Source organism: Anomalospiza imberbis, chromosome 12, assembly GCF_031753505.1.
Source record: "Anomalospiza imberbis isolate Cuckoo-Finch-1a 21T00152 chromosome 12, ASM3175350v1, whole genome shotgun sequence".
In the NCBI taxonomy this organism is placed as follows: domain Eukaryota; kingdom Metazoa; phylum Chordata; class Aves; order Passeriformes; family Viduidae; genus Anomalospiza; species Anomalospiza imberbis.
The window spans coordinates 20,842,247-21,368,003 of record NC_089692.1 but is presented as its reverse complement, the minus strand read 5'-3'; the positions used below and the strand labels follow the sequence as shown (position 1 = coordinate 21,368,003).

Here is a 525,757-nt window from a genome sequence, read left to right as displayed (position 1 = left end):
CCCCTAACCCCGCCCCCTAACCCCGCCCCCCTAACCCCGCCCCCCTAACCCCGCCCCCCTAACCCCGCCCCCCTAACCCCGCCCCCCTAACCCCGCCCCCCCTAACCCCGCCCCCCCTAACCCCCGCCCCCCTAACCCCGCCCCCCTAACCCCGCCCCCCTAACCCCGCCCCCCTAACCCCGCCCCCCTAACCCCGCCCCCCTAACCCCGCCCCCCCTAACCCCGCCCCCCTAACCCCGCCCCCCTAACCCCGCCCCCCTAACCCCGCCCCCCTAACCCCGCCCCCCTAACCCCGCCCCCCTAACCCCGCCCCCCTAACCCCGCCCCCCTAACCCCGCCCCCCTAACCCCGCCCCCCTAACCCCGCCCCCCTAACCCCGCCCCCCTAACCCCGCCCCCCTAACCCCGCCCCCCTAACCCCGCCCCCCTAACCCCGCCCCCCTAACCCCGCCCCCCTAACCCCGCCCCCCTAACCCCGCCCCCCTAACCCCGCCCCCCTAACCCCCGCCCCCCTAACCCCGCCCCCCTAACCCCGCCCCCCTAACCCCGCCCCCCTAACCCCGCCCCCCTAACCCCGCCCCCCTAACCCCGCCCCCCTAACCCCGCCCCCCTAACCCCGCCCCCCTAACCCCGCCCCCCTAACCCCGCCCCCCTAACCCCGCCCCCCTAACCCCGCCCCCCTAACCCCGCCCCCCTAACCCCGCCCCCCTAACCCCGCCCCCCTAACCCCGCCCCCCTAACCCCGCCCCCCTAACCCCGCCCCCCTAACCCCGCCCCCCTAACCCCGCCCCCCTAACCCCGCCCCCCTAACCCCGATATATATAAAAAGAAGAAAAACTATATGTCTGGTGCAGCAGTAGAAAATTTCAGGCTCCCAGGGAGTAAATATCTTCTTTAATTTTTTTTTTTTTTTTTTTTTTTTTTTTTTTTTCATTTACTCCCTGGGAGCCTGAAATTTTCTACTGCTGCTTTTTCATTCTAAAGCAAGAAAAGACAGAGCAACATAAAAGGAGAGAAAGGGGAAAAGGAAGATGACAAGACAGAAAAACTGAGACAGAGGAAGACAACAGAGAAAGGAGAAGTGAACACAAAAAAGAAGACAGAAAGTAGAAGACAACACAACAGAGAAAAGAGCATGAAAGGGACAAGAGAAAAAGAAAGGCAACACAGAGGGGAAGACAAGACACAAAACAGAGAGAGGAAGCCAAGAGAGAAAAGAGAAAGCACACAGAGGAAGACGACAGAAAACAAAATGGAGACGGATGACAAGACAGAAATATAGACAAACATCAATGACATTACCTTAAAACCGGAAAGGAATAGGGAGATACAATGACAGAGTGACCACGAAAGAGCCAGGAGTAAAGGGAAGAGGAGACTGAATTACAAACACTGACAGAAAAGGAAACACTTAAAGACAAACACATAAAACCATACTCACAACAAGAAAGATTACAGAGAGATGCACAAACAGAACAACAGAGAGAGAGACAGAGAGACTGAAAAGGAGGTAGGATAAGAGGCAAAAAAATAAAAAGAGAGGTAGAAAGAAAATGTAAAGTGGGAAACAAAAAGGGTTAAAGTGACAGGATAGCAAGGATGACAAACACAAAGGCCGACACTTAAACTTAGAGAAAAAGGGAAAAGATTTAGAAGAGACAAAGAAACCCCAGTGAAAGCTACACAGAAAGAAAAATCAAGTACAAACAACAGACAAAACCAGACACGGACTAACAAACAAACAGGAAAAGAGATGTAGAGGAACAGGAAAAAATAAATAGGGTTACAGGAGAATAGATCTACAAAAGCACACCTACCGTCTTAGAAACCTTGACAAAGGGAAACGTGGCCGGACACCAACGGAAGTAAAGATAGAAACAGGAGGGTAAAGTGACAAATGGACAGAACATTAAAGTTACAGGCAGAGCAAGAAAGAGCGTGGAAAGGAAATGACTACACCACACCAAATGAAGACAGGAGACTAATTTGGGGCTGGGGCATAGGGGCGAGGGGTATGATTACTGGGGCTGATTCAACTTTATTAACTTTGGGAGTTACACTTCAGCAAAACACAAGGTGACAATGTATACATACATAAGTACACACACAAATACAAGGAAAATTACATTACACCTATGCACTCAAATATAAAAAGCGCAATTTACATAGCTAACAACACATCAAAATACATAAACTGATGCAACCACAGACCAAAACAATGTACTACAAGCCAAATACATATTAACACATTAGAACCATTTCTCTGCTACAGAAAAGTTCATTGCACTTTGTTTTATTCCTACAGCAAACCCAGAAGAGCAACAGCACACACCACTCAGCCAACACGGTATCCTCCTCCACATTATGTGCAAATTCACCTTGGCACCCATCTCCACTGCCATGTAACACGTCACACATCATCGCTCCTCGGGAAGGTGATTCCCGGGAGCCTCCAAAAGAATCCTCCTGCCTGACGAAAACCCCGGTCCCGGGGCGGTCCGCACCCTAACTTTGGCGATGAACGTCGCCTCGCGGACCGGCCGGGACCGAGGGAAAAAAAACCCAGCCGGGGGGAAAAAAAAAAAAACCCCCGGCTGGGGATTTTTTATTCTAAATTTAAAAATGAATTGAAAACCTGAAAGGTAAAGACAACACACACACAAGGTTAGAACCGGTCAACACGCACACCCACCGCCCTCCTTGGGCTGACGCGCAAACCCACCCTCGCGCTCATCGCAACCGCTCTGCTGACCCCCGGCCGCCCCCACCCATTCACCACGCTCCTGGGGAACGTGGTTCCCCAGGAGCCTCCAAAAAAATCCTCCTGCCTGACGAAAACCCCGGTCCCGGGGCGGTCCGCACCCTAACTTTGGCGATGAACGTCGCCTCGCGGACCGGCCGGGACCGAGGGAAAAAAAACCCAGCCGGGGGAAAAAAAAAAAAACCCCCCGGCTGGGGATTTTTTATTCTAAATTTAAAAATGAATTGAAAACCTGAAAGGTAAAGACAACACACACACAAGGTTAGAACCGGTCAACACGCACACCCACCGCCCTCCTTGGGCTGACGCGCAAACCCACCCTCGCGCTCATCGCAATCGCTCTGCTGACCCCCGGCCGCCCCCACCCATTCACCACGCTCCTGGGGAACGTGGTTCCCCAGGAGCCTCCAAAAAAATCCTCCTGCCTGACGAAAACCCCGGTCCCGGGGCGGTCCGCACCCTAACTTTGGCGATGAACGTCGCCTCGCGGACCGGCCGGGACCGAGGGAAAAAAAACCCAGCCGGGGGAAAAAAAAAAACACCCCCCGGCTGGGGATTTTTTATTCTAAATTTAAAAATGAATTGAAAACCTGAAAGGTAAAGACAACACACACACAAGGTTAGAACCGGTCAACACGCACACCCACCGCCCTCCTTGGGCTGACGCGCAAACCCACCCTCGCGCTCATCGCAATCGCTCTGCTGACCCCCGGCCGCCCCCACCCATTCACCACGCTCCTGGGGAACGTGGTTCCCCAGGAGCCTCCAAAAAAATCCTCCTGCCTGACGAAAACCCCGGTCCCGGGGCGGTCCGCACCCTAACTTTGGCGATGAACGTCGCCTCGCGGACCGGCCGGGACCGAGGGAAAAAAAACCCAGCCGGGGGGAAAAAAAAAAAAACCCCCCGGCTGGGGATTTTTTATTCTAAATTTAAAAATGAATTGAAAACCTGAAAGGTAAAGACAACACACACAAGGTTAGAACCGGTCAACACGCACACCCACCGCCCTCCTTGGGCTGACGCGCAAACCCACCCTCGCGCTCATCGCAACCGCTCTGCTGACCCCCGGCCGCCCCCACCCATTCACCATGCTCCTGGGGAACGTGGTTCCCGGGAGCCTCCAAAAAAATCCTCCTGCCTGACGAAAACCCCGGTCCCGGGGCGGTCCGCACCCTAACTTTGGCGATGAACGTCGCCTCGCGGACCGGCCGGGACCGAGGGAAAAAAAACCCAGCCGGGGGGAAAAAAAAAAAACCCCCCAGCTGGGGATTTTTTATTCTAAATTTAAAAATGAGTTTAAAAACCTGAAAGGTAAAGGCCACACACACAGGGTTAGAACCGGTCAGCAAACTCTCACACACAGACAGAAACACTCACACCCCATCACACGCTTTTCCACTTACATGCTGACTGTGACCCTTACGTTAAACGCTACGCTGAGAAATATGCTTCGATACATCTTCTGACTGCAGCTCCCCGACGTCGAGCGCTGGATTCTGGGAATACGTGTTGGGACCCGGGGACCTATCAGACAACAGGAGGCAGTCAACAACTAACTGTATGACAGCTATGACCTATTCCCGCTCCTGGCCCATAAATTTTATCCCAAGACCCCATGAAAGACAGATGAATTGTAAAGTTTTGTAACTGCTACACCTAACCTTGACTACGTGCCAGGGCAGGGCAGCTCCGATCGTCACTGTCATAATAGAGGCGCATACAACACAAACCAAGATAGATACATACGATATTACTATGCACAATGTAAGTGAGATACGTACAGAGACAAAAAGTACATACAATGTAAACTGATGGACGCGCTAACAACATAAGTACATTTGCTATAAGCCAACATACATAGGAACAACATAAGCACATACAGTATAAGCCAATGTAGGTAGGTACAACATAAGTACGGTCGATATAAGCCAACATCGGTACAATACAAATGAGACCTTGACGTAACTCTCCGGAAGATTACTCGTTGACCCTATACCCTTTGAGAAGGCGCAAACTACGGAACTACTGCGGTCACGTGACGAGGGTCTCTTATGCTGCCTATTGAACTCCAAGAGAATGGCACGGGAAGAGAAGATGCTACCAAAGGTGAGAAGGAAGATGGATGAGAACGTGTCATATACTTCTGTCTCAAAAAGTAAAAACGTTAAGATGCCGGACTAAGCGATATCCGGGAAGGTACGTGACTAAAATATGGCTGACAAGGCACAAATCGATGCCGACAAACCCTCGAGACGTAACGCAGACCTATGACACAGAAATCAATGGACACGGACACACGTAACGCAGACACGGACACATATAACACGGACACATGTAACACGGATGCAACTGGAAACTGCCTGGCAGTTCTACCTGATGGACCCAAAACTCCTAGCCAAATGAGAGCCATAGGCAGATGATGCCAAAGAAAAGAAAGCCCAAAGGCAATAGCACATGATGATCAAGTGTAACTGCTTTCAAGATGTTAGTGCCAAAGCACCCAAGAGCAAGCCTATGAAGCTCAGTAGGTGTAGGGAAGAAAATGATGACTGCAGGATGACCGTAGCTATAGCGCCAGACGTGAAGGCAGACTCCTCAAGTGAAAAGATCCACAATGTCGTCGACAGTCGACGAAAGCTGCTGACGTGAACCTCACGACGAGACGCGGACGGTTTGGAACTGCCCTGCCCGACAAACAGTGCGGTGGTGCTGAAAAACACCCTCTCCCTTTACTTCCAAAGGGCCCATTCCACTATGGACCTCTCCTCTAAGCTACCATCAAATAGGCTCCTGTGACAGTGAAGATTTTCCCCTTCTCCAAACACTGGCCCCAACACTTAGCTTCTGGAAGACGACCGGAGAAAATCCGATATCCGCTGGACCTGGACGGCGAGATGTGCGCTACGTCCGCTGTGATGCTGCCGCTTCGAAACTCCAGCTACGCGCCGCCTGACGATACCTAAGACGACATGGAAAATGCGACTAGCGCCCTCCAAAAGAAAAATCCCCGGGACTCGGATGCACCGCTGCCCCAGCTCACCTAAAATCTTTATTGCGCTCCACAGGCAACCCGGAGCATACCTGCAAAAGGAAAAAGCACACTGTTAGCAGGCTGCTGCATAACAGTCACCCATTAGTCAGCCCACCTACACGCCAACTCACCCGGTAGCATCTGTTCCTCCGCAAGCCTAGGGCACCGATGCCACCTACAAATCAACAAAGCAAAAACAACCACGCTTAGATACTGGAAAACACCACCCACCTGACGTGAACAGCACACTGCGCTATACGTTAAGTTTGCGCCCACCTGGCCTCAGACATGGGGACCAGAGATATGTGGCAAGACAACAGCCTACAAGAACAAGAAAAAAAAAATAGTCAGATCTTACACTTTCAACAGAAATTAAGACCTGAGCAGAAACAACTGGTTCCTTCCATGGCACAATGCTCACCTGGCCCACATCACCTGCTGCTACCCCACTTGACAAGAACAACAACAAAGAACACTGCTGTAACACGTCCATATGCTTCCACTATAAACACAAATGATGACTGATCTTCTCAGAGAAACCTGCTGACCGCGGATGCAGCAGTCTGCCACAACTTGAATCCATCAGCATCTAAAAAACAAAAGATAGCACTAATGTCAAACAACAGATAGACATCTTCTGTCAATCAAGAAATACCATCTAGAGTATATCTACACCCTGCAGTACAAATTTATAATCCCCTACACTTGCCGTATTACACCAGGATAGGCAGCAGAGCAGAGCAGATCCATGACAAATACATACACATCACCCGTGACAAATAACATGACAAACAGGGAGGGACACAACACAGACAGAAGCTCTGAGCATGAATAAAACCCACAATTATGTAGAGAAAGCAGAAAGGGATGACCTAGGGGAAACAAAGGGCAGGCCCACGAGGCTCACAAAAGCCTGCAGGAACAAGATGCTAAGAAACTGAGGTCTTAAAAGAACCGCACAAGCGGACGCCTGAGAAGCCTGTCCTAAGAATGATCTACCTAGGCTGGCAGTCTCCCGAGTCCTAAGCCGCTGCAATGGATCCTTGCGGCACGCAGCTGTCCCTAACGCTCTGAACGAGACCTTAAAAGACATCTGACTGCATGTTGCTAAAGAGAGATGCGACTGCGACGCCTGTCCGGACCCCCGAGTCAAAAGGCCTGTGGCACGGGTGCCGGGCCGAGCGAGGCAAAGATCACGGATGCCGGGACGCCCCTCAGACGGCTAAGGTAGAAAAGACAGGAGACACGACAGACCCAAACGACACACACGGCACAGGAGACAAGTGACAAGTGACACGACAAACACCGGAACTGCTCTGCCCTGCGCACCTCAGCGCTGACATCAAAAGGAACGCTTCCCCTTCAGGTGGCCTAAGGAGGCACTTCTGACACATCCCCAACTCCAAAATCCCTCCCGGGCACTCCCACCCCAGCACCCCGCTTTCCTCCCCTCAGTGCTTCACAGCCCTCGACTTATCTCGCACGCATCCGGCCATGCAAATCCCTGTCGACTGCAAATTAAGGCCCCCTCCCCGTCCGGGAAGTTCCGCTGTCACCGGGATGTCATCTCTTCCTCTGCCAAGACAAAGAAAAGGAAACACCAGTGCGCAGCCTTAACAGCACGTGGGCCAACACCTGACAAGCCTGCCACTCACCTTCTCCTCAGAGTGCCCTGGCGCTCGGCCCGCAAGCTTTGGCCTCCGACGCCGCCGTCGCAAAGGTACGCCTAGGTAAAGTGGAGACGAGGTGACCGGGCACGGCTGAAACCTGAGTCGACCCTCCCTCCTCCTCCCTACCTCCCCCACTCACCACAACTCCTCGGCCACCCCTGTGAGCCGCCCCGACGGGACCTTGAAATACAAAATGGGTCGGCTTCGTCGCGAGGTCCCGTGATACTTCCGGAAGGCTCTGGAGTGCAGGAAGCCCGGTCCCTCCGCCACCTGATGACAGGGGCTCGGCTTACGCCGAGTCGATGGCCTAAAGGACGCAAACGAGGAGGGACGGTTAGGCTTGCCCCGGAAACTGACGCCTGAGGGAGAACAACTGCTTCTCTCCGCTGCTCACCTGGCACGCTTGACCTCGACTGCTGCTGTCTGCCTGGACTTCCTATTAATAACGACAAAAAAGAGTGCTGTAGCAGACTCACCACTGATGCTGCCCCTGCAAACACAAACAGTGACTGACCTGCACGTGGGAGACCCTTCACCCGGGACTGGGGGCTCTGCCACAGATTTTATCCATCTGCATCTGAAAGAAAGTTAGGGGAAAAGTCAAACAACTGCAGGATCACTTAACAGGTCCTAACATCTTGTGAGAATCTAGCAATACCATCTAGAGCACAACTACATCCCCCACTCCAAATTGCTAGTGTCCAGGACTTGTGCAATTACACCGGGCTACGCACAAGGACAGAGCAGCTCCGGGACAAATACGTGCAGACACCCGTGACAAATATGTGCAGACACCCGTGACACGGGACAGGACAAGACAAACGAGGGGACACAACAAGAAGAAAAATCCCTGGGCAGGAAAAATGGCCGCGAGGACCGAGAGAATGTGGAAGGGGATGACCTAGGGGGGACTGACAGCCGGCAGATCAGGCTCACAGATGCCCACAGGAACAAGGTGCTAAGAAACTGAGGTCTTCCAAGAACCGCACAAGAGGATGCCTGAGAAGCCTGTCCTAAGAATGATCTACCCAGCCAGGCAGTCTCCCAAGTCCTAAGCCGCTGCAATGGATCCTTGCGGCATGCAGCTGTCCCTAACGCTCTGAACGAGACCTTAAAAGACATCTGACTGCATGTTGCTAAAGAGAGATGTGACTGCGACGCCTGTCCGGACCCCTGAGTCAAAAGGCCTGTGGCACGGGGGCCGGGCCGAGCGAGGCAAAGATCACGGATGCCGGGACGCCCCTCAGACGGCTAAGGTAGAGAAGACAGGTGACACGACAGACCCAAACGACACACACGGCACAGGAGACAAGTGACAAGTGACACGACAAACACCGGAACTGCTCTGCCCTGCGCACCTCAGCGCTGACATCAAAAGGGACGCTTCCCCTTCACGTGGCCTAAGGAGGCACTTCTGACACATCCCCAACTCCAAACCAGACTCCAAAATCCCTCCCGGGCACTCCCACCCCAGCACCCCGCTTTCCTCCCCTCAGTGCTTCACAGCCCTCAACTTATCTCGCACGCATCCGGCCATGCAAATCCCTGTCGACTGCAAATTAAGGCCCCCTCCCCGTCCGGGAAGTTCCGCTGTCACCGGGATGTCATCTCTTCCTCTGCCAAGACAAAGAAAAGGAAACACCAGTGCGCAGCCTTAACAGCACGTGGGCCAACACCTGACAAGCCTGCCACTCACCTTCTCCTCAGAGTGCCCTGGCGCTCGGCCCGCAAGCTTTGGCCTCCGACGCCGCCGTCGCAAAGGTACGCCTAGGTAAAGTGGAGACGAGGTGACCGGGCACGGCTGAAACCTGAGTCGACCCTCCCTCCTCCTCCCTACCTCCCCCACTCACCACAACTCCTCGGCCACCCCTGTGAGCCGCCCCGACGGGACCTTGAAATACAAAATGGGTCGGCTTCGTCGCGAGGTCCCGTGATACTTCCGGAAGGCTCTGGAGTGCAGGAAGCCCGGTCCCTCCGCCACCTGATGACAGGGGCTCGGCTTATGCCGAGTCGATGGCCTAAAGGACGCAAACGAGGAGGGACGGTTAGGCTTGCCCCGGAAACTGACGCCTGAGGGAGAACAACTGCTTCTCTCCGCTGCTCACCTGGCACGCTTGACCTCGACTGCTGCTGTCTGCCTGGACTTCCTATTAATAATGACAAAGAAGAGTGCTGTAGCAGACTCACCACCGATGCTGCCCCTGCAAACACAAACAGTGACTGACCTGCACGTGGGAGCCCCTTGACCCGGGACTGGGGGCTCTGCCACAGATTTCAGCCATCTGCATCTGAAAGAAAGTTAGGGGAAAAGTCAAACAACTGCAGGATCACTTAACAGGTCCTAACATCTTGTGAGAATCTAGCAATACCATCTAGAGCACAACTACATCCCCCACTCCAAATTGCTAGTCTCCAGGACTTGTGCGATTACACCAGGCTATGCACAAGGACAGAGCAGCTCCGGGACAAATACTTGCAGACACCCGTGACAAATACGTGCAGACACCTGTGACACGGGACAGGACGAGACAAACGAGGGGACACAACAAGGAGAAAAAACCCCTGGGCAGGAAAAATGGCCACAAGGACCGAGAGAATGTGGAAGGGGATGACCTAGGTGAGACTGACAGCCAGCAGATCAGGCTCACAGATGCCCACAGGAACAAGATGCTAAGAAACTGAGGTCTCCCAAGAACTGCACAAGCGGACGCCTGAGAAGCCTGTCCTAAGAATGATCTACCTAGCCTGGCAGTCTCCCGAGTCCTAAGCCGCTGCAATGGATCCTTGCGGCATACAGCTGTCCCTACCGCTCTGAACGAGACCTTAAAAGACATCTGACTGCGTGTTCCTAAAGAGAGATGCGACTGCGACGCCTGTCCGGACCCCCGAGTCAAAAGGCCTGTGGCACGGGTGCCGGGCCGAGCGAGGCAAAGATCACGGATGCCGGGACGCCCCTCAGACGGCTAAGGTAGAGAAGACAGGTGACACGACAGACCCAAATGACACACAAGGCACAGGAGACAAGTGACACGACAAACACCAGAACTGCTCTGCCCTGCGCACCTCAGCGCTGACATCAAAAGGGACCCTTCCCCTTCACGTGGCCTAAGGAGGCACTTCTGACACATCCCCAACTCCAAAACAGACTCCAAAATCCCTCCCGGGCACTCCCCACCCAGGACCCCGCTTTCCTCCCCTCAGTGCTTCACAGCCCTCGACTTATCTCGCACGCATCTGGCCATGCAAATCCCTGTCGAGTGCAAAAGAAGGCACCCTTCCCTGTCCGGGAAGTTCCCGCTGCCACCAGGATCTTATCTCTTCCTCTGCCAAGACAAAGAAAAGAAAACATCAGTGCGCAATCTTAACAGCACGTGGGCCAAAACCTGAGAATTCTGCTACTCACCTTCTCCACAGTGCGCCCTGGCGCTCGGGCTGCACGCTTCGGCCGCGTTTGGAGGCCGACACCGCCGTCGCAAGGTACACCTAGGCAATGTGGAGAAGAGGTGACTGGGCATGGCTGAAACCTGAGTGGACCCTCGCGCCTCCTCCCTACCTCCCCGACTCACCGCAACTCCTCAGCCATCCCTGTGAGCCGCCCCAGAGGGGACCTTGAAGTATAAAATGGGTCGGCTTTGTCGCCGGGTCCCGTGATACTTCCGGAGGGCTCTGAAATGCAGGAAGCCTGGTCCGTCCGCCACCTGATGACATGGGTTCGGCTTATGCCGAGCAGATGACCTAAAACACGGAAATGAGAAGGGATGGTTAAAGCTGCACCCGAAACTGAGACCTGAGTGAAAGCAACTGCTTCTGTCCACTGCTCACCTGGCACGCTTGACCTTGACTGCTGCTGTCTGCCTGGACTTCCTATTAATAAAGACAAAGAAGAATGCTGTAACATAGTCACCATTGATGCTTCCCCTGCAAACACAAACAGTGACTGACCTGCACGTGGGAGACCCTTCACCCGGGACTGGGGGCTCTGCCACAGATTTTATCCATCTGCATCTGAAAGAAAGTTAGGGGAAAAGTCAAACAACTGCAGGATCACTTAACAGGTCCTAACATCTTGTGAGAATCTAGCAATACCATCTAGAGCACAACTACATCCCCCACTCCAAATTGCTAGTGTCCAGGACTTGTGCGATTACACCAGGCTACGCACAAGGACAGAGCAGCTCCGGGACAAATACGTGCAGACACCCGTGACAAATACGTGCAGACACCTGTGACACGGGACAGGACGAGACAAACGAGGGGACACAACAAGGAGAAAAAAAACCTGGGCAGGAAAAATGGCCACAAGGACCGAGAGAATGTGGAAGGGGATGACCTAGGGGAGATGGAGAGCCAGCCGATGAGGCTCAGAGAAGCCTGCAGGAAGAAGACGCTAAGAAAATGATGTCTCTCAAGAACTGCACAAGCAGACGCCTGAGAAGCCTGTCCTAAGAATGATCTACCCAGCCGGGCAGTCTCCCGAGTCCTAAGCCGCTGCAATGGATCCTTGCGGCACGCAGCTGTCCCTACTGCTCAGAACGAGACATTAAAAGACATCTGACTGCGTGCTGTTAAAGAGAGATGTGATTGTGACGCCTGTCCGGACTCCCGAGTCAAAAGGCCTGTGGCATCGGTGCCGGGCTGAGGAAAGCAAAGATCACGGCTGCCAAGACGCCGCTCAGACAGCTAAGGTAAAAAGGACATGTGACACAACAGACCCAAACGACACACAATGCACAGGAGACAAGTGACACGACACAGACCGGAACTGCTCTGCCCTGCGCGCCTCAGCACTGAGATCAAAAGGGATGCTTTGCCTTTAGGTGGCCTAAGGAGGCACTTCTTAGACATCCCCATCTCCAAAACAGACTCCAAAATCCCTCCCAGGCAGTCCCCACCCAGCACCCCGCTTTCCTCCCCTCAGTGCGTCAGAGCCCTCCACTTATCTCGCACGTATCTGGCCATGGAAATCCCTGTCGAGTGCAAAAGAAGGCACCCTTCCCCGTCCGGGAAGTTCTGGCTGCCACCAGGATCTTATCTCTTCCAGAGGGCTCTGGAGTGTAGAAAACCCGGTCCTTCCGCCGCCTGATGACAGGGGCTTAGCATACCCCGAGTGGATGGTCTAACGCATGCAAATGAGAAGGGATGGTTAGAGTTGCACCAGAAACTGAGACCTGAGGGAGAGCAACTGTTTCTGTGCACTGCTCACCTGGCATACTTGACCTTTACTACTGCTGTCTGCCTGGACTTCCTAATAATAACGACAAAGAAGAATGCTTTAACATAATCACCATTGATGCTTCCCCTGCAAACTCAAACAAAGACTTACCTGCACATAGGAACCCCCCACGATAACTCCTAACCAGGTTCCTTGCTCACTCCCCCTCTCCTAGTCACATTCCTCAGCTCATCTGAAGCCTCAATCTCAAACATTACCTTTGACACAGGGCAGATCCCTTTTGTGACACGATGAATGTGCCAAAAATGTGTTGTACGTGACACAACCTGGAATTACAGGAATTGTGCTCCTCCTAAGGAAAAAAAAAAACCACATAGCAACAAGATCAGAAATTACAAAAGCACCTTACCCCCCCTGAATGCACACCCCAAAATCATGACCTTAAATACTCCCTGTGTTCAATGTTGTTTCTTCCACAGTATCTTCAAAGCCTCTGTTGTTTTTGATGCCCTGTCTGATGTACTGTCTGAAAACAAGCTGAGGCAAGCTGAAGAAGCCTCTTCACTGAAGTAAGAGGAGAGCTCTTATCCCAGCTGATCCCAGAGAGGGAATGAAGCCCCTTAGCAAAACCTGGGGTTAATATACCCCTGATTGTGCCCCGCCTCTCATTCCCACAATGCCTGGGAAAGGGTAGGGGCCAAATCCCACAGGGTATAAAAGACCTCCGAGCAGCTGCAGCTGTTTGGCTCCTCTGACTTGAATTCAAGGGGAGTAAAGGGTGTGATACAGAAGGCCTGACAGAGCTCTCTTTTTTGCTTCAACTACTTAGACCAAAAGGACAGAAAACTGGTAAGAAAAAAAACCTTTTTGTTTAGGCAGTGTAGCTAAATAAGTTGGGTAATTTGTGGTTCTTTTATGTAATTATTTCTCAGTGGCTACTAAGTAATACTCTATGTTTGACTAAGTAGAGCAAAGAAGAATGCTAGTTATATGAATGATCTAAGTCTCCTTGGGACTACTAATTAGGACTATCTACATTATAAGTAAAAATAAGAAAAATAATTGTCTCCCGGGCAGCATAAAGGTTAAGTACCTGCCAGGCTCGCCTTCCTCTGAGATATTTACTCCTAGGGCACAGAAAGAAGTGCCCTGGAAGGTAGTTTTAAAACCTTAAAAAACTGAAAAAGACAGGGTCTTCTTCAAGTGAACCCCTTAAAATTAGGAAATGGGGCAATTACCTCCATTGAAACTGATACCATGGCAAATAAATGGCTTCTATCCTTTAAGTTAATCTCCTAAAATATTGGGAAAAGAGGGGTTTTCCTTACTTTAAGTCTCTCCAGTGATGAAGAAAGAGGGATTTGCCCCTCAATCCAAATGCTTAAGAAGGAGGGACAGCTGGGCTTCTCCCTCCCTGGAAGCCTTAAGACGACAAAAAGGGGGCAGTTACCCTTGATTCAAACCCATAAACAACATTGTCAAAATTTTCCCCTTCTATTTAAACTGTAACATAAAGGAAAATGGGGATTCCCTGTCAATTAACATCCCTAACATCATAAACAAGGCACAGGATCTTTCAATTAAGACCATTAAAATTACAGGGGAAGCAGATTCCCTCATCATTTGAATACAAGAAATAATGGAAAAGGAAGCTTTTCCCCTCCATATAAACCCCTTTTCTCCTAAAAACCCCTCGCTTTTCTGGGAGTGCTGTGGAAAATCTGGGTGGTCTAGGAAGTGACTGACACAATAAGAGGGGAAAGTTAAAAGCTCTCCCCTGAAAACCCACATGCTGCCCGGCCTGCTCAGGTGGTGCCCCTTGGCAAGAGGGCTCTTCCCTCGGCATGTTCTCAAAGGGCTGGTCTGTGCCCAGGTGGGTCCAGCTGTGCCCCAGTCCCTGCTGGATGTTCCAAACATCGTTCATGGAAGGATGCTTGCGATAGCCCTCTTAGCCCCTTTGGACAAGCAGCTCCCTCAGCAGGTGAGCCTGCATAACCCTCTGAAAGTAGCTGGTCACATGGGGGGCTGCTATACCTTGGACTGGGAGATGAGTTGAAGACAAGTCCTGTGGGGAGTTCTGTCCCCTACACAGCCCTTCAACTGCCCCTTAAACAATGTGGGGCCAGACTTAGCTTTCTAAGGAAATTAAAAGTCTTTCCTGCGTGCCCCTATCCAAACAGGCATTCTACTTCCAAAACTTCAGACAGTGAACCACTTCTCACAGACCAAAGCTGTCAACACCAAGAGTACTTGCTGCCCTTCGACCACCACGTGCCTCTTGTGAGCAGACATCGACAAACAGCAGAGGTAAGTTTCATTTTAGAAGGAAAAAAGCCAGGGTTTGTGTTGAGGAATCTGTGGCCCTAAGTGACCTACTGCCTCCACCAGTTTCGAACGGTGAAGGATTTCTACATGATAGGAGATACCCCCAAAAATAACTCATGCTGCACTGGCACCAAAAAGGACCTCCTGCAAATCAATATCATGAACGTGGGCTGGTGAAATCTGTTTCGCAGGGAAAAGGGCTGGTCTTTGTCCCCAGGGGCTGTGGCCCTGAGTGGCTGGCTGCCTGCAAAATATCCGAACGGACGAGGATATGTCCCAGACCCAACCTGCCCCCACCTCAGACCTGTGCTGCCCTGACAGTCCCAAGGGAACCCTATAAACTGACATCAGGAACCTGGGCTGGCCACTTTTCTTTCCCAGGGAAAAGGGCCGGTCTTTGTCTCCAGGGACCTGTGGCTCTGAGTGGCCAACCAACTCTAAAAAATTCAGAATGGATGAGGATATGTCCCAGACCCAACCTGCCCCCACCTCAGACCTGTGCTGCCCTGACAGTCCCAAGGGAACCCTATAAACTGACATCAGGAACCTGGGCTGGCCACTTTTCTTTCCCAGGGAAAAGGGCCGGTCTTTGTCTCCAGGGACCTGTGGCTCTGAGTGGCCAACCAACTCTAAAAAATTCAGAATGGATGAGGATATGTCCCAGACCCAACCTGCCCCCACCTCAAACCTGTGCTGCCCTGAAAGTCCCAAGGGAACCCTACAAACTGACATCAGGAACCTGGGCTGGCCACTTTTCTTTCCCAGGGAAAAGGGCCGGTCTCTGTCTCCAGGGGCTGTGGCCCTGAGTGGCCGGCTGCCTGCAAAATATCCGAACGGACGAGGATATGTCCCAGACCCAACCTGCCCCCACCTCAAACCTGTGCTTCCCTGACAGTCCCAAGGGAACCCTACAAACTGATATCAGGAACCCGGGCTGCTGAGTTTGGTTTCACCAGTAGATATCTTTCATTTTTGACCCGGTCCCAGCACTCCTCCTGGGGCCTCACTCCCCGAGTGTTTTTTTGCCTCTTCCATTTCCAAACACCGCAGTATTTCTCTGAGACCCCATCTACCACCCGCAAGTACTCAGGGTTTTTTTTTTTTTTTTTTTTTTGTGCCAAATGCCTCTTGGAAACTGACAGTATGAAACTTGGCTCTTGGTTTTTTCTGTGCTGGATTTCTCCTGTAGAAAGCTGCCAGCATGTAACCCTTACCACAACCACTTCGCTGGGCCCAGAAATCACAGCCTTCCGACCAGCAGTGTAGGACCCTGCCCACTGCCCCTCCACTGGCACCTTTCCAAAGCCTTCCGCTACATTCCAGTAATACTCCGCATTTCCAGCGGGCAGCCTGTCTGACCCTCATCCTGACCCTAAAAGTGTGCTAAGGAATTCTAAAATAGCCCTTAGGAAGGTGTAACAATACCCTAAAAGACACCAGAAAAGTCCTAAAAAGCCTTCCAAAATCCCCTAAATATTCCTAATAGTCCTGCAAAAAAAACTCAAGGAAACCTGCTCAGCCTCCAAACCCTGCCTGTTGCTCTCTAGCCCACAGATGTCATCCCTACCTTTTTGCAGTGGGTCCTGTTGTGCTCTGAGGGTTCTGTCGTTGTCCTGGTGTGAGGGTCGCTGCCTTGTCCCAGCGGGAGGGTTCCGGTGTGGTCTCGCTGTTTGGGTTGCTGTGTGGTGCTGCTGCTGTCAGGGGTGAAAAGGGAAAAGGCTGTTGTTAGGGGGGCTGCTTAGGCTGAGGTTAGGGCTGGGCTCAGGGGTGGTGCACCTGTACCCTAACTTGCCTCCTAAGCTGTACCCTGTAGCCCTCATCTCCACTGCACTGCCCAGCCCTCAAGCCCTCGCCCTTTACCCCTCAAGCCCTCCCTCTGCCCCCCAGCCCTCAGGCTCTGTGTGTCACCCTCCAGCCCCCCCTTTGCCCCTCAGCTCCTGTGGGTCACCCTTAATCCCTCTCCTTTGCCCCTCAGCCCCCAGCTTCTCTGTGTCACCCTCCAGCTGCCCCTGACCCCCTCAGCATCTCTCTGTGTCACCCACTGTCCCCTCTCCCTGTCCCTCCCTCAGCTCCCAGCCTCTGTCACCCTCAAGCCCCTCAAGCTGCCCCTCAGCCTCTATGTGCCGTGCCATGAAAAGACCCTAAAAACATAAAAATTCCCTAAAAAACCCTCATCTTCAAAATGTCCTAAGAGCCCCACAGAAACACAAAAATAGCCTCAGAATGCCCTTAAAATACAAGTAAAAAACCCTACTTTTAAAAAAACCCTAAAACACCCTTAAAAATCCCTAAAGAACCTTTTAAAAAGCACTAAATATTCCTAAAAGAGCTCTAATAATACCCCAAAAATCCTTAAAATGCCCTGATAAGACCCTAAACAGACCTAAAAGCTTCCTCAATAAACCTAAAAATACCCTAGTCCTAAGAGTCCTCCACATACCCCCAACAGTCCTAAAAAAGCCCTAAATATTTTTAAATAGTCCTAGGAAAGCACCCCCCCCCCCAAAAAAAAAAAAAAAAAAAAAAAAAAAAAAAAAAAAAAAACCTATAAGTTCTAATTAGTACTAAGAAAGCCCTTAAAATACCCTAAAAAAATCTTTTAAAAGCCCTGAAAAAGCCCTAAAAGTATCCTAAATATTCCCAGAAAAATCCTAAAAGGCACCTGCAAAAAAAAAAAAGCCCCTAAAATATCCTTTAAAAGCCCTAAAAAAACCCTAAAAAAGTGCTCAGTCCCCAAGCTCTACCGGTCACTCTCTAGCCAGCAAACATCATCCCCGCCTTTTAATTAGGGTCACTGCCTGCAGCTGCTGGCAGGGTTCTGGGGCTGTCCCAGCATTAGGCTCGCTGCCTGCAGCTGCTGTTGGGGAAAACTGGTGTTCTAGGGGTGCTGTTTAGGGTGAGCTTAGGGTTGGGCTGAGGGCTGCTGCTGTACCCTAACCCTTCCTGGTACCCTGTGTCCTGTCCTTCCTACCCCTAACCCTCAGTGTCAGCTCTCCACCTGTCAAGTCCCCCCCTCTTTGCCCCTCAGCCCACAATGTCTGTGTGTCACCCCAAGCCCCCGACACTGTCCTGTGGCCCCCTAACCTCCACCGTGCACACTCCACCTGGGTAGGGGTGATTTTAAAAGTGAGGTTAAGGGTGGTGTGAGGGCTGATAAACCTGACACATCAGACACCCCCCACTTTGTCCCTCAAGGCAGCCCCTGCCACTCAGCCTCCTTGTGTCACCCTCAAGTTCCCACCGCAGCCTCTCAGCGTCTCTGTGCCACCCTGGAGCCCCCCTTTTTACTCCTAAAGACCCCTTCTGCCTCTCAGCTGCCCCCACGTTCTGTGTCACCTCCAGCCCCCTCCCCTCAGCCCCAGGTGCCTTTGTGACACAGCACAGCACACAGATGTGGTCCCTGCCTGTTTTATTTGGGTGTTGTCCTGCTGTGAGGGCCGCACTATCCCCACGAGTCCAGGCTCCCAAGTGCTGCTGCAGGGAGTCGCAGGTGGGCAGTGGGGAGTAAAGGGGTGGAGAAGGGGCCGGCTGGGGAGGGGTGAAGGGAGGAGAGAGGGTGGGGAAGGGGCGGGCTGGAAGTACAGGTAGTGGTGAGGGGTGGAGACTGGGACACAGCAGAACAGGGCTGAGGGGAGGAGGGGAGGGGGCACCCCATACATCCCAGAGCAAAGCTACAGCACAATACAATTCGGAATGCAGGGGCAATGCCGAACACCAGCTAAAACCTGACATCAGGAACCTGGGGGGGGTGAGATTTCTTTCCCAGGGAAAAGGGCCGGTCTTTGTCTCCAGGGGCTGTGGCCCTGAGTGGCCGGCTGCCTGCAAAATAGCCGAACGGACGAGGATATGTCCCCGACCCAACCTGCCCCCACCTCAAACCTGTGCTGCCCTGACAGTCCCAAGGGAACCCTACAAACTGACATCAGGAACCTGAGCTTCCAACTTTTCTTTCCCAGGGAAAAGGGCCGGTCTTTGTCTCCAGGGGCTGTGGCCCTGAGTGGCCGGCTGCCTGCAAAATATCCGAACGGACGAGGATATGTCCCAGACCCAACCTGCCCCCACCTCAAACCTGTGCTGCCCTGACAGTCCCAAGGGAACCCTACAAACTGACATCAGGAACCTGCCCCATCCGGCCTAAGCCCCGCCCCCTCCCGCCTAAGCCCCGCCCCCTCCCGCCTAAGCACCGCCCCCTCCCGTTTAAGCCCCGCCCCCTCCCGGCTAAGCCCCGCCCCCTCCGGCCCAAGCCCCGCCCCCTACGACCCAAGTCTCGCCCCCTCCCGTTTAAGCCCCGCCCCTCCCGCCTAAGCCCCGCCCCCTCCGGCCTAAGCCCCGCCCCCCGTTTAAATTCCGCCCCTCCGGCCTAAGCCCCGCCCCCGTTTAAACACCGCCCCCTCCCGCCTAAGCCCCGCCACCTCCGACCTAAGCCACGCCCCCTCCGACTTAAGCCCCGCCTCCCTCCCGTTTAGGCCCCGCCCCCTCCGACCTAAGCCCCGCCCCCTCCGACCTAAGCCCCGCCTCCCTCCCGTTTAGGCCCCGCCCCCTCCTGCCTAAGCCCCGCCGCCCTCCCGCCTAAGCCCCGCCCCCTCCGGCCTAAGCCCAGCCCCCTCCCGTTTAAGCCCCGCCCCCTCCTTACTAAGCCCCGCCCCCCTCCGGCCTAAGCCCCGCCCCCCTCCGGCCTAAGCTCCGCCCCCTCCCTCCTAAGCTTCGCCCCTCAGGCCTAAGCCCCGCCCCCCTCCGGCCTAAGCCCCGCCCCCTCCGGCCTAAGCCCAAGCCCCCTCCGGCCTAAGCCCCGCCCCCTCCGGCCTAAGCCCCGCCCCTCCCGCCTAAGCCCCGCCCCCTCCGGCCCAAGCTCCGCCCCCTCCGGCCTAAGCAACGCCCCCCCCCTCCCGCCTAAGCCCCGCCCCCTCCGGCGTAAGCCCCGTCCCCTCCCTCCTAAGCCCCGCCCCCTCCGGCCTCAGGCCCCCCTCCCGCCTAAGCCCCGCCCCCCTCCCGCCTAAGCCCCGCCCCCTCCGGCCTCAGGTCCCCCCTCCCGCCTAAGCCCCGCCCCCTCCGGCCTAAGCCCCGCCCCCTCCCGCCACAGCCCCGCCCCTCTCCCGCATAAGCCCCGCCCCCTCCCGCCCCCAAAAAGAAGAAAGACTATATGTCCGGTGCAGCAGTAGAAAATTTCAGGCTCCCAGGGAGCAAACATCTTTTTTGATAATTTCTTTTTTTTTTTTTTTTCCCTCCATTTACTCCCTGGGAGCCTGAAATTTTCTACTGCTGCTTTTTCATTCTAAAGCAAGAAAAGACAGAAACATAAAAGGAGAGAAAAGGGAAAATGAAGATGACAAGACAGAAAGAAAAAGCGAGACAGAGGAAGAAAAGAGAGAAAGGAGAAGAAAACACAAAAAAGAAGACAGAAAGTAAAAGGCAACACAACAGAGAAAAGAGCATGAAGGGGACAAGAGAAAAAAAAAAAGGCAACACTGAGGGGAAGACAAGACACAAAACAGAAAGAAAAGCAAGAGAAAAAAGACAAAACAGACAGAGGAAGACACCAAAAAACAATATGGAGACAGATGAGAGGACAGAAATAAAGACAAACATCAATGACATTACCTTAAAAACCAGAAACGAATAGGGAGATACAATGACAGAGTGACCACGAAAGAGTCAGGAGTAAAGGGAAGAGGAGACTGAATTACAAACACTGACAGAAAGAGAAACACTTAAAGACAAACATATAAAACCATACTCACAACAAGAAAGATTACATAGAGATGCAGAAACAGAAGAACAGAGAGAGAGAGACTGAAAAGGAGGTAGGATAAGAGGCAAAAAAATAAAAAGAAAGGTAGAAACAAAATTTAAAGTGGGAAACAAAAAGGGTTAAAGTGACAGGATAGCAAGGATGACAAACACAAAGGACGACACTTAAACTTAGGGAGAAAGGGAAAAGATTTAGAAGAGACAAAGAAACCCCAGTTAAAGCTAAACAGAAAGAAAAATCAAGTACAAACAACAGACAAAACCAGACATGGAGTAACAAACAAATAGGAAAAGGGACATAGAGGAACTGGAAAAAATAAATAGGTTTAGAGGAGAATATATCTACAGAAGCACACCTACTGTCTCAGAAACCGTGAAGAAGGGAAACGCGGCCAGACGCCGACAGAAGTAAAGATAGACACAGAAGGATAAAGTGAGGAATGGACTGAACATTAAAGTTAGAGGCAGAGTGAGAAATAGCGTGGCAAGGAAGTGACTACACCACACCAAATGAAGACAGAAGACTAATTTGGGGCCGGGGCAAGGGGTATGATTACTGGGCTGCTTCAACTTTATTTATTAAATTTTGGAGTTACACTTCAGCAAAACACAAAGCAACAATGCATACAAATATAAGTACATACACAAACACAAGGAAAAATACATTACACCTATGCACTCAAATATAAAAAGTGCAATGTACATAGCTAAGAACACATCAAAATACATAAACTGATGCAACCACAGACCAAAACAATGTACTACAAGCCAAATACATATTAACACATTAGAACCATTTCTCTGCTACAGAAAGGTGCATTGCACTTTGCACTTTGTTTTATTGCTACAGCCAAGCCAGAACACCAACAGCACACACCGCTCGGCCAACACGCTCTCCTCCTCCACATTACGTGCAAACTCACCTTTGCACCCATCTCCACTGCCATGTAACACGTCACACATCATCACTCCTCAGGAAGGTGATTCCCAGGAACCTCCAAAAAAATCCTCCTGCCTGACGAAAACCCCGGTCCCCGGACGGTCCGCACCCTAACTTTGGCGATGAACGTCGCCTCGCGGACCGGCCGGGACCGAGGGAAAAAAAACCCAGCCGGGGGGAAAAAAAAAAAAAAAAACCCCGGCTGGGGATTTTTTATTCTAAATTTAAAAATTAGTTGAAAACCTGAAAGGTAAAGGCCATGCACACAAGGTTAGAACCGGTCAACACACACACGCATGGCCCTTCTTCGGCTGACGCGCAAATCCACCCTCGCACTCATTGCAACCGCTCTGCTGACCCCCGGCCACCCGCACCCATTCAAGACGCTCCTGGGGAACGTGATTCCCGGGAGCCTCCAAAAAAATCCTCCTGCCTGACGAAAACCCCGGTCCCCGGATGGTCTGCACCCTAACTTTGGCGATGAACGTCGCCTCGCGGACCGGCCGGGACCGAGGGAAAAAAAAACCCAGCCGGGGGGGAAAAAAAAAAAAACCCCCGGCTGGGGATTTTTTTATTCTAAATTTAAAAATGAATTGAAAACCTGAAAGGTAAAGGCCACGCACACAAGGTTAGAACCGGTCAGCACACGCCCACACCTGCAGACGCAAACTCCCACACACAGAAAATCACACCCCATCACACACTTTTCCCCTTACACGCTGACTGCGACCCTTACGTTACACGCTACGCTGAGGAATACGCTTTGATACATCTTCTGACTGCAGCTCCCCGACGTCGAGCGCTAGATTCTGGGAATACGTGTTGGGACCCTGGGACCTGTTGGACAATGGGAGGCAGTCAACAACTGACTGTATGACAGCTAGGACCTAATCCCGCTCCCGGCCCATAGATTTTTTTCCCAAGACCCCATGAAAGATGAATTGTAAAGTTTTGTAACTGCTATACCTAACCTTGACTACGTGCCTGGGCAGGGCAGCTCCGATCGTCACTGTCATAATAGAGGCGCATACAACACAAACCAAGATAGATACATACGATATTACTATGCACAATGTAAGTGAGATACGTACAGAGACAAAAAGTACATACAATGTAAACTGATGGACGCGCTAACAACATAGGTACATTTGCTATAAGCCAACATACATAGGAACAACATAAGCACATACAGTATAAGCCAATGTAGGTAGGTACGACGGAAGTACGCTCAATATAAGCCAACATTGGTACAATACAAATGAGACCTTGACGTAACTCTCCGGAAGATTACTCGTTGACCCTATACCCTTTGAGAAGGCGCAAACTACGGAACTACTGCGGTCACGTGACGAGGGTCTATTATGCTGCCTATTGAACTCCAAGAGAATGGCACAGGAAGAGAAGATGCTACCTAAGGTGAGAAGGAAGATGGATGAGAACGTGTCATATACTTCCATCTCAAAAAGTAAAAGCATTAAGATGCCGGAACAAGCGATATCCGGGAAGGTACGTGAGTAAAATATGACTGACAAGGCACAAATTGATGCCGACAAACCCTCGAGACATAACGCAGACCTATGACACAGAAATCAATGGACACGGACACACGTAACGCAGACACAGACACACGTAACACGGACGCACGTAACACAAATGCAAGTGGAAACTGCCTGGCAGTTCTACCTGATGGACCCAAAATTCCTAGCCAAACGAGAGCCATAGGCAGATGATGCCAAAGGAAAAAAAAACCCAAGGGCAATAGCACATGATGATCAAGTGTAACTGCTTTCAAGATGTTAGTGCCAAAGCACCCAAGAGCAAGCCTATGAAGCTCAGTAGGTGTAGGGAAGAAAACGATGACTGCAGGGTGACCGTAGCTATAGCGCCAGACGTGAAGGTGGACTCCGAGTGAAAAGATCCACGATGTCGTCGACATTCGACGAAAGCCGCTGACGTGAACCTCACGACGAGACGCGGACGATTTGGAACTGCCCTGCCCGACAAAGACTGCGGTGGTGCTGAAAAACACCCTCTCGCTTTACTTCCAAAGGGCCCATTCCGCTATGGACCTCTCCTCTAAGCTACCACCAAATAGGCGCCTGTGACAGTGAAGATTTTCCCCTTCTCCAAACACTGGCCCCAACACTTAGCTTTTGGAAGACAACCGGAGAAAATCCAACGTCCATTGGACCTGGACGGCGAGACGTGCACTACGTCCGCTGCGGTGCTGCCGCTTCGAAACTCCGGCTACGCGCCGCCTGACGATACCCAAGACGACATGGAAAATGCGACCAGCGCCCTCCAAAAGAAAAAACCCCGGGACTCGGACGCACCGCTGCCCCAGCTCACCTGAAATCTTTATTGCACTCCACAGGCAACCCGGAGCATACGTGCAAAAGGAAAAAGCACACTGTTAGAAGGCTGCTGCATAACAGTCACCCATTAGTCAGCCCACCTACCCGCCAACTCACCCAGTAGCATCTGTTCCTCCGCAAGCCTAGGGCACCGACACCACCTGCAAACCAACAAAGCAAAAACAACCACGCTTAGATACTGGAAAACACCACCCACCTGACGTGAACAGCACACTGCGCTATACGTTAAGTTTGCACCCACCTGGCCTCAGACATGGGGACCAGAGATATGTGGCAAGACAACGGCCTACAAGAACAAGAAAAAAAAAATAGTCAGATCTTACACTTTCACCAGAAATTAAGACCTGAGCAGAAACAACTGGTTCCTTCCATGGCACAATGCTCACCTGGCCCACATCACCTGCTGCTACCCCACTTGACAAGAACAACAACAAAGAACACTGCTGTAACACTTCCATATGCTTCCACTATAAACACAAATGATGACCGATCTTCTCAGAGAAACCTGCTGACCGAGGATGGAGCGGTCTGCCACAACTTGAATCCATCAGCATCTAAAAAAAAAGATAGCACTAATGTCAGACAACAGATGGATCACATAATAGACATCTTCTGTCAATCAATAAATACCATTTAGAGTCTATCTACACCCTGCAGTACACATTTCAAATCCCCTAGACTTGCCTTATTACACCAGGCTAGGCAGCAGAGCAGAGCAGAGCAGATCCACGACAAATACATACACATCACCCGTGACAAATAACAGGACAAACAGGGAGGGACACAACACAGACAGAAGCTCTGAGCATGAATAAAGCCCATAATTACGTAGAGAAAGCAGAAAGTGATAACCTAGGGGAAACGAAGGGCTGGCCCACGAGGCTCACAGAAGCCTGCAGGAACAAGATGCTAAGAAACTGAGGTCTTCCAAGAACCGCACAAGAGGACGCCTGAGAAGCCTGTCCTAAGAATGATCTACCTAGCCTGGCATTCTCACAAGTCCTAAGCCGCTGCAATGGATCCTTGCGGCACGCAGCTGTCCCTACCGCTCTGAACGAGACCTTAAAAGACATCTGACTGCGTGTTGCTAAAGAGAGATAAGACTGCGACGCCTGTCCGGACCCCCGAGTCAAAAGGCCTGTGGCACGGGTGCCGGGCCGAGCGAGGCAAAGATCACGGATGCCGGGACGCCCTTCAGACGGCTAAGGTAGAAAAGACAAGTGACACGCAGACCCCGAACGACACGCAAGGCACAGGAGACAAGTGACACGACAAACACCGGAACTGCTCTGCCCTGCGCGCCTCAGCGCTGACATCAAAAGGGACCCTTCCCCTTCACGTGGCCTAAGGAGGCACTTCTGACACATCCCCAACTCCAAAACAGACTCCAAAATCCCTCCCGGGCACTCCCCACCCTGCACCCCGCTTTCCTCCCCTCAGTGCTTCACAGCCCCCGACTTATCTCGCATGCATCCGGCCACGCAAATCCCAGTCGACTGCAAATTAAGGCCCCCTCCCCGTCCGGGAAGTTCCGCTGTCACCGGGATGTCATCTCTTCCTCTGCCAAGACAAAGAAAAGAAAACACCAGTGCGCAGTCTTAACAGCACGTGGGCCAACACCTGACAAGTCTGCCACTCACCTTCTCCTCAGAGTGCCCTGGCGCTCGGCCCGCAAGCTTTGGCCTCCGACGCCGCCGTCGCAAGGTACGCCTAGGTAAAGTGGAGACGAGGTGACTGGGCATGGCTGAAACCTGAGTGGACCCTCGCTCCTCCTCCCTACCTCCCCCACTCACCGCAACTCCTCGGCCATCCCTGTGAGCCGCCCCAACGGGACCTTGAAGTATAAAATGGGTCGGCTTCGTCGCGAGGTCCCATGATACTTCAGGAGAGCTCTGGAGTGCAGGAAGCCCGGTCCCTCCGCCACCTGATGACAGGGGCTCGACTAACGCCGAGCCGATGGCCTAAAGCACGCAAACGAGAAGGGATGGTTAGGGTTGCCCCGAAAACTGACTCCTGAGGGAGAACAACTGCTTCTCTCCGCTGCTCACCTGGCACGCTTGACCTCGACTGCTGCTGTCTGCCTGGACTTCCTATTAATAACGACAAAGAAGAGTGCTGTAGCAGACTCACCACCGATGCTGCCCCTGCAAACACAAACAGTGACTGACCTGCACGTGGGAGACCCTTCACCCGGGACTGGGGGCTCTGCCACAGATTTCAGCCATCTGCATCTGAAAGAAAGTTAGGGGAAAAGTCAAACCACTGCAGGATCACTTTAAAGGTCCAAACACCTTGTGAGAACCTAGGAATACCATCTAGAGCACAACTACATCCCCCACTCCAAATTGCTACTGTCCAGGACTTGTGCGATTACACCAGGCTACGCACAAGGACAGAGCAGCTCCGGGACAAATACGTGCAGACACCCGTGACAAATATGTGCAGACACCCGTGACACGGGACAGGACAAGACAAACGAGGGGACACAACAAGGAGAAAAAACCCCTGGGCAGGAAAAATGGCCACAAGGACCGAGAGAATGTGGAAGGGGATGACCTAGGTGAGACGGAGAGCCGGCCGATGATGCTCAGAGAAGCCCGCAGGAACAAGATGCTAAGAAACTGAGGTCTTCCAAGAACCGCACAAGCGGACGCCTGAGAAGCCTGTCCTAAGAATGATCTACCCAGCCGGGCAGTCTCCCAAGTCCTAAGCCACTGCAATGGATCCTTGCGGCACGCAGCTGTCCCTACCGCTCAGAACGAGACATTAAAAGACATCTGACTGCGTGCTGTTAAAGAGAGATGTGATTGTGACGCCTGTCCGGACTCCCGAGTCAAAAGGCCTGTGGCATCGGTGCCGGGCTGAGGAAAGCAAAGATCACAGCTGCCAAGACGCCGCTCAGACAGCTAAGGTAAAAAGGACATGTGACACAACAGACCCAAATGACACACAATGCACAGGAGACAAGTGACACGACACAGACCGGAACTGCTCTGCCCTGCGCGCCTCAGCACTGAGATCAAAAGGGATGCTTTGCCTTTAGGTGGCCTAAGGAGGCACTTCTTAGACATCCCCAACTCCAAAACAGACTCCAAAATCCCTCCCAGGCAGTCTCCACCCAGCACCCCACTTTCCTCCCCTCAGTGCGTCAGAGCCCTCCACTTATCTAGCACGTATCTGGCCACGGAAATCCCTGTCGAGTGCAAAAGAAGGCACCCTTCCCCGTCCGGGAAGTTCCGGCTGCCACCAGGATCTTATCTCTTCCAGAGGGCTTTGGAGTGTAGGAAACCCGGTCCTTCCGCCGCCTGATGACAGGGGCTTAGCATACCCCGAGTGGATGGTCTAACGCATGCAAATGAGAAGGGATGGTTAGAGTTGCACCAGAAACTGAGACCTGTTTCTGTGCACTGCTCACCTGGCATACTTGACCTTTACTACTGCTGTCTGCCTTGACTTCCTAATAATAATGACAAAGAAGAATGCTTTAACATAGTCACCATTGATGCTTCCCCTGCAAACTCAAACAAAGACTTACCTGCACATAGGAACCCCCCACGATAACTCCTAACTAGGTTGCCTGCTCACCCCCCTCTCCTAGTCACATTCCTCAGCTCATCTGAAGTCTCAATCTCAAGCATTACCTTTGACACAGGGCAGATCCCTTTTGTGACACGATGAATGTGCCAAAAATGTGTTGTACGTGACACAACCTGGAATTACAGGAATTGTGCTCCTCCTAAGGAAAAAAAAAAACACATAGCAACAAGATCAGAAATTACAAAAGCACCTTACCCCCCCTGAATGCACACCCCAAAATCATGACCTTAAATACTCCCTGTGTTCAATGTTGTTTTTTTCACAGTATCTTCAAAGCCTCTGTTGTTTTTGATGCCCAAAAGTACTGTCTGAAAACAAGCTGAGGTAAGCTGAAGAAGCCTCTTCACTGAAGTAAGAGGAGAGCTCTTATCCCAGCTGATCCCAGAGAGGGAATGAAGCCCCTTAGCAAAACCTGGGGTTAATATACCCCTGATTGTGCCCCGCCTCTCATTCCCACAATGCCTGGGAAAGGGTAGGGGCCAAATCCCACAGGGTATAAAAGACCTCCGAGCAGCTGCAGCTGTTTGGCTCCTCTGACTTGAATTCAAGGGGAGTAAAGGGTGTGATACAGAAGGCCTGACAGAGCTCTCTTTTTTGCTTCAACTACTTAGACCAAAAGGACAGAAAACTGGTAAGAAAAAAAATCTTTTTGTTTAGGCAGTGTAGCTAAATAAGTTGGGTAATCTGCGGTTCTTTTATGTAATTATTTCTCAGTGGCTACTAAGTAATACTCTATGTTCGACTAAGTAGAGCAAAGAAGAATGCTAGTTATATGAATGATCTAAGTCTCCTTGAGACTACTAATTAGGACTATCTACATTATAAGTAAAAATAAGAAAAATAATTGTCTCCCGGGCAGCATAAAGGTTAAGTACCTGCCAGGCTCGCCTTCCTCTGAGATATTTACTCCTAGGGCACAGAAAGAAGTGCCCTGGAAGGTAGTTTTAAACCCTTAAAATACTGAAAAAGACAGGGTCTCCTTCAAGTGAACCCCTTAAAATTAGGAAATGGGGCAATTACCTCCATTGAAACTGATACCATGGCAAATAAATGGCTTCTATCCTTTAAGTTAATCCCCTAAAATATTGGGAAAAGAGGGGTTTTCCTTACTTTAAGTCTCTCCAGTGATGAAGAAAGAGGAATTTTCCTCTCAATCCAAATCCTTAAGAAGGAGGGACAGCTGGGCTTCTCCCTCAATGGAAGCCTTAGGACAACAAAAAGGGGGCAGTTACCCTTAATTCAAACCCATAAAAAGCATTGTCAACGTTTTCCCCTTCAATTTAAACAGGAAAATAATGGAAAATGGGGATTCCCTGTCAATTAACACCCCTAACATCATAAAAAAAGCACAGAATCTTTCAATTGAGACCATTAAAATTACAGGGGAAGCAGATTCCCTCATCATTTGAACACAAGAAATAATGGAAAAGGAAGCTTTTCCCCTCAATTTAAACCGCTTTTCTCTTAAAAACCTCTCGCTTTTCTGGGAGTGCTGTGGAAAATCTGGGTGGTCTAGGAAGTGACTGACACAATAAGAGGGGAAAGTTAAAAGCTCTCCCCTGAAAACCCACATGCTGCCCGGCCTGCTCTGGTGGTGCCCCTTGGCAAGAGGGCTCTTCCCTCGGCATGTTCTCAAAGGGCTGGTCCGTGCCCAGGTCAGTCCAGCTGTGCCGCAGTCCCTGCTGGATGTTCCAAACATCGTTCATGGAAGGATGCTTGTGATAGCCCTCTTAGCCCCTTTGGACAAGCAGCTCCCTCAGCAGGTGAGCCTGCATAAGCGTCGCCTCGCGGACCGGCCGGGACCGAGGAAAAAAAACCCAGCCGGGGGGGGAAAAAAAAAAAAAACCCGGCTGGGGATTTTTTATTCTAAATTTAAAAATGACTTGAAAAACCTGAAAGACAAAAGTCATCCACACAGGGTTAGACCCAGTCAGCACACGCTCACACAGCCCTACTTCAGCTTACACACAAACCCACCCTCGCTCTCATGTCAACCGCTCCGCTAACCCCTGGCCATCGACACCCATTCGCAACGCTCCTCGGGAACGTGGCTCCCGGGAGCCTCCAAAAAAATCCTCCTGCCTGATGAAAACCCCGCTCCCGGGACGGTCCGCGCCCTAACTTTGGCGATGAATGTCACCTCGCAGACCGGCCGGGACCGAGGAAAAAAAAACCCAGCCGGGGGGAAAAAAAAAAAAAAAACCCCGGATGGGGATTTTTTATTCTAAATTTAAAAATGAGTTGAAAAACCTGAAAGACTAAAGTCATCCACAGAGGGTTAGACCCAGTCAGCACACACTCACACCTGCAGACACAAACTCTCACAGACAGAGACAATCACCCTCTATCACACACTTTTCCACTTACACACTGACTGCAACCCTTACTTGAAACACTACGTTGAGGAATATGCTTCAACACATCTTCTGACTGCAGCTCCCCGATGTCAAGCGGTAGATTCTGGGAAAATGTGTAGGGACCCAGGAACCTGTGAGACAACAGGAGGTGGTCAACAAGTGACTATCTGACAGCTAGGATCTATTCCCACTCCTGGCCCATAAATTTTGTACCCAAAACCCCATAGAAGACAGATAAATTGTAAAGTTTTAGAACTGCTCTACCTGACCTTGACTACGTGCCTGGGCAGGGCAGCTCCAATCATAACTTGCACAATAGACACACATACAACAGAAACCAAGATAGGTACATACAATATGAGTACACACAATATAAGCCAACATAGGTACATAGCCTATAAGTACATACAATATAAACTGACAGAGGTACAAACAACATAAGTACATTCACTATAAGCCAACATACACAGGTACAACGTAAGCACATACAGTATAAGCCAACGTAGGTACGTACAACATAAGTACACTCAATATAAGCCAACATAGGTACATACAACATAAGTACACTCAATATAAGCCAACATAGGTACAATTTAAGTGAGGACTTGACATAACTCTCCAGAAGATTATTTGTTGAGCCCTACACCCTTTGAGAAGGCGGAAGCTACGGAACTACTGCGGTCACGTGATGAGGGTCTAATATGCTCCCTATAGAAGTCCAAGAGAATGGCATGGGAAGAGAAGATGCTACCAAAGGTGAGAAGGAAGATGGATGAGAGAACATGTCATGTACTTCCTGTCTCAAAAAGTAAAAATGTAAAGATGCCGGAATAAGCGATATCCAGGAAGGTACGGGAGTAAAATATGGCTGATACGGCACGGATTGATGCCGATAAAGCCTCTAGATGTAACGGAGGCCTAGGACACAAATCAATGGACATGGACAACATAACACAGACACGGACAACATAACACAGACACAAGTGGAAACTGCCTGGCAGTTCTACCTTATGGACCCAAGATTCCTAGCCAAAGATGACCCATAGGCCAATGATGCCAAAGGAAAGAAAGCCCGAGGGCAATAGCACATGATGATGAAATGTAACTCCTTTCAAGATGTTAGTGCCAAAGCACTTAAGACGAAGTGTAAGACGCTCAGCAGGCCTAGAGAAGAAAGCAATGACTACGGGGTGACTGTGGCTATAGCTCCAGACCTGAAGGCAAGCTCCTCGGGTGAAAAGATCCACGACGACATTGAGAGTTGAAGAAGGCCGCCGACACAAACTTCGCAAGAAGACAGAGATGGATCAGAACTCCCGGCCCGGCGAAGACTGGTGAGGCTGAGGAGAAACCCTCTCCCTTTGCTTCCGAGGGAGCCATCCTACCATGGACCTCTCCTCTAAGCTAACATCAAATTGCCTCCTGTAAAGGTTTTTCCCCTTCTCCCACCTACTGGCCCCAGCACTTAGCTTTTGCAAGACGACCGGACAAAATCCATCATCACTTGGACGTGGACAGCGAGACATTCTCCACATCTGCTTCGGTGCTGCCGTTTCCAAGCTTTAGCTATGCACCTCCTCACGATACCTAAGACAAAACAGAAAATGCAACTAGCGCCCTCCAAAAGAGGAATCCCTGGAACTCCAACACACCACTGCCCCAGCTCACCTGAAATCTTGATTCAACTCCACAGACAGCCTGGAGGATAGCTACAAAATGAGCAGGTACACGTTCAGCATGCTGCTGCATAACACTCACCTATGAGTCACCCTGCCTAAAACGCTGACTCACCCACTCGCCTCTGTTCCTTTACACGCCTAGGGCAACAACAGCAACTGCAAAGAAACAAAGCAAAAAAACCCCACACTGAGATACTGTGAAAACACCACAGCAGGACTGCCAAAAAAAAAAAAAAAAAAAAAAAAACCCAAAAAAACAATAGTGGATGCTTAGAGTTTCACCAGAAGTTGACAGCTGAGCAAAAACAACTACTTCTGTCGGCTGCTCAATGCTCATCTTGCCCACTTCACCGAGACTGCTGCTATCCCAAATTAACGTCATAAAAATAAGGACAAAGAACAGTGCTGTAACACCTGTGTTTGCTTCCCCAGCAAAAATAAACTGCGACTGACCTTCCCAGGACAACCTGCTGAAATGGGATGGAGCAGTTTGCCACAAATTGAAATCGTCTGCATCTAAACGACAGTTAGGACTAATGTTGAACAGCTGAAGGATAACTTAACAACTCTAGAAATCTTATGTCAATCTACAAATACTATCTGGAGACGAACTACACACTGTATTACAAATCTCTAGGCACCAGCACCGGTCCGATTATACCTACACCCATCGATGCAGCAGGGCAGAGCAGATCCATGCCAAACACAGACAACACCCGTGACACAGGACAGGACACGACAAACGAGGGGAGACAACAGGGAGAGAAATCTCTTGGCAAGAAGAATGCCCGCGAGAACTGAGAGACTGCGGAACGAGATGACCTAGGTGAGGCCAAGGGCGAGCAGATGAGGCTCAGATAACTCTAGAGGAAGAAGATGCTAAGAAAACAATGTTTTCCAAGAACTGCACTAATGGATGCCCGAGAAGCCTACTCTAAGAATGATCTACCTAGCTTGCCATTCTCACAAGTCCTAATGCGCTATAATGGATCATTGCGGTGTGCATCTGTTGATGATGCTCAGAATAAGACCTTAAAAGACATCTGACTGAACGCTTCTAAAGAGAGATGCGATTCCAAGGCCTGTCCAGGCCCCCGAGTCAAAAGTCCTATGGCATTGGAGCCAGACCAAGGAACACAGAGATGACAGATGTCAAGAATGAGACCAGGGTCCCTGATAGGCCCCTCAGAGGGCTAAAGTTAAAAAAGACATAGGACGTGAGACCCAAATGACAGAGAATGCACCACAGACAAGTGACACGACACACCATGGAACTGCTCTGCCCTGCGCACATCAACACAGTGATCAAAACAGACACTTCCCCTTTAGGTGGCCTAAGGGGACACTTCTTGGACATCCCCGTCTCCAAAACTGACTCAAAAACCCCTCCCAGGGCATCCCGACCCAGCAGCCTGCTCCCATCCCCTCTGTGGGGCGTTGCCCTCAACTTAGCTTGCATGCAACTGGTGATGCAAACCCCCGTTGGGTGCAAAAGAAAGCCGCCTCCCAGACTGAGAAGTTCCAGCTGTCGTCCCTTAGTCTGCCAAGAGAAAGAAAACCAAACATCACTGCGCAATCTTAACAGCACATCGGCCAAAACCTGACAATTCTGCGGACCCTTGTTCCCCCCTCCCTACCTCCCCGACTCACCGCAACTCCTCAGGCATTCCAGAGGGCTACCCAGATGGGACCTTGAAATACAAATTTTGAAGCCTTCATCACAGAGTCCTGTACTACTTCCAGAGGGCTCAAAGGTGCAGGAAACCTGGTCCATCAGCCACTTGCTGACAGGGGCTATGCATACTCTGAGTGAACAGCCCAAAACGTACAAACAAGGATGGATGCTTAGAGTTGCACCAAAAACTGAGACCTGAGCAAGAACAACTGCTTATGTCCACTGCTCACCTTGCACACTTGGCCTTGTCTGCTGCTATCTGTCTTGACTTCCTAAAAATAAAGGCAAAGAACAGTGCTGTAACATAGTCGCCATTTGTGCTTCCCCTGCAAATACAAACAGCAACTGACCTTCTCAGGAAAACCCCTCACCAGGTACTGGGGGGCTCTGCCACAGATTTTATCCATCTGCATCTGAAAGAAAGTTAGGACTAATGTCAAATGGCTGCAGGATAACTTTACAGCTCCAAACATGTTATGTCAATCTACAAATACAGTCTTGAGCCCAACTATATGCTGCATTACAAGTTTCAAGTCCCCAGGCCTTGTTTTATTACAGGCTATGCAGCAGGGCAGAGCAGCTCCGGAACGAAATACGTGCAGACACCCGTGACATATGACAGGACGTGACAAACGAGGGGATGCAACAGGGAGAGAGAGCTCTCAGCGAGAAGAATGCCCACAAGGACTGAGAGATTGCAGAATGAGATGACCTAGGTGAGACTTGTAGCAAGCTGATGAGGCTCAGAGAACCCTGGGGGAACAAGATGCTACCAGAATGATTTCTTCAATGAACCGCAAAGATGAATGCCCACAAATCTCATGTAAAGGAGGCTCTAGATAGTTTCATATTCTTACAAGTCCTACCCTGCTATAATGGATCATTGCGGTCCACAGCTGTCAACACCGCTCAGAACAAGACCTTAAAAGACACCTGACTGGATGCTTCTAAAGAGAGATGCGATTCAGATGCCTGTCTGACCTCCAGAATCAAGAGTCCTATTGCATTGGTGCCTGTCCAAGGAACACAGAGATCACAGATGCCAACAACAAGGCCAGGGTTTCTGACAGGCCCCTCAGAGGGCCAAGGTAAAAGCCATGTGGCATGATATACCCAAACACACAGAATGCGCAACAGACAAGTGACACAACACACACCAGGACTGCTCTGCCCTGAGCACCTCCGCACTGTGATCAAAACACTTTCCCTTTAGGTGGCCTAAGGGGACACTTCTTGCACATCCCCACCACCAAAACTGACTCAAAAACCCTCCCAGCACCTTGCTTCCATCCCCTCTATGGTTCATAGCCCTTGACTTATCTCTCAGATGTTGGGGAATGAGAATCCATGTCAGGTGCAAAAGAAGGCCGCCTCACCCACTGGGAATTTCCTGCAGTCACCGGGCTGTGGTCCATTGCTCAGCTACAATCAAGAACACCATAATCTTAGCTGCACATTAGAAAAAACTCAGCAATTCTGTAAGTCACCAGTCTCCTAAGAATGCCCAGGTGCTCGGGCCGCACGCTTCGGCCGTGCTTAGAGGCTGACGCCGTCATCACAGGGTATGCCTAGGTTAAGAAGAGACAAACTGATGTGGCATTGCTGAAACCTAAGTGGACCCTGGCTCCTCCTCCCTACCTTCCCAACTCACCACAACTCCTCGGCCATTGCCAAAGGCTACCCGAATGCCACCTTGAAATAGAAGATCTCAAGGCTTCAGAGTCCTGAAATGTTTCCAGACAGCTCACAAGCACAGGAAACACGGTCCATCAGCCGGTTGGTGATGGGGGCTTGACATACTCCAAGTGGATTGCCCAAAACACACATATGAGAATGGAGGCTTAGAGTTGCACCAGAAATTGAGACCTAAGCTGCTAAGTTGAGAACAACTGTTTCCGCAACAGGTCACTGCTCACCTTGCCTGCTGACATACGGATTTACTTCCTAAAAATAAAGACAGAAAACAGTGCTGCAATACAAAATCACCATTTACACTTCCGCTGCAGAGATAAATGGTGACTGACCTACCCGGGGAACCCCCCCTCCAGGGATGGGGTGCTCTGCCAATGGATTTAATCTGCCCGCATCTGAAAGAAAATTAGGACAAAAGTCAAATGGCTGCAGGATAACTTAACAGCTCCAGACACCTTACATCAATCTAGGAATACCATCTAGAGTCCAACTACACCCTGCATTACAAATTTCAAGTCCCCGAGACTTGTCCTATTACACCAGGCTATGCAGCAGGGCAGAACAGCTCCGGGACAAATACGTGCTTACACCCATGACACAGAACAGGACATGACAAACGAGGGGACACTAAAGACAAAGAACACATTATGCTAATAAGATTGTGACAGAAGGATGACAAATCTTCCTGGCAAGAAGAATAATGGCAAGGACCGAGAGGATGCTGAAAGAGATGCTCGATGCTATGGTGACAGTGGATGGCAGAGGCTCTAGGGAGCAAAAGACTGTAACAGAGTGACCTGTTAGAAGAATTGTTGGTCACAATGATCAAGATGACCATGAGACAATGCTACATTTAGAATGCTCTCTGTATCCCTACAATCTTATAAACGCCAGGATGTTACAACTCACGACTGAGAAGGATAGATGTTGATACTGTCAGAAGCCTCAAAAGTCATCTGACTCAATGCTTCTAAATTGTGACTCAGACTTGACCGAGCCTGCTGGGAAAAGAACAAACTATACTGGCATCATGCCAAGAAGCGCAAGCATTTGAGAACCTTGAGATGACGGCTGATGCTTGCGGTAAGGCCCTTGAGGGGAAACAGCAGAGATACCTGATCTGAAGCACCCCAACGACACACTAGGAAACACAGTACACCAGACAACACAACACAGACTGGAACTGTTCTGCACTGCACACCCTACAGTTGCAATCAAAAGTAGGGCCTGTTCCTTTAGCTGTCCTAAAAGCCCCTCAGAGGACATCCCTTTACCCTCTGCTAATTTTTAAATCTGTCCCAGGAATTTCCAGTCCACTACCCAACGATCGTCCCATCTCCAGGCCGTGGCCCCCAACTTAGCTTTTGGATGACTGGTGACATGAATCCACGTTGGACCTGAAAGGAGTTGGCCTCCAAAGGCCCGGTTATCTTCTTAGTGAGCTGCAATAAAGAACAGTGAAATCAATGCATGACTGTAGTGTTATGCAGGCCAAATCCCAGCAAGTCAGCTACTTGACCTCTCCTAAGTGTGCCTAGGTCCTCAAGGCTCCAGCTTCACCCCGAGTCCAAGGCTATAGCTGTTATGACTAGCACCTGGGTTAGAGAGAGCCAAAGTTACACAGCATTTCTGTAAGTGCAGTAGATGAGCTAGGGTGCTGTAAGACACATGAATGCCTCTGCTATGCTTATGAAAAACCTTGGGGGCCCCTCAAATAGACACCATTTCTCACCCTGCTGCCTTCAACAACACCCCCCCCCACCCCCCCTACTCACCCTCCCTCTCCTGGTCACAATCCTCAACTTTACTCATCTGAAGCCTCAATCTCAAACATCATCTTCAACACCGAGCAAATCCCTCTTGTGATACAATGAATCTACTGAAAAAATCTGAAGTGTTGCACTTCACACAGCCTGGAATTTCAGGAAGCTGTACTCCTTGTAAAAAAAAAATAAAAGGAACAAACCCAGAAATTACAAAAGCACCTAATCACCCCTGAACACACAACCCAAAAATCAAGAATTTAAATACTCCCTGTGTTCAATTCTGTATTCTTCACAATATGTTCAAAGTCCCTGTTGCTTCAGATGCCCAAAAGCACCTGCTGAAAACAAGCTGAGATAAGCTGAAAGACCCTCTTCACTGCATTGAGAGGAGACCACTTACCCCAGTGGATCCCAAAGAGGGAATGAAATCCCTTTGCAAAACCTGGGGTTAATATACCCCTGATTGGGCCCACCTCTCGTTCCCATGATGCCCAAGGAAAGGGAGGTGGCAAATCCCACAAGGTATAAAAGCCCTCAGAGGAGCTGCAGCTGTTTGGCTCCTCTGACTTGAATTCAAGGGGAGTAAAGGGCTTGATATTCAGGGAAATAGCAACACTTTTTTTTTTGTTTTTTTCTACAGCTTCTTTGAGCAAAAGGGCAGAAAATTGGTAAGAAATAAAACTTTGTGTTTAGGCAGCATACCTAGGTAAGTTGAGTGACTTGTTGTCAACTTATATAATTATTCCTTAGTGACTACTAAGAAGTATTCCACATGTAACTAAGTAAGGTGGAGAACAATACTAATGATATGAATCTTAGGCCCAAGTCTTCTTGGGACCTCTAATTAGAACTATCTAGATTATAAATAAACATAAGAAAATTAATAGACTCCTGGGCAGCATTAGGGTTAAATACAGGCCTGGCTTGCCCTTGTCTGAGATATTTGGTCCCAGGGCACAGATAGAAGTGCCCCGAAATGTAATTTTAAACCCTTAAAATGGTGAAAAAGACAGCGCTTCCACCAGGTGGACCCCTTAAAATGAGGAAATTGGGCAGTTACCTCCACTAAAACTGATACAATGGCAAATAAATGGCTTCTGTCCTTTAATTTAATCCCCTAAAATACTGGGAAAAGAGGGGTGTTCCTCACTTTAAATCTCTCTGGTGATGAAACAAAGTAGGAACAGCTGGCACCCCCCTCAATTTAAGCCTTAGGACAACAAAAAGGGGCAGCGACCCTTAATTCAAACCCATAAATAAGCATTGCCAAGGTTTTCCCCTTCTATTTTAACTGAAAAAGAATGAAAAATGAGAATTGCCTGTCAATTAACACCCCTAACAGCATGAAAGAGGCAGGAATTCTTTCAATTGAGACCATTAAAATTGCAAGAGAAGGGGATGCCCTCACAATTTGAACACAAAAAAATAATGGAAAAGGAGACTTTTTCCCTCAATTAAAACCCCTTTTCTCCTAATAACCCCTCTGTTTTCTAGAGGTGCTGCGGAAGGACTGAGGACTCTAGGGAGGGATTGACACGATAAAAGCGGAAAGTTGAAAGCTCTCCCCTGGACCCCACACGCTGCTCTGCCAGCTCAGGTGCTGCCCCTCGGTAAGGGGGCTTTTGCCTCGGCATTTTCTCGAAGCGATGCTCTGTGAACAGACTCGTCCGGCTGCTCCCCAGGCCCTGATGGATGGTTCCTAGGACAGTAGGGATAGCCTCGTTAACGCCTCTGGAGTAACAAGTCCCTGTGCGGGTGTGCCCGGGTGTGGCGGATTTGGTGTTGGTTAATTACTAAAACACTCACTTCTTGCTGGGAGATAGGAGAAAAGTAAAGTGGATTTAAAACTTTAAAAGGGTATAAAGAAAATTTTATTACCAGTAACTAGAAGGGGGAAAAAGATAGCAATAATTAAAACAAACCTTTCAGAAGACTTCTCTTCCTCCACAACTTTTTCTTTCCCACTGATAATATAAAGAACCTAAAGGTAAGATTTGTAGTCAGTCTATTACTTTTAAAATTGGGTTTTTTTCAGTTTACTTGGGGAGAGAAGGCTGTGTTGTTAAGGTGATGGCGATTTCTTTACAAGAGGAAAAAACCAGTTTTCTTGTGGTGCTTAATTTCATTATGAATAACAGCTGTCTGGAGAATTCTGCTATCATGAAGTTTTTTTTCATTTTTACAAGCTTTCCCACAACTTGTTGATGAGCTATGCTGACTTATGGGGAATTGTTTTAAAGATGAGCTGTTTAACGGCAAAAGTTTTTATTATCTATCTCTAAAATTATTTTTATCTCTGGTAACAGAAATCTTTTTCTTTTTGGAGAAGCACAGGACTACTTTTCCTTCTTTTTCTGTTTAAACTTCTTATGGGATTACAGTTATTTTGACATTTGTTTATTTTAGTATGGAGGCCTTTGCTTGATATCAATTTGAACACTTTCATCTCTTTATAGTTTCATGTGTTATAAGGAAAAAGAGTCTTTTTGTTATAACTCATAAGAGGATTTTAGCTCTAAAAACAAGGCATCTTCTCCTCCCTCCCATTTGGGACTTAACTTCTTCTTTACTGACTTCGATGCCTTTATGTTGTTCTTTCTCATGCTTGCATTTTGGTTTTTTCTCTTACTCGAGGGAGGACTGAAGTATTGAAAAGGTTAACATTACGCCTTGACCCGCCGGTGCGACTGGGCTGTGTCAGGATGGGCTTCGTGGTAGGTTTTTGGTTTCGGGCACGAGCCGCAGGGGTCTCTGATCTCAGCCACGCTGAGGGGGAGGGGCCCTGACGCCAAGATCTTCACAGCCGCGGCCAGCGCTGCTCCGGCCAGGGCTCCGCAGCCTCCCCCGCCTTCCCGCCCGGCAGCTGCTGGGGCCCGGCCCGGCCAGACCGGAGCCGATGGGGGAGCCGGCGGACGGCCCGGGGAGGGGGGAAGGGGCCCGGCCCGCAGCAGAACCGCCTGGACCGGCCCGAGATGGGGGGCCGGGGCCCGCCACCTCCTCACCGACCGAAAGAGTTCTTGGGTTTTTTCGTCTTTAACGTGTGTGTGTTTCACCTAGGCGTGTCCAGCTTCGCGGTGGTTCAAGCTGTCAGTTACACAGAAAGCTTTGCATCACTTCCCTGAATTTCCTCCCATTCTAAACCATGACACCGGGTAGCCCTCTAAAAGCAGCTGGTCACACGGGGAACTGCTACACCGTGGAGTAGGGGATGAGGTGAAGAAAGGTCCTGTGGGGAGTTCCCTCCCCTACAAAGCCCTTCGTCTACCCTGTAAACAATGGGGTGCTAGACTTTACTTTCCAAGGAAATTAACCGTATATCCTCTCTCTGTGCCCGTGGCCAAAACTGGGATTCTGCCACCAAAATTGCGGACAGCGAACGATTCCTGAGAGACCGCAGCTGCCGACACCAAGAACTCTTGATGGCCTTGGAGTGCCGCACGCCTCCAGAGAAAAGGCAATGCACAGAAAAGGGGCAGCATACGTGTCCAGGGGCCTGTGGCCTTCTGCCTCCTCAAAGTCCGAAGAGCACAGGATTTTTCCCAGAGCAAAGCTGCCCGCACCGTCCCCTGGACCGCAGCTCCCGGCGTGCGGTGAAACGCCCCCTTGCTCGCTCTGTTCCCCCGCCGGGACCGCGACTGCACCGCGCCACGGGGGCCAACGTAGCTCCGCGCGCCCCAGCGCGGCTCCGGACAGGCCGTGACACCCGCTCCCGCCCGGCGCCGTCCTCGGGCAACCCCCGCTGCCCGCTCCCGCACGGCACTGCCGCCTGCACCGCTCCATCCGTAGGCAGCCCCCGCCACTGGGTGCTTCTGCCGCAGACCCCGCCAGCCCAGCCGCACCCTACAGGCACCGTCGCCCGCCTCGGGTCTTCCCCTGGACTCGCCACGCGGTCTCCCGTTCACCGCTCACCTTCAAGTAGCGGTACCAGCGTGAGGCAGCACGCAGCCACGGAAAGCGCCACTGCGGGTTTCTTACCTGGAGTTCCGGTCAGCAGCTGGCACCGGCGACGTCTCAAAAACCGCCAAGTGCGCGCTGCATTCTCAGCGGCGGTACCCTGCGGCTGGTGACAGCCGCCAGCTGCACGTGCGCGCCCCCCCGGGTTTTAGGGCTCACCGGTGCCCCATGGGTTTCTCGGGTGCAGCACTGAATATATTAACCGTACACGGGCATCTGTCTCTGGTCTCTCCTATCAAAGTTGGTTGAACGGATCGCTTCCAAGCAGTAATATAATCGATACGCAAATTTTCCAGGCTTACTAAATTTCTCAGTGATCTTCATAAATTACTTGTTGTTCTAAAGAGAGAGGGTAAAGGTAAGGAGTGCGTGGCAGGAGCAAGTGTGCACGCCACAGTATTTGAACACAACAGGGACAGCATTAAAATGCTATTTCCACTGTGATTCCACTGAAAGTTTCTTCATAGTTTCTTCAAGTTTTTGCACTCCAAGTCAACATCGCATGCAAGTATCTGATTGTAAACATTGCCATTCCAAGGAAACCCCTATGAAATCCATCAATAAATGAAGTTCCCATTTAAGGCTTTTACCACACAGCTGCTGCAGTAGTCCCACCTTTTGGAAAGATTATATGTTAACATTTAAAACATCAAAAGAAATCTGGAAAAAAAAATTCAACTGCAAAACAACTTTAAAGAAGAAAGTCAAGAAGGAATTTAGTATATACTTTGTTCCATATATACAAATAAAGAACTGTGATTCTTAAATACTTACAGCATGAAAAAAAAAGTGAACTATTACCAATAAACAAAGACATCTTTGAGAATCCATCTTTTAATAGAAAGTGCTTAAATTATATTCTTAAAACAATGCTCTGAGCAGCACAGTAACAGGCAGACAAGTATCTTGCTGCCTTTTTTTTTAATATGTAAAAAACTCAGGAAAAAAAAACCTTCTTGCATTAACAGAAAAGGAGTAGACGAAAAGATAAAGTCATCAGCCAGGGATTTTCCAATTACTATATGCTGCACAGTATAGAAATATGCAAACAACTACCCTGCCCCACCTCCCCAGATCTCTCAAAAATGTCTCAGTTCTTTGGATTAAATGATGACCAACTGAATTGATTTTGTCGTCTTGGCAACACCAAATCCAATGTCAGATCTCTTTGTTCTTTTTCTGAATCCACTAGCTGATAACCAAGAATGTTTATAGCACCTTTGCAAACTTCCTGTATTTTCTTAACTTTTTGAAAGGAAAGAACATTTCTCCAGGCCTGTGAAACACTAACTGCATCTCGGGATGTTATTTTGAAGGCCTCTTTTTTTTTCCCTGGTCCCTGTCCATGTGTGATATTATAGATCCAGCTTTTGAGCCGGGGAGTCAAACTCAGATCTGCAAATTTATACATTTCTGAGATTTCTGATAATGGATCTCTTACCAGATCTTCAAAACGAACCATGAAATAGCGATCTTTCAGGAAATTAGGTGGTTTTAGAGTAGCTGTTTCATAAATCTGAACATGACTTCTACAAACCTCTTGCATTACTTTGTATTTGCTGTCTTCCACTTTACTACCATTGGTACTCAAGACAATTCCATTATCACGGGCTAACGCTTTGACGGATTGTTCCCGAGACTTAACGACTGCCCTGGGGTCACGGACCAGGTGAATAATTTTGAGATTCAGGGATGGATCAGTGAGGAGGGGGTATAGGACCTTCAAGTCAAAGAATCGAACTTCCTTGATGACAACATGGCTGTAAGTTTTACAGGCTTCCTCCACCTTGGTGAATGGATACCGTCCACAAAGAGTCTTGCATGCCAATTCACTGGTTATGTCAGTACGTTGAAAAGAGTCACACGCAGGAGCTGAACACAGAGCCCGACTTGCTGCCCACTGGAAAAGATCGGATAAGTTTCTTTTCCAAGGCATGTAAGCATCAAACACAGACATGTCACACAGAAAGACCGATCTGACTAAGTCCCGCACTGCCATGTGTAAGACTTTGGCACTGTTCTGGTACATTGTAACCCACACGTGCCATGCAGGTTCCATCAGGTAGAAGACACTTGGGTGCTGGCTGAAAAGTTGACCGACAAAAGAAGATCCTGACCGCCAAGAGGAGAGAATAAGTACGTGGACTTGTGATGGTTTCTCCTCAGGAAAAGCTTCCTTCAGCATGAAGCTACTGTATCGGGCATACATGAAGAGTAAGCATCCAGTCTGAACTGTAACAAAAATTATAACAATTGTGCTAGGAATCCGAATCCTTGCCATTCTCACCGAGGAAGGGCGATGAAAAAAGCTGAAAAAGAGAAGGGAAATACTAGTGAACCATTGCTCCTGTGGCACAATAACAATACAACTTAGACAATACAAACTCTTGTGTTAGTAAAACCTTTCTTCAAATGTGCATGTACGTATGTGGCATTAAGTGCTTCCTTAATCGGTTGCACTTGGGGACAATCACTGCAGGTGACAGCTGTTGGGAAAAAAAAAGGAAGTAATGTGTGACAGTAAGATCACTGCAGAAATAAGCAAATAAGTAAATGTTCAATGTAGAAGAAAACCTTGGGTTGATGCAGCTCAGCCCTTGGATTAAAAAAAGCCAAAACAAAACTACAAAATACACAAGGCCCTCAACTTGAATACTGGTAAACATTGTCCTAAAAAAAGAAGAAAAAAAAATTCTGACTTGCTCAATTGTATTTCTGTTTCAATCTAACATTACAAGGATTTCTCTCCCCTAAAAGGAGTGGATGCAAACACTGGTAGCTGTGGGTGCTGAAATAAATATCACCTACTGTGAGTGCTGTACCCTACAGTGGCCAGAGGGTACTATACCAATTGGTCCTTGCCCACAACCCTCTGTTTTTCAAACTGCAGAAGGTAGAAGATGGATGAAAACTCACAACCTGAAGGCACACCTGGCCACATATGATAAAATTAAAAAGCTGCTGACACGTATCTTTGGTCTGGAGTGCATACACCCCAAGACTGAATACTCTGAGTTTATATTCAAGAATTACCAGTTTGGGAGCTAGATTTGTCTGCATATAACTCCTGGAAAATCTTGGGCATGTCAACCCCAAGTGGATTTCTGCTTTATTTGCAGTCAAAGTTCAAGATACATGCACTCCCCACTAGCTTTCTACTACAGGTTTTTGGCACCTACCCTTTTGTGCTCTCACTCATGCAGATTCCACTTGTAAGCAGGCAGTAAATGTTAGCAGGCAAGGTTTTAGGAAAGTAAGACTCCTCCTGTATGCAGATCATCTCAGAAGTTCTACATATATGTATTTGTTATCTAGATGCATTTACAATTTGCGATTACAATTTTTTTTCTTGTTACAGTGAAAGACACATTTTTCAACACACTCTGAACTCTTGAAAGAAAATCATGCAGACTAGTAAACATAGATACATATTCATTTGACATAATATAGTCAATTGAATCAAATGATCACCCATTACAGAACTTTTATGTACACTGCATATTAAAAATGTGAAACTCTGCTTCAAAATTCTGTAGCAGCAAAAGTATACAGGAGTTCAACAAACAATTACATTGATTTAAAGTAAATAATGGAAGAAAAGCCTTCCAAGGACTGTTAAAGGCAAAAATGAGGCTACAGCCAATGGCTTAGCAATTCCCTAAACCGTGGATAGCCGGTGGTATACGCCTGTTATTGCAGTGACACACTACGAGAAACAAGGCTTAATGTATTACTTAACTTCCTCCTTAGCAGTCCACTACTTGCTTCTCTCAGGCACAAGAGCAGATAGATAAATACATAGTTTAATTCAGCTTGGCCATTCTTCATAGATAAAATCTGCCTTGTTCAAGTACTGAATTTTTGCATATTATATCTCCAGAAGCATCTATAAGTTTCTCTGTGCTGTGAGGATCACCACCAATCCAGCAGCCTGCATTGACACTTCACCAAACAGAGGGGATGAAAGAATCTAAGCTGAAGTCAAGTTACAGTTGCATTTGTTAATTGAAAGATTTTTCTTGAAACAGGCTCTATGCCTGAAAGTCAGCCAGACACAACTATCTCGGATCTTTTTCTTGAGTGCAAAAAGTGAGTCATTATCTACACTAAGACTGCATTTTGCAGCTCCTTGCAGTCTCGCTTATGCAGCTTTCAGAGACTCAATTACGCTTTTAAAAGAATTAATGTGTTTCTACTCTAGCTATGCAGAACTGTTGCTACACTCTAATCATTCTGCACAGCTGCAACACGTTAGTGCTCTTTACATGTTATTAGCAGAGTGTGAGAGATTGAGGAAAAAAAGCCAAAAACTGGTTTTTACATTCACTTTTGCCTTGACTCTCTCAGACCTCTCCTTGCTCCAGTTCCCACACAAGTAGTGTTGCAGATAACACTGTGGCAATGAAAAAAACAGAAAACGTGACTATTAGTCCACAATATGTATCTGAACTAATCAGACTCAAGTGCTACAAATAACACCAAATGACTATAGCTGAAGTATTTCCCTACACTTCAATATGATAGAAACTGCAAGAAAAAAAGTAAATACCAAAGTGCAATACCAAAGTAAAACACTACGTAGACACCAGTTTTCTATATTTAAGATTAATTTTCTACCCTTTTGGAAAAGTTGGAGTGTTTCTAAGGAATACACACACATGTAGACACCACCAAAGTAAAAGCATACTTACACAACAAAATACAGCATCTGTAAAAGTATTCTCTTGTGTGGCTTCCAGTGCATAAGGCCAAATCCACCACTTTCTCTGTAAACAGTGCCCTTTATTTCTGGGCTTCTCTTGTTGGGCATGTGTAATTCTACATTGATGTAAACAACCATTTACCATTTGCAATTGCATTCTGCAGTTAAGGTGATTTTAGCCCATGTTAAACTTGCATTCCCTTGAAGTACAGTTTTTTTTTTTTTTACCCAACAATCTCTTCTGTGATTTTTGATGAACTTTAGCTGTGGCAGAAAGCAGCTGTTGAAAAGCCCATACAATAACCTTCTCATAGAGTTGCTGCAGATCTATATCTGTACACACATACTCATAAATCCACTGAATAGATGACATTATATCATTGCCTTAGTTGTGGACTTGGTATTGTTGAATTAACAGTTGGACTTCATGATCTTAAAGGTCTTTTCCAACCTAAATGAGTCTACAATTCCAAATGTGAGGATCAGGACCTTGCGATACAGGCTACTTCTGATCCTCTAGCTGTTCCATTGCAGGACTCACCAGATGGTGCTGTTAGGCAAGCTTGCTCTTTCAGCACAGAAAGGCAATATGCCAAAACTGCACACTGAAGCTGCACGCTGAAACACTAGTCTGTGACTTGCTTTGCATTGCCTCTTTCTGCTAGTGCCCTCCTCCTCCACCAACAGCTCAGTGGCACCACCTGCCCACCCCAAGCTCCCCTCCTGAAAGCAAAATTGGGGTTTGTTACACCTCCTTTTATCCTGCTTTGTTCCACATAAGTGCTTCCTCGTAGCTGCACCTGCCTGACTATAGCATGCCTGCCAACTGCAAACACGGGGGGAAAAGGAGGAGCAGCAGAGGGGCCACATGTTCTAGCATTACTGCCACCTCAGTGACAAAATCAGACTGACCCCAAGTGGCAAGGGAGCTACAACAAGCAGAAAAACAGGCTGTAACGGGCCTCAAGTTGCAGCAGACAGCACTCCGACACCTCTCACATCTCTCAGCTGAGCCTCATGAAGTATGACAACACTCAGTGGCACCACAATATGTGCTTCTGTAAAAAATGAATACTCCTTAGTGTAAGTTATTTTTCTAACAGTTGCACTGTTATTCCTTTTCTGTGATAGTAGTAGTACTTCTTCGGTGATACCATTTCTTAAAGGAGAGCTCTGGTAAAGAGAATAATCAGAAGTCTCTCAAATTCTTGATGTACAATCATCTCTTCACAGGGCAATGAAAATTTTCAAAATGTGATCTGAAAAGCATTAGCTTATATGGTTTAGTTGCCAGTCCCGAATCAAGCTCTGTTCCTGGGCTTCCCTGCTAACAGCTAGTAATGGAAACAAGATGCTAGACTAGATGAACCCTGGGACAGTTCCACAATAACTACTCTTATGTATTGTCCAAAGGAAATTAATTATAGAAACTGGCCAACAGAGCAATCCTTTTCTTCATGACTTAAACTGTCTCTGATAGACTGCCGAGCTGCAAGGGCCACTAGTATCTGCTTGCCAAGAAACTAGATACATTACAGAAAGCTATCCAGTTTTACCAAGCAGGGTAAAAATACAGTCAGCAGTAGTATTGATTCTAAAAAGATCTCATTTCTAAGATGAGCACTTTTCAGACCCAGAAAGGCAGAAAACAAAGAAAGAAATTGTCCACTGGATGATAATTTAGCTCTTGCTTCCAGGGACTTTTATTTGTTTGTCACATAAGACATGTAATATTGGAATCGAGTAATCAGATCTTTTCAGGTCAGCTCTAAAAGGAGTACAGTTTCTTAGTAACTTCCTTTCAGCACAGAATTCAACCTGAAGAGACTTAATAAAGTAGCAAAAACTAACTTTATAGCTAAAAAAAGACCCTCTTATTAAATTGCTATTTTTTTTTTCTGGGATATTAAAAAGACTGTAGAAAGACAGAAAGAGTGCCTCATATTAGAGACTGTCAAGAAACAATCTCTCTCTTTGAGCTTTGGACAAAAGGCTGGGATGAAACACTCCCTTAGAACAAATAAGTCTGGGTCTTTTGTGGGAAGAGTGAAAAACCAGGCTGGATTAAAGCAAAAACATTTGAGTGAAGAATTACAAATACCTGCTCCCCTACAATGACTTATGAGCAACTGAATCTTAGCTGTCTTTGTCAAAGTCTTCCCGGACCATTTTCTGCCTGAGAAAATTTCCAGCATACTTTCATTTTAAACAGTCTGTGCACCATTTTTAAAGAACTTACAGATTACACAGAAATTACTTCAGATAATGTACTCAGTTGTGGGTCCCTTCCAGCTCAGAATATTCCATGATTCTGTTGATTTCCCAGATTGATTTTGTTCCACTGAAAAATTAATACCTAATGCTGGATATTATATGCACAACCTTTTGTTACCCAAAAATAATTGTCCTGTATGCTGACCTTTCAGAGCAATCATACGAGATGAATGTAATTATCTCTTATGTACTTAAAATTCACCAAATGCAGCAGTACTGACCGTAAAAAGAATGATAATGGTAAATGTCATCATGCATTTTACAGAAATAATAGGAAAATGTTTGTTCATGGCATGATAAATAGAGCAAAGATCACCTGAAGGTCTACTTTTCCTCATCAAATTTACTCACTGCATTCTTCACCTATAAGACATTGCACCAATGCAATCACCACCAAAATGGCTTCTGTGAGCTAACGTTAGAAACATAGCTTGCTACTCAAAAAAGTAAAATGCTGGAACATGACAAAGCTGATCAAAGAATAACACTCACCAATATTACTAGTAATTCTTGCAGTAAGTCACCCCACTGACAAAACATCACTTTCCAGTATTCTTCTCCTGCTAGAAATCACACATCTTCATAAGGCAAAAGCTTACTGTATCAACAATATGCAGATAGGTATTTGAATGGGTAAAGAAAAAGTTTTTTGGAGGGTGTGTTCTAGAATCACTGGTAGTCCTAAAAGTTGAAAATCTTTCCAATACTAAATAGGTGAAACTCATAAGCCTAATTTTTTTTTAATAGAATAATGAAACTGCAACTAAAATAATAAAACACAGTAAATGTACTGTAGTAATTCTGAATTATAACATTATATTAACATTTCAGGTGATACTGTTAATTCAGCTTTTGCAAATATACTTCTTTTTAGAATCTAGTGGTAAATGAGATTTGAAAATTTGTTTCCAGGAACTCATCACACTTAGAAGACTTTATAATGCAATGAAACATACCATACATTTAGTTATATGATCATTAAAGTTCTTTTTCTAGAAGGTACTGTTTCCTTTGGGAGATTTTAAAGTATTTTTGGAGTTAGATAAAGTTGGCCAGCCTAAGCAAATGGCAGTGTCAAAGCATGGCCCTATAATACCTATTTCTCTATGCACTGCAGCTGAAGGTCACAAAGTGCTTTCAGCTACTAGAATTACTGGTGTTCAAGAAATGAGGTCTGCTTAGTTGCAGCTTTTGTTAGGAATTTTTACCATGGCAAAACTGGCGTGACAAAGAGACACCCGCAGTGACTGAATGCTATTCACTTACTTGAGACGCTGTCTGCACTGGCTCAATAGCGTCCTCAAATTCAAACAGTCCGAGGACGACTGGGCAGAGGTGCGCCCTGCGTGCCTCACTTGAAGCAACTGTTGCAACTAAGAAATACTGACAAATGCTTCCGATCAGCATGTCACCTTCACCTAGAACGAGGCAGGACACAACAGAAAAATGGGAAGGGTTCTCTAAACTCTCTCATCTAACTCCAACAAACGAAACCACCTTCACCTGAATCAGCCACGTTCCCCAGGAAAAAGGAAGAGAGGTGAAAAAAAAAAAAAGGGGGGGGGGGCAGAGGAGAGGAGAGAGAGGGAAATAAAAAACGGAACCAACCCCAAAAAAAACCCACCTAAAATAACCAGTCTGATTTTCGACAGCTTTCTGTCGCACTCTGTCGGTGCGACATCGGCTCCGCCGCAACTGGTATTAGCGCTAGTCCGCCGCCACAAGCAGGGGCGTGTGTAACCCGATCAAAAACATCTTCTCTAAAGAACCGTTGTTTGAGACCGGAAAAAAAAGGTCTGAGCGGGACTTCCAATCCTGTGGAATAATCACACCCCCACCCACATCAGCCTGCCCATACCTTGTCGCCGCCTCTCGCCACCGCCGTGGCCCCGAGCTGCCGACAGAGACAATGAACCGCTTTCAGACGTGGCCGAGGCGCCGAGGTAGCGGGAGGAGCCCGAGGAGCCGATCCGCCCCACTCCCGGAGCATCCCCGGGCAAAGGCGCAGCCGGCCAGAGGCGGTCCGCTGGCCTGCCCCGCCCAGCACGAGTGGGACCGGCGCGGCGGGCAGTGGCGCCCGCCCCGCAGCCAGGCACGTGCGTCCTGGAAGCGCCCGCTCCGCAGGGTCCCGGCTGGCCCGCCGAAACCGGTCCGTGGCAACACCGCCTAGCCGCCGCACCAACCAGCGCCCCGCCACTTCTCCTCCGCGGGGGCCCGCGTGCCTCGGGCTTTCCTGTCGCAGCTGCCCCCTCCCCCCGGCCCCCGCCTCCTCCCTCCATCCCGCCCAGGCGAAGAGAGCTCGGCGCGGCCGCGTCCCGCTCGCCTCGTGCGAGTAGAACGAAAGGATAATGCCCCCTGCAAAACGGGCTTGGTGGGTTAAAAAGCAGCGAGGTGGTTTCTTTTCTCCTAGTTCCACCTCTTAAAACCCTCCCGAAGCGTGGCTCTTACACGGCCATGTTCGCACGTCAGTTTATGCACAGGACTTTTAACTTAAAGCTGCTTTCTTTTTCCTTCTTACGGAACCTTGATTAATCCTAGGGATCCACCACGTCCTTTCTCAATGACGAGCATTTAGATTGCTCTGTCATAAGTTTACAGAGATCTGTGTAGTAGCACTGTGGCGCATGGTAGTGGGTTTGACTTTTTGTGTTGCTTAGCAAGCTGAAGGAAGAGTCCTTGCAGACAGATTTCTGAGAAAGGCTCTTCCTTCCTAAACCTCTTCTAATGCTGGTTGCAGTGGATTCTCAGGTATATATTTTTCCAGTGTAGTTCAGTTTGTTGCTTAAGCTATACAATCTTGCTTTTTTTTCTATTGCTTGGTTACTTACAAAAGTAGAATATCTCTTCAAGCTCGAGAAAGGAGTCAGAACTATGAACCAAGAACTACGGTCAGTATAAAAAGTCATCCAGGAAGTGACCACAGCACAGCTACCACAGGGTTTTTTTCCCTGCTGTGGTAACATGTGCCTTTACGGCTCCTTTTACCCTACATTCAGTTATTAGTCCCAGTCATGAAACACCTCTTTGACGAGAAATGGAGGGATGGCTTCAGATCATATTAAGCAAGTACATGCCACCTGCAAGCACTTAACTCTTTTGATTGCCTCCTCTTAATGTATATAGTTCTTTGCTTACATTACTGTAGAGGATTTTTTCCAGTTTTCTCCATCTAAAAGAAAAGAGAATGTTAAAGATATTTTTCTCTCTATTTCTGGAACTAGACCTGATCTCCACTTCTTATTTCACATGCATTCACTGCACTGTTGCTCTCAGTAGCATCACTTGTTCTAACTTAATGTGAAAGGCTACAACAGGAGAGAAAAGTGAGAGAGGGATTAATGGAGTCTCCCAGTACTGTGGCTTTTGAGCATTAGTCTCTTCCATGTTTCTGTCGCCACCTAAACAGACTTCTGTTCAGCTTGGAGGAAGATTCTTACACATTCCATTGTTGTGGGAGTAGAGCATTCAAAGCCTTCAGTTGCGGTCCTCTGGTCTCTCCAGAGATTTCTATCCCTTGCTCATGTCCACCTTAATGCTTGTGCCGATACATACCAAGTTCAGTCAGGGAACTGACTTGTCTAAAAAAGAGATCATAAAGATCTTCACCATAATTAACTCCCTGAATTAACTCATGCAGTCACACAAGCACCATTACTGCTGCAAGGGAGAGCATATCAAATGTACACCAGCTTGAGATATGGGGGAAACAAGCTAACAGCCCCCTTCGTTCATGCTGTGCAGTGGCTAGAAGCACAAAAAAGCAGTAGACAGTTGCTTTGACTCTGGAGATGTTGATACGAAGCCAGTTATCAGTAGCCTACGCTGCCACATAGAGACTTCAAAGATCCAAGAGCAAACTGGAGATTTCTGGAAAAGGTAGCTCTCCTAACTGCCAGGATGCTGAATTCTAGAGGATGATGGCCAAAAGGTGGCATTCTGCTAAGCTGCGCTTTCATATTTCATAGCTGCACTGTGTCTTAATAGTTCAACAGAACCAAAGCCACTTGGAATTTTTTGCAGAATTCTAGCATCTAGAATTGTTTTAAATTCTGTCCTGCCATAACACTGCTTTGCTAGAATTAATTCTTTAATACAAAACTGAAAACATAATGGAAATTTTGTTGTTTTCTCTTGTAAGCTTGTCTAGCATAAAAAGTAAGCCCAGAAAAAGAAGATAAAATAATCCTCCCTATGACCACCACCATCAAGAATGAGGGACACAGTCTTTCAATATCTACCAGGTGATTATAATTTTTATCTGTCCAAAACTATTTAAGCTCTGAAGGTAATTATTCACTTACTTTGAAACTCTGAGGCTTCCCTGGTATAATTTTTGGCTAGTTTTCTTTCAATAAATACAAGGATTCTCTGTTTCACTATTCACAATTCACAATTAATCATCGGGTGCTACAGTAATAATACCAGTAGTAAATGGTTGTGCAAATTTTGCACACACTATCACCCAAAACCTGATTTCTCACATCAACCTTGAATTTATTCATCATCCAATTTAATAATTAAATTGCTGAGTATGTATAGCCACAGTTACAGAAGTGCATCTCTGACCTTAACTCATCCACGCTGTTTTTCACTTCATAGTGCACATAAATGCATGTACAAATAACTCTTGACAGCTCTAAGACTGCAGTGAATTGATTTAAAAGAAGTAAAAACAGTTAATGTTGTTACTTTCAGCATATTATTTTCAGTTTTCAAGGTGGTTTTTGAGGCATGTTTCAGTTGCAAAAAAATAACTAGGCTCTTTTTTACTGTCAAAAATATAAACTTTTCCAGCTCCAAAGCAGTGTTCGTAAAGAAATTAGATGAATGAACATGTATTTTAAAAAGGAAGCACAAACAGAGCATACTTGGAACATACTTACACAATTCTGATCTTCTGAAGTAAGAAGTGTATAGAGAATAAAATCAGGTAACTATTTTTGAATGGCATTTCTATAAAGTGTTCTCAGGCATCTCTTCAGGACTGGTGCTGTTTGTAGGATAGTACTGGAGATACAGGCAGAACCGGTGATACTGGAATTGTAGTCAACACCTGATTCTGGAACAAAAACGTCTTAATCCTACCAAACACCCAAAGAAAGATAAGGAGGATGCTGACATACTGGATCCAGGCAAATTTAATAATTTCCCAAAATCCTGGCTGATATTTAAAGAAAGTCAAGGAGTGTTGATAGAGAAACTTCTGATGCTACCAATGCAATATCTAAACAAGGAAACTCATAGGCAGAAAGGCACAAACCTTGTTAATACATCGGTTTGTGTCACAAAAGCTAAGCCTCTGAACCAGAGAAACACCTGAAAGCCTTCTACCATGGTTGGTAACCACGGTAAAGCTGGAGAAAACGTCTGTCCTAGAAGACATTTTAACTGATTCTGGGTAAAGTACCTACTTTGTTCCTGAGTCATCAGGAAGTACTTATTGTTAATATTCGGGCAGGCAAACAAATCTTGTAAGAAGTGTGCTCCATACAGATTCTTCTAAATGCAGACTTGTTCTTGTCTAAGAAAAAGAACGAAGAACATAACGAACGAAGAATTACTTTTTCAAAATAAAAAAATTACGTTCTGTCTGCACATGAACAGATATAACAACCTCCCACTGCGGGAGTTATTTTTTGGCAAGATGATCTTGCATACAGATTTCTAATAATTTGCTTTAGGTCACAGACTACACTATCATGCTCTGTGAGTGGCATCTGTGTCGGATTGGGATAGCAGGTACTGCAGAACCAAAGCAAGATGTACTACAAATATTCCCTGAGAATAGCTAACAAACTGCTTTAAAGGCCTTTTTAGCAAAGCTGAAAAGCAACACAGGTTCCCAAAAAAAAGGCAAAAAGTGGTTATGAAGGAACAATCATCTGAAGGAATGGACAAATAGGTATTTCATCAACTCCATAACTGTAGCATTTGCTTAGCTAACAAAAACAAAAAAAAAAAAAAAACAAAAACAAAAAAAAAAAATTTAGCAACACATCTAAGAGAAGACATCTTCATTTGGCCTGCATGTGGTGGAGGCTCAAATTATATAACCCTGTCATGTCACAGTTTGTGCAGTTTTTGAAGGATATAAGATAACTTCCACTGGGTAATGAATGGTGGCATTAATGATAAATGGCATATCCGTTGCTCTTCCAGTCATCCAAACAGGGCTGGGATCTGAAAAGACTGTTGTCACTATAATGGAGAAAGGAAATGTCCAGGTTAAGGGGCTTCTAGGTATTAATACAGAAGTCATATACCTCACAAAACAGCTGCCAGTATGCTAACTGTAGCTACACATTCAGGCTTACCATTTCTATCCCAATATGCTCCAATGATATTTGCTAGATCATAGTCACTTGCATAAGGACTTGTGCCATTGACCACAGACACCTGTTACAACAAGGAGACACTTTAATTATTCGTCCAGTCTTCCAGACAGTAATTCTACTGAGTTTCTTATACAAAGTAACCATGCCCTTCAAGGAATGAACATGAACATCAGACTGAACATCTTGGCAGAATAACCTCTTCCCTCTTGTAGTCTAACAAGAAAACACCCGTTCCAAAGTCTTACAGTTCACTCTGTGCAGTAGTACAAATAATTAGGGTGTCACCTAGGATACTAGGAGGATTAAGAATTCAGGGGCGGGGAGTGATTTGATGGGGAAGGGAAAAACGTTTCCTCACATTGTATCTGGTATCCAGTCCACAGTGGTTAAGTAATTGCCTCTGGTTTAATTTCAAGTCTCCATTCACATAGAGCTGAGACCCTGGCACAGGAGAAAAAAACTGAAGAAAAGCCATGCTCTGCATCACAAATGTTGACATTCTCTGAAATAGTGAACACAAAAAAGGAAAATTTAGCGGAGGGAGAAGGGACACAGCACACTTTTCTACCTCTTGGTATCAACACATTTTTCTACATTGATTTTGATTTTTCTAGGACTCCCAAGTTTCAGATCATCACCTCGGTCTAAACAAGAGACCACCAAATAAAAAATACCATTATTTTAAAAAAGTAAACTACTTTAGTTAATAGTTAACTAACTTTATTAACTCAACAAAGTTCCACGGGAAATTCAGTGAAGTCCAATGTCTGTGGCCAATGACAGAAAGTTTTGACTAGCCATAATATGTAAAAAGCAGCAAGGTGACTAAACACATTCATTGATGACACACTTGAAAAAAACTCAGCAGTCAAAATCAAGGACTTGTACTCTGCAACAAGAACCAAATAAAGAAGGTAGGTCCTTAGTTCTTATCTACCATTCGGTCTGAAGGAAAATTTCCACATTTACAGTGAGATTAAAAAAGTGCTCTGAATATAGTAACTCTCTGTGATACTAATACCTGACCAAATACTTCAGCCCAAATTTAGGACTGCTGGGCCTTTATTCTGGGCCTCAGGCTTAAGAATGTTTTCTACACCACATAGCTATGCTTGCTAAGCTTGTCCATTTGCAATCAGCAAGACTCTCTAAAGAAACAGCCTAATCTCCCTAGGAAAACAACTTTCCGTCTGTGTGGCTGCACCCAATGCAGCTCTGTGTTATGGCTCCTTTCAGATGTATCCCTGGGTTCTCTGCCCACCGGTGGTTTACTCTTTGCTTTAGGTATTAATTGCACTGCCATCTGAGGTACAATGGCAGCAGAATTGCATTGTCCTGTCTTCCTATAACACTTCCTTGTCCCAGTTACAAGATAGAGAAGATCCTGGCAGATGATTACTGATGCTTCAAGAGCTGCTAAACAAAATCTAAGGAGTTTCAGGCTGCTGCAACAGCCTGACTCTCCACCTCAAAAAATGAACTGGTGATGTCAAGACACAGCAGTGTGTAGGAATACACATCCTTCTGCCTATTGCAAGACTCTCAGTTATTTTCAGGTGCCACCCACACTGATACGCATTGTTGTACATTTCTATCCTGTATGGAGCACTACAGCCCAAGAGAATATAGAGCTTAAAAATATATATTAAAAAAAACAACCCCTAATAAAAGTGTATCCAAATACGCAAGAGAGCTAGACTAGGAATGACACAGCAGAGGTGGAGAAAATTAAATATTTTTCAGTAAAATACATATTTTACATAGGAATTTCAAATGGGGAAGTTTTCTTTTCATCTTTTGTATAACCACTACTGGAATTTTACAATGGGTCTATACATCACAATAAACAAAACGAAAAATGCTCACATGAAGCTGGTAGGAAAAGAGTAGAATCAGCTGAACGCCAACTACATGCTCTGTTGGTTGTAATGGAAGTTCCAGTTTAAAATGCAACTCATCCATTTTGCCATCTTGATTTTTGTCTTCTTCTCTAGTCTAAACAAATTTTTTTAAAGACAGGAATTTCTGTTAGAAAGAAAAACAAAAAAAGTAAAACCCCAGGGGACCCTACAACTGCAGCACACACATACCAAGGAAGCAAATAAACTGCATAGTTAGGAATGCAATAAAATGCTACTTGACTATTTACAGACAGAGGACTAGAGACAAATAAAAAGCCAACACTGTTGCCTGTTATACAAGGTCTCACACACCCCTCCAGGGAGGGAAAGTTTACTTCAAGGTCTTTTTTGCCCTATGCCATTCCAACCATCTTCCTTGCACGCCACAAAGCATACCTTAGTGCTGGATCTTCTGTAAGACACAGTGCAAATATATGACTGATGGTCAAGCTTGTGCCTCCTGCCATTGTAGCATGCCTCTTAAATGGCCTCTGTATGCTGATTCCTGGCTGTAAGTCAAGGCTCGCTATGCTTGTGTGCCAGAGTCCAGTACTTCAGCTACTTGCAAAATATAGCAGGGCTCATAACAGAGGCAGACAGAAAAATAACTGCCACTGTGAAATCCCAGAAAGAAAAGTGACATGTGCTTCTGAAGGCACGTATCTACTTCCAAATCCAGGGGTACCCTGCAAACTCCACATCATGATAAGTCATGTGGCCAGGGGAGAGGGGCACAACTAATTTGATGAAAGTAAACTGATGTGTTCATGCAAACCACCAGAGGTGCTTACGGACACGGTTTAGTGGCAAAATTGGTAGGGCTCGATTAATAACTGGACTTGGTCTTACGGGCTTTTCCAATTTAAGTAATGCTATGATTCAGTAACACTGAGAGGGAGTGAAACGGGACTCATTAAAAATCCAGCAAATCCCGATGTGAGGCACAAGGTTATACATAAAGCTGCTGCTACCTGAAGGCAGCAGTGCCTGACGGGCCACCTGCTCAAAAGCGCCATCAGCACTCGTGCCCTGAGCCGGCTGCCGGTCCACTGGCCCCACTCTGCAGCCTCGCTTCTCACCACTGTTGCCGGGCCGCCCCGGGCAAGCCTACCGACAGGAGTGGGACTCGGAGCCGGTCCTCCTGGAGCCTGTTGAACGCTGGGAATGTGCTCCACGCCAAGAAGCTGCCCGGACCGGACCCGATGGTGGCGACGAAGAGAGCCTCGTACCGGAAACGAACAGTGGGCTGCTCCAGGTACGCGCTCTGCTTCAGCCAGAAACCTGAGGGCAGAAACAGCACGAGGTTTCAGGACTGCGCCAGGCCCGGTCGGGCCGCGTGGGATCCAGTGGCGCTCACCGTGGCTCCGGTAGGCCACCAGCAGCGGCGGCACATAGGTGAACGCCGTGATGAGCAACAGCGCCAGTGCAGCGGCGGAGCAGAATCCAGCCCGGTAGCGCGTGTACAGCGCGGGATGCGAGAACAGCTCCACGCCAGCCATGGCGAGCAGCCCCCGGTGCCCGCAAGCACCACCCCTCCCCGCATTCTCACCGACCGTCCCCGCCCGCGCCTTCACCGCTGCACTGGGCGGAGCCTCGGACTGACGAGAAGCCGCGCCAATCAGCGCCGAGAGCACGGGCGCATCAGCCAATGAACGCGCACCACTGCCTCCCGGGGCCGTCGGAGAGATAGCGCCCGGCAGCGGGATGGGTACACGCGGATGGGAACACGTGCCGGGGCGACGAAGTCTGTGGAGCGGCTTCGCGTGCCCCGGGAGCCCTGCAGGCGGCTTCGCACCCGGCAGGTGACTCCGTGCCCGGATGCTACAGCCCCACCCCGCGATCCCCGGCCGGAAGAAGCGCGGCTGCTCAAGCGGTTGCCGGGTGACAGGCGAGCCGGAAGTCCCGCCTGCCGAGCCGCGGCTGTTGTTGTGACAGGGACCGTGACAGCGACAGGCCCAGCACGAGCCCCCGCCCCCCGCACACGGGCCTCGCCGTCTCTGGCTTCGCTCCCCGCCCGCCTGCACGATGAAGTGGATGTTCAAGGAGGACCACGCGCTGGGTAAGGGTGGATCTGGGCCAGGCGCTGCCTGGTAGCGGCCCCGCTGCCCTCGGTCTCCCGTGTCGCCATCTGTCGCGGTCGGCTTCCCCAGGCGGTCGTCTTGTCTGTGGGCGGACAGCCGCTGGCGGCCCGCGCCGAAGGGTAGTGCGATGCCCGGGGACGGTCTCCCCGAAAAGCTAGAGACCCGCTCGGAGGCGAGAATATGATCGCGATCCCCGCAGGCTCACGGCCCTGCCGGCGCTGCCCTCTCGGCTTAGGACACCGGCAATATAATTACCATGCAATGACTAATTACGAGTTTTGTTCACAGAACACAGATGTGTCGAGTCCGCAAAAATCCGAGCCAAATACCCCGACCGTGTCCCGGTGAGTAGCCAAGCCAGCTTCAACAGCGTACTTACAGGCAAAGGTGGATACACTGTTTTCATCCTGCCCACTCTGATGAGTTCCTACAAAGTAAAATAATTTTCCTTTTTGTGTCCTAAGATGTCTTAAAGAAGTCCCAAACACATCTTAACTACTCCAACATTTCCTCCTCTGTCCCAGTGCATATTGACAAATAAGATTTCTAAAAACTTTCCAGGGATTTTTATGATATATCATGGTCCTGCTTTCTTCTAATGGCAGTTATATCTCAGCAATTATATCCCTTCATTGTTTTGAAGATTGTGCCTGAAAGATTATGAAGACTACTGAAACCTTGACCATCTTCCATCCTGGCTGAATTGGTTAGATGATGTCCCTCATGTATTCCATGTCTATAACCAGTCATCATGGTGAATTTCCCCATGCAAACCCTGTTGTTTGAAGAGCCAATGCAAGTGGTGACCCCTCCTTTCTGCATTAATACCTACCAATCTGCTAAATAGTGAATGAGCTCTCTTCTTCTCTCTGCAATCCCTTTTACCATGTTTCAGTCTCTGAAAAGACCACAGTTCACATCCTTAGGTAACAGCTAGCAACATGTCCACATTCTCAATTTACTTGCTTGAGTGTAAAATTTCCCACATCCCATCTGACCACATGCCAGTTAGTGCCACTCCTGCCTCTCGCCTTTTGGTAAGTAACTTTTCTGTTACCAGAGCCCAGAGAAAAATCTTCATTCCCATTGACTTTTTCTGCTGCTCAGTTGCACCTAGTCACAAGATCTTCTCCAGTTGCAATCTGGTGAGCTGATATGATCCTTGCTGTTCTCTCTTGAATAACTATTCCCTCCCACATAGACTGCAGCATCCTTAATGACCGTACATCTCCACAGTATCCATTTCAAAAACATCCTTGATAACCTTAGGGGGAAAAGAAACACAGAAACTCATAATGTGAGTCAGAATGACATGCTGCTGTATCAGGAATGGACAGCAAGGTGTAGACAGATACAGAAATTGAATCTCAAATAGCAGCAATCCTTTGTCTGGACCAGTATGTGATTTCTGCTTGGTGATTCAAATTGAGCCGCATACCATTGATACCAAATAGTTGGTATCAATTTAACAGTCAGAAGTGTTTTTCAAACTTAATGTTTCAAGTGGAATGCAGAGCTAAGGAATGGAGACCCTGGAACCTCTTGTAAACCCTATTTCCTGACCTGCTGTATTTTTCCTTCAAGAATCAGTCTGTGTAGTACAGTGAGCATTGGGTCTTTTTCAGAAGCAATACTTAATTATCCTTTCCCCTGTACCTGTTGCTTTCTGTTTGGTTTGTTTATTTTTGTTTGGTTGTGTTTGTGGCCATCTTGCTAGCTTTCCTTTCTGTAGTCAGTTTGATTTCCGAAGCAATGATGGAATACTCTAAATGTCAGTTCAGCAGAACACAAAGGTAGCCAGTACCAGTACAGGGGAAGGATCACCTCCCAGTCCTTTGCCTAATGCAGTCCAGGACACCATTAGCCTTACTTGTGTCCAGAGTACACTGCTGGTTCACTTTCAGCTTTGGGTCCACATTGCAGTAATTTCGTTTCATCAGTGTACAAAATTTTAAGTGATTGTGCGTACTTTCCTGTCACAGGTGTCTTTAAGGCATAATGCACCTTTTTACACCATGACTGCCAAACACAGGCACAGGAAGTTTCAAGCCATTGTCCATTGTGTGTATAAACATGGGTTTCAGTGCAGCTGTAAAACCAGGTTTTACAGTGCTGAGCCAGTTCTACCTCTGATTTGGTTGTGGTCAGGAAACCTTTTTGTTCATCCCCTCTACTCACCACTGTAAGCCTGTGCGAGCAAGCGATCTACCAAAGCTGTTCATACCAATCCTGAAAGGCCTGACCTTCACACCTGCATTTTACAGGTCATAGTGGAGAAGGTCTCAGGATCTCAGATTGTTGATATTGACAAAAGGAAGTACTTAGTTCCGTCTGACATCACCGTGGCCCAGTTCATGTGGATCATCAGGAAGAGGATTCAACTGCCATCTGAGAAGGCAATATTCCTCTTTGTAGACAAGACTGTCCCACAGTCCAGGTGAGAGGCTATTCACTTGGTATTCAGAATCATTACAGCAAGCCTGTGCATATTAGAGGGTCAGTAGCACCACTCTTCGAGGCTCATTTGATGATTTTAGGAGATGTCTGTCACATCTTAATCTCACTAAAAGTTTTTTTTCCTCATGAATTTGATAAACGTCTTATTTCTTGAGCGAGGCTGAAAGGAAGGCTGACTGAAAAATATACTATGATTTACTTCCATGGCAAAAGGGTGAGCTTTGCAGTTACTGTGTCATTGCATTTAGTTGAGTGCAAAAACACATACATCATCAATGTCAAGAAAACAATGATTCTCAGTATAACAAAAAAGGTTGCACATTAAATACTCAATAGCAAATGCCATAAATTATTTTGAAAAAAACAATTACCTCTCAGTTTACAAAGAAATTGTAACAATACAAACTAGTTGTTGGTTCTTTTTCTCAAATTAGTTTCTTCTATGAAAAAAAGAATAATTGCAATAGAAAGGTTTTTCGCATTCCTTTTACATAGGAATAAGTTTCATTGTTTTCTGCTACATACAGAATATAGTAGAAGCAGCAACTACAACTTTTTACAGTAGACACTTTAGTAACATTTAAGGAAATAGTATGCTGTTACATGCCTTAGAGGTGATATTATTCATAATACTTCATTATAAAAGAAAGAGTCCCTCCAGGTAACCCGATACACAATAGGGACCCGTGAGAACCATCCTTTTCTGCTTGTTTTCTTCTAACAGTACTGAGAATGCCTATATGTCATCTTTATAACAGTATTATAGAATTGCTAAGAGCAGGAAAGAGAGATCCATTGTCTCTTCTCATATGTTCATAATGAGATGTCACATCTCAACTAGAAAAACAGGGCTTTGACTGTGGCAATCACATATGATCATTCAATATTAATGTAAAAATAGTAACTTCTTAACCGATAAACAAAAACACAATCTGTTCATGGCTCTGCTCATCTCACTGGCTTCAGTTTATGTAATAAACTTCTGTATGAAGAGAGAAGGATGTTAAGGATTGGTGATCTATCTACTACTCACCAATTCTCCTCCATTTCAAGTACTGCTTACAAATCTTCCCAGCTCCTCTCTTAGCAGAATGACATCGTTGTTTTTCCCTGTCACTCACATCCATCTCCATTTTTCAGTTCATTAGCCTTTTCTCAGTTTTGGGAAATCAGAGAAAGGTGAGCTGAGGAGGCTTCATTTGTGCACCCGACTGATGTCTACTGCTCCAACCATCTGTAGATAGATGGTTGGAGCAGTTGACCAGCCAAGTAATTGCTAGGGTTTCTTTTTGTTTTCAAAACAGAAACCAGTTTCCAACAAAATAAAGCATTCTGACAAAGGCATTTGTGAAGAAATACAAAAAATTTACTCTCTGTAGAGAGTCCAGGATCATTTCTCTAACTTAGGACTCAACTGCTTTTCATTTAAACTCATTTTTGTATTCTGTTCTAACCTATACACAGACTTAAAAGTTTTAGCTTTTATTAATCCTCGTTTATATGAGGTTCTAACTGTTAACATTGACAACCTGCATGAGCCAAGCAAACCGCTTCTCTTTTTTTTTTCCCTTTCAAGCTTAACTATGGGACAACTTTATGAGAAGGAAAAGGATGAGGATGGATTCTTGTACGTTGCCTACAGTGGCGAGAACACATTTGGTTTCTGAATGGTGGATCTTGGCTGCTGTACCATCCTGCTGTGTATCTTGTAAATAGCTGATCGTTTTCTGTTCTGACATCCTCAGAAGTTCCTTCTATGTACATGCATTTGTAACTGGATTTATTTCTTAATATATTGCTAGGTCTTGTTTTATTAGACTGTTAAATTATAAGAAGTTCTGTTGGTTTTGTGCATTTTTTTTCCTCACGGCTATGAATTCCCAGAGCCTCAGTTCTTTGTTGGGGGATACATCTGATGACATTGATTAAATAATAAAGCAAAGTAGTTGGGCTACTAAAACACGAAGACAAGAACACACATTTATTCTGTTTTGAGATGTCAGTTTAAGAAAAATAAAAACAATAAATTAGTATTGGAAATGCTGGATTTGCTAGCTTATCCAAAGCCAGAAGCAAGATGCTGATCATGTTAAATTGAGCTAGTATGTTCCTTTCCTCAATTAACAAACAAATACAATAAAAATTCCCATCACAAACAGGCAGTGCTGTCATTTCTTTACCTTCATTTTGGCCATCACATTTTCTAGATGCTACACAGCTGCTTCTGTTACTTACTAGACATTGTACAGCTTCTCAAACTTTAGTGTGTGGCTGCTGATCCCAGGAAGAAACAAGGAGCTCTCTGTAGGTTTCAAAACCAATAGCCTCAGAGCTACTGTATCTCACAGCTACTTCTATTTGCAGGCAAAGAGGCAACCCCCTGGATTGTGTGGGAGAGGGTGGGAAAACCCGCTAATTGACCTAATTGCACAAGTGCTGGAGTTCGCACTCTGTGTCCAAGCAGCATCACTTTGACCTTCCTAAGCAGCAAGGAAATGTGAAACACAATTTATATTCCTATTAAATGTTTTAATTCATTTTCACACTATGTGGTGCCTAAGAATCTAGTTTTAAAAATGCTTCCAGTTACAATGGAAATTTAGCACTTTCCAAACTTAAATCAAATTCATACTAATTCAAATCCCCATGAAGATACATTATGCCTAGAATTGTTCAGCTCTGCAGTCCGTTCACAAGTGTTGGCAGAAGGACTCCAAAATATGAGTGTAGGAGCCTGTGAAAGGTTGACATTACCCTATTATCTGCGGCTTGACACAGTAACTGTGATGCATTGTGCTTACTGCATCTGAAAATGTGCTGTTGATCTCAGTAAGCGTTTCATTAGTCAGAATAGCGCTGCATCCTAAACCACTGCTTTAGGAAACATTCTGTCAGTGCTTCCATCCTGAAATACTTCTACCTCCCTTTTCACACATTAATGTTTACTCTTAACAGAATTTTTGATTCAGAATGAAGAAAAGTGGTTTCACCTGTCATTTTTTAAATTACCTTTTATTACTGGAAAATGCTCTGTTTCCTTTATGCTGAAATGTTACCATTTTTTTACTGTTACCAAGTAGTATTTTTTTCTTAGCTGTTAACAGAGGAGTAAGAAACACTTAAAAATGCTAGATAAAGTTAATTACACGCTACTAAACAGATGTATCTAAAACCAAGGGAAGATGTTATGATTGAGGCAACTTTTGGATTACTCTTCATAAGCCCCTAAACTCCCCACATAACTGCTCTCTTTAACATCTCTGTATTTATTAGTTTAGATTTAGGAGCCCAGACACGCAAGCAGTTCCAGAGAATGTAAGGATAAATATTCTACAGCAGTAACTTCACTTTTCATCTGCAGGTACACGTAATATGCCAATAAAACATCAAGACGTTTCCTTTGGAAATGCAGAGGTGAAATGCATCCCTTTAGATAGGACACTCCTGTAAAATTATATAAAGCATTTGAGCCCATATGATCTTCATTTTCTGTTAACCCTTCGACTGATGCACTGAACAAAAAATGAAGAAATACCTCACTGTTCCTACAGCAACACCTCTATGTCACTTATCACTAAGCTAAATTGAAATATCATCTCCAATATAACTAAACCAGTACTGGATGAATTTAGTTTTCAGTCAATATTTAGTGTATTATTATAGACATTCTTGTAGACCAAATTTAGACCATTTAGATGGTCCTTCCTCAAAAAATACCTTGCTTCTACATCTATATATGCTAATTGTATATATTACATACCTATCGTTGCTGCGGCCCTCTTATGGCATTATCACATAGTCTGAGAGAAAACTCCCAACACCTTTCTTTCCTCCTTGCCAACAGAATTCTGCCCTCAGCAGCACAACCCTAGCTCTTCCTTTCCTCTAGTGCTTAATGGATTTATTGCAGAGGTCTTTTAACTCCTAGTGAAAGGCTGCATCTTGTTTTGGGCTCACGGTTTGTTTTTCTACAAATACAGTAATTTAAATAGTCTTCAGTTTACTCACAATGTACTGAGATCAGTAAGCCTTCCAGCCTGTGTTAAGGTGAGCAGTAGAAGCACACTCTCAAGATCAAAACCTTGCTTTTCCAAAGACAGTGGGATGCTAGCATCTGATCTTGTGGAACTGCAGCCTCAAGGTCAAACATGATTACTCCTACCCTTGACAAAACCACTTGTTTCTATGCTCTGTTTTTAACTTCCTTAAAGATAAGCAGTCTGTCCTGCCTTCTTACTATGATTGAAAACAGAATGACACCTCTAATAGTGATGCTGTTAAAGACATCCCACTCAATGATTACAGTTTCTTTGTCCTGGCATTTAGGAGCCATTGGTCCCCAAACAAGTTTGGGACAGGCAAGGACCTATCTGGGTAATACAGATGTCCTCATTTTACACATATGGTGAGAATCTTGGTGCCCTCCTATGCTCTGCCACTCCCATTGCCAATTGTTTGCTTGTCCTCATTAACCATGCACTGAGGGCACTTCATTCCTGCTGCTTCCCTCCCTGCTAACTCTGCTCCCCTGTGGCAGAGTCTCTGCATTCTGCTGTCCTCCCTGTGCCTTGCCTATCTTTGTTTTTTGGGGTATCAGCTATCCCAGCGCAAAGGAGCGATATAGGCTTGGAACATGTCCACTGTTACTTTCCAGGAGCAATTCTTCCAAAGACCTGCTGACAATGATCCAAGTTTAGTTTGCTACCAATTATAAAAGCAGAGACTTTTCTTTCCTATCTCTGCATTTTTCCCTTCTGATTTTTAGAGCAGTTTCATGGTACTGCCAACAGCATTTCCTGACATTTCTGAATGAAACAAATGCAGCATTTAAATACTGATTTTCCATCACAGAAATGCCATCCAGTTGAGGATGAAATCCCACATGCTTAGTCCCTCACCCTTTTAAATGCTGTTCTGTTTCAGCTCCTTCCCTCTCTTCACATATTCACTGACTTGCTCTAGGCTTAAGTATGTCCTCAACTCCATCCAAGAAGTGAGGTTAGCATCAGTGTTTAGCACCTCAAAAACTACTTTTAAACCTTACAGTTAACAGAAAAGCATCAGTCTACAGTTCACAAGTATTTTAGAAATGCACAAAAAAAGTCTTACCAGGAACAATCCTAACAGCCAGGCTCAAATTTTAGAAAATAGTTAAAAGAATTTAATCCATATAACTGCTTATCTGAAAACTGATGCATGTCTACAGAACTAGTCTTACACAACCCATTTTAATATTGCAGCTGGACAGGAAATGGGAACATTCCAGTCTGGTCAGCAGGTTCACTGCAGACATTGTTGATTAACTATGGGAAACTAGGGATAGTAAGTTAATAACTTCTGCAAGATTTCAGCAAAGAACAACGGTAAACTTCAGGAACCTGGAAATCTACTGATAGCTCTTCAGGTACACTACAGAACTCTGCCCTTGGAATGCTACTTGCTTGATTACAGGATCAGCTACCATTTATCTTCAGCAGTTCACCCTGTAGCCCATGTGCAATGGCATCTGGCCATTTTTTACCCTCTGATGACTATGGCAAATCCCTAATCTCCATAATCCCTTGCCCTCTACAAACACATAAAATTACTTTCCCCATCACTAGTACAAATGGTATTTCTGCGTGTTAGTGCTGGATTTGAAAGAATGGGCATATACGCACTGAATTCAAGTTGTTACTTCTTCAACAAGAGAACTATTCTTACTTGACAAGTCAACCTAAGTGTGAAGTAAAAAGGATTTGCTGCTATCACTTCTCATACTGTAATGTTATGTGTACTGTTTGGTCCCATATATAGCTCAGTAGGTTGACAACAAAGGCTATTTGGAGAACTACTGTGCCCATTTTTCAAATCCAAAACTACAGGATACCAAAGAACAAAAAAAAAATTCAAATCACTAAGGAATGTTTAAGTTCTAATTTAACCACTTTTAAGTTCTAACTTATCTAACTTAAAGTTATGTTCTAACTTTAACTTAGAAGTTTAAGTTCTAACTTTTTAAGTTCTAAATTATCCACTTCTTTCATCTTGACATTGCCTTGTCCAAATATTTTATGAATTGTGGTTTACAAGAGAAAAATACAAAAGGGGAATGCGCTCAGTAGCAGTTACACAGTCCTGAAACTGCTCACAAAAGGCAGTAACTGGGACAGAAGGTTTGAGGAGGATTACATACTGCTTCTCCCACAGCTGCTCAGTGTTGACTGTCTTGTCATGCAGATGTTAGTTGGTAATAAAGCATAATGACAAGAGAATAGAAAGTACATGCCAGAGACTACTTGCAATACTCCCCAAAGCATCTCCACTTTTGCCAGGCTATTAATGAACACAAGGAACAGTCACATAATTGGCTGAGGCATTTTTGCTTTTAATTGACCATTTCCCACAGAGGGGCACAGAGATGGACAGTGCTTGAAACACTGAAAAGTAGGTAAATGTTTGCCTGTAATTACACAGGATTGGCCAATTTGAACCAAGTCATTCGGGAGTTTTCTTTCCTGCCTACAGAAGCAAGGCAGTTGAAATGTTATCTGGCAAAGTCCTGAAATTGAGATGCACAGGATATCATAAGTAGTATTATTTGACACAGACTCCTCCCCAGTGCTTTTGCTTCTGCTGTGGCAGTATCTATGGCTATGTTTAGTAAATAGCAGCATATATGAAGGATTCCCCAAATAAGAAAGAGACACTTTAACAGAACTAGTTTTTCCAGTTAGAAGCAATGGGGTTGGGGGACATAGAAAATTCTTCTAGGCACCAGACAACAAGAGCTCAGAGTTAGGAATTTATTACTTATTATACATGAGGGTTGTCCCAGCAACAGAAAAATAACCACAACATTATAAGAAGTGAAAGAAAAAAAGTGGCACTAAAATTTTCCATAGTACTGCTTGAACTTCAGTTGACATTACTTTCACTGCAATGACTATGGCTGGTAGATCATATCCTCAGATACTAGGATAGCACATCACTGCTTCCTTTCTTTTGGAGGCATATTGTTTCATGCAGCTCAGAATTTTAAAGTCAGCAATGATATTTTTCTATATTTCAATAAAAAGAGGCTTCAACCCAGTAAAAACAAAAGTAATCTCTAAATTGCTTTCCTTTTCACTCCTGCCTCTTTACAGCACACAAACTAGAGGGCGTCTTTTTCTGGCCCTTGAACTGCAGAGGCATCTGCTCCGGACCAGAGCTTATTCCTGGATTCACATAATCACATGGATTCTCATGTGAAGTGCAGGTATTCCTTGGCATTCTTGACCCAACCGAGCAGAGCTTGGCTACGCAGCACTCTCCAGGCTTCTTGATAATTTAATGCAGCTTCCTTGTAGTCCCAGTAGGTTTTTAGCGTCTTCATCCTGACAGAAAATGAACAAAAAAATAAAACAATTCTATGATCCTATTGAATATGAGGTCACAAAATGAAAAAAGAAATCAAACATCTAAGGATCTGAAGATCTCCTATGAACTCATCCATGCTACTTCCTGAAATTCTCTTCTAGGGAGACTTGGAGACACCCAGGCTTTACAGACAGACATTGTCATCAATCTTACAAAAGGAAGCAAAACAACTCTTCTAGCACTAGACAAGTCTGTGTTTGACTGTATGACCACAGGTTACAGAAAACTTCCATGACAGCAAAAACCGCTGAAGCAAAGCTGAAAAGGTAGCTAGGGTGCTTTGAATTGGGTGCAAGTAGCCTTAGCATGCTAGAAAACTGGCTGGAAGGGAAAAGGACAGAATGAACTGGACAGTTTTTCTTTTCCAACAAAAAACTAACAGGGAAGAATGAGACAAAGGAGAAAATACTCTCTTTTCTTTCCTTAAAGCAAAAGAGACATGTCAGTTTTGGTGTTATTCCCCTTCCACAAGTAGCAACTATGCTCCACCGTCTCAGCAGAAAAACTGGTCACTCTGCTGAGTACATTATACCAGTGATTTTCAAAACAAGAAAATTCAGGTCTAGAGTATCTGAACACAAGTGCCTGTAAGACAATTTCATCAAGATTTTTCTTCCTTTCCTTGCATTCCGTTCCCAACCTCTTTCACCTTCCTTTGCCAAAACATCTGTCAGCCACATGTGATAGGCCATGTTTATACATTAAACCCAATATGAAGCGAAGATCATAGGCAACATGATCTTCACCAAGAAAGAGAAAGAGCCAAACTACTACAGGAACCCTAATCTGTGAGGTCTGAGAACTACTGTACTAACTTCTAAAACAGGCTTTCAAGCTCAAAGACAATTATGATCATCCCCCAAAAAACCCCACACCTGTACCACAACAGCAGACCATCAGAAGCTGTGTTTGAGGCACTCAGCATTCTGCCATGAATTTATTTCTAAAACAGCGTGACATGCAAAGCAAGCCATATTATCTATCCTTAAAACCTTGCGTTCAGAAAGGTGCAAGAGTGGAGCACCTGTCTATGCCATTGCTGAATATGGGAGATATAGTCTCTCTTAAAAAAACCTGCCCTGCACTCTTATCACAGCCAATCCATTTTGCTTTCTTCACCTCTTTCACATTAATCATACTCAGTGAAACTAACCTGTGAGCTGTTCTCAAAAGTCCCGCGTAAGGGCCCCACTAGAACTCTCCCCCACCTGGCCAGTGGAATGGTCACGGAACCCCATTATCTGTACTGGATCTGGAACTGGAATCCTCCATACTGTGAACTGAGCAGGAAGAAAGAATAATAGTACAATCTTAATTGTGATGGCTCCTGATTACAATTTAAGACAAAAGAGGATTAGTCACTCATTTAATAAGCCCAGCAAGAAAGTCAGGACAGGTTTATTTTAGAAAGTCTCCCTTAGATTCAAACAAAGGGCCATACAGCCAGCCACACCTTGTACAAACAGCAATGCCTAGAGACTCTTTACGGTGGATGCCACTGTATGACAAGAGAAGGTTTTCACTTCCCCAGGTGGTGACTAAGGCATGTTTTTTTCCCTAACAGCAGGGAAAAAAACCCCAGTAATGCAAAAAATCTCCTTTCCTACATTATCATCAAGTGATCTGCAAACAGTACTATAGAGGATTTTAAGTAACGATTCAGATTAGCAATAGCACAACACTGTCCAGTGGTGTGTCACCATTCCCTTGGCAGTGAGCATGGAAAACATGAAAAGAAAAATAAAAAAGGATGGATTTATACACCAGTAATTTCAAAATGAAAACATGTGAGAGGGAATCAACACAAGAAAATTAGGTATGACAGGTGGCAGTAACAGGTAATAAATAAACAACATTAGTCTGCCTAGAGAGAGGAGTGAGAATTTAAGTAAGGCACAGAAGACAGATCATAAGAATTATTGCAAAGGAAGAAAGAAGGTGGGACAGCATTATACAGTACTATCTGGTTCTTGGTGAAGTAGATCATACCAGCCAAACACCACCTCCTTCTCAGTGTCATCTGAAAGCAAATAATCTAAATCATTAAAAAACCCAAATTGATGAATGTCGTGCTTAACATCTTAGATAAGCTATACTACTATAAGTACCTAGATTTGCCATTTAGAAGAGCCAGCAAAGTTCTGGCCCCAGTAGGCTGTCTACCTGTTCCGATTTAACAGCACCCACACAGATCCTCTGTGTGAAGAATGAATTAGTCACAAAAAGCAGGAGAAGCAGCTTTAGATACACATACACACACACCAAAAAAAAAAAAGAAAAAACAAAACAAAACACAAAAAAACTCCAAAAAAAAAAAAAAAAAAAAACAAAACCAAAAGAACATCAGAATAGAATCAGTTCCATGTACAGCTTTAAATTCCTGATTCCTAAGTCTGACTGTGAACAACAGTAAATGAAGGCAGCGTTACATGAAGAATAACCCTTGTCCCAATATACCCTACAACTACAAAACAAGCTGTTCAGCAAATTTGAAAGTACTACAGAATAAGCTTTCCTTAATGGATCAGAAAAGAAGAGAGGCAAGAGAAGTGGACTAGAATAGTCAGGGAAGGAACTTAGGGTCAAAGTGGAAAAAGGAAACTGCGTGATAGCACAGCTTTAGAGCTAACCATTTGTGGGAAGAGAGAACAAGATAGATCTGAATGTGAAGAAAATACAAAACTGGTAACAGTCAAATACACAGAAATGTAAAGAATCAATTTGAGAGTATAGGATTTCTTATCTAAAGTTCACTCAAACTCAGACTCCAAGGGGGAAAGAAAAGTCAAAACATCAAAATACCATGTAGGAGAAAAAAAGGGAAGATGAAGGAAACAGAGTCACGAAGACACTTTTTAATTTTGCTTTTTAAGTGAAGAGGAGGAAAAACTAAAGACTTCAAAGGCAATCAGCTGCACAAGCTGACTAGTGAGCTAGCACCTCCTCTATATAAATAGTTTATGCAATGTAAAAACAATGTCCCATCTGTGAATCAGCTGGATTTTGTCAGGAGAAGCCCAGAGAGACAAACAGTAGAGGACAAAAAAGTCAAAGGAAACAACAAGGCCAATGGTCTAGAAAAGCCCTGAGGTGAAGTGACTTTATGTAAGCAGCATGTGATCAGCATAATGAGTCACCTACCCAACAATGCACAAGTTCACAGTATGTTTTGAGGAAATTATGATAGCTAAACAAGTGAGGACAAACTCCCACCCAAAAGAGGCTAAAAATTTTAAATTTCAAACTGATTTAAGGACAAAGTATCTCTACTTATAGAATCAGTTGAAAGCATCTCAGCAATAGCATGGTCCAAATCGACATTGGAACTTTGAAAGAGTTATGAGACACTTCCATAGACACAGAAGGTAACTGCAATCTTTAATTCAACAAAACTCAAAAGCAAGCAAGACCCATTAATTAAAGATCCAGGGTGCACTTTGCCAAGTTTGTTGCATCTACTGTCTTAGTACTATGAAAGGCTGAAATTGCCTATCTCCCCTGTTTTCAGTCACATATGCCTCCTACTTTCTTGGCATAGGTTTTATCTGTTTCAGATTTCCATTAAGTTCATTAGTCCGAGAAAAAACAAAGAAGACAAGGAAATTGTTTTCAGCCACATTACCTACTTGAACTGACTCATCATGAGATTGGAGAGGTGCTACTGATACAAGGGAGGAAACAGGAATCAACAGCCAGTAGCAGCAGTGAACTGCTGTGGGACCACCTCATCAGCAGCTACAAGCAGTTAAACTGGCTCAAGAGTTGGGATAACTGCATCCTAAAGCTGGTGAAATTATATCTGGAAGTAAGTCTAAAATAAAATAAACCTTCCATGGCAATGCATTTGGAACTCTCTACATCTCCCACAGTCTCTAAAACAACGAGAACCAAGTTTCTGTACACGTGAAACTATGCTTTACTTTATAGTATACCACCAAATATATAATGCACCTAATGCTACACCAGACCGGATGATTACTGGAAGTAATTAACTCCAGTCTGATAAACCAAATTTGTTTTTAATAATGTAAAGGAAAATTCCAATTATGACTTCCTCAGACAAAAGCTGCTTTATTTTCTTCCCAGAAGGTCTCTGTTTATACAACAGATGCACTGCAGAAAGAGCCCTATCTATCCTTACCAACTATATGACAGAAAAATGCAGAAAGAGCACTATCTCACTTTACTAGCTCTTACTCCACCATACACTAAAATGAAAACTGATTTTAAGCTAAACTTAAAAAAAAAAATTTTTTTTTTACTCAAACTCTTCCTTCTGGTGAATCAAAGAAGTGGAATTTGGTAGAATTACTGAACACCACCTAGATATCAATAACTCCATGGCAATTTTGGGATGCAGGGTTTGAATACCACCAAGGGTAGAGAGCTGCAGACAGCTGATCTAATAGCTCATGTTTTCAAAAAAGACACCACTTCCTCATCTTGTGTCTCTTTCCACATTTTTCAAGTATCAAACTTTAACAATGGACTTATCTAAAATGAGATTCACGAGCAGATACTGTATCATTACAGTATTCTTCAGATTCATTAAAATAAATTCACTCTTCTAAAGGCAATGATAATGTCTTTACCGTAGAGTATCTGGTAGATCCTCTTGTGAAATACTTGTCACCAGCTTTTGGAATTTATGGAAGAATTCCACTTTACAGATTTTGGATCTGATATTAAAAAAAATTTAAAAATTAGAAATTCTGATGGAAAAAAAAATCATAAATTCACTCCACCTTACAGCAGCACATCCCAGCTAAACATTTTTGATAGAAAGCATTATGTTCACTTCTCAAAGAATGTAAAAACTTCTCTATCATTTAATTTTACCTACCCCACCCAAGCTGCCCTCATGCCTTTTTCCTTAGGCTTAAATGCTATATTGACATAAAGCTCCATTGCCCCATTCTCCCAGCCAGCACTCACCAGTTTGCAGAATGAACATTTTAATATCACACTGTTATCTGCATGAAACTGCACTGTCATCAGTTCACAGCTGCAGTAAGGTTTAGCCAGAAGGACTAGTCCCAGAACAGATCAAACAAGCACAGGGCTCCAAAGGCTTTAACAAACTGTTAAATTTTGCATTATTCAAAACAAATAAAAGAAGGAGCAGAAATATCTGGAACAATGCTGATGTTTTCACAATGGTGAGGAGGACACATTCAGCAAGAGCTGCAGGGCAGTTAAATACAAAGAGGCTCATCAAAAAATAAAGTGAGCCAAAGTTTTAAAGATCTTTAGAAGATACTACATACATCTGTCAGCTTTGAGCCCTTCTACTTCCCCAAAGAGATGGCAACCAGAATCACTGTTTTATAAAGTGTGGTTTTGTTTTGAATGGCCCAGCTGTTTCCTCTATTTAATTATCTTTGCATACTTGTCTTAACAATGACAGATTCAGTTCTCCAACAAATCCAAGCTGATTCTCACTGAAAACAAAATCAATTAAAAAAAAAATCTTCCTATGTTGCTGGCATGTATTTTAAGAAGATCAAAAATGGCAGAGTATCATAGAATCTCCAAAGGATCACTGAGTCCAAATCCTGGCTCAGGAAAACCCCAATAATCCCAGCATGTACCTGAGAGCATTGTCCAAGTGCTCCTTGAACTTGGGCCACTGTGGCCACTGCCCTGGGGAGCCTGTTCCAGCACTCAATCACCCTCTGGATGAAGAACCTTTTCCTAATATTCAGCCTAAGCCTCCCCTGACAGAGCTCCAGCCATTCCTTGGGCCCTGTCACTGGTCACGAGAGAGCAGAGAACAGTGCCTGCACCCCTGTGTCACCCCACAAGGAAGTTGTAGCCTGCTGTGAGGCCTCCCCTCAGTTTGCCCTTTCTCCAGGCTGAACAAACCAAGTGACCTCAGCTGGTCCTTTTAGGGCTTCCCCTCCAGACCCTTCATCACCCTGATGGCCTCCCCTTTGGACGCTTAGAGCTTTATCTTCTTATATTCCTGTGCCCAAAACTGCCCCCAGGAGGTGAGGCCACACCAGAGCAGCACAGAGCAGGACGGTTCCCTCCTTCACCTAGCCACCAGTGCTGGGCCTGATGCCCCCTGGGATGAGAGTGGCCCTCCTGGTTGTCAGGGCACTGCTGACTCTTATCCAAGTTGCCATTAACCAGGACCCCTAGGTCCCTTTCCATGGCTTTGCTTTCCAGCCTCTCATTCCCTAATCTGTCCATACATGCATGTCACCCTGTGCCATGTGCAGAAACTGGCATTTGTCTTTGTTGAACTTCGTACGGTTGGTGATTGCCCAACCCTGTTACTTGTCAAGGTCTTTCTGCAGGGCTTGTCTTCTTACAAGGGAGTCAACAGCTTCTGCCAATTTAGAGTCGCTGGCAAACTTAGTGTACCTCTGAGTCTTGCATCCAAGTCATTTATTAGGATGCTGAAAAGCATTGGCCCTAAAACAGTCCTGCTGAACCCCACTGGTGATGACAGCATGCAAAGATGCTCTAAAATTTCATATTCAATTTAATTTGTCAAAGTTTCATCTTGCAGTTTTTGGTCGTTTAGGTAATTAAGCATTAACAAAAGCACATACCAGACATTTACCTACACATTCCTTTTAGTCAGTCAGCCTTACTGTCCTTGGTATGCAATGTTATCTAGCATACTGAAGGAAGTGGTGGGGGGGAACCTCAAACAACACTTCCCAGCAATCACCCTGAGATTCCTTGAGAGGAAAAAGAATGTTGAAATACAAGTCTTGTTTATTATTAAGCACCACCAGTCCCAATAAGGCTGTAAGTTCCTTATTTTCATTATAAAAGTTCCTTTTGTGACTGTTTACCTCAAAAGCATAAATAGTTTGCTTGTTCATTGACACTGTTTTTAATTCTGATTTCCTAAAGAAAGAAGACATTTGTAATCACACAGTCTTGTAGGCTCTAATAACTTTTGAAAGTTTTAGTGAACTTCAAGCACATGTTGAGAAGAGGATCTTTCAACAATAATTGAGTTCTTACACTTTTGTGCTAATTGTCAGCTAGGAGATGGCTCTCAAGTTTTAGAGCTGATGCACAAATGCTATGTTACAAATTTAATCCTACTGAGAAAAAGGGGTGAGCTGGTTTGTTTGATCTTTCGTATGTCTTCTGGAATACTTACGTATCGCATACTGAAAATAAATATTCTACAGTGCACCTGGAGCCTGTCTTACAAGATGCACTAAGTCACCTAGGTCACCTATGTTAGCAATACCCCAGACACCAATACTGGGCACAAACCACAGAGTTTCTGATCCTCTTCTTTCCACTGAATATTTGGAAATACTAGGATATACCATGATAAACTTCAGTCAAATCAGGCCTAACTTCAAGAAGCTCAGAATGTGCAACTTGCAGGCAAATTAATAAATTCTCCACAGGAATTGTCTAAGCTGTATTTACTATACTATTCACCCCTTGTCAGGACTGTCATCATCTTGCCACAAAGTATGGGAAACATGAACAATATGACCACTGATAATTTGGTAGTATAATCAACTGACAGCTAAAACATGAACACCAATCCTCAAGCTGAATTTCCACAGAACAATGATAATTTTGGCCACCTCACCTAAAATGAAGATAATATAGAGATGGAGAAATTTGTCTGCAGTTGCTTATAAGTAATTACTCTCAAACTCAAGAAAAATAAGTAACTATTTCTTTAAACTATGATTGTTGTTAGAAGATTTCTAGAAGAGCCAAGTGACAAGTTGGCTGAACCAAGTGCCAAGTTGAGTTGGAAAGGTTCATGTTAGGAGTGTGCTGCCATCATTTCAACACATTTTCAAACTTTAAGGCAGAAAGTCTTGTTTCAAAGCTACACTTTTAATCATCATACATCCAGGACAGCTGGCTTGACTATTCAAGAGAAAGAAATCTCTAGAAAGAGAATATGCAATGCATACATTTCCTTCACAGTCAAAACCAGAAAGCAAAAATTCTTGTTTCCTTCAACAGTAAACATCCTTATAATAAAAACTGATCACAGTTCCTCACCACCATTATCTACAACGTTCTCAACAGGGATAAAGAAATAGGATAAACTTGTTAGTTCTCATGTAACTTTCATTATTCCAACTGCCTTCTCTACGTTACACAGCGACTCTTCCTTTTCCCCTGCTCTCTACCTTCCCCCTTCTTCACCACTCTCTAGATTTCCTCCTGCTCTGACAACATCACATGAGCTGACAAAGGCATGTAAGCTAACAAATAAAACATGTCTAAATATTACAACACTCTCACACCTGCTCTGATGGCTTCCAATCCCCTTCTTTGTTGTTCCTTGACGGAAACCGTCTGAGGTGACATCCAGAGGTTGTTCAGGGACTGCACTCCAACTGATAGCTGTAGAAGACATTGTTATGAACAAGGGAGATGCTCTTGTCACAAAAGCAGAACCCAACAGTTCCTTTCATTCTATTTGTTCATGTGTTGCTTCCCAAAATAATTCAAACCAGAAAGAGGACCATGGTTTTCTAGGGCCAGAATTAGAGTATGTAAAATAATGCTTACTTTAAAAAAATGAAAACATGTCGCTGTAGAGCAGGATGGTAACGAGATAACTCCAAATCAAAGGCAAAGAGAATGAACTCCAATTTATTTCAAATGCACCGCTCTATATATAGAGAACACCGTGCGGACTAGTTTCATTGGTCTTAGAGTAAAAACATCTCACACCATTGGTGTGCAGTGAATGACGCACGGTGGCAGAACCTATCTATAAACAATGTGAACAAGAAGACAGATTAGAGAACTATTTACATTCTTTCCCAACTGTCTCCCAGTTTAGAAAACCAGGTTAGAAAACCTTCTCTTTTTCTCTCTGACTGAACTGAGAATATCCACAAGAACACACACACACAGAGCTTTCATCTTAGTTTGATCCTTTAACAATCCATGCCTCTAAATATCTGGCCTTCAGCTTTGTAATTCTCCATTTCTTAGGGGGATTCTACTTTCTTTTGTGCATCCTGTCCAGACAATGCATAAAGAAATTTCCAAGTTAGATGGCTTATTTTCACATCAGGCTGTGAAATACTGCCCTAAACTACTTGCACCAGTCACTCTATGTTTTCCTTCTTAATTTATTGACCGCTATTATTTTATTGTGTGGTCTAAGTAGTTTCATGTTTGATAATTGACATACTTGAAAAACATTATTTGGTAGTACTCAAATAAAAATAATTTGCTGAAAGAGATAGCAAGTGCCAACAGCCTTAAAATCTACCCCAAGTCTGAGAACTTTGTAATCATCTCAGGCTGTACACTTCTTAATGCTGCAACTCTGTACACAATACCATACAATTTCTAAGTAATGAGCAAAGCATCAGCAGCATGTCAACAGAAACTGACATGTCCAGTCTGTCCCTCCATAGCATAACAGCAGATTCTTCAACTTCTACTACCATGAGACAGCTTCCATTTCCTAAATTCTCCCTCTTCTCTGTGTTCCTAACAGGCAAAATAGTTGCACATGCATTCACTCCTAAGACCATCTTGTTACTCAAGATGCTCAAAGATTGCTTATGTTACTCACCCTTGTATTACAATTTAGCTGTATGCTGCCAATTGTACTTACACAGTGATTCAAGTACAATGGTGTATCACTCTACTAAATTACAGTCCTGTGTAACATGAAATAACATTAGATACATATGACTGGTATTAAATCCTCCACATGTGAAATATCTAAAAATCACCTGGATAGAGGGTATTTGTTTCTGACAAGCAGATACAAGGTTACTTAAAAATTAAAACATTTTCCATTCTTTCACTTTTTCATCATTATCTCAAACTTCAAAGCACTAAACAGAAAAGATATTTTCTTATAATAACAGCTGAAATGTTCCTATCAAGCATCTTTCAATACTCTGTGTAATAGCCCTAAATTTAGAGTTTATTCTGATTTTTACTCCTTCAAGAAAAGAAACCACCTGGCATAAATAAACTGTGCTAAGGCATCATTCATCTTTATTTAACAGAATGACCTGAGAAGTATACAGCAAGAAAGACATACACTGAATTTGGTCGCAGCTGCTTTCAGGCTTTTTCTGGCAACTCAACTGGCACTATTTTTCAATGACGAAATTTGTTTCCTATCTCACAAAATTAAAGTATTTTCCTTCCTGGCACTTGTAAATAATTCCAATTTAATGAATGTGAATTCCATTAAGGAATATCTTCATTCTATTTTATCATTAACTCATTTGTAATAGAAAAACTTCCAGTTCTCATTCAGACAGAAAAGTCTGAGCAGAAGCAGGCATGTCCAAGTTAAAGAAACTGCTTAGCCATGCACATAAAGTGGCAGTTCCTTTTTTTCTTCCGAATGAGACATTGTTGCGAAATTGCATTGAGATTTAAGCATTCATTCATCACCACGGCAAATATGCCATTCCTAAAATATCTATCAATACAACTTTTACACTACACTAGTGTGTATTCTTTCTTCATTCACAGACTTTTGGAGCAATTACAAACATAACTCAGCATGGCAAGTCTTTTGTTCATTACCAAGGAGAATGCAAAACTAACTGAAACAAGAAGTCTTTTGTTTTCTTCTTGTACTCAACTTTTGTTTCCCCTGGTTATTTTCTGTCTGTGTTGAATTATAAATTCTTAATCACATCAACCAAGTGTTTATTCAGCCTGAAAACCGCCTACTGGAAACTAGAGGCTGAGACAAATATTATTAACAATTAAGTCACGACCTGAAAATAATTTCTTGCTTTTCGTACTTTGCCGCTAGCATACTGGTAAGGAATGATGTTACATTCCAAACAACCAAACCCACTTCATTTCTATTCGGACTTTTGCACGCAGTTACGCAACTAGCCCAAATTAACTCACCTGCACTACAAGGAACAAGTTTTGTTTTGCTGTTAGTTTGAACTTCCTGAATTGCCTGACGGCTATGTTCAAATTGAAGATCTGATTGCAGCAGCTTAACCTCCTGAGTGAGAAAGCCATCTGGTAAAGATGAGATGTGCTGACACCTACAGTAAACACAGAAAAATGCAAGTGATTTTCACTATGCTCTTCCCAAACAAGACCATTTTGCACAATTTCCCTTCATTATCTAAAATACATTTCTTCTCATTAAAACTGAATTGAACATGAGTTATATAGGTGAGACAAGGAGGTTTGGAGGCATTTTTCCCTTCAGAAAAATATTTATAAAATAAAACCCCAAAGCCACATTAGTTTATTAGGACCTTGTCCATCCTAAAAAAAAAAAAAAAAAAAAAAAAAAAAAGGCTTTTGGCTTTTAAAAAGGTCTAGTTAAAAGCTATTATGATCAATTAAGTATGCAGGACAAAAACTGCAATATACTTCTGCAATCACAAAGAAAAATAAAAATCGTAAGGTATTTACATAGTCAACTGCATTACATCGGGAATTGTTTTATGAGTCTAAAGGTTTATAATCAAAGCCTAAAAGCATAAAAGTATACCTAAAGTTCCATGTGTAATCTTATCTTTGTTACCTTCAATTACGGTTGCATACCGAATGACATCAGATCACATAAAGAAAAAGCAGCATGTGTTTAATCACTACAATATTTACAGAGAGCAGGAATTAAGACTGAGACTCATACTGTCAGATGCAATAGTCTGAAAAAGTGCCTGACTGCACTAGGACTAACAAGGCTAGGCAAATTCTTGTTACATGTCACAGAATGAGGAAATTATTATCCAGAAATAATCAATCGGGTACGTCACTAGAGTTTCTCCATTAACAGACTTATGATCTCTTTTATAATCATTCTAGAAGGATGGGGGGGGTATAGAGAAAAGGAGTTATTAAACAAACAGTTTCATATGAACTGGTCTAGTAACTACTGCTTAAAAAGAATGGTTCAGCTCCCTGTATTTTTTTCTTGCTCTCCTTTCCCTTCACTCTGCCCAAATCCACTTACCCTTCTCTACTGCTCTACTGATTTAGCCTCCCAAATAAGAAAAATATTCACTTCCTATCCTTGTTGCTGGGATAGTTTTCATCAACTGAAGAATCCGAGTAAAAAGAAGGCCAGTGCACAACAGATAACATTCCTCATTTTGCAGCAGTGCAGTTCATCTCTCACAGAGATCTCCCTGAGGTGACAGGTTATGTTATGAGAGCTCCACTAGTCACAGCAAGGAAAAATATCAGATCTTGGATGTAACTGAGATTAAAGAAGCAGACAAATCTGTACCACCATGAAAATGCATATAAGCTTCGCCTCTCCAGTGTAACACAACTGTCCGCTGCCAGCTGAACAGTACACTCTGTCATGTACTATGCATCCTGAACCACTGTAGTAAATCAGACAACAGCTGAGGTGGGACGGGACTTCTTGTAGGTCATCTAGTCCAACCACCCCTCCTCCAGACGGGCAACCTACAGTCACCTGCTCAGAACAGTGTCCAGATTGCTTTTGAGTAACTCAAAGATGGGAGACTCCACAACCTCTCAGGGCAACCTCTGCCAGTGCTCCATCACCCTCACAGTAAACAAGTGTTCCCTGATGTTCCAAGCGAACCTCACATACTTCAGTTTGTGCCCATGGCCTCTTGTCCTATCACCAACACCACTGCAAACAGCCTAGCACCTCCTTTTCTCTGCCACCTCCCTTCACGTATCTATACAAATTGATAGGATGCCCACAAGCCTTCTCTTCTCCAGGCTGAGTAGTCCCAGCTTTCCTCACATGGGAGATGCTAAAGATCCATTATGCATCTTCAAGGCCCTTTGCTGGCCTCTCTGCAGTATGTCCACGTCCCTGTTGTACTGAGAGGTCCATAACTAGACCCAGCCCTTCAAATGTGGCCTCACCAGTGTCAATCAAGGGGAAGGATCATCTCCCTGGACCTGCTGTGATACTTGGCCTAAAGTGGCCCAGGACATCATTAGCCTTCTTTGTTGCTAGAGCACACTACTCGCTCATTTTCAACTTCATATCTAGCAGGAACCCCTAGTCCTTTTCTGTGAAGCTGCTTTCCAACCAGGCAGCCCCCAGCATGTATTGGTGCATGGGATGGTTTCTTTCCCAGGTGCAGGTTTTTACTTCCCCTTGCTGAACTTCATGAAGTTCCCACTTTTCTCCAGCATGCTGAGGTCGCTGTGGACGGCAGCACAACTCCCTGGCCAATCAGCCACTCCTCAGTCTTGAGTTTTCAGCAAATTGTCTGGGCATACAGTCTGCACCATCATCCAGATGACTGATTAACGAAGATATTAAGTAAGTTTGGACCTAGTATTGATCCCTGGGATACATGGCTCCTTACATCTTTAACTACACTTAGCCCAATGAGCACTACCTTCTGGGCCCAGTCAGAGTTTTCAATCCACATGTCTGCTCATCCAGGTCACACTTTAACAGATCCTCTATCAGGATCTTACAAGACACATTATCGAAAGCTTACTAAAGTTCTAATATTTGTATGACACACGCTGTCTTCCAAAGCTCCCTGTCTCCATGCGCACCATCTGAGGAGAGCACTTACCTTTCAATAACTGCTCTCCGCATAGCTTCTTGGCTATATGGACACTTCCCCACTATAACTGCTGACAGATACACTGGATACTGCAGAAAATGCATCAGAAGAGCTCCTTGACACCCTAACACATTCCAGCGAGCCAGTTTATCACTGCAGGACATAGAGCATGTTCTGTCTCCTCGACCTGGCTTCACTCGTAATAATCCCACGCAGTGGTACCCCAGCCCAGGCATTCGGGAATCATCCAGCTCTCCAGGTACACATTTTGCTCCAGTTCTGTGAACATCTACTACCTTTGGTCTCACTAAGCCACTCTCTTTATTAGCTGTTTGCATCTCTACAGAACATTCATAGCTCTTCTGATTTGTGTTGTCTTCTCGTTTCACAGATTCATGCTGAACAGCCAGGTCTTCAGTGATTACGGAAAAACCACCACCATCATCAGTTTTCATTCTCTTGATTATATAATTACTTGCCACGTTCTCTAATTTTCTTTTATCTTCTGGACATAAGTGATTACGGTTACTTCTACATACTGCTGATTGTCCAGCTGCATAACCTTCAGCCACTGGCTTAGAAAGCTGGCTCTCTGGTTCACTGATTGGAAAAATAGAAGCATCTCCACCTGGAACAAAACAAATAACATAAAATTGGCCAAAAACCCATCCTGTGACTGGAACACATCACACCAGTAATATTACAACTACTAGTAGCTTTCACAGATCTGCACTCAGGAAAACTTAACTATGAGAACATATTTTTGAAACAACATTTTCCTGTGCCACGCTGAATCAAATCTCACTGAACTTTGAGCCAATATATGCTTCAATTCAAGTTCTGCATTCTATTTAAGAGATAATCAAGAAAGCAAAATTTACAACCTATAAAGTAAAAGGTAACAAAGGCATTTGACAGACTACAAGAAGTGCTGAAGACTCACAGGAAAACCAGCCTGATCTAACCAAACAATATGAACCTCAAAAGATTAATCTGTCAAGTAAGGGTGAAAACTTTAATCTGTATCACTGAAACAAGCTCGCAACCAAAATTTTGAAGCTCTGTTCAAAGCAAAGCAAATCTGACAGGCCTGCTGATTTATGTGAAAAATTTCTCACAATATGAGAAAAAGAAGGCGGTTAAATTATTCTATTAAATTTGGAGATGTAATTTCTATTCTCAAATGCACTAGTGAAGAAAAATAATATTGCATATTCCAGCAATGCACTCAAAATCATGAAAATGTATGAGCAACTAACTCACTCTGAAGTACTGATGAGGCATATTTTGAGAGTTCTTAAAACTCCTTTGCTCCTTAACAGACTAGCTGTTGAAGAACACACCAGCGAGAGAGCACGGTAACATCAAGACGCTTGATATGTTGGTAGACCATGATTCATCCTGTCAACAGATCGTCATCTTTGTGGTGATGTTTTTTTTTAAACACACAAATGTTTTCCATGACAGAAGTTTCATTACATTCCCAAAGAAGTTTTGTGCTGGGGAGCTAGTGATGTTTCATGAATGGGGCTTTTTTTCCTGTTTTTCAGGAGCATGGTTTTGGTTTGTTGGGGAGTTTTGTATGAGTCAGTTTTGGCTCTTCTCCCTCGTTTTTCTTTTTGCTTGGGTTTGGATTTTTTTGTTTGCTTGTTAGTTTGAGGTTTTTTTGGTGTTCATTTGGGTTTTTTTTCCCTCTGCTTGCTTCACGGGTTTGGGGGTGGTTGTTGGGTGGGTGTGGGGTATCTTTTGTTTGGTTGTTTTTAGGAACAGTGGTAAATGTCAGTATTTCTTATTAAAATTTTAATCCAAGGAGATAATGTTTGAAGCAAAACAACTAGGCAATATGGCAGGACCGCTGAGAAGTATGTTATTTTCTGGAAAGAAAAATAATAGCTACTGTTTAAAGTGAAACATTCTACTATATAATGAACAGTACATCAGACTTCCTGAGTTCTCCTGAATCACATCCAGTGAAATAAAATGCCAAATCTATCTGTGGAGTCAAATACATCTTTGGGCACGTATCGATAACATGAATTACTGCCTCACTCTCAATCCACACCAAAGAGAGACAAAAGAAAGACATGGGGCAGAAAAGACTCTGTAAGTGGGAGCAAAGTACTTGGTTCACTCCAGCATACTCACATGGGGTGTGACTGGAGAAGAAAATAAATATGATATTTGGTTTGAGTTTCCATTTCCCAGTTTCAGTTCCCGGACTAAAGATACATTGCTGATGGGAAGCTGCAAGCCACAACTGATGGAGAAGATACCTGTCAGGCAGAAAGTTTTCATGAAACACTGACTTCCTTTTTGATGCACGAGAACACAACAAAACTTAAATGCCATCTAGTGCCTGTTCTTTCCTGATGGGAGTCTATCAGGAGCCATCAGTTATGCTTTTACAGAGACAGCATCCAACATAATAAATGTAAACACATCACTGCAACTTTAATAACAGACCTCAAAGAGTTGGGTTCAGTGGAGTTAACATTAACCATCTCGAACTGCATAGATAAGGTCCTCTCCTCCCACTGCGTGTGTTTTTATCAACTCTGCAATTCATCTTATTCTATGAGACTCAGTTTAGTGGCATCGAATCGCAAGAAACATACCCATTTCTGCAGAATTACTATTCTCCTGGCTCAGTTCCCTGAACCAGTTTATTCCACGAAAACAAGAGGACTGACACGTGGGAAAGAGCAAAAATTCTATCCTTGACTAAAAGTCATCAGATCTGCATTGATGTCACATGAAATCAGATCCTAATTCTTCATACAGAGGCTCCAGAAGAACAAGGAAGAAGCAAGCTTTTGTGAAAAGGCCTTAACACAACCTAGAAGTATAAAAATTAGGCTAAAATCCTGCTGACAACAGGTAAAAGAGTGTTACCCACACAGAAGTAATACAGTCTTTCACTACATTCTCATATGCGAAGCTACAAAATTTGGCTGTTTCAGCAATAGGTCAAAACTATTTCTATCACAACCATCTCAGGTGGTACTGAGTAACAGCACTGTTACAGCATTGAGTTAAACTTCATTCATGCCTCACCTCTGGAAGCTCCTCTTGGCCACAATTTCAGCATGGCTGTCATTCAGAATGTCTCCTAAATCAAAACCCAAATGCAAATACTAAATCATTACTTAAAAAAAGGCAAAACAAATGGAATTCGACATAGGACAGCTCCCCATATTTATTAGTATCTGAAGGTTTCCAATTGGTTTTAGGATATCGCAAGACATTTAAACTCCAAATCTTGACAAAAGGAGGCCAACAGCCTACACAAATGAAAGATAAAAGTACTCAGTCTGCAGCAAGTCAGACTTCTTTGAATACCAAATTTTAACTCTTCTGATACTGGAAATGCTTTGAGTTGAATAAACACGACCATCCTTCAAGATCTTCCTGACTTTTGTTTCAAGGGTAAATCTTGATACTCTCAAAACACATTCCGTCGGAAAATTTCAAGTGTTTGTTAAGCTTCTGGTTGAAGATTGTTTTTGAACTATGTCCTACAATTTTAACTATTTTTTCTGCAAATAATTCTGATACTTACTAAGTATGCACATCTCATCTTCAGCTTTCCTGAACAGTATCTGCCTGTTATGGTATGTAAAGGAACAGGAGCTGTAGATCATCTTTTATTTCAGGGGTAAAAGGCCAAGTGACAGAAATCCTCCTTAACGGTTTTAAAAGTGTGTAAGTGATCTAACAGATAACCATTAACATGACATACCACCAAGTTAAAAACGTTATCATAAGAGGAGAATATTTACTAAATTTGAGATCACTGAAGACAAACAATGGCAACACTAACTACTGTTACTTTTTCCTAGTCCATTTTCTACTTAGACCCTTAATATCTAGATACTAAATGATAGAACAGTTTGATCATATTTTTCCTAAATCAGTCAGAAAAATGTCTGTATCAAAACTCTTCTGAGATGGCAAAATCACAAGAAACATCCAAAAAATCTAAGATACAGACTCTAGTTTCTTCTCTTTTGATCCACTAATTAATTTCAAAATGAAGGATACTATAGAGAACATAAAGTAGTCTAAACTAGATACAGGCAAAACCCTTTCTGATATCTCAGTCTAGTCCTCCTCTGAAGTCTGAAGAGGGTAGAAAGCCCTGTACCTATATATGCATGAACACTTTGCCCCCTTAGCCACTTTCAGCATTCATCATTACTACAGCTTCTTCCCTGTCCTAGCAGAGGAGACAGATACATAATTAATTAAAAAATGGACAGAGAGAGTGAGGAAAGTCTCCTACAACACATAGGAAGAAACCGGAATTGTGAGAAGCCATGTATCTATCCCATACATTTACTGTACAACACTTAAAACTATCTAGCAGTAATATGCAGTAAGAAAGAAAAATCCTACTAGTACCTTCCTGCTGGTTAGTACCAGCAGTGGTAATCTCTTGCATCAGACCCCAACAAAACTAGACTGCACAATTATTTTGCTTATGTTTTGTTTTGCTTTTCGTTATGAAGTCTTTGAGTATGCAGACTCAGGGTCTAAACTACACCTTTCCAAATATAAAAAGTTCATTCACCTTTGAGGCAGCAAGTGCAGCATTGCTTCGTGGCAGCCATTGTGGCTGCCTAAGCTCCTCTCTCATTGATGAAGGAAGGTCTGCCTTACACTTCTGGCTCCAATCCAGAATAAGTCTGAGCAGTGTGCCTTGGACATTTTCATTGATTCTATGACACGAGCAAGAAAGAAGGTAGTACAGGTAGTCTGTTCTTGAATTTTATACCATACTTACCAGTTTTTCGCATTTTGTTTTGGCCAATACATTTTGTTCCAGTTCCCATAGCAACAACTTCCTTATTTACTGAAAAAGAAACAACATTAACTGAAAAAACTATCACCTCTAACTATTGCCAGAAGCATTGCTCTCATACAGTCATTCTGGTAAGACAACACACAGAACACTGAGTAGAAGGGAATGTACAAAGAGGCAGATCATGCAACCTTACGGAAAGGAAACAGATCAAGAACTGAATACAGCAGGCAGAAGCACTAGTGCTAGGAAGTCTATGACCACATAGGAGGAATGCTAATACGGGCTTGATTTGCTAGACAGCACACAGCAGACACTGCCATAGCATTCCTCAGGCACATAAAAAATAATAAATATGGGATACAATCTGCCTAACAACACTGAAGTGCCACTAAGGGAAAAGAAGATGATGACAAACACAAGATGTAGTAACCTGTTATAGGAAAGCAAACCTTTCTCGGGTTCTATCAAATTAAACAAATTTTTTCAAGAGTTTGTATTAGGAATTCAGGTCCTGCCTAGACTTTCACCAGATATTGGAACAGCCAAATGAAGGCTTTCATTGTCTTGCTTACAGTCTGGGAAGAATAGCATTTCACTAAAACCACCTCTTTCCAGAGAGAAGTTGTGAATCACAACAATTGCAAAGTTTACAGTCACAAAGAGTAAAGAATTTGGGTGGAGACCGATGGAATAGGAAGGGATGTATGTTTTTTTAAAAGACATTTTAAAAAAAGGAAATAAAAAGAAAGCACCAAGAACCTTCCCTGCCCCTCCTTCTCTCCCACCACTATCCCCAAAACTCATTCTTACCGTGCAAGTTTCCTGGACTATCAAGAGCCTCTCTTTGGGCTGCAGATTCCACTTTGACAACAGCTGCCAGGGAAGTCCATTCCCTGTTTGGATCTGGCTTCCCCTGCTTAGGAAGTCTGGTCCTGTAATGCAGGTAACATAGCCCAGCGATTTCATCAGCTGACCACATGGCTCTTGATTCGAGTGCAGGTTCTACGCAGAATTGGATTCCATCACAACACTTGAATAACAACCCCCCCATCTCTTCAAACACTACCATCTTGCTCTGCATGATACCATCCTGCACCACATTTCAACAACAAAGACCTAACTGCATCGTCCCTTTCAAGACTACTTATAGGAAATAAGTTCTTCCAAATTGCAAGAAATAAAAAGCAACGCTAGAACCCTTAACTGCAGCAGCAGGTGGGTCTGCTGGGCTCCCAAAGTTCCCACTATGCAGCCATCAACCGCATGCACCACGCCGCCACCCCGGTGAGGTCTCTGCAGCACACCTGAGGCGCCCGGCACCACCCGCCTCCTTTTCGAGGCCTCCCCCTTGCCGAGAGACCCGAGGCAGCCCACGCTCCGAGGGCGGTGCCGTCACGCTCGGGCGCACCTCCCGCCAGCCCGGCTGCAAATCCCTGCATGCCCCTCCCTACCCGACGGGACACTGGCACCGCTGCTCCTCGCCAGGACGGACGGCGACAACCGAACCTCTGGGGCCGCGCCGCCCGCAGAGCGCCCCAGGGCCCGCGCACGCGCAGCCGCTTCTCGCGCGCGGCAGCCGCCGCTCCCGGCGGCTCTTGCGCAAGCGCACAAAGACTACTCAAGAGACGGGTGCAGAGAAAGCTCCCTTTATTTGAAGGTATGCGCCCCTCCGAAGCTCAAGCGGAGGTGCCCGCAGCCGTCTGGAGGCTCACACAGAGGTGCCCTCGGCGGGCTGCGCCTCCTTCTTGCTGTCCTCCGGCTTCATGGCGGGGAAGAGCAGCACCTCCTGCGAACAGCGACAGAGTCAGCAGCCGCGCCCACCAGCAACACCACATCCCGTGCGCAGGTCTCGCGAGAGCTGCCCTAGCGCGGGCTCCGCTGCTCAACCGCGGGCCTCAAAGAGCAGAGCAAGTGCACCAAGGGGCTTTTCCCAGGCGGGATTCCACGGCTTAAAAAATCTTACACAGCTCCACTGTCAGGCACTGGTTCCGTCGAAGAGATGGCCAGCTTTGCCGAATCCCAGTCCCTGTTCCCTGACAAAGCCAGCAGTAGGAAAGCACTACCACTGCTTATGCTTACCTTAATGTTATTGGAATCTGTAAGGAACATGGTCAAGCGATCAATTCCCATGCCCCAGCCAGCTGTAGGAGGAAGACCATACTCCAGTGCGGTGCAGAAGTTTTCATCAATAAACATGGCTTCATCATCACCTGCAGCTTTTGCCTACATGATGAAATTCCTAGTAAAACGTGAGTTGTAGAGAGCTAGACGCTACCACTCCTGCTTACGTCTACCTAAGAGGAGGAATACTATTTGTAGCAGCCATGTAACTGATGAAACCAAAGCCCGACAGAGCTGTGCAAATGAGCAACAAAGACATCTCAGCACTGAGAACTCTGGAGGTCCTTTGTACAGGTGCTCCCAAAATACCTCTAGACTCATTTCCTTTCTGACCTGTAAATTTCCTATCTTAGCAAAGGACCCGGCTCTTTACTTCAGTAAAAGCCATCTTTCAGAGCCATATGGCAGCAGATGACAGCAGAATGAATTGTTTTCAAAGGCTTAGGAGGTTCTTTATCAGTAGCAACTCTCCTTTCAATGTTTGCAGAAACAAGAAAGAAGTATAATTGGTGGAATCATCACTAGCTGCTCCACAAATAGGGCCTGTTTTTTTTCCTCTAAAGTAGAAAGACTAAAAAACCCTACACTGAGATGGTAACTCATGTATCTGACCCTGACAGCCTCCAAGTGACAAAAATTGTAATAATAAAAACACAGATTAGCCAGCATTTCAAATTTAGAAAAAAAGCCAAAAATAAGTGTCAAAACAACAGCAATCATTTTTGCTCACAGGTTCAAGGAAGACTTTGCAAAGACTGTTACGGCAAATTTTTCTCCTTGAAATCCTGAAATGCAAACTGTCATCCTTCATCTCAGTCTCCTCCTTAACATTAAATTTTGAGGCTAATTTTCATTCCATACATATAATCATATGTCTGCAAAGTCTGTCTATAATCGTGAGGGAACTGCAGCAAGCATATATACAACAGAACAAAAATTAAAAGTAAAGTATCTGTAATATTACTCATTCGGACTGAACATTTTGAAATTTACTATCAAGTTAGTTAGTTAACGTAAATCTATTTTCCTGGCTTTCATAATTGTTTAAACCTCTCAGACACTGTGAAGCCATTAGAAAGAAAATGAAGATCAGGAACTCTATTTCTGCAGACCACATAATTTGACCTCAGTCATGTGTGGCCAAGCATGCATTCATGGATGTGTATACCAAATTAATAACAAAATGAGTTTCAGTCACTCCTTTTGGAGGCTTACATAGAGAAATCTACTATTATAAATCTGCAAGACTAATAGCTCCCAATGTGCACCTCTATCCTCTGAGTCAACCTAAAATATTATTACACTGCTCAGGAAATTAAGATATTTCTTAGCATTCAAAATCTTACTGGACATGAAAATTTGTTTAAGAACCTAGAAGTATGATATTGTATGACTACATCAATACTTAGCTAGGGAAAAAGACCTCAACCTTTCACCCTGGGAAAGACACAAAGAACTTTCTGCACATTTGTGTTTTTCCAGATTAGTACTTTGGGTGGACTAAAAGGGAAGATATTCCAAAACAAAGTTGCACTAAAAAAACCTAGTCAACAGCAGTATTTCACCTTGTTTACCTTAAAGAGCAAGGTTCCTACAAAAGGAATTGCATTTTAATGACAGGCTTTCACTTGAGTGAGAAACACTTGCTCAAAGTGTTTTCAAACTCTTTTCAGCAGTCGGTACTAATGACAGATTTGGGACAGACATAGGAAATACTCTTTGCTTACATGCCTCTAGTACATTCACTATCAGCAAGACACCATACCTTGGCCTGATCCTCAAAAAGCTGACGCTGTCGGAAAGGATCATTAAGTTCTGTGTATGCATTGCACACTTCCTTCTTCATTACAAAGAGTTCAAAGCGTTCTGTTAGTCCCGGAAGAGAGCGATGCCTATGTGAAGTAGATGAAACAGACATACCTTAAAATAATTATACTTACAGAAGCAAACAGCACATACATTACTTAGAGGCATTGCTCACACTTAGCACTAACAGCTGTCAAAATTTCAAAGTACTAAGCATCAACATACCTCTTCCCCGGATTATGGGTTTCACAGCTCAGGAACCAAGGTCTATCTTGGTTTTTGTTAGAATTCCCAAACTAGTATACAACATCTGTTTTCACATATGCAATATTGTAAATGCAGGTGAACCCGGTGGGAAGAAATGATGATGTCTGACTCCAGTTCAGAAGGCTGAATGATTTCTTTATTATAACTATACTATAATACGTTAATATACTATTTAAAGGAGATACTAAAACTACATACTTCCTTTTTTTAACTACCATATCTAACTCTTCACAACTCATGACCCTCTTGCGACAGTCTAGACACAAGTGGATTAGATTGGCCATCGGGCTCAAACGATCCTCACCAGAATCTAATTAAGCAATCACTCTAAGTAAACATTTCTGCAAACACATTCTACATATGAAAAACAAAAAGCAGAAATAGAAATTGTTTTCTCTTTCTTTCCTCTGTACTCCTCTGTGAAAAAGTCCTGAGAGAGAGAAAAATGTACCTGTGACAATGCAACTTTTTTTTTTTTTAAATTAAGTAGAAGATTTGAGTTACACACCGACCACGTGTCACACTCTTACCATTTGGCAAGTGGACTCATGACCTGTGGGTGATCACAGATGAATGTAGGGTTGATACATGTGACTTCCAGGAATTCACCAACTAACTGGAAAAACAAAAACAAAACAATGTAGGGTTGATACAAGTGACTTCCAGGAATTCACCAACTAAATGGGAAAACAAAAGTGAAACAATTATGCAGTGTACAATTATCCACATTCCTAGCACTGCCTTCACCAAGCACCCTAATTTCCTCTCTTTCGCTACTGAAGAAGGTACCAAATATCTGAAGAGTTTCCGAAGTATTTCTGGTTATGGTAATGTCTTCATCAACAGAGAGTGTGTCCTAGTCAGGTAAGGAAAAACGACACAACAAAAACTGTATAGTAATTCAATTTGCACATTACAGTAAGGGCCAATAGGAAAAGCATCAAAAGAACAGCTATCAGGCAATACTTGGGTACAAAGAAATACAGCTGATAGAACGGTATTGTACTCCTACCCTTTTGGTCAGCTACATACAGATGCACACATCTCACAGACAGAACTGACCTACGACAAAGCAAATCTGCTTTAACCACAAGCAACCAGTTTTCCAGCTAAGATCCCCTAGTGCTCAAGTTAAGCAGACATAAGTGAACTACATTTTGGTGTAGACAACATGAAAGAAGATTTTGCCACAGCAAGTTTTCTCACTGTAATATAACAACAGCTGAAGTGCATTGCAGCATGCTTTTCCTGGTGCAGCTAAACCTCACCTTCTAAGAAACTTCTGTTGACACACAGAGATCCTCAAAGACATTAGGATTACAAAACCAGCACCTTTACTTACTTTGTCAAGAAGCCTAGCTGTTGTCCTAGGAGGTGGACATTCAACATTTCTCTCCGCACAAAGGTTATCAAAGAACCTGCGAGTTTCTGAAATTGCAGACGAAAATTAGAACAGCCATGCCAACAACCATTTTTTGTTCTTACTAGATCCTTCAATGTTTCTTAGAGCGACTTGTAAGATCTCAATGGTAGACATCATGGAAAACATGAGCTTTTTATGTCCATCTACAGAAATGGTGTTTGGTTTTAATTGTTTACAGTAAAACAGTAGTTATTTTACACTTCAGAAATTTGACAACAGTTAAGCACACACCACGTAACTGCTGGACATTATTATTTGGGGGCTGGGGGAGAGAGGAGGAAACTGGCGGGGGAAATACAATCACTGTAAATTATATGAACTTGTCTCCTTATGTCTCTCAATTCCAGGAATAAAATAGCACATAATTACATTTTTAAGAAAGCCCCAAATAATCATTAACCCAAGCTGCAATTACAGGCATGGAAACTCAACTGCACACGAGACAAGAAATAAGAAGCAAAAAGCTGGATCTCTTCAACAGATCAAGAACTCCATACATCAAGCCTCTTGAGTGTATCCTTTCACATATATTCAACAAAGAAAGAGCTAAAAGAGTCAGATCCTGCCAAAGATAGCAAGGAATGAAGGCTTCTTTCTGGACTTGTGTAAACCAACAAAACCAGAGGAAAAGAATCACATGCGTGAGTACTACTTCAAAAAAAGCAGCTGACAAGACTGCAGCGTGAGAACTTGCAACCTTTTGGCCACTTTCAGTTAAGGAGGAATTACAGGACATTCGTACTCAGCATCTAACCTTCAGTTTCAAAACACTCAGTTGATGGAAACTTCACTCCCAGGACCTTTTCCAGATCATACACCATGCTAATTCGCCGGAAGGGAGGAGTAAAATCTATCTCATAGGCCTGTCCATCTTGACCATCTGGATGGTAAGTGATCTTGTAACTCCCCGTAATATGCTTCACCATCCCTACAAAGTAAGGTGGGGTTTAGAAAAAGAGAATGCTACATAATAGCCAATTCTTCCAGAGATTCTTATTCATTTAAAATAATATTGCATACTTCACCTGAAAGCAACTTCTCTGTAATTTCCATTAAGTCATGGTAGTCCGCATAAGCCATATAAAATTCACAAGTTGTGAACTCAGGGTTGTGAGTCAAATCAATTCCTTCATTCCGGAACTGACGCCCAATTTCATATACTCTGTCCAGACCACCAACCACCAACATCTAAACAAAATTAAATTCTAGTAAATACACTTTCTCAAAAGAACCCAAGAAAGCCCAAGCACATGCAACTGCAACACAACCTTACAAAACTAATTCATGAGATTAGTCTACCTTTTTTCAAAAATAATCTTCATTTTAGCTACACTTGCTTTTTTTATTACAGTTTGAAAAATACAGGCTTAGCCATGAGAAGTTTGCATTTTACCTTATGGTAAAGTTCTGGAGCAATTCTCATATATAAATTCATATCCAGTTCATTGTGGTATGTGATAAACGGCTTTGCCACAGCTCCACCTGGAATTACATTCATCATAGGAGTTTCAACCTGTAAAAAAAAAAAAAAAAAAAAAAAATCCCCTGTTTTCATGAAATCTGTTTCCAAACCAGAAATGCAGAGCTCAAACAAACAAAAAACCTAAACCAGCTAGTTTTGATGAAAAATCTGTATTTCACTTATAGTTCAGCATTTCAGTATATGAAAACAATTCTGAACTAAAGCGCACTGTACAAAACTGCACTTTTTTCATGCAGTCAATAATAGCAAATTATTTAATTCATCTGTTGCTCTGAAGAGTCACTCATATTTACTACAAATGTGAACCTGCCGACTTCATGTTATCAAAGCCAGGAATAGTGCTGTGGCATTATCACAAAATCCTTTCTCTACACTACGGAAAATTGAACTCAACAAGGCCAAGTGCAGTTTCTTGCACCTGGGTCAACACAATCCAATTCTGCTTACAGGACAAAGAACTGGCTTTTATCTCCAGAGGCAAAACAACATTTCAAAGATGCTGTTTTCACCCTAATTTTCTGAAATATGGAAAGGACAGTAGTAGTTTGGAGTATTACCTTCATAAAAGGTTCCCAAGCCATAACCTCACCAACTGATGAATAATCTTAACTTTGCAAAGAGAGGAAGGGAATTGCTCCCATTACATTAAGCTGATAAAATACATCATGCTGAGGCAATTATTGTCAGTTCTGTAAGTACTTCATATACGAGCCTGTATAGAAAACATCCTTGAAGCTAAAAGACAGTAAACACATTCAGTATGCAGAGAGAAGCAAACACTGATGCCTTACCTCAAGAAAGCCCAACTCATCTAGAAAGCGACGAAGGTAAGTGATGATCTTTGCACGGGTTATAAATTTCTGCCGCACATAATCATTAAGAATTAAATCCAAGTATCTCTGACGATATCTCGTTTCCTGAAAAGAACACATATCTTTAGAACAAGCTAGATAAGATGTCATGCCAAAGGAAAAAATACCAAAACAAAATGAATATTCCTTTGTTGACAGATAATATCAGCAGGTAACAAACATCATCCATTCTGACTTATCTGTGGCATTCTTGCCCATGGCAGGGATGTTGAGCTAAATGATCCCAAAGGTCCCTTCCAACCCAAACCATTCTATGATCTGTCAAATTGCTTCCAAGACTGACAGGTATGACAAATACCTTATCTTTGAGGCCAAAATGAAGATGAGGCAACATGTGCAGGCATGGAGACAAGAGAGTGATTTCATAAGGAATAATACTCAGCTCCCCTTTCCTTGTTTTCCCAGGATTCCCCTCTACACCAATAATGTCCCCACGACGCAGCTTGCTGTTAACACGGAAATATTCTTCCTCAGATTTGTAGAGGCTGTAATTGCAAAACAAATGTAAGCATGTTTGTTTAAAATTCAATACTCCAAACTGTCCCCAAGTGTCTCACAAGACAAAATTCATTAAAAAACAATAAAAAAAAAGTTATTCTAACAGGAAGTCAACCACAACATCTGAAGCAAAGCAGTACTTGGCTGCCTAAGCCAAACCACAAACGAAATAGAATACTCAAATACAGATGTTTAGACTCCAGAATGCAGTGCAGTTTAGAATGCTACTGGGAATACCTCTACTTACCTGGAATTTGCCATGACCTGCAGCTTGACTCCTTCACCACGAAGATCATAGAAAATCAGTTTCCCTCCAGCAGCACGCTTTGCGTGGATTCGACCTAAATGTCGAAAGTATGCTAGACATCAGAAAAAGAGTCCCTACCAGAAAGGATACAGTGGCACAAGCCACAGTAGTATCACTTAGAATCATCAGCTCTGAACTACTCACTAACTGTGAAAGAGAAGCAGTTAAGTCTCAAAATGAAAACAAGTGCAAATAAGACCATAAAAACTTTGAGTCCCAGAACCCATGTTACATACAATCTGATCTTATAGTTGCAAGGGATGTTGCACAGGTCCACTCAGTCTGAAGGGTATGTCCTGAATAGTTTAACACTGCTACAAGGCTTCATGACTGAGTAAGAGATCAGCAAAATCAAAAAAGACCAACCCATCAATAAAAGCAGCTAAGACTTTACATTTTTCTGTATCCCAGGTAAACTTTTACCTGCCACTCTCACGGTAATGTTTGTCAGGTGATCTCCTGGCTGTAGGTGACTGTACTTGTCTATAAAATCTGAGAGAGATAAGTCAACATGGAACTTGTGGGGATAGGGATCTTCACTGGAGCCCTTAAGCTGTTGAACTGCATGGCTACGGATCTTGTAGTATTGCTGTCACCAGAAACAAACAAAATCAAATTATTTTACTAGAATCTGAAAATATGTTACAGTCTGAATTAAAATGTAGCTGCCATAATGTAGGAATATACATCTCTCCCCTTTTAACCTTTTAATTACCCATGAATAAAGAAATCAAATACAAGTCAGTAAGACTGATTCACAGAACATCTAATAAGCATGGGACCAGATGCTCACATTTGGATCCAAGCTCTCCTCATCAGTACCAACATTATCCTCAGAAGTCAAGGAAGGCTTATTTGAATGCTTTTCACTTTGCTCCTTCTGCTTTGCTTCTTTTTCAGCTGTTTTTCTCTCAGCCTTTAAACGTCTCTTCAGCTCACTGCAAAAGAGAAGGAAACCAGATGCAGCAAGTACTCTAATTTAACTTCTACAGGGAAACGGTTGGCAGGATTCTGCCAAAACCTAACTGTACAAATAACCCTGCCACTTCTCTTACTTTTTCCAGTAATCAAAATAATTCTTAAACACGTTTAAATATTTTCTACTTTGAACTCCTTCAGTTCATCCCCTACGATACACTCGCAGAAAGTGAAAGCAAAAATTAAACATAGTTCAGACAGACCTTGACAACGCGTGCCTAAGTGCTCAAGGACTAGACGGACTCCATTTTATCCATAAGAATCTATCAGCCCTACGCAGCTTGTAAGTGAAAGAAGGCAAACTCCCCCCTAAGAAACGTACGGTTCCCGAAGGCACCGTCGCGGTCCAGCCTATTCCCCCATGGCCCTCAGGCTCCCGTCGCGCTCCTGACCCCACCTTCCACGACTCCATAAGGAAAGAAGCGGGCCAAGCCAGACGCAAAGCACCGACCTGCTTTGGTCATGAAGCGCCTGCTGCCATCGGAGCGCGGACGCGGCCCTCCAGACGCAGCTGCGGAGCCGCGCAGCGCCGGAGCTCAGCATGGCGCTCCGACGGGCGCCTTGACGGAGATAACGCACCGGGTCAGCTGGACACACTTCACTTTCACCTCCCCGGCCCGGCCCCACCTGATCACCCGCCCACCCTCACTTTTTGCTGAGGTGCGACTCAATCTCCTCCGCGTTGCACTCGCGCGCCGCCGCCGCCGCCATCATCTCCCCGCAGCTGCCACCGCCTCCGCCCTTCCACGCCTGCGCACGCGCCGATGGCGGTGGGCGGAGCTGGGGCGGCGATGGCGGGCGGCCAGGCTGGAGCAGCGCGATCTCGATCGCTGTTCCTGTGGGATGACGGGCATCCTATGAGGTTCTACCTGCGGCCCGGCCTGGCCAAGCTGCGCCTGGCGCCCCTAGTGCTAGCGGGCGGCGGGCGGCTGTGTCGGGTGCAGGAGCCGGGGGCCGTGCTCCTGGCGCAGCCCGGCGAGGTGGCTCCCGACGGGGCCGTCTCAGTCGAGTACGTGGCGGAGTGCGTGAAGCGCAATCAGCGGCTGCCGCTGGAGCCCTTCCTGCTGGCAGCCCACAGCCGCTTGGCTTTCACGGAGGCGGAGGATGCGGCGCTGCTTCAGGCGGTGCGCGGCCAGAGTATGGTGCGGGTGAGCGGCCGTGCGCTGTGGATAGAGCTGGAGCGGAGCGGCCTGACGCGGCACAGCTGGCAGGCCATGCGTGACCGCTACCTGCGGCACCTGCTGCCGCGGCGCTGGGGTGAGTGGGGGCCACAGCGGCGGAGCAGGGTTGCGAGGGGGCGTGGTGGCGGCGACCAGCGTGGGTCCGGGCCCCGCTGAGGCCTGGCAGACGATCCCCACTTGTTTCCGCAGAGCCCCCGCAGACGGAGGATCCCACGCAGATCAGGGGTCTGTTCGCGGCAGCTAATCAGGAGTTCGAAAGCACAGAGGTGAGCGACCGGGGCCAGCCTGGGGAGCAGCAGCCTCCACTGCGCGCAGTGCTCGGGGCAGGCCTTCCTCGGTGTCGCAGATGGCACAATAGAAATTCATGATTTAACACATGAAATGAGTTTGCATCGCGATATCCCTTTTGCTGTGGCTAAACTGTGAGCTGTCACCTATGTGGTTTGCGATAAATGGTGCCTGGCTGGTGCATTTTCTCTTCCCTGTGCAAGTTAGCATGAGGAGGTTTATGTGATGGGGGTTGTCACATTAAAAGCTGTATTAGCAAATGGAAGTCATCCTTTCACCTCAGGCAAAAAACGTTCCTGCCATTGCATCAACACTTACTTTTGCCTTTTATGCTTACTTGGTTAAAATTCTTCCTTATAGTTTATGGACTTCTGTGATCATGTGCAGCCATATTAACACATATGGCTTTGCTTCAGTTTCTAGCTTTTACTATGCTTAGTAATTTCTGAGGTTTTAACACACTGTAGAGACAGAATAAAAGGTGGTTGGTTGCAGTGGTAAAAGATTTGCCAGAAAATACCATCTCTAATTGGTGATTCCACTTCTCTTACTGTTAGTCAGAAAGTGACTCTTCAGATGCTGCAGAACTTCCTACACAAGATGGAGTGAGAAAGTCTCCAGGAGAAACAGCATCCGAGCTTAAAACTGGTCCAGAGGACTCTGCTTTCCCTGACATTAAATTACAAAGGCAAAAAAGACCAAAAAGCACTTGTTCTTCTTCCGATGTGGTGGGACAGGTAGTAAAAACTATGGTGCACTTAATGGAGAAGTTTGCTGTGGACCTGCTCACGGTTACACAGGCCTTTCTGAAAAACAGCGGTGACATGGAAGCTACTTCATACTTTCTGCAGACAGGGCAGCGCTTGGATGGGTACCCTGTATGGAGCAGAGTGGATGATTTAGAATTGGAAAAGGATGATGAACGTGTCAGAAATAAATTGATAGCCAAATTTGGAGCTGAAAATGTAGCAAAGCGGATCGTGTTTAGAGAGAGTTAACAAGAGGATGTTTGTAGTAGATAGGGACAGGCGGACGGAAGATTTCGGGATGTAACAGAAAGCAGCAGGACCCTTCCCCCCTCATCCAAGAGCCTTCCCCTCTCATCCTAAGATATGTTATCACCCCTGAAGGTATGCAACCCCTCCTAACTTCAGTAGTTTTGCACTCCTTACTAACTCTAGTTAGTCTCACCATCCCCCTCTGACGTAGTGAAGCCCCCTTGACTATATAACTCCACGAGATAAAGTAATAAATGCCATTTTGACCATCTACCACATTGGTGTCCGTGCGTGTCTATGGCCCAAGTGACCCGGGCGAGGCTGGGTTGCCGTGCTGTCCCTTGAAACCAGGTCGCCTGTCTTCTTAGCAAAAAGCAACAGACGTTACTGATCTAGTACAGTTGCATAAATGTAATTGTCATTTCAGAAACACAGTGGAAAATTTGATCAAAGTTTTATAAATGCTTTAATTTTTTTGTATTAAAAGGCCTATTTTGCTTCTCTGCAGATCTCGGAGATCTGCTTTAATCAAAGTAAAGCTTATACCAGGCCGTATATTCTAGCTGGGAAAAGTACACCAGCTTTCAGGGCTGTGAGTAATAGTTGAAGTGGGAAATGAAAGTTAAGAGGGAATGATCAGAGGTTATGTATCTATCACCTAAGTTGTTTTTGAGAGAAGACACTATTGCTGGGATACAGTCATAATCTGACAAACCTCAGTACTTTTAGCCTGAAATTGTGCTCTGGTTACTTATTTTAATATTATTTGAAGTGAGTCCTAAAAATCTGGGATTCATTCTTTTGGTGAAATAAAATGGGCTGGTAAAGGCGAAGATTTTTTTTTTTTAACCTCACTAAATAGTTAACATTTTGGGGTTTTCCATCTTGCACTGTGGCACTCAGAAAATTAAGGTGAAATGTGAAATGGCTGATGTTAAGCCAAATTAAAATTATACAGAAGATAAAAAGTGATATAATGAGACTGCTGCTTCAGGAAGCCACTGTAACACTTATTGATTATTCAAGGAGTTAACCAATGTAACCAAATAAATGCTAAAACAGCACTACTCAGCGTTTCACTGGACTGAAAAAGTGAGAATTATTTGGCATAGTCATGCTATTCAGACTTTGAACAGTGATTTGAGATTTGTGTGGAAGCCAGACAAGCACTTAATGAGAGAATGCAAGACAACATAGCTAATAAAGTAATTGTTTTATACATTAGGAATGTTACCAGCTTGGTTTGAAATCCAAGTTTTGCTGATGACCAGGTTCATGAACAGGAGATCTGACACCTCTTGCAGCTGAAAACTCCCATTCTAGCTTGGACTGTGTACACACCTCAGCAGCACCATAGAGTCGCAATGGTCTTGTTTAACAAAACTGCTCTAGAATTCAAAGTGAGAGGTAGAACGCATTAAATAGCTGCAATATAAAATGGTCAGATTTACTCTGTCTTTTTATAATTCTAAGTGGCACTAATTTTAAGAGTGAGTTTATCTTATTGGAGCAATTAGTCTAAGGTTTAGTGCAAAGTTCTGAGTTCACATACAGTGTTTTTCCCTTTGCAGAGCCTTATGGACACATTGTCTAATGCTGAGAATCTTTCCCTGTGTGCTTGGTGCCCTCAGTGGGTGTAGGAACTGACACAAAGGCCACTGTTTACTCAAGGTTGCCCTCTTTCTTCTGTTATGAACTCCTGAAAGGCACTGCTTATCCACAGATGCACTTGCTTGTGCATGCATGTGGGTCTAGGTCTCTTTTACCAGGTTAAAACCTGGAGGACCCAGAGATGACACCATATTGTATGGTTCTACTTCTGGTTCTGTCTTTTCCCATGATAAAAATCCTTGTTTTCTGTGCTTGGTCTTACCTACAACACAGTTATCCTTTCAACATGCTGGAGACAGTTTGGTTTTCCATATTCCTATCAGGTTCCTCTACTCTCACAAAAGGTCAGGAAGGTTCTTTCTGTAGCTCAAAGAAGTTTCTTTCTGTTATTGTCTGGAGCAGCAATATTTGTATACCTGGAAAAGTGAGTAAAGTGGCAATGCACACACAAGAACTTTGAGTTAAAGAGAATTCTACAGCCAGAAATTGTGGGTCTGCAAACTATTATCTGGAATTTGGATATTTCCTATTTGCTTCCTTTTAGAGTTAGCCAGCATTCATCAAAATCAATTAATTTCTATGCTTTCATAACTAGAGTTACCAATGAAAAACTGATTGTATGCACCAGTTTGAAGAGCAACAGACTGGAGTACCACAGAGTCAGCTTTTAAATGTCCTTTTGACTGGAGACTTCTCCATCTTACATTTCATTGGTATAAAACCAGAGTTTACTCTTTTAAACTTGTACAATGTAAGCTTAATGTTTGTTTCTAAACAGACTTCTGTGATCCTTATTGCATATGCCAAAGTCGTAGTTTTACATGTCATCATCAGCATCTTGAGATTTTGGGGGATTTTTGTTGAGTTTTCTTTTTCCTCCTCTAAAAAGTATTTTAAGTTATCTTTGCTCGAATCAAGACAACTTTACATTTTCATGTGATTTTTCAGACTGGCAGCAGACTTTGCTGTTTCCAGAAGAAAAGAAAATCTTACAAATTGTTGTATTGAGGAAACATACCTAAGGGACTGTAATAAAGACATACTGAAATCAACAATTCTGCGTTTTCTCTGCTTATGCTTAGGAAACAGAAGTGTAAGTAATTTTCAAAACAGTACATTAGGGAAATGCATCACATGTTACTTTTATGTCATTTTTTTACTGACTGGAAACACTGTGAAGGTTTTAATTCAGGTAAACACTTGATACACAGAATTGATTGCATCCACTGAAAACCAGTATTCCTAATAAAATTTAAGCCATTCAAGCTGACATTGGTTAATGTAGAGATAAGGAGCAACATACCAAAAAGAATCTATTTTTGCTCAGAATCCAGCTTCTTGGCACTTACAGGAGGAAGCTCTTTACTAAAACTTCAGTAAGAATGTGCTTTTAGCTGAATATGTTAAGGTCTATTTTAAAGAGACTATAAAGAAAAACGGTGGCTCTGTGCTCCTGTGGTGCAGTGCAACTCCCACTTCTCTGTATCAGTTTGCCTGCCTGCCCTAAATTTGCGTAAACACAGTGTAAAGGTAGATACCTTGCTTTCAGTGAACTTACTACCATGAGGCCAATGCTGCCTGCTCAGCATGGATTTTGTCATTCAACACAATCCCTAGTAGTAAGACTTATTTCCATAATACAACATCCTGCCCTTTTCAGGGGTTAGGGGTTTAGCTCTAGGAATACAGATACCCATATTGCTAAGGTAGCGAGTGTTCTGTAGATGCGTGTTAAAGGGACTCTGCAGTTTACGCATGAATAAGGATATTCAGAAATAGGTATCTGTAGGCATTTCACTCCTCCCCAAATCTGGTAGCGAGTTTTTCTCCTTGTCTCTGGAACACTTAAAACCAGGTGAAAACAATTCTGTTGTTCAGGTTTGAATTATATATTCCCATTGGAAGTGGGAGAATGGCATAGTCCATTAAATTTATTTTTTTGTGCTCCAAGACAAGAAATACTCTCACCAAATATTTCAACAGGAGAACTTCCTGATCTCTTTGTTTCTTCAATCCACTCTCATTAACCTGTCTTCTCAGTATGCCAATGAAATCTGTCTTTACCTTGTCTTTAGGATCTCAACCTTAGCATGAATTCTTCTGGCACCTATGTGGACTGTGGGAATTCCCAGGAAAACAGCTGTTCTTGGGTTTGAAAGCTAGAAGACAGACTTATTCCAGCTAAAAAAATAAATGGATTCACATCATCACATAAACGGTTTCCCACATGAAAACCCAGGAGTTTTATTTTCAGCAATAGCTGGTTTATTCCATTTTTCCATTATACAGTGAGTGAACATGAATATTTCCCCACCTTTGCCACCAAGGCTGGATACTTAGGCACACAAATGGAACAAAAGGAAAACTGGCCTTGAAATTGCAACCATTTAAAAAAACCAACAAAACCAACCAAATCCCAAAAACCCACAAAACAAAAAAACCCAAAACAAAACAAAACCAAAGTCCAACATCTTGCCAGAAACCAAATGTCTAGTCATCCTTGCATCTTTTCTGGCACTACATATCCTGCCTGGCAGCACGTCAAGCAATGTTTTCTTTGTTCAGCTTCCTTTTATATTTCCTCTTTCTTTGCAGTGCAATTGCTCCATGTGGTTTCCCTCGTCTTCAGCTGTGGTCTGTGGGGGGTTTGAGCTTCTGCTATCTGATCCTACTCCTTTGGCATTCTGTATGCTCCAACCTAAACATAATTAATTTGGAAAACAAACTTGCATTACTTTCGCCTCCATTGTGGCTGTATCTCCAGGGGTCTTAGAGAATCACCCTGTGCTGCTAATAGCTCTCCTGAATGTTGTCAGGGTTCTAGTACCACTTGTTCTTGCATCCATGCACACTCCTACACTTCTATGCCTGCACCTCTGTCCTCTTTGGCTCTAGTGAATAGTTCAGCACTCTGCAGCCTTCAGAGAGTAGGTGCAGAGACCAGCTTTTCTGCCTTCAAAATTTGATACTCAGAGGAGTTCTGGGCAAACAGAAGATCCAGAGACATATTTTTCTGCTCTTCTTCAGACTGAACAAGCCGGTAGCCCAGCAAATCCATTGCCTCTTTGCATACATTTTGCACTTTTTCTATTTTCTGGAAGGGAAGTGTCTTTCTCCATGCCTGGGATACTCTCAGTGCATCTCTCGACCCAATATCAAAGGCCTGTGCTCCATGACCCTTTCCGTGGGTGATGTTGTGGACCCACTTCTGAAGCTCTGGTGTGAAATGGAGTTCTGCAAACCTGTACATCTGAGCAGCCCTTGCTAGTGGGTCTCTGACAATGTCTTCATAGCGAACCAGCAGATACCGGTCTTTCAGAAAGCTTGGAGCGGCCTGACTTCCTGCCTTGTATATCTCAACGTGGCTTTTGCAGATTACCTGCATTGTGTTGTAGGGCCCCATTTCTCCCTTTGTCTTCTGATGCCCCACAACAATGTTACTGTCACGTTTCAGGTCTGCCATTGTATTCTCTCGGGACCTGAACACAGCCCGAGGATCACGTACCAAGTGAATGATTTTGAGGTTCAGGGATGGATCAGTGAGAAGGGGATAGAGAACTTTCAGGTCAAAGAACCTAACTTCCTTGATGGCAACATGGCTATAGGTTTTACAAGCTTCCTCCACCTTGCTGAATGGGTACTTGCCGCAGATGGTTTTGCAATTACCTGCAGTGATTATGTCACTGCGACTGAATGAGTCACAGGCAGGTGGGGAGCACAAAGCTCGGCTTGTCTCCCACTGAAATAAATCGGACTTTTTCTTCTGGCTCGACATGTAGGCATCAAACACAGACATGTCACACAGAAAGACCGACCTGACTAAGTCCCGCACTGCCATGTGTAAGACTTTGGCACTGTTCTGGTACATCTTAACCCAAACATGCCATGCAGGCTCCATCAGGTAGAAGACACTGGGGTGCTGGCTGAAGATTTGTCCAGTGAAGGAGGATCCTGACCGCCAGGAGGAGAGAATGAGGATGTGAACAGGAGAAGGTTTTTCTTCCATATGGGCATTGTTGCTGCAGGGCAGGAAGTGGATAAGAAGGAAGGATAGAACTACCAGAATCAGGAGCACCTGCACTCTTCTAGACTTCACCATGATTGCAAGGGACCTGCAGAGACAGAGGAAGTTCAGCATCACAAGATGATGAAAAAGGCAAGATGTGGGGCATCAGGCTCCTGTGCATCCCTCCGCAGGCACAAGATTTTGGAAAGCTGCCACACTACTAGTGACACTGTGACAACTACCACACAAGGTGTCTTTGCAAAGGACATAAGTACTGCAGGGCTGAAGGTCTTCTGCAGCGAAACCACTGTTTGTCAGTAAGCCCTTCTAATATAATCTTAGAAGATACTGAAAAGCTTGTCTGCACTTTTACCAAAGTATAAGAGCTAGTTGAGTGCACTGAAATAAGTTGGTACAGACAAATGTGTGCTTCACGTACATAATGGCAATATACCTGGCAATTTTTATGAGGGAAAGATGCAAACCCTCCCTTTTTGCTGAGGTGTTCAGAATTTAACAGTTCCACATTTTACTTTTGAACACCTTACTCTGACCAATATTTACAATTATTTTTATGCCGAAATGCTGTAAACATACAATGTAGGTTCCCTTTTGTTTTGATTATACTTCTTTTAAAATTTCAGGAAACATTTATTGTCACCACAGGGAAAACTTCACATACCAAAGGAAGAAGCTTGGCACTGTAATAAATCCAAGAACAGTATCTTCTCCAGACAGAGCTTTGTAGGCAATTTTGCTAGAAAGACCCATCTTTGTGTAGGCAGGCTTAACTGCGTACCTGCCCTACTAACCCCCTTCTTAGCCTAACTCCTTTTTAAAGACTGTCACTTGCTATCCCTCCCTCCATGCCCACTCGTCCTATAGGTCTTTTATGAGAAGACATACAATACAATGTGCTAGTTGAAATCAAAGATCTGCCCAAAACTGGGTCCTTGTTTCATACACTAAACCTCTCTTCTGCCTGTGGAGGAGGATGACCAAATTATTGGAAAATGTCTAAAAATTTTCATGCCATTGGGGATATGGCATGAAAATGTCACAGAAATAATTCATAGCCTGAATACCAGCTGGCATAGTAATCTGCAGGAAATACACCACTGAAGATGGGATCTGAGGCAAAAAGAATTCATTAAATTTTTTTTTAAATACATTAAAGGACACTTTGCCAATTACTCCTGCCTTGTGTGCTCTCCTTCTGTCCCCCAGCAGTGTCTGACTGTGCCTCAAATACAGGTTGGGTATCTGCAGCATGGGCCACCCCTGAGGACAGGCTCCTTGTGCAACACTGAAACCCAGGCAGCATGGAGTGCTCCCCATTGCCATCTGCCAGGTTAGCAGTTTAGCTGTGCCACAGTGGAAGGAGACCTCTCTTGCTAGTGCAGGTGCTTTGTATTTTCCAAGGTGAACTAAAACTGAAAAAACTTCTCTGGTTCCTAGTCATGGTCAATCCTTCCAGGGGGATGCAGAGCAAGACAGGACTGAGTGAGCAGGGCTTTTAGGGCAAGATATTAATCCCAGACAGAGCAGCATCCGAGCCCAGGCCCTTCCAGCTTTGTACACTACTTTTGTGCAGTCCACAAGTGCATGAGACTCAAGCAGCTATTCCCATGCCAATCAGCAGCCCCCCTACACAAGCAGCAGAGGTATAAAATCACTCAACTCAGCTGCAGTGCAGACATTGCATCCCTACTACATGCTTGCCATGCTATCTGGGTCAACAGTAATTTTGAATGTTCCCAAAGTTTCCCTAACCTCCTCCTTATGCTCTGCCTCAATTTTCCTCTGCAGCAAAGCTTTCAGACTAATTTGCACAGGGGTGCCTCCTCCCATGATTTCAGTTCCTCTAGTACTGATGTTTCAGATTTTCATGTAGAGTCACTGCTGCTAACAAACGAGAAACAGTACTAATCTGTGCCTCCAACATACGTGCATAAATTGGCTTTTTTATCTTAGTAACCTGCTGTGCATTTTTGTTGAGCTTAGGGTTTATAAGGCAGCAATTATAATTTCTCAGAGTAAGGAAAATACCCAGCCTGATGGGTAAGTCTGTTTGTTGCCAACAGGTGCTACCACAATATGAATTTTACTTTAGTAATGTCTGGCAAGGATGAGGCTGTGCATTTAGAGAGGGACCACATCATTCCTGTCTCTTAGACAAGAAGCCCTCTGATTTTTTTGGTTAAACAAATGGCCTGTAGTGTTCAGGTCTGACAAGGAGCTGAATCAGGTTGCTATTTGGACCAACCCTAGGAAGAGCTGCAATCAAAGACTATTGTAAAAATAAGTGATATATCCGCTTCTTCCTTCCCAATGAATACAAGCAGTGTTTACCAAAAGTCCTGATTTCGAAATGAACTTTGACGACATCACTTCCATCTGGCACCATTAATATTGTTATTCTAACTCCTGACAGAGTTCCTGGAATATAGCCAGAAGCTGTTAATTGAGAAAAATTGTGTTGAGCAGACATGAACAATGGCATGAAGGTAGATACCCAGGCAGATTTAAAACCACAGAAATAGTTGTTTCTTTGGAAACCTACATGGGAAATGCCTGAGTATGAGAATGAAATCAGTTTTTTTTTCAGGAAACAAGAGTATGCTTTTGTCCCAGGGTAGGAGAGCTGGATGTTTTAGGTATTTCACAGAGTGACTGCTTTTGATATAAATGATGTCATGTGAGACCACAGTTTCAACAGCTTCTTCACTCATATAAGAAATAGTGATAATTGTTGCCATCAGAAGTCTGTTCCATAGAGAGTAAAAGGACTGAAATTAATTGTGTGCCTGATGAAGAGGAATGAAAGAGCAGCATCATACTATACTATCTAACATACATTCCCTAATATGAGATAAATACTAATTATATAACCTTATTTTTCACCACTGTATTTCTCAATCATGGGAGCTGGGATGTTTCTAAACTAAGGTCTTAAGCTTAACCGCATTTTCTCTACAGCACGCATCCACAGTCACCAGTGATGGAATTAATTTCATACTGCAAAAGTGAAAATATGAAGCCCTCACAGAGCTGGCAAGTAACGAACAGCCCAGAATAACTGAGACAATCTCAGCTGCAGAACAAGAAAAGCACACTGTAACAGTGTGTGTGCTAACAGAGAAGAGCCAAGATTTGGCTGAGAGCAGAAAGAACTGGAAGAATCTCAGGGCACAAAGGATGCAATATAAAAACTACTGAAAAATAAAACAATCCAGTATCAACATGTGTCTCCCACAGCAAAGGCATGAAAATACTGCCTGAGCAGCTTGTTTCAAAAAAAAAAAAAAAAAAAAATAAGCAGAGTCTTAGGCTTTTCTAGAAACACACAGGGACTTTGGAAAAGCTTGATCCTGGCAAAGAGCAAGTGTTACAGAAAGCAGCAAGCAGCCCAAGGGAAATGTACCCATGAAAAGCACTCAGCATTGGGCACCATATCCCCAAATTACAGGTTTATTGAACATGTGCATGTCTCTGGCAGGTGTGAGACAGTTACAGCCCAAAAACACCTTGTGCCGTGCAAACTAATGTTGAGTGCTCTGCCAGTCTGAGGGAATTCTCCAGACACGTACAGGTTCCCCACTGCTGTAATGGCAGCAGTATAGCAAAGAGGATCTGTATCAGAGAAGCTCCTGTCACTTGTCTTTGATGGCACTGATGGTTGCTCACAGTTTTTTCAAATGCTGCTTCAATTTGGCCTGGTCCGTTTCTGCAGAATTAGAAGTCGTCTGCCCATTCAGGGGTGAGCAGCTGGCATGACTCACACTAGTGGGAAAAGCTGAACAAAGGCACTGAGAAGACTGTCTGGAGAAGCAGGAACTACCCTCTGAGCCAGACCCACAGCTTCTGTCTGCAGAAAATTGTCACAATTTGCTGGCATCAAGAGCATCTATGCTAGATACCAAGAAATGGTTGAAAATCTCACCTTAACAAGTCCTTATGAAGCACCACGAGACCTGATTCAAGCAAAGTTGCCCTCACACACGTTCGCTGCTGTGGTACACACGCCTCCAGGCAGTCACACGAACAGCTGTGCATTCATGTACAGGCACTCTGCCCTCATGCTGGAGTCTCATATGCACATGTACTTAGCTCCTACCTACACCTGTGCCTGTCCCTTCCTGTCCTCTTCATGTACATCCCAGCTCTAAGACTGACTGCTCTACACTGCCCGCCTACTTTGACCAGCCTTATACTAGAAAACTCCACCCTGCACAAAGCAAAAGGTACAGAAATGGCAGTTTCTTGCAGGGGTGTGAATGACCAAGTGCTGCTAGTAAAGGAACAGGGCCAGAAAATTCAGGAAGGAAACTGAGGAGACTTTTAACTCCTATTACAAGCCCCAAAAAAGACTGCTGCCTGTAAGAGCAGGAACAGGGATGGCTGTAGAATGTCAGAGCAAAGGACAAACAAGTTGCAAAGAGGACCAGCTTGCCCACCATGAGTGCAGAGATAGGGGATACTTTCCTACTATTGCTCTGGCTGCTTGTCATGTTGTCAGCAGATGCAGATTCACATAAAATCTTTTTTACTCTTCTCTGTCTGTACCTTGCTTGAATGAAACATTTCGGGGCTGGGAAAGAAAACTGTGTGAAAGGACAATCTGTGAAAGGAGCAACTGGATTTGGTCTGTTAATGATTCACAAGGGTGCTGGAACTGCAATGGGACTGTGCCAGGTAAAGTAGTGAAACAGGGCAGCACTGGGCTCAAGAGAAATACTTACACACAGAGACAGTTGCTTTGGGTCATTCCTATTCCAGATCTCATAGATTCTGTCATACAGTCTGGAGAGATATAGACCTCTTAATGGTGTCCTCTTTGTGTTCCCAAGGACCTCACTGTTGCTCTCAGGGCAAGTGGAGTATAGGAGACAGCAAAAGAAAAAAAATCTGGGCAAGGCTGGTGCTTCCAGCAGGAGGGACAATCTGAATGGGGCAGGTCATGTTCCTTTTCACTTGTTGCATTGCAAACACAAATGGTCAAGCCCTGGTAACCCTGGGCTGGGAAACAAGGTGATAAGTTGGCAGTGGTCCAGGTAGGGCCCTGTGGAGGACCACACAATGTTCGGTGCAATCTGGACTTCTGCTATGTGTTCCCATGCCCTGCACTGACACATGGGATTTACCTGTATGTCATTAGGTGCTAGAAAACCTTTGTAGAGGCCACACCACTTGAGTGGCTCTTCCTGAAGGATTATTCCTCCCTGGCTAACAGTTGCACGAAGAGAGATGTATCAAAACTCCTGTTCCAGCTGTATGTAGTTTGCCCGAGATATGCTGATCCCTTGGCATCAATGTGTAGGCTTTATGACAGCACTGAATACCACTGTGCAGTCATCTTGTCAAAGGATTGAGCAGATTTTTCTACTTGTATAGACTCCATGTCCCAGTTATTTGTCTGAGCTTTCCACATGGCATCCTCTGTAGTATGAGCAGTTGCACAGAGGAGGAGAATGTGCTCTTCCTTGGATTTGAGATTTGGGAGGAGAAACTGGTCTGACACACTGTATTTCCTGAGACCTGCATACTGTGACACTTGAAGGAGGAAACCTCTGGCTCCTGAAAACAAACAACATGCTCCCCGATATGTCTGACTCAAAAGCTTTGTAATGCAAAGCAGAAGCATACGGGGTCAGAGTAATCCCAAGCGCAAATATAGGCCATGTGGAAAATGGACTGATACCAGTTCTGAGAAGGACTTGGGGGTGTTGGTGGACAAGAAGCTTCAAATAAGCCAGCCATGTGTGCTGACAGCCCAGAAACCAGTCATGTCCTGGGCTGTGTGTCACCAACAATATGAGCTGCAGGATGAAGGAGGAGATTCTTCCCCTCTACTCTGTTCTGGGGAGACCCCACCTGGAATATTGCATCCAGCTCAGGGGTCCTCAGCACAGGAAAGACAAAGGCCTGTTTCAGTATGTCCAGGGAATGACACATTTCTATTTTCTACCTTCTCTCTGTGGACTCAGAGACTAGTAATCTCTGTGAACTGCCCATGCAATCACACTTTGTATTTCTAACACCCTGAAGAAGTAAGCAGCTGTTGGCCCATATGCCTTCCAGAACAAGGAAAAATGAGACAAATAAATGTGTCCTATATGGTGGCATCTCTCCAAGGACAGGCTGATGTACCTGTGGCTTTTTTCTTGTCTTTGAAGTAAGTTTTAAAGTTATATTTTTATTTAGAGGCAGTTTGAGATAAATAGACTTGTCTGAATTGGCACATAAGAACCCAAAGATGTGTTAGGCAAGAGCAAGGATAATGGCTGACCTTCTCCCTCTCTCACCCTTGCACAGTTGCAGTATCATTTCTTGCCTTCATTGTAATACAGCACTAATATCAAGTGGTGGGGGAACAGGAAAATGAGAAAATACAAGAGAAAGAAGGAGGTCACATAATATTTTATGAACACATAAATGAGAAAAATAGTAAGGAAAAAAAGTATATATTCAACTTTTGAATTAATTTCACTGGTCAGCTTTCGCCTTCTTTATGTACATAGGCAGTCTAAAACCAGAAGCCAGCACAGGAACTGAAGTGGGAGCAGAACAGCTAGTTTAGAGTTGAGAGAAACAAAAGCAACAAGCAGACCTGAAGCATGCATAGCCCATGCAATGCACTGGAGTGCAGAAGACCCTGTGCTAGCACCAACTATTTCTGTCAGGTATCCAGGAAATAAGTAATTCAGACTTATTGACACCGCCTCTTTGCTTTGGCAAAGCTTCAGGGAACACTGACCCAAGATAAATAAGGAAAACAAAGACAATATATGACAAAGCAAAGGGCTGGTATAGATCTGGGCTCCCAGCACGGTAAGAGCCCATGCCAGACAGCCAGACCATGAGGAAGATTCTAGTGCTTCTGCCCTTCAGGAGGCTGTCCCCTGTGCTGAGGACCGAGGCTGAAGGCTAGTGTAGAACACACAACCTCAACCTTGTTCTGATCAATTGCTAAGCTTAGCTAGCTTGGCAGGTGCCTCCTAGCTACTGGAACCCTGCTGAGGATGTGTCTTGCGTGGCTGTCCTGTCAATGCCATGACTTTGACCACACTAAGCTTTCCTTCTCCTGCAGAGCTCCTCTACACTCTCACACTCTGGTTTAGAAAATCCCTCCCAGTCACCTCAAAAAAGTACTGTTTCCCAGCCCACTGCTGCCACCTCCTCTTACATCCACAGTCTCTTCCTGGCCACTTCTCATGCTTGTGGAAACCTATATGTGCCTCTGGTGGGTAATGCCACCAGAGCAGGTCAGGTCCTTTGGCCCCTGACAAAGCAGCACACCCCGGGAGAACAAGGTTATGTGCCAGGCCTCACATACAAAGTTTTTCATGGACACCTCCCCTTGGGGTTCCACTGCCATGCACTGCTCAGGCCTTACCTGAGCTCCCAGAAATGCTGGGCTCTGGTTCACCAGGGCCTCCACGATCATCCCCCAGACTGCTTCCTTGCAGCCATCCTGGGTCCAAATCAGTGAAAACCACATCTTCCCACTGCAGGTGTACAAGAAGGCTACATGATGGTAGAGAGCAGGCTAGGGTAGACAAGCTCTTGCAGCCAAAGGCCATGGCCCCAAGGCAGGAAGACCCTCAGGGACCTCCCCTCTGGTCTACAGACCAGCTGAAGGCAGTCAGGGCAACTGGAAGAGGGAGTGGGTGAGGCAAGTGCCAGGAGCCAGGTTACACTGATGTTCCTAAAACACCTGGGGGAACTGATGATCTCACGGCTGGCAGGTGCAATTTGTCCCAGCTTGCCTACATTGCCAGTTTCCCTGTCGGGGTTGAACTTACTGCCAGCCCCTTTGGAAGCTGAGGACTAGTACAATTCAAGCTGAGAAGTTCCTTCAATTTCCCAAAGAGAGCCCTAGGCATGAGGTTGCCTCCTTGCCTAGGTCTCCATATCTGAGGTAAATCACCCTAATCCTCAACATGGCCAGCCCAGAAAGCACAGAAAAGTGCCGATGCACAATGCAAGCCAGTGCCAGGGTACACCACTGTTGGTCCTCAGCTAAGACCAACAGTGAGGGAGGACAGCTGTGGATCAGTGTGTGAGCCGGCACAGGCAGGATGCAGGAACAACCACAAAAACACAGATGAAATGCAGAGTAAATTTATTTCCATTACCTCACCAACCAGGGAATCCTCAAAGTAGGACCCAGGCAGAGGTACACAAACAGGGATGACAGCACTGTGGAGTCTAGTCCATGCTCAAGGATCACCAAACCTGCTGTTTTCACATGTATATCGGGGATTATTGCAGGCACAGTTTACCACTGAGATTTGATCATTACCACAGCAAAGCAGGAATATCAAACATGTTTAATAGGGTGGTTCTAAGTCTAGCACAGGCCTATTTATATAAAGACAGATGTACCACTTACCAAACACACAAGACTAAACAACAATTAATATAATATTTGTGTTTTTCTACACTTCACCTGCAAGACATTTGAGTGTTTTTACAATCCTCCTTGCCAATTTTCCCTTATCTTCTCACAATCAGTTAAAAGGGCACTGAGGCAGTTCTGCTAAAGCTCTGCAGATCTTGTCTGAGCATCTCTGAAGAGCAGCTTCAGATCTGTGTCTTGATTTCTTCCTTGGTCTCAATGCTGAAGGGGTTTTCTTTGGCACAGAGTACCTCCAAACTCCAACTTAGGCTAGTTTGTATGGCTGGCAAGGTGCTCTAACCTACACCCACACTATGACACAAAGCATCTGTGAGTATAATACCTGAAAAATGATACCACCACATTTGTGGTTTCATGCTAGTTTGCTATCGCATCAGGGAAAACCTAGGTGTGGTCAAAAGGATATGTTTACAAAAGATGACAATGGAGGATGTGGCCTTGAGAAATCAAAATATCCTGAGATTATGAGGTATGTATATGCCTCTGTTGCTGGCTCTCTCAGCCTTCTCAGTCAAATGCTGCTTGGTCAAAAAGAAACAGGATTGTGTTAATTATTGCAGAATATTTGCATGTTAACAGACATCTCTGAAGCGACTCTGAAAGAAAAGGGGTTCCTGAAGGAAAAGTGATCTCGAAGGATCAGCTTTCTCTAAAACCAGGATCTGTTTATTAGTAATGGGGATTAAAGCCACAGAACCTAAGGTACATGGAGAAGAGTTGAAGGAAGCAGATGGTACATTAAAGCTGTAGTAGGTTCATGATAGCATAACAATGCAGCAACATTATGTTGCTGTAAAGGACTCCTGGTCCAACAAACCGTTCACGCACCACCTTGCCTGTTACTTGTCAATGTCTTTTCTTAAGCAGTTCTGGTTATTCAGCTCTATTTGAAGGTCTAATGGCATGAAATCTCTGAGGCTGCGTACCATTCACCCATAGCTTCCCTCTCTTTTTGTTCTGGGATTGCTTTCTTTGAAAGGAAAAGATGTAGCATGGACACTTGGCTGACATGTCAAAGACCTTTTCATACACTGCTATCTTTCTCATTTAGCCCTCCCCTCTAATGGAGTGCTGGCACCCAGACTTTGTACTGGGAAAGATAAGGGGAGGCAATTGAACGTATAGAACCTGGCAGGACTGGCCGGGGGTAATCTAGAGCTAGCTCACGTTTCCTGTCATTGGGGAGGCAGGGTTGATCTGTGGATCCCAACCCTGTGGGAGGACACATGAACAGAGCTGAAGGTGGTAATGTAAGGCACTACACAAGTTGCCCCTCTGACAGTTCCTGAAATGGGTCCTGAGCATCTCACCAGAACACATGTTGCAATGGGCATTTATCATCTCCTCCCATTTCCACTGAATAAACTGAAAACAGGCCACCAGTTCCTTATTACTTTATGGAACTGACGTATTCAGCAATCAGTAACCCTGGTACCGCTGGCATGTCACAAACACCACATATAGTATGAGCTGTGGGGTGCCACCCCATGATTCACCACTACAGCAGGAAAGGCATGCCAAGCCTTGAGTACTCAGGCATGCCTGGCTCCAGTCCTGGGGACAGTTGCCTCCCTGGAGCAGCAAGCACAGCACCCACTGCTCTGCTGGGGTCCACAGTGGGGGAGGCTGTGAGGGCCAAGGAGAAGGTGCAGACAGGACTATTCTGTGGGGAGTGGACTGGCTGCCACAGCAAGCTGCCAACATCATCAGGCCAGGAGGGGCTGGCTCCAGTCTGTGTCAAGCTGTCAGGGCCCATCCTGCTCTCAGAGTTGGTGGGTTTCTTTGGGGGCCTGAATCACTCTCACCATATCCCTGCTGGCACACAGGATGGCCCTGGGCAGGCAGGGACATGCCTGGTGCACTGCAATACCATGAGGTGAGCAAAGGTGACCCGCACAGTGACCAAGCCTAGGACAGTGCAGGACTGCCATGTCAGAATTTTTATTAATAAAAAAGTTACAATAACTTACTCCCTTTATCATGCAAAGGGCTTGGTATAAAGAGCTCTGGACTCCTAAGGTAACACAGGGAAGTGAGAGGTGGGTACTTTTCTCTTATCTTCCAAGACAGCAGCCTTCTCCTGTCCCCAAGGGGAAGTGTGGCCAGCACAGGAGCCATGGGCCAACAGGGCCTTTGTCACAGGGCCCAACCCAGGAACAACCTTCTGCCCCTGCTTGCAGCTGGTTCACAGGTAGCACAGGCCAACACAGGGCACAGATGCTGATTCTACAGAGACATGGGGGACTGGAAGCAAGAGGATGTGCAAGCTCTAGTGGAGGAGGAGCGAGAAGTGTCTTCTTCTTTCCATAATGCTGAGGAGTCTGTGGAGCACAAAAAGTGAAGCAGCAGGACAGTGGCTGCTTACAGGCAGGGAGAGGTGGGACTGGCTGGAAGCAACCTTGCCTGCCCAGCTGCTGCCTCATACAAGGTCTAGCCTGACAGAGGCAGGGGGCCAGCTGTAGCTACTTGTCACACTCCAGATCCTGGGCCCCCTCAGCACCCTGGTAGTGCATCTCACAGAACTCCTGAATGCGACTGCAGGCCTCCAAGATCATCTCCTCAGGCACAGTGATCACTACGCGGAAGAAGTTTGGGTACTCAAAGCACTGAAATGAGAAAAGATGAAGCTGGCAGATTACCTGGGATAGTGCCAGTTTTAGAGCCCTGCCTTGGCACCATGAGCTGCACCAGCACATGAATACAGTCCATGTAAAACAGGAGGGCTTGGTTCTTGCTCCCTTAGACCGTTTTTCCTGTTCCAAGCAAATCTCCCATCTCCATCTGTGTAGACATGATGCTGTGAGGGGGACAGGCCAGAGGACTTTGTGTGAACTGTGAAGACCAGACTGGGCAGGGAATGGGCTGAAGGGAGTTAGCGAAGGAGAGGGCTGGAGAATATTTAAGGCCCTGTCCATATTCAGTGTTGGAGGTGAATGCAAGTCACAGATGTTCTCAGCCTTCCCTGTGTCTGGAGGGGTGGAGGACTGGAAATAGACTGAGGAAAGGAACATAGGTGGGAGCACTCCTCTGAGGAAGCACCTTCAGCAAGGAAGTGTGGGGGTATATGGATTTCAGGGATACAGCTCTGCCAGGTTGAGAAATACTGGGCAAGCCTGGAGTTGGGAAGATCCTGGCAGCCTGACTGAGGGCTGTTAGTGAGCCAGAGACTGCCACACACAGCACAAGGAGCTGACAGCCAGCTCCTACACACTATTACAGACCATGGACACTTGCATACACAGCTCCCAGCCTGTCCTCAGAGCTCAGGGTTGCAAATCCCTACAATTTCTCCCACCCTGCTTTGGCCTCACAGCTCCTTGGGGCTCTCAGTGTTAGGCTTACCGTGGCTGGCAAGCAGAACACAGACTGCTCCGAGATGAGTCGCTCAGTGAACTCCACATCATTTTCAAACTCTGGAAAATGCTCCATCTCTATCTCAACCTGCAGCAGAGGGATGTAACATGGCAATCAAGAGCACCAAAACTATCTACAGTGTCCTTGTTTACACACATGGCCCAATGACTTCCCAGTCGAGAGCAACTGTCTGCCCTCAGTTTTTGCTTATGATTTGGGCTGCCTGGGATGCAAGACAGAAACATATAAATGAAAACTGGGCTTCTGAAAAAGCCTTCATTAACTACCTAAAGATAGAATTTCAGTTAAATGCTGCTTCAATTAAAAAAACACCTGATAGAAAAGACACAGTAACCAATTAGAAGTGAAAAGGAATAAATAAGACATTGAGACAGAGCTTGGTAGAGAACTCAATATGCATTAATAATCCTGTCATGCAAGAAAAAAAATTAATGCTTTGGTTTAAAATAAAAAGAAATATTGCAAGGTCTAGAATATTATGAACAAAATAAATCCTTGTAGGATGATATAATTGGTAAAATGACACAAAAAATGGTAAAATCTTCAATAAATATTTCTTTTCTGTATTTGGAAAGAAGGCAGCCGTCCATCTCTCACATAAAGACAGTGCTATTCTGGCCATTTGTTTATAGAATCCCAGAATGGTTTGGATTGGAAAGGACCTTAAAGCTCATTTAGTTCCAATGCCTCCACTATGGGCAGGGCTGCCACCCACTAGATCAGCTTGTTCAGGGCCCCATCCAGACTGACCTTTATAACCAAAGAAGATTTTAAACATCTCATGAAAATATTCTTAAACAGGTAATTTGAGAGATAATTTGCTTACATAAGTTCTGAAAGAGCTAGTAGAAAACAAAAAATAAACACATTACTTAATTTTAAATAGACAGCCAGCTACTGTAGAAATACAATAAGTGTGAAAGAATCTTAGAGTTGTGCCTCTACATAAAAAGCATGAGCAAAATGACCTGTGTAGCTCTGAGTAAAATTTGAAACAGGGTCAAGTGATAAGGAGTTTTCTATAGAAATGAGTGAGACAGATACTGCAGTATTGTCCAGTTCTGAGTCCACATTTTAAGAGTGAATGAAAAACTGGAGACATTATCAGATCTAACAAAATAAAAGAAAAAAAAATTCAAATGTGTCAAAGGGTCATAAATTTCTCAATTGATCTTGATGAGATGAAAAAGGAAATTTCAGCACATTATAAACTTTAAAGCAAACAGGCATGGGAAAAGGCAGAAGAAAAGGCAACACCACAGGAAGAAGACAGGCATGCTAGTACGAAGAAGGCTACATCTTCTTCAGGAGGTATGATATTCTGCCTTGTTTTATAGGGACTTCCAGTTGCCAGCGGGCTTCATATCCAGGTGAAACAGCCTTGTCTTGATAAGTACAAATCATGGAGTTCTGTGCAGAAGCAAGTGGGTTAAGTGTACTGGCCTCTGCTCTGTGAGCAGTTAACAGCATATCCTGGCCTTCTAAGGTGACCAAGGGATGCATTTACCACACAGGACAATTTGAAAATGCACAGTAACGGAGACCTGGTGGCGAGTACCAATCTGAAACATTGACTAGCTCAGGCAACCAGACCTAGGGTGAGTGTTGACGATCCTCACTTACCATCAGGTACATGGCTCCAGCAGGCCTGACAGGCTGAAGGCCAGGGATAGCTGATAAGGCAGCATAACAAAGGTCAGCATTAGACTGAAAAGCAAAAAGGAGAAATTTCAAAACAGGAGAAATTCCAGAAAACAGCTCAGTGATTGGAAGCCAAACTCTGGACTGGGACTATGAACAGGTTTGCCTACTGCAAATAAAGGGACAACAAATGCAAACAGCATGGGAGATCATGGCCTTGAGTACAGCAGGTGTTACTGAGCTGAGCTCAGGAAGTCAGTGCCAAACTCCATCCCCTGGGTCAGCAGCTCCAGCTGCAGAGCTAGGCTGCCTGAACGTTATCACAGTCAGTATTTCTGCCCTTTACAATGTCTCCTGCTGGAATTTGATCTGATCTCCTTCCAAACAATCTGTGAACAGCCCTACTTGATCTATAACAGCCTGTTTACCTTGAGGATGCTTAGGGTGTTGTGGTAGAACTCAGGTGGTGTTCGCTGCAAGATACGCTCCAGTGCTCCTTGGACAATTGTACAGGGTCCTAGGATCCTTTGACTCAGTCTTAGAAGGCCATCCCTGATCTGAGAAAACATAATATTTGCAGCTTAGATGATGCTTCCCTAAAGGAAAGGAACAGCTCCAAGGCTCACTTCCTGTATCTCTATGGCCGTTCACACCCTTCTCTTCAGTGAGCATACAAAGTACTAAAGAACATTTGTTTGACTATATGCCAGGTTTAGCAGACTATTTACAGTGCCATTCTCTGTTCCTCCGTTTCAGACTGAAATGCCAACAGAGACAACCTTTGGAGCTTCCCAATCTGACTCAAACCAGGCTGGAATATAGATAATAAAAGTAAAGCCAGAGCTGCTCCAAATACAACTTTGCATTTCCCTTTGGTTTGTGCCCACAATACACACTTTCAAAGCCAGGTAAGGACAATCAATATTAGCTTTTCTGCTCACTCATTTGGTCCTCTCTTCTCCCTCTTCCTCTGCAGAGAGCCTTCTAGGTGGAAAGGTCACTGCAGTAGATGGTTGTCCTTGTAACACAGCTGAAAAATAGCCAGATAAAGTACTGGCAGCACTGCGAGGTGCTTTGTTCTTAATTTTAAGAGAAACCATGTAAGAGCACATAGACACCACACATGGACTCCACATGCTGGATAAGCCATGCAATACTTTCAGTGCACACTGGAGCTCTCTGAGAAGTTAGAAGCACAGAAAAAGGAAAAGGCATATGTTAATGAGCAGCAGAGAAACTGAGTGAGTTACAGCGTAGATGTGGGTAGAAGACCATGTCTGGGAGCAGATGGAGTAAGGAAGGGACATGAAGGAGAGGCAGAAAAGCGGGTAAGCACAATTGGGTGACACCCAGGTGAGAGCAAAAGAGCAGTACCTGCCTGTATCAGTTAAAGACCTGGTGATCTACATACTGAAGACTGCAAGTCTGTTGCCATGACAGCAACACAGCAGTTCTCACCTCATTACCAAAGATGTCTCTCCTGTCATGAATTAGGATCCAGCCCATCCGCCAGCCAGGGACTAGCCATCGCTTTGCCAAGCCACCGCAGGACAAGATTGGCACATTGGTGCTGAGAGTTGCAATGGGTTCATACTTGCAGTCAGCGAATACCTGTGACCGGAGACTGTGTTAGGGCTGTCCCTGCCCCTTACTGTGAGAACTGGGGTGAGCATGAGGCTTAACAAGAAGGGATGCAGGGAAGCAATGGGAAACCGATGGTGAAAACTCACAGCTTCAAAGTATGAACATGGTAAGTGCACAGACATAAAAGCAAGCTGTCTGGGAAGAGGAAGGGAGCTGGATATGAGAGGTTCCCCTACGACTCTGCTCCAAAGGACTGGGAGCTCCAGACATGGCCCCAGGCCCAGGGAAGTGGAGCTGTCCCTCACCTCTAGAGACCCGGCTGCCATGGCCAAGGATTAGGTACATCAAAAAGGAGAAGCAGCATTGCGAGTGCAAAGGACTGCAATGGACGCTCACCATGTCTCCGTAGATCTCATCAGCCAGGATGGGCACACACTGTCTTGATGCCACTGTGGAAGAGAGGGCATTCAGCCTGGCCACCTGCATCCTCCATGGGAACAGACTTGCCCTGCAGGGCCTGGCAGAGCTCTGAGGGAAGCTCTGTCTCAGGGCATAGGGTCCCTGTCTTCCTCCTACAGACTGTTCATTTGGTGAGCCTGACCACTGGGGATCCCTGCCCTGACTGAGCCTAGCTCTCCTCCAATTGGGTGGGGACTGGCAGCACAGCCTTCCCTGTCAGGACAAGGAAGCACAGGGCTCCTGTGAACACTCCAAGTGAAGAGCCAGAGGGGAGAAATGAGCAGTCCAAGTCACACAGAACTCTTGAGGAAGACACATGCTCTGCATGTTCTTGGCTAGGTAAGACAGCACCTCTACACTAAGCAAGCCCTCATTCCTGAGGTGGAGTATGTCAGAAGCGAAGCCCTTGGCCGTGGTGCTGCAGTGATTGAGACACGAGCAATGGGGGCAGACACTAGACTGCAACCATGCCCCAAGCCCCAGAAACACACAGGCAGGCTCACCTGCCAAGATCTCCTGGAGGTGGCTCTTGCTGAACACAGAGCCACAGGGGTTCGATGGGTTGTTCACAATGAGGCAAGCTGTTTTCTCATCCACCAAAGACTCCAAGTGCTCCAAATCAATTTCCCAAGCCTTCTCTGGCTAGTGAAGTGAAGAGAAAGGGAAGTAACAGCTGAGGAACTGGACTTGCCACACAAGGTCAGATGTGCCAGGGCACCCAGGGTTACTCACGTCACCTTCAGCCACTTCCCAGGCAGGGCCAGGGTATTTCTGAGAGGAGAAATGTCAAGGCTGCCCCTTCCAGGCCTGCCACTACTTACCAAGAGGTTATAGAGTTTGACCTCTATTCCCATAGACAATGCCAGAGTCTTGTAGAGGGAGAAGCCAGGCCGTGGCACCAGGATGTTCTGGCCTGGGTTTGCCAGCACTGCCAAGGCAAGCTCTATGGCCTGGCTGCAGCCACTCGTTAAGATGACATCCTGCAAAGAGCACAGAGAGGTCAGTGGGAAGCACAACCACTCTGAAGTACTCTGGACACACAGGAGTGGCATAACATCCAGGCTCAGCTCTGCCAGGGAGAGCTTCTCAGCCAAAAAGACAGTGCCAGGGCCTGACTGAAAGCGGGGAAACTTCAGCTGGTGGAAAGCTAAACCTCCTCCTGGGGAGAGTGGAGGTGAAGGGCTCAGGGAAGGGATGAGAGCAGCAGGAGGCCACCTTGGGACAAAGTGATTTGATCAGCCTTTAGTCCTGTAACTGGGCAGGGAGGGAGAGCTGGGGCAGGGCCCCCATGCCCCATGGTCTGCAGGCAGCAGCACCCTGTCTGCACTGAAGTGGGAGTGCCTTGGCTGGGCACCAGTACCTGGGCCTTCAGTGGTGCCTCCGGGCAGTTGTAGTATGCAGCCACAGCTTCCCGGCAGGACTGGTAGCCTGAGGAAAGATGAGTCAGACATGGAAAGGAGGTTTTTACAGATTCTCTCCTTCTTGTTACCAGTACTGTTTCCTTCTTCTTACCAGCACAAGGCTCACAGCTGCTGTGAGCTGGGGAAAGCCCAGCTTGGTGGTGTCCCAGGGTGGCAGAGACTGTCCTGCCTCAGGCCAAGCACCGTGCAGCCCCAAGACTGGGCCAGGATGGCCAAGAGCAGGGACAAACCTTGGGCAGGGCAGGCAAACTCTGGCCCCAGCATGTCCCAGGGACAGAACTGACAGGAGCAGAGTGGTAGGTAGCCAGGGAGTTTTCTGAGCCAGAAGGAAGCCAAGACGTGGCTTTCATTGTTTAGTGATGGCACTAGGGCAGCCCTCCCTGGCACCAGATGGAGGGTCCCATGATACAGGCATGATCTATGCTCTGTGCATGCTTTTGGCACTAACTGCTAACAAGGCTCATGGTGTCAGTGAAGTCAGGGAGCCCAAGGGAACTGGTTAAGGCAGATCACAAAGGAGCTTGGCTATAACCCATGGCAGGGACACACACTCCCAGGCCCTTCTGGGTTCTTGATACGCTGTCTGCCCCAATGACTAGGGCAGCAAAAAGCTTCTGCAGGATCTCTGGGCCTCAAACAGCCCACGCAGGAAAGAGCACACAGGTGTATCTTGGGGATACATATACTTGTGTGTTCATGTGACTGTTGGTGAGGACAGCAGTAGGGAGCTAATGGAAAGACGTCTCCACACACCTCCATACACCTGCTGTGGGGTAGGAGCTGGTGTATGACTTCATCCAACTCTCACAGGATGAGCTTTGTCAACTTACCAACAGATGGAGCATAACCATTGTACTGTCCCGAGTCCAAAACCTCCTTCACAGCCCGTGTGACCTCATCATTTGTGGGAAGGTTTCCAAAGACTGTCGGGTCTCCTTTTCAAAGATTGAAAAAACAGTAAAGTTCTCGCTGATCTGTGACAGGCACAGAGCTGTGTGGTTGTCTGACCTATCCCTTGGTGTTCGCACAAACTTTGTGCTTCAGAGCCCTGCAATCTGTCAGCCACACAGCTGATCCAAATACCTGGAGGCTTCAGTCACAGGACTATGCTCACCTAAGGACAAGGAGATCATGGCTTTCTTTGGGTTGGGCTCCACCTTCATGCTGTCTACAATGGCTCGGACAGGATTGAAAGTCTTCTTTGACATTTCAGAAGCCCTGACAGCCCATCTTGGCTTCCGACCCTTCACCTTCCCTGGTGATATGGTGTTCCCAGTGTTCTTGAGATGAACATCTAGCATAGGGGCATGATCTCCATGGCCATTCACTTGGATCAGGTACGAGTCCATCCTGAGAGCTGTCAGCGCAAAGTGAATTTCCTGGGCTTAGTTAATACATGTCAAACAAGGAGTCTTGTTTGGGGTTGCATTTGGGGATGCAGCCCATAAGTAAAACTTCCAAAAGCTGTAGACACTACCTACTGCCTATGGACAAAGCAGCAGCAGCAAGTAGGGCCAGGATGTAGTGAAACCCCATGCATAAGTGAGAGAGCAATACAGTGGGAAAGATTAAGGCACTTCTGTTAGCTGCACCCCTACCTAGCATGGACCTCCTGCACTGAAGAGGAAAAAGCCCCGCTAAAGCCAGAAGCCAAGAATTAGCAGTATGTTGTAGTCACTGCTCGACTGCAGATTCAATATTCCACTGACAGAAGGACCGGGTCACCCACTTTCTCCCCCCAGCTATCAATTTGTACACCTCAACCTGCAAACACAAGGACTGGCCCACCATGTGTGTTCATATGCAGTATGTTCCTCCAGTTTACAGACAGAAATGCAGCACTATAAATCAAATATCAGATGCCAAAAAGGTAGTTCTTCTTCAATGTTACCAGGATGCACTGGGCAGTGGCAGGATAGAGGTCATACACTTACTTCTGTCAGCAGAGAACAGCCCAGCCCAGAGAGCCTAGAGCAAAAGGCAATGCTTAGGAAATGGAGCAAGGCTAGTATGGCCAAGAGGGAAATCCAGGAGGCAGCGCTGCCCCAAAGAAAGGGCCTGTATTTCAACCTGAAACTGAGTAACAAGCAAGGCACAGCAGAGGAACAGCTGCCTCCAAGACCCAAAAATGGTCACAAAAGTGACTTACACATCCCAGCATGTTATACCCAGAACACGAGCTAGACCAGACAGGAAAAGCCTAACTTACAAACTGATGATGACTCAGGGATTTCCACCTGCAGTTTAGGGATAGGGCACAGAAGAGGCAGATCTCCTGAGCCACAAAGTCTGTTTTTGCTAATATTGGCACACTACCTTGTAATCCTGCCGCAAACTGCTTATGCTTTCTATTCTGTCCTATTTCTCTGCTCCACTGAAAAGCAATTCAGTAAACAGTGGCCCTTTCCTGATGTCCCTTTCCTGCATAGCCCCACACAGGCAGATACAGCACAGCTTCCCCTTCCTTGACGCAGAGACTGAGCCAGAAGGGCTGTAGTGTTGCCTGGTTCAGACAAGATTTGCTATCTGAACAAATTTCTCAGTGTTTCAGTGAAGATTGCACCTAGAGATGCCCCATGCTGCTGCAGTTATTCTATCAGCAGTGCATTATTAGGACATTTACAGCAACCCAGACTGATCTAACAAGGTCACAAAGCAAGGCTTCAGTTTTTCTGCTGAAACCTTCTGGGTTTCCTCTCCACCAGAAGAAAGTCAGCTGAAGAAATATACAGCAGGGCTGCACAAAAAACTGAGCCTAGAAATGAGCCACGTATCTCAATTCAGCAGCTGGGCTGTATCCCAAATATACAGTCTATCCTAGCAGAGCCCTTACACCACCCTGCAACATGGTTCTTCTGAAAAGAGGAGCTGTAGACACAGGCACAATAGATACCTTCCATGTAGGCAGCCAGGGAAGAACTCCCCACTACCCACCTGAAAGAAGCAAGGCACCAGAGCACAGCACTTTACCTTCTACAGCACAGACAGGGAGACACCAACAAGCCTGGGGGTCCAGTCCCTAGTTTTCATCCAGGACAAATCCCCTTGAGAGGAAAGTCCTGTGAATTTTTGCCCATGAAATAATCCCCAAAACTGGGCGTTGAGACTGAATCATTTAGCCATTGGCTCACAGAGAGGGCTGCTCTCCCCACCCAAAAATGACCTCTCCTCCCCTTTGCAACTGTAGTCACTTCAAATACCTGGAACATGGCTCTGCATTAACTCTTTCAGGGGGAAGCCTAAGGACACGGCTTGACTTCCTGGTGTGCCTGGGCTGCCATCCTTTGCCACCACTTTCCTCAGTCTGCAAACACTGCTGGAGGCAAATCTGCAGAGTCCAGGTATTCCAGTATTAGCACCTTGTAATTCACTGAGAGTGGACTGATGGACCATAAAGCTTGAAGAAGCCATCAGTGGCTCCTGACCTAAGAGTTTCTGGGATCCCAATGCACCAGCTGACAAACACCAGTTTGTGGCTTCATTTCAATTGGGAGGCATCTTCCTTAATAAACTAAAGGGAGGAAAGAACTTCTCTAGACAGTGTTTTGGAGGCACCAGGACCTGAAGGATTAAAGTAAACTCAGACTGTCATTGGTTTGAAGGGGTTATTTTTGCCTTTCACTTCTTTTTTTGTTTTTGTTTTTTTTTTTTTTTTTTGGTTTTTTGGTTGTTTTTTTTTTTTTTTTTTTTTGCTTGTTGCAAGACCCAAGTAAACTCATAATTCTGGCAGCCACCAGAGATTATACAATTCTTCCCTCTTTGATGGTACTACAAACCACAAATGATACCATTCCAAGAAGGCCCTTTTTTGCTAAGTGATGTGAACCTATGGCTTCCTGCCTCTTAATTCCTGCATGGCTAGGATAAATGAGAGACATCTGCACTATTCCTGCCTTCCGAGGGCTGCTCCAAGTCTTCCATTATTGCCATGGCAGCAAATGACCAGAGACTGAAGAGTTGCTCAGGAGCAAGAGGGACTTGCCTACCTTTGAGCAAACAGACTGCTCATGCCTTCACTGCAGAGGCCAGTGGTCACTGTGAATTTTACCTGTTTATACCTGCACCCGAGGAGGTGTAAAGGACTTTGCATTCAACCCATGCTCAGTACACAACTATAAGTAAAGCTGCACCTCCCCAGGTGACATGAGTGGCCCCTTCCCTCAGTGCTGTGGCTGGGCTGACACTGCTGGGGAGCCATGACCTGCTGTGGACCCCAGTATTGCAATGGGCACTTCTGAGGCCACAATGGGGGCCAAGGATTCAGGGCTGGAGGCAGGTTGGAAGGCAGTGGAGTGCAGACAGCAGGCCTAGCCAGGATCCTTAGCCCCAGACTGGAGGGCAGACTTCTCACTGCAACTAGCTCCAAGGCCTTTGGACAAGGAATAGCACCTTTCAAAACCCTTTCAGAGAGCAACATCTTGCATTGAAGCTGTTTGGATTTTCTTCTGCTGAGGGCTGCACAATTTCTCTCTTCTTTTGACTAAAACCTGACATGAGTAACCTTTGGAAGTTTATGCAGGCCCTCTCCAAGCACCTATGGGTTATTTTCTCACTTCCCCCAGCTGGCCCCATCTCTTGCCATGCTGCAGCCCTGGTGGGGTTAAACACGGCATTGGGAGGCCTCAAGGACGATGCTGTATGTTCTGCCTAGCAACAATCCCCAAACTGACGCAACTGGAGCTCTACCCGTCATACTGCACACAGCAGTGGGGTTCAGGGGAGGCCACAGTGGAAGTCTGTTGCCAAGGTGGGGAAAAATGTGGCTCTGGAGACATAGGAGGCTCAGTTACATAAGGCTGAGAACCTGGTGAGAAGCAGGGTGAGGACAGAAGTGTACAAGGGCATCAGTGGGTTTCTCCTGCTATTACAATGCCCTTCTCTCACTGCATGACTCCAGTCCTCCTCCAGATGCTTTCACATGGGGTTTGCAGCCCCTATCCTCCTACCCTTTGTTGTGCAGGGTCTCACAGGACAAAAACATGAACACACAACTCAGCAGCTAGTATTCTAGAAATACGGCCAAGCCATCCTTCTATGGTGTGGTGAAAGAGGCAGCCATACCCTGCGGGATGCATTTCTGCCAGCAAGGCTGCCATCTCTCTGGACTGTCAGGCCCTGTGTTCCCCACTAACACCCCACCCTACTGACTTGCCACCCTCTGTAGTTTGCTCCTCTGTCCCAGCAGGTCAGCCTCACAGGTACCTTGTGCATACCTCTTCAGGTCCCTCTTTCTTATGTAGCTTGAACAATTGACTTTTATCTCTTCCCATTGGAAGGAGAAACTAGTGATAACTTCAGCTTTTTTTATGGTACTGTTTTTCTCTGGTACCAGGGCTTCCAGAGTCCCATTTCTGTGAGCAGAGGTGAAGCCAGTAAGACCAAGCAATTCGGCTTCCAGACTGAGCTGCAGACACAAAGCAGGACTGACAAACAGCTGCTTGAGGAGAGCACAGGCTCAAGCATTGCTGCACTGACAAACCTGTCTCTGTCAGACTGCAGGTAGGTCATACACAAGGATAGTTTTGCCAATTCAGGGTGCACTGGGAGGTGCAGGGACAGACACCCAACTAGTACTCTGCATAAAAATCCACCAGGGTCAGTAACAAATCACTTCACTTGTTACCTCCTTATTTTTTGCTTTTATTTCCAGCAATTTATATCTGCTCCTTTCAGACATTGGTACAGCACCAGCCAGTTCAGGTTTTGTGTGTATCCCAACCTCTGTTTGGTCTCTGCATTCACACTTGAATCAGCTTTTAATAACCAATTATATAATCTTTCCTTTCCCTCTTTTTTTTTTTAATAAATTTATTTTTAAGGTCTCAGATGAGCAAACAGCAATAAAGCCTCCATGTCTCTCATGAATGTTGTGTCTGCTTATTGATTTGACAGCGTCATTATAACACTGCAGCAGATTTTCTGAACACAAGGCACAAACCTGACAGGTCATACAGGCACCCTGAAAATGCATATATTCAGAGTTAAAGCTGTCTGACGGTGTAGGCAGGGCTGCTGTGCCAAACCTGCATGAGCCTCTGATCAAGTGATGGTGATGCTTGTGCCTCCAGTAATCTTAATTGCTGAAATGGGGCATAGCACCTGTTACCTCTTTGCACAATCAGAGCAGAAAAATCAGCTCCAAAAAAGCCCAGCTACAGTCTCCAAAGCTGTGCAAACACTGTGTTTAAGAGCCAGAAAGATGGCACAATCCACAAAGAGTGGCTCAAAGCCAGTAACAGGCTAATTAAAAAATGTACAGTAGCTACAGTTTATCTATCTGCCTGTACTCAGGATCAATTTTGATTTGATCTCAGAAATAAAACTCTGAAATACACTGAAATTGCACAGTCTAGCTAGGGATGCCTATCTGGAAAAGCATCCTGTGTACTGCAAGTGGTTTGCAGGATGCTTTTGCCACCTGTGTGAGCTGGGCTTTGGAAAGCAGAGCATTGGCATCTAGGGGCTGTCTGGTCTCTGCATTTCTTTTGGAAGGGGAACAAGGTGGCTCTCACAGTGCACAAATCGAGGGCATTACAGCAAGGAGAGTGTCCTCCTAGAACTCTCCTCTGCAAGCCCTGGGCAGATTGAAAACAGCTGCATTAACACACATTAATGAGCACCATCTCCTACTGTTTGCCATTTCCCTCCATCAAGAAAACCAGGGAATGTAAATGCCATGACTATGGCATCTTGTATGCCTCCCACAACACCAGCACCTGAAAATGCACTGTAGCAACCTGACAGCAGCTGTGCTGGGCACAGCAGACTGCACTCCCCACTGTGGTGCTGGGAGGGGGCAGAGTCCAGCAGGTATGGAGCCTTTGCTTGTTCAGCCTGGGCACTGAGTCCATAGGCAGCACATTGAGAGAGACAGAGTTTGTGGGGAGTTGGAAGCACCAGTGAGTTACAGACCCAACAGCCACGATGAAAGACTTGCAACTCCTGTTACAGATGCTGAGATATTCCACAAAGTGTGAGTGTTACTGGTTCCTGAGTACAGGCACAGTGAAAGAAAACATCTTGTCCAGGCTTGTGTCTGTTTACATCCAGGTAAATATTATCCAGGTAAGTGCATATCCTGTGTTTGACTTACGACTTCAGAGACTTGAGCTGTTGCATGATATGTCATAGCAGCTGTCCTCCAATGGCCTTGGAGCCACTGGGACAGTGACCAGCTAATGTTGGTGGCATGGAAAGGGGCACAGTGGCTTTGTGGGGTGAGATGACACTGTGAGCTTATAGTGGGTGGCATGGGCAGCACCAGCACTTCCTTCTCACAAGAACACAGACAGGCCAGCCTTCTCATGACTGAATTACAGCCCCAGTGATGGAAACCTACCATCTGCTGACTAATCCACTCCTGCAACAACTGTTCATATACCTTATAAAATGGTGGATTTGGAGTGTCTGTGAGAAACATTGAGAGTGTCTAAAAGAAATCCCTTTTGCTTCAAGCTAAACTCTGCTTCCTGACCATGCCAACAGGAAACAGAATGAACAAAACATTTCCCTGCTCTTGACAAGAGTTTTTTACAAGTCTGCAAGTTGTCTAGACACCTCTCTATTAACAAGCTTGCAATATGTTAACAGATGCTTGTTATTTCAAATGAGATGTCTGTGATCAATCTTTTTCTCATAGGTTGTATTTCTAGATATTTCTTTTGCTTTCTTCTGAATCCCCTCTAGTTGATCCACTTGCCTCTGGAAACACAGTGTGCAAGACTGAGGCCAAGCCAGTGCTGAAGTGGGGGCAGAAGAATTTCTTCACACGTCCTACATGTGACACTCCTGTTCATAGACCCTAGAAATGTTAGTTTTTTTCGCAACAGGATGACATTGTGGACTCGAGTTCAGTTTGTCATTCACAGTAACCTCCAGTTCTTTTCTACAGTACTGCTCTATCGTCATCATGCTGCACTCATTGTCCCTGTGATTATTTATTTATGTGGGACGGTCAATAAATCTGGTTGTGGTGTTCAGCAGTGATTGTGCTGCAGCTCCCAGCTGCTTCAAACTGGAGACATACGAGGCACCTCATGACTTGCTCCTACCACTTTACCCTCCAAGTTCCCAGGGAGGGCACTGAACCAGGTCAGAGCTCTTGGTCCATGGCAAGCCAAACCAGATCCTTCCCTCCCTAAGCACAGCAATGATATCAGAAGTAGCCAGAAACAAAGAAGCCAAAAATAATAATGATAATAAATAATTACAAAGAGAAGTCAAAACAGTGGTGAAGATTAATATTGGTATCAACTTCCTATTGCTCTGTTCTGCTGACTCGTATTTGTTGCAGTGAGAACAAGAATCCAGAAGATGATGCTGACCAAGTTCAGCTACAGTACTTTGAGCAGGAGTGAAGTGACACAAAGCATGTTTTAAAGATTTCTCATTATAGCAACAGAAATTAAATAAGACTCCTACAGTATCTTGAAACTCGTACCTCACTTTTTAGCAGTAAACACTCTAGTAAAACACTGAACACATCTCCAACAGAGCAATACTTCCTGCCTCTGTCTTTGAACAAGTAAATCACACACAAATCCAAAGAAAGCTTTATCTCAGTTTGTTGGATGACCAGCAGCAACACTATGCATAAGAAACACCTATTTCATCCCTTCTTGTGACTCATGATTATTCAACTTAGTTCTTCATGTCCCTTTCATGTCAGTTAAAAGCTCTACTAAGAAAAATGGCACTGTGCATGACTGTAAAAGTTCACAAAGGGTTGCTAAAATTTTTAAACCCATCCAGTAAGGAGGCCTGCTTTCTGGCACGTCAACATGAGTGATGCAACATATGCTGATGAACAGGTGTGTGCAACAGTCTCACTGCTGAACACCTGCACTATCTCCAGACTACCCGTCCTAAGCTCCCTACGGATTCTCCATTTTCTAACTTAGCACACAATTTCTGTCCCCTCTATCTGAACTGGGCATTGAAACGATGGTTCTTTTGTTTTCCTTCTCTCTTACCTCAACCAAAGTAAATTTTAAGGTGCATTTTCAGATCTCCAGTCCTTTGTGGAATCAGGTGAAGTGTTGAGGAGAGTGTTTTCCCACAGTGCTGAGGTGTAGTTTTTAGGCTTTTCACCATATAAGTCTATAGGGTTATTGCTGTTGCTTCTGTAGAGACAGAAGGGTGAAACAGTCTTACTGTTGCCACCAGTCTTGCAGATGGAGGAAATTTATTTCTGCATCTTAGAGACAAATTTGGAATGTGTGCCTCTCAGGGCACATATTCAGGTACTATGTCTGAGACCTTACAGTGTAACTGTTTCCCCAAAAAATGTGTTTTCCTAAATGTAATGAAAGTATTTCTTTGCAATTCTTTTGTTGTAAAAGCAGAGAGCTTTTACAGGCAGTGTTTGGTCAAACTCTTGAATAAAAGAATTTGCTCTGAATGTGGAGTTTTCTGTATTTCCAATTTGTCCTGCTGTTTACTTTTCTCCCTTTCCTGAATCAGCTCTGCCCTTACCAGCCCGGAGAAATGCTGACACTTGTACATGGGTGAGATCCTGGACACTTGCCTTCACTCCAGCCACCCCCAATAACCACAGGAGTAATTCATCACCTCCTCTGCTGGCAGGTGATGGCTGCTTTGCGGTCTGCCAGGATGGGAGGACAGACTGGCAGCAGGACATCACTGTCAGTAAAAAGGTCCCATCATACAGTCTGAAGTGGCCTCCAGCAAAAAGACACAAAAGGAGTCTATTTGGTTCTGTATGGCTAAATAAAAGGTAACGTATCTAAATAAAATTACCTGAACACGGTCTGCCAAGGGCTGAACTGGAACCCAACAGCTGCACTGCAGGACAGATCCCAAGGTGTTAGTGACTGTATCTGGAGACACAGGCTCTGAGCTGGGGCAGCTGGAGAAGCAACAAAATGCTGTGCATTGCCAGGACAAGACAGAGACAGTTGTTTTGCTGATGTAAACTGCTGGTGCACTTGTGTCTTGAGTGTGCAGTCACTGCATCAGAGGGTGCGTTTAGGGGAGTTAGGGCAGGCCCAGAGAGGCTGGGAGCGGAGTTGCATAAGGGAACAGAGAGGTACAGATGAAGTTTACAGAGACACGAAGTGGCAGAAAAAACCGAATAAGAACACTCACCAAAACTCACAGCCCAGGAAAAGCTAGAACTTGTACAACTGTGAAAATGTAATTAGTTAAATTTAGTCAGTTTCCAGTGGGTTCTAACAAGCATGTTCTGTGGCAGGTGAAAAACCTCTAGACGTTATCGTCACAAGGCGCTGCGGGGACAGTGTCGGTGGAAGCGAAGGGGAGCGGGCACACACGCCAACAGCCGCTGAATCGTGCGCAAGTGCCGGAAGAGCGCGCACCTGCGCCGGGGAGCTGAGCACCTTCTGACGGGGCAGGGCCTAGGCCGGTCGGAGCTTCCACCACTTTCGAGAGGCGCCGGCGGGGCGGAGGCGAGCGGACGAGACGGAGTTCACCGCGCCGGCAGTACCCCGGGGCGGCCCGGCCCGGTCCCCCGTCCGCAGTGCCGGCGGAGCGGGGCCGCGCCGGGCCATGGCGGAGCGGGGCTGCCCCCGTGCCGAGCGGGGGGGACGCGCCGGGGCGGGCAGGCGGTGAGGGCAGCGGGCGGTGAGGGCAGCGGGCGGGCGGCCGCGAGGGGTCCGGGTCGGCGCCGGGGCTGAGCGGACCGGACTGGTGGGAGCGAGGGGCCTGGACGGGTCACTGCCATCCCTGCCATCATCTCTCCTTAGCGCCGTACCCGCACCGGAGGCAGAGGGGCCGCGGGGAAGCCGCACCGTGCCAGGGTCGCTGGAGCGCCGCCGCTGCCTGTACCTGCACACGGGCCGGGGTGAGCGCGGCCGGCGGGAGCCGCTCCCTCCGTCCTGAGGAGCGCAGCGTCTGGCCCGGCTCCCTCCCGGGCGCTCCTCTGTGGCCGCAGACTCACTTCGGCCTCCCCTCCAGCCTGGTGCCAGATGGTGGAGGTCCTGCTCGCCGCCCTGATCCTGGTCTGCAGCTCCGTGTCCTGTGGCTCGGCGGGAGGATACACCGGCCTCCCCGCCCTGGGGGGCATCTACTACTACCAGTACGGCGGGGCCTACAGCGGCTTCAGCGGGGCGGATGGCGAGCGAGCCCAGCAGCTTGACCAACGTTTCCACCTACTGAAGCTGCCCATTGCAAGGGCAGCGATGGTTGTGGGAGGGTGTCTCCTGGTCTTCCCTTGTGTTCTAATTTTGGTTAGTGTTCTGCAGGTCCCGTGGCACTTCCCAGCATGGCTGCTAATTGAATGCACCTTGTACATAGTGATTGCAGTTGGCACAGTGCCTGCTCTGTACTATTTCCTCCATTCTCTGCTGAGCGTTTATAATTCATCAGTGTGCAAAGAGAGAGAGCAGCTTTATCAAAGCAAAGGCTATCAGGGCTTCTGGTGCAGCCTGCATGGGGCAGAGATTGCTGCTGGCCTACTGGGCTGCATGGCTGCCATGGCATACCTGCTCAGTGCAGGCATAGCTGTCAGAGATTACAGGACAGTTCATGAACAGAAACAGAAGCCACTGCAATTATAAGAACTTTCAAATGATTCCTCCACTCCAGTAATGGTCTTGATTTTTGCCAGTCTCCTTACTGAGATGAAGCAGTATGCTTTCCTTTCTTCGGGACAGTACAGCCTTAATGCTACAGAACACTCACCAAGCTGGCATAGCTCTAAATATGGTAGAGTCAGGCTATTGCTAACCTGAATTTGCATTATTGAGTTATTAGTGTCTCAAAGCTGATGCAATGGATTGTCTCTGCTTCACAGGCAGCCCTTCCGCTCTCAGGTGTCCCCTTCTCCAGTGAGGTCTTGATAGAAGTACTGCCACTACATGCTTCTGTCAATGAACAGCTTTCTGTAGCTGAAACATGTCTTTACAAAAGGCATGTGACTTTGCTGAGAAAAGAGCTTTTAAAAACAAGTGACTGAGGCCCATGGTTGTGACAGCTAAATATTGCTTCCTTGTAAATCTCTTGGAATTAAAAGACCAGTGTGAACAATGCATTTATAAGGCCATGAAAAAATCCTGAAAACTCTCAAACTCAGTCTAAGTTGTGATACAATGCCTTTTCAAACTCCTGGAGAGGGTGCATTTATGTATGAAATGGTCTTTTTATATAACTTGTATACAAGAGTTTTGCTTAGAAAGATGCCCTGGATTGGGATAATCAAACAAAAGCTTTATGAGATCAAATGGGTGACTGAATATAGAAGTATATTGTTTTCAAAATACATTTTCAATGTACGAGTTGGAGAAATGAGAGGCTGCTTTTTTTTTTTTTTAACTTTTATAGGAAATTTAACTGGGAAAAGTAGCACTAGAATCACCAACTGATGTCTCAAAATGAAATGCCACTTCAGAGCATTTTCCACTGTGTGCTTTGCTCATATGAGGATGGAGCCACCACAGTCTCACAGAAGAGTTCTGCCCATATTAAAATAACTAAACTTACCAGAAACATGCTTTGCCTTGGACATAGCTCTTCTTTCACTGGCACAAGTGAGTAAATCCTCACAATTACCAAAACCATGGAACACTATTAAAACTAGAGACACTAAAGTAAAACAGATGCCAAGTAGGAACACAATAGGTGCTTTGGGGTTTGTTTGATTTCGTTCATTTTTAGGGTTTTTTTTTTTGTTTGTTTTTGTTTTTTTTTTTTCCCTGTTAACATCAAGTGTCTCAGCACAGGATTTACATGGACAGTCCATTGTTGTCCTGTTTCTGTTAACATTTCTGTATTTCCTCTTGTTGCAGCTACTTCTAGAGCTGTACAGTGCTACTGAGAGCAAGTTCACAGGGCAGCATTCCTCTAGCAGGAAACAGAAAGCTGCCTTAATAATTGGTAAGCCTAATTGTACCCTCACAGTGTTCTGAAAGAAGTTTTTGTATGGAAGGCTGATGAGTAAAGTAGCACATAATGCTCAGTGAATAACCTGCAGCACTGCTGCTGCTAGACACAGCTACCTTCGACTGGGGTATTGCAGAGATTTGTTCCAGCACAATAACAGAATCAGAATAAACTGTTAGATGAAAGTAAAAATCTTTATTGCTAAGTCAGCTGAAAATTCAATGCAAAAATACTCTTCCTTCCTGAACCTCTCTATACATCTGAATAAAGAATCAACGGACTAGTGTTTTCCAACAATCTTACATTATTTGCATTTCCAAAGCAATACATGGGCCATAGTGCTGAGGGCACATTCATTGGACAACCTACTCCCATACACAATAAAAACAGGGATCATTATAGGTGCATGCTAGAGTGGGATACAGAAAATACTTTCCTTTTTAAAAACAAAAAAAAGCATGAAAAAGGATTATTTAGTAAACGGTACACTGCAATATTTAACATGCACCAGGTCATATGAATAATTTAAAAAAGGTAATATTTTAAAATGTGAAAAAAAGAGGAAAAATACAGTTAAGTCTTTAGAGAGCAATAGAACAGCAGACAATGATTGCACAAGACCAAAGAGGTGATCTGCCTGAAGAAAGGCCTTTGGCAAGTGACACAAAAGCCACCAGCATCTATCTGGAAGGAGTGCAGAAACCTCACAGGTCCAAAGCCTTAGGTGTGGCTGAAGGTCCTGTGTACTACAGGAAAGATTTCAGACTTCACAGCAGCTTGTCCCCAAAAGAGGGAAATACTTCCTACTGCTTGGAACAGGATGTTACCCTAACTGAAGAATCCAGTCTGGTATGAACAGTCTGTGATGCTGCCTCCACTGGGCTTGTTCCTTGTTCTAGGGGCAACTTGGAGCCTATCTCTTTACCTTTAACATGTGGGCCCCCGCTACCCACCACTCAACCTTTATGGGTTCCTTTTACAGAAGCCTTTCCGGACAGGACAGGACAGGACAGAGTAGTGCCTTCAGAGTATCTGTCTCAGCAAGCATGCTTATAAGCAGAGCCAGAATTACTGAAGAGATGGACCAGCGACCTCCTCAGCCTCACTTGGCTGTGGCTGCGTGCAGTGTGGGAGCGCTTGCATTGCTCAGCAGGGACAAAATAGCCTGAGAACCTCAAGGTGAGAACCCCTCTCTAACAGCAAGTCTACAAACGAGTGGGACATTCTCAGTGATGTGGTTATGTGATGATCACACAGTATCTCTGCAAACTCCAAAAACAAAAATCGGGGAAGGGACTGGAAAACAGGAAGATAACTGGGAAGACACTTTCTATACCCTGCTATGAGTCCTTCAGTAGACTTGCCCTTTCATACCTGTTCCACCTACAGCAGTGCTCCTTGGGAGTTTGAAATCTAAGGTAGCATTAATAAATAAAGTAGGGAAGACATACAGGGAGGAAGGAAAACAAAAAGTAATGGAGGGAAGCACTATGTTCTGTGAGTTGTCCTCACCAGACAGATGAAGATAACCCAGCCACACCACTGTCAGACCAATGTCAGAAAAAACCCCATTTCTTTGGATGACAGTGACCTTGAAGCGTGTCTCAGCAGTTGGAATCTTGTGTTACAAAATCCAAGACATTTGCATGAAAAAATTATGCCAATGTCTTTGCTGACACCCAAAACTGGCCTAGGAAAAAGCAGCACTTTTTGTGATGAACAGGCACTTTTTTTAATGCATGAAAAAGATTTTGGATGACTGGAGAAAAGCATCACAATGCTGTGGCTGAAATGGAAAAGGAAAAGCTTAATCCTTGGAAGAAGCACTTGGAAAATATGCAGAAGCTGCTTGAGGACACCAGCACTTGTCTTAGTCAAACAGAGAAAGACTATTTGGAACAAGTAAAGTCAACTCAGCCCGTGCTGCCTAGAGTCCATAATACCAGCTTCACAGACATCTGTGGATTCTGCCTGGAGTGTAAGAAAGATAACAAGCCATGTCTTCCATGACAGTTCACACACATAGAAAATAGGAGCTGGCTGCATTTAAACTCCCTTTCTACTTCAAAACCAGAAACAGCACTGGAAAAAAAGTCTAAGTAGGAATTCCTTCCGTTCCATTCTGCCACTACCTCTAAGAGGTATAGTTCAGAAATCTGCGTGCTCCATTGCAGAGCTGCGTTTTCCTTAGTCCTTCAACACTGAGCTAGGTAGAGCCATTCATTACTAACTCCTTGTGGCAATTCTGCATGCAATACTACTGATTCAGACTGGCAAGGACACACTGGACTTTCCACATCAGTGCAAGAAATAGAGACCTGATTTGCATTCATATATGCTACTCAGAGTGCAGGGCTTGTCAGAGTCTTACTCAGAAATAAGGGTTTCTGCATCAGTCCCATACTGAATGGAAGCTGTTCTACAGCTGTTCTACAGATATCAGAAACCGTCAGGCTAGGCACAGATATTTGGTAAAATTATCATCAGTGACAGAATCAAAAGTTGCAGTTGAATACATTGGGATGAACCTTTCCTGCATACTTATATGATGATAACATGAAAGAGTTTTGGGGTTTAGCATTTGAATCTTTTCTGCTGTTTTTCCTCTGCCTAAAGGATTCAAATGCTGTTGTTTCTGTGATTTTAAGAATTAGCTTCAACCTCCAGTTGCAAATGAAACAGGCGTTTAAACAAAAAAATTGCGACAGTTTAAACTTTGCAAAAATTGGCTTGTTTCATGATTACACTGCAACTAGCACAAAGTAGATCCTAAAATGTTGCTTCTCATGCATAATAAAAACACCTTTTTTTCCTAGTGATAAGAAATTCAAGGTGCTCTGAAATCTCACTAAAACTCCATTAGATTTTGTCAAAAGATCTATATTGACAGAATTCCACAAATAGTCTGCACAGTATTTCCTTCTGAGCAAGGCCAAAATTTGATCCAAAGATAGACAACTGAAGCCCCTCAGATCTCTTCAGAAGAAACGTTTAAGTTTTCTTCATAAATATCATTAATGAAGAAAAGGCACTAGCCCACATCACACTAAGGATTATTGCACCACTGCCATGACAGGGACAGCTGCTATCCACCTCTGTCAGAAAGGAAGACAGATCTGCATGCTACAGAAGCAGTGATCTCCACCACCCTTATACAAGATGATGACATGAGCAGCCAACTTACACTCTGCACCAAAAATTCTAATGGAAACACAAGGCATCTGAGTACAGACTAGCCAGTTCATCATTAGTGGGACTGTTTTAAACATCTTTTTCAGTGCTGATAAAAATGTTAATAAGATGAAAAGTTTAATTTTTGCTTTTGTGCTGAAGGCTAAGCAGGAACAAGTACACTTTCACCTTGTTTGCGGCCAAATTGGGCACATACCATGAAATGCTAGTTGCTGTGTATTTGGAATACGACTCCTGCTTCCACAGGCAAAGACACTGTAACTGACAATGCAGAGGTTTATGTTGATGGAAAAGAGCACTGGATGCTTCTGCCAGTCTTAGAGCAGCACACCACTGTTTACAGCTTGGCTCTTCTGACTGAACACTGAGACAAGAACAAGCTCCTGGCTTTATCCCATGTCTTCTGCAGAGGAAGCCTCTACTGTGAAGCATCCATAATGAAGGTGGCCAGGTTGCTGCTGAGGTGGGTCTGTGCTCTGCAGCTAGAATCACTAGATCTACACATTGTCTTAATCAACCAGTCCTGAGCTGATCTTTCCTATGCTCCATATAAAATGCATTGGTTGGCACCTGCTTATCACTCAGCTATGTATTTTCTCATCTTGCAAAGAATGATCCCACCATAACCTTCACTCTCCCCTACACCAGTGCTCATCAGAACCCTGAGTCCTCCACTGTCCTAAGACCATCCATTGGGAAAAGTCCACAGCATACCTGCTGTGGAGTGCTTTCTCCCCTAACCCTAAATAATAAAGTGCTGGGCTGAAGGGGAAAAGAACAGCTTAACTGCATTAAATAAAAGTGCTTGCAATTAATGTAGGAAACCATTCTCAGGTCAGCTTCATTGCAACTGGCTGTATTCTTTCAAGGAATAAAAAAGTCAGGTGCAGGGGAGGAGGGTGGGACACTGCATCAGAAATATTCACAGGACTCTAAACACTGAGCATTTCTCTCTCAGCAGCCTCCTCACCCCACACACATACACCAGCCCCTTTCTGGCAGAGCTGGCAGAACCTCAGGGTTCAAGGACTTACCAGACAGTCCCTAACACAGAGCTCAGCAGCTGATCTGTGTGCTCATAGGACAACTGAGACGCTACAGTGGTTAAGTGGACAGCCCAGACGTTGGCCTTCCTGATTCTTCCTCAACTCCATTAAGGAAGCAGCAGGTGTCTGTACTCCTTGCAGATCCCAGCTCCCTCAGAGGGCATGACAGCCCTTATGAAACAGAGCTTCCTGGGACAGATAATGTGGGAATGGTACTCATAGGGTTACAAAGCTGTGTCAAACTCATCTGTCAGGGATGCTGCATGTTCTTCTTTCAGCTCCTGATCTGCTCTGTCTTCCTGGTGCTGCTTCATTTGTTCCTTCACTTCCTCTTCCAGATCGGGTGGCACCACAAATTGATCTTCTGGCTCCATCTGGGATGGAGCAGCAAAATAGCCTGTCTTCTTCTTAGGTACCTCTGTCGCTACTTCGATGAGGTTGAGGCTCTCCTCCAAGGGCACTATGGAGCCATTGGAAAGCTTCTTTCCATAAAGACAACATGTAGAAAGAGATTTTTGGAGTTCACACTTCTCCTTGACCCCTCTCTGCACAGTGTTGCTGTTTACACTGTTCTGCCTCTGAATGATGAGTACAAGCCCAGAGTCATCCTCTGGCCCTGGAGCAGAAGAGCTGTATTTTGCAGCAGAATGTTCTAATTCCAGACCCTTTCCTTTACAGCAATGGATGTCCACCTCTACCTCCACTTTACTACCATTTGTCATCACACCTTCCACAGGCTGCTCATCATCACTATCTAGACCATTGTCAGACTGGTTGCTAGAGAAGGTGGCACTGGAAGGTTGGCGCTGAAAGATGCTTGAGGGGGGCACAGGATGTAGGCTGCAACGTCGTTCTTGTCGTGGTAGCAAGCTGCCATCCAGACCAACAGCACCGTGTTCATCTGATGCAGTAGAGCCCACCTCACTGCTAACCTCAGAAGCAGATAGTTCACTGCCGAACTCTGAAGCAATTCCACTGCTACATGAAGGTGTTGCTGGTTTGGTGGTGGTAGAACTAAATCCCCCAGGGCCTGTCAGAGCGAGGCCGTGCATCTCACACGTGCAGTTGTCCTCACTGATGTTCAGACATACCACCATTGCACCAACATTGTCTTGGCAACCATAGCTTTGGGCTAAAGTGCAGAGTTTCTTTGCAGCAGCTAGTGGGTCGTGTAGGTGCCGCACAGCTGAGACAGCCTCTGCATAAGAAAGGTGTTCCCAGAGAGCTTTGTTCCCTAGAAGTAGCAACTCATCTTGTACAGTCAATGGAATGGAACTGACATGTGGTTTGGGCAGGATCCAAGGATGCAGGTACGTGCAGCCCAGCATCCGAGTACAGCAAGTCACACCATTGACTTTATTGTCCTGCAGACAAGAGAAACAAGGCAGTAGCATTGGATATGCTATTAGATCATTTAGAAAGAAAACTTTCCCCTGCTCATATGCTGGTTTGGAGCCGCGAGAAATGCCAATTACACAGCTGCAGCATTGGAGAAAGGGATCTAGATGGATCTAGATGCAGGTACTGCAATGCAGATATTCACTATACCTGATGACCACGTACAATAACCGCCATCACCCACGCTGGCAATAACACACTTTTATCCCACAAGACTTTTTGTTGCACTCTGAAGAATTGTAGCAGACTATTCTGAAATGTGCAGCTACACTACCTGCAGTACATTGATCAGAGAGTCTCACTGATTAGTCTTATGTGAAACTTATTTTTTTAGTACAAGTGAGACAGTGACTTTTGACTTTCTCAGTGCAAGACAGGTTACCCAGACATTAAACTATTTCTGTGTATTATCTGAACTATTTCTCTCTTTATTAATATATAACTGCATTCTGAAATGTGGACACTACATCCCGAGGATAAAAAGAACAAGTAGGTGTCTCAAGCTGTTTCTGTAACCTGGATGTATTACCCCCTTCTGCTAGATGGTCCCCTGGCCAGCCTGGCAGTGGTCTCCCATAAAGAGAAGTGCCCACAACCCTCAGTCCCTTTTCCAAGTCAGTGTTTTGAGTTTAATTTCAATGTTCTTAATTTCTGTATCCTGTGTCAGCACTGCTGCTGCCGCCACGTATTAAAACCCAGCAGATGAGACGCACAGGGAAGTCTCTTACACAATAATTTCACTTTTCTTTTTCAGAATCCATCAATGAGCCAGTTTTAACTATTTAACACAATACAATCATCCCATAGTTATTTTCAGTCAGTAGCCGCAGTGCTACGCCTTGAAGAGCTGTAACACGGTGACACATTATGCTTATGGCAAATACTTCTATCTAGCAACTTAATACTTTTTAAAAGACCCACTGAGCATACAACTACAGTGATTTGCACTCATTTCTCAAGATCTTTACAGACGTATTTTTCCCACTCTTTGGAACTTCCCTGTTATTTCCAAGTGTTTAGAAAGTTAACCTTTACAGAGTTCTCTAGAAATCATTTTAATACTTTTGGATACTACATGTCATCCTGTACTACCCACAGTTCTTAGGCCAAAGTGTTTCAGGAACACGCAATTTTGGACAGTGAATCAGCAAATGAAGCAGAGCAGGAAGCACTGGACAAGTCATTCAGAACCTTCATCTCATCCTCTCCCCTGTAACGTTAAGCAGACAGCCGAGCTCATGTATTTGTACCAAGCTTTTATGTGAGTGTGGAAGCTAAAGTGGAAAGGGTCCAAACTAACCTCTGTTATAATGGCTTTTTGTTCCTTGACTCTCCTGGCTTCCTCTGAACATTGTTCAAGACTGAAGACTTTGGAGAGAGGCAGTGCCTTTCCACTTCGGCACAGAACAGCTTGGCACGTCCCCACATTGGCCACCGTCAGAGAAAAGTTGCTGGCTGGATCAGCCACCTCGTTACGAATGTAGCAAAGGACAGCAGAGGAGCCCAGCTTCTGCCCAGCCATGCCCAGCTTCCTGTTGGAGGAGAAGGTGTAGGAGGCTCCAGACTCTACTGACAGGCATTCTGGAGGGCTGCCTCACCCCACCTAAGATATTGATATACCTTATGCAAGTCCCACCAGGACCAGCCTGCTCACTGTCCTACCTGTGGGAGACCAAGAAGGTGTTGGACATGAACATGGTGTCAGACTGCTGTACCTCCTCCAGGAGCACATCGGCCATGGTGCACTGCAGCAAACGTGGCAGTTCTTCGTTCTTGTCACCATCAAACATGCCATACACAGCCTCCACCCCCTCTGCAAAGCTCCCCAGTGCCAGGGATGACACACACAGCCTGTCAGAAAAGCATACAAGCTAAGTTAATGTGTCTCAAAAAATTGTCTTGTTCTCAAAACCACAGCCATCAGGCACCTCGCTGTGAGTGCCATTCTCACAGGGAAACAAAGCCACTGTCCCTGCATTCACTAGCCTGGGAGATGTACAGCTGCATGTTATTATTGGAACTCCCAAACCCTCCTTGACCACATGCAGGAGAGGGCAACAGGCACAGCTGGCAAGAGAAAAAGCATCTTTGCTGGAGAGGGAAGGAGAGTCCAAGCGTACTGGGAAAAGCATGAAAATTGGCACAAAAGGTAATGTGGAGACATGAGTTACAAAGACTTAGTAAGAGATCCAGAGAGAAAAAGGGATGGATGAGCTCTTGGGCAAACCAGGTCTGCTTGGGTACACAGCAGTGTACTCTGCCCAGCACCCTGAGAAGACAGTGTCAGTGCTCAGCAGACCATAATACTCACTTATTTCTTTGGCCTGCCATCTCAGCTACTCCGTGACTCCAGAAGGCAGAAGTGAGTGCCGAGTCTGCTGTGAGGGAGGGCTTAGCATCAATCTTCAGTGTGGTAATATGGCTACAGAAAGAACAGAAGTTATGCTTTTTTAGAACCTGCTGAACAGGCCTTAGGACCTTGACCAGTCTAATTTCAGACAGCAGTCTGTGGAAAGAACTGCATCAAGGAAAAGAGTTTAAGGTCTAGGTCTTCTGGAGATATCTGCCTGCTTATGCCAGACACACCTGGGAAAACCTCATACCACCTGAAAAATTCTTTGTTCTGATGTTTCGAACCCAGACTTTTCCTTTCCCAAAGACAGTAAGTCTCAGCTGCCTCAGTCAGGGAATGTTATACCACCATGCAGTGATAAAGTGCTTTTACTTTACTATCCCATTTCCTCTCCTGGCAAGGGTTACCCTTCCCCCTGCAGGTCACTACTGGGTTGACATGTCAATGGCTCACCTGAAGATATCCAGTGTCTTGTGTTCTAACACCAGGTTTGTGTTTCCACTCAGATCCAGCTCTTGCAAGGCACCTGGCAGTGCCTCAGGGATTAGGATTTCAGTTAACTCATTGCAGCTCAAATCCACAAACTGCAGTAGCAACAAACAGCATAACAAAGAAAATACTCTTTTGTTGTGTCATGTCATCAGTTACTCCAGTGCTCCTTACAAACATCATACAACCCTGCTACTTATTGTATCTCACACACAGGTTATGAAAATGGATCTGACTTGTCAGAAGAAGAATGATTTATAAGAAACCTGCAATAGCCATGACTCCAATACTGAAAGACTAGGTCGCACCAAAGATAAAGGAAAGCCTCTATATACAAACCTGCCTAGCTGTATAATAACACTGCACATTGTCTCAAATGCAAGAAACCAGAAATGTCAGAGACAGGGGGTAAAGGTGAATGAGATGATCTTTGATCAATTCAGAAAGGTGAGAGATCTAGAATGCACATTCTGTGACCTCTTCTCGGGTTGATCAAGTAAAGTCATAGAACCACAGAATGGTCTGTGCTGGAAGGGACCTTAGCTCATTTTTTTCAACACATCTGCCATGGGCAGGGACAACTTCCACTACAAGAGGTTGCTCCAAGACCTGTCCAACCTGGCCTTGAAACTTCCAGGGATGGAGCAGCCACAGCTTCTCTTGGCAACCTGTGCCAGGGCCTCCCCACCCTCACAGGGAAGAGTTTCTTCCTAATATCCAACCTACACCTACTCTCTTTCACTTTAAAGCCATTCCCCCTTATGCTGTCACTCCACGCCTTTGTCCAAAGTCCCTCTCAAGCTCTCTTTTACTCACTTGAGGTAATGGAAGGTTGCAATAAGGTCACTCCAGACCCTTTTCTTCTCCAAGCTGAACAACCTCAAACCACTCAGCCCATTGCCACAGCAGAGGTGCTCCAGCCTTCTAATCATCTTCATGAACTCCTCTGAACTCACTCCAACAGGTCTAAATCCTTCTAGTGCTGAGGACTCAAGAGCTGGATGCAGCCCTCCAGGTGGGATCCCATCTGAGCAGGGCAGGGGGCAGAATCCTCTCCTTACCCGCTGTCCATGCTAGTGTGGATAAGCCCAGGGTGTGGACAGGGGGTTTCTGGGTGCCAGCGCATATGGCTGGGGCACGTCCAGCCTCTCATCCAGTAGCGTCCCCAGGGCCTTCTCAGCGGGCTGCTCTTGACCATTCATCCCCCAGTCTGAATTGATACCGGGGCGGCCCTGACGCAGGTCACCTTGCACTTGACCTTGCTGGGACCTCCTGTTCTCTCCTAGCAGTTACTTATTCTACAGCCCAAACTTTACCCAGATATCTCTTTATCTTCTCCATACAAATACCTGAATATGGGGCAAATGCAGGATTTCTGGAAAAATGCTGATTTCATTACAGTTTGCAATAAGTGTATGAAGTAGCTTGCAGTTTGCAATCGTTGTAGGAATTGTTTTCAGTTTGTTTCCACTCAGATTCAGTTCTTCCAAGTGCTCCAGCTTACTAAGTTTGCTGAAAGGGAAACAAAAAAAATACTGTATCTTACAGACATGAACTTGTCATTTTCTGCAGTTGCAGATGAGGTATCCATAGACACTGCCCTTTATGAGCTACTTTTCTGATTTACTGATAGGAGACCCAAAGTCGTAAGAGATGCTCTAGTAAGACGCAGGGTCCCCAAGCCTGGCTTGGATTTGTACAGCAGACAGACCCTTCACCATCAGTGCTGAAGTTGCAAAGAAATACCACCCCATCCCCCCCCCCCCCCCCCCCCCCCACGCAACACAAGTTACATCCCTTGGTCCCCCTGGATGGCACCTCAACTATGACACGAAAACCTACAGCCAACAGTACCATGTGCCAATCCCCCTTAACACGCTTCTCCTTCCTTTGTGTGTAGAAATGTCAGGCTTTTGTCTTCGTGCCACAGGGAGAGCATCTCATTCTGACTTTGACTCACGTACAGTCATGGGGAGGTGGCAGCTTCCTCCCAGGGAGCATTGTCTTGCCCAACAGCCTTACTGACTTACCTTGCAGGGAAAGTCTGCAGGTTGTTGTTTGCCAGATGCAGGATCCGTAGGTTTGGGTGTCCCACCAAGACAGGGATGCATTGGTCTGTGAGGTTGTTATTAGTCAAGTATAGCAGCTGCAGCATGCTCAAACTCTCCTCCCCCAGACATGCGGAGGGCAAGGACTCCAGGCTGTTTGCAGATGCATTCAAGTACCTGAGGCTAATAACCACAGCAATTGCAAGAATCAGACTTCACATCATCCAAACCACTGCATTAACAAGGGAAAGGAGCTGTACAAATGCTAGTGTATATAGCAGTATCAGAGAGAAGGCCAGACAAAACTGTAACATCCCTACTCACATTAAGATTTTTGAGTCTACTAATGACTTACTAGCTACATGCACTGTGGATGCACACAGCATTTTACAGTAAACAGTGAGCACTGAAAAGCCCATGGGTAATACTGGTGGAAGCAGACAACATAAAACTTTACTTAAAGAAGGGCTAACTCATGTGTGAATAGACAGCTATGAGAGACTGTTTATTTGTAAAGGGTCTCTCTTGTTCTCCAATGACCTGAATCTGACTGGCTTCTTTTCTTTGCACTTGAACTTACGACTACTTTTAAAGACACAGCTCTTCAGGTAGTTTCTGTTTTCCTGTAATTATACAGTAACATGGACTGATTCCTTCAAATCAACTTGATGGCTTCCCTTATGGCACCTGAATAACCTCCTCATAAAGGGCACACCTTGTTATCTCTTATGCAAATGACACCTTACAAGGACAGTCACACAGGGGCCACTTCCAGCACTTACACTCCAAAGGATAATGCAGACAAAAGATGTTTGCTACTGACACTCACTTCAGAGCTTTGACAAAGAGTGTCTCTGGGAGTTTAGTCAACAGATTGTGCTGAAGGTCCAGCACCTCCAGTGGAATGTGTTCTAGAAGAGGTGGAAGGCTCTGCAGATGATTGTGCCCCACCATCAACTTCCGAAGACTCAAGCTTCTGAGGATCCTAGAAAGACACAGGGTTTTCTATTTAACTTGGTTCATTCTTCTTGACATCCACAGAGTGGGAAAGGCAGTATTTAATCCACTTAATTTGCTTGTACAGCAGGGAATGATTAAAATACACTGATCCATAAAACGTAAACAATTACAAAGCAGAACAATACACAGGGTAAGATGACTCAAGTCTCTCTGGATGCTTGGATGCGTATCTACGTTTCCCTCTACAATACTACTGTTTGGTATCTTGGGATTCGAGTTGGTGTGCATGTGCCCAGCATTCTCTCAGGCAGACAAAGAAAGAAGTCACAAAGGAAGGCTTTAAATGTCTGTTGTCACTTGTAGGTAGAAAGAAGTGTTTCCACAGTGCCAACATAAATTCAAATCTTTAACTAGCGGCTTAGCACTCCTGTATTATTTCTGAGGCAGTAAAATATTATTTGCATAATATACTTAAAATTTGGTCCCTTTAATCCATTGGATTGGCTAAAATTCTCTTCTAAGTTCTCATTATCACATCCTTGTTATGTCCCTTCCTTGCTTTTGATGTATACAGTTTTTCTGTGACAATCACTGGAATGTCAGTGCTGATCACCTCCTACGCCCCTTGCTTCAGCTTCTCCAACCCAGGTTCTGCATTTCTTCCCTGTTAACCACTTCTCCATACAATTTTAGTACAACTTACCCAGACACTGTGTCATTCATCAAATCACACCCCCACCAAACACCCTTATTAGGCTGAGAATGTTTATGCATTGCTTCTTCCTAGGATAAATAACTGCAAAATTGTATTCATTCTTGGCTCTCATTCACTGCATTTCTGCAGAAACTGAAAGCGAAATAGGGAGAAAGGAGCTGGCTGATGGTGTACTGTGAAAGCTACAGTTGAGATCAGATGAATTGTCCCTTTGTGATAACTCCCTGTCAAAGGTAACAGATGAAATTTCTGTGACATGATGCAAAATGTATTAGGGTCTCACCTATGACCTGTGTTCACAGACAGTATGGTAACTCATATAAATCACAGCAGCATGTTCTATGTCAGGTGCAAATAGCTGCAGTAGCAGCCGAAAGCACAGGATGGAATTACCTAGCCTCTATTGTTCAAAAGGCTGACCTAGAAACTGGTTCTTTCCAACATTTGAATATAGAGCATTTTTGATGTGACATAGATAAAGTAAGTGAGAGTAAATATCTCGACATAACAAGGAATTAAGCAACAGGAATGGCACTGCCTTTCTCTTCCCAGACAGGCCATTGTAGAAGAAAGCTCAGCTCTATTTACAAAGTTTTTCTGACCTTGACGGAAGCTCCAAGAGTAGGTTGTAGCTCACATCCAAAACTTCCAGTTTCTTCGCTTCACAGGCCCAGTCTGGGATACACTGTAGTTGATTGCTGAGAAAAGCAAGTGGGAAAAGCTAGAAACCAGCACTCCATATGGAAAAGACTGTGAATGCTGCATGATCTTCATGACAGCCAAACCAAAAGCAAAAGTCAAAAAATGAACAGCATCTGAGTTAGTCACAGATAATGCAAACTGAACTGGTTCATGACTTGGCAGGGCATCCTATCTTGCAGGTCTCACAATGCTGCTCCAAGGGCAGACGTAGGCAATGAAACCAACAGCAGAGATCACTGGGAGCTACTCTAAGTATTTGATCCACAGATCCCCTCCCCCCCATTCTGTTCAGTAAGCTGCCCCAAGTTCAGTGGTCCCTGCTTGGCTTTTTTTTTCCTGATCACCGCCTACAGCTGAAGGACAACAAAGTCACCTGAAAAGGTCATACTGGTTCAGAAGGGCTTCTGGTCTGGGACACTTTCATCATTGTTTAGTGCTGGGCTTTGAAGTTCTATTGTGTTTAAATGCTCTCAAGATGTCCAGATACTTGCTTTAAATTCTGTTGTGTATCATCACTTACTGAGAGAGTTCTAGACATGTCAGTAGACCAGGAACCGGATAAATATTGACAGCTGTCAGACCTGATGAAGTAAAGCAAGTAAGTATGATTGCAGAGCTTCAGAGAGAAAACAGCACAGAGATGCAGCTTAGTTATCAAGTGAGACTCACAGTATTTCTTTATGGAGACTCAAGGTCCCCACTGATACTTCCCACCGTAGAGTTCACACTTCATACATCCGCCATATGGCACTTTAGTGTCTCACTATCCATTTCTCCATCTGTCATGTGGAGCACCAGAACAAGAGAGAACTGTACTTTTCTTTGTGGGCTCCCAAAGAGACCTCAATGGCACACAAATTCCTTGGACACAACACCACAACCTCCACACTGTTACACCGCCTGTGTACACCCATGCATATGTGATCCGTAGGAGCTAACCTCAGTTGACCCATCACATATGGTTTCACCACAATAACACCAACAAAAATATTTTTTTAATGCGTGAGAGAGAGCAAAAGACTCTTTTCCTTTGCTCCCAGGGCTTGTAGGGAAAAGGCAGGTGAAGAAGACAAAGAGACATACAGTTGCTGTTGGCATACAGGGCCCGAAGGGAGAAGCCGCTCAGGGTCAGCTCTCTCAGCTGATTTCGCTCACAGTGCAGCTGCTCCAGGCTGACCAAGGAGCTCAGATCCAGATCTGTCATCTGATTGTCTCGTAAATCCATGTAAGCCACAGATTTGTTCCCCTCCAGAGTGTCAGCTGCTGCTCTCTTCAGGTTGTTCAGCCTAAACACTCAGAGATGAGTTAAAAAGTCAGAAAACAGGACACTGAACACTGGACATCAGTAAGAAGAGAGAAGAAAGAAGAGGAAAGGAAGAATTCTGGTGAAGGCCAACACCAACGGTGAGCACAGACAACGAAATGCGTGACAAGCAATGGTGAATTTCAGGCAGTGAATACAAACAAAAACATTTCCTTTGTCTACACTGCTACACATAACCATTTTACTGATTCCCAGATTCTTAAAAGATTCTGAAGAAAGATCCAGCCTACAAAACAGAAACCAGGTCAAGGGGCAGCTACTCTGCATGGACACAGGAAGCTAATGCAGAGAACAGATACTAGACTGCCTTGTGACACACAAAAAGCTCTTTGTCCCTTTCTGAGAGGTCTGCAGTTGGCAGCCTGGAGAATCAGGATCACATCTCTAGGGCAGGGAAGCAAAAAAGGGAAGGAGAGATCAAGGTTTTGGTACCTTCAGCTACCAATGCTCAAGGTAACAGCAAATCACAAGAGGAAGCTAGAGGGCTGGGTCACATTCAGCATCTGGCACTGCTCAATTAAGCTTGCTTTTCCAAGTGGATTCTGCACACCCTCAGAAACAGAACTCCGTAAAAGCTAAAGAATCGGCAGGAGAAAAAACTGAACCTAGCTTATTGCAAAACATACCAGAAGTTGCACAGATCCTCTGCTGTAAATGGAAAGTAGCAATCTGTTTTATAGACACCTGCCAGTTTCACCCCTTACCTCAGGTCCACACTTTTGATGTGACCCATACGGTTCAGCACTGTCAGGTCCAGGGTCTCTAGCAAGTTCCCTGCCAGGGCTAGTTTGTCTAAGGTGACAAGTTTCTCACAAACTTCCGGCAGTTCACAGAAGTTATTGAAGGAAAGCCCAAGACAGCTGAGCTGCTGCAGGTTTCCCATCTCTTCTGGTAAGGATGTAAGGAAATTGCCATCAAGCCAGAAGGTCTGGAGACTGCAACAGTGAAAAAGAGAAAGAAAATAGTTCTGCAAAGAGTAGTGAATATCACATTTTGTATTTTCAGTGAATTTTCTCGTATAGTTAGCTGGTCTCAGTGCGGTTATTTTTAAAGGTTCCTAACAGCTAATTTTATTCTTATACACATAAAGTTACTGATGTTGGTAAAGTTATACACATAACTTTTTTTTTTTTTTTTTTGATGTTGATAAGTTACTGATGATGATAAAGTACTGATGTACTGATGATGATCACACATGTAATAGGCTTGGCACTTCCGGTTGTGCCAAAGATTGTAAGTTAACACAAGCAAAATACAAATCAGTACTTACATTGTAAATGAAAGATATTCACTTAATTACTTGATTTTCTACAAATGGCACAGTTTAATCACACCTCCTACCACACTAATGCACTAGTAGAAGATTTTTACACTCTAATTGTCCATTTCAACACACACTCAGAAAAGAATAAGGTAACTTTCTGTTGGTATGATGAATTGTTTCAAAGCTTGTATGGCTTTTGAGACTCAGATCCCAAATATACAATTCCCTCATTATGATTATGTTCCAACAGAGACCTTTCTGTGTTTAGTGGTGGTAGCAATGAAATCTGAGGCCACAAAAATTCTTATGAATAAGGGCTCAAGGAGTCATCAAGATAACCAGACCCATAACTAAGCTGTAAGCCTCCAGGAAGTGTAAGCCTAAATATAACTTTTTCCTCACAGTTTGCATATGGCTAAAAGATCATTCTGGAAATTACTTGCTCACAGCCAGTGTGGATGCAGACACTCCTTTTTTAAAGATACAAGCTGGAAGAAAAGCAGGCCACAATAAACCAACAGTTCAATATTGATGTTTATCTATATATACATTTAGATAAACATCTATCAATGTTTATCTAAATGTACAAACAGTCTTGCAATTAAATTTACCTAAGCTTAAGCTCTTATGCATTTGGGGTAGCTACCGGGGAAAATGGACAAGGCTCCAGCAAACACGTTAAGACAAAATTTTGAGAGGGGATTGCTCAAGTATTTTCACTTTAAAATCCTCTAACACAAAAGCAGCCAATTCTGTAGAACATCATCAAACATACCAGTGCTGACAAAAATCACTAGACCCCGTGAGAAGTTACCACAGAAAAGTTTTCTACAATAAATTAAAACTTCAATAGAAATTGCATCAGTACCGAAAGTATTAATTTCAAAAAATAAATGCAGAGAGTCAGACAACTCTGAAGCTGCAGAAGAATGCACATAGACTTATTTCTTATTTGAGAAACAATGCAATTGCCTTCAGTGCTTTATCTGCATCAAGTTTCCTCATCTTTTCTGTACTAGCAGTTGTGATGTTTTCCTAGTAGTGATTAAGGGATTGAATATCTTAGTTCTTGACCTCCTGCTGGAGTCAAATTAATCATTCAGCCTTCATGGGCAAAACAGGCTGCCCTAGAATTCACACTTTCAGAAACAGTACCTGCACATCAGCAGTGCTCAGCTGAGCCACCAAGGATATTTATGATCACAGATGTAAAGAACATACTCACTTCAACAGTTTGCCAATCTGACTTGGCAAGTAATGAAGTCCATTACAGGAAATATTAAGCTCTGTCAGAGTAGAGATCTCACACAGTGATACAGGAAACTCTCCCAGTCTATTATGAGACAAGTTCAGACTCTTCAATTGAGAAAACCTATTAGCAAGAACACTAGTTAATTCACAAACCTACATGTCTAAAAGCAAAAATACACAAACCAGTCATAAAGAATTCTTAAGTCTGTACACTGGTGATACAGTCAGCTAACTCATTACAGGACTTTCTGCATAAATTTGGGTTTAAGTCATTGATACTTTTCTCAGCTGTCATGCTGAAAGTGATCAAATACCATGGGTTTACTGCAGGAACTGATAACAACCTTCTACACCGACTTTCCAAGCTTCGTCCTAGTGACTGCTACTAAGATGAAGGTGACTAAAAGGCTCTGTTCAAAAAATTTACCTTAAAAGAATTAACTACAGTAAGAGCCTACAATTACAGAGTTTGGGAAAAGAGGAGCTGAAAACATTCACTAGGACTAATCTGAGAATAAAACAGAAAGCCAAGCCAAGCTGTAAAAGGGAAGACTAAGAAAGCACATGCTTCATGCTGGGAAAACCCAAGACCTGCACCCAGAGGTCCTTGAACAAGATTGCACTACTACAGTGCGCCTTGCTCAGCAGACTGCATCCCACCTACTGCCCCAAGTACAGACATCCCACAGACACTACAGTCCCACCAGTGCTTGAGAAATGGTTACCTATTTCTAGCTCCTTCAATCACCATGCTAGGTCCAAAGAGAGAGAAGGAACTTAGCATGGCTGGGGTAACATACAGCAGGGTTCTCCTCCAAGAGTTCCTGCCTCCTTTTACAGGAAGCAAAAGTATTGTTCCCCAAGTAAAAGCCTCTTCATCCCAAACTGGAACCACCAAAAATTAATTCAGTGGGGAAATTAATATCTCACTTCTACGAAATAACTGCAAATTTCATGTACCAGAGAACTACTTCTTGGAAACATGCAGTTATTTATCTGCCTCCCCAACCCTGCTTTTCCCAGACATTGGTGAGTAGCTCTTATTTTGAAGCCAATGTTCTAATATCAGTAACAAAACCAAGGTTAATTAGCTTGAGGGAGAATATTACTTCTAGCTTGAGATGTCTTGAAATATAGGACTGAAAGGTTTTGGAGTTGTTTTCTTCTTTATAGTGACCTTTTTTGGATTCAAAATACTTGTAATGATCTGTGTAGGAACTATGCATAATATTTCTCCATTTTGCTTTATAACAGTGGGTGGTGGTGTTCTTTTGAACAACAAGGAGGGAGCATAGCTGAAACTTGGACATGAGTTGTTTGCTTTGAGCACCCCATCACATGAATAAGGGCACAGGCATTTTTGTTTGCTGCAGCCACAGACTCTCTTGTACTGCAACTGAAAGCCAAAGAGAAAAAGATGCTATGTTGGTAAAAGCCTTCCTCAAAGGAAGGATAATGCAAAGACATAACAATGATAGAAAAATTAGAAATTTGCATACAGAACTCCACCACAGTATTGGAAAAGAAGGAAACAATGAGGATGAACCTAAAGATTTGAACAATCTCATTAGCTGGTTCAACTTAAAGAGATTTAGGACAGGTCGCGGCTCTTAGGGTTTGAGATCAGCAAATGCTTTAATAAAACTGCTTTCTCAGGAGTTATGCAATGGCTTTTGCTACACCTGTTCTTAGTGCCAAGCAGTGTTTCTCTCTCTAACAGCGTAGTGAGAAGCTGCTCAGAGGGATACAGCATTAAACACAACAGCACAACTAATGTTTAGAATTCATCCGTCTGCAAAAATATCAAAGCAATCACAAGAGGGGCATTACAGTTTCCAAAAGCTGAAGGGAAACTGGAATATGACACAGCTTGGTCTGAGATTCCTCAAGCACACTTCCATACTCAGTGGGGAGGACGATACTCAAATGCCTTTTGAGTTCTCCTTCTGTTCCCTCTTCTTTGCCTCAGTAAGCTCAAGTAGTGATGTAGGAGTGGAGTGGAATGGAAATGCAACTCTCATTCAAACTGTATTTATGAACCAGGTATTACAGGGGATAAAGATTCCAAAACTGTTGTGGCTCCTCAGGTTACGGTTTGTGCTCTCACAGGGCATACTGAGACGGCAAAGGGGTATGGACACACAGCAGTGAATCTTCCAGGGGATGACCATCCTCTGTTTAGCAGCCCAAACAGGCGCTGCCCTGAAATATTCCAAGTTTAACACATCCTGTTCTGCCACCACAGCACACCAGCACAAATCTGTATCAACTAGCTAGAATGCTGACAAGAGATATGGAGATGTATACATGTGTGTGCACACACACATCTCAATGAAGACCAGATCTCAGTGTTTTTCAGATAAGGGAGATGCTTGAAAGGTACTACAGTACATAGAAAATAAGCTAGGAGATGTAACAAAGCGGGTAGGGCTATTTAATGCCCTTTGCTTAACATTTTCCCTTTAGCCAGTAATTTTTGCTCCATTGTTATAGTTATAGGTAATTAGACTCCTAGAGCTTGAAAGTTGCTCAGAGGAAGAGATCTGATCATTGTAGGTAATTAGACTCCTAGAGCTTGAAAGTTGCTCAGAGGAAGAGATCTGATCATTGTGAAAAATTCTGCTGTTGGGAATTGACAGTCTCAATGCACTGAGAGCACCTACTGCAAGTGAGCAAGGGTCTTGTTGTGGTGATGTACTCTTAGAAGCATCCTAAAAACCTCAGACAGAAAATCTTTTCAAAAGGCAATGAGCAGCCCTATGTGGGCAACCTAATGCTATCTGTTTATTCAAGATTGTGTGAAGCGAGAGCTTCTTTTATGGCTTTTGTTTGTGGATTTCAGCTTCATCAGACATAGTCACTGCCAGGAAAAGAGTTGAGTTTCTGACATGTCAGATTTCTGGTTGACTACATGCATGGTCAAAAGAAATTTCAAGCTCCTTTGCTGATCCAGTGAACCAAGGATACTCCATTTTAGAAAATAAAGTGCTTTTCAAAAATCATGCAATGTATTTGAAGAGACAAGTAGAAACCAAAATCTTAAGATTATTTTAAGCAGCTTCTCCAGTAACAGAATCTATTACAATTCAGCATTAGAAAACTTTTAAGCAAGTTTGGAAAACCAGACTAGACTCTGGTTCGCAAGGAAACTGCAAAGAATTCCCAAAAGTGAGCAATTTTTTTCATTGTATATTCTCATAGATACCTGGGCATCTCATTACCCTAGAGGATGAAAAATGTATTAGCACATTGGTAGGCCCCTAGAGACAAAGAAAACAAAAATACCCCCTTCCCCACCCCACCCTGCCAAAAAACCCCCCAACAAACCAAAATTACAAAAACAACCAGACCTCAAAGCCACAACAACAACAAACCAAACCAAACCAAAAACCAAAAAGCACTTTTGCAAAGTTTCTCCAAATAAATTTTCCTTAGGGAAATGTGTTCCAGACAGAGCCATTGGACAATATTACTATAAGCTTCCTAACAGTTTTCAAAATTCATAGAGCAACTCCTTGAATTCTATTTAGCATGGCTGGTATACATATCAACAGACTAATCTCCCTCTAGATTTTTATGATTTTGGGAAATTAATTTAAAAATATTTTTGTAAGACTCCTTCACTTACCTAAGATGACTACATCATGCTTCCATACCATCACACAACTGCTACTCTCTTAAAAGCAGATCATCACAAGTTTCCAAAGCAAAGCTGGAGTCTCACAGGCCCTCTGCCAATTCCAAATACACATTAAGAACTTGCCAAAACAGGGTTTTTCAGACCTAAACTTCTTCCTACAGACACTTATTCACAACAGCAGCATTATGCTTTTCCTTGCCTTTTATTTTATACCCCAAGATGTTCTCTCCTTAGCAAGCAGCCTAATATTACTATTGCATCTTGTCCATACAAATGGCATGTCACCCCACGAGGCTTATCTCAAATAAGAGTTAGCACAGAATCTGTGGAAGGGAGCTCATGAATACTATAAATTGTTGGAAGTTTATTCCTGTTTGTGCTGCCCAGTTCTGCTTCCAACCCCCTCACTTGTTAGAGCTTTCTAAGGATCAATTTTTTTACCGTCCCCAAGAGAACAGGCAATACTTCATTCCTGTATCCACATGTCAAGGACTCCAAATGCAGAAGAAAAATGATTCTTTGCAGACCTGCAAAGAGAGTCAAGACTCCCTGCTCCACTTGTTCTCATAAAATTGTGGCGTAAGTTGAGGTAGGTGATGTCTTGACTGTAGAAGAGGTGCTCTGGTACTTCCTCAAGGCTGTAGCATGAAAGATCAACCATGCTAAATCGCATAGACACAATCTGAAAAGAAAAAGAAAAGGCTGCAGCTGTGCAACAAATTAAGTCTAATGGAAGGCCAAAGAATACAAGTAATAAACAATTTGCAAGAACACAAAAGAATCCCTTGAACCTACCAGGTAGAGTCCATGCAGGAAATGGGAGTCCATGAAGTACAAGCCTATGCCCTTTGCTACATCCCTGACAAGGATGCATAGCTGGACACCAGTCAGGATTCACACAAAGCCTTGCTCTGTATGTGCACTGGGCACACTGCCTAAAGGCTAGGCTCTAAGAGAGCCAGTGTAATAGAGGAAAACAGATCTTTCAGGAAACTCTATTGAGAAAGCATAATCTCAAGTGCCTTACAAAGGTGCCAGAAGCAACAGGAAGCAGTTGATTTTCCAGTTCAGTTCTTTGAGGTTTACAGAACCTCTGCCTAGCATAGCTGCTTCTTCTGTACTTTTAGCTACTTCTCTCTTTTATTAGCTTGTTGAGAGTAAAAAATTTGAAACATAACTTGTTATAAAAAGGCTTCATAAATTATGGTTTTGCAACATTTCATAAAGCCTCTGCAAATCTCATGTCCTTTCATAAAGCATGTTTTGTTTTGAGGTCTTTGGTGCTTACTTTGACATTTTATTACCTGCCTTATCCTGAACTCATTTTGTATTTCATACTATCCTTGCTGACCTACAGTGTCTCTTGCAACTCAAACCTCAGGGCAGCCCTGTGAATGTCCAGGTCCATACTTCAGGCACATTCAAGTATGGCAACAAATGCAATGTGTAGGTGTCTACGGCTGTAAAGTCAGTCAGTCCCTGTGGTTTGCTCTAGGGACCTGTGATTAAGTTAGTCTTGTAGGTGCAGCAGGGGTTAAAACAGCACAGAACTACAGCTCGGCATTGTTGCACAGGTAGAGAAAAAGAGAAGGCTAAGAGAAAAATCTCTGTGGCCCAGAGCATGAAGGAAATAAAGCTGGAAAATGTCCTGGATACTTCTTCCAGCATCCTAGCTTCATCTCTGACTGCAGATCAAGCTTGTATCAGAATACCCTTCCTGTGGTGTACCCTGCACACAGCATCCCAACCACACTGTCCCCATGACCTCACCGTGGATGCTTGCCGGTGCCACCGCTGGCACTCTGCCAGTGTTTCAAAGGAAACATGGTATGTCTGAGCTTGGGCTCCAGCAGACGTGAAAGCAAGGGTGTACTGCCGACGTTTCATCTCTTCCACCTGCAGAGGGAGAATTGACAACAACAGTCTGCCTAAGCGCCGGCAATTACAACTGACCTGAAGTCTAGGGTGAAGTATTACTGACCACCAGTAACACTGCATTTTGCTGAAAATATAGCTGCAGTCACACAGAAGTAAATCCTGCTTAACATCTTTCTGCTGAAATGGATACAAGAAGTAGTAATTTCCAGAGTGCCCATTCACATTGGCTACTGCTGTGAAAGCTGAACTAGTGTTTCTTCATTTTATTAGTCTTCAGACTACTACCTAAGCAAAGCAAGTAGAAAGAGGTTGGGCACATTAATGCAGTAATCTGTTAAAAAAGCCTACATTAATCTCTTATGGGCAATTCCCCTCACTACCATTTCTTCTTCCTTCCCAGGCTACAGGGAACTAACCAAAAAATAAGTCTTACCTTCCCTCCAATGAGAGGCAAGATGTGCATCTTCCCTGCATGGCTGTCCTTCACTGAGGACACAATGAGGCAGGTACCACAGAGAGTGACTGAGCGCTCTGCCCACTTGTGCAGCTGGGTCTTTCCTTTGCGTACGTTATAGACTCCAGAGAGCAGGATGCGATCCAACTGTTCCACTTGGCATGGCTTTTCTGAAGAAAAAGGGGACATTAGCATTTAGTGTCCATATGTTCTTCATACTCATCTGTGAGTACAAATAACACGGATCTAACATGCAAAAGCAGTTGTTGTAAAGAACAAGCGGACAAATTGCACTTTAAAAGAAAGTCTTGTGCAGAGGACAAGTAACATTCTCAGTCAGCGCAGGAACAGCAGCTGGGCAGCACCATTTGTGCCTCCCAGAACAATGTTAGAATGGTTGCCATGCAGCGTGTTTTTAATCCAGGTAGTTACAGACCTTAGCAAATCCACATGCTTGCCAAATATCCTTCATTCAAATGCAACAGAAAAGCAATTTTAAATTTTTGTTGAGTCAGCTAAAGTCACAAAAATCATTAAATAAGTGGTTTCTACTAGACTTTAAAGGAAGGCCTGGAAAATCAACTAAAAAGGAAGTTCTTTCCCTGAAGATTACTATCCTGGTTTTGCCCGAGAGACAATTCATTTTCTTCCTGGCAGATGGTACAAGGCTGTGTTTTGGCTTCAGTGTGAGAATAATGTTGGTAACATAAAAAAAAAACCCACTAAAAAAACTGCTGTTTCGGTTGGTTCAGCAGAGCTCACCCAAGTCAAGGACCTTACAGTGTCTCTTTCTCTGCAGCAAGCAGATGCACAAGAAACTGCAAGGAAGCATGGTTGGACCAGGTGATCCAAACTTGCAAAGGGGATATTTCACACCATAGAACATCATGCAGCGTACAAACTGAAGGAATTGGGAAAGGAGGGCTGAGCACTGCTAGAGAAAGGGCATCAGTGTGATGAGCAGTGTATTGTGCATAATTTGTGTTTTATTCCTCTCTCTTTGTTATTTCCCTTTTCATTACAATTACTATTATTTTACTTTATTTCAATTATTAAATTGTTTTCAGTCCACAGGTATCACCTTTTTCCCCATTCTCCTTCCCATCCCATGGGGGAAGCAGTGCGTGAGCAGATGAGTGGTGCTTATTGGGTGGCTGAGGTTAAACCACAACAGTCCTTTTAGGTGCCAGACCTGGTGCACTAAGGGCAGAGACAGATCTGACCAGAGTGTGTTAAAAGAGATTTGCTATAAGCAGTTATTGTACTGGTTTAACAGTGGCTGGTCACAATATTGATTGGCTTGCTCAATTTTGTTGCACTTGTTCTCAAGACTGCATTATGTAACACCTTATCTGCTGTAAAGGCTGGGTTAAGGTTACGGTGTGGTATTTTGTAATCTGGTCTGTGTGCTCAGCAAGGCCCTTAACCTTTGTGCTCTGGTGCCATTTAGTGGAAAATATCAATAATGACACCATTTGCCTTTTCTCCTCAGAGAGCCCACCTAGGGAGTGGACACTTCCCACATCCTCCTTTTCTCCTCCAGGTTAATTACAACAGCATTTGGGAATTTCTAATATCCTCGGGATGTTGAGATCAGTGTGATTCCCTATTGCTAGGCACCATGAACGTGGTTCAGGTCTTGTTTAGGGAGAAGCAACTATTTGCAGCTACTCCAACCCTGTGACAAGCCACTGCAACTACTCAGACTGGACTGGAGTCAGACTGCTGCCAGTTGCTGCCCTACTGGACATGCTCAAGGCCAACCATTCAGCTTCTGGAGTCGGGGTGACAGAGGATTTGGAGCTCACAATACTCTAACTGAAAGAGAAACTGGTAGCATATGAAGGGGTTTCAGAGCTGATTGGCACTAAGGTCCAGCTGCTCCTGGCATACTCCTGGGGTGCTGGGCTGGATGTTCAAACTGATGCTACGTGGAGTAAGCAGGTCACACTGATCACACAGCAAGCCTGAATAAGAAAACCATACTCCAAACATTTATCAGGAGCAAACAGTTAACTGCGAACTCAAGCTGTAATATTGTTTCTCAGTTAGACATCAGCTTGCCAAATCTAAAGTGCTGTCTTGATGTACATAACTGGCTGAATTTAGCTGAAACACGTAGTTGTTTATTTGCAACAATAGTTTTGTTTCACACACACAAAGTTTGACATAAGATGTCCTTTACTGGTGAGAAACTGTAAGAATCCAGAGAAAAAATTGCTCTGATTTCACCAAGCTGAAAGACCAGCCCCACACTTGTAAGAAAACATTATTGTGGGACTAAAAGTGGTATCCTACCACAAACTGCCGCAGCAGCACTGTTCCAAGCATTACTCTGCAGCTGCACCAATCCTCCAGTTTCACCCTCTGCTCCAAAACCATGACATCTATCCTAGAGTGGGTCACAGGGCAGCTGTGGACACAGCTAGGTGGCTGGAACACCTCTCCTATGGAGACAGGCTGAGAGAGTTGGGGTTATTCAGCCTGGAGAAGAGAAGGCTCTGGGAAGGCCTTCTTGCAGCTTTTCTATCTATAAAGGCAGCTTATAAGAAAGGCATAGAGAGACATTTTATGAAGGCCTATAGTGGCAGAAGAATGGGCCATGTTTCTAAACTGAAAGAGGGCAAATTTACACTGGACATAAGGAAGAAATGTTTTATGGGGAGGGTGGGGAGGCCCTAGCACAGGCTGCCCAGAGAAGCTGTGGCTGCTCCACCTCTGGAACTGTCCAAGGTCAGGCTGGGTGGGGCTTGGAGAAACCTGGTCTAGTGGAAAGTGTCCCTGCCTATGACAGGAGGGTGGAACTAGATGATCTTTAAGATTCCTTCCAACCCAAACCAGTCTGTGATAGCACGATAGTAAGAAAAAATCTTCTGTGTAAAATACATTACTTCCTCCCTTATGTTGTCAGCTGCAGACTTTGCAAAATTATTGTATCGTCCTCCATAGCATTCCCTCTAATTCCTCCCCTATCTTTGAGAATCACTTTGTCAGCATTTGCTTGTACTTCCTTAAAGCAGGTCTCCTCAACACACTTCAACCCTTATACTTCTTCTTTCATTGCTTTCTTCTAAGCAGACCAGCCACCCATGCTGACTGAAACTACTCAATTACATTTTCTATCTACTTGGTTCCATGAAGTTGAGTCACTGTTCGTGAATCATCAGCAGTTCCTGCTTGACATACCCAAGCTTTCGTATTTTCCTCAAAAGTTCTCCATACCCCTATCCTTGATGCCTCTACTCCTTCCAGCTAAAGTAACTTCTGACTCCCTCTTCCTTGCTCCATAAATCCAGACTACGCATGTCACACTTCTTTCCATCTGTTACACTCCATGTTTTGCATGCATATATACATATATATATGCTTGTATATATGTGGTGTATACAGTATCCACACTGTTTTGCCTGTTCTTACACATAGCTCCCAGACAGAAGGGGTTTGTCTCAGCTAGCAGGGTGAAGAAGCTGATTTCTTATAAACGCATTTTTTTGACACTGAATAACCAAAAGATGGCTAGCAGCTTAGCCTGGCTGCCCAGATCCACAATGCAAGAACAATTTTCCATTGAAAGCATCTTGATTTTTTTTTCTCTGAAATGCAAAAAATACACAGGTGAAGTACTTACAAGTAGGGAAATAATTTCCTTATTATCTTTCCTCACCCTCATTTCTTTTAGATTTCCTGTTAACTTCAGTGAATTCCCTTTTTAACTGCTAGTATCACATGCCCACAAGCCTATGCCTGTTATCTGTGGCTCCTCGTGTATACTGTATCCTGCCCAAACCAATTCAACAGGCCACACTCCAAAGTCTTGCTTCTGTAAGCCAGTGCCCTAATCCTAGGGCTCTGACAGCAGCCTGCGTTATTATTAACCAGCTGGCACCCTCACTCTTCACTAATTAAAGGCTGTGGGGGTACTTGACCAGAAGCTTCCTTGGCCGTATCCATAAGCTTTTTGTAAGTACAATCCTCATGCACATCTAAACAGAACTCCCAGTGGGAGCTCTAAGTCATCAGTTGCAATATTTGAATCTAAAGACAACAGAGCGATCTTGCGCCCTCCTGTGGACCTGTCTTTTCTCAAGTCAAGGACAGGATCAAGAAAACTACAGAAGTGTGATTTTTTTAATCTTAAAAAAAATCTTTTATCTTTTTTTATCTTTTTTTTTTTTAATCTTTAAAATGTTTTATTTTAAGAAATGCTTACTGGCACTACAGGTGCTTGATGTAGACATCTACAAACCCAACAGGCTGATGACTCAGGCTTTAGCTGAGTTCCAGCTCATAGTTACAGCTGCAGAAACAGTGACAGTGTGCACACACACAATTTCTTACCACTGTAAAAGCGAATCATACAGCTGAGATCAGAGTTTGCTGCCTCTTCCTGCACTCTGAGAGGATCATCAAAACCCAACCCAGCCAAGTAGTCATACACAATCTGAAGGGGTTTTTCTGTGGGCTCCAGCCTCCTGTCAAAACACACAAGAAAGAAGTTTGAGAATGCAAAACAGATTAAACAAGTCTCAGTACTGCTAAAGCATGAGGAATACTGACACTGTCTGTTCTGCTCCTCTGAAAAGGTCTGGCAAGCACAGACTCTTGGGTCTCTGCTCCCTGCTCGACAAACAGCACTTAATAACTGCAGGACTTGTGAATTACATTGCAGAAGAGAAACACAGAGAAACAGCAATTGGCATAAGCCACAGAGTTCATGGTGAGTTATTTCTAATTCATGATTTAAGGAGCACCAGGAGGAACCCATGACAAGACACAAAACCAAAAATGCCAAAAAAGCAGCTGCCAAGTAATTAAAAGCCCCTATGTATAATGCCTCAAAAATATAAAAGGACTCTTAGATTTTTCTTCTGAATGCAGCTTAGAGCAAAGCATTTGAAGAATCCTCATGAAGAATCATTAAAAATACCCCAAAACAAATGTAAGACAAATTTCCTACTCTCTTCAGCTCACTTCAGTGGCTAGATTCTTATGCTTTGGCAAGTTAACTCAACTAGTATATTTAAAAGGATGTTTTCGAACTATGGCAGAACACAGGAAGGACTCAGTGGCTAGCTTGAATTAACAGCAATAAGAGCAACATCAAATGTTGTTGTGAAACATCAAATTCAGTATATTCAGAATGGAAAACATGTTTTCTGATCCTCTCTTCTCACTTTTTCCAGGGACCCTGTATTGTGATTTTCTTCAATAAAAACAACAAGTTTCTTGCTAAATTACAAGTTTTATTTTAGGAAAAAAAAATCAGTGTAAAATATTAAGCACTGAAAAGGTTACATAGGAGTTAAAATATATTGTTCCAATGGTCTACTCATTATCCAACATTAAAAATCCCCATTTTTCATCTAAAAGTGCCTAGCTTCAGATTACAGTCACTGGATCTCAATGGTCACCTCTTCTTTAAACAGGAGTTTATAAACCATGTCACTAAACATTTCAAACTTCCTCTCCAGTATGAGGCGCAAGGTCCTTTTAAAACTATTCTTGTAGTAGAGTGGGTCTACTTTGATTCAAAAGCATTTTTACCACCATTTTTTTTTTAGTTTCTCGCTACTCTGTAAGCACTAAAATGATTGCTCCCTGTATCCATGCACTGACTTCACAAAACCACACATACTGGTTCAACTCAAACACTTTTCTGTTCTTGAATTAAACCTGCTCTAGACTCATATCCCTCCAATGCACAGGTCCTCCTGAAGTGCATCTTTTGACAACTTCTAGCCTCCTTCCTCTCCTTTGCAGTATTTAGTACACTTGTCTTTTACATAAATCTACCCAGTGATACTGAAAAGCAGTGTTTTCCAGGGAATACTGCATGCTAAACCATCTAGAGCAATCTGCTGCACTGACTTCTCAGTTCCCATCACTCCCTCCATCCACGCCCTCCTGAGTTCTTACCTTTTAGCCACAGGTTATTAACAGAGCAAACGGAACAAGGGAAGTTTACATTTCTTCCTTCAAACAGCTCCTCACCCAAAACAAGATGCTTATGCTGAATAACAGTTTCCAGTTTGTAAGATATTAGCCAATGAGTTTTACTGGTTTGTGCATTGCTTTTCTCCCCGTGACATCAGAACACAGAACCTCAGGCATTTTGGGTAGGAAGGGCCTTTAAAGTTCATCTACTCCAACCATCCCACCTTTGGCAACTAAGCTTGAAATTTCGAAGCATCAAGATCAAATTTGCTAGGTAGGACCTATTTTCCACTAAACACTGTTGACTTGCATACATTATTTATACCGTGTGTCTTAATGGGAAACATTTCATTGCTGTATGTACCAAACTTTTCCGCTTCTTCTCATCTCTTCTTAAGAATAAGAACATTTCTGATTGTTTTAAATTATTATATCAGAGTATTTCCACTATTACTGACAGCTTTACAAATGTCATCAAATAATTAAGGAAGGACTGATTTCATAAAACATGCACCATTCACAAGTACCTAGTCATCCAGGTTTCCTCTGGAATCACCAAGACACACCTCAAGAAGTAAAACGACTCAGGTATTTTAAGCAGATACATTGCAACTCTGACTTCACATACAGGACCTCTGGATCAGAAGAAGGATTACTCTCAAACAAAGTTTATAGCCTGAAAAGGCAATGTAGTTGCTATGCAGCTGACCCAGAAAATTAGTTCTTACTGCTCAATGCTCACCAAGCCTGTTTTGGGCAAGTCTGCTCCACACTTCTGTTTTACACAGAAATGCATCTACTTACTAGCCAGAAGGCTGTATATCAGATAACCCCTTTCCTCTCTCTTCAGAAATTGTCTGTTGGAGCTCCTATTCACTAATAAGCTGATGTCAGCTAAGATGGAATTCCTGCACAATAAGCATGAAAAGCTGACTTATTAAATGCTATTTCTTTGTCTGTTTTGTACAATGAATACGGGACAAGAGATTGGTTCAAAAGAGCGAAATGCCATCAATTCTTCTTTCTTTGCAGAGATTTCTTAAGTTCAAATTAAAGATCTTAGCTCTTTTTAGGACTTTCTGCCAGGATTTACAAGCTCAGAGCCAAGTACATCTACAAATATGTAGCTGATGTTTATCTTATCAATTAATAGTTTTTGCTATAGAAACATATACCAGTGAACACACCACCACACTGTTAAAAGAGCTTTATGAGGTAATCTTGGAAGTGACAAACCTGTGTATCTGTCTCCTGTAACAGGCAAGCTATTAGAAACTGGAATGAATAAATAATAGATTGCACTGAACAATGCTGACTTCCAATACAGTACACCTGACATACTGCATACCCTTCAGCATAGAATCCAAGAATATGAGAGATTTGACTGGATCTCCAACTATGTTGCCCAAGTTTCCCTTGACTACCCCTAGACTCCTATTCTTCTGCTACTAAAGCCTTATACTTACTAGAAAACAGCTTTTTCAGCATGTGGCCCATGGCTCAGGAATGTTAAATGCTTGAGTGCCACTCACAAAAATAACATATCAAGTAGTCTGCACCTAGACTTCCCAAGGAAAAAAAAAAACCACTCAAACTTTACTATTTGGTTGCTGAACGGATTGAGGCTTTTTTGTGTCCACACTGAACTACCTACCTGCACATCAGAATTCAGGAAGAACAGTAACGAAATAGAGGGATAATTTGTGTTGTATGAAAACAAGTAAGTCACAGTTGTACAGGCTGCTCAATGCTCTCTGGGGTACAGTGCTGTGGCTTACCCTCCTGAAAAAGCTGAATATTGTACCATACTTACCCTTCTGGAGATGAGATATGCTTTTTTTCTTTTCATCTTATACTTCATCAAGAATTAATGCTGCAGGGTTTCAAAATGCTAATTTGAAAAACCCTTCATCTTCTTTCTCATCCACATAAATCAAACTGATTTGCTCTTTGAAGACATCAAACACAATACCTTTGGTTTTTGTTTCATTTCTATAATAGCCATGTACAAAAGGAACATTGGTGGCAATATCTATTCAAGCCCAATCCTCTACAAATGTACATCTAGTGCCATAGAACCATTCCTATCTGAAAACCAATCACATGACTAGCCTATTCTATTGCACCAGCTAGGTTTGCTGGTCAGTGGCTGCAGGACAACAGCCTTCCCAGAAAGTCTTCTGATTTCTGGAAGCTGTCTGTAAAACATCACAAGTTGTTCAAACCTCACTATGTGGCAAGAGAGTTTTGAGTTTACAGAAAGATCTACACCCAAAAAGTCACAGGGGGCAATGTCTGGCCACTCTGCAGAGGAAGCAGAGCTCAGGATAAGGTATTTCAGTCATGAAGACACGGTGGAAAGAGTGTCTGACTGCCTTCTGGCACTTTGCTGTGTGTTGGACCTGTGACTGAGGAACACCAGGGCAATGCCAGGTATGTGACTAACAACACTCACCGGGTCTGTAAATAAAGTCAGGAGCAAACCAGCCTACTGCCTATGGACCATGCTCATACTGAGAAAGGGAACAGTTCCCTGAGTGCTCTTGGAGACATTCTGGAGACCTGGAGGAATGGATTACCAGTCCAAGTTCTCATCAAGAGCTGTGTGGTTCACTAAGAAAACCCTGGACAGGCCAGCAAAAGGAAAATCAAAACCTGTACATGGAATGGCAGTTTCCATATGGAATTTCTTCACTAACTTGGTCAAGTCCGACAGATTCCAGAAGTAACAGATAAAGTGCAGTAGCAAAATACACTTTCCTTTCAAGAGAAAGCAATGTGGTGTGAAACCCAAACTGGCATCAGCTCACATTAGAACTGCACAAACTCATCCTGTACCCAACACAATGAGCTCTGAACACTGGCACATGCGAGAACACGCCGCTGTCACAGCAGCTGCGATCTGGCACAAACAGCCCATCGCATCCTCAGCAGTATCACACATCAGGGACTGAATACCTCCTCTGCTCACAGAAGCTCTCTGGGGCACAGGTGCAAAAGCTTAAGGAGACGGGAAAGACACAAAGAAGGAGCAACAGTTTCAGTTTCATTCCTGTTGCAACTGTAGCTATCCATAAGTAAGGGTCAAGTTTTCAAATCTTGGAAGCTTGTATTTTTGTTGTGCGCAGTATCCAGAGCAAAGAAGGTATCTGTGCAATTCTCGTCTAACCCATTCCCTCTGCAGGAAGATATAATTTCTGGATATGAAGGGATACAAGCATAAAGAAAGATTCTGGCTAGGAGAAAGCTAAAGATCCTTGAGGTGCATTGTGGAGAAGAAAAAGTTCTTACAGAAACTGACTTGAATTCAGAAACTGAAGTGAAAAGGAAACAGAATGATCACAAGGACGTTGCTGAATATTTAGACTGAATACATAAAAGAGCTTCTGCTATTCTTCCATTCAGCTTTCAGTCTTCCAAGTCAGGTGCCAAACCAATGTCTGCCATGCTCTGGAAAGAAAGTCACCTGCTGATATTAAAAGGGCAAAGAATTCAGAAGCTGTCTGGGAGAGGCACGTAGTTATGGTAAGATGTGATCAGGTATTTAATGAAGTAATTTGTATAGTGAACACGTTATTAAAATAATTGGTAACGTTTGTTTGAGGAAGGAATTATCTCAACAGGGCATGAGGATAATCTTGAGCACTCTGTCATCTTTCCATGGACATGCAAGCAGATACCACTCAGGCCTGCTTCCAGCTACTAACAGAGGTGTTACTGAAGCAATACTGGTAACTCCCACTTCCCTACCAAGAACAACTCCAGTGGGAAGTATTTCAAGGATCTCTTGTGCAACAAACACACTCTGAAAATTACAAGGAACAGACAGATCACAACCAAGAACTCTTCACAAAACTTATGACAAATCTTGGCCAAGTCCTATAGATACTAAAAGGCAAAAGGAGTGGGAAGTAATAATTTACAGCTCAGTACTTGCTTCCAAAAGGCTGGCAGCAGATCCAATTTGCTAATTCAGTGCAAAATCTGCCACAAATCAAAGACAGGCACAGCTAGCTAGCATGAGAAAAGAGATGTTGAGAAGAATTCAAATGCAAAAACCACTTCAAAAGCTAAATAAAGTCAAAAATTTATCTCTCTGAACACATCTACAAGCTTTACCTAAGCTTTTTCAAGATCTGCACAAATGGCTCTGCTCTTCCTTGAAAATGCTGGAAAATCTGCTCACTATTAGGGTCCAAAACATGCCAACTTCCTTACAAATTTTTCATGCAACAAACAGAGGTTTTCAGCTGCCTCAGTGGCAGTGTTCAAGTGCCCATCTGTTCTCATACAGCGTTTCTAACTAATCCATCCCTAATTCCTATAACCCTGACCAGGCTAAGGCAAATGGGTCTAAATAACCTTTTCCAACAGTCAGTTTTAAACACGTCCTGTTCTCTCTGCATCTCCCACCACTAGCGTTCCCACCCCATTAAAGAGCAAACATACATCACAGTTTTAAGATTTGGACACATGTGACCTGTAACCTTCATTTCACTATCAAAAACCCAGCTACTAGCTCTGCTCAAAATGCACTGTATCCACTGCCTAAGTAAGGAGACCGCAGCACTTACTTGTCTCTGAGAACAGGAGTGGCAATTTTATGACTGAATCTTAAGTCCAGAAGAATCAGTGCAAAGTTTAAATCCTAACAAACTGAATGGGAGCTTCTAAACCTAGACGAGTCCATAACACACTCACAGCATAAAATTCACATACATTAAACCCTGAGCCATCTATTTTCAGCCTAAGTTGACTTCTGGTATAAAACATAGCATCTGATGCTTAAGCCTTCTTTATATAACCCTTGTTACAATTTCCATCTGCCTTTAATTATTTAGCTGACAACTCTTCTCAGCAAAAAAAAAATTACTCACATGTAAATATGAAATGACATAATTGTGAAAGCATCTTACTTCTTTTGCGGACTCAAAGTAACTGTTTACAGCCTCTTAAATAGATCAGGTTGTCCAGATGCTAAAATCCCCATAACACAGAACATAATAAAGAAATATATGAACAAGTGCCTCTACTCAGAAAATGAGGACATATTTCCGGCTGGAGCAATAGTCAAACCCTCCCTGTTAAAATACATAACTACGAGGTGTGTAACCTCTATTTCACCACTATCTAATTTTTACGAAGTGCATGACTCTAGGCTGTACCTGACTGCCAGCTACTACCTCTACCTGCTCCCTACCCGCCCTGCCAACAGGCATAGGGACACGGTGAACAGAGCCTCGCAAACCTGTACGAAACATTTCGCAGTCAGGTTTATCCTTTCTCGGCCCTCACCTGACCAGGTCTCCATGAAGCTGCAAAAAGAGGCTTTTCCTCCCTTCTCCATCGCAGATCTCCGAGGCTTGGGTGTCCACTGTGCAGAGGACCAGGTGCAAGTCCGAAGGAGCCGCAGCTGCTGAATCTCTTCCGTAAACATACACGCAGCCTCGTCCGACGTCCCCTTTCAGCCAGGTCCTCTCACGGGAACCAACCCGACTGCTGCTCTGGCAGCTCCTGCTCCCGGTGCGCTTCGCGTTCCTCTGCAAGGCAGCCCAGACCCGAGCGTCAGCACCGCCTGCGGCCGCGGCCGCGCTCCGACCCGGCCCGCACCGGCAGCGGCCACAGGCATGGGAAAGACCAAGGTCGCAGCGGGCAAGTGTCCCCGGCGTCCCGCAGCCGACTCCCCCACACCCCACCGAGTCGCCCGGAGCGGCGGAGGCCTCGGTCCCCTCCTCACCTTCAGCACCCGGATGCCGCCGCGGGATCCGGCCCGGCACCCTCGCGTGCCGCCCGGCGCCGCCGCCTCGTCCTCCTCGGGGTCCTGCGCCTCCCTGGGCCCCAGCCCGGCACCCGGCCCGGCCTCCCCCATCCCCGGCCAGACCGACACCCCGGGCCTCCGCGGCCCCGCCCCGGAAGCGCACGGCCCGTCCGGCGCAGGCCCCGCCCCGGGCGGCGGCGGGAGCGGTGGGCCGCGCTGCCCCGCCGGAGTCGCTCCGGGCCGGGCACCGCGAGCTCCGCGCCTGTGTCCGTGTCTTCCACCAGCGAGAGGTGCCGAGTGCGAGCCGCTCGCCAGCCGGGCGGGGAAAAGGCAAAGCAAACGCACCTGTCACCGCTCGCCCTCCATATAGCTCCAGCGTCTATCACCATCGGCGCCCCGCGGCTGGAGGTACGCTGCTCAACAGCCGAACAGCACCATGCTCCTGCTGCCCTGCAGGTCCATCCCGTAAGCTCTGCCAGTCTTAACTAGTCGCTGCTACTAATAATGTCATTAACGTCTAGTGACGTCGTCATCTACCAATGACATCATCATGACACAGTTTGCAAGAATTTGAGTATGTTTTAGGGCAGCCACTGCTTCTGCCTCAACAGGATCAAGAGCATTAAAAAAAAAAAGCCTCCCATCTTTCCCACAGTGAAATTACACGTTTGAAAAGACATGAAAGGTCATCTAGTGAAATGTGGCTGTGACTAGAAAACACAAAGCGGGCACATGTGGGGACAGAGATATGGTGACAATCCTTGTCCAAGAATCACATGGAATATGAAAGGGGTCTTTTAACGAGCTCCCAGAGCAGGCTGCGAACACATTCCTTGTGTTCAGATCCCACCACGCCTTTCTAGCACCTGGACAAGCACTGCTGCTTGTAACTAACACGCTCTCTCTCAGGATGGTATTCCACAAGAACTGCTCAAGTGTTTTGCAACTGTCCACTCATCTTGGTCTCCAAAATTTCCTGTAAAGTTTTTTCAAAACATGGCCTTGTTATTTTGCATCATCTGACCTTGCCATGGCCAAACGTTAATAATCAAAACATTCTATCCCACTGTATTGGTAGAAAGCAACAAGGCAATTTTAAATCATTGAATATCGACTCATTTTATTAGTCACTTCATAATTTGTTTCAACCAAAAGACAATACACACAGCAGAAGTCTAATGCATCCCATGTAAATGTTTACATCTGTTAAGCTCCTCACTCACCTATGACTCAGCATTTAAGTAAATTTTTCACATCTCAAAAATAGGTCTCCAGAATTTCAAGTGCCAACAGGTGCCCTGCTTAAATGGCATGTTTTTCACTTTAAACGTGGTGGGTTTGTATTTTAGTATTTTTTGTTTGCCTTTTTTTCCTCTATACTGTCAAAGAGGTGGGATGGGGCTCTGTGTAAAATTTAAATTACAACATCATGAAAGAAAAAGGAATATACAGGAGTAGAGTGAAAGTTAAAAGGGAAGCAGTCCAGCAGCTCCTTCCCTCACAGCCTCCAAGTAGAAAATGAACACATGAAAGTGCACCAGTGTGACTGCTGCCGCGGCTCATAGCTAGTACCAGCCTTAGGCAAGGCACTGGTACCTTTCCCAGCTGCTTCAGTATCTTCTGAGTTATAGATCCAAGGTACTGTAAAGACAGTCCCCTCACTGCTATTGCTTCATTAAGTTGTTCAAGGCCATATTTTGTGCCATCAAGACCTGGACAAAGTCGACTTTAAGGACCTTTCCTCCCCCTTCAGGCCCATTATGGCCACTATTGTTTTTGTCATTTTTTGACTCAAAATACATTCACTTGGAAAAACAGACATCCACTGTCTCCCAGTTCCAAAGCCTCCCATGCAGATACTAGTAAGATTAGCCATGAGGTCCGTATCTTGCTGCCTTTATATCCCCCCTTACACTGAAGCAAGGAAAACGTTGACCAGACCCATAAGAACTGTTGCATTCAACTGGCAGGAAGAGGACTCAGCCTATGCTTGGAGTGCCTCAGACATGTGAGTACTCTCCAGAGGAAAACCACAGCAGCACAGAGCTCGAAATGCACATGGGGGGTCAAGGAGAAAGCAGCATTATCTGGTATTGCAGAGAGGGGAAGTGTGAAGCCTGGCCTTCCTTCTTGTGCAATGTCAGCATCCATCCCTTAGTGAGGAGGGGAGAGCTCCAAGGACAACTGGAATGTTTGGCTGCTACAAAGGAGAACTTCATAGCCAAGGGATGGCTTCCTGCAAAACGTATTTTGGGTATGCGCATCGCCTCATCCAGCTCGACTCAAATACAGGACAAAACGCCCATTTCCCCACAGACACAGTGCAAGGGTGGCTGAAGGAGCCAAGAACACAGAAAGAATTCACCCCTCAAGCTTACCAGAGACGGACAGCTGCTCTAGGGGACAGAAAACAAGCATGACAAGAGGGACAACATACAATGTTCACAACTCTGCTGCAACAAACTGGCCAGGCGAGAGACCATTTTCTTCTTCCTTCCCATCTAATTTCCTGTACCAGTGCTCTTTCCCAGCAAAACCAAAGGGAGAGCGAGGCATGCTGGCTTTCAGTACGAGTGATCATGTACAACTCTGTGAAGAGAATGGTAGAGCTTATGAGGAGTTCAGGAACCAAGGCAAAGACTTCCCATTAGCTTTTTATCTGGGAAACTCTCAGAGCTCACTGGGGTATGGATTTAACATGCTCAGTCTTCAACACTGAGTTTGAGCTAGTGGGGCAATGAATAACCACAACTGCAGTGAAAATGATTAAACTAAATACTCAGCACCAGAAATGGACCCTGATTCAGCCATTTCCTGCAAAACTGCCTGTTTCATGATGCTTCCAACTAAGCACAAGATATATCTCTCCACTGATAGTCAAGGCATGACCTTACCACAACCCAAAGTTAATTTTAAGGAAATCATACATTGTTCTTCTAGATTTTATAACCCTACACGGATGCCAGTTTCAGGAGAAAAAAGCTCTTTGCTAAGAGCCAAAGGCCCAAACCAGTTCAATCAGTAAGGCAGCAAAAATACCCTTCAAGAGAAATTTACTCCACTACACATGGACCAGCACTTAAATTAGTGTCAGTCCTACATTATATTGCTTAATGCAGTTAAGACCAGACAGGACTGAACAACCCTCAGCGGCCTCCTGCTCCCAGTTCAAGGCCAGAATATGTCTTCAGTTTTCCCTAAGTACACTGTGGATCACTCTTGCAATAATTTTGGCAAGTTCTGGAGCCCAGCGTTAGCTCTTCAGTGGACACAAGAAGCTATGTCTAAGCTTGCGCTCAGAGCACTCAATGACTTGGAAAGCCCTAGAACAGAACTGAAGCAGGAGTGCCCAACCTTCAGCTTACCAGCACACTCAAAAATGAAGACCTAACATATATCCTAAAGAGCACTGAACATCTGAAGTTTGTCACACTGTGCTTTTGTCTGTCTTACACATCACCTCCTAGAGACTGCCCAGAACTGCACCACCTCCCAGGAGTTCCTGCAGGGACATCCTTGAACTCAGCTTTCTGTGATCTCAGAGGGGTACCAACCAGACCTTGCATCTTTGGATCCAAATATTTAAACAACTGGCTTCCGTTCAAAACACAGCTTAGTTACTTTCAGTCTGAACGTGAACTGGCACATTAATTCTGAAAGGGGAGTAAGGATCAACTAAGTAAAAAAAATGGGAAAAGGTCTCTTTAAACTGCATGGTCTTTATTTCAGTGCCAATATTACAGATACAACACAAATATCCCAGTCAGAAGTAACTCAAATGGAACCCAGGGGGTCTACAACAGGCTCTGGAAATAAAATTGGGGAGAAGTTCTGGAATAACCAGGAAGAGCAACTTCGCAGCATAGTCTCTGATGAGTCTCCCAGCAGGAGCAAAAGCCCTTGCCCAAAAACTGATCTACAAAATTGAATATGTCTTTTCTACCCATAAACCACAATTAACAGGTTGAAAGACATTGAAACCGTATGTGGTAGAAAACCAGCTGCTCCTTTTATCTCTACATCTCTCATAACTCACTTCACTTTCTGGGGAAGCTACAGAAGACTCTGAATCTGCATGGCTGTGCCTACTGATGGAAGGAAAGAAAAATCAGATGTAAGGGCTTCATTTCCAAGTACAGCACCGAAGCAATTTTACCAACGCTTACCAGCACCTCTTCTCCTGCACTGTGTTCCAGGTTTGCAGATGAACTCCAAAGGCCTCACTTGCTCTTGGTATGCAGCACATAACTAAGAAGTGCGTGTATACAATAATGCACTGAGTAGGTCATAAGAAGCCTCCAGCCCCTTAAGACCTAGGGGATACAAGAAGAAAGAGGAAGGGCAGCCTGGCATTCCCCAAGACCCCATCTGAGTCCCAGATGAAAATGCCTGAAGGAATCCAGCTAGAAATGAATGACAACACACCTTACCCACCCTGGGGGAAAAAAAAGCAGAAAGAAGGAGCAACTGCTCACTTGCTGCAGAGAGAAGAAAGTTTCCCTGCTAGAAATTCCAGACTTCTCTTCCAACCAGGCTGTGTTCCTTTTTGAGGGGGAAGGAGGGTAGGGAAGGGGAGAAGGGAATGTTGCTTCAGGCTGTGAATGCATGTGTGAGGAAGTGCACAGTAGCCTCCACAAGCCACCAGCCTCATCAGCAGAGGAGAGAAGATTAATCTTAACAGATATGCTTCAAAGTCAGCAATCACTTCAGGAAAATTCCTCCTCATCAGCAGGTCTCTTTTGTTCCCCATGCCCATGGTGCAGTTTGGGGGATTGCCAAGGATCACAACCTTCTTCCCAGAGTTCTTTTGATTGGGTGGGATGAGAATTAGAACGGTGCCAGAGCCTCATTGCCAAGACTGAGGGGGGAAGTTGTTGACTTCTGCTAGATCCTGCATTGCTGAGCCCTTGTGATTATATGTCAACTTGATCCGCATACGTAGTTGTTGCTACAAGAGAAAAGGGGGAAACAAACAAACACAAACAAAACAAATTCAGATCTTCATTAAAGGTCAGAGACTCCCACCTCATTCAGTTCCCCTCCCCCACCCCACGAATACTCAACACAGACTTTTCCTGACCGCAAGAGCATGCTGGGAGTATGTGCAGGGTGAGCTATGACACTGCAGATAAACGCTCCACCTGGTGGGACATTCATTGGTCACTGCAGTTCTCAGATCAGGTACAAGCTCTTAGAAAAGTTACAGCACAGCTTTTACCCATGTTTATGTCTGCATTGGCCCTGCTCTTGCAAGCACTTAAATACAAAATTAGCCGCCTTCAAATTACAGCTAACAACAGAAGGAAGCAGGTGGCAGATCTGTACTCTGCTGCACTGCACTTGAGCTTGCAGGGAGAGATGGGCCATCCACTCAATGCAGCAGTCTGACAACTTCAAGTACTGCACAGCTCAGCAGCACAGTGAAGGAAATAGCCTATGAAAGACTGGAAACAGAGTCTCCAAGAACATTCCCTTCTGCTGTAACTAAATGATGTAATAGCTCAGAGGTCACTTTACACTGTCATTTGGCTGTCACCCAGATACTAGGTGGCCCTTAAAAACAGCTAGAGTACAGCATACTCCAGTCAGGCTCCCTATTCTCTCTCTTAAAAAATCCAAAAATAAAAAGCCAAAAGTTGACTATTTCTGTCTCTTTTCTCCATACCTACAGGCAAATACACAAAAGGGATAGCAGAGGGGAAAAAGGAAGACAGTGACTGCTTCAATGAGGCTTAGGATAAAGAAGTTATGCTTTATGACTAATAGATCAACATCATCACTGTCACTTTTTGGTTTATTTGGCATTTTGGAAAGCTAGCCATTCGTTTCAATCCAGAATGATGGCTTTATTTTGCACCTCTGTACTCTGAAGTGTTCCTAGGAGTTGTGGCATTCCTACAAGAAAGCATGCCACTACCCAAGGTGTGTTTCACCTTGCAGGTCCCATTCTGGCACATTACAGGAAAACACCTAAATCCTCCAAAGTTCAGAAAATAACTTTCAAGGTGATCTTTGAAAGGTGCTCTACAGCATCACAGAGAAACTGGTATCAGATGTATATAAGACACAGAATAATTAGTCTTGTGGCTTAATATAGGCAGAGGTGAGCAGACTACATGGAAATAAAGGGAGATGCATAGAAACCACAAAAACTATGCACTACAAGACTGACATTCAGTGAAACATGAGCTGAAATTTGTGAATTGTTTTCTCACTTGCACATCAATCTAGCAGAAACACTTTACATCTAGAGCAGTACATCAGTTTTAAACTCTGAAAAGCTTCAGATGTTTTAATTTCCTAGAGTCATTTAAGATCATAAGGCTGTTTCAACAGAAGTATGATCTCAATTTTATTTTTCTTTCTGATGCCATCTGAGCACTTGCAAACCCTCTTAAGGAGGAAATGGGGGTCACATCCCTCCCTCCCCTCAAGTCTGTTGTGTCCCAATCTTGAAGCCTGCCTCTGAAGGCTGTAAAACAAATGGAATTACATCACATCTAAAGATTCTTTCCATCAACTATTGAAAACTACACTCATCACATTAAAAACAAATGAGACCACTTAACAGACAATCTTAAGAATATGGATCAAGCTGCTTTTTTCTGTAAAAATATTTCAATAACACCACTGCACATAGCAAGAACAAATGCTGAATAACTTTATGTGTCAAGATGCTTGCATTCCAAACATCACTGTTACAACCCACAGAAACACTAGGTTAAACTCCTCTGGCCACTTGAAAACTTAACAACCACTGCGATGCGAGACGTGAATGACTTCAAGGTAGCAAAGCTATTAAACTGTTTTAGCAGTATAACCAAATAGAAGACCAAACCTCGTGTGTTTTTCATCACTTTTTCCTAACTGTAACCAAAGTGACTGCCATGAAAAACGTATCATTCACTACCATCACTCCCTACGTCTCATCAGAGATGAACCCCTGACAGGCATTAAATGAATGATTAGAAGACAGTATCTTCAACAATTCTTCTTGGAATCACTCACCTTCTGTGGATTCAGGACTTTAATGACCTGTGTGATGGTCCCAGAATTAAATGCAGGGATGACACTGCTGCTGGGAGACAGAAGCTGCAGCTGGAATGTCTGAAAACAGGGCAAAAAGAAAACAATATGATGCATGATCAAGTAAGAAGTGACTTCTTTGCAGTGAAAGAAAGCAAGGAAAATTAAAAGCTTGGTTTCTGGCCTTGAATAATCAATTCTTGAATTCCCTAAGAACAACACAATCACTGGCCCACCTGCTTACTCTGCAAGTAGGATCCAGGTAACACAAACAATAGGAGGTGAGGGCTTACTGCAGTGAACCAAGATCAGCAACAATGCTTGCTTCCATGTGTTGCACTCAGAGGAACAGTCAGCACACCTGTAACTTCAGGAGGACTGTTCTTTCCCTGATTCCTTCCTATGGTAGGTATAAAACCTACCTGAATCCAAGTCAGAGGAATACTAGTTCCTAGAAGTGAATGTACTTTCCCAAGTTTGGAGAGCGTTCCAGTCACATGCTGCTTCAATAGTCTGCTCTGCTATAAACTAGGCAATATCTGTCACTCACATTTTGTGCTGCAGCTGAGTGCAAGGGGAAACAATTCACTTCCTTAAATGACGAATGCCATTAATCACCATATTGTGACTAATTTAAATTTTTATAAGCAACTAATAGCTTCAAAAGATTCTTTCTTTCATGTATTCATAGCTCCAAAGAACACAGTATATTTCTTAGAAATTAAGAATAAGGGGTATGATTAGTGTGTCCAAAATACTGGTTTTGACCCAAATGTGTTTTTTTTGCCCGAGGTTTAGCCATTTTTCTAGAAAGTGGTGATTTCAAAACGCGATTTTGTCGAAGCAGAAGTGGTCCACTTTGATTGGAATCTGTGTTCTATTACATTTACAACATGTACTTTCAGACTGGAAAGAGATGACTTAACTGCGCACTAAGAGAAACCTGGAAAAGTTCTCAGCCTTGTTTACCTTGCAAGTTTCTATCTACATGAAAGCACTAATTAGGAAGTGTTTGCAACTGGCCCTTCAACTTCTCACTGTAGCTGCCCTAAGTGGCTCTACCTTTGGTACTGCAGCTTGGAAAACAAAATCTGTCATATCCAGCTCTGTGCTGTTGGAGGCCTGTATCGTGATTACAGTGACACTAGGGTTGGTGTTCGACCTCTCAAACGTGAAGTCAATCTTCAGCCCGTTCTTGTTGTATGCAGTAATGGAGGGGATTCCTGTAGGAAACAAAAAAGCAGCAGACCTACAGAATCTGGAGATTATTCTCAACATCATAGTATGCACTTACTTTACCCCAGACTCTTCTGAAAACTAAACACACCCCCTTGTGCTCCCGTATCTATGGCACACTTTCAAATTGCCTTTTTTTTTTTTTTTTTTTTTTTTTTTTTTTTTTTTTTAAAAGCTATTTCTTGTTTCCTCTTCTAGTTAGGTGTTGGGGCACTTCAGGCAAAGGATTTACAATGTCCCTAACCTGCAGCAATATCATTGAAGAGAGGCTGAGATGTAAGTCCATCGAGCAGGAACGGAGGCTGTGCTATCTGGGGTGCAGGGGCAAATACTGGAGAACCTACAAGAAATGTTGAAGGATTAATACTTTGCTGTCAGGAAATGAAGAGTAATTACTCCTTTGCCAAAGACTGACTGCTGCGTTTTGTATTTCTTTACGTAAAGCTCTATAAATCAGCTGTGTTGTCATCCTCCCCTTCTTTGCTTTCAAGAACTGGCTCTTCTTGCACTAGCAAGTATTCAAATGGAATTAATTCCTCACATCCCACAGTACTCTCTGGAAAGGCTCACAGCATTCCCAGACTCGGGTGTGAAAATGCTCAAGTCTCACCAGCTAATCATGTAGAATCAACCTGTGACTTCATTCCCTGCCTCCCAGCTGTATGCTAATATGGATCTTGATAAGAGTAAGTGTAAAAACTAGGACTTAAAAGACAATGAAGAAGTAGCCCACCCTCATCCCATCCCAGGGATGAGAATGTAGACTTCTAAGAAATGCAGCCTGCTCACCTGTTAGGTTGAGGTCTCCCAGGAGGTCAAGCAGCTCCCCACCAGCAGAGGGTGGCTCCCTTGTAGGTGCAGTGGGAATTACAGGTGTTATATCACTTCCCCCCAACAAGTCCAATAAATCATTTGCCTAATGAGAGAGTGGATGTAATACTTACATATATTCAACATTCTGCTACTTTTCCTTGCAAGTACAGTGTGTTCTATTTGTTCTCAAACTGAAGACCACCAGAGCTGATGGCCAGTTAGAGGGGTTCTTATTTTCATTGTGATCCCATGCCCCACAAGAAATCTACTTTCCTTGAGGGACTCAAGAGATAGGGAAGGACTGGGTTCATGCACACTAGGTTTGGAGAATCACAAAATATTCTGAGTTGGAAGGGACCCACAAGAATTGCCGAGTCCAACTCTAAAGTGAATGGCCCATAAGGGGATCAAACACACAACCTTGGCATTATTAGCACCATAACCAACTGATACAATCTCACCCTGCTCCTGAGCCTACCATGACCTGTCCCACACACCTGTTCTGGACATTAGAGCCATCAGAGCAGAGCAATGAAACAATCATCAGCAGTCAGAAACAGCAAAGAAGCAGAGAGGGCGAGGGAGATGGTCTCAGCTTGCTGTTGGCACAGGCTGGAACGTGGTCTGACAGGCAGTGGAAATTTATCCTGGGTCAGTTTCTGTTACCTGGTTAGCAGGCTGCAATCCAGAGGGTGGAGGTTTGGTTTCCAGTACTGCTGTCTCTGTCTCTCCATTGGTCTGTACAATCTCAGCAGGGCCATTTGTGGTGACTTTCTCCATTACTGGCATTCTCTCAAGCAGTGCTGGCCTGAAAGAAGCTGACATAGTTACACTGTGCCATCTTCCTGGATCCCAATCCAAATACTTAGACATTCAAGAGCTGATATATACGGGATAACCTGCCTTTTCCCTTGAGCTCCAACACAGGGGAACTGCAAGACTGCATGACAGTTTGAGGTGGTCAGAAGCAATCCCTGGCATCCTGTGCCAGTGGAAATACACTAGTTGATAGCTAAAAGACAAACAAGCCCTCCTGTCTCCTGCTTCCCCCCAGCACCTGACAAGCTCAGGCTCAAAGCAGGAGAAATGCTTTGGCAGAGAAAATCTCTGATCACAGAACAATAACACAGGATACATTAAGTCCTTAAAACACTCGCTAACCTTGCAGAAGGGGAGGGATTCTAGTTCCTCTGTAACCTTAATAAAAATCACCAAAGTTCTCACAGCACTGTCATCCACAGGAGATCAGAGCAGATAATGATCCTTTTCAAATACCAAGTCTCTATCAGCACTTACCTCATGTGATCATATTTCTTGAAAAGTGCATTATATTCCACAGCTCTCTGCTGTAGCTCCACATCGATGCTGCTGCCGTAGATGGAAACTACCTTCTTAATGCGACTGTTGGGGGCAAGGGAAAACAAACACACCATGGAATTAGCAGCAATAAGCAAGGGATTAGCATGTGTCATCCTGAGTTTCTGTTCCAAAAGGAGTCCCACATAACTCATGTAAAACAGCAGCATCCATCTAACATCCATATATGAACTGTCCCGTCACAAAAGCATCAGCAGGTGATTAATACACCACCTTAGGGTATAGCACAAAAAAACTCAACTACCCACACTGAGAAGTGTCCAACAGGAAACAAGGCTATTTTTCTCTCCATCATCCAAAAAAGGAACCAGAAAGAACAGTCCACTGAAACTAAGACGTTTTCAAGAAACAGCAACATGGATTAAGTCCCCATATGGCAGAGGGTATCCCTAGAGAAAACAGTACCTACAGCAGACATCTTCCACCCTGTGAGCAAAGGACGACTGTAAAAGCCAACAAGTAACACGATGACTCTTGTAAATCACAGAAGCAGAACTTGTTCAAGGAACACTCCTACTGAAAACAACTGACGTCAGTATATTTGCAACAAAGCCATGTGCAGTACACCAAGAATGGGAACTCACTTGACAGTGCAGGTGAACCTTGTGGAAAGCTTCATGATGGCAGTGAGAGCATAGCCTCGTGTCACAGATGCAGACATATTAGATATCAGGACACTTTCTAAAATATCAAGAACTTCATCCTCTGTTACCTGAAAAGGTACAGTGAGGTTAGGCTAAGACAGAGAGGAGCTTACAGCAAGCCTTCCAAATCATACTGTAAAAACCTGTCTCTTGCCTAATGGCCATGTCACCCTCCTCTGCAACTCTGAGCCCGTAACATTATGTTCAGAGTGTGCGAGACATGCATCCAAGTGGAGATCTTGCTGTATGAGTTTTAAAATACAGTTCCTATTTCACACATTGAAGAGTGGGTTTATCAATGAAATACACTAAGACCCTAGCAGATTTCTTCCAAATCAGTTGGCACTGAAGCCACACCATTCTGCCAGTTGTAGCAACACACCACACATCCAGTATTTACACAGTCCATGCCTGCAGCAGGGGAAGGAAATTCCTGTCCAGGGTCCATTACCATCATGGACATCAGTGCTAGGGAACTGCTGAAAGCACTCCCTTCACCTAGCCAGCATCAAGTGGGTCCATCCTCAGCCAGATGTCCAGTTGCAGTTCTTTCCCGAGGTATACCTGTATTGGTTCCTCCTCTTCACACTGACCGGACACCAGAAGATCTCCATACTCTCCTATGCACCAGGAGGCAACTTGTACCAGGGGTTGCTGTTGGAAGAAAAACCAGAGAAGGCTCAGAGATAAATGGCTGTCTGCATGATAAGTTAAACCATCTGCATTTCAAGGAGCAAGCTTGGCCTTCCACAGCAGAAGAAAGAGGAATATCTCATTCAATCAAGAATTCCGTAAGAGAATTGGAGAAACTAAAAAGAACATGAACTTTTCTACAGAAGACATGCCTGCTCAGTAGTCTCTCCCTTGGAGCCAGACAACGTGATGTTGGCTTTCCCTGAGATGCTTAGTAAACATGCATAATTATTGCAGTATAACAAAGACACTGAAGCCAGCTGTATTTGGTTTTACCTGGGAGTAATCTCCAAGGATGGCTTTGTAGAGTCTCTGCACAGTGTAGGCATGCATCTCCACACTATTAGTTATTAACTGGATCAGATTGGGAACAGCATCATCACGAACGTAACTTCCTGCCTGCAAGAACAATTGTTAGGTTTTACTGTGGACCTTCTTAAGTAACACTCAGCAGCTGTGATACCCTTCACAAAACCACCTGATGCCTCTGGAAATAAAAATCAACCCTTTAATCCGTGAGCCCTTTATGGCTGACTTTGAGCAAACTCAGGGGGGCAGAAGTACAGGACAGCACATTAACCAACAAATAAAACTATACTCAGAGAAATCCACGCTACAAATACCCTGAAACTGCAAGAGGATAGAGTGCAGAAATGAATACAACCTTATGAGTGGTTTGGCTATCAGACAAGAAAAGGCAATTACTTTATGGGAGAAAGTAATCTGACAGCAATTCTCACAGACAATCTTCCAACAGAAATTAATTCTCACTTTAGACGAATCTACTTCTCTCTGTTTCAAGGTGACAAAAGAGCATCCCAGCCAGACTTTTTGATGAAGTTCTCAAATTTGAACACTCACACTGATAAATCTCTTCCCACTTCTTTGCCTGACAGAACACACTGCCTACCCAAGTTACCAAGGTCTCTTCCCTTGGCTGCCAAAGCACTGCTCCAGTTCCACCTCAGCTGTGATGTTTATAGATAAATTCAAGTAGATAAAGAGTAATAATTAAACCTAAAGAAGGTGAACTGGAAGGCTGTTGACACAGTTTCATTAACAAGTTCTGATAAACTCAACTTGGAGTAATTCCAAGAAACTCCTTCACCTCCTTTCTCTTTTGCAAGTCACTTCAGGTTGCATTCACTCTGCTCTGAAAGGACTGTATATTGGAATCAGACAGTACAAGAGTTGTCCTTAGAAGCTAGTGTGATTACTGTAGTAGATACACTGTTACACACTGTTACTCTTGTGTGTTTCTGAAATAGTACAGTTCTTCTAAAAAATCACTCACCGATCCAAGGCAGCCAGCCAGAAATAGCTAAACTTAGTAAATGTGACTATCATAAGTACACTTCCTCTATGTATTTTAGCATTTGTTAATCTGCCAGCCGTTAGAACCATCTCCAACTTGATGGTAACTTCCTTCAGAATTAAGAAAATTTTATGTAGTCACACACAAGAGAGGCAATTTCACTTACCGTTGTTAAGACTCTCATAATTGTGTCTATGTGCCAGCGCTTGGAAGGAGCATATCTGACAAAATTAAGAAAACAAGTTAGAGCAATAACTGCCAGTCTTCAATACAAGCAAGAAACCCAGCATCATCAGAACCCCCCCTTTCAGTTACTTCCTGGCCCACTGCTTCGTGAGAAAGGACACCAATACTGAGGGAGGGCTACAGCTGACAAACCACACATAAATCAGCGAACAGAGAAGAAACGAATCAACACATTCTCTCTTGGGAGGAAGCAGGGAGAGAAGCAACAAGGTGTTCACAATCCCAAGGATGTACCAAAAATTATTAGCAAGTAAAACAATTCCATACTTTTCAGCTGCAAGAAATATTCCAGATGCACAGTCTGCCTTGAACTCTGGTTCACAAGAATCTAGGAAATACAGTAACTCCTTCATCATTCCACGGACATTGTTCCCATTAACAAGAGCGAAACTCAGTTCCATTGCACGCCTAGGGCAAGAGACAGAAAACCAATCAAGTTAACTTCACCTAGTGAAGGAAGTAAAAAAACCTGAAATCCAACTGCAAAAATGCAGTTAACTTTTAATTAAGAAGAGATCAATACTTATTAATCCTGTGAGAACAGCCCTCCACATTTAATGTGCAGTATTTTTTTGTTCATAGGCAGACAAACATCCAGTCTCCAAAAAAATTAAGGGGGAGTGGGGCTATGGGGTGCTCTAGAAACATCTATCCATATATTAAAGATAGCTTAAGGCTAGCAATATCTTTCAGCAGCCACAGTCCATCAGGATTAAAGTCTGACTGTCCAAGTGTAATTGAATGCTGGTCATTTCTGACACACAACTGTAACAATTAAAGCACGCCACAACATATTTTCTCCACCTTCAGGGATCCAGAACAGACCTGTTTCCAATTCCATATATTAGAGATTCAAACACAGTAGAGATTTAAAATATTAACTGAGAAGCTTTACTGTATCAGTTGGATAAACTACATAAGATTTCTAGAACCTAAAGTTACCCTGGTATTGTTCATTCCTCCTCACCACAGACATGCTGACACCACAATTAGTCAGAGTACTAGCTCCTTGCTATTCTTTTTTGTGCAAATTGAGAGCTCAGAGGCTACTCCCAGGCCCTTCTACTTGAAGCTTCTGTAGTTGATTTTAGCACAGGTCTCTCATTCTTCTGCCATTTTTTTGAATGAAGACTATAACTTCAGATGTGATTGATTTCTGCACAACTTTGCAACAGCTGTATTCAAGTGCATTAAAACAGGCTCGCTAAATAACCCTGAGTGAATTTTAATATGGTATTGGGTGCACACTACTTATTCTCAAGAATCTGAGAACATCTAGACAGCACTACTTCTCTACATTTTCCTAGTTATTATCATAATAAGGATTTTTACAGAATGGTGAATTATAAATGTGTTACTTTGCTTTTTACCCAGCTAGTACGCAGGGACAGAAAAAATACAGATATTCAGAATTAGGTTGGAAATACCAAACTAAATCGCTACCTTTTAACATTTAAATCTGTGTTTAGTTGATGACCTATACCATTATTAGAACTGTTTCCATCCTTCCAACTAGTTCCCAACTCCCTTACACCTGTCCCTAGTGGGTTACAAGTTTTCCATGTTTATGTTTAAAATTTCAGTCACTTTATAGCAGATACATCAATACTGCAGCTGTGCAGGAATACAATGTTGTCTTCCTACCAGGCATTTATCTCAGCACATATTGCTTACCTTCAGTCATATTACATGTTTCATTTCTGTCAAAAAGCTCTTAATCATGTAGTTTAATCAAATCAAGCAGAAAAAAAAAAAAACTTTAATTAAATGGCAAAGCCATTCTGAATTACACTACATGGACCAAAGATGAACTGCACCAATTACAAGATGATGAGCAGAGGCCATGCTTCAGATAACCAAAAGCAGAAATCAAGTCTTTCCCTCAAGTCCTTGAAGCTTGCTGGGGACTCTGACATATAGCTAGTCAATATAATGCTTCAATGAAGAAAGTGCATTGTCAGCAGCACGAGTGTCAGCATGGCAACATTGTGCTCTGCTGATGGATCACTCAAAGGCTTCATCCTCCAACAGCACTCAGACATGAAGCTCAGTTTCTTGTAGCATACCTGTGTTTTCCTAGCAGGCGTCAATAAAATGTTTTTGTTGCCTTCTACCCAAAATCTAGATAAGGCTCTGCTGTTCCACAACCGTGCTGGCTCTGGCACCAAACAATGGCAGCAATGGCAGCCTGACTTGTTCAGCATTTAGGATACAAATTTGTGGTTTGGGTAGATTGCAACCGTAGAAAGAGATTACATGATACCCAGTACATAGCAGTTAAAAGTAAATTTCAGAAGTAAGACCAATCCAATTTCTTTCCTGTTTTACACATATTAGTCTGAGCAGAGCTGTTTAAAAAATCTACAGCTGATTCAAAGATGGGCGTAAGTTTGAAGAATGACTATCAGAACGAGGATCTATCAAATCTATCAGAACGCTGTATCTAATCAGTTTGAGTAGACGGAAAAGAAGAGGTTGAACAGTTCTGAAGGTATATTCATGTGATGAGTGCTCAGTGGAATTCTGGCCTGTAGCAGAGAGATTCTATGTAATGCAACAGGAAAAACGCTGCTGTCCCCAACACTGCATGCTGTATACCGCACTGAGCCCAGAGCTTTCTTTGCAACACAGTTACAGAAAGAATAATGAGGAGGAGGAGCATTCTGAAAGAAAGAACAAGGAATCAAGAGGCTGAAAGACTCAGTTTAGAAGAGCAGCCTTCCACAAACACTCTGCAAAGCGAGACCAAATAGTTCAAGAATTTGCATGAGTGACAGAAATAGGAGGGAGTTACTACCATAAGTAAAAGGAACATAACTGAAGTTATGAATAAACTGGAAGAAATTAAGACAGAGTACAAAACAAAAAGTAGCAACACATCGCTATTTAAATGACAAATGAACACCAAGAATGATAAAAGGATGTGGTTTGGACACAAATTGTTTGAGCAATCAAGTTAAGTCTGAATCCTACTACTCCCTAATGCACCTAAGAATACATTATTTGGATGACTGAACACTGCTCCAAGACAACATGGCACTGCCCGTTCATTTGGGAAAGAAAACCACAGCGGAGCACATCAGAGTAGCTTTGATCATAATCATAGTGCACAGAGGCTTTCCATCTTGCTGAGCACACACAAATCTCATCTCCACTGATATTGCATTCTAGAAAAATTCAGGCAAACAGAATTTATTTTTTCCCCATGAAATGTAACAGCAGCTTTCCAAAGAAGGTGGAAGTACATCTTCATTATCTTGTTTGAATTATGGAACCATATTATACCTTCATAGTAGTCTCACTTACAGTACCCCAGTATTATTGTCATTTTCCCCTATGCTCAGCTCACTTTCCATAGACTGTCAACCTCAAGAGTCTATTTCATTGATAATTTAATTACCTTTTAATGGAGACATCCAGATCCTTCAGGCAGTCCACAATGGTGCTTCGGTGCCGCTGTACTGCATTATGGTCTGTCTGCACAGTTTTCAACAATGACGTCAAAGCTACATATCTGCAAACAGGACATAAGGTCATCAGTAGCTGACAGTAGCCATTTAATTTCTATGCACAGACACAGTCCCCTTGCCCCAAACTTAAGTCTCATTTTGCAACAGAATAAGATTTTCTAGCACTCGGTAATGAATGGAAATCCTGTAGAAACTTCCTGACCTAGCTTCACAGGCGAGCTACCACACTAAATTGTAACATGCCTAACAACACTGCTGCCCAGACAAGCAAGCACCTGTTCCAAGCACCTCTGCAGTTCTTACATTCAAGCTAGCATCAGTAAAAATTCCGGGGCTAGAGTCTGAAACCCGTATCATGATTTGCTATCCAACTGCTTAGAGGTGGTATTCAATCCTAACAGTTTCAGCAATTCCACATCCTGATTAATAGTGACCACAGCAGAACTAGACTCCTTTGTTGCCACCAGCACACAATCAGAAAAATCAGTCTTTGCCTAATTTGTCAGATCTCCAATGCCAACTCTGATTTGAATATCACTACAGACCACTTGGGACAAGACAGGAAAAAATGTGGACCTGATTAAGAAATCACATGTTGAGAAACAGATCATACATTCCAACTTATCAACTAAGAAGGGCAGGGCCACAGATAAGATTTGCATAGAGGAAAGAACGCACCAAGAAAGAAGCAAGCTCAACAGCCACACTAACCCCAAGAGCAGTGATCCCAACATGGTCTCCTGGAAAGCTTTACTTCAGCGTCATCTTTGTGCAATTGCTTCTCACGCATTTTAAATTGGGTGTTGTCAAAACACACTTTGTACAACTTACCTAATATTTTTGTCGTTGTTTAATAAGAAACGGCCTAGGATGTTAATGGCTAAGACCTGCAGAAAGAGTTAGGGAAGATCAATGATCTAAAAGGGCTGCTGGTTATCTTCATCATTTCATGATGACTTCAAAGGCAACATGTCAAAACTAGTATTGCGGTTCTAAGCCAAAAAGAGCTCTAGAAGCTGCCTAAGCAGAGGAAATGCTAAGAGATGCATCGCAGGCTCTCACTTGCACTCAGAACACACACGCTGCAGGAAATTTTGCCTTTTAATTTTTGTTATTTAAAAAAAACCCCAAACACCCTCTCTCCCCCCCCAAAACAAACACTCTATCTGCAAAGATTACAGACTTATCTAGAGTCAGATGCAGAGCTGTGTTATGGTGAAACAACCTTGCTTCGTGTCCTCCACACAAATTACTCTAATACAACCCTAGGAAAAAAAAACAAAGGCCATAGCAAAGGCAACTTACTCTCAGGCCGCTCTCAGATTTTATATCCATAATAGTCAGCACAGTTTCATAGAGAATGGCATTTCCCACATTTTTACTTGTTTCTGTATTAGTGGCAACCTGGAGATAGGAAATAAAATAACTTCAACACATTCAAAGCAGATCACCTTTGTGCTGCTCTGTAGACCAGGCAGCGAAAGTAACGAACCCCTACAAAACAGCATCACACTTGTGAACATGCATCTCTTTCAACAAAACCTCACTCAGCATGGCAAGCAGCTGTATCCTCACTAGTGCTGCAGAACCTAAATTATTAAGAAACTAAGAGAAAGTTTAAACCAATCATCAACCTTGCAGACCTTACCTGTGCAAGTATATCATTCATTGCTTCACTAGAATCATCATCGTTTCTCCCTAAAATTCTTAGTAACCGCAGGATCCGTACCTATTTCATAAAACAAAGCAAAGCAAAGTTTGGATGGCAGTGTTTGACATGGGGTCATAGTGGCAAAAAAGCAAAAGAAGCTGCTGATTTCTACTCTTAAGGAAAATGCTTGTGTCAGGTAAGAACTTTATCAACAAAAACAGGCTTCTGCTGTGCATATTTTCTTCCCACTAGCAAGAACTGCTCCAAGTCCCCTCTCTACCAGACACAGCCTTCCAAAATCAATATGCACTGCTTCTGTCTTTTGTCACATAACATGATAAAGCACAACTGCTGGTTAAGCTAAGGCAGCTGTCTTTCACTAGGGCAGATGAACAGCATTTGCACAATTAGGTCAAAGGAAGACCAAAAAAGCCTTAAAATCAACAAAGGTGTGGCGGTAACCACCTCATCACACCTAAGGCTCAAAACACAGTCCTAGAATTAAAGCTATCAGTCACTGTATGCATCAGTTCTTACCTGCAGAAAGGGGTCACTGATCCCAGACACATCATGCTCTGGTGAATATCCAGACATGATAAGGTTCTTCAGAATGCGAACTAACTGGGGAACAAGCTGTGAAGAAGAGAGTTGTCCTATTAGGGTACTGTTGTTTCCCTGACCCCAGCTTTGAAGCACAGGTCCAAGAACAAATCTTGTATTTGAAAGCAAGACAGTCTCTGGATTCTTCTGCAAAGTTCAACCTGCACACCTAGAGCTGACGCTGTATGAATACCTACAGCTTAGCTAAGACACAACTAGAAACAGTTAAGCTGGGACCAAAGCACCATATTGTGTCTTCAAAGTAGTAAATCTACATTTGTGGTAGAGTGTAAGAAGAAAACCAGCCTAGTTTCCCTGTCATGTCCTTTTGTTCCTACCTTTGCTCTTCAGGAACTACGAACTCCTCTGAAAACATGCATTTCATAAAACACACAAAATTAGCCCTGAACTTCCTGTATCTGCCTTAAAGAGGAAACCAAAGGGTGCTGCAACATCTTCCCTCCAGACACAGTAACAGACAAGTGAAGCATTCCTGGAATCCTTACTCATGTTTGCTTTGCCTTCCAACATGCATGAATTATCAGGACTGAGGACAGAATAAAGGGAAACATTACAGCCATGGAGACTGGTTGAGGGCCACCACCCCCCCAGCCAGCATCTTCTGGAATACAAATTACACCCATGAAGACTATCAGCACTGCAGCTGGACTGGCTAGCTCTTTGCAGTACAGAAAGCCTTTACAGCCTCTTACAGGCAGTTAACTAACTGTCTGTCCTGCTCCCTTCTGAGAATCACCCAAAGTTGCCCCATGATACAGACAAAACACAAAGCCCAGTTTGTGGTAAGAAGTAAGCAGCCCAGGGCTAAAACTTGCACAGGCACAAAAAAAAAAAAAAAAAAAAAAAAAAAAATCTGCGAAGTGCTCCTCAAATGAGGAAAGGCTTGAGGAAAGCAGGCTGATGTTTGCAGAAGACCAAAACTGAAATTCAGGGCTGCCGTGGATGTAGAGGTTTAGTGACGAGTCCAGCACACAAAGAACATTAGACAAGTACAGATGATCTAAGCATGTGGCATCAATCACAACTGTGTCATTCAGAGGCACTGCCTCACAAAGGACAAACATCTACAGATTCAAGGCAAACATGCATCATCTAGAAAAATTAACTCTTACCTTTTCATTCTAACTCAGCAGGATTCCAAACAGACAAAAGGGACAAAACAGACGAAGCAAGCATTAGGGATAGGTCAATGTTATACCATTCACAGCATAACAACTACAAGAAATAGCTAGAAGATTGTACCTAGTAACAAAATTTTGTGTACTCAGCTCTTCTCTCTTTTCCCACAACTATCACATTAACCAAGCAAATAGTAGAAGGGATGGTACCTGCAAATTGAACCTCATCTGACTTTTTTTCCTGCTTTGACATTTACAATCAAGGCAAGGGAAGATGCATGCCAAAATGCTAAGATGCACCGAAGTATGTATCGTTTTAAATCCCTAATGATATAGACAAGTCAAGGAGGAAAAGTAAATGGGCATGCAAATAAACAAACACCTTTAAGACTTTTCAGAGAAGCAAATGGCTTGCTCTGTTCTACCAGCTTTGTTCAATTTCTCCTTCTTTGATCAAGAATGTAAAATGACAATCAAGGCAATTTTCAGATGTTCTTCTATCAGTAGTCTTTCACATGGCAATAATACAGCAAATTATAGCAAACAACAGAAGGAAGCCAGGAGGGTGATGGGAAGCAAACATTCCTAACCAGAGGAGGAATAGTGACATTGACTCTCAAACCCTTAAATTAAAATGGAAAATTGTGTAGCATGGTGTGCATCTATACAACTAGAATTTAGGTCAGTGTTTTTGAACTGAGTGCATATAACTGTGTGGCTGTGGTTAAGGCATTCAGGTGCTGGTATAAGCTTCAGTTTTTCATCTTACTCTCTATGTTTACTTCATTTGTGATTCCAGTGCCACTATGCAATTAGATAGAAGGAGTGAAGAATAACCTATGGGACCAAAGACAACTTTAAATCTAACTCTAGGATGAGTTTTATACTGCTCAATCTTAAGACTGATTGTAATTTAACCACTTACTGAAGGGGATTAGGCCTAGATACACATGAAATTCCCACATTTAATGATTAAAAAAAAAAAAAAAAATTAGCAAACAGACAGTATCATTAAATTCTTCACCCAAACAACTGTAAGGCTTTTACTAGAAGGCCATGAATATTAACTTTGCAATATTACCAGTTCACACTTACCTTTCTAAAGTGTGCAAGCATGTCTGGGCTTCTCTCACACATCTCTGTGAGGAGGACAACTGAAGTGTGAAGAACACCTAAAGGTGAGGGAGGGGGAAAAGAAAAATATATGTCCATTTAACATCATTCCACTGGCTCCAGACATTTGATAAACATCACAAGAAAAAACAGGAAATCATTAAAAAAACATTCTTCAATTCAACATACTGTATCTAGCACTACAGATATTTGTGCTTGCAGCTGTGTCCAAGGGAAAGCAGATAGCAATGTGCTCCTGCTCAATGTGCAATTTAAGTCCAAGGCAGGAGATAAATTGGATTTGGTCTGCAGAAACTCACATACTAAACATACAGTGATGGTCATAGCTGGGCTACTGACCTCTAAGGTCTCTTCTAAATCCAACCATTCTATGATTCTATACAAACTTAAGACTCTAGAAGGACAGCATCTGTTAATTGCATTGTGAGTGTCAAGTTCTTTACGCTTCCTGATTTTCTCTTCTCATTTGGGTTGCCTAGCTGACCTTATATAATTTTCCTCAGGACGCCTCAGAACTCCATTTAGACTGCACAAAAATAATACCTCCAAACCTAAGAAGCCACTTCCTTAGAGTCACTTTAGGGAGTGTACAGGATGAAAATCAAACTTTCCGATTTCACCTACTCTGAAGTGTACCAAAACGCAATGAAAGAATTCCTTTTGTCACCTATGCCATGTTAAAGTCCTGTTGACTAGCAGAGTCACATACATCCCTTCCTCCTAAATGACATTTGCATTCACTGTGTAGAAATAGAAAGAAACAAATCATAAAATACACCTCTGAAGTTCCCTCCAAACAAAAGGCTTAGGTAGCACGTGCACTATCCTCTTGAGAATGGCTTAGCCTTGCTAAGTACAGTCTCAGCTATTACCGTGGTTCTTCTCATTCAGCAAGTTTTTGGTGGCCGGCAGGAACATCTCCATAAGTTCAGGCACCTTTCTGATGACATGAACAGCACATAGTGCTGCCTGGATAGGAAAAACACTTGTTAGTACACACTGCAATGACAACAATACCTGTTTTGGGAATATCTAGCACAGTGGGAACTACAACAATCTTCATGATAAACAAAGGCTTGGCACATTTTTCCATCTCTCTAATACAAGTGTTACTAAACAGCATTCCAGAAGAGAGTTCAATAAAGGGGGAGCACTGAACTACAAACTAATACTCCCCCTATCAATGGTTTATTTTTACATTATTCACATAAGAAGTGCTATTATCTGCAAAGCAGCTCTGCCTTTAATAGGGCTACTTCAGCCTGTTTTCCTCTTGCTGGGAAGGAGATAATGCATTGGAAACAAATAATTAAACTTACTGTAAAATTATGGCTTATGGCTTATTTACTTTCCCTCCTTCCCCAAAAAACAAAACTTCCTCCTGCAGGTGATGGGTGCTAAGAGAAACAAAACAAACCACTGTTTTTGAAAAAACACGTGTCTATTTCTTCTAGGATGAAGAAGCAACAGGAGACACTATTCCTTGCACCTGCCTGAAAATAAAGTGCCTCTTTCCAGAACACAGCAAGACCTCTTTGCATTGCTTTCTCTCCAAACTCTCTCTAGATCCAGCACTAGACAAAGTAGTAACAACGCATCTCCCCCTAAATCTTACTGCTTCACACTCTCACCAAGACTTATCAATAAATAAACCTAAAAGAATAGGGGTAATCACACTTTGCTAATGCTATGGCACATTTGCTGCAGAAATTAAGACAATTTATAAGTGTTTGTCCATTTCAAGACCTTAACCCTTCTAGTTCTCATACTACTGTCACCATCATCAACGGAAGATATCAAATAGGTTCAAATCTCCTGATACCAGTCTGCACTGTTAATAACCAGAGTTTCTCTGGACTTATCTGAGAACATAAATCAAACTGGTGACCAGAATTTTGAGGCTAATGTCCATGAGGAGGCGAGTGTTCACATTACCACCAATAACATTATGGGAGAGAGTACAAAAATAGAAGCAACTGCCTCGCCAGTTGGAGGCTTATCTTTTAGAGGCTTACATACATTCCTGCCATTAACAGACAGGGAGTTTTGAGCTCTGTCTTGCACACTGGGAAAATATTCACTCAGTGTGATCTCAGTCATCTAGTATTCCAGATATTAGCAAGGTGTTCAATCTTGCCTTTTAAGCCATAACAAAGTATTCAAAAGTTTCCTGAAGTACCTTCTTCCTAAGATAGGAATTGGAAGTTTTGAGGAGCTTTTCCACCTCTCCTGCAAGGTCTCTGCACATTTCTGAGGAGCCCATGCAGCCAAGAGTACAAAGTGCCAGCCCCTGCACATACTGTGTGCTGTGATTAAGGTCACTGTAAAGGAGAACAAAAAAGTCAATCAGCATGCACACACAGAAACTGAACACACAAAAAAAGGGCGTCTACAGCTAGAGTCATCTATCCAGCAACACATGGCCCAAAAGAACTTGCTGGATTCACAGCTCTGTGGGAGCACGACTTGGGAGCAATAAAAGCTTTGAGTGCATGTACCACAGGGTTTGCTACTAATTCTACTTAGAATCCTCAATTAAAAATATAAAATACTTGGTTTAACTATCAGGTTGACCTGTCAGGGTATCCAGGGATTGAGCTGAGAAGAGGGAAGACTATACAGAATTCCATTTAAAATGGCTTTAGCTTTGAAACTTGCATGCAAAGTACAGACCTGCAGTGACACTGTGGGCTGTCCCAGTTTAAAGATGTTCTACAACAGGGTTTAGCTTCTGCATTTACAAATCAAACAGTATAGAAAAATCTATGTAAAAGTATCCTCTATCCTGACCAAAAACCACAAACGCCACCACTCATACACCTTGAAAATAATTCATACAAGAATTCTGTTTAGCAATTTTTTCCATTCATATGCATAAGGAAGTTGTGAAAAGTGGTCACTAAGAAGCTAAACTACCTAACAGGAGATGCTATTTGTGAGGCTCGCTACAATGTCACACTAAGCACAAGACAACGTAGCTTCTACATGGCAATCCCAATAGCCTTTAAAATCAAATTCTACACCACTTTTCCATCTGTGTTTGGTACTAAGGCTGCCACAGCACCCAGGATTCAATGCTGAAGAAAGTAAAAAATACAGTTCCTGGTTTGGGAGGCAAGGGGAGCTGGGGACTGCAAGATGGAAGAGCTGGGGAAAGAAGTGGTTCTGAACCAAACACACAAGAGGTGCATAATGGAAAGACAGTATCCTGGTTGTAACATGAAGCAGCTATGGCAACATGCAGACCGCACATGCTACTAAACAGGTTGGTTTTTTTGTTTCCTTCCTTTAACAATTTATTTTGGCAGCTATATAAATCTGTGTGTATCACAAGTACATGCTTCAAGAGGTTGCTTTCCTTTTCGTCTCAAAAATCTGGGTCTTGCTATGAAACAGTGAAAAACAATGCCATAAATAAATCCCTTAATGTCTAGATAAAAGCAAGACACAATAGCAGATATAAAAGCCAAAGGAGAAAGCAATATACAGCCCAGGAGACAGTGGGAAGCTGTCCACCATTCTTGCACAGCTTCTGTCTGACCCATTTCCAGTTCAAACTCACCATATCCTTGCCAAATTCACTGTAGCACAAACAATCAAAAGAGGTGTTAACCTGCAGCCTGGTTCTGATGGAAGCACCTCACAGGTATAGCATTTCAATGAAAGATCTTTAGACAAAAATCTTGTCTCCTGGATGCTAGGTCCAAAGTTAGCAGATCCTCAGGCCCACGGTTTTATCAAGTTTCTTTTTAGAGCACTTTGAGGCCACAGTCTAATTGAAGATCAATACTTTACTTGCTAATATCTGAGAGACTTAAGTGCTAATAGTACATAATAATAAAAACAGGTACACCACACATAACCTTTGGGTAGGTCAACCAGAACCCAGCTGGTCCATACCTGCTCCAATCCATCTTGAAAAGAAAACACACTCATCGTCACCCACTAAACGATGATGTAAAAAAGTCCCACTTTAACATTGCTCTGCTGAGAGAAGTATTAAATAGTAATTCCCATCCCCTCTTGTCTGATTTCAGCAAAATGACTACACATCCCAAGCTGCTGCCTTGCTTCCAATGAAAACCATTTGTAAGGACCATTAGATCTTAAAAAGAAAGCAAGATACATAGCCTTGTTCCTTGACAAGTCTTCAGAGCTTGTCAAGGAACAAACTTGTCAAACAGAGCTTGTCAAACACACACAGGACATGTGTTGCTTGCTACATATGCCTCTTCAAAACCAATGCAATTTTATATTCTGTTCCCACTAAAGAAGCTAGACAGGATGGCCCAATACAGAGCACTACTACGACAACCTTATTATGGTCAACAGCATACAACAATTTCAAGGCACCAGTTTTCTAACACAAGGGAAAAACCCTAAAGTACTCCAAGTATCACTGTCAGAAGGATACTTTCTGATACTGAAACCTCAAAGCATGGTTTGATGAAGAGGTGGTACCCTTACTTCTTGATGCAATTGGTCATAAGAAGATGAACATCCTGTCTCTCATCCAGCAGCAACATGGCACCTAAATACCCAATGCGCTTGTCTGTGAATTTCTGAGATGCAATAAGCTTGAGGCACTCCAACTGGAAAAAAAAAAAAAAGGAAAAAAAAAAAGAAGAAAAAAAGACATAATTAGCTTGAAAACTACTTCTTAGCTAGAGAAGAAACAGTTTGAATTTTGATGTCTAGTAACGTATGTATCTCAGAATGCACGTTCAAAGGTGCATTTGGTTTCCATTTTGGTGATGTGGAAAACCAAGAAAGATTAAATGACCTGCCCAAAGTTCCAACAAAGCCAGCAGGAAGGTCATTAGCAGCTCCAGTGCCTTGAAGTGGCCAGACACTGTTGGTCTTCCATGACCTCAGATATACCAGATATGTTAGTTAATGTCAGATCACAAAAGTAAACAATAACACATTGATAGAGATGAAAGATACATCAGTAAACATGAAATAGTAAAGATGTGGAAATCCAGATCATGCGTCATGTTTGATACCCACATGAAGCTTTTAAACTAAACTTAAAAGCTTCCATTTATCTACTAGGAAGAGGATCAATGCTCTGTAAGCTGCCAAAACAAGGACATGTAGTGATAGGACAAGGGGTCATCACCTCAAATGGAAAAAGGGGCAAAGTTTAGGTTCGATATTAGGAAGAAAATCTTGGCTGTGGGCGTGGTGAGGCCCTGGCACAGGCTGCCCAGAGAAGCTGTGGCTACCCCTGGATCCCTGCAAGCGTTCAAGGCTAGGCTGACTGGGCTTGGAGCAACCTGGACTAGCAGGTGTCCTTGCCAATGGCAGTCGGAACTAGATGACTGTTCAACCCAAACCATTCTAGGATTCTATGACTCTAAAACCAGGTTGTGTTTATTATGACCTGTAGCTAACTTGCTAGCTAGGTAAAAAGCAGATTGTCAGAGATAGTTATGTTTTTGTGCTTCTCTGTAATCTCTGGAACACCAGAGGTTTACTAAAATCATGTGCATTTCACCCACTACAAGTTTCCCTTTCCCCCTGTAGAAATGGCAACTGTGATCAATAGCACAGAAGAGATTCCCAAAACAACACACATAGTTTCCACCTGCACTCTGCTAATTTAAAATTTAATTCCCAGCTCATTTTTACATCTGACACTTTAAAAATGAAAAACAAATACCAACTACCACAGAGATATTCTGACATTACTATGCACTAAAATGGTTTTCTGTAACAGATAACTAATCAGCTACAATCTATGTCTACTTTCCTGACAGGGAAGTAGCGATCTATCCCTCACAAACAATTTCTGTAAGTCTGCTTTACTAGCTGGGGCAGCAAAAAAGCATACACAATAGGTTTGAGGAGGGGTCAGACAGAGCTGGCAACAGATCCATAGCAAAGGGGGCATGCACAGGCAAAGATATGAGGTGTCAGGAAAAGGGATTCATGGCCCCAGCTAGACAGAAGCTTGAACAGGGCAACAGACACAGGTGAGATGCAAGAAACACACACATCAACCAGAGTAAAGTTGCACAGTATAGTGGTTAGAAAATTCAAGTTGAAGTGCCAGAGAAAGTGCTATGGCCTAGTCCCAGTCCTGCAAGTCCTCAAGACCACATGGCATTAGAACGCACACTCAGCGGTTGACGTTGTTGTCATATGCGAGAGCCCAACGAGTGCAAGGATGACAAATCGGTAAGAAAAGGCTTGAAAGAAATTGAGTTCAGTCTGCAAGGTTAAATGGGATGAAAACCTCAAATACACACCTCTGAACAATAAAACCAGTCCTCTGCAAAGATAACTGAATTTGCCCAAATGCCCAAGATCAGCCAGAGATAACAACACTAGATATCAAGCTCTCATGTTTCCAGTGCTTTCTGTAAGAGAATAATGCACCTCTGAAACAACCTTCTTTCCTGGGCTTACTTATAAAATCCTCCACAAAATCACAACATAAAATTGATGACATCCAAGCTACAGAGTAAAAGCCAATGAAGGCAGAAGATGAATACCTGAAGAAGAGCATAAGAAAACTGATGACTGCAACAGATACTCTAAGATACATTTCTAGTCCTTTTGAATTTAAAATATATTAGTGAAATTTACCCCATGAAAGGCTGAGGAGGTCTTGTTTCACTTGTATAGAAAGTACATGCAAACTAGATTCATGCACAGCAATACCAAGAAACATGATCAGCTGAAGCTCTTACTAGGTGTAATTAATGGAAAAAATCTTGATACTATTAAATCCATTTCATTCAAAGGAACAATTAAAATCTGCTACATCACTACTGTAACAGATACTACTGGCATGTAATCAGACAACAACTGACGCAACTTTTACTGACATACCCACTCTTCCAACTGGAATTTTTTTTTTTTTTTTCAAATAGAAACAATGATAATAATAAAGTTATTTGACCATTTGTCCAGGATGTCCACTAATGTCTAAACTTGCACAAACAGCCTTTGCACATGCTCAGGAGACAGCATGCCATCCAGTGTATATCAGCACGCACTGGCTAAATACAGCGCTCATTCTTATACTTGTGTACAAGATATCTCAGGTCAAAGTTGAGGAGCCCTGGCTAGGACAGATGTAGATTGACCACTCACTCCTGGTTACCCACATTGTTAGCTGCTGTCTGCTTACAGCTTTAAGAGAAACTGTAACACCACTTGTGGCTCTCCTGTTTTTTAGCCAAACTTCTTTCCTGCATATTTATCCTAGCATTCTCAGAAGCTTACTGTCTACATTGCAGGACTACCCATCTGCAAGACTCCACTGTTGGAAGAGCCTGTGTTCTCAACAGGTCCCCAGGTCACACAAACTATACTCCTATACAACAGCAGCACCTTGAAAGATTCCTTCCAGTGGTAAGTGTTAAGGACACGCAAAGGACTCTAACTCACTCTCCGGCAGCATACTTGTTAAAATCCTTTTCAGCATTGGGCCCTATGCCCTCCTGAAAACTCAGCTGATAAATTACAAGAGAACCAAGGGCATTGAATGAAGTACTCTGCTCTCCAAATAGTCAGAATAGATGCTTCTCTTCAAGATGTAGCAAGCCTGGCATTAACAGATACTGAACAATCTGCCTTAGCCTTCTTGCACTAACAGTGAATTTACCATTCCTAACCAAAGCAGAAACTGAAGATTTCTGCTTTAGTAGGAATGGTAAATTAGTAAATTTACTTAGCAATGGTAAATTAAATCATTAAACTAAATGGTAAATTATAATCTTCCTTGGATGGGATTAAATACTTGAGCAACAAGATAGAAGGATGAAATTTAAATCATGTTCTTAACATAGGCCAAACATTGAAATTCTAGATGACACTTTTGTAACACTTATCATTATTCTTAAGGCTCCAAGATAATTACTTTTTGTGACAGGAAGTTTCTCTCTTGGACCAGAGAGCCCGGCTAAGACAAGCGTTAAGAATGGAATAATACACAACTTCATTTGCTCTTTTTCAAAACTCTTTACCCTGAGAGAAGAATCCAATAATATAGAAGTAAGATGAGGCACTTCATATGCTATAGCAGAGCCCACCAAACTCACTAATCCTAACTATCTGCAATTTGATTTCACTGGTTTGAGCTTACTGTTTCAGTGAGACATATTAGGACTGGTAAATTCAACCATAAATGGATAGACACACAAGACATGAAGCTACTTGAAGGGATACAACAATTTGACTGATTTAAGCTTTACTGAAGACCTAGGCTAGATTACTATTAACAGGACACTTACTGACTTCTAAGCAAAACTGACTATGCCCCAAAAACTGAGCAAAGCTAACCTGAGGGACACCTTGTAGATCAAGAGCTTCCATCTTCCTGCCTCCCCTTCCTAAAATTTCTGTCTAAAACAGCACATCAAAAATAAGCCAAGAGATGGAAAACTCACACCTGCATTCTCCATATCACCTCACTAAAATGAGGATAAGGAACTTCAACTTCTGATTGCCAGGAACAGACCAGCTCTTTTCTGTCTCAAACACATTGCTTTATACGGAAAAGGGTACAGAGCCTCCTTTGAAGTATGTGGTATCCTTCGGAGACAGAACTCCAAAGTGCTATTTTGATCCAATCTAAAAAAATCCCTATGTCTTGGACTGTGTTTTAAGCACTACTGCTCTGCAGAAACATGGATGGTGAGGAGGAGACAGTGTGGCAAAAGCAGACTAACCTCAAGTTCCAAAACAAAATATGTAAGCCCCAAACAACAAATCTCACTAATGAAGTCTAAACTACCTAACATAGGTTCAGAACATATGTGAAAACAGACCTCAAAACATCCCGAAGGACAGCAGAACTGCACCTAGGAATGCTCTGCGCAAGTTAATGTGCCCTAAACACAGAAGAGAGAGTGGCTCATGCACAGAAAGCACTGAATTTTAACCTACCTGTCCAAAATGTGCAGGATATCCCAGCATGTGCATATACAGCAGCTTTGCCACGTTTCTGCATCGGTATGTGTTATCTTCCTCTCGGAAGGATGACCGGATAGCAGCACATTCCTTCTGGATCATCTCACGCTCTTCTGCCTGTGTTCTTGCTGTCCGGATGGTCCGGATCAACTCCCGCAGTCTGATGGGGGCTGGCATCCTCTGAGAGAAGAAAGAGGTCTGTAAACCTTTTACTGTCTCTAAAGGCTTCATAATGGTCTCACACTTCCATGTATTCTTTTTTCTTTCTTACTCTGCAATTATGTAAGTAAAAGAATGAAGAAAATGTAGGCTACCTCAGTAGCATGGCTCAGAGTAAACTTGAGAACCTGAGGACTTCTCTGTACCTCACATCTGCTCTTCCAGAACATTAGAAATGGGAATTACTCCAATTTGAGCCACCTGTCAAATGAATGTAACATGATTTCCCACCTGAAACAGGCAGAAACAGCACTCTGCAAGGTACTCTCATTTTCACATCACCTGCCTACCTCCAGAAAAGCCAGGCTCCAAAGAGAACTGATCCCAGAATCGTGATAACTTGGGACAGAAATCCTCTACAAAACACAACTCTGTTTAACAACTTGCACAAGATTTCATCTAAGTGCTTCGGATGGTCATACTTCAAAAATCCTGCTACCTTGTGCCATACACACTTCCTTCTTAGAAGTGTGGAAGTCAGCAGAAAAGTAAATGGAAGAGCAATCTTAAGTGCGTGGATATTTCAGAGAATCCTGCTTCAAATATAAATAATCAGGTTTACATCATCCTTTTAGTACATCCCAATTAGAACAACCCTTTCTGAAACAAACAAGCCTCTGACATTACTGTCTGGCAATATGGGTATGAAAGGTGTATACAAGAACACTCAGAGTTGTTTCACCTCATCGGATGGAATACTGATGGAGCCATCTGACCCACAGAGCAATTTAGTCTGGTAAGTTCCTGTTAAGAGGAAAGTGGCTGTCAAACAGAATCCATACTTTAGATTTATGTTCAACTTTGAACTTTTTAGTTCATGCTCACCAAAGCCAACTTCCGGAGAGCTCAAACTACATAAACATCTTCACAGCCTTCTTTCATCCATGCCAGGTTAGGAACAGAACTGAGCCCTTCTGATAAGGTATCAGACCAACTTGTAAGAAGTTGCCATGCCAGTCTGCTACAGATTTTGTCTGGGTCACCACTCCCCCTGTACATTGTGTCATACATTTTACACATTGCCATATAAGAAAAAGATGTGCATTCAGGTGCTGCACTAACTGGCTTACAGGATCCCACGGAACAGAGAGGCTGGCACACAGAGCTAACAGGGGACTTTTTTGCTTTTAGAAAAGCAGAGAGATGCATGTACAAGTAAAGGTGGCCTTACAGTAAGCCAGACTGAAGGCAGCTCTGAGTTCTGTTTATGAACTCATACATACACTAGGCCTCTTCAGCCAAACCATGTAGACTCCTCATATTTAAGTTCCCCATCTTCATACTTTAAAAAGCCTGAATTTACACAGACACAAAGCATTCGGTTTTGAAAGTGGAAGAGTAGAGATATCCTTTCTGTATAAGGAAACTCTGTCCCAAAATGCTGACTTGTGTAGGATCAAGACTATTGGACACATTAATCCTTACTCTTGCCTTGTCTCTCCATGTGAATTCACAACACTTCCTCACATTACTGTGACATGAATAAATTACCGGTTGCTATGCACTCATGCTGCACTAACAAGCATAAAAGAAACAGTCACAGAGAAGAAAGAAATCCATCTCCAGAACAAGCCCTTCCATGACCACTACCTTTGCTGCCATGCCTGCATGTAATACAGTTCTGCATCCTTTCTCAAGGGGAAGAAAAGCAAAATACTGCAGGGCTAGATGTAATATTGATGTATTTATATAAAATGCCTTCCATTTTTTTGCCTATTATTTTCCTGAAAATTGGTAACACTCTGTGGAGTTTTGATTGCGGCAAAGTGCTCAGCTTGTGTTTTTCACAACAGTATCATAAATGCAAAAATCTCTTTCCTGGGTGGCAACTGTCCATGTTAAGTGCTGAATTTTTAAGCCTACACTCATCTACTATACACACACACACCACATAATTCTAAACTGATCTCAATAAGCCACGCTCTTGTTGGAAAATTGGGCAGAAGTTACAAAGATAAAAGTGTTACCGCAGAAATATTCCTCTGCAGCCCACAGGCAATAATTTCATAATCACTAAGATCACACATGTGCAGGCTCATGCTGAAAAAGGTGAGTCCAGTCCTTCCACTGTGTTCACACTGGCATTCCAGGCACAGTGCACCAACCTGCGCATGCAAAAAACAGCTTGCCCCCTTCCTCCTGAAAGCAGTCCCCAGACACATCAGTCTGGCTTGTGCATAGAGAGGCAGCAGTGAGAACACGCGGTTTGGGAGACCTCAGATGGACTGGAAAAGAGGTGAAAGGTTCACTCCAACAGGAATCCACACTTATGCTATGGCTCTACACCCTATTTAAGCTTATCTACAACACTGCTGTTCCTGAGAACATAAGCAGTGGCTACTACTAGTCTAGCTATTACAACCATGACTGACTATTTTAAAGGAAGCGTTCTTTACAAAGTTTTTGAAACATAACCTGCAAACAAACTGAGGTTTGCCAACAAATTGTTTTGATACCACAAGCTGTTTTGTTCTCACTCTGTATCTGAAGGTTTATAAACTGCTGAAGGCTGATATCTGCAACCTGTGACTTGTACAAGCCCACTCCTTTCCTTGCCAGTGGGCCAAAAACCTTCTGTAGGTATGGCCAGGGAAGGCTTCAGCATCTTAAGCTTGGGCCCGGACAACAGAAGAGAAAAGGAAAAACTGCCTAAACAGTTCTGGTCAATGGAAAAACAGAAATCAACAATGTTACTATATATGTGAAGTACCAATTAATACATTTTTTTCATCCTTCTCTGGTGTTTAGGCTGGACTTCCTGTCTCACCAAGAAGGCAGAAGGCAGGTACAATGACAACAAACTGAAGATCTAACATCATTCAGATATTGAGAAAAGTGAATAGTCAGTATTTACAAATGCCCTTGCATAAATAAAGAATTAGCAAGGCACACTGTAAAGATTCTTTTTCCTCCTCACTTCACAACCACAGGAAAGCAAGCAGAACCAGCACTTTAGAAAGCAAGGACTGATGAGTAAGACTCAAGAACCAGTTTCTGAGGCTTCCTGCTGTTCTCACTTGTATAACAACTAACACAGTTACACAGACAGTCTAACCTGAAGGACTAAAAGCAACTGTATCGCAGACACACACTTCCTGCCTGATGTGAACAAAAAAATTCAGAAATGTGCTGATGGAGGATTACAAAAGGACAAAAGATAGAGCCGTGATTTATTTTCCAATATTCAGAAAAGGCACTTCTAGCCTTGTGTTGCAACTACATACTTTTTTTTTAGTCAATATCAAATCATTCAGCTTTTACTATACCTTTGAATCGATCCCATACAAAAGGTTTTGCACCCATCTATGTAAAATAGCATCTTCCCCTCACAAATCACCTTACATGTTTATCCTTGAAGCTTGAGCTCTTCTTGTGTACTCTCTTCCAGTATTTCAATACAATGTAATTCCCATGCAATGTAGCACATTGTGTTTTCTTCCCCTCCACAAGAAAATGTTCTCTTAATATCAAAAATTCTTGCATCAGGTACCTTGCCTTCAGTGACTTTAAGATTCTTCTGCATGCTAATATATTGGAAATCTCATAGCAGTTTTGAGTTTCAGACATTTCAAGCAATCGTAAGCAGTAGTTACTACAGATGAGAAGAAACTGTGGACATGAGAACGCTTAAATTCAGAAACATTACAGAAGAGATTAACATTTACCTAGTCTCAGCAATTCCTAAGCCTATTATAATGCCAACAGACCTTTACTGGAACAACAGGAAGATAAGTGTATCTTCTAGCAACAGCAGACAGTGGAGCTTCACTTCAGCTGGTGCCTAAGTGCTCCTTAGAACTTCCTCTGAAAGTAGCAAATCTTGTTCTTCAGGATTAGTTAACATTTTTCACCAGTACAGACACATCCTTTTATTCTTTGCACATCAACATAAATGACAAGGCAGTTTGTAGAAGTTATTACCTATTTCCTCCTTGGGTTGGAAACAGGAATTTCCTTCAGCCATTTCTTTGCTAACTACAAGCTCCAAAAATCAGGGATGATTTCTGCATACTTGAAAAGAGCCTACTAGCTAATATTTACAATATCTGGTAATGTTGCACACAGAATTCTTCAACCTTATCTGACGTCTTTCCCTCTTCTAATTTCAAAAGCCTTGCTCCTTAGAAGAACATACTATCAAGATCAAAACTTCTGAGCAAGTGGGAGACCTAATTCAGATTAGTTCAAGTTGTATAGGTGGCTGGTGTTTAAGTTCCTTAGAAAACAGAATTCCAGCTTCTTTCCTAAAATCCAGAGACTACAAAAGGTGTCGCCTCAGTGATCCTCCTCCCTCTGCTATTCAGGAATTCTTCCCATGAACTAATAAAAAGGCATTCTCTCTCTTTGTGTAACTCATTCCTACTACACAGAAGTGGAAAAAAGAAAAAACAAAAAACCAAAAATCTTCATGTATTAAAACATTTCATTTTCATTTAAATTCTACTGAAAAATCACTGTTTTCTCCTCTTTCATGATCTGTTACTAGTGAAGCTTGTCATGTTTGAAAGTTAAAGATTTTATTCAACAGGCCATTGTACCAAAAATATTTGAGTATAGAACTTTACCAGAAGTCCTTCTTAGAATACAGTCACATTCAAATATGATGAGTCACCTTTTATATTTACAACACATACCTAATATTACCAAAACCCACCTTGAAAATGCTCAAGTGCTTCAGCTAAGCTTTATTCTTCTATCAGAAACTGCAGAGTAAAGACAAAGGATACTCCTTAAACCATGAGTTAAGAAGATGTCCTCTGGAAACTATTCAGAAATGTTAGCTTACATCTAAAACATCTAATATGTTTCTAAGACAATAAATCTTTAAAAATGAACAGCTGTGTTAAAACTTCTTTAGGACAAATTATCAAACATTTAACATTTTAACATTCCATTATTATTTAGCCTTGAACTCTGAAAAGGTTAAGACATAAAGGCCATCAAAATTAATGAAATTATTCACAGAAGAGATCTACTGTTTTGGGGAAATGGTCTGAATTTTCAGTTGTGGTGATATACTCACCAAGTTACAGCTTTTCCTGTAAATAGCATTTCTGAACTTGGTTCTGTCTAGAAAACACCCCAAGCCTGAAGCAGCATAGATTTCAAACACATCTAAAACACACAACTCCAGTTGCTCCACCCCAACAATGCATAAGCAATCACACTCCTCAAGCAACCCCAGCTTTTGGGAAGTTACACAAGTAAAGCCAAACCAAACTCCCAACTGAAATCAATAGCAGAACTCCCCTACTTGCTTAGTTGCAACTGAATCCAGCCTAGTACACACAAGAGCAGAGGATCTGTCCAGACTCCATGAAAGGAGTAATTGCAGTGTTGACACCCAACACTGATGGATTCAACTACACACTGCTATCAGTAGCATTCCCACTTCTATCAGACACTTAAAAGAAAAATTTGTTAGCAGTAAAACCAGAAATGTACTCTCCAAGTAGAGATGAGGGTGTTCACAAATGCAGAGATATTAGTATATGGTCCAGTATTATCATTATTTATACAGATAACAGTAAATATTAAATTATTATAACTACTTATACAATAAACACCAAAGCAAGGAGCACCATCATCATCAAGAAGGGCAAAGGCAACAAACGAATTGAGAGAAAGAACAACCAACCATGTAACATGCTAAGTGGGACAACCTCTTGTGAGGAAAAAGCTATTGAATGCAATAGAGAACTAGAAAGCAACATCAGAAAATCAGAAAGCAATTAAGTCAGCAGGGGGCTTCAAAAGCATTCACATAAGAAAAGGCATCAGAGTTACACTTTGCTTTATGCGGAGACAGCTTCAGGAGAGCAGGGGAGGTCAGATAAGTAAAAAAGTATCCCAAAACAAGAGCTAAAAAACAGTTTTGGAAGAAGAGATGGTCCCACTTCCAGTTACATTGAAAAAAAAAAAACCAACCCCACCAACAAGAAATGCAGTACAACATTATTCAAGAAGCAAGGCTCAGTGCTGCTCAAGAGCTGAGAGGAAGAGGACAGGCAGGACAGAAACTGAGGGCATTGCACAGATCCCACCCCATCCCACTGCCAAACAACTGCAGACCCTTTCTCACTCTCTGCAGACTGAGGCACGGTCCCAGAGCACAAGTCAGCACTTTGGATGAGGTATCCCATTCCTGCACAACTGTGCACATCCACCAAATGCAGCAACTCCTGAGCTGCCTTCACACTGAGCTCCCAATCAGTACAAACACTAACCTCAACAACTGCCAAAAAAGAAAATAAATATCTCCCTATTTTTTCAGAAGCTAAAAAATGTAGGAAGAAGAATTAGCACAGCTATATAGCTGATCACCACAACAGATACCAGAACTCCAGATTTTTTAGCTTCTTCAATCACCACTGACCTACATAATCTTATCACTTGCTTCTAATTTCCTCTTAATTTAGTGAGGTACTCACTAAGGTACTCTGGTACTCACTAAAGTACCTCTGTGAGGTACTCTGGATATTTTACTTCCTGTTCCCTTTCCTGCAGAGTTAAACTTTAAATAATAATTTTTTAAAAAGCCACTAGTTTGTCACAAAAGCCCTACACCCTTCTATGTCCTAGCTAATGCCAGATGAAAGACAAGATGCCACATTTTTACATTCATTGATATGAACTTTACAACAGGCCACGTAACTTCAGCTATTCCCAAGAAAGTTCTGATCTTTTATTTCACTTGTAGCACTTCTGCCAAATAGCAGATACAGACTGCACTAATACCTGTGATATCAGCAGATTGATTCACTTGTACTCACATTACTGTAGCCCTGTTTTTTGAGTTACAGCCTCATCATATATTTACTTGTTAACTCCAAAACACTCCTCCAGTGAAGTAAAGCTCCTACCATGGCAGAACAGACCCTCTCCCCAGAGAACAGGTAAGTATCATCCAGGACAAATTAGCATCACCTGCATTCAGAAGAAATTGCTCTAACATTAAAAAAACACAATGAGAGCAAACAACCCATCGCCTGCAGTTATACAGGGCCAGCTCACAAATACAAATATTCACACTGGAGAGGCACAAGCAGCTTTACTGAGTGCCATCACTTTTAGCAGCAGTAAAGATTTGCATGAGCCCGCACACTTGGAAAGCTGAAGTTCCACATCTGAGCTGCACTAACTAGGGTAGGCTCTGTGTGCCTGACAACAGCCAGCTTGGACTCCTGTGCCACTGTCCACAACCTTCTCACATCATGGCCTGACACACTCACTAATCTCATTGCACAGCGAGGCCACTGCAAAATGCTGCACACCAACAATCAGAGCATTTCTGTTATCCCTTAATCTCTCACAGGACACTTCAAAGGTACTACAGGATCTTTCCATCTCTACCATGCCACCTTCAGGAAAACAGACCAGCAGTCACAGGAACAGAAAAGAAAAACAACAAAAAAGGAAGAAATTGTGGGTTTTTTTTTTTAATCATAAAAGGAGGAAATCTGAAAGTTATCTTACACACTGGAAACACAAAAGCTGGATCCCCTCACAAAACAATAACGCAAGACTTACTTTTCCCTTCTCAAGAAACAGGAATTTAAATACCTTTCCTCTCCTTCTCCCGGCACAGAAGAATGGAAGGGTTCACACCAACCTCCTCAGAAAAAAACCCACAAAATCTCCTGCCTTCATTCAGCTCTCGAGTACCCAACAAGTTTTCAAATCCTGTGCCAAACACCACAGAGCACACAAGTAAACAGAAGAAAGAATTTGGCAACAAAATATGCAAACAAACATAGGAAAAAATCCCAAGTGTAGTTTAGAGGAGCGGTAGCAGGGAAACGGGTACAAAAAGCTGTTGTGCTCTACCACACAGAAGTGAATCACAAAGAAACAATGGGGAAATGAAACAGCACAAATTTCTCTGCCATTTTAAATGTAGGATGCCAGGAGCATCCCTAAAGGATTCCCCTGCATTTACAGGGGAGCACACACGTATATTTTACTGTTTAAGCCACTATGGACCAAACACCTTTTGGCCACTCATGTGACACTGTTATCCTTTCAAAGATGTTCTACTGGGATTCTGTGCTGTCCCATTAATATTTCAAGCATCATAAACTGAAGTTTGTCGCTCAACATTTTTACACATCACTTTCAACACAATAAAAGACACACGTGTTCCACCTGTTAACTTTAAAAACAATGTCTACTATAAAATAAATTACAATTTATCTTATAGCTCGTGCGAGAACTCAACCAGTCTTGAAGAAGGGACTTGAAGGCACCCTTAGAGACCGGCCATCAGACAGCAGCTCACTGCAAACGTCTTTAGCCAGACCGAACATCTCCTACTTCCATTAAAACCCAGGACCGGTAAGTAATGCAGACGCTGTAATACTCGGAGCGCTTGTGCAGCCTAGGCAATAATATACGGAGGGAAGGACGGGCACAAGTCCCGGCTTCTCCCAGGACGGCACCGGGCCACAGCATGAACCAGCTCCTGAGGTACGCGCTCCCGCTTCCCCTGCTCCCGGCTCCGGGGACGGGGGCCGAGGCAGAGCCGCACCGCCGTCTTCCCGGCAAAGAACGGCCAGGGCAGGCACGGACCGCTCCCGGCACCCGAGCAGGAGGCCCCGGGGCGCAGCGGAGAGTTTGAAGCGGGCCGGACCGCCGGGCAGACAGCGGCGCCGACAGAGGCGGCGAGAGGGCAGGGGGCGGCCTCGCTGACAGAGCGGCCGAGGCCCAGCCGCGGAGTTCGGGGCGGACAGAGGCCCCAAGACTCGCGGGGCCCCGGGCGGCGGAACCTGGAGGTCAGAAGAGGCCCGGCCTGGGCAGCGGAGGCCCGAATCGGTCCCACTCACCAGGCCGGTCCCTGCAGCAGCAGCGGCGGACAGAGCCGGGCATTCAAAATGGCGGCGGCGCGGCCGCAGCACCGATACCGCAGGCGGAGGGATCCGGACGCCGGCTCGCCCCCCGCGACCCCGCAGGCTCTGCCGACCGCGGGTGGGAGCGCGGCCGCGCCGACTTCGGCGGGAACGGGGCGGGGATGGCGGGAGCGCGGTGCAGCACCGCCGGTGGCGGGACGGAAAATGCCGCTTGCACTACTTTTCTTGGCGGAAGCACCCGTGAAGTTGGTCTTAGACGGAAAGGTGCGTCTGCACCGTGGCATCCCCTGATGACGTCACAGGCGGGGCGGTCCCGGCAGTGCGCGCTCCCCACGGCGGGGCCGGGCGGGACCCGTCGCCCGTGTCCGCGGTTCCGGGATCGAGGGGTTCCGAGGCCGGAGGGGCCGAGCCGCTCCCAGCCCGCCGAATCTTGCACTGTTTAAACGTCCAGCGGCGACGGGGTGAACACAGTGTTCACCGCAGTAAACGAGGGGGCTCTGGAGCGGGGTACAGAGCCACCCCCGCCCCAGGCAGCTATTCTGTTCCCGCTTCCAGGACCTTATGCCACATTAACGATCACCGCATGACGAGGAACTGCCCCCCGCGGAGCCCGGTCAGCAGCACGGGGCCGGCTGGACACTGCGGGGGTGCGAGACAGGGCACGGGCACGTTCAGACCGAAGGCTCCTGCAGGGGAGCCGGGCCACGCTGCCGCTGGGCCCGCACTGCCGGCCAACCGCTGAGAGAGCCCGTCTGGGGCGCGGGACCAACAAAAGCCGCGCGGCGCTGCCGCCAGGTGACTCGCGCGGGGCGGCCGGGCCCCGGGCACGGCCCGCAAGCCAGGCCGCTCTGAGCCCCGGGCGGACGCAGCTGGTTGCCACGGCAACGGCGCTGTGGGTGCCCCGTGACGCCATCCGAGCGCGGCGGAGTCACGACCCCTGAGCAGTTCCGGCGTCCAGTGCTCGCGTCATTGACATGCGACGCGTCATCGCCGTGCGCCACGGGTGGGGAGGAGCCGGTCCGGGCACCGGGCGGGCCCGCGGGGCCGGTCCGGGCCATGGCGGGTGAGCCGCGGGCACCGGGCGAGCACCGGGCGGGCCCGCGGGGCGCGCCGGGGCGGGGTGCGCCGCAGCGCGGCCGGGGTTTTGGGGCCGGGGTTGGGGGCGGCGACCGGGCTCGGGCGTCTTCCGTCCTCGCGTTCCGACCCTGGGCCAGCGGCCGTCGCCGTGCCCGTTCCCGGAGCCGGGGCTTGGGCCACCCCCCGTTCCCGAGGCTAGGACTCATGGCTCCCTCTGTTCCTGGCACAGGTGAGGCGGCGGCCGGCGGCGCGGATCCAGGAGCCCGCGCGTGGCAGCCCCAGTGGGTGCCCCCATGAACCAGCGTCGCGGCCGGGGCTGCCGGGACACCGCGGGGCACCATGAGAGCGGGCCACGAGCGGAGCCAGGAGTGTCTCCCGCCCAAGAAGCGGGAACTTGCCGCAGCCAACACTGGCACCGAGGCGGGACGGGCGGGGGGAGCCCAGGGCTCGGGCGAGGGCCCCGAGTGGGCTCGCACGGCTCGGCCGGCTCCCGCCACACCGCGCTACGGTCCTGGCGAGGCCCCCGAGGCGGCGGCGGGGCTGACGGTGGACCAATACGGGATGCTCTACAAAGTGGCAGCACCGCCTGCCACATTCTCCCCCACGGGCCTGCACCCCGTGGTGAACGTGAGCCCCCTGCCCCCAGCCTTCAACGTGACCTCGCCCATCATCCAGCACCCGGCGGTGCCCTTCCCCTCCATCCACTATGCACAGATCCCTTCGGCTTCCCTGCAGCTCATCGGTTCCCACTACACAGTGCCCTATGCCGTCCCTCCTGCCTTCATGCCTAGTCCTCTCCTGTCTCCTTCCACCAACCTCACTGCCCCCCATGTCCCCCACTTTGTTCCATATGCCTCCCTGTTCACGGAAGAAGCTGCCCCTTCCCCCCAGACTACCTCTCCCACCCACAGCTTCAACAAATCCACCTCTGCAGCCTCTCCTGGGCAGATGCAGCACCACACTGCGCCCCAACCAGTGGACATGGCACCGGGAAGAATTCCTGTTTATTATCAGATGTCCCGCCTCCCACCAGGCTATTCAGCCTATGAGGCACCTGTAGCAGGTGGGAACCCAGAGTCTCCTCAGCAAGACAGTCAGCTGAGCTCCGAGGTGGCTGCGGCCAATGGTGGGCAGAGGCCCCTGGAGCAAAGTGTGGCCAGGAGGCCCAGCGAGGCTGTGGACTCTGCTAGCAGTGCAGCTGAGGACTGTCTGCCCCCAGGGGCTGCAGCAGGATCTATGGGTGATGGACAGTTCCTTCCAGGTTACCAGATGCTGGGAAGAGAGATCTCTGTGCCTACTCACAGGAGCACCCCAGATGCTGATCTGGAGGTTCAGAGGGTGGTGGGGGTGTTGGCATCTCAGGATTATCATGTTCTGGCAGCCCGGAGGAAAGATGACCCAAGCCCTTTAAACCTTTGCCATAATACCCTTGATGGGCAGGGAGACATGCTGAGGAACACCACAGATGGGGCTGCAGCTGGGAACAGCCACTCCCGGAGCCCATGTGGAATGTCCCCCGAAGAGACTGTTAGACAGAGACAGTTAGCCAAAGGAATGGTGATAGCCAATGGCAAGCCAGTACTTGTTCCCGTTGGATCTGAGCCCGTCAGGTCTTCCACTTCAGAAGCCCTGCTGAGGGAGAGCCCAGATGCCCAGGCTCGAGGATATGTACTTGAAAAGGAGCTGGCCCAGTTGCAGCCACCCAGCTCCTCACAACTGCCCTCTCACTTCATGAAAGGAGCCATCATCCAGCTGGCGACGGGAGAGCTGAAGCGGGTGGAGGACCTGCAGACTCAAGACTTTGTTCGCAGTGCGGAGGTGAGTGGAGGCCTGAAGATCGACTCCAGCACTGTGGTGGATATTCAGGAAAGCCAGTGGCCTGGGCTTGTCACACTGCATTTTGTGGTTGGGGAGCAACAAAGTAAAGTGAGCATTGATGTGCCCCCGGAGCATCCCTTCTTTGTGTATGGCCAGGGCTGGTCCTCCTGCAGCCCCGGGAGGACTGCTCAGCTCTTTGCTTTGCCCTGTCACAGGCTGCAAGTGGGGGATGTCTGCATATCAATCAGTTTACAGAGCATGAATGGCAACTCTGCTTCTCAGGCCAACTCCCCTCTCACGGATCAGCTGATATGTGCTAGGGAGAGATTGGAACGAACAGCTCAGGGGCCCAGAGAGCCATCTGACAGAGCTGGTGAAAGGAAGAGCCACACAGATAGAACCAGCACGGCCCAGAGCTCCCGTGCAGAATCTTCTCAGCCTGAGGCTGGCAGTCTGTACAGTTTGGCCCCAGGCTTCCAAAGATACAGCATGCAGGCAGAGGAGCCTCGGCCCTCTCTGCTCCGTCCCTCTTTCATTCCCCAGGAGGTTAAGCTGTCTATTGAAGGGCGTTCGAATGCAGGGAAATGATCCCTTAGAGGTGTGAGCTAGGGCAGCCACAGCAGGTGAGCCTCACCATCAGGTGGAGGAATTGCACAGACTGTCAGAGGCTCACCAGCAAAGGCTGCTCTCTGCCTTGCAGGAATGGCTCCATTCCAGTTCCATGGCTGACCAGTTCCTCTTGGGGAGTCAGGAGGCCTCCAGTGCCTCAGGGAGCAGCAACAGGCTAGCTGGGGTGGGGAGCAGGGATGTGGTCATGAGTGTGTGATGAGAGCATTCCAGAGGCTGCTGGAGGCTGGGGCTTTCTCCCACCTCCTGGGATAACTGACTCCCTGCGGGGCAGGGGCCAAGCATTCGGGGCAGGTAGGGAGATGAGGAGGGCAGACTTGGCTTAAGGTAGCAGATAAAATTGCTGAAGATTTTATTTCTCCTTTCTCATGATGGGGAGATACGAGTCCCCACTGGAGTTTGGGGGCTCTACTCCCAGTATCCCCTTTCTTTACACATGCACTTTAAAAGGACCGTTCACCGATGGAGCTCTCAAGGGCAGGATGGAGGTGCTTCTCTGGTGGTTCTGATTAATGTCTCTTCCACTGAATACAACTACTCTTTCTTCTTGCAAAGAATGTACAGATTTGAATGAATCACAGAAATTCAAGAGGAAGGACCAAAAGGATGGGCTTGGGTGCAGGTGAATAAGGAACTTGAGCACTTGAGATGGGACACAAGTTGGGATGGCAGACATTGTTTCCTGCTATAAACTCTACTTAGTTGTTCTGCCACCAAATCAAATCTTTCTTCCCATGTTATTAACTTTCAAAAAAACCCTCCTGGGCTTATAGCTTTTGCAGAGGCTTAACCTAGGGATGAATGGGGTTGGATTTTTTTGTTTGGTTGAATTTTGGTTTTGGATATTTTATTGGTTTGTTTTTTGTTTTTTTTTTTTTTTTTTTTAATCTGAAGCAAAATACATTCAGCATTCTCTAGAGAAGGGTGAAAACATCCTTCTTCTGTGAGAAGACCAATGCTATTTTGTAATTAAGTCAGAAAAATGTTCAAGATGGCTAATTCTTCCCTGCAGGCAGTTTCCTGAATAAGCTCTACACAAGAGACAAGTGTTTGTGCACATGCAGGAAAGGTACAAAGTTCGTGCTAAGTACAATTCTGTGATTAATGAGCGGACTCTAAAAATACCATAGTGTCACAGGGCATTTTGGGGTCATTTTGTGTTAGTTTTTCTGATGCTTCACTTCAGAATTCCTCCGTAGAACAACGTGGTCAAATCAAGAGTAGTCTTTTTTTCATGGTGAGATTTAATACAGTTGTGTATGAACAGCTGATTGTGGTGGTAACACTCTATTGAGTGAAGTCTCCTGTAGTTACACTAATCTGCCCTCTCTGATGGTGTGTTATGACACCATTGCTCAGCTAGGATAAAGAATAGTCACTGTTCTGGTGAGAAAACAGTTTTCACTGACTTAACCTGTATTGAGTATTCCTTGTGTTCAGGTGCCCATCTCTGTGCTAGGACCAGGCTTTGGAGGGGGCTTTCTTAGTGTGCAGAGTCCTGATGTTCAGCATGCTGTTCCTATCTCCCTGCTCTCATCTGCCTGAAATTTGTCAAGTGTGCCTGACTCTTGGGGTGCCACTCCTCTCTGTCACAGAATGGTGTGTGTCAGCACCTCTCCTAGCAGTGGTGCTGTCTCAGGGCTGTTCTGCACTCCCCAGGAGTGTGTCCTGTAACTGGTTGGCTTCTGCTGACTGTGCAATGGATGCATGCTCTGCCTGTGTATTAGGCAAGTTAGTCTCCAGAATGTCCCTTCCATCCCAGCCTCAGTCCTGTTTTCTTAGCACATTGCTAGCCATTTCTGTTGCCTTTAAAATGCCTGCACCAGGACAGGCCTTAGATGAGATATGTGCTAATCATGCCCTCAGTGTTTGTGCCTCACAGGGTTCTCCGGAATGAGGATGCTGCCTGTATCATGTGTAGCTGCTCCCAAATGACACACTACTTCTGGTTTCATCAGCTGCATTTGGGATGTGTGAAGTCACAGTGATGCTGTTGTGTGAAGATTCTGCCTCCTCAGGTGCAGCAGCTGTAGGAACAGATGCTGTTTTCACAACCCTGTTTGTCAGTGAAGTGTCCACCTGGGCCCCATCATCACCTGGGGGTGTCACAGCTCCTGCTGACTGGACTCTCCTATGTAAAACTCTCCATTAATATTGGTAATTAGTACTTAATGCTCAGGATATCTGAGGTATCTGTGGCCAAAGGCAGGAGGCAGAGAAGCTTGGGTTCTCATGCCTGTTCTATGCACGGTGCATGCAGAGGAATTCAGGGCTGCGATGGGCACTTGAGAAAGGGATCTCGCATACATATGGCATGTGAATGTAGAAGGGCTGGTTACACCACAGAGGCAATGTCTGAGCAACCGATGGTGCAGAGCCCCTTGAGTGTCTTTGAACCCCAAAGTCTGTCTTAGAGTGAGGGTTTGGAGAGCTTGCCTTAACACCACGTGTGTTACAGTAACTCCTCGATCTCAGCCACACTGTGCAGTGGTCTGAATGGGCGGGCAGTCCTGACAAATGAGGCAAGATGCTGTGTGACTTAAATAGCTTTGTACTGTAGGCAGGTGAAGGGCTGTGAAGGTGCTTGCCCTGTTGTTTACCTGGCTGCTGACCTGGACTTTGGTTTGCTGCACCTCAGCTGGGTGCAGTCCTGAGCTCTGTGGAACAGGCCATGGTGAACTGGACCTTGGTGCTTTTATCCAGACTCGTGTCAGTCCCACTGCTATGTGTGTGTTTCAGATGCCAGCTCTTCCCTGGAAGCAGTGGTTTGAAGCACAGCTCATGCCAGGGGACTGAGATGAAGAATCTGTGTCTGGCTGTTTGCCCCAAAGGGTGGGCAGGAGGGGGCCACTGGCAACTCTCCAGCTCAGCCCAGCAGTACTGGTATCACAGGAACCTGTCCTTACTGGACAGGGCTGTATGGCTTAGCACCATAGTGGTGGTTGTGCTGAGCACTGAGGCTCTCCTGGGACAGGGAGTGTGTGGGACAGGCTCTGCTGCAGCGAGAAAGGCTGTGAATGAGCCTATGGAGGAGGCTTTTTTTCCTCGGGTTTACAGGGAAAGGAGGAGATAAAGCCAGGAAGACATTGCAGAGTGGGATGGTTACCTGGGCTTTTCTGCTGGCAGAGATGTGACAGACTTCTCAGAGTTCCTGCTGCTATTGTCTAGGGTAGCAGAGCTGTGGTCTGTCCTGCCTGGAGGAGGCCCTAATCTTATCCAGCTCACGCTCTGTAGCAGGAGTCCGTGGGATGCAATAATAGGTGTCTGTAGCCATCTGTCCCATCCCATGGAACATGCCTCGGGTTAGCTGCACAGCAGAGCCAAGCCTGTCTCTGGGCTGTGCATTCACAGCAATGAACGCTCATCACTACCAGACTATGCAGAGGAAGCTCTGTCTGGAAGGGAAGGAAGCTGCAGAGGCCCCTCTGCCTTCCCCTTCCAGCTGCTGAGCAGCTTTTTATATTGCACTTTTCATATTGTGTCCCTGTCCCCACCCCAGACTTCAAGTCACTTTGTCCCATAGAGAACTAACAATCCTTGTTACTCAGAAAATATTGTAAAAGAAACTACAGCAGCTGGAGTAGCCCAAATGCTAGTTCCTGCCCACAGCAGCACACGTGCCTTCCCCAGCGTCGCTCACAACTGCTCCCTGTCTTTCAAGCTGTGCTAGAGCCTGACACTTGTCAGAAGCTGCTAAGACAGCTACAAATACACATCCTGTACAGTTAGGCCCAGGGTGTTCCACATACAGTTTGAAATGCTGATGGTCCAGGCCCTTCCATGGCCTTCACACTGTCAAGGACAGAATTGCCCCATAGGTCCTGGGCTGCTGCCGCCCACCCTGCCAACACGCCCCTGGCACACTCAAGTTGTTTTCGGCTTTCATGGCACCTTAGCGCCGGGGAGGGTGTGCTCAGAGAGAGAGAGAGACACGGCGGAGCTGGCTGGGCTGCCCTGAGGCAGAGAGATGTTTGTAGATAAGTGCTGACCCCTCACTATAACCCCCAGTATATGGCTGTATTAACATGTAACCGATGCAGTGTATCTAAAGCCTTAGAACTAGTCAGGTGCTCCCCTCCAACTTTGTCCCTGCTCCTTTCCTCCTACCTGATCTTTAACAAAGCATTAATAATTCTAAGGATAATCTCTATTTTGTTGTGCTTTTTTTGTAACTGTTTTAAATAAATCAATTTGTACTGTATATTTGTACTTTGGTGAGATCCTTTTTCCTGTTTTACCATTTTAAGTCTGTACTTGCCTACAAACAAATTGTATTTTTATTGTTAATGCTTTTATGAATATTGCATTTAACTTGTTGACTCTGTAAACACAGTATATATCTATATACATATATATATATATATCTATATATAAACCAATAGCTTTTCCTTTGGTGTTTGAGACTTTTTGCTTGTCTGCAGTATCAGTGGTCATCAGCATGTGGCTTCTCTGGATTTACACAGTGATCTGGAGACTCATGTCAAGGGCAAGATACAGGGTGATAGATGGATTTTAAGTCATAATTCTGTGTTTTTAGACACTTTTGTGTTATATGGTTTCTCCTGAACCCCTTGGAATAAAGATAAGGTGTCAGTGACACTACAGGGAAAGTTCCAGCTGCAGGTTGGAGAGTAAAGGTACATCTCTGCTGGGCAAGCAAAACAAGAGGCAGAGCAAAAGCAGATACTGCCAGAAGTAAACTGGGGGTTTGAGTTTCAAAACGAACATAAGTGAAGATAAAAGTGAGAGATCAGAGAACAAAAGATGATATGAACAAAGGAACATGGAACTGAACAGCTCCTTTACAGTGCCTTTTCCCAAAGAGAAGCAGGGATGGCTCCTGCATGTCAGCTCTACACTATGAATGAACATCATGTTAAAACAGCTTCTGTACAGGGAGGAAACTATATGTTGCAGTGGCAGGAGGAGAAAACTTGCACTGAAAAGGTTCAATGCTGTATCCTAGTAGCATCCCCGGGGCTGGCTGTGAGAGTGGTTCATTATTGCCAGAAAAGTGCAACATAATGCATTTTGAAGGTAACTATTTTAACTAGGGCTTTAAGGGACTGCAATCATATGTTTTTTCAAACTGAAAAGTGAGGAGGAAATGAGGGTTTTAAGTAGTCTGATCAAAAGGTTTTGCTTCTTGTTTTAACTTTACTCTTCTGATCTCTAGTAGCAGTCTTGTGGTCACCATTTTTGACTTAAAGAGAAACAACCATCAGAGAGAAGACAGTACTTCCCAATGTGTTTGAACCACTATGACTCCAGACCTTAACTGGAAATGCTATGGAGGTAATAGGGGCTCTCAAGCTACAAAACACAGAAGTGTGGCACACTGGCTTTTGGTGGGCTGATGTCTCAAAACCATGAAGCTTACACAATGCATTTTCAGGCGCTCACTCTTAAAGAAGCCAAATAATGGAGGGTGTACCACTTCTTTGCCCTGCCACGAGTCCTTCTGTGCCACTGCTTTGCCTTTTGCAGTTTAAAGATGCCTAGATATCATTTCCATAGTGGCATAGTTTTAATAGTGATTTCTATTAGCAATGGGAACCTTTTCCTGTAGGCACAGGCTACGATGACATTGTGCCTCCAGTACATCTGTGTTGCTCTTGCACTGGGGACTCCAGCACTGGACATAGGTCTCCAGATGTGGCCTCGCCAGTGCTGAATAAAGGGAAAAGCAAACCCATAAAGTCCTAGAAACTGACCTACTCTATTATTTACCATTCAATCAACTCTTTCACTTGCAAACTTGAAATGTTGTTTAAGTGAAAATAACTTGTGAGTAAAGCAGCAAACCTGTTTGCTATTTGTTTACCTTGGCCAGCCTTTCTTTCACTGTTTTTATGGGGTATCTTAAAACAGGACCTTAGGTTCCTTAGTTTTTCCATGGATGCCACTGCAACTAAGTATGTAATAATGATGTTTTAAAAAAGGGTGTGCACAGGCATTTCCGTAAGGGCATCCCCTCCTGTGTTTCCTTTTTATGGGCACAAGCTGCAAAGGATTTACTCCTGGAGGACTTTGTGGACTATCTGTCTTCAGCTCTGTAATTCATGCTGCAGTAAACAAGATCCTTTTTTATTGAGGTGGATTTCACCTACAGCAGAACTGCAGCAGCCTAGACCTTTTTGGGCAGCAAGGGCCCAAAAACAGGACAAAGCACAAAAGGTAAAGAAGGGGATTAATACATGCGAACATTAATTAATGTTAATTAATACATTAATTTATTTTCGTTCTGTCACAGGCTGTGACTTGGCCCCCAGAGCAGACTGTATCCTCAGAATCTGCTCCCATCAGAGCTGCTTTGGCAGGCATCTCTCAGCTCTGGTCTCCTCCTGGGTTCAGAGGAAAACCAGAACCACCTGTCAGGGAGGGTCAGGCAGGGACCCACAGTAGCATCCTGAGTGCAGAAGCCTGGTAGTGCACATGTGGCAAGTGCAACAAAGGCAGCACAGTTCTTGGCTGTGGTTTAGTGCAACGCACTGTTGCTCTGCTCCTCAAAGGTCATTTTGCCCAGCAGCTGGCTCTCCAGCTCCACATTGCTCACTGGCAGCTGAAAGAAGTTCATCTCAGCTGCCAGGGCGGCCATGGCAGAGGAGTCCTGGCCAAACTGTGCCCGGAGCATCATATCCATTTTCTCCAGGCGCCGCTTGAGCCTCTTGGCTTCACGCTCGCGGATGAGCCGGGCTTGTCGCTTCTCGGGGGTCTCGTTGGCGCGTTTCAGGCGCATGGCTTCCCGGTCCCTCTGCAGCCGCCGTGCCCGCTGCTCATCTGTCTCCTGCATGCGCTGCAGCCGCTTGGCTTCCCGATCCCGCATGCGCCTCACTTCACGCTCCTCAGGTGTCTCATTGTCCCGCCGGCTCTTCTTGGCTGTACGCTCCCGCTCCAGGCGCTGCAACCGCACTTCCAAGGGCTCGTTCTGGCGCCGCAGGGCCCACTTGCGCATGCCGGGCGTCTGTGCCTCCAGCAGCTTGCGGTACGCAGCGCAGTTGTTGCACACCAGGAGGATGCCCGCAGGATACACAGGGGTGCAGAAGGCAACATCCTTACCCTCAGCGCTGGAGGGGCCCTGGCTCTGTGGTGCCGGCAGCCGATCCGCACTGAGCACCTCTGGCAGCTTCTCACTGCAAAGCAGGAGAAACGCAGTCAGAGGCTTGGTGCTTTGGGCAGAGTCCCCATGGGCTGCCATGAACAATGCTCCCACTTACAGCCCATGGCAGAGCCCTCTGCTAAATCATTTGCCCACAGATATGTCTGAGTACCTAAAATAAAACACTCTTCTATTCAGGGCAAGGAAGTGGATTAGCCCAGAGCAGTATATGGGTTGGAAGAGTGCAAGAGTGCGAATAAACCAGCAAGCTGCTCCTCCCCATTATCTCTGAATTTCTCCTTTTAGCCCCATTCCACTGGTCAGTGGATAATCTCCCACTCGGCAGGACACAAAGAAAGAACATTTTGATCTCTGCCTGTAGTCCTGCTCAGGACATGATGAACACATCTGGATAGTGCAGCCTTACTCCACTGGATTGCTGGGCAAGGGAAGGGGTGGATTGTTCTCCAGTGACTGGAGCCCACAGCACTTTCTCTAGCTGTGCACAGCGCTAAGAAAGACCCTTTTACCAGCACAGCCTGCAGACGTCTTGGCAGGGGATGCAGAGCTGCAGACAGGAAGGGATCAAGAGAATCTCACTCACTGGGGATGTTTAGCACTGTCCTACAGGCCTCAGTGGGTCCAGAGCCACAACTTCTGAGTCATTCAAAGCAACCCACCGAATCTTTAATGTGCTGTCCTAGCCCACTCATTGGCCAGGGTGACCCTGACCTGTTGAAGGTGGCGTGGCTGGTGAAGCGTGCTCCACAAACTGCACAGTTGGACAGCTGGTCCTCTGAGTGGATCAGGAGATGTCTCCCAAGGGATCCTGGGGAGCTGAGGGCTCTGCCACACACAGGACACAGGTAGCTCTTGGCACTCACCACCGCTCCAGTGTGCTGCAAAACAACCACTCAGGTGGTAGTTACATATTGCCCAGCTCCCTGCCCAGTCCAAGGCATGCTCAAACCATTCTGTTCAGCCTCTTGGAATGGGAACCCTTTACCACTAAATCTGTCTCCCAGCTTTTAGACCAAGCTCAAGACAAGTAATTCATTGTGTCACAGGTCAAACAAGGAGAAAATCCCTTTATAGCTCAACTCCAGTGCAGAAGAAAAAATTAAGGCCAAAACACTTGGATTGTAAGACCTGACGCTTGTTTTCAGGAATGCATTTGAGGAACTGCTGGTGCAGGACAAAGCATGACTCAATTAAAGCAAGACTGGATGCTGGTGAAGAAGCACTTAATGGAGACAACTGGTACAGGTCAGTTCTGTTTCATTCCATCTGCTACAGACTTTGATGTGCTATGAAAAAAGCACTGACAACAAAACCTAAGATTTTACCACAGATTTCTTGAGAAACTGGAATAATTTTGAGGAAGAACACCTATTCTCATGGATAATTACAGGAACTGTAATGAAGTATAACATAAATTACCAGGAGGAAGGCTTCTTATCTCACTGAATGATATAAAAATTGCTTCCATGTTTAGTTTGAAGGAACTGCCTGGTTTTAGCCTGAAATACTTGCAGAGACTGCCTTGGCTTAGAGTTATGTTTTCCAGATCTGTAGACCAGGGCCTTGCTAATTCTTTCCCCCAGACACCCTCTGGGACACAGTTTACAGCTGTAAACTTCATATCCTATAGTCATATCCTAGCTAGAAACTCAGTTCTGTGGTTGCAAAGACCAGAACAAAGTTACCCTGTGCTTTGAGTTGTTTCTGGATTTGAGGCTTCAGGCCAGAGACACTCCCCAGTTGGAACTATCCCTACCTGGTAGACGTGTGCGATGAGTTGATCTCTGCTTCCACACTCGAGCTGGCAGAGGGGGCATTGTGACAGTCCCAGTATGGGCTCAGCATTCACACTCTCAGGCACCTACGGGTAGGAACAGCCATTTGGTGTGAGGCACACAGACCCCCGCAGGCACAGTGCCCATCCTTGGCTCCTCCCAGTGCTGCCACGTGCCCAGTCCTGCCAAGGCTGGCTTGGGTGCTTGACACCTGAAAGAAACCTCCTTCATCTAGCCTCTGAGCAAAACCCCCGCATCTCACGGAGAGAGGGCAGAGGTCTCACAGCCTCACTTGCACCCAGGCTCTTGCCAGCACAGTGACTCGAGAAGGCAGGGCCTTTTCTGTGGCGAGGGGAAGCCAACTGGAGAATGGCACCAGAACCAAGAGTAGGGGATACACTCTGCAAACATCTTGGCCAGTTTGTGCCTGCTGTCTCCTGTTCCGGGCAGCCAAAAAGCTCTTCATACCCTTTCCTCCTGCCAGAAGACATTGTTTGGAGGAGGTGGGAGGGAGAGAAAGATAAAGAAACATGATGGGGAGAGGAAGTGTTTAGACAGTGCCCTTCTCTCTCCCTGGAGGCTATGGTGAGTGCAGAGCCAGTACACACTTGCCTCATTTTCTCTTATCAGTGGGGTTCCAGCCACAGGTCGTTCTGCATTTTCTAATTCCTTCTTCACTTTCACCATTGAGCCGTCTTCCTCAGATGTATGGGAAGAAACTTCATCCTGAGTGGTTTCCTCATCATCACTGCCACCTGAAACGTGCAGAACAGTTTTACCAAGTGTCAGGACCCTGACGGCACTCATAGGCCTTAACTGTCCTGACCAGCATTACAAGGGGCCTCTGCCCACCCCCTCCAACTAGGGGTTCCATTTAAACTCAGTCTAGGGCACTTGAGTCCCTGGGCATGGCCTCTTACACGGCCTTGCTCGACGACTGCCAGATCTTCAGCCAGAGCTGCTGCTGTTCCCACCCTGCTCTGGTGAAATAGCACTGGGTCCCATGGCATTGCCCAGTCTGTGCTGTGCTGGTCTGATCCTTAGGACAAAGTCCTACACTGGAGCGAAGGGCTGACCCGGTGGAGGAGCCGGATAAGACAGTCCTCAGAGGACTCACACACACTGTGCAGCCCTCAGCCTCACCCCTTTCCAGTCTCCCCATTCTACTACCTTGGTGTTACTGGAAGGGACAGAACTCACTGCTGCTGGAGTCAGGGTCTTGCAGTGGACGAATTGTTGGCCTTTGGTCCCCAAGAGTTCCAGGAAAGTTATTTTTCATCATGGCTTGGCGGGCTTGCTCCTCCAGCCCTGCAAAGACTTGCTCCCCTAGCAGCCACAAAGACAAAGAGTCAGACTGGTGCTGTTCCACTGCTTCCCATCACCAAGGCTTGCCAAAAATACAACAGGCATGGGGCTGCTCACCTGCACTGTGCAGAACCTCTGGAGTCACCTCTTGGAAAGCACTTAGGTCACTTCTCTGCTTGCCTACCCTGCCACACCAGCCTCTGGCACCTGCTGATGTGAGTCCAGTGCCTGGATGTAGAAGAGTCTCACTAGTGGCAATGTGCAGCACTGGGCTGCCCTCCGCATACTATGTGTATGCCACTCCAGCCACAAAATACCTGTGACCCCATGTATCTGCCATAAATAGCCAGGTGGCTCTTGCTGCTGCCAAGCTATCCGCCAATATCCTACAGCACAGGGTGGGGGGAAGCCCCTGTGGATTGTGACAGTATCCCAGATCAGGGATAGTACTGTATAGCTCTTCTAAATTATAAACTCTTATTCCTGGCTATAGCAGGCATTTTGTTCAAAAATAGCACCTCCCTAAGTGCCCGGTACCTCACCTGCCCTCCACAGTGATATGAAACTAGGGATTGTCCTTGGCATGCTCTGTCACTTTCTTCTGTCCCAGGAGGGATGAGGACAAACTGCCTTTATAGAAAGCATCTATGCTTGAAGCTAGTGTTCTCCTGTGTATATGATGGATAGTAAACTACCCTGCCTTGCCCAGGAATGGCTCTCTCTAAAATAAATCTCATTGGCACTTCATGTGCTCAAAACAGAAACCTAAGGGAATGACCCCAGAGAGCTGAGATGCATACTTAGGACAAAAAAATTTGTTCAGTTGAAAACAGTGACCACTAGTACCTCAGCTCAATAGGACATGGCAAACACCTTGAAAGAAAGTATTTACTTGTGCTCTGAATGAAAACTTCTTACAGCAATCCCTGCTCAAAGAAGTTTTGGTTCCAGAGAATAACGATAAAAGGCAACCATTAATTTTCATATTAAAACAAACAAATTACATTGTTCCAGGTGTAGTCATGATTTACCTTTTCCAGTGGATGAGCTGGGAGGCTTGGGAAAGGTGCTGAAGCTCCCAGCAGGCTGGCTTTTGAGTTGCATTTATCAACTGATTTCTAACTGTTCAAGAACCATTCCAAGTACCAATGTGAAAATGCCATGGAAAACATAGTGCATTTTTCACATAAAATCAAGACATAGCTTTCAGAAGACAAAGTTACCTTTTAGTACAGGGCCACAGCTGGCACCAGTATAACCAGGAAATTGAACTCCTGAGGGAGCACCAGTCCTCTTACAAGGACAGGTACATTCCCACGTGCTGAACTGCTCCAGCCAGTGCTGCTCCATGTTCCCATTCACACTGCCTTCCTTGGAGCTCACCTTGCAATTTTGGCAGGGCTTTAAAAAGCTGTGATTTATGGAAGATTTCAAAGACCTTCAGAAGTTTCACTGAGACTGTGGGAGAAGAGTTTTAGTTCCCAATGTCCCCATGTAGGTTTCCAAAAGCATTTGAAGGCTTTTATCATTCTCTTTCAGAAATGTGAGAAAGAGTGCTGTAGAGAAGATTTGAGAACACAATCCATGCGCCTGAGGAGAGGTGCTGAGGAGCACCAAGTCTATTTGTCATTGAAAGCAGCAGGGACCATCATGACTGCTGTGACACCCCTTCAGAAGCCATCCCAGCACTGAATGATTTTCATGAGCTGGAGTGATGTTTTTATATCAGGACCACAGCCTCACATTGGTGGGACTGAGATACAGACTGTACAAGCAGCAGACACCACAGCATTCCAGTGCCTCTCCAAGAAGCAGAAACCCACAAACCACCAGGATAAAAGTCCATAGACCAACAAAGCATTGCAAGAGAAAGAGAAAGCATGGTGAAATGAGGAAACCTGCAGAACACAGGACTGATGTAAAACTACGATGGCAGATGTGCTGCTACCTTTGACAGAATTCCAAAACAGAACTCCCAAATGCCACTGAGGCTGCTTGTGGAAGCAATTACATGTTTGTTTTCTTCCCCCTATTCCCTTTCAGACAGATTATATTCCCACTGAGCAGCAGCCTGGAGTCCAAAGGCAGGGCAGGTTCCTGTTCAGCTATACAAACCATGCAGACAGACTGCAGGATTTAAGAGCTGGGATCTTTATCTGAGGTGACAGAAGAAGGAACTCCTCACACAAGGAACACTGGCATCAGTCATAGTAACTGAGCAATTGTGTGTGCCTCCAGCCTCTGTGCAACATCCCCAGAGCCCAGTGAGCATTGACTCGGCACAGTGCAGACAACAACCAGCTTACAGCCAGCAATGCAAGCTGTTGACCAAACCCGTGCTGTTAGCAGGCCGTGTCCTGTGCATCCTCCGCAGCCTCTACCTAAAAACATCACGGGACTGGGAAAGGCAAACATGGAAGAATGCAAAATACTGTCTTCCACTTGTACAAAATTTCTTATGTATTATAGTAATAATGTACAAAAGAACTGAGGAAAGAGTGTCCTGTTCATCTACTGACAGACTAAGTCCTCCTTTGATGAAGCTTTACAGCTGTAATGTTGGATAGGTCCAGGATTATACTTTTGATGTATCTGCACACACATGCTCATGGAACAGACACACCCCCACCTCCACCCCACTTTGGGTACACTTCCAATCACTTGGAAGAGGAGTTGGACAGGCAACAGCTTTAGGATCACTGCCATAAGTAAAGGATGTTATGCTCAACAGTGAATTCACAGACTCTTCTCCAGAAGTTTCTTTATTAAATACAAACAGGGCTGTAAGCTGACCACAACACCAAAACAAGTCACTGTAGTTGTTTACAAACAGCTAGAGATGTAGGACAAGAGAGATGACACAAATGCCTCTGCTTTGTATTCCATTCTCCTCTCCATACTGCTGGGAATGAGAGGGATGCCAAATCAGCAGTGGTGGAGATAGGGGACAGCCCTGTGGTACTGTATAAAATGGGCAGGCATGACTGCTAGGGTATCAGCCCTGAGCCTTTCCCTTCTTGAACTGTATGAATGCAGGATAACTCTCAGGTGTTCTGGAAAATAAACACAGAAACAAACAACTCCCACCCCAAAATCCACAAAACAAAATCCAAAGGGACTACATCATTCTCCTGCCTTCCTTCCTAAACAGAACCGTCTCTCAGATGAGTCAGTTTATTCCCTCCTTGTACATAAATTAAAAGTCCCTGTTCATGTAGGTCTTCTCTGTGTTCCTGGACCTGAAATTTGCAAGTCTTTCCACCACTGTGGATCTATTCCACCTGCCCAATGGCTATTCTGGGTTGTCCACACTGCTGTAGTGGTTACTGAAATGAAAAACAACACAATTGAAACGGTTAACAATGGCAGTCCACGGAGCCCTTCAGAATCAAGGGATTTGATGCAAGTAACATTTCTGCTCGCTTGTGGATGCTGGGTGCTATTTCTTGCAAGATACTTTCCCTTCAAAATGGGACTGTTATAGACAGGAGAATCCAAGGAACACCAAAGAGCACAGAACATGTGTGTGTTAGAGAGAGAGGGAAGGAAATAGAGGATTAATGGGTTATTGGAGCCATGATAAATAGAGCTCGGAAGCAGGAATTAATCTGACTAACAAAAGCTCTTATCCAAGAGTTCTAAAATAAGCATCAGCTGCAGAGGACACAAGCAATAGAAAGCAAAGCAACTTGTGGACAGCAGGGAGAGAGAAGTGCATGCTAATACCTGCAACAAATTTTGGCAAGCACAAAGACAGCAAGCGGTCCATGACTGGTGGGGTAACAGCACAGTAACAGATGAATGCAAGAACAGATGAATTGTTAGAGTTTTTATATTTTTACACCGCATACTCTGGGAGAAAATAAAGACCAAATGGAATCAATTAAGGTATCTCCCCACAAACAACCTAACTGCATTTTATTTTTCAACAAGCATATTCCACTATTCCTGCTCTGTTTGTTAGCACTTTGTCAGGTGTTTTTCATGCACCACATGGCAAAATAAAATTATATTCTTAAGAGCCATTTATGTGCTGCAGGGGGAATGACTACAATTAAAATTGTGGGACTGGCCATCATGCACAGAAAGACTTTTGTGATAAATTTTACCACAATTTTTATCATTGTTTCAGTATTATTTTGGATTTCCTTACATATCATCTTCTATTTAAAACTGTTTTGATTTGTAACCGAACAATCTCCTAGCTGGTTGCTCTGCTTGCCAAGCAAAGTGATTCTGTCCTAAGTGAGGACAGAAAACCATGTTGTGAGAGCAAGGTGAAATGAGGGCCATGCCAAGCCTGGAAAGTAATCCTGGAAAGAGGAGACACCAAGCAAGCCAAGGAGAGGAAACTGGCAGCTGTCACTCGCCCTAGTCAGTCCAAGAAGGAAGAGAAGATGGAGTGGCCATGCAAGGAAGAAGTAGGCACCATCCTCCCATCAAATTTGTCCAGTCATATATGCACAGTCGTATTTATGCAAATCCAAAAGGCAGTCCCCCAGCCCCATAGCCTGCCAAATCAGACCCCAGCTGCAGGCAACTGCATAAAAAGCTGCATACCTGCTGTCCCTTTCATTCCTCTCCTCCCAACCACTGCAGTCCCTGTGAAGAAGTCCCAGTAACGTGTCTGCTATGTCTCAGCCTGACTCCTCATTCTGCTGGCTCACCCCGTTCTTGGAGCCGGTGTTTTCTCCGATTATCCTCGTCAGGGCACTGCACGGCATTTCTGGGCCCTCCAGACACACAGCAGGCTAGGTAGACAGAGAAGTCCCAACGATTTCGTGGTGTTCATCATAAGACAGACAAGATTTTCCATCCCAAGGTGAAGACATCACCATTGACAAGTTTCTGGTATCTCTCGGTCCCCTTATTTTCTTGTGGTCCTACTTGCTGCTCTCGACGGCTCCTGCTGAATAGTTGCTCTGTAGCAACGTACTGCATGTAAAGGAGATGAACAGGTCCCAGAACTCCACTCCGTGGCATACCTGATGCTATAACCTCCTGCCCCCTGGTAGCATGTTTGTCAGACAGCTTCCTCCAAAACCAGGACTGGAGATACAATCATTTGTATTGCAGATAAAAAAAGCAATGTTCACTGTGAAAACAGTGCACCACTGAATTCTGTGATATGTAGAGTTTTGTATGTGATAGTACAAGCTTCTGAAGAACACAGCCCTTATGCAGTGAAGTGCAGAGAAGTACCCATCTAAACACCATGGAAACTCTATCTGCACCATTAGAGCTGCTGTAGTGCTTGGTTTCCATACTCAAGAGATCCCAACTCCGGCCCAGGGAAGACAGCTTAAGTGCATACATGACATAAACCTGAGCTCAATAACAGCAGTAATACTGGGGCACTCTAAGAAGCAGAAGTGTGTGGACACAAGGCATGTTACCGGCATCACAGGACAAAATACCGGACATACCAAATTTCTCTAAGAATGACAACTCCCAAGTCATTAATGTACTATCAGACAAATTACACCTATACTCTGCCCACAGTGGAACCCAGCAACCAGAAGCAGGAATCGGAGAGCACAAGGCAGTGCAGGTGCCACAAGCCACACTCCTTGAGAACCTCACTCTGGCCAACAAGGACAGCTCATTTGGCTCTGCCAAGCTGCTCAGCCAGTGGGGCTGCGAGTCTCAGTCAGAGGCAGCTCTTCCCAGTGCACTCACCGAGTGTGCAAGGTGTCAGCTCCAGCCCAGTGTTTCCCCTTGCACAGAGAGCAGCATGCACAGACGCCTGTTGCGTACCTGTGCACAAAGGCAGCACACAAACACACAGACATGCAAGCCAGCAGCACCAGCAATGAGGCAGTGTTAGGGCTGCAGCACTCAGCTCTGTCTCACACTCCTGACAGCTACTGCAGCCAAAAAAACACAGGGCCCTCTCAGCAGCCTTGCTCTCACAGATCTACAGAAATGGAAACATATTTTCCTAATTCCAGCCCAATTTCCAAGAATGTTTCCAGCCACAAACCTGGGTATGAACAAGGGCATAATTTCAGGCCCCTCAAATTCCCTCTGCTGCCAAACAAAAGCTATACATGTGTGGTTTCCCCTCTGCAGCCAAACCTCCATCTCTGTCTTCCAGTTCCACTAGTGCCTGGCTGTAGCCTGCCCACAAGAAGTGCTGATGCACAGCATCTTCAGCCCTTTCACTGTCAAACAAATGCTAGGGCCTTGGCAATGATGGAGAAACAGAGATCCATCTTACCACCTCAGCTCAAGAAGGATCTGGCAGACAGCAGTTATTTGTCCTATAAATTACTTGGCCACCACCCATTCCTTGACAGGAAAGAGCAAATGGCTTTATTTCATCATCTGTTAGAAACTGAGGTACAGAGAGTTTAAGTAACATGCTCAAGGCCAGTCAGCTGAGTCTGTGGTAGGATGAAGATCAAAACCCAGGCTCCAACCACCTTGCATACAACTTCCTTTGCTACGCAAGAGAGGCCAGAGCCCCGAGCCACATTTTCTAGTGTTCTAACTTGTACTTTTGACAGTGTGAGTGCAAAGCCTAGCTACAGGCCCTGCACATACACACCTATGTTCACAGCATTAGCTGTTTGTTCAAGCCTATCCCTGTCCTGCTATGCCAGGACATAGCCAGCTTCCCTGATGCACAGAGCTCAGTTTCTCTTCTTTTACACCCTAAGACAAAAGATGAGTAACCACCACTCCCCACAAGCTGTCCCTTCCCATCACTCCCATCATTCCACTCCTCCCCACCTCACTCCACAACCCAGCCAGAGCAAGGGTCCCACAATGCTGCATAATGTCATACTCACAGTGAACTTTGTTAGGAGTGGTCTGTTTCCGACGGGACATGTTTTCCTGACCTGGGAGCACGGAGTGTTCCTCCCCTCTGCAGAGGGCTCATCTGAGAAGAGAAGAGTCTGTCACACACTTCACTGAAACCCTCCAAGTCCCTGGCCAAGCTCTGTTGGCTCTCCCAGGGTCATTCCCCACCCTTCTGCCTATGGGACTCACTCTGCATCACCACAGCTGGATTCCAGGTCAGCATCCAACACAATCCACAAGTATGTCACAAAGCATTGTGCATGGGCAGTCCTACCCGGTTCTCAGGTAAAGATTTAAGCAATCCTGACCCCCTCAAAAAATGAGTGTCCCCTTCAAAAATTACTGCAACCTCAGTCCAAACACCCTTCTCTCTGCCTATTCCTGCAGCCTAATAATCATCCTTGTCGTTGAACTGACAGAGGAAGGTGGCATTTACAAGAGTCCTCTCAGAAAGACAGACAAAAGGAGGAGCTGAACCCATTTCCCACAGAACACATGGACGCAGAGATCCCGTCAGCCTCCTCAGAGGGACAAACACACGGATTTCATCAGCCTCTCACTGACAGAGAGACATAAACATCCCATCAGCTTTCTCAGACAGATGGACAAAAGGATCCTGTCAGCCTCGCACTGCCAGACAGACACAGGGATCCCACCAGCCTTCTCAGACAAATGGACACGAAGATCTCGGCAACCTCCCCAGACGGCGGAATCCAGCCGGCAGTCCCAGCACACGGGAGACGGCAGGAAGGACCAGGCCCGCAAACGGCCGGACATACAGACAAAGGGATGCGGCTCCTCTGGCATCAGGACGGACGCGGGAACCTGCCCGGGCTCCCGACCGGGCAGCCCTGACAGACAGACCGGCTCCGGCAGCGGAGGTCCCGCCGCGCGGCCCGTTTCACCCCTCGCGGGCGGCAACCCTAGCCCGGCCCGGCTTACCCGGTCCCGCCGCAGGCGTCGGGAGCCGCAGACAGACAAAGGGCAGCGGACAGACGGACGCGCAAGATGGCGGAGGGCAGCGCCGGGCTGCGCGACGCGAGCGCGGGCACGGCAGGCACCGGGAGGGCACGGCAGGCACCGGGAGGGCACGGCTCGACCGCAGACCTCAGGTGCCGGCTTTTCGTTACCTGAAGTGTCTCACCTGTTTGCCATGGATCCAGCCCAGCGCGCGATTCCCGACCGCCCGAGGGAGCTCATCCGTGCCTGCGACAGGGTTCACTTGCCTCGGCCGCCTCCGCCGGCAGCTCACCGGGAGCCCTCGTGCCACCCCGGCTCACCAGAATCTCGCGTACCCTGCAAGGCCAAAATGCAAGGGTTTAGTATTAACTTCGACCCACCGCGCGCGTTACGAGCTCGCGCACCTGCCGAGAGGAGAACCGCCCCGCCCCGCCCCGGGCCGGGGGCCCGGGGCCGCCTCCCCTCGCGGGCCACCGAGCGCCGCCGCGAGATCAGCGGGCCCGCTCGGAACGCCCGCTAGGCCCGCTTACCCGGGGACTGCGGCACCGGGCCCAGGCCCGGGCTGGACTTCGGTCCGACTCTCCTTCACCGTGGCGCCAGCGCCGTGCGGCCCTCAGAGAGCCGAGGACCCCGCGGCCAGATCACAGCGGCCGGCGGAACGCCGCGTTGCCGGAACTGCCGCGCCGGGGGCGGGCACCGGCGGGCGCCTATCAGGCGTGGCACCACTTGGGCACGCACAGGATCCGTCCGCCGGGCCATGTAGTCCCTCTGCACCGCTCTCCCAGACCGTGCCCGTCTCTGCCCGGCCGCCGTTGCGCCACGGGCGCACTTGCGGAAGCGGGCCGGGACAGCGCCCGCCGCGCCAGCTCGACTGTGCCCCGGACTGGGTGCGAGGAGTGCCGGAGACTGGGTACGGAGAGTGCCGGCTATGAGGATCACTCCGCATGCAGTGAAGTCTCGCGGACGCCGTACGCCATTTTGGGTGACGGACCTGCGGAGCGGCGGGTGGTGAGTCGGGCCGCGGGACGGGTGAGCGGGGCCTTGGGGAGCGCTCGGCGCCCGAGAAGGTGACGGGGAGCCCTGCCTCAGGGTCTCCCGCAGCCCTGGGACTCGCCCCTGGGACGAGTCCGCTCGTGCTGTGGGATGTTCTCTCGGTGCCTAGTTGGGGAGGGAGAGGGATTTCTCCCCTCAGCCCTCAGGTGTAGCTGCTCTGGTGGAGCTGATGCAGGGCCTCCTGCGCACTGTCCGAACTGTCCCTGGGCATTGGGCCAGACACGGCGAGTCTCGCCGAGCGGCTGGTGTGGCTGGCGGCCGTCCCCGCAGCCGGATCAGGTCATGGCTCGCTCCGCTCTGGGTAGTGCCGCCGCCGGCAGGGAGGGATGGGGAGGTGAGATGCAAACAGAGGTCTATGTGCTGTCTTTTAAAGAAGCTTTTCCTTGATGAACGGTTTTTGGCAAACAGAATGCTGTAATTAAATATTGTTAGAGTTTGCTTTCTGTCGGGTTAATAAGTCGAACTGGTTCCTGGGAGACTAAGCATATGTTCAGTAGGCCGGAAGAGTTAGGGGAATGTGAAACGGCAACTTTTTCCTTCTGATGACGACATTGTTACAACCGTAGTTTCTAATCGCCCTCGAGTTAATTATATAGCTGGTTTATAACTTATATTTCAATAAGACAGAGGTGGGCTTGGCTCTTCAGTTGGCTTTTTGCGGTTTTTTAAAAAATGTTCAGGAAGTTTCCTTGAAGTTCTAAGGCTAATCCTATTGGTCTTGGTGAGGTGCAGGGTTATGACGTGGAAGGGAAATAATGAGCTCTCGAGGTTCAGTCACTTACAAATAACTAGATTCGGGATTGGCAGACCAGGGCTTGTTTGTTTGGGGAATTTTTTGGCCTCCCCCCAGTAAAACAGTGTCTGGTGTGCTGACTGACTTGGTTCCAGTGACCATCTCTCTTCTCCACAGAAAGTGTTTATCATGTTGGGCTCTGGGTTCAAGGCAGAGCGCTTGCGAGTCAACCTGCGCCTCGTGATCAATCGCCTCAAACTACTGGAGAAAAAAAAGAGTGAGTATTAACGGGGCAGGTGGGACCCAGGATGCTTTTGGGGCTCAGGAGACTTGAGAAGGTATTTCTGAAGTTGGAGTACTTTCATGGGCCAAGTATGGAGTAGCTTTTTGCTCTTCCTTGCTGGACCCAGGCCTTACAACCTGCCCTGGTGCACAAGGAGCTGGAAGAACAGGCTGGCCACAGTCTGGCCTCTGCCCACCTTCCTGGCAGCTGTTGGAGTGCAGTTTTTGGGGTGGTAGGTAACAGCTAACATTCTTGGGCTATGTGTGCTAAGAGCACAGTGGAGAACTCACTAGGTGCTGTGGGAGACCCTCCCCACCTGCCCAGCCCTGACACAGGTCAGGTCTGTGACCCTGGTTAACTCTGCAGGGAGATTGTAGGTGCGGGAGTGTTTCCAGCAGCCTAAAGTTCACTTTCCTTTCTCCCATGAGTTGTGTGCTCAGACCTGGACATGCCAAACCATGCCTGAGTATCTCATGCTGCAGAGGTTGGACAGGGGAGAGAAGCTGGTAGTGGCTTTATGTGTGATGGGGACTTGTGAGTGGTCTGGAGGCAGCAGCCCAGGCCAGCACAGTGACTGGGCTCGGGATGTGTGCTGCAGCTGAATTGGCCCAGAAGGCAAGGAAGGAGATTGCAGATTACCTGGCAGCTGGAAAAGATGAACGTGCCAGGATTCGTGTGGAGCACATCATCCGTGAAGATTACCTTGTGGAGGCCATGGAGATCCTGGAGCTGTACTGTGATCTGCTGCTCGCCCGCTTTGGCTTGATCCAATCCATGAAGTAAGCTCTGGCTGAGAGGGTCCTGGACTCAGGAAGGGGCACTGCTGGGGGCAGGTCTGGGGTACAGAAAGGGCATCTGTGTTTGTCTCTCCAGAGGCCTTTTCTTCCCCGTGTAGGGAAGACTGTGGAGCCCAGTGTATAGGATTGAGGGCAACAAAGGCTGGGTGCATGGGGTGGAGAGCAAATTGTTCTCTTTGGTCATAGGGAGCTGGACTCTGGCCTGGCAGAGGCAGTATCGACACTGATTTGGGCTGCACCACGCCTCCAGTCGGAAGTGGCTGAGTTGAAGATTGTGAGTAGGGTTGCTTGAGGGATGTTGCGCATGCAGGGTGGGGGTGATGCTGCCAGATGCTGATGGAAGCCCTTGTCTGGGTCTCTATATCAGTAAAACAGAGGATTTTATGGGCTCTGCAGATGGAACCCAGATGTCCATGGAGCATCTGAGGTGGCTGCAGCTGCTGAACTGGGGTGCTCAGTGGAAAAAAATGAGGGAGGGAGCTGAGTGGATGTGTGGTTTGAGGTGGGAGAAAGCAGGGGTGTGCATGTTCTAGAGTTTCTCTCCTGCTGCAGGTTGCTGATCAATTGTGTGCTAAGTACAGCAAGGAGTATGGGAAGCTGTGCCGGACAAACCAGATTGGGACAGTCAACGACAGGGTAAGGAACTGGTAGAACAGGTGGAGCTGGCAGAGCAGCCACGCCTGCCTGCGGAGGCTTGCTGCTCCTTGGGCCTGTGGCTAGTGGCTGATGCTTGCAGTCACTCTGGAGCACAGTAGGTGCTGTGCAGCCAGCGCCCACCTGCACTGGAGCATGGTGCTAAGGCCCCAGGCAGGGAGGCCCTGCTCTGCTGGTTGGGGATGGGGAAGGGTAGAGCAAATAGAGCCCTGGCCTATGGCTGCCTGCAGCATGCTGTACTAGGGGAGGGGCCTCCCCAGGGCTGCCTGCTGCTCCCTGGCTGGGATGGCACTGGTACAGAGCTGTTGGGTGCTGCATTGCCCTGGCCCTACTAAGTCTCTCCACCCTTGTGTCCCAGCTGATGCACAAGCTGAGCGTGGAAGCACCACCCAAGATCCTGGTGGAGAGATACCTCATTGAGATTGCAAAAAACTACAATGTTCCCTATGAGCCTGACTCAGTGGTGATGGTGAGTGAGCCCCAGGATGTGGCATTGCAATGAACTGGGTGGTCCTTGTGCTTTGGTGTCTTCTAGGCAGCCTAGCATAGCATGATCCTTCTTCCTTCACACACTCCTATGGCACGTGGCAGTAGTTACACATACTATAGCCTGGTTCCTGTTCTGTTTCCCATAAATACCACTGTGTAGCTGCTCTCTATTCTGTTCCTGTTGTGTATTCCCATCTTGTCCATTGACAGATGCTGCATCTAATATGTACAGAGGGCAGTGATCAGAGATGTGTTGGTGAGCAGAATTCTTCCACCCTTTCCAGGCTGAAGCCCCCGCAGGCGGAGAGGCAGATCTAATTGATGTGGGCTTCACGGATGATGTGAAGAAGGGTGGCCATGGAGGGGGCGGAGGTGGTGGATTTACAGCCCCAATCATAGGTCATGATGGGTTAGTACCCATGCCTGTGATGATGCCTATGCCCATGCCAACAACAAATCCACCCTTCTCCTATCCACCTCCAAAGGGACCGGTAAGTTCCTGGGCTTTGTGTGTTTCCTTTTTCTGTGAAAGACTCCTATTGTGGTGCTTAGCCCTGTGCCTGCTGACTGTACCTGATAGCTCAGTGTGTCAGAAGGCCATCTTCTCGGAGTGAGACTGCATGGAATGGAGGCTGTTGGCAGTGCAGCTGAAGCTTAATGTTGCATCTTGACTACTGTGGAGGTTCCTACCCCTGTTCTCCAGCCAGCCCTCTTTGCCTTCAGGGAACAAAGGAGTCCAGACTTAACTCCTGAGGCAGTCTTCTGACTGCCAGGTTTTTGTCCAGGAGTTGGAGCTGCACTTTGAAGTTGGTAGGCTGGTAGTGTGCCAGGATTCAGTCAAAGAAATCAGGTGAGTGTTGTGGGGTGGGAATAGCATAGAAAAATGCAGAAGAGCCCTGCTTTCAGACCTGCAAGGGGAGAAGACTGAGCCAATGGCTCTTGCAGGTGGTTTGTTGCAAGGGTGGAAGGTGGGAGCTGAAAAGAACCCCTCTGTTCTCTGAATTAAGTAATTTACAGGATATCTGTGTAGACTGGAGAGCAGAATAGTGGGATGGCTTTGAGTTTTAATATGGTCCCGGTAGTGCTGAAGTACTTTTTGTGGAAAGTCTGGGCCAAGTACCATCAGCTAGCTGTTGGCCCAGGCATAAACATGCTGAAAGCTTGTGCCAGCTCTGGGTCCTTGAGGCACTGTTGTGTGACAAATGAGGGCAATTCAAAGCCTTGTGTGAGCCAGAAACCTCCTTCCTATTCTGCAGTACTGCACACAGGGCCAGAAATGGCAGAATATTTCCTTTATTGGCCTGGTACTTCTCGTGCCTCGAAAGATGAAATGTTTACTTGTGCTGGTTGTTTAGCATAACCCACAGTCCAGTTAGCTGGGTCTGCCTGCTCCAGGTGACTACATCTGTCTGAATACTTGAGAATCTCTTCCTTGTAAGCATAAACTCTTATCCACTTGAATACTTGCCTGCATTTATCAAGACTCTACTTCCTGTGACTCCCATGGCAGCTGTAGGTATGTGGTGTCTCAGATGAGTAGACTGCTGCATGACTGATCTCTCTGTACAGGAGAACTTCAGCGGCCTGCCAGTGGGGACCTACCAGCCTTTCACTAACATCCACCCACCGCCAATTCCGGCAAACCCACCCACATACGAGTCCGTAAGTGCCTGAGATGAATGGCCATTGCAGGCAGCAGAAGGATCCTCAGAGTGCAGTGGTAGCCACAGAGAAGGGAAATGTTTGTAAAGGATACTGCTGCTAACCTTTTGAGCTTTTGGGGTGATGCTGGCGTTAGTTGCTGCTGTAGTAAATCACTTAAGTGCACGTAATGGAAAGATGACAGAAGTTCCTCAGTCAGCTCTGTGCTTTGGCCTCAAAGGAAAGCCAAGATTTCTCTTGCTGCTCTGTTAAAGTGGTGTTAAACAGTTAATAAGCAGAATCCACAAATTCTGGTTTTTGCAGTGTGAAGGGTTTATCACCTCGAGGCTGTTTAATTATGGCTTTTGAACTAATTAACAGCCTGGATAACAATTTTGGCTGACCCAGATGCTGTATGTTTAAAGACTTCTTTCACAGACTTTCCTCAGTCCTTGAGGACAACAAAGCAGAGGCTGAAAACTTCCCTTTCTTTGCTTGTCTCTGGTTTTGTTGCTGCAGATTGTCATCATGCCTCCCACTCTGCTTTTGGTGACATGCTGTTTGTTTTTACATTATCCTGAGTAGGGAGGAGCACAGTTGAGCATTGTGGGTGCTGACACTTTTGTGTTCTCACAGGTGCAGCAGTGCAGGTGAACTGGGTAGGAATGGGTGTTGAGGGCTGCAGCATGCAGGGAATAAGAAGTTTTACGAGCACAGCTGAGTGTGCCATGAGCCTTTTTCCCAGACAGATCAAGACCTGAGATGGGTCATTTCATACCCTGCTGCTAGTCACAAGGGCCTGTCAGTAGTTTATGAAGAAATGCAGCAAGGAGCTGTGATGACGTGGGTGAAGGGGGCGGTGTTTTCCCACTGGTGGCCTTGATAAATGTTTCAGACCTGATAGTGGATATGCTCAATTGATCCAGTTCTAGAATATGGTCAGTGAAGCTGCTTTAGTTGACAAGGAGGGAGAGAAAAGCTGAAGAGCTGCCTCTTTTTCTTGGGAAGAGAGGCAGGTTGTTGCAAAGCCATGGCTGCCTGCTAGGGGTGGGGAGGAGTGTGCACTGCTCTGCCAGAGCTGTGCCTCTGAGCTCTGCCTGTGTGCTGGTGGGACAGAGCTGTAGTAACGGAGAGTAACTCATCAATCTTTTTCAGATTGATGAGCCTAACTCTGACAAGGATGCTGCTGCACTAGTGCCTGGTGAGTATGTTGAGGTTTGGAAAACCTTGGTATTAGGGGCTGTTCAGAAAAACCCACTGGTACTGCCTGTGACTGTTCCTTTGTGGGCTCCGTTTGGCCCGGCAAGTGTGTGCTGGTGGTGAGGTGCAGTGATACTTCTCTTATAAACAGGGCCTGAGCCCAAGCCAGAAGCTTCTCCTAAACCAAGAGCTGGAGCTCCTAATACCTTTGATAACTTTGTACTGCCTGAATTGCCATCTGTGCCAGACACGCTGCCAACAGCATCTGCTGGCACCAACTCTTCTGCCTCAGAAGACATTGACTTCGATGATCTTTCACGGAGATTTGAGGAGCTGAAGAAGAAAACGTAAAACTTCCTGGGCTGCAGGAAGGAGGGGAAGGAGCTGTGATATCTTCTCTCCGAAACAGACTCCCTTTGAAACTGGTTTCCTGTATTAACCTCCAATGAACATGCTCTTCTTTTTGAGCTCTCTTCCTACTGTACTTACACCAAGTGCTGCCACTTTCCTGATCTTTGCTGCTCCAAGAGATGAACTGTGGGGAATGTTGTCGGAGTGAGGCAGGGAAGAACCTCTGTCAGTCTGTGTTGCTGTATGGGGAAGCTGTGCTTGATGTTCTGAGCACTGTTCCTGGCTGCCTCCATGATGGCTCCATGACTGCTTTCTCTTGGGGAGCCTTCACTGGCCTTCATGGTATTTTCAGTGGAGTCTGTTTTCAGTTTGCAGAAGGGTAACAATGTCTGCCTGGGCCTATTGGGTGTGTGACTAGCCCCACAGAGGGCAGAGCTAGAGAGGCTCTGCTGCTGCCTCGGGGTTTTGATGCGGCAGCTTTCCTCCCGGGTGCTGAGCGGCCATGGCCCATCGAGGTCTGGGGGCGAGGCATGGAGAATGGTCTGATGGGATCCGCTGCAGCACCTTGTTTACCCTACCCGAGTGGCGGGCGAGGCATCCTGGGACTGTAACGTACCTGTTGGTGACACTGCAGCCGTGTCGTGGCTGCCTGGCCGTCCGTCCGTCCGTCCGTCCGTCCGTCCTCCCTCCCTTCCTCCCTCCCTCCCTGTCCGCTTCCCGTGCCTCGCGCCGCTGCCCTTCGTTCAATAAAGCGCGGGCTGGGCCTCTCGTCGCCACCTTTGCTGCGCCGCTATTGGCTGGAAGGGTACGGCCTCCGCCAATCACAGAGGAGGTCCCCGGAAGTGTCCTCGCGTCTTGGGCTGAGCATGATGGCGGCGCCCCTGCGCGTAAGAAGCCGTCCTGGCGGGGCCGCTGATGGGACCCTGGGGACAGCTGGCCGTAGGCGATTACGGCTGGAGCGGGCAGGAAGGGACGGGTGGTGTGGGGTCGGGGCCGGTGTGCTGTGTGGGAGGAAACGGGACGGAATGGGATGGGCGTGCTTGCCGGCGGGGGATCGTTACTGATGAGCTGCTGGCGACCTGGCGCAGGGACGATTCCGGGCGCTGGCGCTGGGAGGCTGCGGGCTGCTTCTGGGATCGGCGCTGGCGGCAGGCGACGAGCGGCTTTACGCGGCGGCGGTGATGCCCGCGCTCCGGGCGCTGCCTCCTGAGGCCGCCCACGGCCTGGCTTTACGCGCCGCCGCCCTCGGGCTGCTGCCCTCCACCCGTCCCGACGGCCCCGCGCTGGTGCGTCTCGAGGGCGGAGGAGGAGGGGGAATCGCGGCGGAGCGCGGCGTCCAGGGCGGGGAGTGGGGAGGTCGGAAGGGCGGTCAGAACAGAGGGGTAGGGGGTGGGTCGCAGAGCCCGGCGTGCTGCGCAGGCGGCTGGGTCCTTTCGCAGTCCGTGGCGGGCGACGAGGGACCCTCGGGCAGGCACCCCATAAAGACACCCCCAAAGGGCAGGGGAGGCGGCCGGGTCTGGCGGGAGGGGGGCTGGAGCGAGGCCTTGGAATGGTTCCTGGAGTCTGTGGGCTCTGACCCAGCCCCAGCCCCGCAGGAGGTGCGAGTCCTCGGGCAGCGATTCCGCAACCCGTTGGGCCTGGCTGCTGGCTTCGACAAGCAGTGTGAGGCTGTGGACGGGCTGTACAAGATGGGCTTTGGCTTCGTGGAAGTGGGGACTGTCACACCCAAGCCCCAGGAAGGGAACCCCAAGCCCAGGGTCTTCCGGCTGGCAGAGGACGAGGCGGTCATCAACAGGTGGGATCTGAGGGCAGCTGCTCTGCAATGTCCTACAGTCTGCCCACTGTGAGGGAGGGTGAATATTTGGGTGGCCCCACGTCTTTGGTGCTGTGGTGGCTTTTGGTTGGATGTGCTGAGCAAAGCTGCAGAGACCACACATCTACCTTATGTTTCTCACATGTCCTGTTCAGGGCTTGCAGACATAACCCAGCCTTGAACCCCCTCTGTGCTGGTGCAGGTATGGATTCAACAGCCATGGCCATGTCGTGGTGGAGCGCAGGCTGCGAGCCCGCCAGGAGACACAAATGAGGCTCACTGGTGGTGAGACAAGCTTGTAAGCCTTTGCTCTTGGGGTCTGCAGGGTAGGTTTGGGCATCTTCCAAATACCTGTATGCCAGGATTGGTGTGTAATGCTAGTATCCAGGCACAGGAGCACCTCAGCTGGAGCAAGGAACACTTAGACAGCAAGACTCTTGGGGCTGTAGTCTCACCTCTGGCATTGTGACTAGGCACATTTCTCCTGCTGTTTTCTCTGGGATCAAGCTCCACTTGCTGCTTTGGGCAGGATGTGTCTGCTAACATAGCCAAAGCCAAGAGGACCCCAGCTGGGCAGATCCTGAGGGCAACCTCTGCCAGGCTGAAGGCTATTGTGCTGGGAGGTGCTGACTGGAGTGGCTGTGGCAATGCTCCTGTGGTTGCAGGACAGTCCCAGGCCCATCCTCATGAAATATATGGGCTATATATCCTCATCTTAACTTTAGCTGGTCCTGGGATCTCCTTTTTCGGGTGCTCTGGCCATTGGGTGGTGGTTGGTCCTGCTGCCCTGGTTCAACTGGGTCTGGGTTCCAGCTGGGATGCCTCTTGGAGTCAACCTGGGCAAGAACAAGAGCTCTACTGATGCTGCAGCTGACTATGTGGCTGGGGTCCGGACACTGGGCCCTTTGGCTGACTACCTTGTTGTGAACGTGTCCAGCCCAAACACCCCAGGGCTGCGGGGCCTGCAGGGCAAGGCTGAGCTGCGGGATCTGCTAAGCAAGGTAGGTGCCTCTCCCCAGCCAGCCCAAAGCACAGCTAGAGCACTGGATGCCTCCCATCTCTTGGCAGTATCTGCACTGCTGCAGCCAGTGGATTTGCCTGAGCACAGGGAGGAGTGGGGCTGGCTTTCCCGCATGGTGGGCAGGACCCCTGAGATGTCCCTCTTAGCTGCTGCTGTGGGGTGTACTAGGGCACTGTATCCCAGCAAAGGGCTCAGGAGCAGTAAGGCGTTGCCCTCTACTTGCTCCTGCAAGAGGCAGCAAGCCATCCACCCCACAACTTCAGGCATCGCTGGGGTTCTGTGCCTGCTGTGTGCTCTAGGCCCTGTGCCAAGGGTGCCTTTCCTGGTTTTGGTGTCGTGTAGAGGAGCAGGGCCTGTCTCTGTACTGCCTGTGGTAGTGGGTGTCCATAGCTCCTAGTTGGGGCAGGAGGCCTCTCCCTGCCATGCACTGCCATGTGCACCAACAGGTGCTGGTGGAGAGGGACCTGCTGCCCTGCAAGCGTAAGCCAGCCGTGCTGGTGAAGATTGCCCCTGACCTCACTGCACAGGACAAGCAGGACATCGCCAGTGTTGTCTGTGAGGTGAGGAAGTAGGAAGGGGAGGCCACCGGAGGCAGGACCATGGTGGTCCTGGCAAGTCACCTCTTGGAAGGACAGGTATGCCTGCAGCTCTCTGGCTGCTGTAGGGATGGTGTCCTGAGTTGGTCAGAGTGCCCATGTGTGTCACCCAGGCAGTGAGGGGCAGCTTTGTCCCCAGGCACGCTTCTGGGTTGTGTGCTGGGTGGCCTTGACCTGGCAGGAGGGGAAAGGAAGGTTGGGCTGCTTGTGGAAGCTGTGTCCTCACACTACTACCCCTGCAGCTAGGTGTGGATGGGCTGATAGTGAGCAACACCACTGTGAGCCGGCCCAGCAGCCTCCGGAGCAGGCAGCGCATGGAGCCTGGGGGCCTCAGTGGGAAGCCCCTGCGGGAGCTCTCCACACAGACCATCAGGGAGATGTACGCTCTCACTCAAGGTGATGGCAGAACAGGGCTTGGGGACACATGCCAGCATTACCTGTGCCATCCTGACCCTGCGCCCTGCCCACAGGCCGGGTGCCCATTATCGGCGTGGGTGGGGTGAGCAGTGGGCAGGATGCCCTGGAGAAGATCCGTGCCGGAGCCTCACTTGTGCAGCTGTACACAGCACTCGTGTACCACGGGCCACCAGTGGTGGGGGCAGTGAAGCGGGAACTGGAGGAGCTGCTGAGGTGAGTGGAGGCCAGGCACGTCCCCAGAGAGCCCCTGGTCCTAGGACAGCTCAGGACAGCTGTGTGCTGGTGCCCAAGCAGTGCCAGCCCAGTCCTAGCACGCAGTGTCCCTGGTTAGGGAGCAGGGCTTCAAGAACGTCATGGAGGCAGTTGGAGCAGATCACCGCTGCTGACACGCTGCAGAATGAAGGTCTAGCTGGGAGGAGCCACGGGAGAGCAGGGATGGGTGTGACAATTCCAGTGCTGGGCAGACTGAGACTGAGATTAGGTCTTGGTTCCAGCCCCTGGGAAAGGTCTGATGGGTTAAGCAGGGGCTGCACAACAGTGCTGCTTTTTCAGGGCTGTGTTTTAGCTTCCCTGTGGACAGCAGAACTGAGTATCAATAAACATTTGGCTCACCTGGTTCTGTGTGGTGCTCTGGGGACACTCCATGGGCTGGAGGGATTCAGCTTAGCTCTCCTCAGCTGAGCAGAATCAGCTCTCTATGTTGCTCTCATTTTTCCTGGTGGGAGAAGCCACCAGGGTAGCTGAGCTCTGGGATGGACTGACAAATGCATCAGGCCTCCCCTGGCAGAGACTTCTGCCTGAGGCCAGGCCCTCAGGGAGGGCCTGGAGGGAGGGAAGGCAGTGATGGTGCTGGGTGCCAGTACACAGCTATTTTGGAGATGGCTGCAGTCATGCCCTGTCAGTTGTGGAAAAGGCGTGATCAAAGGTGCTTCTGTCTGTTGGTTTTGTCTCTGGGATCTCTGGTGCTGACTTTTCCTTCACCCCGAACTCACTGCAGTCATCCCGGGCTTTTCCTGAGAACAGCTCGCCCCGCACAAAGCATTCCCTCAGCAGCCTCTTGCAATCCACCCTGCAGAGCAGGATTGCACAACAGCACTTCACCAAAATTGTTTACAACTGCTGGGAAACTTTTGGCATGCTGGCTTCCTGTCAGGGCTTGGCAGCTTCCTGGGAGCCTCTGCCAGGCTGGTGCTAAGCAAGGTGCGGCTTTTTGTGCTCTTCCTGCTGGGAATTGTGCTGGCTGCAGGCACCAGGGTCAGGAGATCTGGGGCCCGTGGGCTGTGCCAGGGCAAAGGAGGTGGTAATAGAAGGGGGTGAGGAGGAAGCCCCAAGCAGGAGTGGCCTGTAGGAGGAGGCAGTTAGGAGCATGGGGTGAGCAACACCAATATGTTTCTAGATGTCCTCGGTGCATTGTCTGCCCTTGCCTGGCTGAATACCTGGCCCTACAGAGGATCAGTGTTGGGCCTGGCTCCCAACACTGCAGCCTTGACCTCTGTAGAAGCAGGGCCAAGGTCTGACTCACGGCTGTCTGGTGGGTAGCCCCGGGGCATGGAGTTGCCCCTTTTTCCTACCGGGACAGGGCATGAGCCCAGCCAGGCCCCACGTCCTGGTGGAGCCCATAGCTGAGAGCAAAGATGGGAGTCTTTTGCTGAGGCTGCCCTCTCCTTCCTGCTGACCTGCAGAGCTGCTGATTGCTGGCGTGGAGTGTGCTAGGGACTGCAGCTGCCACTGGTACCTTCCAGGGGAGCACTGGGGCTTGGACAGAGCTGGCAGGGGGCTTGACAGGGAGCAAGCACGGAAGACAAAACTAAGGAGGGACCTAGCAGAGGTGGGAGCATGTCCTGGGCTCAGTGCTCTGGGCCAGCTGAGCATTCTCTGTCTGCAGAGTGGAGCTGTGCAAAGCACATGGAGTACCTGGTCAGGTACTGCTGCGACCCGTACTACTGGCTGCACAGCTGTGGTGATGGTGAGGTACACACAGCATGGGCACAGCACCCATGGATGGGACTTCTGCCCTACTCCAGGGATTGTGTGGGGCTGCCCCAATACTAGGTGATGCAGCCTGACACTCCACCCCACTTAACTGGGGTTCATCTTGTTCATCCAAGCCCTGTGGAGGTACAAGCACCTCTGTGCCTGCCAGGTTGTAGGGCAGTGGTGCTGACTCTGGTTTCCACAAATGTGATGAGAATCAGGTATGGGTGAGCCCTGATGCTGTTAAGGATGTGCCTGTCTGTGAGCCAGGTGAGAGCAGACTGCAGTGGCTGGGGGCTGTGCACAGTCTGGGCTGCTGAAGGGCTGCAGAGACTGCTCACAACCTCCATCTGTAGTGCTGCTCCCTGGCCTGCTGAGCACCAGGAGGTAATTGACACCCACTGGGTTCAGAGGGCTCATCTGGGCCTTTCTCTGCCTTATGTCATGTTGGGGAAGCTGAAGAACCCCGCCCCAGGCAGATTCAGTGCATCATCGGGGGCATGCTGGCTCAGAAGGGCAGCTTCCCGTGGCAGGGCTGGATGGTGACTCACCACAACCTCACTGTGGGGCCACACTCCTGAGTGACCAGTGAGGGCTGGCCACAGGCAGGAAAGTCTACCTGAACAGCCACAGTGAGAAACCACTGGAGGAGATTGCCCCTACACTGCAGCTGTTCCTGGGCAGCTGGGAGCAGCCCACCTTGAGCATCGAGCACGTTGCTGCACCCTGGCTACCCACAGGCTGTGGACCTGGCCTCGCTGAAGCTGCTTCTTAGAGAGGAGGGCAGAAGGACTGGCCCAGAAGGTCTATGTGCACCCAGGGTGGGCAGGCTACGTTTCAGTCTGGGGCTGCGGTGCCACCTTTGGCTTTCCTGCCATGCTCAAAGATGTGATACTGCCAGCAGCTGAGAGTGAGCAGTGCTGGGAACACCACAGTGCACAGAGTGTGTCCCACAGGGCGCAGCCCGTCCTTGGCAGTGGGGGGCTGCGGGAGGAGCCCTGCTGTGGGGATGCAGGCAAAGCCTTGCCCTGCAGCATCCCAGCGAGACACCTGCTACCAGCCGCAATCGTCAGCTGCGCGGGACTCCACAGCTGCCAGGCATGGCATGCACGTAGAGCAAGTCCTGGCCTGTGCGAAGGAGACAGCGGCAGCTGGCTGAGGCAAGACCGTGAGGGAATAAAACTGTTGTGCACCAGGCTCTGTGCATGTCTGTCTGTCTGTCCGTGCAGGCTCTGTGTGCCCAGCGCTGCACGGGCCTGTCTACGGGGGGGTGGCGTGTGCCTGCCCCCGCTCCCGGCGGAGTCCTGCAGGGGCTCTGAGGGCTTCTCGCTCCTGCACGGTGTGGAGTGTGCGTGGTGCTGTCCCCGGTGCGCCGCTGTCCTCGCGGCTGTCTCGTTTTCCCCGTGGCTGTCCCCGCGGCTGTCCCGCTGTCCCCGTGGCTGTCCCGCTGTCCGTCCCGCTGTCCCCGCGGCTGTCTCGTTTTCCCCGTGGCTGTCCCGCTGTCCCCGCGGCTGTCCCGCTGTCCCCGTGGCTGTCCCGCTGTCCGTCCCGCTGTCCCCGCGGCTGTCTCGTTTTCCCCGTGGCTGTCCCCGCGGCTGTCTCGCTGTCCCCGTGGCTGTCCCGCTGTCCGTCTCGCTGTCCCCGTGGCTGTCTCGCTGTCCGTCCCGCTGTCCCCGTGGCTGTCCCGCTGTCCGTCCCGCTGTCCCGTCCGCCCGGGACTCCGCCCCGCGCCCACGTGACCATGCGGACGTTGCGTGAGCCGGAAGTCCGCCCCGGCAGGGAGCGTGGCTTGTCTAGCGACGTTGGGAACTCTATGGTGGCGCCTCTCCCATAGGCTCTGGCCAGCGTGTCTATGGTGCATTTGGCTAGAGGGGCTCCTCCCGCCGAGCACTGTGGGGCGGCTATGGCGGCGCTCCGGGAGCCGGGTTACGGTCGCTGAGGGAACTGTGGGGCCCGCGCAGCGCTGCGGCCGCGATGGCGGCGGCGAGCGAGGAGTCACTGCATCGGCTGTCGGGGACGAGCCCGAGCGGCGAGGCGGGCGGGCTGGTACTGCGGCCGCGGGGCGCCGAGCAGCACGTCTTTAAGGCACCGGCCCCGCGCGTCTCCCTGCTGGGACTGGACGTGCTGGCGGCGCAGAAGCGGCGGGAGCGCCAGGAGGAGGCGGCCGGGGGGAAGCGATCCCGCGTCGCGTCCTATAAGGACTGGGAAGAGGGTCGTGACGAGGCGGGTAGCGCCGAGGAAGAGGAAGAGGACGAGGCCAACCGGAGCGACCGCAGAGCTCGCAGGAACAGGTGGCGTTCGCACGGGGATCCCTGGTGCCCTGTGGCCGCGTCCGGCCGGGTAGGGAGCGCAGGGTGGGCACAGTCGGTGACAGGCAGGCCGCAGCCGCCGCTGTGGAGAGAGGGAGACTGCGGGGCGTTATGGCACAGGCTGCGACTGGAGCTGTACGAGACCAGCCGAAGGGCAGCTGTTGCTCAGCACTTGTGAGCATTTTTTCTCTCTGCTCTGCCTGTCCAGACATTACCGCTCTGTCCACGTGGAGACACCTTCCTATACGGGGGGTGTAAGCGAGGAGTTCTTGGAACGCAGCCGGCAACGGGAGAGGGAGCGTCGGGAACATGGAGTCTTTGCCTCCTCCAAGGAGGAGAAGGACCGGAAGAAGGAACGCAGCCGGGATCGGGACCACGATCGTAAACGAGACCGTGGTAATTGCTCAGAGACCTTTGTGGTGCTTCTTGGTTTGGGTCTGGGCTTGTCCTTTTCCCTGTTTGTAGTCTTTACTAATGTTTGTGGTGATTTTTGCAGCAGACTTGGGAAGCCTGTTTGTGCAATAGGCACCTGATCCTATTTTGTTTTTACAGAGGAGCGGGACAGGAGTCATCACAGCAGATCAGAGAGGGATGGCTCATCAGAGCGGAGTGGCAGGAGGGGTGAACCTGAGAGTCCCCGACATCGGCCCAAAGGTGGGAGTGGAACCCGGTAAAGCTCTTGTGTGAGACCTAACAGGGAGGGGCTTGGAGTTTTTTATGCTTCCTGTTGTTTTTGCAGGACAGGGGTGATAGAAAAGCTTGTACCTTGTTTGTGGTTCAGGCAACCATAAAACTCCCAACTGAGCTTGGGTTTGGGAGCAATGTGCCAGCTGTGCATGTTTGAAATTCTGGCAGATCTTGGCACAGCGGTGTGTGTTCTGGGCCTGTGTGATGGAAATATGATCCTTTGAAATTCCTTGGAATCACTAGGTCAGCCCCTTCCCTTAGAGGGAGGGCCAAGTGGATACCCTCTCTCCATGCTCCTTTCTTAAAAGATGTTAGGTGGCTCCAGGTGCCCAGGGCCGCTGCTTGAACAACAGGTGTCAAACCCCATCTCTTCTACCAGATGCAGCCACACCATCTCGCTCCAGCTGGGAGGAAGATGATGGTGGTTACAGCAGTGCCCACCGCTCACAGTGGGAGTCTCCATCTCCCACACCTTCCTATCGAGACTCAGAGCGTAGCCACCGGCCGTCATCGCTGCGGGACACGGACCGGCGGGAGCGGGACAGGTACCAGTGCCTGGGGCTGTGCTGTGAGCTGTGGAGCTGCAGAGGGGACTATGTGCATATGAGAAGGGTCTGGCTGTGCAGTTCCTCCCACCTGCTGTGTTTTCAGGTCTGTGAGGAGCCGCTACTCTGATAAGACACCATTGCCGACCCCATCGTACAAGTACAATGAATGGGCTGATGACCGCAGGCACCTGGGGGCCACGCCACGCCTGTCCCGAGGAAGAGGTGAGGAATCTGGGCTGAGCTGCCCGGGTGGGCAGTGTGGAATCCCCTTTCCTGTGGCATAGAATTGGGGTTTCCTTGGGAACATTCTGGACTCTCTGGCTCACCCCAGGGCGGCGCACAGAAGGGGAGGAGGGCATCGCCTTTGAGACGGAAGAGGAGCGGCAGCAGTGGGAGGATGACCAGCGGGTGAGTCTGGGATGGGCCGGGGGCTTGGGGCCACCAGGCTCTGGGGGCTGGGTGGAACTCAGTGCTGCACCTCTCCCTTCCCAGCAAGCTGACCGGGACTGGTACATGATGGATGAGGGCTATGATGAGTTTCACAACCCTTTGGCTTACTCCTCTGAGGAGTATGTGAAGAAGCGTGAGCAGCACTTGCACAAGCAGAGGCAGAAGCGGATCTCGGCACAGCGGCGGCAGATCAATGAGGTATGGCCAAAGACGCAGGGTTGGCTGCTCTGAACACGTGGGGTTTGCTGCCTCTTGAAACATCCACTTGTTGAGCCCTTGCTCTCAGGTAGAGAAGGACACTCTTGGGCCAGGCTGAAGGAGTGCTCAGAAGGAAACTGTGGTTGAGTTCCCCTGGAAAACTCAGTCCTGCAACTCCTGCATGGGGAGAATTCCCAGTTGGAGTGGCTGGTGGATTGCAGTGTCCAGAGCAGCAGAAGTGCAGAGGACCATGCTCCTGCTATTCTAAGTGCGAGTTACATTACTGGGGCTGTCCAGTGTTGGCCCAGTGGATGCTGGGGACAGCTGCTCTCTTATCATGAGCAGGTTTGTGTCCAGGCTTCCTGATTTATTCTGATTGCCTTGCAGGCAATGTATATCCTGCATTTCCTTGGAGACAGTCCTGTTGACCATGTGTTTCATGTGGGCAGCTTCCTGTACTCTACTGCTTCCAATTACTGTTCCTTACGTTGTGCTTACTTTCAGGCTCACTAGGTTTGAACCATCCTGTTGCCAGTACAGAGCCCAGGCCCAAGCTTTGTGTTCTAGTGTGATCTCTGTGACTTTCTGTGGGGCTTAATTTTGTTTCTGATAACGTTGTTTCCTGCAGGATAATGAGCGCTGGGAGACAAATCGCATGCTGACCAGTGGCGTGGTCCATCGGATTGAGGTGGACGAAGATTTTGAGGAGGATAACTCTGCTAAAGTGCATTTGTTGGTGCACAATCTAGTGCCCCCCTTCCTAGATGGAAGGATTGTCTTCACCAAGCAGGTAGAGACTATGGCTGAAGGCACTGATGGCAAGGAGCTCTGTACATATGAAGCCTTTTTAGTAAAGCAGTGCCTTTTCCCTGCAGCCAGAGCCAGTCATCCCTGTGAAGGATGCCACCTCGGATTTGGCCATCATAGCTCGGAAAGGCAGCCAGCTGGTGCGCAAGCACAGGGAGCAAAAGGAGCGTAAGAGGGTATGCAGCCCTGTGGCTTACTGCCCACTGTACACGTTACGTAGTTCCTCAGAGCCTTGTTTGGACTATGCAGCATTCAGAGTTTGGCAGCAGTGATGCTAAGGAATTCGTATCTTTGTGACCTGGGACATCCTGGCAGCCCAGCTTACTGCATTGCCTCATAGCAGCTGCTGGGGTGTGATTTTCTTGAGCACTGCCCTGGGACGTGAATCACCATGCCTTTGAACATTTGGGTTAAGGGAGAAGGAGGCAGGTGGAAGAATGCCAGTAGCTTAGGGACTGTCAGCAGGCAGTATGGCAGCAGGATTTACCTTATCGGGTCTCAGCAGAAGAGCTGTGAGGAGAAGTATGGGTAGCAGATTAGTTTTTGGGGGTGTTTTCTAGGGACTTTCTCTAAAGCTCACATAGTAGCTGTGGGGAAAGTACAGGTGTGTTCCTTAGAACTGGGCTGGATTTGACCTACTTATCATACCACCACCATACTATGAGCGGAATGGTGGTGGTAGCTAAACTGATAACAGAGGTGGGAGAAAACCCTGTGAGCTGTTGGTAAGGGCAGGAAGATTATCTCTGGTTCACATCTGTGTAGGTTTAAGTTCAAATTTAATGGAAGGGTCAGCAGCTGGAGCTATTTTCTTAGGAGGCAGTTGGTAATCCTTTGCCTGAAGTCTGTGTATCCATCTCAATGTCTTAAAATTTTGCTTCAGTTCATTTGGAAGAGGGGAACCTGATGTAGGAGTGGAGTGTGCATTCTGCACTGGGGAACTGTGGTACTGATATCTTTTTCTTAGTCTTAGGAGTAGGACTGGGGAAGAATTTTGTCAGTGCTTGCTGTGGCAAAGTTATGCTGTTCTCTTTCCTTCCAGGCTCAGCACAAGCACTGGGAGCTGGCAGGCACGAAACTGGGAGACATTATGGGGATCAAGAAAGAGGAGGAGAAGGACGAGATGGTGACAGAAGATGGCAAAGTGGATTACAAGTAGGGGCTTGCTCTGAATTACTCTGCTCAGCTGGTAACAGGGGCTATGGGCATAGCAAAGTGAGTGGAGAGGCAATTTCAGGACTTGAGGTGTTTCCTTAGAACAGAGCAGAAGTTTGCTGAACACATGAAAGAAAAAAGCGAAGCCAGCAGTGAGTTTGCCAAGAAAAAATCGATCCTGGAGCAGAGACAATACCTACCCATCTTTGCTGTACAGCAGGAACTGCTCTCCATCCTCAGGTATGGCTGCCAGGGCATCCCCAGGGCATTGGCCTATCTTTGGGAGCTCAGGTGAGGAATTGTAGAATCATGACCATTGGGAAGCTGTACTCTCAGAAAACAAAAGCCATTGCTTTGTGTTTGCTCAGCTCTCCCACCTGAGTAAGATGATGCTTCGCTAGAGAACACAAAAGCCCTTCTTTGAAGGTGTATGAAGACATACCTTTTCCTTTTCCTCAGAGACAACAGCATTGTGATTGTGGTGGGGGAGACAGGGAGTGGGAAGACGACTCAGCTGACACAGTATCTCCATGAGGATGGCTACACTGATTATGGCATGATCGGCTGCACACAGCCCCGCAGAGTGGCTGCCATGTCGGTGGCCAAGCGGGTCAGTGAGGAGATGGGGGTGCGTCTGGGGGAAGAGGTGAGTCTGGTAGGGAGTGCAGGGGTGCCACCCAATGACAGAGACTGCATGGGACTGTTGGAAGACTTCTGGTATCTCCGCCCTGCCAGGTAGGCTATGCCATCCGCTTTGAGGACTGCACATCTGAGAACACAGTAATCAAGTACATGACAGATGGGATCCTACTCCGTGAGTCACTGCGGGAGGCTGACCTGGACAACTACAGTGCTATCATCATGGACGAGGCACATGAGCGCTCGCTCAACACTGATGTGCTGTTCGGTCTGCTTCGGGAGGTGTGTGTGAGCCTGGGCTAGAGGACAGCAGTATGGGGCACGTCATCTGGGACAGCCCTTCTCTGCCAGGACTAGGAGAGGGAAGCAGAGCTGCCACACCTCTGTCTGCACTTGACTGCTCCAGCATCCTGGTCCTTGGATCTGGGGGGGTCAAGTCTTCTGTAATGCTACCAGAGTCTTGCTGGCTGAACGTCAGAACGGCCCATACAGAGGTCTGTATGGGATTAAGGTTTCCTGGACCGAGGCTGGCAGATCTTTTCAACTGCACTGACCATAGAGCATCAGTGTTTCCTGGCATGCACAGCCAGTGTCTCTGGAGTACAACAGAAGCTCTGTCCTGTGCCATTGTCTCTGTAAGAATGAAAACAGCCCACAGCCATGCATAAATGCACCTTCCGTATTGTTCTTTTTATCTGCTTCCTAGGTGGTCGCCCGACGCTCAGATCTGAAGCTTGTTGTTACTTCAGCCACCATGGATGCAGATAAGTTTGCCTCCTTCTTTGGGAACGTTCCCATTTTCCACATTCCTGGGCGCACTTTTCCTGTGGATATTCTTTTCAGCAAGGTATAGTTACTTTTGTGGATGGAAATGCTGTTGGCAGGAGGGGGTTGTGACCTGGCTGTGCTGTACTCTGAGGGGACACACAGGGTAGGAGTGGCTGTGATGTGCTACAGTCTTGCATGTAGGACAGGGCAGGTAAGGATATTGGTCCAGATTAACCTGGGCTGTGCTGTTCAGACCCCACAGGAGGATTATGTGGAGGCTGCAGTGAAACAAGCCTTGCAGGTTCACTTGTCTGGTGCTCCTGGAGACATCCTCGTCTTCATGCCTGGCCAGGAGGATATCGAGGTGAGTTGAGAGGGCAAGCACTATCCTACCCTCTTGTTTCAGTCTGATGTTTTCACCCCTCTTTGTATCTAGGTGACCTCAGAGCAGATTGTGGAGCACCTTGAGGAGCTGGAGAAGGCACCTGCTCTTGCTGTACTGCCAATCTACTCTCAGCTGCCCTCAGACTTGCAGGCCAAGATCTTCCAGAAGGTGCTGATGTGTGCTTTTGTGATTAGGGTGGGGACAGGGAAAACTGGAGCAGGAGACGGTACAGAGCAGGAGTGAGAGGTGTAGATATATTTTGGTATTGCATGTGGAGGGTGAGAGAAAGCATGTAGCCCACCCCACTTCCCAGGAGTCACTCCTGTCCATCTGACACTCTGCACTCCTCCTCAGTGGAGCAGAGCCATGCCAGGGGCGTGACTGACATGCAGTGTGCTTGCAGGCTCCTGATGGGGTCAGGAAGTGCATTGTTGCCACTAATATCGCAGAGACCTCACTGACAGTGGATGGTATCATGTTTGTGATTGACTCTGGCTACTGCAAATTGAAGGTGAGCCAGGGTTTTCTATACTGTCTGTATCTGGTTTCTGGGGTAGGTCGAGGGAGTTCTGAGGTCACGATCTAGCCTTCCTCTTACTTCTGTCTGACTTTCTTGTGCCCTGAAGGTTTTCAACCCCCGTATAGGCATGGATGCGCTGCAGATCTACCCCATCAGTCAGGCCAATGCCAATCAGAGGGCCGGTCGAGCTGGCCGGACAGGCCCAGGCCATTGTTTCAGGTAGGCATGTCACTGGTGTTCCTGTTCCTGTTGTATGCTCAGCTTGACTTCAGGTTATGTATATCTTTTTCTCACTGGAGCTGTTCATTATCTTGAACTTTGGGGGTGGTATGGGCAGTAGGCAGGCCTGAAGGCCTTCTTTGGACCCAGTCCTTCTGCAGAGAAAAGGATGTGCTCCACTTTCTTCCTGTGCCCATCTTCACTTGTGGCTGGTCTGCCCTGGATGCCACTGGGATAAGAGCCAAGCCTAAGGCCTTTCCCAGGCTATGCTGTGAGACCAGGGAAGGGCTGTGCTTGGTCATGTTCTGTGCTGCAGCCCAAACACCCCAATGTGCTGGGGAGACCCCACTTTGACTGGACTACTAGTGCCTCCCCAGGGTGCTGCTGTTGGGTGCAGGGTTGCTGCCCTGTGCCATGCTGGGCCGGGCTGGGCAGAGGCTGGCAAGTCTGTAAGGAACGCAGTGGCCGAACAGGAGGAGCATGCTCTTGGCATCTCTTCCCAGGCTCTACACCCAGAGTGCCTACAAGAATGAGCTGCTGACGACCACGGTGCCCGAGATCCAGCGCACCAACCTCGCCAATGTAGTGCTCTTGCTCAAGTCCCTGGGTGTGCAAGACCTGCTGCAGTTCCACTTCATGGATCCACCCCCTGAAGACAATATGCTGAACTCCATGTACCAGCTGTGGATCCTGGGGGCCCTGGATAACACAGGTATTGGCTGCTGGGGCAGGCTGCCAGCCCATGGAGCTAGGGTCTGCCCAGCTGCTGATCACTGATACCTGTTCTGTTCCTACAGGTGGTCTGACCTCTACAGGACGCCTCATGGTGGAGTTCCCACTGGACCCTGCACTCTCCAAAATGCTCATTGTCTCCTGTGACATGGGTTGCAGCTCTGAGATCTTGCTTGTTGTCTCCATGTTGTCTGTGCCTGCCATCTTTTACCGGCCTAAGGTACGAGATGCTGCTGCTCCAGCAGCTCAGGGCCCTTCCCTGCCCTTTGACTAACCCATGTTCTTTGCTCACCTTTCAGGGCCGAGAGGAGGAGAGTGACCAAGTGCGGGAGAAATTTGCTGTTCCAGAGAGCGATCACTTGACTTACTTGAATGTTTACCTGCAGTGGAAAAACAACAGCTATTCTACCCTGTGGTGCAATCAGCACTTCATCCATGCCAAGGCCATGCGGAAGGTGAGGCTGTGGCTGTAAGGCTGGGAGACACAGCCTTATACAGAAGAGGGATCTGACCAGCACACACCTTTGCAGGTGCGGGAGGTGCGTGCCCAGCTCAAGGACATTATGGTGCAGCAGCGAATGAGCCTGGCATCCTGTGGTACAGACTGGGATGTTGTCAGGAAGTGCATCTGTGCTGCATATTTCCATCAGGCTGCAAAGCTGAAGGTGAGAGGTGTCTGAGCTGCCTGGGGGCTGCAAGGCTCTGCCTGGGAACAGGTGGACTAAGCACACTTGTCTTTGCAGGGCATTGGGGAGTATGTGAACATCCGCACAGGCATGCCCTGCCACCTGCACCCCACGAGCTCCCTGTTTGGCATGGGCTACACACCAGACTACATTGTGTACCATGAATTGGTTATGACTACCAAGGTGAGCTTGAGCTGAGGGCTAGCAGGAAGGGTGATGAGTGCTCCAAGGGAGAGGGGAGGGCTTTGCTGTGAGACTGAGATCTGTCTGAGTGGCAGATATCAGCCTTTCCCATCTATACCAAGGAGGCATGTTTTTGTCATCTGTTTGTCCCTTACCCCATTATTTTTCTCTGGCTTCTGTGGGATATGTTTGATCCTCCTTGTGGTCAAATCCAACCTGTAGCAGCTTCTGAGGCCAGGAGGAATTATCTGGAAGGGATATGGTCCCAACCTAAAAAGTGCCATCAGCAACTGGGGGAGGAAGGGAGCTGCTATGGCTCTGGGAATGGTGCCCAGGCCCCAAGGATGCCATCCTGCTATCCTGGTACTTTTGTCCCTGCAGGAGTACATGCAGTGTGTCACTGCTGTGGATGGAGAGTGGCTGGCAGAGCTGGGCCCCATGTTCTACAGTATCAAACATGCTGGCAAGTCACGCCAGGTAAGTATTCTGTCCTGGAGGAGCTGGCGAACTGCAGGCCCTCTGCATCCTGCTGCTGTATGTGTGTGTACATACATGAAGGGAGCAAGCTTGTGGGCCCGCAGGGAGTCTGCTGTCCCTGACCTGCTGCTGCCTTGCTGCAGGAGAACCGGCGCCGTGCCAAGGAGGAGGCATCTGCCATGGAGGAGGAAATGGCTTTGGCAGAGGAGCAGCTGCGTGCCCGCCGGGAGGAGCAGGAGCGCCGTAACCCGCTGGGCAGTGCAAGGTGCGTGATAGCCCTGCCTGCCCATGCCTGTGTGGAGGATCCCAGCTTCCCTGTGGGAGTTCTGGTGCAGAAAAAGGTGCAGGAGAAGGCACATTAATGGCCCTTGTCCTTTTTGACAGGTCTACTAAAATCTATACCCCTGGGCGAAAGGAGCAGGGGGAGGCCCTGACCCCACGACGCACCCCAGCCCGCTTTGGTCTCTAAGAAGGCACAACCTGTTGCTTTGAGGATTAAGGTGGTACCCAGCTACCCTAATCAATGTATTCTGAGGTCTCTACAGCTTGTGGCCCTGGAAGGCTTTGGTGCTTGGCACTAATTTTATTACAGAACAGAAATAATTTTATTTGTTTAAAGGTTGTCAGTCTAATCCTTGCTTTATTTTGCACTGCTTCTTGTCCTGGAAGAGGTAGCTCTGGTAGCTCTACCTCCTGGTGGAGGTAGCTCTGCAGAATCATGCAGAGCTGGTGCTGTCAAGTTGTTGCCCTGTAGAACCTGGAACAGGGCACAAAATTAAAGTGACCTGGAGGACACATACAGCCTGTCCCTGTTTTGAGCCTAGCCCATACCCCTACAAAGGCAGTTGTCCTGCGGCCCATGCCCTGGACAGGCAGCTGGTGCCCAGCTCTCCCTGCACAGTGGGGGCCATCTGCCCAGCCCTGTTTCAGGCCAGGCTGTGCCAGGAATTCTGCTCACTTTTTCAGCTGTTCACACTTGGGCTGCTCAGGTGTTCTGAACATTAGGTACGGGTTCTCCTCCTGCATCCTGCCTAGTGTGTCTTGAATGCCTGTTTGTATCCTGCACCTGCTCTGTCACCTTGCTGAGCTCTTCCTTAAGGAAAGCCAGCTCCACCTTGCAGATAAGCAGCTCGTCTTCTCTGAGCCAGAGTTCGCTCATTGTCCAGGTGTAGCTGCTGCCAGTGTTGGACTAGGGTGCTCAGCTCCTTCAGCCTCTCCTGGAGGGAGTAGGTCTGCCCATGGCACAGTGAGAGACACAGGCTGAACACAGACTCCTGGTCTTTCACAGGAAGACTTGAGACATCCTTACCTCCTGTTTGCTCTGCTCCTTGAAAGTCTGCATCTTCCTCAGCTCCCGATGAAGCTGCTGCCTGTGTGTCTTGTAGTCTGCAATCTTTTCTGCCTGCTTGGTGCTCTCTTGTCGAGCTTGGGCCAGCTCTGCCTGGAGGTTCTCCATGTCCTGCACCTGCCAGCAAAGCTGTGGGGCAGGGATGGTGTTTGGCTATGGCTGAGCCTCTTCCGGAGGAAGGAGAGGAGTCTGGGACTGAGGCTGCATCCCTGTCCTGTCCTACCTTGCCCTCACCTGTTGCTGCAGCTCTGCCACTTTTCTGTGTAGGCCTTGGATGGCCTCGTTGGTTCTGCTCAGCTGCTGCAGACTCTGTTGCTCCTGGGCCTGGGTGGCTCCCAGCTGCTCCTGCAGCCGGGTTGGGCTGTACTGCAGGCCTTGACTCTGCTCCTGTGCCCCCAGCTGCAGAGAAGGCAGTGTGTTGGGGGTTGGCCTTGTACTGTGTGCCCTGCCCTGAGCACAGGCACAGCTGCCGTCTGTGAGCTGCAGGATGCTCAGGGCTGGCTGGTGCCCAGCTGTGAGAGGTGGTGGGGGCAGGCTGGCATTGTTGCCTCCCACCCTGTCCCAGGGCTTCTGGGGGAAGGGGAGAGGGGGTCAGCCCTGCAGTGTGGTTGTCATGGCTGCTGTGCCCCCCTTGCCCTTAGGCTTGGTGTAGTGGCTGGAGGGCTGCCGGCACTGACCTGCTTGAGCAGCTCTCTGCTGTCTTGTGGGATATCGTGGCTGGTGTCAAAATCACTGTGGGCAGCCAAATAGGAGGTGACCTCTGTCTGCACTGCCTGGTACTTCAGGTGGAGGGGTGCATCACTGACCTGTCAGTACCCAGCAGGGTGTGGGATCACCCTGTGCCCCTGTTGTGTAGAGCTGAGGCTGCAGAAGGAGCCTTTCTGGGACAACCCATGGACAATGGACTGTTGGGCAGGGCCTGTGACAGAGGAATGTGGCCTGTGCCTGGTGGGAGGCAGGAAGGCTGCTGACTTCTGTTCTCTGTGCAGTCCCCACAGTGCCCTCCCTGTTGTGGCAGTATCTGTTGGACATCCAGCATCCCTGGAAAGCCATCTCTATGGTCCCCGACCTGTGGCAGAGCACGGGCACATGGAGAGTTGTGATCCCAGCTCATTGGCAAGGTTGTGGGCTGTAGTAGTGCCACCAGCCTTGGGACAGTGCCCAGGGTGTCAGTGGGGTTGTTAGGGTCTGCATTCTTCCAGCTCTGCTCAGCTGGGTGGACTGGGCTGTGCCAGCCAGGCCTGCCTTGTGCCTAGGCTGCTCTGTACAGATGGTGCTAGAGCCTCGTGTAGCTGGCAGGATGTTCTCTACCCTCCCCTGGGGGGTCCAGGTGTTTGCAAAGGCTGTGGGGCAGGCATGGTGCCTAGCCTGTGGTGGAGTGGCAGTGGGGGACACATGCAGCTTGGTCTGTGGCCACTGTGCCCAGCAATGGTACCTTGCCCATCAGTGCCTGGAACTGCTGCATCAGAATAACCAAATCCTGGTGCTCCTGCTCCACTGCACAGTCCTGCTCCTGCAGCTGGACCAGTTGTTTGTGGTTTGTGCCCCTTAAGAAGTCCAGGTCCAGTTGCAATGCCTGTATCATGGCTAGCACCTCAATTGGCTCCAGATTTTCCTGCTGTGTGTCCTGGCATGCTCTAGGCTCCCCATGCTGTGGCTCCAGTACCAATGCTTGCCTTTGGCCCTAGGACATGGCATGAGCAGCATGTGTCCAGCTCACCACTGTAGCCAGCTGATCTTGCAGCTCCTGTCTGGGCAGGCACTGGGGCTGGACAATGCTGGCAGTCCTAGCACTGTGCAGAGCAGCACTGGACCATGTTGCAGCCCTTCCACACCAGGTAGCACTGCCCCACGTGTGTGCATGTTCTGACAGTTCCTTTGGGTTCACGAATAGCCAAGCCCCTGACACCACTGGCCCACCACACTGCAGTGAACTGTGGCCACCGTGGGAAATGGTGGCAGTGGGACCAGTGCAGCCACAGCAGGACTGGATCCCCCTGAGCCCTTGTGCTCTCCCCAGCCCTGGGGAAGAGGTGTCTGGAGGTGCAGGCAAGGGCTGGTCAGGGCCTCCTGTGCCACCTGGCCACCAATCTGTGGCTATGCAACCAGTGCCTGGGTTGAGCATATGGTTGGCACTGCTCACCTTGGGCTGCCAGGCCTCTGTCTCCTGCTGAAGCTTCTGGATGGAGCTGGTCAGCTCTGGTTTTGTTTCCTTTGCCCCCGGCAGATCTCTACAGGAGCCTTCAGGCTGATCCTGAAGTGCAGGAACCTCCCCACATGTACCAAATTTTGGCCACTCTCTCACTGTTGGAAGGACCATAACCTTTCCTGCGGCCCCAGACAACCCTTCGTCCCACGGATGTCACTCAGCCCTGCCTGAGGCAGCCCCGCCCTCCCATGGTATTGGCACTGCCACTCCCTGTCTGAGGAGCACCTGCTGCCAGCAGGAGAAGCCTAGCCTGGGGCTCCTGGAAATGCAGGGCAGAGCTGTGTGGGGCTGTGGCCCTCTCCTTAGCAGCAGCTGGTCCTACTGCTGCCCACAGTTCTCACCACAGCCTTCCTGTGCCATGCTCCTCACCATCTTGTGTCCCTGGCATGCTGTGTGACAGTACTCCATATGCCACTGTGAGGTCACCAGGTCCTGGGCATCATCCTCAGAACTGGTCCTGGACATGGCAGCACCCCTGTGTCAGGGCAGGGCCTTGCCACCCTCACGCTGCCCCTGCACTCTCCTCAGGCCATACTCAGTCTGTGGCCAGTCCCAGAACACACTGCTGCGCTGTGGCCAGGGCCAGATGACAGTGGGGATGGCAGCGCTCAGGGCTGTGCCACACCCACACAAGGGACAGGGCTGGGGGGACCTGCTGCAGGGGCACATCCTGACAGGGCCACAGGCCCCTGGGGAGGCTGAGTGTGGACAGGAAAGGCTGAGAGTGCATGTCCGGCTGTCCCGCCCTGCCTGGGGCCATCCCACGGTGCCCAGGTAATCGGATCAGTGACGCGGTCTCTGGGTGCCAGTGCTGCCTTGACTGTGGATGCACAGTGATGGTGTGAGCCCAGACCTGCTGCTGGCCTGTGCTGGTGACATGGGACACCCTGGGCTGTGTGTGCTCCCTTGTCAACGCTCAGTCCAGTTTCACAGGTAAGTGTTTTAACTGGAAATTTCCAAGGCTGAACTGGGCCCAGAAGGTGAACGCAGATGTACCATAGCAGAAATCATCAGTTGCCATGACAACCTGCTCCACCAGCAGGTCACAGTCACGGGTGATGGGAGCAGGCACAGCACCAACAGTCCTATGAGCAGGGCTGCTGAACCCCCTGCTTCCAGAACACAACTGAATTTGGCCACAGTTTCTGCCACTGCAAGGAAATAAAATTTCCCTGCAGACTTCAGTCTTGTTCAGGCAGCGACAGCCAGGGCACAAACCATCCGCAGCACACAGAGCCTTTATGGGACAAAGCTTCATGCCGTGTGTGCTGTGCTGTGCCATGTTGCATGGTGCCACAGGCAATGCTGCTCTGTACCACAGATTGCCACACCGTACTGAGCTGCAGGCAGTGCTTGAAGGGCTCAAAACTGCTCCAGCTCCTTTTGAGCGTGTGGGGCAGCCCCACAGCCGTGACCCACAGCTGCCTGCCCATACTCAGCTGGTGCTGGGAGGATGGGGGATCAAAATTGGCCCCTCTGCTGTGTGAGCACAGTCCTGGGGATGGGAGTTGTCTCACTTTAATTACTGCCGTAATGCTACTCTTTTCAGTGCCACCTTAATTGAAATTAAACAGCTGCCATGTTCAGGCTGGGACAAAAGTGAATCTTTTTTCATTCCCCTCCAGTTTAATGAAGACTGACATGCTGGGAGAAAACAAAGGCGATCCAGCTGCTGCTTCTTGCTGGCACATGCATCAGCAATTACCAGTGACCCTGCGGGCCGGCAGAGACACCCCAGAGCACCCCACAATTGTCAGCCCCAGGCAGCCCAGTCCTATGTCTTGGAGAGCTCCTGTCCAAAAGGTCTGGCTGGGGGTGTGCAGGGAGTGGGGTGCCCATAACATGGGGCATGCCAGCACGGGGGTATCAGTGCCCAGGTTCTGTATCCAGGCTTTCACTCCATCTGTTAAGAAGTGTCTGGCCACCAACCATGACCCAGCGTGGCCCCTCACCTCCCCCCATGCTGCCAGGGTCCTGCCATCCCTGTGGGCTCAACCAGCTTCAGCCTCACAATATTCAAAGTCACCAACTAGCCCACGCAGTGCCTCAGCCTCAAGCCAGGGCAGCAATGTCAGCCCAGGAGTCTTCTCCAATCTTAAGGTTTTTTCTGTTTTAGGACCAGGAGTTTGCTTCATGCCATTCAGTACATTAAAATATGCAAAATGAGGTGCTGCTACAAACCTCATTAACATCCGCCTCCAACATCATTAAGATGTTTCCAAGAAAATTAATTGAGAGACTCATTAAAAATAAATTAAGAAAAATGTGTTGCAGAGCGCCTGCTCCAAGCTCGTAAATCACGGCTCAGAGCTCCAGGCCGCTGCACAGGCAATTAACGCCAGCCAATTTGTTTTATCCTGGCTGCGAAAATTAGAAAGCAGACATGGAGATTAGATTAGGCATGTCTGTCAAGCGGAACTTGGAGTGAATATTTTAGGATACAAAATGGAAATCAGAAAACAAAGCTGGGACTACATTCAGGAGAGCTGGCAGACAGAGTGGCTGGGGTGGAAGGAGGTTTGCATGTTCTCTGTGCCATGACTATGTGTCGATGACACCCATCTCGTGGTCATGCCACCACCAGCTCCGTCCTACCTGCACATCGCCCGTCCTTGGTGGCTGCGCAGATGCCAATCACCCCTCTTGGGGAGCATGAGCTCCCAGTGAGAGTGTTCTGAGCTGCTGTGTGTGACACAGCCCAAGCCAACACATTGCTTGTATGTGCTGATTACACACTTGGATTAGCAAACACAGTGCAACTGGGTGAGACCACTGCTTGGGCCTCCATCAGCTTTAGGCCGTTGGTGTCACTTTGTCCATCTCCAGTATCTTCCATCACAGGAGCTCAAACCACTTGATATTCATGAACCAAACTGCAGGGCTCCTCTGTAAAATAAGTGCTGTGATCCTTGTTTCACACAGATGAGCCAAAGAAGAGATGACTTAAGGTCTCGTTTGTACTTACATGAATGCACAAGCAGCTCATGCAGTAGCTGCTGCTCTGGCACATCCCAGTGGGACACACTGGTGGCTGCTCGTGCAGCCAAATGTCCAGCTGTGGCGGTGGCATGGCCCTTCGTGGCAGTAGGAACCTGTGTGCTACCAGTGCTCATGGTGCAGGGGGACCTCGGAGCTCTAGGAAAGGCTCCGGAAGGAGCCGTGGGCACTGCACAACTCAAGTGGTGTTCTGTGAGCGGTTTAGTGCAGAGCAAGGTCACACATCAGAATGCAAGAGGAAAGTGGGAACAGAGCAGAAGGAGGCTCTTGTATCAGCAGGCAGAAGTGTACCCCAGTTTGATGTCTGTGAGATGACACAAACCAAACTGAAGCTGGAGTTCAACACACAGAGAAATGGTTACCCTTTGGTAGAGCAAGTTGGACACTGTGGATGGGCCATCCTTGGCCTCTTGGAACCAAGTCTGGATGGCTCATTTCCAGCTCTGCCTATCAGTCCCTGATCCCAAAGCAGACAGTGATGCTGGTCCTTTAATGAGGTCTTCACTGCCCCGCTGGTGCTCTGAGCCAGGACTCCCCATCTGCTCATGTGGTTCCACCTCCTGCCATGCGCAAGGACACCTTCCACCTTCCAGGGTGCTCCAAGCCCTGTTCAGCCTGGCCTTGGACACTCCAGGGATGCGGCAGCCACAGGTGCTCTGGGCACCTTGTAGCAGTGGCGGGCAGGGGCTGAGAAGAGCTGAGGTGACCGGAATGGAGGTCAGGGTGCTGAGGTGACAGGAGGGGCTGAGAGGGAGCTGAGGTGACCGGAGTGGAGCTCGGGGTGCTGAGGTGACCGGAGTGGGGCTCGGGGTGCTGAGGTGACCGGAGTGGGGCTCGGGGAGCTGAGGTGACTGGAGTGGGGCTGAGAGGGAGCTGAGGTGACCGAAGTGGAGCTCGGGGTGCTGAGGTGACCGGAGTGGGGCTCGGGGTGCTGAGGTGACCGGAGGGGCTGAGAGGGAGCTGAGGTGACCGGAGTGGAGCTCGGGGTGCTGAGGTGACCGGAGGGGCTGAGAGGGAGCTGAGGTGACCGGAGTGGGGCTCGGGGTGCTGAGGTGACCGGAGTGGAGCTCGGGGTGCTGAGGTGACCGGAGTGGGGCTCGGGGTGCTGAGGTGACCGGAGGGGCTGAGAGGGAGCTGAGGTGACCGGAGTGGAGCTCGGGGTGCTGAGGTGACCGGAGTGGGGCTCGGGGTGCTGAGGTGACCGGAGTGGGGCTCGGGGTGCTGAGGTGACCGGAGGGGCTGAGAGGGAGCTGAGGTGACCGGAGTGGGGCTCGGGGTGCTGAGGGTGTCCCGGGGGCCGCAATGCCGGCGGGCTGCGGCGGAAGCCTGGCGCATGCGCGCTCGCAAGCGCCGCTCCGTCCCGTTCCCGGCCGGCAGGGGTCGCTCTCGACCCGCGCGGCGCTGCCCGTGAGGGCGGCCCCGCCCCGAGCACCCTCGAGCACCCCCGGGCACCCCCGGGACACCCCTCGAGCATTCCCCGGCACTCCCTCCGGCCATCCCCCGAGCAATCTCTCCCGGGCGTCCCTCGAGCATCCCCGAGTACCGCCTGGGCACCCGCCGAGCACCACCAAGCACACCCCGGGCACGCCCCTAGCACCCCCAGCACCTTTGTTCTGCCGCGGTCCCGCTCGGGCTGGGCGGGAGGCGGGGACCGCTGCCCCGGCCGGGGGTGCCCGGGCCGGCGTTGCCGAGCCGAGGTTCCCAGAGGGGGTTGTCCCAGGGATGGCGGTGCCCGTGCCGGGGGAGCAGGTGCAGGGAGTGCCGGGCCGGGGGCTGCCTGGAGCAGGGGTGCCCGGTGATGGGAGTGCCCGCGCCGGGTCTGCCCGGTGCTCCCGCCGCAGCTCAGCCTCAACCCGGGGCAGACAGAGAGCTGGCAGGTCTTGAACTGGGCATGGGATTCATGAACGGGGAAGCGGGATCAACGTCTCCGTCGGTAGAATCTTAATAAGCCTTAAAGGTTATTTCTGAGCGGTTGCAGTGACAATTCTTGACCCTTCGTGTTGGCAGGGAGCCGTACCCCGGCCCGATCCCATCCGGTACTGCCCGGGGCATGCTGCTGTGTTTGGGATGAGGAACAGCGACAGAAATACAGGCAGTGTGGCCACAGTCCACCGGGAGCGATAGCAATCGGGACTTGCAGGGCTTTGCATTCTGCGGTGCGAATGATCTCATTATCCTTGCGAGGGTCTCAGCCAGCTACTTGAAAAATACTTATTAAAAACCACAGCAGCTCTAGGGAGAGGGAAGGAAGAGAGAACAAACTGGATGTGTAAAAACAGAAAGGGGAAACGGCCACAGTAGCAATAATGGGTCGGGACCTGCTCTGCCCTGCTGTCTTTCTAGTGGAGGCTGAAAGGCCATGACACATCCCAGAGTGCACATCAGTGTTTTGCCTCTGCTCTGTTCCTCTAGCTACCACATGTTCCCATGAAACCTCGTAGTGGGGAGTGTTGGTGCATGAGGAGGCCCACCCAGCCCAGTCACCCAGGAGCCAACCTCTGACATTCCCATTGGTCAAACACGGGCTCACCTGGCTCATCCCCTTGTCCTGCCCCGGCAGCGTCAGCCTGAGCAGGCCACCCAGGGCTAGCCTGGTTGTGTTTAAACACTTCCCCCCGGGGTCAGGAGGAGGGCGCAGACGGGCATGGGAGCGGACCCGCAGGTGTGCAGCGGTCATTGGAGCTGCCTCCTGCCCGCTGCTGGTGCTGCTGTGTGTTCACATCATCACGGCACCATTTCCCCGGCTGCTTCTGCCAACTGCATCTCAGGTTTTTGAATCTGTGGGTTAAGGACATACACGAACACTGTAGGAGCTGCCATGTGTTCCTCTAAGGAACCAAGAAATGGAAATCATCAGAAAGTAGAAATTCTGATGGAAATTGGAAGGAACAAATGGAGCAAAAGCAGTGCTGCTCGGGTCTGGTCACAGGACACGAGGCATTGGTGGTTCTTGCAATTACAGTCACTAAGTTGCTGGAAGAGGGATAGCGCCCCTGGACAGCCACATCAGCAGCTCTGGGGCTTCTTTCTGAGCCAGCAGTGATGGCAGCACTGTGTGGGAGGTCAATAAAAAGCAAGGGGGCTGAGGGGAGACAAAAACCAGAGGGAACTGGGTAAATGGAAAGAGACTGGTGGTGGGGAACACAGGGAGAACCTCCAAAGGGTTACCTCCAAGGGAGGTAATGGGGATACAGATATGAAGCAGAAAGAGAAGGTCCCCCCTTCCCTTCCCTTCCCTTCCCTTCCCTTCCCTTCCCTTCCCTTCCCTTCCCTTCCCTTCCCTTCCCTTCCCTTCCCTTCCCTTCCCTTCCCTTCCCTTCCCTTCCCTTCCCTTCCCTTCCCTTCCCTTCCCTTCCCTTCCCTTCCCTTCCCTTCCCTTCCCTTCCCTTCCCTTCCCTTCCCTTCCCTTCCCTTCCCTTCCCTTCCCTTCCCTTCCCTTCCCTTCCCTTCCCTTCCCCTCCCCGGTTAACCTTAAGTCTCTGGCCAAAAAGAAAGGAGTATTCTAAGACAAAGGATAAAACCCAAGGGAAACAAAGTTGAGACCATATTGCTGCTGCATAGAAAGCTTCATTAGCTCTGTTGGCATAGCAGTCATGAGAGGAAAAAAACCCCAAACAGTAGAAGTGATGTGAAGGGACTGACTGCCAGAGGAGGATGTCATCCATTTACCATCTCTTGATGTCTTCAAGCCCAGCCAAATGCTTGTCTGAAGCTATCTTAGTCAGACAAGTTACTGATTTCAGAGTAAGGGGAAATTTTCATGACCGTAGGTACCGGAGGTCATGCAGCCCAATCCCTTCCTGCTCACCCCGGGAACCTGTAGGAAGGAAATGCAAAGGAGGATCACAAGAACATGTTGCTATTTGTGCTCTTGGATAGGAGTTCACGCCAGCACTGATTCATCTGGATACACTGGCATTCCACAGCATTACTCTGCCCCTCAGGTGGGCAAACATTTGAGGGTAGATGTGTCTGGGAGAGGCCAGGTCTGCTGACCTTATATAATTTCTTCTTTTTTTCAGATGTTTAGCAGCTGTCCCCAGTCTCCAAGGTATGACTCAGCCAGGTGGTCCTAACCTTGCTGAAGATCTGGGGCATTTGCACCATCTTTCTCACAAGATCTCACTGCAGTCTCAGCTGCTGTAGCTCTGTTCCTCCTCAGGAATTAGGTTTGGGGCTGTGTTAGAATAAAATCAGATGAAGATGGAGAGATGGATCTGTGGAAACGTTTGTATTGTGCCCAGGAGCAGCCCAAAAGGCAAACTGACTGTTAACAATTATCAGGAAAATAATGGAGAGCAGATCACAGTTCTGCCAATGAACAGATTCATACTGAAAAGTGCACTGTGATTTCTATATGCAGCTCTGTCTGCCTCTCTCGAGAAAAAGATTTGGAAGTGTTTCAGAGAAGACCAACAAGGATGATCAAATACAAAGAATATTTTCCATGTGAGTTAAAAATGGATAGTCTTTTTGGGCTGGAAAAAAATAGACTGAAGAGGATCACAGTATCAAGTTTAGCAAATAGAGGTTGCCTGCAGTATGACTTCTCATCATCCCTTCAATGTAAGAACCGACAGCACCCCATAAATTAGCAGGTAATAACAAAAAAGCAAAACCCAGATCTTTTATTTAATGTTGTGCTGTGTCAGACTGCTTCACACAGGGTGTGGTGCACCCCCAAAGCTCATATGCATTCAAAAATAAATGAAACATTTTAATGGGAGAAAAATACCCACTCACATTGATGGAATGCAAGACCCCATTTCTGCTTCCGGAGCCCATGAGCTGCGGGTGGCTGAGGCTGGCAGAGTGTTCCCGGAAGCACCGTGGGATCTGTGGCCTCTCTAGCCCAGCATGGATGCGCCAACCAGACTCCAGCAATGAATCACCAAATTGCACTGTCTTCTCCTGGAACAAGCTACCAGTGGAGAAATAGAAAACAGGTTTTTTGTAGCTATACTGAAACTTCACAGTTGATTTTAAGCCTCTTAGACAGTATAATACTGACTGCAAGTTCCTGCTGAGGGCTATCGACTCCAGCGTGTGCCAAGCTGCAGGGAACACCCTGTGCCATGCCTGCGTGTGATGGAGCGTGTCTCTGCACCCACAGCATGACTGACTCCGATCAGAAACCAGCTTCCTGGGATTTCCCACCAGCATCCTTTCAGACTGCCATCCAGCAGCAGAGATCTGTGCATGCACGGGGTGGCAGGCACCAGAAGACAGCATCATCTTCAAACCACGTGGAGGGATTAGTGCAGGCTGGAAGCAGCCCCCCACTGCCCTCTGTCCAGGATGGGACACACTGCCTGGTGGGCTGTGGGGAAGGAGAGGGCTTGCACTGCAGAGATGGCTTTCCCAGGTCGTGTGCTTGTAAGCAGACACCGTGGCAAAAAAAATGTATGTTCTTGTAGTGTAAATACTAATCTGGTTCTTTTGAAGCACCTGCTGTTGTGCTGCTGTGGCGCGAAGGAATGTCTGCATGATGGAATGCAAGGCTATACCTTAAGTACTTCAAATTAATTGAGAGCAGTAGTGTTTCGTGCTGTGGGACCACATCGAGGCCACTATTTACTGTCCTGTAGATTAGAGCTGCAGGCAGCATGGATTGTGTGGGCAGGATGGGCAGGGTGGACAGGATAGGCCATGCAGACAGGACACCAGAGCAGCAGCTGACAAAGGTCAGCTGTGTGGTGCTGTTCCGTTGTTAATTCAGGCAGCATCTGTGCTTTGTCACACACTTCCTATTCTGTGACACACTGCTCTCAGCAGTGATTCAGCAGTCACAGATCCTCCATCTTTTTATCAAGGTAAGTCACCATCACCATTATTTTTGCATACCTTCTACTGCAAGAAAGAAGAGGTCAATACTGAGCTGCAATGAATGCTCACCCAGTATGGTAACCAGCCAAATTCCAAATTAGCAGCATGGTTTAAATACCCAGCCTGCTTCTACATGGTGATCAAGAACACAGTGGAAGGGAGTGGAAGGGGCCCCTGCTCCAGCTGGGTAATGCTCCCCTATTTCTGGAGTTTGTAAGCACAATATCAAAATTACAAAGCACAACACTTTCCATTTCTTGCTTTCATTTTGAATTAAAGGCCTTCTATTGAAGACACTCACTTCAAAAACCAGCCAGGCACTTTCTAATATCAAGCAAAATGCCTGAAGAATAAATTGCTCCTATCAGAAATAAAGCATTTAAGTTCTGCCAGAAGCAGAGAGATCTGTGTTTGTAAGTCCCTCCAAAGGCAACTCCATCTTTCCTGTTTTGCTCTCATTTTCTTTTGATGCATGAAGCCTGCACATTGCAGTGCTGTGATTGGATTCAGCTTTGGAGCAGTGTAATTGTAAATATTCATTGGAATCCAAGCTAGTTTTCCCAAGTCTCTCTTAAAAGCTTTGCAGTTATACAAACAGCCATGGCTCTGCATTAGCCTCACAGCCTGGAGGCTGCCTACTCCTCCCCAGCCCCAAAGTCTGCTCCGTCAGAGGCTGCATGGAGAGAAATCAGCCTTGCCAACCATTTTAATCAATGCTCTATTATTTTCTTTATTCTCGCTGTAATGACTGTGCTGCGGAACTGGCTCTCAGATACAGGTACCCAGTGGGGCTCCTCACTAGTGTCTACACTAATAGCATGGCTCACCTTGGCTCACAGTTGCCCTGACTGTCCTGGCCATGTTTCAGTCCCTGTCTCTCTGCTGATGTTGACAAGGTGTCTGTGAATGGCTCTGACTCCTGGTGTATGGCATACAGTACGTGGTGCATGGTGCAGGGTATTATGCCTGTGACCATTCCTCCCTCCTCTGTGAATGCTCCGTGGCTGCTCTCGTACAGAGGGGCAAGGCAAAGGGCAGCAGGCTCCTACAACTCCTGAGGAGCTGAGGCAAGTTCTGTCCATCAGCCAGACCCTGCCTGTGCCTGTGCTAGCCCTGCACAGCCAAACTGCATGCTCCAAGCGGATCATGCTCTCCAGGTGGTCTCTGACTGCAGCCATGTCCTGCACAGCTCATTTGCAGAACAGCGCATGTAAGAAACTGCACACAGCAATTCTGCTGAGAAGGGAAATTGAATCCAAAAGTTCTGATAGCATATCTACACTCCTATCTCTGTCTCATCCACTCATGTGTTCCCCACCATGGGAGGGACTCTGGCCAAAGCCTGTGGCACAGCAGCACATGTAATGCAGATGGTGGTATTGGAGCCTTCATCACCCAGTGACCTCCTCCAGGCTCTGCTTGCTCCTTTCAGCATGTGTTACAGCCTCTCAGGGAACCTGGGACCAGGTAGGTTGGCAGTAAAAGGGGAAACACTGAAGGAGACTGTGGTGGGGCTCTGGGAAAGGCAGAGCTGCATTACAAGGTGGGAGCAGGGATAGATTTAGGAAATAAGCAATGCTGATGTGAACATCAAGAGGCTGATAGTCTGTCTTCCAGTTCTGAGACAGGGGAACCTAGAAGTACCCTGCGTATTGTGTATCTGTCCTTAAAGCTCTCCTGTGATGCAGGATCCTTGGGCCCTGGCAGTCTACTCACCTGCTCTCTTCTCCTTCCCTTTAGAAAACTGGTCCTAACCCAAATGTTTCCTGATGGAGGCTCTGGCCAGTAGTTCTTCATGGACATGGAGAGCAGATGGCTTTTTTCCCTCTTTCTAGGAGTTTCTTACATTCAGCTGGTGTTGTGATCTCCCTCAGTCATACAAAAGTAAAAACCAAAAACCCAAACACCAATAAAGTAGCCAGATGAGAAATCACAAAAGAAATTACCCTGTCACACAGAGCAGTAGCTATGAAAGCAGATGCCCTGTGAAAGTAGATGAAGTAATGAGGCCTTTATAAAGATAACAGGTTCCAATGTCAAAACAGCTCATGGAGAGAAATTCCCTCCTCCTGTAGATCCGTATCTCCTGGCAGCAGCCACCAAAGTGTCCTCTTCATCTCTTTTCCCAGGTCAAGGCCAGCTGTCTTCAGAATGTGGTGAAGGAGACATCCCTGGGTAGAATCCAGCCCCCAGATGAAGGGAATGAACGTGGAAAAGGACATGGTCACAAAGAAGGGCTGGATGTTGAAACATGCCTGATGGCAGGAGCAGAGGGAACCTGTCCCTGGGGTCCCTGTGGGAATTCATGCCCTCTTCTCCAGATACAACACGTCGCCTTTTCCCACCTGTGGTGTGACACTGTGACCCCTCAGCAGCTGCCAGGGGAGGGGGTGTACCAGTGAACACATAGCCTTGAGCCCCATCAGGGTCTCTGGTCCTTTGGCTGCACAGCTCTGGTGCAGAGGAGTCTTCATGCCATGAGCTGGAAGCATAGTCCTTCCCTTCCAACTCCATTTTGCAAAACAGCCAGAGCTCTGTTCTTCAGTGTTCCTGCTTGGATGATTTATCCAGGTCATGGTGAGGACAACTGGCTAACTGAGGTTAACAGCTTTCTCAGTTTCATTTCAAAAAGACATTAGCATGGGGGCTGTATTAAACGATGATACACCAAGTCTTAATTCATTCACTAGGAGAGCTCATGATCAGGTGGGGGACTAAGCTGACAAGCAGGGCTGTGCTGCCAGTCTTTCTCTAAAGGGCAGGACCATAACTCATGCTCCTAGTGCTAAATAACACCCGGCACTCCTTGCACAGGAATCCTGCTGCCTGCTGCACGGACCCAGGACCACCAGCCTTGGCAGGTCCAGGGCCCCACAACGGAAATGTATCAGCAGCTGGGACTGGCTCAGAAAAATAGATTGGAGTCCTTCTATCTAGAAGAAGGATGTTGGGAAGAATATATAACAAAGATCTATAAAATCAGAAGTGTCATAGGAAGGTGATTAAGGAGTAACTGTTGTGGCCTTTTCCAAGAAAACAGTGGAATTTATCAGGGGACAGGCTCAAAACAAGCCAAAGGAGGTGGCTTCTTATCAAGCATGGTCAAACAGGGGAACTCACTGCTACAGGACTTTGCAGAAGCTGGATAAGATCTGAGTTACAGAATTAGTTTGATAAGTTATGGATGAAAATTCCTCAAGGGCTGTTAAACACAAAGGCTCCCCCTTGGGCTCAGGAAGCCCCTTCAGCACAGAAGGTGCATGAGCATCTTGGTGAATCTCACAAGCTTCCCCTGTTCTTCCCAGGAGGAAAGAGCTCTGTCCTAGACAAGGCCATAAGCTGCTGCCAGACACAGAGCCAGGTGGAACACTGTTCTGCCACAGAATAGTGTTATATTTTTATGTAATAAGGCTTGATGCTTAATTGGGAGGTTTGTAAAAGAAAGTTGAGAGCTCGGCTGTTTTTTCTGCCACTTTCACACTGAAATCAACAGCAAGGCTCAGCTGAATTTGGTATCAGTGGGTAGAGAGGGAAGGGAAGGGAAGGGAAGGGAAGGGAAGGGAAGGGAAGGGAAGGGAAGGGAAGGGAAGGGAAGGGAAGGGAAGGGAAGGGAAGGGAAGGGAAGGGAAGGGAAGGGAAGGGAAGGGAAGGGAAGGGAAGGGAAGGGAAGGGAAGGGAAGGGAAGGGAAGGGAAGGGAAGGGGAGTAGGAAGAAGCAGAGTGTCATTCCCACACTGCCATGCTGTCCTTGCACAAATCAACACATGATCATCCATATGCATATGCAGAATAAAACAAAGGCACATGCTGACCCTCTCCCGCGTTCATCCATCTGCCAGCATCCACAAACACAGACAAAGGCACACACATCCTGCTCCCACCTTCGCTGTGGGCAGTTGGAATGAGGGCTTGCCCACATGCTGGGCTGACTCCTCACACACAGAACAATGGATGATGTGGGAGTAAATGGAACAACATCTTGTAACTTTCCTTCAAATGCAATAAATGTAATCGATGCATTGTGTTCATATATATTGCAATGTATGTATCACTAGATATATGAACATATTCATAGGAATATATTTATCATCACCACATCAAATGAAACAAAATGTCGCCACTTTGACTAATAAGGGGGACACCCCCCAACTCTATTTTAAATGCTGTCCTCTGAGCTGCTGCTTAGACAAATCAGCAGTGCTGAGCATCCAATATGCTGGTACCTGGTGCTCCAATGTCAAAAGTATCTGGTTTATTCTACCAGAATCCCAAGCATATTTCACTAGCAAATTGTTAAAATAGACATATTTTTTTAATGGCTTATGTGGTGCTGAAGGGACAAGCGGATACCAGGTTAAGCAAGTAATGCTGCAGTGTGCAGCAGCAGGAGTGCCTCGGGTTTTCAGGATCACCTCTCCTCACCCCTGTTTGCCATGTGGATCCAAAGGGGACCTTGTGGCTGGAGTGCACTGAGGAATGCTGGTGCCTGAGCGGACATCAGGCAGACAGCCTGATGGCTGCAGAGGTGGGAGCAGTGTGCGTTTCCAGGCTCACACACAGGGGAGCACACTGAGCAAAGGGTCTGACTTCTACAGCTTCTGAAATACAGGGGTCGGTGGTGGGGCAGGGGCAAACAGACCCAGCATGGGGTAGACCGGCATAGGCTGCCCAGCAGGCCTCCAGCAGGAACAAGGGTGCTCCCACCCTGATGTCCAGGAGCAAGCTGAGGGTTTTGTACACAGCAGCATGGCTGAACAGGTCTGAGCAATTCTAATATCCTGGCTCACAGCATGTAAATGTCACCACTAGCCAGGACAGCTCTGCCCTGAGGCGGTTTTTTTTGTGGCCATCCTCTTCTTGTCTCTCCCAGGTCAGCAGCAGAGCAACACCCACAACATCTGTGCATGACAGCCATCACACCCCCACAGCAACTGCAATCCCACCACCCATTCACAGCCAGCAGAGCTGTAGCCATCTCCCTGCTGCCTCCATCTTCCCCTCCTCACTGGGAGGTGACAGACTCTACTCTCACATCTTCAGCCCTTCCTTATGCTGCCATGTAAACAAGAGCAGCAGATTATTATTATTATTCCTGTGAATGCATCAAATAGAGTTCCCTTCTCAGCAGCCTGGGCTGCTGAACTAGAGTGGACTGGTATCTTCTCCTACCTGCTCCAAGCTCCCTTCTGTAGCTGGTGGCTGGCCCCCAGGTCCTGGCTGAGCTGCTGCTCTGGCTGCATTTCTGATCCAGGTCTGCCTGCCTCTCCCTCTGCTTGGTCTGCAGTTGATAGATCCTCTGCTCTTGAGCATCCAGCTATTGACCCGCCCAGGGAAAGAAAGAAAAAATGGAAAAAAAAAATCAATTAATACTAAACGGCTTAACAAAACCCCGAACAGCACAGACCTGATGCTGCCGGGGGTGGGGATTGGCAGGAGGAGACACCCGCCGCACATTAGCTGCAAAAATCTGATGTTCTGGGGACAGGAAGCCAATATGGTAGGTGTGATTTGACATGCTTGCCCGCAGCAGGCAGACATGTCCAGCTCGGGAAAGCAGAAACCCTGCTGACTGGGCACCTGCCCCTGCTCACAGAAGGGGTGTCAGACTCCCACAGTGAGGAAAGCAAAGAGCAGCTGAGCAAGACCAAAATTATTCTAACCAGTAACCAAACACCCAGCTCCTGTTGCAGCTGCGTGTTGAGCTCTTCAGGCATTTTCCCTGTGTCTGCTGTCCTCAGAGCAGAGCAGAAGGGGCTCAGGCACCCCACAGCCTGTCCATCTGCCTGAACAGAGCAGCTCTAAGGGTTCAGCGTATTCACTTCTTGGTGTCCCAGCTCTAAGGTGTTTGCACAAGGCAGAAACAGGGAAGAATCATAGCTGGCAACCAAGGAGCATTAGCATGACAAGACTCAAGTACTGACCCCAGTGCGGAGCCACTCTCCCCAGTACCTTGGCCATTTACTCCTCAGGGATGCTGCTCATCTTCTTGTGATGGGCAAGAGAAGCCGCAGTCAGCAGGCACTGTATGGCTCCTGCCCTGCTAAGGATGGGGAGGCAAGAGAAAATGCTGCCCATGTAGCTTAGGAGTTGATCTGCTTGGTGGTTTAAATTCAGCGTAAGAACTCCTCTGCATTGCTGGCTGGGGATTGCCCTGCCATAACAAGGGTCCTGCATGCAGGTGAGAACAGCATCCTTCTTCTGCTGCTCGGATATACCTGGAAGCAGCCCTGTATCCTGGAGAAAGGGGTCTCCAGAGCTTCTTGCAAGCACTGCCTGGCCACTACCACCTTGGCTCAAGCTGGCAGCCCTCCTGCCCTCAGGCGGGCCCTGCTGCATGGGGGGGCTCTCCCAAGAGCTCTCTCTGTCTGGGCATGTGTCCATCTGTCCTTCCAGCACTACTATTGCCTTTGGACCCACTTGTGCTCCACACTGCTGCCAGGAACAGATGAGTGCTGCCAGCAACACCGCCAGCATCCAGCAACACTGGCAGCAACAGAGGGGCCTCATCAATGTTCACTGACTTGCTAAACCTACAGAAGATTTTGATATTAATTAATGCTAACTGATTAGTAAAATATATTTATTGAAGACTGTCACCCAGATGTCAACATTCAATAAATATACTAATAAACAATTTGCATGTAATTAACACGAAATCATGTTAATGTCGACATTAAAGATGTATTTCAGCACACAAAGGCACTGCACAGCCCATGGTGCCAGGTTTTTGGCTTCCACAGATGGGGCTGAGTGGTGTGCCAGGTCACAGAGGGGCACTGGGAGGTCCTTGGCAGAAGGGTGAGCATCCACCAGCAGCAGGAGACTGGATAGATTCCGAAACCATAGGCTCACAAAGCTTTGTCAACAGGGATAATGAGAGATACATTAGAGATGGAGAGGAGCTGATGTCTCCCCCTCATCATCCCCCTCCCCCCAGCTGCCAGGCAGGTGAGAGGGTTTGGGAGGCAGAGTGATTCTAGGATTTCCAGTGCAATGAAGCTCCCTGCCAGCTCTCGGGCACCAGTGACAACAGGGCATGTCACATGGCTCCGTGGAGCAGCATCTGCCTGTGGGCCCGAGGTCACCAAGCGGTGCATCCTGCCCAAAGCAGCACTGCCTGCCCTAGCTTCCCTCCTTCCCATGCCATTCAGACAAGCCCACCTTTCTTCTATGCCAGTGCAGCCCCACGCAGCGATGTGCTTGCAGCAGGAAAGAAGATGGCATGTTTAGGGTGAGCCTCACCCACCCCCACCCCCACCCCTTCTCCCCTCATTTAAGTGGAATCAATTGTGCCATTTCTGCTTTGCTTTTCAAAAGCAATTACTTTCATGTCATTTTTACAGACATGCACGGAGAGCGAGAGAGTGAGGGCTTGATTATGCCCCCTCCCATCCCCATCGTATGGCTTCCGCAGTGGTGGTGAAGTATTAAATTAAATGAGGTATCTATGGAGCAGCGATGGTTTCAGGTCAGAGGCGCTATGGAAAGCTGTATGCTGCACTGCTCCTGTATATGTAAATGGATATATTAAAACCACTGATGTCAACTTGCAGCACTCATCTCTTCTGCTCTCGGGTGATCAAAGCTGATTGCAGAGGCAATTACTGCGAAGGAAAAGAAAATCACGGCCTCCTGCTCATCCCTGAGCTACTGGAGTTTAATTGCTTAGTGTAGCTGAAGCTGCCTCTCCATCTCCCTGGTATGCACACACACATGTGGGAGCATTTCATGCCTAGAGACAGACAGGAATGGGCATTTTTGGGGATGGGTGAAGAGAAGAACCTGAAGCAGGGGAAGACCACAACATGAAAAATAATGATGCCTAAAAATGAATTAGACCACTACAGCAGGCAGGGCTGTATCTTAGAAAGCTGTCGGATCGATAGCACAGGGAAACAGGGCAGCATAAATACATGCCTGTGAGACAGCCTCTCCTGTTCTGTGGTCTCTGGTCCAAGATTTACAGTAAGGCTGCTTCAGTCTTTTACAGAATGTGGCTAATCAGACTCCCAGATTCTGGTGACACAGGTAAGAATCATGACCCCCTGTTTTACAGCTGAAATCACATGAAGGGAAGATGTTGGTGCTGTCCTGGGGAGTCCCAGCTCCTCACCCTGGTCTTACCTTTGTGCTTCACGTGGGATTCCGCAGGTGCACCACGAAGGCAGAGGACACTTTAGGCAGGGAACGCTGTACTGCAAGCACAACGCTTGGCCAAGCTGCCATCAGCCCTGTGCCACACACCTGCCCAGACTGCCCATCTGTACCACGGGGTCACCTCAGTGCTGCTCAGGCTTTGGCTGTGGAGCCTGACCAGTTCTGAAGCAGGGCTGAGCATGTGCTCTTTGTATGCACACCTGTACCTGGCCTGAAGCAGGGCTGTGCACAGTGTAAGGCAGCAGATTTGCCACTAACATGTAACAGGGGAGCAGAAGGGCAATAAAGAAGGTCGGGAGGGGGGCAAACAAAATACCTGCCTTCCCACCTGAAGGAAGCCACAGCCACCCCTGTGCAGGGGTGTTGGCACCACACTTGCACAAGGCAGGAGAGTCCCTGAGGATGTTCTGTCTGCTGTAACCCAGTTCTCTCTGATGGCTGTGGCTCTCCCTCCCAGCCTTGGCCAGGGTGAGCACTCCTGTGAAACCATCCTCACCTGACACCTGGAGAATAGGACAGATCCAGAGAAATCCAGGTGCTGCAGTGCACAGCCAGAGTAGCCACCAGCAGCAATTCCCTCAAAGGCAGAGGCACAAAAATGCCTAATGGTGAAAGCAGTTCTACCATCCCACAGCCGCAGCTGGGAACGATGAGTCTGGCCCCCAGCAGAAAGTGTTTACAAAATTATAAGTGCTAAGTTACTTCTGAATGTTTGACCCTTGAGGGTTTTGCTTTTGTGCTTTTCTCCTGAAGCACTGAAAAGTGAAGGACAGGGTTTTTTTAATTGCAACCAAAGCCTGAGATTCTGTTCTTCCTGCTTGATTTTAACACAGGAGCTTCAAAAAATCAACAGAAAATCAGGAAACCCAGAACCGAGCCTTGTGATCTGCTCTGGCTGCAGGAGTGCCAGAAGCCCACAGCAGTGCTGCCAGGCCCCTGCCCATGGGTGGGCTCTGCCACGCGGCCTCCTCCCTGCCTTGTGAATCCAGATTTTCAACTCAAGGGTGCAATTCCTTTTTTATGAGCTGCCTGTCTCTTTTTGTTTAGCTAAGAGTGGTTGGAGCCCTTCCCCCACCTCCTTTTCCACTGCTGCTCTGGTTTTATTCAATTCAACACTTGAGGGAACTGCAGATGAAATGTCTCTGAATCTAAATTGCCAGCGATAGATCTAACAGCCTTTTTCCCTCTCCCCTCCCTGAACTCCCCTCAGACAGAAAGCTCCAGCACATTGTCTCCAGCTGCAGAACTGCAGCACCAGGATGGGAACACGGCAGGGAGGGCATGGGGTGCAGGCAGGTGAGGGGACTGGAGAGCCCCTCACTGCTGGTTGTGCCTGTGCCTGTGTGCCCAAGCACTGGTATGGGGCTTGTGATGCTAGGTGGGCAAATGGTGTAGGAAAGGCTCGGAAAGGCTAAACTTTTTCTTTCCATGGGGAAAACCTTTGACCTTAGAGCATAGAAAAGTAGCCAAAAAGAAAAATAAGGCAAAGAGAAAGGAGGAATCAAAGCTGGAAGACACAGAGGAATTAGGAGCCCGAAGGAGTCTGTACATGGGGAAGAGGCTCTTGAGCAGTCCTGTGGAGCAGCTCCCTCCACAGAGTTGGGATTCATGGCATTATCTTCATGCTGGGGAAATTAAATTATTTTTGTCCTTTGGCTGCAGAGAAAATTAATAAAATATTGTCAGAATATTACTGAAACAATAATTTTTTTTTTCTGAGTTTGGAGACAGAAGGTGAAGCATTAAGTGTAATGAGAAATTAAATACTTCACTGGACTCTAAAGCCTGGTAATACTGAAACCTAAAGACAATGGCTTAAAAACATTAACTTTGCAATGTCAATATTATTCTATGGAAAAGATCGGTTAGTGTGTTAGTCCACAACTGTAAATGGTGCCCATTTCCACTCAGGTAATAAAAACCATAACTGACCTCTGTCTTGCTCCCATAGTCCTTAAGTCACATTCACTCCTCATACACAGGTGGTATGGAAAATTCCTTCCCAATGGAAGGAGATATTGAAAACAAAACAAATGGAGTATAAAAATAAACATACCAAGAAGCATCATGCTGACTGCATTACAGATTTTCATACTTAATTAAAAGAAAATCTGCCTTTGGGTATCTGTTAGGAGAACAGAATCCTGCTGTAGAATCTGTGGCCGGTCCAGGGTCTGGAACTGTGCAGGTTTCCACGGAAATATGGCTCATTATTTGCAGTGAGAGCTTCCTTGTCACAAGAGGTTTTCTGCTGTGGATCCAGCATTTTTACACCTGTCATGAGGAATAATCAGACAGCCTGGCTTTGTTTGAAGCACTGGAAAGGGGACTGCTGGGAAAATGTGTGTTTTCACACATTGTGTGCGAAAAGGAGCAGAAAAGGGATCATATGGCAACATCTGAACACCACCAAGACAGTCCCTCTGGCAGCGCTCTGGATTGCATCAGTGGAAAAGTCGGGGTTTTCTGATGAAACAAGAAATCTGCTACTGGGCAGCTCAGATAACATAAATCTTCCCTGCCTGACATTCCTGTGTCCTGATTCCCTGCGCGAAGGGTGCAAACGTGTTCCTCCCACCACTCATTCCCCCTTGCTGCAGCATCCCTCATCTCTGGCTGGAGTATCAGGTGATGACACATGAAACACCGGGTACTGGGCACACACTGAAGTGACAAGCACAGGGTCTGGTGTTCAGGAGCAATGGATCTGTGCAGCTTCTGTGAGCATCACATGGATGCTGGATGCTGAGGAAGGGGAAGCAGAAGCTGTAAAATTACTACACTCATCATTGACAGGCACATGCTCTCGCAAGAGTGAGGGGAAGCCCAGAAAAAAAAGATGAATGCTGGACTGAATAGACAGAGGAGCACAGATAAACACAGGAGTAAGCAAAGACCTTAAACATTTAGCAGCTTATTCTGAGGGCCTGGTGGCTACAGTGATGTTACTGCCAAGCTGCAAACCAGAGCAGTTTGTGATGGAAGATCATTGACACAGAAATCAACCCAGTTGCTCAGTGTCTGGGTGAAGAACAGCACCAAAAAGGGCCTCCACACTCCAGCTGGTTTTCACCTCTTTACCACTGCCATGAGACAGTCCCGATGCTCACATCTGTGCCTCTACTGCAGCAGCTTCGAGCACCTACCTGCTTCCACTGACTGACCATGGCTGCAGGCAAGTGTGGAAATACTGAATAACAGCCAAGAACTTCACTGGAAAAACCCTCAAGGAAATTCTTGAGATTTCTTGAGGACACAAATTCCCCAAGGAAACACCTAAGATGCAAATATGAGAACTTGATACATATGTCTGTATGATCCTGCTGTTCGCTTTAAAGTCAGTTTCTATATGTCCACTGGAGACCAAGGACATGCAAAAAAAACCCCATAGGTGTAGGCTGTGGCTTTTGAAGCTGCTGCCAATGACTCCGTGGTTGCTTTAGGGACAGCTGAGGCACATCTGTCAATACTGAGAGGCCTATCATCTCTGGATAATGAAATACACAGTACTTATAAACACTGTAATAGAAACCTTTTCTGTGAACATGTTGCAGCCATGATACAGAGCCCCACTTCACCCATTTTCATGGCTGAGGCTTTAGCAAGGAAGCAAACCCCAGCTCCAGTCTCCTTTTCAGGCTGTATGAGTTGTCTACGCAAACCACCCACCACACCCCAGACACCCCTGATTCTGCAGCTCAGCATGAGCCCTCATGAAAACAGCTCTTCTGAGGGGACAGGAATTCCCAGCACATGCTCTCGCTTACTGAACACCCCTCTGAATCCTGCATTTAAGAAAGGTCACTTGTCTGGATCAAGGCCTGCAGATGAGAGAATGCAGCTTGAGCTAAAGCAAGTAGATGGCCCCTGTAGACTGTAAGAGCAGACAGGCAAAGGGCTCCAGAGCAGTGCAATGCAGCAGAGAGGAGACACTGATCTTACCTGGGCTAAAACCTGCTCTCCCAAACAGCAGGACTGAGCTGAGCTGTGGGAGGGAACAGCAGCACGGTGCCTTCACAGCCCTGGTACAGGCAGGTCCAGCTGCAGGAGCCTGGCACAGGGTCCCATGGCGTGGCAGTCCCATGGGCAGATTGAGGGCTGGCAGTGGAGCCCCTCTCCCTCTGAAGAGCTCCCAATGGCAGTGATGTTCTCAAAGAACCTCATCAGCCATTGCTGACGGGTTTCAAGGTGAGATGGAAAAGTATCACACAGCTGAAAGTAAAAGATAGGAGGAAGACTTTAACCTCACTCTACAATCGTGCTAGCTTTGTCAGAATAAAAGTCAGAGCTAAATCCTGCTGCCTCACAACTTCCCACTCCAGAAAGTGCTCAGGCACAGACGTTTTCCATTGGCTGCCCATTGCAGCATAAGGGAGAGACTCCAACATCGTATCAACACAGCAGCACCACCAACAAATGCTGCAGCAGTAATGGAAGGCTGTCATGTGCAAAAGCAACAAGGTCACACGATATGTCCAAGAGCCCTTGGAAAGGCAAAGGCTCTCAAGATATTGCAGAGGGAAGCTCAGAATTGCTCTCAGTTCATTAGGCTTTGCCTGAGGGGTTTTCTTCCAATATTAACTACAAACAAGCTTAAGGTTTTGTGCATGCAATGCAGAAAGGTGAACGGGAAGGTTTACCAAAAGCCATTTGTAAATATGCTAAGGCAATTCATATCTGTTTTTAAAACTCATCAAATATCCTGTGTACTAAGTCACCTTAAACAAGAACGTTGAAAAAGATCTGTCAATACAAGAGCATCTTTTTCTGCATAGAAATTTTACATCAATGCTGGCTAGGAGTCTGTGCATAAATTACACATCGCAGAACACACAGTGCAATTTCCTTCCCTCCAGGCACTGACACTGTGTTCCCCTGCAGCCCGCCTGTTCCTCCGAGCTTTATGACCCCGGTGAGATGAGCTCTCGCTGTTTTTTTCCTCGTTACATTCTGATATTTCAAAGCATGGCCTGTTCTCACTCCCATCTCCCTGCTTCACATTATTAATGAATTGGAAAGCAGACATCATTAGTTTTTGGAGACCATTTCTTTTAAAATTTACAGAACCCTTCATCTGAATCCCCAGAGCCAGTCTGCTGTTCTCATCTTGGAATCTTATTAGCATCATATCTCCTGGATCCTGCCATGCAAACTGCATTGCTATGCACTTTCCAGCACTTGACCCTTTTGCGGACGGAATTAATTTTCTCTTTGAAGCCAGAGCAGCATGCTGTTGTGCTTGTTAAAGGAATAAAACTCATGGTGGAAGAGAGGAAATAAGCAGAGGTTATTCTCAGTTAAATATAGGCCACAATGAGTTTTATATAGGCAGGCTGAGAGAGATTGGCCAAAAGAAATAATAGATTGATGACGCTTTATTACCAGAAACATTTCCCAAAATAGCAGGCAAACAAACTGATGGATAATGCTCACTGGGAATTTCTGAGTTTATAGATTCTCCTCTTCAGCAGCATTACCCTTCTTTGCAACAATCTGAATCTGCCACCTGTTTCTGTATCCAAAATACCCCCTGACTTCTGGTGAATTAATGGTGACTTTTGGTGGAATTAATCTGAAAAATGCAAAGAACCAGAAGTTGCTTCTTGCTCCCGGCAATGGAAAGGTGCCCAGCTTCCTATGAAGTGCTTAAATTAAAGCCCTGGTACAAAGAGCTCTTTCTCTAAAAGAGTGTAATATCTAGCACCCCAAGAACATCCGTGTCATTGCTACTGTCCCCTTAAAAGGCACAATGTCCCTAACACCTGAAGTAAAGTAGTACTAGCAAATGTGAAGTGTTTGTTGCTCAGTCTGGGCTATTTCTTATTGCACAGGACTCCTGGAACTGAAAAACGCCCCTCCCTCATCTGCAGTGTTTTTACAATTTTGCTTCTGCTGTCTGGTTTCAGCAGCAGTCTTTACTATGACTGCTCTAGAGGAAATTTCTTAGATGAAGACTTCCTCTCTCTCCAAAAACTCATCAGGAATATGTTAAGAAAAACTGCAGAAGTTTATTTAAGTAACTTCTTGCAAAAAATACAGAGCCAGAGAGCCCAGAACAGTAGAGCAAGTCTTACACCTTCACTATCAGAAATGGGACCAGGCTGGACTCAGGAACTGGAACAGGTCTTGCATGGTTCACACAACTGGCCGTGGGGTGGGTCACCAGTTTGAATCAATAGCTGACTGGATTGCTCTTTTCTTATGGCTGGGCAGTGGTCCAAGTGAAAGGAGGAAAGAGGAATCCAGCTCATCCCAATCACACAAGGAAACCACAACCCTGGAGTCCTACTCATGTCATGGAGTCTAAAGGAAGAGTAAAAGCTTCTGAGCCAGGCAGGACTGGAAGCAATTCATTCCTCTCTGCACACACCTGCTCTGTCCATCAGAGCCAGCCCAGAGGTCAGCCCTGGACATGGTCTTTGCCTTTGAAGGTTGGTTTTACCTCATTTAGCTCGCAAACAGCCACATCCTGACAGCACCATCCAGGCACTTCTTCCAGCACTCCAGAGGCCATGTCAGAGGCATACCCAGCACCCCAATCACCTCTCCCGCCCCTTCCTATCTTGCCATGTCCCATAACATTGGTCTGCCTGGGAAAGAAAAGATCCCAGGCACAGGTACCTCAGGCAGTGGTTAGACAGTGCCTCATGGTGTACAGCAAACCCAAATCTATTTTCCAGGCTACTGTGCTAGTAACACTGGGTGAGCAAGTATCATGTCCATTATCTTATCCTTTAACCTGTCCTCCAAAGAGCTGGTACTCACTCTTTTCTCCCTATTTACTCTTCACCTTCTGCAAACACGGCAGTTGGTGCAGAATTCGTCAGGCAAACGGTGTTACGGCAGCAGCACGAGTGCCAGAGACAGACTGGCAAGAACTTATGAATAGCACAGTGGATGATCTATAGCCAAAGCCATGGGCAAGTGCTAGCCATTAGTCTGGGCGCTGGTAATGCACTCCCTGAGTCCATTACTCACCAATCCATCAGGCAGCCTGCTACAGACAGAGAGATTCCAGCACTTCTAAATCTGTAAAGCGATGGCTGGCAGCCTGCACTACATGCCCTAGGTTACAAGGGCATGGAGGAAGACAATTCATTTTATGTCATAGCCAGTATTTCTTCTTCTCCTTTTCTGTGTGTACTTAAGAAATGGACCTCCTATTATCTGCAGATTGATAGCCAAGAGAATGCTCTGGTGTCTCTGATCACATTTACTACTGAGAAAGCTTTCAAAGGATGATGAACCTCGCAGTTCTCATTAGGTGGACTAAGTATGGAAACATGCACAAGTGCAGATGGAATTTCTGAATTTATGAACAGTGCTTACAGTAGAACTATTTCAGAAAAACACTACAATTACAAGACATTATTGGAACATTGGATATGACAGAGTCAAGGTTGCCAGCATAATCTGGGATCTTCTGCATAAGCATTTGCTATGGGCTCTGATGCACATCTCACACTTTCCTGTACTTATTAATTCATACATGCACAGAAAAGGCATCAGTCAGTGCTTCCTACCACAACTTCGTGTGTGGCTCCTGCTCCAACTTGCATTTAGTGTCCACTTTTCAAACCTCTCACAGAACTTTGCTATTAATCTGCTTGTGGAATTTCTATGACATTCATCTCTCTCATTCTCCAAGGGCAGTCCCTAATCTCAACACCCCTGCAAGAAAAAAGTTTTATCATCTGCACTTTCCAAGTGCCAAGCAGAGACAGAGAGACTCAAGCGCAAGACTTGTCCTCTAATTTTAGGTGGTTGGTTCAAGGTGCCTAGTTGTAATTTGTGAAGCACTTAACAACTTTATAGCACTTCATATGTTTCAAGCAAAACTGTGAGTGCTCAGCAATTCTGCAAAGAAATACATTCCTGCTCCAGCTGTGGAAGACAAGGAGTTATCTGTAAGGATCCTGGCTTGCCTGCTGCCTGCAGTAACACAACAACCACTACAACCCTATGGCTGTACCTGTCACTAAAGCCAACTCCCCAGCGAGGCAGTGCTGAAGCCACTGCTTGCCATCCACCAATACTTTCAGCTTCCACAACAGCGGGGTGAGGAATCCCTCACATGACAACCACGAACCACGTTTGCCACATTCTGATACATTTCCATTGCAGGATCTGTGCACACAGCAGGTCACCAAAGAACAGGTGAACACTCATACCTGAGGCTGGGCTGAATCACACTAACATGGCAGGCTCTGTGGTTTAGGAATGTAGGTCAGGAAATGGCAAGCAATCAAAAAGAGAATCTTTCATAGAAAATGTCAATACTACTTTTATGTAACAAAATAAGTCAATATTTACATGTAAATTAAACACAGGAACTTTACAAATTACTATATAAATAGGAAATTAATTTTGAATACCTGGTTCTAGGAACCTTTTTAACTTTCCCTTGCCACAGCCAAAGTCTGTAATGATAAACACACCAAACCCTCCTTCTTCTCCAACCTGATGCTGTTTTCTCTGTCCACAGCTGCCTCAACATCTGTTTTAACTTTGTATTCAGGAGTCTGAGCATAAATAGGAAATGCCACTCTTGTCCAACACAGGTGGATTCAGGTTGCAGTAAGCGCCCGAAATTTCTAATTTCATACATTTTGAACACCCGGATTTGTAATTCAAAACCACTGACATGTTTTGGTTTGTTTTCCTTTTTGGGAGCCAGTCTGGACATAGAAGAAACAGGCATGAGGCACAGCCAACGCAACCCATTGGAGCTCCCACTCCCTGCCCTGGCCAGAATGAGGCCTGGGAAGCAGGGCAATGGAAGAACGAATGACAAATGGAAAAACCATGCAGAGAAAAGCATATGAACCTGGCAGAACTAAAATCAAAGCTCTGTCATCCCAAGGAACATCACCATCCCAAAGAAGGAGGAAGAGGCACACAGCAATGAAGTGGGAGTAGTAGGAATTCATTTGCCTTGGAGGCATCCCTACACATGAACTCACACAGGCACGGGGGGGAAACCTCACTCACTCGGCTATTCCTGCAGGGAACCCTCACCCTCAGGCTAACCCTAAAGCAAGCATTAACCTACTTATTGTGCCCTGGGGCAGTTTGTAGGGTGAGGAATCTGCCAGCTGGGGAGGAAGGGGAAGCAGATGTCATCTCAGTACAGTATCTGAGTACAGTATTCTATGGTCACCTGAGAGCAACAACATGAACGTGTCATTTTGGCAGAGTTGGGCTAAGGCAGGGCACCCTCCCGTCCTTGATTTGAGCCATCTACTTCCATGAATAGACAAAGTGTAACTTCATTAGAACAGAAGTGTCACCATTTTAGGAGCCCTTTTCTGGGGCAGCTTTGGAACCTTCACCTTCTTCCTTCTGCCATTAAAGCTCTCTGAGCAGTGAGGGCCCAGGCGGAGTCCCCTGTGCCAGGTCTGTTCTGCTCATCTCACAGCATGGGAGAGGGACAAGGGACATGACCACCCACCCTACGTGCAAAACCCTCCCAAATCTCAGCTGCTCTCAAAGAGCCAAACACCACCTGCCAAAGTGGGGGAGTGCCAAGACCTCCCTTCTCTGGGCATATGCTCATGAGGTTTGAGGAGCCTTTGTCCCTTCAGAAGGTATGTCCTGCATCACCTGTTTCTGTGGCTCACCACCAAGCCCCAAAAACCTGCTGTTATCCTGGATCTTCAGGATTAAACACCAGTGCTTCCATTCAAGTATATGATGGCAGCAGCAGGAGATACTGCTGCAGTTTTTAGCACGGGTCATCATGGTGCTACCTTTGAGACACACATCTGTAGGTACTGGTGCAGAAAGTCCCAGTCCTGGGTCTAGGGACAGCACAGTGGCAGTGGCAAAAACAAACTAAACAGAATCACTGAGCTGGCAAAGTGAGTGGGCACCACTAGGTTGGGCAAAACACGAGAAAGGGTGACAGAGTGTCTGGGGGAGCAGGAGCCTGCACTGTGTGAGCAGGCAAACAGGGGAGGCAGCAGCTGGCAGTGAAGTGACTGGCAGGGCTGAGTGGCTGCAGTGATGATCTGCAGCAGTACTGCTGGCCTTTGCTGGAGGGCTTTCACCTGTACTGTGACAGCTACAGACAGTGATGTTCCTTACCTTATACCTTGGAATGCACACTTAGGAAAGGAACATATGGTTCTAAGGAAGAGAAACACCAGATCTCTTCAGAAAGGAGCCTAATCCTACAAAATCTGCTCCTTCAGTTACTGAAGAAAAGTCTAAGTGGCTGAATTCCACTGTGCCAAGATATTTAACCATATGATTTCCAATCAGAGGTCTATCTTTACAAACACAGATCAGCTGCAGTCACCACTTTGAAGAGTACCAGAGCCACAAACAGGCTGGTCTGATGCTCGGGACCTTAACATAAGGATGAATCATAACAAGGATCCTGATTTCTGCCTGGGAATTCAGCAGCCTGTCCTGTTTTGCTGAAGAAGCTGTCCACACAGCACCACTTTGTTCCCCAAGTGTGCAGCATCCTGATAAAATCTGCCTGTAGCATCTTTGATGCTTTTGAGTAATTATTTTGATACAGAATTGTGCTGTATTGCCTCATCTCACTGAATCTTTGCCTCCATCGAACCCAGGACCACTGGTCGGGCTGCCATCCTGCCACCCTAATTTTATCTACACCAGGAACATGGGAGCTGCACATTTACACTGTGATTGTTTTCATTTTATTTATTTTCTCTGTCCTGCATGTGATCAACTTGCTTCTTTTTAAAGCCTGCAGTCAGCTTTAATCTACTTAGCTGGGATTAATTAGAGATTTGTTAAAGATTTAAAGATTTTACACACTTTGCTTACAAATGCTTTTAACTATAACCATCAGGCAAAAAGCCCCATGCAGGCAAGCCGTTCCTGATGCTGGGCACATCTGTCAGGTGTGCCAAGGCTGGTGATGTGATGCTAAGGGCTGATGCTTTTTGCTGGCACATGGTGCCCTCATGGACCTGCTCAGACAGGGCTTAGAGTCTGTCTGTACCTACCTTCTTCTGGAAGACTGAGTAAGGGAAGGAAAGAGCTGCCAGCTCAGAATGTGGGTCATTGCATTGGCATCAGCAGCTGCCACTGCCACAGAGTTTGGCGATAGGAGTGGAAAATTTGGATTATCCATCCAGCTGAGGCTGGCATTGCCTGATGCTGCATGCCTTACTCAGGAAAGGTGGGAAAGAAACTGCAGTTTCCTGGGGGCTATCTGTGACTGTATCCTACTGCTCAAAACAGCATTGGTACTGGAAGAATGGAAGCAGGCAGTGGAGTGACTCTTAAGTTGAATGGGAACCCTTGCTGGAAATTATAACAACAGGTAATGCCAGTAGGCACATGGCTAAACTGTGCTCTGCTGGGGAGCCCCAGGCACAGAAGAGCCACAGATCACAAGTCCCTGGATCTCTGTTTCAGACAATTTATCTCATTGAGAGACAGAGAGCAAGACCTGCAGGCAAAGGCCTTAGGAAGTTCCAGGGATGGAGCTGCAGGGAATTCTTCCAATGCAGGGAATTCTTCCAATTCTCACCAAAACAGGTGAGGAACCACAGGAGAACACTGGTAGAGAGCAACAGGAATCTCTCAGGTATGCCCTGTTCAGCTGGCAAAAGTCACCACCTCAATAGAAACCCGGACCATGAATGAGCAGCAGTGTGAGAGATTCCCCATGAGCTATCCCTTGTTACTGAGCTACAGAGACCAGACAATCTTGCCCGGCAGATAGAGCTTTTGGTGCCTGTACTGGATGACCTTTCCTTCTCCCACCCCAAAAAAGCTGTTTCATCCTTAAACATTCTCCAGCCCTTGGTGCAGCATCAAAACCACAACAGAACATTCATGTGTTTTGGTGGTTTCATAAAAATATCAGAAAGCAGCACAGAGTGTGACTTGGGGGACCAGAACCAGGACACTGAACAACCCAGAGCAGGATGGGGACTGGGACCAGCTCCCCATGCAGCCCTTGGCACAAGGAGTGCGACCAGGGCTGGTCCCTGCGCAGCCCAGAACACAGTAGGGTGGCTCCAGACACGGCAGTGGGCTCTCCCCAAACAAAGAGTGAGTACCCCCTGACACCTGCTAATTGCCCCACAGGAAGATTTCTTCCTCCCAGCCATGGCCCAGCCCTGACAGTCTGCCCATCCCTGGTCCCCATCCGGAGAACCACACCAGTCCAGTGTAAGATCTGCTGGTGCTACACTGAAGACCCCAACAAGGAAGCAAACATCCTTCTCCCACTGCTCTCAGCCCTTCCTGCTCTCCACAAAGCCCCCTACCTCCACGGGGACACACCAGTTGTTCCTGTTCTTGCACCTTCTCCAGGTCAGACTCAGCTACTTTCTGTGCCAGCAAGGACCAGCATGGGGACAGTCACCCCTTGGTGCTGGGGCAGGCACCAACCCCGAGCAGCAACAAGCATAAGATGCTTCAGAGTCTGGCTGTGCTGCTGCCTCTCACTGGCGTGTCACATAGACCACATGCCAGTTTGCCTTGTACCTGATGTGGAGGGTCTCTTCATATTCCCACACCAGAAATCTCCAGCCACAGGTAAAAGCACAGCCTATGAACTCACTGCTTTGTCCTGGGGATGCTCAGTGTGACTCACAGCCTGCATCCACTAAACAAACCACACACACAGCCACAGTATTTTGAAACTGATGGAAAGTGTGAGATTCTTCACTTTGGAGGCATCTAACACCAAAAATTATTTGGAACCAGGGAGACAAACATTTGGGTCTTACAATTGAAACACAGACTCTCGAGAACAGCAAATCACACTTTCTTGCCCAAAAGCCCTTTCGGAGACTGCACAGAGCTGAGGAAAGCTGACGCTGAGCTGTCCTGACCCCGGGCTCTCCCATCCCGCTGCTTCTCGTCAGATGCTGCCCAGAGTGGCAGGCTGTCACCCTCACAGCTTTCCACGGGCCTGCACATTATTATCTATCCTCTCCCTGTGCAGACAGCTCAAAACGGTGGCTTGCCCAGGTGCAAGATCCCAAATGCTCCCCAGATCACCAGACATGCAAAGAAGAGGGAGAAGAGAAAAGAAAATGTCTTAATACCTGTCCTGAATGTCCGGATATTCCAGAGACCTTTCCAGTGCTGGCACTGAACGCTGTGGCGTTGGACAGGACACTCGGGGTCCCTCCGCTGGCAGTGCCAGCCCTGCGCTGAGCCTGCAGCTCTCCCCAGGGTCATGGGGCCACCTGTGGGACTGCCCGGCCATCCAGCCCGGTGCCACTGGCCCAAGCCCTGCATCCTCAGAGAAGTTCGAGGGGAGCAGGTGGGAGCTTGGTGGAGGGAGTAATGGGAAATAAACAAAGCAAGAGGACAGGGTGGGAAGGGGGGCTCCGTTCTCATTCCCAGACGTTTGCAGTCCCAGACTCAAGCGGACTTTGCAAAGCGGGTGTGGACCCTCCTGGCAGGGCAGCCGGCAGCTGCCTCTCCACGCTGCAGTTTTTATAAATTCTGGGAAACACTTTTAGACAGACACTGGCACTCATAAATTATACAACTAATTTGCATATTCCAGTCATGAGACATTATGCAAATGTGACCTGATTTGCATAATGGATTCCTCTTGTCGCTTCACTTGCTTCATGCTTTTAAAAAACAAAATGAAATAAAATGAAAGCTCGGGAAGGTGAAAGCAGCAAGTTCCCAGCGCTGCTGCGCCTCCTCCTGCCACACTGTCACCCTCACCAGCGGCACGCTGGGGCAAGAGAGAGCGAAAAACCAAAGCCCAGATGGGTTATTTCTCTCGTAATTACAACAAACTAACTTTCCCTTGGTTTTGATGCTTCACCCCAATCAACACACCGGAGCCTATTAGAGGGACTAAGCTCTGGCAGGCAGGACAAGACCGTGAGGGCTGGGGGCCGCTGGTGCTCCAGGCCGCCGCGCAGGGCGCGCGGGCCGGCAGCCGTGTGGCGTGAGGCGTTCGCGGGCTGCCAAGGGGCTCTGGGGCCAGCTTCCTGCCGGAACTTAACAGCCCTCCTTCTGAAAGACAGGTGCATGGGAGAGGCGAGGGGAGGGCTTGTGTCGGCTGTTTGTAGCAGAACACAGCGGTGATCTGTCGGAAGGACGAGGCAGGAGTGCCCGCCGGCCCGGCACGCTGCGGCAGCCGCCCGCGCTCCCTTGGCAGGGCCGGTCCGGCTGCGGGCGCTGCCGGCCCCCCTGCGCCGCGCCAGGCACCGCCGTGCCAGGCGGCTGGCGGCCGTACCCTGTGGGAAAACTTAACTGTAATTCTTCAGCTTTTAAAATCAATTAACCCGTGTGTTAATTAACATCAAGTCGACGGGAGGAGGAGGAGGAGGGGAGAGCGGGAGGGAGGAGGGAGGAAAAGAGCTGCAAGGGCGGATGGCAGCGGAGTTGGCACAGTGCCATCCATTCAGTGGCAACGCCACAGCTCCCTGCGATCGCGGCAGCGGGTATATGTTACGGGGGCCCTGAGCGCGGGCCAGACAGTGCCGTAGAGCCAAGGGAGATTATCCAGACCCCCAGGAGCAAACGGCAGGCAGCGACCGGAGGCACAAGTGCCAGGATTACAGACCAGGCTCCTCCGCCGCGAGCCCTTCCTCGGACGCACACCATGGGGATGGGACTCCCCCGCCAGCACCGCACCACTCGGACTTCCAGCACTTTTCCCCCCTTTAGACATCATTCTGCCGCAGTGGAGCCAGCACAACGGATGCTTTCACACCCTGCGAGACAAAGGCCGTCGTCTCCGCCATGACACCGCTGCGTTCCAAGCCGAGGCCGGCATCTTGGAGTCTTTAAAAATAAATGGAAAAGGGAAATGCGAACAATAAACACAGCAATCGAAAAAACCTCATCAACAAACCCCTTGTGCCCGCTCTCCATGCCAGGGGCAACATGGGCATCTGTCGCAGCAGAAGGCGTTTGTGTGGGGCTTGCTTTTTTTTTTTGGCTTTTTTTTTCCCCGCAAGCTGTTGGCGTCTTTTGCCATTCAGGTTATTTTACAATTAATGCCAAAAAAAACCCAACCACACCCAGCCCAGTCAACAACAAACAAAAGGGAGTAGTCGACATGGAGGGAGAAATGCCCAGAGAAGCTGCAAGAATGCGAACTCCGGCCGATGCCATTTGCCATTTGGACAACCTCAGGGAAAGGTGCCAAATCTGCAGCTCGGGAGGGAGCCCGAGGAGGGAACGCGAAGGTCTCCGAACAGCCGAGGGAAGGGAGGAAGGAATACCGCTCTTACAGGGCAGGATCAGCCTGCACACAGCCTCTGCTGGGAGGAGAGGGAATGTTTGACGGTGTAGCGAGATGCCTGTGTATGCACACGCACACGGAACAGTGCGTACAGACACACAGACACACACGCACACACCGCCCCGGGTCGGTGCAGAGGAGCTGTGTGAGTGGGGTGAGGAGATGTGTGTGTGCCTCTGTGTACACACGCGCGCGTCCGTGTGGGGGTATTTATTTGTGTGCACGTGTGTAACACACGCAGGGAGATGTATGTTTGTGTGCCTCAGTGCGAGAGAACGACAGGGAGTGAGGAAGAGACAGACACACACACACACACACACACACACACTCACCCACCGTCAGTATACATCCCACTTTTTGACCTAGGTGTACACAGAAGACAAAATAAAAATCATACTGGAGCAGCAAGCAGGCAGCAGAGATTTATCTACATTCACTGCTATCACCAGGGAGATGAATGGGGCCGATCTGAAGCCCTTCACGAGATCCACTATGGGAGTGAAGGAGGAGGAGGGATGCCACACAGACATGCACAAACTTGAAGACAGAGAGATTTGGAAGGTGCTACTTGTGAAACCCAGGTGGCACTCGGAGGGCGAGCAAGGGAAGGAGCCATGCGGGCGCTCCACGGGGTCTGGAGGGCGCAGGGGCTTCTGGACAAGGGCGTCAAAGGACAGCTGGCTACTTACGTTGTCTGCGCTGCTGAGGATCCTGCAAGGTGTTCTGTTGGCACTGGGCGCTGAGCCAGGGAAGGGCACTGGAGACAAAAGGGCGAGACAAAAAATAAAGTCATACAATGGGAATATTAATTGCCTCTCTTGCGGATTTTACAAAACTCACAAAATGTTTTCTTTTTCTTTTTGCCTGGTGTTCTTTTTTTTTTTTTTTTTTTTTTTTTTTGTGGATTGGTGCACTTCCCTTCTGCATGGAAAATACTAGCATGGGATCTACAGCCCAGCTGCAAGGCTCGGGATTAACAGTGCTGGCATCTTTTGGGCATATTTTTTCTTTTAATGAATGAGCTTTCGCTGTTAATGAGGAATAATCGTTTGGCTAATGAGCTTTGAAACATTAAGAGAAAAGAGGGTTTTTTCCCGTTAATTGCCCTGGTGCGACCGCATGGATGGATTACAAAAGACAGCAGTAGGAATGCAGTACAAAGAGGAGAAATGTCTCCTGGAGTGGGATAAATGCAGAGATGGGTGATACATCCCTGCACCTCTCCTTCCTTCGCTCCCTCTTACTCCCTCTCTGCCAACTGCTATGGGTTTCCATAACTCCGCAATCAAAGTGGATGCTCGGGGAAGATTATTATAGTCAAACAGTGAAGCGTCGGCGGCTAATGTCTCCAGTGTTTAATCATCATACAGTAGAATGGTTTTATGCATATTTCATTTGCATATCATTAAACCACGCTAGCGCGGGACATTCAGAGCTGGAGAGGTACAAAGTTGGGGGGAGAGAGTGGGAGAGCAAGAACGAGACAGAGGGAGGAAGGTCCCTGTGATGCCTATCTTCAAAAGCCAGGGACTTGTTCCATGATCTGTCTTCTACTTTTACGAAAATCATGATGACTTGGAAACCTTTGAAGTTGGATATAACCTTGGATTCTTCTAATTCCAGCAGAGTGATGTATTAGAAAGGGGGAAATGATGCTGCGCTAGACATTTAAAGGAATATAAGCTCCAGTGGAATGGAAATAGGAGCTCTTTGGGGAACGAACTAGCAGAGCCAGCCACAGCTTCAACATCACACTGCTGTGCTCATACTGGTGAAGGATACCAAAGTAATACAAAAGAAATGAAGACAGCATATACATTAAGATGGGGATTATATTTACTCTTTCCCTTTTCTTTTCCTTTTTAAAGGCACAAAGCAGGATGGAACCAGCGGTAATTTACACGCTAATTAGCAAACTGTTGCCTCTTTTTGTGTTTGTTTTTCTTCTCTATTTTGGAGAGGGGCGTTCTCACCACTGAAGTGATTAATCAATTATTTGGTAGCACAGATCCTTCTCCACTGGCATTGATCAGGAAGAGAAGGTGGTGGCTGCGGGGGGAGGAATACAGTGGGCTCTTTGTAGATCTTATACATGCACAACATATTAATTGGGGTCTTTATAAAGCTCCCTCAATAGACTGTTTCTTTCCTGGAGACCAGCAGCTGGTTAGCCACCGTTGGCGACTCTTCAAACATCCCTTTGGCTGGGGGCAGTTCTGCCGCTGTTTGTTGTTGTGCTTTATTTTCTCTCTCCACAGCGGGGGCTGCGGCGGCGACGCTCCCACTGCCCGCGCTTCTGTAGAGGAGATGGACAGACAGAATCAGCACCAAGACAATCTCTTGAGCTGGACGGGGAACTTTGCTTCCAAATGAAATGCTGTTTTATATTTAAATTACCTTCTTTTTCCTCCCCACTTCTCCTCCAAGTCTTTGTGTCAGTTATGAATATTCAGATGAGCTGTGATGTGATTACACTGTACAATTACTTGTGTCCGTGATAGAGGCAAAGGCACTGAGGAAAGACAGAGCCAGATGAGCTTGGAGCTCATTTGGGGTTTGTTTTCCATATTTTCCCCCCATCTCCGTGGCACTGCGGCACATGCAGATGTCGCTGTTGTTCTTCATAAAGCCCTAATGATATGCAAAAGCATAACGACCCCATTTGGGTTCAGAGCATCAACGAAATATTATTGGGGGGGAAATCCTAACTGAAGGAATGTCCACATAAATTATTTTTATTTAAATCAAGAGGTGGCAGTGAAGCAGAGGAAGTCACATGAATGCATGCATAATGTGAGCACACAGAAAGGTTATCGCCAAGGAGAAGAGGGTTTTGCACAGTGCCTGGGACAAACAGGCTCGTTTGGCTAAATCGTTCAGCCCACCATGTGATTTGCTTATTTATCATCACTCATCCCTCAGCCAGGGCACCTGGCGTGCTCGCTGCTGGAGACCTGGAGTGCTGGGAGCTGCCTGGATGATTCCTAGTTATTCAGAAACACCAAGAAGTGTGCTGTGGAAGGGGGACAGGAGAAAAGGAACCAGAGGGAGAATGCTTTAAGTGCTGCAGCTCAGTGACAAAGGAGGGGCCTGATGAAAGCTCAACGATGGAGAGACAAAAGGCCATCCAGGCTGATGCCAGGCTGGCATGCACGCTTCCCAAGGGACAGAGTGCTGACACAGTGGCTGCTGGGCCCCCACCACAGGTCAGTGGGACACGGGGTCTTGGGGCAGAGCAGCTCTGGCCACTGTGCCACCGGGAAGCCTGTTGGGGACAGGGAGTCCAGAGCTGGTCAGATCCACCCTCACCCATTTTCCTCAGAGTAGTGAATGTTACCCGGATGTAATGAGACAAAAGTGTGCGGGGAACAGGACCCCTTGTTTGCTCTGTTCAGCTGCTTTTCTGGAACCTGCACCCATATCCATCAGCAAGGAGTGAACAAAGAGAGGCAGAGTGAGCCAGCAGTCAACAGCAGTGCTGTTGTGAAATCAGCTCAGGCATCTGTGCCTCGCATGTTTGCCCTGCACTGATCCTGGACAGCTCTACAGCCTCCTCACACCCTTGGTGGTGGGCAGGACTTGGGCTGCAGAAAGACGTGGTCCCAGAGAGAGAGCACTGTTTTCCTCTCCTCTCAAAAGGGGAGAGGCAGGTGGAGAGGAAGGTCAGCTGCAGATGGGACCCACTGTGAGAGAATCCTCCTCTGCCCCCATGCTCTGGGCATGCACAGACCATACCTGTGGCTCCAGAAAGGCTCCTGAGCAGTCCCTTGGTGGTCAGAGCATGGTGGCCCCACTGTCTCTAAGAGTGTGCTGCTTGTCACAGGCACAGCAGTGGTGTGAGGGCCTGCCCAAAGGAGACTGTGACCCCAGGCACACAGTAACCAGGGGCCTTAGGCAGGCCAGCCTCAAAGGAACACGAGAGCCCAGACAGGAGGGTTACACTCTAGTCTGTGTCTAAGGACCAGTGTGCAGAGGGTGCTGTAGACAAGACAGCAGCTGCTGCCCCATGCTGTTCAGACTCCTGACCGCAAGCCCATCCAGCTGTCACCTCTCTCCATTCCCTTCCCACATCTCAACAGATGTGTCTCTTCTGCATTCCCTCTTCGGCGAGGGCGCCCAGGAGACTGAGAAAAGGCAACAGGCTGATCAAAACCAGGACACCAGGACGGCCTCTGGGCATCAATTCCAAACCTGGGCTTGCCACTACAAACTACCTGCAAAAATTCCGGACATCAAGGATAACCCAATGGCAACCTGGCCCAGCAGCTGTGTGTGAATGTCCTGCCCATGCCCACGCAGCCTCTCAGGGACACGGCTAAGGCTTGTTGCCACCCTGGTGAGAAGGAGTCTGCAGTCATACCAGCCCAGACCCAAGTGACAGCCCAAAGCTGTCTGTGAGGAACAGAGCAACCATGATCAGATGGAATGATCTGAGCAGATCATAGAATCATATCATGGAATAGTTTGGGTTGGAAGGGTCCTTAATGAAAATCTAGTTCCACCCCATCAACCGCCCAGCCAATGGCTTCCTGACCACAGTACTGTGACACTGCAGGTCTGGATGCTGCAGAATGCCAACCCCAGTGGTGCCACCTGGCTCTGCCTCATCTTTCTGGTCTCCAGCCTCAAAGCAGCTCAGTACCAAGGTGTCCAGACCAAACAGCCTGGGAATATGGAACAACCAAAACCAACAGAAAGTAACTCTACAGAAAGGCTATGCCCCCTCCACACCCTTGTCATCATTCCAGGAGCTAAACCTTTCCTTCACCTGGTTTTTGCAGGACAGGGTGCCCAATCCTTAATGGTGCCTTGGCATGCCATGAGCCTTAGGGAAAAGACTAAAGGACAAAACCTGAGCAGAAACCTGCACAAGATGCAGGGTAAGACAAGGACTCAGACAGGCTGAGAGGCACAAACATGGTGGTGCAGTGTCACCATCCCTTCCCGTGTCCGTGCTGATGGACAGCCCTCTCTGCCAGCTCCACAGGCCCGTCCCCTCTGTCCATAGATCCTGGTGTAGCCAGGTGCAGCCCATCACCCTAACAATGGCTGGCTGACAGCCACAGAGGGTTTTTTGACCCAGACATGGAGCAGGCTGCAGGGCAGATCAATGGCTCTAGCCATGGCCTCACTTGGCTGACACTTCTGCTCAAGGTTCCTGCTCCCGTTGCATGTCAGACAGGATCAGACACTCCAAGAGGAGCCCAAAGGCTGGGGACTGGACAGGGGAGTCCAGCAGCCTGCTGCCTGCTCCTCAGGTAGAGAAACCCCCAGGGAAGATGGAAGGAAGTGTAGGACCAAACCCAGTCGGAGTCACTCTTTCCACAAGTGCTGCCAAAGAGGAGCAGGAAGGAGACTGTACTCTGTGCTGGGAAAATGAGCATGAAGCATAGTGGGTGAGGCAGAAGAAGTGGGGGTGCAGCACACAGTGAGAGTCAGGAGCTGACCCATGACACCCCCGTGGAGCATCTGGCACCCCGCTCTGCACAGTGCCCAACATGCTCAGGTCATTCCTGCCACTTCCTGACATGCACAGATGGGAAATATGACCAGAAATATAACCCTCAGGGTCCAAGACACTTAGATTGCAGCCACTTGGAATGGCCAGTTGACCATTTGGAAGTCTCCTCATGGAGACTTTAGGAAAGGGCTGCTCCCAGAGCACTGTAGGAGCCATTGTGTTTTCTGTCAATTCACCAAATACCCTGAAGAAATTGCTAGTTAGGAAAAGCAAATTCAAGCATGTATAGACTATATTGCTATTCAAAACACCAAAATAATTGTTTTGCAAATAGTAGCACTGCTGAAGAGGGGAGAGAAGTACATCAGTCATTTGATATTACATATAAGCAGTTTATTAAAGAATTAAATATTTATGGACTATAAAGCAAGCAGGGCAATGAGTTGCAAACAGCTTGCTGAGAAGTATGTTATAAACATTGAGTCTGTCAGGGACTAATAAAGTATGGAGAACACAAATGTTTTATAAAATCACCAGGCCAGTGATGAATCTCCACAGCTGAGATGCTACAGAACCCATGAAGGTTCTTGCTGCACCATGACCCCCGAGCCAGCACAGGAGGGATGGGTCGGATGGGGCTGTGTGGCTGCAGACATGCCAAGCACTAATGGGAACACACATGATTCAGTGCTTGGAGAAATTAGATTTTTCACGTTATTCTAAACACAGATCTATTAATAGGAAGTTCAGGAATTTTCAGAGAGTTCAAGGCACTTTCCTCTTTAGCTTTTTATTGCAGCTAATCTTCCATTTCCAACAAAATTAAAGTTTGGGATTGAGATTAAAGTCCCCTCCCAGCAAAGCTGTTGCCTCCCCTCCCCTTCCCTAAAGAGACAGCCCCAGGCACCAACTTCCCTGTCCCCAGCAGTCCTCTGGAGCATCCAGACTCATGTTTGGAGAGCAGCAGCTCTCTCCATCACAGACACAGCACATTTGCAAGGAACAACTAAGATTTTCAGAGACTGAACAAGAGGAACAGATAGGTGGTGGCAGACCCCAAGGACAGAAATACCTTTTTGTTGGCAACACTGGGGGAAAGGGCAGCTGATGGTGGTAATGGGCATTTTTTCCTGCATGAAACAGACAGGTTTCATTTTCCAACAGACATCTGTCACAGCAATACTGAGGAGATTGCTGTTCTGTTAGTAGTGGAGATGAAAGACTCTCCAGACTACTTTATATTTTTGTGCAGTCAAGCCCAGGCCCAGAAGTGGTTTTTATTATAGGGTGGACTAATGCATTTGGTCACATCCAGGCAGATTCCTAATAGCTGTCCCCACAATTTCAAGCCTGGTGAGGTGGATGAAACTCCCAAGGGGTCCAGGCATTCACAGCTGTTTGGAATTGAGTGTCTTTGCAAGCCATCAGGACTCAGACCCACCTGAAATTACCAGTCCCTGCTGATCCCGTTCCTCAGGCTGGGACCACCACCCTCCCGAGGCAGCAGCCAGAGCTGACACACAGAGGTAGGGTCTGCCCAGAAATGGGGAAGGAGCATGGCTGGTGCCTTCTTCCTGACTCAGGTAAGTCCTAACGAGGTGCCAACATTAATTAACAGAGGAATAAGCAGGCTAAGAACTGTCTGGGGTTGGTGAAAACAGATTCCATTTAGTAGACAGAGAGAAACCTCCATTTGCCAGCTGCTCTTTATGCACTCAGACAAGGTGGGAAATTTTCATCCTCTGAGATGTAATTAAGACAGATTTTTAAAAAATAATAATTTGCAGTAATTATTCAAGCTTATTTGCCAGGGAGGGTATATCTGACTAAATTTTGGGTTAAATAGCAACCTTTGTTGTCCTGTGTGGAAATGATTATAGCAAGGTTCAGGTCTCAGCAGACTCAAAGGCTACAGAAGGTATATGAAAAAACTCAGCCCTATCAAAGGCATAAACCCCATTAGTTCCAGATGGATTGCTTGAGTGGTTTCTCTCTCTTGAGCCCAGAGCCTGTTAGCTTCAGGGGTTTCTACAGGAAAGTGTGGTACCTCCCAGAGAGCATCATAACCAAATTCTTCTGTTTCTGTGCTGCTAGAGCTGCTGCTGCTGTCAGCACAAGCTCCACCACTGACTAAGCCCTGCAAGGATCCCTAAGCACGATCCCAAGCCAGGACAATATCCACTGAGTTTCACTGTTCCTTTCTCCCTATTCTCCCTTCTACTAGCCCAGCTCTCACCTCTCCCCTCACCAGCACACCACGACATTTTGCACCCTCACATAGGTTTCTATACCCCAGTGATTTTACCAAATATAACTCTATCCCTCTCCTTCCCTACAATCCTAAAGTCATGGAGCACAGTGCCATGTACTGGGGCTTACTGGTGGCCAGGGCGGTGCCTTCATTGCACTGACGAGCTCTCTGCAGGACACACAGCCCAGCTCTTGGCCTGCCCCCATCACTGCTGTTGCAGATTTTGGTGCTGTGCCCATCTCCTTTCAGCTCAACCCCTCAGGGCCATCAGGACACATCAGTTCATGGCACAGCTCACTGACCCCACATTTGACACACATTTCAAGTTACTATTTACCCTATGGTCCTTTGCTCCTTCAGTGTTTTCCCTCATCTCCAGGCACCCTCCCGCACTCACATCTTCTGATATCACTCTTCATGACTCCCTCCCTTCCACCTAGGTGTTTCAGTGGGTTTTTGTATTGCTAGAACTTGAAGTTCCTTCTCCCTTGTCTATCACAGGGTCAGTTCAACACTGCCATCCATTTCTAATGTTGACACCTTAGCCAGTCTCATTCCTAGAGCCTCTTTGGACACAGCTGTGGCTCTCCTTGGTGTGGATGCAGGACTGCACCCTACTTTCGGAGCAGGACGTTACTAACACATCGTTTGTACTCTCTCCTCCCAGTCCCATCCCACTCAGGCCTCGCTGGCACCTGCTTGAGCTGCTGCAGAGTCAGCAGTTCCCCAACCCCTTAGCTCTCACCTTACCTTCTTTGTGAGGACATGGAGAACAAGGAAGAGACAGACTGCTCAGAGAGAATGCTACAGGATGAGAATTATCAGCACATTTTATTGGCATATTCCCACCAGCTAGCATTACGACCTGCAGGATGGAGGTAAGGGGCTCCAGTATGGATTAATACCCGTGTGCCCAAGCAAGCATCAGACTGACAGACTGAATCATAAAGAGGAGATATTTAAAGGTGTGCTTGCTGCTCCCCTGTAAGCATTTTGCAGATCTCTGTATGGTGCCAAGCATTAGTCAGGCAGCTAACATGCATCACTCAGGCCAGGAAACCCCAGGAGAAAGGCAATGACAAACTGTGACACACAGCTCTGTGTGAGCCCAGTGATTTCAGTCAGCACCAAGGGAGCTGACTGTCCTCTCAGGTGTGCAGGGGGTCACATCTGAGCTATAGCAAACTTCCCAAGCACATCTTCCCTACCCACACATATGTGCAGAGCCTGTTTGTTGTCCATGGCTGGAGCCAGAGCTTTGTGAATGGAGAATGAACTGTTCAGGCTTAGAGAGCAGCTGCTCCAGGGTTGTAGTGATGTAGGGCAGAGCACCCCAGGGGTGTGGGGGGACAGTGTGTCTCTGAAAGCTAAAACTCTCTGATATGCTGCCATGACAGACTCATCTCCAGCAGCATGAAGTGCACATTTCAAAGGCCACACAGACCAGATGGATCACATTCCGAGGAGAACTGGTGTTTTGTGTCCTGTATCTTGCAGATGTAACTCAGAACAGGAACATATTTCAGCAAGCAACAGATTATCCCAAGCACATTGTCCCCACTGAGCATACCTCAGACAAAGGCAATGCTGTGTCCATCTCACAAATGCCGGTTTTAAATACAGTAAATATACACACGTGTATCATCTGTTTTGTTATAGATGTTCCCTATGTGTATTTAGATGGGTTTATTTTACTTAATGGTCTCCTTTAAGGAATATTTGTCATCTTGGCAGCCTGTGAGCAAGGCTCCTGCTGGACACACTCCTGCCTGCCAGGCCAGGCCTGCGGCCCTGGGCTGCTGGTTTAGCGCCTGGCACGTGTCCCACAGGGCACCTGGGAGCTGTGTTGGCTAACAGGATGTGTGGCTGTCACACCGCCTGGCAGCTGCAACATCACGAGCCTTCAGCACGGAAAAGAGCCCGGAACCCACCCTGCCACCCCTCCACCCCAGAACAGTGGGAATGAGCACCCTGCAAAATTGTCCTGCAGTGGCTCTCTGTGTGTTTGACCTAACATGCTGGAAAACTTCCAAGGAGGAGGAGGAGGAGGATGTCTTCTCACCTCCCATGGGATATTACCCCACATCAGCACCCAGACTGCCTCTGCTTTGGCTCCGATGCCAGCACAAGGGAGGTGCAGGAACAAATTTCAAAGCTGAGAAGGGAGGAACACTCCCTTTTACCATGGTCAGTTATTTCGGTTTAAACAGCTCCAAAACTCCACCCCTGATTTCTAAGGAGGGAGTCTGCAGCAAAGACCAGCAATATTTAAACATTTGCATTGCAGGACGGAAGTGAGGTAACCTGAAAAACCCACAACTACTTCCCTGGTCAGTCCTTGCCATCACTGCAGAGGCACTTGTGCTGTAGGATGTCAGATAGTCATGTTTATTTTTTTAATCAGAGAATTAGAAGGGACATTTGGCAGTGGACCTACTGCCTCATGACTGCCTGCAGAGGAATATTTTTGCATCTAGTTAAAAAGATCATGATTAAGTCAACACCTGATTTATCCCAATTGCTTTTTTCCTATATTCCTCTTCTCTCAGAGTGCTCATATCTGCTGATTCTCTGAACACTCTGGGCTGGACAGCTGGACAGCTGTGCCTGGAGTCAGAGCTGGGGAGTGGAAGGGTGCACATGCAAGGGGATCTTTGGATGACAGAGCCTTGGACCCTCAGAATGATAGAAAAGGGTTTTGCAGGTCTTCCAACAGACAGTAACACAATAAACACCCCCAAACCTGTCTGCTACTACAAAACAGTTTTATTACAGAAAAGCTTCCAAATTGAAAATGATCAATGTGCTTTTAGGAGCCTGTGGAGATAGATCACCTGTACTCACTGAAGGAAGAGAGGTGATTTTAGAAGCTACTGTTAGAATCTGCTCTCTCCTCCTCACTTTTCAACCAAGGAAGATCATAAGAAGGAGGGCCAGAAGAAAAACAATTCCACAGGAATTCCACCACTTTGCTGTCCCGACAGCATCTTACCAAAATTATGTTACTGTTAGCCATTCCATTGTTTATCCTGGTCACTGTGGGTTTAGGGTTTTTCATGTCCAGGTTTATTCATGAAATACTGAGCAAAGGAACATGATTGCTTGTGTCTCACCATACAGGGATCTAAATAGTGATCAGACATTGGCAGAATTTGCATCCAATGCCATGGGGCACACAGCTCCCATGCACTTGGGGTAAAACATACAGATCACAGACTCACAGCACTGTTTGGGCTGGCAGGGGCCTTCAGAGGTCCCATCCCTGACACGAGCAGGAACAAGGAGGGACTAAAGTTGGCCTTTTCCTGTCATTTTGCAAAAAGGTGTCTCTGAGCTCCCAGAGAACAGGTACTACAACATGAACAGTTGCACTGAACACCTACAGACAGATTGACCAGAGCGCTTTCAAAAGAACCTAGGCAGTCCACCGACCTGAGGTTCCAGGCTGCTGACCTAACCTAGTGGCTATTTAAGCCAGTAAGTCTTAAACACAGGAAACAAACTATTCCTTTTCCCTTGGCAGCAGCATTTTCACGTTTGAAAGCTGTTGTCCTATCAGCCTCCTCCGCTGTTATCATAAAATTTGTACCTAGGACCCAAAAGACAAGACAAACTGGAGCTGGAACGCTGCCTCTGTACTTTTGCTGACTCATCTGTTCAGAAGTATGAGCAACCATTCTAGAAGCAATATCACATTAGCACCAAAAGCTTCCCAAAGTTGATTCCTAGCCTACATTTACCTTCATAAATAAATGTAGAGAATCAAGTTGTTATCTTCTTATCAAGCACCACACAAGACTGGCCCAAAATAGCACTTTCCCCTGGCAAAGGGTTCCCACTGGTTCATTGTTCATTCACTCCTGTAGGAATAATCCATTCTGTTTGTATGAGTGTGCTGGAATGCTTGAGGGGTGAGATGGATTCCTAACGTGTCCAACCCTGTGTGATTCATAGTCAGTGCACTTGAGAAGGAACAGGTCAGGTGCTAATCCTCTCTGTTTTGTCCGCCACAAAAAGCAGCATTTGACACATCAAGGGTTTGCACTGAATTCCTGTGGCAGATGTGCAGCCACCTGCAGGAGGACGTGAGCTGTGCACACCTGGAGAGCCCAGTCAGACCAGTGGGAGCTGAGGTGATCACCACGTCAGACCTGCCATCAGCCTGCCTGCCTCTGGCATGAAATCCACCCGTCTGCACTGATCACTGTTTAATTCAAAGGGTGTTTTTAAAGGATGTGATTTTAATGACCACACAGCTCAGACCAGGAATACTGTATGTCTTTCTCCTGAGTGATGAAGTGAGCACTTGGACTCTTTGCATTGATTTCTAATCTGCTATTTCATACTCTGAGAGTGAGCCCTGGAAACCACATTCTCTCAGCTGCTCTTTGAGGGTTTCTGTAAGTAAGAGCAGCTGAGGCTGGTCAGGCCAAAAGGGAGGACCCAAATATCAGAGTTCCAAACCTTACTCAGCCTACAGCTCTTCAGCCTGGCCAACCAGAGTAATAATAATAATAACAAGAAAAATAATAATCATAGTAGTAATGAGAGAAGATGAGTAGACTTTGATGCAAAGGTTCTCTGCTCCTTGGGGTGTAGGCAAGTTCCACCTTCCCAGGGCAGGCAAAATGTTTGGAAGACAAGAAGTTACGTGGATCTACTAATCAGAAAGTCAAAGGCACACACTGACCCACCCTCAGATCCACTCCTGAGCACACCTGGCTTTTGTCTCATTCCCTGTGTGCACCAGAGCCATGGCTGGGCAGCAGCCTGTACTTGGTTCCCAAGAGCCTGACTCGCAGGAAAGCCCCCAACATAGTTACACTGCTTTCCCCAAACAGCACAGGCGTTGCACTCCTTTCCCATATAAACCTGGGTCGGGTTTCTGACAAGGAACACCTGTAATTAAAATGACAAAAATCTTCTTTCCAGATGCAGAGGATACCTTTATTATTTGTTACTATAGGGCAAAGGCTTATAGTTTTTTTTCATTGCAGTCATTTTTGTTTCAGAGGTCACGAAATACACCCTCCTCTCCTTAAACACACAGCACTGGGGATATAATTCCTGTACATCCTGAAAAACTGCATCCCACAGATGTTGATGCCTACTGCAGGTCCTCTGACCAGGTCCCAGCCACCCTCACACCGCCCACTACTGTAATTTCTGTGGAGCCAGAAATATTCTTTAGACTCATCGGCTGCTGTGAAGCCAGAGCTGTAAAGTCAGATCTTTTCCTCCTTTAAATGTGACTGGCTATTTACTCCCTAACAATTCTGCTTCAGAGCTGATTTAGCATTTTTATTGGAATGTGAAAGCTCTTAAAAGAAGAAAAAAATCTAATCAGGCAGAAGAGATAGAAAACTTGCTGAATTTTTTCTCCCCCCTTTGCACCCCTTCAATCCTATCAAAAGCACATCTTCCATTCATTGCTTCCCCATGTCATTATGACAAGCGGCTACAAATCAATAGCGGCAGCAGAGGCAGCCCCGGCCCGCGCGCCCGTGATAAAGATTCACTCTCAACCCCGATTTGCTAATAGCACATAATAGCAGCCATTGGCGCCCCGCATTAAATCATACATTTCACTCGGCGTTTATTATGGGATTTTTAAAACTCCTCACCAAATTGGATTTTCTCGACGGTCTCTAATTTCCACATTTATCATTTAACATTAAACTCCTCTGTGGGGAGGGGGTTGGGAAGTGGGGAAGGAAAAGAGGAGCCAGGCAATTCTGTATTTTCCTCTTTCTTTTTTATGAAAACCCATAAATAATCCCAGGTATAGGTGCCATCAGCCCAGAAGTTTTATATATATAAAATACCAGAATTTAGGATAGAATAGCTTTGGGACTCAGCTTACCTTCATGCAACCCTGATAAAGAAGAGAAAATTAAAGAGAGAGCCATAAGGAAACAGATTTTAAATAACAAATCCAATAAACAAAATAGTCAACAAAGTAAGTGGGTATGAATAGCACTAGGGAAAATGATTGTGAATTTCTTTATTTGAAAGAGCTAATAGCAAGGAAAGATGGACCAAAAAAAATCTTAAAACCCCAACAAAACATACCCAAATAAAACCTTATTGTCTCTTTTTAGTTCATAGAAAATTAATTTAGCAAATGAAGTGAAAACTTAGCACCAGAGGTGCTTTGCTGAGGCAGAGAACAGGAACCCTGTGATCCGTGTGACCAGAGGACTGCATCAGAGGACAAGTGATCAGGGAACTCTCCCCAGTCCACCTCAGTACCCGACACTCGTTCAGAGAACACACGTGACTGTCCCTGCTCTTACACCAAGCAGAGCCTCTCAGCTCATGAGTATCAAGGCCCAGATCCTTCATCATCTAGGCCTGGAAAGAAGCATCCCAATCCCAGGCTACTGGAAGCACTCTCCATTCAGACATGAATTTGATTCTGGCATGAACAAAGGCCATGATTCCTGAAACAGGCGATGTGATAAAGGCATGGTGAATTAAGCTTTCAGTGTTCATGATTTCCAGCCATGAGACGAACTCAATCAGCCTCTGTCCAACATCCAAATAGTACAGTCACCTCAATTCACAAACTACTGAGCAGTTTAACCAGGACTCTGCTTAAAAGTGCTGGGAGATTTTTGTTCTGGTATATTTTGGTTTCAGTAAAGAGCTCTTAAGAGATAAAATTCCTCAGTTCAGCTGCTGAGTCAACCACATCACAGGCCACACTCCAAGAGCTCTGGGCCTTTTGCAGCTGCATCAACATTGTTCTGAATCCAGCTGAGTGCAGGAGCAGCAACTCTAATTATCTTCTCTTAAACTTATGGCAAAAGTCATAACATTCCAGATCCTCTCTTTTGAACTGTTACCTGACCCCCTGAGCATTGACAGCAGTAGCAAAGGCTGGCAGGGGTAAATGCTCCTTGGAATCAGTCACCTCTGACAAAGCCAAAGACCATCCCAGCATGGTTTTTCCCTCCTTGGAATGGCTGGTAACTTTCAGGGAATACAATTGCTACAGTTATTGAACCTGAGCATTGGCCACTGTCAATGTAATGAGTCACAGACTGAGCTCTGATGCCTTCACAGGAAGCAATGTGTGTCGTCCTATCTACAGCCAGAACATGAACTTGGCCAATGCAAAACTTAATCACCATTTACTTACTAGAGACATCTGTTCAAAATTAGAACATCAGCAATCTAGGAACACAGCAGCAGGAAAGAATGTCCTACTTTAGGGCATCCCACACAGTAAAGGACAAAGACTCCACAGGCAAACATTTGCTGCACAGCAAGTTTAAGGATGTGCTGGGGTCCCATTTCCTGTTTTTCCCTACTTTTTCTGTGGCATTGCCAATTCAGTTTGAGGCTTCCTGCTACCATTTCCTACTTCTTAGTTTCATACCTGCATTCAGGCATGGGAGCAGTCCCTAGGTGCTGGTGAATACACACTTTCCAATGCCTCCCACTGTTCCTTACAGCTCCAGAACCCAAAACATCCTGTGGTTTATTGATCCAACTAACCACACTTTGCCACCAATCTTTGCATTCTTCCTTACCCATGCATCAGAGTGGAAAGAGTGTGACGCATCGCTTTCCAACTGACCTGAAGGGTTTTCACACCATGTAGTCACAGTTCCCTGACAGCCACTCTTTCTCCTTCAGTTGCATCTGACAGAAAAATATCTGGTATTACCAGAGTAATTCTGCAGTTCTTTAGCAGACCAAGTGTGGTGGTGATGAATGTGGTCAGACCCTGGCACAGGGTGCCCAGAGCAGCTGTGGCTGTCCCTGGATCCCTGGAAGTGTCCAAGGCCAGGTTGGACAGGGCTTGGAGCAACCTGAGATGGTGGAAGGTGTCTCTGCCCAGGGCAGAGGGAACTAGGTCCTCTTTAAATGCCCCTTCCAACTTAACCCAGTCTGTGATTCTGTGACTTCAGAACATAGTTGCTTCTATCCTGCCCCAAAGAGATCTACTAGTGGGGGGTGAATGTCTGAGAAAGAACAGTGAGTTATCTGTGGATGACATGTTTAAGCAGGCATCAGCAAGGTCTGCAAGACACCCTGGAATGAAAATGAATCAGAAAAGACTTCTTAAGAGCAATGCCACCCAAACATGATTTCAGTCATGGTCAGGAAATCACATCCTGGGTTATCATGTTTGTGGTAAGAACATGGGATCTCATTTCTCTGTTATAATCACCCAGATCTGGATATTCATCTACAGGAGAAAATCAATCTCTGCATGTGAGAACGAAAGTGTGGACGTGCTCCCTTCTAGCTGAAAGGGGCTGCTGGTGCACCAGGTCTAAGCTCTACCCGACCTGGCCTTGCACAGTTTTCCCCAGCTCCTGCTGGGAGGGATCTCTGATCACTGCAACCTTTTTTCTGCAAGAATTCCTTCCCCCATGGAACTTCCCAAACTGCAGTCTGTACAGCAGGTTGTCTGAAACTCATTTGTGCAAACACATTTAGAGATGATGATATGTACAACATTATCTTGTGCATGCTTTGTGGTAATAAAACAGATCAAGCTTTTAAGTGATCTGTCTGTGTAAAAGACCATAATAATAAAAAACGCCCAAAGGTTATGGCATTAATTAAATCTTTCAAAGCCCATGTAGGCTGTTTCCCTGGGACACTGAACCAGCAGCTCAGTACCAGCAGTTTTTGTTCAGACTTCAGGTATTAAAAGTACAGGAAACATGCGACTGTTGCATGAACGCATGGCTTTATTGGTTTACAACAGAAAAAACCCAAACAACCCAGAACTCAAAGTATCAGAATTTGAACGGTCTCAAATCCAAAAGGCAAACACACAAAAGAGCATAGGGTCAGCAGAATTGTAGGATGACAAAAGCTCCATAAAGTTTATTTTTACCCCAGCAAATAAAAGGTTTCATTAAAACAAATCAAACAGGACTTGCACAACTGGCTTCTTAGCTAGCTTCTCCCAGCTTTGTGTCAGTGGGGCGAGGCCCAGAGCCAGCTCGCCAGGACTGTCCCCTTCGGAACAAATGGACAAGATGACAGAACATATCAGTTGTAATATGTTTCCATTTTCCTACCTTACTGAGAACACACTGAAAAGTTTCTCCTTGCATCTTAATACGAGACAAAATCTGACTCAAGCCCAGCATAGCCAGGTGAACACTTCCCACCAGTAGTGGGATCTGCCCCAGGTGTGTTTGGCTCAGGTGGGGAGGCTGGAGGCTGGAAGACTCAGCAGCACAGAGCTCCTTCTCATACAGGGAGCCTAGCACTGTGACACTTGGTGAATTCTGATCTCTTTCCATGAGTGATCTTCAGCACTGGAGTTAAGCCTGTGAGCACTCAGCCACAGAGAGGACAAAGGGATGCTGAGATCCTGCATCCTCTCCCATGGGACCAGGACAGGGTGGCACTCGTGCTGACACATCCGGGCTCCAACCACGCCAGGATTTAGACACAGGGCGCTCTCAGCATCATGGCCTCAGCATTATAATTTGTTTCTTTCATTCTGTCAGTGCTCACACTTGTTGACCTTTCAATCACTGTTACCCTCTCTATCCTCATCGTGGCTTTCAGGGAGGATGGCAGGTTTATTACAGGGCAATTGGGAGTGTTCTCAGCAGAGTCATTTGTCCAAGGGTAGTTCCTGCATCACTGTTCCTGATCAGACAGGATCAGAGAGCTAGGACTCAGGTTAAGTGGCCTTCCTACTCCTGGAATGCTGAAGGCCAGAGGCACATTAGCAGAGCTGTGAACAAACGTCAGCAAATGGGCAGCAGCGGCAGCTCTGTGCACGATGGGCTGCAGCTGGGGCAAACCTCGGTGCTAAACACAGTTATACTGAAATGTGAAAAGCTAAAGCAGTGTTTGTGTTTTCTGAGGATGGTGAGAAGGCAAATGATGTAAGGAACAGTGCTAAAATGGGTGAGGGTCTGCCCAAGGGGGAACTACAGCAGGGCAAGATTTTATATTGACAAACTTCCACCTTCCCAATATAAAGGAGGATTTTTCAGTACTATCCACTGCTGAAGTTCTAGCACTGGAAGGCAGCAGTTCCATCGTTCAGACCAAAGCTGCAGATCACCTCAAACAGCTTAAGGCAGGTCTGATTTAAATCCATCCAGACATGCTTCTGGCCAGTGCAAAATACAGACTCTAGCTAGAAGGGTTTTGGGGTTTTTTGTTTTTAATTGTGTGAAGACACAATTAAAAGAAGAGTGAAGAGCTGCCAGGCACTAAAGCTGACCTGCATTTCCACATGATACGTTGCAAACAAACAGCAAGATCTCTTCCAAAAATTGTCTCAGTGTTAATGCTGTGCCCACAAGGAGCCCTGCCCAGCAGGCAGTCACCCTCTCTGACACTGCGGGAAGCCTTTCAGGCACCCCAAAGAGCAGCAGGGCCTGGCCAAGTCCTCCTGCAAGGTCCCAGCTACTGCCAGGAGTGCCCAGGAGCTGCTCTCACTCTGTAGGAACACACAGATAGAAACGGGGACCTGCACCTTTAAAGTTCTTCAGCATTAAATCAGTGATGCAGAGCGGCAATAATATCAAGGTATTCTGCTGACATGAGTCCTGGAGATACAGACCCAAACCAGCAAAGCTGATTAGTAGTGTGGGAGCTCCTTGCATGCTCCTCCAAAACACAATTAAAAGAGTTTTATTCTGAGTAACAAGAGGGTTAGAGGGTCACAAGAGTTTCCATTTCAAAAGGCAGCAGGATACAAGCCAGCAGGAAGAGGAAAGCAAATTGCCCAGATTTTGTGCTAGAAATACGTGGGTATTTAAGCTGCTTGCCTTCAATTTCTCACCAAAATTTTATCCCATCTTTCCTAAGGAAAATAGGAAAATCAGTACAAAGACAAACCTTTTCATTATAATGATGGCAATAACCCTGTTTCCACCTGCAGCAAGTAAAGGCTCTTTCACCTTGCTTCAGCTTTGGGCTTCCCCATTGAGTCTTACAAAGAACCAATAAAAATCCTTTTAACTTTCTCCATTTTAAGGTTTATTATTATTAAAACAAAGAGATTTAAAAATTGTAGAGGAACCTCCAGCAAACAGTCTCTCATCCAGCACTGGCTTTAAAGAGCTAAAAATGTAGTCTCCCAAAAATACAGAAATATTGTCCAGTGTCTGGCAGTCTGCAGGTCCCCTTGTTCCACCTTTCTTTTTGTGTGGCCCAGTCTGGTTGCAGTCAGCTGCCTTCCTGCAGGCTCCATGGAAGATTGCTTTTAGGAGATCTTCTACATACATATTTTAACTGAATCAATGGGCAGCATTTCTATGAAATGAATGCTGCAGAGATGACAAAAACTGTCTAGATTTCCTTGGCTAGAGCCTAGAGAAGCAGAGCTGTTGGATTTCACAGAAACCAGCCAACACCAAATAATAATGAAAAAATCTTAAACATCAGTGAAAGCGGTGTGGAGGTTGACTTCATTTAAATCTGAATGGTGGACAGATCTTACATTGTTGACCTGATTTGGGATTTCCAGAAGTTACTTGGCTTTCCTCAGATCAGTGTGACCTTGTTACCAGCTCTCTGAGGACACGGGAAAGGGGAGATCTTTCCTCAAACACTGCCAAAGCAACAGGCTGCTCACTCATTCCTGGCTTTTCTGCCAACATAAAGGTACCAGTAGAGAACTGATTTACTCCATAGCTTCTCTAGATACACCCAGAGAAATAAAACAACCCTTTTCGGAAGAAATCAATTTCCAAATATTTGTTGTATTATGGTAACCCAAATAAATATTATTTTTATATTTAAAAAACTTTAAAATTCTAACATGAAGATTCCAGGTTTGTTTGGAAAAAAGACAAACTGCACTGGAATCTTGCATTCAAGCTTTTCTGTTCATTCCCTCTCCTGACCCCACATGCCACGAAAAAGCTTTAGGAGCACAACTTGAAGGATGCTCATGTGCTTTTATAGTCAGTAAAAATAGTTTTGTACATAATTAAGCCTTTTCTGCTTTACGAAAAGCCTTTTTCTTCATAAAGGAAATATAGCCTAGGTAATAGTAATCAGATCTGTCCATGAAAAAAAAAAAGGGGGACAGGTATTACAATGGCTGTAGAAAATCCTGCATATCTCCAGAGTAGGAACAATAGGACAATTCAGCGTCAGGCACTGCTGAATTTTCAAATCAGATAAAACCTTATGCAGTTGTTACATCATTTTGATTCATACATTTAGTAGCAGGAAGGTGAAACCTGGGATATGTTTGCTCAGAAAAAAGAGGTTTTATTTTTCCTTTTTATGACAACATTAAAGAATTGTCTTTGTTCCTAAACTCCTCAATCTACATACACATTCAAATGAGTAATTCTATATACTTGCATAAGTAATATTATATAGAAGGCATCTTATTGCTTTCTATATTGCATATATTTAATGTACATTATTCTATTGCAGAAACTTATATTGAGTAATTTTTATACCACAGCATTATCTGATCCTGTGCTGTTTAGGATTAGCACTGCAAACATTCTAAAAGCCAAGCTGAAGTTGTTAGTGAGAGTACAGTGTCCTTAGACTTGGCTTATAAACAAATGTTAATAAACTGAACACATCAATGCAGCATTAATTGCTCACCTCACTGTGCACAGAATCATACACTCTTGTTCCTGCAGCCAGGAACAGTTCACTCCCTGAATTTGGATGTCTCAGGTCCAAATGCTCATCTCTGTTTTGAGAAAACAACAGAATTTCAGCAGGGCTTCAGAACTCCAGTTTTTGTCTGTGCTATGATTAGACATTAGTGGCAGTGAGACTCCAAGCACTGTGTTACTGATAATGCTTCCATGTGCCTGGGAAGATTCCGGACCTGGTGACACGGGGACATCACGGGTTACCGGCCTCCTGCCCAAGCCTCCAAAGAGACCCTTCCCCTCTCTTGCACACAACTGTCCCCGCGTCTGCTCTCTGCAGAACCACCTCCCACTCCTGAATCTAGCTTCTAGACATTTCTGCAGTGTGCTTCGGGGCAGTTTTTACTGCTCTGTAAAACCCTGGTTCAAGGAACACCTCACATTCACCGTGTCTGGGGGATGCTGACTCAGAGAAAGTCATTACATACATTACAGTGTTTGCCACAATGTAATTCTGTATGGAGAATACTGCATAAATACTATTTTTATATTCATTAAATGTATTATTTTACATATATTGTTAAATATGACTTCATGTAATTCTTTCTCAAAATGCAGAACACATAAATCTGTGTGCTGTTCTTTAAAGAACTGGCCTCCCAAGGCAAAGTTCCATGTCAGTAACATCTGTGAGCCTGTATCCACACTACAAAACTGTGACATTCTCAGCTGAGGCTGCAAACCCCCATCACTGTGTCCTTTTCCTGAGTCTCTCAGCCCACCAAACCCACATATTCTGCTGCTTCCAGGTGCCAGTGAGACCTGCCACACGCAGTGCCAGAGCACAGCTGAGCTCGGGTGTCAGCCTTCATTCCTGATTTCTCGGAATTCCTCAGCCGAAGTGAGATGACCCAGGGCTTTTGTACTTCATTTCACAGAGCCTTCCCCTACCTGCCATTCTGCGGCCTGCAAGGATTGCTTTCCACACACTTCCTTCCTCAGCCTGGCCCTTGGGAAAGAAGCAAAATGTTTACAAGAGACAGCCTGGGCACACTGCGTCTTGCTGAGGGTTTGGTTGCAGCATTTCTGCTCCCAGTCTAACCAACATCAAAGATCTCTAGACATTTTCATTTTTAATCATTCCAAATCAGCTTGTTTTTTAGCCCAGTTGAGACCCCCTCATCCAGAGGATGTCAGTAGGGCAACGTGCTGGTTTTCACCCAGAGAGCAGAGCCTGTGATAAATAACACTCAGAGCTCTGCGAGGATGAGTGTCCTCTACAGCTCACAGCCCACAGGCTTCATTATTGCATCGCCCATAATTCAATTCACCCTTCCTAAAAGGTCTCTTGCTGCACCCAACCCCCACCTCTGAAAACACGTCCCACTAATAATTCCCGATTAATGCCGTCAATTACCAACTCTCCCCCAGACCCTCTCCATCCCCTGATTGGGTTGGAATGGAAGGGAAGCAGCATGTAACTGGGGAGGAATAGAAGTAGGGTAAAATAGCAATAAAAAGTAATTACATAAAAATGCTAAACATATTACATCTGTTAGTTTGCTGAGCCCAGTGGGCTTGACAATTCCAGATTTTTGCCTTTGTCCGTGCTCAGACAGACAAGAATAAGAGAAACCGGGAAAGGATCTTTCAATAAGATTATTAAATCAGTGCATGAAAAATAAGTCGTCATTACATTGCAAAAGGGAGAGAGAAACTCGCTGAAATGTCTTTCTGCAGCTTTGCCTTTGTGATCTGCAAGGTGCTGTGCTCCTGCTTACACTCTGTTGCCCTGGCAACATACTCCTGTAAAATAAAGATTATTAAAGCGCATATGATTATTTGGCCGCACAGTGAATGAGGCAGCCGCTTCTGAAATTCCTTATCAGAGAAATTCAATTTTAGGCCAAATTGTGTTTTCACTGCCTCTCAGCTTCTCCCTCCCCCCCGCAATACCAATAAAACCATCATCTCCCCAGCTGTACATGATATTTTGTCACTAACTCTTTCACGCCTTTCCTTTCCCATTCCGGGTTTTATTTTTACTCTGTCAAAGGAGAATGCTCTCCCCAATTTGTAAGCTTTTATACCTTACAGTTTTTTTCTGGCAGCTCCAGCCTTTTCTCCCCTGCAGCAGCCAGCAGCCTCCTCGCCCACTGTGGCAGCAGGAAGGGACTTTCCCCTCCAGGCCAGGCCGGGGGCCAGGGCCACCACCCAGCTGGGAGCCCCGGACGGTGAGGGATGAGCACGGAGGGGCCACAACACGCAACCACCCTTCACACCTTGCGGAGCCCCGTCTGCTGTAGGGCTCAGCCGCGGGGCGCTGCTGCCCAGCCCACGGAGATGCCGACCAGGGGTTGGAAGGGCCAGTTCTGTGGGTCACGGCTCCCCCGGTCCCGCCGAGGTGCTCCCCGCGGGCACACAGCCCAGCCTGCGCTGCCAGCACGCCCGGAGCTCAGCGGCACCTCCGCTGCCCGATGTCCCCGCCACCGGCACAGCCCACAGTGGCGGCCCCTGGCACGGGCACCTGTCCCTCCTGCCCCTGGGCCACCGCTCGAGCGCTGTGCGCCGGACACACACACAAAGGACAGGCCCGGCCGGCGCTCGGACACACAGACACAGAGACAGACACACGGACTCACAGACACACGGACTCACACACACACACAGACACAGACACACAGACACACAGAGACAGACAGACACACGGACTCACACACACACACAGAGACAGACACACGGACTCACAGACACACGGACTCACACACACAGACACAGACACACAGACACACAGAGACAGACAGACACACGGACACACACACACAGACACAGACACACAGACACACAGAGACAGACACAGACACCCACACAGACACAGACACACAGACACACGGACTCACACAGACACACACACACAGACACATGCACACGGACACAGACACACGGACTCACACACACACACAGACACATGCACACAGACACAGACACACAGACACAGACACACGGACTCACACACACAGAGAGACAGACACAGACACACGGACACACAGACACAGACACACAGACACCCACACAGACACAGACACACAGATACACAGACACACACACACGGACTCACACACACACACACAGACACACACAGACACACGGACACACAGACACAGACACACACAGACACAGAGACAGACACACACACACACACACGGACAAACACACACGGACACATGGACTCACACTCACACGGACACAGGTCAGACCCCGCCCGCCCGGGCGCGTCCCGCCGGTCCCGGTGCGGGGGTCCCGGTGCGGGGGTCCCGGTTCGGGGTCCCTGTGCGGGGTCCCGATTCGGAGTCCCGGTGCGGGGGTCCCGGTTCGGGGTCCCGGTGCGGGGTCCCGGTTCGGGGTCCCGGTGCGGGGGTCCCGGTGCGGGGTCCCGGTTCGGGGTCCCGGTTCGGGGTCCCGGTGCGGGGTCCCGGTTCGGGGTCCCTGTGCGGGGTCCCGGTTCGGGGTCCCGGTGCGGGGGTCCCGGTGCGGGGTCCCTGTGCGGGGTCCCGGTTCGGGATCCCGGTGCGGGGGTTCCGGTTCAGGGTCCCGGTGCGGGGTCCCGGTTCGGGGTGCCGGTTCGGTGTCCCGGTGTTGGGGTCCCGGTTCGGGGTCCCGGTGTGGGGGTTCCGGTTCAGGGTCCCGGTTCGGGGTCCCGGTGCGGGGGTCCCGGTGCGGGGGTCCCGGTGCGGGGTGCCGGTTCGGGGTCCCTGTGCGGGGTCCCGGTTCGGGGTCCCGGTGCGGGGGTCCCGGTTCGGGGGTCCCTGTGCGGGGTCCCGGTTCGGGGTCCCGGTTCGGGGGTCCCTGTGCGGGGTCCCGGTTCGGGGGTCCCGGTTCGGTGTCCCGGTTCAGGGTCCCGGTGCGGGGGTCCCGGTGCGGGGGTCCCTGGCGGAGCACCAGGGGGCGCTGCCGGCCCGCCGCCGCCGCGCGCCGCAGGGCGGGCCCGGAGCGCGCGGGCAGCCCGCGCCGGGCGGGGCGGCTGAGGGGCGGCGGGGACAGCCCTGAGGGGACGCCTCTGAGGCACCCCCGTTGTGCGGGGACAGCCGCGAGGGGACCCCTCCTGGGCAGGAGGCACCTCTGGGGGGCACCTCCGCTGCGGGGGCACCTACACGGGGGCACCTCCGCGACCAGAGCGGGGCTGGCTCCGCTCCCGGCCCGGCCCGGGCAGCGCACCCCCTGCACAGTCCGGCGGCCTTTAGTGGATCTTCTTGCTCCGCTACAGTCTAATCAAAAAACAACGGCCAGTTTTGGCAGCCGAGCCCAGATGGGAATTAAAACTAAAACAGTGAAAAACCGAGCCACAGCCCAGGCCAGTCCCAGGTGTCCCCGTCTCCTGCACGCTGGGGCTGAGGTCCGAGTTGAGGTAAATGAGCCCCGTTCACCAGGCACAAGGTATTCTGCTTCTTCAGGTAGCATTAAAAAACTAGATAGACTCCAGAAAGGAAATGAAAGCGCTTCTTTTAATATTAAACTTGTAATTGTTCCTATTTTTCCTCAATATTTGATGACAGTGAACCAAAGCGACTGACAGCCTTTGTGCAACTCTTCGAGGGCGACCGCAGTGCGGCGAGGAGGAGTGAAGATTTCTGAAGGCAGAATGGTGAAGATGAAAGCGAGCCTCAGAACTAACATGTGTGCTTCAATTTTTAAAGATGGAACAGAGAGGAGGCACAATTACCTCAGATTTAGAAGATCTTTGTTCAAGCCCTGACCTACTGAAGCTTTCCATACCTTGGCTTCTCCTCCCTATCTTAAAACCAGGTAATAGCTGTTGCCTACCTGGCAGATAATTGCAAGGATAAATATCTCAGAGGCTGGTTGGTGCAACAGAAAAAATACCTAATATTGGCAACACAAAGTACCCCAGATCTGGCCTCCAGTTTGCTCATAGTCAGCAGAAGATAACTATGACTAATAACAGGAACAGAATTGGAAAGGGCACCAAAAGGGGATAAGGGATTGTAACAGAAATAAGTTCACTGAGGTAATACCTGGAAAATTTCCTTTTTACTGGGGTGGGGAGTGATCATCCACTATCCCCTTAATAAACACAGATGCATTGCAGGAAAAACAAAACCAACAAAGCAACTGCTGAGTCTGAGAAGCAGCACTACACAGGTTTAGAAAATCCTCACGGACAGCATAATTCCTGTACAAACCAGGGCAGCTTCCTGGGCTCATTAGAGAAGTCTAAGTGGTTCCTGAACTCTGTCCTCCCTGGCCAATCCCCCCGTGTTATCTCTTTTGACCACTGCCTGAAGTGAAACATAATTTTGGTTACTGAGATCACTTTTGGAGGGTGGTAGAAGCCTTGATTTCCCCTAGAAGAACAAACAGGCTCAGTTACAATCAATGGTGATTTTGGACAGCCCCAAACAGCTCAAGTTCTTGTCCTTTCAGAATGTAAAATACACAACGGTCCTAGTTCCCAAGCATTAATGATTTAAAATAGCTCCTACAAATGGGCAAAAAAAAAAAGCTCAAGAACAGTTACATCGATCAGAGCAAAGGCCCACACATTTTCTGGTGCTAGATTACGTGTCCGGGAGCACTGGGAGCAAATGACATCAGCAGTCATGGTTTCTAGGGGCAAGAAAGTCTTCGATAGACAGACTGGGGAACCCATAGCGTAGAAATAAGAGAATCTAAAGGATTTTGGGAAAAGGAACAAGCAGTTGACTATAAATACCCTGAGTGCCTTTGTTCCTGGTGGCTGTGTTTTCAAAAGGACACAGGAAAATTGGAGACAGTGCAGAGTCATAAAAATTATTTGAGAACTGGAATGGCTGCCTGAGAATGAGACACTTAAGGAGCTCGATCTGTTTAGTTTATTAAAAAGATCAAGAGATGGTTTGATTACGATGTATAAGTACCTTCAAAGGGAGAAAATACCAGGTCCTAGAGGGCTCTTTAATCCAGCCAAGAAAGGCATAACAAGAACCAATTGCTGGAAGCTGAAGCCAGACCAGCTTAAATTGGAAATCAGGCACAGTTTTATAGTGAGAATGATTAGACATTAAAAACCCTGCCCTATCAAAGGAAGGAGGATTTTTCATCTTTTAATATCTCCAAATCAAGACAGGATGCCTTTCAGTAAAGTAAGCTCGAGTTTAAAAAAAGGCTCAATGCAAGGGTAATTGAGCAATATTTAATGACTTATCATAGGCAAGGAAAGCTCTAACATCTTAATTTGGAATGACAGCTCAAAGTTTGGCAGCATGTATCTTTGGCAAACAGGTATGCTGCCTGCATTGTGTGACAGAAACTGCTGAGACCCAACTGTGTTTTCTGCCTCGGAGAAAGATCAGATGGCAGGTGCCAATCAGAAATCGAGTAGTGTAAAAACTGACACCATTTTTTCATAGTCAGCACTTCCGTGTCCTGCAAAGGCCTCCCCTGGGCAGAGCCATGGCTGTGGCACTATGAATGTGGCCCTGGGCTACATATATGAAGCCATAATAAAGACTATAAATTAGCGTTCTGAATGATCAGACTGTGGCTGCAGCTACCAGCTACAGCTGAAAATGGGACACCAGCCCATGAGTGGAACCAGCCCCATTTATGCCCTTTTCTGGGGACAGATATTCCAGGACTCGTGGTTGCCTGACTGCCCAAACTAGGCCTGGATGCTCCATGAGAGCAGATGGATACAGAGAACCAGGCTGGACCCAACAAAGAGACACAGCAGCCAGGCAGGGAAGGCAGGGTAGATGACGTTATTTGACTACACAGCAGTTGTGGATTTACATAAGGCTAAAATACACCCCAGCGTACCTGAGAAAGAGTTCAAGTGTCTACTCGACAACACAAGGAAGCACAGACTGTCCCACCAGCATTGCCCAGGGTTTTTTCATTACTTTTCATTATTTTGTGTCATATCCCCTCTTCACAGGTTATCATCAGTCTTTAGGATTCTCTTTGTGGAAAATCTTTGTACCACAGCCATCATTCTCATCCTTCTCTAAACATGTAGATCAGCAGGCTCCAAACATTTTTAGATTGTGCACCTGATTAGTAAAGAAATTTTGAGTGTGCACACCAATGTATGTGTATTTATCTATAAATTATCTCCACATACTACTGTATTATATACTTTATAAAGCATACACAAAATGAGACATTTACAAAGGATAAGGATGAAATAAACACTGTTTTAAATTTTTAAAAATTTTTACTGCAAAAAAAAAAAATCTTCACGTGGCCTAATAGACAGTCTTGTACATCCCACTATGGAGACCACTGATCTAGATCCACAAGGCACCTTTCAAAGATGACCAACCTTCTAAATTCTTCTAAACAATTCTGTGCAGATGCCTTAGATTCCCTGATGGGAAAGTGGCAAACTACTGAAGGCTGAGCTTTGGTGACAATGACACAAGGGAACCGCCAACTTTGGAATTCGTAAGGATTTATAACTGGGCAAAAGCTGACCAGCCATTACCATGCAGAAGGTTTCCAGGAGCTGAACAGTGCAGCTATGATCTCAGGTAAGAATCTAAACAAAACATGCTGTCACAACAGGAGTGCTGACCCCAAAACCTGTGGTGAAGCCTGTTGTGGAGAGAGGCTCAATAAACTCTGAACTTCTTTAGTGCTGAGCACGATATAAGACATGGAGCAGTGCCAGAGGCACACTTGGTGCTGGATGCCAAACCAGCCGTCTGCCTCAGCTCTGGCAGCGACCGACTCCTGAGAGCAAGCAAACGAGTGGGACCCCTTCCAAGTCTAACACTTAGGCTTATCACCAGATAAGAGCCACAGTTCTCTGGCACAGTGTCGGGCAACCACAATCAACACTCCTGAGTTTCTGAAGTGAGCCCTGGCGTTTGGGAGCCCTCTGGGCAAGTACCTGGGAGACAGACAGTAGAGTAAGATCAAAATCTTCTGTTCCCAGCTGTCTGTGGAACCCTCTGGTTCTAGGGACACTCATGGGGTGAAGGAGCATGTTACTATGAAGACTCTTTGCCACAAGATTCATATGGAACTTCAGCTGAGAGAAGCCAAGGCACAACCAAGGCACACTTGCTCAGTGATTGCCCACCTGCATTCACACACAAGGACAGAACCTGCATCTCTGACATCGAGAGAGAACTTTGAAATACATCTGTGTTATGCCACAGTCTCATGAGTCTGTGATATTTGCTGGGCATGTGACAATTCCTGTTTCAGGGCTGAAGTGTTCTACACCTTTTAATCCAATTTGGTTGACTCAGTCAATGGACTTTTCATCATTTCCTTCATATTCCCATCATGATGGGTCTCATAAATCTTGCTAATGGAGGATATTACCTGATATCTGAGATACACTTTCCTTCTTGCATTATGATCACAATACACTTAATTTGCATTCCTTAGGCCCTGTCCAAGGCAATTCTTCTCCATGGTTTCTGTTTATGCTCTTCATATGCTTGTGGACAAGTACAACACTCTTTATTTATTTTGCCAAGTTAAACACATCTAATTCTTTTCATATTTCTTCAAAAATCATGACTTCCAGCCCTTGAACACAGTTTTACAAAGAAAAGTTATTTTAGAAATGGTGCTGCCTGGGGGATCATGACAGACATGCTTTCAAGCATAGCTTTTTAGTGACTATGCTTCACAGACCATGAGCCAGAAAAATTCGGACAATATTTTACTATGTACGAGCAATACTGACTTGAATCTCTTTTTTGAAAGAAGAAAAAGGAAAAGGTGTTCCTCACATGGATTCTGCAATAGCTTGCTCAGCAGTTTATTATCTTCCAAATTAATTCTCAATATTTTGCAAAAAAAAAAAACAAACCCTAATTAATGTATTTTACATAAAGGACACATACCTGGAAGTGGTCTTCTATTTACAGTCTTCCTTTCCAAGTATTCTGTTAACATCCCACATTGTGAAATGTTTCCAATGCTCACAGATAGCCTTGTGCTGCTGTGTTTTCCCCTTTGTCAAGGCCCATTTATGAAATCAGTTCAGGACTCATCCATTTTAGATTCCTGAGTGACTCTCCGTAATGATTTCTTTATTCTCTCCACCCCACATACACCATAAGTCATTTCTTATTTCGTTTTAGAATTTACTCAACCTTTTTGATTACTCTCCCTCTCTTTACATTGTAAATAATCCTCAATATTCTAATTTTTGCCCTATTTCATTTCATCATTTAAGTAAAGGTGGCTTTGTACCATCAAATCTTTGAGTTACATCAATCACCTCTTCTGTCTTGTATCTTCCTTTACCAGATGAATTAGTTGTGATGTGCTTATGATATATTTAAATCCTTGTCTGTTTTTCTCTCTACTTGTATTAGTTTTCTTTTTAAACATTTCTTGCACCCATTTCTCTGACACTAGTTGCTTAGTGCCTTGAAATTTATCAGAATTTTTAACAGTCTGATATTTCCTGTTATGTGCAACTTACTCACTGTGAATTCAAGGATTTACCTCTTCAAAGCTGATGCAGAGCTGCTCTTTCCCGTTCGCCACTGAGCTCTGAACTGCAGCTCTGACAGGGAAATTCTCCCTTTTTTCATTCCCTTTCACAATTTTCCCAGCCAAGGAGATTAGTGATGTTCTACTTCCATGTTATTGTTCTGAGCAATTACTCCAAAGATCTTACTGATACAGACTTGAAAGAGTGAGAAAAACAAGAAATACCCTTTAATTACCAAGGACAAAATGAGTACCAGCACTTCAGCTGAGGATGAAAGGGACTGTTTCATGTTCCACCTCAAATTCCTCATCCAACATTGAAGTTTCCACTAAATTCTGAGGAATTCAGGGCTGAGAAGGGTCTGCACTGCTTCGGATCAACTTAAACATGGTTTATCTGTCTACACAGTGAAATGTGTGCCCTGTGCTTCCAGGGATTCCTCAGGAATGTGCTATCATGTCTTATCAACACACAGTACTTATCAAGTGTTGATGCAAAAAGCCCATAGGAACATGTGCAAACCGACTTCAGAAGAAGAAATCATGAGGAAGACCTGAGGGAGTTTGTAAAGACACCAGTAGTAAAATTTGGTTATTAGAAACACTTTTGTAATGCTGAACACATCCCAGTGACCAGCAAAATCGCCCACGCACTTTTAAAGGGACTAAAGAGCATAAAGGCAACATAGCGCAGATTCCGAAGAGGTCTCTTCCAGAAAACTGAGCAAGTCAGAAAACACTGTCAGGTGCATTGGATACCTTCAGTTCAGTTTGTCAGAAATACAGTACCACAGCACGTCGGGGTGGCAAGAGCGGGCGAGAGAAGGGTTTTGTAAGATAAATGTATTTGAACTCCCTTGTACTTGTGCTCAGGGTGGGGCTTTATTAACAAATTATTCAGATATTTTGAGTCACAGACAGATGAATTGTTTATAAACTGATTAAAACCAAAACATTTTGAAAATTTAAATAAATTTAAAAACTAAAAATAAACAGAAAGGTTGTAGTTATTTATTATGTCAAGTAACCAGCTCCCATCCTGCTTGCTGCTGAGTGCTGCTCAGGGAGGATGGCTGTAGGCTTTGGCAGGCTCCTAACTCATATAGGAGGACCCAAAAAACCAGTTATAGGCTTCTCAAGAACATTCTGACTGCTCTTGTAAGAATTAAAAAAAAGAAGAAAACTCTACCAGCTGAAGCTGAGAAGATGACGCATGTAAATAAGGAGAACAAGACACTCCAAGAAGTGGGCTGTGTTATTTCTTATAGTAAAATCTGTGCATGGAGAGCAAAGCTATGATAAAAAAGTTGCAGCTTATTGTTTATTGCCTCAGTGATATCCAGAGGAAATCTGCTTAGTCTGCAACCCAGAGGAGGATTTTCCCACCTTCCAGCTATAAAAATCTGAAACTAATTCTGTGTTCTCTAGCCACTCATAATACAGCCTCTACAATCTAAACATAATTAACAACACTGTTGCTGCTGCTAATGAATAAGCTAGAAAAGAATCTACCTCACTCTTGTCTAATGTTAATTTTCCAGGGAGAAAGGGAGAGAGACAGGCAAGGATGACAAAGTAATATTTTGAGGTCAAAGCAGGCAATTGCAATTCCATTCCATAATGCCATTACTTTCTGAGTAGTGATTACCAAAGGAGCCTCACCAGGTTAAAAAAAAAAGTCCATCTACCTTTCAGGCCTTCCTGGTTCTGAAACTGACAAACAGAAATTACCAACACCTTCACACTGGCTGGAGCCTCACCCAGCTGCATCCATGAACAGATCATCACAGGCAGCCCAACACCTGAAAAGACCTTTGAAAATATTTCCTATTCATGTTCATACCTTTTTTTTTCTAAACATAATAGCAACCTCTCCTGTCCCACCAAAATTCAAAGCACAAAAAACACAAAAGCAAAACATATTCCTCTACTCTTCTCCTGCAGACCAACACAAGCTATTCTTAACATCAGGTCAATAGCAACACAAGGAGAAAACTTTTCAATATTAATTTTTTAAGTTAGTCCAATTAAAGGTAACACCTTCAATCTGCCTTATGCTGCATTTTCCAAACATTTTAAAACATTCAGTACAAAATGCTGATCATGAAAGAAACTGAAAGCTAGCTGCTGAGCTCTGCCAGGAGGAAAAACTTTGTCCCTAGGGAAGTAGCCAGCAATTGGACACGGGATCCAGCAAGTTACCCCAACCTCTGTCCTATTCCAAGGGCTTCCCTTAATCCAATTGTTTAGATACAGCTTGATATTATTATCCCAGATCTCATTACAACATTGCAGAGAGCAGTATGTCAGTCCTGAATTGAGAATAAAGAACGGGCTGCAAAATAGTCAGTTCTAATCCTGGCTACATCAAAAAAATCTCTGCTAACAACAAGGCATCTTTGCTTGGAGTGAGGGGCAGACAAAAATGATGGGAAAAACAAGGCTGGTGTGCTCCCAAGGAACTACCAAAAAAGGAAAGTTCAAAGCTTGTCTCCTCCCCTCAACTTTTTAGGCATAGTTTGGAACCATCTACACTTTCACAGGAAAGACAGGGCAGGTGCCAATCCCTGGTCAGAGATCCACCTGTGCTAAGAAACAACTAACATGGTCTCCACCTCCAATGGGCTCTTAATTATGTGTTGTCCCCAGATTATCAAATTACATTTCTCACTCTTGAAGTTCTGTCCAGAGCTATCTTCCATCTCTCCAGTCTGAGGAACCAGCTCAGTATTGTGTCTTCCTGAATAATTTGAGGTGGAATTCAATTTGGCAGAGCAGCAGTAGATGACACCAAAATATGAGTGCAATAGTACCTGTGCGCACTATTTCTTGAAGCTACCATTTCATAGGGTTATTTCTCACCATCTGACTCTCAGGCCACAGGAAGTGTGGCATATAAATGTATTTATGATATTTGCCTTTACAACAAGCTTCGTAAATTCTACTAGATCTTGTTAAAAAGTATTTAATTTTCTTTTTGTAAAGGAACTGTCCTCTGTTGGTTCTTTCATTAGAATAAGCATAAACAACAGTTTCACATTCCTCATGTGCCACGACCTGCTCTCCCTGTGGCACTGAAACGGGCATGGGCACCTCTCCCCACACTCAGTGTTATTGGGTGAAATGTGTGAACAACTTCCAGTTCCACTCTGCAAAAACCTCTGATAAAAACTTGGAACTCTGAGGATGAGAAGAAAAGAAGATAAATATACACACACACAAAATAAACAGCAGGTGTAATTGTTTGCAAGGCTGCTACTGCTTTGAACTATCCTGATTTTGAGGGCTGTTATTGTGATAAACTTTGGTTATGGTCCTCTGGAAAGTGACAACAGGCTCTCATGACATCCAACATGGAAACTGATGTTGATGCTTGGCATCCAAGCAGTTCCACCAACCCAGACTGGTGGCCAGTAATCCTCAATTGCTGAAACAGTGATTTAGCTCCCAGCAGCATAGTTTGTCAGTTATTTCCTCTTCCTCTTTAATATATCACTTTTTTTTTTTTTTGTATTTGTTTAAATTCTGGGCAGCAAGAGTGAAAAATCATATAATCTTCCTGAAGAGCCTCACATACTGAGCATCGCTAAATATTTGGCAAGATAAATGACAGAGCTGCTCTAAAGGAATCATGTATTCTAGAAATAAAAAAAGATACATCTGTTGTCTCTTTTGTCAGTGTGAAAGGTGAGCCACATAAAACATGGGATAGCAAAATACTGAGGAATGACAGAAGACATGCCCATGTCAATTCAGGTGTTAGGTTATCCCATGTCTTTTCATTTCTGAGGATCTGACATGCTTCATTTTTCAGAAAGATGTGCAGGAGACCAAAGTAAAGGTTATTAGATCTTGCTGGTCTGAAATCTACGGGGAAAAAAGATACCTCTTAGCTTTGCACACAGGTGTTGTTTGGTTTGTCTCTGCTGGGGACCCAGACACAACCTGGGAGGCCCGGACGCCTGTCAGTGTTCATCAGAACACTCAACCTTTGCAGCCAAGTTTATAGAGGTGTTCCACAGCACCACTTTTCACCCTTTGGCCAGTGAAAAGGCCATGACTTTCAAGTCACACCGTCCCTGGGACTACACTCAAAAAGTGCTGCACAGGACCCCCCAGAGGCTTAGTAAAGTGATGGATCAGGAGAGCCAGAACCTGAAATTTTATGTCCCAGAAGCAGCATGAACAGCTGGTTGAAGACTTTCATTAGCAGAGATCAAGCAGGGACACCTCCCTCACTGCTGAAATGGTGTTGCACACCAGAGTATCCCATTAGCCCTCCCAGGTGGGAAAAAAGTACTTTTTTTCCTCAGTAAAAGAACAAAGACCATTGATTTTTCTGTTTATAGAGGGCAGGCAAAATCAACTCGGGTAAAGTCCTCCTTCTCTAGTACTTGTTTGAGATACACTGTGTGGTTGAGTTCTTGTAGCTGAAAAAATTGCATCTCAAGCTGTGAAGCAAAGAGTTCTCCAGCTCTCACCTGTGTCAGTGCAGTGTCTGCAGCAGGAGCAGATTCTGAGGGACAGAAACTTCTTTTCTGGAGAAGGAGGGTGGGCACCTGACACAACTGGCATTCAAGTGAAAGAAAGATGTTGCAAGGCTTTAACCCATTACCTGATTTACATTATTATTTACACAATTTTACATTTAAAGTACAAAAATGTATTATTTCAGCTCTTTTCTGGATGCATATTGTAGCACACTGACTGACCACTTTATCCCTTTGCAAAAGGTGGCACAGACACTTCATAAATGTTTACTCCAGCATTAAATATTTTTGGTTCAGTTTGCATATGACTCACTAGTAGGCTCCCAGGTTTGCCTGGATTATTTGTTACATTTATTGAAAATGTACATACACTAAATTCACTAAAAAAGCAAGGATCCTGGAAGACTCCTGTTCAGTAAACAGGAATGCCAATATCCTCCATGCTAACAGCCCTGACTGAAGTAGTTTACTTAAGAGGAGGAATTAACTCCAGGGCAGTTATTCTGTTGAATGTCAATAGACAGCAGCACTGAGAAAACTTTTTTTTTCCCTTGTTTTTTACTCTGGTTTGGGAAAAGGAATCTTTGAAAGCAGAAGACAGCAAAGAACAAAACCAAACACACCAGTCCTCAATGGATGAATTCTAATATAAATTATTAAAGATTATTCTAATAGTTGTCTCACAGAATATGGACTTTTCACAGAAGAAACAGAGCAGGAATATACATCTCAGACCCAGCACCCTCTCCCTTGTCCAGTACAGGCTGTGGGATGGGGCACACTTCTCAGGCTGAGCAAGCCTCCACGGAGACGTTTTTTCTGCCAGTGTATTGTCCGTCAGGAAAAGGCAATGGTGGGGAGCTGGGGGAAGACCCTCAAGCATTTTTCCCCTCAAATTATCTCAGTCATGTCATTTTGCAGATGTGTCATGATGAAAATATCACCAAACATCTTACCAAAATGAAAGTGTTTAGCCTCGAGAGGGGCTGAGTTGCACAGCCACGATTGTGATCATGGCCATCCCTGGTGGTAACACCCTCAGCACAGTGAAAAGATCTGTAAAGGACTGGAAAGTGCCCAGGGGTTCACTGGCAGCCATGAGGGGGGGCAGAACAGGATCCCAGTGTGCATGGACACAAAAAAAATGTCCAAGTAGTAAAAATATTCTGAACTACTTCAGCTAAATATTTTAGTGTAACATTTACAGTGCTATCTACTAAGTTAGAGCTCCTGCATAGGGAACTCTGCACTTTAATGTGTATTTCTATATTAACCTTAATATTAATTTCCCATTGAGTTTTAAACTGAACTAGGAAACACCAATTCTTTCCCATTAGTACTTTGGTGAAGTATTTTGAATCCCCTGCTGTACAATTTAGTTCTACCTGCTGATGTTTCTTTCCTTATCACTTCATCCCCCCAAGCTAGCCAGTACTCCTTCCTTGCCATCCCATGTTAATCAATCAGTTATCACTGCTACCAGGACATCTGTTCATGCTAAAGAAGGGAAGAAATGAGGGAGGGAAGTACTGGGGCAGCTGGGAAACATGGAAAGAGTCTTCAAATAAAGCAAAGGTTGTTATAAAGAGTGAAAACCTTTCTCCATGTCCATAGAACACAAAAAAATGGAAATAAGTATGAACTGTAATAAGGGAGATTTAGATCAAATAAAGGAAACCCCCCTCTCACGAACAGAAAATGTAATTAAGCACTGGAATACATTTCTCTAAGCGTAGCAATCACCTCCAGAGATGGAGGAACCTTTTATGGTCCTTCCCAGATGTAAATCCACAGAAAATTCCTGGACATCCCTTTCCCTTACCTTTCAGAGATTGTTCTTTACTATTACCTTGCAAGACAACCAAGTTTGATTTTTTCATTTAACAAATGCTGCAGAGTTACTAAATTTTTGGTAAAAGAAATTGCTTGTCTAAGGGACACCAGTGCTCCATAAAAGCTGACAGCCACTCTGCAAGCATTGCCAGAAGCATGTGGGGAGAAGAAGCTTTGCCTGAGGGACTTGCAGAATAATCTCCTTGTGCCCTCCTAGTCTCCAGCCACTGGAGTCAGGAAGAGTGGCAAACTTCGCAAAAGTGTTTTAAAGAAAACCATCAGAACCTAAGATTTATAACTCTAAATCTCACTATATTCTTCAGCTGCATAAAATCCTAAAGGCTAATTTTAAACTGGGGGAGAAAAAGACTCCTGTTTATTAGCTTTTGGTCTTGAGTTTTGAGTTGTATCAAGTGCTTTTCTACTTCTGGATATAACAAAGACCAAATAGGAATCTCTCATATTTGTATTTTTGTGCGCTAACAATCTTTCAAGCAAGCTCCAGTTGTTTTGGCAGCTTACAGCATGATTTATCTGTGCAGAGAATTCTCCTGTTCAATGGGACATAGGTTCTGCTGCAAATTCTTTTAGAGGAATTGCAGGATAGGCAATGGAGATCACTATCTGATCCGATCTGCGCTGTGGTAGTTAAAACAGGGAGAGAAAAACAACATTGTTTTGCACTTTGAAACCTGTTTCTAATCAGCTGAGCTACTCCTATGGGGTCAAATAAAAATTATTAGCTTATTAAAAGCATAGTTTTGCTATTTAATAAGCAAAAATGATTGAAAATTCTGTTCCAGATCCTGATAATTTTAGTGTTTCTAGTAAAGCCTACAAAATTGCATTCATTATTAGTGTCTAGATTCATTAACAATTCAATTTATAGATATTAATGCTTATAATGCATGGTTCACTTGCCAAAACTTGAAGAGAAATTGTTTCAATTAGCTTTCATGGATCATAGATCCTACCGGCTGGGTATTTTTAGACAAAAGATACAAACACATCCCCAAGCAATGCTAATGCACAGCTGGGATCCGTATGGAAGGTCAGCTAATGTTTTAAAAGGAAAACCAGTGAATAAATTTTACATAGAACTGTGGGACAGGAACAGAATCAATCAAATATTTGCAGGTCACACCCCTCCCCTTAAAAACACCACAATTCCCTGGGCTAGATTTTAAAAAATAAGCTATAAAGTACAAGCTAGTGACTGGGTTAAGGGATATTTGTCAGGCTGTGATGAAGCATGCCAGGTATGCATGGTCCCAAGGCAAACTGCTTCCTTCTCATTTTCATTCAAACTACATAATTAAAGTCAGCAATAATGCACCACTGTAGCCATTTGAGAGGATTGTAGCCAAGGAGAGAACTGCGATCAACACTTCTTTCTTTAGGTCTGTTACAGTCAGGGAGAACAACCCAAAATCTACACAAACAAATTTGTGCTACACCTGCATACTAAAACCCAGCAAGAGGACAGAAGGGAACACCGAGTAGCTGGCCAGGTGGCAGGGTCAGGGACAATGTGCCCACCGCGGTCCCAGTGAGAGCAGGAGGTCATCCGTGTCACACGGATGCCACAGCAGGAGCCCAGGGCCACGAAGCCAGGATCGCTCGGGTCCACAGCCTGCAGCTCATCGGGATAAAAAAGTCACTAGAAATTGTTGGCCTTTGATATTGCCAGTATTGGATTACCATTCCTTCCTCCTCTGCTGAGCACTGGAAACAGCAGTTGGAAAGTGCTGGGATTTAGTGGATGGTCTCCTGGGGTACATGTGGTGCTCCTGAAGTCAGGGCAAGTCCCCACAGACTGAGCTGACTGGCTGTCTCTGCTTCCTGAGACCTAGCACGACAACGTCAGCTGAGCTGAAGTCCACACCTGCTCACAGCACCATGGCTTCTCTCCCATCTGCACACCTGAGACTCAAAATTGGTATTTCTGCAAACAACTTCAGTTTGTGGCTCTCCCTGCTAAGAACAAGGGATATATTCCAGGGATATTGAAGATGCTCGGTATTTATGCAAGCAGCCTAACCAGCCACTCTTCCAAAAAGCTGGTCTTTGTTTCAGAGGTGTCTATACAAATCAGTCCAGTGATTTCTTTTGAGTTAGCTGATTTTTGGAGAGCAGAGGTCTGGAGGGTGCTGACCACAGAGGTGTCTCACAGGCATCTCACTGCTGGGCTTGAGCATATCATTTATTTGTAGGGCAGTAGTCAGGCCCCCACTAAATTCTTTGCCAGTGACATGACAGCATGTGCTCAGCTGGAATTTTTCTGCAGAGAAAACCAATTAGGAAAAAGATTTAGAGAAGTAACACCAACCCTAAAGTTCGCTGGAGCCCAGTCTGCAGAGCAGCAGCATTAGCATGGACCCACTGCCACTCGAGGCAGTTTTGGGGCCAGCAAAAGCAGAGGTACATCTTTACTCAATGAAGGCAACACCAAATGATTAATCTCCCAGTTTTACTTTATCCTAAATTTGGTACCAGAAAACAGATCAGTGCTACATTCATGCTTATCCTTTGGCAAAGCAGACAGGATGAGGAAGCCACACAGCCACTTACATTTACACCAGGTCTATTGCAGGCCTCAGAATTAATACAGAAAAGTCATCTAAGCAAATGTTTTTAATGACATGATGCATCCTCAACTGCACCAAGCAATAAGGAACGTAAGCTCACAGACCTTAACATGCACTATCCATGTTCCCAAATTCATTAATGCAAGACTACAGCTGGAACAGTATTTGAAAATAGTCAACTCATTTAATAAGAAAAAATGCCTCAGAAGCCTATAAGCAATGCAGTGGCAATGGGAGCCTGACTGCCAGCAGCTGTGGGCAGCCACCAGGTCCTTAGCAGCACCGCAGTACCGGTTGAAACCAACACTCATTTGGTTTCAAAAGCCCAGAGCCCTGACTTCCTTTGTCATGGAGAAGAAAGAACAAACAGATTCCAGTCATGAGAAAATGCTGTCCTTTACCTCTCCCACTTCCCACAAACATGCTTCCAGACCTTTCCTACCAGCTTCTGAACACGCTGGCTATCGCGCTGACTGCGCAGAGCCACAGCACAGCCCGGGCTGGAAGGGACCTCGGTAGGCCTTTCCTTTTCCTGGGAAAAGGAGCCCAGAGAAGTTCATCTCACACTGTTCAGAAGCATCTTGAAACCTTCCAGTAGTAGAGACGCCACCACATCCCTGGGGGTGTAGTGGCTGTGCCTACCCTGAGGACACCCACATCTGAACTCTAGTGATGGGCAGGTAAAGATTGAAATCTGGCACATTAGGACTAGCTCCCATATTTAGGGTACTGAACATCAGTGACACCACACTGGGTCCACCTGGAAATCATGTAAATGGATAAATAGGCTCAGAAAGGAAAAGGACTCTCTACTGCTGGGTTGTGTTTAGGTTCAACATTTTCACAGTTTTCTAGGTTTTGCAGCCATATAGCCAGATCAATGCTGAAAACACAAGAAGATTCCTCTAAGTTCTTATTTTTTTGACTATTTCTTTTCCTCCCACCACACGAGAAATTCAATAAAGTGAAGTTATTTTTGGCAAAGAGTACTTTTCACCAAGAACTGCTTAAATGCTTTTCTTGAGCTGTTTCCTTTTGTCTTTTCTAAATTCAGTGATTGGTTTTACAACCACCAAACTTCTGCAGCTTTAACTCTAAGGTTACATATTCCCTCTTCTTTAATAAACTCCACTTAGTTATCATCAATAACTAAGTTATTTTTTGTATTTTATTTTTTGCAGGAGCTGCCTGCACAGGGCAGTGGTTAGAGGCAGGAGGTTGACATGGTGAGAGGATGATGGAAAAGGAACAGCAGATATGGATTAGGCATAGAGTGAATTAAATAGTGGGACACAGGCAAGACTGACAGAAGGAAATATTAATGGGCACAAGCCAAAAAACACCTCCCTGTATTTTCTTTACCACCAGTTAAGTTTGCCCTCTTTTTCCCAGAAGCCTTCAGCTTTCCATTGTGCTGCCTGTTGTGACATCCTTAAAGTGATCTTTGGGTCAACTGACCCTTCTCAAGGGCCTGCAGCTCCCCATGATGATAAGCTGGAGGAGGAATTGTAGTTGGGTGTGTTGTCAGCACATGACAGCAGCAAGGCACACACGTTGCAATCATTGACTTGAGATGTCAGATATTTGGCAAACGCTCAGACTGCCCCACCAGCTGAGAGCAGTCTCTGCAGGAAGCAGGTTCAGTCCTCCCTGGGCTGGTGGACAACAAGGCTCCAGATCATGAGACAAAACAGGTGATGAAAATGAACAGGAAAAGGAGGAGGATGATTCTAGAAAAGGCTGTGAGAGTATCAGATAAGCTGTTATGAGACAAGAAAGTTATTGTGCTCAGGAGCTACTTGTAACTTTATATCTGTCCTTCAAGAGAATTCCTGTGGTGAGCTCAGCAGGTCCCATCGCCATATTTTATGCATTTTGAAAAACAGAGTGGGATGCTCCAAGTATCCTCACAGGAAAGGTCAATTTTGGTTTGGAAAAAAAAAAAATGTTTGCAAGATTTCCATCTTAGCAAAGCTTTGATTCTTACATGAACAGAAATTCCAAGTTTTATCTTGTCACAAAGACTGGAAGTTTGCTGTTTGCTGGGAAAAAAGCCCCAGTAAAAAACCCAACCCCCCCCTCAAAAACAAAACAAAGAAACCTCTAAAAACAGCCCCTCCAGCCTCCCCTCAAAAAAACCAAAAAAAAACAAAACAAAAAAAAACCACAAAAAAACCCCAAAAAACCAAAAAAAAACCCCACCAACCCCCACCCCTCCAAAAAAAAAAAAAACCAAAAAAAAAAAAAAAAAAAAAAAAAAAAAAAAAACCAAAAAAAAAAAAAACCAACAAAAAAAACCCCACCAAAAATAGAGAGACAGTTTTGTAGCAGGAATGCCTGCCTGGTTTAACGCCCTCTGGGCCCTCCTCTCACCAGCCCAGCCCAGCGCTGGAGGCAGGCTCTGTGCTGGTATTTGAACTCAGCCAAAGGAAGCCACTTCCTCATTAAGACATACCCAAATATGGCAATAACATGGAGAGCCAAAAGTAGTAACAGATTTATTATTACCACTATGTGGAAATAATGTTTTTTCGCTGTTACTCAATCCAGTTAATTATCCATGCAAAGTAAAGTTATTCCTGGCAGCCACAGAGACAGAGCTGACTTGGTAATGGCTGGGGATGGAATGGTTGTTATGCAGGAAGGGAAACTAAATAGTTCAGTAAATTAGTCCAAATAGATACACGCTAGGATTGGCCTTTAGAGATTCAAAATACTGAATTCAATGCTTTTAGGCTTATCATACTTTTTATTTAATAGAGAAGTGTCTGATCTGGGACTGCATCATCTCCCAAAGACTCTACAAAGTGGTAATTTTTCAGCATGCCCTGAAGGTAACAGGAAGAATTACAGAAAGCTTCAAACCATCCAGCTCCCACAAGCATCCTGCATCCTGGACTTTCTCTATAGCAACAATGCACAGCTGGTAAGGAGCGTTGGTGGTTCCTGAGTACTTGGAAGGGTGTTACAAAGCACACCACCAAAGCTTCAGTGGTGTCTGATGTCGTGGAAGGGAGTAAAAGGCTGAGAGTGCAGCACCATCTCTGTCACCAGCCTCAGAACAGCTCGGCCTGAAGCACCCTGTACCCTGGCTCTCAAGGCAGCCAGTCTGGAACCTGCACTCTTCTGTTCTGGAGGCACTCTGCCTGCACTGGGAGCTTATTTACCCTAAGAAACGTCCCCACAGTCTAGTTTTACCTCGTGGGAAAAAAACAAACAATAAAAAACCAACACCAAACACAAAATGCCAGATTCTCTTGGACAATGGGAAAGAGGACAAAAAACCAAAAAAAAAAATGAAGCCATAGAGTGTAAAACCCCCAAAAACTACAGAAAACAAGAGCTGAAAGTGAAGAAAACCAGAGGATTTATGAAAAAAAATTATTTGTACTGTCCACAGGCACAGTGATTGTACAAACACTAAACAACAGGAACATAAATGAACACTATGGGAAAAGAAACTGCTGACATTTTTACTGCAGGAAGGACAGACCACCAAGAACAGCCTGACTCCAACATCCAGTGTTGGTTCCCACACCAGAGCTGTTTGTGTTGGCTTCAGCACCCAGTTCCAAGCAGAACAGTAAGAACATGCATTCTGCTGATGTTTGAATAACCCTTGCCAACAAATTGATACCCCAGCAGCCAGGCTGTAGGAGATGGGGTGAGATAAGTAAATGTGAGAGAGCAAGAAAGTAAAATGAAAAGACACTCAGCATTCCTTCTAGCATCAGTATTCAGTGGGAGCTCTTTCCTTTTCCCCTCTTTAAAATGGATTATTTCTTCCCCCAATCCAGGCCATGGCTGCCCCAGAAACAGAGATTCCACAGATGGTAACCCAGAGGACAGCCTAAATAAAGCAATTCTCTAAATAAGGTCTGGGAGACACTTTCTAAAGAAGAGCCACAGAAATCCCAAGTAGGCAATTCCAGCTGTTGGCTGGACCCCTGCCCAGCAGCCTCCTGCATTCACCTGGCCACCCTGCTGGCCCAGACCCTGCTCACACAGGTGCCTGCACAGGGCACTTGCAACCAACAGCTCCAAACCAGTGCCACTGTCCCTCCTCAAATTGCCCAGGGAGCAAACCTGCAGAAAACACAAATGAAGTTGGTCGCAACAAATTATATTACATTTCTTCCTAGAAAATACTGCTCCCTTCTCCCAGAAGGAAGTCACTTGGCATGGAGGACACAACTGACTTCTGACCACTCTTTTTCAGATACCGTAATTCTTTTCCTTCTCTCACAGAGCACTGGTTTGGTACATAAGCTCATCAGGATGTGTGCACACCATGCCACATATGCAAAAAAATTCAGAGTAAATAATTAAAAATACAGTAAATTATTACTTTTTACAACTGCCATGCCCCAGTATAGCCTATTTCCTGAAGAGATTTAATCCTTTCCCTATTTTCAGCCTTTTAAAGACTTAATATTAAATGTAACTCTGTACCTTTAGTTGCCATTTTCCATCTTGCACAAGTAAACCTTTCCCACAGCATCTTTTAAAGTTATAAATAAAACACCCAACTATTTTCTTTTTCCCACAGATGAGAACATTAAAACATTGACATTTTAATCTGATACAAGAATGAGTTGTGTCAGCACGCTGCTTCCAGCTACAACAACAGAAAACCCAAGTTTAATTAAAGACAGAGTGGAGAAGCTGCATGGCGGTGTCTGAACCACGGATGTACAGCAGATCCTTGCTTGCTGACCAATTTTGGGCTCAGGTTCCTCTCTGGGCAACTGCTGGTCAGGCAAAATATGATTGAAAAGGAAGGAGAGGGAGGACCAAAACCAAACATATTTTCTCAGACAGGAGATGCAAAAGGTGAGACCACATACCTGAGATTTACATACATCACAAATCTTACCCAGAAAACAGTAACAGCATGGCACAAACAGGCCTAACACAAATGTGCAAGAGGCCACTCACAGCCACATTGGCTCTGCAGCTTTGAAGCTGGGGCTGAAAAACATGCACCTTCAAGACTCACGCCCACGTGTGCTTAGCCTGTGCCTGCTCATAGTTCCTAAATGACCCCTTACAGCAGCACTGGGACTCCTCACAAGAAGGACTTCTCACAGGTGATAGCCCTCAGCAACCCTTGGGCATTTCTGTTGCCAAATCAAGAAACTAACTTTTATTTTTCAGCCTTAGAAGTGGTATATAAATGAATGCAGACTTGTTCTGCACATGATACCTGCCAGGAGCCATCAGCTAGGTGAGAATTCTTCTTCCAAACTGAAAATGTGATGACCTTGCAGTCTTCCTTCTCACTAGGAAAGCCCCAAACACTGAGCCAGTCTCTAGGGTTTCATTACGTCACCGAACCAGAGGAGGGGTGTCTTATCATTTGTTAATAATGGACATGTCAAAACCACTACAAATAGGAAGATCAAGGGAGTAAGATAAAGTATTTACTGCAGTAGAAGTGAGACTTATAATTTCTAAGAGTTAATTTTGTTAGCATTTCACACCTGATGTTCCTCTCCAAGTACCTAGAAGTCTCTTAGCAATGTGCCTCTTAATTCTCTTTAAATATGTCCATCCACAGCCTTGTCACTCACTGGCTGGAGAGGAAAATTTCTGTGTTTGATCTTGCTCTCTCACAACTTCAGTTCCAATGCAAAAGGTTAGTTCAGGCTAGCCGATATCCCTAAGGCAGGAGACAAGGCAAAGGGAATAAAGTGAGTTGTGTAAATAGGAACAAAACGGAAAGTGGATATGCAAAAAATAAAAGAAGAAGTGCAGTAGCACTGTTACCAGTTGCAGATTTCATGTTTTGGAAGATGCAGCCATGAGTGCCACAGATATATCAGGTAGTACCACCTCTCCCATTCGTACACATACCAAGCACCAACATAGGCACCTGTAGCACCTGATGAACAGGAAGCAAAAAATACCTGTTCATGGGGGACCTTTGAGAGCCTGAAGGTGATTTGTACACCTGCTTTCCTCAGCAGGTGGGCACGTGCCACTCTGTTTGCATGCCTGTACGTGTATCATTTTTCCAGTTTTTCTTGTGCCATATTCTAACTTGAAACTTGTGAGTGTAAATTATTAAGGAGTTTCCAAGAGTGCTTTCTCTATCTGCTTCCCAAGGGGGGGAAAAAAAAAAAAAAAAAAAAAAAAGTCCACAGATCCAAGCAGAGCCTTCAGGAGCTCTTTCAGAGGATCTGAAGCAGGATTTCACCAGGCAGCTGTAGCTCATTAGATCCGAAACAGAGCGTGAAAGCCACTTGGCAATTGCGTCGTAGACTATTCCTCATGCTGCTCTCCTAGAGGACAGCCCTGACAAAGCCTGCAGGGAACACAGTGGGCTGGGCTCCGAGGGAACAGCCAGGCACGCAGCTGGACATCCTGTGCTGAATGCAAGGCTGAGCTGCAAGGGCAGTGATGGCCCAGCTTCCACCCCCAGAGATCAGGGCTTCCTCTGGATTACAAATGGACATTTGGTCTTGGAAATAAAACCAAGCTGGCACATGCATGATAACCACGCACCTGGCAAAAGCTATTTTCCCTTGAAGCTTGTTAATCTGCAGGTGACAGCAAAATAAAATCATTCTGGGACCAGTCAAATAAAAAGGATCTCTCACTATCCAGTGGTCAGGGTAATCAGAACTACTAAGATGCTGCTCCACAATAAATACAAGATTAATGTAAGCAAAAAGGGAATTTGGAAAATAGTAGTTTTGCTCCTTTCATTTAACTTCTGCACAAATAAAAACCAAAATAAAGTCTTTTAACCACAGTACATAACTGGATGGGCTTGCCTGCCCTGAGCATTGGGCTGGCAGATATTGCAGATGTATGTACAGCATCAGGGTTCAAACATGTCATTCTCTTTAGCTGGTTGCAATAATCTAAGGCACTCTAATAGCTGTTCTCTTCTGCCTTCACTTCCCTGTTCCCTTTTAGTGCCTGTAGCACTCTGTGGAACTCTGACAGTCCCAAGCAGTGTCGTGCTCTGGTCACACATAACGGGCATGGCACCATCTCATGGAGCAGGAACATGCCAGGATCCGAGACCTTCCCACCATGTACCACAGCCTGTAAACGTCCAGGTTCCACCCCCAGCACCCCAGCTCTGACATCCCATCTGCAGCAGTGCCTGGCAAGAGTTGTCACAAATCCAGCTTAACTAGAGATGATTTCTCCATTACTGTCTGTTTATCAAAAAACATCACCCCCAAAGCCTCCAGACACTGGCATAGACTCTGAAGCAATGAAGAAGACTTCACAGAAAACATTCCCTCCACATCCACAAGAATCAATAATCCACTTGGTACAGTTCACTTGGATTCTATTTTTAAAACTGTTTTTACAGATTACCAGAGACAACAGTTTTCCTTCCTAATGTATACCTTAGAGAAGAACTTGCAGAAAGAAGTAAAAAACTACTATGAATATACAGCAAATAGCACAAACTAACCAAATGATATATTTATTAATTCCTTAGCATTCCAGAGAAGCAGCAGCTAATATTAGATAGAGGACATGTAGTGCAACAAGCGCAGTCTTGTGCTAAGAGCAGAGCTGGTCTTTCTGCAGCGTTTTGCTCTCACTGGGATATGCTCTATGCCAAGGGCTGGCACCACAGCCACAGAGCCAGTTGTCACAGCTGAGAAACACCAGTGTCCTCCTGGCATAGGAAAGTATTTTACAAAAACCTTCAAGAATCTGATGTCAAGATACTTTACATGACCCTGTAGACACTTCATTAAAAAGCCAAACTCTACAGCACAGAAACGAGTAGGATTGCTGCTCTTGTATGACTGCATTTCAAAGAGAACCCTTTTCAAGAGGGTATCAGAAAAAAGACATTTAATAGCAAATTTTATGAGAGAAGGATAAAAACGAGGTAGTTCAACAGTTCCTGAAATCCCAGTGGTGGTCAATAAATCGACTTCTGCTTCACATTATATGAAGAGGCTGTACTTAGCAAATCACTGTGTAAGCTGCCTCAATAACAGCAATCCTGCTATCAAGTTTACTTGCAATAAGTCCAACAAAGAAATTAATTTCTTAGATGACAAGAAAAGGTTATCTAGAACTGAGAAAACACATGAGACAAAGATTTCCACTAATAAAACAAATACCAGACTCAGAGCTGAATTTGAAGCTATTTTTTCTCTGAAATATTTGAAATCCCTGTAGCCCAAACACCAGAGCTACAAAGAAAACAAAGAAAATATCCTGCAAACTGCACTGCTAAAAACACGAGATCAGAACAAGCCACAGCTCTTTTCGGTACATGAGTTACTCCCTCAGGTCCATGCACGGTGTTCCTCGAGCAAGGTCCAGAACAAGAAAATATACTGCAACCCAAGTTCTAGACTTAAAAACAAACCTCACTTTGAGCTACCAGCTGATTTACTCCCCAAAAGTTCAGTACAATATAATTTCCAGAATTCAGAACATGCCCTTTTCACAAGTAAAAAAGTGTTTCTCATGACTCCAGTAAGTAACAAAACACACCTTCCTCGGCTCATCTTACTGATTTTATTGATCTGTTTATTCCCAAAACATTTCACCCATCTTATTTTCCAGTTATCAATTTTTTCATAAGAATTTCCACAAAACAGCACCACTTTCCTCTATGCTACCCTTTATTCCTTTCACTGTAATACACACCCTTCTGTTATTGCTCTCATTTCATAATCCTCATACTTGTCTATGCACATCAAGTGAGCAAACTGACCTGATTTATCCACATGCCCACAGGAAGTCAGCCAAAAACGCAAGACAACACAGAGGTTTGATTTTGAAGGTTGTTACATAAAAAAGTGGATTCCTCATCTCTGTTGCCCAAAGATCTGCTCCCAGCAGTTCTTACAGCAACTCAATCCATCCCACATCCAGGAACTCTATGATCACATCACACAGCTGGCATCTGTGCTGGATGGCTTGGTGACAATACTGCATTAGCAGAATCAATTTCTGTAGATTTGGGGCTAGTTGTAAAAGATTGTTGAACTTCTCTACTTCACAGCTGCAAAGATTAACATCAAATTTTAATCAATTCCAAACCAAAGCCATGCAATTCACCTGAAATAATAACAGAAAGAGATTTAGACTGCCAGCTTCTGTCCGACATCCATTTAACCCCAGCTGCCCAAACCAGCCATAAGTCACAATCACCTCTAGTGCTCTTGTTGTGGCTGGTTAAGCAGGGGACCTCAAGGAACCTATAAAAAGGATTCCTGCAAGTCCCACAGGAAGACAGATGACTCTGCTAGGACAGTTTTATCTGGAGTGAGAGGCTTGAAGAAGGTCAAATGGGGAAGAGTTAAGATCTAGGTTTCAGTTTTCATGGTGATTAGAAGAAAGAGCTTGTCTGAGGAGCTGTTTGAACCATTAATGCTAATTTTTGGTATTCTTTGGAAAACAGGCTATTTGAGAGGACAAAGAGAAACAATAACCAGGGGGGTGGTTTTGTTGGGGCAGTGTTGTGTTGTTTTTTTTTCAGATTTGGTGACATGAGTAGCTTCAATTTTGTCTGTATGACACTGATGGCAAAGCAACAGAATGGCCAATACAAGACTGGCTAGAAAAAAAAAAAGAGAGGGTAATATAGCATTAGAGATATGAATTTTCAGAAAATATATTCTTGCACAAGTGTGGTTTTTAATTAAATGCTTATTGCTAATTAATAGCACAGATATAGCAGGTTTTGTATGACAGCTGACTTGATGCAAAATGACATTTGATTAAGAAAATCAAAATCAACATGACACATCAAGTGGGCTAGAGAGTGATAGGCTTCAGAATGTAATTGCAGATAAGGCCAAATACTAAATAAATGTTTCCAGCTTACAGCAATTAAATATCAACACAAAAGAGAACAGTTTCTTTTATCCCACCCTCAAGAGCTTGACCCTATGTTATGCAGCAGTTTTGTCTATGCTCTGAAAAAAAAAGCACAAGATGATTACTGAACAAATTTACAGATTAGAGTGATGAAAACAAGGATCAGTGGTAGAAAGCAATTTAGTTTGCCAGACAAAGAAGTCTGGAACAAAGATCCCCATTTTTAATATAGCTAAATGTAAGAAAACATGCCTAAGCCCCATTTCCAGGCTGGCAGCCTCTCTTGAAAGCAGGTACTCTGAAAGGTCACTGTAGAAAAACATTTGTAGGGAGCTTCAAGGGAGATATGTGGGTAAATAAGACCATGGAGATAATTTTGCTTTCATATTTCCTCCAAAGCTAAAACTACACAAGTGAGGCTTCAGAAAACACTTGATAGCAGCTGGTGACAGAAACGCACACAATTAAAAAAAAAAAAAAAACCAAAACAAACCAACCATTCCCCTAGAAAGCTGCCAAAATTTTGATTGAAACAGAAGTAAGGAAGTATTTGGGCATCTCATGCCTTCCTTGAAGGTCCAAATGGACAAAACTCTGGTATCTGAGAGACAGTTAGGAAGCAAGTGAGACAGATGCCAATTCTACTCCCAGTTCTCTGAGCAACATCCTCATGTGCCAAATACAAGCATTCAAGCTCTCCTGCTTCTTCCTCTCGTACCTAGCCTTTGCAGAATATACAGAGCATTAATATTTATGACCTTAAAGGGAGCTACTCACACACGGTAAAATGAAACATCTTGCTTTCTTCAGCAATTAAATCCCACTGCTGCATGTCACAGCTTTTTTCACCTGAGGTATAGAAGTGCCAGGTAATGCTGCGACCTGACTCACCTGTTACAAAACCTCCCAGCAAGCATTCTGCAATCCCCCAGCAGGTGACAATCCCATGACAGGGCATGGCCCATACCAACTGCACCCAGAACATCTGCTGCTTTGGTTTGGTCATGAATATATAGAAAGGAGAGGAAGAAAAAACCTAGAGAACCATTTATCCTGGATCTCTTTACATCACAACTCACATCACCATTCTTGGCTCTTTCAGTTTATCCCTCCACCTTTATATAAAGTTGTATTTGGAACATCACACACAGCTGAACAACTGAAAGCCTGAAACACAAAAGCTCAAGAAACATACATACGAAGTGCACGAGGACACACAAGAGTGTGTCAGAGCTGAGGAATTACAACCCTACCTCCCAGTTCCCTGCCTGGGGCTCTCAAGCTCCCACCTGACAGCACCTGTCATCCGTGTTGAGCAGTGCAGCTGTGATTCTGGCCATGATCAAGTCAGGTACCACACTCCTCCAGCAGCTGTGATTAATCAAGAGCTCTGACACAAGATCCTTTAACCACACTAAAGGGAGATTTCTGCCACAAGAAGTGTTACACCATAGGACCATCTAAGACACCTCCAAGCCCAGTTTCTCCCAGCAGAGCCCACTTGCCCATGAGCCAGGACCCAGCTGCAGTGGAGAGCTTCCTGTTTTCCCCACCTGCCACCTTCCAACATCAATGCATAGCTTCAAACTCCAAAGGGACATGCAAAAGAAAGCTAGAGGGACAGAGAAGAATCAATGTCAAAACAAACAAATAGCTTTCAAGTGATTTGGGACTCTAAAAATAAGGGGTTGTATTTTTAGCCTGCATACAAGCAGCTCTAGGTGCTTTTCCTTTGTCCCCATGACAGTAGGTAAGTGAACACACCTGCCTCACCTCGCACCCTGCTGATGGTAAACACGAGGTCTTGCATTCAGGTTACGATGTGGAGTTACTTCAGAGCAGCCCTGTGCCAAAATAGCACATTTCTGAGGGATGCAAAGGTATTCAATAAAAAGCTTTTAAAGGCATATTTTTAAACTTGCAGCAGGAAAGCTTTTCTGTGTCAAGACAGTAATTCTTTTAACAGCATTGATCAAAATGTCATTCTTTTATGAGTGTACAATACCTTTTAATGGCATACAACAAACCATTAGGGTTCTACACCTCCGTGCAGCACAGAGCTTACTGGAAAATCAGCAACACTGGCCAAAAGACAGCCACTGGGTTTTATGCCTCTCATAAGGCAGAGTTTCTTCCATTCTCTGCTGCACCCAAATATCCACAAGTGAAGTGACCTCAAAAAATTAAGTCAAACTTCTCACCACTTTCACCAGAGCTTTTTTCCCCACATATTTTCCCTAAAAATTGCCTCTCAAACACAACAAATATTCTGTCTCTCCAAAGTGGGATTTTATCACCAGGGTGTATTCTGGCTCTTTCTTTTCTTCACCAGTGATCACACTTACCCTAAGACAGAGCTGACTGAGGAATTGGAGGGGGTTGAATTGAACAAAATGGGTTTGATTTTCAGAAATGGGATGAAGTGCCACCTGCCCTTTCCTAACACTGAAGTCTGGGGCAGAATCCATCTACAAATCATCTAGTTCTTTTTAAGTGCTCCAACCCTTCAAAGGGCGAGAGTACTGGTGATTGCATTTGCTCTGCTTGAATGGAAGACCAGCATGGGCTTTCTGTATGCATTCAGCACTTTACAGCCTGATTTTAGTTACAAATACCAACAGGAAAAGGAATGATTTCCATCAACCCACATTCAAGGCTTTTCCTGTCAAGGGCAAGAGAATATTTATGGGATATTTATAATCATCACTGTTAACTGAGCAACGGCAGCAGCAAAAGAGCTGTATCTCACTCTCTGAAATACTTCTGAATAATAGCAAGATCTCAGCTGTTTCTGGAAGCGTAAAGCCATCAGCATAAACAAATGAAAAAAACAATTCCCAATAAAACACAAGGTAAAACTACAAACCAAAGACGGGAAAACTGACTACAAAAAGGAGACAGAAAAAAACGCGGTTCTAAAATCAAAATCTGGAGTGAAAATTCATTTCAGGTAAGAAAAGTTTGAGAGGCTGCTTGTCTCTTACATGCTCAGAAGTGGCTCTGTGCCTCTGACTTCCAGTTACAAGATGTTGCTGTAAGTTTTCTCAGTACCATCTAAAATTTAAAAATAAAAGTTATTTTTTTTTCTTTAAGACAATTATTATAAGCATACACAAATTCAACTCAAACAGGACAATTTACGCTCCAAAAGATGTCATTGTCTCAGTCAGAACACCACAAAGCCAATGATACTTATATCTCCCCAGCATTCATTATTAAACATGTGGTCAGACACAGAGAGGTCACCCTCCAAAAAGCAGGACTGTGCCACATGATCCAAGTAATAATCCAGACCAAAACCTGGTCAGAGTCAGAAGTTTGTAGTTATCAGGGAATGATTTCTCACTACCACATACCAGGAGAGTTCAGAGTTGCTCCTTCATGGTTATTGTTGTCAAGAGAGCAAACAAACATTCAAGCATATGTTTGGGATTTTTTTAAACAAACAGGTGATTTTCTAGGTTATCCAAAGTATATCAACTAAACCCCCTGCATTTCACAATAGCAACCAATTTCTTGTTGACCTACAGTACATTCTGTGCAATAAACATTGTGGCACCGTAGAAGAGCTGTTCCTCTCTCTCTCCCCCCCCATACAGCTTGATTCAATAAAAGCAACTGTCTATTTCTTTATCTCATCAGTGATGTGGGAATAAACGAAGGTCTTAAATTAAGGAGGTCCAACAGGACCAACACAAGCAGGAACCCGACTCACTGAGCACTTCAGCACCTACCAACTCAGTGTTTCACTTTAAATGTCCACCCCTGAAGGCTTTTAATAACAGGTTTGGCGAGGTTTGTCACAAACTACAGAGAGGCATTTGATCCCACTTTTCAGCAAGGAATCAGACCAGATGATGTTTGCTAATGGCTTTGCAGCAGCCTTTGGGAACCTGCCTGGAGAGCTTTGCACGCAGGTGTTCAACGAGGGCCCGCCGTGGGCATACCCAGCGCGGCTGGCAGGGCTCTGCCTCTCAGCCCGCCCTTCTCTTCAGAGAGCCCAGGCACCTGCCTGGCTGGACAGGATCCTCCCAAGCACTAACCTGCTCCGTCGTTTGGCAGGTGCCGGGTTTCTCCAGGACCCCGCAACGCAGAGTCTCGGCTATTATCTCCCCGGCAACGGAGGAGCAGGCGGGAGCAGCGCGGCCTGTCCCGGCTGGGAGAGGGCGGCCGGGAAGGGAGCCTTGCTTGGCCCCCAGCCACTCTGGAGAGGAGGGAGGCCGGGCGGGAGCTCCTCGGCCGGGCCGGGCTGCCCGGGGGCACAGCGGGGCCGCAGCGCCCGGAGCCCCGCCAGCAGCGGCAGCGCCGTTCGAACAGCCCGCCAGCCCCGCCCCGAGCCCTGCCCCTGACTGACGGGGCTCTCGTCCAACCCGAGGCGGGCGAGGGTAAGCCCCGCCCTCTCAGCGACCAATCAACGCTCGGCAACGGCGGGGGCGGTGCCCCCTGCGCACGCGGAAGGCCTCACGAGCCCACGCGGTGATTAACGTAAGAACTGTCCAATAGAAGCTTGGGTTCCCGCCCCTGCGTGACGGCGATTGGACAGCGGGGAAGAGGCGGGGCGTTGCCACGGGGACGGGCGGCCCCCCGCCGTCCCCTCAGGGCCCGCTCTGCTGCGCTGTGGCCGCGCTGTCCCGGCCGGCCTCCGGGACTAGAGCCTGGTTTATGCGTGTTGTAAGCCGATGAAGGAGTTGCTGCTGCCTCTGAGCCACATACAGATCTGATTCGAGATAGGGCAGGTCTCCAAACCCGGGAGATGCCGGAGCTGGTTTGCTGTCCCCTGTAAGGGAAGCAGCCAGTTTGGGAAATGGACGAGTGGGTAAAAAAGGTGCCGTTAGCACAGGTGGTGTATAAGCCAAGATTTACGTGACTCAGACATTTGTTCTTGAGACCATATAGCAACTAAATTGCTATGGGCAAGAAAATAAAAAAATGCACAGACAAATAATAAATTATAGGAGCAAGGAACTGCCCGGCTGTTGCAATGCTTGAGAGAAAAGCAGGAAGGGACTGGAGCGCCCAGAAACCCTAGAGATGTAAATAACGACAAGGGAGTTAGGATTCCTCCTGAGCCTCGCTCCTTGTTGGCACGGTGGCTGGAGCTCGGCTTGTCCGGGCCCTGCTCACAACTGACCTGGGAACCAGCGCCAGGCAAAGCTCCAGGCTGGGATCTCTGGGAGGAAAACAACACCAGAAACTCACTTCCTCCCCATGCTCGGAACTGGAGTGTGACCACAGAGCGAGAGAATGCTTGGAATTTTGGCTGCTGTTAGAACAGGAATGAAGTAAACCAAATATTTTTGTAATAAAAATTTAATATCCTTTTTTTTGGGCTTTGTAATCAAAGCAGCTTTCTAAGCTATGCGCGCATGCACAGTAATCCTCCACTAATCCTGCTCGCCTCAGGCATATGAGATGCTACAGAAATAACAAGGCAGTGCATACTACAGAAGAAACTTCTAATTTGTTTTTGTCTAGCTCAGCATAAGGGCAAGCCCCAGGTGCAATGGACCATCACATGAAAAATGTAACAGAGCTCAAATGTAAAATACTCCTGCAGCCATGTATATTGATCAAATACCAGATGGCATGAATGGGGTACCTGTGGGATGGTGATGGGAATGGAAGTCAAGTTCTAGATTCTTTTTCCAAAACAAGATGCCATCTAAATTTGTGAAATCCAGAGAAACAATAAAGAAAGTGAGAGTTTTGAGAGGGTCAGACCCTGGTGAATGTCACTGCTAGACACATTACAACTGTATTTTCTCTGAATTTTCACAACTCTTTCCCCATCACTCATAACTTTGTAATAATTTTCAAACCAGAAATTTTCCTATTTTAAAATATTTCCTATGTTAAAAATTTCCTATTTAAAAGAAAAAAAATAAAATTTCCTATTTTAAAATATATTTAAAACGTTTTCCTCTTAGTATTCCTTCAGCTGTAATGCACACAGGTCAAAAATTTAAAATTGGGAGCAGCAGTAATCCACACCAATTTGTGCTTTTATGTAATTTGGCTTTGATTTGCCACTCATGGGTATTTGAAATTGGGACTTTTTACTGACTTTTTACTGCTGGTAGGTGTAGCTGATGCCTCCATTGGGGAAGGTCCTTTTCTTTCTCTTTCAAGGGCACATGAATTCCTCTAGTCTGCAGGAGCGCACACAGGCGTACCCTGTTCCACTGTGCTGGTGTCAATCCCCCGTGTCCTAGCAGGGCTGTGAGGGATCTCTTAGAGGCCAACTCCGAGTTTAGTTTATTGTGACTAATAGACTAAAAGACCTATCCTAGTTTGGAGTTGAGCCAGGGCGTGAAACTGAAAGTGCTTCCTAGTAAGTGATTTGCTCCACTTAGTGAATTGAGGGAAGCGTTCCGGTCCCATCCTCCTAGACCCGCTAATAAAATATACCCAACCAAGGAGAGGTGGCCAGATGCCAGAAAAACGCATAAAAACTGTCTTTCCTGGAGAGACTCATCCAACAAGTTGTCAGCAGGGACTCCTCTGGAAGAGCCCTGCGGTGGCACAGTGAGCTGCCAGCAGTGCGAGCCAGCAACACAAACCCATGTGCCCGCAGCCATTGGTGACACCAGTGCTGGCCTTGGGCCAGGAGGTGCATGGCTCACTGCCAGTGTGTCCCCTCAGCAGGCACAGCAATCCTGCCGGTGTGGAGACCAGCTGCTCTGACCTCAACAGGGCAGAGGTGGTGCTGACAGGCCAGGAAGGCACACCAACCCTGCCCATGACCACTGTGCCTGCCCAGGTGGGAGGCACAGCCCCCGGGCTGTACCCCAGCCTGTGCTGGGAACCCTTCTTACACCTGATCCCTCCTACAGCAGCTCAAGCAGCAAAGCTGCCCCTGCTCCTGAGCTGGCAGAGCCTTTCCCATGCAGCACGGCTGAGCCCAGCAGCCAGGCACGGCAGGCACAGTGTCACCTGTGCCTGGCACAGAGGACACCAGCTCCTGTGAATTCTGAAGAGGTTAAACACTGCAGCTAGGCTACTCCCTTGTGGGCACGCCATAGGCCTTCACTGCCCCAGATGTGCTGGAGCTGAGCGGCTCCTTAAGAGGTTACAGGTGGAGCCTGTTTGTAGCACCTGTGCTCACAGCTGTGACAGCTTAGAATCACAATTGTTAAGGTTGGAAAAGACCTGTAAGGTCACAAAGTCCAACCTTCAGCAAAGCACCACCACTATGTTCACCCCTAAATCATGTCCCCAGGTGCCACATCCACTTTTTTTGAAAACTTCCAGGTATGGTGATTTTACAGCTTCCCTGGGCAGCACCTGTGCCAGCCCTTTCCATGAAAAAAAATTCCCTAATATCCAACCAAACCTCCCCTGGCTAAACTTGAGGCCATTTCCTCTCATCCTATCGCTTGTTACCTAGGAGAAGAGACTGACCCCACCTGGCTCCAACCTCCTATCAGGTAGTTGTAGAGAGTGAGATGGTTCCCCCTCCAGTGCTCCTGCATTTGGGGTGAGATTAAAATTGTAATGTCAACTATTAAAATATTAATGTGATCCTTTCAATTTCCTTCTGCTTCATGGGGAGCAATGGCATGTGGAAGAAGGTTTGCTGTGATTCCTCTGAGATGTGAGAGAGAGTAACTAATTAGTGGAAAAGATGAAATACAGTCCTGTGATTCTCTGGAATATCTGCTAAGCCTCAGGACAGTTTGTATATAATGGAGCCACTCTTCTACAAAGAAAAGATAAACAGAGCAAAAGAAAGACAGCACTGGAGCAAACAGCAGCTCTGGATAGTCACTGGTCTCAGAGTTAATCCAGAACCTGGTAAATAAGGCTGCAGACAATTAATTACAGGAATAATGCCTGTAAATAATATTTTACAGTAGGAGGGTTCCTGGTGAACTCATAGGAAGTGTGGTAAAGAAGACACTAAATTGCCTTCAGCTGTTTAAATGATTCCTGCAGATCCTGTTACAGAAGAGAAAGGGAAATGGCTGCAGAACAAATCATACGAGTTCCTATTTCCAGTGGTCCAACAGCCCCTACAAAAGAGAGAGAAAACCCCTGTGTGCTCTGGAAGCAAGAGAAGACACATTTGTCCCCCATTCATCGCGGCGTTATCCGCGGGTGTGCGCAGACACTGCCGAGCCCGTGGGGGCGGGGGATTAGCACAGCCCCAGGCTCCGCAGCGTCTGCCCTGGTGCTCCTGCGGCTGCTTTTGGCATCAGCCGTGCCGCTCAGCAGCCCGGCGGCGTGCACAGCACGGTGCCCGCCGGGCACCGCGCCGGGCAGCGCGCACCGACAGCGGCGTGCTCGGCAGCGCGACTCTGAGCTGAACTCGGGCACCGCAGCTACCCTGCCTGGGCACAAAAACTGGCAAGTGCCGAATACAGCATCTCCTCGTCATCCCTCTGAAGAAGCAGCCGTGGCAGGTCAGGGTGAGTGCACACAGGCATCAGAGTGCCCTGAGTGAGCTGGCACAGTAACGGAGAGAAGGAATCGTGGAGTATGCTGAGTTGAAAGGGACCAACTAGGACCATCGAGGCCAACACCTGGCCCTGCACAGGACACCCCAAGAATCACACCATGTGTCCGAGAGCATTGTCCAAACACTCCTTGAGCTTTGGCAGCCTTGGCACTCTGACCACTGCCCTGGGGAGCCTGTTCCAGCACCCAACCACCCTCTGGGTGAAGAACCTTTTCCTAATATTCAGCCTAAGCCTCCCCTGACAGAGCTCCAGCCATTCCTTGGGCCCTGTCACTGGTCACGAGAGAGCAGAGAACAGTGCCTGCACCCCTGTGTCACCCCACAAGGAAGCTGTAGCCTGCTGTGAGGCCTCCCCTCAGTTTGCCCTTTCTCCAGGCTGAACAAACCAAGTGACCTCAGCTGGTCCTTTTAGGGCTTCCCCTCCAGACCCTTCATCACCCTGATGGCCTCCCCTTTGGACGCTTAGAGCTTTATCTTCTTATATTCCTGTGCCCAAAACTGCCCCCAGGAGGTGAGGCCACACCAGAGCAGCACAGAGCAGGATGGTTCCCTCCTTCACCTAGCCACCAGTGCTGGGCCTGATGCCCCCTGGGATGAGAGTGGCCCTCCTGGTTGCCAGGGCACTGCTGACTCTCATCCAACTTCCCATCAGTCAGGATCCCCAGGTTCTTTTCTGCAGCTGCTCTCCAGCCTCTCATTTCCCACTCTGTACACACAACAAGAGTTGCCCAGTCCCAGGTGAAGAATCTGGCACTCACCTTTGTTAAACTCTGCATGGTTGGTGATCGTCCATCTCCGATTTGTGGAGGTCTCTCTGCAGGGCCACTCAGACCTCAAGGGAGTCAACAGCACCTCCCAGTTTAGTGTCATCAGCAAACTTTCTTAGTGTACCTTGTCCTGCATCCAGGCTGTTGATGCAGATGCTGAAGAGCACAGTGTGGAGGATGAAACCCTGCAGAGCCCCACTAGTGCCAGCCTGATGTCACTGCATGCACTGTAACCCTTTTCATCCAGCCTGAGAGCCACTTGCTCACTCATCATATTAAATGGTTATCCAGCTGTGGGCTGGACAGCTGGTCCAGAAGAATCCTGGGAAAGACAGTATAAAAAGCTTTGCAGAACATCAAAAAGATTACATCTACTGGCTTCCCTGGATCAACCCTCCTGAAGGAGGGTTTGCTGCCTGTAATCAGTGTCTGCACTGTCCTCTAAGTGTTCTTCAATACCTCCGAGAAAAATACTTTCCATGATTTTACCAGGCACTGAAGTGAGACTGACAGGCCTGTAGATTCCAGGGTCCTTCTTTTTGCCCTTGTTGAAAATCAGGACAATGTTCTCCAGCTTTCAGTCAGCTGGGTCCTCTCCAGATTCGCAACATGGCTCAAAAATAATCGAGAGAGGTTTTGTGATGACATCAGTAGCTCTTTGAGGATTCTTGGATGCGTCTCATCAGGACCCATAGATTTATAGTGATCCAGCCAGAGGAGCAAATCCCTCACAATTTCAGGGTCAAGTGGGACCAAGGAGGTCCCAGTCATGTTCCTCAAGCTCAGGGCACTGGGACCTCCTTGGTCTGTCATCTGTCTTGAAGACAGAGTCAAAGAATGCATTAAACACTTCTTCTTTGTCCATGTCCCTGTTTTTTGGGTGACCATCTTTATCCTGCAATAGGTGAATGTTATTTCTAGTTTGCTTTTTTTGCCATTTATATAGCAAAAACAATCCTTTTTATTGTCCCCCACATTTCTGACATCTTCAACTCCAGCTGAGTTTTGGCTGCAAATTTTCTCCCTTAGTAGTGGGCAGCAAGTCTGTCTTCCTCCCATCTCATCTGACCTTGCTTCCATTGGGCATACACCTTCGTTTTTCATCTTATTTCCAGGAGAGGATCCCTGTTCAGCCAAGCCAGCCAAATGCCTTGTCTGCTTGACTTCTGACATTTAGGAATTGCTGGCTCCCATGCCCTTAGGAGGTGATGTTTAAGAAGGAGGAGGAAGTAAAGGTTTCACACAAGCTCCTCAGAACAGATAGCTTCAGCATTGGAGGCGAGTTTAGAGGCTGTTCCCTGCCCCCCGTTGCTGCTGCTTTGCGTGGCAGGGCTGAGCATGGTGCTGCTGCTGGGCCGTGGCAGTGCTCTGAGGGACCTGGCATGCCATTAGTGGTGTGTCACCTGGGGCTGAGGGTGCTGGAAACCTCCACGTGTTCTTAGGGATTGCCTGAGATAACCCAGGCCATTCCCCGGGAGCAGGAACGAGCAGTGCCAGCTCCATTGAGTGCTGGGACTGGCCTATAACCACAGCCAGTGCTTAGCCCCGAGTGGGACAGCTGACAGTGCCCATGCCATAGCTGTTGGCCAATACTGCTGCTCTGACACAGGAGCAGGCCATTACTGCATTTGAATCCTGAAGTACCAGACACAAAATCTCAGCTGCTGTGGATCCAGAGCTGCCTGCATTAGCCACAGTCCCTCTGCTCACCTGCAGGACATGGCAGTCTGGTGGGAAGCTGTATCCATGGGCAGGGCTTTGGGCCCTTGCTGTAAGTTCCATAGGTTTATATAAAAAGGCTCAGCTCTGTGGCCCCATTTCTTCAAGTCCCCACATTGCCAGCCATGATCATTGCATATTTCCAGGTGCTGCCAGGGCCTCCCTGTTAATTGGTTTATGGGGGTAATTTTACATCACCTGGGAATTTTGTTATTTCTCAAGGTCATGTCCTGTATCATGGGATACTAATGCTCCTACCTCATTCCTGCTGTGATGTCTCCAGTCCTCAGCAGTTGAACTGTATGTCCAGTGCAGCTGACAGGAGTGATCCACCTTCACCTGCAGTGCTCACACACACCCACACCGTTGCCTTTGGAAAATAATTACTGCACAGAGACCGATCCTGTTAGATTAAGACAAATTAAGAATCTAATATATAGGTTTGCTGTCAGGCTCCCAGGGTCAGGGGTCGATACAGTATATTGCGGGGAGGCTATAGGTTACCCCTGCCCCAATATTTTATCATAATAAACCAAATGGGGACAAAACACCCAGCAGCAGCCCATAAATCTATTAGCAGTGAACTGTCAATGTCCCACATACCCGGGTAATTTGTTAATTCAGAGCTGGGGCTCTTTTTTCACTAGACCTTGTAAACTCCTTTTTGAAACATCAATAAACCATCTGCTTTGACTTGTTAATCAAACGACTTTATTCAGTCCAAAGCAATTTTTTCCTAATAAAAACAGAGTATTTATCTCCATGGCTATAATAGAGGATTGTTTTCAACTGTTCACTTATAGTTAAGAAGCACATTTAGTTTGGATTGATTTCCAATGCTTCGGTCATATCTTGTCACTTCCCATTTCTTACTCACAGCATCTCAGTTTAGCTCCCTAGCAGGGAAAACACAACCTGCCCCAGTCAGTGCTGGGAGTGGCACCAGGGGAGCTGTAACCAGCAGCAAAAAGGTCATGGAAATCAAACTTTAAAGAGCTGAACACATCCTTGTCAGCTCTTGCGCTGCTCCCACCTTTTCCCAGTCTTTTCCTGCAGCTGCACCTGTCTGGTTCCCACCTCCTCCCAAGCCAGCCCAGGATTTCACCTGGGACATCTTCCCCAGATGCCCTGTTCCCTTGCTGTGGGTCTTGCCGAGGCTCTTGAGCAAAATCTTGGCATAGTCCCCTCCAATTCCTTCACTGGTAGCAGCTGGTGGTGAGGGGTACTGTGGTGGCTGGACATGGGGCTGTGGAGGGCTCTTGGGGCTGTGGTGGATGGGAGCAGGGCTGTGGTGGTTAGATATGGGGCTGTGGTGGGAGATCCATTAGGAGGCTGTTTCTGAAGGATGCAATTCCACGGTGCAGCGCAGAGGGCGAGATGCTGGGCACAGGACCTGGGGGACGCATTAGGGAAGGAAAGCGCGTGTTCAGCCTGGCTGGTTGTTTTTCTCCAGCCGTTTGTCACACCTGCAGCAGGAGAGGTTGAGCTCACACAGCCGCGGCACTCCCCAGCATGGCGAGAGCAGCTCGCACAGCTGGGTGAGGGCCAGCACCAGCTGGCCCCAAGCCCGTCCCCTGCAGGGGGACAGTGCTGTCCCGGAGCCCTCCTGGCCACCAGCACGACAGGCCACGCTTCATGGTGCTCACAGGGAGCCATCTGCTGTGTCCCCCGCGTCCACCTTGGCTGGAGTGCGTGTTCCTGACCGCCGGCCGTGACACGCAGGCTGGGATCCTTCCAGGGCACCCCAGGGTCACTGGGGTGGGACAGGCAGGAGGAGCGGCCACGAGCCCGCTGTGCTCCCGTGGCGCTGCAATGTGGACAGCTGGGGGCTGTGCCAGGACACATCTTGGCAATTCTCATCACTCAGGCACTTCGGGGAGGGCTGCTCCCGGCCCACTGGAGCACACCAGGCCACAGTGTCCACCTGCGCAGGAGCAGCCCAGCTCTCCCCTGCAGCAGCTTCAAGGAGCCAGGGGAAACCCTCTGCCAACACAGTCTGATCCTGACCAGATTCTGCCCTTGTCAAACACCCACTTTAGACTGAGGAATTGCAGATCTTCTGCCTGAAGCATCCCTAGCAAGCACCTTTCCCTACAGACAAAGAGTGAGTCTCGTGAGCGGAGAGCAGGGCCACAGCTCCGCCGTGGGTGCAGACCCCTGGCGCCCACACCCCGGTCTCAGTGGTCAGTGGGGCCTGCTCCGGGCTGCCAGGACATCAGCAGGGTCACCGGGGCAGTCCAGACTGGCCTTTCCCAGCTGCTCTCATACCGCGCTGCTGCTCCAGCTCCAGCTCCTGAGTGCCGCTTGCCACGTGGCCCTGCAGCCTGGGCTGCAAGGGTGCTGTTAAGGGGTGTCACCAAATGCCTGAGGGGCACTGCTGCCACACCAGGGTCAGCACGGGCTGGTGCCAGCGGCAGGAGCCGGGGGTCAGGCTGTATCCCAGCCCGGGTGTGGCTGGCCGCATGTGTTCATCTCACCGCATCAGTCCTGCGCCTCCACCAAGGCCCCACGCCCGCAGCCTGCTCTCTCCGGGATGTGGAATCAGCAGCCCCCAGCCTCGTCCGAGCCCCCATGGGGGGAAGGGGCAGAGAAACAAAGTCATTTATATAATGTATCTCCCCGCTGAGCTCCTAATGGCTGGCGCTTTTGTTCTGCAGTGGCTGCCTGGCTGTGATGGGCAGGAAGCCGCAGTCTCCCTTTGTTCCACGGCCTTATTCAGCAATTTAGATCCATCATAAAAATCAAATATGCATGTTGCAATCGCCTTGCGTAAAACAGCTTCAATTTTCGCCTTTCTTTAATTGAACTCCATGGGAGAAAGAGGCAGGGCTTGGGAGCAAGGGGCAGCAGGAGAAGCGCTTTGTGTTTTTGTTCAGCGGGCTGTGAAAATGGGTAGTAATGAAAATACAGAATTTTTATCTTTGCCTCATTATTAAAAAAAAAAAAAAAAAGGACAGAAATCCTTGATAAGGCCTCCCTGGTAGAGGACAGTAGGGGAGCAGCCTTCTTTTCCCTGCGTTGTGTGGATGACAGGCTCAGCGGGGCTGGGGGATAAGGGATGGCCCTCAGCCTCGTGGCAGGGACTGGTGATACAGCTGGCAGCTCCATGCTGCCATAACACACAAGGCTGAGCTGACTCACCATGGCTCTGCTCCTTTCATCCTTCCAGAATGCCAAGGTGCTCTTCTGCTTGCTGAGAGCAAACACGTATCCTTAAACATTTTGCCAGCACCTCCCTGCACTGCTCCCCGGGGGCTGCTGGGCACAGGTCCCTGGCGCTGGGTGAGGGCTGAGTGCTGAGCCCGTCCTGGAGGGGCTGAGGCATCGCTGCGGAGAAGTGCCAGAGCTGTTTTCCCTCCACTCACTCCACACCCTCCCCACAGCCCCACCTTTTGAGAGGGTGACTGCCAGGGACAGAGCCAGAGCCCGGGCTTTGGAGTGTGCTGGCAGGAGTGTGTGCACACAGGTTTCCTTCTTGCCTGCACCTCTCTGTGAGACGGGGAGCTCCTGGGAGCAGCTTCCTGCCAGCAGAGCATGTAGAGCTGCTTTGCCTGTGCTGTCCCAGCAGGAAGGTCCTGAAGTGGTCAGGGGAACCCGCTGCTGTGTGCCAGCGACCTTTCTGTGCCCTGGCGTAGAGGACCTCTGCAGGTGTCCTCTCAAGAAGCTGCCTGCCTGCCCAGAGCCAAGTCCCAGCCTCACAAAGCCCAGAAAGAAAGGCACAAGGCAATCCATGGTCTCAATCCTGTGTTTGTCCCCTGGGCACTCCCTGACCATGGGCACACGGGGGAACCCCTTCCAGCTCACTGGGGCGTGGCAGGGCCGAGGGACCCCATGGCCGGGCTGGTCGTGTCCCGTGTCCCTCTCCCCCTCTGAGTGCACTGATCATGGTGCTGCTGGAGCAGGAGGGACACCATGTCACACAGTGAACACCGAATTGCTGCTTAAAAAAGAACTGTCACTGCTCTGCCAAAACACTGAGCATTCCCCACACACATCAACCTGAGCGTGGGGGGAAAAGAGGCTTTGCCTTCTTTCTGCCCTGATGATAATTTTGTGACAATTCTGATTTGGCTCTGACTTTCCTCGCCCTCTCAGTGTGCCCAGCTCTGTGCCTCGCCTGTGGTAGGGGCCAACCCCACTGACCCACTGCTGAAGCCACAAGCTGTGCTGGGGTGGCACCAGTGGCTCGGGGAGGGTGGAAGCACTGGGACAGGAGGGTGTGGCCACTGCGCACATGCACGTGTGTGCATGTGCACGCCTCTGTGTGTGCAGGTGCGTACCCAGCCTGGCCAGCAGTGGTTTGGCTGAGAACCCCCTCCCCCATGCTGAGAAAAGACCCTTTTTTGCTGTGACAATTCAATATAATTGAAAGTTTGCTTAGGAAAGAGAGTCTTTTTAACAGAACATGCTCACAGCCGAATCGATATGAATTATACGGCACAGAAGATGCCTAGGGTATTAAAACATTAATTAAGTAACATCATGCTCCCATCTAACCGAGAGCACAATACCATTTATAGGTACAGCTGTCTGCTCTCTGGGGCAGTGTGAAGTCTCTCCTCTATCACCACAGAGGCTGTGGGACACCTGGAGATCCTTTGGCTGTGGCTCCTTCCCAGCTCAGGCAGGCGCCATCCCTTGGGATGGGACAGTGGGCACAGCCAGGTGCCCCCTGCCCTGTGGCCCTGTCTGGAAGGGGCCCCGTGACTGCATGGGTGTCTCTGGTTTCTGTGGTGGTGCCGCCCTGCTGCCACCTGTGCCCTGCTGGTGGCTTGGGGTGACAGCTGGGTCCTGCTGGGGACGAGCCACCAGAGCCAGCCCCACGTAGCCCGGCCAAAGGGTCGTGATCTTATGGAAGGTGCCAGCAGCTCAGCACTGACCTGCCCCAGGGAGCCGGGCAGTGGCTGTGCCCATGCAGCAGTGGCTGGATTAGCTGACATCAGCCCGGGGACTAACACACTGATTCCGCAAAACACCAAAATAGAAAGTCATTGGAGTGAAATCAGTGTCTTCACCACATCCCCTCTGGCAGAGCGTTAATTAAAATGACTCTCTAGTGCTTTAGATCATCAGGTGTACCTTGTTAACGAGCTTGGAACAGAGAACCAGCTCCACACTGGAGTTTAAGCACTCATGGAGTTAACCCTTCCCTGCTGCTGGCACAGCCGGGCCTGGTGGCAATTTCCAGCACATCCAGCTATGCTAAGGACATCTCAGCAGCCTTCCAGGGTTCTTCAGCGTGGGCATGGGACCCCGCCTGGGTCAGCGGGCCCTGGCCACAGGGGTGGTGTTGCTGCAGCCGCCGCACTGCCTGGGATGAGTTCCCGGGGGTCTGCTGGGTCCTTCCAGCTGTAAATGCAGCTCCAAGCCCCTCGGCCAGGCAGGTCCTGCTATGGTTGTATAAATATGCATTTTTTGGCCTGTAAGAGTGCACTAGTGAGAGCTGAATCTCTTTGAGATGATGGCAATGAAAGGTCATTAAAAATCACTCCCAGCTTTCTCTTACCAGAATCACAGCATGGAAAAACCTTTTTATTCCTGTCAGAGGTTTGCACAATTCCCATGGATGGGCTGCTCTGTGCAGGATGCTGCGCAGAGGTTTTTAGTTTGCAGCTTGTGCAGCTACTCGAGGCCATTTACACCTTCCTGAACATAACGAGGCACTTCCTCAAGCGTGGCTGTTTTACAGTGGAATTCAACCCAAGAATAAATAGCAATGTTATATAATAAACTTACAAAGCGGCTGGTCTAGCAACAGGAGAGATGTTAATGCAGCACAGTGCAAACACCAGCAGCAGGAGGGTCACACGGGCGACCCTGTCACTGCCGCAGTCCTGTCTGCCTGTTAAAAAGGCAGGATGGAGTTTTTCTGTTAATAAAACCCCAGCCAGCTGAGAGACAATCCAGATCCTCGTCTGTTTAGGCTCACGCCAGAGGAACAGTGCCCAAGCCAGGGACAGGAACAGGTAGCCTGGCCAGAAGAGAGTTGTAAGAGTCCTGAGCTGCAGCATGTCCAGGTGCCCGTGGGGCAGGGGAAGGCTGCTCCTGGGGCAGGGTCTGGGGCAGCTACGCCACAGCACCCGGAATCATGGGGACCTGGGGGATTTTGACACACTTTACTTTGTACTTCAGGGCCTGTGGAGCCCGGGTCAGTCAGTATGAATGTTAACTAAGGAATGCTCCACACCCCTGGGAGCTGTTGGATTTCCTCCCTGTGCCCTCTGCTCCGCTGGAGACCACGGAGCTCAGAGCTCAGCCCTTCTCCCGTGGAGGGGGAGGAAGCCCCTCGCTGTCCTGGCAACTGCACCAAGGACACCCATACTGGCAGATGCTTGCCCCACCTGCAGTGGTGGGTGTAAATTATTTATCACTGTAGTTATAAATTAGAGATGAGCTGTGGCCCCTGTGACTCCTTTTGGATGTGGTCCCTGTTAGCAGATTTCAAGCCTTTTCTGCTGCAAGGGGCAATTTTTGGCAAGAGAATTGTGTACTGAACACTCAGCAGTTCCTCTGGGTTCCCTCCCTGCTGCACAGGGAGTGCAATGAGTTGCCACTTACCTACTTACCTGCATCTTCTTTTGATTTATCAGCAGAAACAAATGTGATTTTTTTGGTTCACGGGTTTCAGGATGGACCATCAAGGCATTGCACTTTCCCTTGAACCATTCACTGCAGAACCATGCCCAGAATCCTTTTGCAGTCATTTAATAAAACTAAATGCACTTTTAATGTCCTTTTCACACACAGAGCATCCCAAAGCTGCAGTACGGACGGCACTGCTTGGCTCATCGCTTCCACTGAGACGGGAATCCACGGCATCAGCCCAGGCCCTGTGGCCCTGCTGGGAGGGGCAGGGGTGTGTGCTGGCGTGGGCCCGCCAGCGGTGCCCTGCTGAGCCCTGCCATGCCATGCCACATGGCACACACCCACCCAACACAGACCCAGCACCGCACACGCGGGACATTGAGACTAGAGCTTTTGCTCATTTTTTTTTTAATGTATCACAATGAGCAGGAAACATACGTGATGAAATAGTTCCAAAGGAGTATATTCAATTACCATCTACAGTCAACTCAACTATGACAACAGTCTTTTGTGACAAGTTTTTTAAAGTTTTGAAAGTTCCATGTTGTTTGTTTCTGTCAGTCTCATGTATTTTGGTACAGTTCGAGATCAGCATTGTTACAGTAACAAAAAAGCTAACAAGACTACAGTATAGAAAAACACCAAGAACATCATTTTTGGTTTCACTTGCTCTAGTTTTTGTACATTGCAAAGGCTGTTCATAACCCTCTTCACCTCATTTATGCTTTCTGTTCTACCGAAACTCGCCCCCCCCAAATAAAAACAAAAAAATAGTCAAAGTTTTGTTTCACAGTGGGCAGTATCAGCGCCAACCAACCGACCAACCAACAATCAAGCGACCGACCGACTGACCAACCGACCAACCAACCAACCAACCAACCCAACTTCTGCTTCTATTTAAAAGCTTTTATTTTTTTTTTTTGTTAAAGCAAAATATATTTTGGTGAGTGTGCTGGCTGTGTCCACCCACCTTGTCCCCCACCAGCCCCAGGTGGCCCCGCACACCCCTGATGCTTCTCTTTATTCTCAATTGTATGAAACTTTGGCCATCTTCACCACTTAAAAAAGCTTTTTATTAAAAATAAAACAGAAACCCGCTTAATGCTAAGTTTGAAGTGTTTTCCTCGTGCCCAGCCTGGCCCTGCTCTGCCGCTTGCTGGAAAGGCCACGCCTGGGCTGGGGGTGGCACGAGGCTGGCGCTGGGGTCCCCGCACCGGCCCCACACAGCCGGACTGCAAGAGGAGGAGGAGGAGGAGGCAACCTCGCACTGAAAGAGTCTCTAGAAACATTTAGAAAAAATACAAGGAAATGAATTTATAAAACCTTTTAGTGGGTGGGAAGGAGGAGGGGGAAGGAGGAGAGAGAAATTGCACTATGACCAAGCAATATAATTAAAAAAACAAAACAAAACAAGACATAAGAAAAGGATTTCCAAAAGAGACCTTGCAGAATTGGACAGATAAAGCCTGTGTTAAACTGGGAACTGGCATCACAGAGAGAATCCAAAACAAAACAAAACAAAAAAAATTCTATATGATACAGACAGAGTAACATACAACAGTTAAATGGCAAAAATATATATATATATATATATTTCATAGAATTACAAACAAGATAAAATAATGGAAAAAAAAACTGTACAACTTTAGAATTTAAAAAATGTTCATCTCAAACACAGGGAGAAATACAAGAACTTCTGTTAAAGAAAACAGTTTGTTAAAACAGCAAACGCTCCATGGGTACGTGGTTCTGTTTTTGACACCTTATGCTACAGCTGGGTCCCGGGAGGAACATCCGGTGGTTCGCGCTTTAGTATCAACTACTTAAAAAACAATTAAAAAAGGAATTTGCACTGTGCATTAGCCTAGTCAGAAATATGTACAACAGTTCAGCATCTAGTCTTTCGTCAAACTAAAACCAAAACTCCATAAAAATATAAGCGTCCTGCTAGAAACCGAACCCGCACTCAGGTGCTCCAGTCTCTCACGGAGGTGGCGAGTGGCTTCGGCCCGGGGAGGAGCAGCTGGAGGCAGCGGGAGGAACCTGCGTTCACAGTCTTCGAAGTTCCCTTTTGAAGCAGGAGGAGGATGATGATGGTGGGCAGAAGGCTCTCGTGCTTTCGGGCAGAGGAAACACGGTGGAAAGAGGTTGTTTCTGTTGGCATTTGGTTATGGAAGGGAACAGCAAAGTAGCTAAGTCTCCAAAATCTACATTTTAGCAGCATAAAGTTTTCCTTTCAAAGTCTGGGCCAGTTGAGGTGCGTGTGGGCTGGGGGGCCGGGGGGCTCTGGGCCTCCCTGAGCCTGGCACCCGGTGCTGCCACGGAGAGCTTGGAAAATAGAAACCTGCCTGGGGTGCACTGGGTGCTCACTAAGAGTTGTCTCTCTGCTTGCAGAAGAAGCACAGATAACAACCTGGGTACGTTTTTTTATTCTTTATTTAAACTTAGACTTGTTTGTTTAAATCAGAAACAAATTCTCAAGTAAAAAGAATCCTTTTTGCTCATTCTGCACCAGTGGTGAAGGGTATGTCTTTGGATTTTATTTAAAGCATGAATTTTCTTTAGAGAAAAAAATGTAACAAAACCTTTTTTTTTTTTTTCAAAAGAAGGAACAGAGTGCAGCCTAATTACACAAACAGAACCGATGCTCAGAGGTCAGGAACAGAGTCTTTGAAGCATTTACAAAATGAGTAAAGGAATAGGGGAAGAAAAAGAGAAGAAAAAAAGAGAAATGGAAAATGAGAATAAAATAAGTGCACAAGGGTAACAGACATAGGTAAATCGCATGTATATGCCTTAAAAAGTTTCAAACCCCCAACAAAAAATATTCTGCAAGGGATCCTACTGACCCCCAAAACCCTTTGAACTTCTTTCTTTAGTTTTTATAAAATAATTATGCAACCACCCTCTAAGAAATGAAGGTAGCGACCATAAGTGGAAGATTACAGGATGGGGACGGGGATAAAGGTACAAAGGGGAGAAAAGCTCAGGCGAGTCGATGGATCGCAATCTATCTGTCTAGGAATGAACAAGACAACATCAAATGAGAAGCCGTCAGCTGGACCATACAAAAGCTAAATGTACACAAAAGGGTTTTTTCTTTTAAATCTACCATACTGCTTCAGTTCATTTCCAATGCAACAATCTACTCAACACCAAAAATGGTCATATCTATCATAAATACAGAAAGTCAGTTGTTTTAAAACTTATTTTTTTAAGCTCCAAGTCCTCAACACTCTTTGTTGTGTTTTTTTTTTTTTTTTCTGAAAAGTGGGAGTGCTTAACTTTTCCCCTTGGAATTGGCTTCAGCAGAAAAACTACCCTTAAAATCCCCGAAAAGCTAAAGCAGTTCACATTGTTTTTCTCTTGAATACTTTCTGCCCATTTTAAATTAACAAAACCCCTCCCCCCCCACCCAAAAAAAAAAAAAAACCAAAAAACAACAACAACAAAAAAATCCTTTTCTGGAACAAAACCAAACCAAAATAAAAGCCCCAAAACAAACAAAAGAAATTATATATATATGTATATATATATATATATATATATAAAACAATGATTCTGAAAACAGAACAAAGTGTGAGCGATTGACCTGAGAATAAAAAGACATTACATTTCTTTTTTCTTTTAGCAAGCCATTGGTATCTGAATGCTAAGATAGCAAGAAATTTAAAACTGTCTCCAGGTGGGCTGCTTTCCCATACAGCGCTGCCGGGCTCTGCTGTGCTATCAACGGGGGATCAGATGGGGCAATGTACAGGGGTGCGAGCTCCGCAGGCGCGAGGAGGCAGCACGGCCTTCGTCTCCCAGACCAACAGTACCTTCCAGAGGACAAATGTAACAGATTTTTTTTTTTATTATTTTTTTAAGTTTTATTTTATTAAAAGGAAAGGAAAAAAGAAATGTAAAACCCACCGGCATCGTTATATGGGAAAACAACCCACGCTTTTTCTTTTTTCCTTTTTTCTTTTTTTTTTTTTTTTGGTTAGAAGCTTTGGAATTGCAGTTAGTCTATTTTTGAAATTGGTTTGTTATTAACTTTTTTTATTTAAATTCATTTTCATTGTTCATCTTCAAAGCTTACAATCTGAAGGTGTCCATTCCTATGCTAGCTAGACCACTGTCCTTAGGGCAGCCGGGGTCCTGGGGCCCCTCCGCCGGGCTCGCCGGTCCATCTGACTTTTGGCTAAGATCCGTGTCAGACTCCTCCGAATAGTCGTCTGTTGGCATCGAGGGCTGAACCCCTGAGGTGCTGCATGAACTTGAGGTAACCGTTGAAGATGAGGAGAGAGGAGGGAAGGGCGGCGGCGGCGGCTGCCCTGGCGGGGCGCGCGGGGCTGCCGGGGGCCAGGGCTTTCTGGAGGCGTGGGGGGAAGCCGGGGGGGGCCGGGGGGGGCGGGGGGCTGTCGTTTGAGTGAGCGGCCGACTGCGAGGTAGATGCGGTGCTGGGGTCGGGGGGGCAGGCAGAGTGAGGTAATAGACTGGGGTGCTCTTTGGCGTTTCTTGCTGCTCTTGTGATTGTTCGATGTTTGTGCGGGGCTGACTCGAGATGCTGACTGAGGGCTTCGTCCCCACACACCGTGCTCTCGCACGCCACGCACTGGTACGAGCCGCTGCCCTGGCCGCTGCCCGTGGGCACGTGAAGCACCATCTCATGCAGGTTCGCCACAGACTGGCCGAAGAAGCAGAGGGACTTCAGGTGGTCGCTGGCCGCCTCCTGGTCGCCGAAGCACGCCTGGCACTTGCGGCAGACCAGCTTGTACTGCACCTTTGGGACAATGAAAGGGTCGCAGAGCGAGTCCGCGCCCTTGCCTTCCGCTTCAGGCTCTTCTTGGGGTTTGGGCAGGAGGGGGGACACCTCGCGGGGTGCGTTCTTCTGCTCTTCTTGCTTGGGGGGTTCTTTGGCAGGGTCTTTGTCCGGGGTGGCAGCCCCCGTGGGGACGGGGGTTTGGCTTCCTTTGGGCTGCTGCGGTTTCTGCTGCTGCTGCTGCTGCTGCTGCTGCTGCTGTTGCTGCTGCTGCTGTTGCTGCTGCTGCTGTCGCTGCTGCTGCTGCAATGCCTCCTGCAGACTCTGCTGGTATTGCTGGTACTGCTGCAGCAGTGAGCCAGGAGACAGCCCCAGCAGCGCCTGTGACAGTGCAGGGCTGTAGGGGAACAGCCCCTCCATCCCATACATAGGCTGCAGGTACCCGCTCTGCAGGGCGCCAGGGATCTGTGGGGCATAGTAGGGGGAAAAGCCGGGGACGAAGTAAGGAAGGAACTGGCTGGTCAGCAAGGTGGTGGGGTCCGAATTCAGGGCGGCCTGCAGCGCCTGGAGCTGGGCAGGCTCCACCGCGTACTCCATGGTGGGCAGCGGGGGCCGCCAGCGTGCCTGCCGGTGCCTCCCCCTTTTCCTTCTTGGGCCCTGGCAGGGTGTCCCCCTTCCCCTTGGGTGCCTTCTCCTTCTCTTTTGCCTTCTCGTTCTCCTTCTCCTTGCGCTGTGCGGGGGGTGGCTGCTGAGGCTGCGGCTGCGGGGTCGTAGCTGGTGGCTGCTGCGGGACCACGGCCGCCGTGGCTTGTGCTGGGGTGGGTGAGCTCAGTGCGGCCGGGGGCTGCTTATTTGGTAATCCAGAGGTGGGGAGGCCAGGTGAAGGGACGCTTGTGCTGGGCAGGCCCATCAGGTTGGGTTTGGGAGAAGTTAAAGCTGCAAGAGGGAGAGAGAGAGGTAAAAAGTCACTTTGAGCTGGGCAGGCAAAAAGCATGAGGAGGGTGACCCCAGTCCACCCCACAACCTGGAGCCTCCATCTCCTCTGTATGAGGGCAGCCACCCGCCTGAGCTGAGGCGTTGCCGCAGCACAGGTCAGAGAGCCCATCCCTGCTGCCACTCCCTCTGGAAAACGGCTCCAGTCCCACTCACAGGCCCCGCATGGTGGGGACATGTGCCCTCAGCCCCCACTGCCTTGGCCGCGCTGCCCAGTGGCACCGACCACGTGATGGGTGATGGGGACACTCCCAGCACCCAGGGTGCCCAGCACAGCTGATGTTCTCCTGACTCCTCTGAAATTCCCAAACGATTAACACTCGTGTCAGCATCTGCTCTAACAGGTCCTTGGGCCAAAGGACTCCAGAGGCAGGATGGCGCTATGCCAAAGGGTGAGAATGCTCAACACTGCTCATCTTGTAGGACTCTTCACTGGGAAGCCCTGGTTATGGCAACTGGAGACTGAACAGGCTAAACCTAATTTATTTTGTCCGTATTAAGCTGATGTTCATGAATCCACAAAGCTAGCTTCCTTCCTTCCTCCTTTCCTTTTTCCTTTCCTTTCCTTTTTCCTTTCCTTTCCTTTCCTTTCCTTTCCTTTCCTTTCCTTTCCTTTCCTTTCCTTTCCTTTCCTTTCCTTTCCTTTCCTTTCCTTTCCTTTCCTTTCTCCTTTCCTTTCCTTTCCCTTTCCCTTTCCTTTCCTTTCCTTTCCTTTCCTTTCCTTTCCTTTCCTTTCCTTTCCTTTCCTTTCCTTTCCTTTCCTTTCCTTTCCTTTCCTTTCCTTTCCTTTCCTTTCCTTTCCTTTCCTTTCCTTTCCTTTCCTTTCCTTTCCTTTCCTTTCCTTTCCTTTCCTTTCCTTTCCTTTCCTTTCCTTTCCTTTCCTTTCCTTTCCTTTCCTCTCCTCTCCTCTCCTCTCCTCTCCTCTCTCCTCTCTCCTCTCTCCTCTCTCCTCTCTCCTCTCTCCTCTCTCCTCTCTCTCCTCTCTCTCCTCTCTCCTCTCTTTTGTCCCTGACTCCCTCCTGTCCATCCATCCTTCCCTCTAATGCCAGGGGCTCTGGATGCTCAGCTTCTGAGCAATTCCAGAGTATATGTGGTGTTCAGACATCTCCCCTGGGTATAAGCATCATGTTTTGGGTGGAATTACAAGTGTAGGGATGCTTCCTCAATGAGGAGATAGATTAATGGTGGAATGTGAAGCTTGTCCTTCTTCCCGACAAGAGGAATAGCCACTACCAACACTGTCCCTGGTGCCAATTTCTGCTCTCACAGTGGCTGGGAGCGAGAGGAGTGTGGCTCCTGGAGTCACCTCCATCAGTCATGGCTGCTGCAGCTGGCAAATATGCTCCTGAAGAGGAACGTTTTGCTTGGCAACTCCCGTGATGCCATTTGGGAAAAAAAAAAAACCAAAATAAAGCTCCAGTATCCTGATGGCACAGCCCTGTACATTCCCCAGCTCCTGAGCAGGAACGTGCCGTAAAACCCAGGAGCAAAACCCGACCAGTCTGTATCAAAGAGTCCCACCACTGTGGCAGGGGCTCCTCAGAGCCCAGCCTAGGCAGGAGCAGTGGCGGCGCCTGGGACCAGCCGTGGAGGCGTGGTGACTTTTATTTTAGGTTGTACTGCCAAGGAGCTGCAAGAGGGCCTCAAGGAGGGTGGCTGCAGCTGGGAGGGCTCAGCCATGGCTGACCCAAACCCTTCTGAAACCCCTGTCTGCTCCTGATGGGGTGCTGGGACAAGAATGATTTGTGACGACAGGACAGGTATGGAATGAGGCTCCACGCAGTGGCCCTGGAGATCTCTGATAAGGGCATGCTATATGTGGACACCACTGAAATGGATGTTTCCCAGCTGAACATCCCTGAGAGGTTCAAGTGAAGGAGCAGGAGGTAATTCACAGTGTTCCTGGATGCATGGCCTTATCTGCTCTGACAGGCCCGGAGCTGCCATGGCCTGACCTTTGGAGCTTTATCTAAAGGCCACAAACAGACTGTTTGACTTTCTAAACAGTTCAGTCCTGTCTAGGCAGTCACTGACAGCATTTAAGATTCATCAGATACAGTCCTGTCTCCCCAGGACAAATCCTGGGCTTTGGAGAAAAATAAAAGCAACAATATGGACTGAAGTGCAAAAAAGCAATTTCAGTTTTTGTTATAAACTTGGGGCACTAAGCAAACAGTGCAGCAGAGCAACCTGCAACTGGGTGATGATATGATTTACCAAAGAGATGCTTCTGGCCGAGTGCTCTGAAACAAGATCTGTGGTGAGAAGGGTGACATGAGGACGTTTTTGCTGAGGACGTGCTTTCAGGTCATACCCAGCCATTACTAAAAACTGATCCTCAGCTGCATTGGGATTTGTCCCAGAGGTCACCTCAGGGACACATAAAGATGCTCTGGGCATCTGTCACCAGTGCTACCATGCACACCACACCTTTCCCTAGAAACAGTTTGGATTTTTGAACGCTTGGGATGGCACCACATAAACTGAATGTCAAAAGGAATAATGAGCAGTATTCAGCACGTTAGTCCTTCTGTTCCATTGGATAAATCTTCTATATTCCAATTCCTTGAAGGAGCTTCAGGATTTCTACACAGGGATATGCAGCATGTCTAGATACTTCAGACTTTCTATAATACTTCCTGAGTTCAGGAATTAGATAAAATACCTACTGCTTTTTTGCTATAAAGTCAACATGCTGAACTAACAGGCCAAGAATCCTGTTATCACTCATTCCTGAGGGAACAACTCCTTGTGCTGGGTATGTGCCGAGTGAAGGTAAGGGTCAAGTGCCTAAGCAGGGTAACACCCGTACCCACCTGTGTTGGATGGAGTGAAGCCAGGTAAGGATGGGCTGTTGAGGCCTGGGAGCAAGACTGGAGGGATGCCCTGTAGTGCTGGGTACGCAGCAGGAAGGTTCAGAGCTTGCAGGGGCGTGTTGTCAAACATGCCTTGCTGTTGAGCTGCCAGACCAAGAACCTCGTTGGCTTTTTTGATTCGGTCCAGCTCCTGCTGAGCCATCAACTGACGTACGGTAGCTGGGTCAAAATACTCCTTTTCCTTATCCAATTGACTTCCAATGGTTTCTTTAACTTTGGAGATATGCTGTTGAGAGAAGATATGGTCACGTACAGACAGCCGAGCGCTGTACTTGATGCCACACAAAGTGCACTCTGTTTTGGGTCCCTCGTAACTTGTTTGGTTTATACCAAAATGCTTGGCCATGCTGAGTTTTGACTTCTTCTCTTTTGCCCTCGCATTCTGGAACCAGACCTGAACAACTCTCTTTGGCAGTCCAATGTCATTGCCCAGGACCTCACACTCCAGCATGGTCGGTGTCCTGTAGTCATTAAAGCATGACTTAAGAACCTTGAGCTGGAGATTAGTCATCTGAGTGCGAAAGCGTTTCTGCCCAGGCCGGTCCCCGCTTTCACCAGACTTGCTGGCTGAACCACTTGCACCAGGGCTGGGAGAGCAGGGGTCTGCAAGGCTGGAGGTTTCACTATAGTCCACGGTACCTTCATTGTCGTACTCTTTGCTGTAGAAGCTGGGAGCTGGGCTGACCAGGCCAGAAGACAGACGATCTTCATATTCAGACATGGCTATCATGGCTGCTTTAGTCAGACCTTCGCTGGGTCCTGATGTGGATTTGGCTTCGGTTGCAATCCCTGTTGCACTGTCGTTGTCTGCGTTCCCTTCATCTCCTGTGGTAGTGTCTGTGATTGCAGTATTGACGGAAGAGCAGTCATCGTTGTCCAGCTTTGTCTGGTCAAAGTTCAGATTGACTGAGGACATGGAGGGACTCTCAAAGTCTTCAACCCCTTCCACCTTAATGGAAGATGGACTCAGCAGGGTTCTAGGTGACAGTTCCATACTCTTGTTCACCGGGGAGAGAGGAACGCTCTGTCCATCGCTGCTAGTTGGTGGCATGTGGGAGAAGCTGGCTCCATCAAAGATGTCTCCTTTCATCTGGAGCCCCCCGTCGCAGTCCAGAAGCATCGCAGACAGCGTCAGGTTGTACCCAGCTCGCTTGGCCTCGTGCCAGTGACGGGATCGGATATGAGCTTCCAGAGCTGTCTTTGCTTTAAAGAGAGCTCGGCAGAAGGGACACCGTCTGTGGGCTTGGGCAGGCCCCACAGCTCTGAACTGCCCCTTCCTCTCTCGTGCACGGGTGTTCTGGAACCAAACCTGTACCACGCGCTTCTTCAAGCCCACTTCATGTGCAATGTGATCCAGCATCTTCCGTGTGGGGTTGGAGTCGAGCAAGTACTTCTGGTACAGGATTTCCAGCTGCTCAGGGGTAATGGTTGTCCTTAGACGCTTATCCCTTTGGGGTTCTTCTCCCCCAGTCCCACTGTCATTCTCTCCAGGGCTTGCACTGGCCTTTTCCTCCAGCTTTCTCTTCAGCGTGTTCATGGTGGATGTTGGAGTAGATGGTGAGGTGGCTGAGCTTGCTGGAATCTGTGGTAACGTTCCAGACAGCAGCTGGCTTGCCAGTAGTGGATTACTGGGATCAAAAAGCATGAATGGCATATCCAGTGTTCTGTCCAGGAATGGGGGGTGGATAAACTGGTTCTGTGCACTCAGGAAATGGAGCTGCTGATGCTCTTGCCAATGCTCAAAGGAAGGAAATGCCAGTTTACACTGGTCACACTGGTATGGGATTAGCTGAGGAGGTAGGTTTGCCAGCTGCTGAGGGGTGGATGTGTGAATGGGTTTGAGGGAGAGGTGTGAGAGCTGAGATGGACTTGGACTTGACTGTGACAAGGAGCACTGAGGGGGCTGAGGAGGAGGTGGCTGTTGCAGCGAAGAGGGGGAGGATAACTGTGAAATCTTTTGGTGTGCTGAACTTGTCTTTTGTTCTCCTTGGTCCTGTTGCTGCTGAGGCTCTTGCTTTGGTTGCACTTGCTTCTCTTGGGTTTGGTTTTGCTGTGTACTTGGAGGTTCAGACTGCTTTGGTTTCTCATCTGTAGCTTCTGCTTTAGAACTAAAGGTGGAGGAGTCGTCTGCCTCTGCCGTGAGCTGCAGAAGAGCTGAGGAGGTCGCATTGGCTGAAGATGTAGGTGTGCTGTAAGCTTGTGAGGGCATCGGGGTGCTGCAGGAGGAACTGGTTGGAGTCAATAGCTCTATTGCATCCATAGAGTCTTCGTTCTGGCTATCATCCTGTCCATCCTCATCCTCATCTTTGTAACAAAGCTTTTTCTGGTGTTTAATGAGATCAAAAATGCGCTGAAAGACCAGACTGCACTTCTTGCACTGGTAGTTCAAGTTGCTTGTCCTAATGTACCGGTCGTTTGTGAGCTCCCGTCGCTCCCCGTCTTTGCCTTCTCCCTGATTCTCATAGTTTTTCCTAGCTTTCTGACGGGCATTCTGAAACCACACCACTATAACACGTGTTGGGAGGTTCAGCAAGTTAGAAAGCTGCTCAAATTCATCATCCTTTGGGTAAGCATTGGCATCAAAGAAGTCTTGCAGGACTCTGAGTTGGTAGTCAGTAAAACGTGTCCGAGAGGACCGCTTGCTTCCCCAGTACTCCTGCTTTTGAGGCTCTGGAGAAGGAGGCCGTGAGTCTATCTTCAGCTCTTCCAGACTGGTAATGGGAGGGTTGCTGAAGTTGTACGGGGAGTCCTTGTTGCGTTGGCGCTCCTTGAACAGGGTGTTTCTGAACCAGTGCTTGATCACTTTCTGGGGCAATCCAGATTTGTCTGCCATCTCTTTGATCTGTTCCTCACTGGGGGAATTGTTAATGTCAAAGTACTGCCGAAGGACTCTGAGCTGGTCATCGGTGATCCGTGTGCGTGGCCTCTTGTTCTGCTGCTGCTGGAGAAGGCTGGGGTTGAGTTGATGCTGGTACAACTGGGCCAAGTCGGCGGGCAGGGGGTCTACGGGGCCCAGCTGAGGCGGCAGCTGCGCTGGTAATGTCTGCAGGGGCATGGTTTGCATCATGAGTGGTGAGAAGATGGGGAGCTCCATAGGCATGGAGAGCTGGGTGAGCGGCACAGACGGCTGGGCTGGGGCGATGGTGGGAGAGGTGATGGGGGGGGCAGAGGTGGGGATGGCAGGAGCAGCAGCCGGCTGCGGAGGGGCTGCAGGGAGCGGAGGGGGCGGCGGCGGCGGCGGCGGGGGCTCCGGGGTCTGCGGCCGCAGCGGGTACAGTTTGTCGTAGTGTTCTCTGTATTGTTTGGCGAACCTCTCTAACTGCTTAAAGGGAAAGTAATGTTGGTGAACGTGCTCTTGGTGGCTCTTCAGGATGAGGATGTTTGAGAAGAACTTGCCGCATGTATCGCACTCCAGCTTTTCCAAGCTCTCACCTTGCTCTGTCTTCCCATTTTTCTTCTGCCCCTTCTGCTTGTTCTCATTGTACTGAATGACGAGCTCAAAGCCAAAGTTTTCCAGCAAGGCTTTGGTGGCGTTGCCCCTCGCGTCGGAAGCAATCCTTGGGGGCAGTATGGAGGGCTCTGAACTGCTGCCTGGTACAAAGTCCTTCTTCTCTTTGGGCTTTAAGTTATCAGGAAGAGACTCCTTCAGTGTTACGCTGTCTCCCCTCTCTGCGCTTTCCCTTTCCCGTGGGGTTTCTTTATCTTTCTCCTTCACTATAGATTTATTCTTCTTCTCTGGGTGCTGGCTCTGCTGTAATAGGACGGAGTGGGGTTGTGACAAGGACAGCTGACCTTGCTGCTGCTGCAAGAGCTGTGGATGGCTCTGCTGAGGGAGCTGAACTTGTGCCTTCAGGTCCTCCAGCAAACTTGGACCCGTCCCAGTCAATGTCAGTGCACCACTAGTGACAGGCAAGCTGACTTCTGGATTGAGCTGGAACTCAGCACTGGGGATGTAGAATGGGAACAGAAGATGCTGCTGCTGCTGCAGCTGCAGAAGGGTCTCAGTGGTCATTGGAAAGTGCGGCAAAAGTGCTGGGTTGAAGAGCTGGGACTGCAGGAGAGCAGCTTGCTGCTGCAGCTCCTGCTGCAGGTGGGCCTGGACCTGTGCCTGTGCCAAGGTTTGAGCTTGTTGCTGCTGCTGCTGCTGCTGCTGCTGCTGCTGCTGCCTGGATGCAATCATGTCTGCCAGCTTCTTGCGGTTCACCTCTTTGGGCTCTGCAGGGGAGGAGATGTTAGTGCTTACAGCGTTACCCAAGGGAGGAATTCCCACATTGTCACTGGAGACCTGGTTGAGTAGGCTGGGAATGGGAGTGGTGCCTGAAGTGCTCGTGCTGGTGGTTGCAAAGGCATTGCTGTTGCTGACACTCACAGGGCTCGGTGTGGATGAGCCCAGGGAGAGGCTGCTGCTGCTGCTGCTGTTGCCAGCTCCGCTGCTGCTGCCGCCAGCCGCCTCCAGCTTGGCTGCGCGAGCCTTGGTCTGGTGCAGGACAGACCTCATGTGGATCTCCAGAGTCGAGCTCTGGCTGTAGGCCACGTTGCAGGTGTTACACTTGAAAGGTTTGTTGTCTGGGCTGCTGGTAGGCTCAGGTTGCCCAGTAGCAGACTCTTGGAGGGCTCGTTTCAGTTTATGCAGATGAGAAACGGAATTGTAATGTACCAGGAGAATGTTCTTCTGCGTGAAGGACTCCTTGCAGACTGTGCACTTGTATGGACGAGATGGATCTAGAAATTTCTCCATAGTGAAGTTAGGGCCCTTCCTGAAGGGTAAGGCCCTTTTTGGTTCTGAACCAGAGTCCTCTTGCACCGACCCCGAATCGCTGCCTGTTGGGCTCTGCTTATCTTCCAGGTCGCTCTCTTCTTCCTTATCTTCCTCGACTATTATTGTGTGGTCCTCAGCAAGTGAGGGGTCACCCATAGCAAGGAGGTCCCCGTTGACCAGGAGACCACCGTACAGCTGCTGAATGTCAGCCTCACTCAGCTCCAGGTGGCTGGTTTCCAGGTGCTTCTTCAGGGCCTGGAAGGTTCGGAAGCTGCGCTGGCAGAGGCAGCACATGGTGGCTGCCCGGATGACGTGGTACTGGGAATGGAGCTGCAGCTTCTCAATGGTTTTGAAGGCCAGGCTGCACTGGTTGCAGCGGTACTTGTAGACGTGGCGGTCAGAGACTGGCAGCTGAGGCCGCTTGGCATGGACGTCGTTGAAGTGTGTCTGCAGGGCTGCTGAGCTCTTGAACACCTGGCTGCAGCCCTTCTTCCAGCACAGGAAGCCAGAGTCCTCCCGGGCAGCACTTGAAGGATCAGCTGGAGCGGGCTTGGGGTCTCCACTGTGCTCTGCACTGTCCGATGACAAAAGGGTCTTCCCCACATCCTCAGAGATCTCTGTGAAAACAGAATTAGAGCAAAGCCGAAAATTACACCCGCACACCACGGTAGATCAACACCCCCTTTCAGTCCTGAATACTCTGTGACTTTTGATCTCCAACACAACAAGTATTTCTAACATTTCTCCTCTATCTTCATTCATTTGTTTCAATAGCAGCCCATTAACCTCATCATAGCCCATTGCATAAACCTACACAATTTACTTCCTTGCTCACTTTGAATATCTGGAAATTATTCACACACACATCCCTTAGTGCATTTATCACCTTCAACTCTCCCTTTCAAGCAAAAGCCATTCAGCCACCTCTGTCTTCACTGTTCCTTTTTGATGTCCTGCCTATTTTCGAAAAAGAAGGCTCATCAAACTGAACACCGTATTTGAGTCTAGGTCCTATCAAAGAGAGGATTAACAGGAATGAAACTGGTCCCTGACCAGGTGATGGAGCTGGGGCCGTGGTGGGACAGTAGATCTCATTGACCTGCACTCACCAGACTGTTTCCCCTCCCGCTCCTCTGTGCCTGAGTTCCCATCCTTCTCTGGAGCAGCTGCTGGAAGGAACATGCTGCTGGGCATCATCACCTCAGGGGTTGTCACCTAGAGACAGGGGAAAAGGACATAGGGAGAGGAAAAACACAAGGAAATATTTTAAACATCTCCAGTCATGAAACTAGACATCAGTGTTGTGAAGTCAGAGACGTCATTTTTCCCAGCTCACTGAAGACTTCGTATTTATTAGACAAAGCTCAAATCAGTCAAAAGTGTTTCTACAGTTACATTCCGGACATAATTAGCAGTGCACACTTGAAGAATAATCTTATTATTAATATTTTTCCTTTATGTGGAATTCACACTTTGATCACTGACAATGTTTTGTCATGGGCTGTGAAACTTCTTGTGCAACCAATTAGGTAGATAAGTTGAAAGGCCCACCTTAAGCTGCTGAAAACATAATAAGGCCCCTAATTAAATCATACCTAGTAAAGTACACTGTAATCTTGAACCAGGGAGCATTGCAGCACTGTTTTCAAAGTGTATCGATGCAGGGAAAGGAGGGGCATGAGAAAGAAAAGTACAAATAAGGAGAGAGGTGACAAAGGAAAGGATGAATAAGAAAGGACTAAAGAGAAAGCAAATTGTGAAATAAAAAGCTTTTGGTAACCCTTTCCTTGCTCTAACTGATGCATTCCCTTTGCTCCTCTTCAATATTTGGCTAGATCCTGCACCATCACAACCAGTGCAGTGCTGGGACATGACTGCTTCTACGGAGCTGGAGAATCTGCACGGCTCACCTGGAGAGGCTCTTTGGAAGAGCCAAATGTGCACACTCATCCTGTTCTGAAAAACTGTTTCTTTGGACATACCTGGTCACAAACCATCTCATCAGCAGCCTGCACATGGCTGGCATCAGATGCAGGATAATGAACGTGCTTTTGAATGTCTGGAGACATGTCTCACACTGCTGGAACATTATCTCACAGCACCAGGACAGACAGAACCATGTCACTGTCACCATCCCTGTGTTTTCCAGCACAGGGCTTCCAGTGCTGGTCAGTGCCTGTGGCAAGCAAAGACTCCTCTCAGCTGCCCATGCCACCTTGCTGACACGCAGGGAGCGTTCCCCTTTCACCAGGTGCTCCTGGCGATGCCTGTGGTGCTCCTGCTCCCAGCCTCCCACTGCTGGGAAGGCAAGGCACAACTGAACACTCCCATTCAGGGGTAAGGCAAAACAAGCCTCTCCATCCTTCTGCTGGATACGGAGAGGACATCTGAACCCTGGATTTCAGGAGAGAGAGAAGGTGTGTGGCCACTGCATCCCATGTACCCGGCTTTCTGCACAGCCAAGGATCACAAGGCTCTGAGTGAACCGCAGGACACAGGAGCACACCTGTGGTGAAGCTGAAGCTCATGGAAAATCTCAGGATGAAATGGTGGCACAGAAGTGGCTGCAGAGCTGTGACCTGAGCTGTGAGGGACGTAGAGCTCCCTCCCTTTCCTGGGCCAGCCACTGCAAGGCAGTGAGTGCCAGGTCCCATGGAGCAGCAGAAAAGACCGCTGACATATCCCAGGAGGGGAGCTGAATGCAGCAAACTCATTCCACCTTCTATGCTAAACAGAAGCATCTGATGGCTGTGGGTGGTTGGTTGGTAGACGTGAAAGGTCAGAGTAATTTCCAGTAGCTGGGCTTGGAGGAGGGGGATGAGCATGGACACTGAGAAAGGGAGGCAAGAAGAAACCGTCCCTCTCAGCTCTAGCAGCAGAAAGAGCCTGCTTTCCTAGGATCTTTAGGAATTATGAAAAATGAATCATGAGAAATTAAAAAAAACCCCAACAGAGTAGAAAAAGAATAAAATTATCTAACACCTCAGCTGCACATCATTATAGAGCTGTGGCTTTTCATAGGCGTTACAGTACGGCAGCCGTCCCCACCACCACGCTCAGTAAGACGGATCAGTAATTGTTTTCATACACTTTAATTAGAAAAACTCAGATGGCTATGAATAATAATGGAAAAGAGAGACTTTTGCACTTGAAAGGTTGAAGTCAATCAAGTGTGAATGACGGCAAAAAAGAAAAAAAAAAGACACCAATTCATCAGGCCTCTGTTGTCTCGCCGCGTCTTTAATCATAATTCCTGATTGGGATTCAAGAAGGCAGTAAGCAGCGGTTCTTTGTCTGCCTTCACCTTCCGTCAATTAACTCTCCCCGAAATATAATCATCAACCTCACATGCTCCTCTGCATCTTAATCTGGGGCTCCAAACCTGTAAGTCCTGCCCTATATGTGTTTAAGTAATTACCTTTATCTACCTGCATCTCCACAGCCACCATTCCTTCCCTTCCTTCCATCCTCCCTCCACCACAGGAGGGGAAAAAAAAGGAAAAAAAGAAAAAAAAAAAAAGGAAGGAAAAAAAAGGCTGTGGCACATTAAATTGCTACAGGCACAAAATTCCCAAAGGCAAACAGAAAAAAAGCTTGGAAAAAAGTGCAGGGAACTAGATATTCTGGGTATGGATGTGGGAACTATGGCAGTGCAGCTGTGGGCTGGCCTTGGGGATCAAACTACTGGAAAGAAGGCACTGGTCAGCAACTGGACTCGCTCTAGTCCTCTGGCTCCATCCAGATGACACCTGCCCCTTTCCTACACCACGATCCAGGGCAGGACCCTCCGTCCTTTCATCCCCATGGACCAGCCCTGAGCAGGTGGCAAAGATACGAGTGCAAATGAGCTGCACAGCCCAAATCACTCTGCACTGACACGGAATTCCAGACTGTCTTTTTTTGAAGGGTTTGTCCTTTTACACTGCAAAAACATCCGAGGACATCTCATTTCTTCGGACCTGCAAAACTTGCCTTGCATGCCGAGGCTGTTTTTTGTTTAAATTGAGTGGGGACATGATGGAGCAGGAAGGTGCAGTGGCCCACGGCTCCCCGGCAGGTGTGACAGGAGCGGCGCTCAGCGATGCAGCATTTTGTACTGCAGATGTATTTCATGGCAGTAACTGCTCCAGGGATTGCAAGGAGTGTGTTCATCTGGAGCACAGCCGTGCTAGTGCGTGCGGCTGTCAAACGCTCTCCTCCTCCCTCTCACCTGCAGATACCTGGTGTGTCTTCCTGGCATCCCTCCTCAGTTGGCAACCCCTCCCCTCCTCAGTTCCTGTCTACCCGTTTCAATGGCTCCAGCAGTGTTTCACAACAGCAACACGTCAGTCAGTGTGAGCCATTACTAAAACACAACCCTCAGCTGTGAGTTCAACAACTGAGGTTTGTCTCCTCCTTTCCCTTCCATCCATGCCTGTTCTTTTCTGTCCAACACCAAGCCCTACCACCCCGTGGCTGCAGCTACCATCTCCTGACCCACAGGTCACCAGCAGAGCTCACTGCAGCATGGCACCTCACTGCTCCATGTCACCCCAAATTCACCCCTGTGCACAGCCTGAGCACTATCCCCTGCAGCTCCGACCGCTAAGGTCCCGCTAAGTTCTCCTCTTGTTACCACAAAGAAGGTCCTTAAAGGATGGAAAGTTGCTGGACAAGCCTCTCTGCTTCCAAGAAGCCCACCTTTTGGGTGAAATTCAGATCCTTTCAGCAGATAAAATGTCTTTATGATGATGAGATCCATGGAGAGGCAGGAGCACCCCACTTCGGTGGCCATTTCTATGGACACAGTGGCCTGGCAATGACTGTTACAGAGCACCTGAGGGCTGATGGGTCAGGTCTCCTGCCTCCCTGCCCCACCAGTATGCACACACCCTGACACCTACAAACCTGTCACCCCTCTGCAGAACACCAGTGGCCCCACTCCTCACTGGTGACAACCTCCAGCAGTGACACACACAGCTCCGGCCACCACTGGATCTACTGGATTTTTGACAACCAACTGCAGAGCTGCTTTTGTGCAGGGCTGGAGGCTCAGAGCCCAACACCCGTCAATATAACACCCACATATTGCTGACATGTCCAAACAATTACTCCTGGCTGGTGTGAGCAGCCAGCTCCTCTCACACTGCACCTGCCTGTGCTGATTCCATGGACACCAAACGAGGGGATGGTTCCCCTGAATATACCCCAAAATGCTGAAATCATGTGGCTCTGAAAAGAAAACCTCTAGAAGAGGTCTGAGGAGATACATCACTGTCCCCATGTCTATGAAACCAGGGGAATTACAGACGGGAGGGAAGGTTCCCCACCAGACAAAGGAGGTAATTTCCATTACAAAGAGAGAGAGAGAGGGTGCTGGAGTGAAAAGCTTCATTAGACTCTGAGAGGCAAAGTGATGGCAGTATACCAAGGTCACTTCTAATTTAGACCATCTAATTGGCAAACATGGCTCCAAATGGCTATCATCTCACAGGGCTCAGAATTAATGAAGCCCGATTATTTTCATTACCTTCATCCGAGATGGAGAATGAGACACAGAGTGAGAGGGAAAGGGGGGAGAGGGAGGGGGTGAAAAGGAGGGAGAGAGAAAAATTGAGTGACAGCAGAAGGGAGAGAGCAGTAAGAAAAGGCAATGGGAAAGGGGGTAAGAATGTAAAGACAGCAGGAGGGGGAAGTGAGATGGTAGGGATGGGCAGGAATGACTCCTGGAGCAAGTGAAAAAAGCAAAAGATGGAAAGATGACTGGAACACTTGGAAGATGCCCTGAACTGAGGAAGAGAAAGCTGACAGCAGAGATGACGAGACAGAAATGTGTAGAAGGATAAGGCTGGCTGTGGGAGGAGGGAGAGCTCCCACTCCCAGAGGCTCTTGGGAAGCCGTCCTCTCTCCCAGCTCCAGCCCATCAGTCTTGTAATCGCCTGCGCGGGCGAACTGCACTTCACCCTCCTTACGGGCCCAGGCAGAGGCTGTGATGGGAAAGGTGGAGCCTGGCCCTGCTCAAAGAGGCCGAGATGCCACAGAGAGAGAACTTGGCTACGTTCATCCACCAGCCCCACGTAAGGGAAGCTGCAGGAGATGGGAGGACAGTGTGAGCCCCAGCCTCCGTCCCTGTGGGGCACTGGGGCACGGCATGTGCTCTGCTCCTCAGGCAGCCCTGCCAGCCCCTGTCCCTGCAGTGGGGCCAGTGGGAGGACATGGGGGTCCCGTGGGACAGCCAGCCCGGCTGCTCGCTGATATGAAAAGGAGGGAGCGCGACCAGGCAGCTCGGAGATGCTGAGCGCAAGCAGGAGCCGTTACCCTGGCAACAGACATATTAGACACTGCAGGTTCCTGAGCGGCGTCTGATAAGGTGTTATTAACTGCAGCCTCCTCCAGCGCTGAGCGCAGACGCTGCATCGAGAGGGACCTGGCTCAGCCGCGGTGCTGCGATTCCCTCGCGCGGCGCTAACACCGCCGCACGTCACACCCACAGGGGTCTTCACGAGAACGAGCAAGTCAGGACCCTCGATGCTGCCATGCTCTGCACAAACCATACTGCTGGCTCAAAATATTGTCACAGCATACAAAAGGACCCACCTTCTTCACCCAGTGCTGTGAGACCTGGAGGAGGAGAGGCAACCCTCCTATATGTGTCTCTAGGTGCCAAAGGGAAGAAAGGTGGGAAAACCAGGAGCACGCATGAGGTTGAGCATCATGGCTGGGCCAGTCTCTGCCATCCTTGCAGGGCCCGGTAGCCCTGCTCTGGCACAGCAAGTGGGCTCACCTAAGGGACAGTGCCTGACCTGCTCTGCAGAGTGTCCTGAGCTCCTGCCATTCCCTCACATCCTGGAGGACACAGATGTGCTTGAGGACAGACCAGCCCAACACTCCTGCTCCAGAGCACACACCCTGCCCAGGCACCCTGCCTGGCTCGAAACAAACCCTTCCACTCCAGCATGACAGCTACCCTGAACAAACTGGTTACGCCCGCTGGCCTAGGGAAGGGGCTTGGCTTCTCCTCGTTGCTCTTAGAAAGCCAAAACACCTGCCACCAATGTAGTTAAGAGGTGAACAGGGGCCATTTAAACCCTCAGAAGGTATTTACACACTTGAGCAGCACCAGTCTGTAGAGAGCACGGGACTCCAGGACGGTTTGGATGGATGAGAGATCTCTGAAGTCAGGTCTTAGAAGATGTGGTTTATTAAAAGGGGTGAAAGGCCCTGCTTGGAGTTGCCAGGCACAACTCGTGGCAGGCCCAGGGAGAAAGGGAGAGGGAGAGAGAGGGAGCGAGGGTTCCAGGTGAGGGTCCCAGGGGAAGGTCCAAGAGGGAGTCTGGTCCCTCGGGCACACCTTATCAGGGGGCTTCAAGGTGGGCTGGAGCAGGACTTGGGCCAATGGGGTCACAGATACCTGATACTTCAGGGGAGGGCGACAGGTGTGGGATGAACCATACATTGGGGGTGAGACAGAGCATTCCATTTGACCTTTGGACCTATCTGCAGGTGAAGGGCATTGTTTAATCAGAAGGGGGATTGCTTTCAACCTGGCTATACTACTGTTTTCTAGTTATTCAGTAGTTAAGGTTTGTTATTTCAAATCTAGTTCTCATCTCAATGTCTGTATTTTCCAAATCTTTTGCCAGGCAGTCATATTTATAAGGTTTTCCTATTTCATCTTCCCCAACACCAGTGAAACGGACACAGGTCACAGAGGTCGTGGTCTGTGGGATGGGACAGCTCTGTGACCCAGGGGCACAGGCGGCCGGCAGGGCAGAGCTATGTCCTGAGAAGCCCTGAGGAGACAGGCAGCTAGCAATGCAAAGCAGGAAGATAAGAACATAAAGGCACTTATGGAGTGGGAACTGAAAAAGGCTGCCCAGAGAGAATCTCCTTCCCTGGAGATACTCACATGCTGTCTGGACACAATCCTGAGCAACATGCTCAAGGGACCCTGCCTGAGCAGGGAGGTTGGCCTACTCGTGGAGGTCAGAGCAAGACTACTCGTGATTCTGTGACTCTGTCCCTCCTGTCTTCAAGAAGGAGTCACAAAAGTAATCACAGAATCGCAGAATCATTAAAGCTGGAAAAGACCCTTCATCTTCTAAGTCCAGCCATCAACTCAACACCACCACCATGGTTGAACCGTGTCCTCAAATGCCACATTCACATGATTTTTGAACACCTCCAAGGATGGTGACTCATCCTTAGTGGTGACTGGTTCTGTAGGCAGCCTGTGCCAGGGCTTTCCAACCCTTTCCATGAAGAAATTTCCCCTAATATCCAATCTAAACCTCTCCTGGTGCAGCTTGCAGCTAGTCCTCTTGTCCTGTCACTTGTTTCGTGGGAGAAGAGACCTACCCCACCTGGCTCCAACCTTCTTTCAGAGAGTTGTAGAGAGGAAGAGTGACAGAAAGAGAAGACAAGAAAACTGTAAGAGAGCAGCCAGGTCATGTTGTGTGTGCTTGCTCAGAAGATGTGACAGGAGGGAGTTGGCAAAGAACATCAGCGTTACAACAAACACCGTGTCATTCACCCCCAGTGCCAAGAACTGGCAAAGAAGGGAGAAAACAAGCAGAAAAAGGGTGCAAGAAAAAGAAACACAAAGAGAAAAAGTGTCAGGAATCAAAATAAACACTTATTCTATATACTTGATGACAAGTTTTTAAATGTAGACACAACCTTGCATCAAGTATTATACCAAAGAAGCAACGGGGACAATAAATCCCATCAGCTGCTGGATCTTCCCAAAGCTTTTGCACAAGCTGCCATCCCATGCATTGACCTCATAAGCTCAAGGAAATTGTATTTATCCTGATTTCACAGTGAAATCACTCAACAGTTGAACTTCACAGAACTCAAGCAGGGACACAACATACCAGGGTGCAGCAAACCTCAAGGGCAGAGCTCTGACAGGTGAAGGAGCTGCCACCACAGCAACTCTCTGCTCCTCACCTTTGTGGGGATGGCAGTGGACATGCCAGGACAGCAGTGGACATGCTGGGATGGCAGCAGCCTGCCTGTCTACACAGCCGCTTACCGTCATGATGAGTTTCTCGACACAGTCAGGTGACACGCTGTGCAGGTGGGTGAGGTGCAGCTGCAGGTGGATCTTGTTGTTCAGCATGTCCTGGCAGAGAGGGCAGCGGAGCATGGGTTGCACCGAGTGCTGGGTCATGGCGTGCACCCGCAGCCGGTTCACGTCTGTGTTGCTGTACTTGCAGTATGGACACTGGTACATCTGCAGAGCAGACAAATGAATCACACAGCTCTTCCAGGTACTACTTTCATCTCTTACAGCCAGGCTTCAATAATTTGATGCCTTCTGCCACCAGTTATTGCCTTTCATCCTCTTTCTCCCATTTTATTCTTTGCTTTTGGCACATTGGAAGCACATTACCTGCACAGAGAGATGGGTTCTTCTGCCTTACCTGCTCTGATTTGGTCTCCTCTGAAGTTTTCGACCACTTAAAGGGGAGAGGCGACTCCGAGCTGCTGGGAAACGATATCCGCTTTGAGGATGCTGGAGGCTCTGTCAGCTCCTTCTCTGGCTGGCTGGCTGGTGCTGCAACAGAAAGCCATTAACATCAGGACACCCCAAAGAGGCCTAGGCTGGACCACGACAGGGTCTTCACACCCTAAGGACTTGGAGGAGGGTGAATCTGAGGACTGACCTATGTCCTCAATGCACACCAGGCCAAAACCAGTTCCCTCCTGCCGATCTCCCACAGCATGGGAACTGTGTCACTGGTGGCCAGAAGCAGAAAGACCTCAGCTGCTTCTGGGGGATGCTTACAACCTGCAGGTGCAGGAGACTCTGGGCCTGTGGCTGCCCTGGACACACAGATGCTTGGCCAGATGGTGAAGGCCCATGTGTCACCTCCAGGAGCAGCTGGACTTACTCGGTAAGGTAGAACTCATACGCTGGGCTGACCCAGGACATTCTACATACAGACACTCTGAAATGTGTTTGCCCTGGAGAGGGCTGGTGGTTTGGCTGTCAGCCCAATCGATGGCACCCATGCTGGCAGCAGTGGTGCTGCTGGGACGGCTCTGGCTGACTCAGCCCATGCCTCCAGAGGAATGCACATCTGGTGCTTCCAAGCACAAATTTTGGCAGGACCCGGCCAAGGGGACCCAAGCACTCCCACTGTGATAAGCCGAGAAAAGGCTATTTTATTCAGCCAAACAGATCAATGCAAATGAGCCCTAAAGCCAACAGCAAAACACGAGTTGTGGCACTGGGAGAAGCACATCCCTGACCTTTCTCCTCCCCCGAACCCTGGCTGCCTTCAGTACATAAATTTGTGGGACATCTATTATTTAAAAACTGTAAGGACAAGTATATTATACACAGCCCCCGTCTCCTCCTCCCCGAACACACATTCATAACGGTACTTTAATCTGTCTCGAATCGACTTCAAACCCATTTTGCCCTTAATGGGAGTTATTCATTTTCACTTGAAAGGTAATATCTGACAGCTGGATATTTAATATGATGGATCAGCTGCCGATTAACAAGGCGCTGTAGCATTCTCAGGCCAGTCCCCCATACTCTTCCCCCTTTCTCCTACTCAACTTGTGAACCCGCTGGTATCTGCTCCTTGTCTCAGACGATACTGTCAAGAGTCAGATCCCAGCAAACTGCTTCCTTCTCAAAGACCCTTCTGAGCACTGGCACGAGCTGTATTTCCAAATGTACCACATCACAGTGGAGAACACAATTCCCATTTCTAACTACCTTCCCTGCCAGTCCCCAGCTCTGCACTCAGCTGAACAGAGGCAAAATAAGTTCTGGGAGAGGGAAAACAAGTATTACAAACAGGTAGCAGTACTGCCAGAGGGAAGCAGGGACTAGAGGATTTGATCCGGGATTGCTGAATTTCTCCTGGTAGGCTGGTCCATGCCAAATGGGCTTGGAAGTGATCTTGCTCCCCACAGCACCACTGGCTGTGTGCCTGGTGCTCCACGCCTGGCTGGGCAGCAGCCTCCACGTGTGCATGTACAGTCCTGGCTGTACCTGGAGTACAAACCCCAGCACTCTGCTGTGCTGCCAACTCCACAAAAACATCCAAACCAGGAGTGGAATGAGCTTGCAGTGTCAGTGCTGACTGATGGGCACCATCACAGATCCTGCTCTGCCCTCACAGAACAACAGGCTGCTCTGCTCAGCTGCCTGCTTGAACTGAAACTCTCCCTGCGGGTCAGAATTGGAAACGGCTTTAAGATGTCTGCAGGGCCAGAACTGACCTTCCTTGCTTCCTATAATAAATGTGCCTGGAGCATTGGGAACATGGCACCACTCTGCTGCTCCTCCATTGAGGAACACAGTCCCTCCTGGAGGGTTTGGGGAGGAGAGACCACCACCAAGGGCCAGCACTGTGGTGGGTGAGGGACCACCCTGCCTTAAAATGCCCTGTTGAGCCCTGTGTGATGTGAGTGGCCCTTGTCAGGAGCCTGATCACTGCTGACACTGTCCAGTCCTCAGTGTGACCTCGGACACTGACAAGCCAGCCCCCATCAGGCTGCTGGGTGTTGGGAAGAGCAGCTGGAGACCCCTGGTCTGCCAGGGTGGTCTGGCACAGCCATGCAAGTCCTGCTCTAGACCTGCCCTGGGTGGGGATGACAGTGACAGTCATGGCTTCGGGTCCCTTTAGACCTCTCTAGGTGGTGACTGTAGCTCCTGTTGGTCCACACCGTGTCCCTGCACTGGGCACTGACCACTGCCAGCTGCTCACCAGTGGAGTGTTTCTGGATGCAGTGACTGAATTCAGCCCAACCATCAGCTACCCCAGGCTGCTGAACACCAGCTCCAACCTTGGGAGTCACAGCAGGGTATTTTCTCATCTCCTTTCTACTGTGAAGCAGCCTGCTTAGAATTAGTAACAGGTAATTAAAATGTACCATCTCCTAAGTGTCCAATTTCATTAAATCACTTAGTCCAACCCCATAACCTTAATCCTTCAAAACTAGAATTATTGATGATTGTCCAGACCCAAGAATAACTGCTTTGTTGCACATAGGATATTTATTTTAAGTATTAGTTTTTGAGTTGACAGCTCAGCTGGGAATTTTAATACCAAGACTGAAGTTTATTGTTGATAAACAGTCAAATGCACAAAATGACACATTCAGTCCACATCACAGATGATCAGAGGAATTAAGAACTCTCTGCTACCAGGAGAAATGAGGACGTGGCTTGGTGTCTGCCTGCAGAACTCTTAGCATAACCTGGGACCTTCTGTCTGTGCAGAGAGGACAGGACAGAACGTCCTGAGCTCAAAATGTCCAGAAGGCCATGGCCTTGAAGCGCTGAGTGACACTCAGCACACGGAGACACTACCTGTGCAGGGACCATGGCCAGCATCTTGCTTCCAGGCCCAGGCCTCTCAGGGCAGAAAAGGAATTTGCTTTAAAGTATGATGTACATCATACTTTATACTGTACATCTGCACATCGGATAGTGTTGTTGTTACTTTGACTCCTTAAATGGATTGAGGTCAGATTCACTGACTTAGAGGGAGACCTGTGTTTCTCAACAAATATCCCCTAAATCCAGGTGTGATGGGGCGGGACTGCCACAGCACTTCTGGAGATCTACTGATCTCGCTCTTCTCAGCAGCTTCTGCTTTTCAGAGGAGGAGAGATCCTCCCTGGGTTTATTCCAGAGGTGAGATGGGCACTTCCTTGCAAGCGGGGGCCTTTCCTTTGCTGGTTCCAGAGGCAAAGCCAGCACGGATCCCCTAAACTGCTGCTCTCCATCCTGGTGGGAAGGAAGTCACCACCCACCTCCTACCCATCAGATTCTTTTAGCTGAAGTATCACTGACAGCCCCTTCATCTAAACTTCCATCTCCCAACCAAGCAACATAATGGAAAAGCCAATTAAATGATTATTAATTCATGCTGCTTTCCGTAAGCCAGAGGTTCTCATCTCCCTGCATTCCGTAAACCAGCTTGCCACTTGCCCTAGAAATTTACAGTGGGGTTTCTGCTATTGCCATTGATTTAAACACCACCAGACTCCAAAAAAATCCTTGCCGTGAAGTCCAGCTGCTGGCCTGGGGAAGTTCTCAGCGATACCAGGGAACTGTGCTGATGGAAAACAGCATTCTGTATTTGGTGGTGCCTCCCTCCTCAAATCACCTCAGTGTGTCCTCGGAGCCATCACTCAGCTCCGCAAGTCCTCGGACCAGTGCGAGCTGCTACTGCGCTACTGTGCCACACAGCCCTGTGCCATCAATGCCCAAGGCTTCTGCCCCCTGTGCCCTTACAGCACCTGTGTGTCTCCTGAAGTCCAGGGCTAGTTTATCTGTTTCATCCATTCTCCAGAAACTGCCTTGATGCAGGTATGGCCAGAGCCCACATGGACTGCTGGGGAAGGGCTCGGGGCACCCAGAGTCGCTGCAGCACTGCCACCTCCTCAATAACACACAGCCAGCATTTCCTCCCCAAACACTGTCTGTTTAATTCCCCATTCCCTGAAGGAACTTCCATTCCAATCAGCTGCTGTAGCCACACTATCAGGCCTGTGCACTACCTGTTGCTCTGCAGCCTTTCTCAGCTCTGTATTTGACAGTAACTCAGCTGACAGGTAAATGCCCCATGCTCGGTGCACTCTGCACCCATCCTCACTGCTGCTTCACAGCCCCAAAAATGGCTGCATAATTAGTTTTTCTAATGCTGTGTCATACCTTCCCACCTGCAGCAAGTACCCACAGCTGAATTACTATGAAATATTAATATCCAGAAGCTCCAGCCGCCACCAGACTTCCCTGCCTTGCTCCATATGAACACGAAACACCCAGCAGATGCCTCTATGAGATGCCAAGCAGCACCAGGGGCTCCTGGAAGTGAGGCTTTGCTTGGCACCACAGACATTCTCCTGCAGCCCACTTCAGGTCCTGCAGCACCTCCAGTGCTGCCAGAGCCCAGCATGCCCGGAGCTCAGCCAGCAGCTGCATGGAGCCACCCAGCCCAGCCACGTTTCTGAGCTGGAGCTGCCACCCAGGAGCCTTTTGTGCTTCACATATCCTTGGAAAAACACAGTTACAGGCAACTCCCAGTCCTTCTCTCCCATCCCCTCTCCCCAGTTTCCCTCGCTCAGGCGCCAGTGCTGAGAAGCTCCATCATGGCCCTCGTCCCCTTCCTCCCAGCCTCTCAGGCCCCCAGAACATCCCGGCCATTAAGTGCTCCACAAATGCCAGATATTAAAAAAAAAGCAGCAAAAAGCAGCCGGGGGGAGGAGCAGGAATAGATTTCCGTCAGGATGTGCCTGACCTGTTTTTTTCAATTTCAGTAATTAGAAAGGCAGTCGGCCTGTAGGAATTATTCATAAACTGCAGGAGCTGTGCAGTATACATTTATGTTAAACATGTCAAATCCAATTGAAATCATGCCTGCCAGCACCATACTCCATAAACACACTTTTCTGCAACAATTTCCCAGCTCTCAGCAGCCCATTAATACTTCCTTTAATAGCAATCTACCACGGATTCGAATCAGGGACGGTCCATTGCACTAATTGCTCTGTTAGGTGAGCATCACGGACAAAAAAAAAAAAAAAAAAGAGAAAAAAGAAAAAAGAAATCATTAACAAAAATAAAAGCCCTTCAGGCTAGTCCTCCAGAAAGATTTCATTTCAATCTATATTTTAAGCAGACTTTGTTTCTTGTTTTTGTGGAAAAACCCCTGATATTCTCCGTGTACCCAACGGACAGTGCATTAAGGAAGCCTCTGGTAGCTGGGTCACTGCTGGTGATGGGATTCTCCATCAGAGACATGAACCAGCACCACTTCAAATCTGAGAGGCCTTGTACTGCAGTGAGCAGGGCTTCAGCTGAGTATCCATCATCTACATCCTGCCTTAAACATGGAATTGGGATCAGCCACAATTCCTTTCCCCCTTGCTGGTTTGCTTGTGGTGAATCTCACATTAGCCATGACAAGATAATGTCTAACACTGAGTCATCAGGCACACAGCAACTCCCTGCTCCAGTGTGGAGGCACTGCCATCTTCCAGAACCTTCCAGAAACCACACAGATTTCTGAAAAATCAAGATCCAATGGGTCTTTCTATGGGATGGAGTTTTCCCCAAGTATATTCAATTGAAAAGTATCACCTAAAAATGTTTCTGCTTCACATTATTGCATTTTAAAATCAATACAAAGAATTAATCAATACATTTATTTTGCAGTTGAGACACTTTGACAAGCTAACAGTAAGAACAGAGGTTTTCCCCTTGGTGCTGACACTAACCCTAGCACAGGCTGCACCTGGACTGTACCCACTGTGGTGCAGACACTCACCCCTGGGCTGGGGCAGGGAGATGGGCAAAGAACTCAGTGTCTTGTTACAGATCTTGCAGTGCTTTAAGAAAGTGGAAGAAATAAATCCCCTGTGCACAGTGAAGAAACCGAAGCACAAAGGGGAGTAAATTGCTGAGGAACATAATGATCAAATTGCAGGTGGTGAGCAGCAAAAAAGTCTGTCCCCCTCCCCTTCCACATGCCCCATCACTGGCTTTCAGCCCACACCTCTCCTGCTCCTATCTCCATCTTCACACCCAGCTCAGAGGCTTTTCCTAAGGTCAGCCAGTCCATCCAAAGCAGGACAGACTGAGCCTGCCTTATTCCCGATGGCAGCTTGTCTATTTTTCTTGAATGACCTCTGAGAAACCTTCCCAAAAAACCCACTCCAGTGCTTAAGCCACAGGCTGTACAGGAGGACTTTAAAAAATTTGTTATCTAACATCAATCTTTCTCCCTTCAATTTAAGCCCTTTGTGTCTTGTTGTCTGTATCCTCAACATGGAGAACAAATAATTTTCTTCCTTTCAGAAGCATTTCATGCACAAGACTTATCTTGTCCTCCTCTTCGCCCTTCTTTTGGGTCAAATAAGCCTGTTCATTCCATTTTCTCCTCCTGACTGATGTTGCACTGTCCTGGATTGTTCCTGATGTTTGGGCTTTCTGAAATTGCTGCCCAGCCTCCCCAACACTCCAGCTCAGGAATGGAGAGCTTTCCAGCACTAAAGAAACCCACCAGTGGTACAATACTGTCACCTACACTGATATGTCTGTGCTTCATTTCAGCCTGTCCTGAAAAGTGGCATCGAAAGCCTTCCCATGGAGACACTGACTCCAAACAGGACCTTCTTCACATGAAAGGAAATTGGGTCGTGTTGACATGATTTGTTCTTGACAAATCTGTGTCGACTGTTCGTCATCTCATTATCTTCCCATTAGCACTTACAAACAGTTGTTTGGTCAATTCCTGGGAAAATCTGGGGCAGAGATGGGAGGTGTACATCTCCCCAGCCACTCCTTCAGCCAGGGACAGGCCCCGTGTCTGTCCCTTGCCGACCTGCCCTCTGCTCTGCAGAGCACCAGGGAGAGCAGCTGGCAGGTTTGATGTGCTGGGCTCTGTGTCCCAGCACCCAGGTACAGTGCAGCAGGCCAGGGACACCCTTCAGCATCACCAAGTGCTCTGCAGCCCATTCCCTGGCTGGGGGCTGGGGGACAGGCTTTCCCCAGGCTGCTGCTGATACAGGCTGTGCTGCTCTGCTCAGTGAGGGCAAATGCAGAGAAGGCTTCATGATCTTTATGGCACTGTGGTCACAGCCTCCCCCTCCTGCTCTGTGTCAGCAGCCTCTTCCTCCTCCTCCTCCTCCTCCAAGGAGAGCTTCCCGGTACTGCCCGCTCCCCTCCCTGCTCACGGCTCCACTGGCACCGGGGTTTCGTGTCCCTGCACACTTCTCTTCTGGGGCTGTCAGTATAACCTGACCCAGCTTCTGTTCCTTCCCATCTCTGAGGTCCATGAGGACTGTCAACACAGTCATGTTCCTCGAGGGACACGAGCAGAAACAAGAGCAAGGTGTGGTGCCTACTTTGCACAGGGGCTGGACTGCAACAACTGGTAACACAATCTGGCTTTAAAGTCCAGGGCGGTGGTGTTACACCCTTGGAAGCAGCCCGATCTCAGCACCAGCCCACCACACACACACCTCGGCTCGCACAAGGCTGGTCCCACGCTCCATGGGCTCACACACCTGCTCTGTGTCCTCCCCACACAGCTCCCTTTGCAGGCCCCGTGGAGCTCTCCCATTTTGGATCTGCTCCTTGGCTCACAAACACTGGGTTAGGAATTTCACTGGCAGGGTGAAGAAATTAAACCATCCAGATTCAGGGTTTCTGGACAGAATAGGGTTTAAAAAGTAGGCTCCTCATTTTTCCTTACATATTTTGAGATATAATCTTTGCACACAGATCAGCCTTTTTAAGTGCTTCAGGTTTGGGCAAAGAGCCCTATTTACCCCTGAAGAGATTTAATCAATAAACAATGCTTACATCTGTCTGTGACACTCCACAAAATGGTTGTGCTCAGCATCGCACAATCCCACACAATGAACTGAGACTACAAACCACCTACAGCCAAGCCAAATTGCATTTCCAGGTTAAGAATCAGTGTGTGATGGGAAGGAACACACAGAGCAACCTCAGCGAGCATAGCCCACACTGAGAGCAGGAACTTCAACAGCCCACAGGGCCCAGCTTGTTCTCTTCACCAGCTGGGACACATCTTCCATTGACTGAGGCTGAGATGGACTGAGACTGTAACTGTGGAGGTGAAGTACCACATTCCATTTTGGCAAGACAGTGTAAGACAAAGTTTGTCTGGGGCTCACCAAGAGGCAACCATGAAGGCAGCAGGAGAGGGCTGCCTGGAAGAAGGGTTTCTGTGGGCTTCTGAGGCATTGCACTCACCAACACTGTCTGCCAACCAAATGGGACCTGGAGCCAGAACTGCTGTGTCCTGGGCCAAGGAAAATGAATGCCACCTTCAGCACCTTGGGTTCGGGAGCCAGGCTGAAGCGGGCAGCAGGGACCAGATGAGGGTGGAAGATGGGTGGCCCTCTCCAGAGTGGGACAATCATAGAATCCTCAAATGATATGCTTAATCCAACCACATGCTGGCTGCTGGCAGGAGGGCTCGTCCCCTTCTCCCTCCTCCTCTCCCAGCTGTTGATCCCCACTGCCGGGTCCAGTCCCAGAGCCAGCCTGACCCACCACAACCACTGAGCATGTCAAGCAGCCACACCCAAAGCCTTCACAGAGGATGACACTTACGTCACGCTGACACTGCCACGTTGTGGTCAGCTAAAAGGGTTTTGTGGACCACTGTTTTTTCCAACTCCCCTTCCTGGATTTGAAGAAAATGAGGGACCAAACACCAGCTCTGCTAAATCACAGAATCATACCTGTCCATTTACTCTGGTCCTTGTCCCCTCCAGTCTCTTGCTCCTTGGCAGGTTCCTCAGCATCGCCAGTTGTTTCGTTGGGCCCTTCCACATCTTCACTGGGTTCTTCTGAAACAAGAAAAGCAGAAAGTGTGACACAGACATGGAAGGCAGTACAGAAGAATAGGTAGCTGCCAAAGAGTAAGAGCAACAGCTAAGGCTGTGCACAAGTGTTGGGTGGCAGGTAATCAACATCACCCAGTGCTCTCCCAGCACACCTGGGATAAGCACTTGCTTACTGGTCAAGACAGAAACTGTAAAGAACTGAGGGATGAAGACAAAACAAAGAACCTCGCCTCCTTCTACCACCTGGAGCTGCTGAGGTCCCCTGAGGTGTCATGTACAGTGACATGGTTCTCCACACAACAAGGTTCTACCCAGCCATATCAGGGATTAAAGAAGCATGAGGGAGTGACCAGAGCCTCCAGCACCTTCAGCCTCATCCTTCCTCCTCATCCCCATCTCGAGCTCTTCGGACCCAGTGACAGGGTGCAGTATTGACCCTAGTCACCAAGATGCCAGAGCCCACTGCAGACAAATGACATCCCTCCTGCTCAGACCAAGCTCGGAGCAGCTTGGTCTGCTGCAGCCCCAGCCCAGACACGAGGCACAGGAGGAACGTGCTGGCAGCCTTGCCTTCGTCCCAGCAAGGGGAAGAGCCTGCAAAGCCGGGCCGCGCCGTGTAGGTGCAAAAGCACGGAGGAAACACTCAGTGAAGTGCTGAAAGCTCAGAACAAAACACAGAGCACCATGGTCCAGCCCATAACAACAGAATGGGCACAGAGTGTGTCCACCTGGTGTGGGGCAGCTCCACTCCAAGGCACCTCGTCAGGTGGGACTGGGAGTGGCAGTGCTGTGGCTGTCAGCCCCTTTACACCAGGGTGTAACAGCCACATTATCATCTACTACTATGGGTATTAATGTACAGTCCTGTAACTGACAGGGGTTACCCCACCACTGGGCTAAAAGAGGCACTTTTAGGCCATTATACCCATTTTTAGGCAGGATAGTTTAGAATTTTAACTCACATTATGTGGTCATGGTAAACCCCATGAACCCACGCAACCCTGCAATTTACCTGAACCACCTAACGGGTTCAAGCACCAACCCCCATCCTCCTCCTCACAAAGACGATGTCGCCCTGACAGGTCTAGAAATTCAGATTAAAAGTATATATTAGCTGATTGCAGATACTCAGCAGTGCTGTTTGAGGATATGACAACCTAAATTGGGAGTGAGAGGGGAGATGGGTGGCAGTGCTGACAAAGGCATCCAACACGTAGAAAGACACATATCACTGGTGGAGGGGTGAGATGGGCAGTCTGCCATGTGAGCTGAGTGCTCAAGTTTGCTGGGAGAAGGGCTGTGAGACCAGCAGCTGGGTTCACATTTCAGAAATTAAAATTCCAATCTTTTTTCCACTCTAGGGAAAAACCACAACAAACCATCCCCACCCCAACCCCACCACCCTGGTGCTTTCAAACCACTTCACACAGGGTGAGGGTATCCCTTCAGCTGGGGCAGCTGCTGTGGAAGCAGACTTTAGCTGGTTTTATTAAAAACCTGTGGTAATGGGTTTGTATATTTAATTTAAATATTCATTTTAACCATTCTTTGCTGGCTCAGGCGCTCCGAGGCCTCCTGGACAGTGTGAGGAGATGGCCCCCACTGCCCATGGCCTGCAGCCCATCACCCACTGCCCTGGCCCCGGCCCCCCATTGCCCATCCCCAGCCCCCAGCCCGAAGCCCCAGCCCAGATCCCCCAGCCCCAGCCCCAGCCCAGATCCCTCCAGCCCAGATCCCCAGCCCCAGCTCCAGTCCCCAGCCCAGATCCCCCAGCCCCAGCCCAGATCCCCAGCCCCAGCTCCAGTCCCCAGCCCAGATCCCCAGCCCCAGCTCCAGTCCCCAGCCCAGATCCCCAGCCCTGAGCCCCAGCTCACATCCCCCCTGCCCAGATCCCCCAGCTCCAGTCCCCAGCCCAGAGCCCCAGCCCAGATCCCCCAGTCCCAGCCCAGATCCCCCAGCCCCAGCTCACATCCCCCCTGCCCAGATCCCCCAGCCCCAGTCCCAGCCCAGATCCCCCAGCCCAGATCCCCAGCCCTGAGCCCCAGCCCACATCCCCCCTGCCCAGATCCCCCAGCCCCAGTCCCAGCCCAGATCCCCCAGCCCCAGCTCACATCCCCCCTGCCCAGATCCCCCAGCCCCAGTCCCAGCCCAGATCCCCCAGCCCCAGCCCCCGGCCCGGCTGAACAACAAAGGGCGCCTGGCGCAGCGGCACTCCCAGCTGCGACCCGGAGGTGTCAGCATCGGCATGGGAGGAAGAGGAAGGGCGAGCCAGGCTCAGCCGCTGTCTGGGCTCTAACCTGAGCATGTGGAAATAATACGTGTCTTCCAGTGTGCTGTCTGGTTCGAGGAGAATAAAATAGGACATTCATAAGCAGTTACACCATCTGTCTTTATACCATCATCATCATCAACAAGGGAAAAAATAGCTCTTTAAAATGGATGAAAGCCCAGGCTGACAGTAACCGGAAAAATGTGAGCTTTGAATACCAATAACGGGAGAAAATGATTAAAAAACAAGGCTACAAACAGCAAATCCCCAGCACGGCTGGGGCTGCAGCTCCTCATGTCCATCCTCCACCAGCCTGGACTGAGCCCCCACATCTCTGGCAATGAGCACTCCACAGTCCTGCACTGGGAACGCTCCCCTCTGAGGACACAAACTCTCAACACCCTCTGCTAGGCAGAGGGCAGGGAGCAGATCCTGCTGCAAACCCTCCTCCTGCTCCACCCTGAGCTTTTTTCTGAGAAGTAAATTTTCTGAAGCAGGATGGGAAGGGAGCAGAGTCTTAGACATGTACCCAGGGAGACTCTGAACCAGCTTGTCCCATCCCTGCTCAGCTCCTTGCTGCCAGGGCCTCTGGCACAGAGCCCTGGGGAGGGGGAAGCACAAACTGCATCTGCTGTGATCCCCTTCCAGCAGAGCTCTCTGGAAGGCTGAGGCTGCTCTGCTCACCGTGCTCGGTCTGGCCGGTGGCACAGCCACCCTTGTTGTCACTGCGCCCAGGGACGCTGGGGACAGCCACCCCACCCGAGCTGGCTCTGTGCACTGAGTGGGCTCTGACCCGCTGGGAACTTGCCTCCAGTGCTCACACCCATGCCTGACCCAGCTTCTGCCAAGCAGACCTCAGCACTGGCAGTGAAAGCAGCCAGGGCCCTGCTCATGGAAGGTCTGTGCCCACGCTCTCTGAACACAGCTCAGCGGCTGCTGAGCCACAGCGGCAGCTCCAGGGTGCGGGGCTGGTCTGGAAAGCAAATACCTCTGTGAAGGCACCCAACCATCCATCCCCTGTACTCCTTTGGGGCATCCCTCTCTGAGAACAGGCCAGCAGCACGTCTGGCAGGGAAAAGTCTGCTCCTCCCCTCAATCCACTGCGCACCACAAGGAGCTTCCATCGCCACTGCAAACCGGAGCCACTGAACTGACCAGAGCCCACCTCCATCCTCGTGACACGGCCCACAGCACCCACCTGCAGCAGAGTGTGCAGGCCACCCCAAGACCAGCTCCTGAGGCTGAACGAGCACTGGTCAGCAACACGTAGGGAGCTTACTTCCAAACCACCATGACCTTTTCGCTACCACCTGAGCCCTCCTCCCCAAAGCTGCACATTCTGTTCAGAAAAGGGGACTTCAGAGGTGCAAGAGCTGTTGCTGTGGCATTTGTATGGGGGAATCATGTCACTGGGAAACCCAAACAACACACACTGTGCATGGGTTCCCATGCCAGAGCGCCCTGAGTCCATGGTGGTTTATTAATAACTTCTAAAATGAATTTTCCCACTGCCAGGGCTCAGGTCAACAATGAGAGCAAAAAGTGCTCTGGAGCCAAAGGAGCTGCTCTTCCATCTCAATCCACCTGCCCCACACAAAATCCTAGGCAGAGTCTTTGCTTCCTTCATGAATTAATCATTTTAGAGAGCAGTATTTCCTTTTAATTTAAAATTAAACCATTCACTAAGCAGGGAGTGGAGGGGGGGAGGAGGGGGAAGAGCAGGAGAAGAGTCTGGAAAATCACAAGTATCTGATTTCTGCAGAGGTCAGGGAACCTCTGACTCAGTCACACACCAAAATGTACCCAAACTGCCGCATGCAATTGCACAGGATCACACCACTGATGTCTGTCCCTTCCCAGACCCAGGAAGTTTGAGAGCTGGAGAAGTCGGCAAATGCTGATGGGATCCAGACCAGCTTGAACAGCTCGACCTCTCACCTCTTCCTCTCCCAGCCAGGTTTCCCTTAACAAACCCAGATCTCTTATCCAAAGGGATAAAGGGCATTTCTGGGGTGGCAAAAATGTAGGCATGGGAAAGAGCGTGCGCTGCCTCTCCACCCTCCGGCAGGCTTGAGAGCTGAGAAACATTAGCTGTCATGAACCACAATCAAATCAGGTTTGAAATATTTAGCAGTGGCTTGGAAAATGTGGCAGTGCAGCTCTGACAGGCGAGATGTGCAGACACCCATTTTCCATTATAATGGAAATATCAAGCCTGTTCTGAATATGTATAACCTAGAAAAATGTATTGATTTTTCATTCGGCATTAAAAAAATGAAATACCCTGCAGCTGTCAAAAGCCTTTTGTTAAAAGCTCATCTTTCCTGGAATGAGGTTTACCAGAAACAAGTTTTAATTGTACACAGGGTCTCTCCTTTGGAACAAAAAGAATTTGTGACGCTCCCTTTTTCAGGAAAAGTAGCCAAAAAAGCCGACAGAAAGACAGGCCTGAGCCCTGGCTGGCTGCACGCCGCAGCTGTCAGGGAGGTGAGGGCTGGCTGAGCTGGGCCCAGCACCACCGAGCCACAGCCCAACTGCTGTCCCTGGTATAAACCTGACCTACAGCCCAACTGCTGTCCCTGGTATAAAGCTGACCTACAGCCCAACTGCTGTCCCTGGTATAAAGCTGAGCCCTGCCCCGGTCTGGTCTGGAGAGGTTCGGGCCCATATGGAGGAGGAGGGAGGTCTGTAGTGGGTCGATGCCCTCCTACATCCAGGAAGCCCAGGATGAGCTCAGCCGCCCCCAGCAGCTGGCTCAGGAAGGTCTCCAGGAGGCACAGGGAGGCAGCTCCAGCTCACACCACGCCCCTGGCCCAGCGCACTCTGCTGCAGTAACAGAGCAGAGAGAGAGCCCAGATGGGGGTCCGACCCCAGCTCCCACTCCTGCATGTATGTGCTGCAACTCCATCTGTGCCAGCTCCTAACGGGATTACTCTACATCAGCTTGCTCACTCCTACTGTTTTCCTGAAAGGAAAAGCAGGACTCCAAGCAGTGCAAAGGCAGCACTAAGCAAGGTTACGAGGGGAATGCCACGGAGCTCCATCCTGGATGCAAAGCTGGTGGATGAGTCCCACCTGACAAAGGGCTGCAGGAAGACAATATAATACTACATGTTCCTTGGTTTAATGACACTTATTTCCCAGACAGCTCCACTCCAGAGCATGGCCAGAGCATCGCTGCTGCTTTCACTGACAAACAGAAACTGCTGACCATGGCGTGCTCAGCTGACACAGACATCAGAGAGTCACAGAATTATTCTGGCTTGGGAGGGACCTTCAAGACCATCTTGTTCCAAACCCCTGACATAAGTAGGGACACCTTCCACTAGACCAGGCTGCTCCAAGCCCATCAAACCTGGCCTTGAACACACCCAGGGATGGAGAATGCACAACCAAGAGCCCCTTCCCTGGGAGAACATCACCATTCTCCCACTCCCTGGGAACAAGGCTGTCCATGATTTTTGCAAACTGGAATATATTTTAAACCAGTGAAACCCGACAGGGACTTACCCCCTTTAATTTCAGTAGGACTAGAAAGGTTGCTGTTATTTTCACACATAAACATTTAAAAAAGGCAAATTCCTTGAGCATGTTTGTAGTGGAGCGTGATGTGATTGTGTTGTCATTTATGGGAAATAATCGCAAGCCCATCTCTCCCTTTCCCCCCATTTTCCAGTCCAAATAACCATGAAAAATTACACTTCAATGTCAGGAGGACAACAAAGGAGGGGCTTTCTCCTGCGGCTTGACGGCTTTTCAGCCTCCCCTTTCTTGGACAAAAACTACCTTCAATTCTGTTTCATTTTAAATGTGATCTAACAAATGCATCTTGACAAGTTCCTTTCTCTTTTTCTTTTAAACAGTATTTTGCACAGTTTAACCTAGCTCCAAACTGGAATCAGCTGGAAAGGAGATGCATGCAAAAACACAAACACAAATCAAACAACAAAACAAAAGAGCCCATCTCCAGCTCCAGGTCTGCAGGGAGAGAGGACAGAGCGGTCCCACACAGAGACCTGCAGGACAAGGGTCCAGAGACAAAGGGACCTGTGGGAGGAAGAAGATGGAGGAGCTGGATGGCAGAGATGAGAAGGCAGGAGCACAGGAGAGGTGCCCGGGGAATGGGTGCCCACACCCACTTTGTGAGGGAAGGCAACCCTGGCCTTCTGCTAAAAACACATGGTGGAACTACTCGAGCAGACAATAGCAGCTTTTGTAGAATCATGGAACCATTTGGGTTGGAAAAGCCCTCTAAGATCATTGAGTCCCACTGTTCCTCCAGCACTGTCAAGGCTTCCACTGACCCACGTCCCCAAGTACCGCATCCACACAGGGTTTAAATCCTGCCAGAGATGGCGACTCTACCACTGCCCTGGGTAGAGTGTGCCAGGGGTGGACAGCTCTTTCCAAGAAGGAATTTTCCCAATACACGACCTAAACCTCCCCTGGCACAACTTGAGGCTGTCTTCCCTTATCCTGTCATGTGCTCCTTGGGAGAAGAGCACTGCAGGCCCTCATCAGACCGTGCCAGTAGAGCAAGAGATGCTTTGTGCTCACTGGGAATATAGGCTCACTTCAGAAAAGCTGTGGAGATCCACAAACAAATCAGTGCTGATGCCAAGCTGAAGTTAATAGCCAACTTTAGCAACTTCGCAGCAAGGTACATCTTGAGAACACTGTAACTATAACAAAAATGAGCTATAATTAATTCATGCTTAGCCTTAGGGGCTGAATATGCACAGGAGAGCTCCCAACAACCTTAACCCATCATCCTCACAAACCACACTTAAATGAAACACTGAAATGTCCTCTTTCTGTTTAGTATTTTATTTTTAAATATACAACTCCTGCTCTGTTCTCCCTCTCCATGGTATTGCTCCAAGAAAAATTTAATTAATGTCTTGCTGACCCTCTTTCTCCCCCTCCCCATCTGTTTCCCAATCTCAGCATGTTTGGAGTTCTTTTAAGCTCAGCTAAAAACTTGGGAAAGCCATGACTGCAGTGCCCAGGTTTATGAACCACTGAAGTACCCCAGCAGCCAGTCGGACCACAAGCTCCCAACACAGACATGGGGCAGTGGAGTCGAGCGGTGGGGCTGATCCAGGGCAGGGGAGCAAGGGACTTCGGAGTTAGGGGTTGAGCATGCCCAGGAGCCCTGAGAAGGACAGGGCAAATACACCCAGCAGGCTGGACGGACGCTTCGGTACCACAAGGGCAATGCCTGTGCAGGTTCACCAGGCAGAAAAAACAGCCTGGTAGAGCTGCAGTACCAAAGCTTTTGGTGTGAATGGTCATGGTCTCACTTCACTGCAGAAGAACAGAGGCCATGGCAGCAAGGCAGTCCCTCAAAGACACAGCCCCACTTCCAAGTCCTGTCAGTCAACAGCCCACGGAGTCTTCATTCCCATGCCATCACCCCTCTGCCAGCACCCTGAGAGCTCTGCCACACCAAACCCCACCTGGGCTGGTGCACAGGAGGGAGCAGGTAACACAAGTGAGCTCTTGAATGCACAACAAACCCTTGCTGAGAACAGGGAGGGGAGACACCCCACAGCTCTGCAGCCATGGGGCTGTCCTTGAGGGCATGCTTGATGGGTGCCACATCACCCTGCATGGCAGGGATGGCCACAGCCTGGCCTGGATTGTTCCTCCTTGGGTTTGGGTTAGTGGCACTGGCAAAACATCAGTAATTACTTTTCCCCTTGCACTAACGAGCTTTCAGCAGCAGTGACTTCAGCTTCCTGGAGCCAACAGCCCCTTTTTCTCCACCTCCCCTGGCTTTGGGTAATTGAAAGCGACTGCAATTTCAGCGCTGGCTCTCCAGCACTCAGCTGCACCGGGAGGTCAGGGAATGTCAAGTGAAGCCTTTCCACTCACCTCCCCACATGCTCACGGGGGCAGCCTGTCCACGGCCCGAGAACGGGCAAAACTACAGGGGTTGCGAGCAGCCAGGGGAGCCCAGCAGAGCCCAGACGGGCTGCCCACCGCAGCCTTGCACCACGGTGAGCTGCAGGGCCCTGCTGACCCTGGACTCCCTTGTTTTTTCCTTTTAATTTTAAACAGCAGATGGGTTTCTTTTCAAGGAAACTACACCTTCATTCTTGGTTTTTTTTGCATAATCACAAAACCCTTTCCCCTGTGATGCCCATGTCCTCCTGACACACACTAGGGAAAGATCTTCCACTTGTCATCAGATCTCAGGTAGCAACGGAGAATGGCTGCTCCAGCTCCCAGGTGAAACACAGAGGATCAAGAAAAAGGGAAGAGCACAGAGCAGCTCCCAGTGAGATGTGATGGCACTGATGGCTCTCAAGCTGCCAGCCTGTGGCCAAGCAGGGAGGCAGCACAGGTGGGCCACACCAGTGGACTTCAGCCACCCTGGGATGGTGCTTGGTGTCTGCAGCCCCTGAGCCCGGCTCCTTCCCACTAACAAGGGCACGTCAGGTGCTCTGGGGACTGGATCCACTCCTGGAACCTGGAGCAAGGCACGTGCACAGGTGGTGACTCCAGCAGAGGCCTGTGATAAGAATTTATTTCTCTCAATTACAGGCGCCTGTCCCCAGCCCCAGTTCATCAGCACAGAGAGCCGAGTCAATGAAAGCCCCGTAACGCGCTAATCAGATGCACAGCGACTTCCTGGAGCTGCCGGCTGCTCCGAAAATAAGTGGCAACTTTGGGGTGCGGGTTTCCAGTCCTGCCCTCTCTCTGCTCCCTGTGCTCTGTCTATGGCCAGGCCAGAGGTGGTTCCCCTGCCAGGTCTGAGGCATTGCCTTGTGCTGCACACGTGTGGAGGGGCAGGCAATGCAGCGCCTGTCCAAATGTTTTATCTCCATGCCCACAGGAATCCCTCTGTGCTGGAAGTTAGAGATCTTCAGATTAAGTTTTTAGGGGGTTTTTTGAGCCTGATATAAAATATTTGCTCCCTTCAGCCCAAAACCATTCTGAAATAACCGGTGAATGTCCTGAGCAGAGAGAGAAGGGTCTAAATACTGCCCTCACAGAGCAAATGTAAGATGAAAATGCCAGGGAAAAAATCACCGCTGAGTTTCCTTCTGGTGTCCTCAGAAAAACAGCACCTCTGCTTTTGGAAACCTCTACTGAAAATGTCAGGCTGCACGTGGCAGGTGCAGAGGGAGGGCTGTGTGCCCAGGACAGGGTGGTGTTCCCTGCTCTCTGGGATGCCTCTGGGCTGGGGCCATTTGGTTTAAAATAAGCGAACAAACAGCCCATCCCCTCCTTCCCTGTCCAACGGGAGCCATAGGAAAAGGCTGTGAACCCCATGCTGCGCCCCCAGTGTGGCACAAACCATCCCCGCCCCAGCGGAACCCGGCCAGCAGGACGGTGCGAGGCGCGGGGCCGTGCTCCCCGCAGCCTGCTTGAGAGAGCATCGATCCAACACACACTTGGTGCCTTCAAAGTTGTTTATGATCAATATGCAAATTGCCCACCGCATTGATCTGGTATTAATTTTCAATTAGGGAATCCACAAGGGGTCTCCCAGGGTCAATATCCAACAATCCAAGGTAACTCCACAGTGGAGCCTGTGGGACTGATGCTGCCCCAGGGCCTGCTCCTGCACCTCCTGTCCTGATACCTATGGGCAGTCCTGATGCCACAGTGGTGCTGGCACTTGGGGCAAGCCCCTGGCAAGTGGATTTAGGCAGCAGCCTTCAACCTACACGCTGTGTTACCTGTGTCAGCATTGTTACTGGTACTGGTGGTGTGGGAAAGCCCAGTGCAGGGCTGTGCACAGCAGCATCCGCGGTCAGGGGCGGGTCGAGGGGTTCCAGCAGCTTCCCAGGGACACAGCAAGAACCCAAATGCTGCCTTACACCATGGAACACAAGTTACGGAAACCTGTGCATCTCCAAAAACATATAAGACGTGTGAAAGAAGTGTGAAAGGTTACACAAAGGTTCCAAAAAGTGAAAGAAATAATTGAAAGTGCCTTGAAAATCTAGAGAAGCATGCCCCTTCCCAGCAGTGTGAGTGATCCCACCAGCCACCCTCCCAGCCCCCTTGCTTTGGGAGGCTCAGAGTGAGCTAGCTGTGGTTCCCAGCCCCGTGGTCGCACCGGAGAGGGGCTGTCCACAGTGGGAAGGTGATGTCCCCTCCACAGCAGAGAGGTGATATTGTCCCCTGTGCACCAGCTGGCCTGGGCCCACCCACGGCTCCACCACTCACTGTGCTAACCAGCACATTAGCTACCCAGGCTAATTGGTTTATGGATAACATTAATTACCATGTTGCTCATTAATGGATGAAATCTTTATTGGTTCCATTGATCAGCGGGACTTGTTAGCCGGCCTCCTAACCAATGGCGGATGTAACAAGCTCTCTTATTGGCATATCAATTAATGCAATCAATTTCTGGCCAGCGGCTGCCATTCGCTTCCCTGCTTGTTAGACTGGGGGAGACAGAGTCATGTCAAGTAAGCATTTATTTAAAGGGTTTCTAATTCTTCTTGAGCTGACTTCCCAGCAGGCTTTCTGCCACACAAGGGTTTTCTGCCTCCAGAGACCTTCCCCTTTCCTCCCCTGCAGAATCAGATCTATGACAGTCCCTGCAAACTGAATCATTTCTGTGAAAATATTTATTGAGTCTGGCGAGTAGGAACAGCCACAGCCAGAGGTACGGGATTGACAAGTCAGACTGTGCAACTATCCCAATTTAACACACTGGAGAGATTGGCAGGAGCACAAACCTGTTCCCCAAGGACAGATGGGCTCACCAGCCATGCTGCAAAGTTTTCCTGCACACGGATTAATGCTAATTCCAGGGTCACTTCCCCAAATTAGCATAATTTTGTTAGGGAACAACAAGCCCTGGGTACTTCTGCCCTATCCCACCTCCCAGAGCAAACGCAGACCATGTCACATGAGGCTGCACCCACATCCCAGGTGGTGCTTGCAGCCACTTCCTCTGCCTCAGCCTGGAAAAGGAGAGCAGGGTTTTCCAGCTAATTCCTCCCTCACTGCTTATGGGAGGAATTAGCTGGAAAACCCGTGCAGAAATGCCACAGACTTATGTGAGCCTGACAGTCTTGGCAGACCAGTCCTGCTTTCCTGAGCAGGGGGGCACAGGGGATGGCCCAGTGAAACAGCACAGAGCTGGTCATGGTATGACAAAGACTCAGAGATCTGAGCCATTTCCCCCACGAGCAAGAGGGGGCTTGCAGGTAACTGGACAGGAGGCCAATGATGTTCACAAAGAGTAAGAGCCTCTGTTCTGATTCCCAGATGTCTGCTCTGTTTTCCTGTGGGGTACTGGCCAGAGTATGTTCACAAAGAGCTCAAATCCCATCCTACTGGGCTGAGGTTCCCCTGCTGGCAAGAGGCCCCACGTACCCACAGAAATTCTTCCTGGCCTGATCCCCTCTCTGCATCTTCACCCAGGTGACCATAGGAAGGATCTTCCCCACCAAACACAATAATAAATCAAACTTTATCAGAGCAGAACTATAAATCTGTGAAGACTCCAATAATTTCTAGCCATGGGAATAACATCACAAAAGTACTTTTAAAACTAATTACTCAGATTCTGAAGTGCTGCCCTAATGAGCCTTCCTTCTGCCCAGAACTTGCTAAAAGAAAAAAAAAGAATCTACCTTCAGTACAGTAATTACTGCTTTCCCCTTCAAACTTCTAACTGAAGATCAATGCTGCATTTTAAGACTCATTGATTTACAATTAGCCTGGCTTTCCTGCTAAAGTGTTTTTAAAGCAGAGTTTACTTTTATTTTATTTTGAAATCTCAAAGATCTGGTTCTTAGATTTTACATCCTCATGAGAGGTGTGCTGGGAGCTCATAGGGAGGCAGGCACACATCGGAACAAGATAAGAAAACAGGCTTTGTTATGCTGAGATTAGAAATAAGAGACTGAAATATTTAAGGGATAAACATGAAAAAAAGAAGAAGGAGGAAAAGAAACAAAGCTAGAAGAAAGGAAGAAGAAGTGGAAAAATAAGAAATGTAATTGCAAAGAGACATAAAAATAAACTGCAGGCTGAGGAAGGAGAGTCACTGCTGAGTGGCTTGGAGCTCTCACTGCTCTGTTGTTCATCAGCATCCTCAGGAAACTCAGCAGCAGCTTTGTGCATCTCTGCAAAACAAAGCACTGGTTAAAAGCAGTGCGTGGCGGGGCGGCGCCTGCGCAGCCCTGGCTGCTGTGCAACCTGTCCCGTGAGGAGAGCACGAGGGCAGAGGAAGTGAAGCCATTAAGAACTCCTTGCTGATTGCTTCAAACATGCTTTCTGTACGCCATAAAGATAATAGCCTCACGGATACATCTGCCTGCTCTCTCCTGCCTCCTCCCATCCCAGCATCATCTGCTTGGCGCTGTGGCAGCTGGACGCTGGCACCCAGAGAGGCTGGGGGGTTTTCCACACCTTGGAGATGCTTCAGACCCCAGTAGAGACAGCTCTGGCCCCCTGTCTCTGAGCAGGGCTGGGGCCCAGAGGCCTCCAGAGGCTCTGCCAAGCTCCGCTGCTCTAGGAGGCTATGACCATTTCCAGAGCGTTGTAGCACTGCTTGGCTCTGACTCATTTTTGTGTCATTTCTGCCAGAAATGAGCTACACTGGACAAGCCAGTTCAGCCTTTGCCTCCTGCTTTTCCCTTCAAACCCAGCATTAGGAAAGTCTTCCAGGATTAGCATGAGTAGCGACCCAACTGGAGGCAGCCGGAGGAGCCAGGAGGCAAAGGGAACCACTGGCAAGGGTTTGCAGTTGTGGGGCCAGCACAGCAGTGCAGCCTGCCCTTCACTTGTGCTCTCACACGTTTTTTTCTTTATCACTGAGGGGTCCCTGGTGCCAGTGGCAGATGATGATCCCAGAGTGATGAAAGCAAAGCAAGAAAATAGGGAAGCATCTCTCCTTTTTGTGTTGCATTTTAGAGAAAGCTGCTTAGCCCCATTTCAAAGACTAATATGAAAAAAAGTGCAATTAAATCCTTGAAAAACTGACAGATCAGCAAAACAAAACCACCCGGAGGAGAGCACGATTGAGCCTCATTAAGGAAGAGTTCAGTCTGTTTTTAAAACCTTTCTTAACATTTAGCTGGTACCGCTCAGCAGCCGCCACTCCCAACGCGCCTGGTGCAATTAGTGTCAGAACGGAAAGGAAAAAATCAGCCTAGGAACAGGAATTAAAGCACCAGATCCAGGCAAGAGAAGAAGGTTTGGCTGCAGTGAAGCCACCTAAATTTGGCCGCCTCCTCGGGCTCTGTGGCAGCGCTCAGCCCCGCTGCACGCGCTCTCACACGCACACACGTGCTCCTCACAGAGCATGGCGCTGGGGCAAATCTGGGCTGTGCAGGGCCTGTGCCCAGCCCCTCCCTGTCCCCAAACACTCTGCATGGCACGCACAGCCCCGGCGAGGGCAGCTGCACACGGATGGACAGTAAATTACACCGATCTCTACAGCAGCTACAGCTTGGACAATAAGGAAAGGGAGACACGGGGACAAATCCTGCGCTGTCCCGGCCAGAGGCGCGGCAGGCGGAGCAGCGGCGCTGACTAACCCCACGCGCCTCTCGCCCGCCCCGAGCAGGACCCGACACAGGCCAGACCTATTCTTCTGCAGGGGGGGTGGGGATGGAGCGCACGGGAGATAGGAAAGATGGCAGAGAGATGAAGCCATTTTATTAAATCAGGCAAATTCTAATTTATTCTGGGGAGATGGAGGAGAGAAAATGGATTCATTCTCAGCATGCACACTTCGTATCATCTGATCCAATCCTCAGTGCCTCGCCAGAGGGGGAGGGGGCCTCGGCCGGCTGCAGTGCTCCCACAATCAGAGAAAAAGATTAAAAAATAGGATGATTCTCCTTTCAGATTGTACAGCAGTCACGGGGGAAAAGGCTTTTCCTGGGAGCGTGAGGTGCCATGCCCTGCTGCCAGCCGTGCCTGGGACTGGGGGCTTGCCCCTTGGGGATGTGGAACGGGCAGCACAAGGTCCAGGGCCCAGCACAGCACATGCACCACGCAAGCACAGGAGGCAGAGACACACGTGGGAGGAACATCCTGCAGGGATCCTGCATGCTGCCATTTTTGGTGTTCACCACAGCACGCACCCTCACAGCTGGCAGGGTAATCACCATCATTCTTCACCAGTAAGAGATGCTGGAATAAAAGTGCCGTGTGGGCAGCACTGAGGAGGTCGGTGGGACCTCAGGTACCCGTGGGCTCATGCACTAGTGCAGAGCACCACCAGAACACCACTGGTGCATGTGACCACGGGCACTTCAGGCTGCTCATGCCACAGCCAGCACAGTGCTTCCACAGGTCTCAGCAGAACTCAGGAGCTGAGCTCCTCTGTGGCTCCAGCCAGTGCCTTGGGAGCCGAGGAGACCACCAGATGCAGCCAGGCTGGAAACCAAGAGAGAGGGCATCCCTTGTGGCAGGATGGCTCAGGTTATCTGAAATGACATGGGCTGCCAAGGGCTGCCACGGGCTCTTGATCTGGGGATGGTGGGTTATGACAGTCAGGTGGGGACACCGTGCAGAGATGTTTCCAAGGGAAGTTGATTTCCAAGCTCTGTGTTTGCTGGCTAAGTGTGATGGGCACAGCTGCCTGACATGCAGAAGCCAAAGAAACTCCTGCTCTAGAGAAGAAATGCCACTGAACAGCACTGCACAGTTTCGGAACAGGGACTGAGTGAAGATGCAGAGGTTTGGTTAAACAGCACTGAAGAAAAGCAACAGAGCTCCTGCTGCAGAGGACAGCCATCTCTGGGACTCACGGGCCAGCCATCCTAGCAAAGGAACAGACACCTGCTGCCCCTCGCTGCCCCCACAGGGGACAAGGGCACTTTGGGATGGACATGGGCAATGCCAGTGCACCCAGAGAGAGGGGAAGGAGAGATGCTGCTGCACAAAGCTCCATGGGCACCAAGGTATCTCCCAGAATTAACTAGAGGAAAATGAGACCACCACATAATTAATTACCAGTGGCCCAATAAGTCCAGAAAAACAAACAAGAACTTGGCTGAATGAGAAGAATGCCAAGCCTGGCCAGGGCAGAATGCCTTGGGCCTCATTGTCCTGCACAGAAATCATTCTAGTTATGCTTGCAATGATTAAATTAACTTTTTATACAACATCCTTCTGAAAATATTCCCCTGCAGGAGCCCCCCTCCCTAAAACCATCAACACTCATCCCAGCTCTGACTGGGGCCTTGGGGGAACAGCTTTGCAGGAGGGAAAAGGCCAAGAGCCTGTGGAGAGGGGCCAAGGTGCAGCACCTGGAGCACAAATTCCAAACATGAGAAATTCCTGTTTTGCATCCAACTCCAGCAGGGGCAGTGAAGCTGATTTTATGACTTATTTATTTATTTCGTCTTTGATGAACAGAAGGTTAATATAAGAACAACTCCTTGGCAAACCTTTAAGGGTAATTCAAGCGACACTGATGTGAATCAATGTTCCCTTTGTGAACGCATTACTTGGCAGAAACTGGCTTTTTGTAACCCCCTTAAACCTAGCTGGCAAAACAAAAAGAGAAAAAAAAACGTCCTTCAAACAAAAGGATGAGGTGAAAATAAAGAGAGAGTCGACTGCACTTTATTCTCTTTCACAGAAGCAAATGGATTTGGTGCTTTTTATACATTAATCAATCAATATCACTGACTGTACATCAGCGGCGCAGCCAAGTTATGAATGACCTTTCTGGCAAAGAGGACACTTTTAATGCTCATAAGACTGCTCATAGCTTAGCAACTTTCCGAATTTATGCCTGCATGATTACCCCTCGGAGGCAGGCGCCCGTGAGCGCCGCACTGGACGTGACAAGGTTCGTCCTTGCCAATTTGCGCAGAAGGAAGGGGCTGTGCTGCCCCGCACGGCCGCGGCCGGGGATGGTCGGGCCCGCCCGGCGACGCATGGTCACCTCATCCGGCAATGGGTGGTAACCTCACCCAGCAATGGGTGGTCACCTCGCCCGGCAATGCGTGGTAACCTCACCCAGCAATGGGTGGTCACCTCACCCGGCAATGCATGGTCACCTGGCCCGGCAATGGGTGGTCACCTCGCCCGGCAATGCGTGGTAACCTCGCCTGGCAACGCGTGGTCACCTCACCTGACAATGGGTGGTCACCTCGCCTGGCAATGCGTGGTAACCTCACCCGGCAATGGGTGGTCACCTCGCCCGGCAATGGGTGGTCACCTCGTATGGCAAGAGGTGGTCACCTCACCCGGCAATGCGTGGTCACCTCGCCTGGCAATGCGTGGTAACCTCGCCTGGCAATGGGTGGTCACCTCGCCTGGCAATGCGTGGTAACCTCACCCGGCAATGGGTGGTCACCTCACCCGGCAATGCGTGGTCACCTCGCCTGGCAATGGGTGGTCACCTCGCCTGGCAATGGGTGGTCACCTCGCCTGGCAATGTGTGGTAACCCCGCCTGGCAATGTGTGGTAACCCCGCCTGGCAATGGGTGGTCACCTCACCCGGCAATGGGTGGTCACCTCACCCGGCAATGCGTGGTCACCTCGCCTGGCAATGGGTGGTCACCTCATCCGGCAATGGGTGGTCACCTCACCCGGCAATGCGTGGTCACCTCGCCTGGCAATGGGTGGTAACCTCGCCTGGCAATGGGTGGTCACCTCACCCGGCAATGCGTGGTCACCTCGCCTGGCAATGGGTGGTCACCTCGCCTGGCAATGGGTGGTCACCTCACCCGGCAATGCGTGGTAACCCCGCCTGGCAATGTGTGGTAACCCCGCCTGGCAATGGGTGGTCACCTCGCCTGGCAGGTGCTTTGGAGCAGGAGACCTGCAGGCCCCTGACCCTGCCAGGCCAACACAAAACAAACCACGAGCCATCCTCCACGCCAGGCACACAGAGAGCAGGAGGAGCCAGGAGTAGGCGCTGTGGAAGGGAGAGGCGGCTGCGCAAGTGAAGTGGAACAGGCGCTGAGCATGGCTGGCAAAGGCCAAATTAATCCCATTGTTTGGCCACAAAGGAGGCAGCAAAGCAGCACTGGAGGCCAAGAAACAATCCCAAACACTCAGCCCTAATTCAACGTTCATCACCATGAAAAGGGGATGGAAAAGGCCAGAATGCTTCAGCTTAATTGGTAACCAAATGCAAGAGCTGCTCCCAGAGAAGGTGCAGCAGCGCCTGCACACGTGAACACAGAGATGGGAAGACACATAGGGCTGTGCCCCTGGTGCCCTGACCCTAACCCGGGCGGCTGATGGGGGGGCCATGCAGGGCCCCACACGCACCACCCCAGAGCAACACAGATTTAGGGGTTTGGGGTCCCAGGCTGGGGCACGGGGGGCACTGAGTGGGGATGGCCGGGGTGCACCGTGTGGAGAGGCCAGACCAGGGGAAACCTGCACCTGACACGCTGACAGGGGAGAGAGCACCTGTGCAGAACAGAACCAGAAAACCCAAACCACTGCTATTTAGTTAATGAAGTGACCACACATGAAAGAAAAGCCTGAAAAGGGGTAGGAGGAAGTACAGAGGAGGAGGGGGTTCAGGCTCTTTGAGCTGAAGGTGGCCTTCACAGGAGCATCCAAGTGAAGGTTCAGTTGAGTCAGATCAACACTGCTTCTCTCACTCACCACTCCTGGAAGGACTGACACAGAAAAGGGAAAAAAAAATGCAAATTGGAAGCAAATATGGATAATAATTTCTCATACAGCTCCCAATTAACCTTTGGAACTTGTAGCCTCAAGAAATCATTGAGGTCAAAACAAAATACATGGCAAAGGCATTGAGATGTGCAACTTGGAAAAGCAAGCTGAGTATTTGGACGAAAGAGAAATCCTCTTGCTTAAGGGCATGAACTGAATTTTAGTAGGAACAAGGATGAGACCTCGATTTCGGTAGGTTATTATTTGTTTATGGGCCCCCAGACTTCCCTCTGAAGCAGTCAGAGCAGGCAGGACACTGGTGCTGACAGGCACGTTATTAGCCAATCTTAGAGTTTTAGTGGAAAAATAAATGCATGTGGTAGCTCCTTCCCAGGCAGTTCTGAGGACGTTAATGTCATCACCAGAGGATCAATAGGCCTCGCAGCAGGGACAGGAAGCAAGTGCATTTCAGAAGTACAGGCAAACACAAGACCAGAGCAGGGACACAGCAGAGTGGTCCAACGTGCACACCACAGCAGGGGGAATGCTGGAGCGGGCCAGGCCAGGGGTCAGTGCCAGCCTGAGCCAGCTGCTGCAAAACCTTGTTTCATGAACCATCCCCCTGATAATGTATGGAATCTCATTTTGCCTGTGGCTCATACAGAAAAAAAGGAACCCATTCCATAACCCAAGCTGTATACCTCTTGCAATTAAATCCACAACCTACAGATTAGAGGTGGAGGAGAACACTTCCTATTCTCACAATGTCTCCTCTGAACAGAGGTCTCAACTCTCTCATTTTGGGCAGTGTACTGGGTTTGCATGGTGAGTTTGGGTAGCAGGGGGCTCCTCCTTCAGTCCTGCCAGTTAAAGACCACCAGACAGGTGCTCCTGCAGCAGAATGAACTATGAGAGAACCCCGGCAGGGAGAGGGCATGAACAGCCAGGAAAGGAGCTGGTGCCCTAAACAGGGGGAGGTGCAAGGACATTCTCTTACAGTGCTGAGCATGACCCTGTAGACTTGTATCAGCTTTTATAGACAAATGGATCTTCGCACAGGACACCGAAGCCTGTAACTCCAAATGGGCATGTTTGGTGGCAGCAGCCTTCAAACTCACCATCCAAACAGGAAGGCACATCAGCGTGCCGCTCCAGGTCTCACCTGCTCCACTGCTTACTCACAAACCAGTCAAACATCCTTGCTGCCTCTGAACACAGAGCCTGTGCCCAGCTGAACGTGACTGACCTTTCCTTTCTGCCACTGTCCCCAGCCAGGGTGTCACTGGGCATGTCAGCAGGGAAAAAGGCCCTGAGCTACCATCAGAACTCTGTGCTGAAGCTCCTGCCCCTCTCAGTTCAGGTCAACAGTGGAACAAAAGAAGAGACTCCAAACTAATGCACCAAGAACAGCACAGCAGCCAGGCAACTCTTTCAACTCATTAACCCAGGAACACAGGAGGAGGCACGTTTGTTACAGAGATACTTAATTTGAAGCCCAGTACCACAGCAAGGGAGAAAACAGAAGTGCAGCAATGGGTACAAGAGTCAGACCTGTGCGAAGGTGCTGGGCATGAGCTGCTGCAACAGAGTCTGTGGGAGAAACGTCTTAAATCAGGGCTAAAAGTGGAGGAACAGTTGCTGGAGAATGTGTCTAAGGTTTTGGAGGGTTTCTTTTTCTTCATGGCACCAGGAAATCAAAGCAGGGCTTTGGGTCAGACACAGCACCTGAGCAGGGGCGAGTGTGGGACAGAAGCAGCACGGCTACACTGATGGGACCTTCACCAAGAGGCCAGTCTGCTGTCAGTGTGAATCCCACGTCACTCTCATGGACATCCCACCTGCTCCAACACACCCTGGGACCATGCTGCAGTACCTGCAATGTCTTCAAAGCTTTACTGATTCACCCCTCGCAGGGAGAGACCTTCAGTCTTTAACCTGCACCACTGCAACAACCACCTCCAAGTCCTCAGGAGAACAGTTCCCTATTCTAAATTGTGCAGGAGAAAGAGGAAAAGAGAAACAGGGAAGAGAAGCAGAAGGTGCAGTGGGCACCATGCCCTGGACATCGACAGCAGAGCTTCAGGGACAGAGTACCAAGAGACAGGGATGCCACTCTTGAGTCCCAAGGGAAATAGAGCGCAGGAAGATGCTGAGCTCTGACAGCTGGGCTTCAGTCTGGCTCTGGAGTTTGCTTGAATACAGAGAAAAAAGCAGAGAAGAGGAGGGACCGGGAGCCCCAGAGTGTTGCACTGCAGCATCTGGTGATACTTCCTCCTTTACTTTTCCTAAGTGGAAAGGGCTTTAAGATGCAGTCGAACAAGAAAAACATCCTAGAACAGTCAGCTGTCAGAGCTTCCTCTCTTTCTGCTTAATGAAAGCCATGAGCTCTCCAGGACAAGTGGTGGCTGGAGTGGGATGGAGTTTCTGGGATTCCTGCCACGACTGGGTGCTGCTGCCGCGTGCCTCCCTGGCCCAGCGCTTCCTTCCGCAGGCACCTCCCGCTGCCGCTGCATGAACCACACGCTGGAGGCGTTGGGTGGGTTTCTGTTACATCCCCCCTTTACAGGGGCACAGGAAAAAACTCACAACCAACTTTAATAAAAACAAAATTAAAATTATTAAACCTTTCATATCCTTTTGAGATTATCTCTTTGCTGCTGGTTGGTCGAAGCAGAGCTAAGGCACAAATGCTCTTGACTTTAAACTCAAAACCAACTTAAAAAAACCAAACAAACAAACAAAGGAAATCTCCTTCTGCCAGATATTAAAGAGAACCAACTTTATCCCTGCATTCTGTTGACCCAGACCTCAACAGCCCCGTGGTGTCCCAAATGGAAAAGGGCAGAGAGATGCTGCTGGGATGGGGATGGGGCTCTCCAAAATGTAGGTGGGAGAAAGGATGCAAGGAGGGAACAGTTAGGAAATCATGTTACAGGGCAATACCAGGAAAGAACAGGCTCCTAAAAGTTTCTCAAACTGCTGGACTATCCTCATGTCCTCAGGCCTTCTGAAGGAGCCATCTGAATGCAGCCAGATCCATGGCTGCTAGGAACACTTTTGCTGCATTTCAGTGACCATTAAAGCAATGTGAAACTAAAGCAGAACCAAAAGCTTCCCCCTGTGACCATGGAGGAGAGACTCTGTCATCTGTCCAGAACTGGGATGGCCCCCAGCAGAGAGTCCTCACCAGAAATACTGCAACTCTGTTAAGAACTTGCTGGAAAAGCAAAAGGTCCTGAAGCTATTCAAGCCATTAAAAAAATGAAAAAAATTCCAAGGTTCAGCAGAACAACAAAGGGGAAGGCAACAAACTGTCCTCTAAATGAACACATGTGACTCAAGATCTTGGAAAACAAGAGATAATCCTGCATGTGGGGGTAGCTGGTGGGGTTGGCAGGGAGATCAGAACCGCTGCAGTAAAGGGAACTGCAAGTTCAATCAGCCCAATACACACATTGCCCAGGGCTGTTTGCCTCTGTGCTGGGCCACATATGCTGCTGCACCATGGGTGAACGTTGCCTCGAAACAGGACAACCCTTCGTCTCGCTGCCTGTGTCTCAGGAGATGACAGGAAGGGATTTCCCCCTGGGACAAGAGCTGCTGCACACCCCCAGCTGCAGCACAGGGCCCCGGAGGAGCGGGGTGCACACGACAGCGCCCCAGTGCCCCGAGACCCTGCGGCTGCTCTGACCGTGCACGCACCGATGGTATGGCTGGATTTACATGCAGCACTTTGGAAACAAAGCTGAGCAGGCTGCTGCCCTCGGGGGCTACAGATCACATCTGGGGAAAAGGCAGTATCAGGTTCTGGAGAGTGAGAGGTAAAAAGCCCAAGAGGTACAGATGAAGCTGGGCAGCACTTGGTGCTTGCACACAGGAGCTCAGGCTGTAACCTGGGTTGGCAGATTATTAAATGTGTCAATCAAGGACAAGCCTGGAAATTACCTCCACAGCCTTCTGCAAGGGCCACACATTTCAGACATGTAACTGTGGCATCATCAGCAGAGCCGGAGCTGCAGAGTGGTTTTGACTGGCAGATGCTGTAGCGTGGACTCAGTGTGCTCTTTTCCTGCAGGCACCATATGGGTGATCTGCTTGGTAAGTTTTTAATTGCTGTGTGAAATCAAGTCCTGTGAAAGCTGGAGAGAGATTACACAGCAAACGGGTGATTTCTTTCCAAAACCCTCCATTACCTCCATCAGAAGTTGGAGACTGACAGGCGTCCTTAAGAATGACCACACTGTCTTTAATGGAGACCAAGTGGACAACATCAGATCCCACTAAATTTATTTTAAGCAGGGAGAAATGTAGTCTACCACTACCAACTTTCACTTCAAATGTCTTAAAGTTCTACTGGAAGTAGAGAGTCTGCTATCATGAAAAATCCACCCCAAAGGCACATCTCACACCCCTGCTGTAACAAACTCCATGAATAATTACTCCATGCTTGATGATGATGAAGGAATTGCATGACTCAGTGCACAGAGGTGCAGCAACCAAACGAGCACCCTGCTGTCTGCAGGCAACGCAGGCAGAGTCAGGCCGAGGTGTGATTCTGAGGCTGAGAACTGCTATTCTTAAACCACGTGGGGTTTTCTCATCTGAACTGCTTTGGCTATACTGCAGCTCTGTTTACATACTTGGTTTCATTACAGATTCACATCCTGACTTCAGTCTGCAGCTCCCAGCCCTGCAAAAGGTCAAACACTGACACACAAGGGACATGTGGACAAACAGTGCACAGTACCTGTGGGGCACAGGGCGGGGGAAAGCAGGGGCTCTGAAGCGTGCCCCCCTTCCAAGGAGCCAGCAGCTTTCCAGGGGTTCTCAGAGCAGAGCTTTGCCGTAAAGTATTCCTCAAAGTAACTGTGATCCACCTGTTTGGAGCAGGGAGACTGGCCGGTCCCTTGCTGTGGGCTGGCAGAGGGTGCTCCAGCAGGGCTGGGCACAGGGGCAGAGGTGACCCCCCCAGACCCCGTCCTACCAGGACTAAGGGGCTCTTCACAGATGTTGGTGTCCAGCAAGGGCTGCTGGAGCGCCGGCCCTGCTCCTCCACAAAGGACCCCAACAAGAATCCTGTGCTGCAAGGAGATGAGGGCCAAGGATTTGGCAGCAATGAGGAGGATTGCTGTGACAGTGTGGCCACCACAGGGACTGTCCTCTGCGGCAAGGTGGGGAGAGGCTGGTGCAGGCAAGGAGCACGGCCACATGGCCACCTGACGGACCTGAAGCATGTCTGTCCCACACAGTGGGAAGAGTGGGCAAAGGCCTTCTGCTCCTCCCACAGGAAGACACTGTGGAAAGGGAGAGCAGAGATGGAGAACAGGAGGAGCCAGGAGAAACAGGTAAGGGAGGAAACGCATTAAGTGCGACCAGCACCTGCCCGGGGGACACAGGCTGAGCAGTGGGGGCCCAACAGCCCCACCTAAGTGGGTGGCACACAGAGAGGAACACGATGGGGAGAGCAGGGGCACCATGTGCTGGACACAGAGCAGAAATCCCGCTCTGACCGACGACCCGGTGCACGGCTGCCCGAGCTACAGAGAGGGGCCTTCTGGGATGAAAGAAACACTTCCAAAGTAGAATGAAAATTCGATACAGGTTGTTTCACATTTGTTTCTGTCATTATCTAATGAGCTGTAAGTGCATTCATCCAACATCTTGAGAACATTTTGGTTTTTATTATGGTCACTCTTTCTTTACTTTTTTCTCCTCTAAACCCCCATCATTAAAAATCAATTAGCTTATGGGTAACATTACACAGAGGCTGCTGCAGCAAGGGGCTGACATCTGCAGTGGCAGAAGCTCAGATACCTCAGCAAGAGATGTCCAAAAATACCCTGAGAGGACAATACCCCCTTCCCTGAAGCTGTGTTCTCTCTGATCAACAAACCAGCTGAACTTCCAGCTGCTCCCCCATCTCCTGTGTAATGAGCACACTTCTCAAAGCACAAAGAAAAGTTTAATTCTCTTTAATTATCCAGTTCAAGGAGGATTGAGTTTCCTGCCTGATGTCCATATAATTTCCCGGCCAACAACTTCATCATCCCTTTATTGGAAGTGGAGAGCAGATCCTAATACACTTCCCCAAAAGACACCCAGTTTTTGGAGAGGGCCGAGGGGCTGGCACAGGCAGGGACAAAGGTCCCCGTGTCCCTGGAGCGGCTGCTCAGGCTGCCTCTGCTTCTGCAGGGTGGGAGGGAGTGAGTTGCAACTAATGTGCAATCAAGAACCGTCACAATTACAAATGTAAATGAACAGGCAATTGGCACTGACCTTTGCAGATTGTTAGAGGACTAATTAAGGTGTGATCAGAGTTCTCTTCCAACAGATTGAGATGCATCTACACAAGCAAATATCTACTCACTGTCTCCAGACAGCACTGCTTTTTCCTACATGGTTGCATGCAGCAGTGAGCAGGCACACACGGAGGAGGTACACACAGAAGGTACACACAGATAACACACAGAGCAGGTACACAGAGCAGGTACACACGGAGCAGGTACACACGGAGCAGGTACACACACAGCAGGTACACACGGAGCAGGCACACAGAGATACACACGGAGCAGGTACACACAGAGGAGGTATACACACAGAGGAGGTACACACAGAGCAGGTATACACACAGAGCAGGTACACAGAGCAGGTATACACACAGAGCAGGTACACAGAGCAGGTACACACGGAGGAGGTACACACGGAGCAGTTACACAGAGATACACACCGAGCAGGTACACACAGAGGAGGTATACACACAGAGCAGGTACACACAGAGCAGGTATACACACAGAGGAGGTACACAGAGCAGGTATACACACAGAGCAGGTACACAGAGCAGGTACACACGGAGGAGGTACACACGGAGCAGTTACACAGAGGTACACATGGAGCAGGTACACACACAGCAGGTACACACGGAGCAGGTACACACGGAGCAGGTACACGGAGCAGGTACACACGGAGCAGGTACACACGGAGCAGGTACACGGAGCAGGTACACACACAGCAGGTACACAGAGCAGTTACACACGGAGCAGGTACACACAGAGCAGGTACACACGGAGCAGGTACACAGAGGAGGTACACACGGAGCAGGTACACACGGAGCAGGTACACACGGAGCAGGTACACAGAGCAGGTACACACGGAGCAAGTACACACACAGCAGGTACACACAGAGCAGGTACACACAGAGCAGGTACACACAGAGCAGGTACACAGAGCAGGTACACACGGAGCAAGTACACACACAGCAGGTACACACGGAGCAGGTACACGGAGCAGGTACACGGAGCATCCAGCCCCAGCACCGGCGCTCCATGCACAGCACCGGGACGGAGCGGAAGGGGAATGGGGCGACTCCAGTGCGTCACACGAGGCCACAGGACAGAACGGAACACTGCACCTGGACTGCAGTAAAGCAACAGAAGAGTCACTGTCCCTTTGTGCCCCAGCAGAGATGTATCACAGGCCAGAAAAGTGTCATGGACAAGTGTCTGCCAAGGTGTCTGAGCCTGATATCTAATACCACAGAGACACCTCATCAAAAGGCAGTGGGGAAAAGCCCACCCAGTGGTCAGGAACCGACAATAAAAACCTTGATGGGGACACGGGGAGACCCTGCTAGAGAGCAGGAGGAGATGCAGGGCACAGACTCACACCGTCCCCATGCCCTGCAGCTCAGCGTCCCCACACCTGGGGGGACGTAACGGGATCAGAATGTGTGGGAGATGGGAGCACCCCTTCTCCCCCTTGGGGTTACAGCAGGTTCTCATCCAAACCTGACTTCCATCCCTGCAGGGATGCCTGGCCCAGCACGCCAGTGAGGTGTCCCACTTCGACCAGCTGAACAATGGGCTTGAGGAGTGTTTGAAATTAAGTATCTTAGCTTAAAGTGACTTGCAAAACCGACCCAAGCTACCCCCTTTGCCTTCTGCAGCCTTATTCTTGCTTGTATTCATAACCTTTGAAATACAATATAATCAAGAAATTGTGTCTTGTTTGCTGTCAGTTTTTGTTAAAGAACCAACAAGCTTAAAGAAAATTAAAATATTTGTAAACTGAGCTTTCCTTTCAGTGACTTTCAGGACTTTTACTTCAAAAATAATACATTTTTAAAATGGTCACCAAACTGTTTTCCCTCCCAGCCAGTCAGCCCCTGCCCTCCCAGTACCTGCCATGTCCTAATCTGGGTGGCCGGATGGCAAAGATAAGGGTTGTACTGTAAAAGACAAGGCAAACAGAAATTTCTAGAGTAAACAAGGTTTTCAAGGTTGTTCTGTCTATCACAAAGGGCACGGATGGTTTCCCCTCTCTGCTCATTTTGCATTTAAGCAGCTCACAATGCACAGCCCTGCCCAAAGAACCCTTCTGAATTCGGGATGTTTTCCTATGGCTGCCAGAGCTGCTGTCCCCCCGGGCTGGCGTGGCAGCCACCGCGCTCCCGCTGTCACCGCGACCTTTGGGAAGCGTGTTCCATGCTCTCGACTCTGCTGGGCCACCAAGGTCACAGATTGGGCACTTTTTTCCACACGACTGAGTTTAACTCTTAATGAAAAATCTCCTGTCACACTCTTGGGGTGTTTTGGGTTTATTTCAGAATCTCATTACTCACAGGCATAACAGCAATGAGACCCAGATGTGAATTCAAGGGACGTTTCTGAAAACCCGCATGTTCTCCCTCAGCTGCTGCTGCTGTCCCCTCTCAACCCTTTCAGTCAAGAGCACCTTCCTTGTCTCCACACAAATTCACTGCAGAATGCCAGTTCCCCAGAGAGGCTATTTGTAGGATTTACCCATTTTCACAGCAGTCATAAAGAAAAGTCCTGCTTGAAGCGATGAGGTTTTTGCTGTCACACCCCAGCTCCAGCACCATTGTGCTTTGACAGCACACAAACCAGCTGACCCAGAATGATTCTCCTCCTCCCTCCCAAGAGGGCTTCAGGAGACCTGGGTTTTTCAGAACATTAAAAACGTCTCAACCCTTTATATGACTAAACAAAGTACCATCTCTACTCCATCCAGCCTAACTGCTCTTTTTTAGGCACACTAACTCTTGCTGGATTTGCAGCTGCAGTCCCTGTCCTATGATCTGTGTGAGCAAATGTTTCATACAAGCCCTTCACTTTAGAGGAGACATGGAAAACAGACATGGCAAACTCGCATGTCCTGCCCACCCCTTTTACCCAGCTCCTCCTCCCAATCCAGAGTGGCTGAAGTACTAGAAATCAGTGCCAAGCTGGCACAGCTTATGCTGGTGCTCAGGGCATCACTTGATTCATTGCAAAACATCTACTGGAGCACTGGTTTGTTGAGTTGTCCAGATATGATAGCATCTTTAGATACTCATACAATATTCCAGGGTATAAGACACCGACCCGAACCAACACACACACTTCAACATCCCAAAGCCCACCTCAGGCAGGTGGGATTCCTGAAATGTATCACTGATAAACTGTGTCAGCCCACAGCAGGGAACAGAAACAGGAACATCACCAGGTTTGTCACCACGCAGCACAATGCCACTCGCCCAGCCCTGCAGCGCCGGCCCCGCTCACGCCCCGGCAGCAGCACTCACCGGCCTCGGCAGCCGGACACTTGCGTATGGTGAAGATCTGTCCCAGGTCCTCCTCTTCTTCAGGAAGGCCTTTCTGGAGGCGCTGCAGCTTCCGGAGGCTCTCGCTCCGCTGGTGTTTCATGGAGCGCACGTGCTGGATGAGGTTCAGCTTGGCCTTGGTGGAGTAGTTACAGAGGACACAGTGGTAGTAGCAGCTTTCACCTTCGACCCCGCTCTCGTGGTGCTGCAGATGCTGTGGAGAACAAAGCAGAGGTATGTCAATGACCTTTATCATCCCCAGTCTCCCGGGTTAGTCCACTGTAAACTGCTAAAGGCCACCTGGGAATTAGTTAAGGAACCACATTTTGACACAGATCCAATGAGACAAGGCCTGGTTGTTCCCAAGGTATTACACCATCTCCTGCTGAAGAGCATGAAAACCAAAATGCACTGAAATGGGCACAAAGCACAGATGGACACAGCCAACATCATCTCCCTCAGTGAGGGAAAGCACCAGATCCAGCAGTAACACCTGCTCACGACCCACTCAGGGCTCATTCCTTCACACCCAAAGCTTGTCCTGGGATGGGATCCAACTGCATAACAAACTCAAAATTAAATTTGGTAAATTCGCATGGAAAACTAGGAAGAGTGAAACCAAAGCAACCCTAGAACACAACAAACCCATTAGATAAAGAGGCTCTGGACACAGTGGCACATTAGATAAAGAGGCTCTGGACACAGAAGCAGACTGCAGAGCCATCCTGCCCATCATCCCGCTCTCTGGCATCCAGGTTTTACTCCCTTGGATTGGGAAGGAAGCAGCAGCCTGGCCTGTAAAATGGCTGTGACAGAGACCTTGGCTGAAAAGCCAATGGTGAGCATGCAGCCAGGTACCACCGTGGGAGGCCAGCACCTGGAAAAACCCTGTCCCCTCCCAAGCTGTGCGGTCACAGCCAGTACAGCTCATTCTGCATTATCATACCACAATTATTTGCCAAAACCTATCAATCCCCTGATACAGAGGTCCATGCTTCTGGGGAAAAAAACAGCCATTTCCTGTCATGGATCCCACAGAGGTGGAAATCCTTTCTTAGAAGCAGAGGGTAGAATTCACCCTGCACAGACACACTGGCTGCCACAGCACAGCTGCTGTCCTTTCCCCATGGGCAGCAGGAGGTCACAGGAACTTTCCCAATTCCACAGTAAGGGCATGTCACTAGCTGAGAAAAAATTAATACCAAGGTGAAACAACGTGAGATACCTCAGTGAAGGCCTTTGGTGTTTCCATCCCACACCTAACAGTTCAGCCGTGCAATACTGCCTGCCAGCTCCTTCCATCCAACCCCGAGACCTCCTTGAGTCTTTGTGTCATCTCATGGAACTCTTTCCTCAACACACACTTGGCCCGAGGCACAAGTACAGTGATTTGGACATGATCTTGAGGTTTGTCAATCAAAAATATTGCCTACGTGCAGCCAGGACCTTCTGGTAAAAATTCCTGATGCTTATTATCTCAGTTACAGCTGAGATAAGATTAAAGACACATATTACCCAGCGCTGTGTGCCTTGCTCACACGGAGGAAGGAGAGCCCTCTGAGTCTAGGAATGATTAAAAATAGGATATGAGCTGATGCTGAGGCTTCTCATTGGAAGAGCAAGGAAAGAGAATAAATGTATTCTAGATCTGGCTAATTAGACTAGCCTCTTTTGGGATCACGATGTATTTAATTAAATTCACTGTAATATCTGAAGAATCCACGAGGGCACTAATCCCACTGGTGCCCTCAAAAGATTTTTTGCTGTTTTCCCTTATAAGAACTTCTTCCTCATCTCATTTCTATTGTTTGCATGCGTTACCCTCTTCCTGAGCCAGAGAAAGACGAATGGCTTAAGGCATGAAAGGTCAGCGAGCCCGCCACGAGAGTCGCGTGCCCATCTCAGGCGGCCCAGCCTCGCCAGCCTGGCTCTGCCCTGACCCCTGCCACAGCCTCCCCGGTCCCTCCTGCTGCTGGCTGTCTCTGGCTCCAGGTGCCACGCCAGCCCCGTGCTCGCCAGCCGCGAGGCCCCATCCCACAGACCCAGCGCCGAGCTCGGGAAGTGCCCACGGGCTCAGCGGCAGCTTCTGCGCGGAGCCAGAAAAACCCCCAGTGAGCAATTAGAGAAAAATCCGGTCACGGGTTCAAGGAAATATTAAGGACATGGTCTCTGTGGAACCAGAGGCACAGTCTGCACTGCTCTCATTTAAAAGGGGGTTTTAGGAAAACATTTGTTTTAAACAGTTTAATAAGCGTGTCTTATTTTATGCTCTTCTTTTGCTTCCTCGCAAACATCTCTTGTGCTGGGGTCAGCCTCACCTGCCTATGGTGCTGGAGGAGTCACAGGCTGAGGGTGCCACCAAGCCCAGCCTGGGCACAGCATTGCATGCACCCGATTCAACCCATCCTCCAGCGGAGGAAAGGAGCAGTCCAGAGAAAGAAGACATGAGGGCTGAGCCAGTCCGAGCTGTGAGCTGCTGGAGGCCATGAAATGTTGTCCAAGTATGTGTAGTTATTGCCCATCACACTGTGAAACTTCCCCCTTGTGAGAATTTATCCGTATCACAGGAAACAAATTCAAAATACTAAACCAGAACCTTGTTAGAAGACAAATCAACTTGAAAATCAAAAGAATATATTGTTCCAAGGAAAACCAACCAACTTCTGTCAGAAAACATCGATTTCTGTGAGTCTGAGGGGGTGTTCCCCCCCTCCCTCTCCACAATAGGAAACTTCCAACATCTGGTTCTTCACGCATGGCATGCAAAATATTGATCAGGGTGAGTCAAAGCTACACTTTAAATCAGAAACAGAGAGAGGAACGCTCTGATGGAAACCATACAGCTGACGAGTGCAGCTCCCCGGGGGACACGGGTGTTCCTGTACGTGCACCAACTGCGCCTCACCACCGCGGCCTCCAGCACCTATTCCCACAGGCACCACACCCAGCCAGCCTGTCCCCCGGGCAGGGAGCTGTGTCCCCACAGTGCAGGGTCCTGCTCAGAGGCCTCGTCCTCCTCCTCTGCCCCAAGCTCCGTGCCAGCCACCCCTCGGTGTCCCCAGCCCTGCCCTGCCACACCGACTGCCCAGCCATCACTCTCCAGCGTCTGCCTCAGAACTGCTTTCTTCTGCTAAGCAGTAAATGCTCACGGGGTACGACTACGGAAATCCCATTTTTAAACAAAGTAAGGAATGATGCTACAGTCAGTTCTTGTTTCTCTCTCTCCATCCTCCACACACCCCAAACTCTTGTTTATTCTACCTCTCTCCTTTCCCCATCTTATGCTGCCTCACCCACAGTACTTTACAACAGTCATGGAATTGAACATGACACTGCATCACCCTGCCCGACTGCAGACAGTCCCCTCAGCCCACGCCACGGACCACACAACGCTCCTTGGAACTGAGACCCTGAGTTGCTGCTGTTACACAAGTAATGAACTCTCCTGAACACCTCTGTAGCTGTTCCTGCAGTTCAATATTCACCATCTGATTTCTAAGCTTTTCTGCATCTTTTAAATGTTAAAACATCTTTTAAATTTTAAAAGATGATAAACAATTATCTTCTCAAAATCTCTTCTGCACAAAGTTTATTCAGCCACGGTGCAATGAGCCTGATTCCGATGGAGACAGGACAGAACCTCCCTGAGGCACTGCCAGGGGCACCAGGGGGTTTTCCACTCCCTCTCTGCCATGTTAAACAGCTCAGTTGCTGTTCTGGGGGACATCTGACCTGTAACCTCAACCCACCAGGGAGATGCAACAACACTTTGAACTATCTCGTGCTTTGGATGTTTATTATTCAGTAGAAAAAGGCCCAGTTGCTATGCAGTCTTAACTGGCACAAAACTTTCCCTTCGGAGGGCCCTGAATGCTGCTCAGGACAAGCCCATGCCCACAGCACTGGGAACCCCTCAAGTCCTTGCTCTGCACTCAGAGGGGGAACACCCCATCACCACCCTCAGGAGGTGTCCGTGCTACAAAAGCAGTGAACATGCGAGAAAACTCTCCCCAGACTTGAGGATGGACCCTTCTCTGCAGACTTTGGCAGGACAACCAGCAGCAGAAACTCTGTCACTGCCCCAAGGGCAGGCAGATGCTGGTCCCCAGCTGCCCGGCGAGATCCCCTGCACATGTCTGGGTGTCTCTGGGCAGGAGAAGCAGGTGAGCTAACAGGACTGGGGGCCAGAACCCAAAGTGGGAAAATAAGCTCATAAAGGCTACACAGCAGCAAACCAGCCCAGAAAAAGGAATGCTGCTCCTCACCCTGGCTGTGCCAGGACCGCGGGCTGCAGCCCTGCGGATCCTCAGCACTCCAGGGCTGCGCAAAGCCTGTCGGGCATGGCCCCAGCGAGTTCCCCGCCCTCCTGCTTGCACAAACATCCTCTTCCTCACCACTCTGACCATTCTGTACGGCCAGGTGCTGTGTGGGTCACTGACACACAGTCTGCAGAAACCTCCTCCACATCACTTCTGAGCACTCTCACATTACAGGATACCCTGCCATGAAAACAAAGGCCACTCCACTACCCAGAGCTTCTTGAAAAAGAAGATGTCAGACTTCAACATCTTTGGCAGAGATTTTCTCCACATGTAACACTTTTCCTACCTCTGAACTCAGCACTCAGCTCTGTTAGGATGGGTAAAGCTAGCAGTGATTTCAAAGAATTGACAGATGCAGCTGGGGAAGAAGGAGCCAAAAATCTGCTGGAAGGTCACAAAAGCCACAGAAAGAAGCAGCACCACGGAGGTGCACTGCGCTGGCTTTCTCCTACAAGCACTGATGTCTGAGCAGCCCCAGTGACCAGAACCAGCACACAGAACCAGGGAGAGCCTCAGCATTTACTCGGAGAGGTTAACCCAAGCTCAGGAGCTACTGGAACCACTTCAGCCCTGCCAGTGGGGTCTGCAGCACAGGAGAAAACCCAGAGACTGACTCTTCCTCGGGGTGAGGTCAGACAGGGGTAATTAGTCACAGGCTTGGTAGGAAACACTTCAGGTGCCAGTGAGGACTGCACGCCCCTGGGGAGGGACAGGAGGTGACCCTTATAGCTGTGGCTATGGGCTGCCACAGAAAGGGACCTGACCCTGCTGCAGACCTCAGAGGCCTTGTGAGCATCTCTTGGCCCCCGCGTGCCTCTGATGTGCTGCACGAGATAAATCACACAGCCCTGCAAGAGAAGAATCTGAATTTTTAATGAAAGTCATGTGGATGCAGCTGTCTGATCCTGGTCTGTTCCAAGTACTCCATAAAAGTCAGGGCTGGCCAATCCATCTTGCTCTCCTTTCACACCTGCAGCCCCAGCTGGAATTTCCTGGAGCCGGGGAGGGGCGGGCGGGCAGCGCGCAGTGGGACCTGCTGGGGAGGGCTGCAGTGCCAACAGCCTCCCCCATCCTCCTGCAAGGGGGGAAAATCGATTCTGCATCCAGCAGGTTCAAAAGCTGAACTTCTGCTCTTTCATATCCAACCAACATCCTGAATTGTTTACTGCTTCCAAAGGAGCAGTGCTACAAACCCTTCCCTCCTCCTGCCTCCGTGCATCACACTTAGACGGTGCAGTGCCACTGCTGGGGCTCAGGCTCCTTTGCCCCTGACTTTCTGCAGCTGAGCTTTTGGTAACTGCTCTCTGACTCTTACCTTTCTTACCCAGAGGCTAGAAATGTAGCACTCCCTGCTGCCACAGAGGCTGAGGTACCGGTCCAAGTTCCCGAATTACACGGAAAGGCCTGAAGAACTGACACAACTGCCCCCATTAACAGCCCATCCCTATACCCCACCCCACCTGTATCTTCTGAGCCCTCCAGCCCTGCCTGGCAATAGGTGAACCCACAGATGCTCTCCTTGTCAGCCCCGTGGCTGGTGCTACCCATGCTGCAAGGTTTTGGGTTCCCCCACAAACCCAAAAGCGACCCAGCAAATGGGGCTTGCTGCACCAGCCCTTGAAGTCTCATTAAAAGCCAAATATTGCTCAGCCTAAGGATGGAGAGCTCAGCATGGATTTTACTGAACGTTAAATCAACCAGCAAGCATAGCCAGCAAACTCTGTGGCACTTTAACTTTAAATAATGCAATAATTATTGAATTTCCTTTTTATAACTGAAGTGCTGGAATGTAAACAATGGGGCTGTAATTGCAGGAAGGGGGGATCAATAGAGGCAATCGTTTTCAGCCATGTTAATTGTAAATACAATTGCTCCAAGATGTCAGCCTCGTTCTTCTCGCTCCCAGAATCATCCTAACGGATGACAGAGTCCAACTTTCCCATTACAGCTGTTCGTTCCTTTAAGAGGTTCTCAATCAGGTCTGATCAATCTGTCAAGATAATGCATAGAGTAAGTAAGACTCTTCCAAACACAAGCTCCCAATCAATAGCCCGGACCTGCTTAATGAGGAGGGGCTAAAGCCCAGGGGGAGGCACAGTCCCAGCTACTGCTTGGCTTCAGCAGCCAACTTCTTCGCAGGGTCTTGGAGCAGCTCCTAACAAGGACATTGTTTATGCTGCCCGTGATGAGCAGCATCCCTGCACACCCACAGTCCCAGGGGCTCTGTGGACAGAGAACAACAGAGGTTAACAGAAAGCAAGCGCCAAGAAAGGCTGAACTTGTAATCACATTCCCCACACCTTTTTAATTGTGCAACAGACCTGCAAGCACTAATTCATCATTCCTTGAAGAGATGCCCGAAGATGCAAACCTGCATGGGGACAGCTGACAGCCAAGAGCTTCACTAAGACTCCTCCTGTGGGAGACTTCCTTCCCATGTCTTGAGGAAGGACAAAGTCCATGGGGGAGCCAGCACTGGCCCAGTTCTGCTGGCCAACCCCTCCCAGTGCAGGGCAAACAGAGTGGGATGCTGGCTGAAGACCTCTCACGGGAGGGAGGAGATGCCAAGGGAGGTGAGGGAGAAGCCAGAGATGCTGTTCTCCAGCTGAAGTACTAACTCCAGTAGCACAGGTATCCCTTGCACACCTGGGTCGCCGTACACCTGCTGAGCAGCCCAGAGAGAGGGAAAGTAACAGGTCTGACTGCACTTGGGCACTCTCCTAACAGCATCCAACTTTCTCTTCTCCCACTACTGCGCTGCAAAGACTTGCCAACAGAGGAAATCCACTCTTGGGCAACTACAACTTCAGCTGCAGAGAATCTTCCAGACCCCCGAAATCGTCCCTGGGAGACACAGAAGCAAGTGCTGCTGTATGTGGAGATGCACACAGGAGCGTGAGTATCGATCCTACTAATTACAGCGCTAAAACAAAAGCACCATGAGAGTGCATGTCCTATCAGCTGGCCTGTAAAGCTGCACGCTCCTGCCTGGCCGTGGCTCCAGCACAGGACCCACGACAGCCCTGCAAGGGCAGCTCTGCTGCTCACCTTGCACCTCTGACCAACAGGAACCAACAAACTTCACACAAAGCGACCTCTCCTATGACCAGTCAGGATGTGAGGGGTGTCACCCAGAGCCAGCCTCACCCAGCAGCTCCTGTGGAGCAGCACAGACTTGGGAATGGTTGAACTCCTCTTGCAACCGAACCAAAGCCTGGATTAGGGACATTCTGATCCTCAGGAAAGCATACAGTTTTGTCACTTCAGATTTCCATGGATGCTGCCATCCCTGGAGAAACACAGCGGAAAAGCTGCGCTTTTGCCTGCAAAGCACTGTATGGACAGCAATTGGATGGAGTGATGCAAAAAGAAAAAAAATTGTGCCAGAATGCAGCAACATCACCAAGGAAGAAGGTCAGGGCTTCCAGCCCACTCCTATTTCAGTGCTAGGATAGGCAGGAGCTGAGGAATTCAGGGAGCCTTGTCTTTTCCAGGGTCAGGAAAACAAATGAGGAAAAAACAACTGAAGACAGTAACCATAAGCAGGCCTCACAATGCCACTGCCCAGACCTTTATAACACATTTTGTACATCTGTTTGAAAATAATCAGTTCAGTGTGAGTTGCTAAGCTGTGAACACTCAGGTGAACTAGAGCAGCCTGGGAATATGGAAAAACACTGGATAAAAAGTAAATTATGTGATCAAAGGTCTGGGGGGAACCTGGGAAGACGGCAGGATCGAAATCTGTTGTCCATATTGTAATTGTGTAGCTGCTGAGTGACTGAAGAGGGCTTTCTGTAACACAGAGCCAGCCCAGGACTCTCCATACCAGGGATGTTTTGTTTCCTCCGCAGCCACGGGAAGGATCCCCGTGTTACGCAGGAGGGCTCTTCCAAGGGGCTCTGATGCAACACACTCCTGGGTCTTGTGCTGATAATGCACCTCAGAAAATGTAGCTCACTTAGCCACCCAAAGCCCTCTCTATGTGTGGAGCCTGCTTTAAGGATTGAAATTAAAATGCTATTTCCCCCCCCCCATATTAAGTCTTTTGGAAAAGAACCACCGGTCTCTGAAGGAAAAGCTTGAGGACTGTCTGACACCACTGAGCTCTGCCCCACGCCCAAAGCCAAGGGGCACCCAGGTGTGCCAGTCCCTTTCCTCCTGCCTTGGCTTGCAGTGCAGAACCCCAGCAGCGAGCCCGAGCAGAACGCGGGGGTGAGGTCCTTCTGCAGGCAGGACAGGGGGACAGGAGGGGACCCCGTGTGTGGCCAGGGACTGCTGTAATAATGCGCCATGAAACCATGTGGGACGCTGAACCAGCCACAGAAACCCAGCCTGAGCTCCCGCTATTTAATAAAACACAACGGACACAGATTAACTCCCCTCGCCCGGGATTTATTGCTTCATCCATCTCCAGGGAAGCTGTGATGGACTGAGGCTTTCCTCGTTTTCATGCTGCTTCTTTATAACTTCTTACAGCACTGTAGCACCTCAACTTCCAGCAGAAAACCAAAAACAGTAACAACAATGCACAAGACAATTGTTCAGTCCTCTCCATAAATGCAGAGTATCAGTCTCAAAGACATGGAGGACACAATCTCCCCATGCAGAAGCCAAGAGAGATCCGTGGAAAAACCAAAGACCCGGCTCATCCTTTGCCCGCAGTCCACAACAAGGATTTCTCAAGATCAGGTGATAAGGGAGGAAGGAAAACTAAAGGATGGTATGATGGACTAATACGACAGAATGGGAGCAGAAAGAGGAAATATATAATATAATACTCTTGAAGTATTATATTATATAAATAGTCTTGAATATTATATAAATAGTCTTGAAGGTGAGCTGAAAACCGTAGAGCCAGGGAAGGCTCCTGGCAGTGGAGCAGCCCTTCTCCAGAGGCACAGGCTGCAGGGCTGGGCACCAGGCTGAGCAGCCAGAGCACGACCTCTGAGACGCATGTTGTGCATCAGCCTACCCTGAACATGGAACAGGAGCACCGGCTGCTTTCAGACCACGCTGCCAAGGTAAGTTCTTTAAGTGTCTGTGAAACACAAACAGAACACAAGCACCACGGAAATGCCCATGAGAAAATAAATAATTCTTCATTCAGTGAAAGCTTTGGATTGTATTAGACAAAGCCTGGGGCAATGTAATGAAAGAGGAAGATAAAAAGAAATGGAATAATTACTCACAGAATGAGGCAAGAATCCTGCTGGAAAAATATGTATGGAACTACTTATAATTAAGAACCAAAATAATGTCTACACACAAAGGGCTGAATTAAGGCAACCTGCTACTTGCTATGTTCTACAAGGTTGTGAGGGCTCCATGAACTCAGTGGACATTAACGTGTCCTAAGAATTGTGCACAGAAATTCATGCAATTGCTCCTTGCCCCACACCCCCGAGCAACTACTCTGTAAGGAAAGCCACCAAGCTCTTGGAGGGGAGAAGCCTTCAAACACAGCCTCCTCCAAATTTAACTGGGAGATCTCTCCAGTCCCTGGGCATGTAACAGTTCCCAGCCCACCTGGTTTCCACCAGGAAGGACACATCAATGACCACAGCAATCCACAGCAGCACAACTGTCTGGCTCATGGATTCCATGCGTGGCTGCCAAGCAGTTTGCAGCCTATGAACAGTTGGGTTTGCTGCTCTGTATTTCTTGTGTACATCTAAAATCTAATTCAACTGTAGTACAATTCTGCAGAGGGATCTACAAGAGAATAGAATGGCTCTGAGCATTAGTTACAGCTATTCCCTCCAAGACAGACTACAGCAATGGAAAATACAGAGTGCAGAAGCACACTGAGGCAAACGGAGCAAACCCGAGATGATAAAGGTCTCTGCTCTTTGGTGCTCTCCTTGTTCCTGTGTATCTTCATCCACTGGCATTTGCCTTCACAGGTACAGAAACCCCTGGGAAAAACTAGGCCCACTATCTACTGGCTTTACCCATTCTGGCTCTGCACCCCCAGAGGGCAGAGACACACAGGGGGTAAATGACAAACACTCAGCATTAGGAGGGTGTACTGACCACTGCAATTCAAAAATAAAACAGAAGCAACAAAACCTTTTTTTGGGAGCAGCATCCACTCACAGCAGAAAGGTGTGAGGAAAGAACAGATTTCTAAACTCTGTTTATGAAATTGCAGGTGTAACTTCAGTTACTCCAGCTGCCCCAAAATTCTCATTTCTGTGACCGCATGGGATTAACTTGTCTGCAAAAATACCTGCTCGTGGTTACCATATGCTACCAGGAGGTCAGTCTGCAGGTTTCATGTCCAGATAATCCCCCTGCACAGTCCAGAGTCAGACACTTTGATAGGCCTAGGTGGGCACTGCAGTGCATGCACTGGAAAATCTTGGTAAGTCAGAGCCAAGGATGTGTGAAAACGATAAAAGCAAAGTTCCTGCTTTGTGGGACCATGAAAAACACTCACAGGCAGCCAGAGGTGTCTGTAACACAGACCCCATGACATAAAAACATCATCTGCAGGACTCCAAGGCCCTTCTCTGAGGGACTTCCAGCATCTGGTCCCTTTCCAGCACTGCTGCTAGTGGTCCAAGCCAAAGCTTTTTTTTTCCGACTGTCCTTCCTCTGTGCCTCCTCCCACGGGCAGGTCCTGGGCTCAGCACTAGGTACTGCAGCATGTGCACGCTGCAGACACCCCCGAGAGTACAGCTGTGGCCCTAACGTGACACACCTGCACTAACCCCAGAGTTACACAACAGTCCCACAGACGCTGCAGGCAAAGTGAAGGAAATCAGAATTCTCAAACTTGGACACCCTCTGGCTTTGTGCTGGAGAGGAGACTTCGGGTAAGTCTCACCTGAAGGCAGAAGGGGTCACTCCAGGAGAGCTCCTCGCTCTTCTGCTGACCCTGCCTCAAGTCCCCCCTTCTTCTGGCACACATGTGAAGACTACAACAACTCTCTGGGCCAGTTTTCAAAGAACGTAACGGAAGGCTGACCCAAATGACCAGGACCTGCTGGATTAGGAGTTTCTCCGCAGCATGGACTGGGGACTGGATGGGGAGAGGAATGTGAGGAGGCCCAGTAGGAACCAGACAAGGGGACAGACACAGCTACTGCAGCTGGCCGGAGAAGCTGGCCAGCAAGGGGCGGGGGAGAAGCCCCACACCCAGGCGGGCAGCTCTCACCCCACGAGGGCAGGGAAGCAGCCACACGCAGAGGGACCCAGGGAAGGCAGCGGGACCCCGTGGGGTGCCCGGGGCTGTGGGAGCCCTCAGCGCGGGCGGCCCCGCGAGCCCAGGGCGCTCCCAGCAGCCGTGCCAGGCACCAGAGCTGCTGGAGACAGCGCTGCTCTCCTTCCCCACCAAAACCCCCGAGGCCTCCCGCGTGCGCGCTAACCACAGCCCTTTGAGAGGCTCGTGTATTTACAAACTAAGGCATGCTGAAATCAAAGGGGATACCATATGACATAATTCACATTAAAATGTCAACAGGCTGACAATTTATAGAGTCAATCCACCGGAGGTGGGGAGAACTAAGACGCGGTAATTGTTTAATTCCCGCTTAAACCAACAGCAGCTTCACCTTCAAAGCAGCACCGCGTGCACGGCCTCTGGCTGCTGTCAGCCCTGGTGCCAGCCTGGACCTCAGCCAGCACGGAGGCAGTGGCCTCAACCATTCACTCAACCAGGCACAGGCTGGGGACATGAGATGCCGCTCCGAGGAGTGCAGCTCCAGCCCACCCCATGGCAAAAACTCACCATCAGCACAAGGACAACCAATTCTTCAGGAAGGCAGAGTCACACTGGTCAGGGCACTGGTGTCCATTTCCACACCTGGGCACAGCACACCTCCTCTGGAGGGGACACAGCAGGTAAGCGCTCCGAGGGTACCCGTGAAGGAACCAACTCACCCAGTGCCTGGCACTGCATGGCCCTGACCCCACAGGGACCTGAAAATACCACAGCCCTCAGGGCACACGTGAACTTTTTACCCCAGGTAGATGGCACCAGCTTTGCCCACATCAAATACGTTGTGGTGTTTTGTGATACTCAACACCAGTGCCCTCAGCCTGCTGACATCCCCTGCCCGTGGACAGGCTGCTGGCAACATGTCTTGTGGCTTGCAATAAAGCATAAGGCAGGCAGGAGAGGGAAACATGCACCACTGGGAGAAATTTTACCTGGATAAACCGCAGCCAATAAATTTTCTATAAATGCCAGCTAATGCTGTCCCTTGGAGAGCACTGGGCAGGGACTGCCGGGCTCCAGAGCCCTCGGCACAGCCTCGCTGTCTGTACATAAACAGTAACACCTCATTCTCTCTTCTACCTCATTAACTGAAACGCATTAAAACAAGTGTGCACTGGGAGCAGCAAATGAGACTGTTAAACCAAGCTGATATAATCCTCATCAGCTGTGGGAAATGAGCACACATCCATTACACTGAATCAAGCCGCCAACTGCGACTCATCGAGGATGTTGAGACCCCAGGAAGATGCTCTTCCCCCGCAGCTGTACCAGGCAGCTCAACCACTGCCTCCAGCACTCTCTCACGGGGCATTTCCAGAGTGCTGGGGCCGCATTTCCATTCCAGCAGCTTCCCCTAAGCACACAGCTGGGGGCCTGGTCCCACGCTGCAGCCAAGCGCTGTACGAGTCCACTGTGTCCAGAAGGAATCTGCTCAGTGAGGTGCAAGGAACCATCTGACTCCTCTCATATCCAAGCAGAATAAAAGGCCAAGGCAGAAGAGCAGACACACGGAACATGGGATGTTTCCCAAGCCCAGTTTTCCATGGGGACATGCCCAGGCAGTGTGACGGTACCTGACCACAGCAGGTGAGGGTGAGGGACACACGTTCACACCCTGCCCAAACGGTACCAGCCTGCAGAACCACACAAAGGGGGGAATGTACCACAACATCCGCTGGTGGAGCCCCTGCACTGACACCACTGTGTGCCACGGCTGTCCCCATGCCCCTAGCTGGCAGCCAGATGCTAAACGGGGGGAGTCTCAGCAGAGGCTGACAAGAGCTGTCACACAGTGACCACTGACTTGGAGCACACAGCACCAGCTCCACACAAGGCTATGGAACTGCTCCCTTCTTCTGCGGGGCCATCACGCCACGGCTCTGCCTTCACGAGCAAAGACTCGCTTAAAACGCTGAAGAAATGTTCATTTTGCCTCTCCCCTGAGGAGGCAGAGCAGGGAGCCCTCCCACCGCTGCAGGAACCAGACAGACCACATTCACCTCAGACAGACAGACAAGACAGCGCTTTGTGCCCTCCACCGCCTTGGGTCTGAACTGCTGACCCCACCAGAGCAGCTCAGGTTTCCAAACTCTTTTCCTCATGCCAAGCAGAGCTGATGAGGCAGGATGGGGTCCCCTCTGCCTCGCCCCCAGCCCTGTGGTGGGAGGAGGTCCCCTCTGCCTCAGCCCTGTACTTGCAGGAAGAATGTAAACAACCGCTTCAATCCTCACAGCTGCTATTTCAGAGTTTTTAACTCAGCAGAGCTATTACGTGGCATTTCCCCATGTGCAGTCTGTGCACAGTGCAGCCAGACCAAGCTGCCTGGGACTTGCTCCTCCCTGTGGAACAGGACACCCTGGGGTCTCCCTGGCAGCTCCCAGCAGCCTGCGCAGGCATTTTGAACGGGGTCCATGAAGTCTGTTTAACCAGCATGATGTGTGCAACAGAATCACAAAGAAACAGGCATTTAAAGTGACATCTGTTGGATTAATTAGCTGTGTAATTAGCCTCCCCTCTGTGGAGACAGGCTTTGTTACTGCTGCCTGAAACTTCCCCAGGTGATTCTCTTTGTACCCAACCTTCCCTGCGCACACGGAGGAGCAGAGTGGGTGAGATGGGGCTCTACTGCCCAGATGAGGGGCACGAGACAGCCCAGAGGCCACGGGCCAGCTGAGGGGCTGTAACGGGGTCAGAGAACCCCAACTGCTACAGCTGTGTGGTGGAACCCAAACCAGAATGTCCACCAGCCTGGGCACATTCTGCAGGTCTGTTCAGAGCTGAAAGGCAGGGATACAAGTCAGGCATTTATATCCTCCCCAGTTAAATCAGAACATCTCTGTCTCCTGCAACCAGCTCCCCACCTCCCTGTCCTGAGAGCCCACGGCTGACACGGGGGGTCACAGCAGGCTCAGACAGCCGGGGGACACAGCAGCCACTGCACTTCTACCCGAGCCAGGGCCAACTCAGCAGAACAGAAAAATCCTGAGGTAATCTCCAGGACAAAGAGGAAACCCGGGATGGTGGGAATAGCTGCACTGCACTGATGGTTCGGTGGCCAGATGCAGGGATCTCCCTGCTTTGAAGCAGAACAGGAGGGATGCCGTGGGGGGCACGGCGTGCTGGGCTCTGCCCCGCGCCCCGGGCTGTAGGCACCCAGCCTTGCCTCTCTGCCAAAGCCACCTGGAACCAAGCATCTCCCAACAGCTGCAGCCAGGCTTACCTGAGCCCGCCCAACCGTACCCCAAGGCTCAACTTGCAGAAAACCTGTTGCACAAGTGCAACTTTATTGCCTAATTTGACTTGCAGAACTTGGCTGCCCACGTCACAGTGCAGGAGCAGGATTTTTATGACTGGCAAGAAGGGGAAAAAGCCCATTATGGTATTAAGTTATGTACCATGCATACATTATTTATTGTAATTTAATGAATTCCCTATGAGATAGCAAACACAGAACCTCCCATGCTGCTTCCGTAGCAATTCTGGGGACTTTGTTGCAACAGTGTCTTTAGGAACAGTTCAATTAAAGCCAGAGAAGGACAACACAGCGTCCTGCAGCCCAGTGCACTGGCACAGCCAAACAGAAACCAGCAGTCCACGCCAGGTCACGCCTGTTCACATAGAACAGGTTGGGGAAAGCACCTTGTGGGCCCCTTCCTGGCCTTCAAACCAGCCCCTGCCAGAGATGGATGCTAATGAATGCCCATCCATTATTTAATGAGGTCGTCGCCAGCGAGCCTACAGCTGCAGAACTGGTGCTTGGCCAGGGCTGGTACCCCAGGCACTGCAAACCTGACCCTGCCCAGCTAGAAAAGGAACTAAGAGCATTCTGAGGTCTTTGAGGTGTATTGTATGTATTATATGTGTTGAGGAATCCATCTAGTCCGGGCAGCTGGACTCAAGACACAGATTGTAATGCTGATTGAGCTCTGGGTTCCAGCCCAGGACAGGAGGCCGTGAGCTGCCAACCTTTGGGATAACAAAGGACACAAACATGGGTGACAGTGACAGGTGAATGGACACTGAGAGACACAGCAGGAACTGGGAATTGCCGACCTCCTGGATAACAAAGGAGATGGGAGTCCAGTAACACCAGCAAGGCGGATGGACAGAAGACAGGGGCAGGAACTGAAGACCTGGAGACCTGTGTGTGGGTAGACTATGAGGAGATAAAAGCCCAGGTGTTCTTTTGTTGGGGGTCCCTCTTCAGAGGCACCAGCTCAAACTGCTTTGTTACTACAGCAGGAATAAATGGCTTTATGGAATGAGACATCTGAGACTGTGCCACGGGAAACCTGGGGTGGAAGAAGTGAGGAAACCTGGTCTGACTGGGTGAGGGGAGTCACACAGGACCCATCGGGTCACTGGAGCCACCACTGGAGGGGCTTTGCTCCCAGCAGGGAAAGTCTCTGGCCTTGGGAGTGTGACTGCTCGGGAGTCTTGGGAATGGTCTGACTGGGAGGTTTCCTTAACAACCTCTGCAAAGAGAAACATGATGGCCCAGAGGGAGCGTGGGAGCCTCAGGGGGAGCCACTCGAGCACAGCTCCTTGGCACAGGCTTTGTGCCCTGCCTTCAGTGCCACCTGCCTGCTTCAGCCTCACACCAAACTGTCTCCCAGCTCCTCCACCTCCTTGCTCCAGCACTCCAAACCTTGACTTGTTCCAGGCCTACCAGCTCGTCTTCAACTGCCTGTGTTGGGTGTCTGCAGGATGGGAAAAGACCCTGACAAACATGCTGTGAATAAGATCATGACAAACCATACTGGGATAAGACCGCAGAACCAGCTGGGAAAGGCCACGCAACAAACAGGCCCATTACCTGTCCTGCACAAGCATCTTCTCAGGTCTCCTGACTGGGGCTTCCCACGGCAGGGCTGAAGCTGCAGGCAGGAGGATAAGTGGTACATGCCTACCGCTGCTGACAGTGGCTGATCACCCAGAAGACAATGCCAGACTTTTGGATCTGGGCCAGCATCCCTCCTTCCACGCTCTCCTCTGCAGAGCAGTGACCTCCCACACCAGCATGGGAGGGACAGTGGCTCACTGGCAGCTTGTACCACCAAGGCAAGGCCAGCCAGAGCCCGTCAGCCACCCTGCACCTTTGTCCTCTCCCTGAACATCCCAACAAGAAGCATCACCTCACATGGGAAAAATTCCCGCTTGGAAATTTAAATACTCATCCACATGTTCCAAAATTACCAGGATAAAAGAATGAGCCATAAACACAGACAGAACTGGCATCATGCATGGGAAAGGGTCAGACGCACGCTGACACTCCATCCAACACGATGACACCTTGTTTTGAGATGACACCTGAGGCTGAGAACAGCTTTGTAAAACCCTCCCCACCCTGTGCTGAGCCCTCCTGCTGCTCTGCCCACAGGCAGCTAGAGGCCAGGAAAACCTGAGCTTATATAGATTAGGATAAAGCTTGACAAGGTGTTTTTCCATTTGTTTTCTTTTTTCCTCGTATTTGGTTTGTTTAGTTGGGTTTTGTAGTCCATTCTCAAAAATATTTTGACTTCTAAACCCTGTTTGACCGAGGGTTTTTAGCTCCATGTTCTGGGGAGCTCCTGGTTCCTGCTGTGTGACCAGGGCTCCTGCTCCAGCTGCACTCTCACTCCTTTGTTATTTACGTTGCTTTTACAGGGTGGTTTCTTTACTAAGCTGCTGGCTGCACATGGCTCAGCACTTACTGGAAAACTTGAAAGAAAAACCTAAGTGACAGAGGCCCATAAATAAAACATAGAGCAAGCAATGCTGTGTGCTCTCAGCAGTTCTGATTCCAATCCTTTCAAAAAAGCAGTGCAGAGAAAGGAAAAGTTCTGTGATCCTGTACCGACAGACTTTGGTATTCAATACCTAAAGGAAGGTAAAGACATCTTTTAGTGCCAGGGAGAAATCTGCCACTCAGAGGAACGTGCAGCCCCATGGAGGAGGGGTCTCAAAGGGTTAAACTGATACCAAGAGCTTTTTGTATCGAAATACCTGTCAATCCCAGCAGGACCAAAGGTACTGGATCTAAGGGTCCATCCTCCTCACACTGGCAGCTCATAAGCGCCTTTCATTATGAGTTTATCCAAGACTAGAGGATGCAGAATTAAAGGTTTTGGAGACCATCTTTAAAAACAACTTTGTAGGGAGACTCAAATGAGTATTTATTTCCTTTGTGAAGCTGCCACTGGAATTTGTCTTAAACCTTGTAGGAAATCAGCTCAAAGTCCCTCAAATGCTGTAATTTAAATGGGCTTCAGGCACAATTTGTGTTGCTCAAGAGTGTAATTCAGAGCTCTGATGCTGCATCTGTATTCCAAGAGATAAACTTGCAAAAATAAAGCCAAAACACACTGAAGGCAGACAGCAAGTAAATCAAAGGTTAACAGAGCTCTAAACCTCCTAATGAGCATGACAGACTTTCTTTGAGCAACTTTACTCCAAGAACCTTAAAAGGCAGAGATGGGAGGAAGTCTGTGATAAAAATCAAGCCCCAAACACATCTCCTTTTGCCCACGACATCATCTGGGTATTTCAGAACTGAATCAGCCCAGCTCCTGGGCTGGTCCCCAGAGCTCTCCTACACTGAGCTCCCGCAGGGAGCATCTCCTGTCAGCCAAGTGATGGGATGAGAAGAGTCTCAGCTTGACCTTACCACAGAATTATGGCAAGACTAACTAACACCAATCCAAATGCAGGAGCCTTTTATTAAACCAGCAATTTCCAGAGCACTGAAATTTATGAAATTCACAAGTTCTCCTCCACCCTGGAATCCTGTGTCAAGCCAACTCCCAAGTCAATGGTCTTTACCCAAGTCATTCCAGCCATCTGTCATTCCTACAACTTGCTCTGGTACCTTCTAGGGGTTTTTAAAGCCTTCCTAAAACAACCTAAATTGAAGAGAGTCTTGAACCACCAGACCAAATGAGGATTTTCATAGCTCACATATTATCCCCTTGCCCTTCTGCTTTCCACTGATCACTGAGCCAATGTCTTCAAAGAGACTGGCAACAATTCCACATCTTTCTTGCAGGAAGAGTAACTTTAACCCCCTTTTTTGTTTTCATCTCTTTTTTTTCATGTGGGGAAGCAGGAAGCCTAGCTGGCCCTCCTCCCCCCAACCCCTCCAGTAGGGCTGTCTGCCCCCCATTCCTCCAACACTGGGACACCAAATTCCATCAATCATTTCCTGTGAAATCACTTCATGTTGTAAAGTTCTTCTGCAACTGTCACAGCTTTACATCCAAGTGGTCTACTATTTTTACCTTATGGCTGATATTTAAACTTGCTTTTAACTCCATTTTTGGGTCACTTACAAACAAAGAAACCCCCTGTTATCTTTCCAATCCTTTTTCTCCATTGTGGAAAAGTTAGTTTTTACTTTACCTTCTGCTTCTCATCCTTCACCTCCCTACCCCTGCCCAGACCTCTCCCCCAGTTTGCTCATGGAGGATCTTCCCAAAGACCCTGGGAATCCTCTGTCCCTGTGGTCCAGCCCAGTCCTGCCTGTAGCCTGGCTGGCTCCTTCAAACAACTGACAGTGCTGCAAGAACCTCTCTTCCAAAAGTCTGCTTTTCCCCTTCCTAATCCATATACCTCCTCAAACCTTTCTATTTCAGTTTCTATCACTTTGCTGACTTAATGCTTTGCACTTTCTGGCCCACACTACTGCCAGGAGCCCCTGCCCCCTCCCGTGGGGCTCCTCCAGAACTCTTAGGGCAGAGTCCTGCTAAGCCAGTGACGTTTTCCTTCATGGCTCCTCCAGGTGAGACCACCCTTCAGGATTTATCCTCCATACAGAGGCATCTTTCAAGTCTGCTTTTAAACACATGAGAAGAATTCTCTCCTCCTTCCCCTCCCTGTAACACGGGCCTTCTTCCCTTTCCTGACCTCCACGTGCCATACCTTCCTACTTGATCACATTGCACTTTGGCCAGGTTCCCCCTGCTCTGTTTTCTCAGGGGTTGTTATGTTTAACACAAGCAACCAAGGTGCTTTTTGGTAACTCCTCTGTGACCCACACACATCACACCCTTTACTGTATCCAACAGTAGCTCACCCATTTCACATAATTTTAACTACAAAGTTAGCTACTATTACACAAGGTATTCTTTTTGTCTTCTTCTTTATGGAAGGACATTGAATTTCAATACATTATCATCATCATTCTGTAACTATATCTTATACAATACTCCATGCATCTTCTAGGATTAAAACTTTTTTGAGATTTTCCAACAAGTTTCTTTGAGAATCCCGTGGCCAGCAAAGGAGACACAAGCCCCTGTGGGAGAGGCATGATGGGACAATGCTGCTCCACGGTGGAACTGAGTCCTTCTGCTGGGTGTGCAGCTGCACATCCTCCTTCCCTTCCCACAGGTCAGCTCTGCTTCTGTCTGAGTCAGCACAGATCCACAGTTTCATCACCACTTTCACCACGAGCACTGATATTAAAGAGTCATTTTCCTGCAAACTCTGCATCTCTAGCTAACAAAGAGCCTCTGTGCATGGCACCACATAACCCAAACCCTCTCCTTCAGACTCCCTATTCCCTAAAAAAGTGAACTCAGCACTTGGAAACACTGAAAAGGAAGACACTGAATGAACTCATTGAAGGCACTGGCTGGCAGTCTGGCCAGCAGCGTGTTTCTTCAGTAGTTCTTTGTTTAAACTTCTTCTGAGCTGCAGCACATTCTGAACTAGAGATTGTCAGGAAGTTGTAGGAAATGTCCAAACCTGGCTCCTTCTCAAGCAGATTAATTCCTTGTGGAAACTCCACCTGTGCATTAGAGGCTGGGAGCTTGTGCCCAACCTCTTCCAGATGTGAGGAACGCCGCTGCCCTGCGTCACGCCCGGCGCCAAGCCCTGTGGCCACCAGGAGACAAGCCTTGGCTGCTGCTCCAGGGAGCTGCCCTTGCCTCTGCTCACAGCCACCCATCACCCGGGCCACACCACGTCCCAGCCATGGCAGGCAGGGTCTTCAAACCCTTCTCAAGCCAGAACATCCATCCCAGAAAGGAATTGCCATGCACTGACAGTGGCACCCTTGCGTTCCAGGGAGTTGCTCAGGATATAAAGCCCCTCAGTCACCCAAGGCGGTCAGCAGGCACAGGAAAGGCACAGGCACCACGTTCCCCCAGCAAGGGCCAGATAAACAACAGCATTTCCACTTTAGTCACTGATTTTTAGGGGGACGGCGAGGAATTGGGAGAACACAACAATAAAGGAAAGGTTAGCAGATCCTTCCAGGTTTTTGGCATTCCCCTCCCCTTACCCCTGACAGAAGCTATTGCAATGTGCAGGACGAAGATGGCAGCAGAAGACCAGACCTTCTCCCCCGGCACTGGGAGTGTTGCAGGAGAAAACTAAAAGGTTCACCCGACTGTGGACTGGCAGTGTCTCCAGATCACATTTTCTGGCAGCAAGTAACACTGACAGAAGTGGCACTTGGGCAATGCAAGTAGCCAATAACATGTAATTTAGGAAAAAAATGGCAAAAGCAGCAGAATAAGGAGGATTGTGTGTGATAAGCCCAGTGTGTGCTCTCACCCAGCAGCATCTGGAGAGGATTTTCTCCAGCAGGCAGGGAAGAACTCGATTACATCCAGTTAACTGTGCTCTAAACTGATTATGCATGTGCCAGGCTAATGGATTACATTAGCAAGAGGAAAAATAACATCCAATCAATCTCAATTTACTGCAGACCACACCAAGGCCTGAGAGAAGAGAAACCATTCTGTGAACTCCCCCCACTGCTGCTGCATCCCTTCAGTTATCAGCAGAGACATGGCATTACAGCTGCTCCAAGGCCCGGAGAGCTGTGCTGGAGTCTGATCCATGCCTCATCCAGAGAGCTCTTCCATTAAATCAACCCCTGATTCCAGCTATGCTGAAGCAAGACACCGTGAATCCAGCCATCCACCAACCTCTGCTCCAAGCTTTATCCAGCCGTACTTGAAGGCCAATATATGGAGCATTCCAAAGGAATCCATTACTCTGAAACGTGTTATCCTTCAGCTGGTGTTGTGTCAGAGGCAACACAGGGCTGGAGCAATACTGAGACTGCCCAGGGCTCTCACAAACCTGAAAACTGACAGTTTCTCTTTGCCTGCCCAAGCAAAACATCCTAGCAATCTTTATTACAAGAACGTATGCCTGTCCCCCGATGCTGCTGAGGTTTTTTTCCCTGTTTCTTCTTTTTTTCCCCCTTTTCTTTCCCCTCAGTGAGAGAATTCTAGTGCCTCAATTGTTTTTCCCCATTGGAACCCACTGTAGATGAAGAGCCTGGATAAAGAAAACTTTAAACCTTTGCAATGTATAGTTAAAAGAACAACATTATGTGTAAAAAACATCATAATACAGCTTTCAAACAACTCTCTTGTACCCCAAACTGACCTCCACAGGGGAGACTCAGTTCCCTCAGCTGGGTTCTTGAAGTCTCATGGGGACTCTGCTGACCCCAGTTTCCAAGCTGTGGAACTCTCTCAGGCCTCCTGCATACCAGAGAGCAGAGGTGTATGTGCAGACCTGATCATTTCCAGACCTAGACTCTGATGGGTGAGGCTGGTTCCCAGCTCAAGATGGAACAATCGCTGTCACAGCCATCCTGGCCTCAACAATGAGCTCAGAGAAACACAACCCTGTTCTGAGCAGCTCCCCACCAATTCCAGGTAGGTCCAACAACCACAGCTCAAGGTAAACCTTATGTGATGCTCCTGGTTATAACCTTCCTCCCTGAATTGGCTGGAACTGCTAATTCCTAGGAAAAATCCAGGAGTTTTGAAAACGTGTCTACACTGTGATGTGGGTGGGTACTATAGAGCTCAATGTCAGGTCTCAAATTCCCATTATATAAAGAAAAGTTTTCAAAGAAACAATTAAAAAGTGCAAGGTACACTCTGTGTGTACATAAAGAAACCTCAGCACATTTGGGGGAACGCAAGAAGAAAAGGGAGAGGACAGAAAATACAGGAAAACCTGTGAGGAATGAGCAGACAATGAGCGGAGAGCATGTGTGAATGGAGGGGATGCGGCTGCTGAGATTTATGGCAATTCGTACCTGATTGTTCATACTAAAGCTATTATGGGATGATTAGAGAAAAAGGTGAAGCTTTAAGTCCAGTGAAAATCAATAGAAACGTCTGGAGCAATTCTGCTGCACGAGTGAAAGGACTATTTACTGTATCCGGAGCTCCTCTTGGGTTACAGCCCACAGGGTTCGGGCCAGCAAGGGGAGGGGGCTGGGACCAGACGAATGAGACAGGAAAAGAAGATGGTTATAAAGACAACACAGAACGAGGGGGGTGGGAGGAAAAGACAACAAGATGGCAGCGACAGCCCAAACAGCGTTGTGCATGGGAACACGCAGTGCCTCCGAGGCGCCAGGCTCCGCTCGCAGCCTCCTCCCTCCCCAGCACCAGCAGCACTTTGCTCACAGGTCCCAGCACGGGCGTGCGCAGCGCACAGCAGCACTGAGCTACGGCCCGCCACCCGCACCGGCACACTGACCACACCGACAGCCTTCCAGCGCCACAAAGTGACAAACTCTGTGGGAAAGAGCCAACAAAACATGGGCAAACGTCACCTTGCACAGCTTTTCTGACAGGGATTGTTCAATTTCTGTGCAGCTGCAGTGCCATGAGACACACAAGCCCCCTCTAAAGCACTGTGGCGTGAACATCTACTGCCTTGAAGCCTGGACAACCACAGCTGCTAACAGAAGGCAGGATGAAGAGCTGCAGCCTGCGGTCACACTGGGGGCCAATGGAGAGCTCTCAGCAGCTCATCTCCAAAGGATCACAAGGCATTGTGGCTCAACTGAGATTTTCCTTGGAAAACGAAAGAAGATGAAGCAAAGCTGACCCTTACCTTATAGAGCTTCAGGCTGGCCTCGTGCCTCGAGTTCACGGTGTGCAGACGTAGCTTCTCCAGACTGTTGGTGTAGTAGTCGCAGGCATTGCATTTCAGGTGGACTGGGTTCCCAATGGCCACGCACTTGAGCCTCCATTCGTTGGCTTTGCCTCCCTCCTTGATATGTGCCACCAGCTGGTATTTCTGCACGTGCTTGTCCGTCTTGCAGTGGAGCTGGAAGTTGGCCTTGAGCTGCGTGTTGTAGCGGCACAGCTTGCACTGGTACGAGTCCCCCATCACCGCCTTCCACTCGTCCTCGGGGAGGCTTCGCTCCACGTTCATGTGGAGCCCCAGCATGTCCAAATTATCTGTAGTGAACTTGTTGCACACAGCGCACTGGAAGAGCTTCAGCGACGGGTCATTGGTTTGCGTGAAGCTTTCACCCAAGTTCATGAGCTCCTCAGACACCAGCTGTCCACCTCCCAAACGCATGTCCAGTGGGATCTCGCCACCCACTGCACAAAGAAAAAAGGGCAAGAAGAGGTCAGAAAGGCTGAATTCCAGAAGATGAACAGAGCAGAACCAAAGCTGCTCCCAAGGGCCACCTGTGTACCCACAAACACGCAGTGAGACCACGTGCAGCTCTGTGTCTCCCTTCGCCCACTCCTCCGTGTTGCTGGTCTGCACCAGAGCTGAAGAAAAAAGTTACTGCAGCCAGCATAGAAGGCTGGCAACGGACTGCTACCACCCTTGCCACCCTCTTGCTGAAGGATCATCCAGCCCTCTGCCCATCAAAGGTGGCAAGAAAAACCCTACAGACTTTGAGAGGATGAAGAATTCCACAGCACCACGCTGAAAGTTTCTGTGGCTATTTCAAGAACAGCGCTAACACTTCATTCTGGCTTTTTTTGCCTCCCTGGAGAAGCAAATGCTACCTCATGCAGTAGCTAAGCACAGTCCCTACCACACAAAACAAAGGTCAACAGTCACAAGCCCAGGTGATGGCTGCATCACAGGGAGGTCACCGCACTGCTATCACAAGTTGGCAGCAGTGTAGGACATGGCATGGACAGAAACGACCTGAGAAGTGCCACTCCTGCACTGTTGTATCTCATCTCTTGCCCAAGAGTTCAAAATGGTGAAGAATCGTCTAAAAACAGTTTTGACAAGGTAAAGACAGCAACTAATAAAGAGGCTGTGAGAGCATGTCACGGAGAGCCAGGAGGACCCTGTGTTTGTCAGGCTGATTCTTCAAACCAGAGCTCAACTCTGCTCACTCACAGCTACTGAGCACAACAGGCTCCTACTCACCCCAGAGCACCTGAGAGATGCAAGAGAGACTCTGAGCAAGCACAAACTAGGACTCCTGTGCCACTTTGCTCTCCTTTTCCGTGTTTAAGACATTTATGCTCTTTCTACAGCTCTCTGGTATTTTACCTTGAGTTGATGTCACAGCTCAGCTTAACAATCCTATGAAAGGAACCAGGTCAACAATTCCTCAGTTAATCAAAAAGATGTTATTTCCTTAGCTTTTCATTTCCCTATGTTGCAACTTACTTGCTGAGAATCAAGCGCTCTTTAAGACACTCTCTCCTGAACTCACCGTGCCGGAAAAACCCAAAAGCAGACTCTTCTTCTGAATTATTAATGCTCTGCTCAGTTTTGGACCAAAGTGTAAGAATGGGAAAGATCTGCTTCACTTCTCACAAAGCTCATAGCGTGTGTATCTGAGTCAAAAGGGCCAACCTGGTGTCAAGTGCTTATTAGCACAGGCAGGGCCTCCCTCTGCAACCCTCAGAGTGAGACTTGCAACCATCAAGTGCACAGTTCACAAACTGCTCTCCAGGCAGCTCACGGACATCCAAGGCCCTGTCATTTGCTTGAGGAGCTTCAGTTAAAACACTCCCAGCTTATTACAACTGCCCCGTGCTTCAGCAGTGAGGGGCTCTGAGCTTCAAAAGCCTCCAGTCCCGTCTGTCACTGGCAGCAGAGGAACACCACCCCTTCCACCCCTCTCAAACCTGCTTACCTTGTCTTCTCAAGACAACACAGTGTGGAACAGACCAACCCTGAACAAATACACCTGCCTTTGGGAGCGCCAGCAGGTGACTGCACCTTCCCTCAAAGCTGTCCACCAAACTACTCCCACTCCTCACCAAACCCAGGAGGAGTTCTCAGGAAACACTGCAGTTAGGATGCTTTCCACAACGAGGAAGAACATTCAGCGCCACAGCATCCGTAACCAGTGTCTGCTGTTCCATTAGCTCCCTATGAAAACTCTTGGAAAACGTACTAGAAAAGCCACGAGATGAGGAAAAACTGCTCTGGATGAACACAGATGAGAAATCTGCACTGCGCAGCCTCCGTGCTCGACCACCACACAAAGGTAGCTCATGGGCTGCCTTTGCTGAGTCTCTCACATGAACATGGTGGAAACCCCTTCAGCCTCACCTAGAGATGGAGCCATCGTTGCCATGGGGTTGGTGGGATCAAGCTGGAACCCCCCCATCATGAACTGTGCATCTGAGGAAGTGCTGTCCATCTTCAAGTTGGGAAGGTTCATGTTCTGCGCCAGGTAGTACTGGTAGAGCTCGGCCTCGGCGGGGGACGGCAGGCTGCCGAGGCCTAGGTGGCGGTTATGCTGGATTTGGGACATGTTTTGCTGAAGCAACATCATGTTGTGCATGTGCTTCTCACTGGTCATGTGAATCCGAAGGTTTCTGGCTACGTTGGTCTCGTAGTCGCACACCTCGCACCGCCATGTGGGTTTGGTTTTTGGTTTGGTGGGGGAGGGAGCCCCACAGGTGCTACCGATGTTGGCGGCGGCGGCTGCCGCAGCGGCAGCTGCCGCCGCCGCTGCCCCCGCAGTGTGGCTGAAGACTTGCTCTCCCCCTCCGTTCTGCAGGTTCTGCATGTTGTTGAGATGCTTGTCGGACTGCATATGAATACTGAGGTTGCCTTTGGTAGTTGTGGAGTAGTTACAGACCTCGCAGCGGAAGGGCTTGTAACCACAGGTGTAGCTCTCGCCCCGCGCCAGCCGCGGGTGCGGCTGCCCGCTCTTGCAGTAGACGCAGGAGCCACCCGGCTCAGGATGTTTCTCCTTCATGTGCGCCTCAAGCGTCTGCTGGTACTTGTAGTGCCAATTGCACTTGGGACACTTGAGTGTCTTACATGAGTTGCGAGAATGCATCATAGTCATGTGGCCACCCAGCGACCGCGAGGAGCCCAGGACCGTGTCGCACTTTGGGCACTCCACGCCGCTCCCCGAGGGGCACTCCCCACCCCCAAGTTCACAGAGGGGGCCAGCATGCTGGTGATGGGAGAGGTAGCTCCCGTCCTCGCCCTCTGCACTCTCATTTGGTTCTGGTGCTGTGGCATTGTCTTTATTGGCACTTTCATCGATGAAGTCCAGCCTCCTGCTGCCCTCGGCCACACTGGCTCCGCCGCCCTCATTGTTAAAGCTTAAGTGATTCCTCCTGTTTGCACCATCAAAGACAAAGGAAGAAGCAGAATTAGAACTAGTAGAAGCCGTGCCCCGTGACAGGGTCTGGAGCACGTTAGGCATTAAGGGAGAGTTAGAAATGCTTTGGTTTGAGAGAGCAAGGTCCTTTTTGCTGCTGCCACTGCCTGCCACAGCCCCAACATCCTCCTGGGGCCGGTCCTCCAGTTCATCCTCCAACTCGTTTGGAAATAGTCCTTTGCAACCCTCATCATCCTCATCTTCTTCCTCTTCCTCCTCTTCCTCTTCCTCCTCCTCCTCTTCCACATCCTCCTCCTCCTCCTCTTCCACCTCCTCGGCTGGCTCCACCTTTTCCGAGAGGCTGTCCTGGTCGTCCCCCTCTTGTTTCTCCCCCCCTGCCACCCCAGGGTCCTTCCCCTCTGAGGATTTGGTGGGACTGGAAGCCAGCGGGCCCAGGGGGACTGAGGTAATGGGAGTCTTCAGAGCTGAGCTGGTCAGCCCACCCAGGTTGAGGAGTGCACTGGGGGCCAGGACACCCGCTGCCGGCGGCGGCTCAGCTCCACCGGCCGCCCCGGCCTGGAGGGCCTGCTCACCTTCCATGCAAATGCCACTGAATTTACCATAAAAACTGTGTCCAGGGCCTATGAGGTTAGCTGCGGAAACGAGAGGGTGCTGAAAGGTTTTGTTTTTTGGTTCCAGAAAGCTGACAAGGGGTTCCTTGTCTTTGCCTATCCCTTGGATGATAGCGGAGATGTTCTTATTGCTAAGAATTTTCCGCTCCTCCTCACTCAGAGTCATTCGGTGGTCGTGCACGGCATGGGTCACGAACGAGCGGACATACCCAAAGGAGAGCTTGCACAAGAAACACATCAGGATGGGCTTCCTCTTCCCATAGAGCACAAAGCCATCGAATTTGGACAGGTCCACATTGTTGGGAACATCTTTGGATACGCAGGAGCTTTTGGCAGAACCGTCGCTGTTCAGGTAATCCTTGTTGCTTTTGTGTCGCACATCGAAGACGCGGAAGCTGTGCAGGACGGGGCTGATGCCCGCCAGGGCTGAGGTATTCGGGAAGGCCTGGTCTGAGCCCTCAAACCACTTCCCGAAGGATGAGGCTATGTGGAAAGTGTTGATGATCTGTGGGTAGACGGGAGCGGCAGCAGAGGGCTCTCCCTGCTTGGGCAGAGAGTTCGGGAGCAGCGAGGGGAGAGTCCCGCTGCCGCCGGCACCCCCGCTTTGCACCAGCTGGCTGAGGCTCTCCACGATGTAGGCTGAGCCGTCGGGCTGGTAGACGATCTCGCCGGCCAGGTTCTCCACGTCGCTCTCCTCCTCGCCGTCCTCGCTGCTGTCGCTCCCGCTCTCCCCCTGCAGCGGCGGGGGCGGGCGGGCGCCGGCACAGCGGTGCTCCATGTAGCTCTGCAGGCCGGCGAAGGAGGCCGCGCACTGCCCGCAGCTCACCTCCTTGCCCGCGGGCTCGGAGCCGGGACCCGCCGCGCTGCTCTCGGGGCCGCGCTCGGGGAACGGGACCCTCAGGCTGTCCAGGGGGCTGCAGCTGTCCGCCGCGGGCTGCTCCATGCTGCCGGCCGGGTCAGGGAGGTGGGCGCTGTTGAGATCAGTCCATTGCTGGTGCTGAGGAATGCCGCACCCATTGTCCTTCCCGGGGATGACGGGCGAGTCACAGCCTTCCATGGCAGGGCCGGCACGGAGCGCTCATTGCACCCGGTACGGCTCCGACCTGCGGGTGGGGACAGAAGGAGAGAGGCAGGTGAGTCAGGGTGCTCCCGTAAAGACCCCACCACCACAAGGGCTGCTGACCCCGCTTCTCAGCAACAAAGCGGGGGCTGGTGTGCCAAGACGGGCTCCAGGGACGGGCAGCGCGGCCTTGGGCAAGGTACTGCTGGGAATGAGCAATGGAAACGTGTTGGCAGCAGCAAGGCAAGAGGAAAACTTGGGAAGGGAAGGGGCCTGGAAAGTGGCAAGAAACCTCCTGAATGTGTCTCCTAAAGGGAGCCAGCAGGAAGATTGTGGGAGCTGCACTGTCACCCCCAAGGCCTTGGGTCTTCAGAAAACAAAACACCATGGGAAAGCTTGTGACAGAAACAAGATATGACAACAAAACAGTTCTGTGGCTTTACAGCTCTGGTATTCTCTGGCTCCCCCTAAGGCAGATGCTGTTTTTCTGGGTGTCAACCTTCTGCTAATGGCTTGGGAAATGCAGACCCACGGCCACCACACATGCACCTCAGTGGGAGCCCACTCGACCCAGAGCAGCTCACAGCGACTTTGGTGTAACAGTGCTCAGTGTGCACAGGAGATGTAACTGCTCTGGTCTGGACAGTTTAAACAGAGACATGTCAGGAGAGAAACCAAACAGGAAATTCCAGATCTGACAAGGGTGCATCCTGGGGATTGGAAAGTGGCCGGCCCACCATGCTCCAGGAACCTCCCGGAGATCCTGCAGGGCACAGCCTCCTGCATGGATTGCTTCCTCTCACCCCTGGAGACAAACGGTGGGTGCAGGTCCTGGAGGAGGAGGACACCCTTCCCACTGCCTCCATTCCACCAAAATCAGCGTGACTGGAGGATTCCCAGCAACTGCCAGGCAGTCAGCGGGTCTGGGCTGCTGACCATGGCCAACATCCAGGGACCCCCTCTGCCGCACCTGGCCAACGACTCCAATACTGCAATCCTAATGGAGCCCTCTTCAGCTCATACAGAAAATGTGAAGAGAACTGGAAACCTGCCAGAGGTTCAGCCACCTGCAAAGCCAGTGATGTGCCACAGCAGCCCTGTGTGAACTACCTGAATTAGCTCAAGCAAAAGAAAACAGAGTGACAATCACCACTTTTTTCAGGTTTCACTATCTCCCAGTTTATTTTCCTTTACTACACAAAGCCATCCACGCTTCTGCTGATTTCTCTAATGTGTTAGTACTTTCTCTTACATTTGACTTCCAGCGTACCTCAAAGAAAAAGCATTTACAACTACCACAGAAGGCAAAGTCATACTCTCAAAGCCCATGTGCAAGGATGCCTGCAGAAGGACACGCAGGTGCAACGGAGACAGCAACCAATGGGATCACACACAACATTACTCCACAGCACCTCCAGTCTCACCTTCCCTGGATTCTATGCCATACACAGCTGCCTCTACAGCTGCACTGGGAATAAACAGGGATTTACTCTGCAGCAACAGTAATCTGGTGAACTGAGCAGAACAAGAAGGAAAAGCAGTATCCTGCTGCCAAAAGGCTCTGGGTTTAGTCAGCCAGTTTTGTTCCCCTAGCCTAAAATATGCTCCAGCCATGTAACAGCTCCTACTGTACCAGCTCCCTCCCTGGATCACTGATCCCAGATCCTTCTGTGTTGAGGCTGCACATTCACCTTCCCACAACACGCCTACTCTCTCCCTTTTCACTGCTACTTCTGCACTAGCAACTGCAATCCAAATTAAACCAAAACAGATTTATTCAGGGGAAATGAGGAAAAAGAAACTCCATAAGCCTTGTACTTTTGCCAAGTGAAGTTTTAGGAATACCTACGCAGACTTCAAGGCACAATATGGGATGACTGCACCCTACCCATTCTTTTAGACCTGGATCATTGTGCAGGCCAGCAGAGCCAGCCCCTGGGACACAGCCAGGTGAGCCAGGTGAGACACAGCCAGGGTCACAGCGGTTCTGCCATCAAGAGCTCCTGACTGGCAGGACATGCCTGACTGACAGCCAGGCCAGAAGGGTTAGCAGGGCTGGAGGGGCGGGAGGGTTAACAGCCCGATTGGAAAATCAATGTAATAAATGCTTGGTAAGTTACAGGAACATGCGGGAAGAGGAGGCTGCGATTGATAAAGGACTGCAGCTTTGATGCTGCACTGGGGACTTGTTTATTGACAGGAAAGCCAATCTTTCTCCCGGCCCGGCCCGGCCAGGCAGACCCGCACGCTCCAATTAATTGGTGGGCTTTTCTGCCTTGGCTTGCTGTAACAGCTCTCCCCCACTCACTCCAAGTTAACCAGCTCAAGATGTGCTATGCCAAAGCAATCTCCTCTCCTCAACAGAGAGGAGCCCTTACAGGGCATGTGGAAAAACCCAGAGCCAAAATGGCCAGCCCAAGCCCTGGACACAGGCTGAGCTCCTGCACAAGCCCAAGCTCTTCTGATGGCTCAGTCACCATCAGAGCTGTTCCTAAAAGGAGCAAAAGGCATGAAAATACTTGTTTCTATTCACACAGAAGCTTCAGGAATCATCTGTTCAAACTGAAAACAGCAATTTCCCTGCTATACCAAACCAGGTTCTAAGCAGGAGCGCAATGCAGTTATTAGTCCACTACTGGGCCCCATGTCTTCCACCACCCTGGACCACCCCTAGGCCACCTGTGTGGGGACAGACACAGTGTGTCAGAGCTCAGATGGACAGACAGCGGTGTGCTCCACACCTCCCATTCGCTCCCCCTGTCGCCCTCTCTGCTCTGTTTATCAGCCAGTCAATAAGAAAAGGTAGTTCTTACTTAAGGAGGCAGAAGTCAACTCGTCAGGTCGATCAGCACTCTGTCTGTAAACATGGTTTCCCGTAAAATCAATGAACTCCAGTTACAGAGAGAACAGCCTGAGTGCCAGAGACTCTGTGCTCTCACACTGCCCCGGTGGCGAGGAAGGGCTCTCCTGCTCCCTTCTGCAGCCTCACATCCCACCACTGCCATGCCCACAGCCCGTCCCGGCCCCTGCCTCACAGCACCACAGTCACTGCAGTCCCTTGGAGCCGACTGGCACCACGCCTGCACGGCAGATGCAGGTGACAGCACAACACTGTGTGCCCCCACTTCTGCCACGTTCCTACCGACCAGGCCTGGCAGCTGGCAGCCGTGCCGTGCAGAACACGCGTGGAGTCGATCCCTGCACTGCCCTGCCACCTCCTTCCAGCCCCAGCCCCGTCCTCAAAGGGACAGACATTCCGTTTCCAGCAACGCTTCCACCAAGGAGTGGCTGGCCCTAAAGCAACACCCTGCAACTCCTGGCAAGCTGGGGCTCCTGGGCACCCCCAGCCTGCGGCACCAGGCTGCTTCCTCCCCTGGGGACACTGGCAAGCAGTGCGGGCAGCAGGGATGGAGCGGGAGGGAGGAGGGGGCTCCTGCTGTTGCCCAGGCTTCCCGAGAATTAAATATGAACAGCCGTGCTGTGTAATTTTAAATTGTTAATTAGCACAGGGTTAATTAGGCGGCCCTTTCACAAGAGGCTGTTTGGCAGTAAACCAAGACTAGAAGCAATGAGGAAGGAGGAAAACAAAAGGAGAAAGCGACAGTGAGAAACTGTTCCCTCAGCTAATGACCCACATGGCACCATGGAAAAGAGGGCTCTGAGGACAGGGAGAAGATAGAGGCAGATGCATTTCACCCACAGCCAGTACCTGGCCGTGGTCCCTGCAGGCTGCCCTCCCCCTGCCCAGCTGCGTGGCACAGGGAAGCGCTCAGGCCCTCAGTCAGCTCCAGGGCGCCAGGGGCTCAGGAAAGCCAAGAAGGACAGAGGTGGGGGAGGACAAGGACAGCACAGGACTAACAGTGTGCACAGCCCTCCTCACACGCTCAGCCTGGCCTTCTGCAGCGTCCTCGGAAGGACAGCGCCTGGCCAGTGTGGTGTCCAGGCTGGCCCAGAGGCTCCTGACTCAGCAATGGCACCTGATGACACTTGTTCCAGCCTGAAAACCAGGGATGGCCGTACCAGAGGTGAGCGAGCATCCAACTCAACTTCATGGTCAGAGACACAGAACAGCTTGGGCAGGGACTTTGGAGGTCCCTGGGAACAGGTATGCTCAAAGCTCCCAGGAGCAGGAGCCCGAGCAGGGGGTGCGAGCCCGGGCAGCCACCGTGACCCTCTCAAGTGCCGACACAACGAATCTGGAGCATCAAAGCTTTCTGTGCTGCCTCCTTGCACCTGGCGTGCTGCACAGCACTTGGGTAACACTGAGGAAATTGCAAATGGAGAGACATGATAAAAATAATTGCCTAGGATCAAGAATTCAAAAATTAAGGAAGAACAGAATGTATGTTGCCAAAGCAACTTTAATTTTGTGCCTTTATGCATATGAATTATGATACCGCCTGCAATTAGGTGAGCACACGCTGCCTCGCTTGGCAAGCAGGACAGCCACAGGAGAGGGTAAAACAAGGTGGCAGGAGCATGTTGTCACTTCACGTGATTTCTACAACAGCTGCTATCACACAAATATGTGAAGAGTTACCTCCTAGAATAGAAAGGTCTTTTCAAATTTCTTCAGCAACACTGGCTGGAGATTCAAGCAGCAATACCAAAAGTTTCAATTCCCAGTTCTGTAAAATGCTTCTACCTTTTAAGTTAAACAGAAGACAGGGATCCCAGCTCTCTCAGATTCATTAAGGTGCCAGAAAGCAGCAAGATACCTGCCAGCCTAAGGGAAGTTCTGAAAACTCTGCAACAAGGCTTGAGATATTAGGATAAAACAGTACTTATGTGCCAAAACCTGAGCACAACAGGGAACATGGATGCACAGTGTGAAGAATGATTTCTAGTTGGGGTTTTCCTGCCAGCATTTTACAGCCTTGGGATTTCTCTTATGCAATTCCTAACAAAAAATAAAAAAATAAAAAAAAGAAAAACCACACCTGAAAATACTGATATTTATTTGCCAAGTTCAACACTTTAATGAAGCAATTACAAACTAATTTTTCTTTTTCGCATAGCATGTCATATTTTGCACCTCCCCAAGTGAGACCAAGCTGTGTTTTAGCACACACCCTGATCACAGTGGAGTTGTTTCACTGGCAAACATGGTCTGATGAGCAAGATACCAGTCTTGCCAAATCCTGAACACCTTACAGCTCTCTTCCTCTTTTGCAGTGAGGCTTTACCAACCAAAAGCCCAAGCTCAGTTCTGACTTCTTCCAGCGTTCTGGTCTGTGCCAGACTGTTTCCATCTGGACACATGGCCACATCCTACGCCTCTGTAGTGGGAGCAGAATTAACAAGCCAGCCCTGCCTGCTGGTGGAAGAAACATCCAAACAACATTGACCCACAGGTTTCAAAGAGTTGGGGCTGCAAGTCCTCACAAACTGGCTGGTTATCCCGACAAAACCAAGAATTCATAGAATTGAAGAATCACTTGGGTTGGAAAAGACCCTTAAGATCATCAAGTCTAACCATTAACCCAGCACCGCCAAGGCCAGCACTAACCCACGTCCCCAAATACCACACCTACACGCCTTTCAAACCCCTCCCTGGGATGGTGACTACACCACTGCCCTAGGCAGCCTGTGCTAGTGCCTGACCACCTCTCAGTGAACACATTTTGCCTCTGTGGAAGTCCCTACGAACACTACGAACCTTCCCCTCGGAAGGATTCTAGCCCATGGATCCTGAAGGGCCCAAGGTTCCAGAAGGGGATATGTGGCACACAGTGGTGTGTGAAGCTCCATGGGGCACCTAAAAGGGCAGGACGATCCCCCCAGCAGGAAGCCAGCCGTGTGGAGGGGCCGCTTCGGGCAGCGCTCCAGCGAGAGCGCACGGCCACGGTGCGAGGTGACACGGGCTCCATCCACGGCACAGCCGGCCCCTCAGATCCTCCCGGCATCATTAGCATAAACATCTTTTCAACCAGCAGGAAGCAAAGGAAACGCTGAACAAAACAGGGCTGAAAGCTGCAGGGTTCAAGCACTTGGCATGAAACTGAGAGAAAGGGGCTTCTTGAAAAGGTGAACCTTCCACATTATCCACATTTTCCCTCTGCCCTTCACACCAGCTAAAACTGAGCCAATGGGAGTAACACGAGTCAGGCAGCTTTTCAGAAGGCATTTTGTTATGAACTATTATTCCAAGTTTGCTGATCCCTTTGAGCCAGCTACTGCACTACACACAAAAATACTTATCTAATCTTCAGCCCGCTGCCATTGAGAGTGGAATGATCCCAAGGAGGGCCAGAAGGCTTTCTGAGAGCAGCTGGGGACAAGAGCGCTTATTCCTTCAGGAGATTCTTAGCAATAAGAATATTTTGCAGCAGAGGTAAACTGGCTTCAGTCACGTTTCTCTCTACACAGCAAACTTAAGCACTTGCTTGGCTCATACATGACAAGGCATTCACACGCTCCCAGGGCACAGAACTTGTTCTCAGGTTCTGCAGGATCCTCTCCTCTTCAGTAGGACACCACAGAAGCTCCAGGTTTTGTTTCAAAACGTCACACATCTCACAATTCTGCCGCTGTGCTACTCGCCCCTTTGCTCCAAACCCCCAATCTTTCTGGTTAAATGGTGTTCTCAGCCTATGCTGCTGCATAAATAACTACATTTGCATCTGGTTTGCATTTTCAGTGCACTGTTGTTGATCCAACTCCAAAACTAATCAAAGAGCTGCTGAGGACAAATTGCTTTGCTCTGTCACACAGACCCCACAGTCCCTCAGGTTCCCCCAGGCCCCAGTGCCTCAGAAGTGAGCCATGCCATGCCCCCATTTTGCCATGCTGCAGCTTGTCCTGTCCCCCCAGTGCCAGTCCAGCGGCTTGCACCAGTTCCAGCTAGCACAGCTCTGCAAGGGCCCTGTGTCCCTTCACGGAGGGAGGGAACACCCTCATGACCTTGCACTGGGCAGCCCCTACCCCCGGTGATTGTGAACAGAGGAGCCCTGAAACGCTCTGAGTTTGCAGCCCTGCCACGTGGCTTTGGGATCAGCCACAGCCAAGCCCCATGGCCCAGCCAAAGAGCTGCTGCTCCGCTGCCAGGCGGTGCTCCACAGCCACGCTCCACACACGCAGGGACTCACCCACAAGCCCTGCCAAGGCTCCTTCCTCCTACGGCTTTACCCAAACAACATGTGCGCTCCAGACTAGTGTCAAGGGCCAAGCCAAGGCTAAGAGTCAGACTCATAAGTCATGCAGATCTCCTCTGCCAGGGCTCGGATCCAGTCCTTGTTAGGAAGCAGACTCACTGCGACATTCTGGGCTCAGTTGCTCTTTCCCACCCTTTGGGAAAGCCGATGCTTTGGATCAGGAGAGCAGGCTTAGAGGTATTAGGTCATTCTGTAACCATTCCACTGGCTGCTCAGACAAACACCATGGCTGATACGTCAGCTCTGAACCACACACTGGGGTAGCACAGTCCCATCACAAAGGTCACCGGGATGTCTGCTCACACTGGCCATTCATGTTTCAGTATAAACACCAGTTACAGCCGTACATAGCACTGGAAGATAATCTAAAACACCCCTAAAACAGGTAAAGAAACTTGCTGGTATAGCTGGGAAACCACCACATTTAGAGCAACCCTTAGGCCAACTTTTAGCACATCCAAGTGGGCCCATACTCCTGTTAACAGCATCCACATTTGTTGCTTCCAAAACTACACCCTGCTCCAGACTTCATATACAGCATGTTCCTTATCTGGCCAAAATAAATCCTCCTGATTGCAGCAACCATCAGGAGTCAGCACCTGTGGACCACTTGACAGCTCAAAGTCTCAAGTTCACGCTCTTCATGTGTACAGCATGCAGTCCCTCCATCAGCTGCTGCATCCCTGGTGCACCTCAGAACCACCACCTGTGAAACATTTAACCACCTCAGCTAGGGAGAGCTGACTCAGGTCCAGGTAAATGGAGAGCCCAAAGGATGTGCCCCATGCATCTGCAGGCACTCCCAAGCCCAGGGAGCACCATGTGGCAGCACACTGCGAGGGACGCAGGAGATGAGGGAGGAAGTTGCTAAGCACGCGTCTCCAGACCTCCAGGACTGAAAGTGTTACTCGGCTGCCTGGCCTCTTGCTAATTGTGGGTTTTATTTTTATTTCCTATTACCCTCTTGCACGCCTGATGAGATTATCTTACCGGAACTGACACAGCTGGAGGCTGCAGCCATACATGGAGCCTCTCAGGAGGCAATGCAATTTTATTTTCATTGATCAGGAATCAGTAGGGCAGTAAATGATGGGAAATTCCATTAGGAGAAATACTGGGCCTCAAGACCCAACTACCTAGGTGCAACCAAATCCCAGAAAGTCCCATCCTTCCTCAAAGCCCCGTTGGGATGCGGACAGCAAATCATCTTTCTTCCTCCCAAAATGGAGTCAGCTACTAACCTGATATTCCTAATTGCTGCCTGCACTGCCAGAAGCGGAGGCAATGCTGTCAGAGCACCCCCAAGGGCTCACTTAGCCCAGACAGTGCCTTTGGTAGAGCCAGCAGCACCCGGCTGCCCCAGCTCAGCCCGGCAGCTGCTGCAGGGCCAAGGCTGTTTCCCAGCATGTGCCCATCCCACAGGCTTCGTTCTCGCAGGCCAGGGAGGCGTGAGTGGTGCCGGCATGCCAGTGCCTCAGCCAGTCCCAGCAGAGCCAGGCGAAGCCCAGGGCATGCCCAGGGCATGGTCCCCCTGGAGCCCGAGGCCCCAGAAAAGCATTACAGTGTCACTGCAGAGAACAGCCCTCCCTTCTCCAGGGCCACCGTCTCGGGGCACACAGCAGTCTGCGATCTCAGGGAACCCCCCATCTGAAAGAGCACCACACACCACACAACTCTCTTACAAGCCCAAACCCCTCTGAGCCCAAACTGGGAACCATGTCAAGCCTTTTATTTTAACCCCTGGCCCCATACACAGGATATGCACTCAATCCCTCGCTCCTGGACCAAAATCCCACCGTCAGGCCCCTGATTCAAAGCCTGCCCCATCCTGCTGTCCCTTGCTGCACACACCTGGGTGACAGGTGAGCCTGAGGCCCCGGCAGGATGGCCGGAGCCGCCGACAGTGCACGGGTTAACGGGAGCCGACCGTGGCACAGTTGTTAAGGTGATCAATACCAGTGAGATGCTAAAGCAGCATAAGCCACATTATTGACTGCCAAGCAGATGATAAAACTGTTTATTATGATAACTGTGGGGCGCCTGCAAGGTGTTCCTGGGGCTGTCTTGAGCTTTTTACCAAAATAAGAATTGCCAGAGCATCACCTGTCTGTAGCCCCCCTCGCCCCAGTGAGAGCCTTCACACGCTGCTGTGCCCACACACTGACCCAAAGCCACCTCCACAGCCCAGCTACCACTGGGACAGAGAGGGTCACATTACCAGACACAGTCCCTGAGCTGTTTATCTTACACACACCCGTATCAGGGCTTACTCCTACAGCTGCTGTACACCTTCTGCTGGAACATCTATTCCAGGGAAAACAGAGCTCTAACACCAAAACCTGTAACCTTAGTTCTGGATCCTCCTCCAGATCAGCTGAAAATCAAACTCCATTTCCCACTCTAAAACATTTCCTTCAGTATTTCAATTACTTTTACCTATACTCCAGACTTCGTACAGTTTCCTACATCCTTTTAACAAAATTTAACAGAATTTATCCCTTCAAGACCCAAATCCTTGTGCAATGCATTAGGAATCCCTTTTGAGAAGACTGAACTGTGGATACACTCAGTGTGGAAGATCCAGGAGGTGTATGTGCATGCAGGCATTACCTCAGAACAGGTGACACTGCAGCCTGTCACCTGCCACCACGTGTCTGCAGGGCCAGCAGCCGATCTGCCAGCACACAGCAAGGCAATGTTTTGATTCTGAAGTCGTTTCAAATATCAAAGTAGTTTCTCTTGGATTAAACTCAGTAACACGTATGCCCCAGCCTCCAGAAGTGATGCCAAACTGCCTGATGGGATGTGCTCTGGCAAAAGCATCTATTGCTCCTCCATCGGCAGGACAGCGGCTGTAACACACTTGGGGCTCCATTGCCACCACAGCCAAGTGACAGCTGAAAATGAGTTTAACAAGGGCTGAAGCTCCAGGGTTCTGTCAGCAGCTCCATGGGCAGTAATTAAGGACTGTGGGTCCCATTACCTCCCAGTACAGACAAGGCTCTGACAGCTCCATCTCAGTGTTAGCCCCAAGGACCATTTGCTATGGGCTGCAGGCAGCACTCAGTGCCACCTCCACTGCCTTGGCTGGCTGCTCCTGGGCAACTGAATTGCCTTCTCTAACTAGCCACTGGTGACATCTGCAAAATAAACTTTAAACCAGCAGTTACTGTGGACTGGCCTCAACCTGGACAAGAGCACAGGAAGTGCTTCTGGCTAATGTTCTGGCCCTTCCTCCTCCTGCTAATGCCTTCCCTCGTCAGGACTGGAATAACCCACCCTGTTGTGTTCCCCTCGTCCCCCTATTCCTTGGTGCCTCCCACCCCTCTAAAAGATGCCACTTCTCCCACAGGCACAGTCAGCCACAGACTCAAGCCAAATTTTTCATGGTGAAAGACAGAACTTTACACCTCCACAACTGTTTCATCCTTCCATGCTGAACCAACTCCTTTCTTTCTTAGCTGCTCTTTCCCATGCACACCTGTACTGCAGGACATGGCAAGGATGGTGCCACACCTCTCCAGCTCACTTGCAGAGCAAGGAGAAGGGAACTGACTGCACAACTGAACCCAGCACTCCTAGGAGCAAGCACACCATGCTACACAGCTGCTGCCTTACAGGCTGGAGATTTGGACGTGAGCTTCTAAAATTTGTCCTCTCTCAGCCCAAACATCGGTAATGGGCTGCAGAGCCCTATGAAACTTATCCCAGAGGTCTTGGAGAGCTGGGGCTGCTCTTTCAAACGTCCATCAGTATATCAGTTACAAACAAGATTAAAACAATCCCTTCTTACTAAAATCTAGACAAGGGAGAAGATCTCCCTCCCTGTCGCCCTTCTAATGAGCCATCTTCCATCAAGGTTTTCCCCCTCCTGTTCTAGAACAACACTCAAGAAAACAATTCAGTGTCTTAAACAATTCTGCTCTCCTCCGTGCAAGTCCTGCCCCCACTCCTGCACCTCTGCAGTGGGAAGCAGCAGGTGCTCTGAGCTGGGGCCGGGTGCAGGGCTGGGTGCATCTCCGTGCTTTATCCAGATCCATCCCTGGTTGTTACTGCAGCAGGAGCCACCTGGGATCTGGTCCCCTTCCACAGCCCCCCTGGGCCTGCAGCTCCGAAGACACAACTCACTCTCCTCCTGCAGAGAAGGCAGGGACAGCAGACTGGGGCCCCAGTAGCACTTACTTTTCTTGAAAACATCTGTTTTCATTATCACTATTACTTTTAATTAGCACTTTACAGCAGCCCTGAGCCCTCCCAGCTGGAGGAGAGCTCTGCTCCTAAATGAACAATTAGAAGGTGCACTAAGGGAATTTTTTTCTCATCTTCAGAATCCAGTTATTCAGCAGAGCTCAAAGACAAACCATCTGGTTAAAGGAGCTCCCTTGAAGAGGTCTCTTCAGGCACGGCTCAAAGCCTGCAGGTCACCTGGGGATCCCTAAGCATGAGCAGCCACTGAACTCAGGAATCTGAAACACTGAACTGATTACTAATGTCAGGGTCTTAACACCTCTACCCTCAGCGCTCACTGAACGGCCTCCTCTTCCTCACCCGGCCACAATAATTGCCCTGCGGAAAATTAAAGACTTTAACGCCCATCTCACTCATGCAAGGCCCCTGCTCAAGAGTTCAGGCCAAGCACAAGCTGAAAGACAGAACCTTATTAAATGCATAAGGAAATAGGTCCCTATGAAGCATAATTACTAGAAACATGGACTCCTGATCAAGTGCTTCTCTGAAACCCAACAATGAAAAACATCCGCATAAAAGCCCCCAGAGACAGCCTCAGCCATTCCAAAGAAAGCAGAAGGACAGAGGTGAAGTGTCAGGATGAAAGGGCCGTCCCAGGGCCACCACTGCCACCTCGGCAGCCCTGCGAGTACAGCACCCACAGACTCCAGCCTTTAATTAGGAACGAGCCGTGAAGCTCCAAAACTCTTCAGTCAACACTGATGAAAACCTCACCTCTTGTACCCCTCGCTGTTCCCTCAGTGCTGCCACTGCACTGCTCCCGACACCACGAGACTCTGCTGCCCTTGGGGAGCCTCTCTGCCCCAGCAGGGCACAACACGGAAAGGTGACCAAGAAGCTTCCCCCTCAGCATCCCCAAATCCTTTCATCCCAAAGAGTCCCACTGCAGCCATGCAGCATCGCTGTATTTTCCACCTCCCAAGACTGGACTTGGAATATGAGCCTTGTGTTCAAGAGAACATTTCAGAACAAATCTAGAAATCCTAAAGTTGGATGAATGACATGGCTTACAGTAACACCAATATTATAAATTCCACTCCAATTTGGAATCCTTTTAAGTCACCAGGTTCCCTTACACCCCATCACATTTTCCTTCCTCCTCATCCTTTACTGCCAGCACTGAGTTAAATTCCATGGCAGGGAATTTCATATAAATGTCAAATAAATGTTACTTAATTATTTACCCTCTGATTACACCTCCTGCCATGGGAAGTTTACTTAAGCTACTCAGGTAGGACATGGCTTGCAGTGTGCAGCCTGTGGTAATGGACAGGAACACCAGCACCAGAGGATCCCGTGGCTTGCCCTGGAGCCCAGAGAGGGCAGCTGTGGCCAGGCTGAACATCCGAACCCAGGTCCACCAGCACTGTGTCCTGTGGTCAGGATGGATGGATTTACCAGACATGTCCTGGGGGCATGGATTTATCAGGTTATGTGTCCTGGGGGGATGGATTTATCAGGTTATGTGTCCTGGGGGGATGGATTTATCAGACGTGTGTCCTGGGCACGGCCGGAGCCCTCCCAGGGCCAGCCCGCACCCTGGGCACCCATGCTTGCAGCAGCATTTCTCCTGCTCAGCACCTGCAATCCAGTAAGGACTGTGAGCCTCTGCTCAGCTCTCCAACAGCTGTCTCTGTAGGAGGGGAAGCAAATGCCTCCAGTACCCAATGGGCCCAGATACTGATCAGACCACAACACAACACAGGGGGAAAACGACACACACCAATTAATTCTTGGCTCCTTGTTTTAGCTCTGGGCAAGGGAAGGTGCACAACAGAGTGAGAGGAGACTGGAACAGACAGAGGCTGGGATGTGCTCCAAGAGCCCCAGGGGCAACAGCGCTGGCTCCCAACCCCACAAACACAGGGCTGCTCTCCAACAGGTGAGGGCTCCGCAGGCTCCTGGGCAGAGAGAATGGGGAAAGCCTCTACAGCAAGATTTAGTCAGACTTTTCCATGCCAAACCCCTTAGAGAGAGAACAACGCTGAGCCATATCTGATAAACCCATCCTCTGTGACCAGGTCTGTATGGAGGTAGGAAAGGATTCAACAACTCAACTGATGTGCACGCTGGAGTCGGCAATGGAAGGCGCAAGAAGTGAACGACATGAGAAACTGTCCACTTCTACAGCACAGTCCCTCTGAAAAGGAGGCTTGAAATCCAGACTTCATTCCCAAGGGCAGCTTCCTTCCTCCTCCTCATCCAAGTTCCAAATAGCAAAGATGAGCAACACTCTTGCCTAAATCACACTCAGCTGCTGGCCACGTCTGTGTGCTCCAGGGACAGCACAATGTGACTGTGTACACACGGTGACCACGGCCAACACTCCTGACAGTGGCAGAAGTCAGACAGGTCACCTTTACCAAATGGGAAAAAATAAAAATCTCTCAGTCATAAAACAGTCTGGAACAACGTAAAGCTTTTCCAAGACTTGAAACTTCATTACTGTAGGCCAATGAAGATGCATTTACTCTCTAACACTTTCCTCAGGAAAACTGAGGACTCACTGGTCCAATTTAACCATGTCCTGCCCACGCTGAGAGCAGAATTAGTACTGTACCAGAATGTGCATGCTCGGCTTTATTTTAAAACATTTTAAAAGGGGCAATATACAGGGCAACAGGAACAGAGGTTTAAGAGAAAATTCAATATGGTAAATACCAAGTGACTTAAAAAGAACTTGAACAGAAATTAAATGGGAAAATTGTTCCTTATTTTTCTTTCAAATTCAAACCCCCAAATGCAAAGTGATTTTTCTTTCAAAAGCAAAACCCCAGTTGGGAAAAACTTAATTATGAAGGCCTTCTTCAAAGGTTTGTGGCAGAGGACACATGAAAAGACGGGGGGAAAGAGAGTTTGAGCTGCAGAAAGATACTGCTCTGCATGGTGACAACCCACTTGCAGCCTGTGGGGCTGAGCTTCACCCCACCACCCAGACTGCCACCTCACAACAATGTCTGTCTGAGGCTCCTTCCTGTCCCCTGCTCCCCACCTCCGCACCGCCCAGCCACAAAGAATGAAGTCATTTACACAACAAGTGCCTAATAGACAAACTCCTTCCCCCCCACATCCCTCCCCCAGGGCCAGGAGCAGCGGCAGGCACCCCGCGCTGACAAGGTTTTAATTACCTGGGTGAAGGAGGATAAGGAGATATCTCCAGGCCTAAAGGAATCATTACTCATCGAGCCCAGCCTCTGGAGCATCAAAAGCTGAGTGACTGACTCTCCATCAGCTGATCCAAGAGGATCTGTCTGGGAGGGAGGCTGAGAAGTAGCCCTGTATGCTCTGTTTATCAATAAAAGTAGTAAGTACATGATTTTCAAGCCATAGGTTTCTACAGGCATGTCCCTGAGCTTTCTGAGCTTCAGGGTCCTCCTCGATGTCCTTCCCCTCATCCTCAACTGAATTCAGGTCCTTCCTTCTCAGTGACACAGTGAGCCAAACTGGAGCAGGAGGAGTTGGAGCCCAGCCAGCTGTCATGTGAGCTCCAGGCTCCATGGGGACAGAAAATCAGCCATCAGACCTTGAAAACCTGCCCAGCCCATGACAGCAGTGTTTGGTGGACCGCACAGCCACAAATGATGCCAGACCGCTTTTCTGGGCTCCCTAAAATCTGCTCCTCTGAATGTATCCACACACCATCTCCTCAGAGCTCAGCCTGATCTGCTCCTTGCCCCCAGCTCTTCAAGGGATGTGATAAGCTGAAGATGTTTTATAAAATAACATTTCCTTAACTCTGTTGCCTAACCCATTTCCTGATGTGAACCACCCATTGACACAGATGATCCTATGAATGACTCTCCATCCTACATAAGACATCTCTTGAGCCACAGTAAATGCCAGCATTAAAGATACAGCTGTGAACAAGCTATTCAATTAAAATAATAAAATAAAATAATAGTTAATTTTTTAAAAAATTTTAACACATCACTAGTGGGAACAGGATGGAGGAGGAAAACTAACCCTACATGACTACTTTTTTTCCAAGGGACACAGGTGTGGAAAGCACATCAGCTTGTGTTTTGCACAGAGATGGACACTCTCTGTAAGATACACGGACACCTGATGGGGTGGAGCATCAGCCCCTCTGCCCCCACTTGCCCCACATTGGGGCTCCTGCCCTCAGAGCTGCAGGAAGGTCCGTGGGTTTGCAGGGTGAGAAGCAAGGAGCTGGCACCCTGGCAGTGGTCTCGTGAGACAGAGGTTCCCAAAGCAGAGCTGCAAACCAGTTCCCTCTTCTAAAGGGGGGAAGATGATCTCAGCAGCGGCCACTGTCTGGCACAAGACAAGAACTCTGAGGTCCAAGTTCACAGGCAGGCAGTCCTACCCTGCCTGAAAGGCAAGGTGAAGACTCCAGCTTTCCTGAGGACATAAGGGAATCTCCAGGGTGTGACCACACAGCAGGAGTTAGAGTCCAACCCCCTGCTCCGCTGAAGCCGCACATGGAGGAGGCCCTGAAGATCCAACAAAAATCTGGAATGAGAAGATCCCCTGGGTCTCCCAGCTGCATCTTCAGGCAGTGAAACGGTGCAGCTGGCTGTGCTAGTCATGAAATGAGATGAGCTTTCTGGTATCAGCCTGAGTCAGAGGACAACCCTTGGGGCAGTCCTGAGTCTAAGATCCTCTGATGAGGAAGAAGCTGATGCATCGTGGACTGTCAGATCACCGGTGCTGGGGTCCAAGATGACAGTGACTGATTTTCTTTTTAATCCTAAGCTGCAGTTGCCAGAATGACCCGTCACAGCCACGGCTCAGCCTGCAGATGAAGCAGCTGGGAGCTCCTGCAGCAATGAGAGCCGGCACGCAGGGACAGAGCCAGCTTCCACAGGCCAGGCACAGGATCCAGCTCAGAAGGGCACACGGCAGCGTGGAGCCTTCACGGCAGAAGGCACCAGAACACACAGTGGGACAAACATCCCCGACACTGCGCACCAGAAATCACAGACAGCAAATTCAACCAAGTTCTAGTTGAGCAGTAGTAAAATGAAACAAAGGTTAAAGGAAGAGCAGGACAAACTGACAGGGCAGAGCCAGCACTGCTGGCTGTGCCAAGGAGCTCCCCACCCACCCCTAGTGCTCATGCTCTGCACAACAGAGCTGGTACTGAACGTGCCAAAACAAACCTGTGGTGTAACGCGGGGTCTCTTTGGTCCCGACCTACTGCTGCCTCCCAGCCACCTCCAGCGCAGGACTGGGACAGTCCTGCAGAGGAATGCCTGCTTTGGGATCATCTGCGCTCTTTCAAAGGCTTCAGTAATAATCATCTATTTCACTTCAGATCCCATTATTCTTTATATGAATTTATTTCTTGTCTAAAGACTCAAATTCAAGTATAGAGAAAAGACAAATCATTACTCTCCCTTTGAACCCCAGGGCACAGCAGCAGGGCACGGTCCTCTTCCCACTTTTCACCTGGCTGTCATTCCAGTGGCACCTGTGAGCACTGTGAAGTAGCCACAGACGACTTCGGGTTCAACTGCTTTCTCAGATCTATCAGCCGTGAATGAGCCTTTCCGAACTTGAATCACCCAAGTCCAGAATGCCCCCACCTCTCTTGAGGGAGACTGAATGGAAACTGGGAGCGCAGCAGCACAAGGACAGACCTGCTGCTGCTCCAAAGCAGAGAGGTATGAAGGAGCCACTCCCAAAAGCAGCAGCAGCCAGAGCCAGGGAGATCAGCTCAGGCAACAGAAACCCACCAGCATGCACAGAACTGCTCCACCCTCAGGGGACCATTCACCTCAGCCTTCAAGATACCTTCCCCACCTCTGCATTTTCTCTTAAAATTAATGTTTCATGATTTGAGCTAAAAATAGCAGCTGTCAGGGAATCACAGACCTTCCACCAGATCTGTTTGCTCCCAGCCCTGTCCAGCCCAGCCTTGGACACTTCCAGGGATGGGGCAGCCACGGCTTCTCTGGGCAGCCTGTGCCAGGGCCTTATACCTAATCTAAATCCACACAATCTAAAACAATTAAGAATACCCAAGGACATATTCAACAGGTTCAACAGTAGATATTCGTAACCATCCATCAGCTCAGGAACTATGCTGGGTACAGACAGCAAACACCTGTGCTCAAACACGGCTGAGGAGACACTGCTGTGGGGTTTATTTCTGTCCTAACAGAGAGAGCTGAAGTGCTGTGAAGGCAAGAATAATAAAAGAGAGAGCAATAAATGAAGACCAGGATCAAACATAAAGTGCATTTATCAAACACACACACTGTGAAAACTAACCCTGTGTGTCCCCTTACTGAAAGAACTGCCCCTTCTTCCACACTGCACCCGGGAGTTGTGCTGGAGAGGACGGGCAATAGCTATGATCTAAAAAAGGCAGAAAACTAGGCCAAGAGCAGCTGACACCAAAATGATGGAAAGAAAATACTGCCCTGGATAAAGGTTTCCCCTCTTGAAAGGCCTTGGGAGCCTTTGCACTAACATATCTGCTGGCCTTGCTGCCAATCAGCAGAGACCACCCATCCTTGATGAAATTAAATTGAGAAGCACATCCAACACACTGGAGGACCAGATTGTTACACAGAAAAAAGCTAGGATTTGAATTCTAGAATAACAAGAAAGCATCTAAATCCAAGATTATGACAGGAAAACTGAGTTTCTGCAGTAAATTCAGAGTTTACCTACTGGGAATTACACAGGAGGAGACAGACAAATGCACTGGTCAGGATGAACCAAAGGATGCAGCTGGACAAGTGGCAAACACAATCTCCAGGATGTTGCTCAGATTGTTTGTGGAGACAAGGAAGTAATAAAGGGCACATTAACAGCACTGCAGGGTCTCAGCTGGAATGACATGTATGGCTGTGACCACGTCGGAGAGAACACCTGAGCTGGGAGCACAGGGGGAGCCGCAGGTGGAGCACACGCTGGGGCAGAGGCTCTCCAGCACAAACCCAAGGCTTCAAGCCCCCAGCCCCGCTGTGTCAGGCAGCTGGCACACGCACGGGCCTGCGCCACCCCACAGTGCCCACACGCTCATCCGTCCTGCGTGGGGAACACGGCAGCACTTCTCCATTTCCTCCCAGCTGAGCTTCTGGGACACAAACTCTGCAGCCCTCACACAAGCCTCAGACCTCATTAATGCCACTGCAGGAGAGGCTTACTGGTTTGTAAGTTAACTCTCCTACTTTTACCTGTTTATTTCATATGGAGGAAAATAAGAGCAGGCCACAGTGACTGTGCCATGTATTATGCGAGTGTTTGTTAGTTAATATTTGTGTTCCAGCAAGGCAAGGACCCATAAGTGATGCCTTGGAGCTGCTCTCCCTTGCTGGAAATGCACCGAGGAGCTGCTGGGGTTCTTGGAGTAGGTCATGACCCAGCTGTGACACCTGCAAAACTCTGCTGGGCTGCCCCAGCCTCACCTACCCGCATACCTGCTCACTGTTCACACTGGTACCTGCCACCACATGCTCCTCTACAGCTACAGAGCAGCATGTGTGAGCACACGATTTCTAAATTTAGCCCTGCTTCTTCCTGCTCCAACCTCTCCTTCCACGGCGCAGGAATAATGGTGGCAATCTCTTCTGGCAGCAAGCAGAACTAAAAGGATTAATCTGCTACATCTCTGTAAAAGTACTCCAGTAATTAAGAGGAGCAACTGCTGAACAAGATTAGCAATAGACTAGAACGAAACAGAATAAGCAACGGGGACCTCTACAGAAGCACGTGCTGAGGTGTCACACCTGCCATCCCAGCCATCCAGCACCCCAACAGAAATGCCTGCTGCTTCACCCTCCACTGAGGTTCAACAGGCGCTGGATGCAGACATGTCCTACTCCTTCTGCTCCCCTCCATCACGAGCCACTGCTGCCCTGGTTACACTCTCACCAAATCTATTTTTGTACTGTTTTTTGCCAGTTTTTCAAGCGTCTGAAAAAAGCCAGTATTGCCCAAACATGGAGTGACTGGGTCCCCAGAGACCTCCAGGAGGGCTCCCAGCTCTGGTTACAGCCACCACACACAGCAGTGAGTTCTGGGACAGGCTCTTGCTGCTTGCTCTGGAGGCAAAGGGGAGCACCTGCGCTGGGACGAGAGCCTGGCAAGGCAGGGGGACAGGCACACGGTGCCCAGAGCAGCCTGGCCTGCCCCAGAAGGGCCATTCCCAGCCTTGGCAGGCTGGCACCTGAGCGGCTGCCAGCAGGGCCACTGCCCTGCCAAGGGCCACGAGCCACCTGCGCAGCAGAGCCTGCTCCAGCAGGAGTCTGGAGACACTGTGACACGGCCCCGCTGTCCTCAGAGAACTGCAGGACAGCCCAACACCGACTGCTCCAGGCTTGCTCCCTCCTCTCCCCACGCTCTGCAGAGCCCTGACACTGCACACTGGCTACAGCAACCTGCCAGCATGAAGCAACAAGGTATTTGAAACACAACCTGCAACATGACCTAAATTCTGCAAAACGAAGAGGCACTCCAAGCAGCTCCCTCATGCAGCACGCTTGCTTTGTTTCCTTTCAGATTTAGGACGCAGGTTTTCTAACCCTGCCAGCAGGTTCAGGCACACAAGGGAATTGTGAAGGGAATGGTGACCAAAAAGCAACACCACAGCTAACAAAGAACGTGTAAAATTGTTTGCCAGGCAGTGCAGCAAAACAGGAAGAGCTGCACTTAAAAACCAGCAGGAGTTTTACTGCCCCAGCACACTGGGGCTGACAAGACCATCCACGAGAGTCTACAGCTCCTCAGGCCTCCAGCACCTGATGCTCCTTGCTGAGCACATCACCAAGACACAGGTTCCCCATGCTCTGCTTCCCACCTCCAGCCATCTCATTCCAGTACTCCAGCTCTGTTCTCATCCCATCGTCGTTCCTTCATGGCTTTGTTCCCATTTTAGGGAGTTCAGCCTCAAAGAAATATCCTGGATGTTATTCCTCTTGAAAGTATTTGGCAGCAGATGATCTTAAGTTTTTCTTAAAAGGTGCGTGTGTATGCCAGAAAGGCCATCAGGCTCAGCTGTGCTTGTCCCAGGAAAACAGACAAACAGGACAGAAGGAATCCAGCTGCTCCAGTCCACAGGTCCCAGGCACTTTGGGCACCCACATTTCCGCTTCTTCTCCGAATACGTGAATAAAGCTAATCCCACGTGAGACCAGCTCGCTGGAGTGCAGGTTTCCCACCTCTCCATGGAGCTGGTCCCCACCTGCCTGTCCCCTCAGAGCTCTGGGGGCAGCCCCTGGCCCCTCCAGGGCTGGGTGCCTTTGGAGCAGAATCGGCACTGCCACACCTGCGGCTCCAAGGCCGAGGGAAAGCGCAGGTGTGAGGGCGAGCCCAGCAGTGGCTTAGCAGGAGCTGTACCTCTGGGACTGGATTCGGTGTCAAGTGTCAGCACGTAAATTGCTATTGGCTTCTCAATAAGCAGCAGCAGTGAGCTAAGTGTTTCCCTGTGTCGTGCAGGCTCTCTTTGACTCAATACAGCAGTATTGACAGCACAATCACAGGGTAATCCGGGCCCCACTAATATCTCAGCACCTCCTCATTGAAAATACACTTTCTACTTGGACAACAGCCCATTAGCACAGGCTCCATCACCAGTGTCCCCCCAACCCACCAGGACACGCGGCAGCACGGCCTCCTGACACTTCCTGGGGCGCAGCCTAGGGCACCACAGAAAAGGGCTCTTTGCCATGAGAAATCACCAATGGAAAAAGGATGAAAGCTAATCAGAAAGTCTTTATGGATCAAGTCTCTGTAGATTCTAGAAAAAATTGGTATTTCCTTGCAAGACAAGAGAAGTTCATTCAGGGAATTAACTCTGTTCTTGCCCCTGACCTTCTGCCTGTCATCCATCCTCACTATCGTATCTCTAAACCTCGCCCGCACCTTCCTCCAGGCAGCAGTTTATCCTTTCATTCATGGAAAACAAGAGACCTGCACCTGCACAGCCTGAAAAGCTACACTGCCCTCCCTACTTTAGTAGGGACCTAAATTCTACTTCTTCTTCTACTGTAGGGCATGGATGCTCTGGAGGATCCTTAATACTTCTCTGGCATTTGGAGAAGAGGGAGGCTTGCTCATTTGCAGGTACCTCGTGTTACCAACCACCTGAAGACAAGATCAGAAAGCAAAAAATGTTGAAAAAGCTGGAGGGGACTGGTGGGTCCCTCGGGCTGGATCAAGCACCTGGTGTGCTCCCCAGGCTGTCCCTGCGGAGCTGCTGGACGGCTCGGCCGGGTCACCCCCGGCTCCCAGCCCGGCCGAGGCACGCGGCTCCGCGCTGCCCACATCCACGAGCTGCATTCATGTGGAAAGCTGGTGCCTCACCGCACGCAGCACACAAACAGCACTGCAGAATGGGCTGATCCACTCATTTGGCTTTCATCTATTTTGGTAACAATCACAGCAGACCCAGGAGGACAGACACCTCGAGGAGGGCAACACACACTGCGCCCAAGGCCTCCTGCTGCCCTGCACAACTTTCTGAAGACCATCCACAGTGATTTCACTGCCACTGCTGCCGTGGAAAAATGGTTAATCTAAGGCCCAGGAAACCAAGGATGCCTTTTACAACCACATCCCAACATGCCTGGCACAGCGCCACATCTTTAACCAACACAACTCTATCATGTCCCAGCGCTGACACAGAGCAATCTTCCCCCTCACCAGGGCCGTAACAGCACCAAGTTGCTGGAGAACAGCAGATAAACCCAGATGGGATCCCTTCCAGCAGCAGTGCCGGCTGCGACCCCGTGCCCAGGCGGCCCAGCGCCGTGCTCTCCCATGGGACAAGGCACACTGCAGAGAGCTGAGCACCAGCGTTTGAAAGTGAACCCCTCTGGCATGGCCACGCCAATGTGCCACTGCACTTCACAGGCAGGATCAGGAGCCTCCTGGGGAGACAGGGAAGAGGATCTGGTCTGGAGGCAGATGAGGAGCAGACCCCTAGTTAGGAAGAGGTTAACACTGCTCCTGCCTGCAATCTGATAAACGGTCTGCAGAAAGCAGGTTCTCTCACTTTGAGATATGATGTCACTAACCTTTATTGATCCACAATCAGAGAACTTTGCTTATCTCTCTCCTGTGATATGCCCTCCTGTACTCAACTAGTGTTTAATACACTGCTGGGCATCTGGCACTCACTACAGCTCCCACCAAACCTCTGCTGGCCCAGCAGGGACAACATCTGACAGGCTGTGTCTGTAAGTTATGGACCAGCTAGCTCGAGGGGTAAAGGCAGGAGTGCACCCCTCCCACCCCACCGCCTCCACCAGGAACCTGTGTTCCAGAGGGTATTACACACCTGTACTGGAACATCTGGTGAGAAGAGGGGGCCAACAGCAGCCAATGGTCCAACAGGGTCTTACAGCCTGGTTACGGTCACCACTCCGTGCCCGAGGTGAGCACGTGCCCTCTGAAGTTGCTCCTGTGGGACTGTCTATCTTAACACAACTTTTACTGCTTTACAGAAACAACACTTCACTTTTAGCCTCAACTTCCTTTCTAATATTTGAGGTGAAACATGAAGTTAGGTGACTAATACAGGAATATTATCAATGAGCCACATGCTCCGACGTGGCAGCCAAGTGCTATAAACTGTATGCCCCAAGTCCAGTGGGGTTTGTTTCCAATACACCAGTGATGCCTGAAAACACTGAACAGCCAGGTAGCAAAATCTGTACCATAAACAATTACATCAGTCACACGAAGAGATGACTGGAGAGGAGCTTCACGTGCTCTTTTTCTGCTAGATAACACACAAAGGAGCTGCCTGTGAGCTTGCCTTACACCACCACAACCACAGCAATACTCGCTCACACTGCAGGACAGCTCTCATTCACCTCTGCAACCAGGAGCTCACAGGCTCAACCAAACTGGAGGTACTGGAGAGGTGGAATACAACACCTCAATGCTTGCTTTGAAGGTTATGCAGGAATTGGTCTTGTAAAGCTTTGGAAAAGACAGAGTAGTAAGTTTTCCAACACATATATAAAATAGCTGTGACCTATTTTACTCACTGTCCACCCAAAAAACCACAATCCTGTATCACTGCAGGCCAAGTTTTAGAGTAGGAGTTAAATTTTTTCCCTCTGTTAGCTACAGGTGATGAAGCATGGGCACAGGGTCCCTAATCCCCAAAGCAAGATCCTAAGGAGAACCACCACGGTCTCAGCAACATCCCTCTTGGTACAGCGAGAGCCCCCTTTGAGTCTGTGCTTCTGTAACTATAAATACACTGCTCTGCAGACAGGTCAGAGGAGAAAATTAAGAAGAATTTGTCCACTTTGCAAAGGTCAAATTACTACACGTTACTGTTCTTCTCCGTCTAGTGATTCTTACCGTTTCAGACATGCACCGAACTTTCTTTTTTTAATTAAAGGTCTATTGAAACATGTGCTTGTCAAAATAGTAAATTACAGCCTTCTCCAATTTGTGAAAATAAGTTAGGGAACACTGTCCGAATGCCAGCCTTGGCAGAGAGCACAAAAATCCCAAACTTAGATTTCCTGCAAGTCGAGAGCCATTTGAATTAGAGGTTTTAGACTGTAAGCCGTTAATATCCCTGCTCATTCATTAAACTTATGTACAGAACACTAAATATTTCAGGATGCAAAGGAGAAACACACGGGCCAGTTGCCGAGTCACCTCTGTCTCTGACAGCTGAGAGAAATCATCACTGACCCACAGAAAGAGCTCTGGCTGATCCCAATCCAAAAGGCAAACCTGGGCAGGCACAGAGCTGCTGCTAATGGATGGGTTTCACCCTGCTGAGTGCAGGGCAGTGCTTATGACAGAAGTCACCCTGGGCGACACCCTGCTCCACAGAGAGCTGCGGGCAGCAGCTCCAGCCCTGGCCAACAGAAAGGGGCGGAAAAACAAGCTGAATCCCTGACCCATTACATTCTCCAGCTAAAAGGAGTGAGGAATTATCTGCCGTCCACAAAGTTTCACAAACTCTTTATCCAGCCTTGGACTGTGGGACTCTTAGCTGTGGTCCGGAGGGCACAAAAGGCCCCACGGAAACCCTGAAAACTTATCTGGAAACAGTAGAAAATATCTGGAAACAGTAGAGAAGTCTTGTTCCAACCTGCCCTTGCCTTGGGCATCAGCAGGCGTGAACAGCAGTCAAGTATCTCAATATAGTAAGGACTGAGTCACTTTTTAACAGCATCTTTTCGAAGGATCTGGTCCACACAGATTTCCCTCAGCTCTGCTAACCTGGAGAGGCAGCCTGCACAGCTGCTCCCCTTTAGCTGCCCATCGCTGCACCAGGAGCTACCAGAAATCTAAAGACATCATTCGGGCTGTTCAGCTGCTCTGATGTTTCCTCCATGAAAAAGCTTTCAGTGTAAATATATCCTGCTGCAGCTCAGCATCTCCACTCCATTACAGATCACGAGACTCAGCGATTCCCTGCCAAAACAGCAGACTTGGAATAGTTACAATTTTTAATGTACAGTCTATACGGTAACTTCACAACATCAGGGAAAATGCAGCTCAGTGCAGCCAGCAAGAAGTGGCCAGATAAAGAACTTCATTGCTGGAGGATGCAGCTTTTAGATATAAGCATGTTCCAGGGCAGTCTGAAAGAGCTGCCTCAGACCAGTCCCAGTTACAAATTCCTACAAGGTATTTCTGGAAAGTGGATCTGCCTCATAGCAGGCACTGCTGGATGCTGGGCAGAAGAGAACATCAGAGTGCTCTGCACAAGCTTAGGATAGAAAAATGGTAACACTATAGGCCCATCTTCCACCTGGCAGCAGTTTTACATGACAAGAACCTTCACTTCACTGGATTTAATGAAATTAATGTTTTTTAAATCCCTTCACCACAGTATTGCTGTTACCACCTCCAAGACCTGGATCCTCTGCTCCAGCTACAGAGCACTCTGGATGTGAATTCCCAGAAACACCTCTACTGCCAGCCCTGTAAATCCAGACAGGTGTGCAGTTTTCTCCCAGCAAAAGCCTGGACCCAAGGGGCCAACAGAAACACCCCAGCTGAGCACCCCTCTCCACACAGGGACCCCCAAACCTTGCATCCCACTATGCTAAGGAGGCCTGGGCTAGGACCCAAGGGGAAGAGTAGAAAGGGGAGGGTGGCTGCTGCTTCTCTTTATTTAAAAGGTGCTGCTGGAGGTAGAAACACATGAAAGTCCATGTAGGACAAGGGAAGGAATTATCCCTCCCATTGATTTTCGCTCTGGGGTATTAGAAAGAACACAGCATTTATCTGGAGATTTCTTCCCAAAGCTAGCTATGGACTTTCAAACGTAAATGAGACTTGAAAGGGGCTTATCTGGCAAGAATCCACTGAAACTTCACAGGGGAGGGGGTGTGGGGAGGGAAATGGGGGGGGGGGGGGGCATGGGAGCCTGGTGGGGGCTGTCTGATCCATGGCCTCAACCCAGCAGCCAAGGGGCAGAGCCCAGGGCAGGCAGCAGGGAAGGAGCCATAGGCAGGGGGGTTCCCTGCATCCACATCTTCCAGCAAGCATCCCTTCTCCAGAGTCCCTTCTGCAGGAGCACAATCCCAACGGCATCGAGCACTCCACGCCAGGGAAGGCAGAGGGCTGGGGGCAGCTCCCTGCCTGGACCCAGGCTCACTGCCCCTCCGAGCTGTGTCCATCCTGCAGCAGCCAGGGCTGTGCCTAGGAGCTGCAGGAGGCTCAGCCCTGACCTGACCGATCCCTTCTGCAGCATTCCCAAAGGGCACCCACCTCAGGGCCACCCCACTCGGTGCCACCCCCCGTCCCAAAGCCCCGCTCAGGCACTGGCTGCCACGCCACAGCCCCACTTGCAAGGAAAAACCTCGGCAGCCTCGTCTCCCGTGGCTGGTTTTCCCAGGTAGCTGGGAGGGTGTAATTGGTGAGGCAGGAGATTAGAAATATCGGCAGCCTCTAAGTAAGACTTTAATTTACTGGCAGATCAATAGCGCTAGGGTTATATTGGCAAAGTGTCTACAACTCTATTGACTCACGCAATTCCTCTTATCAATTTATCAGAAATCTGGAAGCCAGAAGATATTGTTTGAAGAAAAAAGGCAGCAGGAGTTTGAACACTTAGCATGGGCTGCCCAATCAGGCACTCAGCACTAAGCGTTTTACAGCAGATGTATCAGCCGCAAAGGAGGCCAATATGATATGATTAAGAGCTAACTTGCTTCCTCACATGCCACACAGCCTTTTTAAGCTGCTTCTCACCTCAGACCTTTGCACTGAGACAGTCACTATAACCGACACGTCCCACCAGCCCAAAATGGAACTAGAAAAATTCCTATTTCACCCTGCAAGATCCTAAATTCAACACCCTCCTGCCTGGACCCTACCCAGGATCACCAGGGTTTCCTGTAAAGTCTCAGCTTTATGGAGTTAAAAACCCACTACGGCATCGGGAATCCGATCAGAAGGATCACAGAAAAATCGCCATTTCTGTACTTCCTCAGAAAAATTCAGCATGGCAGCAGAAAAGGTCTGCAGTGCCACATCCCTTTGCCTCACAGGGTGTGAAATGGAAAAACAACAGTAGGGAAAAAACACATCTCCCAGGTCCAAGGATGACAAACACTGCCGGATATGAGAAGCCTTTCTTCACCTCAGAGGGGAGTTGGAACAGGAAACCAAAATAAAATACTCCAAACCCCCTCTCTTCCATTAGTCCTCAGATGACTAGAAAACACTCAGCAATCTGGGCTCTGGGACCAGGAAATGTCTCTTGACCAGTGAGCTGCCACTCCTGGGAGCTTCCCTTGATAGGATGGGGAGCTCCATGCTGATGGGTACATCCCCTCTTCCAGCTGGATGCAATACTGCACAAGCTACCACTCCACCGAAACTTCACTCCTCCATCCTCGTGCCACGGAGCACCAAGGCTCCAAAAATGACTAAGGTGACAAGTATCAACCCGGGGCAAAGAGTCTCTGGTTTCCAGGTGGAACTTGCCAGTCCCTGGCCTCAGGCTGGAGGCTGTCACCCCTGCTGCTGAGAAGCCACAGCCCTGCCTTCCAGGGGGAAAACAAAGGTTTAAAATCGAAACAGAAGTTCTGATGCAATAACTGTGAAAAAGCCTTGGCTGGAGGGCAGAAAGAGGCAGGGTGGGACAAGCACAACTGCCTGGGCTCCTGACATGGTCGAGAGCCACAGCCCAGGCACCACCGCGGCCCCCTGGACCAGCTCCTGCCAGGGGTGCCCAGGGTCTCCTTGCTGCCCACCCCACCTGCCCAGAGCACGGCAGGTAATCCCTCCAACCTGTGGCTTGGGCAGCTCTGGCAGACCCAAACACCTGTGGGAACCAGAGAAAATCAGATGGAATGAAAGATTAAAATGAGTAAAATCCTTGAGCCCAAACAAGGACAAAGATACCATTCTTGGGAGGGAAAGAAATGCCCGCCTTCCCCTCTATCAAAGTAAAAAAAACAACACCCAGCTGGTGTTGAAGGCCAGCAATTCCCACTCCATTGCTGCCATGTCCAGATCACCAGAGCCACCCTTGGAGCCTCTCATCTGGTAGGAATCATCCATCCCATGGCACTTAAGGCGCTCAACCCCAACATTAGAAAGCAAACACTTGGCATCTCCAGGACATACAGAGCTGGCTTGGTTCTGCTCGTCTGCAAAGCAACTACCAGAGCCAGGGAGCAAATATTCATCGGGACACCCAGAGCATCCAGCTACAGCGACCGTCTCAACCCCTCAGACACCTTTGTCCCGGTCCACCAGGGTCTGCAGCCGATGCACGCAACTGGGCCTGAACTCCCCTAAGGACACCGGGCACTCTGGGCACGCTGGAGCAGCTGAGACCACCGAAATGGGGAGAATAAAGACCCTTTGCTTAAGCTCCAGGAAGCAAAGAGAAAAAACACTAATTAACTCAGCAGCAAGTTGTTAGTATTTGCATACAAATGCAGCCACAAATCACGACAAACGAGGCAGGACAAGGCAGGCCCATTAGACACAGGGATCCAGCCCGGGCTCCGGTGGGTCAGGCAGGCAGGCTGCCAGCTGCTCCGGGGGCACAGGGAGCGGGGCCCTTATCTCCACCAACACTCCTACAACCGGCAGCAACAGAAGCCACAGGGATAAGGTTTCCTTCCACATAAAACAAAGGAATGGGATGAATTCTGCAATCCCAGTCAGGAGTAAAGTAAGGGCTGCCGGAGGAAAGCCGACATGGAAGCTGCTCACTCCGGCAGCTGTGCCGCTCCTCACCCCGGACGAGGGCAGGGCAGGCTTCCCACCAGGGTGGCTGTGTGGGGACGGACAGACCCACACCACAAAGAACAAATCACACCTGATGTAGCAAAAGAACGTGCCCAAAAGCCAAAAACAAATGACCTGCGCAGAACAAAATCCAGCTACTGCAGCAGTTCAACAAGTTCAGCCTTCCAAAGCCACTACAGCAGTAGGCTTTATCACACATTTCACCCGACTGCACCCCCTTGCTCTGGAGATTTCTCCTCCTTGCCCGGCAGAGGCTGCAGGTGTGCTTGGCATCGAGCCTTCCAGCTCGGGCCCTCCCTGCACACTGGCCAGCACCCTGATGGACTCAGAGCTCCCTTCGTTTACACACTTTGCATTTGCCTAGCGAGTCATGAATTACTGCTGAGGGCTCAGTATTACACAAAATTTACTGTTTTTCCTCTCGCAAAAAGACAAAACCTGCCATTCCACTGTTTGGGGTTTTGCTTAATTATGTGTTCCTCCCCTCCAGTCCCCTCAGCTGGGATCTCAGGATTTACAAGAAAACTCCAGCAACTACCAGTTCACCTTAAGGCATAACAAAAAAAAGAGAAATCTGATTTCTAATTTTAAATAGGAAACTCTCACTGGCAAGCTCCCAAGAACCCTTCCACAGTGACTTTTATTAACGGCAAGTTTCTCATGACTGCACAGACCACGGGCTCGGGCAGAGAGCAAAGCAGCACAGCCTGGCCCTGCCGGGGGGCACAGGGAGCCCGGGGGCACAGGGGAGGCACAGCTTCCAGCAGTGTTGGCAAGCAGCAGCTCTGTGTCTGCAGCCAGCAGCCGGGCTCGGCGCGGCGCAGCATGACACATCCCAACAGGAGCCAGGTCCGGGCCGGCAGGCAGGATCCACGGAGCAGCTTCCCACCTCAGCACACAACTGAACCTGAATTGAACGAGCATTACAGCAGAAATATTCTACTATATACTAGCATTACAGTAGAAATATTCTACACTAGATTTTTTTTACTCCTAAATGCAAAGTTTCAGAACAGACATTATTGAAGAAATCACAGCAGCTCTAACAGCTATTCCCATGCTCAGGTCCTGCAGCGTCCAACTTAGAAACCATCCTTCTGGCTTTTGAGTGTGCGTTTGCAGGAGAAATCACTTCTGCTTGTCCTCACCTGGGAGCCAGTTCAGATCACATTTTCACTCTGAGGTATGATATTTTGCTGTACTAATGACTTTACAGAGAAGAAACCATTAAGAAATCATCAGTCTATGGAAACAATCTGAATCTGGAGTTTTTGCACAGGAATCACTCTGTAAGGACCAGGAAAAGGGGCGTCTACACAAAGATGTTCCCAACAGAGCCCCCACTGTGCTGGTGCTTGAATGTGGATGGGCAGACCTCAGCGTCGAGTCTAAGCACACCTGATGTACAAGCTCACAGAGAACACTACACATGCACAGCTGAGACCCAGGGGAACATCCAGACCCAGCACAACCCACACCAGGGCAGGGCACAGCATGTGCCCAGCCACCCTCCCCTGTGCCAGTGGCCAGTGCAGCCTCTGCCACCAGTTACATCCCAGAACTCTGCAAAGTAGGAGACACACAAAAGAGACTCCTTGGACATGAAATTAGGCCATCGCTTAAATAAAACCAAAATCTTTTTCAAAAATTGCAGCAAATATTTGGTTTGGAGCTACAAAGAACACTGGACAGTGGAGGAGGGAGCTTCCCTGGGAGGAGAAGGAGCTACCTGGGGCAGGTATGGACCCTTCAGAGAACAGGATCCAGATCCTTCAGAAAAACACTGGGCAGTGCTGCTGCAGAGAACGGGGTGCAGGGGGAGCAAACAGATTGTTTGTTTATTTAAGCAGGTGAAACTACAAACAGAAGCCATGCAGGCTGCCAGCTCCAGGTGCTGGCTTCGCACGGAACACAGGGAACGCAGCGGGGCACGAAGCCCGCGGCAGCGGCTGGAGCGGGACCAGAGCAGCCCACGGCAGAGCCCGGGCACCAGGCCCTGGCTGCCAGCAGCCCCGGCTGCTCACCCTCAGCACAGCCCAGCAATTTCCACCCAGCTCCTCATGCCAGAGCTCCTGAAAGGAGAAGGATGCTCAGAAGGAGCCAGGGCCCTGTGGGGACCAGCTCATCCTTCCATGGCAGAAGGAGCTCATTGTTCAGCTAAGCCTAAGCCTCAGCTTCCTTAGGTGAAAGGGCTGCACAGGGATCCTCTTAAGTTTAACCATACTGCACTCCTGAAAGGGTAAAATAGTAATAAAGTAAAGATGACTAAAAGCAGTGCCTTCCTCCCAAGCAACCTACACCAAATGCACACTTAGGTCCCAGCCCCACACTGGGACCAAGCTTTTGGCTAGGGCAGCAGCAGAGCGAACACTCCTCTGGGAATAGTCCTAGGTCCTGCCTGCCTGTCTGTTCCCCTCTGCTCCAGCAAAGCCATTTCAACCTGTATCGCAGAATTATTTCAAATTAAAGGGAAGCTGACAAAAAACCAACCAAAAAAAAATATTTTGAGGAAGCTTTTTTCCCCTCCATCCTTTAGCAGTTTTTCTAACCCAGGTCCCTTCCCTAAAATACTTCCTCGTGCCACTGCCCAAAGCTCTGTGTCAGCAAAAGGAAAAAGAATCCAGGGCAAGGCTGGCCTTGGCAGCAGCATCAGTGTCACACACAGACAGGACACCAGCCCCTGCAGCCTCTCCAGGTCCTGCCTCAGTACCACTGAGCCCTCACCATGATTTACTTGCCAAAAGTCGCTATACACAGATAAACAAGAGGAATTCAGCGGAGGCGTGCAAACACAGCAATGTGAACCTGCTCGTGTGAACAGGACATTCCTGTTTTGGTTTGAAATCAAGTTGCTTTGGTACAGCTCATAACTGTTTCCAATTCAATTAAGCCAAACTAAAATAAACCCTCCTTGAACTGAAAATAATGTCCATGGGGCATTCTAATGTGCAAGTAAATCCTTTGAAAAAATAATAATAAATCAATGAAAAACTTTTCTAAGCAGGAATAGTGCTGGTAAGCAGAAGGTGTTTGTTCTGAAAACCTCTGAAACAGTCAGAATGAGGAGCCAAGCACAGTTTTCACCAGACACTTCTCAGAGCCCAACTGCACTGTTTACCTAAGACAGTTAAAAGGGTATCAGCAGCGTGAAATGCAGTCAGCTTCAAAGTCACAGTCTCAAATCCTAAGCATGCCACAGCTACCTCATTTTAGGCAAACACAGGCTCTATTTTGGTTCAGTGTTTCTATTCCTCTGCGGTGCAAGAGGCTCAAACAAGGAAGAAGGAACTTTAAAATATAAAACCAACCAAACAAAAAAACTTTCACACTCAAGACACCATGAGAATATGAAAGAACAACTCTGTCCTTTCTCCCACAGTACTCTCTGTAGCTATTTCTACTGAAAGAAGCGTTATTTTACCACGTTCTTCCCCTTTTGTAAACGATCTGCACCCTAAGACTCTCAGTCCTTTTATTTCCAGTCACCAAAGAGTCAGGAGCCATCTCTGGGGCTCAGAACTGCCCTAGCCTCCTCACAGTGACCTGGACCATGGTGCTGACTTCAGCTCCCCGTCCCCTCTGTGCTCTGTGATGCACAGCCAAGGGCATCACCGGGAACTGTTCAGCATCCAGGTAATGCCATTAATGGAGACAGCTGAGTCTCAACACAAGTAAATTCAAGCAACAGTTGAGAAATCACCCAGTCCTACACCACAGTCCAGCAAGGCCTTCAACAAGACACAGACACAGCTTTTAATATCCCAAATATTTGCATAGGGGAAAACTGTGACCAAAATACTCCTCCCCTCCACCGCCTGGCACGCTATGCTTCAATGGCAGTTGCAGCTTTTTAGGTTTCTCCATTTTTTTTTCGTTTTAATACGCAGAAGACCCACTGAGCACTGACAACAGTTTGATACCTGTGTCTGTTCCTGACACCTCTCCACTCACTTCTCCAGCAGTAGAGAACTTCAGCTCTCCAGAGGACAGCCAGCGCTTCTCGAGGAATTTCACCAAATGCATCTCACTGACCGCTGCTACTTCATGGCCTTTGTACCCAGAAGCAAGAAGGACCTGAGAAAAAGATTGCTTGGGGGGATAAAAAACAGTGTCCTGATATCCAGTTCCTGCCTAAAGTAAGCAGACATCCACACAGCCAGTGGCTACTTGGACTCAAGGAATGAAACCTCCAGTCCCAAGAGAGCATCCTATCATTCCAGAAACACAAAGGGATGCTTAGAGGAGGAACATGGCTAGAGAAGTGGCTGGCTGGACACTTCCAGTTGCACTGCTAAGAGCTGGAGAACCTTCCAGGGGGCTTCTGGCAACTAGGTATGCAGTCCTAGGCACAGCTGGGAGGTTTCAAGGGAAGAGAAGTCAGTCAGGCTGTTCCTCCTGTGAGGCTGACCCCAGCCACTGCTGTGCAGGACAGAGCTCAACTCTCCTCCTCCTCTTGCATGGGCTCCAAGCAATCCCCCAGGCACTCCCAGAGCTTGGCTCTGTTGTTCACACATCTGCAGTTCCAGGTGAAACCGCTGCAAGCCTGCCATGAAGGCAGCTTTTCACGCAGGGCTGCACTGGCACCAGACCCACCAGCTGGGTAACTTCCAGGATCTCATGCAAACCTCCGGGACTTCCACGTCATCCAAAATAAAGAGGAAACAATGGAGAGGTTGGTTAAAATAAAGCAAGCAAAGAAAAAAAAAAAATCTGTAGCAGCTCCTTCAGACAGGCACTGCTATTTGCCAAGGAACTGGTTTGTGAAATAGCAGAGGGGCATGTGGTGCTGACCACCCTCCCCAGGGCTGGCATCCCACACCAGCACACAGCTCCATGGCCAGCAAAGGGCACGGGCTGGCAGCAATGCCCGGCTCACCACCTGCTCTCCCCTCTGCCAGCCATGAGGTACTGCCACAAAACCCACCCTGCCGGCCCTCCTCCAGCATCAGCCTGCTGTGGGGCAGCGTGTGCTTCTTGTCCACCATCCTCACTCCTTGACCAGTAACACGACCAGCCCAGGCAGCAGGCTCCACCACGCTGCTGCCTCCTCCAGCCGTGCTGCATGCCCAGCGCCATGCCCACAGGAGCTCGGAATGTACACCTGCCTACACCTTCACATCTGCCCTCTCTTAGACTTGGACTCCCTAGCCCTACAAACCCCAGCCAACATGACCAGTCCTCCAGCCCAGTGCTCTCTGCCCCAGAAAGCAGCAACACCAGGAGGGATGAGATGGTGTCTCAAAACAAGGACCAACCAGCTCCACTTCTCCAGTACCACAGCGCAGGTCTCCAGCATGATGCCCTGCTGGGAGGTGCTGAGCTGCTCTGGACAACCCCTCTGCTCCACAGCTGCCCCCAGTGCAGCAGGTACTCCCATTTAAAATTTAAGGATGCAACAATGCTCTGGGGATTTAAAACATGTTGTGATTTTTCACAATTAACCTCCACTTACAGTCCTGCATGTGAACTACGCATCATCCCATTTCATCCTCCAGCTGAGGCAAACACTTGGTGTCTTGCCCAAAGTCAGCGTCAGAGCTGAAACGGATCTTTTGACTTCCAAACAAGCTCACGGTGTTAAGCCGCTTTTAACTGTCTCTATGGAAGATGAAAAACAGCAAGAAGAAAGGAACTGGGGAAGGAAGTATGTAAAACTAAAAGAGACAAAATTAACAGGAGAAAATTAAAGAGGAGAAATTTAGGCTTTGACATCTGAAGTAGCTGTGTAGGAGCACACACACGTCTGGGTGCTGCAGACCCAGCTTCCAGAAGAAAGGCCAGAGCACCCGTTCCTCAAAGTCAGATGCGAAGGCGCTGACTGCAGCACCCTGGGGGCACGGTGAGCCCTGCCAGCCCCTGAGTCCCACTGGGTGCCTTCATCTCCAGCGTCTGGGCCCAACGCTGTGCTGGGCACCTGCAGTCCCCCACGCCCAGCAGCAGCGGGGAGGGACGCCCTGCTACTGGCCCTGCTCCTCCATGGAGCTGAGCATGAATGACAGTGGGCCTGCACTGTGCTGGCAGCCGGGGTGCCTCGCTTCGACACCAACAAAGCAGAAGGTTAATTTGAACCTCACAGCCCTGCTGCTGCGCGCTTGTGCCTCCTCCTCGCCCTCCCTCCCCGCTCTCCTTTCTGTGCAAAGCCTGACATCTACAGTTCTGTCTGGCACAGTCAGGGGCTGCGGTGGGAACCGTGCAAGGACACGGGGACATGGTGGCCGGCTGCCCTGCGCTCCCCGGCCTCCGCTCACCCACATGCCACAGCACAAAGCAGCCTCAGCCCGATCAGGGGACACCAGGAGCAAGGACCGCCCGGCAGTACCAGTCCAGCGGCCACGAGCACACTGCTACAGCTCACCCGAGAGCAGCCCCCGAGCCAGCACTGACACCCAGCCCTGTCCAACACTCGCACCCCAGCAACCACAGCCCAGCAGCGGCGCCTCCGCAGCCATCGTGCGGGAGCCTCCTGCACCCCAGCACGGCAGAGCCCCTGCTCTGCTTTCGAGGTGTCCATGGGGCTGGGCACCAGCCTCTGCAACACCAGAGATACAGCTGAAATGCACAAGCTGCTGTGCACAGCCTGAATCCAGAATACCTTCACACTGCAGGAGCAGGGCTGCTTTGCAGACTCTGCAGCTCTCGAACACCAAGTAGCTCTGTGCACTTCCCCTGCTCAGTCTCCTGAACCAACCTTCAGGCCTGCCGACATGTTTTTTCACCACATGGTACCTCAGCAAACACACCTTGGGCAGGAAGCCCCAGATTCTGCATCATCTCAAACAACATGCACCTGACTGCGCTCGTCAGCCCCAACAACCTGCACCTGATGGCAGCTCAGCCAGCTGTGCCTCCGCACCCTCCTCACCTCCCCCTTCTTCACTCAACTCCATTACAACAAGAAGACCAAAACCCTCTGAGCCCTCCACCAGACGACCCAGCAGGATCAAGCACACCATCGCCATGTCACCATCAGCAATTCCGTCTGTGCGCCGAGCTCCGCGTCGAGTGCCGCTCTGTTTGCACAAGGCAGCCGGTGGCAGCGTGGAAGGAGGCTTAAACCCCCTGCTACCCAACTAAGCCAACCAGCTATTTTGGAGCCAGGCTGCCACCGGCCAGGAAAGCGCAGCTGGGAGCCCAAGGTGAGCCCAAGGCAGAACACAGGGTACGCTGCTGTTGGGACCTGAGGGTTTGGGAATAGCTCCCATGTTCCCTGGGCAGGGAGCCGATGCTTCAGCAGGCACGCTTGGGCCACGTAAATAAACACTAAGAGCTAACACGCTACAGGCCCTGCAGTCTCCGCTTTCCCAGACACCAGGGCAGGTGGAGGACCAGAGAAAACCTTTTACCCTTTTACCAGAGCTGCCAAGCACGTTGTCTGCTCCAGCATTACTGCCAAGCCAAGGAACCTGCACAGATCAGCCCTCACCAGATTTAATACCTGAAAGCCTGGTTACCACAGGGCCAGCATCCTCGTGCTCAACAGTAACATGCACCACACAGTTCAGAACGCTGTGAAACGTTTGCTTTCCAGGGGGAAAAAAGAAAAATACTGCTGGTCCTCTCTGCCTTTTCATAGCGAGAGGCATGTTTGGCACTTGTGACATAATGAAATTACAATCAACAGCCAAGTGTCTCTCCCAGCAGCAAACTCAAGGGCAAAGCCGGGTGGCCGCAGCCTGCCAGCAGCACCCGCAATCATCCCACTGTCCCTCCACCTCAGCAGCGCCTGGAACATGGTGGCAGCCACCACCAGCTGCGGCCTGCGTTGAGCTCCCTTCCTGACATCCCCAACCAAAAAATAATTTTGTGTGGGGACGAACTAGGACTGCGCTCGCGGCCACCTCTGACACACGCACAATCCACACCTGGCGCTGGTAGCCCCGCACACAGCCAGCGTTGCTGTGGCGACGAGCACCCACCTCCCGCACCGACAGATGGACACGTCTGTCCGGCACAGCCAACGAGGAAGCGCTGGAAGCCCTGGCTTCTTGCCGGCACAGCGAGACCTCAACAAGACCCGTAGCATCTCTGAGGGGAAGGAGGAACGCAGGGGTGGCCGGGGCTGGTGGGATCCCCAACCCAGCAGCAGGACCGCTGCCGGCAGCAAGGGAGGCCTGACTTATCCACCCCGTTTTGTTGTTTGTTTTTTTTTTTTTTTTTTTTTTTTTAAACTAGCTGGAATTTATCTATTTCTCTAATCCCTGCCTACACACAAACCCAACCTCGGGAGCAAACAAAAATGCCTGAATCGCAGATCAGAGACAAAGCAGGAGGCGAGCGGGCGGCCTGCTCCCGCTGCCCTCACCTCACCCCTCGGCGCGAGGCGGTTATATTTAGGTACCGCCACGGTCTGCGGTGCCGCGGCCCCCTCGGGCACGGCGCAGAATGCAGATTTTCCAGACAACAGACCACAACAGCTCCGTCAAAACCATTAGAGGCTGCGGCGCCCAGGCCTGCGCACAGATGTTTTGATTCCCACTCTCCTGCCACGACAGCCCTCGACAGCCCCATGGCTGCCGCCATACGCTGGACACCCAGCCTGAATTTTGGCTGTCGGCAGGGAGGGAGGAGAGGAGGGCAGCCCTGCTCCCCAGAGAGCAGCTCCTCTCTCTCTAGTCTCCCCCTGCATCTCCCCAGGGACGGACGGCCTCCCTCAGGGCTCCCAGTTGGCGTGGGGAATGACCCACCCTTGAGGAACAGGCGCAGCGCAGCGGACACAGCCCCCACAGGCACCTGCCGTGGCCCCGGGGGCCTCTCCCAGGCTGAAGCCCCCACAGTCATCAGTTGCAGGAGCCTGCAAGCGGCACAGGGGTCCGGCACGCGCTGGGCCAGAGGGACCTGTCGTGACCCGGCTTTGTTCACAACCCACTTCTCCTGCCAGCCGGACGCACCCAGGGCTACACGGCCCCCAGAGCCACACAAAGGCCAAACCTTGGCCACGCTCTGATGAAGGGATGCAGGAGCTGTGAAATGCTCAGCCTCTCCCGAGCCTGTCCCTCCAGAATCGATCTCCACGGCACACACACACCTCCAGCCCCGGCAGGGCCAGCGCACGCCGGCGCCAGCACCCACAGAAAATGGTTGCCGAAAATTCTCCCAACCGCAGATGAGAAAGCAATGCTGGCAGGGAAACGCTCCCGCAAGTGATCGAGCCCCCACAGAACAAAACATGGCACGTGAATAAAGTTGATGTAAAAGCCCACTAGTCCTTTTTCTGCTTCTCCATGCAACATTTTTTTTTATTATTATTACTGCTATTACTGTTATTTTGGAAAGCGGAAGGAGGTGTTAACAGGGAGGCTGACGCAGCCAGCTGTGCGTCCATCAGTTTGGGATCCAGCGATTCCTACTGAAGCCGTTCAATCACTGACCAGGCCCAAAGCAAATCCTGGCCTCTGGCACGACACGGACAGCAACCGGGGCGGGGGTCAGCGCAGAGAGATGAAAGAGGGACACACGCCTCTGCTTTTGTCAGAGCAGCCACCGCTGGGCCCTGGTGTGACAGCGGCCACGACAAGGCCAGGCGATGGTGCCAGGCACAAGGGGCCGCCCGCACCGCCCCGGCCTGCCAAGAAGCACCTTGGCTCGGTCCTGTGGGAACAAAAGGCAGCAGCAGGGTGGGAGGGAGGGTCCGGAGGCTCTGCAGCTGAGGACCAGTGCTGCTGCGGCCGGCACCGCTGCGCGGGAGAGCGGCTGGAGCCAACTTCCTGCTGCCCTCTGTTCACAAAATGACCGCGTTAAGAAGAAAAGAGGAGAAGGAAAAAAAATACAAATACAGCAAAGCAACTTCTGGGGCCAGATGCAGAGTTTCACTCCCCTCTAATGTGCCTTTTCTTTGCTTTTGTTCCAGTGGAAGACAGCCCGCAGAGCGGGACCGGGCAGGAGGCAGCTCAGGCAGCCGCGCAGCGGAAAGCCCTGGGCCGGCGGCAGAGCAGCAGCCTGGCGAGCCCTGGGCCTGGCCGCAGGGCCGGCACCTCATGGTGCTGGGGAGCCCGGCGTGATCCTGCCGGCGGGGCCCTGGGACACCCCGCTCGCCCCCCTCCCGGCTGCGCCCCGGCCTCGGCTGCTGCGGCAGCCGAAGAGCCACGCTCTTCTTCGCTCGGTGCCGGACCAGACAGTGCTCCCTAATGAGGGAGCATTACAATCAGCTTGTAATGCTGAATTTTTAATGCTGCCGAGGGCTCTGTTACATAATAAAGGGGGAAACGGGAGCAGAGGGCGGCCGGTGGGGCTGCCCGATCCCCCCGGCCATGCAGGTGGTGGCCCCGGCCCGCTGGCCGCCCCTCGCACCCCCTGACCCGCCGCTTACCGCCAGCGCCGCAGGACGGGGCGCGCACGACGCCCATCGGAGCTCCTGCCCTGCCGGGAGGGTTGCACAAACTTTCCTCAAGTGCCTGGAGGGGTGATGCCAAAACGCTGGCTCCGCACTCTGCCGCGGCTCGGCCGGGAAATGATTTAAAAGCAAAGTTCACGAGCATGTTAACGGCATGCTCTCGTATGTCCCCGCACACACGGGCTGCGCTGCGCCGCTCGGTAATACCCTAAGACTGTAAATCTATAACCACTGCAATGATTTAGTGATTAAAAACATGATAACATATTGTGTAACTGCAAACCACAGAATCCCTGCCAACTCTCCTCCGAGATACAGGAACAAAAATACAGAAAATGTGTTGCTCGCAGCGGTCTTCCTAAACTTGATGGAAAGATTTTAATAATAATGCAAAAAACCCCCAAAAAAAAAACAAACCCCAAAAACAAAAACCCAACCCAGACATTAGAAAAGGCTGGATATAAAGCAAGGGTAGGAAAAAAAAATATTTAAAAGATGGAATTTTAAATACGGATCTTGCTCTAACAAATTACAATCTAAACATGCCTCGCTTTTTTCTCTTTTTAAGTTTGTCGTAACTGGAATAACTGGTCTTGTGTGATGTCTTGCATATTCAAAGTGCTTTGTAATAGGATACGGAGACCAAACCTTATTTGCCTAAACTCAATGGGTTTTATTTTTTTCCCCTCTCTCCCCCCCCATTTCTTTTCCTTTTATTTTCCCTCCTCCCCCCCCCTCTCCCCTAACAGGGGGAGGGTGCAGGGGGAGGCAAAAGGAAGCGAGGGCTTTAAGCTATAAGGAAAATACCTGAAAGGGGAAGCTGCAATCCGTAATACAGCAAGGAAAGCCAAATATTATACATATATTTTTAAAGGCAGCTATGGGAGTTTTGGCCTCTAAGCAGCCAACTTGACCCCATTTTCTCTATTCTCTTATTTCCTCCGTTGCAGGATTCCTGCACCTTCAGTCGTATTCGAACTCAATGTGACCCTAAGGAGGGAGTCACCGAGTCTCCAGAAAATTGCTCCATATTAAACAGGAGCAAGAAGAGGAGAAAGACAGCCGGCGCAGAGGGGACACGGTTGCGTTAGAGTCCAGGACATAGCGAGAACAGCCCCAAGCACAGCGGGAGAAAGAAACAGACCTTGCTCGGAACCAATTTTTGTTTGTTTGTTTTAAAAAGAGGGGGCGGGGGTGGGGGGGGGCGGCCGAGAGGAACTGAATAATTAAAAAAAAAAAAAAAAAAAAAAAAAAGAAGACAAAGACACAAACGCAACCCAAATTATAAATAATTCACAGTCCGAATCCCGCGTGTGCGTGGCACCCACGCACGCCGCGCACAGCCAGGGCACACACATACACACAGACACGCTCCCCGCGGAGGGTGCGAGCGGCAGCGGGAACCCGAGCGCGGCGGGTCCCGGCGGGGACCGACAGGGACCGCGTTTCACGTAGCGCGATAAGCGCCGGGCGATGCAGCCCCGAGTCATTAACCCCGGCCCCGAGCGGGCTCGGCCTGCGGTGCCGCCCGCCCCCGCCGCGCTCCCGCACCGAGCCGCCCGCGGGGAACAGGAATCGCCGTTCCCGTGCGTGGCCAGGCCGTGCGGGCCGTGCGGGGCGCGGGGCTCCGCGGGGCCGGGCCCGCCGCCGCCGGGGCAGTTTTCGGCACTTTCTTCGCCCCTTTGTTTTCCGGCGCGTCCCCGGCGCGGAGCGGTCGCGGCCCGGCGGCGTCCCGGGGGGCGCGGGCGCCGTGCGAGGCCGGGCCCCGCCGCCGGCCCCGCCGCGCACAAAGCGGCCGGGCGGGCGCCGCGCTCGCTGCGCGCCCCGCGGCCATGGCCGGCGGGCGGGGCGGGGGGGTCCGCGGGCGCGTAGCGGCCCCCGCGGCGCCGGCACCTGCGCGTCCCCGGCGGCGGCGGCGGGGCTCCGGGACGGCGAGCGGCACAAAGTTTGCTGGGGGATCCGGGGCGGTGGGTGGGAGCGGACGGGAGGGGGGGCCGGACCAGCCCCATGCAAAGCAGCCCGGGCGCCCCGAGCAGGAGGAGCCCGAGCGGGGGACAGGGCAGAAAAGTTGCCACTTACGCGGTCGCTGCTCCGGCGGCGGCGGCGCTTTTAATCCCGGGCGGCGGCGCGGGGGCTACAGATCCCATGCAGGCTGCGGCGGCTGCGGCGGCAGGAGCGCGGGGCTCCGCGGAGGGGCCCGGGGCAGCAGCAGCGGGAGCCGGGGGCAGCAGCCGGAGCCGAGCGGGAGCCGCCGCCGCCGCCGCCGCTGCCCAGCAGCAGCATCGTTGTCGGGGAGTTTGCAGCCCCCCGGAGAGAGGGGGCCGCGGGCGGCGGCAGCAGCAGCGGCGGCGGCGGGTCGGGGCGGAGCGGCGGGCGCGGAGCGGAGCGGGCGGCGGGCGCGGAGCGGGCGGCGGGGCTGGCGGTCGCCGGAGCAGGAAGCGCCCGGACTCAGATCTGATGATTGGGAAGAAAAAAAACTCTTTGGATCTTTATTCTGCTAATTAGTTTCCTGCAAAAAATGGCTGATTAGTGCAGTGCGCATGTGCCTCATTACCCAGGCACGACGGGAAGGGCTAATTAGCCACCTTCTGGATCAATAAGATTCAGCCCAGGCGGCGGGGGAGGGAGCGAGCGCGCAGGAGCGGGCGGGGGGAGCGCGGCGGCGGCGGCGGCGCCGCACCGAAACTTGGGGCAAGCGGCCGGCCCCCAGCCCGCGGCGGGGGGGCCCGGCCCGGCCCCGCTCCGCGCCCCGCCGCGCTGCCCCGCTCCGCGCCCTGCCCGCGCAGCGCCGTGCCGGGCAGGGCAGGGGGCGCGGGGCCGGCCGGCGGCTCCGCACCGCTCGGCGACGGCGGGACCTCCGCGGGGCCACCTGCCCCCGCAACCCGGGCGGGGCCGCGCCGCCCCGCGCAGGGCAGAGCCGGGGCGGGCCGACCCCCGCCGCCGCCGCCGAAGTTTCCCCGGCAGCCGCCGGGAAAGTTGCGTCCGGCAGCGATCGCAACTTTGCGCGCCGGCTCCGCCGCCGCCGCCGCCCGCAGCATCCCCGCAGCATCCCCGCGGCGCGGCCCGGCCCCGTTCAAACTTGGCGGCCGCCGCTCCGAGCGGGCCGGCGGATCAATGCGGCCGCGGCCAGCCGCGCTGGGAGCCGGGCTACAGGTTTCACCAGCCATCGCTGGCAACAGCTTTGTCATTTTCTAAAAATAAGAAGCTAAAAGTTATTGTAGAAGAAGGGGCTTTTTTTGTCCCCCGCACAATGTGCCTTTTGTGAGTTTAATGCCATTCTGGGGCTCTCTATGGCCCCGGACAATGGGGAACTCCAGGAGGCGGCTGTGCCTCTGCCTTTTTTCTTTCTTGCTTTCTCTTTTCTTCCCCCCACCCCCCTCCTCTTTTTTCCCCTTTTTTTCTTTTTCTTTTTTTTTTCTTTCTTTTTTTTTTTTTTTTTTTTTTAAGGAGAGGATGCAACATTCCTCCAGTCCCACCAGATCCTCTGTTTTGATTAAATAAATATTTCTCTAGCCTAACGGTAACGTTTTTAACTTTCTGCTCGAGTCCATGTCCGATTATTATTTAAAATTTTTATTTCCAGGAGCTTGTCCCTCCCCATTCCAGCCCTATCGAGAAATGTAGATGATGGCTGGGAACATGGGATTTGAATTTTAGGAGGAGGTGAACCAGTAAAGAACCTCTATCCAGGCTTCAGAAATACGTTTTCTTTTCATGTTTCTGTAAGACGCTATTTTTATTATTAGCAGAAATGCATCTAAATTAAATCATGTCTTGAAAATTTAAAGAAGCTCTAATTTTTGCTTTTTTTTCCCTTTTTTTTTCTTTTTTTAACCTTTTTTTTTTTTCATAATAACTCAAATAATTATATTCACGGTTTGTTTCATAGCTCTGAACAAGGAATGCAGTTGCGGTCAGTTTTTCCATTTGGGAGAACCTTAATGTAGATGTATTTTATACTGCAAGGTAATAAACTGCATGTTTGTTAGTACCTATTATAATGAAATGTCTTGAGCTTTCCCTGTTTCTTAACGTGGGGGTTGACATTTGGAATTTTGACAAGTCCCTTTAAGTGGGATGGGGGTGAAGGAAGAGGATCAGGAATTTGTGCTGTTGATGCATTGCTGGAAGTGTCTGGCGTTTGGGAGAAAGTCGCAGCTTTTAAGCCTCAGGGTTCGATAGGTGCCACGGTTCTGTGGCTGTTGTACCTGCAGCCCTGGTGTGCCCAGTGACCCAGGCGTGCTGTGTGTGAGTCCTGGTGGTCGGATTGACTCCAGAGGGGGACCCGTTTGCATTTAAAAGCTGCCCTTAAAAATCTGTCACTCCCTGCTTGATACATGTCTGGTTTTATAGAAGGATAATTGTTAGTGTACTCATCTTTCCAAAAAAAAAAAAAAAAAAACAAACAAAAAAAAAAAAACCACCAAAACAAAACCACCCCCCCGCCGAACCCTAAAAAAAAAAAACCAACCCCAAGCAAAAAAAAAAAAAACAAACAAAAAAAAAAAAAAAAAAAAACAAACAAAAAAAAACAAACAAAAAAAAAAACCAAAAAACAGAAACCAACCAAGCCCCAAACCATGGAGCCCTGTGGGAATCAGAATTTTTCAGGGCTGCTTGGTACGCTGCCTGGGAACGTGCATGTAATTCGTAGCTGATCTTGCTGAACGTGAACCAAACGTGGGTTGAGGAAGAAGTTGAGGCGAAAATAAAGTAACCCTTGTCTTTAGCACTTGGGATAACTTAGAAAAGTGCCTCTTTTTCCCTGAGGCTGTGGATGCGGTGGCCCAGGCTGCGGGTGCTGCCTGTGGCCACGCTTTCTGCAGAGCGAAGCAAAAGGAAATGTGTGGGGAAGTTGGGGAGCAAGCGAGTGCCTGTGGATGCTCCAGAAATAGGCACCTCCACAGGGACGTGTGCGAGCGCGGGCTGGAGCCATGGATGTTGTCTCTGCGCTTGCATCGTGAATTCGAGCTGTGTGCCGCTGTCCTCTAATTTCCCATGACAACATATGGATCCCATAAAGGCAAACATGCCGAAGTGCATCTGTCTGGGTAGTTAACACAAACCAAACATCCCCCGCTCGAGATCCCGCTGCTCCTCTGGCCGCGCTGCGCGGAGCCCTCCTGCGACAGCCCCTCGCTGCTCCGTCTTTCTTCTCCGTCGCGCTCCCGGGACGAGCCCGAGTGCCCCGAGAGGGAGGAGGGCAGCAGGCGCCAGGTCAGAGGAGCGGAGGGGTTAAGCGGGGAGAGGGGCGTGCGCCCTGCGGCCCCCCACCCTCCTGGGAGCTGGTCCAGCCCGAGCAGGCTCTGCCCTGGGGTCAAGTCCTAGGACATCTTTCCCTCCCCTCCTGGCAAGGCAGGAGCTCAGGCTGGGAAGGGAAGCAGCAGATGAGCAGAGGGCAGAGGTTTGCCCCTCGTCCTGGACACAGACGTCTGGAGGCTGGGGAAAGAGAGAGTTCCCAGTTTTCCAGGTTGCAAAAAGAGGTGGTGAGGGGAGGCTGTGTGTGAAAAGAAGGGAAAGGAACAAGTGACGGCTGCAGGACCAGCGGATAAACCACTACGCAAACACCGAAACACAGCCAAGGAATTAAGGGATAATTCGCACAGAAATCGTTAGGTATGATTACATGTATGTGCACGTGTGTCTCTAAAAAATTTACTTCCCATAACATTTCTTTGTTCTAGGCAAAAAGACAGTCTGGTTGCTAATATATAAAAAGGGGCTTCCCTTACTTTAATTAGAAATTTTGATACAGCCTCATCTGCAATTGTGTGGGTGCCTCTTGTTTCTATATGTGTATCTGCATACGCATAGATGGGATTTTGGGTTCAAATAGCTTTTAATGTGCTTAACAGAAAGAAGCTCTTAGTATCAGATCTGCAGGGGAAATAAGACTGATTTTTCCCATAGGAAACTTGCTAAAGACACAGCTGAATTATTAGATTAACCCCTTTTTTTGTCTCATGGCATATCTGATGTATTTGCGCAAAGATTTGTATCATTTCATTTCTGTTATTTTGAACAGACAGAACAAATAGCAGCGCTTTCAAGGGAAGTTATTATTTGTAGAAATGTATACAAATTAAGAGGGACAACTTTGAAGCAAAATGTTTTTCCAACACAGTGAATATGGCTTTCTGGACAGGACTCTCAGCAAGAACGGTTGTTATCTTTAACATGTAAAATGGGGGTGAGCAGCTCTGGTTCCCTGGGTTCTGCAGCGAGATCAGGTCTTCCCCTGGAGACGTGACCTGGCTGCCAGGGGCTCAGGAGGCAGGGGTGGGCCAGTTTTGCATAGGGCTGTGGTGAAAGCACTGGACTCAGCTGAATTTTTAGGGATCCACGAGCACATCCCACTGCTCGCCACCCAGCGCGGGGGGAATGGGGGCACTCTGCGGTGCCGGAGGCTGACGGGGCACAAGGGGCTAATGTATGGGGAGAGCTAAAAAAAAGTTCCAGGCTATCTTTTAAAATTCAGGCTTTAAAAATTATTGTTGGGAAGGGGAGATTCAGCTTAGAAAAAGTCTCCATAATATCATCCACTTCCATAGCTGTATGCTTCTTGGAAATGTGTCTGAAGAATCAGAACAAAGCATGGAAGGCCAGAGTCCTTGAAGGAGCTCCAAATGATAAAGTCTGCCATTCATTTTAAACACTGCGTGCATTGTGAAAACACAGGTCAATTTGAAGGCATTTGTCAGATTTCCAGTTCCCTCTGCTCCTTTGCAATGGAAATTTGCAATCAAATCCCTGTGCTGGAGTTAGGATGTCTGCCTTGATCAGTTTGTATGACTCTGTGCCCAAAGCACTGGCCAGGTAAGCTAGCTTTTCCTTTGGAAAGTTTGTTTGTGAGGAGTTGAGCAGGAGAAGGGGGGAAGGTTGAGGGGAATTGAGCTGGAGCAGATGTGTTTGTTCTGGGTTTGGAAGGGGGAAAGGGCAGGCAGTCGGCGGCGATGGATTGCACAGGGCTTGCTGAGCCGCAGAAGCGAGTTGATACCATTTAGAGACACCCAGCAAGAAGCACGGAAAGGGATATTCCAGCAGCAGCACAGTCATTGTTGGGATACAAAAATGCAGCACGGCTGGAGAGCCACACTGCTGAGCAAATTCAGCCAGATAGCAGGGATTTCTTCTGGAGTCATGTTTTCCTCAGTTACTGGGGGGGCTGCTGCCCTTATTCCTGAGACATGGGGTGCTGGAGGGGAGAGACTACTGCTCTAGAAGAAATGCTGTAGGATTTGGGGAGGTTTGGGCTGAGGAACATGTTCACAGGAATATTTATTCTTTTGTCTCCAATCTATTTCTGGGGTTATACCTGATTATTAAAAAGACATCGTGCTCTAGGCAGTGGGAGTGACAGGACCTCTGTGGGCTATCCCAGCTGTCCCCAAACCTGGCAAGGCTGCTGCACTCAGGCTGAGTAAACACCCCTCAGTCAGACAGCAGGTTTGTAACATGCATTTGCTTGTTTTGCAGGCCATAACACGAGTGGATGTGTTTGCCATGGAAATAAACACTTGGAATACATCTATATGTTTCTTGGCTTTTTGAGAGAAATGAAGAAAAAAAGTCTTGGCATTTAATTAGGAGTCACTAACCTGATAAATATTGAACATCATTTCTTTGTGAGCGGCTCCATGTGCTCAGAGTACTCTATGGATGTATTCCACAATTGCACTTATTTAATGCCTGTATCACCTCGTGCCTGTTGTATTTATGTTGTCATCAATGTCAGATTTTAATTAAACAATTAAATCACTGTCACAGTAATTTCCCTAGAAAACTATTTTAAATGAAAAATCCCACAATAAGTGTTTGGGAACCATCTTAGAGGGAAAAAAGAGGGAAATAAGTTACAAAATAAAATTACAGTTCCCCCAGAATTAAGGAAAAAAAACCCCATGTTTTCAGCATTGAGAAGAATTCTGGACTACAGGGTGGTTTCCACAGAATTCAGAGTGTGTCAGCAGGGAGACCAAGACACCTTGGCTTGTCTGGGGGCTGGACTGGGTCTGTCAGGCGCAGCGGCTGCACAGGGACCCCGGCCCAGGGCTGGCAGTTCCTGCGCTCACCCCCGCACTGGGGCCAGGAGCAGTGACAGCAACGCAACCCTCTTCTCTCTGTGCCGGCCAGGTACCCAATGCTCCTCGGAAAATAGTCCATCAGCCTCCTTTCCCTCCGACTTATTTCAGAATTAAGCTGGAGATTTGCAGGAAAGTCTGCATTGAATTATTTACCAAGTTAAGCACCAGCACCAGCTGCACTTACTATATAGTAACCACGTCCTCCACCCCTGCGTTGTAAGCAGTGAGAAATCGGATCTGACATAGCATCTTTGCTGCACTTAATCAAACAGTTCATCGTTATCCCTTTGTAAATATCTGCTCCTATTCCTCTCAAACCTGTACTTCTTTGCACAGAAAAATCACAAACACGAGATGCAAAATTCATCAGACAAGATATCTGCAGGAATCACGCTCCCAGCCGCACGCCACGATATTACCTGTATTTAACATAAGCACATCTGACATCTGCGGCGACGTGAGCGGCGCATATTGAAATTGGGGCCCGGGCTGTGACTGCAGCGCCACGTCCCCCGCAGCCATCCCCAGCCACCCCGGCCAACAATGCTTTCATTTGTGCCCTGGGAGGGCCGTGCCGAGCCAGCAGCGGGGGCTGGGGGGCCTCGCTGTGCCCCCACTTCCCCAGCGCCCAGCCTCAGGGGATCCCTCCCAGCCCAGCACCCATCCTGCCTCGGGAATCCTGGACAGTGTTTCTTTTAGGTCCGCGCTGCGCTTTTATTGGAATGCAGCTCTGCAGATTGGGTTATGGCTGGGCTGCGTGTGGTTTCTGTCAGCCCTGAAGTGTTTTACAGCTGGAGATGATTTTTGGGGGGCGGGGAGGGGACACATGCAGCCTGTCCACAGCCAGGTCTGATGTTCATCTGCTGCTCTCTAATTTTTTTCTCTGTGTCTCCATCAAAAGGTGAGGTTGGCACTGGAGGGGGTGATGATGACAATGGCAACACCAGGTCCCTTCCCGCTCCTCGTCTGAGTCTGGTTCTCCCAAAAGCAATTTGCCAGCAGATCCCTCTTCCTCCTGTGGCCACAGCAAACCCAGGTAGCTGGTGTGCTGTGCCCGGGCTGGGCAGCCGGAGGGCTGGGCACAGGCTGGCTGCAGGCAGTGCCCCGGGGGGACTCCTGCCCCAGCCAGCTACCCTTGTGAGTTGAAGGCACAAAACCTTTAACCTAAATTCAACCAGCCAACCCCAAAGCACTCCCTTCATCGGTCCAGAGCCGTGGCAGGGTCTGCACAGCCCCCTTGGCTCTCACCTGGACCCATCCAGGGCCACCCGCACTGTGCCCAGAGGCTCTGCCACCCGAAGGGCCTTGCCAGAGCATATACAACCAGAAACACATTTTTTTATACACGGGAAAGGGGAAAATGGATGAGGTTGCACAGAACCCTCCTCCAAGCAGGAGAGGCTGTGCTGGAGGAAAGTATTGCTCATAATGACACTTAAGCCCAGACACTTGAATGCTAAAGGTTAAACTTACATTCTTCAAGAAAGGGCTTCTTGCCAGCTTGAACTGTGTTGTGTGTTCACTATTGCCTCCTCCTCCTCTTCATCCACTGTCAATCCACTTTTGGTATGTTTTGAAATAACTGAGGTTTTGGGATGGATTTTTTCCCTCCCCTAATATCTGTTCTCTGTACCAGTTCTTGGCCCTATGTCTGTCACAGAGTTAAAAAAAATTTAGAAGTCAGTTTAATGCCTGTACAAAAGTGAAGTGTTTTTTTCTTAGCTGCAAACTACTGTAGCTTCAATCCATCAAAGACCAGCCTCAGCATACGTTCTGTTCTCCAGTGACACAGAGTTCATGGAACACCATCCTCCACCTCCTGTCCTCAGCTGAATAACCAGAATGTACGTTCTGACAATCAGGCTAAAATTGGAATTAAAACACACATTGAAAGACTGATATACAGTAACAATAGGGTGAAGGAATCATTTTGGGGACAATCCCCACCAGGGCTGGAGACAAAACTGATGGCAATGCTTCCAAATGCTCAAGCCAAGGAAGAAGAAACAGGAAAATGCCCACCCAGAAGCAGCACTTTAAGATGAATTTCAGCATAATATGAAGAAACAGCCATGCAGTTTGGATGCTACATTTAGACCTTACTGATCAAAGAGCACCTTCTCCGTATACTTTCATGCTTCTCCCCAGAGATATTTCCCATAAAAAAATAATGGAAATAATATTAGATTGTGCATGCCTTCTAAAGCAGCCTCTTTACACAGCCTCATGCAGGCTTTTCGTAGAGAATCAGTCAGGTGAAAGCACAGAACACTGATTCCTACATCTCAGCAGCAGCAGCAGGTAGAGGAGACCCAGACAGAAGGCTGGATCAAAGGCTTTGAGGAGGAGCATGGAAAAGAGCCAGAGTGAGCTTCAGAAGTCAAATGCAATTTTTATTTGGGTTCAGAGATGATAAAAGGCCAGTGATGTTCATTTTCCTACTTCCTGCAGCAAGGGAACGGGGGGCTGCAGGGCTCCGCAGCTCGCTGCAGTGTATTTCTTGGCACAGCCCTAATTGTATCTCCTGGTCCCAGTGGAAGTTCACGCTTTTTAATATCTCTTATTGCTTCTGCAATTGCTGCCACCAGTCAGCAATCACAAACAGGAAGCCGTGAGTCAGCAGAGGCACAGCCCGTGGGCCGACAGCGGCCGGAGCAGAGGGACGCTCCTGGAAAACACGGCGAGGGCCGAGCCGGCCAGGCCCCGTGGGAACGGTGCCCGGACAGGCCCGGGAGCTGCGCGGAGCCTCGGTTCCCAGTTCACCCTCCAGCTTACACCAGAACCCGCGAGAAAGGCCCTGGTGCCCTGGGCCCGAGCGCCTTCGGAGAGGTTTCCCAAAGCTGGTCCCCAGGGCTCAGGGCGGTCATGGCAGGGGGACAGCAGACAAGGACACTGGGTCCGGTTGCCTCTCCGTGCTCCAAAAAGCAGATTATTGTACCCCGTTAGGGAGAGGCACGGCAGAGAGGCAGCAGTGACCCCTCAGCTGGGATCCGTCAGCATGACCCCGTTTTCACACCAGCGGCACCCAGGCCTTGGCCACAGCACGGCTCACGTAGCGGGGGAGCAGATGATCTGTTCCCAGCCTGGTTTCGTCTGCTTCCTAACTGTATTTAGCAGCGAGTTTACTCCAGACTGAGCCTGCGTGAGTAAGTGTGTATGTAAGGCTTGAGGATTGGCTGCAGCAGGCAGAGGGTTTGCTGAAAGGCTTGTTAAGGAAGCACTAGTGACCGTGCAATCCAATTACATAATGCTTCAAAAAATAACCGTGCTGGGAGTTGGGTCTGGGCAGTGCATTTTGGCAGCAGAAAGAGGTATCAAATGTTCGTCTTCCAAACCAAAGGCTGACACTGTATTTGTGCCACAATGTGACACTGCACCTCGGCAGTAAACTGCTCTAAAGAGGAAACTTGCTTCCAGGGGAAATGCCTGCTGTTCCCTTTCAAGGCAGTGCTGCACCCTGCAGACCGACGTTATTTGAGTCCTTGTAAAATTACCACTAATCTCTGCACTCAGGATGCCTCGTGTTTTATGGGCACTCGTATGACGGCAGCTTTGTTTTCTGGGGGGAAAGCAGAGCAGGGAGAAGCAGGCACCTGGCCATCAGCAGTGGCTCTCTGGGGGTTTTCCTCAGCTCCCTATCTTGCAGTTCCTCTCTGCCTCTCCGGACAGGGCAGACATTCAGATGATGCACAGTATTTACTGGCAATATCTGAAAAAAATCCCCTGTCCTGCCTGAGGAAGATCCAGATCCAGTCCCACTGCAGGCAGAGCCTGCGTGGAGCTGTGCATCCTTTCTGCCGAGATGGATGCTGGCGTGGGGGAGTGAAGGCTCAAACTCCAGGATGGCTCCATGCACACGTTGTTCGGGATGACAGGGATTTAGAAACCCTGTCTCCAAACAGCACTGGTAGCTTTTACAGTAGTTACTAATTTAACTGCTGGGCTGCTCCGAAGGCGTCGCAGAGAAGGCGCATTTCTGGTGAATGAGGCAAGAGCAAACTAAAGATATTCTTAGCCGCTGCGCAGCTGCCTGTACCTGAGCTGTGGAGCTCGGCTGCTGGGGATGCTGCATGAGCCGCGCCGGCCACCAGCGCCCGGCCCCGGCCCCTGTCCCTGCCTGGGCACTGGGGGGCCCTCGGCCGGATCGCATTCCCGGCCGCCCCCACGCCGGGAGCCCCCGGTGACACGGGCGAGCCCCGCTCTGCTGCCGGGCCGGAGCAGCGGCGCGGGCGCGAAGGGGTTACGGGCGGCTCGTCCGGCCCGGCCCGCCCCGCCGCCTGCCCCGGCGGCTCCCGGCTGTTCCCGGCTGTTTACCTGGCAGCGCCGGCCGGAGGCCGCGCTGACATCACCGCCGCGCCCCCTGCCTCCCGCCCCGGCCGAGCCTCGCCCGCCGCGGGGCCGCCGCCGCCGCCGGGGCAGCGCTCGGCGAGCCCGAGCGGCCCGGCCGGGCCCGCCGCCCACCGCCGCCGTGCCCGCGGCCCCGCGGCCCCGCGGCCCCGGCACACGTGGAGCCCGGCGCTGCCCACCCACCTGGCTGCCACGTCGCAGCCGCGTGCTGGCCGGGGGCCACCATGCTGCCGCTGCTCGCCGCCGGCACCCTCTGCCCCGGGGCTGCGCCCGGGCTGTCACATCGGCCTCTCGGGCAGGCCCGGGGCGCGCCGCGGCCGGCGGCGCAGGTGCTCGCCCCTCCGGGGGCTGCTCGCTTCAGCCCGCGGCGGAGCTGCTCTGTGGATGCTTTCTTGGTGCATGTGGGCAGGGAGCCAAAGTATGCAGCTTAAAGGAAATGTTTAATAAAGACACAGGAGCCTCAAACTGTTTATTTTTCCTTGCAGAAAGGTGGAGAGACGATGTCCCTGGAAAGGCTGCCGGGCCAGGCGCGGGCCGGGGGCCGAGCCGGGGCTGACACTGCCTCTCACCTCTCCCTCCCCTGACAGCCCCGGCCGCGGGGTCATAAACCGTGGGGGGAAAAGGCAGCCTATTAGTAACTCTATTAAGTCTCCATTAGTTAGGTGTGAACTCATTACTCTAATATACCTGGAGGTGGGATCCCACTTGCAGGACATTAGCGCTGCAATAAGCGCGTTTACCACCCGAGCTGGACCGAGTGAGGAGAGGATGGAGCAAAGGAGAGGAGCCTCTCGACATGTGGGGCAGCACCCGCTGCAGCAGCAGCACAGAGAGCCCTTCTTGCCACGCCTGCCCTGGGGCAGTTGAACCTGTCCCACACAGCCTTCGTCCCTGTCCCCACGGTCGTTGTCCGTATGAGCAGTCCCTAAAGCAGCCTTCCACACCTTCCCTTCCTGCAGCAGCGGCAGGGCAGCCACTGAAACACGCCCTGCTCATCTGCTCACCTGCACCGTGGGAAGCTGCTCTCCCACCCTGTTGTGGAATCAGTCATTTGGGTTGGAAACGTTCGCCCAGCACTGCTAAGGACACCAGTAACCCACGTCCCCAGGCGCCGTACCACACAGCCTTTAAATCCCCTCCAGGGGTGATGATGCCACCTCTGACCTGGGCAGCCTGTGCAAGGGCTGCACAGCACTTGCAGTGAAGAAGTTTCTCCTGACTGCTAAATCACAGAATATCCTGAGCTAGAAGGAACCTACAAGGAATATCGAGTGCAATTGCAGGCCCTGCACAGGACAGACCCAGGAATCCATCCCACCACATGCCTGAGAGCTTTGTCCAGCACTTCTTGAATGTCCAGTCTCAACCTCCCCTTTGCCTGGCCTGGCCTTTTCGATGTGTTGGTGTTTTGTGACAGGAGCTGTTCTGCTGTCTGCAGCTGAGCACCCTGCGAGGAACTCGGGCAAACTAAATAATGAGCTTATAGGAAATCAATTAATTAATAATAGATAGGATGCAGGAGCAGGGCTTAAAGGTGTTTGCTGAGTTAGCACAATGAAAAATACGATTGTGTGTAGAAATCTGTAGATGTAGAACTTTTTCTCCACCCTTTCAGTAGCTTGAACGTGCCAACATGAGATGCCTGAGCCCCCACTGCCCTCTGCCAAAGCCCCTCACAGACAGGTACTGTTTGCCCTGCAGAGCACAAAGACTGTGCACCATCTCCTCCCCATCCTTACTCACATGTCAAGGCTGCACAAAAGCACAGCCCATGCAGAACTCTTCCCAAAAGTAATTTAAAGTCCCATTTGTTCCTAAATAGCACTAAACTGTACACGATCCCTGAAAAAAACGTTGCCCAAGAGCAAACAAGTAGGATTAAAAAAAATATTTCAGGAGGAAGCATGTTTCTAAGATCTTGTTTCTAAGATCCTTGGCCAAAAAGAGTATAAAATTAATGGTATTAAGTTCCTAAAAATACTCTTGAGGATCTGGGAGTCGGAACAAGGGCTTGGATTCTATTCCTAGCTCTGCCACAGACTCGCTGTCTGCAATGAGGGACCAGCTCAGATGGGACATGGGGCAAGCTGGAAGTGCCCAGGAATGCACTTCAGAGCTCACTCCCTCCACTTTTTGCCCTATTTCCCATTTTGTGCAATGGGTACAAAAGTAACTCTGATGGAGCAGAGCACATGAGATGGGATGCTGGTGTAATTCCTCCTGGTGTGTTTCCAGAGCACCACGAAACCATGTCCTTTCATGGTGCCTCACTGATCAAGCTCACCTGCCCTTTTCTTCCTTCCCTGTTTCTCTGGAATTAAATCTTAACGTTCAAAACACCTGCAGGTACAAATCATAATTGTTTGAAGGAAAAAGAAATTACCTGCTAGAAAAGTGCTTTCTCTGTCCCAGCAAACACAGCACTTCCTTGCACTGTCCTCCTGCTCAGTGGCAATTTGTCTACTGCAAGGGTGCTCAAGTCCAATACCCTGCAAAATTCAGTATTGAGTCTGTCTCTTTATTGCCCTGAACAGGAGAGACAGGCATCCTTAAAGTGCAACACTTGTTTTTAGCCCTGGAAAATCCTGAAATATTCACCTTTTAATATGTTATATCTAGGAAAATTGTTTCATCATGTTAAAATGATTTTATGGGTTTTTCTCACACTGTTTTACTGTTACCTGTTAACTAAGGTACCTGTTTCTACACGGAATCCCGTTCAAAAATGGATTAAAATAATTGTGAAGGTTTCTAAAATTTGAACAAGCTACTAGTGGCAGGATGCCCAATGACAAAACAACAGCCCATCAGCAAAGCCTGAGCTCTACTCACTGGTGGCTTCTCTAATTACAAAAAAGGAACATCCCAATGGTACTTTGACAGAATCTCAAATCCCTTTCATTCCCCGTGTGTCTTAGCTATGAAACCACTTTTGGCACAGTAATTTAAACTGCTAGGTAGAAGATTCAAAATAGCACATTTCAGTGATAAATGGTAAAGTTTATGCCCCAGAGTTGCTTTTACACCAGCATGAGGCACTGAGATGGGACGGAATCCTGCAGATTGAGTCCTGTACGGATCCCAGACCCTGCCCGGTTCTGCCATCAGTGAAAGCATTCCAAGAGAAATGAAAACCCAGGCAGTGAAAACCTCTGCTCACCCTCCAAAAAGGAGAAAAAGAGACTGACATTTCCATGGGTGAGTCTGTCTGATGAAATCAAGTATTTAAATGACTTCTATTTACACAGGATTTTGAGAAATAATGCTAATTTGCAGAATTGGCATCTGGGGTATGAGTATATATACCCTGGGAGAGCACTTAGGGAGCCTTTGTGAAGCTAAGTAATAAACGCTTTGTCTTCACCACACTATTTATGGGTTGCTTGGGGGCATCCTGCTCTCCTCCTGCCCCTACCTGGGCATAAAATTATTGCCCAACTAGGTTTTAATCAGAGCAACAGTAAATCTGAATGACCACACATGCACAGCCATTCCTGCTCCCTGATCTTCAGCATTAATTATAAAGTGAGACTGTTTACACAGTACATACCACTTTCCTGACTTCTTTCTTGTTTATGTCTAAACCTCTATGGACATAAAACTTTGGAATTTGCTTTTGGAATAAAACTGCAATTTAAGTGGCAATAACTGTGTTGGAAAACAACTCAGCAATTGCTCCCCCGGTGCCGCGGTCACGGCAGGTTTGCACTGGAGCCTCTCCCACTGGAGCGTGTTGGTTCAGGTCATCTCCTTGCTGTCCCAGCTGGATGGCTCCTCAGAAACTGCAGCTTGAGACTGCTCACAGCAAACACTCCAGCTTTCCCTCCCGAGTCCCTTCCTTCACTTTTCCCCACATCTGGCTGCCCTTGCATGTCCGCGCACGCCCCGGTCTGCGGTTTGTGCTGCTCCCCCCGTGCCAGGCTGGGGCTCAGGTCCTCACCCTCCCCTCCCAGGGTGCTCACCTGGCGGCCTCTTTGCTCCTCCAGACAGAATCCTGTCCCATGCCCTCAGACACCCCCCTAGACAGATTTCCCCTGAAAGGGAAATTTTTCTTATACAGTAAGTCCTTACCAACAAAAGAGACATCCATCAGATGCCATACACAAGTGAGGGTACCAATAGTAAAGTTACTCATGCTCCACAAGCACTAAATTATTCCTCATCACACTGGCCTGGCTGCTCATTTTGTCAGGCTGTCACACAATAAATTAATATGTTGGCTGTTTGGGGCTGAGAACTCTTCTATTTGTTCAGTAAAACAGATACTGCACACCCCGGGCACCATATAAAAATAATAAATTACCATAGCACACAGGCAAGGTATTACTTGTCTCTCTCCTTGCTTTTACTTTATCCCCTCCATCCTCTGCCTTTCCTCTGATCAATTCATCTTCCATTTACTTTCTATTTCTGTCTGTAGGTTTCACTCTAATACATACCGCTCTGATATTCCAGCCATGCCACCTGCTCCACAAGTACAACTACAGAGGCTCCACGGATGTGGAGAAGAGGAAATCAGCAAAAGTTCAAGTGGAGGAGAAGAAATAATGTCCATACTGCATACTGCAAGAATATTAGGAAAAAGGAATCAAGCCTCTACCTGGTGCTGTCTCTTACGCTGACTTGGATGCCTCCTGATTCCTGCCCGACTCCCTTTACTCTTCACATCCAACACAGAAATGTGGAGACTTGGTAGCCAGAGGAATCGAACAGCCTTCTCTTGTAGGCAGGTTGGGAAGTGTTTGACCCAATCTCCCTTGCAGGTTAAAATGCCCTTTAATTCTGGTGGGTTGTGTTGAGATGGGAATGAATAAACTCTCTCTTCATTTTAGCGTCCAGCTCGTGGAAGCTGCACAGGCTGGATGTTAAATCTGTCCAAATTCCTTTCCTCTTTGGCAAGGTTATCCTACCTACAAAAATAAGAATTAAAATTAAGGTTTTGTTTGGCTTCTTACAAGTTCAGATCCTGCCCCACGTTTTCCAGGACACAGTTCCAACCCAAGTTTTAGCACACAGGCTACCCAAGAGCACCCGCAAAGTCACAGGAAGTCATCAAGTTATTGCAATACTAAGAGCATTATGTTTCCAAAGCATCAGATAATCTTAATTCATAAAAAAACTGACAGAATTTACTGTTTGTTCTTTAAAAAAAAATAAGCAAAGAAGCAAAATTTAAATATTTATTGAAAAGCTAAATATTGTAGCCGTGTGCAGTTATTGGCAGGAGCCGCTGTGCAAATAAAGCCCCGGCCGGCTGCTGCCTCCCACATCCCTGGGCACTGGCCCGCGGCCCCGCTCGCCCCGCGCCCGGCTCCGGGACAGCGCCGCGGCTGCGGTTCGTGTCGGGCCCGCGGCTGCCGCCCTCCCTGCCACGGGAGCTCGGGGTGAGAGCAGGACGCGCTCCCCGGGCGGGGGCAGACATCGGCACCGCCGGCAGGTGCCGGTCCCGGGGGGCTGGGGAGCTCCAGGTGAGCCGGGCTGGCCGAGGGCGACGTCTGCTGCTTCTGGCATCTGACTCCCACCGCTCCTATCCCACGTGGCCGTGCATTAGTGATGGGCACTGCTGGCAGATGGCAAAGTTCGAGCCGGGCTAATTAAACATACCGAGCTAATAACCTTCCATTTTGGGACTGGTATAATTCATAATTTAATGTATTGCTGCTGAGACATTAACCTTTCAATGACTGGCACAGTGCCCACAGCAGCCTGAGTGCTGACCATCTTTCAGGAAAATGAGTATTATTGTTAAAACAGGTATAAATCATTCATGGCTTCAGCTTTTGTGTCAAGCTGCATATGAAAATAAGTAGTAGGCTGGGTAATTTATTTACCTTTTGGTGGTTATTCTTCTGATTTCATGATCATATTCTCTGATTCATAAACACTGGCCAATTGCCATTCTGTTCTCGTTTTACCATTTCAATATTGCAGTGGTTATTCTGATTTCCATCTTTTAACAAGTTCAAGACTGGTACAGAGTTGCTTGATCCAGACACAAACATAATCTCATTTCAAGGAGGAAAAACTTATTTAAAGCTAATTCCACAGTATTCAATGCAATTATTAAAGCTACGAACTTGTTACAATTTAGCATTTTGCTAAAAGAAGCGTTTCTTTGGAAACTGGTGCATAAACACACAAATTAAAAACTTTTCAAAATTCTCCTTCAGAACTGGGAGGAAGCTCACACATTACTAAAGAGTTTAGTAAAGATCATGTCCTATCTCTTCCAATCAAATGGTGAAGGAAAATGGCCAATGCTCAGTCAAAAGGGCAAACTATCTCTGTCTTTGAAGGCACATTAAAGATGCGTCTAAAAAAAAGTCCTAAGTGGATGCTGAAGAACTAATCCATTTGCAAAATTGCTATTTTTGAAGAAAGAAATTAACTGAGAAATCACCAAGAAGCTGTTTGTGAATGTCTGTCACATTTCATGCCTAGGATAATGCCAAGACCAGGACATTTTGGAGGCATAAGAGAACAAGGAGCAATATCAGCATCACTGATTTTGGGCTTCTCCTCAGGACTTTCCATGGTCACTCTCAGGACTATATGAACACTGCCAGAAGATAAAGCATTTGAACCTGCTCATGGGGACAACACTCAGACCCCCTTGGAACAGGAATTATTTGAGAGGTTGAGGTTCCTCTGGGCACCTTCTTCATCCTGGAAACATGCAATGTTAGACCCAAGAACATCTATTTCTCCTATTGATAATGATGCAGGAGACAATCCCTCACTCCTAAAGTGATCACCTGCCTCTGTTAATCCATCTCTGTGTCACCTGGGGCCCAGGGCCCAGTGGTACACCCTCCCTTTGGGTTCTGAGATGTGTCATTGAGCCAGATGTACCTGGATCAAAGCCTGGCAGCTTCTTTTTCCATGGACACTACAGTGTCCCTGCATTTCACTCCCTCTGCTGGCTCCAGTTATACATCAAATGAAGGTTTTGAGAACTGACATTTCTTTAAGGCCAGGACATCTAAAATTCACCTGGAACTTCAGGTTCCAGGGCCTGCCCTGCCCTGCTGTCCTTACAGGCAGCTGGCAGGGACGCAGCCCTTCCTCCTCCCAGCCACAGCATCCCGGGCCTGGGACAGGACCACGGCACTGCCAGCCCTCCCCGTGGTACGTCTGGGTGGCAAGTTTGTGTCTCCATTCCTCGCTGGGTGCTCCCACCCCTGCAGGAGGGCAGCACCTCAGCTCACCCGGCTGTTCCTGTCGGGTGCAAGAGCCGAGCGTGTCTGCAGGGCACTGCACTCCCTGCCCCGTGCCACGCCGAGCCTCCTGCTGCTGCTGCTGATGCTGCTGCTGCTGCTGCTGCTGCCGCCTGGGCGTAGGGACCGAGGGAACCAGAGCCTGGCCACATCTGGCATCTCAGGAAGAAAAATCAGGAAAGTAACACATTTGAGGAACACCCCTCCTAAGGCTGAAGGACCAGGGGTGTCCCAGCTGTGGATGTGTGCTGGTGCTGGCACAGCTCCTTGGGAAGTCAAGGCCCCCTGGCTCTGGCGGGCTGCTGGAGCATGACCCTCTTGGCCAATGCTCCCCAACTCAGCTGTGCTACGCAGATGGGCTCTTATGCAATTTTTTGCTTTCCAGTAGCCATGTGACTTTCTATGGCAAGAATTACTCAATGTGCAGTTCCTGTGTGAAGTGGCCTATCCAAAGTATTCAAAACAAGTTCTGAGCAAACCCGCATCTCGAGGGCTGGTGTTGCCTTTAGGCAGATATTGTTGTTATTTCACAAGTGGGAAAACTGAGGTAATTTTTTTCTTTAAAGGGGGCAGATGCTGCACATGTGCAAGCACTGAACACCCTTGGTGCTTGTCTACAGCTGAGAAGAAGCATTGAAAACACCTAAATGTGATAGAGAGGCTGCAAATTTGGGCATGAATCCCCCTAAACCATTATGCTTTTTGCCACACGTTTACTTTCTGTAGAAATGGACTTTGTACCTCATTGTTAAAATACTTGTCTGCAGTTATTCTGTATTTCAGGTTTTTGGTATTTCAGGTTTTTGGTATTTCCCCCTTGTTCACATGCCAGGTGGCAAACCCCAAACTGGAGCAGAAGTCACTTCCTACACTGTGGTTATAAGAGAGTTAAAGTTCAGATTTCTAATTGCTCTCCCGAGGCCTTATTACTTGTTGATTAGGGTCTTTTGGGAACTGCATCAAACCTATAATAATAAACACTCATTTCACTGGAAGTTTGTAGCTGCCGTGGCAGCCCCACAGCCCTTGTGTAATGGCACACGTACAAACCAACCAGGAAAGGCCTCTCTAACTTCTTCAGAGGCTTTCCAGGCTGGGCAGGTCTGAGCCATGGGCATTTACCTGCCAGACTGGAGCTGGGGCTGCCTGTGCCCCCGTGCCCTCTGCCAGCCCGCAGAGCAGCGCTGTGAGCAGGGCAGGAGCCTGGCGGGGAGCACACCTGTGCAGGGACAGCTGCTGGGCTCCTTCAGAACAGTGACTAGTTCCCTAAACGCTGGTAGATCTGGGGACAGCACCAAGTAAGGAGAAGTAGGACTGCCAGCACACTGCTGCTGGCCAGCCAGTGTTCATAGTCCATTATGTCCTGTTCTGTTATGGCACCTGACCAGAACAGATACCCTGAAGGTGCCATCCTGAAACCCAGGCACTCTATGCTTCAGGAAAAGCCTCTGCCGTGGGAGGGTGCTGCTGGAGGAGGACACGTTGGCTGTATGAGCTGGCACAATAAACCCTCCTCCTCCCACAGGGACCCCTGGCCCGACCAGCCCCATGGAATCTGTGGGCTGATGCCCAGTGCCAGCCCAGGCTGGGGATGCTGCATCCTGCTGGAGCACACGGGGCACATGGGGACACAGCCCCCAGATCTCCAGCTGGGACACAAGAGGGTCCTGCCATGAGGAGCAGTGGTGGGACAGCTGCAGATGCTCTGTGTCTCATCAATGCACATGTTCCTAATTGCAAAACCTCAGAGTTCTCCTAACTCGAGCAGTCCAAGGTGCCACTCCCAGACTAGGTGCTTTGGATGTGCTTGTATGGCATGGCTTTTACAGGCTGGATGTGGGATGGGATGGGATGGGATGGGATGGGATGGGATGGGATGGGATGGGATGGGGAGCACAGTGTGGTTACGGATTGTCCCAGGGAGGAGAGAAGTTGCTGCAAGTCTGCTCTCGGCAGTCTCCAGAGAAGGGCAATGGGTCTCCTGGAAACCCCCCAGAATGAGTGAGCCTGAAGTGAAAGCAGGTGTTCACTGCAGCTGCTGCCTCAGCTGGGCAGTACCTGTTGGAAGGGGCGGATCGATGCCAGCCCAGGCAGCCGTGCATGAGCTGCTCTGCAGTGGCTGCTATTGATCAGAGCCAGCGGCTGCCGATAGCAACGCCGAGCGGGCTGACAGGCCGACGAGCGGAAAGGAGGAAACTGCCTTCGCTGGTGGCAGACGCACAGAGGAAAGCCGATAAAAAGTCAATTCCACTTAACTGAATGGCTGCTAACTAAATATTTTTGGGGCCAGAGCCTTCCCAGATAGCAGCTGGAATGCCTCTGCTCCAGAACTGAGACATCAAGTGAGTGTGGCATTGACAGCTGAGATAAGAGACGCTGGGATGGCCAGTGGAGCAGGAGAACCTGATGAGCCAGCCCTGCCTGCCCTGCACAGCCACACACCGGAGGAGGACAGAGATATCCAGAACTGCTTTTCCCAGGCCCAATACTAAGATTGTGGACAATGTCTCAGGCCAACTTTTAGTGGACTGGATCGGTGCTTAAGGCACCGAATATAAAGTAATTCTCCAGCAGTTTGATTAATAGTGTCATAGTCATAGCTTCAGTTCAGGTTCAACCTTTTTAACGTTTTATTATTTTACAGCGTAATAAATCAGGGCAGCAGGAAAAGACAGATGCAGGAATGTCCCTGTCTCCTGTCTGCTGGTGCAGACAATGGGTCACGGGATAAGGGCTTGCAGGGCTGAGGCAGCTGACAGAAAATCTCCTAGAGAGGAGTCTGTAACAGAGCCAGCGGCGCTCTGAGGAAGGAAGGAAGAGGCAGCTGGAAGCCAGTCAGCATGTCCTGTGGAGCTGGAGCATTGACCAAGGAAGGAGCAGGCCGGGGCTCCCAGGGGGCTAACAGGGATGGAGATGTGTCCCTGCTGACTGCAAGAGGAAAGGCAGCCGTGCCACAGCACCAACTGTCCCTGGGCAAAGTGGGATGCAGCCCTTCCTCACGGAGCAAACGAGCCCCTTCCTGCCCCTCCAGCACCAGCAGTGACCAAATCAAGCTCACCACACTGGTCCTTACTGGGCTTGCTGGTGCAGGGATGGACACAGCTCAAGGACTGTCATGGAAGGCTGAGCTGAGAGAAAGCAAAGCTGAGCCGTGTTGGGCCAGCACAGAGAGGAGAAAGCAGAAGCTTTGCAGCTCGGTTGGTGGACAACAATATAGATGATACAGGTGAAAGAAAGAAGGGAGATGTTTTCATGAGATCCAAAGAATAAGAGAAGTACAGGTTCATCTCTGATGGAGAGACTGTGGGAACATGAACCTAAAACACGCAGAGGAGGGGCCACAGGTGGTGAACAAACTTGACTTGTTAGGAAGGAGGGATGGAGGAAGAACAAGGGATCTGGAGGGATAAAAAAGACAAATCAAATACAAAGAAAACTCCTCAGGTGTATTTTTTATGGGCTGAAATGTGTGTGTAGCAGCAGAAAGAAGTGGCTGTGGCAATCAAAGGAAGCAATGACAGAGCCTTGGAAAAGAGGTTTTGTCATTAGAATGGAGAGTAGCGAATGATCCAATCATTCAGAAATTGTGAAGGGTAAGGGAAAAACTGGGTCACAGTAAGAAAAACTTCATGGAAAAGTAACAAAAATCTAATAAATGTACTTTGCTTCTCATATCACCTTGTTTGTTTTGTTCAATGCAAACCTCAGAACAGCACATAGAGATGCCAATAAATTCACGTGTAACGTGGTGAGAACAAGTGAGACTAATGCTTGAAATTTCTGCCCTGTATTTATAGGCTGCTGCTTATATTGCAGGGCAAAGCAAGTTGTATATTGAACAAACATTGCACTGTTTTCCATCTTCCTTTAACAGGAGTTAATTTTATTTTTAAATTTTAATTAGTTTCATGCAGGGGCCTGGCAGTCCCAAGGCAGAGGCACCACAACTTACAGGTTATTTGTCATGACAACTTCAGGACGGTGAAAAGAGGTCTAAGTTACAACCCAGGGACCAGATGACTAAAATATTGTCAGCAGCTGGACTCGGCACACAGTTACTTGTATTTGCATGGGCTGATGTTCAGGTGTTTATTAAACAAAGTGCTCAGTGCTGTCAGTGCCTGACTGACTGATACCCAGGTTTGTTGTCAGGTGGATGCTGCAGGCTGGACCACCCAGACCACTGCCACGGACAGGCACGCTGACATCCACAAATCCCACAGCTGTTACCTACATGCTTTTAAAGAGAATGCTTTGAAAGCTTGTATTTACTTCCAGACTACTTTAAATAAAGGTTACTGTGAGATTTAAGCCACTTTCTGACAGTGAACCTTCAAGTACACAGCGAAGGCATTGGCACAGCTAGAGACCTCCTTCAGCCCATGTGCACCACTGCTGGACAGTCATTGGGTTAAGGGAAGAAATCAGTTCAATATTCCAGCATCTCTTCAGCTAAAATCTGTGCAATTCCAAACTAGACTGAAATCCGGCCTGTTTCACTCTGCTTTCCTACCAGGCTACCTTCCTGCATTCTGTTACACTGGGATGTTTTAAAGCTGACATGGTACAGGAAAAACTAATGAAATCTATTAGACTTCCAGTACAAAAGAGAAGAGATTTCGAAGAAATACTGCGCAAAAAAAGGGCAGATTAAAAAAAATTGAAGCAGCAGAGAACAGCAACTATGTGTCACAAAAAGATAAACACAAAAAGCTCTGCTCTCTTATAAGACACCCACAGTCTCCATCTGTCATCCCAACCCTTCCTCTCCCAACTGTTCCTAAATTAAATGAATGCTTCTAATGGGCAATTTTCTCATGAAAGCATATGAGAATTCATCCAAAGACAAATTAAAACAATGCTGTGGAATCAAGCAATTCACCTCTCTCACAGGCTGCCTGGATTCAATGGTTGCATTTACAACAGAAAAAACCAACAATAAAACACCCAAATAAAGAAAAACCAGCAAAAGAGCAAACCTGGCACTGACCATAGCCAATGCAAACACAGGTCACTCTGTGCAATCATTCTCACAGTCCTACAGCTGAGACTAAAGGTTATTTTCCTCTGTGTAAGAAACTCCTGTACACATCAGATTTACTGGTTGTGTCCTTTGTGGGCCCTGCAGTCCAAATGCCTCCCAAGGGATCAGCAGTGTTTAAACCATATATTATGTTTTTCTTCATGTAAATAAGCATAGCTTGGGCTACTGTGTCTGAAGTGGCTTTAAAATGTATTTTCCTGCTCCTCACGTACCGTTTGAGTTGCTTTTAGCATCCTACACAGCATCCCATCCATGCTGGACACGAATAACATGTCAGATTTTCCATTCTCACTTTGGTTTCTGAACCTTGAGGTTACTGCTTAGTAACAGAATTCTTCTGTATTTGGGTTGAATGCATTTAATTTCTGTCACTTGAAGCCTCGATGGACGTATTAGCAAAATTGCAATGAAACATTTCTATTAAACTCAGGTCTGAAGGAGAACACTTGAAAAGGAACCAGATCTTAAATTCAGACCCCATGAGCTGCCAGTGCCTCCTTCATAACAGGTCTCGGCTGCCTCTGTATTTCGCTGTTTGCTCTTTGCATTCACCCCAGGCAGTCCGAAACCAAATGGTTTTGGTTATTTTAGTTTTCTTAGCTAAGAGTCCCACTAAATTTAGATCTAGCAGCAGAAAGGAACTAAAAGGAGACGAGCCACCCCTAGGGCCCCAAAGAAGTTCCCGGTGCCAGAACAGGCTGAGGCTGGAAGCACCTGGCATGGGGGACGTGTGTTTGGGCACTGCTCCTCCACGGCTGTGGTGTCCGTGGCTGACAGTGTAAGCAGGTCCTGGGCCAGGGCCGTGCTCAGGAGTGCCCACGCTTCCCTGACGGGGACGCCGGAATGCTGGCTGGACACACCAGGGGCTCCGTCATCCGCCCCTCTGGTCTAGACCGTGCTGCTGCTGCAGGGGCTTCGTTCCTCTCTCTGGGTCTCGGCACCACATCACAGAGCACACACTGCCAGTCCCCTTGGACTTCCTTCTCTGTTTGCTTTAATCTTTCGTGCTCCCTCTCTGCTCTCTCGCCGTCTTTGCATGATTCCTGCCCTCACCCTCTTCATTACCAAAGTCACTGGGACTGCTGGAGCTCACAGCAGAAGGTAACTGACCCTCCCCAGACCCCCCGCTCTCCGTGACTCCTGCATGTGCTCTTTCACAGTTTCTCTTACTGAAGTCCCTCACTGTTGTACTTAACCACCGTGAGTGACAGAAATCCAATGCTGACCACTTCATTATGTACCGACCTTGTCCCCTGGCCTCCTGCCCCTCCATCTCTCTTGGGCAGTTTGCCCTGTGTCGTGAGTCCTTGTTAAAGGTCAGGACCCCAAACCATCAGCACCGGTCGTGTTGTTTTACTGTATCACCAGAGAAATCAGGGCTGTCGGATCTCATTAGAGCCCCATTTACGGGCGGAGCGCAGCTCCTGGCGCGGGATGAGCCGCTACCTTTGAAACACAATCTTCCCCAGATCAAACCAGCAGCACACAGGGATTATATTCCAGCAGTCAATCTCTCATAATCGCTCCCACCCTTATTGGCATGGCTACTGCAGGCCCTGCATGAGAAAGGAAATCCTCTTAAAGAAATACTCCCTGCAGGAGTAAGAGTCTGCTTCCTGATGAAGGGGCGCAGGCCGTGGCCACAGGGAGGGCAGGGCGGGTGGCCACAGGCAGGGCAGGTGGCCACAGGGAGGGCAGGGCGGGTGGCCACAGGGAGGGCAGGGCGGGTGGCCACAGGCAGGGCAGGTGGCCACAGGCAGGGCAGGCGGGTGGCCACAGGGAGGGCAGGGCGGGTGGCCACAGGCAGGGCAGGTGGCCACAGGCAGGGCAGGGCGGGTGGCCACAGGGAGGGCAGGTGGCCACAGGCAGGGCAGGCGGGTGGCCACAGGGAGGGCAGGGCGGGTGGCCACAGGCAGGGCAGGTGGCCACAGGCAGGGCAGGTGGCCACAGGCAGGGCAGGGCGGGTGGCCACAGGGAGGGCAGGTGGCCACAGGCAGGGCAGGCGGGTGGCCACAGGCAGGGCAGGTGGCCACAGGGAGGGCAGGGCGGGTGGCCACAGGCAGGGCAGGTGGCCACAGGGAGGGCAGGCGGGTGGCCACAGGCAGGGCAGGTGGCCATAGGGAGGGCAGGTGGCCACAGGGAGGGCAGGCGGGTGGCCACAGGGAGGGCAGGGCGGGTGGCCACAGGCAGGGCAGGCAGGTGGCCACAGGCAGGGCAGGCGGGTGGCCGCGTGGGCTGGCCTGGAGCAGCCAGGTCAGCAAGCCCCGAGCGCTGCCTGGCTCCTCAGGGCAGCCAGGGCTGATGGAGAAGCGAGAGCTGATCCTCTCTGTGTGCCCCAAAGCAGCCAGGAGCTGTCACCACTGCCAGAGCGGGCAAGTGACACCGCTTCCTGCGTGTGACACCACACACCGGGCAGCTCTGGAAGGTTAATTATTCACAGCCTTAGAAAAACTCCTTTAAATTGTAACTCTTATCAGCTTCTTCTCTGATAGGAGTATTAAAACAGGGAGACCCTTTCCCTCTCGGGTTACAGCAGCGTTTTCAGTCACAGCCACGGCAGTGCACTAAGGCATTTCCAGAGGATGCTGGCAGGTGGGATGGGTGGTAAGGAACATCGTGCTCCACATGTGAACTGAGCTTTTAAAAGAAAGTTTCAGTGTGGCTGTTTCAGCGCTGCTGTGTGCTGAATTGATAATTTCCCCAGTGCACAATGCAGAAAATGATGCAAACCCATTACATGAATTCTGAAGACAAAGAGAAAATCTCAGCTGCCTAAATGAGAATAAATCGAAAAGTAAACACGGAGGCTAACAAGAACCATAGGAATAACCTTGAGAACCAAATCCCATCTAGGACAAATCCCTGTACAACACGGCAGGACAGAGGAGGCAGCACGTTAAGCTCACAAAATACAGATATTTCACTTAAATGAGAGTTTTGTAACAATTGCCTTTTGGGCCACATGAGCTCCGAGTTGTGCACTACAGGGTGACACCTCATGATTTTTCTGGAAGGGTTTATAGTATTTCAGCATTCCTTGCCTGAAAAATCTCACCTTATCAGACAATGATGTTCCTCCTCCTCAGGATAAGTCGAGCTGATGTGCAGGGAGGTGCTGCTAAAGCCAGCAGCCCATGGATGCAAAGGGAGCGACTGTGTGAGGAAAGAGGGGTTAAAGGAACCATAAGGGCAACCAAGCCTGGAGGCAAGGTTTGGATGAGTTTTTATACCACCTTCTTGTGTTTTTTTTTATTAAATTTAATGCCTAGAAAGAGGATGAAGTGAGATGTTGTACAGTGAGAGGATTATCTTTGTATGGCAGACTGGGAAAGGCATGGCTCACATGCAGTTCCACAGCAGAATTTTGAAAAATCCGTCTTCAAAAAAACTTTAAAAAGAGGAAAAACTATGAAATCCTCAACTAGATAGAAAAAAAGGGAAGATCTTAGCAAGTCTAACAGGCAGCCCTAAAACCAAAGCATGTAGACTTGATATAACTTATTAGAGTGGCAGGAGAAGGCAGTTATCTGCACAGGAACAGCAAAGTTATACAAGAGGAGGACTTAACAGGAGCCCAAAAACCTGAGCATATGGTCCAGATTAAAAGGAACTTGACACTTGCTTTGCCCAGTTCTGAGCCGGGCAGGTGCAGCTGCATTTTTAAGAGAGTGTGTTAAAGAGGACTCTGACACACACGAGAGGCGCAATAGGGAAGAGCCTTAACCAAAATCAGCGACATTTTACTCCAGATTCTCAGGCGACTGGGAACGAGAGGATAAGGTTACCACACGTGTTGAAAAGCCAGATCTGCTTTCTTCTAGGTCACTAATTCTGATATTTTTGCATCCATTTGGGTCAGCAGGGTCATAAAATATGACCTTTCCATTTTGCAAAGTTTCTTCTAAATCATTCTCTAAGAGCTCCTTTAATGTGTTCTTACCCAGAGCAGTGGGGCTGGCTCAGCTGGGCTCCTTTTCCACTCCATGCACAGTTACAGACATTTATTGCGAGGGCCTGTGATGTTCAGTAGGGGAAGAAGGGCTAAATTAGGCTAATGTGTACTTTAATGCAATTTTTGCTAATACTGAAAATAGACATTTATGTGACATTGTTTAACATCTGAGTATTTGCTTAATTAGCAGTTCCCTATGAGAACAAGTCCCTCTTGGTGAGGTGAATGTTTCCCTGGGGGGCTCCAGAAGGGGTCTCTGTCCAACGTGGGTGGTTCCCAGAGCTACTTCTCTGTGTGGCCACACTGAATTTGCTGCTTGGCTTCAGCACTGGAACTATCTGTCAAGTCCAAAGCAGAAACAGAGTTTGAAAGGCAAACATGATCTGTGATCAATATCCTAACAAATCCAATGGAAGCCCCAGCTCCCAAAGGGTTAATCCAGAGAAGAAAAGGCATCCGCATGTTTAGTGAGCTAATGTGTTTATTGACTGGGAGGCCTTTAAGTCTTCAACAGGGAAAAGCTCTGATAAGTGACTGGAAGTTCGAGTCAGACAGCCTGGTTTGGGTGGAACTTGGGTGCAACAGGGTTACCTTTTCCAGCTGACTGGCTTTTTTGACTTCTGGGGAGTCATCCCTGGCGTGCCCGGAGTGAAGCCCGCTGTGGAACAGGGATGTTCCCACAACAGTGTCCAGGCTGGCTGGTGTGGACACAACACAGGCACCTTGTTCCAGAGAAGAGTGACAGGCTAGCGTCCCCGCAGCGTCCCTGCAGCGTCTGCAGCGCTGTTCAGCATGTTTGAGCCTGGACCTGGCGCGTGTTGTAATCCTCTGCCAAAATCCTGCACCCAGCTCCCGGGTGGGCACTCCTGATTTCCACGGGGCATTCCGAAATGTGCAACGACTCCCTGCTGAGACCCTGCTCAGAGCCTCTCCTTCCCACCTGCAGCTGACTCCTTGCTTCCACAACGTCCAGTGCTGGCCATCGGGGAGCTGACCCCCACCAGCCTGGTGGACAGCCCTGCCCAGCCCTGTGCTGGGACCTGCACTGGCCCACCTTGACCCCTCGTGTCCACCCAGGGGCAGGGGCAGGGGCAGGGGCAGGGTCAGTGCCAGGGCCAGGGTCAGGGGCCAGTGTCTGCCTGCTAACAAGAGTGTGAGCCAACACTGTCCTGAAATTGCTGGAGGGAAGAGACAATGCCCCCCTCCTGCTGCCAGCCGTACATACCCCAGGGCTGGGGATATTTGCTTTATCGGAAAACTGACAGCCCAGGAGGTGATGGAAGTAGCTGAGAGCAGCTGGAGAGCTGGCTCGAGGGCCCCACGGAGCTGGGCTTCCCCAGGGATGAATGCCCCAGGATGAATCCCCAGCCTGCAGGCTCAGCCCCCGGTACCAGTCAGGGGCTCTTGGCTGGGACCAGCTCTGGTCTGCCCTTCCCAGCCTGAGCAGAAAGCCCTGCTGACCCCACAGTGGCCTGGTTCAGGTACCACGGTGGTGACTACAAAGGTGTAATGAGACGGTATTCCTTATGGATTTCTGTTGAATTGGAGAAAGATTGTAACCAAACCATGTACATCCCATTTCCGCATTAGTTAAGAGATTATAAGAAGATAAATTAAATTAAAGGTCCATCTAGCCAATGTCCTGTCATCAACAGGGACCAGTAACAGTCCTGCAGGAAGGAGTATGGAACTAGCGAGCAGACAGTGCTGCTATCACCAACAACTTCAGATTAAAGGACTTTCTGAACTACAAGGATGTCCCACTTTTCAGCACTCCTCAGTGGATCTTTCTCCCAGGGAGCTGTTCAGTTTTCCTGCACACAGAGATCATCAAGAGATGCCAGTGTCCCAAGTGTCTGCTCAGGAAACAAATAAATACCCTGGAATATTGTTCCCTCTAGGTCTGGCAATCTGGTTGAGACTATCTGAAGAGGCGGGTGAGGAGCAGCAGCAGCACGGCCTCAGAGAGGAGAGCGGGCAGAATGAATTCTGGCAGCGCTCCCAGTGAAAGGCCCGAATTAGACATCAGGGTGGGCGCTGCCCGGGCAGGGCACGATCCCGCAGGAATGTTCTCCTCTGCCGAGTCCCGGCCTGGGGCAGGTGGAGACACAGCCTGGGCAGCGAGGTCTGCAGCAGGGACTGAGGCTGGGGACTGGGCTCAGGATCCAGAACCTGCCCGGTCGGGATGTTCGATTGACCCGGCCAGCCAAAGCAGCCGCGGCCGCTCCTGCTCTCGGGCCTCTCCTCACCTTCATATGCATAGTCAAGGCTCGCCCATGTCTGGCTGTCAGAGATGGTGACAGTTGGGGGGGTTTTTTAGCTTTATCAAGGGGGATTATTTTTAACCCAAATTATTTTGCATTGTAAATGTTTAAATCCACATCAAATCCAGATTAATGCATAAAATAGTCCAAGAGGGTATTTACTGGGGGAAAAAAAATAACAATGAACCAAATTATTATGGCTAGCTTCCATCTGAAGTGTTTTAAAAGGGGAAAGTCTGAAATTTTGGCTAAAATATCACTTTAAGGAGAAGATTGAAATAAACCTCTCTGCAACACGGCACAAGTTTACATACAAACTGGAACCCCTGGTACTTTTTCAGAACATGACTGGAATTAATAATGCAGATAAGTCCTAAATAAATCAGGATTAGTGTTAACTACGTCTTGAGGTTTAATACGCTGTAGGAAAATGAAAGGGGGCCGGCGGGGGAGGAAGGAGCTTTGCCCTAGAGCCGCGCGGAGCGGAGCCCGGAGGAGCGGGCAGCCCCCGGCCCGAGCCGGGCAATCACAGCGGCTCCGATCGCCGCGCTCCGGGCTGGCTTCAAAGGCTCCGGCCGGCCACGGGGCCGGAGGTCACCGGGGAAATGCACTCCTGCCCAGGGGGAGGGGTGTCTCGGATTTTTGGACAGCCCGGCCGTTTGGATCTGGTTTCAGGAGGTCAGCCGGATTGCAGTATTTTACCGTCTTATCAGCAAAAAGATTAAATTTCCCTTCGCGGTTAAAGAGCTCAGCTCCACTCTGAAGGAAAATATAACTAAAACTGCCAACAATCCCCCGAGGAAAACGCGTGGCAGCGCGCCGGGGCTGGGGCGCAGCTTCCCCGAGGCCAGGCTGTGCCCAGCCGTGTCCCCAGCCGTGTCCCCGCTGCTCCCAGGGCTCGCCCGGCCACCACGGACCGTCTCGTCTCGTCCCATCCCATCCTCTCCGGGGCTGATGAACCCCTCGCTCTCTGATACAAAAGAGGAGGATTAAAATATTTACATTTTTTTCAGAACCCCAGAGGAGTAGAAAAATGCTTCTTGTGTTCACTTTATTACCTGGAATTCACTGTCTCTCTGCTCTGGTTCTGTCCTTGCACCCCCGTGCAAGGACAACAGCTCAGGGCTGCCCTGCCTCTCCCAGGTGTGGGACTGGGCTGGAAACTCTCAGAAATTTGCAGCATTCTAAGAAATCTCATCTCCCATCTGTTTCCTGTTCCTCTTTCAGCACTTCCCCAGTGCTCACACCAGCCCTGGGGCTCAGAGGAGCTGAGGGCCAGGTTCTCACCCGCCTTGTGCCACAGCTCATCACCAACACCGGTGCCAACGGCAATAAATCCAACACAACCACAATCCCACGGGACACACGCCACTTCTGCCACCTCAGGTCCCTTTGCCCGTGTGTGTATGTCACAACCTGAACACAATCCCACCTCTTTGCCTAAAGCAGCCAGTTTGCTAGACTTTAATGATAACCTGTTGTTTTATGTGGAATATTTACCTATGATTAAACATTGACCACTAAGCAAACAGAGGAGGTTTTCAATAATATTTCAATATTTAACAGCTGGAAATGACCCTGTTTTATATCACACAAAGCAAAGTGTCAGCAGTCAGTAGGGCTGGAGCTGATGTTAGTGGTTGGGGTTCTGAAACAACACCTCTTGTAAGAGTGAGTCTGTGTCTCTGGTCTCTACAAGAACAGCCCTGTAGGTCTGTGTCCTGGGTGAGGGACCCAGAATGATCCTGGTGACACCCCTGGCAGGTCCCCTGCACGAGTCAGCACATTCTCCCCAGTGCCACTGGAAACTTCAAAAATAGAAAATAAACCCCAAGTCTGCCTTTTCATTAAGGGAACTTCAGCGTAGGTCTGAGGAGATAAAGATGAGATGCACAAGTGTAAGAAGTCCTGAGACACCTCAGATTGCTCCAGCTCTCACAGAGGCGACACTGACATCACACAGGAAATCAGAGCACGGTGCCCACTCACGGCTTCTGCTCTCCCAGAACAGCCAGAGTGGGCATGAGCCACCCACAGACTCCAGGGGACCTTCAGGCCAGTTCAGATGGACCAAACCCAAAGGATGCTGTCCAGCAGCTGCAGCACCTGTGCGTCCCCGAGGCAGGACAAGCCCCGGGCTGGGCTCACAGGGGTCAGGCTGCTCATCAGTGGGGGCACGTGGTACCAGCTGTGTACTGCTGAGACCCTGCAGCTCCACACTGCACCCACCCATCCACGCAGCCAAAATCCCTTCTTTGGGCTGACAGCAGCACTTCAGCCAACACCCACAGGCACAGGGCTGTGTTAGAGCAACAAACGAGCTTCCTCCTTGCCCAGTTCCAACAAAATACGTGTCAGAGCAGTGGGACCTGGGGCAGGGCCCTGGCCCTGCTGGCTCTGAGCCAGGCCCATCCACCCCCTGCCCTGTGCCCTCGGAGCTGCCGTGGCCAGCCTGGGCCACCAGCCTCGGGTTCAGCTGCCACCAGCAAATCCTCCCCAGAGGCTCAGGAACGTTTCCCCAGCCTGCCTCTGCCAGCTGCAGGGAAGTGTTTCTGGAGGTTTGATCAGGATTCTCAATGTAAATGTCCAGAAATCATTGGGTATTCATAGAGCACAGGAACTGGTTTTATACTGTCATGTTTAAATGTTTGGGTTTTGCTTTCAGCCATTTCCAGGAGAAGAAAAAGGGAAAAAAAGTCCCAGAGGGAGAGGGTGGAAGGTCACTGAGAAATGGATGTGACTTGTGCTGTGTCCACTGCCACAACAGGGCCATGCAGCACTGGCCCCTCATCTTACTGAGCAAACCCTGAGTGGATTAAATGCACAGAGACAAGACTGGTTATATTCCTCAAAAAACCCACATAGTGCTATTCCCATGTGTTTGAAAGGAGTAAATCTCCCAACCCTAAAGACACCTGTGTGGAACAGAACAAATAACCTGAAAACTCCCTGTGAAAACCAGCCAAGATCTAAGGACGATTCGTTTGGTGCCCCAAAAGCTGCAAATTTCTCTTCACAAGGAAGTTTATACATCTCTTCTAAAAGAGGATATGAAAGCAGCTATAAAAAACAGGAATCAAAGTACAACAAATTAAACAAGGAAACATCTGTGATGATCAGTATGAGCCAAAGCTGATGGGTGTGAACAACTCACAAGAAGAGCCAGCTGTGTCAAGCACTACCCACAGAACCCTCACAAACAATAAACCTGAGAGTTCTGAAGTTCACCTTTGATACGATAAATTCAAATAATTGATTATTGTGTGCAATAATTAACCGTTACTAAACAGAGAAGGGAAAAATGTCAATAACTGGAGTAAAACATTCCTGGCTCACATTTGTAATCAAAGTGGTTGATGTAAATATATAATCAAGGTCATGTAACAGTAAAGGTGTAGGTTAAGTAGCACCTGTTAAATATAAAGATGTTTAAATCACCAACTCTGAGCACTTGTATCTAATAATTTTAAGATAATTGTTTGGAAACTCTTCAAAAGCTTCTGGCTAATCCTTAATATGTCTTTGAGAAATGGGAACGTCTCTGCAAAGCTTGGGAGGAACTTTGGTGGCAGGTCTTTTAGAAGTCTTTTGGTACTCAGGACTAGCCTGAGTGTGCAATAGAAGGTAACACTGGCCATGTGCCAGCAAAGAGATGAAGGATGGAGACACGCTTCATGGTGATGGTACTGCACTGGAAGTAACTATTGGTTTTCTTTTTCTCAGCAATGTTGTAAATGTGTGACAAACCCCAATTTCCCAAAGGAAAGCTATGAGAAAAGCTTCCAGCCCTCCATTCAGAACTGGAAAAGCAAACACTTCATGGGATGGTCTTTGCCTACGATACGTGAAGCAAGTGGAGGTCTGACAGAAGATGTCCAGGAAGGCCAGGCAAAGAGGAATGATTGGCTTGGATCTGACCACCACCGAGAGCTGGAGCCCTGCCAGGAGCCTTGCAAGGGGCTCACCCACTGGGTGATGCCCTTTTGGTGCACGGCCAAGAACCTCACTGTCTCTCACAAATGAAGGCCTGCAGAGCTCCCCTGCAGGTGTCCAGCGTCCACCTGGGTCCTTGTCTGAGGCACAGCAGTTTGAGCCACCAGGTAACACCAGCTGCCTGAAAATCAGGTCCCTTTGCAGCATTTAATGCTGGACACACAAAGTTGTGAATAGCTTTGGTCTGCTGACCAAAAGGTCAGTTTCTAAACAAAGAGGTACAAGATGTTATATCAGATGGCAGAATTCAGGAACTGAAATGACAGCAAAGCTGCTGACATACAGAGAATTGGGAAAAGAAACAAGTATTCAATAAATTAATATACAAATGACAACTGACTCTACAGCCACCTTTCATAGGAGAGGAGGCACATATAAAGGAACATGGAAAGTTTGTTTTCCTATGGCATTTGCAATGCAGAATTTAATTTGAAATTATCCTTTCCTGTGAACGCTGATCATGAGGATGATCTTCCTCTTCCTCATCTCCTTACCTCAGTGTTTTTTCTATCATCCGTTTTATTTGGCCTTAAATGAGACAGTTTTATTTATGGAATGAATGTCAAATTTTCTCATGAGCTTGGTGGCAAGCACCGTGACAACCATGTCCTGGTGTACATGCTATTGACATTAAAGTAGATGCAGTAGTAGTAATAATAATAATAATAATAATAATAATAATAATAATAATGATGATGATGATGATGTCAAGCCCCTGAAGTGAGGTCTCTATCATTGCAAACCATAACTTACAAGTGCACACCAATGTTACACCACTGCATGGCACAGTGTTTGTCCTGGGCTTGGACAATTAAAACCAATCATGTGGTCAGTCCCAGGAAAAAATTCACTGACAACCACAGACAATCTATTATTTTGCAATATATCCCTAACATATCTCTGTATGCAGACATGTATATATCCTTGCATTTCATAGGGAGTGCATGGAGAAAGCCAGGGCAACGCTTGGTGTTCCCTTCTTCCAAAGTGGTTAAACCAACGCTGATGTTCTTGGTGCTGGCTGATTAATCTGAGCAATTTTAATAAAAGAAACACCACCAAATAAAATAAAGAGTAAAGAATCCTTTTCCTCCGCCTCACATCATGTGGCTGCATCCTCCATATGGCCAGAAGGAAAAGCCATCTCCCATTTGCCCACCAAACCACATATTTAATCCATGTGCTTATGTCAAACTTAATTACAGCACATTTGGCATAAAATAACAATCCACATCCTTGGAGAGGGGAACTTAAGTAGTTAATATGTGTGATTGAATGAAAGTGCTTTGCTGAATGTTTATGAGAAACCCAAGACAGCCAAATGTGGTGATAGTTTAACCATTTAGACACCAGCTCTCCCGCCCTGCCCTGGAGCCCCTGGTGCCCCGTGGCACCTGCCCAGCTGCCCCATGCCAGGAGAAGTGCCCCGCACACACACCTGGCCAAGCCTTGCCCAGCAAACTCACCGGCCCCTAATAACCCACATGTTGCTCTCAGAGACAATCTTCCTGCCAATCTTCCTGCCCTTTTCTCTCATTATGCGCATTAAAAAGATCTTGCTGCTTCTTTCTTATTTTCATGCCAGTTTGTAGAACTCACAGGTCTCCAATATGCAAATTGCCTCTCACTGTATCTTCCAGAACCTCTAATGAAGCAGCCCTAAAACATGGCCAGTGGTTCTGGATTTATGCTCATTTGGAGATTTACTGGGAAGATAAGGACAGAATAAAGAAGGACAGAATGCAGAGGTGCTGCAGGTCCCACAGCTGGTGCAGCTGTCCAGGAAAGCTGGCTCTGGGAGCACTCCGAGACAGAGCCAGAGAAATCCTGGCCCTGGGACTGTGTGGCACTCTAAGCCTCGGGAATGCTGCTCATGGGGACCCCTGGGGCATGGCACAAGGTGCCTGCTGGCTCCAGCTGGCTCCCTGGCCCAAGATGCTGGGAGATGGAGCCCACGGAGACCCAGAGCATGCTTCAGGAGCACTGGGCAGGTTGGAGGGCATCAGAGGGACTGCCTGGGAAACAGGCTGTGCAGCAGTGGCATAAGGGGATGGAGGCAGGTCCTGGGGGGGTGTGCAGTCAGGGGTGACACACAAACGAATCTTCAATGAAATCAGTCAAAAAGTGGAAGAGGGGCCCAGAGAGGCTGCTGAGGTTTTAATGCCCGACTGGAGAGGGCCCTCAGCAGCTTGATTTCTGCTGGCCTTGCTTTCAGCGGGGGTTTGGACAAGGTGACCTCCAAAGGTCCCTTCTCACTCAAATTACACCCCAATAACCAGGAAGGACAGAAACAGGGGGTCACTGCAGTCAGCACCCGAGATCACAGAGCGCGAGTAAAGTTCCCGTGTGAGAAGCGGTGCCTGTGGATAGAGCAGGGGAAGAATGAAAAATGTTCAGCAGTGACCTTGCTACGAGGAGCAGGAACAAAGAGGAAACAGCTGAATGTGGTGCGGGGGTGAGGAGCCCCGGTAATGGCCTGCTCCTGCTCCCAGACAATGCGCATGGAAAATCTCCCATTAACTTCGGTGACACAGCACCAGGCTCTAAAAGAGCAGGCACTAAAGTGGATGACAGCGTCAGAAAAGAGAGGAGGAAAGAAGGAAAATTTAAGTTTCACTTTCATCATGCTGAGGATGAGTTCACTGCTGAAATTCTGCTGTTCCCTCTTTCAAAAATGAACATAAATATTTTGCAGCAAACTCAGAGGAGTGGCTGGAATGAACTGACTTGGTGTCTTTAAAATGATGGCATGGCCTTCTTTTTGACAGAGATTAATTCTTGATGATTTATCAGTGTGAGTCCTTCATCCTGCCCTGGATATAAAAACAGTGGTAATAGCTTAAAAATCATCACATTGCGTGCAAAATCCTACAGAATGCCTGCTGTACACTGATGTAACTGAGCGTGACACACTGGCTTTTACATCACCACCACTACCCTGCCTCTGCCAGCACAAAATAAAGTTAGTTTGCATACTGAAAATATTTATATGTAGAAGATACATATACAGAGGACAAACAGGTGATGGAGCCTTTGATAAGTATCTGTATATAATACAACCATATATTCCGGTGTCTAGAAAAAGGCACATGTTGAAGAAACTGCAGTTTCTAAAAACCTGTGCTCTTAGTCAAGGTGGCCAAAACACTGCCCGACTAATATATAAATTGCATTTTCTGATATGGGGAAGGTTATGAGAAGAAATTAGTGAGATTCATCACACACCTTTGGGGCAGAGCTGCTCTGTAGCCTGGAACTGCCGATCACTGCTCTGATCACTTGTTCTGTTTGCTGTGGCATTTTGGGTGGTTTGCACCTTTTGTTTGGATCCAGGGGACAGCGTCCCTCATGCCAACACAAATCAAATATCCATGAGCTGGGATCCAGCAGTGCCTGAGCCCTCTGAAGCGAGGGCAGCCCTGACCCCCAGCGCCGCCCCACGCTGCCGAACCAGCAGTGCTCCGAGGCACGGGATCCAGGCACGACCCAAACTCACTCCCACCTGTGGTCCCCATCCCACAGAAGCCAGTGGCTGCCCTGGGCCCCTGCAGAACGTGTGCTCTGTCCGTATGCACCACGTTATTGATTGCAGACAGCAAAGGAGCCGTCCCAGCAGCACCCGGCCCCGGTCAGTGCCGGCCCGGCGGCTGCCAAGCGCGGTGCCCTCTGCCCCTGGGGCTGGACTGAGCTCCCCTTCCCACGTCTGCTTGACAGCCCTGTCTGCTCGGAGGGACCCAGGATTCCAGGCAGAGCTTTCCCATGCCATCGTCCCTCAGAATAGCTCTGCTCCCTGTATTTTTAGCAAGGCTCAAATGGGCCAATATGTTTGATTTTCCACTGTTTCCACCCAGCTCAAGTCCTGTGAGTGGCAGTCTCCCTGTGTTTCTACCGGCGTGTCTGGCCAGTGGTGCAGGGCCAGGAGGAGCTGGGAGATGGTAGCTCGGGCAGCAAGAGCTGCTTTGCATACTTGGAGTTGTACAAAGCTGATTTTCTGAGAGAGAGAGAAAGACAGAGAAAGGGGTTTCTGTAAGTAGCGGAGACAATGAGAACAAGGCAGGCACTATGCCAAGCACGGGAGGACTGCCAAAACACATATCATTAGCTTGGGCCAGCTATAAGCAAGGAAATGAGAAACATATGTTGGAGAGCAAGGTTAGGAGCGAGGGACTATGGGTCAGTGACAGTCGTCCGAAAACTTTTCCCTTGTTCTTCAGCTGTGGCCCGCCGGTGTCAGATGTCACTCTGACAGCCTTCATTTCTCATGACGGCCAGGCTTATTTTGGCCTGCTTGTTTTTTGTTGTGTTTTTTTCTTTCCCTCCCCTAATGGGAGTTATTGAGAGGAAGAAGAGAACAGACAAGAAATACTTTGCCATTTTTTTTCCCACAGTTATGGGAAAATAACCTTTTTTTCTGTGATGTTCTCTGAAATCCTCACCCTTTATAGAATAACGGTGTCTTAGGATTGGGATTCTGCCTAGCCTTGGTGAAAAGAAAAGGGTGGGTAGTGTATTCTTAAGCAGTTCTTGATGTTCTTTCTTAAATATAATTAGATGCACCTCATTACCTCAAACTAAAGGCCTTTTGTACTTCTTCAGGGCTGTGCTTCCTGAAAGCCAAAGCATGCCACGGCTTGCAGCACCCACTCTTATTTTATAACATTAAGTGTTATTTTTAACATTTTTACCCTTTATCTGGGCTGTTTGCAGATTATTTCATTTTTCCACACAGGCTACACCCAGATGATATGTTCCTCACTGACATTTAAGGAAGAGTTTGAAGTTCCTGTTCCCTGTCCCAGCATCATTATGTCTGTTTTCCCTCTGATGGAGCTTACATTAGAGAGTGTCTCAAAGAGCACTGCTGCTTCCCTCTCTAGGCTGAAATATTCCCAGACAGAGAAGATCCTAATAGTAATCTTAGACACCATCCCAAGAGACTTCTGTTTAACTCCTGTTCCAGCAGACTGACCCTGATGGGCCCCTCCGCCCCACCAGCACCACGCTGGGGCTGAGCACCTTGTAAAACCTCAGGGGGCCTCGGGCTGGAAATGTACAGGAGGTTCATTTCTTTGGGGCTTGGAATTGTGTACAGAGTGGAAAGAAAGGCAAGGAGGCAAGGAGAAATCCACCCACCAAAAGCCAAATGCCATTCCTCATGGATGACCCTTGCCCTGATGGGAGAGGCAGGATCACGGGTGGACACGATGGGGTTGGGTCCCCACTGCACAATGGCATCTTTTATGCCTAAAAGTTTGCAAGAAATGATTTAATTCTAGTGTCTTTATTTGCTTTTCACGCATTAAGCCTGCTCTGGGAGCCAGGCAGTCCTGGCAAAGTCGCCGAGGAAAGCAGGTGAGGTCCAAGATGAGGTTTGAAAGGAAAAGGGAGATGAAGCAAAGGTTGTGCAGGGACTCACTCCAGGCAGAGACCGAGGTGGGATGAGCAGTGGTGAGGACAGGCCCCGGCTGGGGACGGCACTAACTCTTGCTCCAGCCTGGGCTGCGGGGTGACAGACCTATCATTTCCAAGCACTTTATCTCCCCACTTTGAGGAAAGGCTGGCACAGCACACAGCCACTGACACTTGTTTTCTCTCAGGCGGTAAGTTAAAATGCTTGGAAATAATATTTCTCCCTGCCTGTTTCTGGAGCCTGGCCTAGGCAGCAACAATCCTTACAGAGTCCTTCCTGCCTGTCTCTGCTCTGAAACACACCTGCAGCAGCTTGCTGAAGAATTTGCCATATTAACATACTCTGCAAATTTGATATCTTTCATTCTTAATACTCCATTAAAAAGATTTGCTGGCAATTTTATATATTTTTTTATAACTAAAGGGAGGAAGCCATGCTGGCTGTCACCTTCCAAACATTTCTGCTTTTCACATGGCCTTGACTTGTATTACAAGATGATCCAGGATGAAATGCAAGGTTTAAACCAAAACTGATAACCCAGGGTGCTTCAACTCAGAGTGCCCAACCACCTTCACCAGCACAGACCCTGGTCACTCCCATCATCATGGCCCAGGAGAAATCACTCATTTATAATTACATGCAATGTTTTAGGGACCTGAAAGCAATACAGACCATAACTGTGATACCCAAGATTATTGGGAAGATGTGTGTCTTCGTATGGCTACGGGCATCCAGACATGACTTGCTGGCCCCTGTGTTCTGGAAAAGCTTCCTCAGAGATCCAGGTGTTCCTGAGGTGTTGGCTACTGGCTCCTGGGTCGAAGGTCGGTGAAAATGTCTTTTGTCCCACAGCTGTAGAGATGCAGTGCCTTGCACCTGGGAGCTCACTGACTGTCACCCCACTTGCCCAAAGGGCCACCAAGAGCCAGAGAGTGACCCTGGCTGGGAAAACCAGCCAGGAACCAGCCGGGGAAGGGAGGCACAAACCACAGAACCCTTGTCTGTCTTCAAGTGCCTGAATTACCATGATGTCAGTGCCAGACAGAAAGATACAGCTTGATTAAAATTACAGACTCCAAGTAGAACACATCTGAGCAGAACCAGGAATGTGGACTAAGGAGACCAAGAAGAAGTGTGTGGCATTAATTGCAGTTGATTTCTGGTTTTACTCTGCTTTGAGAAAGGGTTACACAGAATTCCAGCAGCCTCAGGAAGTGTGGATGGATGCACAAGGGCTTTCATGTGTCTTTGGACTTGTCCACAGAGCTGGAACCATCCAAAGAAGATAATTTATTTTCATTTGCACTTTTTAGGTTCATTTTACATCACATGCAGTTATTTCTGTAATTAATACGGGGGGGGGGGTAATATTTAATGTATCTTATGAGTATTTTTATCTGTTTAATTAGCTTCCCCCAGGCAGACTTGAGGTGACAGTAAAGATGTTTTACTTGGTGCTTTCCATCATCAGAAAAAGTTTCTTATTATTGTCCATCTCAGACAACACAGAAGCAGAGAGAGAGACAGGAGGGGGTTTGTGTTAAGTCTGCTTGCACCGAGCAGAAACTCAACTGGACAAGTCCTTGAGCAACTCGATCTATTTGTAATTGCCTTGAGCAGGGGCCTGGCCCAGATGATCCCTGGAGGGCTCTTCCAGCCTAAATTATTCTATGATTCCCTGGGTTTTATTTTCTGCCTATATAGCACATGCTCCCTCAGCAGATCAGACCCCATCTGAAAAGGCTCGTGCTCAGGGGATGTGAATCCCTGCAGAGCTGGGGCTGCACAGAGTCAGTGCCCTCTTGGAGGGCATTTTTTGGACCACACACTGAACCCACTGTCAATAATATGGTGAGTTTTTTTTCCTCCAAATTGATCAAATTTATCATAAGGGCATGGAAATGTGAAAAAACCCACATAATTCCTAGCACAGTGACTTTTTATTTGTGTTCAGAGGTCATCACACTTCAAAAATATTTTCCTCTAAACACTTTGTTTCCCCCCTGTTCTAAGCCTGAGAATTCGGACTAAGCTGGTAACTCCAAGAACGTATGGATACTTTTGAAAGTGGAAACTATTTTCGTGCGTATAAGTAATTCTGTGGGAGTGAATGTATTTGCAGCTTCCAGGCCAGGCAGGATGACCTTTCCAGAACTTGTAAAATCCAATCAAATAAAAATAGATTCAGACTTCCTTAAAATGAAACTGCTCAAAAAAGAAGCCCATGGGTTGAAACACTGGAAGAAAACAGAATGTGCACTTGCAAATATACTTAAAAATGAAATTTTAAACTTAGAATGACAGTATTTGTACCTCTGCCCCTCTCTGTTTCTTCACTCCCTGCATTTCTATCTCATTCTTATCAGAGCTCTGTCAGCCCCTAAACTGACATTTTCCCATCCTGATCATTCCCAGGATAGAGGAGACAGGATTTCTTTCAGTTGGCTGATGCAAACAGCAGATCATCCTACAGAGAAACGTCAAGGACAGTTCGGAGTCCTAATCCCTGACCCGCCTGCCCTTCCCTAACTCACTATTGACATTGAACTTAGAAAGCTGCAATGCTGAGATGAGATAATGAATTCTGTTTGCTCGGCGTGGGCAAGAGGAACAGGGGAGATAGGGAGGAGGAAGGGCTCTGGCTGTAAGGGCTCTGCTGGGGTTCCCATCCAGCTCAAATCTCCTCATGCCTGAAACCTGGGTAAGGAAAATAACTACACAAACAACCACTGGTTTCCCCTTGTGCACTTTATGGCTCCATGGGCACATCCAGGGAAGATGGGAATGAATTACTCATCAACCAAGACTCCAAAGTCTTCTCCGTTTCTTTCTAGGATCAAGTCTAAGGTGCTGCAGCTCGGAATGATGTGCTTTATACTTTTAAACAATTACTTGTTGGTTGGGGAAATTTTACAATATTTACTGGACTTATAATTCCAAGAGTGGCTCATCTCCACAGATGCTGCTGCCCCAGTATCACTCACAACAAACTCTGTTAGAGTCTAAAGTGGGATTTGATTAAGTTTTGCCATTGTGATGCCAGGAACACTCGACTTTGGACACTGCCATCACAGCTTTAGCAGGTTGAGTCAGAAAACCTGTAAATCCTAGTGGAAGTCACAAGGCTTATAATTTTAAAATAGCATTTGCTGCTTATTCTTACATTGTATATTGATATTTTTACTAAGTTTTCGATTAGGAACTCATTAATCACAACCTGAGGATAATGAGTCTGGCTTCTGGAAGCTTATCCGGTTCGTTATTTTGTAGTTTTAGCACTAACTATTCACCAATTCTGTAGTTATCCTAATATGCTGAGAGAAAACAACACAATTACTGTTCCTGAAATATGAAAAAATTAATATTTCTAAATCAGTGTTTAAATTCTGAGAATGCTGTGAAGAAACAGTTCTTCCTGAGAAAAATAATGCCTGTTGTGGAATGACTCATTAAGAAGAGCCAACAGTGGCACCAAATGATGTCACCTTGTGTGACACTTTGTCTACTTTCTTCCAAAGAACACAGGCTATGAGTAGAAAAAGTCACACTAAAGGCACTAGCTCTTCCTGCATATTTAAGCCCTTTTGATGAGTAGGTATTACTGGGATGGAAAAGGAAAAAAAAAAAAAAAAAGAGAGTTGGAGAAACCAAATTACTTTTGGCTGTACTTCTAGAAGGATTGCTTCACCAGTTTTTAAAAATTATTACCACTGTTAAATAACAATAGTGACAATTTTTAGCTCCTTCTACTAATTTGCACTGCAGGAAGCCAGGTATCATCTCACCTTACTCTGAGCCACATGAATACACAGTCAGCAACTGGGTATGACATGGCAGGTCTTACAAAGTCAACAGGACTTGACTACAAGTAAAATTAACCATAAACGTTTGAATTCTTGCTTCTACTAACTCTGCCTGTGTAGGAATCCAGATCAGGTAAGCATCGACTTCCTGTACAGAGGGACTGACTGTAATTTTCTATGAGTCTACAAATGCACAAACCATCTGAAAACTTGACACAAATTTTGAGATGCAGCATTTTATCTGTTCTGCAAGTGACCCTCCACAGTGAGGAAAACTCAAAGTTAGGCTCACAAGTGGTTTGAAATTATTATTTGTCCACTTTTGTCACTGGTGGCTTTGCAAAACAGAGCAAATGAAACCAAACTCCAGGGGCTGGAACAGAGCTTTCTCTCTCATCTCTTCCCAGCCACACTAATCAACATAATTCATGGTAAGAAGAAAGGAAAATGAGCATCCTCGTATGGATATTTCATCAAGATTCTGGAGAGCTTCATAAAGCAGCC

The 525,757-nt window shown here is 48.2% G+C and overlaps 19 protein-coding genes, 7 long non-coding RNA genes and 1 other non-coding gene across 62 annotated transcripts; 12 read left to right on the top strand and 15 right to left on the bottom strand.

The window, feature by feature from the left end:
• Window positions 1–41,419: 41,419 nt before the first annotated feature.
• LOC137481536 (carbohydrate sulfotransferase 5-like) lies at window positions 41,420–53,720 on the bottom strand. 5 transcript variants are annotated; one of them, XM_068203338.1, is made up of 2 exons: window positions 53,131–53,720; window positions 41,420–43,052 (listed from the first exon to the last, which is right to left on the bottom strand). In XM_068203338.1, exon 2 carries the CDS (start codon window positions 43,022–43,024, stop codon window positions 41,834–41,836), a length of 1,191 nt encoding a protein of 396 aa, XP_068059439.1. In that variant the 5' UTR covers window positions 43,025–43,052; window positions 53,131–53,720; the 3' UTR covers window positions 41,420–41,833. The 5 variants fall into 5 exon arrangements, with proteins under 5 accessions (XP_068059439.1, XP_068059441.1, XP_068059437.1 ...); XM_068203340.1 differs by lacking the exon at window positions 53,131–53,720 and adding an exon at window positions 52,599–52,739; XM_068203336.1 differs by lacking the exon at window positions 53,131–53,720 and adding an exon at window positions 49,578–49,775.
• TMEM231 (transmembrane protein 231) lies at window positions 50,907–57,561 on the bottom strand. Of its 2 annotated transcripts, XM_068203342.1 has the most exons (7): window positions 57,313–57,511; window positions 57,067–57,236; window positions 55,921–56,049; window positions 54,413–54,556; window positions 54,034–54,115; window positions 53,812–53,917; window positions 50,907–52,887 (listed from the first exon to the last, which is right to left on the bottom strand). In XM_068203342.1, the coding sequence occupies exons 1-7, from the start codon at window positions 57,452–57,454 to the stop codon at window positions 52,698–52,700; spliced, it is 963 nt and encodes a 320-aa protein (XP_068059443.1). In that variant the 5' UTR covers window positions 57,455–57,511; the 3' UTR covers window positions 50,907–52,697. The 2 variants fall into 2 exon arrangements, with proteins under 2 accessions (XP_068059443.1, XP_068059444.1); XM_068203343.1 differs by lacking the exon at window positions 55,921–56,049 and having other exon boundaries at window positions 57,313–57,561.
• A 60-nt stretch (window positions 57,562–57,621) lies between these two features.
• On the top strand, window positions 57,622–62,655 carry GABARAPL2 (GABA type A receptor associated protein like 2). The gene is made up of 4 exons (XM_068203344.1): window positions 57,622–58,014; window positions 58,325–58,380; window positions 60,301–60,473; window positions 62,070–62,655. The coding sequence occupies exons 1-4, from the start codon at window positions 57,981–57,983 to the stop codon at window positions 62,158–62,160; spliced, it is 354 nt and encodes a 117-aa protein (XP_068059445.1). The 5' UTR covers window positions 57,622–57,980; the 3' UTR covers window positions 62,161–62,655.
• A 4,181-nt stretch (window positions 62,656–66,836) lies between these two features.
• Window positions 66,837–87,799, bottom strand: ADAT1 (adenosine deaminase tRNA specific 1). Of its 9 annotated transcripts, none has more exons than XM_068203334.1 (10): window positions 87,634–87,799; window positions 86,993–87,114; window positions 86,162–86,230; window positions 84,433–84,487; window positions 83,524–83,651; window positions 81,388–82,006; window positions 78,752–78,897; window positions 76,147–76,246; window positions 72,487–72,573; window positions 66,837–67,851 (listed from the first exon to the last, which is right to left on the bottom strand). In XM_068203334.1, the coding sequence occupies exons 3-10, from the start codon at window positions 86,208–86,210 to the stop codon at window positions 67,719–67,721; spliced, it is 1,317 nt and encodes a 438-aa protein (XP_068059435.1). In that variant the 5' UTR covers window positions 86,211–86,230; window positions 86,993–87,114; window positions 87,634–87,799; the 3' UTR covers window positions 66,837–67,718. The 9 variants fall into 9 exon arrangements, 7 of the variants coding, with proteins under 7 accessions (XP_068059435.1, XP_068059429.1, XP_068059434.1 ...); XM_068203328.1 differs by having other exon boundaries at window positions 86,993–87,184; window positions 87,634–87,763; XR_011003531.1 differs by lacking the exon at window positions 87,634–87,799 and adding an exon at window positions 69,048–69,174 and having other exon boundaries at window positions 67,724–67,851; window positions 86,993–87,605.
• A 17-nt stretch (window positions 87,800–87,816) lies between these two features.
• KARS1 (lysyl-tRNA synthetase 1) lies at window positions 87,817–96,694 on the bottom strand. 2 transcript variants are annotated; one of them, XM_068203326.1, is made up of 14 exons: window positions 96,587–96,694; window positions 95,753–95,897; window positions 95,383–95,548; window positions 94,900–94,993; window positions 94,453–94,639; window positions 94,074–94,199; window positions 93,193–93,312; window positions 92,825–92,987; window positions 92,554–92,727; window positions 91,719–91,804; window positions 90,907–90,992; window positions 90,069–90,195; window positions 88,262–88,405; window positions 87,817–87,968 (listed from the first exon to the last, which is right to left on the bottom strand). In XM_068203326.1, the coding sequence occupies exons 1-14, from the start codon at window positions 96,649–96,651 to the stop codon at window positions 87,891–87,893; spliced, it is 1,761 nt and encodes a 586-aa protein (XP_068059427.1). In that variant the 5' UTR covers window positions 96,652–96,694; the 3' UTR covers window positions 87,817–87,890. The 2 variants fall into 2 exon arrangements, with proteins under 2 accessions (XP_068059427.1, XP_068059426.1); XM_068203325.1 differs by lacking the exon at window positions 96,587–96,694 and adding an exon at window positions 96,389–96,537.
• Window positions 96,623–98,428, top strand: TERF2IP (TERF2 interacting protein). Its single transcript, XM_068203341.1, has 3 exons — window positions 96,623–97,194; window positions 97,308–97,384; window positions 97,964–98,428. Exons 1-3 carry the CDS (start codon window positions 96,702–96,704, stop codon window positions 98,402–98,404), a joined length of 1,011 nt encoding a protein of 336 aa, XP_068059442.1. The 5' UTR covers window positions 96,623–96,701; the 3' UTR covers window positions 98,405–98,428.
• A 441-nt stretch (window positions 98,429–98,869) lies between these two features.
• Window positions 98,870–111,988, bottom strand: CHST4 (carbohydrate sulfotransferase 4). Of its 2 annotated transcripts, none has more exons than XM_068203312.1 (3): window positions 111,418–111,988; window positions 102,080–104,127; window positions 98,870–100,431 (listed from the first exon to the last, which is right to left on the bottom strand). In XM_068203312.1, the coding sequence occupies exon 2, from the start codon at window positions 104,112–104,114 to the stop codon at window positions 102,936–102,938; it is 1,179 nt and encodes a 392-aa protein (XP_068059413.1). In that variant the 5' UTR covers window positions 104,115–104,127; window positions 111,418–111,988; the 3' UTR covers window positions 98,870–100,431; window positions 102,080–102,935. The 2 variants fall into 2 exon arrangements, with proteins under 2 accessions (XP_068059413.1, XP_068059412.1); XM_068203311.1 differs by lacking the exon at window positions 111,418–111,988 and adding an exon at window positions 107,965–109,629.
• A 2,380-nt stretch (window positions 111,989–114,368) lies between these two features.
• Window positions 114,369–158,459, bottom strand: TAT (tyrosine aminotransferase). 2 transcript variants are annotated; one of them, XM_068203308.1, is made up of 12 exons: window positions 158,456–158,459; window positions 122,038–122,307; window positions 121,754–121,858; window positions 120,863–120,930; window positions 120,324–120,482; window positions 120,006–120,144; window positions 119,440–119,492; window positions 118,918–119,070; window positions 117,888–118,016; window positions 117,442–117,525; window positions 115,786–115,884; window positions 114,369–115,049 (listed from the first exon to the last, which is right to left on the bottom strand). In XM_068203308.1, exons 2-12 carry the CDS (start codon window positions 122,270–122,272, stop codon window positions 114,906–114,908), a joined length of 1,368 nt encoding a protein of 455 aa, XP_068059409.1. In that variant the 5' UTR covers window positions 122,273–122,307; window positions 158,456–158,459; the 3' UTR covers window positions 114,369–114,905. The 2 variants fall into 2 exon arrangements, with proteins under 2 accessions (XP_068059409.1, XP_068059408.1); XM_068203307.1 differs by lacking the exon at window positions 158,456–158,459 and adding an exon at window positions 123,894–124,032 and having other exon boundaries at window positions 122,038–122,280.
• On the top strand, window positions 124,191–129,436 carry LOC137481531 (uncharacterized). 2 transcript variants are annotated; one of them, XR_011003527.1, is made up of 3 exons: window positions 124,191–124,497; window positions 126,256–126,426; window positions 127,875–129,436. It is a non-coding gene; the product is annotated as an uncharacterized lncRNA (long non-coding RNA). The 2 variants fall into 2 exon arrangements; XR_011003528.1 differs by lacking the exon at window positions 124,191–124,497 and adding an exon at window positions 125,183–125,846.
• Window positions 131,232–137,797, top strand: MARVELD3 (MARVEL domain containing 3). Of its 3 annotated transcripts, none has more exons than XM_068203323.1 (5): window positions 131,232–131,509; window positions 131,648–131,745; window positions 131,859–132,130; window positions 133,688–133,775; window positions 137,317–137,797. In XM_068203323.1, exons 1-5 carry the CDS (start codon window positions 131,451–131,453, stop codon window positions 137,328–137,330), a joined length of 531 nt encoding a protein of 176 aa, XP_068059424.1. In that variant the 5' UTR covers window positions 131,232–131,450; the 3' UTR covers window positions 137,331–137,797. The 3 variants fall into 3 exon arrangements, with proteins under 3 accessions (XP_068059424.1, XP_068059423.1, XP_068059422.1); XM_068203322.1 differs by lacking the exon at window positions 137,317–137,797 and adding an exon at window positions 134,764–136,719; XM_068203321.1 differs by lacking the exons at window positions 133,688–133,775; window positions 137,317–137,797 and having other exon boundaries at window positions 131,859–133,190.
• PHLPP2 (PH domain and leucine rich repeat protein phosphatase 2) lies at window positions 133,957–168,350 on the bottom strand. Of its 3 annotated transcripts, XM_068203295.1 has the most exons (19): window positions 168,167–168,349; window positions 167,725–167,969; window positions 160,834–160,967; window positions 156,475–156,665; window positions 155,934–156,059; window positions 154,691–154,845; window positions 150,498–150,644; window positions 148,713–148,943; window positions 147,768–147,970; window positions 147,205–147,265; window positions 146,585–146,680; window positions 145,137–145,292; window positions 144,290–144,490; window positions 143,609–143,771; window positions 142,224–142,354; window positions 141,729–141,839; window positions 141,080–141,268; window positions 140,718–140,949; window positions 133,957–139,383 (listed from the first exon to the last, which is right to left on the bottom strand). In XM_068203295.1, the coding sequence occupies exons 1-19, from the start codon at window positions 168,296–168,298 to the stop codon at window positions 138,244–138,246; spliced, it is 4,044 nt and encodes a 1,347-aa protein (XP_068059396.1). In that variant the 5' UTR covers window positions 168,299–168,349; the 3' UTR covers window positions 133,957–138,243. The 3 variants fall into 3 exon arrangements, with proteins under 3 accessions (XP_068059396.1, XP_068059399.1, XP_068059397.1); XM_068203298.1 differs by lacking the exon at window positions 133,957–139,383 and having other exon boundaries at window positions 141,038–141,268; window positions 168,167–168,350; XM_068203296.1 differs by lacking the exon at window positions 133,957–139,383 and having other exon boundaries at window positions 141,133–141,268; window positions 168,167–168,350.
• Window positions 168,351–169,280: 930 nt separating this feature from the next.
• Window positions 169,281–207,923, bottom strand: AP1G1 (adaptor related protein complex 1 subunit gamma 1). 4 transcript variants are annotated; one of them, XR_011003520.1, is made up of 23 exons: window positions 198,433–198,636; window positions 193,999–194,123; window positions 191,711–191,852; window positions 190,404–190,500; window positions 189,493–189,569; window positions 187,196–187,291; window positions 186,656–186,736; window positions 186,313–186,411; window positions 185,839–185,894; window positions 184,938–185,051; window positions 181,805–181,945; window positions 181,458–181,512; window positions 180,253–180,375; window positions 179,848–179,937; window positions 179,224–179,351; window positions 178,559–178,663; window positions 177,929–178,070; window positions 177,239–177,365; window positions 176,694–176,789; window positions 176,276–176,436; window positions 175,196–175,294; window positions 172,354–173,135; window positions 169,281–170,776 (listed from the first exon to the last, which is right to left on the bottom strand). XR_011003520.1 is itself a non-coding variant. In XM_068203300.1 (23 exons), exons 2-23 carry the CDS (start codon window positions 198,631–198,633, stop codon window positions 173,034–173,036), a joined length of 2,457 nt encoding a protein of 818 aa, XP_068059401.1. In that variant the 5' UTR covers window positions 198,634–198,636; window positions 207,498–207,923; the 3' UTR covers window positions 171,891–173,033. The 4 variants fall into 4 exon arrangements, 3 of the variants coding, with proteins under 3 accessions (XP_068059401.1, XP_068059402.1, XP_068059403.1); XM_068203300.1 differs by lacking the exon at window positions 169,281–170,776 and adding an exon at window positions 207,498–207,923 and having other exon boundaries at window positions 171,891–173,135; XM_068203301.1 differs by lacking the exons at window positions 169,281–170,776; window positions 176,694–176,789 and having other exon boundaries at window positions 171,891–173,135.
• On the bottom strand, window positions 183,486–183,572 carry LOC137481543 (small nucleolar RNA SNORD71). The gene has a single exon (XR_011003537.1). It is a non-coding gene; the product is annotated as a small nucleolar RNA SNORD71 (small nucleolar RNA).
• Window positions 207,924–208,389: 466 nt separating the features above from the next.
• Window positions 208,390–223,616, top strand: ATXN1L (ataxin 1 like). 4 transcript variants are annotated; one of them, XR_011003521.1, is made up of 4 exons: window positions 208,395–208,584; window positions 208,828–210,416; window positions 219,309–219,408; window positions 222,783–222,921. XR_011003521.1 is itself a non-coding variant. In XM_068203304.1 (3 exons), the coding sequence occupies exons 2-3, from the start codon at window positions 208,938–208,940 to the stop codon at window positions 222,933–222,935; spliced, it is 1,632 nt and encodes a 543-aa protein (XP_068059405.1). In that variant the 5' UTR covers window positions 208,390–208,584; window positions 208,828–208,937; the 3' UTR covers window positions 222,936–223,616. The 4 variants fall into 4 exon arrangements, 3 of the variants coding, with proteins under 3 accessions (XP_068059405.1, XP_068059406.1, XP_068059404.1); XM_068203304.1 differs by lacking the exon at window positions 219,309–219,408 and having other exon boundaries at window positions 208,390–208,584; window positions 222,783–223,616; XM_068203305.1 differs by lacking the exon at window positions 222,783–222,921 and having other exon boundaries at window positions 219,309–222,638.
• Window positions 217,254–229,681, bottom strand: ZNF821 (zinc finger protein 821). Of its 2 annotated transcripts, XM_068203309.1 has the most exons (9): window positions 229,541–229,681; window positions 229,195–229,346; window positions 228,038–228,129; window positions 221,361–221,471; window positions 221,139–221,264; window positions 220,551–220,693; window positions 219,920–220,024; window positions 218,875–219,041; window positions 217,254–218,176 (listed from the first exon to the last, which is right to left on the bottom strand). In XM_068203309.1, the coding sequence occupies exons 3-9, from the start codon at window positions 228,075–228,077 to the stop codon at window positions 217,522–217,524; spliced, it is 1,347 nt and encodes a 448-aa protein (XP_068059410.1). In that variant the 5' UTR covers window positions 228,078–228,129; window positions 229,195–229,346; window positions 229,541–229,681; the 3' UTR covers window positions 217,254–217,521. The 2 variants fall into 2 exon arrangements, with proteins under 2 accessions (XP_068059410.1, XP_068059411.1); XM_068203310.1 differs by lacking the exon at window positions 221,361–221,471.
• A 13-nt stretch (window positions 229,682–229,694) lies between these two features.
• On the top strand, window positions 229,695–236,327 carry IST1 (IST1 factor associated with ESCRT-III). 2 transcript variants are annotated; one of them, XM_068203318.1, is made up of 10 exons: window positions 229,695–230,018; window positions 230,974–231,073; window positions 231,678–231,858; window positions 232,063–232,150; window positions 232,429–232,512; window positions 232,889–232,999; window positions 233,304–233,510; window positions 234,589–234,681; window positions 235,816–235,861; window positions 236,012–236,327. In XM_068203318.1, the coding sequence occupies exons 2-10, from the start codon at window positions 230,986–230,988 to the stop codon at window positions 236,209–236,211; spliced, it is 1,098 nt and encodes a 365-aa protein (XP_068059419.1). In that variant the 5' UTR covers window positions 229,695–230,018; window positions 230,974–230,985; the 3' UTR covers window positions 236,212–236,327. The 2 variants fall into 2 exon arrangements, with proteins under 2 accessions (XP_068059419.1, XP_068059420.1); XM_068203319.1 differs by lacking the exons at window positions 229,695–230,018; window positions 234,589–234,681.
• An 889-nt stretch (window positions 236,328–237,216) lies between these two features.
• Window positions 237,217–240,584, top strand: DHODH (dihydroorotate dehydrogenase (quinone)). The gene is made up of 8 exons (XM_068203320.1): window positions 237,217–237,497; window positions 237,807–238,006; window positions 238,227–238,309; window positions 238,838–239,025; window positions 239,492–239,605; window positions 239,884–240,037; window positions 240,112–240,271; window positions 240,390–240,584. The coding sequence occupies exons 1-8, from the start codon at window positions 237,393–237,395 to the stop codon at window positions 240,442–240,444; spliced, it is 1,059 nt and encodes a 352-aa protein (XP_068059421.1). The 5' UTR covers window positions 237,217–237,392; the 3' UTR covers window positions 240,445–240,584.
• Window positions 240,585–241,963: 1,379 nt separating this feature from the next.
• Window positions 241,964–243,678, top strand: HP (haptoglobin). The gene is given in 6 exon segments (XM_068202807.1): window positions 241,964–242,024; window positions 242,489–242,593; window positions 242,596–242,749; window positions 242,751–242,822; window positions 242,824–243,072; window positions 243,074–243,678. Coding segments are annotated over 6 exon segments (759 nt in total). The 3' UTR covers window positions 243,192–243,678.
• Window positions 243,679–243,839: 161 nt separating this feature from the next.
• DHX38 (DEAH-box helicase 38) lies at window positions 243,840–253,413 on the top strand. The gene is made up of 26 exons (XM_068203299.1): window positions 243,840–244,323; window positions 244,550–244,737; window positions 244,894–244,995; window positions 245,408–245,573; window positions 245,680–245,798; window positions 245,908–245,984; window positions 246,069–246,224; window positions 246,853–247,014; window positions 247,100–247,207; window positions 248,074–248,186; window positions 248,289–248,426; window positions 248,646–248,832; window positions 248,922–249,107; window positions 249,532–249,672; window positions 249,847–249,957; window positions 250,030–250,146; window positions 250,382–250,489; window positions 250,605–250,717; window positions 251,221–251,429; window positions 251,515–251,669; window positions 251,749–251,904; window positions 251,980–252,114; window positions 252,193–252,318; window positions 252,700–252,795; window positions 252,939–253,060; window positions 253,180–253,413. The coding sequence occupies exons 1-26, from the start codon at window positions 244,007–244,009 to the stop codon at window positions 253,262–253,264; spliced, it is 3,693 nt and encodes a 1,230-aa protein (XP_068059400.1). The 5' UTR covers window positions 243,840–244,006; the 3' UTR covers window positions 253,265–253,413.
• On the bottom strand, window positions 253,359–257,362 carry PMFBP1 (polyamine modulated factor 1 binding protein 1). Of its 4 annotated transcripts, XM_068203314.1 has the most exons (8): window positions 256,694–256,782; window positions 256,578–256,611; window positions 256,287–256,471; window positions 255,579–255,827; window positions 254,821–254,949; window positions 254,378–254,542; window positions 254,105–254,272; window positions 253,359–254,027 (listed from the first exon to the last, which is right to left on the bottom strand). In XM_068203314.1, the coding sequence occupies exons 3-8, from the start codon at window positions 256,461–256,463 to the stop codon at window positions 253,890–253,892; spliced, it is 1,026 nt and encodes a 341-aa protein (XP_068059415.1). In that variant the 5' UTR covers window positions 256,464–256,471; window positions 256,578–256,611; window positions 256,694–256,782; the 3' UTR covers window positions 253,359–253,889. The 4 variants fall into 4 exon arrangements, with proteins under 4 accessions (XP_068059415.1, XP_068059418.1, XP_068059414.1 ...); XM_068203317.1 differs by lacking the exons at window positions 256,578–256,611; window positions 256,694–256,782 and adding an exon at window positions 257,206–257,362; XM_068203313.1 differs by lacking the exon at window positions 256,578–256,611 and having other exon boundaries at window positions 256,694–256,832.
• Window positions 257,184–266,136, top strand: LOC137481530 (uncharacterized). Its single transcript, XR_011003526.1, has 3 exons — window positions 257,184–257,285; window positions 257,978–259,300; window positions 263,372–266,136. It is a non-coding gene; the product is annotated as an uncharacterized lncRNA (long non-coding RNA).
• Window positions 263,597–340,068, bottom strand: LOC137481529 (uncharacterized). Of its 4 annotated transcripts, XR_011003523.1 has the most exons (6): window positions 339,997–340,068; window positions 289,238–289,305; window positions 287,865–288,085; window positions 270,344–270,488; window positions 264,093–264,270; window positions 263,597–263,827 (listed from the first exon to the last, which is right to left on the bottom strand). It is a non-coding gene; the product is annotated as an uncharacterized lncRNA (long non-coding RNA). The 4 variants fall into 4 exon arrangements; XR_011003524.1 differs by lacking the exon at window positions 287,865–288,085; XR_011003522.1 differs by lacking the exon at window positions 339,997–340,068 and having other exon boundaries at window positions 289,238–289,372.
• Window positions 271,715–272,720, top strand: LOC137481533 (uncharacterized). The gene is made up of 2 exons (XR_011003530.1): window positions 271,715–272,405; window positions 272,518–272,720. It is a non-coding gene; the product is annotated as an uncharacterized lncRNA (long non-coding RNA).
• On the bottom strand, window positions 332,764–333,149 carry LOC137481532 (uncharacterized). Its single transcript, XR_011003529.1, has 2 exons — window positions 332,966–333,149; window positions 332,764–332,858 (listed from the first exon to the last, which is right to left on the bottom strand). It is a non-coding gene; the product is annotated as an uncharacterized lncRNA (long non-coding RNA).
• A 17,711-nt stretch (window positions 340,069–357,779) lies between the features above and the next one.
• Window positions 357,780–483,845, bottom strand: ZFHX3 (zinc finger homeobox 3). Its single transcript, XM_068203275.1, is given in 12 exon segments — window positions 357,780–358,931; window positions 358,933–359,898; window positions 359,900–360,224; window positions 363,098–368,533; window positions 369,026–369,131; window positions 376,933–377,133; window positions 377,324–377,457; window positions 386,151–386,258; window positions 413,684–413,915; window positions 437,105–437,601; window positions 439,538–442,281; window positions 483,219–483,845. Coding segments are annotated over 11 exon segments (11,013 nt in total). The 5' UTR covers window positions 442,236–442,281; window positions 483,219–483,845; the 3' UTR covers window positions 357,780–358,621.
• A 1,843-nt stretch (window positions 483,846–485,688) lies between these two features.
• LOC137481515 (uncharacterized) lies at window positions 485,689–488,898 on the top strand. The gene is made up of 2 exons (XR_011003518.1): window positions 485,689–487,955; window positions 488,616–488,898. It is a non-coding gene; the product is annotated as an uncharacterized lncRNA (long non-coding RNA).
• A 2,692-nt stretch (window positions 488,899–491,590) lies between these two features.
• On the bottom strand, window positions 491,591–494,329 carry LOC137481516 (uncharacterized). The gene is made up of 2 exons (XR_011003519.1): window positions 493,754–494,329; window positions 491,591–493,199 (listed from the first exon to the last, which is right to left on the bottom strand). It is a non-coding gene; the product is annotated as an uncharacterized lncRNA (long non-coding RNA).
• Window positions 494,330–525,757: the final 31,428 nt, after the last annotated feature.

Bases quoted from the DNA above. Each gene is read 5' to 3' on its own strand.
- LOC137481536 (XM_068203335.1), bottom strand. From the start codon at position 44,023: ATGATCTGCATACAGGAGGAGTCTTACTTTCCTAAAACCTTGCCTGCT. The intron at 43,053-43,922 runs GTAGGTGCCAAA...TCTCTTTTTCAG, and splicing joins ATGAGTGAGAGCACAAAAGG to CTTTTTTCATCGCCCTTCCT.
- TMEM231 (XM_068203342.1), bottom strand. From the start codon at position 57,454: ATGGCTGGCGTGGAGCTGTTCTCGCATCCCGCGCTGTACACGCGCTAC. The intron at 57,237-57,312 runs GTGAGCGCCACT...TTCTGCCCTCAG, and splicing joins GGTGGCCTACCGGAGCCACG to GTTTCTGGCTGAAGCAGAGC. The intron at 52,888-53,811 runs ATATCCTTCAAA...GACTTTCTTTAA, and splicing joins TACCCAGTGGAAGTTATCTT to ATATCAGCCAGGATTTTGGG.
- GABARAPL2 (XM_068203344.1), top strand. From the start codon at position 57,981: ATGAAGTGGATGTTCAAGGAGGACCACGCGCTGG. The intron at 58,381-60,300 runs GTGAGTAGCCAA...TGCATTTTACAG, and splicing joins AATACCCCGACCGTGTCCCG to GTCATAGTGGAGAAGGTCTC. The intron at 60,474-62,069 runs GTGAGAGGCTAT...TTCCCTTTCAAG, and splicing joins AAGACTGTCCCACAGTCCAG to CTTAACTATGGGACAACTTT.
- ADAT1 (XM_068203328.1), bottom strand. From the start codon at position 87,161: ATGTGGTCAGCTGATGAAATCGCTGGGCTATGTTACCTGCATTACAGG. The intron at 72,574-76,146 runs GTGTGAGAGTGT...TTTTAATATCAG, and splicing joins ATTGGAAGCCATCAGAGCAG to ATCCAAAATCTGTAAAGTGG. The intron at 67,852-72,486 runs GTAAAGACATTA...ATTTTCTGTCAG, and splicing joins GATCTACCAGATACTCTACG to GATGAAGACGCTAAAAACCT.
- KARS1 (XM_068203325.1), bottom strand. From the start codon at position 96,480: ATGCTGAGCTCCGGCGCTGCGCGGCTCCGCAGCTGCGTCTGGAGGGCC. The intron at 92,988-93,192 runs GTAAAATGCAAA...AATTTTGTTTAG, and splicing joins CTCCAGAACTTTACCATAAG to ATGTTGGTGGTTGGTGGTCT. The intron at 87,969-88,261 runs GTAAGCATAAGC...CGCTGTTCGCAG, and splicing joins CAGATTCCAATAACATTAAG to GAGGTGCTGCTCTTCCCCGC.
- TERF2IP (XM_068203341.1), top strand. From the start codon at position 96,702: ATGGCGGTGGGCGGAGCTGGGGCGGCGATGGCGGGCGGCCAGGCTGGA. The intron at 97,195-97,307 runs GTGAGTGGGGGC...TTGTTTCCGCAG, and splicing joins CCTGCTGCCGCGGCGCTGGG to AGCCCCCGCAGACGGAGGAT. The intron at 97,385-97,963 runs GTGAGCGACCGG...TCTTACTGTTAG, and splicing joins AGGAGTTCGAAAGCACAGAG to TCAGAAAGTGACTCTTCAGA.
- CHST4 (XM_068203311.1), bottom strand. From the start codon at position 108,077: ATGCACAGCTGTTCGTGTGACTGCCTGGAGGCGTGTGTACCACAGCAG. The intron at 104,128-107,964 runs GTGAGATTTTCA...CTGTCTCTGCAG, and splicing joins CTTCATAAGGACTTGTTAAG to GTCCCTTGCAATCATGGTGA.
- TAT (XM_068203308.1), bottom strand. From the start codon at position 122,272: ATGGACTCGTACCTGATCCAAGTGAATGGCCATGGAGATCATGCCCCT. The intron at 120,931-121,753 runs GTAAGTTGACAA...ATCTTTCCTCAG, and splicing joins TGGTTATGCTCCATCTGTTG to GCTACCAGTCCTGCCGGGAA. The intron at 118,017-118,917 runs GTGAGAACTGCT...ATGTTTTCTCAG, and splicing joins GAGACATCTTTGGTAATGAG to ATCAGGGATGGCCTTCTAAG.
- MARVELD3 (XM_068203321.1), top strand. From the start codon at position 131,451: ATGGCGGAGCGGGGCTGCCCCCGTGCCGAGCGGGGGGGACGCGCCGGG. The intron at 131,510-131,647 runs GTGAGGGCAGCG...ATCTCTCCTTAG, and splicing joins CGCGCCGGGGCGGGCAGGCG to CGCCGTACCCGCACCGGAGG. The intron at 131,746-131,858 runs GTGAGCGCGGCC...CCTCCCCTCCAG, and splicing joins GTACCTGCACACGGGCCGGG to CCTGGTGCCAGATGGTGGAG.
- PHLPP2 (XM_068203295.1), bottom strand. From the start codon at position 168,298: ATGGGGGAGGCCGGGCCGGGTGCCGGGCTGGGGCCCAGGGAGGCGCAG. The intron at 156,666-160,833 runs GTAAGAAATTGT...CTTTTTCTTCAG, and splicing joins TATGATTCGCTTTTACAGTG to AAAAGCCATGCCAAGTGGAA. The intron at 156,060-156,474 runs GTAAGACTTATT...CTCCCTCTGCAG, and splicing joins TGCCTCTCATTGGAGGGAAG to GTGGAAGAGATGAAACGTCG.
- AP1G1 (XM_068203300.1), bottom strand. From the start codon at position 198,633: ATGCCAGCCCCCATCAGACTGCGGGAGTTGATCCGGACCATCCGGACA. The intron at 179,352-179,847 runs GTATACCTCGGG...GTACCTTTTCAG, and splicing joins AAGAGGAGGAACCAATACAG to GTAACAGAGGATGAAGTTCT. The intron at 175,295-176,275 runs GTAGAGCCACTT...CCCTGTTTTCAG, and splicing joins TCCAAGCTGCAGTACCAAAG to ACATTCCAGCTGCAGCTTCT.
- ATXN1L (XM_068203303.1), top strand. From the start codon at position 208,938: ATGAGAGCGGGCCACGAGCGGAGCCAGGAGTGTCTCCCGCCCAAGAAG.
- ZNF821 (XM_068203309.1), bottom strand. From the start codon at position 228,077: ATGTCCCGTCGGAAACAGACCACTCCTAACAAAGTTCACT. The intron at 220,694-221,138 runs GTGAGTTCTGTC...TGCACGTTTCAG, and splicing joins AGACCCTGACTCCAGCAGCA to GTGGCAGTGATGATGAGGAA. The intron at 219,042-219,919 runs GTAGGGATAGTT...GTTGTTTTGCAG, and splicing joins TCATCGCACACGTCTACCAG to CACACTGGAGCGGTGGTGAG.
- IST1 (XM_068203318.1), top strand. From the start codon at position 230,986: ATGTTGGGCTCTGGGTTCAAGGCAGAGCGCTTGCGAGTCAACCTGCGC. The intron at 231,859-232,062 runs GTAAGCTCTGGC...CTTTGGTCATAG, and splicing joins GGCTTGATCCAATCCATGAA to GGAGCTGGACTCTGGCCTGG. The intron at 234,682-235,815 runs GTAAGTGCCTGA...AATCTTTTTCAG, and splicing joins ACCCACCCACATACGAGTCC to ATTGATGAGCCTAACTCTGA.
- DHODH (XM_068203320.1), top strand. From the start codon at position 237,393: ATGCCCGCGCTCCGGGCGCTGCCTCCTGAGGCCGCCCACGGCCTGGCT. The intron at 239,026-239,491 runs GTAGGTGCCTCT...GTGCACCAACAG, and splicing joins TGCGGGATCTGCTAAGCAAG to GTGCTGGTGGAGAGGGACCT. The intron at 240,038-240,111 runs GTGATGGCAGAA...CCCTGCCCACAG, and splicing joins GATGTACGCTCTCACTCAAG to GCCGGGTGCCCATTATCGGC.
- DHX38 (XM_068203299.1), top strand. From the start codon at position 244,007: ATGGCGGCGGCGAGCGAGGAGTCACTGCATCGGCTGTCGGGGACGAGC. The intron at 245,574-245,679 runs GTACCAGTGCCT...CTGTGTTTTCAG, and splicing joins GACCGGCGGGAGCGGGACAG to GTCTGTGAGGAGCCGCTACT. The intron at 249,958-250,029 runs GTGAGTTGAGAG...CTTTGTATCTAG, and splicing joins CTGGCCAGGAGGATATCGAG to GTGACCTCAGAGCAGATTGT.
- PMFBP1 (XM_068203313.1), bottom strand. From the start codon at position 256,817: ATGTCCAGGACCAGTTCTGAGGATGATGCCCAGGACCTGGTGACCTCA. The intron at 255,828-256,286 runs GTGAGCAGTGCC...GCCATGTCCTAG, and splicing joins CAGAGGCCTGGCAGCCCAAG to GGCCAAAGGCAAGCATTGGT. The intron at 254,273-254,377 runs GTGAGGGCAAGG...CCTGCCCCACAG, and splicing joins TGGCAGAGCTGCAGCAACAG to CTTTGCTGGCAGGTGCAGGA.